This window comes from Rhodnius prolixus, unplaced genomic scaffold (assembly GCF_049639745.1).
Source record: "Rhodnius prolixus isolate KJV_2025 unplaced genomic scaffold, Rpr scaffold_3, whole genome shotgun sequence".
NCBI lineage: Eukaryota > Metazoa > Arthropoda > Insecta > Hemiptera > Reduviidae > Rhodnius > Rhodnius prolixus.
The window spans coordinates 7,540,976-8,117,691 of NW_027411603.1; the positions used below are offsets into that span (position 1 = coordinate 7,540,976).

The window sequence follows — 576,716 nt, forward strand, 5'->3', positions numbered from 1 at the left end:
CTGCAAACGTATTAAATTGATTCTGAACTTAGAAAATAAAAACGTACACAAGGAACGAGTGCTGGTAGCAAACTACATATTTTGACATACTAATCCTTAAGAATTAAGAGATTATATACTAAAAACAAATATTTGATTAAAAATTCATTAAATACCTTTAAATAATTGAAAATGTGTCTTCACTTAATAAATAACTTCACGAACAACTGAATTTATCACTGCTATCTCTGTAACGAGCACTTTAGTGTAACCTTCACTGCCAAAAAATGTAACCTGCACTAGTCAGTTGTAAAGGCCATAGACTTATTGATTACTTTAAATTCAATTTTAAAAAAATGAGTGAATTAAAAAAGGAAAACCTGTTAACTTAACGTCGTGAGAAATTCAAATTAAAAATGTTGGCTTAATTAATTACATTATTGTACGATTGCAGAAAAAAAATTACTTTAAAATTTATTTTTATAAAAGTTACTTTATAAGTTCATAAATTGAAACAATAAATTCTAAAACTTTACCCTTACTCGAAAAAGAGTGATGCGCAACATAGATTCCATTGCATTTGATAAATGAATTGGTGTTAACAAATTACAAACCCTTGGAGGAATCGGTGAACTTGTTTTTGGAATCGGTTCCGTCCGTAGACGTGTTTTAAAATTCAATTAAATTTTCTCAGGCCCCCCCCAAATTAAAAATAAGTAATTTTACCAATGCCTACTTCGGTTGCCAACGTTAGATGAACTTCTTTGAACAACGAGAACGTTAGATGAACTGCACAATGTACTAATTGGCCTTAAAATCCATGTACATTTCACATTCGTTCCTTCGGTGAAAAACATGATTTGGTTAAATATTGACTACAATTTTCCGGTCTTAAAAATTCGAAACGTGCAAACTAATCTTTTATCATGAGTTAAATTAAAATAAACAAGTTAAAACTGCGTGTTTACGCGGTTTACAAAAGTATTAAGCAAATGGTATTGCTAATATGAAGCAAAACGTGAGTAAAATATAAAGTTTGTTTTTTTACATGGTAACAAAGTATACAAAGCTGCTGTAGGGAAATCTTAGTATGAACACAGCCCTACGGTTGAGGGCATTTCCATCTTGGGCATAATTTTGCAGAAAGAACAGAAATAATTATCAGTTCAGCACTTTTTTTTTTTTTTTTTTTGGGCGCAACCCTTCTTTGGCTAAGCTATCCTGCCGGAACTAATCCGTCTATGATTCACATTAAACAAATCTAAACAAACACTTTTAAGCAGCAAGCAGTCGAGACTGTCAATAACATATTCTGAGAAAAATTCAATCACCGTCAGCAAAAAAAAAAACGTTGTAAATTTAGAATGCTTTTGGAGTAAAATCATTGATTACCTCAGCCCCCAATAAAGCGAATTGTTACACTTGATGCCAGATCAATGACTGAAAGGTTTGTTTGTATTGTAATCCCATCTATCTAGGAATCAACCGAATTATATGTTGAGCCTAAAGTAGCAATATGTACATTTTTATTGTAATTTTTGTTACGATCATAAAACAACACATGATATGTAAGTAATCAAAATAATTGCTTTGGTTATAACAAAATGATTTTTTTTTACTAATTCAAATCTAGCTCAAAGAATTTTTTTGTTTTTATTACATTAATAGAAATATGGCCGGTACCTGATATGATTTAATGATATGTTCTGTTTTCGTTTATTTTGGTTAATTCTACATAAACAAAATGATAATTAAAAATAATAATTTACAATCTGTACACATTTATGAATTAAAATATTCTAAAACATTATTTTATTTCATTTTTTTTAAATTAAAATTGTTTTTTATTTATATTATATATATTTTAGTTTTTGATATGCATAAATTTATCACAGTAGGTGTTTATGGTTGATAAATACCTTTAATTTTTTATTTTGGTTGATATAAATCAGAAGTGTATTTTATCACCATTTTTGAGACTTTATTTTGTATTTACAATTTTGTTGAATTTATATTTTTTTTTCAACAGTATTCCATATTTCAATTTATTTTGTAAATAAATTGAAAATATAGTGCGCTAACAACTTAATTTTTTGTTTTTAAAAAAACATTCTTTTATCAAAAGTGTGCCGTCTTAAATTTATTATTTATATCCACATTTTAATGAATATTTATTTTTTTATTTCTTTTAATTTTAATTTTTATAGAATACTGTTGGAATGAAATTCAATCAAATATGCGCGCTTACAATTTAAAGTGAAAAGAAAAACGATTTTCTTTTTTCTTTTTCATTTTTCCGGCCAGCCTAAATCTTCTCCAACCAGCTCATAAAATTTTTGATTATGCTCTACATAATATCTACGCAATTTTGTTAATATCTTTGGATCAACACGTGGATGTTTTCTACCTTTACTCTCTCTAAGACATTTATCAGCCGTATCATTTCTTAGACAATAGAAACCTTTGGTACGATTAAAATAGAAATTATGTCGACCAATACGATGTTCCAATCCTAAGAAAGTTTCTATCCTTTCCAGTTCTGAGACAGGATCTTCAATCAGCCGGTCACCGTTTACTATGAGCAACTGTTGCCTTGGAAACACCTGGAACATTTTATTTACATTATTTAAGAATACATTTCGGTGGGTTAAGGTGACCTGCCCTGTGATCACTAAGCAAAATACAAATACACTGTCAGTGCATTTGCTATTATTGCAGTAGGATGGCTTTGTTGAAATATTATTTTTCTTAAAATAAAAAATAAATCAATCAGGTTTTACACATTTTTATGACTTTCCCAAAGTATTCCTCTATATAGATGTAATGGGTTCAGATGACTTGAAGAGGAGGTTTATGATGCGGGAATTAGTTAGAGATTTGATAGATAGATAAAGAGTTGATATTCGGAAAATAAATATATATATTTTAACAATAATTTAGAATGATTTAAATTGTAACTAGAATGCACCACTATAACGACGTTGAATACATATATGTTTAAACACTTAGATAGGGACGCGCTCGCGGTGTAACTTGCTGGTAGAATCTTGAGGTTACGGTGGTAAAAATCTGAAGAATAATCATCGACTGCTCCCCCACTTCCTGTAGAGAGACCATATATAGCCCTCACCACACATTGACAAGTCTTGTAATTACGGGTCACACTCAAACATCTCTTGCCGTGTATTGACCCTAGTCTTGAATAGGCCGGTGAAAGGTGTTGGATGTTGTCAAAGGGCTGTAGCCAGGTAGTCACTGTATACTGACCGTATAATGGCCCTTTTGAAAGCGGTGTGTCTTTGGCGGGCGGTCCCTTTTGCCCGTGCACTGACCGCGGCACTTGACCTAAGTACTAGCGTCTGACTGGCACCACTAGTTATAATTTTTATAATTAAAAATTATATTTTTTTCTTCTGTTATCACATCACATAGACATTTATCGATTTATCGATATCGTATATATCGACCTTTTAACAATACCAATTAACTTTTTTACCTGAATATGTTTTTACTCTTTCTAAATTCCGCTCTTTCAGAACTTAGTTTTAGCCTTTCGTTAATTTCAAAATAGCAAATGGAAATCTTCTAAGGAATAAACGCTACCTTAATGTTTTCTTGTTTAATAAAACTTTAAAATAAATAAATAAAATTTCTACTGATAGTTTTCTATTTATACCTCAAGCCATCTATGCATGAACGTATGATACAGTGACAGCGCTAACGGCCTATAAGCAGAATTTACACTTCCGTCCGGTCTGATAGCGTACTGTTCAAATGTCTTAGCGGGTGTAAATGGTACTGGTGAAGCAGCTGTAGCCGCATGACTTCTTAGCTGGGTATAATCTGAAATCGCCCTGGTGACAGGCTCACGAACAATCAACAGCAGTTTGACGCTAGCGTTCATCGCTCGGATTCTTTCGGGTACCTGAACAGAAATTTAAAAAAAAACTTAAACATGGAACTTTTACGATAAATTTCTTGCTATTTACTTTCATTACAAATTCATTAAACATTTAATAAATAATTCTCTAAATAGTTGTAAACATTTAGTCTTAAATTTTATGAGCGGGAAGAAGCGAGGAGGATTGGTTTATTAAAACGTTTTTAATTTCCTAGCAGAAATACTTATTTTGTTTAATTACGAGTAAATTATCTATCAAGCTACCTAGCATAGATCATATGACGATCTTTTAGGTCTATTCATCTTTTTCTTTACAATTCAAGCGTGAGGAGAATGAAGGCAAATACAATCTATTAAAATATCTATTAAATAGGCGCCACGATAGCCGAGCGGTTATAGGCTAGACCCGCAAAGCTAAGATGTATTGCGGTACTAGTCTAGGCCTTGCATTTTATCTAATGGTTAATATGAAGAATTTATAGTAAAGTATGTTAGGCGGTTATAGGCTAGACCCGCAAAGCTAAGATGTATTGCGGTACTAGTCTAGGCCTTGGATTTTCTTTAATGTGTTAATATGAGGAATTTTGTAGTAAAGTATGCTTGCTAGTCACCTCCGTTCACGACACCTAATTTGGTATTTTGACTAAGAGCTCACCTAAAAAAATAGGCGATTACTTTAATATCTATTTAATCTTCGCTTTTAAATAAAGTAGTAATCTCTGAAATAAAACCATTAATGAATATTATACAAGTTACGAATAAGTTTCATTTCCTACCTGACAGTTACTTTACGTGTTTATCACTTTCGTTGCCTCTTCAGGACGGCCATTTTGATAACTTCTTTATCAATTACAGATCATCGAATGAGATAGATTAAACGTGCGTATCAATTTATAAAGCCCTTAAGGGAATAACAGTTAATTACTGAATAAAAAAAAACCTTGAACTGCCAGTTCGAGTGACCAATACACAATACGCTTTACCTCAATCAAGCATCCAAATTACCATACTTGGTTCGCGATTGTACTTGTAGTGGCCATCATAATCTATGTTATAATTGCTTTTTTTCAATAAATGTTTACATTTAATATAACAAAACTAATATAAACCATTGCTATTTAACATTAGCAAGAGTGTTTATGTGGAAAGAAAATTAAATAACAAATAACTATACTTAATATTAATAAATAATAAATAGAGTTAATGGAAAACAAACATACATATATAAATAATTCTGTTTTTTAATGTTAATTGGCCTTAGCAAAGTTGATTAAAAGCCAGGATATCATATTAATAAGGAGGTTTTTTTTTAAAAAAAGTAATTGTTTTAGTTAATTTATTGTTTTAATTTTTATGAAATAAACCAGTTTACCTCAGGAGTAACAAAATAACTTGGACTCTTCTCAATGGTGATCTGTCCTTTAAATGAATGCGGCATTTTCTTCCTGTACCATTCTAATCCTTTATTATAGTTATCATCACGATCAAAGAAATGTACTTCTCCAGCGGCCTTTTGCACTCCAGGATGTAGGTAGAGCATTTCCAGGAGGGCTCTTGTCCCACATTTCCTCACACCAATTATGATTGCCTGTAATAAAATATTGGGGAATATTAATCTTTTTTTTTTTTATTAAGGAAGCTTTTATTAGTGAGCCGAAAGCTAAATATCTGTTTCTTCTTGCACAAATAGTGGGAATAATAATGTGAGATTAGAAATTGGATTAACTCAGTGAATAGCGTAAACTGCATTGCAAAGCGAAGATCCCGAGTTCAGCCAGCTGGCTAGCCCTTAGATTGTTACAGCTCACTTCCGGCGCCAATGATCTCATATGTTGGCGCGCCATAAAATAAATAAATCAAATAATAATAATGAGACACTTATGTTCATCCCAGTAAGCCAAATAATGTACAAGTAGAAAGTAGAACTACATCATCAATATGGGTTCGCGTTACCCATTATCGTAGTCAAAATATATATGCTCCGTAAACACATTTCCATAGTACGTGTGCAAAACGCTAAAATAGCATATCTAAATTTGCAATCTAAACTTAAATCCAAACAGAATTACCTCTTAGTTACTCTTACCAAGTGGTAGTAAACACGCTAAAAATTACTTTTTGTTGATTGATCCATATTTTAGGTCAAACTGGGAGATTTAAAAAAAAGATGGAAATTATTTAATTTAATAAATACGGCCATTGTGATAGTTAATGATTTATTAGTGTTAGTTTAGCATTATTTTTATTGGTTAAAAAGTATTTTTAGTCACGGTTTAGGTCATTTAAGCTCAGGCGAGCGCGTAGAAAGAGAGCATAAGTTGGGTTTCCGCTTCTCATTGAATATTTAGTTGTAATATTACAATGAACCGACTAAATTGATTAAAATGTTTAAAGAAATATTTTTTTTGATTTTTTTAAAGTACCTATAATGGTCAATTTAATAGGCGCCACGGTAGCCGAGCGGTTATAGGCTAGACCCGCAAAGCTAAGATGTATTGCGGTACTAGTCTAGGCTTTGCATTTTATTTAATGGTTAATATGAGGAATTTATAGTACAGTATGTTAGGCGGTTATAGGCTAGACCCGCAAAGCTAAGATGTATTGCGGTACTAGTCTAGGCCTTGCATTTTATTTAATGAGTTAATATGTGGAATTTAAAGTAAAGTATGTTTGCTCTGTTTGCCTCTTACACGACACCTAATTTGGAAGTTGGTAGTAAAAAAATTACTTTAATTTAACAATTTAATAAATTAACTTAATTACAAAAAACTCAAGCAGTAAATACAAAATTAATTTACTCAGTGCACTACAAAATTATCGAATTTCATTCGTACACAAATTTTTCTTTAATAACTTTAAACATAAACACGCGTTAATTTTTTTAAGACACTTGCTAATAAGATCATGGAAATAAGATCTGGTATTTAATCTACTCAAAATTATCACAGCATTCGCGTGGTATTAAAGTTGATAATTTCACTCGCAAACTCAATCGCCACTCAATCAAGGGCCCCATTACAGCGATAAGTATCGATTTGATGTAAAGTTACCAATTTAAAAAAGTGATTATCTTATTCCAATCATCTGAGCCATTCAGGCCATTTTTTCAATGAATTCCTATTCGTGCGATAATTTTACTTCATAATTCTGAGTAGATCATTAACTTGGGGGCTTTTAGGGCTTTGCTTCCATTAGACAATTAATTAATATTGTTCAGTAATTAATTATTGTTTTATTAATTAATTGTTAATTCATAAGCCAAATTTATTCATACGATTTCAGTTAGCTCGATTATATGTTGGCTTATAACTGATTCGCCCAATTTCTGTTTCCAATGCAAATCAGTAAGTTTGTGGCGGAAAGAAGTACCGAATCCTGTAAGTTAGTAAAAGCGCGAGTTGAAACACGACCCCAGAAAGAATACTTTGAAGTCCGACGCACGAATCTGTGGGATGTGGTACTTGCAATTTTAATAGAACATTCGCTTGAAACCTAAATTCTTATTACAATTCAACGTTAAAAGAAAGTATTTCAGTTAGGATTGCAAAATGAGACAGTTGTGAGAGATTTCACACTAAAATGCGTTAGTCCTTTTTTTACAATTCGTTTTGATTGTAACTTTACGTGCACTGTTTTTTTTTCATTTTTATGTTTTAAACAAGGGAAAAAAGGAAAGATTTATAGCGGCAGAAAATGGAAGGAGATAATTTACGGTAGGATGAAATAGTTGATTGACCTTGGGAGCCCTTTTTTTTCCCCAGGACTTTTAACCCTTTCTACAGCCGGGTATTCGTGTGGAAGGGCCCCGCATTGCTTTCCGCCAATCAGATAAGGATGGTGGCAGTAATGAATATCGGAGTACAAGGGGCCAGTGGCGGCCCTTCAACAAGTTACTATCACTCTCCCTAATGAGACGGACGGGCGCCCTTCTGGGCTCACACCTCCTTGCATACAAATTACGGATAGAGATCCGTTCAAGGATATCTTCTTTATTTCCCTTTTTTTTCTACATCTATCCTGAGGATCAATTTCTTTTTATTTTGTTATATCAGAGTATTCTTCACTAAGATTAAATTCATCTATTGTACCAGAAGAGACCAACAACCACTCATCCTTTTTTTTTAGCATACCTAGGTGTTAGACGAAACGACCCGTTAAGGCCGCGTGGGGCTATAAGGATAATTGTAGCCACTGCAGGCTCAGAAAACACATGCATCGCATGGGCCTTGGCAGATGACAGCCTTTGTAGGTTCTGCCAGGAAGAAGAGGAAACTGCACTTCACGTGTTGTGTCAGTGTGAGAGGTTTGTCTGGGGCTAAGGATGTTACTCCACGGAGGAGGAAAAACCAAGGCCCTGAGAGCTTTACCCAAGAGTCGCTCTCCAGAATTAAGAGTCTGATTAAAAGGGCAGGTCTGGAGGTTGAGCTTTAGAGTGAGGGGAGCCACAATAGATCCAAAGGGGTCGCAGTGGCCCTTAGGCCTTGAGGCCGCCCTAATTTAATCTATTCTATTCTATACGAAACGACTATCAATGTTCTTTAAGAAATTCTAAGAAGAGAAATGGGAGCCAGTAGTTATGAACAATCAATCCATTAATTTTCTATAGAAGTGCTAATGCAGCCGCCAAAAAGTAATAACTCTGGTCCTATCCTCCAAACACTCCTCAGATGTTCTGGAGGATGAGTACCCAAAATTAAGAGGGAACCAGGGGGAGGGAGAAAGAAAGATGATTACTTTCAGCTGTACTTGGCATTTCTTCCCGTAACGCACTCTTTCCAGATATTCCAACCAAAGATGGCGCACCTCCAATTTTAAGAAGTTTGATTGATTCTAATCAGGGAATATCTTTTCGTTCCAAAAGCGATGTACAACCACCGGACATCACCAGGAGAAATCACTTTCAAGTGAGGTTTCGAAACCCGTGTAATTCGTGAAAAGTTTAAAATTAACTACAAAGGGAACGTCTAATATCACCGACAATAACACCATCAATTCTACTAAAAACATCTGTTACATAAATTACAGTACATAAATCTTTTATTTCCGGTAAAGGCTTTAAACTGAAAATTTTACAAAATAGCCTTGACTTCCTGTTACAAGATTTTCAGTTACAGAGTTGGTAGCTGAAAAATTGTTCTTTTAATTAGCTTAGGATTCAGAAAGATCAATTAAATATCATTAACAACAGACAGTTCTGTCAAATTTAATTTTTCCTGATTACTTATTATAATTAATGGAGAAAAAACCTGTATTCTAAATGAAAATTAAGCTTAAACTAATTACGTTTGAAACTGTACAAAAAAGTTGTTAGCGAAGATGAAAGTTTGTAAAAGTTACGACAGGAATTACTTTTCTCTAATTAGCAAATTAATAAATTTGTAACTAATAAACAAAAACAACTTACAATTGAGTTGGCTCATCCTCCATCTTTATTGTCCAATCATATTTTATTCTCACTAACTTTCTTTCTCGCAAATGGCTACGATTTTTTTTTAAAAAACTTTATTAATTCATTCTACTTAAGTTGATCCATAACTTTGGAAACATTTTTACAAGAAAATCCGTTTAAGGAAAACTTCTCGAATGAAGAAATGCCCACAGGATACAGTATAATGTCGGGGAGCCACGATGAGGGACAATAGAAATTGAAATCCCAGAATAGGTTGTCAATCCAGCCAATAAAAAGACATAGAATCTGACGCCAAAGAATTTCAAGAATATAATAGATTTTTTAAAGTGAAAATTCCACTCTCTAATTAGGATTTGAAAGAAAAAGTAAAGTAATTACCTATTTTTTCAGGCAAGCTTTACACCTAACTACTAAATTAGGTGTAGCGGACGGAGGCGACTAGTAAACATACTTTACTATCAATTCCTCATATGTATTAACACATTAAATAAAATGCATGGCCTAGACTAGTACCGCAATACATCTTAGCTTTGCGGGTCTAGCCTCTAACCGCCTTACATACTTTAATATAAATTCCTCATATTAACACATTAAATAAAATGCCTAGACTAGTACCGCAATACATTTCAGCTTTGCGGGTCTAGCCTATCACCCCCTAACATACTTTACTATAAATTCCCCATATTAACCATTAAATAGAATCCAAGGCCTAGACTAGTACCGCAATACATCTTAGCTTTGCGGGTCTAGCCTCTAACCGCCTTACATACTTTAATATAAATTCCTCATATTAACACATTAAATAAAATGCCTAGACTAGTACCGCAATACATTTCAGCTTTGCGGGTCTAGCCTATCACCCCCTAACATACTTTACTATAAATTCCCCATATTAACCATTAAATAGAATCCAAGGCCTAGACTAGTACCGCAATACATCTTAGCTTTGCGGGTCTAGCCTATCACCCCCTAACATACTTTACTATAAATTCCCCATATTAACCATTAAATAGAATGCAAGGCCTAGACTAGTACCGCAATACATCTTAGCTTTGCGGGTCTAGCCTATCACCCCCTAACATACTTTACTATAAATTCCCCATATTAACCATTAAATAGAATGCAAGGCCTAGACTAGTACCGCAATACATCTTAGCTTTGCGGGTCTAGCCTATAACCCCCTAACATACTTTACTATAAATTCCCCATATTAACCATTAAATAGAATGCAAGGCCTAGACTAGTACCGCAATACATCTTAGCTTTGCGGGTCTAGCCTATAACCGCTCGGCTACCGTGGCGCCTACAAAGTGAATTATACTTACTAAGGATCAACTAGGTAAGCCGAATTCTTTTAAGATTCATTGCAAATAAAAAAACAAAAAAAAAAACAACCAAAACGCCAAGACTTTGGTTATACTGGCGTGGTTGATCGATTGATTGGGACGCATGAATGTTTCACACTTATTTCTTATTATCTCAGTAATTGATCAATTCAAAAAAATAATAAATCTTCCCCCTCACTCGCGTACTTCACGGCTGTTGTATTCAAACCTACAAAGATGCCATTAATTTTCTTTGGATTTCCAATGGAAAATCCATTAATTTTTCTCATTCTACTTTCTTGCTGCACCAATCCCAGAAGATAGACCGAGCCTCGTCAGGAATCGTCAGCTGCAATAATTAATCTATTACATCCTCCTAAGACTATGGAGGCTCATTTTATTAAAACAAAATTTTTAATTATTCCCAGTAATTGATTAAAACAGAATCCTCTATATTTTGTTTTTTAACGCAAATTTCTATTAACATTTTGGATCAAATAAAAATTACTGTGAGATGATAAAATTTGAATAATAATCTTTAATTATTTAAGATTATTTAAATTGAATATTTGTATTCTTGCAAAAAGTGCATGCATTTATATAATTCGATTTACTCTCTTCCATATCTTGGTTATCGACGTTGTACATGTGCACAGGAAGTACATGAACTATAGATATGTGGCTGAATGAGAGGCAGAGGAGAGGAACTTCGACAGAGGTGCCAACTATCGAACAGGTGGTTAAAGAAAAATTATTACTTCCGCATAGTTGTTCATTCCTACTAGATAGTTTCATATTATGTACGGAAGTAGGATAATTTATTAAAGATTAATTTTTTTTTTTTTTAAATCTTTTACGAAAACTGACAAGACTTCCTCTTGCTAATTTCCTAACGGTCTATCTTACAAAATTCCTTTCAACTTTGAAAGTTTGAATTATAATTTGAATTCTTTATCACATTAGAAGGAATCTACGCACCTTCTCTTCACTTCCTTAATCGAATTTCCGTTAAAAAATATTTCGAGTAAAAGTACACTTACGTGTTTGTATGATTAAAAGAAATCGTAGAAGTAATTTTCGAGAAAATATCACAAAATTTGAAAAATCGATTCAGTAAAGTGATACTTTCGATTAAAACCAATTTTGACCTAAAACTTTAATTGTGGCATCATCTGTTGAAACCTTAGCTAAATATTTAAAGAGAAAATTGTGTGATTATACACATTAAATTTATCTATTTCTGAGTTAATCTGCTCATTATTGCGGTTTGAAGAGAAAAATTTGGTTTTAGACCGGAAATTATAATACGAATTTCTGACAAAAATAATCCAATTTCGAAAATCTACACCAACACAATACATCCTGTTATTTAAGTAATTGCTTAAAAATAATTACACTACTTTAATTTTGTTAGTTGAAATCCACAATAATTGTACTTTTAGTTAATTGGAAATGACAATAACAGAGTAGAGAATCACTATATTTAATGACAGCTCAGTACTTGCAACTTAAATTCATCTAATCTTGTTCAGTCAGGGAACGCCGTCTATTGCCAACTGCAAAAGTTTGTAGATCGTGGTTGTGGCTAAGTTAGTATGTCAACTTGTAGAGAGAGAGAGAGAGAGACCTAATAATTATCTAGGTTCGTTATGTTTTTGGAAGATAAAGGTAGTAGTATTCAAAGGTTTAATCTAGCACGCAAATTTTAACGTTAAAACAGCGCTTCTGTAGTTTGTTAAATGTAGAAATAAGTTTAGATTCGAAGAACAATAATCTTGCTCAATTAATTTATGTCACTTGCTAATTAGATGTTTGTTCGTTTGTTTTAGAGTACATCTTCGTGCAGTGAAGCTTGTCATCTATAAGACAAATAATTAAAAGCTCAGAGATGTACGCTAATAAGAGCTGAGAACTAACAGATATGAGAGAGAGCTACTCACTACTGGGAGAAGGACAGTATTATGGTCCGGTAGGAAGGTTGGATGTGGAAAAGCTAGAAAAAAAATGAAGAACTCAGCGCTCTGATTAAGGAAACTGCTCAGGCGTAAAAATAAAAGAATATAAAATGGTTGAGAATCATTTTATGGGATACAGGAGAGGTAGAGAGGATCAAGATGACTTTAGGACATGGAGAACGTTCTTGGAAGGATTGCTATGATGGTAGGTGACCATCAGCTGTAATAGAGGATGGTTACTGAGAAACATCAGCTTCCACAAAGGGGTAGTCACAAATTAGAAAGAATGGAGGAATAAAAAATTTGTAAATCGTCTTTAGCCTTCTACAAATTAGATTATCTTTCAGAAGACGAAATTGATTTTCAATTGATTCAAAAGTAAAAAAAATTAAAGCTATTTACGAGCGAAATCGCGGAAAATTCAAATTTGATATTTGATATTTGAGGAAGCTGTTGTGGTGCTGACGATGTGGGTGAAGATACGCGAAGGATTTCCGGCTACACTATGAGCAGAAATGGAAATCGCCAAGCCTTTGCGAGGGGGCGTCTTTATTTTCTAGACATCTCAAAACGTCAAAATTTGAGGTCTCATTTGGTGCCTGGAGCTTTTTTCAGTGCTCTGCCGGCCTCTGGACATTGTCATCTCGTTACAGGCAACCCTGTCCATCAAAGTGAGTTGTAAGAAGCTCCTAGGAAGAGAAATTCCACGGGCCACCAGCTTGGCGCTTCTTCTTTGTTCATGATTATTCTTTCCGACCAGGACCATCTTGTCTCCCATCCAATCCAAGGAATGAAATGTTAAATTTCTAGCCAGGAATTTTGATGGCTGGAGTATTATGACCATCTCCCTTTGGGTTCCAGCTGGAATTTTGTTTCTTCTTCGTGAAAGCGGTTATCTTTAGTAAGTGACAACTCGCATCTCCAGTTTGGGAATCCAGTAAAGCATATTCCTTTTCTAAACTGGGTTTTCTAAAGTGTAGAGGAAGAAGACAAAATCATGCGAGTTGTTTGCTCACCAAATTTTCTATTTTCGTTTGCAATTTAGTTTACATTTTATTATGGCACTGGTATTCAAAACTCCTTGTATTAGGAGAAGGAAATTTGCAGGTTGTGAATTAGAGAGAAACTTGTTTCCTGTCGCTGTCAAAATAAATGTTCCCGAGTTTCGAGTATATATATACATATATATAGGGCAGGTTGAAGTTGGTACTACTGTTGATGGAGGAGTAGTGTGATCGCCTCAGGGGCTAATCCATCACATTCACCCCACCTACACAAACACACACACACACACACACACACTCGATAAGCAGTGTTCAGTGTGTTGTAAGAAGTGAAGGAAATGGCTGTCAGTTTCGCAGTTCTACCACTACACCAAAATACATGATTCATTCAACATCCCTAAGGGCGTTGGCAGTCTCAGTTCTCCGCAACATTGTTACCAACCCTTCAAACTAACTTCCTATTTATAAACATACATGCCTACTGCAGAACTTACTCAAACACTTGGCTGCTACCTAATATACGCACTTCAAGTCTTATGGATAAAAGAAATTTCAATTGCAATTATAACTGGAGAAAATGTAGAACAATTTCGATTCATTAAAAGATTTAAACTTAGTTTTGGAAAAGCGAGAATCAATTCTGAACAGAACTTTTAGTCTTTGGTCAAAGTGTGGTTAGGTTGGCAGTTCTGGGTAATATCTTTGATTTTATCCTGTCGTAGCATGCACGTTTATTGCATCCCTGACCAGTTCAGGACTTTCCTACATCATCAGAGGTAAATTAATAATCATTTTGCTGTGTTGATTTCGATTTCATTATGTTTCCTTCTTACACTACCATCAGCTGACTGCGAGAGGGTTTCTGATGGTTCGAAACCAAGAAATTCTGCGATTTTTTTTTTTTTTACTTAGTTTCGTGATCACATCTTGCGAACATGCTTGCAACATTGCAGACCACTTTGACCAAAAAAAAACTTCAGTGCTAATACTTAGCGGATGCACAAAAACGGAAATCTACAAGCAAAACCTTTCCTTTTACAAGAAAATAATTGTTACAGCTACATCCTGCAAGGCAAAATTGATTCCACATATCCGGGGCGTTAAAATCTGGAATGCTGTAAGACAGAACAGGAAATGGTACGTCACAAGAGAACAAAAAAAAAAAAAAACTGCCAGCAATAAATCGTGTAAATGGTATCTCATCTCTCTGCCCAGCATTCTTTCTCCACACCACATCCTCAGGTGATGGAGAATTCTTTTTTTTACGCAGCATCTCGGAGAACAAATTCCATCCCATTCACCCCAAAAATTAGAAGACATTCTTCCAAAAACTCTTCAGCCGTACGTGAAACGTGGCTGCGAGGCATAATTTGTATTTCCCCCTCCTGCCCCTTGGTTTGTTCCTTCCTTGTTCTTGATTAGTCTTTCTTGTACGCCTATCTTGTCTCCCATCCCAATTCAAGAAATGAAATGTTTCAGGTAGAGCTGAATTTTAATGTCTGCAGCATCATATCTTTGAGTTCTAGCTGGGACTTTTTTTTCTTTCTGCTGAAGGAGGTTTTATCTCAGTACAGGACATCTTGCATCTATGTCTTTATTGCCACGAAAGAGTCTATAAAAGTTAGCTGGTATAACTGGTATAAATTGCAATGTTCTAGAGTTAATATTTAACGAGACATTGAACGTTAAATTTTGAAGGTTTTCAAATTCGTTGAAATTTCAAACGTTTATAAATCTTCTGGTATAGTGTTTTCTTTAATTTCAGAATTTGGTTAATCTAATACTTACGATTAACTAATAAGATACGATAGTACATGATACTAAAATGACATTTTAGAAAGGTGAAACCTGATCACCATCTCATCTGAAAAGCCCTTAAAATGAAGTTTTCTAAAAACGCAACGTGTGTAGTACCAAACTGACTTGTATGCGATGTATAAGTTAGCAGTCATTTTCAGGATGAATATCAAAATAATGAAAAATCTATTATCTAAAGTACCATTTCCGGTTAAAAAACTTCAATTGCTAAGTCAAAACATTCAAGTTTCAGCTACCTGCTACTTTTAGCTGTTTGAAAGTTTTTCTTAAACCGGGTATTTACGTGTAGTAAATTTGGTTTCAACCATTTTTTCGCAACAAAATTGCTGTACCACGATATAGCACAATAAATATGCCATATGCAATAATAATAATAATTTTTTTGTAAAGATAATAAACTCGTATGACAAGAGATTGTCTGTAGGGGGCCGCTCAATGAGGTAAGGAAAAAGCAATACTTAAAAGGCAAAGAGCCAAAGTGCCGGTTGTCCTTATATCGTGTGTTGTTAGGAGCACAGCTCTGCACATCATATACGAGTACACTCCATAACTTCTTTACCTAACTCGTGTGTTTAAAGTGGTTTCAGAGCCTGAAGTACCCGCCTCTCCGCCTCTCTGTAGACGCGGTTCTCTTAAGGTGACGATGGTACCTGGCTCTCTCACATACCCAACTAAGTTGAGTACTTTCTAACATAAGTACATTTTCTCACATACTAAGTAACTGATTCTACAATATTGCATCTCCTCTACCATATTCTATCCAAGTTTATATGAAATTACATATTATGCTTTACTTAAAGGTAAGACCCTATTTACACTCCCTAGTATCTAGAAATATTTAAAAGACCTAAACTTTTTTCTTCTACATTCTTGTTACACCTCACAAGGAATAAGTATTGTAGTCGGGTAGGTTTTTTCTACTTAAAATTCACGCCTTTTGAGGTGTCCGAAGTAAGAAGTAGTTTTTTTTTTTTTTTACATCCACCATTAGATTGGGGAAGAGGATTTAGTGTCCGTCGTCAAGCAGGGAAGGTTGCGTTGGGTGGGACATGTGCTGAGGATGGAGAGTGAAGAGAGCACCACGAAGAGCGCTGGAGGGTCACCCTGGAGGCAGTAGACCGAGAGGGAGACCTAGGCTGCGTTGGATGTGTGATGTGGAAGAGAATCTCCGGGAGCTGAATGTAAGACAGGTGGAGAAGGAAGGCTTTGGATAGAGAGGCTTGGGGTCAGGTACTGGCGGAGGCCAAGATCCTACACGGGCCGTAGTGCCACAGTTGAGATGAGTTGATCAGATTAGCTCAGTTTGGTGAAGAGATTTTGACTTCACTTTGAGTTTTTGTATCGCACTACACCTGAAGACGAGTGCAAGTATAGTGTAAGACAGAAACATAAGTGAAGTCGAAATCTCTACACCAAACTGATTAAGTATACTTCTTCTGATGGTGCGTGAAGCTCCGAAACTCTGTCAAGAATAAGTATGCGTGCTAAGACAGACAAAATCAACAGAATATCGTCCAGCACTGAGGATCTAACCACACATTTTCAGCTGTAGAAGACAGCTTGAATTTGGTGCTAACTATTGCAGACACATTAATGACGTTTTTTCTGTTTTCTAAAACGAGTTTACATCGGAGGTCACCTGGGACTGGTAAAAGTGTTGTTTTTTTTTTTAAAGAAAAATTTAAAAAAAAATTGCGCTTAAATTTAAATTTGGGCCATGAAATTGTTGAGGGATTCAAATAAAACTGCTAAGTTGGATAAAATAAAAGATATTTCCTGGAGTGTTCACCCTGGAATTTCGCGTACAGGGCATCCCCGCCAATCCTAGAGGTAGAGGAGAACCCATTTCAGCTCTGTAACCATCATCACACAATTCTAACCCACAGTACGCAGTCGTTTCTATATTTGGGGAAAATGACTGACCATACCACGTCACATCTCCTGAAACACAAACTCTTGGGACTTGATTGATCTCTTCGTGTTCTCTCCCCCCGCCACAGTCTAATTCCTTTATAAACCTTTTATCCGGGAGCCGTTCCAATGCTTGGCCATCCCCTCTTCCCGCCGTCAAAAAGTTTTAATTAAGAGGCAAATCTGCATACAACAGAACACAGTGAATCACATTCGCTTCAAGTAAATGGCTCCGTTTTATTCAGATTTACGCGCGATAAATGCATTCAAAATTATCCAACTGAAATTAATACCACTTAAATTTGTATAATATTATTATACGAGTCAATGATTAGCATAATTTCCATGATTAGCACAGTTATAAGCAGAGTTATCAGTTAGAGCTTTCACGGACTTTTCACTTAAGTTAGCCAATGAAAGTTTAAATTAGTATGAGAAACAATATAACCTGCACATTTGTTGATCAAAGCACTGTTATTCTTTGACTACGTAAGGTTATTTCATGGTTTAGGCCACCATTATGGGTACGAGGGGTGTTTGGTACTCCGCTAAAGTTTTGTTTTAGAGTAATTCACGGTTTACGACAAAAAATGACTACGGATTTAATGGATTACTAAAAATCCGTAATATGTTTTTATCAGAATTAATAAATTAATTATATTGGAATCGTTCTCATAATTTTTTTTAGCTTCAAAATTTAAATTAATAAAACAAATTAAAATATTATAACGTTATTATACAGGGTGTATGTGGAGGGAGTGGCCGAAACTTCGGGAGGCGATTCAGCAGCTCAAATGCAACAAAAAATATTCTCTTCACTTTGGCCCGATTCTCAACAGTGTCCAAGATATTTGCATTTTTAACTTTTCCGGCCATACTCGCGTTTTTCACCATAAAAACGGCCGTAACTTTTCTATCCTTTATCCTACAACAAATCTGCTTATTCCAAACGAAAGAGCATTAAATTTCCTATAAATCTGCTCAATACCGAGCTTCAAAACGTTTCTTATAATAATTAAATTTTTACTTTAATGTCTAAAAAATTCGTTCTAGATGATTTTTGTTAAAATTTTCTACTGCATTTTCTCAATGGTTAATGAATCAAGGAGTCACATAATTTGAGAAAAAGTTGCGCATTTATTGAGCTTCAAGACCATATGGATGTTTTTGTATTTAATAAAACCCTACCCCAAACAGAGGGGTGTAAATGCAGAAAACTGGGATTTGCGTAACCGACTTTTCACTACTAATTTACTCAAATGTCAATTTTTGGAGAAGGAACAAAAAAAAATGTAACCATTTTAGTTTTTCACAATTATTATTTAATAAAACGGAAGTAAAAAATAAAGTAGCAATAAAACGCAGTAGTTGACTACAATTGTTGGTGCAACTTATTTTAATGACATAATGGAGGTTTTTTTCATCAAAGGTAATTAATAATAATTCAAAAATAAAATGGTTATTTTCTTTTTGTTCCTTCTCCAAAAATTGATTAGTTTTGACTTATTATTAATTAACTTCGATGAAAAAAAATCTCCATTTTGTCGTTAAAATATGTTGCACAAACCATTGTAGTCAAGAAACTAAAAATTTGCTACAATTCTTTCCCACTTCCTTGTTTGAATAGTTCGAACGATTTTTGTAGCAATTTTAACTAGGCACCTGCCTATTGTACTTTTTCACTTCTGAGTTTTATTGCCACTTTATTTTTTACTTCCGTTTTACAAAATAATAATTGTTCTAAACTAAAATGGTTACTAAAATGGTAAAAATTGATATTAGAGTAAATTAGTAATGAAAAGTCAGTTCGCAAAATCCCAGTTTTCTGCATTTACACCCCTCCGTTCGGGGTAGGGTTTTATTAAAAACCAAAAAAATCCATATGATCTTGAAGCTCAATAAATGCGCAATTTTTTCTGAAATTATGTGATTCCTTGATTCATTAACCATTGAGAAAATGCAGTAGACAATTTTAACAAAAATCATCTAGAACGAATTTTTTAGACATTAAAGTAAAAATTTAATTATTATAAGAAACGTTTTGAAGCTCGGTATTAAGCAGATTTATAGGAAATTTAATGCTCTTTCGTTTGGAATAAGCAGATTTGTTGTAGGATAAAGGATAGAAAAGTTACGGCCGTTTTTATGGCGAAAAACGCGAATATCGACGGAAAAGTTAAAAATGCAAATATCTTGGTCACTATAGAGAATCGGGCCAAAGTGAATAGAATATTTTTTGTTGCATTTGAGCTGCTGAATCACCTCCCAAAGTATCGACCACTCCTCCGTGTACACCACGTATATTATATGCGTAAATAAAAAATGTAATCATTCAGGAGAATCAGTTGTTTAATTGATTTTTGATTTTTTATAATTGATTAGCTATTCACAATCAACAAAAAATAAAAATGCAATACGAAGTAAGAAATCTTCATGACAAGATCAGCTGGAGGAGAGAAGCTACCCACAGGCAACTAAAGTTTCTTAGATTACTGGAGATGATCACGAGACCAACAGCGTTTAAATCGACGTGGAAGACGATCTGGATCTGGATCTGGAATCGTCTGGTGGTGGAGGCAAGGTTTTGAACAAGAGGATTTGTGCAGTAAAGGGAAGAAAGTCGAAGAATTTTCTATATTTAGCTTTGGATTTTTTTCAGTTACATTTGAGATCTTGAGGTCATTGTGGAGGATGCTGTTAGAGACATAAAATGGAGAATTCATTTTTTAATGAAAGGATTACACTTCTTCTTCTTCTTTTTTTTTTTGAAGAACTTAAAAGATTGGTTGAACTACCCCCAAAGTTCAAGTTCGTTAAGTCCAGATCGATTTGAGTACGCTGTTGTACATATTAGTAGCTTTGATTGACTACCAAATTGGTCGCAACAGTAATTTCGGTTCCGCCGGTGGAGTTCAAGTCTTTTTTTGGTCTAGTGTGTGGGTTCCAAGTTGGTCGTTTGTCGATGTACAATTCCAAGGTGGCGAACTAAGTTAGCATGCTTTCTAAGTAAAGTGGAAGTCTCCAATTTAGGATTTATAATCCAACGTTTTCTGCTTAATCTCGCGCCCTCAACTCTAACTTTGTAATTCGAAAACCTTACGCACACATTAAAACGTCCAGAAACGAAAAACAAGTCTTGTTTTTTTAAATTCACAATTAATACTGTTATTTTAGTTTAGTAACTTCACAGCTGGTAACCTTTTAATATTATATTTAGAGTTTATTATTATTAATTATTTTTTATTATTAAAAAGGATTGGAGAGGAAATTTAATATTTGAACACTTGAGGGCAGTGTGTACCCTTCATCATCGTCCAACACCCACTCAATTCACTGTGTGGGCAACCATCAGATGATGTAGTGCGTGAAAGGCAAACTTTCCACACAATTGTACAATAAACAGCTGTTGCTATATATAAACAACTATTGTTATTGTTTGGTATTCTATTTAGCCATATTGATTTTTAAGGAAGAGCCCTCCAACTTAGGCAACCCTCAAAAGTACTTTGAGAATCAAGATTTTATAAGTCTAAGAATATATTATATATCAACAGGTTACCTGTGGAAGACGGCGACTAGTCCTAGGAAAATGTATCTTGATTGGAGGCGGCTGGGAAGACAAGCGTTTTGTGTACTGATCCACTTGTGTAGGAGGCGCCACCGAGGAGCGTAGAGCCAGAGCCGATTCGTAGAAGGTTAGATGAAGCAGAAGTACCAGAACAAGGAGTGCCACCGCTATTACGGCAACTCGCCTCCAATCACTGGACATCATGCCCCTGAAGGCAGAAAAAGAAAATTAACTTCAATGAAATCTGTTAAGAAAACTGAGCACTGAAAAGAATAAATTTTTGAACCCTTCTAAAAGTGTAAAGTAGAAGCTTAAATTTTTCCCACCAATCACACAGACTTGAACATTCCTTTCGTGCAACACAAGTTGCAAAAACACGACACAGAAAATTCCATCTTAACCTTCAATCACATCACAATCCACTTGTACAACATATATCTTCAAGAACACTTCTAGACGTCTTAAAAAACAGTGGCCTCGCGATCTCCTCTCTGATGAAGAGAGTCAGTAGAATGTAGAATGTTTTTGGAGTGTTACCGCTGGGTAACTTCTCCACTCTGATATGTGCGAATGTTTTTTATTGTTTCATTGTATTGTTTTAGTATCATTGTTGCTTTTAACGCAAAATGCGTTGATTGTAACCAAATAGATGATTTTTTTTTTAAAATCCCAGTTTATTTTGTTCAATAGTTTCAGTAGGAGAAATAATTAAGACAGTTTAATGAAGCATTAGTTACTAAAGTACCAAACAAATCGGGGCAGGCTCCGAATCAAATATCGATGTTTTCTTGGAGTATCTCATCGCAGGCTTGCTGAAGATGATGGATGCAGCTCCTGCTGGTTGATTAGGGGGAACATAACAAGTGCAATTCATTACATTGCATACATGAACATTTAAAACGAATGCTGCAGATGTCTAAGACAAAATTTCTATCTGATGCTTTGCAGTATTTAGATGTACAGATTCTGTTTTGTGGTTCTGGGTTCGATTCCAGGTCTAGGTCTTGGATTTTTATTTAATGGGTAATATTAGAATTTAGTAGTAAAGTATGTTTGCTAATCCCCATAGGGAGAAGTGGATTAGCCACACTTCTTCAGGGTACTTGGCGTCCCTGCGGGTATACCAGCCTAACAACATGAACATGAGCAACATATACTGTTACCCCAATACTACACTACACATAGGGTATAGTCATCTGTACTATGTGGGGGCTTATTAGCTCGGAACAGTAGTGCAGATTGTGTCAGGATGAGGAGGAAACGGCCTCTCACTGACTGTTCAATTGCGCTATGAAACCTTTGGATCTTTGGAGACCAAAGGAGATAGTAGAGCAAAAAGAACTAGTAGGGAAAGTCCTCCACCTCTTTAGTTGGGGGAGGTTTCATCTACTAGATCCAAAGGGGATGGCACAATAAGTCTATTTTGGCAGCGGTGCCGTGGGGCATAGTTCCTACCCCCGATAATCTAATCTAATGTTTGCTAGTCACCTCCGTCCACGACACCTAATTTGTGATAGTTGGATGTAAAGCCTGGCCTGAAAAAAAATAGGCATTACTTCACTTACAGCTTCTTGTAACATGAGGTTGGAACAAGGAACTGATCTTAAGTAAGTATCAAAACTGGTCTTCTGATATCTACCTTGTACAGAAGACCAGCGATGTCCTAACTCAATGTCTTTGAGTAACTCCTTTCCCTAAATTAATACCTGCTATAACAATGCTTTGTGCCCAATCCAGAATTGCTCCTTCCATCCCTGAATCTGTTCACCAACTCATCTGCCATCCTTTCGTTATTGACAATAAAAAGAAAATAAACCCAAAACGAGAACTCTTCACTGAAGTAATTGTGATCCCGTTGGTAAACTTAAACCACTGAAGCTTGACTACCTCATGAAGTCGTGACTTGTGGTAACCTTCGACATGTCAGGTAGGAGTGAAAATGACGCAACAGAACATAAAATTCTTTTATCAGTCTATCCTTGTTCAATGCAATTCAATTGAAATTGTTTCCCAAACTGAAATAATTTACAACTTATTTCGTGAAAATAAACAATTTTCCGGGGCTTGTAACTTTACTTCTTCCGGTGAGATTTCCCCCTCCCTCTTTTTTGGCAACTGATTTACTTAAAACAGATGACGAAATTTAATGATAACAAGCACCAACTCCAACTTTACTACTAAGACTAAATCAGCGTCCATTAATGGATCAAAAAGTGAGCTAACTCTGGAGCCTAGCAAAGCTGGACTTTTAGAAAAGTGAACTTGCCAAATAATTTATTTATTGAGATAAAAGTTTTGTCCAACAACAAGACTGAGTTTCTCTTGAAAGTAAATCTTAGAGTACTGTTTTTTAAAGACAAATTTGCTTAAAATACAGACTTCGTAGTGAATTTTGAGTTCTCTTAACTTTCACAAAGAGGCACCATAATTGATGCTACGAAAATAATTAATTCTCTCTTCCTCTTAGAAACTTGAATTAATTAAATATTAATATTAAATTAAAATTTATTTAATTTAATATTAATAAAAGGTGGTTATTACAATCGGTTAGAAATTTACTGCTGAGTACATTATGTAAACGTTACTCAGAAAAATTATATATTAAAAAATTTATTTATATCTTTTATTGGGGAAAAAGTTGAAATTTTAAATTTGTTTTATGTACACAATTAGGAGCAATAATTTGGAGAAGCTTTTGGACAAATCGTACTAATATTGGATAAGGTGATTTCAGGCAAAATGCTTACCTAAAATCAATCCTGGGGAAAAAATGGTTTCCAGACAAATTATTATTTTAATGATTTAAGGCGCGTCAACATCTAAGGTTATTGGCGCCCGGAGCTTTTTCCAGTGGACTGTCGGCCTCCGCACAGTGTTCTCTCGTTACAGACAACAGTGAGCTGTAAGAAGCTTCTAGGAAGAGAAAATCTAAGGGTCAGCAGCTGGGGATTCGTACCCGGGACCTCCGCGTGGGGATCCAATGCGCTATCCCCTCCCTTTATACGTTAATACATCAAGTTTGAAGGATACTTTATGATTAGATACGGGACAAAAAGAATGGACTATCACAAGGAGGGTTTGTGTTAGGGTGAAGGTAGTGGATATGAAGGTAGGCGATGTATTCAGAGTACCAGGTGGGGATAGGATAAGAAATGAGAACGCAAGAGAATGAGATTGGAGTCTAGGGGAAACAATAAGGGAAAAAATTGATGAAGAGAAAGCTTAAATGGTGGTATGGACACCTTAGGAGGATCCACCCCCTCCCCCCGGGAAGATGTAAGGAAGTGGGAGCCCTCTTTGAGGAACAGAGGAAGAGGGGAAGTCTGGCAAAGAGATGAGAGGAGGAAATCTGGACGAGGTTTGAGAGAGGTTGGAGGAGACTCGTGGAATAGACAGAGTTTTGAAGGTGATCTGACGGAATTCCATAGAGCGGAAATCCGAGTATTAAGTAAGTCGGAAGACTTCAAGAAAAAAGAAAAGAAAAATAACTTCGGTAAAAGAGTACTTCCGGTGGACAGATTTAAAGCCTGAAAACTTAGTGTTATAATTATAAATAATCGACAATACTATGTTAGAGTTTCCGTTTTTGATTTTCTAAAGCGCGTCATTTGGTGCCACAGCTTCAGTGATTTCAGTGCTCTTTTTCGAAATAGTTTACTAACACATTCCTCATCCAGACACATAAACACACTCACACTAAAACACCGCAAAAATTCAACTCGATCATGAAACTATCTCTTACTACTGTAATAGAAAGTAAAAAATCTGAACTCTTTCTCATAGAATATTTATGGGAAACTTGAGAAAAATATACAATTAATTTAAATAAACTTAAAGAAAAACAAACTATAAATTAATATTTATGAGATTTTAGTAAGAGTAATAGTGCACGCTTGTGCCTGTGTTGGTGTTGGGCTGAGGCTTTATTTTAGGCTCATCAATCATTAGTTAGCCTAATTTAATTAGGTCACGCCATGATACTGCTCATGTATAATTCCTTGGCGCTAAGAGGCGCAGCATGATTGAGACCCCTGGAACTTAATTTACTAAATTTTGCAACTTACTTTAATAATTTAAAAGAAACTCATATGTAGAGGGGGTAACATTATAGTGTAAGGGCTCAAAAAGAAAACTATCACTCCTAGAACTATATCCACTCTATACCAATTATAATTTTCACTATCTTTCTACTTTTATGTTCTAGATTTTTTTTTAATTTTTATTTTTTAACAGCCACATCTCTCCTCATTAGAACAATGGTTCAAGAGATTAATGAAAGCAAGTCGCAAAACATCACCTTCACTCTTCGTCGCATTACTCTTCCTCCAGTCTTCTATAACCTAACACCTCTACCAGTAGTGAACGTTGCCCGGCTACCTTGGGCTTTACTTAGACCCGAAGACTTTCTTGGAACCCCCACACTAGACTTGAAAGAACAGAACTAAAAATACGCTATCGACTACTTAAAAAACTCTTAGACGATAGTTCAAAACTCTCTCTGGACAACAAAAGACTGATTTATACTTCTATTTTGAAACCCATCTGGGCGTATGGAATAGAGCTGTGTGGTTCATTATTAAGCTTAATGAAACCAAGTCTCAAAACATAACCTTCATTCTTCGTCGCATTACTCTTCCTCCGTCTTCTATAACCTAACACCTCTACCAGTAGTGAACGTTGCCCGGCTACCTTGGGCTTTACTTAGACCCGAAGACTTTCTTGGAACCCCCACACTAGACTTGAAAGAACAGAATTAAATAGACTCTATCGGCTACTTAAAAGACTTTTAGACGATAAATCAAAACTCTTTCTCTGGACAACAAAAGACTGATTTATACTTCTATTTTGAAACCAATCTGGGTGTATGGAATAGAACTGTGGGGTTCAACCAAACGCTCCGATCTCCAAAGGATTCAATCTCTTCAGTCTAAAATATGTACTTCGAACTATAAAACGCTCCATTTTATGTCTCCCAACCTGGACTATACACACTGACCTTAACCATTCCTTTTATCGCACAAGTCACTGAAAACACGATACAGAAAACTCCACTTCAGCCTGTAATCTCATATAAATCCTCTAGCTAAAAATCTTTCTTCTAGAACTCTTCCTGATAAGACGCCTTAAGGGACAGTGCGGCCTCGTGATCTCCTCTCGAGTGAAGAGAGTGGTCCTAACAGTCTAATGTTTTGGAGTGTTATCACTGGATAACTTCTCCAGTCGTTTCCTTATCATTTACTACTCTATTGTAACACTGTTACTTATAGCGACAACGCGCTGATTGTACCACAAATAAACGCCAAAAAAAATTAAACACATTTAATTTCTAGAATAAAATATGCTACTATTTATTCAAAAAATTATAATTAACCCAATTCAATTCTGGAAAATTGAAAAAATAATTGTTATCAATCATGTGCTCCCCTAAATCATCAGTATAACATCAAATAAATGATTGTTTTATAATTCATCAGCTGCTTATGATGATTTAATGATTAACATAGATTATTCGCATTTTTTTTTTTAAGGGAAATGATACAATTCCACTTCCTTCCCCCCCAAAGTGAATTAGAGCTATTAAATTAATTAATGGAAATTTCTGTTTAGAAGATCAAGAAAACTCCTCTAAGCTACTATCAGGAAAACTGAAAATTTAATTTTTTTTTTTTAAGCTGACTATAAACTTTGCCCTCTATTATAGATTTCACTATTATAAACTTTGGCTGAATTATATAACTACTAAATCCATAAAAAATGTATTCATAAATAAGTCGGTATTTATATTTTAAATAAATATATGACCTCATAAATTATAGTAAAAGTTATTAGATTTAATTTAAACCATAAATAATAATATTTATGTATGGGAATACATTAAAAAAAAAAAAAAAAAATTGACTACAAAATGTCAGACCCCACCACCCCTCCTAGAACAAAGTTAATGCCACAGTTTGCTGAACTAGCATAAAACTATGCCCTACTTCCTTCCCCCACTCTTAGCCTCAACCGCTCGGCTGCAGAAAACATTCAGACAGACATTAATAACTTAATAAAATAGACTTCCTTTAATATTGTTGTCAATAGTACTAAAGTTTCTAAACTTCTGAGATTACTTTTAACTATATGTATTGTATTTTAAATCTATCTAATAGTAGTACGAGTATATACATGGTTATACATATATATATATATATATATATTAAAACTGTCCGGTAGGACAGTTGTATAAGGGTTATATATATAAAACTTTCCTGAAAAGAACAATCAAAGGAATGTGATTAGCCTCCTCAATTAGTAGCGCGGTGGACTAGCAAGCCGGAAGTTCCGTTTTTTTAATTCTACGCGTGCTACCAAGTCTTTCTTCTTTCAGGAACCTCCACAGCTCACGTTCCGCAGAGGAGCTTATTGTCTGTAGCGAGAGGAATAACTGTTCATAAGCGAATTAGTCTTTTTTTATTATTTTAAAAAAAATTATTTGATAATGACAATGTCAAAATTTTGTCATAATACAGCTGTTCTGAACAACATTATTGAGGGAAGAAACTACTCAACCAGTATCAACAGAGGAAATTGAATAGCTTTAATCAGATTTAAGACGTCTAGGAGGATTATCAATTGAATTGTTCGGGGTAAGAGAGGCGAGACAAGCGACAAGGGATTCGGATGTACAGGTAAGGTTTATGACGAATCTCTGGTAGTTGATTGAGATTACAACGGGGAAGAAAGGAATATTGGAGTCACTATGAATGGTTAGGTTGGATACTCAGAAGGGGAGCGATGACGATGATGATGAGCGAGGATTTGTGATAGCAAGGTTTGGATTCTTAGCAGGTTGGACCACTTTAGCAATGACCCCATAGTTCGATTCCGTAGGTCCAATTTGGTTCAAGTGTTGTACAAGAGACTGTTCTTTAGTGATAGTCAGTGATCTGTTGTCTAATAGTCTTTTGAGCCGTCTATATCGTGTGTTCATCTGTTCTCTCTTAAATCAGTATGAGGTTTCCATGTTAGTCTTTTATCGATGAACAGCCCGAGGTAGCAGACGACAGCAGAGGTATCCTGAGATGATACAGTTCGTATGTATTTTTATTACTCTAATTAGTCTAAATCAGATTAGAAATTAGTCTAAATAGATCAAGCAAGTTGTGACAAAGTTTCACATCAGCTGACAGGCTTAAATCTTTTACTTCCGCATTAAAATAAACTATTAGGCAACTGCTTTAAAAAAATTACTTATTGAAATCGCAAATCTTGGTGATTTATATTTCATATTAAAAAAATCAAACAGGCATTAGAACCGTACAATAACTAAAATAGCACTTTAGAAAAATTGCTTCAGATAAATGTAACGCTCCTTGGTATGTATACTCCAGGTTAACGGAAACCGTTGGCCAACGATTTCCGACATAATCATTAAAAAAATGGAAACCTCCTTCGGCAAATATCATTTTGGGTTATCTTCAATTTTGGATTCCTCATTTATGCATTTAATTAGTACTATTAACAGGTGGTGATGTCGTACATTATACTGGAAACGGACACAGGAAGTGTATATTTACTTTAAAGAGCTTAGGAATACCGGTATTTTATTTTGTGTTCCGTTAATGAAGCAAAATTAGGCTTCACGTGCTGAGAAGCATCGCTTTATTAACTGCTAATCACTCTGAGTAGTATACCTCATTCAGACACAAGATTGGTGTTTAACAGAAAAATGTAAAAAGCGGAAGTCAACTTTATTTTTGATGATAAATAAAGCTCTAAGATGATGGATCCGGTCAGAAAAGGGGAATGATGACGTGGATGTGACGTTGTAAAGTCATAACTGAAATTTAAATTACAAAATCTTAACTAATCCTGCAGAATCTACAATTATCTTTGAAAATCCTGTACTTAACGGAGTTAATGGAAACCATAAATCTAATTTTATGTGCAAATAATATTAAGTGCACATTTCTCTCGAGTAGATCGATTTAATGAACCATTTTATGTGCTCTCTAGTAATCTTATACTGGAGAGGACATCACATGGTGAAAACGAAACAGTAATGTAATATTATGTATTCAGGCGGTGAAGGGAGAGCCGGGAGAATACATGACTGGGATTACGTATTGGGTAAGTTATGTTAATGTAACCTCTCTGTCAGAAAATATTATCCCCACTGTACTTTAACTAGAGCATAATACATTTTTTTTTTTTTAGATACATTATTTTTCTGATTCAACAGTTTTCACGATACCTAATAAGTACATAAACTTATGTATTTGTTTAAATAGAACAAAGGAACAATAAAAATCTACGCTTACTGCATTTACAAAGTTTTGTTTTTAATATTAATACAGTTTTGTATTAATATTAAATATAAATACAAAGATTATGTTTTAAGGATATAATAGAGAGGAATGACAATTGGTTTATAGCGAGGTTAAATGTGCCCTAGTTTAATATAAACCTACTCAAGTGCTCCTCTGGGAACCCCTGCAGGCAACAGTCTCGTTCTTCTAAACAACGGATCTATCCCTGTGTTAACGTTCCCCATCCGATGGCTAGCTCATAAAAGAGTAAACTTAAGTAAGTACTATTGTTGTAAGATAAATTTTAATACTTTAAAACTTAGTTAGGAGGGAAAAAAATGTTAGGAAATAGAACATTCATACACCATGTCCTGTTGATACCCTTTTAAATGTTAAATTTCTTCCCAACTTGGGCTTTTCATTTTAATCCAATGCAGGGCATATACCTTGTTTTATTAGTAGACCTGTTAATTATTAAGGAAAATAACTTTTCCCAAGCTCAGTATGGGAGAGAATAGATACAGGAATGATGAAGTAAAGATCCATCGAAAACTGTGCTCAGGAAAATTACAGAAAACACATAACTTCATCATTTCCTCAACATTTGCTGAAAGTATCTTTTTTCCGGAAGAATGAGACTTAAAACTGACAGAGTCTAAACTAACATTTCCTGGAGTTCTTTATTAATACAACAATAATTGTTTGAAAAAAACGATACAGGAAATAAGTTCATAAAAGTAATATTCAACAAGGCATGATATAAAAAGATAGGAAATGAGCAGAAAAAAATAATTAGCTGTAGAAAAATAAGACAACGAAATCTAGATGGCATTTGGTTAAATAAAGAACACGCCTAAATAAACAGAAATTTATTTCTAAAGTTGAAAATAGGGCAGCTTAGATATGCCGTACTTGGAGATAAGAGGCTTGCAGTTAGGGTTGTGATATGGGGGAAAACTAGCTGAGATCCAGAAAAAGGTTGGTATCCCTGAGCAGAGAGAGAAAAAAAAAAAATGCAATTCACTTTAGATTTTGCAATGCAACTCTAGCACGAATAATGGAAAACGTCTACACACTTTGCTGCAAGGATACAGAACATAAGTCCTGGATGTTTGGCTGAAAAAACCAGGTCAGCTAATTATAGATACGAACTGCTTGTCTCTTATTGTTGGATACAGTTCGCATTATTTTGGTTTAAGCTGGGAAGATGACATTGCAATTAAATCTAGAAGAACGGAACTGAGTTTAATCACTGTGCATTTGTTCCTGAGTATTATTGGGACTTTCTGCAATATCATGGGACTTATTTAACTTTGTCCCTTAGTTATTTCATGGTTTTGGTATTGGTTAGAAAAAATGAAATTAATTGAAACAAGAGATATACTTGGATTAAAACTTGAATCTTTACTTCACCATTCCTGCATCTATTCTCTCTCATACTGAGCTTAGAAAAAGATATTTTCCTTAAAAATGATTTCCTTGTACCGCAAGTGCCACTTTACTGGGATAATTTTATCATTTTTAATGCATTTTCCTAAGTGAACCCACTTTCATTTGAAATATTCCCATGGGAACTTCGTTTAAGTCCCGGTTTCTAAAAGAACGGTTTAAGTAAGGCACTTTTCTCTTAAGAAAACAAATTCAGAATATTGTACGATTCTGAGCATGAGCTACTGGTCTTTTCCGAGTTTTCCATAATTTTCTAGGCTAACTACAAATGGTTTCAGTTTGTCCAGAGGAAATGAAGCACAAACCTGTCGCCCTTTGCCCTAAAATCTGTCAAGAAAAAGTCTTGTGAGTATGTCAGACCAGTTTTTTTTTCTTATTATTCAAAGTCCGGATAAAGATAAGAGAATAATAATAAGATAAATGATAATAAAATAAGAGGCAGCAAGTTTAGTGAGGGACAGAAACACAAGTTAATAAGAAATCTCTACAGAAAACTGGTTAATCTACCTCTGGTGATAAATGAATGTCCGAAACCGATCAAGGATACAATAAAGATGGGTCCTAGGAGGAATAAAATCAAAGATGACAATTTGTATTATATTAATACGTACTATTTATATTTTGCTGTAATTTGTTATTTTATATCCTTACTTGCCAGCACTGTTGGTATTGGCGAGTTATTCACACCAAACATGTGCGATATAAAGGGCATTCCCAATATTTGGTGAAGGATCAATATCCAGAATATAGGAGGAATGGTTTTTTGAGAGAAGTACTAGATAATAATTCGAGGTTTTAGAAGCGTAGACATCAGAAAAAAGGGCTAAAAGTGGAGCGATTACTGTAGATTGCGGAGATAATGGAAGAGTTCTACATTTCCTTAGGGAGTACTTCGGGTGCGACCTGCTCCTGCAGGACTATTAATGAAACAGCCTTATTTAAATGAGGAAGCACTTTTTCTTAAATTGTCTCTATTTTGAAGCATACTGTTAGCATAATTTTTTTAAATTTATGAGCAAATGATGAAGGTTGTCCAATTATTACTTTCCCTTGATCACCGGACAATGAGCTGATGAGGAGATGAGCAAATCTAAGGATCAGCAGCTGGATTCGAACCCGGGACATATGGAAGAAAGTTTTTTTTTTTTTATCCTTACAGACAACACTACACAATGAGCAATAGAAAGCTTCTAGAAAGAGAAAAAGATCTAAGGGCCTGCAGCTGGATTCGAACCCGGAATCTCTGCGTCAGAGATCCAAAAAAGACTCAGCTAATACCCTAGCGAGCTTAAATGTTGTTTCAAAAATTAATCACACCAGATCGTTTTTTTTTTTTTAAATTTTATTATCCTAAATGTGGAAGACATGTTTATATATTTTTTTGGTAAGACAATGTTGACTCCAAATAGTTTTCTTAATTAAAGGTCAACAAGATGTTTACTCGATCTTTATTACCCATCGGAAGGTTCAACATTACTCTCACTTTATTGCTTAATAAAAATCTGGGTACATTTTCCTACATGTTACTACATGTTAGCACATGTTAGTACATGCTTCTCTTTAACATGAATGTCACTTTGTTAAAAGTTCATGTTTTCCTTATCTTATCCCTTCTTTTTTTCTTAACCCTCTGATTAATCTTGTGACCAGATTGCTGGGAATGATCGTACATTATTTATTATTACTATCCATCATTAAGGGCCCTGCAACGATTAGGGCAAAGCCTGTTTAACTGACGGCCATCATAGCACATAAAAGGTTTCTAGTAGGACAAAAATGTAAGGGAAGGAAACTAGACTGGAACACGGGTCTCTCAGCGTAGATTCAGAGCACTAAGCGAATTGAGATACAGGTTTTTTTAGATTTGCAACTTAACGATATACTTAAGGTACAGCTGATAAGCTTAGATTAAGATAATAAATTAGTCTATATTCTAAGATAACCGTGCTTAGATTTAAAAAGAAGTAAAGTAATCGGATATTAAGTTCAAGGTTTTTACGTCTAACTACCCAATTAGATATCATGGACGTGAACGGAAGCACATATGTACCTTGCTATTCTAACAAATATTCGGGACTCGAACTGGGGATCTCCGAACTACAAATCCACATTTCAAAACCACAACACTAACACTTACCCTTAGACTAATTTAGATCAGCTTAGAATAATGCCTGCAATAAATTTAGGTACTCTGAATGTAGAGTGTTTTTAAGCAGTAGAGCAAGTTTGTAGTCATCGATGCTGCTAGAAGAACAGATGTTGATCTCGAACCGGAATCTGTGACCGTGTAAGAAGTACAACGCGTTACTATAGCAGTTCGTCCTGTTTTTTGGGCATGCCCATAATATCTGTAATTCTGAATAGTTTAGAAAGTTGAAGTAAAGTAATTGCCTAATTTCTCAGGCGGGCTTTACGTCCAGCTACCAAATTAGATGTCGTGGACGGAGGCGACTAGCAAACACATACTTTACTATAAATTTCTTTTTTTACCATTAAATAAAATCCAAGGCCTAAGTCCGGGGAATCGAACCCAGTACCACGATACATATTAGCTTTACAGGTCTCGCCTCTTAACCGCCCGGCTACCGTGGCGCCTCAGTTTAGTATTATCATCAATCCATCACCGGATGATCCATAACTTTGGTATCCGTTAATGTTGACTTCCTTCCTGTGCTACATTTCCTTTACATGATTAGTCATTTTATTCTTTAACAAAAGAATTAATCTAAAAAGTTGTAATAAATTGTGTTTGCTATTTATGTCTTCTTCTTCAGACGATAACAATCGTTGGACGCCAAATATGACGTTTCTTGGCGTCTTAATGACAAACTCACGAACTTAAACACACACAATGGAGACCTCAAAAACGAATTTTTCCCGGAGAAAAGCTCGATATCAAAGAATAAGCACGATCGATACCTTCTACTCGTACTAGTCGAGTTAAGTTTTCCCAGATTCGATTTCGTGGAGTATCAACGCACCAAGAAACATCGATTATACGGATTGGCTTTTCTTTTTTTCTTCAATTTGTGTGATGAAACAAAAGGAAATGAATGAAATAAACAGTTTTTGATTTTAAATGAAGATAGTTTGGTATTTTTAGCCATATCCGGTTTATTTAATTCGAAATTTGAATTCATCTATTGAACTTAAAAACAAGTTTCAGTCAAAGTAATATATTTTACCAAATTGTGAATGTGCTGTTGAAATTGTCAATTTATACTTTAGACGAGTGTATGTGACAATACGTTTTCCTCTCTTTTTTCGCCGATTTTAGAATTTCCACAATCAGACCAAGTTTTTAGAAAGTTGTCGTCCTCTCTCTCACACACTCTTCTCCTCTCTATCATTGTTTGATTGTTGATTGAAAAATAAAATATATATGTGTGTGTGTGGGTGACGTATTTTTTGTTGTTTTTTTTAATTTCCGTTTAGTGGGATAAAAACAACTTTTTTAAATTAAAAAAAATCATTCTACAGACAAGGATTTTCTTTTTCCCCATTTTCCTAACCCCACTCCCCCCCACAATATTACAGGAAAATTGTTGTTTCCATGCGGAGAAATCAATTTGTAGATTTCAACGGAAATGCCCCTCCCTACGGGTGTCTCTCTTGTACGATGTAGATCAATAATTTATTTTTATTCACATAAATTTTTTACCCCCTCTTTTTTCTTTTGCAAAATTTTTTTTTTGAGGAGGGGATCTCTGACATTTTAACACTCAGGGATTCGAAAAAAAAATATACAGTCGAGCCACTCATAAAGGGGCACTCTCAATAGCGGCCACCTTCATTTGCGGACAGTTTTTGGATTTCCCCGTTTTACCCCTATAATACACTTTCTATAGAAAAGAACCTCCGTCTAACGGACACTCTACATAGCGACCGGCGGACATTGATTTTGGGGAACGGATTAAATGTTTCCACCTCCCACCAACGACCACCTTATTATTAAAAGTTCGTTTTGACGCGGTGATCAAAATAATTATCCCCTCTCAAGTTTTTCTGGTTTTTCCTAAAGTTTCCTACAGAAGCTCATACATCTTTAATCATTTTTCAATATTACTTTGGAAGAACAATATTATTTTTGTCCGATATGTCTCTCAAACAGAAATGGTTAACTCTAAAAGAGAAAATAAATGTGTTGGAAGATTTTGCAATAACCAAATCGAGCCATCGTCAACTTGCCGAAAGGTTTGTTCTATTTATTTTAACAATAGATGATAGTATGATGATAATTTTACCATAAATTATTATTGTTATGAATAAATGTGACGATTATTATAAAAATTATTAATTAAGTCAATAATATGTAGTTTTTTGATAATTTTTTTGGGATAATTAAGAAAAACTTTATGCATATCATATAGCTGCAATAATGTTTGAGTTTTGTATTGGGCTTCGAGTTTGTCTTTAGACAAACTTGATATTTTTTTGCTGATGGCTAAGCCATATGACGACCTAGGTACACTTGGACATAAAGGCGCCACGGTAGCCGAGCGGTTAGAGGCGAGACTTGCGACGCTAATATGTATTGTGATACTGGGTTCGATTCCCAGTCTTAGGCCTTGGATTTTATTTAATGGTTAATAAAAGAAATTTACAGTAAAGTATGTTTGCTAGTCGCCTCCGTCCACAACACCTAATTGGTAAGCCCCGCCTGTAAAAATAGGCGATTACTCTACTCTATAGCTAAATAATTATGCAATTATGTACGTTTTTAAATCTATTAATAATAAACAATTTTTAAATAGATGTTTGGAAAAAAAAATCCATATTTTTTCATTATGAAACTTGCCTACCTCCTTCTAACGACCACCTCCAAACAGCGGCCACTCTGCTTTCCCCCGCCAGTGTCCGTTATTGAGAGGTTCCACTGTATCTCAAAAATTGTATCAAGAGTTTTGAACCAGATTTTATTTATTTATTTTCCTGCTCTAAGATAGATAATAAATTCTAAAAAACTAGTTCGTGATGGAAAAATAGCATTTAATAGGTATAAACTGTATTCTATTTCTTGAATATGTATTTATTTTTAAATTTCAGCAATTTTATTATAGATTTGTTAATATTTTATACAACCCATAACATTACCATTATAATTTACTATGTCCTACTTGCCCCAGTTCCTTAACTTCTACCGTGATATACACTTTTTTGGATGAAAATATCGTGCTATAAAGTATAAAAGACTGGATGGATGGATGGATAGGTCACGAAAAGCAGAATGAACATCAATATTACATGAATATGAAAGCAAACTGTCAAACGTGAAAGACAAAGCAAAAAACGTGTGAACATTATATACACGATATTTCTTATAAATCCAACTTATTGCGTAGAGCTATGTATTTGTAGAGTAGAAGATTCGCATAGTGCTTAGCTCTCAACAGATCACCGTTGATTTCTTTGTCATTTAGCTATAAGGGGGAAAAAAATCCAACTATTTTCTCCAAATCTTGGTCTACTTGGCCGTCTTTTTTTCGCCCAGGATACCCCACAGATCTTCTTACTCCGTCTGATGAAGGTCTGAACTAAGTGGAATCTCTCTCTCTCACTCTCTCGCAGCTTTAATGGTTCTCTTCAAGGAGCACGGTACCTCGGTGTTGCAGTCCCCGAAATCACTTACCAATGTCCCGAAGTTGGAACTTAATAGTCCCTGAGAAAATTAAAATTAGCTGGTGATTACTCCATAACGCCTTATCTACACTTCCGAATCCTTTCCCGAACAAATTCCTGACGGACCCTTCTAAACGTCTTAAACACCAGTGCTTTCGTGATTTGCTCCAGTGAATACATCTAATTAAAGCTATCAAATCTCTTAAGCCATCATTGGGAAGCCTCACTCCACATTTAATTAATTATTTGTTTAGATCAGCTGTAATAATTATGGTCAAAATTTTGACGTAATAATGAAATCAATTTAAAAAAAATAATAAATGAGGTATACTGATGACGTACCCCTAAATCAACGAACAACATAGAAGAGCAGTTACGCCCCTTAACCTTCAGCAAAACCTGAAATGACGAAAGAGGAATCGATCGCCTCATTCGAGGCATGCTCCATCGTGTTCGTTAAGAATGCATTGTTAACATTGGTGACGTCATATCCAACAAATTATTCAACAACTTTAACCCCCGTCGCCCGCTCACCCATCCGCCAATTGAAATCATCCATTATTTAGGCTATTGCAACAATTTTTAAGTCAAAAAAGTATCCGCCGATCTTGCCAGTGGTGAATTAGAAAAAAATTCTCTCCGAAGATAAATATTTGTTTAGTTTCTCTGAAATTTGATCTTTTTTAAAGAAGACTGGAGAGTTAATTTGACCGGAAGTATTTCTAAGATAAACTAACATCCAAGGCACTCCGGAGCCATCTGTTACCACAACCCTTCATTCTGATGAAGAATGTCGCACTATTTCTAGTAAAAAGAACATGGCGAAACAATTAAATAAATTAATGTTCAAATATTAAATTTTATAAAATATAATACAAAAGGCGCCACGGCACGGGTTATAGGCTAGACGCGCAAAGCTAAGATGTATTGCGGTACTAGTCAAGGCCTTGCATTCTATTTAATGTTTAATATGAGAGAATTTATAGTAAAGTATATTAGTCGGATATAGGCTAGACGCGCAAAGCTAAGATGTATTGCGGTACTAGTCTAGGCCTTGATTTTATTTAATGGTTAATATGAGAGAATTTATAGTAAAGTATATTAGTCGGATATAGGCTAGACCCGCAAAGCTAAGATGTATTGCGGTACTAGTCTAGTACATTGCATTTTATTTAATGGTTAATATGAGAGAATTTGTAGTAAAGTATATTAGTCGGATATAGGCTAGACCCGCAAAGCTAAGATGTATTGCGGTACTAGTCTAGTACATTGCATTTTATTTAATGGTTAATATGAGAGAATTTATAGTAAAGTATATTAGTCGGATATAGGCTAGACGCGCAAAGCTAAGATGTATTGCGGTACTAGTCTAGGCCTTGCATTCTATTTAATGTTTAATATGAGAGAATTTATAGTAAAGTATATTAGTCGGATATAGGCTAGACGCGCAAAGCTAAGATGTATTGCGGTACTAGTCTAGGCCTTGATTTTATTTAATGGTTAATATGAGAGAATTTATAGTAAAGTATATTAGTCGGATATAGGCTAGACCCGCAAAGCTAAGATGTATTGCGGTACTAGTCTAGTACATTGCATTTTATTTAATGGTTAATATGAGAGAATTTATAGTAAAGTATATTAGTCGGATATAGGCTAGACCCGCAAAGCTAAGATGTATTGCGGTACTAGTCTAGTACATTGCATTTTATTTAATGGTTAATATGAGAGAATTTATAGTAAAGTATATTAGTCGGATATAGGCTAGACCCGCAAAGCTAAGATGTATTGCGGTACTAGTCTAGTACATTGCATTTTATTTAATGGTTAATATGAGAGAATTTATAGTAAAGTATATTAGTCGGATATAGGCTAGACCCGCAAAGCTAAGATGTATTGCGGTACTAGTCTAGTACATTGCATTTTATTTAATGGTTAATATGAGAGAATTTATAGTAAAGTATATTAGTCGGATATAGGCTAGACCCGCAAAGCTAAGATGTATTGCGGTACTAGTCCAGGCCTTGATTTTATTTAATGGTTAATATGAGAGAATTTATAGTAAAGTATATTAGTCGGATATAGGCTAGACCCGCAAAGCTAAGATGTATTGCGGTACTAGTCTAGTACATTGCATTTTATTTAATGGTTAATATGAGAGAATTTATAGTAAAGTATATTAGTCGGATATAGGCTAGACCCGCAAAGCTAAGATGTATTGCGGTACTAGTCTAGTACATTGCATTTTATTTAATGGTTAATATGAGAGAATTTATAGTAAAGTATATTAGTCGGATATAGGCTAGACCCGCAAAGCTAAGATGTATTGCGGTACTAGTCCAGGCCTTGATTTTATTTAATGGTTAATATGAGAGAATTTATAGTAAAGTATATTAGTCGGATATAGGCTAGACCCGCAAAGCTAAGATGTATTGCGGTACTAGTCTAGTACATTGCATTTTATTTAATGGTTAATATGAGAGAATTTATAGTAAAGTATATTAGTCGGATATAGGCTAGACCCGCAAAGCTAAGATGTATTGCGGTACTAGTCTAGGCCTTGCATTTTATTTAATGGTTAATATGAGAGAATTTATAGTAAAGTATATTAGTCGGATATAGGCTAGACCCGCAAAGCTAAGATGTATTGCGGTACTAGTCTAGGCCTTGCATTTTATTTAATGGTTAATATGAGAGAATTTATAGTAAAGTATATTAGTCGGATATAGGCTAGACCCGCAAAGCTAAGATGTATTGCGGTACTAGTCCAGGCCTTGATTTTATTTAATGGTTAATATGAGAGAATTTATAGTAAAGTATATTAGTCGGATATAGGCTAGACCCGCAAAGCTAAGATGTATTGCGGTACTAGTCTAGTACATTGCATTTTATTTAATGGTTAATATGAGGAATTTATAGTAAAGTATATTAGTCGGATATAGGCTAGACCCGCAAAGCTAAGATGTATTGCGGTACTAGTCTAGGCCTTGCATTTTATTTAATGGTTAATATGAGAGAATTTATAGTAAAGTATATTAGTCGGATATAGGCTAGACCCGCAAAGCTAAGATGTATTGCGGTACTAGTCCAGGCCTTGATTTTATTTAATGGTTAATATGAGAGAATTTATAGTAAAGTATATTAGTCGGATATAGGCTAGACCCGCAAAGCTAAGATGTATTGCGGTACTAGTCTAGTACATTGCATTTTATTTAATGGTTAATATGAGGAATTTATAGTAAAGTATATTAGTCGGATATAGGCTAGACCCGCAAAGCTAAGATGTATTGCGGTACTAGTCTAGGCCTTGCATTTTATTTAATGGTTAATATGAGAGAATTTATAGTAAAGTATGTTAGGCGGTTATAGGCTAGACCCGCAAAGCTAAGATGTATTGCGGTACTAGTCTAGGCCTTGCATTTTATTTAATGGTTAATATGAGAGAATATTAACTTTTCCTCCGTTTTTTTCTAGTTACGACGGATAACCACCACCTTAAACTACGTCATTTCCTGGATATACTTCCGCTCAAAAAAAAAATATGCACGATCGTAATAATTTCTCTTACTAGGAGAAGTAATGAGAAAGTGAAAATAAGGTTAAACTATTCTAATAATACGTAGGAGAAAGATGAATGCGTCACACATTAGTGTGCTTGTCCAGTGTTACATTTATCTAAATGTACATATCATATTTTATAAAGATAAGGGGGTGGGGGTGGAAAGCGTCTCAGAAACAAATCAGAAAGACATTTGATATGTATGTAGATGTGAAGGGGTGGGTAGAACTTGAGTAAGCTCCTGGCTTTGCGAAGTAACTTGATGTTTGGAGAAAGTTTCGCAAGCACAGCTTTATTACGAGCACAATTCTCTGGGTATGTGTTCAGCAGTTCTGAGGGAGAGAGATTTGCGGGTTGTACGCGAGTCTGTATGTATAATGTATGGAGGAAGCAGAAGACTTGCAAGATGAGTGGGAGAGAAGAGAAGATAAAAGATGGTAAAAGAAATGGTGTGATTGGGTGCTAAAAGTGAATTTATATTCATACACTGCGAGCCATTCACCCAAAACGGAAAAAATTGCATAACCCTGAAGAAGGAGAAGAATTTAAAGGCTTGAAACTTTCAACCTTTAACCCAGGTAACCCGCGAGTCGCTTGCGGCCCCTTTTCCTGCGGACCCCGTGGCATAAAAATTGAATTAAAAACCATTTAACAAATTAAACGTTAAATTTTAACGTTTTAATTGAACCGTAATTTGTCCATGTGTACTAAAAATAATAATTTATTTTATTCTCTGAAATATTTTCGTTAAATTAAGGAGTTTCAGAAGATCGAGAGCAGAATAATGGAAAAGTTAGGCGGTGACCAGATTCTTGGCTACCGTTCGGGGAGTATACATAAGAGCGGAGGTTCTCCAGTGAAAGGGCCAGAAGATTTATCGGAAGCGGTAAAGACTGAAGAGATGTTACCCTCCGGGATATCCTGGAAGCTTTCTCATCCTTCCGCTAATATAGGATGCTGATGAGCATAGACACGAAAAGAACATTGTAGCAGCTACTAATTTATAATCCCCAGCGAAAAATTGTGTGAATTGATTAGGGAGGCTGCAAACCTGCGCTTTAACCCTTCTAAAAGAATTGGCTAGACTGAATGACGAGTAGAGTAAAGTCGTGAAGAGAGTGTAAGAATGAATCCTCAGGGAGTGAATGCAATGTCTGGATGCGATTGAGTGTCCTGAGCGATGGTCTGGCGTTCTTAAATACTCTGCTGCTTGGACAGCTTCTACTGTTCTGAGTCCTACCTGCGCTTTAACCCTTCTAAAAGAATTGGCTAAACTGAATGACGAGTAGAGTAAGGTCGTGAAGAGAGTGTAAGAATGAATCCTCAGGGAGTGAATGCAATGTCTGGATGCGATTGAGTGTCCTGAGCGATGGTCTGGCGTTCTTAAATACTCTGCTGCTTGGACAGCTTCTACTGTTCTGAGTCCTACCTGCGCTTTAACCCTTCAAAACTTTTCACAGCCGGTTTCCTCAACTTTTGGAATTTCCAATTTCCGTGAAACTACATATACAACAGCTACCAGTATGTCTGGCAACAAAATTCATCTACAACTACAAGGTCATTGGCATCATTGGACAAAACACATCACCTATCGACGTGTCCCACTTCGGGGGACGAATTGTGCCGTGGGTTGCCACTATCAAGTATCTGGGAGTATTACTGGATCGTGGGCTGACCTTTACCCCCCACATAAAGGATGGAGTAAACAAAGGTAAGACAGCCATTCGAGTACTATTCCCGCAGTTCTGCAGGGACTCTAAACTGTCCCCAGAAAATAAACTCCTCCTGTACAAGATAGTGGTCAGGCCCATGTTTCTTTATGCTTGTCCCTCCTGGAGTCTGACATGCCGATCCAATATCGCCTCGCTGCAGATCATCAAAAATAAATTCCTAAGACTTGTGACAACTTCCCTCCGCAACACCTGTATTATAGACCTACACTCTAACATCACCATGGACTATGTAGAACACTACATCAAGTGCCTCGCTACTGGTTTCTTCAATAAGTGTGAATTAAGTCACAACCACCTATGCAGACGAATAGGGGACTATAGTTTGGACACGGTGCACAGGCACAGGAGAGTTAAGGACTCCCTGAACTGAAACTTTTCTTATCAGCTGAGGGTTTTTCATTTGTTTTTCCCCTTTATTATACACTTTCATATTCTGTACAATTCTGTAACCTATTACTGTCTGCTGGAGGTTATAGTATTTATACTGGCATTCCAATGTATACTTTTAATTATTAAATAAATTTTTATCTATCTACACATCTCCGGGCAGTAAGCTGTAAGAGGCACCTAAGAAGACAAAAATCTAAGAATCGGGTAGGACTGGAACTCAAGATCTCTGAGCAGGAGTTCCACTGCTCCCGTCACTAAGCTAATCCCTTCCTTGGGGATTTTACTGTTACTATAGTTACCCACCAGCTGAGATCAACTAAAACAAAATTTGAAAAAATAAAAAAGGGAAAACTGACAATATCCCCAACTTTGTTGTTGTTGTCAACTGTCATGATTCTTGACAGTATTGTGTACCCACCCACTGTCTATAAATAAAGAATCAAAACATGGCCGTCAAACAAGGAGAGGGCTTTCAAACGGTTAACTCAGTATCAGACACTTGTTATACAAACCAAGTAGAGGTGAAGGGGGGTGAGCAAGAGTGAGATGGATGGACAAGAGGGAGCGGAAGCCCCAATAAATGTAAATAGAGACATGTACTGGCGTCTCCACTCTCTGTAACTCTTCGCATAGTATTGACTTTATGTAAATGCTTGTATATAAAGGGGCAGAGGGCGAATAGGGCTATGCAGAGGAGGGCGGGGGTAGCTTAACTAGACAAATATTTGATCTAGTTAAATGTATCCATAGGTCTATACGCCCGCGGCGTCTCCTCCAGGTATGTATAAATGACAAGAAGACAGATTTGACAGGTTCTCAGCAAAATTACCGAATTACTCCAGCAGTATTAAATGGTACTTTGTTAAAAGACAACAACAAATAGACTCACAATTTTGGCTTTACTAGGCAAGAAAAGTATTGCCTTCGTGTAAATAAGTTATTTTAAAATTTAGGTAAGATCTCTATGGGGTACGAGGAATATCGAGTACTCCAGCCCAACATTAGTTAGGTAGGTTAACAGGAAAGACGAGTTAGGCCAACCACTAGGTTAGTTTCGATTAGATTGACTAGGTGTAGATTAGGCTGTGTAGTAAAGTGTCTATTCTCCAGTATAGTCTAGGTGCAAAGGACCCTTGATGTTGTGCACCCTTAAAGAAAAAGAAAAGTATTGCAATTCACGTCGAATTTCAAAATCGTGTTTTCACAAGAAATTTCCGTCCTTGCGATCATCTGAGTCGTTAAAAAAAGAGGTGATTTTTTTAGAAGAGAGGCGTCTCCACAGTAGCCTCTCTGAAGCCACCGTTTAATTGGCGGTTTCCAGGGCTCAAACAACTCTCTGGGCTTGCCTATTATAATAAAATAGCTTAGTTTAGTTAAATGGATAGCACCAAAATATCCTGCGCTCCCTGTTCGTCGACTACATCGATAAGATAAAGAGAGGATGCGTGAAGAAGAAAATCTAAGCAGACCAAAGCTCTTCACTACCAAGATGTTGAGTGCGGACACCAGTAGGCTGCCCGTGTGGCATCCTCAGCTCGAGGACTGCACAGAAAGGCATAAGAGTGAAGAGTGATTAGTGGCCCTAAATTGATCTCAGCAGTCAATGCGGCTTCCCCCTCCCCCAAAACAGGTAAATCAAAGGAAACTTAAAAGTTTATATATTTTTTTTATTCAGTCCAAACTTAATGGCGCCCCCCCCTGAGCTTCTTCTTACAGACCAGCAGACTGTAAGCTATAAGAGGCACCTAGGAAAACAACAGATCTAAGGATCCAGGCAGGACTGGAGCTCGAAGATCTCTGAGCAGGAGTTCCACTGCTCTCTCCCACTAAGCTAATCCCTTCCCTGGGGATTTATACTGTTATAACTGAAACAAAATTTGGGGGAAAAAAGAGGGAAAACTGAAAATATCCCCAATTTTTTTGTTGTCAACCCTCAATTTCCTGTACCCGGAAGTATTTCCGTTTCCATATTTTTCATAAATATTTTAGCTCTTTGAAAAGAAATAAATAATAAATAAATAAATAATAATTCATCCCTACTTTAAATAGCGCTGCAGTTTCATTTCTCTAACGCTAAATGCACAAATATAATTTTATTTCGTTCATCTGAATCATATTCCCGGAAATTGATTTCAGGTTATAATATGGGCGAGTATAGGCGAGTATACGGAAAATTTATAGAATGTAATCAAATCCGAACAATACCAAAAAAAGAAAAGATTGCCTTTTAAAATTGAAAATTAATATGGCGTCCAATTTGAACTATTATATTTCCTCCGGAATTCTGGAGGGAAAATTTTCATTTATTTAACTTTTAACTTTAATAAAACATACGAGTCTAGCACAGAACTTTTATATAAGTTAATTGAGATTAAATATCTCAGCTGGTTTCCTGTTATACATATATAAATTTTTTTTTTGGAAAAATAAAGTTCAGAGGAAAATGGTGAAAATGGTGAAGAAGTAACAACGAGGAAAACCATACGTCCATACGTATATTGAGTTAGCATTGGCGGCCAAGTGCCATTACTTCCTGTCCGCCCCCATCTAATAGACAGAGAGCAATGGCGGTCTCTATACGCATAAAACACCCACAAATGAGTTTAATTAAAAAATAAATAAATAAAACATTTTTTTTTTAAAGCGGAAGTTTACGATGTATTTTAGCTTTTCAGTGAATACTCAATAACGGAAATCTTGACGATCTAAAAACACCTTCTAGTTATTCATCTCGCAGAACAGAAGACAAAAAAAAGAAAAAAATTGTAGACAACCCAAGAATTTAATGGACATCAATGGGGTTTTCCCAACGTCATTTCACTAAACGGAAGTATTTTGAAAGTGATAAACATCATATGGCCAAAGTATCCTTGATTATAATCCGGAAATTGAAATAATTCTTTTTTTTGGGGATAAAACTATACGGCGTGTACATTGTACGTACATCATTATACAGAAATGGGAGATTTGCGTCTCTAAGCTGGGAAATTTTCATAGGGAAATTACTTTTAATAAAATTAGGAAATCTATGAGTTTTAGGGAACTTCTTCGTAGTCATTTCCAGGTAATTTTTCTTTCTTACTCCTTCTTACAGCAACAATTATAATAACCTTTTAGTAATATTTAAGTGATAGAAGCGTACATTTCGCCAAAATGGCACTGTAGAGCTGAGCGTGTTCACCATACTCTCTCTCTCTCTCGCTCTCGCTCAGAAGGGCTCTTAATAGAATTTTCTTACAAAAACGTTTAGGGAAAGAATTAGGATCCAGCTGCTGGCCCTTAGTAGGAGCTTCGTACAGCTCCTTGTCCGGTGATGGGCAGTGATGTCTTTAAGGAGAGGACACAGTCTGAAGGCCGGCACTGGAACTTCCGGCTGAAGAATTTCCATTGCTAAGTTAACGAACCTTAAAACAGGAAGCTATACATTGGAGTACCAGTTAAGTACTATAACCTCCAGACATTGTTTCAAGAAATAGTACAAACAAATGAAATTAAATTATATATTAAAGGGAAAAACAAATGAAAAACCCTCAGCTAATAAGAAAAGTTTCAGTTCAGGGTGTCCTTAACTCTCCTGTGCCTGTGCACCATGTCCAAACTATAGTCCCCTATTCGTCTGCATAGGTGGTTGTGACTTAATTCACACTTATTGAAGAAACCAGTAGCGAGGTACTTGATGTAGTGTTCTACATAGTCCATGTTTGTGTTAAAGTGTAAGTCTATAATACGGGTGTAGCGGGGAGAAGTTGTGACAAGTCTGACGAATTTGTTTTCGGATGATCTGCAGCGAGGCGATTTTGGATCGACATGTCGAAACTCCAAGAGGGACAAGCATAAAGTAACATAGGCCTAACCACTACCTTGTACAGGAGGAGTTTATTCTCTTAGGGACAGTTTAGAGTTCCTGCAGAACAGCGGGAATAGTACACGAATGGCTGCAGCAACCACTACTCGTACATTGTACAGGAGGAGTTTATTCTCTGGGGACAGTTTAGAGTCCCTGCAGAACAGCGGGAATAGTACCCGAAAGGCTGCCTTGCCTTTGTTGACTCCATCCTTTATGTGGGGGGTAAAAGTCAGCCCACGATCCAGTAATACCCCCAAGATACTTGATAGTGGCAGCCCACGGCACAATTCGTCCTCAGAAGTGGACATGTCGATACAAAATCGGCCGTGCGCTTAGTAAAAAGCTTCGTTTTTAAGGGGTTCATTTTTATTTTCCACTTGGTGAAAAATAAAATATTATTAGTAAAGTATGACCTTCCGTCTCCAGACAGTAACACCTAATTTAGTAGTTAGACGTTAAGGCCCTCCTGAAATTACACAAATAATTTTGTAAATAAAGTTACAAAAATAGCCGAATAAATACAAACCGTATAGCATGGGAAAGGAAATAGCCTCGACTCTGGTCGAATAACTAATTGGTCGAAAAAAAAAACTCCCGAAACATTGTGAATTCGTTTTCTAGTTCATATTTATTCATGAAGTATATATATATTTAGCGATGGTTGAACGTTATAGATACAGCCAGTCCTTGGGAGCTGGTAGCGGCCGATTGGCGGGTGGTGTAGTGGCGGAGGCGGCAGTTCATTGGGGCGGGGAATATGAAGAGGAGAAGAGGGGGGGAATGTTCTCTGCACAGGAAGTTCATTTCCAAGTCAAGAAGAGCATCTACTCCAGACTGGACCTTAGTTCTCCTCTTCCATTCTTCCACTTTGTAAGGAGGTAGCGCGGGCAGTAAGCACATTTTAGCCAGGAATGTCTTTCTCTCAATGATTTGCTAAGCATTTATTTTGCCTCATAATGCTCACTCTGGGGATAATAAGTGACTTCAGAAAACTTCTAGAAAACTACCTCTGTTCTATATTTATAGCTGAAGTTGGTAAATGTCTGTCCGTCTGTCAATGATGATCAATGATGCTTGAATAACCCCCCTCCCCTAAGATCCATTTTAAATGATCCAATTTCCCTCTCTCTTTTTTAGTGAAGTGCACAATTTTTTTAATACTAAATTTGCAGCATCAATCAAGAAATAAACATTTTAGCTTTACTTCTTTAACAATTCATTTTCCTCCATTAATTTATTGTGTGCCTTAATTCAGCTATTTAATTATAATAAAGATTTAACAACTTGTTGATAAATTCTGTGTTTTTTTATTCCAAAAATCCTGAAAAACGGGATTTTATCAATTTTCCTGAAAAGTTTTCGAACTTATTTCTTTTGATTTTTCTTTAAAAAATACTTTTAACCAACAAATCAGATGTAATAACCCACGTGAAGTGGCTAACTTTAGGACAACAAACTGACTTTCACTACACCACGTACGTAAACGCAGGCAAACTGGACTATAAGACTATTATTTCCTCTTCTCTCACATGACTCCAAAATGACTGTGGACCAACAAACTACTCCTCTACAAAGTAGTCATTAGGCGCCGATGTTACTCCTACGCCTACTCCGCATGGAGCCTGGACTTGTAGTAGCAACATCAAGAAACTCCAGGGACAACGCAAAACAAATTTCTCAAGACTCGCAACAGACTCTCCCCTATGCACTAGAATTGACTCACTCCGCGGAGACTGCGTCCATTATCCCCCTGGTACACTCTCTATATCCAGAAATCGTCTGCTCAAAACTCCTTTTTTTCCTAGACTGCCATCCTAATCCCCTCTGCCGTGACATAGCCTCCTACAGATCCTTCTATCCTCCTACAGACACAGAAGACTATAACATATCCTACTCTAACTATCTACACAGCTGCAGCTTTTTCCTCTCCTTTTTTCCCTGCATTCCAATCCTCTTCACCTAACTTTTCTCTTACTTCACTCAGTTAAGAAGGTTGAAATGTATTATACATTTATACATCTATATTTATTCTATGTATATACGAGGGTCGTTTGAAAAGTCCGTGCAAAGTCAGAGAGGTAGCACCACTGGCGCGTATCGAGGTTATGTTTAGTTAGTAGCATCTCTTGGAAGAACACACACAAAGTTTCAGCCAGATCGGTCTATTTCTTTGTTTGGCATTCGTTTGAATCGAGGAAGTCGAGTGATTTTCAAAAAATGGACGAAAAAGTATTTCGTGTGTTGATTAAACACTACTTTATGAAAGGCAAAACGCCTCAGGAGACTAAAGAGAAGCTTGATAAACATTATGGTGACTCTGCACCTTCGATTAGAACAGTTTATAAGTGGTTTCAAAATTTTCGGAGTGGCCATATGGGCACAAGTGACGCTGAACGTTCTGGACGCCCTGTTGAGGTTACTACTCCAGAAATCATTGATAAAATCCATGATATGGTGATGGATGACAGAAGAGTGAAGGTGCGTGAGATTGCTAGTGCTGTGGGCATCTCGAATGAATGGGTACATAATATTTTGCATCAACATTTGGACATGACAAAGCTATCCGCAAGATGGGTGCCACGATTGCTCACGCTTGACCAAAAACGAAATCGTGTGAAATGTTGCAAGGACGGTTTGAAGCTGTTCCAGAAGAATCCGCAGGACTTTAAGCGTCGTTTTCGTCACTGTGGATGAAACATGGATACATCACTACACTCCTGAGACCAAAGAACAATCTAAACAATGGGTTACCAAGGGGGAATCTGCGCCAAAAAAGGCGAAGAGCGTTCCTTCAGCCGGAAAGATTATGGCGACTGTCTTTTGGGATTCGCAAGGAATAATCCTCATCGACTATCTGGAAAAGGGTAAAACTATTACAGGTGCATATTATTCATCGTTATTGGACCGTTTGAAAACCGAGCTGCAAGAAAAACGCCCACGATTGGCCCACAAAAAAAGTCCTTTTCCATCACGACAACGCACCAGCTCACAACTCAGCAGTTGTGGTCGCAAAATTAATGGAAATAGGGTTCCAACTCGTTTCACATCCCCCCCCTATTCTCCAGACTTGGCTCCCTCGGACTACTATTTGTTCCCCAATATGAAGAAATGGCTGGCGGGAAAAAGATTTTATTCAAACGAGGAGGTGATTGCAGAAACGAATGGCTATTTTTCAGACTTGGACAAATCCTATTATTCGGAAGGGATCAACAAACTAGAGCAGCGTTGGACGAAGTGTATAAGCCTAAAAGGAGACTATGTTGAAAAATAAAAAAGGTTTACCCCAAAAAATTAAGTAGTTTTTATTTTTGCACGGACTTTTCAAACGACCCTCGTATAACATATCCTACTCTAACTCTCTACACAGCTGCAGCTTTTTCCTCTCCTTTTTTCCCTGCATTCCAATCCTCTTCACCTAACTTTTCTATTACTTCACTCAGTTAAGAAGGTTGAAATGTATTATACATTTATACTTCTATATTTATTCTATGTATATATTTATTATAATAATTTTTTTTTTCTATTATTTATTCTTTAAAAATTATATTTACATCAAAAGTTTTTATTTGTATGAATTTTCTGGTCCTAAAATATTTTAGGCTTTTTGAGGTGTACGTAGTTCGTAAGTAGTAGGTAAATATGTTCGCAGAATTCGGGAATTTAGTTAAAGGAAAGTTATCCCATAAAAGATTTTTTTTAAATTATTTATTTTAATTTGACTGTGCTATGAAAAGCGAGGAAAGAAATTGTGACGCAAAACCATTAAATAAATTGAAAAGTACTTTTTTAGAAAACAAATAAATGACAAGAAAAAGCAAATAGAGAGCACAGTTTCATATAAATTTTGGATGATCTGTAAACAAAACTTTCTGTTTGTTGGATATCCATTTTTAGTTATTAAACAAAGATTAAAAAATTAATGGTTTTTTGTACCATTTAATTAAGAAAATAAAATGTCCCTTTCGTGTCAATGTTAGTCCCCAAAAACATAGAAAAAGTCCACTGAGCTTGGTGAATACATTTTTATCAAAGTTTTTCGAGCTTTGAATCAACTCTGGTTTCTATTATTTTCAAGTTTTGTTTTTTGCCCCCCCCTCATATTTTGAACATAAAAATATTTTATTAAAGAAAATTTAAAGAAAAAACGAGAGACCTTCCATTTTTTCAGTTTTCCCGGGATGATGAGTGGGATTTGCAGACTATAGACCTGCTTTCATACCCAAAAAAAAGAGCTTTCATTTCAGAAGCTTTTGTTTTGTTTTTTTTTTCAAATTTTCCTCTTAGTACCTGACAGAAACTTTACAAGTTGGTCTCTCACTCATTGAGCGAGCCTAGTGTGTGGTGTGGAGCAATTTGATAATTTAAGCACAAACAAGGACTAGAGCTATAAGCTTTCAAAACTATTGGTAACTGGTAGAGCGATAATTGTCTCTGCGCCGGGGACAGTAATGGCTCGATCCTTGGGAGTCTCCTGGAGAGCCTGGGTAGTTAAACAGGATAGACCAGGGGTCCCCAAACTTTTTACACAGGGGGCCCAGTTCACTGTCCCTCAGACCGTTGGAGGGCCCCGACTATAAAACAAACTATTTTAAAGTAAAAAAAACACAAAACGGGAACAAATAAAATATTTAAAATTAAGAAGAAGTAAATTTTTTATTTTATTTATCCTTTTAATGTAATTTACACCTGTACCTATAATCACAGGCCAAACTATTAAGGCCTCTATTTGTACCTGTATTTATTCTTAGGGGACAATTGTCCCAGAATAATAAATTTCTTTTCTATTCTATTCTATTCTATTCTATTCTACCTACAGGGTACAATAGGTAAATGGGATACGTGAATGACGGTCATCCCAGTGATGGCCGCCATTAGTCACCCAGTTGGTCACGGGGCCAACGGCGCCTCAGCCGTCTTCGAGGTTTGGAGGTGTAGCGTAATTGAAGATAAGTTTGCAGCTAAAGGGTTGTGATGAAGTGAGAGTTTTTGGTGAAAATTTTTATATCGAATTTTGGCAAGTTCGGAGATGAGTGGAATTTTGAGATTTGTATGTATTGTGTGGTTGCTAACATAGAATGGAGCGTCTACTATGCGGCGGAGTACTTAAACGTACCGAACTAAACAAACGATACAAACTTCTAGACCAGACTACTCGAAAAACGCTCAAAACTCTCACTACAGAACAAACGACGACTATATATAGCTCTTCTCACCACCAATATGGACTTACGGACCCCGAACTTTACGGAACAAGTAAATTTAAATCACTAAACTGCCCAGTATTTCTTGTGGGAATTATGGACCTGCTTTTGGCTAATGAGATGGTCAATGTCCGGTTTAGTTATAGTGCTTTGCCTTTCTTCCTAATTCTGATGTTAATTTACACTGTTTTCGGAGCCGTGACGCTTGCATCCCGCGCGTCATCGGAAGTAGTACTGTACATGAGCGACGACGCCACATACAGTACTCCTCTCACTGGACCCCCCAGTGAAAGAGATGCCCCTTCCGGAAGTGCGGCGAGGGCCTCGATAAATGTCCTCAGTTTGTGACCCGCGCGCCATAGTTTGGGGGACCCCTGGGATAGACTCTCCTTAGCGCACTCCAAAATTTTTAAATTTTTGAATACCCAAGAAGGACTGTGAAGGAGTAGAAGGGGGCTTGGGACTCCAGGACGATTATAGTAGCTGGGTACCACTTCCTTTTCTTCCTAGAACTTCCCCAGTAAAGCTTGGTCCTCACTTGAACTGGGACAGCCATCCTAAGAACAAATGGCTAGGCATGGATTAAGAGAAGTAGAAAAATGAGCCTTTATGTTAGTGGTTGCGTTAAGGCCCAGCACATCTTCGTACAGGATCTCGCAGGCTTTTGGTGCTGCGATCTACGCGTAGGGATCACTACAATACGTTAACCACTGAGCTAAAAATGAAAATATATTAATATTTACTACAGTATTTATTTCTCGGTACCTTACAAAAATAATTCGTTTCAACTCTTACTAACCAAAATTATTTAAGATCTTAATTTCTCAAAATTCCGATAGATAGCAGAAGCTGCGTCATGCAGATATTATCCCGATATTCTGTTGTGCTACGATATTTATTACCACCAAAATAAGATCTTAAGATCTTTAAAGAATTACAATGGTTCATCTACAATTAGCCAGCATTCATTATTCATTATTTAAGATTTCCGAATTCATTATTTAAGATTTTTATATTTAAAAAAATTGCCATTTCTATTATCACAACTAGCAAAATATCAACTTATTGTTTAAGAAAAGATAAAAAAGGATAGAAAAAAAACAGAGGAAAAAAATAAACTTGGAAAACACGATATATTACGACTGCGATGTGCTTTAGAAGCAAAAAAAAGCACACGGCTGTTTGGTTTAAGCACATAAATATATAAACTTGGCCGTTACGTGCTTTGAAAGCAGAATAGAAGATGGATGATCTGCATTGGAAGTTAAAGGTCTGTTCGATTTTGAAGGGAGTTTTTTTAAGAGGGGGTGAGAGAGAGAGGAGAGGAGAGGAGAGGAGAGAAATGAAAATGGCCAATGCTCTTCAGTCGTCCCAATTAGCCAACTCAAAATGGCTGCTGAATCTGCTTCAAAATTATTCACAAGACTCTCCTCTATTACGCAAAAACTTACAAAGGAGTACTTGGACAAAGTTTCTTTAAAGAAAAGTCAGAAATTCATCAAGTCATTTCATTTTTTTAAAATTTTTTAAATTCAAATTCCCCATTTTTGTGACATTATTAGGCTACTTTAGAACTGGCTAATTGTAGATGAACCATTGTAATTCTTTAAAGATCTTAAGATCTTATTTTGGACTACCATAATACGATATTAGATACATTCTCTCATATTTCACTTCTGTTTGTGAGCAACAGTTTATTAGGGCGCCACGGTAGCCGAGCGGTTAGAGGCGAGACCCGCAAAGCTAAGATGTATTGCGGTACTAGTCTATCCCTTGGATTCTATTTAATGTGTTAATATGAGGAATTTATAGTAAAGTATGTTTGTTAGTCGCCTCCGTCCACGACACTAAATTGGTAATTGGACGTTAAGCCCCATCTGAACAGTTTAAAATTAATTCATACAAAAGTAATATAAACATTAGGGGGGCTTTAGTAGTTCTGAATAGAATAAAACTTGTTTCAATAAAAATATACAGGGTGTACATTTTTAAGACGGCTCAAATGCATTTCATGCTTAAACGGTTAATCTGAGCGAAAAATGGTAGGGAAAAAATTTGTAGCCCGTCACCTCTAGTTTCAGAATATGTGACTTGATTTTAGATTCCTGCCCGCCATGCGCGGCAGACGCGCGTCCAAAAGTGAGGGTTCCTCAGTTGACCCCCCATTTTCATATATACACAGTTTTAAAGAGTACAAAAAAGTTATGAAAGAAACCGGAAACAACAGCAATTCGTTATCTTTAAAATTAAAGGTGCTAGGCCATTTCATAATCTGCTATTTATTAATCATATTTCAATTTTTGTAACTTGTTATCAAAGAGAAAGTAGAGCACGCGATAGGTGTCATTTTTATGTATTTTTTTCAGCCGCGTATGCGGGCAGGAATCTAAAATCAAGTCACATATTCTGAAACTAGAGACGACGGGCAACAAAATTTTTCCCCTACCATTTCTTTGCTCAGATTAACCGTTTAAGCATGAAATGCATTTGAGCAGTCTTAAAATGAACACCTTGTATATAAAAACTAAATAAATGAAGTGTAATGTATAAAATATTGTAACCTTCATAACAGTTCTAATTAGAAAGGTTAGGATGAGCAGGATACAGAATGCAGGGGAAAAAGGGAAAGGAAAAACCTGCAGCTATTGTGGAGAGTTAGAGAAGGATGTGTTTTGTGTCCTGGTAGGAGGATAGAAGGATGTTTGAGCAGACGCTTTTGGATCATAGGAGTGTACCGGGGGGATAATGGATGTAGTCTCTGTGGAGTGAGTTAATGACTAGTGCGTCGTGGAAAGTCTGTCGCTAGTCTCAGAAATTTGTTCTTGGAAATTGGAGTTTCTTGGCATTACTACTACAAGTCTAGGCTTCAGGGAGAGCAGGCGTAGACTACTTTGTAGAGGAGGAGTTTGACAGGTCACAAGTCATTTTGGAGTCACGTGAGAAGTAGAGGAAATACTAATAGTAGTGTAGTCCAGTTTGCCTGCGTTGCTTTAGTTGTTCACTTTCTATTGATGATTTGGAAAGATGAACTAGTTCCAACATGGGTTTCAGTCAGTTTTGGTGATGATTATGGTATAGTTAAAAAGCATAATCATCAGAAACAGTAACAAGTAGACAAATCAATTCCCCTTTCCACTCACAACAAATTACAACTACCAGATTTCAATTGTAAGAAATTTACAAAGCAAAAGGGAGCTAGTCTTCAAAGGTAAAGTATAATTTATTCTAGTAACCTTAGATACGAGAAGAAAAGAGGGGAGAAAAACTAAGCATGCTTATTGCCTTCTCTTCCACTCTGCAGTTCTCTCTCAGCTTATCTCACGGGCTTAGTTCCTTTCTACCGGCAAGCCCGGCTTTACTCTCCAACTTAATCCATCAAAAGGTGTTTTTCAACAGAGAGTTTCCTCCTTCTTTTTTTTTCTCCTATTCATTCTATCGGCCTCGCCTAGTCTAAACGAGTGAAGAGAAGTAGGTTAAACATAGAGTAAGAAGAGATTTAGTGCTAAGGGAAGTTAAAGAGTTGCTACTACTGGTGGAACGGCTAATCAAGGAGGCAGTGCAAAGTAAAAGATGTCTATCTTAATGGCCCTATCGTAACAATCACATTTTAGTCGCTCAGATGGTTTTTCCAGCTTTTTTTTTTTTTTTAAAGAACTTAATGGATAAACCCAATGTTGGGAAATAGGAAACATAAAAAAGAAAAAAGAAAAAGAAAAATACAGTTACCAGTAGTTACTAAACTGTAAAAACTAAGTTTTAATTAGTTTGAAACACTAAAATAAGTTTAACCGTTCAGGAGAGGTTAAAATTCCCATTTAAAGTTGCTATTATTTTCTCGTTTTGTGGTCTGTAGTTACGCCTTACTACGGCGGGCGTTCTATTCGATTTATTCCTTTTTATTTGGAGCACTATTTATTTTAGCTATTAATCGATTTTAAAATATAATATGATGTAAATATATAATAATAGATTTTATCCAAATTTTATACTTCACTATGCAGTAAGCTACCTACACTTAATTTGTATGTCGATAAGAATTTGTTCGATATTTGAATACTTCACTTGCCAAATCGATTAAACTCTCCATTAAACAAAAAGTTGAGAAAAATGAGAAACTAGTATATATTGTTTTTCAAAATTCCAGTTAAACAATCGATTCAAATAAACGTATTGCTGCAGATAAATCTTTTATCTAACGACATGTTAAAAGTACAGGATGGAATATATCATTAATATTACAATAATTTTTACCGTGATTAAGGAATAGCTGTCCATGAACAGACAAGACAGAAGACACATCAACCCTGTAATGTAAAAATATTACTTTGTAAACTAGCCCTGAAGATGGACCTAGTCCCTAGGTCGAAAAACTCCGGCAGAATAAATGTATCACGACTGAAAACTGGCATTTCACCCTATTGTGATTAAGGAAGTTAATCCGATTTGGCGCAAGTGAAAGAAAATGATTAATTCAAATTTAGTCTTAAATTTATATTACAGGAAAACTTCTTTAGATACAATTTTTTATTAAAGATTTTGGACAAAAATGTGTAATAACTGTTCTGTTACAAATACAACAATTAATATTTAGTTTAAATTGATTCTTCAGCAATATAAATGATCGTCTTCTTCGTTAGATGTATTTGAACTCCCGTTATGACGATTTGTCCTTAAATTTTTATAATAATCATATTTAATAGATGCTTAAGAACCGACAGATAGCTGACGCTCCTTTCTACGGTGACTAACCTCACTCTTCACAACGACCTCAACATTCCCTTTATAGACCAACTCGCTAAGACTAAATATCCAAAAATTCCATACTACTCTCTCGACTAGCTCTGATCCTCTTGTACTGTCTCTCGCTTCCTTTAACATTCCTGGCAATCCTCCTCGCCGACTGAATCGCCAGTGGCCCCGCGACTTTCTTGTAGGCTGAAGACCTAAACGCCATTATTCTCCTATCTCTCCTCTCCGCTGGGTAGTTTCTTTCCTCCCGCACCATTTCATCACTCTCTCCTCCTCACATTTTCCTCTCTCCTATAGAGAGTGCTACCGCTGGGTAGTTTCTCTCCTCCTGTTCTCCTCCCGCACCCGTTCATCACTCTCTCCTCCTCACATTCTTCTCTCTCCTATAAAGAGTGCTACCGCTGGGTAGTTTCTCTCCTCCTGTTCTCCTCCCGCACCATTTCATCACTCTCTCCTCCTCACATTTTCCTCTCTCCTATAGAGAGTGCTACCGCTGGGTAGTTTCTCTCCTCCTGCTCTCCTCCCGCACCAGGTCATCATACTCTCCATATTTACTTATTGTATACGATGTATACAGATTGTAAATTAAAAATAAATAAAAAAAAATGTTGAAGAAGTCGGTCAATTGCGTTTGAATAAAGTGATTTAACTAAATTTTTATTACAATTTACACTAGAGTATAGAAGTTAATCAGATTGGCTTCTGAAATAAACTAATCATTATTCAATGGCTAAAAAAGATTTTGTCATTTAGTGGTGTTAATACTTATTATCAGCCGAAATTGGTTTTGATTATTATACAGTTAGGAGTCAATAGAGTGTTCAGGCATTAAACGTGATAATATTCAGAAAATGGGAGTTAATCGATTTGGCAAGTGAAGCAGTCATTTAATAAAACGAGCATTTCTACTTACAAAAAAAAAATAGAAAAAGAAAATTTAACTCTTAAAAAAATACATTTGCAACTTCTCTTATTTTCCTAAAATTTTTCACGTCTAATGAAAATAAATGCTCTCCAAACATCCTGGAGGTTCTCCAGTAAATTGAAAATCATGCCACCGCACAGCTCGCTCGACAGAACTTGATGTTGAGTTACTGTCCTAGAAAATGCTTTTATTTCATTTAATCTACAGCCAGCCGACTATACACTATATATTTCTCGTTGAGTTGATGGAGAAGGAAATGCAGAACAAGAATTTATAACAGTAATTTCTAGATAGAATCAGAGGAAGGAAGGTTAGTTTACAGCTTTTTTGTGTACTATAATAAAATATGATTGCGTCAAGTCATTGCGTCATGGAAAAGAAAAAAAACGTCAGTCTGAAAATGGTATATTCTCATCAGTATAAAGTTTAATTGGGCAGGCAGTGTCAGCGTGAGATTGAGGGGGTCTGTAGCCCATTTTGAGGCTGAGTCCAGTGCAGTGGGCGTGATTCGGAGAGATGACTTTATAAAACTAGTCTTTACCGGATTTTTTTTGAAAAAGGTACCGTTAGGGTTGGTTACTGTTGACGCTTTACAAGGTACAGATAAGAAAAATCAGATCATAGAAGTATCTATGGTGAAATATCAGCTGGCTTATGGGTGATAAGAGGAAAATAAACCGAAAAGAGAGAAACACTTTAACCCGGCAGTTGTTAAACGTAAAGTAGCAATAAGATCGGTTTTCTTGTATGCTAGAGGACATGGGAATTGCCAAAAAAAGAGCGAAGGGATGCTTAGAATATGCGAGAGAAAGGTCCTAAGAAAAGAAATTTGGTCCACGCTTTGTGAACGGTCATTGGAAGGTTGGGGAAGATGAAAAATTGTACCAGCTATACAAGATAGGAGACATCGTATCCTTTATGAAAAAAAGATCGCCTCAGATGGTTAGTTCATGTGAAGAGAATGTAGAAGGAGAGAGTGCCTAAAAGGATCCTTAATGAAATCGAGTGGAGATCACCAGAGAGAAAGATCTCGCTTGCGTTGGCTGCACTGATCTTCAAGAAGAACTTGGTGTCAGGCGGTAAAGATATGGTCCAAATTTCAGGGATGCCTGGCAGAAGCTTGGGGACAAGACCCGGGTCCTTTAGGACTGGTACGCCGTAGATGGATCAATGATCAATCAACAAAGAAAGCACACCTTTCGGGAAATAGATTGTATTGTTTGTGGTGTAGCACTAAAGAAGTTAATGTTAAGGACAGCAGGAACTTCTGTGTAATTCTCTATTAAATGAAAAAGTGAAGTAATGTCATTTTTTTCAGGAGAGCTTAACATCCAACTACCAAATTAGGTGACGTGGACAGAGGCGACTAGCAAACATACATCCTCTATAAATTCCTCATATTAACACATTAAATAAAAGACAAGGCCTAGACTAATACCGCAATACAACTTAGCTTTGCGGGTCTAGCATCTAACCGCACTAACATACCTTACTATAAATTCCTCATAGTAACCATTAAAAAAATGCAAGGCCTAGACCCGGAATCGGTTTGTTATGCAAGCATCATGCTGTAAAGATGAGCAAGAGATAAACTCGATTTTATGGTTCCCTTAAAATAAAGAAGCCCCTTAATCTAATCTTCATTATAAAATTAATTCTCGAATAAAAAAATAGTAGCTCTTTTATTTGGGTTCATTTTATGGGTGCTTGCTTCGGATCGAAACCCTCTACTAGACAATAGCAACAGACTGTAACACTAAATTCAAATCATACCACAACAAAGGGTCCGTCTTTTCCCAATAATATTGTTACGCTTTGGTTCAGCTTCTTCTACAACAATATTATCTTTTACTTTTTATCAAAACTAGAAGATTTCTATTTGTTAGGAAATAAGTTGTGATGGTACACTAGTTATTGATGTTATTTTCACTATTTCCTCTAACTACACTTACAATAAATTTCAGTAAAATAAAGCCAAAGCTTACAATATCTACGGAAAGCAACAATGCTTCCAATCAAAAAGCAACTCTGTCGAATCACTGATCTACCCTTACTTTCTTGCACCTCTCATGTTTTTGAAACTGCAAGAGCCTGCTGTCCCACGCCTAAGTTTCCTCTCATCCTGACTCACTAGTTTCTAAACTTATTGCTTTGTCAGGAAATCCTCCAAGATTGAAGCGCCGGTGGCCACATTAACTTCTTAATGAAGTGTTTGCCAGTGCTTGAGAACATGTTCTTCCGGGCAGAAAACAAACTGGATTTAACTAATTTGTTAAGATCGTATTACTTCCTCTTTAGTGAAGTCAGAGAATGTAATAGGTATTTCAGAACTTAATTGTTACGCAACATTTTATTGCTCTCCTTAGTACTTTAGTTAAAAATGTAAACTTTAATTTGAAATTAAATCAGTAAAGTGTTCAATTAAAATTGTAAAAAAAGAAAAAAAAAAATTCTAGTCAAGGGAGCAGCAGTAAAGAACACCGGGGTTAAAGGGAGACATTGTCTGGGACTACATCCTGGATGGCTCCCAAGGCGATTATCACGCTTACCCTAGACAATTCCTTAGCAACAGACTCTATCCCAGAGTTTATTGCTTCAACTAGCCACCGTCATTCAGCAAGGACAGAAATAAAGGTCCACACATCCTTGGGGACAAATCATAAACATCTCAGTCTGCAAATTTTTTATGGTCAAAACTATTTAATACCTTATTCCAAAAGGAAAACTCTTTTTCATTGCTTTTCCACCATTATTTTCTTCGTAAAATTCCTTCTACATTGAAGGATTACAGTTGAAATTTTCTGTTTTTAACTTTTTTATCAATGTTTTCATGATGACTAGGTTTTTCTTTCTCAAACCCTTTCTTTTGAGTTTTCTCTAAAAATAACTTCTTTGTTCTCCTCTGTTTTCTCTAAAACCCCTACTGAGATTTTTTTTTTTTTCAAAATTTATCCAACTTATCGCGCACATGGATGCCGGGCCATGTGGGGATTAAGGGGAATGAAATAGCTGATCAGTTGGCCAGGAATGTGGAGCTAGTACTCCTTTCATTGGCCCGCAACCAGTCCTGGGGATCACTAGGGGTGCAGATCGTGCGGCTCTCAGAGATTGGATCTCAGGAGCATGAACATGAAAATTACTGGGTGATGCTTCCTGGGGTCAAACACAGCAACAAGAGGGTTATGCCCTTGTTGTGCAAACAAAGAACCAAAGTGACTCTAGGTTTGGGCAGGAATCAGATCACTCTGATTACAGGCCTATTCACAGAGGCACGGCAGATTCAGAAAGCACCTGCACAAGGTAGGGCTTATTAGCTCGGAACCGATGTTCATATTGTGCCAGGATGAAGAAGAAACGGCCTCTCACCTGTTATTCGATTGCGTTGTAATCGAGAGACTGCGCTAGGATATCTTTGGCACCTCGAGACCAGAGGAGATTATAGCGCAGTAGGAACTAAACCTCAACCTTCTTAGAAGGGGAGGTTTCTTTTTACTAGACTTGGAGGGAAGGCTCAATAAGCCTCTTGGTGGCTGCGGTGCCGTGGTGCATGGTTCCCGTCCCGCCTTTCAAAATCTAAATCTAAATCGCTCACAAGGGACGCTATAGTTTATTTGAAAATTTTCCCTAGGCAAGAGAGGGTGATGGATGGTTTTTTCCTCTATATAATCATTTCACTGTAATGTCTATATTATCTTCTACCAAGTAAATCCTTCTATTCATCGAATCTGGCACATTTAGACCCACCTATTGCTAGATCTAAGGGAATTTGTTACAGGAAACAGTTATTTAGTCACATGGTGGGGGCAACCGAAAATGGTTTTTAAACTCACACTACTAGGAAAGGCGTAGTATAAAGTACATTAAAAACTAGGTGAGAACTTAGTAGAAAAATATATACATTTTTGAATTAAAAAAATACTTCTTTACATACTACGTACTTGGACGACGCTCCTAATTGCCCTTAGAACTTGAAACGTTTAACATACAATACTATCCTCAAACCTATGTGGACCTACGGTACTAGAGCTGTGGGGTTCAGCCAAACCTACAAAACATACGGACAGTACAAACATTTCAGTCAAAACTCCTCCGACAGATAGATGACGCTCCTTTCTACGGTGACTAACCTCGCTCTTCACAACGACCTCTCAAACATTCCCTTCATAGGCCAACTCGCCTTGGACTAAATATCAAAAATTCCATACTACTCTCTAGACTAGCTCAATCCTCTTGTACTGACTCTCGCCTCCTCTGACATCCCTAATACTCCACGGCGACTGAATCGCCAGTGGCCCCGCGACTTCCTTGTAGTCTGAAGGCCTAAACGCCATTATTCTCCTATCTCTCCTCTCGCCTCCTCACATTCTCCTCTCTCCTATAGAGAGTGCTATCGCTGGGTAGTTTCTCTCCTCCTGCTCTCCTCCCGCACCAGTTCATCACTCTCTCCATATTTACTGATTGTGTACAATGTATACAGATTGTAAATTGCAACATAAATTTAAAAAAAAAAAAACTTAATAGGTTTAATATAGAATCACTAGGCGCCAAGATTAGCCGAGCGGTTATAGGCTAGACCCGCAAAGCAAAGGTGTATTGCGGAACTAGTCTAGCCCTTGCATTCTATTTTATTGGTAAAGAATGTTTGCAAGCCACCTTCTCTCCACGACCATGATTTGATAGTTCGGCGGTGTTTGGTAAATAGGCATTAGTTTAATTTTTTTTCTTTTTATATGTTCACTAAAATAAGCCTCGAGAAAATCCCACGTGGTGTCTGAAAAGTCTTTCTCTTTTAGTAAGGAGTTGAGGGATAGAAAACTAAAAAGAAATGTTTTTCTAGATTCTTACTTCCGATCCAGCAAGTTTCCGTTTTCTTGCGAGTTGTGCCGAGCACAAACAAACAGACGAATTTCTAGGAAACCCCTATTTCATTCTCTGGGGGGGGGACAATAAAACTTACATTTCCCCTGAAAAACCTTGACAGAAAATCTGCCCGATTCTAATACTTCTCTTTACAAGAGGAAAGAGTAAATACAAAAAAATTCACATTTCCAATTTATTTGATCATGCCAAGAATAAAAATAAATATTTAAATATTCAAAATTATTTAGAACATGAGATTGCCAATAAATGGAACCCATTTGACAGTGGATCAATAAGAGAGGTTGATGATTAGTCCTGATAGTGATGAATTGTCCTCATCAAAATCATCAACAATTCATCAGCTAGTTCAGTTGTAAACAATGTTATCCCCGTTAATCATTTGTGGTTTGAAACAAACTGTAACTAAGTTATATTTCATGCTTCGATTCTTTTCATGGTTTTTGATTATGCTCATAATAAAATTTTCGCATACAAGCATAAAATAATTAGAAAATGGATGCTTGAGTAATTTACAGATAAAGCTAATTTACATAATTATATTTTTTAAACAAATAAATTTGATGAAGTCATGATTTTGCTAGAATTTTAAGACTAATTCTTGGAGAAATTATTGATAGGAAAGGAAAAATCGAAAGGGTTGTGTCTTCTTAGACTCTAAAGGAGGATAATCTCGTGGATGAAGAAACTAGATAATGTAATAGAAACTAATTGCTGTTCATTATTTTTGGTGTCTGAATCATAGTTTCAATTCAATGAAAAATTAATGCCAGTGTAAGTCATTATAAACTTTATTCTGCCGAGCTTTCGGCCTCCGAGCTAATAAGTCCCCACCTTGCGCAGATGCTTCCTAAACCTACTGTGCTCCTGTGAATAGGCCTGTAATCAGAGTAATCTGATTTCTGCCCAAACACAGGGTCTCTTTGGTTCTTTGCTTACACAGCCAAGGCAAGCAATAGTCTTGCTGTGTTTATAACCCCTAGGACACATCACCCAGTTCTTTTCGTGCTCCCTCCAGATCTCCAATCTCTGAGAGCCGCACGAACCGAACCCCTCTGGTGATCCCTACAGGACAGGCTCCGGACCGATGAAAGGAGTGTTAGCTCCCATTCCTGGCCAAATGATCAGCTTTCTCATTCCCTTCAATCCCTACATGACCCGGCACCCATTCCAGCAAGAACTTTATTGTGCCGCGCCAGTAGTTCCAGGGCCTTCCCAAACCAGGGAAGAGGCCATTCTGAAGGATACAAGATTAGTGTTAGTTTTGCTTCTTCTTGAGAAACTTTTGGGGGAGTAGTTACCTCTTAAATTAAGCGCCATTATTTTGATACAGATTTTCGATTTTTTTACTTTTCACAGGAAATACTTAAATTTGAGATATTTTGAGATTAAAAAATAAAAAATATGGACTTTAAGGAGGCAGTGGAAATTTGAATAACAGTGTTCATAAGAGCTTTTGTTTAGCAAAAGAGAGTTGCTTTTCTCTTGTATTCTAATTCTTTGAATTTCTTAGTCTTTGACAAGTTCTTCTGCCATTAAGATTCTATAACCTTTCAGTCAGTATTTGCCCCAATATAATGAAGCCTGTCTCATAATGGTCCACTATCTAGGATAAAAAATAAATGCCAGTTTCAGTCATTATAAACTTTATTCTGCCGAGCTTTCGGCCTAGGGACTAGGTCATCTTCAGGGCTAATTTACAATATACTGTTTTTACATCATTAGAGGGTTAGTGTGTCTTCATGCACAGTCCATGAACAGACAAGACAGAAGACACATCAACCCTCTAATGATGCAAAACAGTATATTGTAAATTAGCTCTGAAGATGACCTAGTCCCTAGGTCGAAAGTTCGGCAGAATAAAGTTTATAATGACTGAAACTGGCATTTATTTTTTATCCTAGATAGTGGACCATTATGAGACAGGCTTCATTATATTGGGGCAAATACTGACTGAAAGGTTATAGAATCTTAATGGCAGAAGAACTTGTCAAAGACTAAGAAATTCAAAGAATTAGAATACAAGAGAAAAGCAACTCTCTTTTGCTAAACAAAAGCTCTTTAAAGACAACGAAGTTGGCGCAATACTCTCGGCTTCATACCATGGCTAAAAAAAAAAGAAAAGTGCAACAGGATTTCCGGCATGTTCACAGATAGAAGGAGACACTTTACCGAAGCTTTGCTCACAATCATCAGCTTCCTTCTTTTCATGGAGAAGAAATCGCCAAGGAATTTGATGCTTCCGTTTCCCTAACGAGCAAAGTATAGTTAAACTAGGAAGCTGTAAAAAAAAGCTGATATTCAGGGCACACGCAGAGGATAAATTCGAGGAGATGATGCAAGAAAGTTTTGGTGAGATGCCTGAAGAACGAAGGAAGGGAGGAGACAGTCCTAGACAGGAGAAGAAGGATGATTTAACAGTGTAATTGGATGGTGGACGTCTAAAGGTAGGGCAAGGATAAAGGATATTGATGCTACTGAGAGATAAGAAAACGGGAAAAGGAAAAGCAAGACGATGGATCGCTAACTCTTGCAGGCGATTCGCTGAAAAGCAACTCTCAGGACCGTATTTCCGTTGTTTGGCCACAATGAATGGACCAAACACCATCTATTGTACTAAGGGAAAATCAATGAATTTAAAAGAAATCAAATCCAGCCATAAAACAAATCTTTTGTCAGTTTCCACTGTTGATTCAGCATTAATTCTATTAGATTGTTACCTGGCAACAGCCACAATCACAGCAAATTACTCTCTCGCATCCAATGAGAGACCCAGTTCGCAACCGAGGGATAAAAGGAGAAGGAAAACAAAAGAAAATAAAACAAAGAGTCCAGAAGAGCTGCCACAAATCGTCCAGAATTTCCCAACTGATTGTTCCCTTTTCACTTCTCTGGTTAAGATTCAACAGTGGTGAAAACCATCGGCTAAATTTTCACCGGTCAGATAACCCTTTTGAGTTCGAAAGAGTGAAAATTTTTTTTGGTCTAACAGTAAAAATTATAAAATTAGTCATTTCAGCACGCTGCTAAACATGGAACCCGGACATAAGCCATTGAAGAAAATCAGACAGGCGGAAGTGAATCTATTTTTCAGTTTTTTTTGGGGTCTTAAGGAGGCAGTGGTGTTCTTTTTTAGACTTCCTACTCTCACCCTAACATTACATTAGTGTAGGTCTGTATCTGTTATTAGTGTTTAGATTAGATTAGATTATTAGATGGGACGGGACCTACACCCCACGTCACCGCAGCCACAAGAGACTTATTGGGCCAGCCCCTTCTTAGTTCTAGTAAGCGAACCCTCCCCTCCGAAAGAGGTTGAGGCCTTTCCCTACTAGTTCTTTTTGCGCTACTATCTCCTTCGGCCTCAGCGTTCCAAAGGTTTCTTAGCGCAACGCAATCGAACAACAAGTGAGAGGCCGTTTCCTCCTCTTCCTCACACAATCTGCACAACGGCTCCGAGCTAATAAGCCCCCACCTTGCGCAGATGCTTCCTAAACCTACTGTGCTCCTGTGAATAGGCCTGTAATCAGAGTAATCTGATTTCTGCCCAAACACAGGGTCTCTTTGGTTCTTTGCTTACACAGCCAAGGCAAGCAATAGTCTTGCTGTGTTTATAACCCCTAGGACACATCACCCAGTTCTTTTCGTGCTCCCTCCAGATCTCCAATCTCTGAGAGCCGCACGAACCGAACCCCTCTGGTGATCCCTACAGGACAGGCTCCGGACCGATGAAAGGAGTGTTAGCTCCCATTCCTGGCCAAATGATCAGCTTTCTCATTCCCTTCAATCCCTACATGACCCGGCACCCATTCCAGCAAGAACTTTATTGTGCCGCGCCAGTAGTTCCAGGGCCTTCCCAAACCAGGGAAGAGGCCATTCTGAAGGATACAAGATTAGTGTTAGTTTTGCTTCTTCTTGAGAAACTTTTGGGGGAGTAGTTACCTCTTAAATTAAGCGCCATTATTTTGATACAGATTTTCGATTTTTTTACTTTTCACAGGAAATACTTAAATTTGAGATATTTTGAGATTAAAAAATAAAAAATATGGACTTTAAGGAGGCAGTGGAAATTTGAATAACAGTGTTCATAAGAGATTTTGTTTTTTGCTTTTTTTCTCTCTCTCTCTCTGTCTTTGAACTATATTCCAAAATCCAGCCCCACCTGAACAGATCTCAGCTTGAATTTTAAATCGTGCTAAAGATTCAAGGTATGACCATTTGACCTCACAATACGAAAGGTCATCAGGTTACAATAAAATATTCCAAAATAGTGTTCTATTAGGAGGGATCGTCAGACATAAAATTTAATAAATGTTAATTTTATTGTTAATGGACACACAAACTGGTTCAATGAATTTGATTCTGAATAAATTATTAAATGTAGTAATAAAAATATATATGGTGGGACTAGCACCAGATTATCTGATTCGGATGTTTTATAAAAATGTTTTTATATCCTTTTATTGAGATTTTTACAACTGCTCAGCAATAAATGCAACAAACAAGAAACAAACAGATGACTTGTAATGGTCCAAAAGTGAGTGCACTGAACGGCTGAAGACCAACAAACACATTGACCTGACCTGGTGTTAAGGACGCCTTTCCAATAATAGCAGGAGATTTACAGCTGTTTCACTTGACAGTCGACGCTATTTTAAGACGGCTCAAATGCATTTCATGCTTACAACGGTTGATCTGAGCAAAAAATGGTAGAGGAAAAATTTGTTTTCCGTCAACTCTAGTTTCAGAATATGTGACTTGATTTTAGATTTCTGCCCGCGTACGCGGCTGACACGCTGCACAAATTGAGTAAAGTGCATTATTTGATAAATTAAGGAATAAGTTTGATCCTTTACATGAAAGATATTGATCACTTAAATATATGGCAAGAGGTTTCCAATTTTTTTTTGGTAATTAAACGCAACTCTCCCAAAATTACCAAATAATTATTAAACCTTCTTGTTTGTAACAGATGTAAAATTAATTTTTAGCCATTTTGCGTATGCTTGAGAACATCTAAAGCTCTTAACATTTGATTTTTCTTAGAAAAATCACTTGGAAAACGACTTATTTCCCGATATTAAGAAAAATACTAGCTTTACTGGCTTGGCAATATTTTTAATAGAAAGGGGAAGAAAAAATACATAAAAATGACCTATCGCGTGTTCTTCTTTCTCTTTGGCAACAAGTTAAAAAATTGAAAAATGATTAATAAATACCAGATTTTGAAATGGCCTAGCACCTTTAATTTTGAAGATATCGAATTGCGGTTTCCGGTTTCTTTCATAACTTTTTATACTCTTTAAAACTGTGTACACGAAACTGGGGGTCAACTGCAAACCCTCAATTTTGGTTACGGGTCAGCCGCATATGCGGGCAGGAATCTAAAATCAAGTCAATATGCTGAAACTAGAGGTGACGGGCAACAAATTTTTCCTCTACCATTTTTTGCTCAGATTAACCGTTTAATCATGAAATGCATTTGTGCCGTCTTAAAATGAACAACCTGTATACGCAGCTGGTCGCGCGGCCACCGACCGCTTCAGCAAACGTCATGAAGGATATATGAGAAGAATGAAAGGTTGAGAGGGCCTGAACTAAAAAAAAAAAAAAAGGAGTTGTGTGAGGGGATAGTTGGAAATGGAGATTTGGTGTCAGGATTTGACAATGACAGAGACGAAGGGAAATTTTAAGGACATTGTGGCTATAGTGTGGTTAGAGACATAGAAGGGTGGTGCATAGCTCTAGTGTGTGTAAAATTTTTGTATTGAAGGGATTGAATGCGATAAAGGTACGAGTGTTCCGTTGGCCCTATTCGGTAGTGAGAGGACGTGAAAAGGTAACAGTAAGATCGGAAGTTCCATTCTTAATGGCAATGCATGGTTCAGTCGACTATGAGAAACTATGTACGAATACTACCGTTAAGTAACTCTTCCGATTTCACGGGGCACGCTAGGTTCAGAAAAGCAGTTCTGTACAAGGTGGGGGGGGGGCTCATTAGCTCGGGACCGTTGTGCAGATTGTGTCAGAGAAGAGGAGGAGACGGCCTCTCACTAGCTGTTCGATTGTGTTGTAATCGAGTGATTGCGCTGTGAAACCTTTGGAACTTTGCAGACCAAAGGAGATGGTAGCGCAAAAAGTAACTAGTAGGGAAAGTCCTCAACCTCTTTAGGTAGGAGAGTTTTCGTCTATTAGATCCAAAAGGGAAGGCACTATAAGTCTCTTGTGGCTGCGGTGCCCGTGGGACATAGGTCCCGTCCCGTTTCTATTTCTAATTCTAACTCCTCCGATAGTGGACATCATTCTACAAGACTGTAGAAACCCAACTCTACGCGGATCCCTAACTGAGATTTGAGGCATCTTTCGGGTCCAAAAAAACCTCTGAATTTTTTGACGTCCATTAATTTAAAAAAAATAATAATAATATTTCGAATTACTTAAACAACAATTCACTATTTTTTTCACATAATTGTAAGTGTCCAGATTTGATGAGACGCAGGTTTACATGCAGTAAATGGAGTAACGTTCAGTTGGTAAAAGGGATTGGAAGGGCCAACAAGATTTGAAATAACACCTTGTAGTATTCCAGTACTCCAGGCTGTGGTGGCGGAGAAATAGCGCCATTGGAACACAATACGGCCAGCTAACTCCCAGTGTAGTATTGGCTGTTACACTATCTTCTGGAGCACTATTACACAGTCTGTACACTATCTACCCTTTCTTTATCACCAGCACCAGATAGTTCTACTTACACTATCAACACTATACTCTAACCACGCTAGTAATCAATTGCATCAAACTCGCCATCTTTTTTTTTTTTACCTTCTCATAAAAAGTTTTTACTTCCGCTTCAATTGCTTTCCTCGAAAAGACTTCCTTAAATCTCTTAACAATAAGAAGACCGTTACTCTTCCTAGGAGCTTCTTACAGCTCCAATGTCCGATGATGGACAGCGTTGTCTGTAACGCGAGAACACTGTCTAGGGGCTTGCAGTGGTTTGCGCGTAAATTGATTTACAAAAATAAAAATTCTTCAATAAAATGTATCATTTCCGCTTTCCGATTCCGCACAAATTTTACTTGAACATTTAAAATTCGTATTAATTCAGGGCGTGTTTTTTTTAAGTAAGTACCGTTTTGAAATAAAAGAAAAACAAGTATACTTTTCTTAACAATTTTCTTTTTCCATGAAATCCTGGTGCCTTAATCTACTTTTCTACATAATGGCCTCTAATATTAAGACACTTATCGTATCGTAGAACCAACTTTTTGGAACCCCATCCTCATCCCAAGTCTGCCACCTGATTTGGCAACCACTGCCAAACATGGTTGTTTTAAACCTCATCATCGCCTTCGTAGCGCTGCCCATCCAGATGGATCTCCAAATGCAGAAACAGGTGATAGTCTCTAGTGGTCTCTCTCTTTCTTTGATTTATTGGACAACTTTCTGCATCAAATCTTCAGTAATGATTGAAGTTCACCAGATTCGTTCCTGAACATCATGAACATTCGTACGGTACCATCAATAAAAAAGCTCTAACCCATTTTCGAACCCCATTCAACTGAGATCATAAATGTTTTCTCCATAAACTTCACCAGATCTTACATATGAATTTCAGCCAGATTTCACACCTTTAGCACTACAGAAAAAGAATCACACCGTGCGAATTGCATAGTCGAACAGAGTTGATTCTCAATCAAAACGGAATGTTCTCGTTACAGCATCTGGTTTCTTACTGAACTATATAAGGTGCACAGCACGCATGCGCCAAATGCTGACCGCAGCACTACAGCGGCCGAATTTCAAAACACGCCTCTTAGTTCATAAGTAGTGAGGCCGCTCATTTTACTGAAAAAAAAAAATGACACGTTAGAGAGCAGCTTAACCGATCTTATTTCTAGTTTAAGTGAAAGTAGAAAATTCCATGTTTTATCTTGTAACTTAAAACGTCACAATTATGAGTTTTTTTGATGAATATAAATTACGAACTTATTTATTCATTTTTTAATACAAATAAATTTCTTTGAAATATGAACCAGTAAAAAGGGTGACGTAAATAAATATACGTCACGGATCATTGTCACAAAGGAAGCAAAAGAAGGTTTCAACATCTTGTAATTTAATCAGGTACCAAAGGTCGCGAAAGTTTGTTTAACGTATTTTTTAATAAACTATAAATACAATTTAAGCAAAACTTCAGAAATAATCACATCACTTCCTGTAACGGAATACGTTCATTTACTTCGGACCAACAGGACTCATGTAAAATCTTGCCAACGCTGACGGTCTTATACATTAGCTAGCTAATTGCCCTTTATGTGCTACATTTAGAGACAATGGTTACCCGGTTCTTCCTTGGTAATTCTGCCCATTCTTGGCATTTATGGATGTCCTTCTATCTTTCCTTTATTCTCTGCAAACAAACGCGGTCATCTATATATACTGTATTTCGTGTTAAATTTCATGAGACCGCTTTTCTTCAAACATGCATCACGATTGCATTATTATCCTGAATAATTCCAGTCAGGTTTTATTTTATTTTCATTTTTAATTTTTTTGTTTATTTAATTTCTCCAGTTTTGCCTTCCTTTTTGAAAGTATTTTTTCTCTTTCTCAACCATATTTCTCTTGTCTTATAATATTTATTTCTCAGCTTGGGAGCTTGGTAGACCAAGTGAGGGTGAACGCAAAAAATAAATTTAAAGAAAGAGCAAGCTCCACTCATAGATTTACAATTTATAAATTGTTAGATCATGACTTGAGATGTGCTAATTTACACGGTGAGGTAGCAGACACTCTCAATAGTTTATCTTCTGTACGTTGGGCTCTCAAACTGAGTGGAGAACTGATGAGACCGAATTGTAAGCCCTATGACCAACAACAGTCTGGGTGTAGAATGCCCTCTATGTAATCTTGAGGAGAAGGAGGATACTTTCCACTTTGTTGCTACCTGCCTCCTGCCCTGTCACCTAATCGTTTGGCAGTTTTTGGAGAAAGATATCTCTCTCTAGAAAGATTTGTAAACGTGATGAATGGTATAGATTGGCCTCAACTCATCCATTACGCAACTCATTCTTGGAAGTTTAGAGGAAAATTCCTCAATGAACCTGATTCTTGATTTAGTAATCATCTGAGAGGAGCTTTTGTACATTCATGAAAGTGAATGAACTTTTGAAAATTCATGTATTTTCTCTCTTTTCCTGTTTTTCATAGTCAAATTTGCATTTAAAATGTTTCTATTTACGTAAAATTATTAATTTCAACTTCTTTTTTTTGCCTAACTGTGTAAATAATATATGTTTCAAACTCCGGCAGACGGTAGGAAACCATGCCGTTACCCGATTAGAGCAACTTCTGAGTAAAGGGATTGGGTAGAATTTATAAGGAGCCATATTTTTTTTGTGATATCCGGTTCTAATTGTTATTTACAATTCAAGGAAGTTGAATTTATCGCTGAAAACGAGTTAAATGAAAAATTTAACGGATATAGTACGTTTTCTATGATTGGTAATATTGCAATATAATGCAAGGGTTATATGAGATGTACAATGTCATTAAAAATTAAAATTGAATCAAATATTCTCTCTTTGAAGAATATTTGTACTATTACATTGAGAAATAGTAATAAGTGACTGTCGTTATGTGAGTTCACAAAGGAGTTTTTTATTCTTGGGACAATTGTTAACTTTGAACAGATTAGCAGAGCTTTTGAGGTATCAAAAAACACGCACAAAAGCGTACACAATCAAAAAGATCATAGCAAAACCAAAAAGCCGCCTTAAACCTTGTTAAAGTGTAAATGCCATTTTGCCAGCTTTGTCAGCAATTAGCTGAAGGATAGAACAACAACAATAATGGTAATCTGATTTTTCTGAAGAATAGAATTGGCGAAGGCGAACTGACAATGATGGTGACTTGGGTATGAAGTCTGTTATAACCTAGCGTACAGGCAGACGTAGTAACCTACCACAGGAAACCTTCAGCATGAAGGCAATTAATACAATTATCCCGTGACAAGCGCATGGAGAGCAAATAGCCTTTTGTAGAAATAGGCTAACCGCTAACACATACACATTCTCATTGTATTAAAAGAGAGAAATTCTCCTCAAAATTTTCTCACTCCGATCCTGGGATATTCCTCCTCCCATTGAACTAACTAAAGGACTTGCAAGGAAGAGAATTTTATTCAATTTAGCTTCAAGGACTGATGAGATTCCACTAGGATATTAGTTTTGGGTTTGGTGTATGTGTGTGTATCCCGCCACTTTTACCCCCACCACATGTAAAGGTTATAAAATATAGCATAACCTTCTTCTCCATGCTTGCTGATTTCCTTCTCCCACCACCACACAAAGTAAATAGCAGACGACCACTTCCTTTTGAAATGATAGGAGGAGAAACTAAAGGCTCACATTAATTGGTTTAAAGTCACAAGTTTAACTTAATTAGCCACACACCCAACCAATGAGAACCTTCAGCCAACCCTTAACGCGCCGAAGATAAGGTTTGGTCGGCTATGTACCCTACACTTGAAGACCTTCGTACAAGCACTGCTTACCACCACCCACGTATCCCATCATCATACATGATTCCCTTGGTATTTCCCATCCATGTATATATTAAAGCCTTCTGCGAAGGAAAACCCTCAAAAACCACCCACCTCCTTTCCACTTCCATCAAGTTTTCAACATTCCTTTTTTAAAATCACAGTACCCGCGTTCCTTTTTTGCTAATGGCTACTTAGTGAAATCTTCTTTGATGTGATCCGTTTACAATCCACTGCGCGCCTACTTTAAAAAAAAAAGTATTTTAAGAAAAAGGGACATTTTGCAAAATGTTACTAATTAAATTAGAAAATAATTACATTCCCCTCTTCCAAAAAAATCTTGACTTTTATGCTCTACTAAATATTAAAAGATAATTTTTTCTTTAACTTTCATTTTCAAAAGGAAATGCTTTTATAAATATTATTTTTTAATCTTTCAAACTTTGGTTAAGGGTACGAATGACAAAACTTCAAAAGAAAAATTATTATTTCTCTTTCTATTTCAAAAAACTTGAGCGTCGTTTACAGGTCATCTGAAGGAAAATAAGAAATCCTAGCTGCTAAAAGTATAATTTTAAATTAAGAGAGATCTGGGTGTGCTACCTTGGGCTCTACATAGACAAACGACTCACGTGGAACCCACAACACTAGACTTAAAAGACAAGCAATGACGACAAAACGTGCCAACTGCTTTACAGACTACTTGGAGGACGCTCCGAATTGCCCATTGAACTCAAACGCTTAATATAGAACACTATTCTTAAACCTTTGGTGAATTTACAGGACTAGAGCTGTGGGGTTCAGCCAAACCTACAAACATACGGACAGTACAGGACATTTCAGTCAAAACTCCTCCGACAGATAGTTGACGCTCCTTTCTACCTCTTCGCCAACTGAATCGCCAGTACTATACTGCTCTCTGTACTTGCTCTAATCCTCTAGTACAGTCTCTCGCCTCCTCTGACATCCCTAACAATACTCCTCGCCGACTGAATCGCCAGTGGCCCCGCGACTTCCTTGCAGTCTGAAGAACTTAAAGTCATTATTCTCCTATCTCTCCTCTCTCCTCCTCACATTCTCCTCTCTCCTATAGAGAGTGCTGGGTAGTTTCTCTCCTGCTGCACCAATTCATCATACTCTCCATATTTACTTATTGTATACAATGTATACAGATTGTAAATTACAAAATAAACAAAAAAAATTAAGAGTGTGTACTAAAGTGGCCATAGGACAAGAGATTTTTTTTTTATTTACGATTAAAAAAAAATTTCATATAAAGCATGATTTGATTCTGTATACATTGATAAAAAATATGCTCCGTCATTGGGTTATTCTAGATATAGTGTAGCCACTCTTCTGTTCCGGAAACAGTTATCTTCTTCTGGTATTTTAGAAGGAAGTAACTACTAAGCATCACTTGCCTTTATTGAACTTCCTGTGTGGGGGGTGGAAGGAATTACAAATACGCAATGAGTGCTTATAGAGAATCGTTGGAATCATTTTTGAGAACGACTTCAATGAGTTAAATTTGCTCGCCTTCCACGGCCACCCCCGTTATCCAAAACAGGATCTCTGCCAGGTCGTTGAATTTGGTCAAGGCATTCCTGAAGCATCCTTGGTAATGTTCATCTTTCCCGGAAGCCTCCTTTTTTTATACTCTCTCACTTGTTTCGATCTGCTCCATTGCTACATTGTGCAATCGTTTTTCTACACTATTGTTTCCGGTTTTACACAAAAAATTTAAATAAGATGAAAATTTAATGCCAGTTTCAGTCATGATAAACTTTATTATGCCGAGCTTTTGACCTAGGAACTAGGTCATATTCAGGACTAATTTACAATATATTGTTTTACATCATTACAGGGTTGGTGTGTCTTCTATCTTCAGTCGATGAACAGACAAGATAGAAGACACGTCAACCCTTTTAATGATGTAAAAACAGTACATTGTAAATTAGCCCTGAAGATGACCTAGTCCCTAGGTCGGAAAGCTCCGGCATAATAAAGTTTATAATGACTGAAACTGGCATTAATTTTTCGTCCAATTGAAACTATGATTCAGTCACCAAAAATAATGAACAGTAACTCAAAAAATTTGTTTATCGCTTGTGAAATAAGTTATTTTAACGCCACTATTGAATTATTTAATCTGATAAGACTGTACATAACTTATCAAAAGTAAGAAAACAGACAAAAAGCAAAAAATTTACATTTTTTTTGTTTATTTTATAAAAATGGAAAAGACAATAACCTAGTTGTAACCTACCTAGTTAAAAAGCCACGCTACAGTAATTGTTGCATACTATTGTTATTCGACTATATAAGAGCAATTTATTTAGAACCCATTCTTAAATGTTAAAATATGTAAAAGCAAGTAAGCATCCGTGCTTGATGGGTGGGGGAATGGGGCTGTTATATAATCTGCTTTAGTTAATAAGCACAATACCATTGCTGTTCCTCTCTGCTGAAATTTATGGTATGCAATATGAAGATAACTAGAATTGTTTGTAATTTAATTCGCTAAATTGTATTAAATATACGTATATATTTATTACACATTTAATTAGATATATCTTATTTATTTAATACAGAAATGTATTTAACTTGACTTCTTTGAATTTAAAATATTTGTACAGTTACACAAAAATAATTTTGTAAATTAACAACTTTACGGTTAAGTTCATTAACTTGCAGAAGAGATGATGAAAATACGAACTAATTCGCCACGTTAACTGTACAACTTGTTAGTTGTAAATTTTGGTACTTTTTCGAGGCATAACAGTGCCCAGCGATCTGGTAACTTCACAGCTGACTAGATCTTCCGTGGATAGTGGGATCGCCTGGAGAGATAGATAAAAGAGTTTTCCACCAGCTGGAAGCACTTACTCAAGATACTAGTCGACAATGCCCCGGGTGGAAATCCTCCACAGAGGCATGGCTCCAGATCCCTTCCGAGGATAGTTAGTTGCCCTAGACGGATCTTCACCATCGTCAGAACAGGAAGACTGATTCAGAGTGTAGCTCTGCTTAAAACTCCTCATCTTCCTTCAACATTTCCCATAGGGTAACTGTCAGAAGCCCCATTAAAAGATGACCTGGCGTCTTCCCTCGCCTTCCACGCTTACATGCTCCCCCCCCCGTTATCCGAAATAGGATTATCTCTACCAATCCGTTGCATTTGGTCAAGGCATTCCTGAAGCATCTAATAAGCTGAGAGAGTTCCGCGTTTTTGCCTGGTTGGAGGCCTTTTTTGGGCGTTCGATTTTCTCCCACTCGAACTTCTCCCACTTTCTAGGTAGTTTTAGATTAAAATTTTTATTGGTTTTGCTTAAGACATCATTTTTGCAAGAAACATTTTGGAACTTTTAGTATTTTAACTGTTTTTCTTTTGTAAAGGTATGATAACGAGCTTTTACCAGAAACACCTTTCAAATATCCATTTGAGGTCCCGAGAGGTGGCTTTTTGGAAAATGGTTTGTCTGTATATGAGTGAACAATTTAACTGAAAAACAAAAAACAAAATCCCGGAAAGCTGAGAGTTTTATTTCGTTTTGAACAAACCTCACGGGACCTAGCAGTTCACTGAGCAAAGGAAACCCCTCCTGAAGTGCCAATAAAGCTTACAAAATAAAACTGACAATAAAATATACTAAAATAATAAAACTTACGCAATTTTATTTTCGTTTCACTTCATGGAAATTTTCTAAACACACTGACACTATGAAAATAGGTCTAAAACTGTTTTCTCGGACAAAAAATCGATTTTGGGTGTTTTTGGGAGAGTAGGTGGGTCCGTTACATTGAAGTGTCTTTTTTTAGAATTATGGTATGGTTCCGTCACTTATATTACAGAGGAACTAAGGAGATTAACTTCCGCTTCGATAAATCTCAAAGTAAGAGCCAAATTACGCAGTTTTTCTCTAAATGCAATATCTAAATATATTAAATTCTAAATTATTTAAGAAAAGAAAAGAGACAAAATATTTGATAATACTCGTACTTAACTATAAATTAAATGTAAACATAACATATAAATTAGTTTTAGTACATTTTCCTATTTAAATTAATTAAATATATATATATGAACATTTATTTACAAATTATTAACAAGCAAATTTTAATGTTTAATCAGCGATTTTGTAAACAATAAAGCTCCCATTAACGTTAAATTTAGATCTCGCTTTAAATTTATCTAGAAAAAATAAAATTAAGTGAAGAAACAGTGGTTCAAGAGATGGGCTATTAAGCTTAATAATACCAAGTCTCGAAACATCACCTTCACTCTTCGTCACATTACTCTTCCTCCAGTCTTCTATAACCTAACACCTGTACCAGTGGTGAACGTCGTTGCCCGGCTACCTTGGGCTTTATTTAAACCCGAAGATTTTCTTGGAATCCCCAAACTAGACTAAAAAAGAACAGAACTAAACAGACGCTATCGACTACTTAAAAGACTCTTAGATGATAGATCAAAACTCTCTCTGGACAACAAAAGACTGATTGTACTGACTGATCATACTTCTATTTTGAAACCCATCTGGGTGTATGGAGTTCAACCAAACGCTCCGATCTCCAAAGGATTCAATCTCTTCAATCGAAAATACTTCAAATTATCGTAAACGCTCCATTTTATGTCTCCCAATCTGGACTATACACACTGACCTTAACATTCATTTTGTCACCCAAGTTGCTGAAAACACGATACAGAAAACTCCACTTCAGCCTGCAATCTCATATTAAATCCTCTAGCTCAAAAATCTTTCTTCTAGAACTCTTTCTGACAACCCGGACGAGACGTCTTAGAAAGACAGTGGCCTCGTGATCTCCTCTCAAGTGAAGAGAGAGTGACTAACCATATAATGTTTTGGAGTGTTACCATTGGGTAACTTCTCCACTCGTTACCTAATCATTACTCTATTGTATCATTGTTACCTATAGCGCCAACACGCTGATTGCAGCACAATAAACGCAAAAAAAAAGTAAAGAAAAAGCTTTGTCGATAAATTTTTCTTTTTTATATCGATAGTGAATTAAAAAAAATTGGTGTAAACACTCACACGAGTTTCCCTGATCGAAATTTCCGCTTTCTATTTTCTACTTTATGAAAATAGTTTTCAGAGGGGGTTTCCGGGATGTCCCTTTGTTCATCGTACGCTATCAACGCTAGCTTCCGCGATACGTATTCAGGCCTTCCTGACGTGGACAATACATTGTGATTTGATATCTCGTTAAGCGAGCGTACAAGTTAGGCATTACAATTCCGCCTCATATCGACGAATAAGTCACCACACAAAGAGCAAATCAAAACGCTTTAAGAAATGGTAATCATGCCCCGTTATTAGGATACCCTGAGGAGAGTATAAGGAATTGTTCTTGGGAATAGGTCTTTGAGTAATGTGGTCAGATGGGTTTCTTGGGGCTCCTCTTTAAACTTCTTTTATTATAATTTAATAAAAATTCTTAGTATGAGGTAAACCTTATGCATTAGTAGCTAGGAGACAGTCTAGTTTGTGGTCCAGAAGAAGAGGCAGAGGCGGCAAGAGAAGAATGTAAGGGCAGGAGTTACAATTATTACTATAAGATGAGTTACAGTTTGCCGATCAATAAGTTGATTAGTATGTGTGCAGTGTGTAGGCGTGTTACACGCATACAATAGTAATAGTAATAGTAGAATACCGCCCCCGCAATGATGTAGAATGGAATACTTAGTGAAGGGCGGCAGTACGGAGGCATGGGATATATATATATATATAAATTTTGTAAAACACCCACACACTATGAGCTTTCTCCCGCCTCCGCCCTGCCCTTACGGGTGGAGGTGGTCCTCCACTGATGGAGGCGGCAACTATACACCCATGACCTCCACCTCCGGCTTCAATCTAGTACAACATTCCTAATGCCCACGCATCACCAGACAAACATACATTGCATAGAAGTGTAGTCACGTGGAATCCCCCCACATCCACGTGCGTGACCACCCACAGTTATTCCTATTTTTAGCAAATCTAAAATTTCATTCTGGACCACTATTATATGTACAATTAAGCCTCGAGCTCTCTTATAATTGTTTCAATATTTTTTTTATAACTCCCACATTCTGGAATCTTCTATTGATATTCAGCAAGAGTAAATATATATGATTCAAATAATTTGGTTCATAATTCGTTAGGACTAAAATATAAGAAGAAGGATGTTCGGCAATGGACCAGAGCGAGCGAGCAAAAGAGACAACAGAGCGGTCTTCATTGATGCTTTACTTTTCGGATAGCATTGGTACCCTTCATCAAGAACTGTTCAAAGCATAAAAACTGGCCCTAATAAAACCGATTTTTGAATAGCACTTAAAAATGAAGTTCTTGAATAAAAAAAAACAAAGCTTCTTCGTACTTAAAAAAAATAAAATCAAAATTAAGTTCGTTCAATTTTTTGTAAATGAAGTACTTACATAAAAATCTATTTTTGGGGAAAAAAGCATGCGATTTCATCGAGTTGATGGTTGCTATGAGGTCACTTACCTGTAACAAGAGAGAAAGACCAAATTAATTAAACAAATTATGTTATCTGTAACAAGAGAACACTGTCCGAAGGCTGGCAGTACGCTGGTAAAAATGTTGACGCGCGCCACAAAATAAATATAATATATTATGTAAAATTTCTTTGCTTTAGTAAAAACAAAAAAAGTACGAATTAATGAAAGCCCATCCGATTTACAAACTCCCAGACTCCAGCTGTCTTCTAAAGAGGAAATCATCTTGGGAAATCTACACAGTTTTTTTTGGGGGGGGGGGGTTGGAACTGTTTTGAGTTAAATAAAGAGAAGATTAAGATTAGCTTAGAAGGAAGGGACCAATGCCCCACGGCATCGTAGCCAAAAGAGGCTTACTTGCCTTCCCCGTTTTGGATCTAGAAGACGAAACCTCCCCTACTAAAGAGGTTGAGTACTTTATGAAGAAGGAGATAATAACCACAAATGGGAATTCTGTTCACCTTCTAGAACGCACTCCAGGAATGGGTTCTATGCATAGGAAAACTATGGACAAAGTGCATTGAACTAAATGCGGGACTATGGGGAAATAGGAATGTATTTTTTAGACGAAAAAACCCCACTTAGTGGGTGGATTAGCCACTTCTTCAGGATACTTGGCGTCCCATCGGGTATCCCAGCCTAACAAGATGAACATGAGCAACATATACCGTAACATTGCTAATACATTTACACAGTTCACATAGGGTATTTTATTAGATTAGATAGTAGATAGGACGGGAACTACGCCCTACGGCACGGCCAGCCCCTTCTTAGTTCTAGTAAGCGAACCCTCCCCTCCTAAAGAGGTTGAGGACCTTTCCTACTAGTTCTTCAGCGTTCCAAAGGTTTTATAGCGCAAACGCTCGATTGCAACGCAATCGAACAACACGTGAGAGGCCATTTCCTCCTCTCCCTATCATAATCTGCACAACGGCTCCGAGCTGATAAGCCCTCACCTTGTACAGATGCTTCCTGAACCTACCGTGCCCCTGTGAATAGGCCTGTAATCAGAGTAATCTGATTTCTACCCAAGCACAGGGTCTCTTTGGTTCTTTGCTTACTATGCCAAGGCATCATAGTCTTGCTGTGTTTAACCCCCAGGACACATCACCCAGTTCTTTTCGTGCTCCCTCCAGATCTCCAATCTCTGAGAGCCGCACGAACTGCTCACCCTTGGTGATACCCAGGACAGGCTCCGGGCCGGTAAAAGGAGTGTTAGATCCATTCCTGGCCAGATGACACATAGGGCACAGTCATCTGTACAAGGAGGGGTCGGAACCGTTGTGAGCAGATTGTGTCAGGATGAGGAGGAGACGGCCTCTTCACTTGTTTTTCGATTGCGTTGCACTCGAGGTGGTTGCGCTATGAAACTTTTGGCTCTTTGAAACCAAAGGAGATAGTAGCGTGAAATAGAACTAGTAGGGAATGTCCTCAACCTCTTTAGCAGAGGAGGTTTCGTCAACTAGATCCAAAGGGGTAAGGCACAATAAGCCTCTTTAGGCTGCGGTGCCAGGGGGTTCCCACCCCGATAATCTAATCTCTAAATCTAGACGAAAAAAAACAAAGCAGTTTTTCACCTTTCCCATATAGTTTTCACTAATATATTGAAAAATCAGATTTAGCTCCCAGTATTGGGCTGCTGTGAGTTCGCTAATCTGATCAGTCTTATTGAGAGTGTCGCATCAGACTTTCGGTTACCCAAAGAAGAAGAAGAAAAGACACAAAAACGGTTGTCCAATAAAAGTGCCTTGAAAAGTAGATTAGTAAATGACATATTGAATAAATTCTTGTAATATCTGGAAGATAAGTAATAAGAGCAAGGTTATAAGACAGGAGAAATCTGCACCAGATTTTTATGAAGGTAAAGGTGCAAAAAGATGGAAGCTGCGATGAAAGCTTACAGTGAAAATCAGCAGCGCAAATACGAAGACAACAATTTGCATAAGCTGGCCAATTTGCATTATAATAGTTTTGGGACAAGCGAGGGATTTCACATTCTGCCCGCCATTCAGGGATGGATACTGTTTCCTCTTTCAAGGGGGACTTATAATACTCTGGAACTTGGCCCTCAGTATACTACTATATACTGTTCGGGGGAGGGGGGCACACGCCCTTCGTCCTTCTTCTTGTACAGACTTCTCTCTCCTCTTGTTTTATGCAGGCGTTTGTTAATAATAGTGTGTAGATTCCAGAACAAGAGGCCAAGAATACTATAACAGCTTCCTGGCCTTTTCTCATCTCTTAATGTAATGTTTTTATAATTACTACAATCCTTTATTTACACTACTTTTTAATTTTTTTTATTGCTGCAAAGATTTTTTTTTCTTTTTATTGTTCGGCAACGAAAAACGTGCACTATGCAAAATAATGAATGACTCTTTAAAACGATCAAAAAATCACTAATTCGTGGTTCTGCGACCAAAGCAAAGGTATGAACAAAGATAGAGAAATCCTTATTTCATTAAGAAGAAGAAATTAGAGATCTTGGAACACGAGGCCTCGCCAAAAAACTCCGTCTACTCAGATATTCCTCCAAGGAAAACATCGTCGATGAACATGTCCCTGAACGTAGAATTCCTTGGCCGGACAACTTAAGTCGGTGATTTGCGTGTATGATACTCCTTAATTCTTCTTAGTCCTAGATCGGCACTAGACAAAACCTAGATCGTGTATAGGTTTTTTTTTCCTTTTGTTTTTTGGCCTTGGCTTTCGCCATACAGCCAGCATTGTCTATGTATACAGCCAGCATCGTCTATGTATATAGACAGCATCGTCTAGGTGCTTATCACTGGAATATCACTCCATTCTCCGTTCTTACTTATAAATACATTCGCTTCACACATTCATCCCTCTTCTATATACAACTATTTACATACAAACTTACAACTAATGGATGGATCAGTACTCTATATATTCCTGCCATCCTTATAGCTTAACCGAAATTAGAATCACCGTAATCCTTCTCTAATCATTTTCTTTCATTCATTCTAATCGGCTATAACTTTTTAAATACACTTCATATTTTTTTGCTAGGCTCTGCTACAGATTTAAGCATATAGATAGATGTTGGTGGAGAATATTATGTGTTCGTGGCAATCGTGTCTAGCTCTAGCTAGACATGGCACTTGATAGTAATGAATTCAATTAGCGTTTTTGATGGCCCTAGGAAGTGATTTGAACTATTTCTAAGTGACGTCACCGTGAAGGGGATATAAAAACGTTAGTTTACCATTTATGGGCTATAACCCTATTGTCCTGTAATCTCTCTATCAGCTTTCCAAATCCACGGATAGGATTAGCCAATCAAAAGCGAATTTCTAGTTTAAACTATCCTTTATTTTTAGTATTTGAACCATTCTGTTCATGCCACAACCACCCAAATCGACCCAATATTATGATAACATAATTTTGTAATATAAAGCATAGTTTTTATTTTTTTTTTCTTTTTAAATGACTAAAATTTACTAAATTTTCCTTATTTTTAATACTCACTACTTTTACCACTAAATTCAAAATGAATACATTAATAAAAACCTTCGTAGATTAGAAAACTAGTTCTCTAGAGTGGAACAATGGTTCTAGCACAGCTCAAAGTTAGGAAAACGACCTTAGGGGATCATAAATACCCTAATTACACGAAGTATATAACTAACTACTTTAGCACCGGGCCGACATGGTGGTGGGAGGTAGTTCTGCAACACAGATATGTCTGGAATAAAGCCGTTCCAGTCATAGCATTGTAATTAGCCAAGCCAGGCTGACAACATTTTACAATAACTAACCAAGCTACAAACAATTACATAATTTTACCTGTTATGATTGCATTAACTTTTAATTTTACAAAGTAAAAATTGCTAAATTTTAAAAAAGGAAAAAAATTGGAATTTTTATTAATTCTATTTATTAATCAATCTCGAAGATCCACTCTTGGAGAAGGGAGTGGACTAGCCACTTGCTCAGAGACCACCTTCTCAGAACATTTCAACAACATGATCACAATTCCAATAGTTCTAACACTCGCATAATTGCACACCCGATTTTGTGTACTAAATTTTCCTTTATTAATGCATTTGCAACTGTATATTGCAGTGACGGTACAAGCAAATATGATAAATTTACAAAGTAATGCATAAAAATTAAATTAAAATATAAATCAACATAAAATTAGGTCTAAATAATAATTATTATTATTTTATGGAGGGAGAAAAAAATGCATTATGCATCATCGTGGGAGAAATGCCCACGGTATGTGGAACCCTCACCCACTAAAAAACCCACCTCCCCTAGAGGCATTGAAACCCACACCTTGGAACCACTTACGCATTATCTCAGGGTGGTGCCTCATAATATAGCCCATACGAGCTTCCACCGGCCTTCATACATCTCTCTGGAACGACCAGGGGGCAGATGGAAATCCAGCTTCTGCTTCTTTCTTACCAATACTGCCTTCACAAAGGTCGCCACTCTATCCTAGCCGATTCTGTGGGACAGCATAACCCCAGCTATATTTTCGGGCATGATTCGCCCCATCTCCTGTTCCAAGATCTCCCTTTCCGTCACCCATCTATCACACAAAAAAAGAATGTGTGATATGCGTCATCCAGGTCGGAGTCCCCGAAGATACATGACGGGTCTCATCTTATATAGGTATGATGTGAAACACCCAATAATAATAATATTAGCCTACTGGACTCCCACGCGGAGGTCCCGGGTTCGAATCCAGCTGCTGACCCTTAGATTTTCTCTTCCTAGGAGCTTCTTACAGCTCACCGTCCGGTGATGGGAACTGTGTTGTCTGTAACGAAAGAACACTGTCAGGAGGCCGGCAGTGCACTGAAATAAGCTCCGGGCGCCAATAACCTTAGATGTTGACGCGCCATAAATAAATAAATAAAATAAAATAATGATAGTAAATATAACAATGATCGTCGCCATAAGTCGGTTAATCAAATTACCGAATGAATGGAATTCGACGGATGTCCTGTTTATTTTTCTACCAGGTGGGGGTCTCTCCTCATCCTACGAGGAAGATTTAACGGAAGAATAGTAGGGAATTAAGGGATGATTATGATGTAGTGAAAGTATGGAATTACATTTTATTTAGATGGACTGGGCAAGGTAAGGAAAAAATGGGATTTGCAGTTTGATATGGATTTATAAGGGTGCATGAGTGAGGGAATCGAAGGATTTTGATTGGTGGTTTGGATCTTTTTCTTTTTTTTTTGGTTTAAACGCTTTGATGTTAGAGTTCAGTCTGTACATGCAGCCTAGCCCATAAATCCAGATTGGAGCAAGTAGTACTGAGGTAAAGTCTTCAATTGTCTGCAAAAGACAATTTTGAACGTTTTCTCCAAGAACTCATCTGAGCAATCGGTATCTCTGGTCTCTGGAGTTGAAAATACGAGAAAATCATATTTTTATTCATACACGCGCAAATAAACATCACCAAAAGACGAATCAGGAAAGTGGAACGAAAATATACAAGAAATTTCCACTTTTCACGAAGATTAGGAACAGGTGGAAATGTTAGGAACGTGAGTGGAACGACAAAATCCATTATTCTCACCACGCTAGCAGGAATAACCTTCCTTACTACAGGTTACTATAGGAAACGATTTCCTTAGATACGAAAGAAATTCTTTGCAGTAACGACAGCTCATTTATACGTATTAGACTCCTAACAGTGTTTATCCCTTCTATGTCCATCAGATCATATTTCTGGGTTTATTAGCAAGTCATTATGTGACACAGGAAATGATAATGGAAACCAAATGTGGCCAAGAAAGTAAAAGAAAATTTCTTTTTTCCATTTTATTTTGAGTTCTCACCGGAAATACGCATGAGGCACAGGAAGTGGTTTTTATAAACTGATCTACAACCGGGGAAAAAGATGAATCGCAGGATGAATCCCACTTAGAAGCCACCAATGGCCGCCACAATAAAATTTGGTCAAAATCGCTTAAAATAAATTAATCAACTGAATAATTTATATTTTCATTTATTTCATTTATTTTAGGGCTTACAAAAGATAATTAAAAAAAGATTTTATAGGCTTTTTTATTTATTTTCAATAAACCCTACTGATTGAAAGGGAAAGCCTATGGAGAACCCAAACTAGATTCCTTTATTTTTGTGGCTGCCAATAAAAAGAGGCCCCATTCACTGGGTATTAAAATTTGATTGGTTGGCCAATTCAACAATTCTAGCCAACAGAATGCCTACAACAGTTTTTCTCCTTCTTCAACCTATGATTGGTCAACCTATAATTAGGTACTTTATTAGTTATTATTTTTCAAGGTAAATTTAGTTTAGAATTTTTACGATAAAACTAATTTTAATCTTTTCATTTTTATAAATGTCTGAAAGAAGGTACTGAAAGAAGGTACTGAAAGAAGGTACTGAAAGAAGGTACTGAAAGAAGGTACTGAATGACCGATCTGAATGACGATAGAAGTGAATATAAGCAAAAATTAGATTAGATTAGATTCTATAGTAGGGCGGCTTTAACAAGGCCTACGCCACTGCGACTCCTTTGGATCTATTGTGGCTCCCCCCACAGTTCGTCCTCCAAAGACCTGTCCGTATAATAAGACTCTTAATGCTGGAGAGCGACACTTGTGTAAAGCTCTCAGGCCTTGGTTTTTCCTCCCCGAGAAGTAACATCCTTACCAAAAGAAGCCCCTTCGCACTGACACAACAAGTACAGTGCTGTTTCTTCCTCCTCCTGACAGAATAGCCTACAAAGGCTATCATCTGCCTCAGGCTCATAAGACCTAATGATCCCAAGTTAGATTAGATTAGATTCTAATAGGGCGGCCTCAAGGTCTTTTTTTTTGTTTAAACGCTTTGATGTTAGAGTTCAGTCTGTGCAGCCAATGGATTTATTGTGGCTCCCCTCACTCTAAAGCTCACCCTCCAGATCTGTCCTTTTGATCAGACTCTTAATGCTGGAAAGTGACTCTTGGGTAAAGCTCACAGATCACCTTGGTTTTTTCCTCCCCGAGAAGTAAACATCCTTAGCCAGACAAGCCTTCTTCACACTGACACAACTTGTGCAGTGCCGTATCCTCATCCTCCTACTGACAGGACCTACAAAGGCTATCATTATCTGCCAGGCCCATTTCTGAGCCTACAGTTTCCCAGTAATAGGCCTACCAATATCCTTATAGCCCCACGGCCTTGACGCGATTAATTCTGCAGTCAGCCTTGCGACAAATAGTTAGAAAAAACGGAAATTCTTGGTCACTAACATTTCAACTCGACAGATGGACAGACACTTAACATCCTTTTCTTTATTAACATTTAGCCATTTGGTAATTCATACCATTATTAATAATTAATTTTATAAAGGGGACAAATTAAAAAATGTATAATTATTTTTTTTAAAGATAATCTGTATATATTTCCTATTTACATAAAAAATATTTGAACTAATTAACTACATGGCGGCCATAATAAAACCATATTAAAAATAATAAAAAGCTGCTTTGTTTTGTATTAAATAAATTAAAATTAATACGAAACATTTTAATTAATAAAGCTTTTTAAAAGCCATTAAAGTACAACATCTGGTTTATGGAAAAATAATTAATAAAGAGGTACAAATAAATTATTGCACTTCCATAAAAAATAATTAATTTTAATATATTTAATATATTTTAGTATATTATACTATTATTATTTTATAGTAATAGAAAACAGAAATTATAGTAATCACAGAGGTTTCAGAATTTGAAAATAGACACTGATTTTTTTGGAGAATTGTAACATTTTCTAAACATTCTTGAAGATAACCTGTATTTCAGATTGGAAGGAGTGCAATAAGTGAAATCCATAAGTTTATATGCAGATATTTTGACGTGAATACGTCTTTAAATTTGCTATCATATGGAGGCAATCCAAAAAACCTAATGATAACAAAATCGAGGGGATAGAGTTTGGCTTTATAGTTTCGAATCTATCGTCTACATTCAAAATTAAATTAGACCACTGGATGGTTAAAGGATCAAAGAATTCATTACGATAAGCGAGGACTGAGACGCATCGCGCGCGATGGAGGGGGAAGCGCCGCCATTTTGAGATCATTTTGCTGCGTATCGAGATTTGCAATTAATATAACTTTTGACTATCTATCGACTGAATATAAAACATATTAGTGTAAAATAGTGACAGTGAATATAATAAGGTGTTAGAATAAAAAATATATAATGTAGGCCTATACGCGTCGAAAAGCCAAAATCAAAATGCAGAGATCGTATACGGTTGGAAAGGGCTTCTCAAGAACAATCGAATGGTAATAATAAAACACCATATGACCGAGTCAAGCTGTGCCGACGGGAACGTAAAAGAATGAATGCGGCCGAGCGGATCAACGACGGTGTCAGTACATTTGCAGCTGGGGCGGTTGAAATTATGCAAGTGGATGATGAAATCGCTTCTACATCGACAACGGACTGTATAGATTGTGTTCGATCGTCGATTTGTTTCCTTGATTTCATCCTAAATACATAAATAAAAATATTTTATATAAAAAATATAACCCGTTACGTAAACGTATTCACGTAAAACACACGGCCGTGTCCATGACACATCCTCAGCTTTTTTTTTCCTTTTTAATGAAATGCAATGAAAAGGATTTTCATGGACCTGGAAAAGCTAGCATTTTATAGAAGAAACGTGCGAATTTTTTGTGCCAAGCATTGACGATCAAAAGAAAATTTGATCGGAAATAAGCGGGTGGTAATGTTGAGTATCATTTCCCAATCCTGGAGAGATAGTATCACGAAATTAGGGAGCTGACCAGTTTTAGGTTACTTATTTTTAGGATGTTAGCTTCCTGGATTTTAGGATATTCAACAGAAGGTGGTTTATAATTGTTGGGAATATAGCATTGGGTGAGCGCAGAAGATCTGGCGGCTGTTCTTTTAGGTCTTTGGGCTGGAGAAGAAGTTGTAGCCACTAAGCCAAGTAGCCTCTGCTGTTCTAAGCCAATTTGCGCTCCTAGTGGAGCTTTCACCGGAACTATGAGCCGATTCAATCACTTCTCCTTCCTTTAGAAATAATGCCATAGAGAGCTTAGAAAGAGAACATTAGAATTAAGTTACATCAAAACAGAAAATTGAAAATAAAATTCAGAATAAGACTGAAGTAGCAGTACCTGTATAAGGGGCAGTTAATTTGGAAAAAGGAGAAAAGTTTTCCCAGGATCTGGGATGGTTATTGGAAGAGAGTGAATCACCGGAAATGGAGATAATAAAAAGAGCCTGTGAATACATGAAATGTTTTTAAGATTTCTTGTTTTGGAGTGAGCAGAGCTTTTCAATCAAAATGGGAAAAGAATATTCAGGTTCCACAGGGTTTTTTTTTTTCCTGTTAAGACTGGACTATACAAACTGGGGGAAAAAATAAGGATACAAAAGCCTGGAAGAGAGAGAGAAAGACAGGGAGGAAGATATTGATAAGAAATAATGAGGAAAGATTTTATAAAAAGGGATGCTACCGATTTGGTCCACCTTAATGGCGTTGGACTGAGTACTCATTGGAAACAGCAATGGCAAGAGGGGGCAATGCAAGATGGAGAAGGAGATGACCAGTCTTAGTTCGGGAAATGATTGCTTTCTTTGGGCCGAGATTGGATTGCTTTTGTACAGCATTGAGCATTTTTTGAAGTAGCTTCAGAAAGAATTTTTCTTTTTCTTTTTGTGAAAGAAATAAATCAAATTAAAAGGCCATCTTTATATGGTCAAAATGAAAACAGGAAGTGCGGGTTACGTTTTTTAATAAAATAGAGAACGGAAGAAACGCAGAACAACAAGGAGGTGGCATAATGCTACAAATGCGGAGGACAAATGGGCATTTCCTTTTTGGCGAAGGTAAAAAAGCCGAGCGGCTTCCGCTGCGGGGAAAGAAGTGGTACACGTGTAAGATAGGTTTCCTCCAAGACTGACCAAGAACTCTAATTTTTTTAGGTACAAATTTATGTAAATATTGTTTTATGAAATAAGACCTCCTGTAATGATGGTTAAAATTATTTAATGGCAAAAACTGTTATACTTTGATGATGAATTACAAATTTAAATTTCTCCATACACGCTGACGCTATCCTCGCGTTACGCTCACTACAGTCCCACCTTCACTCAATAGAACCTTGGTTAGAAAACTGGCGTATAAAAATTCACCCAACTAAGTCTAAATACACAGTCTTCACACTCAAACGACAAACTCCACCACCTGTCTTCTTACATCATACACCTATCCCACCATCCGACCATGTGCAGTACCTTGGAATGTACCTAGGGCAAGAGACTTACCTGGAACCCCCATACAAGACCGAACTAAACAAACGATACAAACTTCTAGCCAGGCTACTTGATAAACGCTCAAAACTCTCACTACAGAACCAAACGACGACTCTATACAGCTCTTCTCATACCAATATGGACTTACGGGACTCGGAACTTTACGGAAAAGCTAAAAAAATCCAAAACATCAATAGACTGCAAAAACACACCAATCCAAAATACTCCGCCGCATAGTAGACGCTCCATTCTCGTATGTTAGCAACCACACAATACATACAAATTCTACTCATCTCCGAACATTGCCAAAATTCGATATAAAAATTTTCATCAAAAACTCTCACTTCATCCCAACCCTTTAGCTGCAAACTTGGTCTTCAACTACGGCTACCCTCCAATCCTCGAAGACGGCTGAGGCGCCGTTGGCCCCGTGACCAACTGGGTGACTAATGGCGGCCATCACTGGATTACGAGGGTCGTTTGAAAAGTCCGTGCAAAAATAAAAACTACTTAATTTTTTTATTTTTCAACATAGTCTCCTTTTAGGCTTATACACTTCGTCCAACGCTGCTCTAGTTTGTTGATCCCTTCCGATTTGTCCAAGTCTGCAATCACCTCCTCGTTTGAATAAAATCTTTTTCCCGCCAGCCATTTCTTCATATTGGGGAACAAATATTAGTCCGAGGGAGCCAAGTCTGGAGAATAGGGGGGATGTGAAACGAGTTGGAACCCTATTTCCATTAATTTTGCGACCACAACTGCTGAGGTGTGAGCTGGTGCGTTGTCGTGATGGAAAAGGACTTTTTTGTGGGCCAATCGTGGGCGTTTTTCTTGCAGCTCGGTTTTCAAACGGTCTAATAACGATGAATAATATGCACCTGTAATAGTTTTACCCTTTTCCAGATAGTCGATGAGGATTATTCCTTGCGAATCCCAAAAGACAGTCGCCATAATCTTTCCGGCCGAAGGAACGGTCTTCGCCTTTTTTAGCGCAGATTCCCCCTTGGTAACCCATTGTTTAGATTGTTCTTTGGTCTCAGGAGTGTAGTGATGTATCCATGTTTCATCCACAGTGAAGAAACGACGCTTAAAGTCCTGCGGATTCTTTTGGAACAGCTGCAAACCGTCCTTGCAACACTTCACACGATTTCGTTTTTGGTCAAGCGTGAGCAATCGCGGCACCCATCTTGCGGATAGCTTTGTCATGTCCAAATGTTCATGCAAAATGAACAGGGCGTCCAGAACTTTATGGGCACTCCGAAAATTTTGAAACCATTTATAAACTGTTCTAATCGAAGGTGCAGAGTCACCATAATGTTTATCAAGCTTCTCTTTAGTCTCCTGAGGCGTTTTGCCTTTCATAAAGTTGTGTTTAATCAACACACGAAATTCTTTTTCGTCCATTTTTTGAAAATCACTCGACTTCCTCGATTCAAACGAATGCCAAACACAAAGAAATAGACCGATCTGGCTGAAACTTGGTGTGTGTTCTTCCAAGAGATGCTACTAACTAAACATAACCTCGATACGCGCCAGTGGTGCTATCTCTCTGACTTTGCTCGGACTTTTCAAACGACCCTCGTATTTATATGCATGAGTGTTTCTTAGTAGAATGATAATTTTAGTCTAGAATGAACTAGTTTAGTGTCATTGAGCAACATTGTCAGGTGCGAAGGACCTTAGATGTTGAGCACCTTTAAAAAGAACACACACAAAAAAATATCCAATTTATTATCCAATTCTTATTTATCCAACACAGAACGAATTGTTAATATTTATTTTAACCAAATTTCAGAGAAACAAATAATGGAACTCCTTTTTTTTTTCTTTTTAACGAATTACTTCCGATATTTATTTAGAAAAAGGCGGAAATACAGGTAATCTGACAGTGCCACAATGAGAACTAAATGATTCTAGGCCAAATTTTGCACACAGCGGAAACGACAGCTCCTGTATTCCAGATAAACAGCTCTGCCAGTGACGTAACTAATGAAATGTTTTGTTAAACACCTTGTAAAGGCGCGCACACGCATTTACAAACGGAGTAATGTGACAAGTAATGTATGTAAATGTTTCATTTCCTGTAAGCTATAATATTACTAAACTGGAATCTGTTATTTTCACAGATTTTCTCTGTTGAAATATGTAAACCATTTCATTTATTATTATCACTGTTCCCTTTAAAATATGGTATTTATTTCTGTATACGAACACGTTGGGTTTATATTCACGTTTTTCGTGTCCATTATTCATTAAATAATGTAAACTCAAATTATTGAATTATTGATTAATTTTAATCATTATACGTAAATAATTCATGATTAGCTAACTCTCGATTTCATATGAATTTTTGCGTGAAATTAAAATCACGTTCGAACTGATTTCATTGAATCGTAGTCTTCTGAGCCTGATAGAAGAAAAACCATGAGGAAAAGATGTCTTGATTGCAAAATTTGAAAGTTAAACATGACTTTCAGTTAATCTCCTCCAGTCTGCCAAATTTGATCAGGATCGAGCAAAGTTTGACAAAGTTATTACTGAAAATATGATTATGTCCGAAGTGTTTGAATAATATCTTTGATATTGTTTTATCCGTAAATAATGTACGTAAAATAATTCATTACATTTTTTAAAAAAGTAAAGAAATCCCTATTTTTTCAGGCGAGCTTTACATCGAACTACAAAATTAGGTGTCATGGACTAGCAAACATACTTTACTGTAAATTTCTTTTATTAACCATTGGGAATATAGACTAATACCGCAATACATCTTAGCTTTGCGGGTATAGCCTATAACCGCCTAACATACTTTACTATAAATTCCTCATATTGACCATTTAATAAATTGCAAGGCCTAAACTAGTACCGCAATACATCTTAGCTTTGCGGGTCTAGCCTATAACCGCCTAACATACTTTACTATAAATTCCTCATATTGACCATTAAATAAAATGCAAGGCCTAAACTAGTACCGCAATACATCTTAGCTTTGCGGGTCTAGCCTATAACCGCCTAACATACTTTACTATAAATTCCTCATATTGACCATTAAATAAAATGCAAGGCCTAAACTAGTACCGCAATACATCTTAGCTTTGCGGGTCTAGCCTATAACCGCCTAACATACTTTACTATAAATTCCTCATATTGACCATTAAATAAAATGCAAGGCCTAAACTAGTACCGCAATACATCTTAGCTTTGCGGGTCTAGCCTATAACCGCCTAACATACTTTACTATAAATTCCTCATATTGACCATTAAATAAAATGCAAGGCCTAAACTAGTACCGCAATACATCTTAGCTTTGCGGGTCTAGCCTATAACCGCCTAACATACTTTACTATAAATTCCTCATATTGACCATTAAATAAAATGCAAGGCCTAAACTAGTACCGCAATACATCTTAGCTTTGCGGGTCTAGCCTATAACCGCCTAACATACTTTACTATAAATTCCTCATATTGACCATTAAATAAAATGCAAGGCCTAAACTAGTACCGCAATACATCTTAGCTTAGCGGGTCTAGCCTATAACCGCCTAACATACTTTACTATAAATTCCTCATATTGACCATTAAATAAAATGCAAGGCCTAGACTAGTACCGCAATACATCTTAGCTTTGCGGGTCTAGCCTCTAAACGCTCGTCTATCGTGGTGCCTCCAACGTTTCTTGTAGATCTGAGGTTTAAAAAAGAAACAATCTTGCTTTCTGAGAAGCTCTAGGAAGATTGGGGGATCCGTTAGTCAAGGATAATCAAGGAAAAATGTGAAAATTTTAATTACACCTAATTTAATTCTTTTTTCTTTTCTTTTTTAAGTTTTTCTATGAAAATTCCACTTTTATGGAAGTCAGGATAGGCTACGTTTTAAGTACACACTACAATATCATGTACAATTAAATTTGACTCAAATTTTCGGCGTTTGTGGACTCCTTGAGTTAGGGCCTTTACGAGTACGAATAACCGGATGTCTTGTGAGTATACTCAACAGATTTTATGTTTTTCCAGGTAAAATTTGTAATTTAAAAATTGTTAATGTTCACCCGCCACCTCTTCTACAAAGCGGAAGTGGAAATCAAATTACATCCCCAAAATTATTTTACAAAGAACTCTTTGAAAGATAAGTTTTATTTTGATTTGAAATTTACTTTTTACATTAGCACAAACTTTGTAGTTCAATTTAAATTAATTTAGTTTTATAGATTGAATCAATTGAAACGAAAAGACAAGAATTTTAATCAGAGAACATTTGTTTACGCCAATGTGAGTGTGAATGGTCCAGTCAATAATACTTTGTATGGGTGAATTGTTGATTGTGTGCTGTTTACACAGCATCCTTTCCTATGGACCCACACGTTCAGAATAATAGTACGTATTTCTACTGCTACAATAAATACAATTACAGTTAATCTATTTTACTCAATTCCAGGGAATATACTGGAGAACTGGAAGAACATTTAAATTTATACCCCTCATCGTTCTTTATTTAAGGTTTTATTTGCCTAATATAATTACGTAATTGATGAAAATTTTTTATTGGACCAGGAAAGTATAAAAATGAAAATAATTAGCTTTTCTCAATATTTTCTGAGGGAAAAGAATGAAGAAGAAGGAAGGAAAATATGTGGGAGAAATCTGTTGCTACAAAAGGAGATAATGAAATTTACAACCTGAAGGAAGAAGTTGGAAATGAAGGAGGAGTTGCAGGACTCCCAGAAAGGGAGTTGTCCTTATATCCTGTGCATCCACAAACACAGCTACTAATAGAATTTACATTTAGTTAACTTAAAGCTCTCCTTCGTTTGTAAATAGAGCCGAGGGTCTCAGCTTTCACTTCCCCATTTCCACCTTTCCATTAGGCCGGAAATCGCCCACTTCCCCCACTCCCTTATTGGGAAATTTTGTATTTTATTAGGATTAAATCCTCAATTTTGTTAAAAATAATTTGTACAGAAATTTACAAATCTGTGTGTAATAAATGGGTTGTTGCGACAATAAGCAGGCTGAGAGCGAACCACGCTGTGTGCGGATCATATCTACACAGGATCAACAAAAGGTCCTCTCCTCTTTGCGTAGATTGCAATGAGGAGGAGGATTTTAAACATATAATAATGGATATGTCCACGTTATGTGGTAGAAAGGAAACGAATGTTTGACGACTTATACAGGTATTTAGATGCACCATTTCGCTACGAAGACATAATATTCTCTCCAGCAACATCTATGTGCTTAAGTCTATAGCAGAGCTAGCAAAGAAATATGAATGTATTTAAAAGTTATAGCAGAATTAGAATGAATGGAAGAAAATGATTAGAGAAGGATTATGGTGAGTTTAATTTGGGTTAAGCTATAAGGATGGCAGGAATATAGAGTACTGATCCATCCATTAGTTGGTAAGTTTGTATGTAAATAGTTGTATATAGTAGAGGGATGAATGTGTGAAGCGAATGTATTTATAAGTAAGAATGGAGAGTGAGTGATATTCTAGTGATGAGCACCTTGACGATGATGCTGGCTGTATATGCAAAAAAAAAAAAAAAATCTGTGTAGTTAAAAAAGGAATGTGTAAATTAAATGAACAGAGGGATCTGTTAGACGTTAGTTGCAAGTGGAGAGAGAGACTATCCATATTGGTAGACTATCTCGACCTGATGCCTAATTTGCTGGACAGTCCCGAAGAAGATTTCGAGCCTGTTGGCGTGGAACATTGTCAGGAATAGTAGGAGAGCCGATACGATTTGGTACTATAGGATTAGGGCAACGAGAATCAGTACTGTTGGTATTTCCGGTATTTTTCCTTTGCTTTACAAGATCAGTGTATAGTCTCAAGTTAACGACGTAGAACAGACAGCGTTAACGATTTATCGTAGTATTTTAGATTGAAATCTTTGTACTGTCCTTAGGTTTGCCTGTTTGGCTGTGTCCAAGAATTCTGGTCCATTAATCCACATTAGATTTGTTTATTTATAGAGTTGTCTTATTGGTCTCTATAGTTCCGTTGGTAGTTTAGATATTCGTCCAAATTGTCAGTAAAGAAGATCGACACTTACTGAACATCAACCAGACCTTGTCAACATTCCTGGAGCTCTTAAATCATGAAAATATAACAACAGTTGAAGATAACAGTAGAAGAACTTTAAATAAATTCAAAATGAACTCACAAAGTAGGTCAGGAAATAAGAAAAAAAAAGAACTACTGGAAAAACTAACTTTATATTTTAAAGTTTTTAAGAAAAATGTCCAAGTTTCTTGTTTTAATCTTTATATTTTATTTAAAGAAAAAGGGAAAGAGGAAGTAGTGAAAAGGAGACGAGAATAACTTGGGCACATCCTGTTTGGTCCTTCTTACTCGAGAATGTTTCTCTATTCATTTATTAAACGCACTTTTCGCAAAGAAAGAAAGTTTAAAACCCAGAAGGAATTGTAATTTTTAATTTTATGTCTTACAATTATCTTTTCATCCATCTTTGATATTTTTAAAATAAATAAACAAAACACTAAACCAAAAAGAAAGAAAGTGAAACCATCAAAACAAGCTTGAGATAATGAGTGACAAAAAGTTCTAGTTGAGGTACTTATTGTACTTAGTAGGTAGGTACAATAATTGCAACCTTAATTTGAAACCTTTCTTAGCTGATTTGGATTAAGGTCTGTGAGAAAGTGGTCGGTAGGCTTCCCTCAAGTACCATTTGAGTGTAATTTATGGTCGTATATCTTATTGTATTATTAAAGATGAATTGTAGCCTAAATTCTAAATTCTGTAGCCCTGAATTGACGATAAAACACCCAGTATATACAGGGTGTCCCAAGCTATATGGATAACGACTTTTTCTCGGAAACTAAGATAGCTAGAAAAAAACTAAAAAATACGTGTTCCCTTATTTTTTTGTTAGGAATCCAAATTTACTTTGCAAATTTTGTTCGGTGCTTCCAGAAGCGAGATATAGGCACCAACTTCATTTTTTCAAATGGGAAGGTGCGGTTTTTATTTCAGAAATAGATTCCTCTATTTTTTTTAAGAAAAATTTACTTGAACGGTTTTTTTCTGTGAGCGATATTTTAGAAGTTATGAAGGAAAACATGATTCTTATAAGAAATGTCAAAATAATAATATTATAACGGTTTTTTGATTGAATAAGAAGAAAAGTACTATTTTATTATAAATTTTACTCCTCATTAATATTATAGATCATTCTCGAAATGGCCTCCACCATTAGAGATGCATAGACATGCTCTTTCCTGCCAATTGCCCCTTACTGCCAAAGAAATAGATTCGGCTTTAACCGACTAACAGGTACCTATTATTCTCTACAGATGCCAACCCGGCTTGATTCTGATGCACCTAGATTTAGAAATGCTTTTAGGTAAGCAGAAATAAGGAATGAAAGAAAAAAAGTTATGAATAATCACCTTGTCTTTCAGGTATCCCCAAAGGAAATAGTCCATAGGTGTCAAATCCGGTGAGAGAGGTGGCCACTGAATCGTCCACCTTGTCGATATAACACCATCAGGCATGTAAAGAGATATCTCGATAGGCAATTTGATGGGAGGGTTATTCATAACTTCTAAAATATCGCTCACAGAAAAAAACCGTTCAAGTAAATTTTTCTTAAAAAAAATAGAGGAATCTATTTCTGAAATTTCCCATTTGAAAAAATGAAGTTGGTGCCTGTATCTCGCTTCTGGAAGCACCGATAAAAATTTACAAAGTAAATTTGGATTCCTAACAAAAAACTAAGGGAACACGTATTTTATAGTTTTTTTCTAGCTACCTTAGTTTCCGAGAAAAAGTCGTTATCCATATAGCTTGGGACACCCTGTATCCATATAGCTTGGGACACCCTGTATCCATATAGCTTGGGACACCCTGTATCCATATAGCTTGGGACACCCTGTATCCATATAGCTTGGGACACCCTGTATCCATATAGCTTGGGACACCCTGTATCCATATAGCTTGGGACACCCTGTATCCATATAGCTTGGGACACCCTGTATCCATATAGCTTGGGACACCCTGTATCCATATAGCTTGGGACACCCTGTATCCATATAGCTTGGGACACCCTGTATCCATATAGCTTGGGACACCCTGTATCCATATAGCTTGGGACACCCTGTATCCATATAGCTTGGGACACCCTGTATCCATATAGCTTGGGACACCCTGTATCCATATAGCTTGGGACACCCTGTATCCATATAGCTTGGGACACCCTGTATCCATATAGCTTGGGACACCCTGTATCCATATAGCTTGGGACACCCTGTATCCATATAGCTTGGGACACCCTGTATCCATATAGCTTGGGACACCCTGTATCCATATAGCTTGGGACACCCTGTATCCATATAGCTTGGGACACCCTGTATAGGATGAAAAAATAAATGCCAGTTTTCAGTCGTGAAACATTTATTCTGCCGAGCTTTCGACCTTAGGGACTAGGTCACATCTTCAGGGCTAGTTTACAAAGTAATATTTTTACATTATAGGGTTGGGGTGTGCCTTCTATCTTGTATGTTCATGGACTTGTGTGTGATCGGTCTGTGTGTGATATGTGTTAGGTTGTGTGGAAGTCAGTGTTGCCAATTGTCAAGTATTTCTATTTCTATGTTGCGTATATGTTGTTCAAATTGTTCGTGTCTGTTTTGAAATTTAAACTGTTTTCTGTCTTAGATAAGTACTATATCATTTCTAGCACTCGGCAGAATAGATGTATCACGACTGAAAACTGTCATTTATTTTTTCATCCTATTGAATCAGCCACCAAAAATAATGAACAGCTACTCAGTATATAGCTGAAATGTTTGTAGCCGCCATAGTAGTCGAGCGGTTAAGAGACCCGCACAGCTAAGATGTATTGCGGTGTTAGTATAGGCTTTGGATTTTATTATTAATGGTTTAATATGAGTTTGGTCGTAATGCAGAGATGGGTAAAAATTGAATCAATTAAATTTCAACTGAATTAAAACAAAAATTTAATTTTAATCGCGATTAAAGTTACAAAAAAATTTAATCGACCAAAATTAGTTGATTGAATCAAATTCACTTTTAATTTAATTGGAATTTAATCAATTAAAATTTTTAATCATAATAATAAATTAAAATTAAATATTCAGAATTTTAGTTGATTGAATTGAATTGCAAATTTAGTTTAAATCACTTTAGACGATTAAATTTTTTAATTTAATAAACATTTAAGAGATTTTTTATTTGTCTATTTATTTTGCTACTGTATCTAGTACAATAGGCAAAAGTGATGAGTGATAAGGGATGGCACAAATGCACGCATATATATATATATATATCCATACATACAAATACGCGCACATGCATGTGCGCCAAGGGCTTGGGTGGAGTGAACGACGACCATCCAGTGATGGAAGCCGTTAGTTTGCCCAGATTGGCAAGCTTACACAGCAACCATCCTAGGAGGTCGGCGTTAAATGATGAGATGATCGCGTGGCCACCGCCGCTTTGGTCTGTGCTGTGGATTTGAAGGAAGTGCTTGTAGTAGACATGTTGTGGGATCAAAGGGTTGTAGTGACTGTACAGATTTGAGTGGAGTTTTGTGTATCCGAGATTGGGGCTATTTCCAGAAACGAGAGGAATATTTAGATCAGAGTGTATAGTATGATTGGAGACGTAGAAGGGAGCGGTAATTATTGTTCTGAGAATTTTAGACTGTAAGGTTTGAAGTCGGTTAATGTTCGATTTTTTTAGCGCTTCTGTAGAGCTGTATTCCGTACGTCCATATTGGGGCCAGTAGAGCGGTATATAGTGTTCGTTTGTACGTCAGGGTCAGTTTAGAACGTTTGTCGAGTAGTCTTTTCAACATTTTACGAGGGTCGTTTGAAAAGTCCGTGCAAAAATAAAAACTACTTAATTTTTTTATTTTTCAACATAGTCTCCTTTTAGGCTTATACACTTCGTCCAACGCTGCTCTAGTTTGTTGATCCCTTCCGAATAATAGGATTTGTCCAAGTCTGAAAAATAGCCATTCGTTTCTGCAATCACCTCCTCGTTTGAATAAAATCTTTTTCCCGCCAGCCATTTCTTCATATTGGGGAACAAATAGTAGTCCGAGGGAGCCAAGTCTGGAGAATAGGGGGGGATGTGAAACGAGTTGGAACCCTATTTCCATTAATTTTGCGACCACAACTGCTGAGGTGTGAGCTGGTGCGTTGTCGTGAAGAAAAAGGACCTTTTTGTGGGCCAATCGTGGGCGTTTTTCTTGCAGCTCGGTTTTCAAACGGTCCAATAACGATGAATAATATGCACCTGTAATAGTTTTACCCTTTTCCAGATAGTCGATGAGGATTATTCCTTGCGAATCCCAAAAGACAGTCGCCATAATCTTTCCGGCCGAAGGAACGGTCTTCGCCTTTTTTGGCGCAGATTCCCCCTTGGTAACCCATTGTTTAGATTGTTCTTTGGTCTCAGGAGTGTAGTGATGTATCCATGTTTCATCCACAGTGAAGAAACGACGCTTAAAGTCCTGCGGATTCTTCTGGAACAGCTGCAAACCGTCCTTGCAACACTTCACACGATTTCGTTTTTGGTCAAGCGTGTGCAATCGCGGCACCCATCTTGCGGATAGCTTTGTCATGTCCAAATGTTGATGCAAAATATTATGTACCCGTTCATTCGAGATGCCCACAGCACTAGCAATCACACGCACCTTCACTCTTCTGTCATCCATCACCATATCATGGATTTTTATCAATGATTTCTGGAGTAGTAACCTCAACAGGGCGTCCAGAACGTTCAGTGGCCCATATGGCCACTCCGAAAATTTTGAAACCACTTATAAACTGTTCTAATCGAAGGTGCAGAGTCACCATAATGTTTATCAAGCTTCTCTTTAGTCTCCTGAGGCGTTTTGCCTTTCATAAAGTAGTGTTTAATCAACACACGAAATTCTTTTTCGTCCATTTTTTGAAAATCACTCGACTTCCTCGATTCAAACGAATGCCAAACACAAAGAAATAGACCGATCTGGCTGGAACTTGGTGTGTATTCTTCCAAGAGATGCTACTAACTAGACATAACCTCGATACGCGCCAGTGGTGCTATCTCTCTGACTTTGCACGGACTTTTCAAACGACCCTCGTATAGTTTGATTGGAGACGTAGAAGGGAGCGGTAATTATTGTTCTTAGAATTTTAGACTGTAAGGTTTGAAGTCGGTTGATGTTTGATTTTTTGGCACTTCCGTAGAGCTGTATTCCGTACGTCCATATTGGGGCCAGTAGAGCGGTATATAGTGTTCGTTTGTTCGTCAGGGTCAGTTTTGAACGTTTGTCGAGTAGTCTTTTCAACATTTTTATACCTCAGATTGAGGTCAATTAGTTTGAGTCTTGTGTGGGGGTTCCAAGTTTGATTTAAGAGATTAAATTTTTATAATAAACTTTGCCCAATGGTTGAACCAGAATCGGGTTACCAATATATTAGAAAACAAAAACAAAAAAAAATCATTCTCAATTTTCAAGAAAATTTTCATAAATTAAAATTGTTTTCGAATGGTTTTCATAAAGCGGATCACAAAATGTATTTCTTTTCAAAAAATTTAAGCACAAAATCTGTAAACAATCTATAAATACTTTTCAAAAAATTTAAGCACAAAATCTGTAAACAATCTATAAATACTTTTCAAAAAATTTAAGCACAAAATCTGTAAACAATCTATAAATACTTTTCAAAAAATTTAAGCACAAAATCTGTAAACAATCTATAAATACTTTTCAAAAAATTTAAGCACAAAATCTGTAAACAATCTATAAATACTTTTCAAAAAATTTAAGCACAAAATCTGTAAACAATCTATAAATACTTTTCAAAAAAAGTAAATCCTTTCACAAAGGTTCTACTATTTAGAAACAGTTGCAATTTTTGCTTTTTGTGGTAACCGCTACTGTTCCTAGACTAGGAGTACAGTAAGATTAATCCCATATGCACACCGGAAATTAAAGAGGATTACAGTAATTCTTACCGGAAATAATAAAAAAATAATAATTCCCAATCCCAGAATGAGTATTTCTACCGCAATTCCTAAACACTAAAAATACGAACAGGATGAAAAAGATGAGATACAACGTGGGTTTAAATCTTTTTATTTTTTTTATTTTTAACAAAATGAAAATCCTCTTTTCCAACTTTTCATTCAAAAGAAAAGTAATATTAATGCTTTATTTTACATTCAAACAAGAAAATTTCCACAATAAAAATAATTCAAGTAGAAGGGAAAGAAAATAAATTGCAAGAAAATATAAAAATTTGTGATCACTTTTCTTTAAAGGAAGAACTTTTCACTACGCTCCAATCAAAATGTAAAGAATACAAAGCTTTTCTATCCTTACACCAATGAAGGTAAGGTTCGGGAATGAATACAAAGTAAATACACCTCAACTAATAAATAATTTCTATTACACCTTTATTAGCAAATTTTTGCGGCGATTTGCATTTTCAAGTTATTTCTTAGAGTGATTATTTCCACCCGTGTGTTTGATAAGTCTGTCAAAATCCATCATAGTAAGGCTTTTAGCAGGTACCGGTATCCGCCAGTTGGGTTCAGGTTGGTTGGGTGGACATGCGAATTCTAGTGTACCCATCTTTGTGGCCTTACCCAGTCGCCAATGTGCGCTGGCTGAGGTGGATCCAATGAGACTGTGCGGCACTTTGTAGAGGTGTGTCCAGCTTATTCTAAATCTAGATCCCTCGGTCTTCGGGAGGTTAAATGTATCCCTATACTGGGAGATTGGGGCTTCTGGTAATCTACCAGAACTCTCTACGTTTATTCAGTGCACTGGGCGATTGAGTCCCTAGTGTCCTGTTACTACTTTATTAGGTTATTGTTTTGCTATCCGGAAACTCTTAAACGGATTTTTTTTGAAGCCCCTGGCGTGTCTTAGGCTAGTAACATAGTGGAGCGGCGAGCAAAGCGGCGATGATAGTTTATTCAACTCATAGAGGCCGACAAGCACATACTAGTGACGAGTTTAATCGCGTTATTTATTTAGTATCAATTATTTCTATACGAAAATTCTTCCTTGAAAATTTGGTATTTACAGCAGCTTAGAAACAGGAGCTGCAGTGTTCATGATATAAACATGACTAGACATGAACATGGTGAATTCTATCACTTGTACCAACAACTTCGGGAGCATCCTAGCAAGTTTCATTCGTATTTTAGAATGTCTATTTCAACATTTGATTACATACTAACCAGTGTGAAAGGCATGCTAAACAAGAAAAGGACGAATTTCAATGTTAACCCCATTAATCCAGTCCCGTTCCTTAACCAACACAAATCGGTTGTGATGCTGAGGATCCTTTTGGTCCCACAGAGGTTCCTTTAAAAAAAACTACACCAATAAATGCAGCAATATCCCATTTTAACCTTGAAAATTGAGCGCGATGAGAGCGAAGAAATCAAACATGTCACAACGCGTTGCTCTACTCTCTCTCTTGGTAGCGTAGCTCTATCTTCGCTTTGCTTCTCCACTATGCGCGGTCCCATACGGTTAACTTCTGTTTGTTTTCGCCGCTTTGCTCGCCACTCCACTATGTTTCCAGTCTTATAAGAATGAGGATTGGACGAGGAACAATGGACATTTTGGATTGCCTGCGTTCCTTCCCCCTTTTTGGTGGAACCTCCCTTTTAATACAATCTACAATCATAGCGAGCTTGCGTTTTTTGGGGGGATATTTTACAATAACTTTGGATCCTTCCAAATTTATTAATATTTGATTCCTAATTTTAATTTGGGGAAATAAAATATTAAGCAACAATTTTATAATAAAATTAAATCACAAAAATAGAGTAGAACTTTTTGTTCATCCAATAAATTTTGGAATATCTATTTGTTTTATTGTATGCGTACAATTTTAAGCACTAGATTGTATAACCTGTCAAATTCAGGATTGCTAACGGTAGAATGGGTTCCCAATTAGCTACAATAGTAGCTACATATTACTTTGATTAAAATAATAATAATTTGCAAGCAAAACAACCAGGTGGAATATTTCAAACAAGCCTTATGAAAATCACAAATATGGGTGGCGATCATAACAACCAAAGTTTTGCACAATTATTATACGTGATTTTCGGTAAACAATTCTGCCAAATTAATTCAAATAATAGTACTTTTAATACAAATAGTAATAAGGTTGGCCATGCTGTTTATATTTGAGACTAGAGACAATCAATTTGGTTGGACAAGGTGCCAGTGAGAAGGTGGAGTGGGTGTGTGAGATAGAGAGAGACTTCCTCTTCCTCTTAATGTTCATTTTCCTAGATTGTCTTCTTCACGGGAAAACAGGGAAGAAACGAGGTGAATCGAGATTATTGTATTGTGGCTCCATAGCAATAATAGGGAGTCACAAAATCGTGTCACCAAAAAAAAAAAGGAACCCACCGAGGTTCTTGGATATCCCTGGGACTATCCTGGACCAACAATTGACATTAAAACCTCACAGGCTTTCAAGTTCTACAATCATCGAACCCGCTAACTGATTCTAATTCATCATTGTACACCCACTTTCGATGGGGTTAACTTCATTTTACGAGGGTCGTTTGAAAAGTCCGTGCAAAGTCAGAGAGATAGCACCACTGGCGCGTATCGAGGTTATGTTTAGTTAGTAGCATCTCTTGGAAGAACACACACCAAGTTTCAGCCAGATCGGTCTATTTCTTTGTGTTTGGCATTCGTTTGAATCGAGGAAGTCGAGTGATTTTCAAAAAATGGACGAAAAAGAATTTCGTGTGTTGATTAAACACTACTTTATGAAAGGCAAAACGCCTCAGGAGACTAAAGAGAAGCTTGATAAACATTATGGTGACTCTGCACCTTCGATTAGAACAGTTTATAAGTGGTTTCAAAATTTTCGGAGTGGCCATATGGGCACAAGTGACGCTGAACGTTCTGAACGCCCTGTTGAGGTTACTACTCCAGAAATCATTGATAAAATCCATGATATGGTGATGGATGACAGAAGAGTGAAGGTGCGTGAGATTGCTAGTGCTGTGGGCATCTCGAATGAACGGGTACATAATATTTTGCATCAACATTTGGACATGACAAAGCTATCCGCAAGATGGGTCCCGCGATTGCTCACGCTTGACCAAAAACGAAATCGTGTGAAGTGTTGCAAGGACGGTTTGCAGCTGTTCCAGAAGAATCCGCAGGACTTTAAGCGTCGTTTCGTCACTGTGGATGAAACATGGATACATCACTACACTCCTGAGACCAAAGAACAATCTAAACAATGGGTTACCAAGGGGGAATCTGCGCCAAAAAAGGCGAAGACCGTTCCTTCGGCCGGAAAGATTATGGCGACTGTCTTTTGGGATTTGCAAGGAATAATCCTCATCGACTATCTGGAAAAGGGTAAAACTATTACAGGTGCATATTATTCATCGTTATTGGAGCGTTTGAAAACCGAGCTGCAAGAAAAATGCCCACGATTAGCCCACAAAAAAGTCCTTTTCCATCACGACAACGCACCAGCTCACACCTCAGCAGTTGTGGTCGCAAAATTAATGGAAATAGGGTTCCAACTCGTTTCGCATCCCCCCTGTTCTCCAGACTTGGCTCCCTCGGACTACTATTTGTTCCCCAATATGAAGAAATGGCTGGCGGGAAAAAGATTTTATTCAAACGAGGAGGTGATTGCAGAAACGAATGGCTATTTTTCATACTTGGACAAATCCTATTATTCGGAAGGGATCAACAAACAGAGCAGCGTTGGACGAAGTGTATAAGCCTAAAAGGAGACTATGTTGAAAAATAAAAAAATTAAGTAGTTTTTATTTTTGCACGGACTTTTCAAACGACCCTCGTATTAATAAAAATTTTGAAGTCCCAGAAAGGTTAGTTTGGAATAGAGCAAGGACTTTTGTTGTCCATTCCCTTAGACCAGGGGTCGGCAACCTATTTTAAGTAGAGAGCCATTTTGCCTTAAATAATTTTAATAAATCTTACCAAGAGCCGCAAGGATGATAGTGTAAAAAACTGTAGATCATTTGTATTCGCAAATTGTTATTCTATGATATTCAATAACATTTAAATGTTTTATATATTTATTTTCACACATTTAAAATTATTTTTGAATAAATACCTTTAATAAATGGAATTTTCATTTGTTTCAATAAAATTAAAATATACAATTTATTTTGGGCAGACTGAAAAGACACGATTTTGATAAAAAAGAGCCGCATGCGGCTCGCGAGCCGCGGGTTGCCGACCCCTGCCTTAGACCCAATAAAAATCTGAGAAGTAATAAATTCACACACTGAGATCATGTCAAATTCTTTAAATTTAACTTTCCATTAAAAGTATCTGTTCTGAGGTTTTTTCTGAATTTGAAAAAGAGTTTTTTTTTTTTAAAGGAAATATTGCTTTTTCCGCTGAAAATCTATATTTTCCGAGGTAATGAATAAGAGCTTTTTGCCTTGTCTCTAAACTTATTTACGTTTCAAGCATTTACGATCAATAACTTTCATTTGAATACTTCTGGTAGGGATATTTAATGTTAATGTTAGCGTTAATATGTCCCATATTAACAGAAATAAGATGAAAATTTGCTCAAGGAAAGAACAGTTTCCACTTCCCGCCATAGGTATTATTAATTAGTGAAAGTAGAAATGACATTTATAAAAGAAATAATAATAAACAGCGTCGCAATTACGTGATCTTGACGTACAACTGACATCCCAGGGATGTTGAAACCTACACTTGAAAAAAAAAATGAAGGAAATCTGGGATCATCAAAAGAAGCCAAAATGAAAGGGAAAATGAAGTTCCAAGTTTTCTTAGTTTGAACACAGCAATAAATGTGAAAACAAGTCCCAGAAGCTAAGCTTGTGTGGTCTTTTTTATTAATTAAGTTCGTTAGCAGGAAATGACTGCAGCTATGCCCATGAACAGTCTGGTTAGAAGAAGTAAAATGTCGGCGAAATGAGATCTCTTTTTGTTCTTTGTTCTTTGCTCTTTCTTTCTTGTTCTGTCACTTGCCATCCCCTTCATTACTCGGCAATTTCGACCTTTCAAGTTACCACTCCTTTTGACTGACCTCACAACAACTCATCACATGGAAGAAGGGCAAAAACTCTTTACACGAGTAATTATAACAGCAAGAATTACGATTTAATAGGAAAACGTCTATTTTTATCTGTAGATGGGTTCATTTTAACTGAATCCTCGGTGGAATCTGCCCTTAAATTTTTCAAAAACTGGGTAATATGTCTAGTTAAGTTGTCCCACAAAAAAAGGGGCATCAATTAGCGAACTCGGGGGAAGAGTGTTCCCAATTTAGAATGATCTATGTTAAACACTCTGAATCAAAGTTATTCCCAAAAAAGATACTTTGGAGATACTGGGTTCAAATCAAGCTGCTGATCTCTTAGATTTTCTCTTCCCAGGAGGAGCAGCTTCTTACAGCTTCCTTCTTACGCAGTGGATAGCTGAGAGTGCTGTCCAGAGACCTCAGATGTAAAAACGCCTTTAACAGGCGCCATCTAAGCAGGAAAGCAATCACTTTTCAAATTCAGACGATATACAAAATAAACCAACTTCCAATAAAAAAACGCCTATACGAAAATTGGGCACGATCTCAAAACTTCCGCTAACTAAAAGAAGGAGAAAGTAAAAGGAGAGAAAATCTCCAAGATTCCCTTCTACGCACAACAGTCGCACGCTCTTGGTTTTTCAACCATTTGGAGGAATTTATTACTTCTTCCCTTATTTATCCTCTTCTATTTTCGTTAAAACAGAAGTCATTTTTTGCAGCCTCATATTTTGCTCGCTGCGTCGCCGAAAAATAATTCTACTTAATATTTATTAATTTAAGAACCTATTTATCCTTTTTATTTTTAAATCGCACTACGTCTGTTCAGGAGCCAGCATTATATTTTCATCGAATATTTCCAAGTAGAATTACTAGATATTTATTTTAATGCATTAGTTCAAGGCATGTGAGTGCCACGATATGAAGGAAATGCAAATCTCCCCACAATATTTATCACCTTATTTCTCCTGCACAAATACAGATAGAAAGCTGCAATTATGCACTGTTGTAGAGGTAAACGAGTACTATGATTGTGCCTGATTTCGCAGAGATAACACCAATAATAGAGGAGATACAGCTGTTAGAAATATGAAAGAAATGCAAATCTCCCCACAATCTTTATCACCTTATTTCTCCTTCACAAATACAGATAGAAAGCTGCAATTATGCACTTTTGTAGAGGTAAAAGGGTACTAAGACAGTGCCTAATTTCACAGAGATAACACCAATAATAGAGGAGATACAGCTATTAGAAATATGAAGGAAATGCAATACTCCCCATCTTTATCACCTTATTTCTCCTGCGCAAATACAGATGGAAAGCTGCAACTATGCTCTGTTGTAGAGGTAAACGAGTACTATGATTGTGCCTGATTTCGCAGAGATAACACCAATAAGAGAGGAGATACAGCTGTTAGAAATATGAAAGAAATGCAAATCTCCCCACAATCTTTATCACCTTATTTCTCCTTCACAAATACAGATAGAAAGCTGCAATTATGCACTTTTGTAGAGGTAAAAGGGTACTAAGACAGTGCCTAATTTCACAGAGATAACACCAATAATAGAGGAGATACAGCTATTAGAAATATGAAGGAAATGCAATACTCCCCATCTTTATCACCTTATTTCTCCTGCGCAAATACAGATGGAAAGCTGCAACTATGCTCTGTTGTAGAGGTAAACGAGTACTATGATTGTGCCAAACAAGGGCCAGCTCACAAAGATCTTTAAGCATATTGTTAAATATTCTAAATGGAGTTCTTCAACTGTTTCGATTTTAATTATTAAAACGAATACAAATTTAATTATTTTAATATTAGCTGTTACACGAGAGGTTTATATAGTTATTGAGGATTTGTTGAAGAGAATTGTAGAGGATGGCGATCCATTTGTTAATTAGTGTTTGTAGTGAAACAATAGTTAACAAATTAACAACGAGAAACAGTCCAACCAACAAACTATTGTTATTATTAATTATTTAACAAATGTAATTTGTTTTCCATAACAAATAATTGACGAGAGATTATAACCACATTTTGTAGGGTATCTAATAAATCTCTAGTTATTTTAGATTATCTAATCTATCCTTGAAAGGAAGTGGTATTCAGCTGCGCGTATTTTTCATTTTTGAGTTGCGGAAGAAATTTTTTTTGAAAATCCCTATCTGTGAAGATCAAAACGGAAGCTGGCACAAAGTTCAAATATGATATTTCGTTCAAACACTATCAAGGAACCAGTACACAAGCTTTTGAAGGTGAACATCGATTCAACTGTTAATCGATTTTTTGACTTTCTTGAACATTCTAGAACTACATCTGGATCCAAGATATAGAAAATTTAATGAAAAGCCATTAAGACAAAGAAAAGTGGGAACAAAATTGATGATTACTAGTGTTTGTGCTAAAAATGATATTTCAACCTAAAATTCGAACTGTTTGAAAATTTAAATTATTTTAAGGGCACTTTTGGTTCAGAGCTTCTGGGCATCTGTTCTGAATAATCTAACTCAATGAAACAAATTCCCTAAAGTTGTATTTTCAGGCTTCGTGGTATAATTCCCTGTCCAATTTAACAGAATCCTACTACTTCGGGCAATTGATTGAGAAAAAATGGAACCAACACATTGGTCTAAAGAGGCATTAAAAAAAAAACTAAGAGATCGCTTGAAGAAAACCAATCATCTATTGAACAATACCCAGCTAAAATGGGCCTCCATTTTTAAAATATATCTGCCAAAAACATAATTGATCTCTAGGGTTCAACCAAACATTATAATCTTCAGAAAAAGACTTCAACTCCTTCAATCCAAGAAAAAGACTTCAACTCCTTCAATCCAAGAAGAAAAAAAACGGACGCTGATACTTTTCCAATTTCCCTTATAATCGGCTTGATTCTACTATAATAATTGTCTTTATCAATTATATTTACATTTATATTCACAAACATCGCAAAATCAAAAGAATCACCTACAAAAGAAAAGAACTAAATATACTGCAATGCATTTTATATTTTAACTGAAGACACACCGCTTGGTCTTTCTTGGAGCGTCAGAGTGGAGTCCTCTTACGATAACTCAATAAATACTCTAATGAAAACAACATTAAAAGGAGCAAAATATAAAACTGAAATTAAAGAGAAACAAAACAAGCTCCGAATTAAACATGTAGAGAAAAAATCGAAGTCTTTGTTCAAAGGAAATCAATCTATAGACATTATTTTAAATTATACTAAGTCCTAAGTTGATTGGCGTGCTTGCAATATTTTACTAAACATCTCCAATCTTTCCCCGTTAATATACTCAAGTATCTCACTGGCGGTTAGAAAATATTTATTAAAGTAGTTGACTCTACTATATTTCCGCCCTAATCCTGTAGTCCACAATCTAACATCCTGAACCATACCCTCAAAGACGATTAATATGACCAAATGGACTAGCTAGTTATTTTTCTTCAGGTAATGATAGCACTTAGCTTAGATTATAAGGTGTGTTACCGCTAGGTAACTTGCTGTAAATTTACATGCTTTTACAACTACGTGCATGTTTAAACATGTGCAGTTTTAGCAGCAGTACAACAACGTTTTCTTTTTATTTTTTTTTTGCTACGTAACCAATTTGTATTTGTATTTACGTTTGCACACTCTTTGTAATCTGATCTCTTCAGAATCCATAAGGGGATAAAATTAAATCTGCAGAAAATCCATAGAAAGTTTGTAAAATGAAATTTGCTGAGGAAACGCCCCCGACTAAAAGTAATAGATACTCGTATGTATCTGGAGCAAACTTTCCAACAGGAAGTACTTTCATTTTAGCAAATCTGAAAATAATACCACGAATTCTGGGAGGGGGAGAACCAGATTGATATTTATTATTTCTGAAAATATCTTTATTCTTCGCAAAAAAAAAAAAAAAGTATTCTAAAAATAGAACTGAAATCAATCTCAATTAGAGGAGGCTTTTAACTAGAATTGGTAACCATCTTGGAAACAATATCCAATGAAATGGGCAAATATTGTGAAGGAGGCTGTGGGAGGTAGAAATCATTGGATAAAAAAAAGAACCACCTCCATCAATATTGACCTGCTAAAGTGACACAGAGGGTCGCAGAACGGAATATTAAATTGAGTTAGCCGGTTTGATATTTCTAGATAACTAATATTTGGTATAATATAATATTTAAAAATTACTGCTAAAGTACGTAAATTTGAAATTAATTTTTTTTCTAATCGAGTAATTTGAAATTGAAAACAATAATCCATAAATTTTAGGCGATTAGCTCGATGATTAGGTGGTATACAGGATTTCCGGTTCGAATCCAGGCTGCTGGCTCTTAGATTCTCTTTTTCAGCAGCTTCTAACAGTTCAATTTCCGGTTATGAACAGATGAGTGGTTTCCTAAAGAGAGAACACTGAGCCAAGTGCATTGAAAAAAAAAAAAACACGGGCGCTAATTTTACCTCAAATATTGAGGTGACTAGTGGGGAAAAATGATTCTTTTTTCTTTGTAAGTGCGAAATATTACTAAACGAGCCGAAGGTCCTGCCCTGTGACCGCACGATTAAGTAGACATTTTAGTGACTAAGTTACAAACGTCTTTCCAAAAAAAAAAAAAAAAAAAACCACGAACAAACAAACAAAAAGAATTTTAAGCAATTAAATTATTTGAAATAATAAACAACGTAAAAAATTAAACAAAGGGTTGCTATGGTAACATTCAAGGTTTGGTTAAGTTTCTTTGTGGTTTTTTTTTGGTTTAAATAAAAAAATAAACAAAGGGTTGCTACGGTAACATGTAAGGTTAGTTTAACTTAAGTTTCTTTGTGGTTTTCTTTGTTTTTTGTTTAAATAAAAAATTAAACAAAGGGTTGCTATGGTAACATTCAAGGTTTGGTTAAGTTTCTTTGTGGTTTTTTTTTGGTTTAAATAAAAAAATAAACAAAGGGTTGCTACGGTAACATGTAAGGTTAGTTTAACTTAAGTTTCTTTGTGGTTTTCTTTGTTTTTTGTTTAAATAAAAAATTAAACAAAGGGTTGCTATGGTAACATTCAAGGTTTGGTTAAGTTTCTTTGTGGTTTTTTTTTGGTTTAAATAAAAAAATAAACAAAGGGTTGCTACGGTAACATGTAAGGTTAGTTTAACTTAAGTTTCTTTGTGGTTTTCTTTGTTTTTTGTTTAAATAAAAAATTAAACAAAGGGTTGCTATGGTAACATTCAAGGTTTGGTTAAGTTTCTTTGTGGTTTTTTTTTGGTTTAAATAAAAAAATAAACAAAGGGTTGCTACGGTAACATGTAAGGTTAGTTTAACTTAAGTTTCTTTGTGGTTTTCTTTGTTTTTTGTTTAAATAAAAAATTAAACAAAGGGTTGCTATGGTAACATTCAAGGTTTGGTTAAGTTTCTTTGTGGTTTTTTTTTGGTTTAAATAAAAAAATAAACAAAGGGTTGCTACGGTAACATGTAAGGTTAGTTTAACTTAAGTTTCTTTGTGGTTTTCTTTGTTTTTTGTTTAAATAAAAAATTAAACAAAGGGTTGCTATGGTAACATTCAAGGTTTGGTTAAGTTGCTTTGTGGTTTTTTTTTGGTTTAAATAAAAAAATAAACAAAGGGTTGCTACGGTAACATGTAAGGTTAGTTTAACTTAAGTTTCTTTGTTTTTTTTTTTGTTTAAATTAATTAAAACATCCTTAAAACACATAGAAATAAATATGCCGAATTGAAAGAGAAATATTTGTGTTAAATTTAACATGACTACTCGACAACAGATCAAAACTCACTCTGGACAACAAAAGACTTATATATGTAAGTATATTGAAGCCAGTCTGGGGGCTTATGGCATCAAACTGTGGAGGTTCAACCAAACGCTCAAATCTGCAAAGGATCCAGAGTCCTTGCAGACTAAAATTCTTCGCTCTATAGCAACCAGCTCCTTTCTACGTCACCAATCAAACCATTCACACAGACTTGAACACTCCTTTCGTGCAACACAAGTTGCTAAAAACACGTTACAGAAAAATTCCATCTTAACATTCAAACACATCACAATCCACTGGTACAACATCTTATCTTCAAGAACATTTCCAGACGTCTTAAAAGACAGTGTGGTCTCGCGATCTCCTCTCTGATGAAGAGAGTCAGTAGAATTTAGAATGTTTTTTGGAGTGTTACCGCTGGGTAACTTCTCCACTCTGATATGTGCGAATGTTTTTTTTTTTTTTTTTTTTTTTTTTTTTTTTTTTTTTTTTTTGGCGCATCAACAGCTGAGGTTATTAGCGCCCGGAGCTTTTTCCAGTGCACTGCCGGCCTCCGGACAGTGTTCTCTCGTTACAGACAACATTGTCCATTACCGGACAGTGAGCTGTAAGAAGCTCCTAGGAAGAGAAAATCTAAGGGTCAGCTGCTGGATTCGAACCCGGGACCTCCGCGTGGGAGTCCAGTATGCTAACCTCATAGCTAATCCCTTCCCGAATGTTATTTATTGTTATCATTGTTGCTTATAACGCAAAATGCGTTGATTGTAACTAAATATTTAAATGATTAAAAAAAAAAAATTAACATGGTATTGTAATTTTAAATACGAAATTTATATATGGAAATAACTTCATGACGTAAAGAAGTACTTTTCTCTCTTTTTACACACTTAGTAACCGTGCGATAAAGACCTATTTTGCGCACGATTTTGTAACGGATTTTACGAGTAACCATCTTGGAAATAAATTTTCGTATAAAAAATAATTTCTTTTGTGAATAATGAATATTTCGAATATTTGCCTACAAGATTCTTTACTACAGCGAGTGGAACGGAACTGAGAACAAAGTAACTACTGTCAAAATATGTTCTTCAAAATGTTAAAAACCACCAAATGATAAAAGATATTTTATGATTTATAGAAGAAAATTAGTGATATATACGAGTAGAATGGAAGATAATGGATGGTGAGCGGCTGAGGTAATAAGTGGGAAATGGCCAGATTGAAGAAGTGCGGGTGGGCCAGAACCGAGAGGGACTGGAGAGTCCTGGAGAGATAGTTTCTGGAGGAAGGGATGGAGGGCCGCCGGTGGGCTAAATCAAGTCACGAAAAGTTGGCCGTCGGTTATTTTATAATACTGAGAGAGAGAGGAGCGACAGAGAGAGATTTCACCCTCCATTACTACCAGCGGAATCTTCTAAATTTCTTTTTTTCCACCATCATCAGCAACTTTCTTGTTGCCCACGTACCACGAGTATGTTATACATTTCTGGTGTAAAATATTTTTAACACGGCAAGTCCTTTATTATTTTTTTTCCATTGCCCATCTATCCCTTCACTTCCGGCGCAACTCTTTAATTCGCCAAGGTATTTCTTTTGTTTATTCTCTCTTAATTAAATTATCTAAATAACTTAACTTTGAATTTTTAAATGTTTGTTTTTAATTAGTACCAAGAAAAAGTAAAAAAAAAAATTACCATTATGTAGCAAAATACAGCATTAATATAAACTGCGTCAGTCCAATTTGGTCTAATGATTTTTTATTTTAATTTATTTTGTAATTTACAATCTGTATAAGTATATACAATAAGTAAATAGGAGTTGAATGTGATGAACTGGTGCGGGAAGAGCAGGAGGAGAGAAGCTACCCAGCGGTAGCACTCTCTATATGAGATAGGGCAGGGGTCGGCAACCTATTTTAAGTAGAGAGCCATTTTCTCCTTAAATAATTTTAACAAATCTTACCAAGAGCTGCAAGGATGATAATGTACAAAACTCTGTAGATCATTTGTATTCGCAAATTATTATATTAAGATATTCAATAACATTTAAATGTTTTATATATTTATTTTCACATATTGCAAAGTAAATAAACAAATAAATAATAACGAATGAAAAGGCGGCAGTCTTACAATATAAATCAAGTACTTTATTTTGGTATTGTATAATTCTATTCAATTTCGAACCTATCACTTTTAAATTCTTTTTGAAAAAATACCTTTGAGAAATGTAATTTTCATTCGTTACAATAAATTTAAAATAGACAATATATTTTGGGCACGCTGAAGAGCCACACAATTTGGATAAAAGAGCCGCATGCGGCTCGCGAGCCGCGGGTTGCCGACCCCTGAAATAGGGGAATGTGAAGAGGAGAATATGAGTAGGAGAGAGGAGAGATTTAGTTCTTCAAACTGTAAGGAAGTCGCGGGGCCACTGGCGATTCAGTCGGCGAGTAGGATTGTTAGGATTGTAAGAGGAGGCGAGAGACTGTAAAAGAGGATTTGTGCTAGTAGAGAGAGAGCAGTAAGGAATTTTTGATATTTAGTTGGTGTACGAAGGGAATGTTGAGGTCGGTGTGAAGGGTGAGGTTAGTCACGTAGAAAGGAGCGTCAACTGTCTGTCGGAGGAGTTTTGACTGAAATGTCTTGTACTGTCCGTATGTTTGTATGTTTGGCTGAACCCCACAACTCTAGTCCGTAAGTCCACATAGGTTTGAGGATAGTACTGTATATTAAACGTTTCGAGTTCAATGGGCAATTTAGAGCATTGTCCAAGTAGTTTGTAAAGCAGTATTGCACGTTTTGTCATTGCTTGTCTTTTAAGTCTAGTGTTTGGGTTCCACGTGAGTCTTTTGTCTATGCAGAGCCCAAGGTGGCGCACCAGATCTGTGCCAAGGAAGAGGATTGCTGTTGAAGAGGACAGGCCCCGGCGGGGCTTCTGTCCACCGGTCTAATGATTTAAATTTACTTCAAACAGGAAGTGGTATTAAAGATTTCGTGTTAAATAATAGTTTTCCTTTTTAAAGTTATTTGAATATTTGTTTGTTTTTTTAGTTTTCTCTAAATTCGCTCCAAAATTTACCTTAAATTTTACAACGCTAACTACCTTAACTTACTATTCTACCTCTGATTATAATGGAAATATCACCCACCGAGGAAAAACCTCTGTTATCCTTAATTTATCAAATTTTGCCCAAAAGCGCTAATAATAGCATGATGGAAAACGCACTAAACTAATTGTAAATGGAAAATTATGAAACCAAAACAATGTAATTTTCCCGCAAATTGCGCGCAAAGTGTCCCCAGCTGTTTAGTTTATTAAACCCAGCATCAACTAATCAGAGCTACTGGTAGCCATTAACAAAACTAGAGTACCTCCTTTCTGCTGATCACATCGTTAGCCATTGGGATGAAGCTAACATCATAATGACTAATTTATACCGTACTGATAGATTTTTTTTCTTTTTAGCGACTAGAATATGAAAAAGAAATTTTGGGGCCCTGGGAACGCCTCTCCTCCACCCCACAAAAATTATGAAATATAACCAAAATAGTGATGTAAACACTCTAACGTGATTTACGAACGTAAATTTTATCTATTAATATGTTCAAATAGATGTGCAATCCATCAGGCGATCGTATAGAAAATGCTTGAAAACTCGGAAACGCAAAATATCTATACAGGGTGTTCAGCATAAGACTACGGTAACTTCGGGAGACGATTCTGGGCATCATTTGCAACAAAAAATTCCATATAAACTATGGCTCGATTCGGCTCCGTTTTGTAGATATTTTTAATTATATGTTTTTTCAAGGTGTTACTACTTTTTAGCAAAAGGTTGCCTATATTTCTCAAACTATTAAAGCTACAGCTATTTTAATAAGCTCATTAGAAAGAACGTTAAATTTCCTTTTAAATAAGCTAATTTGTATTCCAAAATAATAATATTAAGTATTTTACTTTGTGGCCCAAACATAGGAAATAGCAAGTTTTTAATTTTTTCCAAAAACTTTGACTTCATTTTACTCAAAAACGTTTTATATGAAAAAACCGTGCACTATTCAGGAAAAACATCTACATACGATCACCTTTCGAACGGTATACAATAATTGGGGTTATGTTAAAAATTGATGCAGAAATCTGTGATTAATTGCAAAAAAGTAGGCCTCAAAACAGTGTCGGCATTATGAAAGGAACTTACTTATCTCTCTAATCTCAAAGTTAAAAACTGATATGTTTTATCCTAATACGGCTTATTAAAACAAATAAATACAACAAGAAGAAAAGATAGTTTAAAGTCTACATTTTAATTAGATATTTAGTTGTCATTTTGCTATCATTATGCCAGAGTATTCGAATATTGAATATCGCGACATGTTATGCATCTACGGTTTCGTAGATGGGAATAGTGGATTCTAGATGTTTTCCTGATAGGGTGAGCCGAACGCTAAGCCGATCTTGGTGGTGTACAGGCGGTCCGGTGAAGAATTCCATCCACTATTATTTAATTTGGGGAACAGAGCGAGTAATAAGTTCTCGGCTTATTCATTAGCTCTTCAGTACCTGTTAATTCCAAAATTTTATTGAGTAGTTCAAAATGATGATTTATTCACATTATTTGGCATATTTCTTTAATTAACTAAAGAATAACACACAGATCTAAACTCTTTAAACGAAAATCCCCTCTTTTGAAATTGGTACCTAACACTCATTTAACATCATATTCATTTCTCTTCTTTTTATTTTATTTTATTATTTATAATGTAAATTTTATATTTTTGAATATAGTTCTTAAATTAATTAATTATTAAATTACACGTTTGCAAAAAATCGTACTGGATTTGATGATTCTGATCAGTTATATTCTTATGGTAGGTGAATTCCTTTCATAACGCCGACGCTGTTTTGAGGCCTACTTTTTTGCAATTAATCACAGATTCCTGCATCAATTTATAACATAACCCCAATTATTGTATACCGTTCGAAAGATGATCGTATGTAGATGTTTTTCCTGAATAGTGCACGGTTTTTTCATATAAAATGTTTTTGAGTAAAATGAAGTCAAAGTTTTTGGAAAAAATTAGAAACTTGCTATTTCTTATGTTTGGGCCACAAAGTAAAATACTTAATATTATTATTTTGGAATACAAATTAGCTTATATTAAAGGAAATTTAACCTTCTTTCTAATGAGCTTATTAAAATAGCTGTAGCTTTAATAATTTGAGAAATATAGACAACATTTTGCTAAAAAGTAGTAGTACCATGAAAAAACATAAAATTAAAAATATCTATAAAACGGAGCCGAATCGAGCCATAGTTTATATGAAATTTTTTTTTGCGAATGATGCCTAGAATCGCCTCCCGAAGTTACCGTAGTCTTATGCTGAACACCCTGTATAGTTCCCACATCCGGTTGACGTAATCTCTCAACTCAGTTGACGTAATCTCAGTTCATAATCATACTTTACATATAAGTATATAATGATATTTTGGAGGAGAACTTTACTTTTCCTCACCCAAAGAACCATGCCAGAAAATCCAGTTAAATGCAGATGATTCTGGATAGAAAATTATAATTATCAATTTTAAACACGTCACTATACTATAATAATAATAACTGAAGATATAATAAATTGGTTACGTTTGAAAATAATAAAAATGAAGGTTCATTGATGAGGATGTTGCATACAGGGAGAACCTGTAAGTGTTGTCCGTAGGCCTACTGTATGTAGTACATATAAAGTGGAGTTCAATGACGTATTGGCCAACTTCATACTTTCCACTGTTCTTGAGTGACGTCACTTTAAATTTTTTTTCTAAAATCATTACTTTTTTTTCCAATAAAAATGTTATTACTCAGAAAGTTTTAATCCGAATACGATTCTGATGACACGGTTAGAAAGGCAGATAAATTTCCTAAAAATTGATACCATTTTGAAGCATAAATTATTCTCCAAACAGTCTCAATCTTCCTCCGGAAACTGGGAAAATAAAAGTAATCGATATTTTTAAGAAAACTCATTAGGCTCTTATGGGGATCATTATCAGACCTAGGTGCTGGCACTTTTTAGTAAAAGTTTCCTTGTCTAATGTGGGCTTTCTAACGGTATATCATTTTCCAGGATTCCTTTTATCTTCGTATGAGAAATTACGTTTGTTTTGCAAGAAAACGTGTTCTCGAGCACACAACAGTGTTAGTTTATCAAGTTGTTTAATTCATTGAAAACTCTTTTAGATGGACCAGTAGTCAATTATGTAGATTGTCTTAAAATAAGGAAGTCAAAGGTTACTAATTGCACTTTAAAAATTTACTTCTGATCTATCTGAAATATTTGAAAAAATGTTAAGAAATATTTTAAACAAGTACTTAAAACAGAAATTAATATAGTTTGTATTTACTCCAAATTACAATTTCATTATAGAGAGGATAAACAAATTTTTGACGAATACCAGAAACAAATTATTTATAGATAATGCCAGAAAAGTTAAAATAAATAAAATAAAAAAAAAGAGGTAGAATAGTTAATTAAATGGTTAATACATAAAAATGTAATCTATAATACATAATTTTTTTAAAAAAATGTATTGTTTACGTATTAAAAGCTGTTTTTACTAAATTGAAGCTGTGAATTCTGAAATGGAGGAACTGAGATCGAAACTTTGATGAATAATGCTTTATATTATTAACAAAGAGAATTATATAAATATATACAAGAAGTGTTTTGGTTATGTACTAAAAAAAAGCATGAACTTACGATTTCGATAAGTTGGAGTTACTTTGGAAAGCACTTACCTGCAACACAGAGAGAGAAAAACAAAATGTTAATATTACCAAAACAAAAATTGAATAAGTAAATCTCTAATCAAGTAACTTGTGAGGGAGGAATTCAACAGGACCAAGCCTTTGTGGGCAGATTATATAACTCATCAGGATTCACAGCATGTCTCCCCTCTAGTAGCAATCAGTGGGACACAGGACAGTAATTTGGGGAAATTTTGGCAATGTCCCTGAATACTGTATATGGTATTATTAGTGCGGACAAAATGGAACCAATCACTTTGAAACTAGCTACAAAATGGCTGCAACCAAACTGAGGGTTCCCCACAAATGGCGGCTCTTTGGGAAAAGTAAATCATAAGCTATCGGCTTTTTTTGATGGTCTTTAGGTCTTTGAAGGTTTGTGGTTTTAATAAAGTTTTAAATAATTTTTATTTTCTAGCCGGGCGTTACAGGCGAGACCCGCAATGCTAAGATGTATTGCGGTACGAGTCTATGCTTGCATTCTACTTAATGGTTATTATGAGGAATTTATAGTAAAGTATGTTAGGCGGTTATAGGCTAGACCCGCAAAGCTAAGTTGTATTGCGGTACTAGTTTAGGCCTTGCATTTTATTTAATGTGTTAATGTGAGGAATTTATAGTCAAGTATGTTTGCTAATCGCCTCCGTCCACGACATCTAATTGGGTAGTTGGGACGTAAAGCCTGCCTGAAAAAAATAGGCGTTACTTTACTAATTCAGATTTTTGAAGAAATATCTGGTGATCAGGAGGAGTCCTAAATTGTCTGCTCTGGATTTGGGGGCTGTAACTGATCATCACTTAGAGATCAATGTTGACTGCAGTCGTTTCATCCTTGCGATGTTATACTGTTATGTACATTAAGTCGAAATTAACTATATATTTTAGCACAAATCCCGATTCAAGAGAATTTAATTACTGAAGTTCGTTAATTTGATATATTATATCTCTCAAAGATAATAAAGATAAATTGTAATTCAAAAGCTAAAAATAAATGCAGCAAAACGCATTTCTAGTCGACAAGTTTCAGCCAATATCTTCAGCAGGTATATCCGTTAAGCGTCAACATTATCACAAAAAGAATTAACAATCTAACAGTTTCCTCCTTGGCAGAAAACATCTGCAGATGCTAAGGAGAAAACAGTGGATACCCCCAATTCAACGCCTGACATATGATGATCAAAGAAGGTTCAGATTTCCGGATGGGTTGGTAAATTAAGAAGTTTTGGTGGTGTATATGTATTTATATTCTCCCTTAGATTCTGGAGTATTGTGAGGGGCCTAATTTGAGAGGAATACTGTATAGCCGGCTACAATTTAGGGATACAATAAGCTTGTGGGATATAGAGGATAAAAACAAAGATATTGGGGTTCAAATTGGTGACCCCAATATACTGTGCCATACCACTTCTAGGCATATTCAAACTCCTAGATATCACGATTGTTTTCTAGTTCTACTTTATGTCTATATTCAAGTCGTTACAAGTGAATCCTGGAGGAAATATTTCGTTCTTAGAATAATAATCATCCAATGACAAACTGACAAAATGATGGTAACTTTACAAACTACCTCTTTGTTGTTAAGTATTAACCCAGTTTACGTAACAAAGTTAATTTAAAGTGTTAACAAACATTTCTTGCTAAGTGGTTATATTAACAACTACATCTTCAATGTATAGCACTAGTAAAGGATAATTGAAGGTCATCAGTACGATTATAATTAAAAACAGCTAGTTGATGATAATGGAATGAAAAATGATTGATGTGTTTGATAAATCAAATAAATTAAATGTATAAGCCAACCAGAGCTTATTTATCGTCAAGACAAACCATTTTTAATCAATAACCTACCAATAATACGTCTCTCAATTATTGTTCCCAACCAATTCATTGGTCTTTAAAAAAACTCTCCATTTACGGCGAAGCCCGCAAAGCTAAGATGTATTGCGGTACTAGTCTAGGCTTTAGATTGTATTAAATGGTTTATGAGGAATTAATTCCTCATAGGTTGCAGGTTTTAGGTGGTAGGTTGTTTGTTTTTCTTAAACAAAAAATATAACAGTGTTAAAGCTTGATCGACTTTCCAGGGTAAAAAGTCGACAAAACTGATTTTTGCTTTCGATTAATATCATTTAAATTCTATGGACACTCTATTCTAGGATTTGAACTGGATAGGCAGTTTAATAAACTATTAAATCCACTAAAATCTCCTAGTATTAACTTAATTGCTGTAATAAAGGTGATAAATTATTGCACCAGTAATAATACGGCTATTATGACAATATATTTGCCTAAATATATAGAGGAATGGTGGTAGTGAATATAGTTTTAATATTCTAACCTGTTTGTAACATTTCTTAAGATATATGGAAAACATGAAGTTTTCTCAGCATATGGCAAACATTCCCTATAAGTTATGGGAATTAAAGAAAAGGACCGTGATTCTGCGAGTAAAATGGAGGCTATTCACAAGTAGTCTGTCAACAGTTCAGTGAGTACACCAAGAAGAGGAGAATATGGAGGAGTGTTTCTCTTCTGCAAACTTACCAGATAAACTTGGAAGTAAATGTAAACAAACTACTGACTGGCTATGTTGCAAAAAATATTTGTACTTTATTTTCTCTGTCGTTTACTTTATTCAATATTTCTAGCTCTACTAGAAGATATTGTGATGGAGCGTAATTTATATTTTAGTATATCCCGTTTAATGGCTCATGAGTTCGAAAAAGTAGAAACCGGTCTAGCCCTTGGATTTTATTTAAATTAATTAATAATACGAATTAACAGTAAAGTACGATAGCTGGTCGCTCTTCACGCCGTCTGAACAGTAATTGGGCGTAAAGCACGCCTAAAAAAAATAGGTATAACTTTTACAAACTGTTCTATGTGTAAAAAGTATGCCTATTTTTTTCAGGCCGGCTTTACGTCCAACTTACCAAATTAGGTGTCGTGGACGGAAGCGACGAGCAAACATATTTTACTATAAATTCCTCATATTAACGCATTAAATAGAATGCAAGGCCTAGACTAGTACCGCAATACATCTTAGCTTTGCGGGTCTAGCCTATAACCGCTCGGCTACCGTAGCGCCTGTATTCTATGAATATGTCTCTGTAATTAGTGAGCCTAATTCGTTCTAGAGTTCAAAACTAGAAATTTCAAATTAGTTACTTCCAGCTGATGTCATCACGAGACCCAGCAATAAAAACTATTTTACTTGAAACTGCCCAGCATTAGCATTATGAAGCTATGCTCTTAATACTGCAATCAAGTTAACACTGTTTGTTCTGCAGGATCTTATCTTTTATATAGTTTTTTTCTTTTCTTTATCATTACAATCTTTGACGCCACATAAGATAGATATTAATAGTACATCCCTTTGTCAATTAGGATAATAAATAATATCCTAAAAGAAGAAGTATTTCTAAAGAAACGTTACTTTTGATTTATGAGAGGATCGCCGTCTCCATTGTGATTCTTTAGACCATTGTTGTAAATTCAATTGATTAACTGCGACAAAATGAGTTTATATATAATTTTCTGTTTCTTTTTCTTTCCTCCGTCCTTCGCGGCACGCCCTTTATTAACATATATCACGCCCTTCAAAAATAATAGAAGCACTCCATTGGTCCAAAACTGCTTCAATAATAAAATAGATCATTAATTAGAAATTCTCCTGTAAAAATGTTGAATTATAATGGTAAATTAATTTAAACGTACAATTAAATGAAAGTTTAGGTAGTTCCACTCTGTTCACCGGGATAGAACCTTACAACATTGGTCTGTTCCCAGATCTAATTAGTGGTTGGAAATTGTTTTGCGTTAATTAAAGAGATGATGAAAGCGGATACTAAGGTAGGTCTAGCTTCCTCTTGATACAGTCTTGTAATGTAAGGTTAAATTATTGGTACCAGGTCTCTATGACGGTGGCGGATGAGCTGAATTTTGGAAGTCAACAACAGTAGCGTCAACAAAACGAGTGAGCAGATCAATGGAGAATGACATTAGGCAACAGTGACAGTAATTTTTCTAGCAGTAGATTAAAGTACGTGGCCCTCCAGGACCGGATTATAACGATCCGGCATCGGTGAAAATATTTGTCACGAGAAAATGGAGATGGTGGACTAAAGCGGCGGCCAATAAGGAGTAATGGAGACTTTTGGGTGATCACTTCCAGACATCAAGCGCCGTACAAATCCTTGCCAAATAACCTTTGCTGGTCAAAGCAGCTGGCAAAAGAAAAAAAAAAATCGTCTTTTAGCGCACAATGGGTTCAGCAAAGATCTCCACAAGGGGTCACAAAATGAGAGCAGGTCCAGGCCCTGGGGTAGACTGTGACAGGAAGAGAGCATACAGGTCTTTTTAATCCTTTGAGAAGGAGGAGCAGCACTGCAAAGGCTCGGCCTGACGTATTAGGTCCAGCCTCTTCACAAATATCTCTGGTTTGTAAGCTAACCGAATGTTTGATAAAAATCAGTATTATCATTAATTTAAAGCACGTCAATATCTGAGATAACTGACGCAAGGAGGTTATTTCAATGACTGCCAGCCAACCACGCGGTGTTCTTTTATTACGACCATCCATCACCGGACAGTAAGCAGTAAGAAGCTCCTATAAAGACCAGGGATCTGCGCGTGAGAATCCAGCGCGCTAATCACTTAGCTAAAAGGTAATCCGTTCACTAAAAAAAAACAAAAGTTCATAGGAAATTTTAGTTAATTTTTAATTTAAATTTAATTTTAAGGACACTTTCTCATATATATTTTTGTTTTCAGTAAACTATGCTGAGACAAGTGGAAGATATAAGAAATTGCCTTTAAGCAGAATATGATTGATTGGCCTTCTTTTAAAAGACCAAAGGAAAAGGGCATAAAAAGGTACCCTCCAAAGAACCTATAACAGCCCCTACGAAGTTCACTATCTATATAAATGTATGTCGCTATCTACCAGGGATATTGCTCTATGGGGCAAAATAAATATAAACTGTAAGGTTTATGTAGAAGGGTCCTAGTTCACTATATGTATTTACCTTTTTATTTCCGCCGGAACGCCCTTTCAATCTACTTAAATTTAACACAAAAAATCTGTATGAACGTTCACTCATTTCCTTTCTTAGTATTTTACGTAAATACCCTCCGTCTGTATCTATGACCACTCAATGTGAAGCACAAAGGAAAATACCTCCCAGCATCTAAAGTTTCCTGCATGTTGAACTCTCACTAGTTGAAGGTACAACAGGTCGTCAGCATAAAATTAGTAAAAAAGGTCCAGCCCGTAATTGCCTTCAATGTCAAGAGGTGGAAAGTCTTAGAAGAAATTTTTATTCGCTGCCTTACGTACAAAGCGAAGAGGAACGAGATGCTGGGATAATTGGTCAAAGATGAGACGGAGAACTCGTTTAACTATGACTACAAATACGTCATATCAGAGGTAGAGATAGTTGTGGAAATTTTTGACTTCAATTAAGCCAAAATCAGCTTCTACAACTTACAGACACACTTACATGGAATAGAATCTAGTGGAGGAACTAAAATGTACCCTTAAATGTTGCCCACTATCTTGGGCACTTTTTAGACAAACCATTCACTTGGACCACACACACACACTAGACTTAAAAGACAAACAATGACTTGCCAAACCTCTTTACTTGGACGACGCTCCAAATTGCCTATAGAATTCGATTAATGTATGAGCCGTTCCAAATGCACAGTCGATTAACACCTCACTTTATTGGAAATATCTTAAATTTAAGTGTCAAAGCATTTGGTTCAATCATAGCTTTTTTATATTTATAATAAATTTCCCAAATAATAAAGATCAACACCATTAAACGATAAAAGTTTTTTGGGCCATTAAATTATAAATAATTTATTTCAGAAGCTATTTTGATTAACACAGTTCCCGTAATGTAAATCGTTGCAATAATTCATGCAGTGAACGGTTCATATAAATTACTAATCCACAAATCTATGTAAACATACGAACTGATAATATGGTAAATGGTGATAATATGGTAAAATAAGTGTGGTAAATGGCTACCCCCTAAAGAGATGATAATGCCAAAACAATATCTACTGGTCAGCCGATTGTGAACGGAAACTTCTTCAAGATCTGCAGGAGAAACGTTTTATAAACAAGAATCATCCTACAGATTTACCTGCTCTCGAGGATGCTGGGCTTGCTAGAAGATGTCGATGTACAAAAAGAAAAAAAATCTAGAAGAGGTTTGTACCAAGATGTCTGGTATAGATAAAAAGTAAAGTAATTGCCTTTTCAGGTGGAATTAGGTGTCGTGGACGGAGGCGACTAGCAAACTACTTTATTATGAATTCCTCATTAAATAAAATGCAAGGCCTAGACCAGTACCGCAATACATCTTAGCTTTGCGGGTTTAGCCTATATCCGCTCGGCTACCGTGGCGCCTAAATAATGCCAAAACAATATCTACTGGTCAGCCGATTGTGAACGGAAACTACTACAAGATCTGCAGGAGAAACGTTTTATAAAGAAGAAGAAGATTTACGTGCTCTCGAGGATTTTGGCTTGCTAGAAGTTGTCGTTGTACAAAAAGAAAAAATCTAGAAGAGGTTTGCACTAGAGTCTGACTCGATGACTGGTAGAGATTAAAAGTAAAGTGCCTATTTTTTCAGGTGGAATTAGGTGTCGTGGACGGAGGCGACTAGAAAACATACTTTACTATAAATTCCTCATATTAAACATTAAATAAAATCCAAGGCCTAGACCAGTGCCGCAATACATCTTAGCTTTGCGGGTTTAGCCTATACCCGCTCGGCTATCGTGGCGCCTAGTGTAGATAATAATAACGCATTATTGTTTATTCTCTAATTTAAGAGTGTTGTTAAAATTGGGGCCACATTTGGATTTTTTTTTGTTTTTGAGATATTTTCCTTACTCTCCCCCCCACATTTCGTAAAAATCTCTTTTTTCTGACTCAGGGGACCTCAAAATATGCATTTCCTGTTAAAATAAAAAAATCTTGCCACAATCGCTACATTTTTTCGTGTACTTAAATATCGAACCTCAAAATCGGTCCTTATTTGCTTAAATTTTGCGAAAAATTGGGACTGGAGATGCAGAGTTCCAGCTGGGCAACATGATCGATCAAAATTGATTCAAAATTACCAGGTGGTAATCATTAAATATAATTAAACGCCCACGTTTCGAATTAATTAATTAAATTTGGAATTAAAACGTTTTCAACTTTGACATTAAACACGTTGGCCGCCAGTTGTATTTTCATCTAGTTGAATTAACCTAAACCAGATGCATGGAGGCGTTTCATATACCTTCAGTGTAGGTTTATTTAAGGGCTAATTTATTTAGGGATATTTGTAACCAATTTTAAAGCAAAGTTTGTAGCTTTGTGACGTGAACATTTTTATGAATAAAATAAAATTTACTGCTTAAATCAGTTTGATTGTTTTAGTATCAATAATGCTGATTCAAATAGTCGGTTTAATTTTAATTACAATACACGAGTAGGGCTCTAAAATGCACATTTTATTTTCATAAATTTAATGCCAGCCACTAAAAATGAGAGACTGCCGACCGGCCATCAAAAAATAAAAGCGTCATAAAAAAATTACAATTATGATTTCAAATCAAATAATATACGGCCTATATTGCAGAATATTATGACCGCAAGGTTTCATTTAATGGACTTTGTGCACCCCTCCCCCACTCGTTGTTCATCACTGGTGCATATAGTGTGTGCATTAATCCATATGGTTATTAGATCACAGTATATGCAAGTATATAAGGTAATAAAATAGAATTTCGCACAATAATTTCGCACAATAGATAATAATTACGATGCCGGAATCTGGTCGGCTTGGATAATTATCTCCCATAATGTAGAGTACTGGAGGTTATCGATTACCCTCCACCACAGTAACCCCTAATTGAGAACAAATTACCAACATTTACGCGGTTTGAAGTTACACTTTTAGATTATGTTACGTACTACATATAATTATATCATTTGGCAACTAATATTACAGCAGGAGAACTAGAATTTGAATACAGTTTCGAATTCCCTTTTCCCTAGGAAAGGAATACATCTTGCAGAATTTCCTTGCGGAAATGCAGGCATGAGTCTCTCTAATTGATCATCTGAATGAGTGCATCTACTACGACATGGGGTTCCAGAGAAGTATCCAGCTGGGAGCGGTCATCCCTCTCTCTCTTCCTAGCACTACCCTAGGATATTTGGTTCCCTTAATTTCCTGGGGCTCTCCTTGGGACAAATCAGGTGATGGAGTTAGTTGCACGAGGGAATAGGGGAGCTCTGACTGTTACTTCTCTGGATAGTTGGAGATGAATATACCTAGGACCCTCTGGAATGGACTAAAACAATGATGTCCTATATCTTCGGAATGGAAAACTTCCTTCTAATTACAAATTGCGTTATTTAATAGGTTTATAATTTGAGAATCTTTTTTTTGGGGGGGAACTTCATCAAGTCTGGGTACATCTAGAGAGTCCTACGGTTAGTAATCATTAGTCTCAAACCCTCAACTATACAGGGTGAACCAGTAAGTAATGTCCTACTGTGTGTAGGACATCTGAAGTGGAGTTCAATGACGTATTGGACAACTTCATATTCTGCCCAGTTCTTGAGTGACGTCACTTTAATTTTTTTTTTCTAAAATCATTACTTTTTTTGCAATAAAAATGTTATTACTCAGCAAGTTTTAGTCCAAATACGATTCTGATGACACGGTTAGAAAGGCAGATAAATTTCCTAAAAACTGATACCATTTTGAAGCATAAATTATACTCCAAACAGCCTCAATCTTCCTCCGGAAACTGGGAAAATAAAAGTAATCGAAATTTTTGAAGAAAACTCATTAGACCCCCTTATGTGATCATTATCAGACCTAGGTGCTGGCACACTTTTTAGTAAAAGTTTCCTGGCCTAATGTGGGGCTTTCTAATGGTATATCATTTTCCAGGATTTCTTTTATCTTCGTATGAGAAATTACGTTTGTTTTGCAAGTAAACGTGTTTACGAGCACTCAACAATGTTAGTTATCAAGTTGTTTAATTCATTGGAAACTCTTTTAGATGGACCAGTAATCAATTTTTACAGTAGATTGTCTTAAAATAAGGAAGTCAAAGGTTACAAATGGCCTTTTAAACATTTACTTCTGATCTCACGGAAATATTTGAGAAAAAAATTAAAGTGACGTCACTCAAGAACAGTGGGAAATATGAAGTTGGCCAATACGTAATTGAACTCCACTTTAGATGTACTACACACTGTAGGCCTATGGACAATACCTGCTGGTTCACCCTGTATAATTGGATTTAACGGTTCCTCCACATTGTTAAGTGCTGCTTAGAGTCTTCCGCTCCCACCGTTAAATCAATCACTGAAATTGGCTATAAACGTCCGGGACTGGTTTAGAAAGAAAGAGAAAACAATCATGCTAATGGCAGTCAGGAAGTTTCACAACAATTTGGAGGCAGATAAAGGAAATTAAGAGGAATATACTTCGTTTAAAGGAGAAAATTGGAAGAAGGAGAACAAACTAAGATTGAGTTAGACACGCCAGTGTGAAATACAACTTAGTTAGAGGAAGAAAAACGGAGAAAAAGAAGTAAATGTTGATGCAATGTGTGCATTGCATGGTGTCGGGCGATGAAAAGAAAGAAAGGAATCACCCTTGGAGGCGGAGGAGGCAGATAATTGGCAGTGAAAACTAACGACACTAAGAGAAGTCTTTGGCCAGAGGAGCTTTATTCCCTACTGCCGATCTGAAGTGATGGACGGAAGTGGATATCCAACACAATTTACTTAAAATTTTTTTCTTTTAACAAAATTAAACATCAAGCCCAAGGATCCAGGTAATCGAATACAATACAATAATACCAAAAAGGTGCAGTTCATCATGAATGCTAGCCATGCACTTTAGTGGCTACTGATTTGACCGTCAGAAAATTCATTTCACAATAATCACCATTTGGAAAATCCCCTCTAGCGAAGAGGAAAGCGGCGGAAACAAACACAAGTAAACATATGGGACCGCGCATAGTGGCGAGCAAAGCGAAGATAGAGCAACGCTATCTATAGAGAGTGTTTGCTCTTCGCTATCATCGCCGCTTTGCTCGCCGCTCCACCATGTTTCCAGCCTAAATCTTTCAATAAGAATGATTTGAATTTAAGATGAGCCCAAAGGGCCCAAATTCTCCAAGTTTGGTGATGATCCCCTGAGCCAGGAAAAGAAGTTCTTTAAAGATCCTTCTGCTGGTGGGTGATCTTAACAAAGATCTCAAAATTGCAGAAAGCTGAAACTTTGAATCTAGATTTTTGGTGCACTCAAGGTATCTGATTGTTACAGTTTTACTGGAATAGATTTCCTTTTTTTTTTTTGCGTGTTTTTCACGAAAATAGACACCCATCGCCTAGAATTTTCTTTGAAATGTATACATTTATTTTGTATCCAGGTCAATCTACAATTATTATTAGATATAATTGAATGAATGAGCTCTTTTAGGAGAATGGAGTTAAGCTTCTATTTCCGTAAAAGCGAAATAAATTTGGGGCAAGCTTAAAGAGTATTACGCAACCGGAAGTATGAATGGATTTTCCTATTTTCTGAGAAAACTTATAGTAAATGCTTTAATATCGAGAATTTTAGTTAGAGAAACTCGATTAAGCATTCACATTAGACTATTTCTCATTATGGAAGTAGATTTTCCGAAATTTCGTTGCCAACTGTTTTTTCTTAATAATTTTCAGAATAATTAGCCCTTTGAAATTGCATGGTGCTTTATTTAACAGCCACAGAACATATTTACAATTTAAACGCAAGTAATGGATACAGAAGGCAAAGAAGTCGAATTTAATTATCCGATATTGGTTTTATTATTTTTATTTTCATAGATTTTAAGACCGGAGCTTTCTTCAGTGTACGACCGTGGACAACACCGAGGGGAACATTGTACATTACCGAATAATCAGCTGTAAGAACCTCCTAGAAAGAGAAGATCTAAGGGCCAGCAACTGGATTCGAACCCGTGGGAATACAGTACGCTAATCATTCAACAAAGCCCTTCTCTTCAGAAGTTTGTGTAGCAAAAACATCTATAATTCCTTCTATCCCTCAGTAAGGTACAGTCAATACAGTAAGGAATTGAAATTAGCTGTGTTTGTAGAAAGCAAACATGTCTACAGTGTAATTATGTGTCTTCAGTTAATTGTCAACATACTATGGACACTGTGTTACTTATTGCCCCACTCAGTGACGCCACTAAACCCAAGTCTCAAGTGTCTTCTTCTTCTTCTTGACACCCAAAGCAATGACGTAACCATTGCGCATGCAATATTAAACTGGTGAAAGACAAACATAGAAGCAAAATGCAGCTCGTATGTATGGAGAGGGTGCGTGCTGAGTAGACAGGTGGGTTGTTCGTAGCTTGACATAAGCAAACGGGAACAGCGCTGCGGCTACATATACGTATATATATCCAGGAGGCATTACATGGAAACGTTGTTGTTGTTGTTGTTGGTGTGCAAGTGTTTTCGTGTGTTGTATTTTCTTTGGGGAATGTTTGAGATAGGGAAGGAGGGGTGGAAGAATGCATGTTGCAACCTGCCGTAGAGGAAGTGAAGTGTAGATGTACGTCCCCCCCCCCACAACACTCCTGTCGTACTTGCCACCGACTACGCGACATACAAGTTACTACGACAACAGTTAAACATAGAAGGTGGCTCTCTCATGGCAGATCGATGCGGTGTGACGTCACCGTGCAGGAGAACTCCCATTGGCCGCCCAGCAGCACTTAATGAAGGCTACTACGCCAATAGTAGCTTGGCCGCGACCCAGTAGCACACATATAGTATAACCAGCGCACTATACCAGGGGCAGCCGCCGTCAGACCTTTTGGCCTTGTTTCCTCCTTCACCTCCAACCGCCCCTCCTCACAGGAGGGTAACCCTATAGTTGTGTCTATATACAATGTACAATCGATGCGAACATTCTCTCGCTCTACCACTAACACACACACTACAACTGCACACAATGACATACAAACGCGCCCCCGTACAAACACCCAACTTCCCGCGTGAGTCCACCAGAATGGAAGTGAACTAGCGCGCTCAAGTAGTCAGCGTATCAACTAATAATATGCACTCTCCACGGGTATTCGGGTCACACTGTGGGGTAAATTAAGAAAGGTTAGGAATTTTTGTACATTTTTAAAAAACTTTTCACCTTCTATTATACATTTACGTATATTAATATTCCTTCATTAAAATATATATAATAAAATAATTGCAGAAGAGGAAAAATATATTTGCAACATTTGTGGACTATTTCATTCCGAAAGAATTACTTTTTTCTCTCGCCCACCGAAGAGACAGGCGAAGGAGTTCATCAAGGGCTATTCGCCAAGGCTGACTGCAGAATTAATCCGTCAAGGCCGTGTGGGGCTATAAGGATAATAGTAGGACTATTAACTGGGCCACTGCAGACTCAGAGAACACATGCATCGCATGGGCCTGTCGGACGATGCCTAGCCTTTGATAGGTAGACGTGGAAACAGCACTGCCCGTGTTGTGTCAGAGTTAGAGGCTTGTCTGGCTAAGGATGTTTACTTCTCGGGGAGGTATAACCAAGGCCTGAGGAGCTTTACCCAAGAGCCGCTCTCCAGAATTAAGAGTCTGATTAAAAGGACATGTCTCGAGGGTGAGCTTTAGAGTGAGGGGAGCCACAATAGAGCCAAAGAGGTCGCAGTGGCGTAGGCCTTGAGGTCGCCCTAGTTTAATCTATCTATCTATCGCCCACCTAAATTGATGAGATATACTCTGTTCCAATCATGAAAAACTAAATAAGATTCAGTGATTGGGGGCCGGTTTTGTTCACATCAGTCTACTCCTTGATACCTTGAATTTCCTTATTCTAGGTCTTTACTAAGTTTACTGGAGTAACTGCCCTCGTTGGAAAACTCTCCATCTTGAAGATTACACCTGAGTATCACCTCTTTGCATTTCCCAATTAAGAGCTAGGTTTTGCTTTGAAATAAAACTGCCATTTCTCAGAACATCAGGAGAGGATTAGACGACATAGCCTAGGTAGAGAGAGAAAGAAAGAAACTTTTATTTTGTCCTGGGACAATATCCCTTAAGGACAACAAACAAAATTTAAATTACAAAATTAATTACAATAAGTTCTCTATAAGTAAAAGCAATATAAAAGTAAAATTATTATAACAAAAATTACATTGAAAGTACACTTAATTAATAGAGAGAGAGAGAGAGAGAGAGAGAGAGAGAGAGACACCAAACTTTCTGGAGAGTCCAGGTAGTTAGTAAACACCCAGGTCATGTTGTAAGTGTCACTCAAGAAGCCGTGATAACTGACGAGTATCTGTTTATGGAACGTGATAAAATCGCCAGATTCTGTAAGGAATTAGTGGAAATTCTATTACAACTTCCGACTGACTGAGATGCCACTATCTAAAGAAGTACCGGTGAATTTTCCAGATGTTACTGCAGAACATTACCCTCGCTAGTACCCACCCTTGGTGTAGGTCCGGATTTCTATTTTAAAATGCTATTTAAAAGGGCTAAATAATAATTAAAATCTATTAGTAATAATAAAATTTTATGAACTTTTTTTTTACAATCTGTACTTAACGAAAAAAAGGCTTAAATTAAGCCTTTAAGGCTTAGAGAAGGCTTGAGAGAAAGTGGCTAGTGCCACCATTCTGGAGGGGATAGTTCTCTTTCGCTGACCGGAAGTCTCCAAGCAATGGCGATTCAACGTCACAGAGGATTCCTAGGGATGTTCAAAGAGGACTTGGCGGAGTTGCGTTTTAGTGTGAGCCTAGTTTGATGAGGAATTTGTTATGCACATCCGGTGTTAGGTCTAATAAGAACGATATGCATAGGTCAGTGTGCAGTGTTTGTGACTAAGTAGAGGCATTGCGTGATTGTTAAGGTATTATTAAAACAAAAAAATAAAAAAAAAAACTTAAAATGTAACCTAATTTCGCAGCATTACAAAGCCTGTTTTTCATTGTTCAATACTGACTGAGACTACGTTTTTAATTAAGATTGCCACTAAGACGGAATTAAACCCATTTATTGCACGCAAAGTTACGATAAAGGTGCCTCTACTAATATTTGGAAACAGAAAACACAATCAGTTTTGCAATGAAAAGAGGAATTTAAAGATTTTATTTAAACTATTTGATTTTATAAAAATATCATCAAAATGCCTATTTTTTCAGGTGGAATTAGGTTTTGTGAAGGAGGCGACTAGCAAACTTACTTTACTATAAATTCCTCATGTTAAACCATTAAATAAAATACAAGGCCTAGACCGGGAATCGAAGCTACTAAACCAGCAATACATCTTAGCATTGCGGGTCTAGCATCTAACCGCCTAACATACATTACTATAAATTCCTCATGTTAAACCATTAAATAGAATGCAAAGCCTAGACTAGTACCGCAATACTCCTTAGCTTTGCGGGTCTAGCCTAAAACCGCTCGACCATCCCCTGGCCCTTCAAAACCAAAAATCTTCCAATATTGGGTACCCTTGGATAGACTAAGGCGCTCCGTGAAAATTAATAAATTCGATTTTTAACATGCACTTTTTTTTGGGTGGGGGAAATCTCAATTTCCAATACTGGACAACCCTACAATTCAAAAATGAAGTTTCAAGGTGTAGATTGAAAAACAACAGTAAGTAAATCCACAACAGAAGCGAATAGACCAAGAAACAATCTTAGAAAAATCATTACATGTCAAATACTAGCAACAACGAATATGGCTAGAAATGTTCGAACAAACCTTGTGGCAGACATATTGGTTAAATTCATTGTGTGTGTGATGACATGCACTAATCATGCTGATATGCAATATGCTAATATATTGTCCTGTACATCAAATATGATGAACTGCTGACATTCTAATGTCAAGAGATAGTAAATATTTGGATTGATTTGCACAAGACAGTACTGCTGTCAAACTGAATTGAACGTGAGGTGGACAAAAATTCAATCTGAGGCAAACTTCTCTTTTAAGGTGAGCGCACATCCGATATCATTGGCGTAGCTGGAGCTTTCATCGCTGCACTGCCAGCCTCCGGAAGTGTTCTCTCTTGTTAACTGATAAACACTGTCCATCGTCGAACAGTGAGATAGAAGAAGCTCCTACGAGAAGAAAATTTAAGATGAGCTAACCCGATTTGAACCCGAGAAGAACTCCACGTTGTAATCCAGTATACAGGAACCATTAACCTAATCCCTTCCTAATAAACTAATATTTCAGATTTTAGTGGCCCAATTTTTTTGACCCAGAGAAGTGCCCTTAGCAATCAAATTCTCTCAAAAATGCCTACAACGCTTTTCTCTACATTTCATACACGTTGTTCTGGTAACGAGATTTCAAGGAAAATGCATTTTTGCGTGTTTTTTTTTGTGGAGTGGCTGGTTTAGAATTTTCCAGGTGCATCATATTGTTTTACAAGAATCCTGGGCAAAGAAGTGACGGATTAAAATGGACCAACAGAAGTGACAGCATGTCACGTTTACTCTTCGGCGGTGCTCCTGTCTTCTTCAACAGCAATGCTCTTCTTAGGCACAGATCTGGTGCGGCACTACCTTGGACTCATCATAGACAAACGACTCACTTGGAACTCACACACTAGACTTAAAAGACAAGCAATGACAAAACGTGCAAAACTGCTTTACTGACTTCTTGGACGACGCTCCAAATTGCCCATTGAACTCAAACGCTTAATATACAGTACTATCCTCAAACCTATGTGGACTTACGGACTAGAGCTGTGGGGTTCAGCCAAACCTACAAACATACGGACAGTACAAAATATTTCAATCAAAACTACTCCGAAAGATAGCTGACGCTCCTTTCTACGGTGACTAACCTCACTCTTCACAACGACCTCAACATCCCCTTCGTACAAACAGCTTGATGAATTAATAATTATTTACGAATTTTAAAACTCCATTTTAAAAAAATAAAGTTATAAACGTTTTATTCAGACATAATTTAATTAATTCCATTTTTTGTTTTGTTTTTGTAAATTACAAAAACAAAATCGTTCTCAGTTTATAATGTTTGTGTGTACGCAACAAATTTATATTATAATTAACATATCTGGTAATCAACGTTTCATTGATGTATTCGTTAAATTTACATCTGGTATATTTTTAATGTTAAATTAGTCTATTTACGTACGTTATGGAAAATTGTTTGCATACACATTCGGTGCGTACCTGAACTGTAATAACGTGTTACCCCCCACCCCCCAAAGTTGGGTGTTTTTCCAACTATACTCTTTATTTTCCTGCAGTTTTTTTCCACTCATAAAACCCTTCTGCAACAGTCCTACCTTACATTTTAAATTAAGAGAAAATAGAATGTGTTCACCGCTCTTGTGACGATATTTACTTAGCGCACTCGCTTAACCAACATTTCTTTTGAGGGTTTAAGAATTACTTTGTATATAGTTTTCTTTAAATTTTAAGTTGTAATTATTATAAGAAAAAAATTAAAGTAATGCCTATTTTTTTAGACTGGCTTTAACGTCGAACTACCAAATTAGGTGCCGTTAACGGAGACGACTAACAAACATTCTTCATATTAACACATTAAATAAAATGCATGGCCTAGACTAGTACCGCAATACATCTTAGCTTTGCGGGTCTAGCCTATAACCGCTCGGCTATCGTGGCGTCTTATTATAAGTGTTTTGGAGTAAGGAATAAGATAAGATAAGATAGTAGACGGGACGGGACCTAGCCCCATGGCACCGCAGCCACAAAAGACTTATTGTGCCAGCCCCTTCTTAGTTCTAGTAAGCGAACACTCCCCTCCTAAAGAGGTTGAGGACCTTCCCTACTAGTTCTTTTTGCGCTACTATCTCCTTCGGCTTCAACGTTCCAAAGGTTTCATAGCGCAAACGTTCGATTGCAACGCTCTTCACAACGACCTTTTCAACGCAACTCTTTGCAACGCAATCGAACAACAGGTGAGAGGCCGTTTCCTCCTCTCCCTGACATAATCTGCACAACGGCTCCGAGCTGATAAGCCCCACCTTGCGCAGATGCTTCTTGAACCTACCGTGCCCCGTGAATAGGCCAGTAATCAGAGTAATCTGATTTCTGCCCAAACATAGGGTCTCTTTGGATCTTTGCTTACACAGCCAAGGCATCATAGTCTTGCTGGGTTTAACCCCTAGGACACATCACCCAGTTCTTTTCGTGCTCCCTACAGATCCAATCTCTGAGTGCCGCACTAACCGAACCCCTGGTGACCCCCAGGACAGGCTCTGGACCAATGAATTAGCTCCATTCCTGGCCAGATAATCAGCTTTTTCATTCCCTTCAATACCCACATGACCCGGCACCCATTCCAACCGAACTTTGTTGTGCCGCGCCAGTTGTTCTAGGGTCTTCCTACATTCCCAAACCAGGGAAGAGGTCATTCTGAAGGATACGAGAGCCTTCAGTGCAGCCTGGCTGTCCGGAAAGATACGAATCTCCCTATTTCTAGGTTCCATCCGCATGTTTTCCTCAGCGCATATTTTAATAGCAAAAACCTCGGCCTGGAAGACTGTGGCGTATCTCCCAAGAGATCTCTCATTGAGTAGCTCGGGTTTAACCCCATACACTCCAGACCCAGTCCCACAGTCCATCTTGGAGCCATCGGTAAACCAAATGCCTCCCTTCCGGTACTGGTCCGTCCAGTTCACCCTCCATTCAGTCCTCGGTTTAATACACACCTGAAAAGGAGTCTAGTAGGGTTACTACTAAAGGCCCCCGTGATCATCAGACAGGCCAGTCTCTGCACCCTCAGTCTATTTAGGACAGATACTGTCCCCTGCCATGTCAATAACCGGCCCAGGGTCGACGCTCGGCTATCGTGGCGTCTTATTATAAGTGTTTTGGAGTAAGGAAGATTTCCATTTATTTTGATTTTATTTTTATTATCGTTAAAGAAAAGTGTTTCCGTTTAATTTAACCCAAGAGTGAAAGCTTTGGTCTAAGTTTTCCTAATTCAGGACCCCAGATTTCTCACCGGAGATCGTTCCTATTTTAGGCACCCTTAAAGGTAGTTTTATTTGGAGCTGGCTGGAACTACACATTGTCCAACAGCTTCAGCTGTCTAGTACCCTAAAGAGAGAAGTCAAAAGATTGCTATCGCTCCTAGCCGGTGACAAGTTCTTCTGCGATTTTAGGATAATATTCAGTTTCGATTAAGGTATAGGTTAAGAAGAATTAAACATTTTTTTAGACAGTTTGCAAACCTCGAGATTGTTGTAGTAACTATGAGATTGTCGTGTCCGTGTGTGAATACAATGTTTTTAATTTCTTTTATTCCTTTTAGGACGTGGGAAGAGCACTGTTGCTATTAACAATAAGGAAAAAACACGATAAAAGAGGATGAGCTAGCAAAATGAGACTACAGGTTGAGAAGGGTAAAAGCCAATCTCGCCGTGTTTAGATGAGTAGTTTCCGTTGCTCACGGGTTTTAGCACTCCCAATGGTCCAGTCTGAAGAAGAGATTAGTTAAAACAAAACTCCTTCTCTCTCTCCTCTTCCCCTCCTCTTGCCTATACGCACTTACAATCCACCCAAACTCTACTAACAACAACTACTATCCTGGTACAAGATTAAATTGAAACAGTTACAGCAGAGATGGGAGAATACTGGTATATACAGCTGCCAGAGAGAGAGAGAGATCTCGGTCACAGCCACCCACAAATCTCTGCGCCTGGTTAAATCTAACAACTTTTCCACATAAACAAAAATAACTACTCGCCAAGTTATTGTTGAATTTCAGTGTGACATAGGGAAGAATTAAGTACCTGAAAAATTCGGTGCTTGAAAATTAGTAGCTTAGAAGATTTGCGGTAAGAGAAAAGTGATGAGTTATTTATCAGGACCGTACAGTGAGCTGTTAAAGAAGCTCCTAGGAAGAGAAAATCTAAGGGCCAGCAGCTGGAGCTTTCTCTTTTTTACTTCATCAGAACAAGTAATATACATGCAGGTGCTTACTGCTGCGAGAAGTAAGACAAAATGATCCTTCAACATACAGGAAATGAGAATAGTTCAGATTCATCTACTTTGTGGTAAAGAGAAGTGTGGGTAAAGTTTTTCCTCCCCCCCTCCCCATTCACTAACCGGAAGAACGTTCAACAAAGGAAACTGGAGATTTCTTTATTTCAACTCAGGTTCGTCCTTACCCAGTCGCCAATCTGCGCAGGCTGTGGTGAGTCCAATGAGAGACTGTGCGGCACTTTGTAGAGGTGTGTCCCGTTTATTTTGAAACTAGATTCCTCGTCTTCGGGGGGTTAAATTCCCTACCGGAGATTGTGGCATCTGGTAATCTTTAGGAACTCTCTAGGTTTATTCCAATGCATTGGGCGATTGAGTCGCCATGCTCCCTAGTGTTATCCAGCAATTTTTAGCTGGATTGGTTGGTCTTGAAGCCCCGGCGTCTCTTATGATGTGAGGGGGAATACAATGGACATTTTGGATGGCCTGCGTTCCATTCCCCTTATTGAGGGAATGCTCTTTGCTACAATCTGTTTAGTAGTAAGGGAACAATGGGCATTTTGGATTGCCTACGATCCTTTCCCCTTATTGAGGGACCTCCCCTTTAATACAATCTTATCTAATCTAAACTCAGGTTCAGCCACGACTCCTGAAATGGCCAACTACGTAATTCAATATATTATCTAAATGTATTCTACAATGACACTAGTGTAAGCCTGTTTAGCTCTGTATGCATAATAAAATATAATTTGTTTTATTACATTAATGTAATTGTTAACCATTTTTTCAACCTTAAAATACATTTTTATATCTTTTCACCTGATCTGGGGTACCTAAAACTCCCAACTTATCTTTCTTATCTATCTTGACGCTTCTAGTATTAATGCACCCACCGACAAATCACCATCAAATTATTATTAACAATTTTTTTATAATTAAAAAGAAAAAGAAAACTAGACAGACACGTTGCAGATGCCCTTAGAAGTACATGCAACTAACAAACCGAGTTACTACTGGCGGTTCAGTTTTCTAAGAGAGCTGTAGGGTTGGACGCCCACCTATAGTGCGCTCTCGCTGCTTCCACCAGTTTAATAGTAGTACTTTACTAATTAAGGGCACCTTGTTCTAGGTAGGTGCCTTGCAAATATAAAACAACGCGATACAAAAAAATAAGAGGAAAAAAAGCAATAAATAACGATAAAACAAATTATTAATTAGGAAAACTTGGTATTAAAAATTTCCCAGCCAGGAAAAGAGGGAAAACAAAGGTCGTGGATTAACTTGTTCCTAATGAAACTTCCCCCACTTCCTTTTTTTTAAATTAAAGAAAAATATGAAAAGTTTAAGGCGAGAAAACTGCAACTTAATTTTTTTTTTTTAATTCTACTTTTTATTTTATTTTTTGTTTAAAATATTTAATATTTTTTAATTATCAAGATGAAACAGGAAACAGCTAGACTAACTGCGGAAAATATATTGAACTTTCCCTCCAGCTATTTTTTCTATTTTTCAAAACAATTTACGCAATACCTGGAAAAATTAATTTAAAAAAAATCCCTGAACTTTCCGTCTAATCCTTAATTTTTTTGGGGAAAAAAATTAATTCTTATTAACGTTATAAGGATTGTGTAAAAAAACGTATAATACTCTTTAGAGTGGGCCCCCCATTCCTCGAAAACTGATATAAAAATATTTTTTTCTCAATGTAAATCTAAAAGGTGTAGAATGTATCGTATAAACGAACTTTGTTAGAAAAGTCAGAGAACCATCGCTACAATCAATTGAATAAAGCGAAATTTCCGGTTGAATTTTTGATTTAAGGTCATGTCGTGTGGTCATTGGCTTCCGGAGTTTATTTCCTTTCAGTGCACTGCCGACCACCGCACAAAGTTCTCTCATTACCGAAAGAAAATCAGCTATAAGAGGCTCCTAATGAAGAGAGAGAAAAATAAAATTCTATACTCAATATTTTTTTATACACAAAACCTTTTCCCAGCAAATGTTTAGATCCTGTGGGAGAATAATTGAAGTAAAAAAATGTGCACACTGGGAATCGCCCTTCTTGGGAATAGTTGAAATAACGAGCAACAATAATTCATTCTCCTGCCGGGGTTTTCCATTTATTTAATTTGTTCAGCGCTTTTTTTGGATTGAGAAGAAAAATGATTGGTGCGTACTAAGATATTTGCTGCCTATCCGAAGGTACCCAAAACATTTGGGGATATATACTTCTTTTTTTTTTTTTGAGGCGCCACGAGCAATTAGATGCCGAGACCCGCAAAGCTAAGATGTATTGCGGTAATAGTCTAGGCCTTGCATTTTATTCAATGTGTTAATACGAGGAATTTATAGTAAAGTATGTTTGCTCTGTTTGCCTCTGTACACGACACCTAATTGGTAGTTGGACGTAAATCCTGCCTGAAAAACTAGGCAATACTTTTCTTTTACTTAGATATGTATAAATAAAATTTTCGAATTCGTTTAACGTTCATTTTCTGTTTGAAAACATAATTTCAAATATTTGTAAAACTTTCTTTAAAAAAGCACCGAATAAGAAAATGTAATAATGTCAAATTGAAAGCTCAAAAACTTTATTGGAACTGTGAATAATAACAAAAAAATTTTCTTATACCATCCAGACTTGAAAGAACAATTTCCTTCATCAAGATCAAAATTAAGATACCCATTTCCATTGAAATGTTGAAAGTAATAGAATGAAATAATCTCAAAAAAAAAAATCTCAAGCGCTAAAAGATGCTGTCGAGTTGTTTAAAAAGTAGAAACGTACTAACTAAGTATGACGTAGACATTCTTGCTCCCTAGAGATCATTCAGATGTCAGGAATTTACTTGTTCAACACAGAAGAGGGAGAGTTACTGGTTGAACTGAGTAACGGAGACTAGGAGTTGAAGGAGCTGGAAGAGAGAGAGAGAGAGACTGCGAGAGACAGACAGAGAAAGAAGGAGTGTGACAGGTGGTAAGAGTGCTGGTGAAGGGGTGTTACGGAGGAGAAGAAAGAAAACGGAGAGAAAGGAAATGAGGCTTTTAAATTTGTTTAAGAGAATTTTCCGGGAAAAGTTTTAAAACAAGATAAACTCCCTAAGTCAGCGGAAGTAGAAGAAAAAAAGAAGTTTCCAAGCAGAGAAGCTGGTGGTTCGCTCGTTTATCATCTGGTAACCATATCAATTATCTGGTAACAATTAAATACTAGACTCGGCTTAATGGTTTATTGCAACCACTTACTTAGTTCCATTACTCTACTTTTACTATCTCTCACTGGCTAAGAGAAGTATTGGGTTCAAGTTTTTTGAAATATCCACTGAAAATATCCGTTTTCTGGTCCCCTGAAGCCCTGAAACCGGATTTTTAAAAAGCGGACAGCGGAAAGATGAAACTATTGTAAATTTCGAATAGGTGCCATCAGAAGAACCTAAATCGTAACTTTATTTATCTATAGGGTTGGCAAATAAGTCCTTCCGATTTTTCTGTTTATTTTTATATCATTACGATCCATTTCTTATCTGATGAATTAATCCCTAAGGTGGATTGTTTAACTCTGTTTGTAATATGTCAACAAACATTTCTGCAAATTCTTGTTTACTTTAGCTTAGTATTGTGATTGCTGTTGCAATCTGTGCAGTACAGCTTCCAATTTTTTGATAAAACAATTTATTTTATTTGCGAGACTTTTCTATAGTGACTAAATAGAGAGGCTCTTAAATGTACTTCCGTTTAATAATCGAAATTCTTTCATTCAGTTTTATTCTGCAATCCCTACAATGCAATTTAGAAAACATTCTGCATATTTTTAGCACCGTTCTGAATGCAATGGATGTTTTCGAATTCGACTGGCTTTGATGACGAATATCGGCATAACCGTGCTGCAGAAGCCCATAAAAACAAATTGCACTGTTTATGGGGGATGATTATTTAATCGAACGCACCTGTCAAAATTGGTTTGCCAAATTTCGTTCAAGACGCTTCACGGTCTGGTCGCCCACAAGAGATTGAAACGAGCAATGTTAAGTAAGGCTATTGTTGATCAAAATCTCACCCAAAACAGTGTGAGAAATTGGCTATGGCCCTAGGATGTGTCGCACACAAGTGTAGAAAAACCATTTACACAAACTCGACTACGTTTCCAGGCTTGATATGCTTGGTTACCTCACTCACTAACCTTAAGCCAACTTGGCAATACGCATTCACTACGGAAACGGCAACAAATCGACCCATTTTTGAAATGGTTGGTAACTGGAGATGAAAAGTGGGTACTGTACGATAATGTAGACCGCAGAAAATCTCGGAGACCAAGAAGTGAGGCACCTAGAAGAACGTCAAAGCCCGGATTGCATCAAAAGAAGATTTTGCTTTCCATTTGGTGGGATTTCAAGGGTGTTTAGTTTCTATGAGCTATTGCCATCAGGACAAACAATTGATTCAACTCTATACTGTTCGCAATCAACAAAGTTGGATCAATCAATTAAAAAAAAAAGAAGCACCCAGAACTGGCAAATCGAAAGGGTGTTGTTTTCCACCAAGACAACGCAAGGCCCCACACCCCACATTTTTACATTTATTAACGCTCTATTATATTCGTCGCAAGATTAACGCAGAGCCAATCTGTGCAGTACAGCTTCCAATTTTTTGATAAAACAATTTATTTTATTTGCGGGACTTTTCTATAGTGACTAAATAGAGAGGCTCTTAAATGTACTTCCGTTTAATAATCGAAATTCTTTCATTCAGTTTTATTCTGCAATCCCTACAATGCAATTTAGAAAACATTCTGCATATTTTTAGCACCGTTCTGAATGCAATGGATGTTTCGAATTCGGCTGGTTTTGATGCCGAATATGTATGCCTGAAGTATAGTAACTATGCATTGATTATTTAAATAAATATAAGAAAGCATGCTAAGCCTTTTTTATTCTAAAGCAGAAATACCAAAGTTCCGTCATCAATCTATGAATGAATAATTCAGGTTAATTTTACTAATTCAGCGAAAGGAATCACAACTGAAATCTAAAACGTGGTTGATTGTTAGCCAAGAAGGTACACCAGGAAAAGCCGTGGAAAAGAAGATAAGTAAATCGTGTAAAATAAGGGTCCAGTTTAATTTATTCTAAAGGAAAAACCAGACTGCTCTTATATTCTAGCTGAAAGAGCTGATTTTTAAAACAGATAAACAAGTATAATTAAGCTTTGCTTTAACAAGTTGAGGGAAGAAGGTAAAAAGGGCTGAGGTCGCCCTGGGAAGAAATGTCGAAAAAAAGCGATGTAACATGCAAAACAATTTTCTTGAGAAAATAGAAATGCCTGGTGGAAAAACCTGGCAATGCTTTCTCTGACTGTGAGACAATAAATAATTTTTCTTGAAAACTCCGAATTCAGGTAACATGATGTTTAATTATTATTATGTAAATTATATTCCTGTACACTGTATTGAAATGATACTTAAGTAAATATGTATTAACTACCACCATTCTTGGAAATCTCTCCTGCTTTTAGCATTCTACAAGGATCCTGGGGGTTACCTTAGGAGCGTGCTTAGGACACTCCAAATGCTGAGGAATATCTAGGGAACGCTTTGCAGGAAGGGGACTGTGACTAAACTCTCTTCCAAAGAACTTTCTTGGGGAATGCTTCTTTGTAATGGCCTCTACTATGCTTCTTGCTGTGCCTGAATCTGTAATAAGCTTAAAGGGTTTTCTAAAGGGTCATTATCCACTTTAAATAGGATCTAAAGAATTTGACCTATAATGTAATAGCACCAGCAGAAATGTTGGGTAGGTGGAGGAAACTTCAATACATCTCCCAGCCGGCTGCGATGTCATTATTCAAGGATAGAATTAGACACCTGGGAAGGTACCAGGCACTGGAGAAGGAATAGAACTTCTCTGTAGCTCTATAAGATCTAAAGGTTCTTAGATAATTTGGACTGAAGAGAGAGAGTTGGATTTTCTCGCCTATTAAGGAGGCACCATTATGTAATAATATCTAATATCTTCCGTTACAGTCAAATACAGAAGAGGCTGCCTCAATTATATTTTTATTTTTTTTATTTTGTAATTTATTTTTTATAAATATTTACAATAAGTAAATAGGAGGTGAATGAGATGAGCTGGAGCGGGAAGAGCAGGAGGAGAGAAGCTACCCAGCGGCTGCACTCTCTATATGAGATAGGGGAATGTGAGGAGGAGAATATGAGGAGGAGAATGTGAGGAGGAGAGAGGAGAGATTTAGTTCTTCAGACGGTAAGGACGTCGCGGGGCCACTGGTGATTCAGTCAGCGAGGAGTATTAGGGATGTCAGAGGAGGCGAGAGACTGTACAAGAGGATTTGAGCAAGAGAGACAGCAGTATGGAAATTTTGGTATTTAGTCTTGGCGAGTTGGACTATGAAGGGAATGTTGAGGTCGTCATGAAGAATGAGGTTATTCACCGAAGAAAGGAGCGTCAACTATCTGTCGGAGGAGTTTTGATTGAAATGTCTATGTACCGTCCGTAGGTTTGTTGGTTTAGTCTGTTAAGTCCACCATAGGTTTGAGGATAGTACTGTATATCAAACGTTTGAGTTCAATGGGCAATTTGGAGCGTCATCCAAGTAGTCTGTAAAGCAGTTTCGCACGTTTCGTCATTGCTTGTCTTTTAAGTCTAGTGTGTGGGTTCCACGTGAGTCTTTTGTCTATGTAGAGCCCAAGGTAGCGCACCAGATCAATTATAAGTATAAAAAAAAGTATTCCCTAAATTTTTCCTTTTAATCTGTCACCTGCTTGGAAAATATTTAATTTTTATTTGTTTTTCACAGTAATATCTAATATTAAGTAATACGTAATCGCGAGGTGAGCAATGCCTCACGATTACGTATCGATAAATAATAATTAAATAAAAAAATGATTTCTCTAACACCCTTTCACAGACACAAATGTGGACACCCACCCATTTGCTAGAAACTACCATCAACCCTGCAACCCTCAACTTTGCAAGATACTGTGAGAGACCCTAAAAAAAATTGCGGAGGGCGATTCAGAACAAGAGAAGATGCACGCTGGCAAAGGGAGTCTGCCGCCTGCTGCACGACAATGCCAGAGACCACACACGGCCAATGGCCACGAAGGAACTGCTCGCCAAGGTTTAAATGGGATGTCCTGAACCATTCCGCGCTTTCCCCTGACCAAGCACCTTCAGATTACTATCTCTTCACCTCCCTGAAGCTGCATATGGTGTGGAAAAAGGTTTTCACAACCGACGAGGAGGTGAAGGGTTATGGTAGAGAAGTGGACGAAGGGGTTGGCGGGAAACTACTTCGAGGAAAGCATCAAAAAATTAATACCCCGGTTCACCACTTGCACTGAGAGGAATGGTGACTATGTCGAAAAATAGCTTACATATCTACTAATGTAACCAGGTAATGGTTTTGATCAAATAAACATTTCTGTAACCTACAAAAATTCAGTACACTTACTTTCTGGACATCCCTCGTATTACTTCCGTAATCAGAACTTCTTAGAGCATACATTTCTGATTAAACACCTGCAGTTACGTGTCCACTTTTAAGATGATAGCTTGCAGAAGTTTGATTGCAAGTATTTCTCATATATTAAATATCGAAAGAGAAAAACAAATTTAGGTCGATTAGACCTTCAGTTTTTATTTGTATTGGCGAATACTTTTTAAAAAAAAATATGCAATAACCTATTACGTATTCATACTAGTGCTTTACTAGTCATGTATATTTAATTAGATATTGTTTAAATCAATAAGAAAAATTTAATATATCAATTAGCATTAACAATGTATGTTGAAATTTTGTGTGGTCGATTCAAGTAATGATGTTGCATTATAATTATTTGTTTTGTTTTGTTGTTGTTGTTGTTGTTGTTGCTTCCGCAGAAAAACTCAATATATTTGTTTGCTAATTGTCAATAATTAATGCGAAGTTAATATTTGTTGGTTTATGACAGACAGTAATAGCTGGGCTCAGATTTAACGTCGTAAAAAAAAGAGACCTATTTTGAGCAGTGTAGACCTTAATGTATTTATTTGTGCCTGCAACGGATGCTAGTGATTGGCCGGCTAATTCATTTTCAAATCACAGCCATCTTGATAATGTTCAGAGCAAGTGTTATAAGAAAGCAAGTAGGAAGGCCAAAGTTAAGGTGGTCCAGAAGTAAGTAAAGACGCAGCAGCTTCTAATTCGAGAATCAGGAATTGATGTCAGAAAGCTATTGAAAAAAAAAGATGAAAGAAAAAAAAAAGAAGACTAAATATAATTGGTTTTGGGGTATAGAGTCACTGATGATGATTATTAGTCCATAAAGTCTCCTCCTACAATAGAAGGAGAGTATCCAGTAAGGAACATCTTAAAATTCTAAGACAGAAAGCCTACCCTTGCGAAATTATACAGTTAAAGGAAAGATGTTATCAACGGAAACATTAATTCTACCTGGAGGTAAGGGGGAAAAAAAAAACTCTAGGGAACAATTAGTGATGGAAAAAAAGAAGAAGAAGAAGGGAGAATTGATAAATCAATGGCAAGCCTGGAGGTAAAAGACATCTCAGGAATTGGGAATGAACTTGGGGAATGATGAACAAGGAGAAGTCGGTGAAAAAAGTCCTGACGCCAGCTTCTAAAGTAACATGTCTCCTGGAGAGAGTCAACGCCACAGAATATCTAATCTAACCAGTGCAGATCTCTTACAGCATCATCTACAGTGAAAATTTTAATCCATACACTTGGATTTTTAATATTTTCTTTACCAGAATTCCACATTATTTCTTTCAACGACCACCACTAACTATAATTCTTCAAGATTCTAACTAGAAAATTTTAGTTTAGAAAACTTAGTTACTTTTTACAATTATTATAATATTTTAAATTTTTTTTGAAAAACCGGATCATTTGCCCCTGCGCCAGGAACCCCACTTTATATCTACTATCGTTTCATTTTTGAAGGGTTCAATTTTTTTGACAACCCCAAAGTGTCAAAAGGTAAATGGAACATTTGATGTTGACCACACAGAAAAGAAGTACCTTTGAAGGTTTTTTTTTTTTCTTTTTCCTTTTTCATTTATTGATATTAAAAGGGCGAAACATTTGAGAGGTAATCATGTTTTATTAAAGGGAAGAAGGAAAAACACAGACCTTTGAACAGTTAAAAGGATATTAATTAAAAAGAAGCACAATAACAATGGCATATTTCTGTCCACAGTCAACTTTTTTATTAATTTAAAAACCTGTACTCTACATCTCTTTCTAAATATTAAATTTCAATTAGTGGCCACCCCACAGTCACAATAATATGACCATAATTAATTAAAAATGGGCATTTTATTAAAAAAAATGTTTTTGCTTTTATTCTCTCTACAATATTTAATATGAGATTTATTTATAATTAATAACGGACCCTTTTATTTATTTTATTTTAATTGGTAACTGCTTGAAGAGTGAAATTAAATGGCAATTAAAATGTTCCATGTTAACATTAAATACTATCAGACGTATGTGGATTTTTTTTAACGAGTTAAATAGAAGTTTCTTTTTAAACACTTCAGTATTTAGTCCAACTTTACGTCCAACTACCACAAATTAGGCGTCATGGACGGAGGCGACTAGCAAACATACTTTACTACAAAATTCCTCATATTAGCACATTAAATAGAATGCAAGGCCTAGACTAGTACCGCAATACATCTTAGCTTTGCGGGTCTAGCCTATAGCCGCCTAACATACTTTACTACAAAATTCCTCATATTAGCACATTAAATAGAATGCAAGGCCTAGACTAGTACTGCAATACATCTTAGCTTTGCGGGTCTAGCATCTAACCGCCTAACATACTTTACTACAAAATTCCTCATATTAGCACATTAAATAGAATGCAAGGCCTAGACTAGTACCGCAATACATCATAGCTTTGCCGGTCTAGCCTATAACCGCCTAACATACTTTACTATAAATTCCTCATATTAGCACATTAAATAGAATGCTAGACCTAGACTAGTACCGCAATACATCATAGCTTTGCCGGTCTAGCCTATAACCGCCTAACATACTTTACTATAAATTCCTCATATTAGCACATTAAATAGAATGCAAGGCCTAGACTAGTACCGCAATACATCATAGCTTTGCCGGTCTAGCCTATAGCCGCCTAACATACTTTACTACAAAATTCCTCATATTAGCACATTAAATAGAATGCAAGGCCTAGACTAGTACCGCAATACATCATAGCTTTACCGGTCTAGCCTATAACCGCCTAACATACTTTACTACAAAATTCCTCATATTAGCACATTAAATAGAATGCTAGACCTAGACTAGTACCGCAATACATCTTAATGATAATAACATGACGGACTGCAATGCCACCTATCCAGGTCCTGGGACTTAAACGGTGACCATCATTATATTCAGATAGGTTCTTAGCAACTCAGTACTGAGTTGAATATTCTATTATAATAAAAATATGAATACAAATAAATAATATATAAAAATAATAAACAGTATAAAACTCACCCCCGATACCAGATAGCAGCAGTGAAAATGTTTACTCACCTGTAACAAAATAATAAAGGAGATCGTCATTAAATAAATATAAAATGCTTATTTTTAGAAACCAAGAGATAATATGAAATATATCATACTTTGCAATTGAATAAAATTATTATTTGAAAAATCGACCATATGAATGAGTTTAAATAAAAAGGCAACAACTCGCATTGTCATTTGGAAATTAAAAATTTAGAATACTCCCAATTATTTGAAATTTAAATGCTCTTTGGTGATCATTTATTTTATTGTATGAAGCATGCAGATATATATTTTTTTAACAATTAACACTCAAAAAGTATTTTAGAACGAGGTGCCCCTCTCACACTGTAGTATCCTTAAACCTAGAAAGAATTTTTTTAATCCAAAATTGTAGACCTACGTCAGAGCGATGTCTAAAAGAAAATCAAAAAAGAAATTCTATTTTCCGGTGAGAGAATTCGAAATATATTATCATTTTCCTTCGACTATTTTTTTGTATTCGAGCTAGAATGGTCCAGAAATATATTCTTTACACACATAATAGAAAAACACTATCGAATTCAAGGAACCTCAAAGAAATATCCGGTGAAAATAAGTGATACAAAGATGACGCATTACTTCTCGACCGCTAAGAGTCAAGAAAATTACTAAATAAACCAATCTACTTTACTGAACAAGTAGAGCTTATTTTGACGCGTCAGCCACGATCTATTGAATATTTTTGGAACTATGTAGCTAGCATTTAAACAATATGCCTATTTACAATGTTACTGAAGTAGAGTATGTCTTGAAAGTAAACAGATTTTTAGCAATTAATAGTTATCGCATCCGGAACATTCAATCGAACATAATACGGTCAAATTATTATTTAGCTTTATTATTCGATTCTTTTTCTTTTTTTGCAAATGAAAAAGTCGAGAAACGCAAAAAATAAATTATTTAATGGGTGCGCAAAACCTCAATCTTGATTCGATTTATTTTATTAAAAATCTAATAATATTTTTGAGGAGTTCATTTAAATATTTCTAAATTCGCAACTTGCAAGACAAGTTTCTAGTAAAAAATTCTGCCTTCTGGCTCTTTTATTTAAAGAAGAAGTTGCCAATAACATATTTATATGCAACCTTTTATTGTATTTATTTTTATTTATTTTTCAGTTGGGCTTTACGTCTCCAACTAACAAATTAGGTGACGTGGACGGAGGCGACTAACAAACATAGTTTACTATAAATTCTCTCATATTAACCATTAAATAAAATCAAGGCCTAGACTAGTACCGCAATACATCATAGCTTTGCGGGCCTAGCCTATACTCGCCTAACATACTTTACTATAGAATCTCTCATATTAACACATTAAATAGAATGACATAGACATAGACATAGATTTTATTGTTTTTTGAGATTACAATATCTCCTAACAAGGAGTTGATAGTGAATACAATAATATTTATACATTAAATAGAATGCAAAGCCTAGACTAGTACCGCAATACATCTTGGCTTTGCGGGTCTAGCCTATAACCGCCTAACATACTTTACTATAAATTCTCTCATATTAACCATTAAATAAAATGCAATGTACTAGACTAGTACCGCAATACATCTTAGCTTTGCGGGTCTAGCCTATAACCGCCTAACATACTTTACTATAAATTCTCTCATATTAACCATTAAATAAAATGCAATGTACTAGACTAGTACCGCAATACATCTTAGCTTTGCGGGTCTAGCCTATAACCGCCTAACATACTTTACTATAAATTCTCTCATATTAACCATTAAATAAAATGCAATGTACTAGACTAGTACCGCAATACATCTTGGCTTTGCGGGTCTAGCCTATAACCGCCTAACATACTTTACTATAAATTCTCTCATATTAACCATTAAATAAAATGCAAAGCCTAGACTAGTACCGCAATACATCTTGGCTTTGCGGGTCTAGCCTATAACCGCCTAACATACTTTACTATAAATTCTCTCATATTAACCATTAAATAAAATGCAATGTACTAGACTAGTACCGCAATACATCTTGGCTTTGCGGGTCTAGCCTATAACCGCCTAACATACTTTACTATAAATTCTCTCATATTAACCATTAAATAAAATGCAATGTACTAGACTAGTACCGCAATACATCTTGGCTTTGCGGGTCTAGCCTATAACCGCCTAACATACTTTACTATAAATTCTCTCATATTAACCATTAAATAAAATGCAATGTACTAGACTAGTACCGCAATACATCTTGGCTTTGCGGGTCTAGCCTATAACCGCCTAACATACTTTACTATAAATTCTCTCATATTAACCATTAAATAAAATGCAATGTACTAGACTAGTACCGCAATACATCTTGGCTTTGCGGGTCTAGCCTATAACCGCCTAACATACTTTACTATAAATTCTCTCATATTAACCATTAAATAAAATGCAATGTACTAGACTAGTACCGCAATACATCTTGGCTTTGCGGGTCTAGCCTATAACCGCCTAACATACTTTACTATAAATTCTCTCATATTAACCATTAAATAAAATGCAATGTACTAGACTAGTACCGCAATACATCTTGGCTTTGCGGGTCTAGCCTATAACCGCCTAACATACTTTACTATAAATTCTCTCATATTAACCATTAAATAAAATGCAATGTACTAGACTAGTACCGCAATACATCTTGGCTTTGCGGGACTAGCCTATAACCGCCTAACATACTTTACTATAAATTCTCTCATATTAACCATTAAATAAAATGCAATGTACTAGACTAGTACCGCAATACATCTTAGCTTTGCGGGTCTAGCCTATAACCGCCTAACATACTTTACTATAAATTCTCTCATATTAACCATTAAATAAAATGCAATGTACTAGACTAGTACCGCAATACATCTTGGCTTTGCGGGTCTAGCCTATAACCGCCTAACATACTTTACTATAAATTCTCTCATATTAACCATTAAATAAAATGCAATGTACTAGACTAGTACCGCAATACATCTTGGCTTTGCGGGTCTAGCCTATAACCGCCTAACATACTTTACTATAAATTCTCTCATATTAACCATTAAATAAAATGCAATGTACTAGACTAGTACCGCAATACATCTTGGCTTTGCGGGACTAGCCTATAACCGCCTAACATACTTTACTATAAATTCTCTCATATTAACCATTAAATAAAATGCAATGTACTAGACTAGTACCGCAATACATCTTAGCTTTGCGGGTCTAGCCTATAACCGCCTAACATACTTTACTATAAATTCTCTCATATTAACCATTAAATAAAATGCAATGTACTAGACTAGTACCGCAATACATCTTGGCTTTGCGGGTCTAGCCTATAACCGCCTAACATACTTTACTATAAATTCTCTCATATTAACCATTAAATAAAATGCAATGTACTAGACTAGTACCGCAATACATCTTGGCTTTGCGGGTCTAGCCTATAACCGCCTAACATACTTTACTATAAATTCTCTCATATTAACCATTAAATAAAATGCAATGTACTAGACTAGTACCGCAATACATCTTGGCTTTGCGGGTCTAGCCTATAACCGCCTAACATACTTTACTATAAATTCTCTCATATTAACCATTAAATAAAATGCAATGTACTAGACTAGTACCGCAATACATCTTGGCTTTGCGGGACTAGCCTATAACCGCCTAACATACTTTACTATAAATTCTCTCATATTAACCATTAAATAAAATGCAATGTACTAGACTAGTACCGCAATACATCTTAGCTTTGCGGGTCTAGCCTATAACCGCCTAACATACTTTACTATAAATTCTCTCATATTAACCATTAAATAAAATGCAATGTACTAGACTAGTACCGCAATACATCTTGGCTTTGCGGGTCTAGCCTATAACCGCCTAACATACTTTACTATAAATTCTCTCATATTAACCATTAAATAAAATGCAATGTACTAGACTAGTACCGCAATACATCTTGGCTTTGCGGGTCTAGCCTATAACCGCCTAACATACTTTACTATAAATTCTCTCATATTAACCATTAAATAAAATGCAATGTACTAGACTAGTACCGCAATACATCTTGGCTTTGCGGGACTAGCCTATAACCGCCTAACATACTTTACTATAAATTCTCTCATATTAACCATTAAATAAAATGCAATGTACTAGACTAGTACCGCAATACATCTTAGCTTTGCGGGTCTAGCCTATAACCGCCTAACATACTTTACTATAAATTCTCTCATATTAACCATTAAATAAAATGCAATGTACTAGACTAGTACCGCAATACATCTTGGCTTTGCGGGTCTAGCCTATAACCGCCTAACATACTTTACTATAAATTCTCTCATATTAACCATTAAATAAAATGCAATGTACTAGACTAGTACCGCAATACATCTTGGCTTTGCGGGACTAGCCTATAACCGCCTAACATACTTTACTATAAATTCTCTCATATTAACCATTAAATAAAATGCAATGTACTAGACTAGTACCGCAATACATCTTAGCTTTGCGGGTCTAGCCTATAACCGCCTAACATACTTTACTATAAATTCTCTCATATTAACCATTAAATAAAATGCAATGTACTAGACTAGTACCGCAATACATCTTGGCTTTGCGGGACTAGCCTATAACCGCTCGGCTATCGTGGCGCCTTATTTATTTTTATTTAAATATAGAATAAAAATTAAGGTCTAACAATTTTTTATTGCATTAAAATAAAAAAAAAAAATTACAGCAGAAAGGTTAATTTTGGGGGATATCTTTTTGTCTACAAAAAGAACCACCATAAGACCAAAAGAAAAGTGATAAAACCGACCTAAGGCTAAAAGATTATAGAATTAAACCAAACTTACGTTTGTTACCCTTAATTTAATAAGACCACATTTCTAGTATTTTAACCAATTATCCTTACCCAGGGACTAGTGAATCCAGCATTATAAGACACCATGTGTCTTTTTTATTTTATTTCCATGGTCTTAATGCCATCCAAGATAATGTTTAGCAATTTTCTTATTTACAATAATACCATAATCCATCAAGACGGCGCTGGGGGTTACTTAGTCAGCAGGCGCCCAACCGTTAACATAAGCGACCTCCGTAGTAATCCTTTTTCTTGGGGTAATTGTGTTATTTATTTTGTGGAGATAGAAGTAATTTATCAATGAAATTAACTTATTATAAAAGGTTCCATTAAAAATGATACATATGTGTGTTAATGCTTCCTTTATGTGTAGCGAAAATTTACTACATCATCATCCCATTTAATGGTGATGAATATTGTTAGTTACATCTAGAGAGCTGTGGTGTAAAAAGACAAGTTCTTCAATTACTTGAGCTTTTGCGCAGAAAATAGTGAAGACAACATTAAGCCCACTACCTGATGCAGCTTAGATTGTAGATAGTATTAAAAGGGCGGTTCCACCAGAATGGGGAAGGAACGCAGGCAATCCAAAATGCCCGTTGTTCCCCGCCCACCCCTCATCTCATAAGAGATATCGGGGCTTCAAAACAACAAATCCGGCTAAAGGTTGCCAGATGCCAATATAATAAACTAATAAAGTAGCAACAGAACACTAGGGAGCATGGCGACTTGAATCGCCCAGTGCACTGAATAAACCTAGAGAGTTCCTAAAGATTACCAGATGCTACAATCTCCAGTATAGGGAAACATTTAACCTTCCGAAGACGAGAAATCTAGTTTTAGAATAAACTAGACACACCTCAACGAAGTGCCGCACAGTCTCATTGGACTCACCACAGCCAGCGCAAATTGGCGACTGGGTAAGGCCGCATGATGCAGCTTAAGTACAATGCATGATCCCCAATCCTCTTGAACTATATATTAAGAAATATTTTCGAAGGAGAAAGCATGATATGTCCAAGCAAAATTCTGATTTGGGAGAATTTGTCCAATGGCAGCTTTTGCTCTGCAACTTTCCAAAAGTATCGGTCAAAGCGAATCAACCTACTGTGGGGCGTAAAGTCTGTTGGGCCTCCTCTCTTTGGTATGATCCTCTTATTTTTAAGGAGAATTATACTTTAGAAGGGCTCCAGAGAAGCTGCAACTTTGCGCAGTATTATTTTATTAAACCGAGCACTTGAATATTGAACTTGAATCTTGCTTTGTTCAAAATTTCAAGAAATCGTGCGCACTTAACATCAGATTTCTAAGTAAAGAAGTAGTTCAAAAATATTATATTTGTTCCTTCAAAGTTGCTTATTCATAATCATCTTGGGTTGCCCACGTTACAAGAACAAAAAAGTCAAATTGATCCCCTTTAGTAACCTTAGATCTACTCAAAATACCATATTTTTGGCTTATTTTTTTCTTTTCTTTAATTTCAATGGAGGGGAACATCTTTCAAAATTTAATCCGAGGAAATGTACGAGTATGCTGCACTATAATTAGAGACAAAGACGCATGCGCCAGATTATTCAGACTCACTCCTAAAAAGGGCAGAAAAAGGGACTTTTATAATCAAATGAAATAGGCGCCACGGTAGCCGAGCGGTTAGAGGCGAGACCTGCGAAGCTAATATGTATTGTGGTACTGGGTTCGATTCCCGGTCTTAGGGCCTTGGTTTTTATTTAATGGTTAATAAAAGAAGTTTACAGTAAAGTATGTTTGCTAATCGCCTCCGTCCACGACACCTAATTGGTAGTTGGACGTTAAGCCCGCCTAAAAAAAATAGGCGATTACTTTACTTTACCTTATTTACTTAATCAAATGAAATAACTAGACTTGATTGTAAAATATTTAGTTTTTTTTTTATATTTTCAATTAATAATTTTTCATTAAACCTTTAATTAAACAAAAAAGACATCACACAAAGTGATGATGAGTACAGAGTGAAAGAGGCACAAAACAACGGGTTTCCAAAGAGCCAAGGAGTTGCGGTTTTGACAAAAGGCCCTTTTTGATTGGCTAGATTTAATAAAGGGAATCTCAAAGAGCAAATAATTCAACCAACTCCCACATATAACCTGTTTAACAATTTAACCACCGCCAACACCAATGAAAAGCTTTGTTCTGTGGGACGCAGAAGACCATTTCTCTAGAACTCTTAAGAGAATTCAAAAACAATAAGATCTCTCTCTCTCCTCCCCTCTTAAATTGCTTTCGCTTGTCAAAAGATCCTTTTGTACTCCCCCCTGCCGCGCCCTGAGTAAATACCTGCAGGATATTCTATACATTTAAAGTGCGGTTGTAAATATTGTATTTCTTTGTGAATACATGATTTTGCGTTGATGTCCGGGGAAAGAGAGATTTGAGCAGTAGAGAGAGTTTGGTTCAACTGAACATAGTCTTAGCTAGAGAACATGATAGGTGAGAACTTGATAGACTTATACTATTCCAACTTTTAACTTAAAATTTATAGTTTCATATCATGCAATTTATTCAGAAGTAAGTGAGTCGTTTAAAGGGTGTAGTAGATCAAAAAGACTTTTTATAGGATCAACCCAACTCCCCTTTAAAGTTGAGCTCCCCTTTTTTGAATCTTTTCTTGTTCTCAACGTGCCAAAGAATTTTTAAATTTTGGGTCTTATCTTTGGAACATCACAGGTGCACGAACATCAGAGAGTGATTATCCCTGATTTCCAAGAACTTCCCTTTAAGATCCTGTTTCCTTTTGGGATAACCGATCGATGAACGACTGAGGGGGGGGCATTGTAGGATAATGATGTACTTGGCAAAAGGCTCTGGCAATCCCTGAAACCCTCGCAGCTCTTCAAAAGAACTCTCCTGATGAGTTACTTCTATAATCTCTAGGGTGAGTGGTCGTCACCATTGGCAAAACATCAGAGGACCCAGTAAGCCTCCATTTTGATCCTAGTGGCTGCATACTTTGATAACATTAACTAGATAACAGCCGAAGTCCTCATATTGCTAGCTGGGATCAATGCCGAAACTTTTTCATATCCAGAGATGATCAATAAATGGATCGTCCTTCCTAGAGGAAATCTTGCCGGTTTCTCTACTTAGCTTGGCAACTAATTTAATCCTGCTTAATAATATGTAAGAGTAACGATCGTACAGGGAACGCTATCTACTTCAAGAAGTGTCTTCGCCATATTTTACAATATTTTCCATCGAGGAGCAATCATAAGCAGCACAGCAACAGCCATCAGGATGAAACTAGTGATCCACTAGATACAGGCAAAAAAATATGGTATTTTGACTAGATCTAAGGTTCCTAGAGAGGAACAATTTGACTTTTTTTTGTTCTTGTACCGTAGGCAACCCAAGATGATTATGAACAAGCAACTTTGAAGGAACAAATATAATATTTTTGGACTTAGAAATCTGATGTTAAATGCGCACGATTTCTTGAAATTTGAACAGAGTAAGATTCAAATTCAATATGAGTTCAAGGGTTCGCTTTATAATAAAATAATACTGCGTGAAGTTACAGCTTCTCTGGAGCTCAACTAAAGTATAATTCCCTACAAAAATTAGAGGATCATACCAAAAAGACATTATGCTGAAGCTCAGCTTTGACCGTACATAGGAAAGTTACAGATAAAAAGCCACTGGACAAATTCTCCCAAAATGCTGCGCGAAAGTCCCTGAAGCTTACGTAGGCTTGGGCATGACCAGTTATCCGATCAAAGAGTATGTGACTGAATAATGGTAAAGGTCAGAGATTGGAGAACCTAATTTGCTGAAGAGAGAGAGAGAAACCCTTTGAACCCTCAGAGGTCATCTAAATGTTTTATAACCAAAATCTGAACAAAAAAAGATAGCCCCCTTCAATTCGCATCAATAATATAACATAATGACGTAACAAATAATTACATTTTTATGAGATAAGAATTTATTGATTAGGGTAGCAAAAAATACACTCGTCATTCGCGATAAACATTGACAGATAAAGTAGGCGCCCCTCTATAAGCGGGGAGGAATAATTTCTTATTAAATAAATAATATATTCTAGTAATTATATCGATTTTAAATGGTATCTATATATATTTTTTTTTTTTCATCAAACTGATAAAGGTCAACAACATGGTGGATTGTTTGAGGGGAAAGGTTGAAGTTGATGGACCACATGTCGATCCGACTGCCCTCTTTCATATATACTAGGTTTTTCTAGTTGGTAATGTACTTGTACGATTATATAATGTACATGAATGTTTGTGTTCTTTGAAACGATTCATTTTTAGATTAAATGGCTGGGCCTTGCATGATATATCGTGCGTTTAACTCGAACCCATTGTTCCTTGAACCCACGTGTTCGTGGAAACCCCGCCCACATGTACACGAATAGTGCACGCAAACTTTATAGAGAGGATTATCCCCATTCTTGTGACATTCATTCCATTTCCACTTTTCTTTACCTTGTTTTTTTATTTTTTTTATATTACATTCATCTAAATAAAATATCACTCTTAGTGGTCTTTAACCTGGGATGCAATAACCTCTAGGAGTGCGAGCTGAGACAGAGTAGGCACACCCGGAGGACAGTAATGGAAGTCTCGAAAGAAAGAAAGAAACATGTATAGTGTGGGGGCCCTATTAGTTTGGCCTCTATTTTAGATATTTATATACCAAAAATAAGTAAGTATTTACAAAAATAAGAATTAAAATTAAGGAAATAAATGAATTCAATTATTATTTCGGAGGGAGCTGAGTAGAAAGGAGATGACTGAACAGAAGGGATTTAAAGATATAGAGGGTAGGAGCATGGTGGACAGATGATGGTAAGGAGTTCCAGAGAGAGGTAGCGCGAAATAGGAAAGATTTGTCAAAGGATAAAGTACGGTGTGAGAGAATATAGAGATCAGAGATCTAGTATTGCGAGAATGGATCGAGGATTTGAACTTGAAGTGCTGGAAAATATAAGATCGTCTTTGAGATTGGATGATTTGGAAAAGGAATGATGTACGGTGAGAGGGAATATCAGATGAGCGAGATCTAGTATTGCGAGAATGGATCGAGGATTTGAACTTGAAGTGCTGGAAAATATAAGATCGTCTTTGAGATTGGATGATTTGGAAAAGGAATGATGTACGGTGAGAGGGAATATCAGATGAGCGAGATCTAGTATTGCGAGAATGGATCGAGGATTTGGAACTGAAGAGTTGGAAAATATAAGATGGTCTCTGACATTGGATAACTTGGAAAAGGAATGAAGCCCAAAAAAATTCTGGATAATATGCCAGTTTATCATCAATTTACTGTTTCACAACAACTGAAGGCCCAATCTTTAATCAAGAAAACGGAAGTATTCACATTAAATTCAGAAATGATAATCGATTACTTTGACCTTAAACAAAATTTACCCTTATTTCTTTTGTTTTACCAAGGCCTATGAAAAATTAGAAACAAAATTAGCAAAATAAGGACTGGAGGAGGGCTAAGAAATTTCTAGCCCAGCTGGTTCCCCAGCAGCTTGCTCCGTGTTCAGTTAAAATACCTTCTCGCAAGAATTCTTATGTACTTTATTAGGATTGCGTGCGAAATTGGATACAAAGAGGGGCCGGATGGAAAAAAAAACCAAAGGGAAGTGTGGGAGGGGGTAGTATCTTTACACGCGCTTATATCAGTGGTATTAAACCGGAACTAACTGTTTACATTGCTTGTTTTTTATTTCTTCCGTTAGCGTTTCTTTTTTTCCCCGCTGGATTTAAGTGGGTAATTTTGTTTATCTCACATCTCTTTAAGCCTGGTCTTTAGATCTATAGAGAAATTAGTAATTTTGTAAGTCACCTGTGCACACAACAAGAAAAAAAAGCTATAAAGATATCTAAAGAAATCTGGAGTGAACAAGACGTACTCGTACATATTAATTTTTTTAACTTGATAAACTAAATACAGTCAGCTTCAATATTAAGCAAAATAATGAAATGATTCTATTAAAAAGAAGTATGATGTCATCAGCTTCCGTAAAACCGAAAACAATCATGATTCTCTGACGATATTCTAATCCAAAACTGACTGTACTGAACTGATGCTGGGTAATATCGTCGATTTTATTCATCGTAAAGTGAAGTTTCAGGAAGAACTACTAGATTTCATTATTTTTACCATTCATTTAACATTTCTGAACAACACATTCACACACATTCATTCAGCAAGTGTAGTGCGAGATGGTAACACATAAGTGAAGTAAAAATCTCAACATCAAACTAATTAATCTACCACCTCTGCTGATGGATGAAGGTCCAAAACCGGTCAAGGATACAATACGCATGCGTGGCTATAACGGATAAAAACCATCGAAACTATTTTGGTTTTATTGTACCTAAATAAAGTTATACTAGAAAAAAAAAGCTATACTGGATAGATGGACTTACGGTGCATTGATATTCCATAAACCACGGGCATTTGATGCACCACAGATACAGATGTACATATTATGCACTTATTTAATCTAAAATAGACTAAGTCGATACTTGAGAGATCTGGAGTTTGACATGTCGATCCAACAACGCCTCTCTGCAAATAATCCAAAATAAATTCCTCAGGCTTGTGACAACTTCCCCCCGCTACGGACCGTATTATAGACTTACACTCTAAAACACCAACATGAACTATGTAGAACACTACCATCAAGTACCTCGCTACTGGTTTTTTCAGTAAGTGTGTATCAAGACACAACCACCTCTGCAGACTAATAGGTGACTATAATGTGGACACGGTGCACAAGCACAGGAGAGTTAGGGACTCCCTGAATTGAAATCTTTCTTATAAGCTGGGGGTTTTTCATGGTTTTCCCCTTAGTATAGGATATAATTTAATAAAGTAGTTTGTACAGAAACTATGTCTGGAGGTTATAGTTCTCAACTGGCACTCCACTCTGTATATATGTACAATATGTATTTTATATGTGTAATAAAAAAATTTATCCATCTATCTGTGATCAAGATCTTAAACCATTTAACCAATCAGGTAAATTTGGCCTAATTGCATCCTTTTTCTTTAGTCAGAAGAAAGCAAAAAAAATAAATAACAGAATACAAATAAAATGATCTAAAATACCTAATTTAAAAGGTCAAAATGTTAGATGTTAAGGTCATGAACTTGACTATGAAGGAGGTCAAATCAAAGTGGGCCTGTCTACATGATATGGAACAGGGTGAAAATGAGTGAAAATTTAATGGGTGTAAAGAGGAAAACTTGTACAAGGGTTGTTTTAAATTTGGGGAGCCAAATTTTGGTGAAAAAGAGAAAATGTTGTGGTGTGGAAAAATGAGAAATATTTGAAAAATTATTCGGGTAGTAGAAGATGTTAGGTATGAGCAATGCTCTTGTACAAAATAAATCACCGTCTAAAAATAACCTTCCAGAAATAATTGAAGGTAAACTGTGACTTACGAAGTCAAAGAAAGGTGGTGCTTGCTAAAAGAAATATACCAAGAAAGCGGAGAACAGAAATAAAAATCTTTTTTTTAAAAAAAATAAAGTAAGGAATAAAATCAATAGGGTGAAAAAATAACTGCCATTTCAGTCGAATAAAATTTATTTTGCCGAGCTTTCGACCTAGGGACTAGGTCCATCTTCAGGGCTAGTTTAGAAAGTAATACTATTACATTTCAGGGTTCGTGTGTCTTCTGTCTTGTCTGTTCATCGACTGAAGATAGAAGACACACCAACCCTGAAATGTAATAGTATTACTTTCTAAACTACGTAGCCCTGAAGATGGACCTAGTCCCTAGGTTGAAAGCTCGGCAAAATAAATTTTACTCGACTGAAATGGCAGTTATTTTTTTACCCTATTGAAACTATGAATCAACGAATAAAATTAACATTATTTATTCGTTACACATAGTGCTGCACGAGAAACGAGACAAATCTCGGTCTCGGTCTCGGTACGAATCTTGGACTTGAGCAACCGAGACCGAGACCGAGATCGAGACATGATATATATCTCGTCGAGAAATCTCGGTTTTTCAAATATTAATTTTTAACTACAAAATTATAAAATTGTGTTCTTTATTAATAAATAATCATTACGGGTATTGAATTAATTATTAAAAGATACGATTTTATTATATATGTTCAATATTACTACATCTATTTGACTTCGAATTACATAAGTAAAGTAAGCAAAGTAAAGTAATCGCCTATTTTTTCAGGCGGGGCTTTACGTCCAACTACCAATTAGGTGTCGCGGACGGAGGCGACTAGCAAACATACTTTACTGTAAATTGCTCATATTAACCATTAAATAAAATCCAAGGCCTAAGACCGGGAATCGAACCCAGTACCACAATACACATTAGCTTCGCAGGTCTCGCACCGCTCGGCTACCGGTGGCGGCCCCCTTCGAATTACATAATTTTTACATAAATTCACTAAATTTCACTATTCATATCATTCATTCAATTTCATAAATTTCACTATTAATAATCTAATACTTTGAACTTAGATATTATTTGAATTATATTTTAGAATTTTGGAATTAGTGAATTTGAAAAAATATTGCCACAAATTTTCGTTTTTAAGATACACCTTGCCCAAGCATTGATACATAAAAGAGCTTTTACTGAGTCAGAAGTTAGAGAAGATCTTCTATTGGTCATTATCATCGCAGCTTGCGAAAATAATCTTTCCGATGGCACTGAAGTTGCACAGATACTAAAAACATCTTTTGCCATTCTAGACAAATTTTTGAAGGAATTCTCAAGTGTTTTCCACCATTCTAAAATGTCAACGTCTACTGGTGCTTGGTCTAATTTGGTGTAATTAATTATTTCTGTCTTCCATGCTTCGGTGATATTTGCTGATTTTTGAGCAAATGGTGCAAAAATATTGATGCAGTCGTCGTCGTCGTCAAAAGGTGAATCATCAGATTCTTCATCTTCACCAACAGCCATAACTAATGGAGCGGGAAATTTGTTGGGAGGTGTATTTTTTATTTCACGAATCGACTTGTTATAGGAGGCAGATATGTTATTTGGGTCTTTCATTTGGCGCGTTTTTAACATCTTTTTGAAATTATATAAAGATATATAACAGTAATAGTAATATATGATGCATTGAAGTGTAAGCAGTTGTCTTCTTTTACACACATTTTCATTACCAATATATAAATTAAAATAATTATTAGAAAATAATAACATTTTTTGAAAAGATTATTAATAGCAAACCGCTTTTAATACTTACAACAAAAATTCAAAAAACCGAGACCGAGATATCTCGACGAGACCGAGACCGAGATCGAGACTGCATAAAGTCTCGCCTCGTCTCGGTCTCGTGCAGCACTAGTTACACAACATGAAAACTGAAATTTTCAATGAAATGAAGAATAAAATGGTGAATTATGATTCGCTAAACTGTTCCCACAAGATTAAAGTAAATTAATGGCCGACTGCATATGAACTAATGAAAACACTAACATTAAATGGTGAATCTAAACACAGTTTTGTAATGTTACAAAATTCCTGGGGCTCCCATTTTGGTTTATTTTTCTGGAGACATTTTTCAAGTAAAAACTCTTTAAAAAAAAAAAAATCTAACAGTTCGCAACACTTTGTGAGAACGAAAGGTAAGGGATAGAATAGTAAAAACCCAAAATAGATTGCTAGTTCTGCTTCTAGATTTCAATTCTACTATTTAATTCCAATTTTCTACCTTGCTTACCGCAAGGCGGTCAGAGGTATGGTAAGATGACCAGAAAAAATTCAAAGCAAACTTAAAATTACTGGACTACTCCATTGGGGAGAGGAAGAGAGAGAGAGAGAGAGAAGAACACACTTAGTGCTAAAAGCCAAGAAGATAAGATCAAGATGGTGGAAATAAGAATGAAAACTCGATGTGAAAGATGGTGGTGGTAGAAGCGGCGCTGAACTTAAAATGGAAATGAGCCCAGGATGGATGGGCCTTAAGAGGAGCAACGGACGACGGATCCTTTTGGACGAAGAAGAGAGAGAGAGAGAGAAAAAAAAGAAGTAGGTCGCTCTGGTAGGATGGAGAGATGATATCGCTAGATTCTGGGGGCTAACATCCTGGTGAATAAATAAACTAAAGAAAAGAAAACGGATGAAGTAGTCTAGGAGAGGATTTAGCCCGTAGATTGGCCGATTTATCCAGAAAAATAAAAATTGTTCCACTTTCATTTATCATTTGAAATTCTGTAAAAACAATAAATGAAGAATGATTATTAATAATATCAAATTCGATCATTTGCACACACTAAAGATTCTACTTTATTAATTGTGTATTCATTTGAATTTTATTAATTTCTATTTTAAAGTTCTAAGTTAAAAATATTTGATTCTATATTTGGAATAAAAATAAAACTAGCTCAGAGCTTACAAATAATGGTGCAGTAATGATTTTTTCCAGGCCAAGAAAGCGAGACGATTGTAAAGGCAATTGAAAGGTACTAAAGGGTGCTGTCTATCCCCAATCCTATTTAAACCTTTTCAATAATGCTCTCTGAGCGAATAGTACAGGAAATGTAATGGGATGTCTTCAATGACATATAGTTGTGCTTGCCAAAGATAAAGGATCTAGGTTGAGGAAATTATAAATAGAACAATCTAGGATAGAATTTGTGCATTAATTACAACATGAAAGCATTAACATCAATTCTGACAAAAAGATTACTGATATCCTAGCGAGACAACTTCCTTTTATTAAGGCTATATAAATGAAAGAACAACAAAAACTTCTTTAGTTGTCAGACACAACCAAGGAAGATCAACAAGTGTATCAAAATGCAAAAAAAGAATATCATCCACCAACATCTGTGTGCTTAAATCTATAGCAGAGCTAGCAATGAAATATGAATGTATTTAAAAGTTATAGAATGAATGCAAGAAAATGATTAGAGAAGGATTACGAGATTTTAATTTCGATTAAGCTATAAGGATGGCTGGAATATAGGAGGTACTGATCCATCCATTAGCTGTAGTTTATGTAAATAGTTGTATACAGTAGAGGGATGAATGTGAGAAGCGAATGTATCTATAAGTAAGAGTGGAGAGTGTGTGATATTCTAGTGATAAGCACCTAGACGATGCTGACTGTATGGCGAAAGCCAATGCCAAAAAAAAGGCAAGAAAAAGAAAATTATTATCTACATGTATAGCTCTTTTACAATTGATATTATATTAGAATAAGCTGACTCATTATTAAGTAAAAAAAAAAAAGATTATAAACACAATTAAGAGATTTGTAGTGATTAATATCTAGCTCCAAAACTATTTCAAGTCACTGTATAATGAATTCTCAAGTAATTAACCATAATCAGATTGAGTAGACTTAAGTTCACTTTTGCTACTGCCTATACAATTCGAGAAAGAAGTATGTTGTAGACTTTAGGAGTTCCATAAATCTTGTTATGATTTAATTTGTTTCTGAAATGAAATTGACTATAAAATTATCGATATTTTAAAACTGCTCATCGAATTGAAATGATACTATAAGGAAAACCTACTCCTAATTGTCGTCAGAATGATCTTTAAAAAAAATTGCCTAGAGAAATTACTCAAATAAAAGCTATCCATCTATATGTGTGTAATTTTTAAACAAAAGTTTAGAGGAAATCGAAGGAAGCAATTTCTAAAAAATCTTAGAAATGTGAACAATCGATTTCAGCAAAAGGCACTTCAGTTTTAACAGATATTAGATCGCTAAGTTACAGTCGGGGTCTCCTGGTGTACTTAAATCGAAATTTAAAGTTTCAGCTTTCTGCATTTTTTTAGAGATATTAAAAATTAATAATAATAACTTTCTAACTTAGAAGACCTATGAAAACACCATTGCGAAAATTTGGCACAATACTTTTCTTACCTGCAGAGAATGAATAAGAAAGCCGAAGTGGAATACCAAAACAGTTAACACTTATTACAATAAAACCATAATTAAACTGTAAAATGTAGTGCTTAAGTTCGTAATTATTAAACTCATTTAAAGAAAAAAAGCTGTAACTTAGCATTTTTGAACAACAAAAAAAAAACGGAGGTACTAAAATACCACTTTTTTAAAACTGTATTTTCGAACAGGTACTGGAAACCAGCCTAAACTGAACTGCCATTGATTTCAACCATGAATACAAGAGGATGAAATGAATATGCAAATGATATATAAGAAATGAACCATAATATGCAAATAACATTAATTCCAGGCACCACGGTAGCCGAGCTGTTAAGAGGCAGAGGACCTGCAAAGCTAATATTCATTGTGGTACTGGGTTCGATTCCCTGGTCTTAGGTATTTAGGTGATTAAATTGGGAATTGAATTGCGAGTGGGGAAACCCGCAAAGCTAAGATGTATTGCGGTACTAGTCTAGGCCTTGCATTTTATTTAATGTGTTAATATGAGGAATTTTGTAGTAAAGTATGTTTGGCGGTTATAGGCTAGACCTCGCAAAGCTAAGATGTATTGCGGTACTAGTCTAGGCCTTGCATTTTATTTAATGTGTTAATATGAGGAATTTATAGTAAAGTATGTTTGGCGGTTATAGGCTAGACCCGCAAAGCTAAGATGTATTGCGGTACTAGTCTAGACCTTGCATTCTATTTAATGTGTTAATATGAGGAATTTATAGTAAAGTATGTTTGGCGGTTATAGGCTAGACCCGCAAAGCTAAGATGTATTGCGGTACTAGTCTAGGCCTTGCATTCTATTTAATGTGTTAATATGAGGAATTTATAGTAAAGTATGTTTGGCGGTTATAGGCTAGACCCGCAAAGCTAAGATGTATTAAGGGTACTAGTCTAGACCTTGCATTTTATTTAATGTGTTAATATGAGGAATTTACAGTAAAATATGTTAGGCGGTTATAGGATAGACCTGCAAAGCTAAGATCTATTAAGGGTACTAGTCTAGACCTTGCATTTTATTTAATAGTTAATATGAGAAATTTATAGTAAAGTATGTTTGCTAGTCGCCTCCGTCCACGACACCTGATTGGTAATTGGACTTAAAGAACGCCTGAAAAAATAAGACAAAAATAGGCAAATTACATTAATTCCTTTACGAATATATTTAATTAGTAATTAATTCAAAATGGGGAAGCCTATGTATGATTGCTTTCTACCATTTTTTATGATAAGAATGATTTTTATGAAATAAGAATCATTGCATTCTCACCAAACCATTTATTTTCAAGAAAGTTTTTCAAATTTCAATTGTTTCAAATGAAGTAAAAGAAAAATCAAATAGAAAATAATGTATATCCAGTATCAAGAATTTCACATAAGGAAAATAAATTCTTAAATTCTTTAAAATTAAAAAAAAAAATCAAATCAAATCAACAGGGTAATCTGTTACTTAAAATCACTTTCATTGTACAACCCATTTTGTACTTGAATTTCATTTAAGGATCGTCACAACCAAATAAATTATTAAATAAGTTTAATTACCTGAGGAAAAAAGCATAATTAATGCAAACAAAGAAAAAGAAAATGAATAATAAATAAGATTTCAGTGAATAGAGGCTCCAGCCCACTTTTATCCCTTAACGACCGCCATATTTAAATTTTCTACATTTTAGAACTGAAAAAACTGAATTTAAATAAATCACAACTATTTCACTGGCGAATCACAAATTTCTTTTTACACCAGAATGAATAACAAAACAAAAAAATTATTCATTATTACGTTAATATTATAACACAAGTTTTAACATTTTAAAACTAATAATAAACTAAAAAAAAAAAGAAAACTAACATACCAATAATCTGATTGATCCCACATCTTTGGATCTGATGGAATTTTCATTTTTCGTAAAGAAACAAACACAAAACTATAATTTACAAGAACTTCTATTTGAGAAAAAAGTTTTTCACACATATTTTAACAAGAGTTTTCACCATTTTTTTTTTTGACAAAACTTGATTAATACATGAAAGAAAAACGCCAATTTAAAATACATTTTCACAAGCCAAATCAGGGCACAGCACTTAGAATGTGACGTCATCACTCGAGGGCATCATTATAGGGAAGCTGTATAGAAGAAAAAAAGAAAATAATACTTTTAATAAATTATTTAAAAAATTTATATACTAAGCTTAAAAATCAATCTGATAAAGTTTTCTTAAAATATTTAGTAAGTAATGAAAAATTTAAATTTTAAATTATTCAATATTTTTTCAACTTTGGTTTGATTATTAACTTTAAAAAAAGAGAAACACTATGTAAATTATTAAATATAAAATTATCTTTTAAATAAATTTCTTACAATTATTATTTTGGATAAAATTAGTTAAATAAATCACTTCCCATTGGTTTTGAAGTACTACTTCTTTAGCAGTGGTGTTACGTCATCGTAATGGATGGACCCCCCGAGATCTTAATTTGTAAGTTTAAGTTAATTAATTATATTAAAATTAAAATGAAAGATTTGCTTAGTATCATTTAAATATGTTTAAAAAGTGAGCAAAAAAAAAAACGAAATTAACTTAATTTAAACTTAGTTGAAAAACTGAAGTCTTTAAAAAACCAAATTGGGAAAAATTGTAGTTCCATAAAATGGCCTTCAAATTTAAAGTGCTAAGTAATAATTTAAAGTATTGTGTAAATCACACAATGAATTAAATATAATTGTATAATTAAGTATAACATAATTGCGTGAAATCAAGTGGTATATAATTTAAACCATTACCTTAGCATTTTGCAAGTAAGTTGAATATGAAGGTTCGTTTAATGGCGGCTTATTTTAAAGTGAGTTTCACAATTTTCTATGATAAAATTTAAATATTATTTATATACATAATTCGTTTTCTTAAAAACGAGAAAGAGTTAAAGCATTTTTAAATTAGTGGTCTAATTTAAGGCAGATAACATAGTATGAATTTGTAAGAAAAATTAGGCATCTTAATTAAAAAAAATATATTTTGTTGAACAATGAACTAAATGATTACTAAAGTGTCCAAAAATAGAAATTAAAAATGAATCTTATAAAAATTTAGGGCAGCTTTGAATTTTATTGAAAGTTATTGCTTTTAAATTTTTAAAAAAAACTGCAATTTAAGTTTAATTAAAAATTTTAATTTACTATTACTATCGTTTAAATTGAAATGCCAATAATTACTGAAATCCCTAGGCCTGGGAATGTTACTGGTTAAATGTTACCAAGCACTTTTATCATTAAAAGAATAGATAAGCTAAAAAGTGAACACTAACATTATAGAATTATATTGATTTAAGAATTTAGATTAATGATTAATTGATTTAATAAGCTTACCTGAATTTATTCAATAATTTGCTTGGAAGCATTAAGCTTATTGTAGAAAGATATCCATTGTGAAAGATTTTTCACTCAATTCATGGCATCATCTTATTCAATTATCCACAAAACGCACTTAAGGATCAAATCTGAGTTAAAATTTTGTTTTACACCAGAACTTAGTGAATGTCTACACATTTTCTTCTGTTAAAAAATAAGATCCTTAATCAGGAACCACAATTAAACTTTTTCCTTGTTTTTCCTTCACCACTTTCAGACTGCATTTTTGGATGCCAGAGAAATGTTTGGTCTTGGAATGTATTTTTTTCATTAACAAATGTCCAACCTAAAAGCATGATAAAACGCGTAACTTTTTCCAAAAAAACAATTAATTCATAAGCTCAAAATATATATAAGTAGTTAGTTCTACTTATCTTACCTCTAGAAATCTAACCTCACAATATTTTGATAAATACTTTTGAAATGTATCTTCTTCTTTTCATTTTTTTTTTTTCTTATTAAATTTAAATCATCTAATGATAAAATAACACATTGTATTGCAGGTATCAGTTCTTGCAATCTTGAAGTGTTAAGAAAGTTATGGCCTGAGTGTTCAACAAGCAAGAACTTAACCTTTAGGATAGCAACAATAAAGAACAGAGAAAAAAGGTAAGTAAATTTTGTAATGATTAAAACACTTTTTCAGTTTAAGAAAAAGTAATTTTAACATTTATACTTAATAATCTTACCTTGACTTTTTAAACTGTTGAAAATCTTAATGCTTGGAAATCTCAGACTTCTATCCTTTTTAAAACTGAACAAGTAGAAGCATACATATGTATAAATTATTTACACAGTTACACTTTTTTTAAGTTCTAGAACTGAGTAAAACTAAATTCTAACTAGAAAATGATAAAAGAAGCCACCTTAACATTTATAACCTAAACTCAGAAGATATTGCGTCATTCTTCCAAGTGTGTAAGAAATGATTGTAAATAGTAAATATTTTCTCCCACCTCTCTCGTTTTAAAGCTAAGTTATAATTCAATTAGGGTAGTAAGTACAACTTTAGGTCTACTAAGAACTTGGTAACCGTATGATCTCTTTTAAATATTGAGCCAAAGTAGGTTTAATGTGAATTTTATTAATATTTTACTATTCTAGAGTTAACGTTAACTTGCTATTAGTTATTCTGATTTTTAGAAATATTACTAAAATTATATTCTTTATTTAATAATGTACTACTTAATGAATATTCTGTCTGAATACAAATATTATGAAACTATTAATTTATCCATACATATGTACCTGTGTGAGTTAACTGGTTACATTTCTATTGCTTTAAAATTCCAAATTTGACGCTTTGCATTACTACATCATTTAATCTATTCAATTTAGCTGGGAGTATATATTTTGTTTTAATTAAGGGGCGCGTCAAAACTGAGGTCATTGGCACCCATAGCCTTTACTAGTGCATTGACCACTAACAATTAAATACTCTTGTTAGTGGGTCTAGAAAGAAAAACTCTCAGAACTGAAAGCTTAAATAGAATACGGAGGATGTAAAGTTCACTAATCATGGTGGTAACCTCTTCAGCTTATACTGTACGAAGTACCAGTGCTGTTATCAAGCCTTCCAAAAAGCAACAATGTATCAAATAGGAAAATGGGAAAGTCGGGACCCTAAAAATCTAAGTTCTTCTAAAATGCACAGTCACTTCCTATTCCTGTCTCCTTCGTATCCTAGTTTGGGGTTGAGAAGACATCTCTGTGCGATGTTGAGTGAGGAAATTATACGTATTACAACCAGGATGTAAGTTGAATAGCTTTCAGGCAGATTCCTCTTTAGGTTGTTGTAAGCAGTCTGTTCTAAGTCTTAGGTGTTCAAAGTCTGAGTCAGAACTTGATCGTTGTCTCGTTTTGGATTTTGTTTTTTTAATATCGATATCTATGGTGATCCAGAGGGACTAGGATAGCGTTGAGCTGAAACTTTTCCCACTGGACAATAATATTATCCTCTTCCACAGAAAACCTGTTCCGAACAAAGATCCTGGCTACAATATCATTAAAAACCCCCAAAAATATGCTTCAGATGGACGTTTTTTCCCAATTCTTCATCAAGAGTTCCGTTATTTGAGCCTGAAACTAAGCCAGAAAATTTTTGGGGAGTATAATATTGCTCTGCGACGTTTTAAGAACTCGTATTGTGCCCCCTTACTGGTCATTTTAAGAATTTGAATGCGTTCTAGGAAAGGAATATTCTCCTTCAGTATCTGATGTCTTCCCAGGTGTCTGAACCATTCCTACATAATAGCATCTCAGTTAGTCAAAAGCTGAATTGAAGATTCCTTCATCTCCTCACAGAATTTGCAAAAGTCATCACATTCCAGGCTTCTTTAGGTGGCTTCAGAGTCAACAATGCTCCGAGAGTAATTTATCCTTACTCAGACCGAGGCACATCTCAGATCTATTCCTGTGATTATTGCCCTGACAGACTTTTCACCTGCGTCTAAACCAGGAACACCTCCTTTTCCCACAGCTTGATTTTATTAAGACACAGTAGATTTAATATTCTAATCATTATTAGTCACTACCTATTTAAGTCTAGCAAGGGACTCCAGGTGCCAACAATCAAGCTAGCTTATCCCCAACAGCTGCAGAAGGTTTTTTTACCAAGAAGTATGACAACTAAAGTGCTAACAACCTGCACAAAGGAGTCGTACATAAACCAACTCCAATCTCGATGAACATCCCTAAGCGGAAGCTTGTACTGTCAGTGTTCTCGAACATTCTGATGCTTGGCTAGTCAATATGGAGATGCTGGGTGTAAATCTGGTCCAGTTTACCAACATCCTTTAATTTGAGCGAATTTTGAAGCCGCTTAATATTGATCCAACTTCTTAATCAACTTTTTTTTTTAAAAAAACTTTTTTACACACGAAAATCTTCTTCAAAACTACCATCCCAGACTTAATTATTTGTTAAGCAAATCTTCTCAGGATAAACTTTGAGAATAATACAAACTGAAGCATTCAATATTAAGCATTTTTATTGAATTACAATACTATTCAATAAATCATTTATTTGTTAAACTATTACTATTCATTATTGTTAAACTATTACTATTCATTAAAAATAGATACCTTCAAAGATACTTAATTCATTTCAATTGATTTTTATTTCCAAGCTGTAAAATGTTGTTTTCTAGTTTAGAACATGTTTTTTTAACTGGATTGTTTTTTAAACTGTGTCCAGACTCCAGTGTGGAGAGAAGGAGTAATCCCCTGGGAGTGAGTACGTCAATGGATTGCAAGAGATTGTTACCTATCTCAACCAACACCAATAAAAGGTAGGATAGGAGTTGTAGCGGCCATATTTTTGTTCCACTTTCACTAATTGAACAATGAATTTTTAAATTAATAGAGATATTAATTTAAACTGACATGTTTTCAAAAGCAAAAGTGATTATTTTAGAGACAATGGGTTAGAATTTCTTTTTTAAATTCTTTTTATTGCCGGTAGAGTGGGCAAAATGTATTATTATATTATTTGTAATCATAATTATCAAAAATGCAATTTTATGGCCACTATTTATATCCTTCTTCGGTACTTCCAGTCCAAGCTTTTTTTTTTGTTTATCAATGTTTACTTTTAAAAAATAAATTGTTCTTTAGCACTTTATTAATGACATGAGGCGCCACCGTAGCCGAGCGGTTAGAGGCGAGACCTTTAAAGCTAATACGAGGGTCGTTTGAAAAGTCTGTGCAAAAATAAAAACTACTTAATTTTTTGGGGTAAACCTTTTTTATTTTTCAACATAGTCTCCTTTTAGGCTTATACACTTCGTCCAACGCTGCTCTAGTTTGTTGATCCCTTCCGAATAATAGGATTTGTCCAAGTCTGAAAAATAGCCATTCGTTTCTGCAATCACCTCCTCGTTTGAATAAAATCTTTTTCCCGCCAGCCATTTCTTCATATTGGGGAACAAATAGTAGTCCGAGGGAGCCAAGTCTGGAGAATAGGGGAGATGTGAAACGAGTTGGAACCCTATTTCCATTAATTTTGCGACCACAACTGCTGAGGTGTGAGCTGGTGCGTTGTGATGGAAAAGGACTTTTTTGTGGGCCAATCGTGGGCGTTTTTCTTGCAGCACGGTTTTCAAACGGTCCAATAACGATGAATAATATGCACCTGTAATAGTTTTACCCTTTTCCAGATAGTCGATGAGGATTATTCCTTGCGAATCCCAAAAGACAGTCGCCATAATCTTTCCGGCCGAAGGAACGGTCTTCGCCTTTTTTGGCGCAGATTCCCCCTTGGTAACCCATTGTTTAGAAGTTCTTTGGTCTCAGGAGTGTAGTGATGTATCCATGTTTCATTCACAGTGACGAAACGACGCTTAAAGTCCTGCGGATTCTTCTGGAGCAGCTGCAAACCGTCCTTGCAACACTTCACACGATTTCGTTTTTGGTCAAGCGTGAGCAATCGCGGCACCCATCTTGCGGATAGCTTTGTCATGTCCAAATGTTGATGCAAAATATCATGTACCCGTTCATTCGAGATGCCCACAGCACTAGCAATCTCACGCACCTTCACTCTTCTGTCATCCATCACCATATCATGGATTTTATCAATGATTTCTGGAGTAGTAACCTCAACAGGGCGTCCAGAACGTTCAGCGTCACTTGTGCCCATATGGCCACTCCGAAAATTTTGAAACCACTTATAAACTGTTCTAATCGAAGGTGCAGAGTCACCATAATGTTTATCAAGCTTCTCTTTAGTCTCCTGAGGCGTTTTGCCTTTCATAAAGTAGTGTTTAATCAACACACGAAATTCTTTTTCGTCCATTTTTTGAAAATCACTCGACTTCCTCGATTCAAACGAATGCCAAACACAAAGAAATAGACCGATCTGGCTGAAACTTGGTGTGTGTTCTTCCAAGAGATGCTACTAACTAAACAAAACCTCGATACGCGCCAGTGGTGCTATCTCTCTGACTTTGCACGGACTTTTCAAACGACCCTCGTACTCCAAACTTTGGTTAACAATTACCTGAGTATAACCTGCGCTTGCATAACCTAACCAATGTAGTGTGAACAGGTGACACTGATTAGAAAACACATGGCAACAGATTATATATATGAATCGTAAATAAGTAAATATGTACTTCTATGTACAAGTAAAGTGAGACACCCCAAAACTCAGGTTTTTGTTGTTAGAAAAGTAAACATGTTACACCTCCATCTTAAACCTCAATCTAATTTTGTAGCGGTTAACTTCAAGGTCCCCCGCTAGCATGCTACCAACATTCAGCATGCTCTCTCCTCACTTACAGTTTGCTGCAGAATGAATAGAACAGCAGGCTGAACATTGAGCGCTAATTAAACTGTTGGAATTATTTATTTAAGTTGACTGTTAATTACATTGTTTCGTGAAATTGCAAATGAACAGTTCTCAACAGATTATTTACCATAGATAGCTTTCATTAGTTCACTGTGTTAAATTTTCCTCTTCTACCATAGGTTAGCCTTAATTAAATAACATGATTTTTCTTTTCTTTTTTTTCTGGAAAATATTAATTACTTTCTCCTTACACTCCATAAGGGGAAGCATTGCGATCGGGTAGATTTTCCTCTTGAGTTTTCACTGGACTTAAACGATTTTCAGTTTTTTGGTTTTTCACGAAAGAGCTATTATTAGTATAATTTTTAATGATCTAAGGCGCGCCAACATCTAAGGTTATTGACGCCCGGAGCTTTTTTCAGTGCACTGCCGGCCTCCGGACAGTGTTCTCTTGTTACAGACAACACTGTCTATCACCGGACAGTAAGCTGTAAGAAGCTCCTAGGAAAAGAAAATCTAAGGGTCAGCAGCTGGATTCGAACCCGGGACCTCCACGTGGGAGTCCAGTAAGCTAACCGCATAGCTAATCCCTTCCCTTATTATTATTATTATTATTTTTACTGATTTAAGCCGTGTAAAAACATCTAAGGTTATTGGCGCCCGGAGCTTTTTTCAGTGCTCTCGTTACAGACAACACTGTCCATCACCGGACAGTGAGCCGTAAGAAGTTCCTAGGAAGTAAAAAATCGATGGGCTAGCAGCAGCTGGATTCAAACCCGGGATCTTCGTGCGGGAATTAAATACGCTAACCGCATAGCTAATCCCTTCCCTTATTTATTATTATTGTTATTATTCTGTAAATTAGTCTAGTTGTTTTCATAGCCACTTTAACTCAATAAAACGGAAAAATGGCAGGTAGCCAAAATTTGATATTCGGTTTATTAGCCACCCAGGAAGTGCATTGTGTTTCTGGCCAACCGGATGTTTTACCAACTTTACTGAAACAACCTTTTTTGTTTTTTTTAAAAGTTTTTTTCTTAAAAATGGCAGTCAATAGTGGACACATTATTTATTACTATCTTTTTAAAAAAGGGTTAGATAGTTCTTGCTTAGAACTGTGCGTTCTACAACCGATAAAGTTAATGATGCCAAGGTTTAAGGGGATGGAAAAAAAAACGTTTCTGCTTAATGATTCTTGATTCTGATTAATGAAATTGATCGAAGCGCCTATAGTGACGAATTTACCAAATAAGTTATCGTCACTTAGGAACGGATTTTTACGTATTTAAAAATGCCAAATATTTAATTAAAATATGCATTTATTTTCGTCAATTATGTGGAAAATATGTGATTTTCTTAAAATATTTTCTGGAATATTTAAGTAAAATGGACATTTTTTTTAAGAAAATGGAATTTTTTGGGGAGGGGCAAGTTATAATTATTTATAAAATAAAAAACATTTTTACTATTTATAAAAAGATGTGTTAAATTTTCAATTTTGAAAACTTCACTCTTCGAAATTGTTTGCAACTACATGAAATTTCAAATGTTGGAACCTAAAGTGACGACGATCTGGGCGTAAGATGGACTTGTAACGACTAAAAGATCGTTCAACATCTACAGATGTTATAGGTGCCTTGCTGAAAGAAGTTATCTCGTTGGTTGTAAAGGGTACACGATGTTCTGAGGTGACTTCTGTTCCACTGACGAAACGACGCTTAAAGTCCTGCGGATTCTTCTGGAACAGCTGCAAACCGTCCTTGCAACACTTCACACGATTTCGTTTTTGGTCAAGCGTAAGCAATCGCGGCACCCATCTTGCGGATAGCTTTGTCATGTCCAAATGTTGATGCAAAATATTATGTACCCGTTCATTCGAGATGCCCACAGCACTAGCAATCTCACTGATAATATCAGAAATCTGGCAGATGGTCTCCCACCCTTTGTTCTTGCTCAGTACTTCTACCAGTTTTGATCTGATCAGATCTCCCTTACTCCCAGGTATTCCTTCCACCTTTTCGATGACTTTTTTAACGTAGGACACGTTTTCTGTCAGTCGAACATTTTGGGACTCAAGTTGGGTAATGGCTTGTGCAAGAAATACGCAATTGTCAGAAATGAATGCAAGGTCGTTCCTTAAATTAAGTTTCTCGAATAAAGACTTGGCTGTATTTATCGCTACTGCTTCGTCTTCGAGATGTGAAAGGACATTCTTGATTTTATTGTAGTTTTCATAGTAATATTGAGTTGCTTCCAGCCAAGTACCCCATCTTGTCAATATTGGTTCTGGTGGAAGGCACAAGTCTGGATAGAGATCTTTTAGCATTTTAATGCGACTTGGTGCTTTTAAGAACACTTTTTTAACCGAGGAGATTAAGGAATCTACGTCACTGAACAAAGATCGGACAGTTTCTGCTACTCGATGCAAGGCATGAGCAATACACGTCACATGAATTATCTTAGGATAAAATTCCTGAATAGATTGCCCAGCCTTGACCATGTTGGGGGCAGCATCAGAGAGAAACAAAAGAACTTTTTCGTTCAAAACTCCACTGGGCCATAGGATATGCATTGAGGCATCGAAGAATCGTGAAATGGTGGAATGAGTGCATTTTTCGAGAACCTCACAGTTCAAAAGGAATGGCTTTGAATCCACAACAGCATCACTGTCAAGTTTTCCAATAACTGCATTGGCAATATACCTGCCCTCAACGTCAGTGGTTTCATCAATTGACATCCAAATCGGTCCATCTTTGATATGTTCTCGAATTTTGGTTAGTGTATCTTTATAGATATCTTCCAGGTAGTTTTTCCGCAGAGTGCTCTCGTCAGGCATTTTTTCCCCAATATAGGTCTCTAAGAATCCTTTGAAATGAGGATTTTTAAGTTTGTGGAAAGGGATATCTGCTCTAACCAAAGCCCGACACAGATCTGTACTCAGAGTAGACTTACTTGATGATGGAGATGTAAGGAAGGCTTGATAGGACGTCCTCTCTTTCTTTCTGTTTTTATTAAAACTGTCCGGTAGGACAGTTGTATAAGGGTTGACCATCAAAAACTGCACGAAAAAGCGTAACGTTGAAAAACACCCAACTTTGACAATTTTTTTCTCTTTTTCAATAAAAGATAAAATTCCCAAATTTTCTTTAAATCTTACTCCAAACCCTCCTTTATAACTGTAATTTTTTTGCAACCACCCAGATCTAATAGGTTTCGAGAAAAAAGTTGCCGAAAATGAGCAAAAACGGCTTTTTCAAAAAATGTTCTTGTTCTTGTTCTTCTTGTTGTTCTTCTTGTTCTTGTTGTTACCTTTTTTGTAAACAACGTAGCGCCTAAACGCGAGAACCGATTTTCATGAATGAGGTGTCATTCGATTCGGAATTTTATGTAGATGTGCCTTTTGGGGGTCTCGACGCTGTACATCGAATGGGAGAGGAGTTAGCCCTCTTTATGTAAGGCCCCCTCCAAAATTATTATTACTAATTACTCTGTAAATCTTGTCCCGATTTTGATAAAATTTGGTAGGATGATAGGATTAGGGCTCCCCTACGTAACAATAAAGCGACGATCTGCTCTTACACTTGTTAAGGGGAAGTATAGCAATCATTTCAAATTATCGACATGTGAACCGATTTTCATGAATGGTCATTCGAATCGAAATTTTGTACAGATTTTCACTTTAAAAGTCTCGACGCTTTGCCTCATAAGGAGGGGAATTTGCCCACCCAAATAAGGCCCTTTCTAAAACTATTATTACCAATATTTCTACAAAGCTTAGTCCGATTTTGATAAAATTTAGCACGAAGAAGTGATTAAAGTTCCTCTACGTGGCTGTGAAGTGCCATCATGCTGTTACACCTACTAAGAGGAAGTACTACAATCGTTAAAATTAACAATGAGTGAACCGATTTACATCAATGAATTGTCGTTCGATTCAAAATCTTTGCGTTTTAGGGAGAAGTACTGTTTTTCTTGCTCCTCTTAAAAGGAAGTACTGAAATCGCAGTTTTATTTTGTTACTTAAGTACAAATACCTTCCTATTTTATTCAAAACGCTTTCTCAAAAAAAATTGTTATTGAGGATGGTTTGGGGACCGCAACTATAATCATTATTTAAAAAGATCTCTCCAGTGGTAGTTAGGTTCCGATTTAACACCTTATCAGGTTATAATGATAGAATTGCTTATCCCAAATTTTAAAAAAATCTGTAAAGCGGATATATAACTTTGCAAAATAGACAAAAAGAAAAATCTATCCAAAAGTTACAAAAATCTCCTTAACAAAAACTTACAGTTTAAAAAGTTAAGTATAAGGGTTGATTAAACGCCAAAAGGTACACAAATCAGCGAGTACCCAACATTTCATTAATACTTCATTAATAGTTAAGTAATTCTACTGCATTAATTTTCATTAATAAGTTATTTTTTAGAATTTATTAGATGTCACAGACCCTTATGCTGGCCACTTCATTTATAATATTTTTTTGTTATAATTATGATAAATCACATATATACGTACATGCATGTTAAAGTAGAAAAAGACAAAGTTAGAGTAGGCTACTGCCTTGAATTCGTCTTACCGAAATATTCGTGAGCACAAATAATACACAGATAATAACAAGTAGATTATTCAACAACAATTATTCATTTCTCAATTGTAATTTAATTTAGTACCCCTAATTTTACTTATAGTAAAATCCTGGAATAATTAGCTGTCCTAAAAATATGCATATCTTATTTACTTTATATTACATATATACAACATTGTGGTATGAATACCTAGATTGAGAATGTAATTGAAGAAAACTATATTATTTGCGATAAAGCCAGATAATTATTACCTATTGTTATAAACGTTTGACTACTTCATACAATAACAATTACTTTAATCGAAGAATGAACTTAAACCGACGATTTTTATTTAAAAATAAAAATAAATAAATAAAATAAAATCATTAATGTAAGTTTTTTATAAAAAAAAGTTTTGAATTTTTTAGCCTCATATTTTTTTTTCTTTTTAACCTGTAATTAATAGTTTGATTATTATAAATAACTAGATATTATAGTCAATCTACAGTGCTACTTGAACATATATTTTGTAGACGAAAATGGCCAGCATAAGGGTCTGTGACATCTAATAAATTCTAAAAAATAACTTATTAATGAAAATTAATGCAGTAGAATTACTTAACTATTAATGAAGTATTAATGAAATGTTGGGTACTCGCTGATTTGTGTACCTTTTGGCGTTTAATCAACCCTTATACTTAACTTTTTAAACTGTAAGTTTTTGTTAAGGAGATTCTCTATGTGCGATCCGGTGGCAATATGTTGGGTGACTTGGGAACGTTGAGAGCAAGAAACGCGCTTGTCACAAGCTGTGCAGTTACAAAATGTCTCCATCACTTCGAAAAAGTTCTGCTGGAAACTCGCGAAGATATTTAGCAACCAGTTGTTTGTTTGAGGCCGATGTTCGTGGCATTTCACCCAAAAAAAGAATACACTAAGTGACCGAACGAAATGAATTGGACACTTCAACGAACGAGCTGAAAGAACAGACAACTTCAAAGAACTAACAGGTGCCCGTCACTGTTTAGCAGCATTCTGTGTAAATTACAATAATTATTGTACCCACTGTGATTCACAGCCCTACAGTCTGTGGTTCACAGTTCCTGTCAACCACCTCCCAATTATGAAAATATGCCCAAAATGAAAAATATGAAAAAATATGTAAATATTTTGATTAAATATGTAGAAATATTTATTTATTTTAATCAAATATGTATAAATATGCGATAACATCCAAATATGTGGAAATATGTGAAATAAAAGTAGACTCAAACGGCTTAAAGAGTGTCAGTATGAATACTTCTAGTTGAAAAACGTCTGTAAATTGCCTAGAAAAAAATATGTAAATACATACGAATCCGTTTCCTACTTATTACGTACAAAACATTCGCTTAAAAATATGCGTTTTTTGTTTTTTGTGAAATCTCAATTTCCTGTGAAATGTTCTTTCAGCTTTTTTCTTTTTTTTTGAAGCTTAAAAAAACTATACATTGTAATAAACCAGGAAGTGTTTAAAAAGATAGACCGGATGTTACACTGTTCCGTGCTAGTTTGATGAACATACGGCAAAGAGAAATGAACCCTTTTTTTTACTACCCTCTGACACAGAGATAATTTCATTCTATTGTCTACAAGTACCTCCACTGCAGTAACAATAGACCAATAAAATGTGGTTTAAACCAGTGGTTCAGTACTCTTACAGATCACTCCATTCTTCTTTAACCCTTTGCAGAGCACGTCGTGTAGATTATATAGATTTTTAGTTCTTCCCTAGAAATATTTATGTTAGCAATAAAAATTTTAATTTTAAAAGCTAATTTTTTAAACTTCCTTTGCGGCCATAATTCTTTCGTTGATCTGTCGTGTGTAGGGGTGATTTTGTGGTAGCTTGGTTACCGTGGTAACTGAATTCATTTATCCACGGGAAAGCAATGGAAACTATTTTCTGGGGGGGGGACCTTTAATAACCCCTAACTTCCGTCTTTATCTCCATTTTCACATCTTTCATTTCCGCGCATTAGAAATCGCTTTCAAGATTTTAGTTTACACTTAAATCGTCGGCTCCTGTCGAATATCTATACAATTTTAGAAGCTTTCTACAGCTTCCCGCACTATCCGGAGGCCAACTATGCACTGAATTAAAGTTCTGGGCGCTAATAACCTCAGATACTGACGCAGTTTACATTAAAAACAAACAAAATCCGACGAGAAGTGCGTACATTTTACTATCCGGGTTGCTAGGTAACCAATATCGTATATAGATACACATTCATACATTATTACTACCACATAAGTTTTATAGTAACATATATAATATCTACTACATACTGATGCACGTAACATCAACCAATAAAATTTGTTCTTACGTCAGAAACCTAAATACAGCACTCAGAAAAATTAGAATTTGAAATTATACTGAAAATTATCGTCAAGATGCAGCTGAAAAATTAAAGAAACTCTGAAATATAGTACGACAATTTTATTTTTATTTGAGACGAATAAAAATAAGCTGCAAGTTATGCTGAGAGAGAAATTTAGTGAAAAATATTTGTATCTATTATATTTTTATTTAAATACTGTAAATAATTACGTAATTTACTAAAAATCACAAATATATCAGCTGTTAACTGGCTAATACATGTCGGCAACATAATTTATCTAAGAAGACGCTATACAGATATAAACAGAACAATAGAACATTGTGGTGTCAGATTTGTGACGTAAAAATATCGATTTTGTTAAACATTACCATTTATTAAGTAACTTCCTTTACGTCATAAATTTTTGGTGAAATGTTCATAAAATTATCTAATTAAATTCATTCAATAATTTTTTTTTTACCAGTTAAGCGTGGAATTTAGTTTTTAAAAAAACCCTCCCACAGTGTGCGGAATTAAAATCGAGACAATGACGTGTACACACGTCGAACGTAGGGGGCAAAACAACCAAAAGTCTAAAAAGTCATAATAGTCACTGCAATGCATTTTTTCTGCAATTTCTCTGGGGGCTTACAGATTACTAGAGCATTCTGTGCTCATTAAAAAAAAATCTTGCACCGCTTTACGTATGCATTGATCCAGTTAACTAAGACGCAAGAGCTTTTACAAGAGAAGAAAAGAGAGCTTTGAATTCTCTGTGCTGAATGAAATCATGCTCGTACTGAGGTCTGAACCTCTATCTAAGGTAAAAACGGGCATTGCACAAGGGTTGAGAGTTTTTATTTGTGTGCCTAATTCCCAATCTCAAGCGGAGACCAAACATGTACCAACCACTTATCATTTGGCTGACTCCCTCCACCTCCCTCCGTATAAAATACTTGGCATTTCTATTGGCAAGATAAAGGAAACATCCCACCAAATAATATTCTTATTGTATTTTATTAAAATTTCGAGTTTTTTTATAGTTCTTTTATCCTTTAATGTAATTTACACCTGTACCTACAGGGCATAATAGGTAAATGCGATAAGTGTATATGAATAGCGTGTCAGACTTGAATGACGATCATCCAGTAATGGCCGCCATTAGTCACCCAGTTGGTCACGGGGCCAACGGCGCCTCAGCCGTCTTCGAGGATTTGGAGGGTAGCATAGTTGAAGATAAGTTTACAGCTAGATGGTTGGGATGAAGTGAGAGTTTTTGGTGAACATTTTTATATCGGATTTTGGCAAGTTCTCGGAGATGAGTAGAATTTGGAGATCTGTATGTATTGTGTGGTTGCTAACATAAAATGGAGCGTCTACTATGTGGCGGAGAATTTTGGATTGTAGGGTTTGCAGTCTATTGATGTTGGATTTTTTATCTGTTCCGTAAAGTTCCGAGTCCCGTAAGTCCATATTGGTGTGAGCAGAGCTGTATAGAGTCGTCGTTTGTTCTGTAGTGAGAGTTTTGAGCGTTTGTCGAGTAGTCTGGCTAGAAGTTTGTAACGTTTGTTTAGTTCGGTCTTGTACGGGGGTTCCAGGTAAGTCATTTTATAGTTAATGACAATTTTTGTATTTTTCACAATGGGTATACACGTCGAACGTACCGTAACAGAGATTTGGTTTGACGTGTATACACGTCTTAACACGCTTAACACGGTTAATCTGCTCAAGATTATCGTCATTCGTGGTAAGAAGACTAGAATTGGCACTTCTGACGGAATCCTATCGACTGCCTTTTCCTTAAATGCAGAGTTTACCTGGGTAGATGATGTTTGGTGTAATATATCGAAGTGGGTTCGTAATGTGAAGAGAAACGCTGAATCAGGACCGTGATTCTGGGTTGTGACGCCATTGAGAGAGAGAGATAGAGAGGGTGGAAGTAGACGTAAGAAATTTGTTTAGCTCCAAATAAATGATAATAAAACAAAACAAAAAATGAAAGATACGTCATAAAAAATTGCATAAAGTTAGGTGCAGATATGAATATAATATCTGGAGGATGGTAGAGGTAGAGGACCTGCGGAGGAGAGGATCTGCGCAATGTTTCATTGTTAAGTAAATTCTTGAGGCGAAAGTGGGCCACGGTTTAATCCGGCCAGTCTTGGGGGATGGATAGCTCGCTCCGCTGGAGCCGTAATATGGCTAGCCCGCCTTAAGTGGTTTACATCGTACCGACTGTAGCGTTTAGAGGAGTCGAGAAGATTGTAGCAAGGGGGATGAAGGAAAGGAAAATAAAATATAAATGAATCAGTAGGTGTCTTGTATGCAAGAGAAGGAAGCAAAAGCTAGGATAAGAGAAACGGAAGTAAATCTAAGTTCTGTGCGAATGTGTTTGTTTGTAAGTATGGTGTATAACTTTAATGTATGTTCTGCAACAATAGAACTCTTCTTAGAAAGTCTTTTTTATTTCTTTTTTTAAGCGCGACAAGCAAAAAAGTAAACTTTTACGCTTAACTTAGGCATGAAGTTATGCATAGTAAGTTTATGCATTAAGTTTTAAACTTCACCTAAATAATATTAACTTCAATATTTATTGTTCGCTAAAAGTTGTAAACCTATATATATTTGGTGGTTGGAAAGTGTTGCCTGTAACCAGTGATAGCAACCTATCGGTTCGCGCGAACTGCTTTTTTTAGGGAACCGGTTATTACAAAAATAAATAAATGAATTACTACTCTTGAGACTTCTGTTTTGAATCGTGCCGCCATGTTTTGTAGACTGCCTATGTGGGGAAGCCGTACAATCTGTGCTTGCAATAGTATACCCTGCAGGGATAGTTTGTGAGTTAGGGGCGAAAGTTCATTGGATCGAAAAAAAAAAAAAGGGAAAGAAATATCCCTTAGCTCTGTTTTCGACTTATTATTTATTTTTCGCTCTTGATCGAGAGATTTGGTTACAAAGAATAACTTTTTTTAATTTGGTCTCGGTTTGACGTCATGTTTTTTCACTTTGATTTTAGTAAAAATTTTGGCTAAAGTCAGAAATTAGAGAACCCTGTCCAATCATCTCTTTTCAAAAAAATTTGAACTACAAATGTCAGTGGTTTTGAAACGGTATTTTGGTAATAAGATTTTTTTTTTGGATGACCGAGGTCATTAGCGCTTCTAAATCAAATGATTTGTTGTGTGAAGAAATGGTATTTTTACAGCAAAGTGAGGCTAGGCAAGTGATTTGTTTTCAACTCTTAAAAAAGTAAAGAATAGCTTCCTAGATATCACTTCGTCTTTATGGAACCGTTTCCTAAAAATTTAGGATGTCATCACTGCCTGTAACGAGAGAACACTGTCAAGAGACCGGTAGATATACTCTACTATTATACAGTATACGTAGTGGCACTTACTGTGAACATTTTTTTTAAAATCTTTTATTGCAATTTACCACTGCAACAGTTGTTGCAACAAGCAAATACGGTGAAAGAGAAAAGAAATAAAAGGAAATCATGAGTGGAGAAGGCACCCAGTGGTGGCCACTCCAGTAACGGGCTTTACTCTCACGATAAGAGAAGATCACGAGGCCATCTTCTCTTCAATCTCTTTAGAGGATTACTCTGGTAATGGCGGAAGAAGATAGGTGTTCTATGAGAGGGTTAGGATGAGCTGCTGTAGAGGAATGAAATTTGAATGAAAACGAGTGTTAGCAAGATCTGTAATGAAAAGGGAGATTTTGAAGTCATTTTGGATAGTGTGAGGTTAGATACATAGAACGGAGCGTTAAGAAGTTTACGAAGTATTTTTTTGACTGTAATGCCTAGAGGCGTACTGAGTTGGAACGCTTAGTCGATACCCATACTTCGATGCCGTATGACCAAATAGGTCGCAGTAACAGTAGATATAAGAGTCTTTTGTTATGTAGGTTAAGTTTCGAACGTTTGTCAAATAGTCTGGCGAGAAGTTTTGTAGTGTTGGTTAGTTTCTTGTCTTTTCAGTCTAGTATCGGGGGATTCCATGTCAACCGTTTGCTTCTAGGTGCAGTCCAAGGTAGCGTACTTTGTCCACAGTTGGTACAGGAGTTTGGTTCAAGATGATAGGAGGACTTTTTTTCCATTTAAAGCGCGTCACAAATCTGATATCATTGACGTCCATAGCTTTTCGTCACGGCAATGACCGCCTACGGGCAGTGTTCTCTCGTTATAGGCAACAAATTCGTGAGAAGCTCCAAGCGAGAGAAAATTTAAGGGGGCCTACAGCCGGATTCGAACCCCGCTTTAGAATCTAATTTCTAATTTCATATTCACGCATTTTTTTTTTTTAAATTAATAAGAGAAAGAGCGGAAATAAGTATAATCACTAATTCTATCTATCGACATATATTTAAACAGTACATAAATCGATTCATATATTTATTTTGGAATCCTTTTGTAAACGACCCATAAATAAAAGTCGATATTATGGTTAATTCAATATTTCAAATAGATGGCGTCGAGTATAGAAAAAATTGATGCAGGTATTCTTCTAGTTTAGCGATTATATATTTAGATGGCAGTGTATAGTTTGTGTGGGAAGTTACTGTATATAAATTGATTTGGCAACCGTCCCAAGGTAGTAAAGATTGTATCAGAATATGGAGGTGGAAGAAGATCCATGTGAGAAGTTGTGCCAACTTTTTATGATTCTTTAAACACTAGAGTAACAACAGAGTTAATTTCCTCATATTTGCGGATGCACAAAAGAATTCTTTACAGTCTTCTGGACCTTTTTTGTCATGCACTATGGAACACTATGTTTGTCTCTTTCGAAAAAAAAAGTGGATTTTCAGATGGAAATCGCTTGAGCCCACTTGATGATTTGAATGTTGAACTCAGTGGAGTATAAGCTTAGTGGCTCAGTACTTCCTTAGAACAACTTAGAAGAGATTGGCTACATAAACTACAGCAGTATTAACTCTCACTGTCCCCCTGTCTCGCAGGAACTTGTTAACCCCCATTTTCCTGTTAACCTCTTTGCCCGGCATCTTGTATAAATCAAAGGATGGCCAGGATTTCTGAAACAGAGCAACTAGGGCTTATTGTTGCTTTCTTTAGGGTTTAGTGGAAGGTGCCTGAAGGGGTTTTGAGTAAGAGAAAGGTTTCCTCCATTGCCGAATAATGAATAATGGGTCATATTAATTTCTCTTCCGGATTCCAAAAGGAAGAACTGTGACTGTGACGCCATAATGAAAACCAATTTCCGGAGCACTTATAGAAAAAAACAAAACAGAGAAAGATCTCTTTTTACTTTCTTGATAACCAAAGAGCAACATTTTTTTCAACTACCCGGAAAAACCAGGGTCTCTCAAAGAACCCAGTTATTATAATATCCTAGTCTAGTTGTTCAGACCTCAGTACGAGCATGATTTCATTTTGCACAGAGAATTCAAAGCTCTCTTTTCTTCCTTGTAAAAGCTCTTGCGTTTCTCTAGTTAACTGAAGCAATGCATACGTGAAGCGGTGCAAGATTTTTGAATGAGCACAGAATACTCTGTTTGTAATCTGTTAGCCTCTAGAGATTGCAGAAAAAGTCGCTTGCAAGTGACTATATTATGACGTTGTAAACTTTTGGTTGTTTTGCCCTGCGTTCGACGTGTATGCATTGTCATTGTCTGATTTAGTAGTTTTGGTCTAAAGATCAGAAACATAAATCCCGTAGGGTATTATAATGGGCATTATTGCCATGACTAAAGGGGTTCCTGCTCCCATTAAGGGACCGCAGTCAGAGAGGAAAATTGGTTACAGTTAAAATTTTTACCTCCCAAAAATTCAGGATACAAACGCTTGTAGAGCTTGGCTTACAATGGAGCCACTGTTGAATCAGCATTAAAGTACCGCTTAAGTATTCCTACAATTCCAGATTTGTATGAACCCGGGTTCCTCACAAGTGTGTCTCTATTATATATCTTCTATATTTCCGGGATTCGCATTTTTCAAAATCTTATACTTATTTTTCACAAATTTTTACAAGAAAAGAATAAAATCAATGGCAGCTGTATGCCAAAATTTTTGGAAAATGGAGAATTTGTATTGGACAGGACGCCTAAATTGTTTTACTAAATTTATGTCAAATGAACGAAATTTAAAATTTTCAAATTTCTTTGTGATATATTAGGAATACAAATCACAGAAGCATGTTCTGTGCCTTCAAAGGTGCCTCCACAGATACAGAGAGCAGTTGATAACCTCCTGGCTAACCTGGCTTGCGAGGCACCTTTGAAGGCACAGTACTTGCTTTGATAAATTAAGGAATAAGTTCAATCCTTTAATTAAAAGATATTGATCACTTAAATATGTGGCAGGAGGTTTCCAATTTTTTTGGTAATTAAACGCAAATCTACCGATTTAACAGATGTAAAATTAATTTTTAGCCGCTTTGTGTATGCTTGAGAACATCTAAAGCTCTTAACATTTGATTTTTCTTAGAAAAATCACTCGGAAAACGACTTATTTCCCGATATTAAGAAATGTACTAGCTTTACTGCCTTGGCAATATTTTTAGTAGAAAGGAGATGAAAAAATACATAAAAATGACCTATCGCGTGCTCTTCTTTCTCTTTGATAACAAGTTGGAAAATTGAAATATGATTAATAAATAGCAGATTTTGAAATGGCCTAGCACCTTTAATTTTGAAAATATCGAATTGCGGTTTCCGGTTTCTTTCATTACTTTTTATACTCTTTAAAACTGTGTATATGAAAATGGGGGTCAACTGCAAACCCTCACGTTTGGTCGCGCGTCAGCCTCGTATGCGGGCAGGAATCTAAAATCAAGTCACATATTCTAAAACTAGAGGTAACGGGCAACAAATTTTTCCTCTACCATTTTTCGCTCAGATCAACTGTTTAAGCATGAAATGCATTTGAGCCGTCTTAAAATGAACACCCTGTATATTCGCAAAAACTAATTTTTCTTTAAGGGTGTTTCGTACATTGAATAAAATTTAATGTACTGATTGTAATTTCGGTAGTTAGCTTAGCAAGTTTCAATCAAGGTCAGGTCTGAAAACCTTTTTGCTGGGTGGTTTCATTAAGTGTTCAACGAAACCGAAATGTATTACCGGATGTATTTCCGGTAAATTCAATTTTGAAAATTTTTACGTTACAGTACTTCGTGTTACTAGGTTCGACAGGAAGTAAAACAAAAAGTGAGGACGGTAAATTTCAGCTAAACACTAAATAAACTGTTGAAGCGTACTTTTTACAAGAGCTTAAATCAAGTAACCCATGAAAACGTTTATAAGAGCGATAAAAATAAGCCTGCAGAGAACGATCTGGATCTAGGTTCCGGTTCATCAACTACTTCACTGCAAAACGTTTATTTCTTCCTTTCATTGTTGTTAGTTTGAAATTAAGGTTTTGCCGGAAGTTACTCAAAAAGTTGAGCAAAATTCTTGATTCCATTATCACTTCCTTTTCCATTCCAGGGTCTACCCTCTGCTGGGTCATGTTTGAGTTGTGTGCGTGTAAGGGTGTCCAGTATAAGTGTGCTTTATGTTAAAGAAGACTAGGTACTCCCCGTCAAGGGACGCCAACCTTTCTGAGCTAATCCACTTCTCCCTAAATACGATCCTAATAAGTGAAGCTGATTTTATCCAATATCTCTGCATCATTAATTAACTTTTTACCCCGCAAGTTTCCGCTTTTATTGTCGCAATTTTATGCGAAACGAAACTTGTTCAAGGTTGCAAATTTTGCCACGCACTAAATGATATTTATGTACAAAAAATAAGATTACCAAAAGTAATATATTTTAGATTTATCTATTCAGGATATATGAACTATACAGGATATCCTGTAGAGAGTGCCACCGCTGGGCAGTTTCTTTCCTCCTGCCTTTCACGCATCCATTTATCCTTTATTCTCCCTATTTACTTATTGTATATACGTACATATATACAGATTGTAAATAACGAAATAAATTTTAAAAAAAATCTATTCAACATAAAAATAAACTTTCAATTTATTTATTTCAGCAAATACAGTAAAGAAACTTAAGTTAACCCTAACCATGAGAAATTTCTTGGACGACAAAGTGCCCATAGAACTATACTATGATATGATGTGATACTATTCTCAAACCTAAGTGGACTTACGGACTAGAAATGTGGGGTTCAGCAAAACCTGCAAAACATACGGACAGTTCAGGACATTTCGATCAAAACTAGTACTCCGACAGATAGTTGACGCTCCTTTCTACGGTAACTAACCTCACTCTTCACAACGACCTCAACATTCCCTTCACAGACCAACGCGCCAAAACTAAATACCAAAAATTCCATACTACTCTCTAGACTAGCTCTAATCCTCTCGTACTGTCTCTCGCCTCCTCTGACATCCCTAACAATCCTCCTTGCCGACTGAATCGCCGATGACTCCGCGACTTCCTTGCAATCTGAAGATCATCGCTATCACTGGGTAGTTTCTCTCCTTTTGCTCTTCACGAACAATTTACATCATTACCATCACATTTTCTTACTGATATAAGAAAATAGTTGGAAAAAGAAATAAATCTAACCTTCACGAATTCTATCGTAAGAAATAATTTGATTAATTCGATGGTAGACGAATGGCTAATTTATTGGGTACATTAAATCTTGAGTTTAGTATAGTTAATTGGGTTTAATATTTAATTAAATTAATGATAACCTCTAGTGAACGGAATTTACTCGACTAGTCCAATTGCGATCTCAGTCTGCTGTCTAACGATCGAAAATTCAAGGTCTTACATGACCAGCATGAGTTGTCTAGCGACTAGCACATGCCACCTCCCTCCACTACGGAAACTATGTCTTCTTGTCTACAAAATTCTGTCAAGATAGTTCTGCACGGAGTGTTATGAAAACCCTTTTTTAAATGCTTGGATTTTCAATTTTTGTAATAAAATTTTCCTCTTAGTCATATCTTGTTTTTCTTCTCATTAAGTTTGGAGAAAACTGTGATTACTCTTAGAATCACCTCAGCTTAGCCGATCACGTGAGTTTTATCCAACATTTCATCTGTTGTTATCAAAGACAGCAACAAAATAGTCACAATACGAGGTGTGGCTATTAAATAACGGAGACTATTGTTGTAAAACATTTTATTTTAAATTTATACATATTTAGTTATATTATCACCTACAATATACACCCCTCCCCTATCCCTACAACGCTCCATGCGAATTTACCATTGTTCGAAACAGTGCTGGAAGTCTTTTTCTGTGAGCTCCGTGCATGAAGCGTGCCGCTTTTTCTTTCACAGCTTCAACGGACCGAAATCGTGTTCCTTTTAAAATGCAGATATGACTTTGGGGAACCGATCTAAAGTCACATGGGGCCAGTTCAGGCGAATAAGGCGGACGGCCCAAAAACTGGGATGTTGTACTTGGCTAGACTAGACAAACAATGCAGTGTGAGCCGGCGCGTTGTCTTGATGGAGAACCCCGTGACTTGTTCTTTCACAAATCGGGTCGTTTTTTCCTTACTCTTTCACGAAGTTAAGCAAGCACCTCACGGTAGTAATGTTGATTAATTATAATCCATATTTTCATCCGTTTTGGACGTGGAAGGGCGACCCGGGCGGTCATCATCTCCGTCGTCTTCTAGGCCATCTTGGAAACGCTTGAACCACTCAAAAACTCGCAAACGTGATTAACATTCATCACCATAAACTTCTTTTAATAAAGGATAAGTTTCAGTAGCGGTTTCACGAAGGTTCATGTGAAATTTCACGCCAATTCGTTGCTCTACTACATGTGTAGTATCGATGTTTTCGGCAAAACGAAACTAACACCTCTTACACAAACGACGGTTCCGGTCAGACAGATTTCTCTACAAAAACACGAGAGACGCTGCAATCGAAAGAGAAGGAGGTTTTACGCTGCACAGCTGTCGGTCGTTAAGATTTGGCGCATGCATAGTTCTTCTGTAGCAGCATCAGTCTCGTTATTTAATAGCCACACCTCGTGTAAGCGGATGCAAAAAATTTAAAAAAAAAAAAAACTATTTCTCAAATTGTTTCTTTATATAAAAGAGCATTAATCTTAAGTTTAGACTGACACACAGCCAGTCTTAAGATGGATGGAAAGTAAACAATGTAGAGCAAAGTACAGGTGTTACAAAATGGAATTCTATAGAATATGATGAAAAAAGGCTTACCAAGTTTTAGAATAAAGCTGTTCATTAAGCTGGACTTGAAAAATCTTTTCAAACTACATTAAATTGCACAAAGAAATCCACAAAACTTTTTTCACGCGATATACTCGTACATGAAAAAGATTATCATAAACTCTTTAACGTTCTCGAAGATGCGAACAAACTGACAGACACACGAATGTTTAAAAAAAATCAAAAGAAGTACTTGTCTTTTAAACACAACAAACTGTACAAAATGATGAATCACTGAACAGTAGAACGTGCAGTTGTTAGAAGGTGGGGGTGTGAGCGTTGCCATACAGGATAACAGATAAATAGTAAACTTTGTAAATATGCTGACCACGTTAATATATAATATGCTATCTATAGATTACGAACAGTAGATCTTCTTCTCTCATCAACTTGAACGGAGTTTTGTAACATCATACTCCTAAGTGTACTGCACTGTACGTACGTACGTACAAGAAATACTTTGGTCAGCACGTTTCAGATTGTGCAATATGTAAACATGAGTGTGAAGCAATGTAAATCTAAAGAGGATGTTGTAGAAGTGGGGAGCTAGTATGTGGTTTATGTGGTGCAGAGCAGTTCCTGTACGTCAGTTCCTCATGAAAACGTGTACAATCGTAGAATATATCACTTCCGGTATACAAGAAAAATATGAACATTTACGACGTATTGATTATTATTAAAAAAAAGTAAAGTAAAGTAATCGCCTATTTATTCAGGTGGGGCTTAGCGTCCAACTACCATTTACTAGGTATCGTGGACGGAGGCGAATAGCAAACGTACTTTACTATTTCTCATTTAACCATTAAATAAAATCCAAGGCCTAAAGACCGGGAATCGAACCCAGTACCACAATGCATATTAGCTTTGCAGGTCTCGTCTCTTAACCCGCTCGGCTACCGTGGCGCCTTATTGATTATTATTATATTATATTATATTTCGGCCTAAAACGGCAGTTAGGTACCCGCTTTGCTTCCAGGAAGACTAAATGCCTACTCTACAAAACTATAATCCGTCTCGTCCTTACCTACTGCTCAGAAGCTGGTGTCTCACCAGAGCGGATGAGAACAAATTGTTAGTGTTCGAGCGCAAAATTCTCCGACGCATCTACGGACCAGTTCGTTCCGACGATGGCGAATGGAGAAGGCGGACGAACGCAGAGTTAGCCACCCTCTACAAGGAGATAGATATTGTTAAATGGATCAAGTTGGGTCGGCTTAGATGGGCAGGACATGTGGCCAGAATGAACAATGATGCACTGCCTAAGAAGTTGATGCTGGCGCGACCTGATAGAGTTAGGCGGGTAGGCAGGCCCAGGCTACGATGGGAGGACTGCGTTAGTGAAGATTGTCGAGCCATTTTGCGGGTAGCTAATTGGAGGACGGCTGCACAAGAGAGACAATCATGGACGAGACTGATTGAGGAGGCCAGGACTCAGCAACTAGTTGTAGCGCCCATGATGATGATGACGACGTATTGATTTATGAGATAATGGCGGCTAAAAGTTTTCGCAGTTTAGGAGGCCTAGTTTTAAATCACAATGTTTCCCCTTCTTCTCACTAAGTACAAGAGCAGAACGGTTACGTAACGTAGAAAAGCCCTAACCCTTGCATCTTATCACATTTTCATCAAAATTGGTCTAAGATTGATTAGTGATAATAATTAATGAGGGGGGCTTTACATATATGGGGCTAACTTCTCTTCCAAAGAACGTATAGCATCAAAGCCCCACAATATGTTTGATAATTGTAAATTAATCGTTTGAGTTCTAGGCGCCACGGTAGCCGAGCGGTTTTAGGCTAGACCCGCAAAGCTAGGATGTATTGCGGTACTAGTCTAGGCCTTGGATTTTATTTAATGTGTTAATATGAGGAATTTATAGTAAAGTATGTTAGGCGGTTATAGGCTAGACCCGCAAAGCTAAGATGTATTGCGGTACTAGTCTAGGCCTTGCTTTTTATTTAATGTGTTAATATGAGGAATTTTGTAGTAAAGTATGTTTGCTAGTCGCCTCCGTCCACGACACTTAATTGGTAGTTGCCCGCCTGAAAAAATAGGCGATTACTTTACAACTACTTACTTTACTTCGTTTAAATCCTGTAGGCTATTAGGAGCGTCATCCAAGTAGTCTAAAAAGCAGTTTCGCACGTTTTGTCATTGCTTGTCTTTCAAGTTTTGTTCGTGCGTTCCACGTAAGTCGTTTGTCTATAAAGAGCCGAAGATAGCGCACCTAGATCTGTACCAACGAAGAGAATTGCTGTTTGAAGAAGAAAACAGGAGCTCCGCCAAAGAGTGAACGTGGCATGCTGCCGGAATTTCCCCTCGGTTCTTGGAAAAACTTTAAAGAAATATTTGAAGAAATTCACCGTGGCTGAAATAATAATGAATTCTGCTGAAGTGGAAAAAGAGTAATTTTAGTAGACTATTTCCTAAGAAACAACTCTTCATTTTCATTAGAATCGCTATAATTATCGATTAAAAAGCAAAAAAAGAAAAAGTTCAACTCGATTGTTGTTACCTCGTATGTAATAAAAAAAAAGAAGAAAAATACGATTAGCCGTGGAAATGGAAAACACATTTTCCTGACAAACCTACTAAATAATGTGTAGACACCACTAGTCCATTAAATACAAGTTGAATGCCAACAGAGACCTGTCAATCCGTCGGCTAAATTTACTATTCACTGAATTATCGGTCGATCAAAGTCTGTTTCTGGCTTTTGCACTTTCTATATGTCACATAGTCGGTGATTGAAAACCGGGGATTTCCAAGTACGTAGGACGTGATCGATCAATAGGACAAAAATCGATGGTTTTTTTCCCCAACTAGTAGAACAGGTTACAGGAAAAAATATTTATATAGCTAACAGACAAACTTACTGCTGTAGCAATCCTCGAAATTATAACCGAAAGTTTGCTTTTGCTTCAATATTATCTAAGGTTCATTTTTTGAAACAGCTGTTAGCATACTGGATGCTCATACGGTTCAAATCCAGTTGCTGGCTCTTATATATATTTTTTTTAAAGAGCTTCTTACAACTCATTGTCCGAATCTGTTTGTATCGAAGAAAATAGACCGGAAACCGGTTAGGCGCGCTGAATAAAGCTACTGGCCCAATGAGCTCAGATATTCACGCAATTGAGCTCAGATTTTTTTGTATTAAAACAAAAAAATGGTGCCCTAAAAATTGAGAGCTAGCAGCTCTTGTTGTGTGGGGAGAGGTAAGTTAAATTAGAAGCACCAGTAGGGGTGAGCTCTTTATTACAACTGAACTTACTAGTTCACTATAAATTATAATAACATAGAGTTCAGAGTCCACAACAGCTCTATCAAAAAACTCTTAAAAAAAATGTTCACCAATTAAAATTTTTGATCAACAATATATTTACAGTATATTCTAATTACGTATTAAATATATAATTACATTATACTCTCCTAAAAATGCCTGTAATTGACGTTTTATGTATTAGATATTAAAACTGTTTCCGGTAAGACAGTTGTATAAGGGTTGATCGTCAAAAACTGCACGAAAAAGCGTAACGTTGAAAAACACCCAACTTTGACAATTTTTTTCTCTTTTTCTATAAAAGATAAAATACCCCAATTTTCTTTATAATGTAGGACAAATCCTCCTTTATAACTGTATTTTTTTTTGCAACAACTCAGATCTCATAGATTTCGAGAAAAAAGTTACTGAAAATGGGGCAAAAACGGCTTTTTCAGAAATTGGTCTTGTTCTTCTTCTTCTTGTTGTTACCTTTTTTGGTAAACAACGTAGCGCCTAAACGCGCAAACCGATTTTCTTGAATGAGGTGTCATTCGGTTCGGAATTTCATGTAGAGGTGCTTTTTGGGGGTTTTGACGCTGTACATTGAATGGGAGAGGAGTTAGCCCTATTTATGTAAAGGCCCCTCCAAAAATTATTATTACTAATAACTAGGGCCTATTTTGATAAAATTTGGCAGAAAATTCTTTGGAATCTTTTTCAAGAAAACTGGAAAATTTATTCAAAAAACTGGCCAATCCGATTGGCTTGATTTCGAATTACGTAATTCAATACTTGAGTTACTGTTCGAAATTCAACATCTAAAAATCTGTCTGATTACAATAAACCGTATTTCATAGGGGGAGTAAGAGGAGAAAGTTATTATAAATAGGTCAGTAAACAGAGATATCGATAACTACAATCGATACTTAGTAATACAGTTCAATGAAGCGCAACAGATATCGGTAGGTATCAGTATAACAGTTCTTTGCCTATCGATCATGGGAAATAACTTTTCAATGTTTTTCTAATAATAAAAAAATAAAATCAGCCATGAACAGACGTGCATACAGATTCTGTTTTCCCTCTTATCACAATTTACATAATTAAATTTTCTTTTATTCCAGAATTTTTCCTATAAAGTTACTGAAACTGATAGTGATGGCTGAAGGAAGTATGATCTTTTCTAACTTACGTGATTAACTATTCATGCTATATAGAAACACTTCCGGTGTCCTGATATACTATCATGTTGGGAATTTTGGTTAGACATCACAGAGTAAATATTACGCTACTTTTAGAATTATAACTGTTTAACTAAAATAGCATTTTAATTGGAGAGTTTATTTATTTTTATTTTTGCAAAGCTTACGGCGTAGAAGCTTGGGTCCTCTTCAGAGCTTCAACAACTACAATTTGTTTTTTTTTACATTGTTCACAATAAAAGGTTGGTAACACTGTATGAAAACAAAAAATTATAATTATCAATAAGTATAAGCCCTGTGAAGATGATCTAGTCTCTAGGTCGAAAGCTTGGCACAAAAATATAAATAAACAATTATGACTAAAATTGGTAATCAACTTTTATCCCAGTGGATTAATGTACTTATCAGTCACCAAAAAAAGAAAAAAGATTAACAATACTCTAACAACGAAATTGGCACTTTTCACGGCTTTTCCGTGGTACAATTGCCCACTCAACACACACGCCAATTTTGTGAAAAACCTCTCTAGATATCGGAAAACTTCTGAATCTCACACCCTTGGTAAAGGATAATAAAAATTGTTTCATGAAAAATCATTGACATTAGCATAATTACATTGCAATTAATAAATTGCGCAAATTATTTAGTGTTTTAAAGACGTAAAAAAAACAACAAAATAATTACAAATTACGCTATCTTGGGCTCTACATAGACAAACGATTCACGTGAAACCCCACACACTAGACTTAAAAGACAAGCAATGACGAAACGTGCGAAACTGCTTTACAAACTACTTGGAGGACGCTCCAAATTGCCCATTGAACTCAAACGCTTAATATTCAGTACTATTTTCAAACCTACGGTGGACTTACCGGACTAGAGCTGTGGGGTACAGACAAACTTACAGAACATACGGACTGTACAGGACATTTCAGTCAAAACTCCTCCGACAGATAGCTGACGCTCCTTTCTACGGTGACTAACCTCACCCTTCACACCGACCTCAACATTCCCCTTCATAGACCAACTTGCCAAGACTAAATTTTTTTTTTTTTTTTTTTTTCACACACCGGATGGGCCGTTCCCGAGCTCTCGCTCATAATACGTCATTTCCTTTTAATTTCGATTTTTTTTTGCCCCCGGAAGTGTAGCAATTGTGCGGATTTTTTGCGGGCAGAGTTTTCATAGTCTGGGAGCGAAAAAGGTGGTTTTCCATTCATATTCAGAGATAGAGAACCATCTGGAACGTTTTTTCTGGAGAAATCTTGATACAGTGAGACTGCAGAACATATATTTGTCTCTAGCGCAAGTATCGTATGACCAGACTAAATATCGAAAAATTCCATACTGCTCTCTCGACTAGCTCTAATCCTCTAGTACTGTCTCTCGCTTCCTCTGACATCCCTAATACTCCTCGCCGACTGAATCGCCAGTGGCCCCGCGACTTCCTTGTAGGCTGAAGGCCTAAACGCCATTATTCTCTTATCTCTTCTCTCTCCTCCTCGTATTCTCCTCCTCACATTCTCCTATCTCTCCTCACATTCTCCTCTCTCCTATAGAGAGTGCTACCGCTGGGTAGCTTCTCTCCTCCTGCTCTCCTCCCACACCAGTTCATCACTCTCTCCATATTTACTGATTGTATACAATGTATGCAGATTGTAAATCACAAAATAAATTAAATATATTTATATATATATATATAAATTTAGAAATAAAACATATATTTCCTTTTTACTGTAAATTTACAAAACATTTTAACAACAGAACAGTTTTAGGCAACAAAATTTGTAATTCTCTTTAAAGGTTTTTTTTATAGGAGCGACATGCGTTCCAGTAGAGTGAGCGAACAAGCCAACCGGGGCCTCCCCCACTGACTTTAACAATATTTCAAACTAACAAAACTCTTTCAATATTCATTAAAGCCCATGTACACATTAATTTCTTAATGGATCTTTATAAATTACTATTAAAAAACTACGCTTAACATCACAAGTGTTAAGCTTTAACAACACGTCATTTCCTTTTAATTTCAATTTTTTTTTGCCCCCGGAAGTGTAGCAATTGTGCGGATTTTTTGTGGGCAGAGTTTTCACAGTCTGGGAGCGAAAAAGGTGGTTTTCCATTCATATTCAGAGATAGAGAACCATCTGGAACGTTTTTTCTGGAGAAATCTTGATACAGTGAGACTGCAGAACATATATTTGTCTCTAGCGCAAGTATCGTATGACCAGAACTCGTACAGTTCTCCAGTACTTTGCCTATTTCCTTTGTGACAGTTTCCTCCATCTGATCGTTCACAACAAGTAGAATGTCAAGTTAGTATGTTCTTTTGTTTCATTCTCAGGAAATGACGTCAATCATCGGCCTATACTTTTCTAGTATTTACTTACTTATTCCTTTCCTTGAAGAAATCAAAAGAAAACGCGGCATTGCTTGACGCTGGCGCTTTTAACAACAATCTTTTCAAAGAATACTGAAATAATCTATGGTTATTTATAAAATAACATCTATTCTATTAAAATATCTTCTTTTTTTTCATTTATTTATTTGAAATTTTGCAACCGCAGAACAGTAAAGTACCTGCAACTAGTAAATCAGCTGACGATCAATATTAAAGAGGAGTTGTTGCTCAGTAATTAAGAGTGACCCTCCTTAAGTAATATTTATATTTATTTATTGACTTCCGCCGACTCAGACGTCGAGTGAGGTTGTCAGGATGTCCAGGTGCGAGAGCTGATTGATGATTAGCAAAGGATGATTGGAAAAGAGAGGATGATGTGATAAATTCTTCTACCAATAGAATGTTCAGATTATTGTCCATTGTTTGATTAGAGAGAAGTATAGCTTGTACAGCCAGCATCGTCTAGGTGCTTATCATCACTAGAATATCACTCACTCTCCATTCTTACTTATAAATACATTCGCTTCACACATTCACCCCTCTACTATATACAACTATTCACATACAAACTAACAACTAATTGATGGATCAGTACTCTGTGCTCCTGCCATCCTTATAGCTTAACCGAAATTAAAATCACGTAATCCTTCACTAATCATTTTCTTCCATTCATTCTATAACTTTTAAAAACATTCATATTTCTCAGCTAGCTCTGCAACAGATTTAAGCACATATATGTTGCTGGAGAATATTATGTCTTCGTAGCGAAAGGGTGCATCTAAATACCTGTATAAGTGTCAATCATTCGTTTCCTTTCTACTGCATAACGTGGTCATATCATTATTATATGTTTGAAATCCTCCTCCTCATTGCAATCTACGCAGAGAGGAGAGAACCTTTTGTTGATCCTGTGAAGATACGATCCGCATACCGCGTTGGTTCGCTCACAGCCTGCTTATTGTCATAACAAACCATTTATTAGTGACAGTTCCCTTAAATCATGGTTGTCTAGGTAACTGATCTGCTATAGTTTTATAGAATCTCCCTTTATTACCATTACTGTAATCTGTCTGCCATTTTTGTAGTGCTGCTTTTGCAGTTATGCACTATAGTAAGTTTATAAAAAATGATTTACCTTGTTGACAATATAATATTATTAACTTTGGAATTACAAAAAAACGGAAAGGCGCATTAGAAGCATACAAGAAATGAGGTGGTGAGCCAACTCAGGTCAAAAGCTCGCCAAAATAATACCAAAAATCTTGACTAAAAATGGCATTATTCTTTCTTCTTTAATAGAGGCCTAAATTATATGGAGCCTAATTTATATTCGTCGAGTTTCCTTCTTTGTCCATTAGTCTAAATCGATTTGAGTAGTGCGTTATAAATCCGTTCTCTATTGGACAATGTTGGTTTTGAGCTGTCCGTTGTAAATAGTAGCGTTTCTTCAGCGCTTGTCAATGCCAGTCGTTTGATAATTTAGAGATCTACGTATTTAAAGGAAGTACAGACTAATTTAGGTGAAGGAGGGAGACAAGTTGTACGTGCGAGAGATAGGGAGAGTTATATTCTGACATAAAATAGAAATCAGTCAATACTAGCGTTCACTTTAATTTAGTAACTTTACAATTATTCATTCATCTATTTATGTAATACCAATAACGGGAGTCGGTCATTCATTAACTGTAAACATGAATGGTTCTGAATGAAATGTGGTACATTGAAAGAAATCTCCAACAGTAATGAAAATAAATGATTTAATAATAGATAATATTTGGTTTAAATATTGTATTCTCTCGCTGTAGAGCTATTACGTCATTTTTCACCAGAAATGTCTGGTTATAGGTCACGTGACTCTGGAAAAAGTGTTTTGTTTTTTTCAATTTAAAAATTGGGTTTTTTTGTGTATGAACGAAATAGATTAATAGATTAAACTAGGGCGGCCTCAAGGCCTACGCCACTGCGACCCCTTTGGATCTATTGTGGCTCCCCTCAGTCTAAAGCTCACCCTCCAAACCTGTCCTTTTAAACAGACTCTTAATTCTGGAGAGCGACTCCTGGTGTAAAGCTCCTCAGGCCTTGGTTTTTCCTCCCCGAGAAGTAAACATCCTTAGCCCAGACAAGCCCTCTCACACTGACACAACACGTGCAGTGCCGTTTCCTCCTCTTCCTGGACAGAACCTACAGAGGCTATCATCTGCCAGGCCCATGCGATGCATGTGTTTTCTGAGCCTGCAGTGGCCCAGTTAATAGGCCTACAATCATCGTTGACGGATTAATTCTGCAGTCAGCCTCGGCGAATAGCCTTTAATGAACTCCTTCGCCTGTCTCTGCCCAGTGGTGGCAAGCCACCACTCCTGAGACCTACTCTGCACTCATAAGTTAATGGCCGCAGACTTCACTCATCTCAGAACCCCAAAACAAGGTTCCGGGCCAATGAAGTGTCCCGTAGAGCCTTCCCGGGCCAATAAATCTGCCTTGTGTCCTGAATGACCAGGTACCCATACGAGAAAGACCTTATTCTGGTCACTAATTTCCTTCAGGGCACCCAGACAATCCCAAACCAGCCTTGAGTTGACCTGGTAGGAACTAATTGCTCGTAGAGCAGCCTGACTATCCGAGAAGATTACGACCTTAGAATTAATAATTCCTCGCCCTTTAATCTCGGTAGCGCAGAACCTAATTGCAGGTAGCTCAGCCTGAAAAACTGTAGCTGGTTTTCCTAGGCTAACCGAAAAGCTACATTTCGGCTTCCACACCCTCCTACATCTTGGAGCCATCCGTGTACCACATCGAATCTCCCACCACAGGGGGTCCACTTTGAAAGGCTTGTCGAAGTTATATTTGGGAGTCATAAAATCCGAAGGCAGGCCCAGAATAGGATCAGCCTCCAGCTCCTCGTATAAACTCTTGATACGCTCCTCTGTGCCTGACAGTAATAGGAGCTTGTCCTTTCATAAGCCTATGAAAGAAATATCACAATTAACAAAATAGTCGCAGGAAGTTAAACGTTTATTTCACAATTATTACTAATAATTAATACGGATATTAAATCCCCTCTACAAATTAATTTATATGTAAGGGGGTATCTCAAAGTACCATTTTAGTATAAAGTACGACCCTATTTTTTTTTTTTTTTTTTTTTTTTTTTTAAATAATGGGTTAAATTTACGACTAAATTTTCATGTTTATGGAAAATTTCTTGACTTCATTGAAAGAATTTTCCATTTTTCTGTGATATTTTTGGCGGAAACGGATTCTACGATTGTCTGAATGTACGTTCCGGTTTTGTAGATCAATAACATATTTTTTAATTTTGTTTTTCCTTCTTCTTTAAATTAATAATAATAATTAATATAATATTAATAATAAATAATAATTAATAATAGGGCGTTCTGATGATGGGAGGGGTTACCCTTAAAACTGTCCTTTGCAGTTTTAAACTCTGGTTAAAGGTGCTTTAAAAGTCGAATTTGATATCTATAAATTATGAACAGCTCAAGTAAGGAAAAGCCTAATTTTTTTCCTACTTTTTTAAATGCTGAATTTCGCTCATAATTTTAAAACGCTCATACAATTGAAAGAGCTGTTACGCTGGCCATTTCTAATGATAGTTAAACATGAAATCATTTGCGTACTTACTACTGGATACAGGTAAAGTTATCTAGATATACGGTAGTTAATAAAAACGCAATACGCAGAGATAGCGCTAATCAATTTGAATAATAAGCCCTAGGTTTATGCTAACATATGCTAACCAGGTAATAAATGCTCATTAGGTAATAAATCATTGGTGGCAGTAGTGGAACTAGATAGCAGGGTCATTTCCCCTGTAGATGTGCTCCAATTACTGGTGAAAGAAACTGCGGATAAAATAGATCGGGCGTGTGAGAGGGATTTGGGATTCAATCACCAAAAATTAAAACAATAAATACTAATATATTTGATAGATTTTCTTGAATGCTCGTTTTCAAATTTTGAAGAAACTTCTTAAACTTTCATGCACTTTTCTTTGTTGGGGTTGCGGAGGCTGAGGAAGAATTCTGATTAGAGTTGAACTACAAGATGAAGATTATTCCGGAACTTAAATATGGTACTTCATTGGAGATGCTCAGTGCTTCCAATACTTCGCAACTAGTCATCATTCTAAAGAAAGTACACTAATACCTATATTTCTACAGATGGGCTTAACGTCCAACTACAAAATTGGTTGTCCTGGACGACTAGCAAACTATTTTAGTATAATTTTCTATTAACCATTAGATAAAATCCAAGGCATAGACCCGAAAATCAAACCCACTAAACCAACAATACATCTTAGCTTTGCGGGTCTAGCCTCTAACCGCCTAACATACTTTACTATAAATTCCTCATATTAACACATTAAATAGAATGCAAGGCCTAGGCTAGTACCGCAATACATCTTAGCTTTGCGGGTCTAGCCTCTAACCGCCTAACATACCTTACTATAAATTCCTCATATTAAACATTAAATAGAATGCAAGGCCTAGACTAGTACCGCAATACATCTTAGCTTTGCGGGTCTAGCCTCTAACCGCCTAACATACCTTACTATAAATTCCTCATATCAAACATTAAATAGAATGCAAGGCCTAGACTAGTACCGCAATACATCTTAGCTTTGCGGGTCTAGCCTCTAACCGCCTAACATACCTTACTATAAATTCCTCATATTAAACATTAAATAGAATGCAAGGCCTAGACTAGTACCGCAATACATCTTAGCTTTGCGGGTCTAGCCTCTAACCGCCTAACATACCTTACTATAAATTCCTCATATTAAACATTAAATAAAATGCAAGACCTAGACTAGTACCGAATACATCTTAGCTTTGCGGGTTTAGGCTATAACCGCCTAACATACCTTACTATAAATTCCTCATATTAAACATTAAATAGAATGCAAGGCCTAGACTAGTACCGCAATACATCTTAGCTTTGCGGGTCTAGCCTCTAACCGCCTAACATACCTTACTATAAATTCCTCATATTAAACATTAAATAGAATGCAAGGCCTAGACTAGTACCGCAATACATCTTAGCTTTGCGGGTCTAGCCTCTAACCGCCTAACATACCTTACTATAAATTCCTCATATTAAACATTAAATAGAATGCAAGGCCTAGACTAGTACCGCAATACATCTTAGCTTTGCGGGTCTAGCCTCTAACCGCCTAACATACCTTACTATAAATTCCTCATATTAAACATTAAATAGAATGCAAGGCCTAGACTAGTACCGCAATACATCTTAGCTTTGCGGGTCTAGCCTCTAACCGCCTAACATACCTTACTATAAATTCCTCATATTAAACATTAAATAGAATGCAAGGCCTAGACTAGTACCGCAACACATCTTAGCTTTGCGGGTTTGCCCTCTTGCAATCCAATACCCAATTTAATCACCTAAATACCTGCATTATATTTACCAAGTTAGGTAGTGTGAAAAATTTTTGAAACCTAATAAAACCCCAAGATGTGCGTTTATCTAGAACACTACAACATTTAATAGCCAAACACACCAAACTGATAAATGTTTTTTCACTTTCTTGGACATAATTAAAGAAAAATATATAGCGCAGAAAGAAATGACAGCGTCCGGATTGGTGGAGAGATAGCTCTGGTTCTCCAGAAGTAAATGGTTGTGGAAACAGCAAAAAAGTTATTAGGAAAGACTAGCCAGTTTTCTTGCTGCTCATTAACTCGTTTTGGGGCTAACTGGTAAAAGGGCTCTGGATTCTGAGGGTGGCTAAGAGAGTTCGCCGGCGGAAATGGTGAAAAAGCCAGGTCCCTCCCCTTTTAGACGAAGAAAGAGTCAAGGGTATGCGGGACCTGGTCGCACGCCGAACTACGTTCAGTGTGAAGTTTTTTTTTTTTTTAAATAAAAGATAGAGAAATTGCTGTTCGGAAAAGTTACAGAATGCTATACAGTTGGCCGTGGAGTTTTCCTTTAGCGGAAAAACTCTTTACCATGTGAGTTTACACAGTTATTATTTGGGAGTTAGAGTGAAAGAACTAGGAGACCGATTCAGAGGATATTATTTGCTAGATATTAAGGAAGCAAAAAGTAAAAAAATCTCGTACGAAAATTACCAGACTTTCACTTTCTCATTTCTCTTACAATTTTCTCAAGCTTCTAACCAAAAAATATTGATTAATGAAGCTGGAGAAAATGGTACTTCCATACTCTAGTAGAGATGCTGAGAGTGGAGTGTTCTCTGAGGATCTTCTAAGGATCAATTTTACCCGAGGAAATGTTTTAAAGAGGGTACAAAGAAAGAGCAGGTGTCGGTGTAGTGGTTATGAAGCATGGATTAATAAAAGTGAGACCCCATTTCGAATCTTCCGGTGTAGTTACTTTTTATTTTTATTTTTTAGAAAAAATGTTGTGCTCCGTCCACGATATGCCATTGGTAATGGACTTTAAGCTCCACCTGAAAAAATTGGCTATCCCTTCACTTTTAGAGGATACAATTTTACGACAACATTTAATATGACCCCAGTACACCGGAAATTCCATCGTGTTCCACCCTTTGAACAGACGTAATAAAGGACATTCACCGTTCCGAAAGGGTAATAAACCCATGATTTACACGGCAGGTGCAGTGCAGATGGCCAGTAATTGATCCAATAAAACAGTGCAACCAGTTGGGGGTGGTAACTGCATTAAGGTCAATGCCAGTCATACTGTTTACTTGTTGCAGTGTAACTGCAGCTGCAGTTTTTTTCAAGTTTAATGGAAGAATTTTTAAAAATTATCCAAAACTGAAGTTCCTTATTCTCCACAAAATTAAGTTGCATTGCCGGAAATAATCTAAGGTTTAAGTATGACGTACAGAAGGAAACGTTTGGTTAAACACTTTTTTTTTTCTTTTTAATCATTTATTTAGTTACAATCAACGCATTTTGCGTTATAAGCAACAATGATAACAATAAATAACATTCTCACATATCAGAGTGGAGAAGTTACCCAGCGGTAACACTCCAAAAACATTCTAAATTCTACTGACTCTCTTCATCAGAGAGGAGATCGCGAGGCCACTGTCTTTTAAGACTGTCCTAGAAGTGTTGTCTGAAAATGTTCTTGAAGATAGATGTTGTACCAGTGGATTGTGATCTGTTTGAATGTTAAGATGGAATTTTTCTGTAACGTGTTTTTAGCAACTTGTGTTGCACGAAAGGAGTGTTCAAGTCTGTGTGAATGGTTTGATTGGTGACGTAGAAAGGAGCTGGTTACTATAGAGCGAAGAATTTTAGATTGCAAGGACTGGGATCCTTTGGAGGTTTTGAGCGTTTGGTTGAACCCCACAGTTCGATGCCGTAAGCCCAGACTGGCTTTAATATACTTACATAAATAAGTCTTTTGTTGTCTAGAGTGAGTTTTGATCCGTTGTCGGGTAGTCTTTTCAGTTGTCGGAAGCGTCTGTTGAGTTCTGTTCTCTTAAGTCGAGTATGTAAGGGTTCCATGTAAGTCTACTGCAAAGGTAAAGCCCAAGGTAGCGGACTACGTTGACTGCTGGTAAAGGAATTAGATTATAGAAGACTGGAAGAAGAGTGATGCGTCGAAGAGTGAAAGTGATGTTTTGAGAGGTTAAACACTTAACTTAAAGTATTATAATTGTTAATAAGCGTAAGCCCTGAAGATGGCCTAGTCCCTGAATCGAAAGCTCTGCAAAATAAACCAAAAAAATAATGAATGAAATAGGCAATAGTCTTTCAGTCATCAATAACGATGAACAATACTCTACAATTAGAATTAAAGTCAATTATTTTGGTACAAATGCTTAGTTTCATGAATATTTGAGTACGAAAAACTGCTGAGAAGAGAAAATTACCGTGTTTTTCACACCAGAAAACTTTTTCGTCGAATTCAGAAGAATGCGGAAGGGAAAGAAAAGAAAACGGAAATGTCCAACTTTAATCTAGATTTATGTTAATGAAGTTTGTCGGGATGAAACTGTACTTATAGTAGTGGCGCCGCTTGTTCAAGGCTTCAGTTTCACAACTAAGTTAGTAAAAGTTCATTATTGTAATTAATGACCGTTTTTTTTTTCCGGCTCGGCAGTAAATGAACTGGGAATCTGTTATTCAGTATACAACTTGATGAACAGCAAAGAGAGTTTTATATAAAAGAAAAAGAAAACCCATTATCTAGAAATTCCAAACGACCGGAAAGAAAAGCTCTGGATTTGCCCTTTCCAAGGACTTTTCTTTTTTGTTTTCCTGGGTCTGCATCCTATAGTCCCTTCAGAACTTCTCTAATCACTGGTAAAGTCAAGGAACTATTTTTACGGATTGTTCTTACTATTTCGTGTCACTCAACAGCAAGTATTGCGTACACGGGAGAGTTTTGAGTTTGAGTTTTCCGCTTTTTGAGATTCGCAGTATCCGAAAAAGTTGTGCAATAAAAGTGTATAAATTTTCCTGAATTTAAAAAAAAGAAGAGAAAAATAGAAGAATTTCAGCTAGATTCCAACTATGTCTATGATTTTATCCTGTCGTAGCGCGCATGCGTATTGTATCCTTAACCGTTTTCGGACGTTCATCGACCATCAGAGGTAGATTTTATTAATCAGTTTGGTGTGGACTTCACTTCATGCTCAGTAGATTAAGATTTAAGAGACGGGACGGGACCCATGCCCCACGGCACCGCAGCCACCAAGAGGCTTATTGTGCCTTCCCCTTCTAAGTCTAGTAAATGAAACCACCCCTTCTAAGAAGGTTGATGGCTTTCCCTACCAGTTCCTTCTGCGCTACAATCTCCATTAGTCTCAAAGTACCAAAGATGTCGTAGCGCAGACGCTCGATTGCAACACAATCGAATAACAGGTGAGAGAAGCCGTTACCTCCTCTTCCTGACCCACAATCTGCACAACGGTTCCGAGCTGATAAGCCCTAACTTGTTCAGGTGCTTTTTGAACCTGCCGTGCCCCGTGAATAGGACTGTGATCAGAGTAATCTGATTTCGGCCCAAGCCCAGAGTCTCTTTGGTTCTCTGTTTACACAGCAAGGGGCATGACACTCTTGCCCTTGTTTGACCCCCGGGAAGCATCACCCAGCTCTCTCTCCTGAGATCCAATCTCTGAGAGCCACACGAACTGCACCCTTGGTGATCCCCAGGACAGGCTCCAGGCCGATGAAAGGAGTATTAGCTCCGTCCCGACCAGTTAATCAGCTGTCTCATTCCCCTTTAATCCCCACATGACCCGGCACCCATTCCAGCCGAACTTTATTGTGCCGAGCCAGTAGTTCTAGGGGCTTTCTGAATTACCAGACCAGGGAAGAGGTGATCCTGAAGGAAACAATGGCTGTCCGAAAAGATGCTAATCTCCCCATTTCTAAGATTACTACGCTCAGTAAATATCAGAGAGGATGTTGAAGGAAAAATTAATTGAATGTAAGACTATGAGATTGATGTAAGATAAAGCCAGCAGTGTATCGTGTATCCGAAACTGATTGTTCACTTCTTCAACAGGGAAGTACTGGAATCGTGCAAATTTTAAGTTTTCACAGGAAGTGAAAAATTTTAAGGTTTCCTTGAATACGAAAAAGGGATTTTAAAATATTCTTTCAATAAATTTTTTATTAGGTCAAGTTAAGTTCACCTCTAAAGTGCTATTCTAGTATATTGTACGCTTCTAATACCTAAATAATATTTAAAAGAATAAAATGTCAAAACTAAGAAAAATATTAGTACACCAGAAGTAAATTGTGGCGGGAAAAAGACGATTAAGCTTTTATATCGGATGTTTTTGTTTTAAGTTCTTTGTGGACTTTTACCGGCACTTTCCATAAAGTAAACTTAATTTTAGATAAAAAAAATTTGACATTGTTACAGCCTTTCACCAGCGGTCATAAAGAAGTAATAAAGAATCAATAGAGATAAAGTTGAACTTGGTGTGAGAAAGAAGAAACACAAGAAGCGTATATAAAAGAAGATATCCAAAGGATGTCTGGATGAAAGGGAAAGATGCAGGTGAAGAAGAATTGGTTAGGGAAATAGTAAAAAGAATTTGTTGAGATGGTAAAAGCTTATCTGGAATGTTCTTTCATATATAAGAGGTAAGAGTGGTAGGTGGGATAATCTAAAAGAAGTTGGGAAGCCCAAGATGCAGGGGTATGGGGAGGGGGAAAGTGAAGAAGAGCAAAAAGAAGGAGAGAGATAATGCAAACAGTCCCTTGGGAAGTTGGCAATCTGAACTAGGAAGGTATTCACGAGTCCTTCATGCAGGAGGCACTCTGACAGAACTTCTTCCGCCGCGAACACTCCCCTCTATTCGATATGGTCGCATCCTCACTGTCTCTTCTTATCTACTTATCTTCTTACAAATCGATAGATAACCTACCTACTGGCGGCTAAATACATGAATAACAATTTGGATTCTGCGGTTCCAAGAAGTGTAATAACGTTTCCACACGATGGTGCTAAAAGCTCTTTTATTATTTCAAAGAAATATCCTAGATTTTGCTCTGCATACTAAGTTTGTTTTCTTTTATTCTGACCAGTTCCGTTTTAGCTTTTATGATCAGAGGAAGATTTATCAATGTGATACAGAGAATAGGTCAAACAAACTTCACATGTTGTACTTGTTGACGGTGAGTTGGTGGTTATATTTGAAAAGAATACACAAGCCTAAAGCTCCCAATCAAAGTTGCTTCAAAGGCGCTGCTTTGTTTAGCTGGTGGGGACTTCAACGTGTAGTTTGAGGAACCTCGTTCTTCGCGGGAGCTCCACTCATTCAAGCAAAACCTGCCAATCGCTGCTCCAGTATAAGACCAATGAGACTCTTGTCTTCTTTCAGCCTACAGCTCCTGATGATTCTTTAAACCAGGGTTGGCAAACTTTTCTTTATATAAGTTCTACTTTTTATCTTAAAAGTGTGTCGCGATCGACTTGTAGGTCGATAGGCGTAGTCTAAGGGGTAAGAAGGGGTGTGAAATGCATACTATGTTTATACACTGCGTTTCAGTATAAGGTACATTCCAGCGAGGTATGGGTAGATTAGTAAAATATATTATTTTGTAAATCACTTATTAAGTTTTCGAGATATAGGCTCATGAAGAAAATAAATTTAAAGTTTCCCAACTTTGGATAGCAGCATTCCGTACATGCGGTGCCTAAAAAATTCTATTTTCCGACACTTCTTCAAGATAGATTTTTACTAACTTAAAATGCAATTTAGTTTATGGCTGATAATTTGATTTCAATATTTCACTTTCGCGTTTTTTTGGGGGGGGCCAGGAAAATTGATCATGAAAGAGTAATATGACTTACTTTTTGATCAACCAAAACTGGCCTCGCGATCGACCGGGTCGATTGCGATCTACCAGTTGGCCACCCCTGTTTTAAACCACTCTGCTTTGACTAACTAGAAGTGATATTAACTTTTTTATAGGTTCTTTAAATAACTCTTTCAGCTCTCTTTGTTCGAAACTATCTCGTCACAATCCCATGCTGTTAATCCTCGACTATCCACCAACTTCTCAAGATGTTGGATGAAAAAATTATATTATTATTCCCTTTTTTTAGGTGTCTAATTATAATGGAAATGAGAAGTCGGACAGGGTTGCATAAAATGATTAGCGTAATACATCCTGCGTCGTTAGATAGGCAAACATCCTTCAAGATTTTTTTTTTTTCTTTGAAGTAAAAACCTCCGTGACAAGAAGATATTTCGACAAATTTTGGTGGGATATCTTAGCTTACTTCTGTTTTTGTCGCTGTAAACTTTAAATAGGGTTATAGTAAGGGTAGTATTCAATGCCGAATTCAAATTCGTTCTACCAGGAAGCCCTTCGTTGTCTTTACCATATAATAAAGTCACCCTATCCAAGGAGCCAGGGAATCGGCCCGGGATCAAATCTCTCTTGGACCAGAAACTTTGCCTCAGATATTTTGGGTGGATTTAATGATTGTGTATAGCGTTAGTGGCCAGTAAGTAACCAAAGACATCCACACTAATCCAAAAAGGTAATTCTCCTCTTCATCTTCTACAAAGACTTCTAGCTAGCTCTATCATTATTTCTCATCAATGGACCCGTCAGTAAAAAATCTAAAAAAAAAAGGGCCCTGTACTGGAGCTAAATTGAGGAGGCAAAGGGATATCCTTTTTCCCTTGTTTACCCAAATCAAGGCAGTTTATGGATCTAGAAAATTTATGCCAGATCAGGATAGTACTGTGGAAAAAATTAATATGGAAGGTTATTTAGGTCACATTAAAGGCGTTAAAAATAAAGTTATGTATTGTGTATATGTATTTTAAGATAAATTTTCTTCGGATTACTTAAATATTCACCAATTGTTTACCTTTTTTTTGTGGATTCTAAAAGAGTGAAATAAAGTTCATGTATTTCTAAATAGATAAAACATGATACATTATTAAGAACTGTGTGTAGAACAGAGAACAGTAAATACGAGCATGTCAGAAGGATTAAAGTAAATAAATAAGTACTAAAAAGGAGTGAAAAGAGAGAGGGTTCTCGTTCACACCGAGTGAAAGAGTTCAAAGAACAGAGAGTAAAGTACCGTTTATAGTGTAATTGAATCCAACAGTATTAATGAATTTTTTTCCAACCTGTCTCCATTTTTAACGGTATCACTTTTTAACCTGCCTCATGTTATTATTTCTTTTTATATTTGTAACAAACAGATAACCTTTTTTCTTTTTTAATTTAATAAAAAACTTTATTTTTAAAAGTATTTTCTTTGTGAAAGGGAGAAAAGTTGTACAGAACATAGTACAGGTTATATCGGTTATAAACAAAAGTGTCATTGAATGGAAAATCGATTCTGTGTTTTATATATATATATCTATCGATGTGGTGGAAGTAGTAGGTTAAAATTTGGTTTCAAGTATACTACTTTTATAGCAGGTTGGTTTTAGAAAATTTGCATAAAAAAAATGTATACATATATAGGGAGTATGTGGAGGGAGTGATCGAAACTTCGGGAGATGATTCAGCAGCTCAAATGCAACAAAAAATATTCTCTTCACTTTGGCCCGATTCTCAATAGTGTCCAAGATATTTGCATTTTTAACTTTACCGTCGGTGTTCGCGTTTTTCACCATAAAAACGGCCATAACATTTCTATCCTTTATCCTACAACAAAACTGCTTATTCCAAACGAAAGAGCATTAAATTTCCTATAAATATGCTTGGTACAGAGCCTCAAAACGATTCTTATAACAATGAAATTTTTACTTGAATGTCTAAAAATTTCGTTCTCGATGAGTTTTGTTAAAATTTTCAACTATATTTTCTCAATGGTTAATGAATCAAGGGATCACATAATTTCAGGAAAAGTTGCGCATTTATTGAGCTTCAAGATCATATGGATTTTTTGGTTTTTAATAAAACCCTACCCCGAACAGAGGGGTGTAAATGCAGAAAACTGGGATTTTCTGTAACCGACTTTTCGCTACTAATTTACTTAAATGTCAATTTTTGGAGAAGGAACAAAAAGAAAAGTAACCATTTTAGTTTTTAACAATTATTATTTAATAAAACGGAAGTAAAAAATAAAGTAGATTGTTAATGAAATGGTTACTTTTTTGTTCCTTCTCCAAAAATCCCAGTTTTCTGCATTTACACCCCTCTGTTCGGGGTAGGGTTTAATAAAAAACCCAAAAAATCCATATGATCTTGAAGCTCATTAAATGCGCAACTTTTTCTGAAATTATGTGACTCCTTGATTCATTAACCATTGAAAAAATGCACTTGAAAATTTAAAACAAAAATCATCGAGAAACGAATTTTTCAAGACATTAAAGTAAAAATTTAATTGTTTATAAGCAACGTTTTGAGGCTCAGTATTGAACAAACTTATAGGAAATTTAATGCTCTTTCATTTGGAATAAGCAGATTTGTTGTAGGATAAAGGATAGAAATGTTATGGCCGTTTTTATGGTGAAAAACGCGAATATCGACCAGAAAAGTTAAAAAATGCAAATATCTTGGACACTATTGAGAATCGGGCCAAAGTGAAGAGAATATTTTTTGTTGCATTTGAGCTGCTGAATCATCTCCCGAAGTTTCGACCACTCCCTCCACATACTCCCTGTATCTCCGAAATATTTTGTGGGGAGGGGTGAACACCCTCAACTAAAAGGAACTTTTACCTTTATTATTTTCGTAATTCAAATTTTTTTGGCTCGTATAAGTTAATTGACTTTAATATTTAATAAAAATAAAGATATTTTTAGGAACCCGAGATAGCTCAGCAAAAATTGATTTTCTCTTAGAAAAAAAAAAAAAGAATTTGGAAGGAGGAAATGTTGTGTTACACGCAGATTTCGGAAGATTTAATGACGTCACATCGGAGAAAATTACGGAAAAGTCAACAAATAAACGAAAAAATTGAGGAAACAAATACACAATTCTGGACATCTATTTTCCATTATATTCTTATTTTAGAATCTCATTAAATCCATATTATTATTAAATAAATAACACGATTTGCCTTTAAAAAGAAAAACAACAACGCACTTAAGAGGGGGTGTAGGCGATGATTTAAATGGTATCTTTTTCAGAACTGCCATAAAATAAATTTGCACTTACTTTTTTGAGTAAGATTTAATACAATACCATTCAGCTGAATTTGTATTTCCGGCAAAAATTTAAAATCTAAAAAAATTTGCCTATTGGTTTCTTTTAGGTTAGGAAAAGAAGAGGAAGGGTAAAATCTATTTCCTGTACCAGCAGTTTGTAAGCTACGTATGTCTAGCTAGCCTTTAGTTTAGTTAGGCAAACCATTATAACATCTGTGTGTTGCTGGTTTAGCCTATAGATTTGCTTCTCTTTAAAAGTGTGCAACGCTTCTAGCATATCTAACCTGGGGTACTTCTGAATTCCTGTGATTCCCACGATGATTTTGGGGGGTAATTTACTAATCAATACCAAATTACTTTAATCCCTAATTTCTGAAATGTTTTCTAAAATAGTTTTACTTAAATCTTTCATATTATCTCCTTCCATATTATCATAACATCTAACTTTATTTTGTTTCATTCCCTACTTGTGGAACTTCTTCAGCTTCTTGTGACCTATCAGTATCCCATAGGTACCGAAATGACATCATTATTTAGTAATATAAATAGAGCTTTTTTTAAAATGGTTGATTTATATCTTCTCTGTTATTTTTAATTTACACGTATCTTACCAAGATTCATATCATATCCAAAGTTGAAGTCAAAAATTACGATATTAAAAAAAAATATATACAGGGTGATCCATTTAAATCGCACCAATCGCTAATAACTTTTTAGGAAAGCGGAATTTCGGAAAAACCCACACCCGCCCATCCCTTTGCAAGATATTCTTACCGTAATCATAGGTCAAGAAGTCTTGCATACTGGGTGCATTAAAATGATGCGATGATTGCTTTTATTTGATGATAAAACAAATTTATCCTGATTCACCCACAACCATTACATTACACTACATGTTTTAAAATCTTCAATTATTTTTTTTTTTTTTCACTTTGCATCACAAATAACATTTTTTTGCAATCAGAGGACCTCCCAAAACGTGTATTTCTGGTGGAAAATTAATATTGAAAACCGTTCACGAATAGAAAAAAATTGTAACTTTGATCTTAAATATCTCGACAAATATTAGGGATATCAAAACGGGATTAACGTCATTTTTCACAGTTTTCATAATATGTAGTTTTCATAATCATTGTCAAAACCAGTGGTCCTTATGAAATCCGAATCAGGTTTTTGACCGTTACTCCGCCAAAAATTAAGATACTCCATCGGGGGTAAAAAAATTTGAAAACTAGGCCCAAAAAAACATAGTTTACTTCGTGGGTTTTTTTCGAAATTCCGCTTTCTTAAAAAGTTATTAGCGATTGGTGCGTTTTAAATGGATCGCCCTGTATATAATTTCAATGTTTTAAAATATTTAAAAATCATTCTTCATATTCTAAATATTAAATTTGATTAAGAATTATTATGTAATAAAAAACAAATTTCCATAAAAATATTAAAAAAGAGAAATCCATTTTGAGACTGTAATTATATAAATGTACAAACGAGTGAACCTTTTATTTCACCAAACCTAATTATACGATAATTAAATTAAAGCCCTTGATTGATTAAAAGAACGGGAAATAAAAAAAACAATCTTTGGAGAATAATTGCACTTTGCACTATAATTGCAATAATTGCATTTTTCTATCATAAATCATACATGGGATATAATGGATCATGCACTATTTTAATTAGGCTTTAAACATGATTTTATGACATCGTAAAAAATTAAACGAAGTAAAAAAAAGACAAGTTAAATTCATTAAAATGATTTTTTTTGTTAATTAATGGCCAGGTCATTATTAAAATACATTTTTTCATTAACCATTTTTCTCGTTTAAATCGAACAAAATTAAAAAAGAAAAAAAAACTTAAATTTTTGTTACAAACTTTCTTGATGTCATAAAATGTTTATTAAAACTATAAGGGTTGATCGTCAAAAACTGTCTGAAAAAGCGTAACATTGAAAAACACCCAACTTCTTTACTCTTTTTCCTATATAAGATAAATTTCCCAAATTTTCTTTATAATTTGTTTAGGGCAAATCCTCCTTTATAACTGTAATTTTTTTTTTTTTTTTTGCAACAAACCATATCTTATAGTTTTCGAGATATTTCGAGAAAAAAGTTGCTGAAAATGAGCCAAAACTGCATTGTATTTCTGCCTTACTTTAAACTTATAGCTGTGCAATTTTAATCATTAAAAATTAAGTTGATGTTTTGACATTTAATTGCAAAATTGGTGTACTTATCTTTCACATTTGTGGTAAGACCAAACTCCTTTTTGTATGGCGCTGGACCCCGATTGCGTATAAATAAATAAATAAAATAAACAACGTAGCGCCTAAACGCGGGAACCGATGTTCGAGAATGAAGTGTCATTCGACTTGAGATTTCATATAGATGTACCTTCTGGGGGTCTCGATGCTGTACTTTTCATGAGAGAGGAGTTAGACCCATTTACCCCCTTTCTTAAACATTTATCACTGATAACTCTGTAAATCTTGGCCTGATTTCGGTAAAATTTGGCAGGATGGTGGGATTTGGGGCTTCCCTACGTAACATTGAAGGGCCGTCCTGATCTTATACCTAGTAACAGGATGATGGGAGGACAATTATTGGAAGGAGGGGCTAAAAAGAGACTTATTTAATGCAACAGCCCTTTTTAGGCAGCCCTTTATTCAGGCAGTTCTATGTGTCTCTTTTTGTTTTCATAATACCTCATTTCCATTTCAAATATTACCTTCCAAGTAATAAAGTATGCATTTAAGTACCACAGATGGCTAGAAGTATTTATGCAGGATGTAATTGTGCGCATTAAATGTGGACCACAAGGGGGATGGTGAAGTAGAGGCATCTTTTAGCCTTTCTTCACCCTAATCCTCAAGCCAACCCAACCTCCTCGTGGTGTGGTCTGGGCATCTCGCCTACTTGGAGAATTCCAGAGAGTGAATCCCGCGGGAACGCTCCGGGTTTTGTTTTGGTGAAGATTTTGTGAAGAACTTTGATTAACCTAAAAAAAAAAAAAGATTCTCTGGAATTTAAGGCGAGATGGCTAAAAGGGCTCTGGCGCCTAGGTGGGTAGAGGTCAGTAGCAAGAAAGCTGATCTCTACTATCCCTAATTACTAGTCAGGGCTTAAAATTAATTATGCTACAATATGCTCACGTTCGCTGAACATCTTGAAGAAATTTCAAAGCTACTTACCGTTTAGGTAATTTTAAGGCAACTCTTTTGCCATTTTTAGCCTTAACACTTCAAAATTCCAACCAAATAAGCCAGGTATCACCCTTAATTTCTGGGTGAAGTTTAAATAATTTAGGGTGAACCTAAATTAAAGTCCCCTAAGCACAGTAGAATAATCTACCCTTCTATCATTTTGAATATTTCAGTTTTATTGATAGAACTTTCAGACAGGAAGTGCGGAAATGTTATGTTCCGGAAGTGTTTGTGTTTTTTGTGGTAAATTTTTGGAATAATTTTGATTTTTCCTAAAATTGTGCGTACAAAGAAAGTTATTCGGATATCCAAAATAATCCGCCTCAAAATTTAACGGGTTACAGGACTTTTTCCCCGTAAAAACATTCAATTTTAAATTGTGTCCAGTGTTGTGAACATGGTGAAGAAGACATAGATGGCTATGTAACTCCAAGAGATCGTTAACATCAACCTCCACCAATAAAGGTAGGCTAGCTAAAGATTTAAACATTGACTACCCTGTATCGTATTCAACTTAAGTATTGACAGAACTCAATTCATTAAAAAAAAAAAAAAAGGAATATCACTCAACAATACTTATTAAACTTAAACTTAATTCTGTTTCTATTGTTACAGGAAGCGCGGGAGTGATAAAAATCCCCGGGAGTGCGGGAGTGTTAAAATCCCCGGGAGTGCTTGTAACGGAAGTGGCTTTATTAAGATAGAAGTGATTGCTTTTAAACTGTGCGCTTAAAAATATAAAAAAAATGTTCCGGTTATTTCCAAAATTCCGCCACCTTGACAGTATAAATACGTCACAGTTTTATTTCCGTTCAAATCTTTTAAACTGTGTCCAGTGTAGATGTGCTGCAGAAGACATCGATGGATATGTACTGCAAGTGATTGGTGTATATCCCAACCGACAGCTAAATTAGGTAGGGCGAGGAATTAACTATGTGGTCCATATTTATGTCCCTCAGCTCTTTTAAGTGTCATTCTTAGGAATGGCTCACCACTCCTGCCACAGATCTATCCTCTAAATAATAACTTTATCTAAAATAATCATAGTTCCAATTATTTTGCTTGCATGAAAAAAAATGGCACTAGTCATTTCAGAAAAATAAAAGGGAATTATAATTATTTAAAACATTTATATGGCCACTGTTAATATCCTTCTTCGGAACTTCAAGTCCAAGTAAAGGAGTAGAAAGGTAAGGCGATTTCTGTATGTTTACTGCATGTTTTTTAGTGCATGTTTACTGCATGTTCTTTTGGTGCATGATCATTTCTAGGAATTACAGGTGCGCAGATTTTCGTCAGATGAAAGGATGTAAATAGATACGATAAAGAAAATTCTCAAATTTTTCCGCATATTTTCCAGTAGGTTTTAAATTTTGAGATTCTAGTTTCATTGAATTTAAATTAAATTAAAATTAAAGTTTCAATTCAATAAAATTCTTCAATTTTATTGAATAACATATTTTTTCAACTTTAAGAGAATTTAAATTTAAATTTATCTTTTGGTTTTTTAAAGTTAAATGATTGATTAAAGATATTAGTGTCATAACTACGAGGGTCGTTTGAAAAGTCCGTGCAAAAATAAAAACTACTTAATTTTTTGGGGTAAACCTTTTTTATTTTTCAACATAGTCTCCTTTTAGGCTTATACACTTCGTCCAACGCTGCTCTAGTTTGTTGATCCCTTCCGAATAATAGGATTTGTCCAAGTCTGAAAAATAGCTATTCGTTTCTGCAATCACCTCCTCGTTTGAATAAAATCTTTTTCCCGCCAGCCATTTCTTCATATTGGGGAACAAATAGTAGTTCGAGGGAGCCAAGTCTGGAGAATAGGGGGGATGTGAAACGAGTTGGAACCCTATTTCCATTAATTTTGCGACCACAACTGCTGAGGTGTGAGCTGGTGCGTTGTCGTGATGGAAAAGGACTTTTTTGTGGGCCAATCGTGGGCGTTTTTTCTTGCAGCTCGGTTTTCAAACGGTCCAATAACGATGAATAATATGCACCTGTAATAGTTTTACCCTTTTCCAGATAGTCGATGAGGATTATTCCTTGCGAATCCCAAAAGACAGTCGCCATAATCTTTCTGGCCGAAGGAACGGTCTTCGCCTTTTTTGGCGCAGATTCCCCCTTGGTAACCCATTGTTTAGATTGTTCTTTGGTCTCAGGAGTGTAGTGATGTATCCATGTTTCATCCACAGTGACGAAACGACGCTTAAAGTCCTGCGGATTCTTCTGGAACAGCTGCAAACCGTCCTTGCAACACTTCAAACGATTTCGTTTTTGGTCAAGCGTGAGCAATCGCGGCACCCATCTTGCGGATAGCTTTGTTATGTCCAAATGTTGATGCAAAATATTATGTACCCGTTCATTCAAGATGCCCACAGCACTAGCAATCTCACGCACCTTCACTCTTCTGTCATCCATCACCATATCATGGATTTTATGAATGATTTCTGGAGTAGTAACCTCAACAGGGCGTCCAGAACGTTCAGCGTCACTTGTGCCCATATGGCCACTCCGAAAATTTTGAAACCACTTATAAACTGTTCTAATGGAAGGTGCAGTCACCATAATGTTTATCAAGCTTCTCTTTAGTCTCCTGAGGCGTTTTGCCTTTCATAAAGTAGTGTTTAATCAACACACGAAATTCTTTTTCGTCCATTTTTTGAAAATCACTCAACTTCCTCGATTCAAACGAATGTCAAACACAAAGAAATAGACCGATCTGGCTGAAACTTGGTGTGTGTTCTTCCAAGAGATGCTACTAACTAAACATAACCTCGATACGCGCCAGTAGTGCTATCTCTCTGACTTTGCACGGACTTTTAAAACGACCCTCGTATAACTCTAACTGCTCTAAGTTTTAATAATCAGGAGAAAATAAGCGCGTGTTATTATTTTAAAATTTAAGTTTGAAAAAGTAGAAGTTTAAAGCTGCTTAAAGATTCTAGGTGTCAATAGACCAGCCACTTCTTCAAGGATTTCAACACTATCACAGCACAGTATTTACACCAACATTTCACTAACACTCAAACAATGCTTTCTATTTGTCTACCGGTTTTCACAGCCTCCTGCTCATGCGCACAACTCCAGCCTAGTTAGATTTTTTTATTTAAGAGAGATTCAAGCTTAGGAGGCTAAAGAATCATCACATGGCCATTTTTCGCTGAACAACCATCATCAATGGTTGCTTTGGTCATCATCCTTTCCAGGCAAAAAATTCGTTTGTCATTTCCAGACAAACGTATTAGTGCTTGTAATTCAAATGTAGTAGTTACAGACCGGTGGAAAATAATTCAGTTACGCTACTGCACTGCTTATAATAAATTCTACACTCTTCAGACCGCTGTAACCCTTGACAAAGAACCCTTCCATGGGGTTCCCGCTCCGCTCCCGCTCGAAAAGAGGGAGTAAGTACAAGGGGGCCAACTCTTCTAGATCCTTTCAAGACCCTTCGGAAACGGTTCTGTTCTAAACAAAGTTACTTCTACGATGTCGGTCTGTACAAAAGAGAACACTCAGATCGTGATATTCGATGCTACATGTGAAGTTCAATACCAGGTCCCTTGATCTCTGCTTCGTTTTTTACCTTCTTCGTGCTGCACATGAACTCATGCACCCAGTGAAGAAGCTAAGATGATCTTTTAGCAGTTTAAAAGCTGTCTTGTTGCATTCCTAGCACTAAGAAACCGCTCTTGGGCGGAAATATATCGGTAACTTCCGCCTTTCCTCAACATTATCCCGCTTAAACTCTCTCTTAGGAGTCAACGTTTCGAAAATGACGTTTTTTCATTGAGAATTCCATACATGGGTCTATCGCCTACCATGTTTTTAGTAAAGTAAAGTAGTCCCTATTTTTTCAGGCGGGGCTTAACGTCTGACTACCAATTAGGTGCCGTGGACGGGGGCGAGCAATTTTTTCTAACATATAAAAAGTAATCATACGCGGAATTCGAACTAGGGATCTCCACTTACAAAGCAACGGTCTTAACCACTAAACCAATACCAGCCCCACTGAATTTTGAATTATTCTGAAGTTTCATTGTACCTTTCTGGACACTTCATTAACTCTTCTTAAGATTGACGCCTCAATCTGAAGTAGGCGGGCTTTTTATCCCATTTTTGTATTACTGATGAAATCGCAGAGTCACCAGTACGGCGAATTCGTTGAAGTAGATGTTCATCGTGTTAAAAGGGTTAGAGTTTCTACCCGTTAGGCTGAAGTTGCCAGCCGGGAAGACTGGCTGCCCATGGCCCAATCTTAGTTCAGTACACTATACACAGCACGTTACATTCTTGTTTCTCCAGTGAGGGAGCAAGAAATCTTTTTATTTGTATTTGCAGGTAGACCGCGGGAGTGTTAAATTTTGGGAGTGTTAAAGACCGGGGAGTGATACAGTTTCGGGAGTGTCCGGGAGTATCCGGGAGTGTTGTGACGGAAGTGAGTTCTTTCATGAAAAGAAGTGAGATATAAATTTTCTTTTTTCAAGTGCATATACATATATTCATGCATATCGTATAGGTGTTAACCAGTGCGTAAAAAAAAAAAAAATGAAAGATATCCGTCTAACTAATAACATTAAGCGTTGTTTTTGCGTTCACCCGATTTCAAGAAGACATCGATGGATATGTACCTGCAAGTGATTGGTGCATTTCCCATCCTACAGCTAATCAGGTAGACCGAGGAATTAATTAAGTGGTCCATATTTACGACGAAACTCCGAGCGTCATTCTTCGGAATGGCAAACTAGTTCAGCCAACGACGTTTCTTTAAATAATAACATATTAATAATAATTATAATTCCAATTATTTTGTTTTTTTTGCTCTAGTGCGTATAAATGTGTACGCAAAAATTTATACGCACCATCACAAATCTTTGATTTTCTTCTCGTAGCACGGATATTTTTATTATTTCTGACTAGTTTGGATTTTCATCTATTATCAGAGATTTATTCTTCAGTTTGTTGTAGAGAATTTGTCTTCTACTCGTACTATGTTCCTGTTGCTGTTCCTAGAGTCAGCAAGATTTGTGGAAGTCAACAAATTCTCTACAACAAACTTATGAATCAACCTCTGATCATGGATGAAAATCTGACACCAGTTAGGAACGATAAAATATGCAAGCAACGTCGGATAAAATCAATGATGTCATCCAGCATTGAATACAATCACCAATATTTGCATGAAATTAGTTATATTTGCATGTAATTAGTTATATTTGCATGTTATTGTAATGCATGAAACAAAAATGACACAAGTCATTTTATTAGAATAAACGGGAATTATAATTATTGAAAACATTAATATGGCCACTTGTTAATATCCTTCTTCGGAACTTCAAGTCCAAGTTGAGCAGACCAGATAAGTCAATTTCTGCACTTTGTATGCTTTTTCCTCTTTTATAATTTGTATATTTTGAAATGTATGCGTACGTCTTCGTCGGGGATTTTATTTTTAACAGTTTTGGGGACGCTTTTAGTCTGTAGGATGCCTAAATACTTCATGTTCGTATTCAACGTTCTTTCTCATTTTTGTTGTTGACGTTGTTATTCAATTCTGCTGCTGTTTCATCAAGTTTGGTTCTTTGGTCAGTTCTAGATTATGTTCTGGCATTTTCTCTTTTATTTAATTCAATTTGTCTTCGCTGTCCTTTTTTCTATCTCTAGGTTAAGTACCCATTGCTTGATCAAATTCATTTTTCGTCGCCCTTCTTCGCGAACGCTTTCTACACAAATATAAGCGACCTACTTTCCGCCATTACTGCCATGTGACCATCAACCCGCCCAAAAACTAGATAATCGTATTCCTTAACGGGAACCCTTGCTGGTATTCCGCTCCCCCTCTGTACATCGCAGGTAATGCATCTCCATAGTTACTGAGATTTGCAGCTAAGCCTGTTTTAATAGAGGTTGTAAAACAGCTGGAATACGATATTAAAGGCAGGATGGTGTTCTTTCGGGGGGCTCAAATCTGAGCTCTACCTCCAGGAGGTGCTCCCTCGGGGCAATTGCTCCCCGGAGCAGGCTAACAGAGCCAGTAACATTCCATATAAGGAAGTCTGAGTGGTCATTTTGTAGGTGACTTAGTTCAATCTCCTTAACAAAAACTTACAGTTTTAAAAGTTAATTATAAAGGTACTTAATTGATTGCAATAAAATATCAATTACACAAACTTTTTCGGACGTTTCAAAATGGCTGAAATTAGTAGCTGATATATGAATGAAATGTTGGGTACTTGCTGATTTGTGTACTTTTGTGCGTGCATGCGGAGCTGAATTATCCTTGAGTACATTATCGCGTGTCACGTAGAAGGCGTGCATGTTGTACACCATGAGAAGTCATATTACAATCGTAAATGCGCAAAAAAGTCCCCCCCCCTGTAACAACTTGAAATTACCGTACAGAATATTACTTTTTGATTGGTTTAGAGTTTCATTGTTCTACTGTAAAGATTAGGTAGATTTAGTATTTGATAGTAATAAATTATTTCATTTGGTTTAAAGATTTATGTTTCTTGAAGGTTTAAAACTGATGTGGGTGGAGAGCACTATCTATCTGGGTTAGCTCATGTCATTCGGTGATAGCACCCTGAAAGAAATGAACAGACGCTTCGCTATAGTGTAGAAAAGGAGCCTCAAGTTCGTATTTAAAAGTAAGATGAGCATCCAGCCGTGTATTTGAGGCGTGTATCCTCTCCTCCCTTCTTTGTGGAGCGCAAGTTTGGACCTTGACCAGGAGAGCTAAGTGTCGTCTTAGAGCTACTCAGAGTACGATGGAAAGGAGCATGTTGGGGAATTGATAGCGCTCAGAAAATTGGGAACTCCGAAAACAGAAGGAAAACTGGAATGACTGATTGTAGTGAAAGCGGCTTTATTGCTAAAATGGAATTCGGCTGACCAGGATGAGGGAGATTAACTGGACGAGGAGATTAACAGAATGGATCCTGTTAGACAGAACAAGGACAAAGAGGAAGACGGTTCTTGAGATGGAAGGATGATCTGGATAAATTTGTGTGAGCTACATGGAAGAAACAAGGAGAGGCCTTCGCCCTAAGATGGGCCTAGTTACCAATTAAATTATGTTGTTCTTACTCGTATTCTTATCAATTATATTTTATTTTAATCTTATTTTTTTAGTGTATAAAAATTTCAGTTGAAAAGTTATTTTATTTATTCGTATTCCAAGTTTATCTTTTAGGCTAAATCTTTCGTTTTACACAAGGTCACTTTGTAGAATCTTTGAATTTAATTATCTATTAGTATATATGTACGTTGTCCTTGCTGGTGTACCTCAGGGAAGTGTCTTAGCTCCTCTTCTTTACACAGTCTACATTGCCGACTTACCTTCTAACCTTAATACCCTCTATTTACACCTTCGCTGACGACATTTAAATTACATCTAAAATTGGAATTATATCTTTATGTACAATTTTTTATTTGGTAATAAAGGCTATTATTATTATTAATACATAAAACCAGATAAGACTTTAATTGAAATCTTCATTGAATAGTTTGGGAAGGGATTAGCAAGAGTGTTTTACCGTAGACTTATTCCCACGCGGATTTACCGGATATAGATAGAATCCAGCTGCTGGCCCTTTTCCTAGGAGCTTCTACGTAGTGGTGGACAATCTTGAATGTTGTTGTCGTTCATTGTTGTTTCCGTCTAACAAGAGAAAATGTTGCAATGTTGCTAATAACGGTTCTCTGTAACTGTGTGTAATAAATGTGATGCATGATCAGCCTCCAGGTTCGGAGTTATCCGCTACATTCCACAGCAATTGGCCACACTGCACCTGTAAAAGCGTGTTTCCTATCCCACTAGTCCTAACTTCCTGGCGACTGATCCTGAAGGTTATTATTGGATATTGTATTATTCTATAGGGTACTTAAGGGCACTGGATCTGAACGTATCGAGGCTTTCATCTCTAACGCTCCCAATTTATTTAAAAAAAAAACAGCCATCTCCTGAAGCTGACAGTAACGAGAGAAATCCCCGAAGGGGTAAGTGGATTAGCCACTTCTTCAGGGTACTTGGCGTCCCTGCGGATTTCCTAGCCTAACAACATGAACATGAGCAACATATACTGCTACAACCCAGTACATTTACACAGTTCGCTTAGGGTTATAGTCATCTGTACAAGGTGGGGTTTATTAGCTCAGAACCGTAGTGCAGATTGTGTCAGGATGAGGAGGAAACGGCCTCTCTCTTGTAGAGCGGTTGCGCTATGAAACCTTTGGAATTATGAGACCAAAGGAGATAGTAGCGCAAAAAAAACTAGTAGGGAAAGTCCTTCACTTCTTCAGTAGAGGAGGTTAAGAATACTAGATCCAAAGTTGTGGCTGCGGTGACGTAGGGCATAGGTCCCTTCCCGCTAAGCTAATCTAACGTGAGATATCCTCGAGTTCTGAAATAACCCTTCCATTTCCTTGATAGTAGAGCTCTCCCAAAAAATTGCTGAAAATTGATTCAGCAATTGCGAAACGGGCATACCCAACTGGTTAATGTATTCTTACTAAGAAAGAAATTCCTGCCTAATAACCTGTTTTTTTTTTTAATAATCCTGGAAACAACCCCTCTCAAGTTTCATCTCTCTTTTCTCCATTATGTGAGCTAGCGGACTCCCTCTAGAGAATCCTCAATTTAGGGTTAGGTTAGAGCTTTGCATACATTGTAGGGAAGTTACTGTTCATACTCCTGAGACCTCAGTTTTCCGCTGGGAAACTCTTCACATTTTCCCAAATAATTCTTCTTACAGTTACTAGCGAATGAGAAAGACAAAATGGCGCCAAAATTAGAGAGAAAAAAGAGGAAAAATGAAGAAAATAGAAACAAATATTGTAGTAGAAATGGTTGATCCAATTACACCTAGTTTTGAAAGTGGAAAGGAGAATGATAACTTTAAAGTCAAATAGTGTCTAGAGTAGTGCAATAAGAAGGGCTATTAGGCAAGTGCTGCCTCCAAGGTGGAGAGAGAGAAAGAGACAGCGACTGGAGGCAGGAAACTACCTCCTTCTTTCGGCCGACTTTTGAATAAAACATGCTCCTCCGATAGTGTGGATTATACTTGGAGGCGGTCTATATTAACACACCACCAGTTTGGTATACAGCAGCCTACTGGTGCTGCTGTCTGGCGGTGGGCTATACCCCCCATTCCTATTTCTGCCGCTGTTACTGATGCTGCGAAGATCTCTCTATCACTTCAGCCGTTTCCCCATCTCCATTTCTATACCCCTTAATTAGTCAAACAACTTTCACTTCAATCGCCCCAAACTATAGTATTTAAATCGGTGCTATTTGAGGGAGGTTCATGCCCATAAGCATATTAATGGCCTTATTTTTTTTGTATCGGAAGGAATATTCACTGTCTTAATTATCTCAAAAAATTATTTTGTAACTTATAATGTCCTTTAATATATTTAGTTATTAAGCAGGCGCCACGATAGCCAAGCGGTTATAGGCTAGACCCGCAAAGCTAAAATGTATTGCGGTACTAGTCTAGGCCTTGCATTTTATTTAATGTGTTAATATGAGGAATTTATAGTAAAGTATGTTAGACGGTTATAGGCTAGACCCGCAAAGCTAAGATGTATTGCGGTACTAGTCTAGGCCTTGCATTCTATTTAATGTGTTAATATGAGGAATTTATAGTAAAGTATATTAGGTGGTTATAGGCTAGACCCGCAAAGCTAAGATGTATTGCGGTACTAGTCTAGGCCTTGCATTCTATTTAATGTGTTAATATGAGGAATTTATAGTAAAGTATGTTAGACGGATATAGGCTAGACCCGCAAAGCTAAGATGTATTGCGGTACTAGTCTAGGCCTTGCATTCTATTTAATGTGTTAATATGAGGAATTTATAGTAAAGTATATTAGGTGGTTATAGGCTAGACCCGCAAAGCTAAGATGTATTGCGGTACTAGTCTAGGCCTTGCATTTTATTTAATGTGTTAATATGAGGAATTTATAGTAAAGTATATTAGGTGGTTATAGGCTAGACCCGCAAAGCTAAGATGTATTGCGGTACTAGTCTAGGCCTTGCATTCTATTTAATGTGTTAATATGAGGAATTTATAGTAAAGTATATTAGGTGGTTATAGGCTAGACCCGCAAAGCTAAGATGTATTGCGGTACTAGTCTAGGCCTTGCATTTTATTTAATGTGTTAATATGAGGAATTAATAGTAAAGTATATTAGGTGGTTATAGGCTAGACCCGCAAAGCTAAGATGTATTGCGGTACTAGTCTAGGCCTTGCATTCTATTTAATGTGTTAATATGAGGAATTTATAGTAAAGTATATTAGGTGGTTATAGGCTAGACCCGCAAAGCTAAGATGTATTGCGGTACTAGTCTAGGCCTTGCATTTTATTTAATGTGTTAATATGAGGAATTTACAGTAAATTATGTTTGCTAGTCGCCTCCGTCCACGACACCTAATTTGTGATAGTTGGACGTAAAGCCTGCCTGAAAAAATAGACCATTACTTTACTTTATACTTATTTAGCTGTAACTGCCCAGTTTAAGAGCCAAGTTTGCTTTTAAGCCACTGAATGAAACTTCACAGTTGATAAGCGGACGAGAGAGATCGGATGATCCGGGCCTGCTCGAGAGAAGGACTCGGCAAGTAATAGCGGAAGTGGCCAGGCACGTAGCTGAAAGCAATATCGTACTTAGAAGCCTAAAAGTCCCCCTTAGCTGAAAAAAATATTGAGCCTGAAAAAGGGGTTAATCTATCTTCAACAGGATGACAAACCGACATCGCCTTTCCACTTGCAGGAAGCCCAGTCCTTATGTTAGATCCAACCATATCTGCTAGTGCATACTCAGAAAGAATTCAGCTCCAGCCTTGCAAACGCGCTACCAAGATTAGTGCAGTCACCCTCGGAGTGCATTTATTCAGTTCATTATTTGAAAAAATCGCAAGGGTTTTCTCTTTGGTGACGTCTAAAAGAAATTGATACTTGTCCTTTTCGGTATTAAGGACTCGCAGACCAATTTCTTATTTTCAGAAAGTAAATAAATTTGAACTGAAAATAAATTAAGCTTTTCTTTACATTGCATTTATTATAAAAAAAAAAAAATTGTTTACAAAGTTGACTGTTACAAACATAATTTGAACCCTATTTACATATAATATATTTGTACATAACCTATTATATATTATACAAATTTAAGCGCAGCATTAGTTAGTCAGAAGTCCGACAGAAGGCACTAAATTCAGCTAGTACAGCCTCACTACTAGCCCCAGCTTGCTAGTTCTGCTAGACTACTTGAATATATAATATAGTTAAAATTATGGCTTGTCTAAACTTCATACATTTTTAATGAAACTTTATAAAACATCTGACAAACTCTGTCTCTTTAAATTTAAAAAATTGTTGTAAAGAAAATAGTAAAATTAACATGAAAAGAACAATATTAAGTAAATAGCTTAATAATTTTTTTTTTTTTGTTATTATTTTCATAGTGAAATGAGAAAGTCTGATGAGAAAATGAGAAATGAATGGTACTAGTCTACGATACCTAAATTTAGTAGTATAGTTTAGTTGGACGTAAAGTCCAGCTGAAATATAACTAGCAGAGCGGTTATAGGCTAGACCCGCAAAGCTAAAATGTATTGCGGTACTAGTCTAGGCCTTGCATTCTATTTAATGTGTTAATATGAGGAATTTTGTAGTAAAGTATGTTTAGGCGGTTATAGGCTAGACCCGCAAAGCTAAGATGTATTGCGGTACTAGTCTAGGCCTTGCATTCTATTTAATGTGTTAATATGAGGAATTTTGTAGTAAAGTATGTTTAGGCGGTTATAGGCTAGACCCGCAAAGCTAAGATGTATTGCGGTACTTAGGGTTATAGTCATCTGTACAAGGTGGGGTTTATTAGCTCAGAACCGTAGTGCAGATTGTGTCAGGATGAGGAGGAAACGGCCTCTCTCTTGTAGAGCGGTTGCGCTATGAAACCTTTGGAATTATGAGACCAAAGGAGTTATTAGCGCAAAAAGAACTAGTAGGGAAAGTCCTCCACTTCTTCAGTCTATAAATAAACTTAACGGGAAGTGATGACATTATTGAATTAATTGTTCTGATTTTTCTCAAAATCAGCTCTTGCGATATTATTTATTTTTATTTTTGAAATTTTAGGTTAAATGTGGGCAATATTGAAATCAACTTCTGAATTTAACATCTTGAATTACATTAAGAAAAATTCGTGTTTGTTTACACCAAAGTTGTATTTCTTTATTTTATTTTTTGTTTTTGTCAGTAGTCGACAAAACCATAAATAAAATAACAGTGCGAAATGAATGTAAACAAAAATTTCAAGGAATTGGGGGGGGGGCCTTCTGTTATAACAAACCAGAACGAGTGTTGTTATGGTTTAAGTAGATTATATATTTGTGTGTATGTGTATGTGTACAGCATGGCGTGGTTATGGTTTGCAGCGGGGGGGATATGGGGGTGGAGGAATCTGCCCCATTATCTTGGCCCACATAGTAGTGGGCTCATAATGTAGGAGTAGCACCATTACCCAGTGCTACACTCTGTCGGCTGTTTGGCGACACACATACACACACAACACACTTCCCGCCTCTGCCACAGTAAAGTGACGTAACCAGAATAAATAGCGCACTTCACTTTTGGATGTTATCACCGCATTAGTTCTTATCATTCTTTCACTGTAACTACAACAAAAGTACATAATCGTAAAAGCGTGCTACATAGTAATTTCTTAGCGTTCTTTCTCGCTTCTAGAAATTTTTTTTCCTTTAATGTAAGTTTATTTCATTGATAAAAAAAAAAGAAAAAGAGTGTATTTAATAATAAAAAAATATCCCCATTATGAATATGAACCGTTCATTCATTGACGGTGTTTTTCTTTTATTAAATAATAACTTCTGAGGTACCTCAAAAGGAAAAAATTGGGAGAATCACACTTTCTCATTAACTCTAACAGTAACCACGAGAAAAGAGGCAGAAACCAGCTTCCAGATAGAGCATCGCTATGGTTACCAGAGTACAAATTTCTGAACTTCAGACAATGTTTCATCTTTGTGTTGTTCACTCCGAAGACAAACAAACATACTCCCTCTTCCGGCCATATCTTGTTAAACAACTTCCTTTTTTTTCTTTGTATTTTTTTTTTTTTTTTGGACCACAAAACCGATATTTCCTGTTCTTCTTCTTCTTCCCTATCTCCTTTGTGCCGTGAGGCGTGGACAAGCAGCCCCCAATCCAACCCTTCCATTGATCTCTATCCCGTACCATCCATATTTCCTGTTAAAGTTCCCAAATTATGCAATTTTTCTCAGATTTTTCACCACAACGCCTATTATGATTTTCTTCTAAACTTCTCATAAAGTGTACTAAACTAATTCTGGACCATTTTTTTTGAGGAAGTTTCATAAGTAGGCTTCTCTCTAACGTGTCTTTTTAGTGTGATGTACAGCTGTTTAACATGCTGGTAAGCATTAACGATGATTCTTACGATGATTTTTGGGGAATATCGAGGTGCGGGAATCAATAAATACAATATTTTTCGCTTTATACCAACGTTTCGGTAATTTTTACTACCTTCTTCAGGGTCTGTACAAAAGGAATATTACACTAATATACGTAGACATAACTTTCTAAAACATGTATAATGTAAGTCATTCCAAATATTTATTTACAGTAAAAGCTCTTTATTCGCGGGGTATATGTTCCATAAATATGCCGCGAATACAGAAACCGTGAATACGGAATGGTAATTTATATGGGATTATAGGGGATACGTTCCTAGCTGACAAAATAAAAAAAAAATATATATATATATATATATAAATCAATTTAATTGAAGTTTTTGAACATTTTGATTAATTATCTTAAGGCTTAGGCAATGGTTTGAAGAATTTTGTAATTTTCTCTTGCTTGGCAGTTTTTAAAAGCTTTTGTTTGCAGTCAAAGTTTGAACTTGCCACTACAACTACCATCAGGTTCTTTAAAATGAGCGTAAAGATACTTTGCCTTCACCCGGACCATTGGACCACTCAGGGGCACCCTTTTTTTGGATGCGGTCTTCGATCCATAATGACAACGCCACTTCCATTTTTTCTATTGCTGGATCACGAACAATTGCTTTCATTCTGTGCGTTTACATTCTCAAAAACACCGATCGCGGCGAAGGCGGCTTATGTCAAAGTCCTCGGCGATATCATTTAACAACATACTTTAGGCAAAGTTGTAATACTAAGATCTATTTTACTTTTTTTATTAGTCCATTTGACGGCATTTACAAAGGATATTGGGTTGGATACCTATTGGAATCCTTTTCTTATCATAGTGTACTTCCGCGAATATCCGCGAATATAGGAATTGGGTCGCATTTTTTTAATCCGCGAATAGTGAAAACGCGAATGAAGGAAGCGCGAATAAGGAGCTTTTAGAATAGAATAGAATAGAATAGAATAGAAAAGAAATTTATTATTCTGGGAGAATTGTCCCCTAAGAATAAATACAGGAACAAATAGAGGCCTTAATAGTTTGGCCTGTGATTAAAAGAAAATAAATAAGTATTTACAAAAAGTGAAAATGAAAGTAAAAATAAAATAATAAAACAGCAGAAATTAAGGAAATGAATTAAAACAATTAGAATTTCGGAGGAAGCTGAATAGAAAGGAGATAACTGAATAGACGGGATTTAAAGATGGATAGGGTAGGAGCATGGCGGACAGATGAAGGCAAGGAGTTCCATAGAGAGGTAGCACGTATGAGGAAGGACTTGTCAAAGGATGAGGTACGGTGAGAGGGAATATAAAGATCAGATGAGCGAGATCTAGTGTTACGGGAATGGATGGAGGATTTAAACTTAAGGAGTTGAAAAATATAGGAAGGCCTTTGAGACTGGATGACTTGAAAAAGGAAAGAAGCCAAAAAATATTGGCGGCGATAGACAGGAAAAAGCCACTTCAACTCATCGTAGCAGTGCGAAATGCGAGAGTCTCTGGAAATGCTGAAAATAAATCTTATGAAGCAGTTCATGAGGCGCTGAAGCTTAGCTTCAATATCACCAGATAGACCGCCATACACTAAACAACCATAGTCGAAATGGGGGAATATAAGAGAGGAAACTAGGAGTTGCCGGGTCTTAATTGGAAAAAGGTGACGGGAACTATTAAACTGCTTAAGGATATGGATGGAACGGCGAGAGATTTGGGAAACATGGTTTTTCCAGGATAGGTTTTGATCGAAAGTGATACCAAGGTTTTTCACAGAGGGACAATATTTTATTGGGGTATTGTAAAGGAAAAGATTAGGAAGAGGAGCCAATGATTTAAGGAGTGGGTTGGAGCCAATAACTATAGCTTTGGTCTTTTCTACATTCAGGGTAAGCTTATTGTTCGTGGCCCATGCTGAGATGTTATTGAGGTCTTCTTGAAGTTTAAATACAGCTTCAAACAAATCCGACGGGGAAAAGGATATGTAAATCTGAAAATCATCAGCATAGAGGTGATACTGGGAATGAGAGATGGAAAGAGGAAGGTCATTGATGTAAATTGAGAAGAGGGTGGGAGATAGGGAAGAACCTTGAGGTACACCGCGTGACAAAGGAAGAAGTGAAGAAGGATTACTATCGGGAGTGACAACGAATTGGGAACGATTAGACAGGAAGGATTGGAACCAACGGAGGGTGCTATTGGAAAAAGAGAGGGATTGTAGTTTAGATAGCAGGATATGATGGTCAACGGTATCAAAGGCTTTGGAGAAGTCTAGGAGTATAAGGATGGTAAGTTTTACTGTATTATATTTATTTTTTATGGTCTTCAAGTTATATCTATATTAGTGTAATATTCCTTTTTGTACAGACTCTGAAGAAGGTAGTAAAAATTACCGAAACGTTGGTATAAAGCGAAAAATATTGTATTTATTGATGACCACACCTCGATATTCCCCAAAAATCATCCATCAACAACGGTCGAAATAAACTAAAAACCAGGCGCCACGGTAACCGAGCGGTTAGAGGCGAGACCTGCAAAGCTAATATGTATTGTGGTACTGGGTTCGATTCCCGGTCACTAGGCCTTGGATGAGTTAATATGAGGAATTTACGGTAAAGTATGTTTGCTAGTCGCCTCCGTCCACTGTCACCTAATTGGTAGTTGGACGTTAAGCCCCGCCTGAAAAAATAGGCGATTACTTTACTTTACTTTTTTTTATAAGCCAAAAACCATCATTATAATTCTTACCTTAATCCATAAAGACGTAATCAATCTTTCTATTCATTTCCGGCTGCAGTTACAGTATTCAGTAAATAGAAAAGCGATTTATTTATTTAAATGTAATAACCATTAAATTGTAATCTACGAAAGTCATTGTATTCTACGGAAGAAATACACGATGTGATTTGTTCAATCGATTTCTTGCTTGGTAAATCTATTTTTAAACCTTAATCTGGTGAGATTGAAGTACGCCCATACTTTTTTCCTCTAATATACGAGAATATGATAGATTGTTCAATTTCTCTCTGACAATACAGCCTCCCAGTAGCAATATGTTGGGTATAGGTAAACAATAACCCCAGGGGGATTTTGAAACTTTTATCACAACTATTTTTTAGGATTTTGTTTTATTTTGATTTCATTAGTAAATATTTATTCTGATACTATTGTTTTGATTTTTCTTCAAAGTTCGAACTTTTTACTAAATGTTGAATTCGAAATTAGATACTTATAATTTAATTGTTGAAGGTTTCGCAGGATGTAAGGAATCAATGATATTGATGAACATCACTGATAGAAATCATATTGTGATATCTTTTGACTGCAAGTATCGTCTAACCGAGGGCAAAATTAAAAGAATAATAATAATAATAATAATAGTGGGGAAAAGAGATGTTGTTTCATCTTTTTTCGTTTTCTTTCGGAAAAATTTAAGTGTTTTATTCAAATTTTACAATAATTTAAGTAATTTTACTTTATTAAATTTTCATTAATATCTTTTAGAATTTATTAGATGTCACAGACCCTTATGCTGGCCACTTCATTTATAATATGTAATTTTTTTTTGTAATAAATTGTAATAAATAAGCACTTTATTTTAACTCTATTCCAAATTATTCTTCTGATTTATCTTTACTGTGAAGTTGTTACATATACTCATGCATATTAAAATAGAAAAAGACGAAGTTAGAGTCAGATTAGATTAGATTCTAGCAGGGCGACCTCAAGGCCTTCGCCACTGCGATCCCTTTGGATCTATTGTGGCTCCCACTATTCTAAAGCTCGCCCTCCAGAGACCCGTCCGTTTAATCAGACTCTTAATTCTGGAGAGCGACTCCTGGTGTAAAGCTCCTCAGGCCTTGGTTTTTCCTCCCAGAGAAGTAAACATACTTAGCCCAGACAAGCCCTCTCACACTGACACAACACGTGCAGTGCCGTTTCCTCCTCTTGTTGACAGAACCTACAAAGGCTGTCATCTGCCAGGTCCATGCGATGCATGTGTTTTCTGAATCTGTAAATTACCAGTTAATAGGCCTACAACTATCCTTATAGCCCCACGGCCTTGACGGATTAATTCTGCAGTCAAAAGTTAGAGTTGGTCAAATTACTGTAGCAATTTGAATCACGGAGTTACTCGTAAATCAAAATTTCAGACCTGTATTCGTCTTATAGAGCACAAATTTCACACAGTAAATAACAAATAAATAACTACTTGTAATAATAATTCATTTCTAAAGTACGTACAATTAAATGCAGTCCCTTTAATTGAGTACTTGTAAGTGAAGTTTCATAACAAATAATTAGTAAAGTACTTTAGCAATAATTGCCTATCCTAAATATTATCTATTTTATACAAATTAACAATTTTGGGAAGAACACTTAGATTAATGCCATAGAAGAAAACTACGAGGGTCGTTTGAAAAGTCCGTGCAAAGTCAAAGAGATAGCACCACTGGCGCGTATCGAGGTTATGTTTAGTTAGTAGCATCTCTTGGATGAACACACACCAAGTTACAGCCAGATCTATTTCTTTGTGTTTGGCATTCGTTTGAATCGAGGAAGTCGAGTGATTTTCAAAAAATGGACGAAAAAGAATTTCGTGTGTTGATTAAACACTACTTTATGAAAGGCAAAACGCCTCAGGAGACTAAAGAGAAGCTTGATAAACATTATGGTGACTCTGCACCTTCGATTAGAACAGTTTATAAGTGGTTTCAAAATTTTCGGAGTGGCCATATGGGCACAAGTGACGCTGAACGTTCTGGACGCCCTGTTGAGGTTACTACTCCAGAAATCATTGATAAAATCCATGATATGGTGATGGATGACAGAAGAGTGAAGGTGCGTGAGATTGCTAGTGCTGTGGGCATCTCGAATGAACGGGTACATAATATTTTGCATCAACATTTGGACATGACAAAGCTATCCGCAAGATGGGTGCCGCGATTGCTCACGCTTGACCAAAAACGAAATCGTGTGAAGTGTTGCAAGGACGGTTTGCAGCTGTTCCAGAAGAATCCGCAGGACTTTAAGCGTCGTTTCGTCACTGTGGATGAAACATGGATACATCACTACACTCCTGAGACCAAAGAACAATCTAAACAATGGGTTACCAAGGGGGAATCTGCGCCAAAAAAGGCGAAGACCGTTCCTTCGGCCGGAAAGATTATGGCGACTGTCTTTTGGGATTTGCAAGGAATAATCCTCATCGACTATCTGGAAAAGGGTAAAACTATTACAGGTGCATATTATTCATCGTTATTGGACCGTTTGAAAACCGAGCTGCAAGAAAAACGCCCACGATTAGCCCACAAAAAAGTCCTTTTCCATCACGACAACGCACCAGCTCACACCTCAGCAGTTGTGGTCGCAAAATTAATGGAAATAGGGTTCCAACTCGTTTCACATCCCCCCTATTCTCCAGACTTGGCTCCCTCGGACTACTATTTGTTCCCCAATATGAAGAAATGGCTGGCGGGAAAAAGATTTTATTCAAACGAGGAGGTGATTGCAGAAACTAATGGCTATATTTCAGACTTGGACAAATCCTATTATTCGGAAGGGATCAACAAACTACAGCAGCGTTGGACCAAGTGTATAAGCCTAAAAGGAGACTATGTTGAAAAATAAAAAAGGTTTACCCCAAAAAATTAAGTAGTTTTTATTTTTGCACGGACTTTTCAAACGACCCTCGTATATTATTTAATATTAACCCAGATTAATTATTACCTATTATTATTAACGCTTAACTAATAACTAGATAAACTGAATCAATTTAAACGAATTTGGCATTTTTTGTTTTTAGATTCTGATTAATAGACCCTGAAAATATGGTCCACGGCTGAAAAACCTTCCTCTTCCTCTGGGACCTCAAAATACAACTCTATTTCAGTTTGAAATTTATTTAATATCAATTGAAATCAATGCAATTTTATGCACATTATTCAATATTGCATTAAACTATTCCTACTTCTATACTTTCGCTTTGACTTAGTTTGAATTTAAAAGAAGCTCTTCCTTTCATCTGTTCCTGAAAAGAAGTTTTTTTTTTTTTGTAAAGGAGTGGTCCTTGAGAAGCTGTGAGAAATCCTTTACCCTTAATCTAATCAGCCTCCCGCTAGAGTAGGCAATGCATCTGAAAGGATTCTAGAATGGAAACATGTTGCATTCTCTGCTAGTTTTTTTTTTCTGAAATGAATCTGGTGTTAACAGACTCGCATGACTTTTTTTTTCTTTAAGGCACGTCAGTATCTTGTAGTCATTGGCTTCCGGTGCTTTTTTTTCAAGTACGCTAACCACTAAAAAAAAAAAAAAATCGCTGAGCTTATTATTATTTAAAGTAAATTAAAAACCCACTTTTTAACAAAAACCTTTGGTAGTCCTTTTACTCCCTTATTACTTCTCTTTTTTTTCTGGACGCAGTCAGCCGTGTGCCATCATCCAATCTTCAACATAGATCGCATGACGCCTAAACCATTCACCCTAAACATCTTCCCCAGATGTCCCAAAACTCTCTGCAAAGTGGAGACAGAGAGAGATAGAGAGAGATTTGAAATGGAGGTATACCTCGATCCCGATATAAGGGAACAAACAGTTTTTAGGAGCAATTGTCCTGGGAGTACCAACAAGTAGACCCAGATCAGATTTCAAAACTCAACTTAGAAAATTTGGCAGTATCACAGCACTACTTCCTAACGGAAGTAAGAGGAATTAAATAAATTGTTACAAAGGGAAGAAGTTTATCAAATAAAACTATCTCACTATCACAGCTTCCGGCTACGTGTCAGTTCTCTAGTGATACAATAGAGCTGTGTAGCAGAACACTACGCTCTTTGTACTATATATGTAGCAACACACTACTACTAATACAACTAGAACCACTCAAAGTAAGCCTTACTTTTATCTAAGTCCCATTGGGACTTAAAAAGCATGACGGCTCTTTCTTTCTTCTTCTGTAATTCTCGTACAAACTTTAACCTTCTGAACTATAACCTCCTTCACCATTCTTCTTCTCCATATATTTACACTTCTGACATATATTGTACATATATATATATATATATATGTACAAACCTTTCTGAGAAATATAAGTTTTCATTTATTTCTCTGTTTATATTTCTTACTGACATATTGTACAATATGGAACATATAGAGAGGGGGAAAAACGCCAATGAATGCATATTTCCTGTCTGCAATAATAAGAATTATTCGGATGTAATCTTTGCGAAGATTATTTTCAGTTACTGCAATTCTTTAAGTTCTTACACATTTTAGATAAATTACAAATTTACTTCACCACTTTTCAATTTGCTCAAAGATATTTATTACATTAGCTGCATATTGATTTACCATGGAGATTTCTGCGAACACAATCGATGTAACCATCGACTTTGTGTAGTAACCATCGAGAAGAATGGATCGATTTTTTTTTTTTGTCTAACACACTGTGAGAGGAAAAAATTTACGGCTGTGAGAAATCAGGACTTAATTCTCTTGGCGGCCTCCCTCCTTATGACCAAGCAGTGACTTTCTCTCCGCTCTCAGGGGAAAAAAGGTGAGCCGAAAAAATCACTTAACTGCCAATAGAGAACGCGAACTTTAGTTAGAATCGGTACACCGGAAGTACAACTTAACGGAATTAGTTTTACCGTTTCCCCCCCCCCAAAAAACAGCTCCTTTAAAACAATTTTCTTTAATCCATATTATATATAAATATTTTTTCCGGAAAATTTGATTAATCTGTATTTTTGGGAGAGAGTTAGTTGTATTGCCTTCTAAAGTGTTTTTCTTTCCCCCTGGCATTGGCTTTTCACCGTACAGCCAACTTCAAAGCTTATTCCTTCCTAGGATATTTGATCTTAACTAATGTAACTTCCTATCCACAAGTATATTTGTTAATCAAATCTTCAACAGGTTTCAGGGCATAGACATTACTAGAAAAGATGATGTCTTCGTATCTAAATGGCGCACTCAAATTTTCGTGCAGCGAGATGAACAGTTCATCTCTTCCTTTCTTATAAAGTGGGCATTCCATGATGATATGTTTAAAATCTTCTTCCTCCTTACACTTTTCGCACAACGGAGTAGCTCGTTTACCGATTCGATGTAGGTACGACCCGCAGACTGCATGGTTCGGCTCTCAATCTGCTAATTGTAGTAACCAATCTTTTGTTCATGCCAAGACCTTTAAACCAAGGTCTTTTAGGCAATTGGTTCACCATACGCTTGTAGAATTGACCCTTCGTACTATTACTGTAGTCTGTTTGCCACATTTGGTTATTCTTCCTCATATATCCGACATTGGAACTTTGTACTCTTCAAATCCTCCATTTTCAGTGGCATCTTTAGCGAGTGTATCCACCTACTTCATTCCCTTTAACACCGTTATGTCCTCTTACCCAAAGAAAGTGTTGTTAATCTTAGTTGTATTATACAATGTAATAAGAATCATTCAATGGGACTGAATTTCCTGTCATAAAGAAAAATCAGTCTAGCCAATACTACCACTTTTTTGAGTAGATTTTCCAGTATTTTGAGAATTTTTCTCGAAAATTGTTGCAAAATGATAGGAAACATTGTATAGTGGATGCAAACGTAATAAATGTTGAACTATTTATTTATTTTTGTAATAACTTTATCGAAGTTTACAACTGTAAGCATACTCCAAAGTAAATTGCTCAATGTGAAGTACTACATATATGTCTTTACTCAATAGACTGTTCAAATTGTTTTGAGATTGGCTCGGCGATATAGCTTCTAAGAATTGTCTGCAAAGTTTGTACATAAACCGTGTAAGTAGTATTTGTTGTGTAGTTTCTGTGTAACACGTTTCATTGTAATGTTTTTTTTTTACAAACTTTATAATATTGTTAAGAAATAAATGTTAATATTGTATCAAAAAAATAAAATAAAATGTGAGTTAGAAAATAATAAGTGAGAAAAAAATCGTGTTTCATTTTAATTTGTTATATACGAGGGGGTACCCAAAAAAAACCGGAATTATTTTTTAAAAGCTATTTATTTACAAATTTTTTACAGAACAACCTTATCCCCTTCAAAATACTCTCCATTACAACTAATACATTTGTCCCACCAGTGCTTCCACTGTTTGAAACATTTTTTGTAGTCATCTTTAGAAATGGCTGACAGCTCCTTCTTCGTTTTTTTCTTGACCTCTTCAATATTGTCAAATCGGTGACCTTTCATGTCATTTTTCATGCGTGGAAATAAGAAAAAGTCGCACGGAGCCAGGTCAGGCGAGTAAGGTGCGTGGGGCAGCGGAACCATGCCATTTTTAGCAAAAAACTGTGTAACAGAGATGGCTGTGTGTGCAGGTGCATTGTCGTGGTGGTAGAACCAGTCTCCTGTTTGCCACAAATCGGGTCTTTTTTGGCGAACACTATTGCGCAATCTTTTCAAAATTTCCAAATACAAGGTTTGATTGACGGTCTGACCTGGGGGGACAAACTCTGAATGGACTACGCCTTTGGCATCAAAAAAGCAAATCAGCATTGTTTTGATGTTTGACTTGACTTGACGATATTTTTTTGGTCGGGTGAAGATGACGTCTTCCATTGGCTCGACTGTTGCTTTGTTTCTGGGTCATAACCAGTAATGACCTTTGACAGAAAGTCTGGATCAGTTTCAAACTGTTGTTTCAAAGCACGACATGTTTCAACTCGATGTTCTTTTTGATTGTCAGTCAGAACTCGAGGAACAAACTTGGCAGCCACCCTTTTCATCCCCAAATCTTCCGTTAAAATTCGCTGAACCGAGCTCCAAGATAACCCACTACTCTCTGACAGTTGATCAATTGTCTGTCGACGGTCTGTGAACACCAGCTCTCGAATTTTTTTTCAACATTTTCGTCGATTCGGGCAGTTGATGGACGTCCAGAACGAGGTTTGTCATCAATCGACATGTCGCCATTTTTAAACCGAGTGAACCACTCGTATACTTGAGTTTTTCCCATAGCGTCATCTTTGTAAGCTGTTTTCAACATTAAAACACTTTCAGCAGCATTTTTGCCGAGTAGAAAACAAAATTTCAGAGCTGCACGTTGTTCACTTAAACTTGCCATCATAAAAAACGAAAAAAGAACAAAACAGCTCCATGCGCGGCAACGCAATTCCGGTTATTTTTGGGTACCCCTTCGTAATTCTCACTAATTAGCACACTTGGCATTTTTCTTTTTTAATTTTCGCGCTTTTCATTTTACACCTTTGGAAAAGCAAGAGGGTGTATTTTAATTAAATAACTATCGTGCAGCAAAATATTTTACTTGAATTGTAATTTAATAAAATATAGAAATTCAACATCAAAATATTTTAAAAACAGTCTCCACTTCAAAGACTGCAACTGTCCATACAATTTGCCATAGAATGCAATTCGTCTCAATAGAGTGACGAGCAGTTCTTCTAGTTCTCAAGTAGTATTGAGATGTGAAGTGGCAGGGAGAGCGGGAAACTCGTCGAAAAGAAATGTTGATGTTCATAAAATTCATTGAAGTATCCAAGAGTTTAAAATGGATAAATAACATTTTAAAAAAATACGTACTCTTTCTGGTTATAGCATTTTTTTTTTTATAACCACGTATTTTACATAGATAGATAGATAGATAGATAGATAGATAAACTTCTGTATTTGATGTTATTAACATATTACAGGGGTTCTGAAAAGTACAATAATTTTAAATAACCACTGTTATATAGTAATAAAATAATTAAACAAAATTAAACTTTTCTTTGTAAACAAAAAATAAAAAATAATAATAATCATACTGATATAACATTTTTAGCTGCAATAAATTCTATTTCTATTTCTTTATTCATCCTTCACAAATGATCTCAGCTTTAAAGACTCTATTACATAATAGTAGATCTGATTTAGGCGGTCATATGTGTTTATTTTTAGTATGTTTATTAGCTGGGACTCTTTTTGAACGTATTTTACATACATGTTGTTATTATAACCACATGTTTACCTTCGTTAAAATGAAAGTGTTTAATGTATTGTGACCATTTTATAGCTCTGGCGTGAACGTATTTATACAATATGTCTCTCCAGTTTAAATATGTGTACTCAAAAGTTAGAACGAAGTTCAAGCTATTAATGCCTATTTTTTCAGGCAGGCTTTACATCCAGCTACCAACTTAGGTGCCGTGGATGGAGGCGACTAGCAAACATACGAGGGTCGTTTGAAAAGTCCGGGCAAAGTCAGAGAGATAGCACCACTGGCGCGTATCGAGGTTATGTTTAGTTAGTAGCATCTCTTGGAAGAACACACACCAAGTTTCAGCCAGATCGGTCTATTTCTTTGTGTTTGGCATTCGTTTGAATCGAGGAAGTCGAGTGATTTTCAAAAAATGGACGAAAAAGAATTTCGTGTGTTGATTAAACACTACTTTATGAAAGAAAAAACGCCTCAGGAGACTAAAGAGAAGCTTGATAAACATTATGGTGACTCTGCACCTTCGATTAGAACAGTTTATAAATGGTTTCAAAATTTTCGGAGTGGCCATTTGGGCACAAGTGACGCTGAACGTTCTGGACGCCCTGTTGAGGTTACTACTCCAGAAATCATTGATAAAATCCATGATATGGTGATGGATGACAGAAGAGTGAAGGTGCGTGAGATTGCTAGTGCTGTGGGCATCTCGAATGAACGGCTACATAATATTTTGCATCAACATTTGGACATGACAAAGCTATCCGCAAGATGGGTGCCGCGATTGCTCACGCTTGACCAAAAACGAAATCGTGTGAAGTGTTGCAAGGACGGTTTGCAGCTGTTCCAGAAAAATCCGCAGGATTTTAAGCGTCGTTTCGTCACTGTGGATGAAACATGGATACATCACTACACTCCTGAGACCAAAGAACAATCTAAACAATGGGTTACCAAGGGGGAATCAGCGCCAAAAAAAGCGAAGACCGTTCCTTCGGCCGGAAAGATTATGGCGACTGTCTTTTGGGATTCGCAAGGAATAATCCTCATCGACTATCTGGAAAAGGGTAAAACTATTACAGGTGCATATTATTCATCGTTATTGGACCGTTTGAAAACCGAGCTGCAAGAAAAACGCCCACGATTGGCCCACAAAAAAGTCCTTTTCCATCACGACAACGCACCAGCTCACACCTCAGCAGTTGTGGTCGCAAAATTAATGGAAATAGGGTTCCAACTCGTTTCGCATCCCCCCTATTCTCCAGACTTGGCTCCCTCGGACTACTATTTGTTCCCCAATATGAAGAAATGGCTGGCGGGAAAAAGATTTTATTCAAACGAGGAGGTGATTGCAGAAACGAATGGCTATTTTTCAGACTTGGACAAATCCTATTATTCGGAAGGGATCAACAAACTAGAGCAGCGTTGGACGAAGTGTATAAGCCTAAAAGGAGACTATGTTGAAAAATAAAAAAGGTTTACCCCAAAAAATTAAGTAGTTTTTATTTTTTCACGGACTTTTCAAACGACCCTCGTACTTTACTATAAATTTCTCATATTAACCATTAAATAGAATGCAAGGCCTAGACTAGTACCGTAATACACATTAGCTAGGCGGGTCTAGCCTATAACCGCCTAACATTACTATAAATTCCTCATATTAACACATTAAATAGAATGCAAGGCCTAGACTAGTACCGCAATACATCTTAGCTGTGCGGGTCTAGCATCTAACCGCCTAACATTACTATCAATTCCTCATATTAACACATTAAATAAAATGCAAGGCCTAGACTAGTACCGCAATACACCTTAGCTTTGCGGGTCTAGCCTATAACTGCTCGGCTACCGTGGCGCCTTAATGACATTCTACTGTCTAATTACATTTTTTTTTTTAAATCCAAAAATTTAGTAACACCAAAGATAAATTTACTAAATGGACCAAAATGTTTATTTAAATCATAAAAATATTCATATACCCTTTCCCTTTGAGCATTTTCAGCTCAAAAGAGAAGGGATTAATTAAAAAAAGAATTAATTACCCAGAATATTTTAGGAGAAGTGGAAGGATATTTCAGGGTTACACTTTGATGAGATACATATTTATATAAAAAGTCATTAAAATTTTTTATTATTATTATATGAAAAAAAAAAAATTATTAATGATGAAAGAGGAAAAATGATAGTAAATAAAGGAGTTTTTCCTCTTATTTTCTTTATTAAAAATTCTTGTGTGAAAAACAATTTTCTCGTACTACAAATTATGAATTTAATTAAACTTTTTCGAAACTTGGAATTCTTCTTTTGTCTTCAATAAAAAGATACTGTCGGAAGGTACCATTTACTGAAGTCGCTGTTCCTAATAAAGTCAAAGATGCCCTAAAAAGGTATGTTTAACAACAAAAGCGTTAGGTTAATCAATTATTTGTTCTGTGCTTTCACTAATATTTTTACGAATAGATGGTCAAAGAATACTGTAAAGTACCATTTTACATGGTGGAAGCAAGCCTGCACAACCCGTCACTTCCGGATCCTCCTCATCCCCTTAAAAACCATTTTCAAACGGGAAATCTTACTAGTGAAAAAAGCGTGTGGTGAAAATTTACTTTTAATAAATAAGATTTTCTAAAACAGTTTTCTGAAGGTTGATGAACCATTTATTTACTGCAAATATTTTCTTTCGTTTCCTAGGCTATAAATAATAATTTTTCCTTTTGTGGCAACATGGTAAACGCTTGTCACGATTCGCGTGCTTTGTCCAATAAGATTATTGCTTGTTCTATGGCTGTTATGTATTTATTAAACTTATATTCATACATTCTGTATTTTCTCCTTATATATTGTAAAGTTTTTCTTGCCCTTTTACTAAGAAAGAACTTTACTTACACAACTAATGCCTGCCACTAGTTATTTTAATATTAGGTGGGTTTGATTAAATAATAAAACTCGCTAAATTTGTAAGTAATAACCTGATTTATTCACACATTAACATTAACTAACATGAACATTTACTAGCAACTAACGCTATTCATTACAGTCACCATTTACAACAGTCACAACAGTTTACTGTTACTTACTCACTACGTAACGCCACAAAACTGTTCCACGACTGACCACTGGTCCGCACTGCACCGAATTGCAATAGTCTCAGCTACACTAACACAGCTCTACTCATCAACTGACTAATTGCCCAACTAGCTACCACTGAAGCACTCCACAACACTGACTCTCTCTAACTATGTCTCAACACTGTCTCTCCAAGACTAACTCCAAAACTCACTGACTGACTAGAAACTACAAGACTGTAAAACTCTTAGAACTCGATTAAAAACTGATTAACAACTTAAAAACTCCTTTAAACTGACTTCTCCAGCTGTGTCTGCCTCCTTTTAACTGCGTGCCTCCCTCCAACTGGGACTGCCCTCCTCCAACTCTCTGAGCATAAGTTTCCACGCCCTCCTGACGTTCATTGGTTGGAGAAAACATACTGCCACCACCTCAGCTGGGGCCGCCCTCCTCCTACTCTCTGTCTCGCTCCTACCTGTCAATCACTGGCTGGGAAAACACATATGCCACCACCCCAACTGAGACCTTTCTCTTAGCTGGCTTTTACACAGGTCACTAACCCCTTGAACAATCTAGCCCTTTCCTTTCTAGTTCAGGTAGAGACCGGCCCTTTTGTCTACACAGTGGTGGCCTGATACCGACTTTGGTCGCTTAACCCCTAGAACAATCTAGGCCTTTCTTCTCTGCCACAGGTAGATACCGCCCCTTTTGTTTATGCAGTGGTGGCCTGTTACTGACTTTGGTCGTTCAACCTCTAGAACAATCTAGGCCTTTCTTCTCCGCCCAGGTCAACTTCGTTACAATATTATATATGTTTTTGTAGTTTTATTTTATTTAATTATTTATTTCAATATCACAAAACTTTTATTGCAATCAGAGGCGTTAAGATAAAGGAAGAACAATTTGGTATTATATTTTTTTCTGGAGCACAGGACATTTTTTTACCGCAATTTTTTTTAATGGCGCCAAAAGCAAAGAACAAATTTTAGCATTCTCTTTGTAAGGGACCACACAAACATATGGAGGGGTTAAAACAAAAATAAATCCTTTCTAACTCAATTTAAATAAATTCTCAAATATAATTATTTACAATTTCCTGTTGTAGAATTTCGAATTCGACTTCTCACCGGAAGTGAATAATTTTTTAAAACACCTGAGTGCCCTGCTTTTTCTTTCTTTTTTTTTTCTTTATGTGGCGTATTTTTATTGCAACTCAAAAGATCGATTTTAATGAATCGAAAGTTTATTTGTGATTATACTGGCTGAGCAAGTGTAGCGCAGAGATGGAGACTTAGTTTAAATCGTAATTCTCTACATCGCACTGATGGTGAACGAAAATCTGAAACGACTACTACCTGCTCTGACGGATAAAAATCAGCAATATTAACCAGTACTACGGATTTAACCAAATTCCCCCCCCCCCCAAAAATACTTCGCCGGAACATGGCTGTTGGAAACATTTCCGATAAGTAAAGAAAGTAGTAAGTAAAGTAATTGCCTATTTTTTCAGGCGGGCTTTACGTCCAACTGCCAAATTAGGTGTCCTGGACGGAGGCGACTAGCGAACATACTTTACTGCGAATTCCTTCTATTAACCATTAAATAAAATGCAAGGCCTAGACTAGTACCGCAATACATCTTAGCTTTGCAGGTCTAGCCTATAACCGCCTAAAATACTTTAATATAAATTCCTCATATTAACACATTAAATAAAATGCAAGGACTAGACTAGTACCGCAATACAACTTAGCTTAGCGGGTCTAGCCTATAACCGCCTAACATACTTTAATATAAATTCCTCATATTAACACATTAAATAAAATGCAAAGCCTAGACTAGTACCGCAATACATCTTAGCTTTGCGGGTCTAGCCTATCACCGCCTAACATACTTTAATATAAATTCCTCATATTAACACATTAAATAAAATGCAAAGCCTAGACTAGTACCGCAATACATCTTAGCTTTGCAGGTCTAGCCTATAACCGCCTAACATACTTCAATATAAATTCCTCATATTAACACATTAAATAAAATGCAAGGACTAGACTAGTACCGCAATACATCTTACCTTTGCGGGTCTAGCCTATAACCGCCTAACATACTTCAATATAAATTCCTCATATTAACACATTAAATAAAATCCAAGACCTAGACTAGTACCGCAATACATCTTAGCTTTGCGGGTCTAGCCTATAACCGATCGGCTATCGTGGCGCCTTTTATCCGAAGTGGTGGATCCGAAATGAACCTGTGCTTTGTTTGATTTTATGATCATTTACAGGATTCTTATATTGACATCTTCCAATAATTTGATAATCACTTCCAACATATCGCGCTTATCTATAAAAACTTGCAGAAGGCTGTGACTTACCGAGAATATATACGTCATCACATTATAACCTTACTGTCAGTATTCAAGTTTACCTTTCTCGGTTCAGCTCTAGGCTCCAGACGGAGCCAGTTTGCCCCTGTGACTGGAACCATTGCAGGAGTAACTTCCGGTTTAATATTCCAGATTTTTTTTTTTTTTTAATTAAAAATTGCCCAATTCAATTGAGTACGCCATTTTTTTTTTACAGTCATTTGATAATCATACTTCCGGAAAATCTCCTACACCATAGAACTTTTATTCACGCTATCTATATATATATATATTTAATTAATTAAAAACTTTTTCAGCGTACCGTTAACATTAATAATTTCCCCGTATATTTTCAAACATTTACATATTTACTATTGCGCGTGTTGGTGGAGGGGGAACATTCTGTACACAGGAAAGTTTTTTTTTATGTTTTAATCAAGTTATTGTTTTAGTAAGAACTTGTTGAATCTTTGATGGAAACAGCACAAATTGAAACTTCAATGAAGCTTCAAAAATTCGTTGAGTTAGGGTGGTGGTGGGGGTAGGAGAAAGCAAAGATAAACCTTCCCCTCTCAAAAAAATAAGTTTTTTGTTTTTCAATTTGAAAAACTTTTTACGTAAATTTTCCGTTTTACTTCTCTCATTACTCTTGTAAGAAAAGTTATGTTCATAAATACAGGATGTTGTGTCGAGTTTTTTGAAATTGTTTTCTCAGAAACCGGAAACCAAATCATGGTCACTTTTTCCTCTACATCCTCAAAATGTAAAGCTTGGTATTATTGTAACTAAAACTGTTTATTAAGCAGAATGTCATTTCCGGTATATCAGTTTTTTTTTTTTAATCCCATAGTTGGGTTCTTCCGGTTCCTCCTAAAAGTAGAAAGAGCTGGAGGTGAACACCCCGACCTTCTCGTAGTATTATATATGTATTATAATTTATGTAATTTTATTAATTATCATTTTATTAAAACTGTTTCCGGTAGGACAGTTGTATAAGGGTTGATCGTCAAAAAGAGCACGAAAAAGCGTATAAAAGGTAAAATTCCCAAATTTTCTTTAAAATATAGTGGAAATCCTCCTTTATAACTGTAATTTTTTTTGGCAACAACTTAGATTAAATAGATTTCGAGAAATACGTGGCTGAAAATGGGCAAAAACGGCATTTTCAGAAAATGTTCTTGTTCTTGTTACCTTTTTTTGGTAAACAACGTAGCGCCTAAACGCGTGAACCGATTTTCATGAATGAGGTGTCATTCGATTCGGGAATTTTATGTAGTTTAATTAAAGTTTGAAAATTAATGAATTATAATTATAAGTATTATTTTTTTTGTTATTAACTATGTAATTTGTGCTCACGTAAGACGAATTCAAGACTGAAATTTCGTTTTAACTCCGTAATTCAAATTACAAGGGTAAAAGACCAACTCTAACTTTCCCTATTTCTTCCTTAATATGCGAGCGAATGTGATGATTATTCCAGAATAATGATAAATCACAAGAATAATTTGGAATAAAGTTAAAATGAAATACCTCTTTAATACTAACTATGATGATGAGATGCATCTTTTAGTAATCTAATAGAAAAATATTTATGGGTGATAGAAGGTCCAGCATAAGGGTCTGTGACATCTAATACATTCTAAAAAATATTATACTAGAAGTATAAATGAAATGTTGGGTACTTGCTGATTTGTGTACTTTTTGACTTTTAATCAACCCTTATACTTAACTTTTAAAACTGTAAGTTTTTGTTAAGGAGATATACAACATAAGTTTAGAATTGTTCTTTCTAATATGGAATAGACGATATGTCCTTAATAAAATTGCACTTAATCATCTATTTTCCTATGATTATTTCCAGATACAAACTATAAAACTATTTTTACGTAATAAGTACTAGTTAAGTGAAAATCTTAGAATGCCCTTATCATTTGCCCTTATGATTGGTTGTTCATTTCCGGCCAGAACAGGATTTTGTCTGAGATTTTCCTGTATTTAATTTGGATGATCTTGTATTGACGTCACCACAAGATCACGTAATCCAACTTGATACTTCCTCAGTACTTATAAAGTGAAAATTCTAATTTAAAAAAACCAAAATCGGCTCAATTGCAAGACTTCTTTTTATGAAAGATCAAAAAAACAAAGGGATGCTGCAAGGTTAGGTTGAATTATATTACAAGGAAACAGGAATACAAAGGATATAATTAAAATGTTTTTAGTTTAATTAAATAGTTGGCAACAAAAATAAAGACTCAAGTTAGATTCCTTTTATTATTATTAAATAATAAAGGCCTAATTAAGAGGGAAAAAAATAAATAATAAATAAATCTTGGTCCTTAAAAGAGGGGAAATCTGGACAAAAGATGTAATTCCAGTATAACTACGCCATGACGATAAAGAAACCGTTCTCCAGGAAATAAATTAACGTTGTGCCTCCTTTTCAAAAGAGAAAACTTGAATAAATACAGACTTCCCCTTTATTATTTTTTCTCATTTCTCAGAATATTTTCTCATTCTCAAAAAAAAAAAAAGACAAGAATTAATTAATTTAGAATAAATATAATTTAAAAAATAAAAAGTTAATAAAGAATCAGATGAAAGTATTCCATTATTCGTGCAAACAAAGGGAAGAGCACAAGTCTTTGATCTTTTATTGTCTTAACAAAGAAATAAATCTTTACAATATTTTATTTCCTTAATTTTCCGATTTCCAAAATAGAATTTTCTCCAATTTTCCTTTTATTATTTATTTTTACTAAAATTATTTATCAGATTAATGAACAAAATAATTATAACTGCAATTTTACTTAATCCATTGACAATGTTCTGTGGATTTACTAAACAATCAACATGTATACGATAAAGACGGCAGAACAGCCTCCTGTGATTTCAGCCCAGCTTTCCGTAAGCTGATTATGAAGCTGTAAAGCTCTGGGCGAGAAAAAGTGAAGCAAACAGCAAAATATTTTTATAAACCTAGTTGCTAATAACAACGCGAATAAAGAATGCCAGGCGTAAATTAATACAAAACCTACGCACAATTCATGTATGTGACAAATTAAATTGAATGAGAAACCAGACTAGCGACATGTTTTACACGAAATAACTTATAAATACAGCGTAAAATAAATTAAATTCTATAATTAAAAAAAAAAAATTAAATTCTTTAATTAAAAACTTCAACGGTTAAATTGAAACGATTTTTGTAATTAAGTAAATACTAATTAATAGGTATTTTGTTTCTGTATATTTTTTTTAATTTGAAACACGAGGTGTGGCTATTAAATAACGAGACTGATGCTGCTACAGAAGAACTATGCATGCGCCAAATCCTAACGACCGACAGCTGTGCAGCGTAAAGCCTCCTTCTCTTTCGATTGCAGCGTCTCACGTGTTTGTAGAGAAATCTGTCTGACCTGAACCGTCGTTTGTGTAAGAGGTGTTAGTTTCGTTTTGCCGAAAACATGATACTACACATGTAGTAGAGCAACGAATTGTCGTGAAATTTCACATGAAACTTGGTAAAACCGCTACTGAAACTTATCTTTTATTAAAAGAAGTTTATGGCGATGAATGTTAATCACATGCGCAAGTTTCTGGAGCGGTTCCAAGCGTTTCCAAGATGGCCGAGAAGACGTCGGAGATGATAACCGCCCAGGTCGCCCTTCCACGTCCAAAATGGATGCAAAATATCGATTATAATTAATCAACCATTACTACCGTGAGGTGCTTGCTCAACTCCGTGAAAGAGTAAGGAAAAAAATGACCCGATTTGTGGAAGAACAAGTCACGGGGTTCTCCATCAAGACAACCAGCGCCAGCTCACACTGCATTCTCTGTCAAGAAAACGTTTCTAGCCAACTACAACATCCCAGTTTTAGGCTAACCGCCTTACTCGCCTGACCTGGACCCATGTGACTTTTATCTGTTCCCCAAAGTCAAATCTGCATTAAAAGTAACAGGATTTCAGTCCGTTGAAGCTGTGAAAGGAAAAGCGGCACGCTCACATGCACGGAGCTCACTGAAAAAGACTTCCAGCACTGTTTCGAACAATGGTAAATCCGCATGGAGCGTTGTAAGGGATAGGGGAGTGGTGTATATTGAAGGTGATAATAACTAAATATGTAAAAATTTAAAATAAAATATTTTACAACAATAGTCTCGTTATTTAATAGACATACCTCGTATAATTACTTTCAAATCTCTTGTCTAATTAGTGAACCTTGGCTAAGTAAAGTAATTGCCTATTTTTCCAGGCAGACTTTACGTCCAACTACCAAATTAGGTGTCGTGGACGGAGGCGACATTCTTTACCAAATTGTAAAGAATAGTTAGCAATATAACTAGTATAAATTGCAATGTTTTAGTAATAATAGTTAATGAGTTATACAAGGTAAAATTTTGGAGGTTTTTAAGTTCCATTAAATTTCAAACCTCTTTGCATTGTTCAGAATTTAATGAATTCTTTACCAAATTGTAGAGAAAAGTTAGTTTTACAACTGGTATAAATTACAATGTTCTAGACATAATAGGCAACGAGTTATAGAAAGTTAAATTTTGGATGTTTTCAAATTTCAAACCTCAATATCTCTCTTCGTATTTTATACTTTACTATAAATTCCTCATAATAACCATTAAATAAATTCCAAGGCTTAGACTAGTACCGCAATACATCTTAGCTTTGCGGGTCTAGCCTATAAACGCCTAACATACTTTACTACGAAATTCCTCATATTAACACATTAAATAAAATGCAAGGCCTAGACTAGTACCGCAATACATCTTAGCTTTGCGGGTCTAGCCTATAAACGCCTAACATACTTTACTATAAATTCCTCATATTAACCATTCAATAAAATCCAAGGCTCTAGACTAGTACAGGTTTAAACGAAAGGAAAAACTAGAACTTTAAGAAGTATTAAGCTGGGAAAATTTGAAGAAAAACGTTTGGAAAAAGTGTAAGGATTAAAAGGAAGCTAAAATGTAAAAGGAAACTCGGAAGTTTATTTATTTATTTTTTTTGTAAAGCTTTCCGCTTTTTTCCTCGCATTTCCTGGTGAAGTTTTTCTCTTTGTTCAGTAACTGTAGTGTGTTCAACAGTTTTCCGGCCACCCTCGCTGTACTGGGGACGAGACAAAGGTTGTGGGTATTAGTTTGGGAAGTGGAAGGGTAGAAAGAGTGTAACCTAATCAGTGTGTAGAGTACACGGTATCCTAGATTTCCTGCTAGTGAATACCTGCTAAAAGTACAACCCTTAGGCTAGCTAGCCACCTCACCATCCCTAGGTTTCTACAACCTCTGGGTGCGTGCCCTAGCGAGACTGGCGCCATCATAGCCTCCTCACCATACTAGCTGGGTTGAGCTTGTAGCTGTGCGCCACGCATTACAATTAAACTTATCTTTAATCAAACTGGGTACCCCATGAGCCTTGTCTCTTCGTTCAACATATACCCAGCGCACACTCTAGTGCCAGTCCTGCACACTAATTACATTTGAAACCACATCACTCTTTACCCGTTCCACGGTTAGCCCGCAGTTACAGCTGCTTATCCCAACGTTTCCCCTCATCCAAACTAACTAAACTAAACACACATCAGCGAAATAAACAATTCTATACACACTAGAGCTTTTAAATATCAAACAGCTTTTTTTGGGAAGGGGGCATTTAATTTATAAATATTTATTTCGTCCAATTATTTTAAATAATAATACAAATCTGGTAGTTTTAGATTTACAAAAATCTAGATTGGGGCACTCTCAAGTCTTCTTTCTTGAAATTCTCAAGTTAAAAAATTGTGAAAAATGGCGTTAACCCCGTTTCGATATCCCTAATATTTGTCGAGATATTTAAAATCAAAGTTACAATTTTATCTATTCGTGAACGGTTTTCAATAATAATTTTCCACCAGCAATACACGTTTTGGGAGGTCCTCTGACTGCAAAAAATGTTATTTGTGACGCAAAGAACAAAAATGATAATAATTGAAGATTTAAAAAAAATGTGATGCAATGAAAGTGGTTTTGGGAGAATCAGGATAAATATGGTTTATCATCAAATAAGAGCAATCATCAGATCAGTTTAATGTACGCCTTATGTAAGAGATCTTGACCTATGATTACGGTAAGAAAATCTTTCCAGGGTGTTGGTCTAGTGGTCAAGAGCGTGGCTTTGTAAAGTGGGAGATCTCCCAGTTCGTATCCCGCATTTGAAGTCATTCTTATTACTTAATAAATCAAAATACTTTTTTAAATAAAATGTAATCATACCCTCAGCTTTGAGCGTCTAACCTATAATTGCCTAACATACTTTACTATAAATTCCTCATATTGACCATTAAATAGAATGCAAGGCCTAGGCTAGTACCGCAATACATTTTAGCTTTGCGGGTCTAGCCTATAACCGCCAAACATACTTTACTATAAATTCCTCATATTGACCATTAAATAGAATGCAAGGCCTAGACTAGTACCGCAATATATCTTAGCTTTGCGGGTCTAGCCTATAACCGCCAAACATACTTTACTATAAATTCCTCATATTGACCATTAAATAGAATGCAAGGCCTAGACTAGTACCGCAATACATTTTAGCTTTGCGGGTCTAGCCTATAACCGCCAAACATACTTTACTATAAATTCCTCATATTGACCATTAAATAGAATGCAAGGCCTAGACTAGTACCGCAATATATCTTAGCTTTGCGGGTCTAGCCTATAACCGCCAAACATACTTTACTATAAATTCCTCATATTGACCATTAAATAGAATGCAAGGCCTAGGCTAGTACCGCAATACATTTTAGCTTTGCGGGTCTAGCATCTAACCGATCGGCTATCGTGGCGCCTTATTTATTAAAAATGAAAAGATATAAAAAATGGACTACAATTATTGATAATACTGAACCTTAATGGATAAGCGAGGCAATTCTTTAAGATAATAATACTTAAATGAATGTCAGCCACAATGTGTAAGAGCAACGTTCCTTTGGACAGCATTTGTAGGAGGGGGATGGAGAACAGGGATTGTGTTAAATCAATGTAACAAAGTAGTAATAACTGGACCCACAAACAAACACCTTGGCAGACCCACACAATTTGTAGGATAACCACAGATGGAGGTTACTGGGAATGGGGGGAAGGATAACCCACCACCGCCGCTGGCCACAGAGAGAACCCCCCCCCCCACACACACACACAGGAATGTGTGTGTTGTGAGGGGGTTTATCTAAATCCTGGCCTAGACACATTTCCACCATTACCACTCCGCCAGTCGTCCTGCAGGAGCACCCTCTGCTTGCCCAGCGCAGTATTACAACCAATCTAGCTAGTATTACTTTTCTGCCTTTGCTTTTTATTTCTTGCAATAATCAAAAAACATATACCCCATCCCAGCCCCGAAAACACCATCGTTAAAATTTACCCTTTCCATGGAAGATGGAACATTTTTTTTTTAAAAAAAAATATCTGTTACCAATACTCACACGACCTAACCTAAACTTAGTTCCCAAGTTTCTCATTCATACCAAATTTTGGTACCAAATTTATATTTCAAAAATTTAAGGTAGTTAATAAAACCAGACCGTTATACTAGCACTTTTATTCTAAGGTTTGATCTTCAAGAATTTTTATTTACAACAAAAGAATTCGAAATGACGTCCATTTTAAAAGATAAAACAAAATTTATTTTAAATACAGAGTTATTAGTAATAATAATTTTGGTGGGGGCCTCACATACATAAGGCTAACTCCTCTCCCGTTCGATGTACGGCGTCGAGACCCCCAAAAGGCACATCTACATAAAATTCCGAATCAAATGACATCTCATTCATGAAAATGCACTCCGTTGTTTACAAAAAAAGGTAACAAGAACAAGAACAATTTTTGAAAAAGCCGTTTTTGCTCATTTTAAGCACCGTATTTCTCGTAACCTATTAGCTCTAGGTTGTTGCAAAAACAAATTACAGTTATAGAGGAGGATTTGCCCTATATTTTAAAGAAAATTTGGGAATTTTATCTTTTATAGAAAAAGAGAAAAAAAATTGTCAAAGTTGGGTGTTTTTCAACGTTACGCTTTTTCGTGCAGTTTTTGATGATTAACCCTTATACTACTGTCCTACCGGAAACAGTTTTAATTAACAGATGAATTTAGTTATTGAAAATTTTAAAAATAAAAATTCTCTAGCGCACTTAAAAAAAAAAAGTATAGTTCACTTAATACTACCGGGTCTAAAAAACATCGATCGTTACCTTGGTGACGGAAAGCTTCTTATCTTCTAAAAGCTTCACCAAAGAGATATAAAAGAAAAAAAAGGCTCTGAGAATTTATAGAAAAGTCCAGAGGAGAAAATATTAACACTAAGGGGTAAAAAAATATATTGGAAAAACCCCCCTCTCTTTAAATGAAATTGGGAAAATATTTACTCACTAGATCTATAGATTTCCTGAGAGATTACAGTGATTAAATATTAACCTCTAAGTTTTAATAAGAAAATTAAAATCAGCTGTGAACACGCCTTCATCTAACTGCTATTCTCCAAGGTCTAGCTCATAAAATTTAGCTTCAAATTCCTGTACGTGTAAATTATATTTAATTGCGATATACTTTTTTTTTCTTTACAGAAAAACCAACCCAATCTCTCAAAAAGTATCTTTAGTCGATTTTTTGGGGGGAAAATTGTTTTTCCAGTAAAAGTTGTAGATTTATGGGTTTGTAATCACTGTAGGAAGTTTAAATGAAAATCGTTGCAGCAGTTAGCGGAGAAAATCTTGAAAATACAGGAAAATTCTATTCAGTAAAGTGACAGTTTCCGGTATGCTAATTTGCGTTTAAATTTTGAAAAATTTATTCTTATTAATGGGCGTATGGAACAGAGCTGTGGGGTTCAACCAAACGCTCCAATCTCCGAAAGGATTCAAACTCTTCAATCTAAAAAACTTCGAACTATAAGTAAATGCTCCTTTTTATGTCTCCAACCTGACTATACACACTGACCTTAACATTTCTTTTTGTCACCCAAGTTGCTGAAAACACGATACAGAAAACTCCACTTCAGCCTGCAATCTCATATTAAATCCTCTAGCTAAAAATCTTTCTTCTAGAACTCTTCCTGACAACCCGGACAAGACGTCTTAAAAGACAGTGGCCTCGTGATCTCCTCTCCAGTGAAGAGAGTGGCTAACCATCTGATATTTGGGAGTGTTACCACTGCGGTAACTTCTCCACTCGTATACTTCTGTTATTCAATGTTACTCTGTTATCACTGTTACTTATAGCGCCAATGCGCTGATTGTAACAAAAATAAACGCAAAAAAAAAAAGATTCTTATTAATATAATATAAGGTAGCAAGCCGGAACAATATAGGCAGCAATGGCACTTTTAAAGCAAAGCCTTATCCCAGAAGTGCCCCACAATCCCAGAAGTGCCCTAGATCGTATTTTCCCAGAAAAATGCTTGTAACAAAAGCTATAGGATCCACATTTTTTTATAGCTTTTTTTTTTTAATATTTAAGTGGTCATAGAGAAAATTTTAAAAGGCTGAAAAATATATTCAGAAAAGTGTTATTTCCGTTTGATCCGATTTTGACGAAAAAACCTTATTTTGGCATCGTCGGTCACCATCCTAAGCTAAATATCAAATATGAATATATAGTTTTCATGACCGCAAATTGTTAAACTTAGGATGGAAGATTTGCGAGGAATCGGTCAAATAAAACAACTCGTCTCTTTGCCAACGTTTCGACAAATATATTGTCCTCTTCAGGGCCTGGATATTATACAAATACAAAACAATTTACAGAGTCAGTAACATAGAAAAAACAGTAAAAATCAATAATACAAAAATAAACAGTAAAATACAATAAATTCTTTATAATTATTGAAACTTACGTGGCTATGCGGGTTGGTTGAGTTACAAAAACTAAGAGCCAGAAATGGAGAAGCAGGTATATTTATACAGATATAGCGGGACTTACACGGGAATTTTGGTAATTACAATTGAACAGATACAATAGACTAGTTACAACAAAAGAGTAAATACAATAAATATTTGGAAATTTCTTTAAACAACAAAAACCGTTAAACCCAAAACACAGGAGAAACCAAATAACCCTTATGCACTAAATAACAAATAACCAAAAGATTTGAAGTAAATTTAAAAAACCCAGCAATAATTATGTACAAATTTTGGATATCTATTTATTTTTTAATAATAAAATTGTTAAATTGTAGCAGTTGGCTAAATTCGACTTGTCTGTCCTAAAGTTAACTGTGTTGTTCTGTTTTACTATGTGGCACATTTCAAGAAAATTTCGCTTATTCAATATCCAGGCCCTGAAGAGGACAATATATTTGTCGAAATTTTGGCAAAAAGATGAGTCGTTTTATTTGACCGATTCCTCGCAAATCTTCCATCCTAAGTCTAAATATCAAATGTGGACTCTCTGAGAATTTTTAGATTTTTAGCTTAAGATGGATACGCACACAAACAACTCTACAGTTCAAGCCGGAAAAAGGATTCAATTTTTGAATCAGACTCAAACGGACACTTCCGTTTTTTGAAATCTGAAGTCCTCACGTGAAAAATGAAAAGTGAAAAAAGAAAAAGGAAAAATATATTTACATATCATCATCATCATCCTCGTCGTCGTCGTCGTCATAATCATCAGAATATTCGTAAATATGTAAATGATCCATATATGCCTTTCGTCACTTCCGTATTTTTGATGCTCTCAGTTCTTTTTTTTTTTTTTGTACTTCCGGCACCTTACGTAAGTGAATTGCTGTTTTCCTTGGCCGATAAACGCCCTCCCACCGCTCCAAAGGAAACGTTTCATCTCTATTTGTGGCCAAATTGTTTACTCACATCCTGTCTTACATGTTATCATGCATGTCAATGTAATCATCTTGAATACAAGCAAACATGGCCTACTTGAATTTCAACAAATACAAAAAATAAAACTCCAGCGCCAACACTCTTACGACTTCCTTATACCAAAATATTCTCCAAGATCTACTCTATCCATTGGTTTCGAACGCATAATTTTAAAACATCTTCATTTCCTGCTAATATTGTCCTACAGTACGATGAAGATTTTTTTTCTTTTTAAACCACTTCTGCACAAAAGTTTTCAAATTTCGTCACAATTAATTACCTTTTTTTTGGCGTTTATTTTCGCTACAATCAGCGCATTGGCGCTATAGTAACAATGATTCAAAAGAGTAACAAATGATAAGGTAACGAGTGGAGAAGTTACCGGCAGTGATAACACTCCAAAACATTAGACTGTTAGGACCACTCTCTTCACTAGAGAGGAAATCACGAGGCCACTCTGTCTCTTAAGGCGTCTTGTCCGGGTTGTCAGGAAGAGTTCTAGAGGAAAGATTTTTGAGCTAGAGGATTTAAGTGAAATTGCAGGGTAAAATGGAGTTTTCAATATCGTGTTTTCAGCGAGTTTGAATCGAGGAAGTCGAGTGATTTTCAAAAAATGGACGAAAAAGAATTTCGTGTGTTGATTAAACACTACTATATGAAAGGCAAAACGCCTCAGGAGACTAAAGAGAAGCTTGATAAACATTATGATGACTCTGCGCCTTCGATTAGAACAGTTTATAAGTGGTTTCAAAATTTTCGGAGTGGCCATATGGGCACAAGTGACGCTGAACGTTCTGGACGCCCTGTTGAGGTTACCACTCCAGAAATCATGGATAAAAATCCATGATATGGTGATGGATGACAGAAGAGTGAAGGTGCGTGAGATTGCTAGTGCTGTGGGCATCTTGAATGAACGGATACATAATATTTTGCATCAACATTTGGACATGACAAAGCTATCCGCAAGATGGGTGCCGCGATTGCTCACGCTTGACCAAAAACGAAATCGTGTGAAGTGTTGCAAGGACGGTTTGCTGCTGTTCCAGAAGAATCCGCAGGACTTTAAGCGTCGTTTCGTCACTGCGGATGAAACATGGATACGTCACTACACTCCTGAGACCAAAGAACAATCTAAACAATGGGTTACCAAGGGGGAATCTGCGCCAAAAAAAGGCGAAGACCGTTCCTTCGGCCGGAAAGATTATGGCGATTGTCTTTTGGGATTCGCAAGGAATAATCCTCATCGACTATCTGGAAAAGGGTAAAACTATTACAGGTGCATATTATTCATCGTTATTGGACCGTTTGAAAACCGAGCTGCAAGAAAAACGCCCACGATTGGCCCACAAAAAAGTCCTTTTCCATCACGACAACGCACCAGCTCACACCTCAGCAGTTGTGGTCGCAAAATTAATGGAAATAGGGTTCCAACTCGTTTCACATCCCCCCCCTATTCTCCAGACTTGGCTCCGGACTACTATTTGTTCCCCAATATGAAGAAATGGCTGGCGGGAAAAAGATTTTATTCAAACGAGGAGGTGATTGTAGAAACGAATGGCTATTTTTCAGACTTGGACAAATCCTATTATTCGGAAGGGATCAACAAACTAGAGCAGCGTTGGACGAAGTGTATAAGCCTAAAAGGAGACTATGTTGAAAAATAAAAAAGGTTTACCCCAAAAAATTAAGTAGTTTTTATTTTTTCACGGACTTTTCAAACAACCCTCGTATATAGTCCAGGTCGGAGACATAAAATGGAGCGTTCACAATAGCTCGAAGTATTTTAGATTGAAGAAATTGAATCCTTAAATACCTTAATTTGGTTTAAAACTAGGAAAATTAATGCTAAGACAGCAAGGGGTGAATTTTCTTTTCTTTTGTTTTCCAATTTACTACAGAGGATAGTTTTCTTTGTTTTTACTAACCACTCAAATAAAGTACTATCACTTTTGTTTTCCATGAAAATTCATTTGATGCAGCTTATTTGGGGAAAATGGACTCCTTGATTTTCCCTCAAAGCGACATCTCGATGGTACAGTTTTTACTATAATCACACTTAATAATGAGATATTTTTTTAAAATTCGGTGTTGAAAGAAGTTTAGATCCAGGAAAATTGAACTTGAACCTAAAAAAAGTCGTACGTGTGTTAAGTCCAAATTTTGTGTACATTAATTATGAAATAGGATATTATTAATTATAATATCCACTAATTAAAATTTGTGTAATATCCTTTCCCTCTGTATTTGGGCCACCCGAATTACCATTTAATATTTTATAAACGTTTTAACGACATTGATGCAAGCAACAGTGTGTTTATTTCAACTTCTCAGATATTCTTCATACCAATGAGAAAATTATATTTTAACGATAAGGTCGCAATTAAACGAACAGCCTTATAATTACGTTGGGTTATTTCAAAGTTCACATTCTTTAATAATAATTTTTAATTATTTGTGCGTGACAATAAAAAAATGTAAACATATTGTTGGAAATTATTATAATGAGGGGAGGGGGCCAGTTAAATGAAAATTATATGTTGTCTTAATAATGAGAGCCAAATTTGAAGGAAATCTCTCAAACGGAAGGACCACTTTAGTAATCGCAGTTTTTCTCTGAATTTCGTATTTAAAATTATATGCACGCAGTTCTATGATTTTTTTTATTTCACCACTTTATTTACTAGGAGAATTTCTATTTTATAGGGCAGCCCCTGAATGGGAAGGAGATAGACTTTAAGAAAGAAAGCTTGGGTGGGGACGGTAACTTTGAGAAAAGTACCACTTCCGGTGACGTACTTCCTCTGAACTCGATATTTCAACAACGTAGTATATCCGCATTAATATTGTTGCATAAAAACGTAAATTGCCGTAAGATGATAACAGTGGGGAGCCTAAAAAACCAAAGAAAGTTATAAATCTTTAAGTTATGGAATCCAATAAGTTCATTTAGACCGCAGCGAAGTTTTGTACAAAGTTAGTTGGTTTTGGTGTGTAAGTTTAGATCGTTTCGAGATCATGCGTAATCGTCTGTTAGTCTGCATTCTTTACAGTCTGCTGTGAGGACTCCAAGTTAGCCGTTTGTCCATAGGTAACCAAAGTAGCGTACTCTCATCAGATCGTATTATTGAATTAAGTTTATTAAGGACAAGTAAAGTGTCGGAGCGTAAAAGTGGCTTAAATTCATTTCCGTTTGTTTATCTTTACCTTCCTTTTTGCGCACCACTTTTCCATTAAAGACAAATTTCCTGCAGGCGTCTTGAAAAGAGACAGATTTAGGATGGGAAGAATAGATAGCAGTATTATCAGGATTGCAAAAAAGAATAGTTCGTTATGAAAACTAAAATTTGAAAATCTGCACAAACGTAAACGCAATTTGTAATTGAATGAAACAATTTGCATGAACCTAATCTCAAGTTACTAAAGAACCTGCCTTATAGAAACCTTCCCTGTTCTTCGGCTCAATGTTTATAAAGTAAAGAGTTGAAATTAGAGGTAGATCATGATTATAGAAAATCAACAGCCACAAATCACAAAATAAACGAACAATGGCGGAAGAACTATGTCCGTCCGCCCACCCCACGGATCGTCCTAAAACCACCAATTATTAGAAAGGGCCTTCTACCATCATTTTCCAGCTGGAACTCCCTTTGTTTAGTACTAGCGAGGCCACACTTCACCGACCTGAACATGAAACCAGGAACAGAACAAAGCCAAAGAGGAATGAACGCACAAAATTTTGGTTTATTTATTTATTTTATTTGTTTATTCTTCTTAAAATTTCTATTAACCAAATTTATTTATAAAATTTCAATCCATAAAAACCAAAAACAAACAATATTTTCATATTTTTAAATTTTATTTTATTAAAATATTTTTATTTACCTGCGATTCTTCGGGATTTTTTGTTCACTTACACACTGAAGATTTTCTGAACAGCACGTTTTCGGATTCATGGGGGGGGCCTCAAAACAGATTATGGATACATCGTTGAAGATACTATTTCGGAAAAATTGGCGTGATCGTAATACTTTATTTACGTAAAAATTGAAAGTAAAACAATCAACTAGTTTAACAGAACGTTTGCAGAAAAGAAATAATGGCTGTTTTAAATAAATAAAACCTAAGGAACCTACAATTATTAGCGATGGAGGAAATAAGCGATAAATGTTTGCTTAGAATAATAAACAAAGAAAGAGAAAATAATGACAATTATAGTGAATTGAAAGATGAGAGAATAGTACGAATACAAAAACTGTATCCCTCATGTAAAACAGCGCTACGTGGGTTTCCGTAGCACTACACTACAACATCAGCTGGTCCTAATAGATAATTTACTAACCTCACATGTTAGCTATCTTATTCTGTTCTTTGTTTATACATATTTCTGTTTTAAACCGTTTAACTGTAATCGCGTAGTTTCTCCGATCTCCAGTGTTCACCATCAATTTCCAAATTTTGGAGGTCTCCCCAGAGCTTGGAAACGTGATTCTGTACAAATTGATCTATACGTTTTGTGTGTGCACCAAATCGCCAAAAAAAAAGATCACAAAGTTGATATATTTAATTAAATTAAGCAATAGTTTAGAGTAACAGTTATTATTTGAATATCATTAATAATAATTCATTGCTGTTATACTTGTGTTCTATTTTAACATCGCTCACTCCCGTGTAATTATTATCGACGAAACTAGGCTAGCTATTAAGGTAAACATCATAATTGTATTATTATCGTTACAGCGAACATATTGTTAAATACGAACTACCAAGGTTTATCACAATGTAGGGTTGCTCACATTGAACTGAATCTGTAGTTAAGTTAACCTAATCACTTTTTTAAAAAAAGCTAATTTTTTTTGTACACTGTGATTTGAGTAAAGAAATTTTCTTGGAAAATTGTGAAAAAAGCAGAAAATTTAGCCAGTAAAACTTCTGCCCAATAGACTTCAAATTCAGAGTTATATCTTGTTGAATTATAAAAGATGGTGAGACCGTACGTAACACTTAGGCACTTTAGTACAAAGCTTAAAGCCCACCTCTCTTCTGGACTGTCTTAAGTAATTTCCTTGCAATAATTGTTAAGTTATAGAACTGTATGTATACAATATTACCTTCACTCTTCGACGCATCACTCTTCCTCCTGTCTTTTAAGATCTAATTCCTTTACCAGAAGTCAACGTAGTCCGCTACCTTGACCGAAGACTTTCATAGAATCCTCATCCATGCCTTAAGAGTACAGAACTGAACAGAGAGCTTCCGACAACTGAAAAGACTACTCGGTAACAGATCAAAACTCACTCTGGGCAACAAAAGACTTATTAGTGCAAGTATATTAAAGCCAGTCTGGGCTTATGGCATCGAACTGTGGGGTTCAACCAAACGCTCAAATCTGCAAAGGATCCAGTCCTTGCAATCTAAAATTCTTCGCTCTATAGTAAACGCTCCTTTCTACGTCACCAATCAAACCAATCACACAGACTTGAACATTCCTTTCGTCACACAAGTGGCTGAAACACGATACAGAAAATTCCATCTTAACTTACAATCTCATCACAATCCACTTGTACAACGTTTCCAGACAACAGTTCTAGACTTCTTAAAAGACAGTGGCCTCGCGATCTCCTCTCTGATGACGAGAACCAGTAGAAAGTAAAATTTTATTGGAGTGTTACCGCTGGGGTAACTTCTCCACTCTGAGAGTTATATGTTGTTTATTGTTAAATTGTTGCTTGTAACGCAATTAAAAGCGTTGATTGTTACTAAATAAACGACCAAAAAAATAATGTAAACAATAACATATAAAGATTAAAGAAACTTATTGGGTGGAAACTTTTCAAAATTTGGGAAGGAATTAGTTCAATGGTTAGCGGGGCCCTTAGATATTTCCTCTTCCTATGAGCTTCTTAATGCTCACTTAAAGCTAACCACGGTGAGACGGAGAATGTCTGTAACGAGAGAACACTTTCCTAAGGCTAGCAGTGTACTAAGCAAAGCTCTGGACGCTGCTCACTCTGAAAAGATCTCTTTAATGAACTGGCACATCCAGTTTTTGGCTGAATTTCATACTAAATCTTGTCACTAGGTCCATGGTTGCAATCGATTCAAAATATCAAATTAGGTGGGTGTTAGGATAGGTTTTCCTGTAGAGTAATCTACAGCTTCAGTAATCCTTAAAGTTGAAGAAAATATACTTCAGTTAGAATCCTGGCAAATTATAGTAAGGAAACGTTCCTGAGTTTTTCCACACCTACAATTTTTATATAAATACACTTTTGAAAATATCTTAAGATTAAAAATAAAAATAAGAGCAATCAATTTTCTGCTCCTAATAATTAGATACTGCCTTAATTTCTACCTGCTTTTTATTTTCATTCGACTGTAAAATATTTGCTTATTCGCTTGGAAAATGAATGGCTTTTCGTCCTCTGATAGAGTTAGCTTTGGTAAAATTTTCTTTATTATGTATATGCATAAATATGAATGTAAAAATTAAGGCTCTACAGTAGCCGAGTGATAGGTAGGCGTTCCAAATTAAAATGTATTGTGGTGGTATAGTGGGTTCGATACTCATTCTAGAGGCGTTGGGATTTTTTTTTTCTTTTTTAGATTTGTTACAGAGTTTTTGGCTAATGGTTTTCTAAAACTGGGTTCGTATGGGTTTTAGATAGATGATGGTACTTTCTAGACCAGGAGTGGGCAAAGTGCGGCCCGCGGCACAAAATGGCAAATTATAAAAATTTAAATCATAAAATATTTCAAATTTGATGTTAATAAAGTTTTTGGTAAGTTTCGCTAGTACAAAATTATTGCCTCAGCGTTCAAATCTTATATTTGCAAATCCGCGCACTTTCTTTGTATGATTATGTGACTTTTAGTACGCCAATTCGACACCAGACAGAGCGTGTTGCCATCGAAGCTACGAATTTTCGGTTCTTCTGTAGTTATTTATTTTATGATGCAGCAATTGACGTATAAATGTGAATGCAATCACATTATTTTTATTTCTTCTGGCTTTTTAATTTTTAATTGAAAAAATGATGAAGGAAGATATGAAGCAATTTCAAAAAAGTTCCTGATGCCGTTTTTATGTTGATTTGTTAATAAATTTCATTTTCATTAATAATCTGTATTATATATAAATAAAAATAATTAATAAATAAGAACCCGAAATAAATATAAATTAATTCATATATATATTCATATATACTGTGGCCTTCGGTAATAAACCAATAACCTTTTGCGGCCCAACCCCTGTTCTAGATTCTAGAAATTGTCTACCCTGTACTAATCAACCAATGAAATAATCAAGTTTAATGATTATTATGCGAAATAGGTACGATTTGCTCCTATTTCAACCAAAGTATTTAAAATTCCCATATTGCATATGCTACTCTAAAAACCGTTCTTGTTTCGAGCTAATATTTAGGGAAGTAAATCAGATCTGGTTTCTAATCTCTCGCTAGAAATTCGTAATTTTAATCTTTTGTTATTATATTTTATTTATTTCTTAAAGAATCATCTGGCAAATCATTGCAATAAATTCCAAGGCGACTTCACAGTCATATAGGATGCAATCTTTGTATCTGAAACTTGAACGTTGTAAATCTTCAAGATCTTCCAGACAGTATTTATTAGAATTGTCTAGCGATCAACTGATATTGTCCGGATACTGTAGGAGAAGATCTCAAACTAATACTTCCGATGAGATTTCAAAATAAATCTTCAAGATCTTGCTTTCTTTCTAGTAGCGTAAGGGAAATTAAAAATATAAACCTTAATGTGAAATACGTAATTTAAAAATGGTAATTTTTAATGTTTTTACTTCAGTTAAAATATCGTATTCAATTTTTAAAACGAGTATTTCCTGTGTAAAAGTAAAAATATAAAATCTACAAAAAAAAGTATTTCCTCCTACGGCAGGAAGTACAGGCGAAGTAAAAAACATCTGCGGATATCAATGGGACCATAGTTTCTGTAGTAGTAAATTTTTTATTCAATTCTTTTTGTTTTGTCCATGACTACGTAGTTTATAGTAGTACAAGTGCTATCGGGAATAAGTGAAGAGTTTTCCAAATCCACTTGACACCCAAGAAGCATCCTTCTTCGGCGCTACTTCAAGTACCACTACCATAAGACTCATTGTTCTGAAAGAGGTGGCCTCCCTGAGAGAATACTTGGGAAAAACTCTCTTAGGGGAATTTTTTCCCCACTTTACATGCATTTCTACGTAATGAACAAAAAAAGAAAGAAGCCTATGATGAGTGCCTGGACTTTGAAATTAGAAAAATTAGGGGAACACTATTCTTAGATTAGGGTAGGATAGATTTGTCTGCTCTGTAAAGTCTCGCAAATTTAGATATAATTTTCATCCAAAGTAACAAATTTAATTGGTACCTAAATTCTAAAAATATAGTCCATTATTTTACAAATCATCTTAAAGTTCTGTAGCTTCCAACTTGGCGCTTATCCTAATCAATTAGCCTAGGAGGCTGTTGGAAAAAATAACTATTGCTGTAGGGAGCTCTAAAATTGGATTGATTTTAATAAAACAAATTCATTAGATACTCTTGGAACCCCATTAAAGAACCAAGACGGCAAGCTTATCGACCCAAAATTGCCCTAAAATTCTGCTAACCTTGACCTACCATTTGAAATAGTTATATCAAGGGTGATCCCTAACCAAACACTGTAGTTTCCGGCAGTAAGATTTAAATCAAACCAAAACTATTTATCGAATATATTTTCCCAAAAAATAGTGCCAAAGATTTTTTCCTTTACTTCCTAAAATATTGTGACGAAATGGCAAGTTTTGATGGTTTTGCTCAGGCCTGTCTAGTTCTGGCATTTTGAAAAAAGAACTTGAACACTTAGATCTAAGAAAATGATTTTACAATTAACGCTGAAAAATACATACAAGAACGTGGTACTTTCGATCGTCCAGTTTCCTCAATATATAGAATTTTAGCTGCATCTTTCAGTTCTATAAATATGCAATTAATGAGATCGTATTGGTACTTTAATGGAATAATAACCCCCCCCCAAAATAGCCCTCCATGAATTGACTACAAAAAAAAGTGCTAAAAATAAACGATTGCAAAACTAAAAGCAAAAAATTTATATTTTAAGCCATTATCGTGAAACATTCCCCCTCACCCAAAAAAAAAATTCAAAATAAATTTTGTTAAAGGGAGCACTTCCTGTTTACAGACTTTACGGAAATACTTACAGTCGGGTCCCATGGTGATATCTAAACCAAATACCGTACGATTATTTTTTTATTTTATTTTAGTTATGTTGGCTACAAAAGTTAATACTACTAATACAGAGATAGAGCGCGTTTTTTTAAATTCCAATTTTACCAAATATCTAACATAGATTTTTAACTAAGAAACGGATAAATTTTAAAATAAAAAGAATGTCGATTTCAGTAAATCTTACTCAGGTAGTAAGAAATTACATTGAAGAAAAGAAATGTTACAGAGTTCGTCTTACTCTACGCAACGTTTAATGAATGAACACATACAGATGTATTAGTTTAGGGAAAATTTTATTTAGCAAAATCAAGTAATTTATCATACAATGCACAAGCACTTATTAAAATTAAATTGTTAATTAAAAACAGGGAGCAATAAAGATGAGATTTAATTGAAGGAAAAAGTTACTAATATTAACCTTAAATAGTTACTACAAGTTTCCCGTGAATTAGGGTTACCCAGGAATAGATGGTTACTATCTGAATGAAACTACAGATATATGCGGTAATTGGGCTGGTAGTACTTCTAAATTTGAGTAAATTTAAATATATTATAAAATCAAAATATTAATTCTTTCTTTAAATTAATTTAAATTTGAAAAAAATGTTAACAGAAATTTCATTGACAAGTTTTCTGACCTTTGAAATGCATGTTATTCATGCCTAGAAATATACACTAAACAAATACCAGTTGTGTAAATGCAAAAATAGAAGGAAGAAACATCGTCTAAGATGTTGGTACCTTTTACCAAACACAGAGATGGTATTAAGTTAAAAAATAAAAATAGAATAACCAAAAAAACAATGAAAAATTTACAAAATAAATATATTGAACCACACGTTTCCACCTTATATTTCACGTTTAAGTAATTAATTAACAGAATATTATCAGTATATTATTTTAAAGGGATAAAAAATAAGGTTTTTGTTTTATTTAAATTATTTGATAGACCTACCTTCATGGAGAAGGGCTGATATTAGCTGTTTGTTGGGCTGCAAGCACGGCACTGTTACCGCGGCATACTTTCTTGGTCGATACCCACTCGGTATCTTCCTATACCTCTTTATATAGTTTGCACATGCGCATCTATTAACTGTTCTCTTGAAAGATGAGGAAAAAAATTATTCTAAAGAAGGAAGACAACAAAAAAAAATTAAAACAACATTTTTATTCTTCAATTATGGGAACAAAAAAGTCCATATTATGATTTAAGACCGATTAATCTATGAACAAAAATTTAAGGATAGATGGAACTGTGCTTCTGTTCAGCAATTTTTTCTGAAGTTAAAACCCGTAAAATTCAAAACTAATTCTTAAATATTTAATACGTATTCCTTCTTTTAACATCAAATTTAAAAAAATAATAATAACCACGATGGTACATCAGGTTTGTTTTTATAGAAGAGTTGTAACAATCTTGAAAAACTTAATTCTGAAGTTTTTAACTTGACTACATTATAATTTAAATAAATTAGTTATCAATAACACTAATGAAAATATTGGTATCTATTTTGAAAGGCAATTTTTTAACAAAATCTAAAAGATATGAATGAAGAATAAAATCTGCTTATAAACGTTCTCGTCAATCTCGACGTTCAAACTCAGAGGTCACCAAACGTTTTTGCCCAGTGAGTGAGAACCGCAAAATCATTATGTACAATACTTGGAAGCTAGAATGAAAGCTCTGAGAAAAAGATGATAAACCAAATTCAGCTATCTGTGTTAATCATGAGTGAGCGACTTGCAAAGCACAAAGAGACAAGGACAACCATCATATTTATTAACCAAAGAAAGTTATCAAAGAAGGCGAAAAAAAATAATTACATCAGACCCTAGTATGCATAAATACGAATCTCACAAACTAAGCAGCAAAAAAACAGAGATTTGTGAAACTGACGTTTGGCTTTCAAGATATCATCAATGTTTAGTTTGAAATTGATGTATCCAATCAAGAGGATTGTCTTTAAATGTTCATCAATCAATCTCGTTCGATGTGGTGACTTCACATACCTCATTTTTGAAAATGTTTGCTCACAGACCATAAGTTATTCGAAACGCTGATGCCATAACAGTGGTAAATGTCTTCAGTTTCGGAAACTTAACTGCAGGTTAGCAGTAGTAAAATTGAACAGAGCGCCAGGGAATATACAAATCTTTCAACTGAGTTTTGGATCTGCCCTACCAGATGGTAGGATGGTGCGATAAAAGCCAACATTAAAATAATCAAGAAAATCTAGATACAATAATTTGAAAGTGAAAATAGCAGCAGCCAGGAGGTGAAAGCACGTGTGAAGATCTCCCGAGTATTGCAACACAACGTCTCATGATCCATAAAATTTTATCAAGCAAATTCACGTACCGTCGGCGATAAACTGGTATCGCGGGCCAGATCCGAGTGACTCCTGCCATAGAGTGTGGCGTATCCACAAAATATCACGTGAAGAGGCGCGCAAGTACAGTGCGATTGAAACTTCGCGTTTTAGTTCTGTTGACTAATGAATTTGCCGATCTCAGGTCTAGTGTGCAGAGAAGTAGAGAGGGTACCATTTGTCGTCATCTCCACCTTCAAATATACTTGGAAGCTCATGGATTCATTAAAAAAAACGATGACGAATTCATAACTAATCGCGACAGCAGTTTACCTACTCAAACACCACTTTGCGAGTACTACCACACAACAACCCGAACAACCACGCCACATCCATCTGGTATTACAATCATTAAATCGTAGTTAATCGTAAAATCACGACGAAGACATAAATTAAGTTGGTTCGGTATTGGTAGCTTATCGTTAGAATAGGTAGATTGCTATTCTGGCACCTTGTCTTTCCTCTTGGGTTATTAACAACTTCATTTGTACTTAAAGATCTCTGTAAAATATTTGAACATTAGTTTGTTTACTAGTCCTTGGCGTCTCTAGTAGATTAGAACTATACTTTAGGCATCAAGAAATACTTTAACACTCTCCGCAAAAGTATCAGTATATATTGCAGGCACTTGCTGCAGATAACCTGTTGTGACAGGGTTAATGACGTTTTTCTATTCTAAATCTTTTCAAAAGTTTTCTAACAATGGTATCGTAACTTAACATATTATTTTCCGCCTTAAGAATGCCGTACAAAATCTCAGCAATTGTTTTCCTTTAAGAATTGCAGTTGCCTTTAGAACTCCAGTAAATAAATCGCTTCACTATTTAAGCGCTATGTAGAGGTATTCACATTTCTGTTGAGTGATCCTCCCAATTCTGGTAGGTCTATTCACGCTTGAACATATATGTTCACAACGGGGAGCAATACAGGCTCGCAAGTGGATTGGATTAGGCATGTAAAGACGAATACCAACAAGTCTGTTTTAAATTTACAACAACCTAAATATTCTTAAATTTATTGAAACACAAGTTATTCTATTAGTCAAGTAATGATTCTTAGACCATCACATCATTTATCCAAAATTTAAGTTTACTAAGTAGATCAATAAATTTCAAAGATGATTTATTGTTTAATTAAAACACAATTCAATATGAAATAATTTATTTCATAGAAAGAAAATAAAAGTAGATTTCTTTAAAAAAATAATAATAATTTATTTTAAATATTGGAAAAGAAAGTTGTAATATTATAAAATGCCTAGTAAAATTATATACATTTACTTATTTAATTATTTACTTACAATTAATATTAGTATCAAAATTGGCCGTCAGGTTGCAGCAGTTACTATAAGACCAAAGATTTTAGTTTCTAAAGTGATCGTCAGGTAGCAACACCTACCAATAGCTTTTGTGAACACAACCTTAATTATTATAGCAAAAAAGTAACCTACACTAACCATTACTAGCATGCCGATGTTGTTGTTTGATAACGAGGTTAGTCATTAATTGTAATATCCTAAGTTTAAGTTGTATTAAAGGAATTGACGAATACAGAATAAAATTTAAGTTAATTTGTATTTTGTGATATAATTAGTATTTTTGTTTATAGTCACCAGCTTAAAGGAAATGCCTAAACTAGTAAAAGACATGTAAAAACAATCCAAGCTGACAGGCTGTAATAGAAACTACAATAATTTTAGAAAATTGAAACATGTTTCATTTTTCCAAGGGTTTCCTAGATTGTTCTACTTGTTTTGCTAAGTCAGGTAGTATTGATTAATTTATTAATTTCAAGTGTATAAGTATAAAGCATGTACTCATAAAAGTGATATTGGCCTAGATTCCTTAGAATCATTGCTAACAGTGTGTCTACAGCCCTCTTACAAGTTTTTTTTTCTTTTCTGGCCTCTTTCTTTCTCTGAGCTTTACACAACTGCGAATGTTAATAATTTACCAAATGTGCATAATACTTTTAAAGAAGTAATCATCAAAATTCATTTCGTCTTAGTTTCTGATAGACATCACATATACCTTGTCTCTTGGTGACTTATCTTTTAATGTACAAGTGTGGTCACTACGAATTCAGTATTGAAAGATTAATTTAACTTGTGAAATCTATGTGCTAGTATTAGAAAATTTAATTAGGACTCGTAGGTTGTTTTGTTTAATTTTCCTCGCTTAAATTTAGTATCATTATATACAATGAGAAGCACAGAGAGTTCCAGATAAATAATGTGTTCGAAATTTACCATTTTGTGCGCGACTTATAGTACCAAAACTTTATAAACTCACTTACTTTAATTAGTATTAAATAAATGTATAGTAATGAATAAATCGTTAATTTCAGAAAAATCTTGGTCAACACTATTTGGTACACTGGAATTCACTTTAAAGATACATTAGAAGTTCTGTTGAGAGCTGTGCAGCATTTTAAATTTTCTAATGGATCCTGACTACCAGAAGAATGATTAGAATCTGACGTGATACTTACAAGGATGCAAGCGAGAAGATGAAGAATACTTTACCAATATTGAAATTATGGTGATTAATGAATTCGCAAAAAAGTTGAGAATGTGGAAAAACTTGCGTTAGCTCTAGTGGTTTCCTTACATAAGAAAGTAGAGGAATTCTTCATAAAAGAAGTCAATTGGCATATCCATCAGATCTTGAGCCACTACTTCAGCCCTCATGCAATCAAAATATTTAAAAGGTTATATTCAATTCAAAAGTACTGTGTTACAGTCCGAACCTATTTTGTGCTTATAAGTTTTTTATTTTGATGGAAGTTTCTTGTGAGTAAATATAACTGATTTGTATGTGCTTTTATTAGCAGAAAATATTGTTAAATAAAAAATTATTAAAAATGTAAGCTAATTGATAACGAAACGTTTGTGGGGGAATATCAGCTTGCATAGAGTAAAATTTAAACTCACATCGACTTAACTATTGTTTGATTTGTTTTGTTAAGACAATAGATTGCTTTAAATCTTCTAAGTGTCTATTAAATCTTGCATTACTTTCAGTGAACTGAAAATATTACTCTCTTTTATCTCGAAAGGAAAGATTTTAAGAAGTAACAGCAACCTTATTTTGTTGCTGAAGTTAAAGAGGAGAAAACAATGGTTGAAAGTATGGTTAATAAAATTTGTATTGCTCAACTTCTGTCACTTCCAAGTAATCTGCTTGATTCAGAGCTAGCTGATGTTTCTTCTACAGAGAACATTTAAATTCTTTCTATAAAAAAAATCGAAGAGTTACTACCTATGGAGAATCAGGTGTTTACAAAAAAAAAAAGGTTTAAAATACAGCGTAAGTTATTTTACTATTTCACTGTATTTACTAAAATCGGAGTACCCTACGAATAGGTAAAAAGGATATTTCATGGTTTTTAAAGTAAAAATCTGAATATGTTACTTTATACCAAAACTCTCAATATTTTACAGGGTGGAGTAGAGAATCGATGGGTATCACAGGCTTATTCAGTATTGCAGGCATTTATCCCTAAAACATCTTTGTTAAGACCATCAGTGGGTTTAGGTTCAATCACAATATCAGCCAACACCAAGACATCAATCAGCTAGGTCGATAGGTATCACTGTTCAACCAATGTGCTCTTCTCTACTTAATACTTAAATCAACATTAAACACATTATTTTAACCTGAAAGAAATATTCGAATGGAAGAGATCTACTATAGGGATCGATAATGAAACGTTGTTGCATGCTTCTTTTAAATCTAAAATCAATTTTAAATGATGGCAATAAGTACCAACTTCCATAAAAATGTTTTCTTAATAATAATTTATAATTGTGATCAGTATCAAACGCATTGTCAAAATAAAAAATCTAATTTTTTCTCAAGGCTAAAAGTTACGGAAATGGCTGCTAAAAAAGTAGAAGAGTTGTTACATTCGAATTCGAGTACATATTTTTAATTACTTGCCGGTCTGTACGAAAGAAATCTTGGCAGAGTTACCGTTTGAGTAATTTTAAAATTATAAGTTCTTTTTCGTCTTCAGTTCGTGTTATGGCATTTTCTAACAGCCAAGCCAAGATGATTAAGATAGATCATCGCAAACTTCCGTGAGTAGTAATTTATATGACAATATAGGTTCCAGAATCTGACGGAATAGTTTTAATTTTGAAGCAGGGAATCAATAGAAACAGTAAATGGATACAAACATCTGTGTAATTTGTTGATTTGTTTGATCTTTTGAATGCACAACTCTGTCCCTTGGATGTAAATAATTCTTATTCAAATGAAGTTTTACTTTTAAACACTGAAATGTTTGTTCAAAACGAGGTAGGAACTTATTAGTTTTTTCTATAAACTATGGTGACGTGATCAAAAACTCTGTTACCCTTATGTAATATGATGCGTGTTTGATATAATTCTGACACCAGATCGTAAAAATGATGAGATAATATTGTTAGTTAAATATGTAGTTCTGAGGGGAGGCAAACATATTCTGTATGGACGTTAAGATCTGTAAAAGATAAAATCTTCGTCAAAAAAAAAGTAATGTAAAAATTATTAGAATGTACACGATGTAAAGTTTATTTTTCGAGTGTGAATGCGGAAATGTGTTGATTAACTACAGATCGTCGGACACTTATCCCTAGTTAATTGCACATATTAACTAACTCAGCATATCGCAATGTGCATTGTGTTTATGTTGGAAGATTAGTTTGAGTTGTTAGGCAAGAAAACCGCCCGCATTATTCTGAAGAAGTTTAATCTGCTTACTAATGTTGGTAATATGTTCCAAATTTACCTAACCAGAAATCTCTGCTTTGAAATGAATATTTTTTGGGTTTTCTTCAGGTTCAACTTTAGCCCACTTTCATTGTTTTTTGGCTTCATCAACATTGACCACTCCTATCATCTTCGTATATGTTCGATGTCAGTTGAACTTTACCTCATCGCGTTTCGTAATAACGCCGTTTACTTACGGTCCATTTCAGATTTTCCATAGAATAGCTTCAGCACCTAATTTAATCTTAGATAATATGCGAATTATATTAAACTCTTACTTACTCCTCTCAAGATACTTACATCGCCTGACACGCACATTTGCTTTCTCAACTTATAATACAGTTGAGAATCGTACCTCATTACTTCTACTTTTGTCTTGGAAAATCTATGGAATTCACAAACATTCTCTCAACTTAACGTTGAGTGGCAAGCAAAATTAAAAAGGAGCAAAAGATGTTTAGATTAAATCAGACAACATATTCATCCTTGTATATAACCATTTAAAAGAATGAATCTTCTGTCGGATAGAATTATTATGCAAATTATTATTTCACAGTATTGTTTCATTAGATGTTAGGTTTCCATCACAAATATTGAGCAAGTTCAAATGTGATTCAATTTTTGAAAATTGCAAAGGAATACTTTACTAAATTTACTTGTTAGCTTATTTGTAGGCATGAGTTATTTTATACATTCTTGTTTTAACTTTATTTTTAGTGATATGCGGGAACATAATATTGATGTGCTACATAACTAAAACCCTTTTAATGTCATTTATTAATAAAATTATAAAAGTTTTCAAAGCACAATCTCTTAAAATTACAAAATAAATAAAAAATTACTTAATATCAGACGAACTGTCACATTTTGAAAAACCCGGTGTTTCACAGCCTGTGAAGAAGTTAATCATGAACGGCAGAATTAACTAATGGACATTTTTTAATACAGGTATTTTATGCAGTACAATTTATTAATAAAAAGAAATATTTTCAATGAATTGTACATATTTATTATCAATATTGTTAAAAAAAATATAATTATCTTGTGAAGTTGGTGGATGCGTCGTAATAAAGGACTGGCTTCACTTTGCCTCAGCCGCAAGTAACATGGCGGAGATGGAGACGATTGAAGATTGTGGTTATCGGGAAGAATTTGTTTTTGTGGAAGAATATTTTCCATTGGACTTACACGAAGAGGAAGTCATTGCTGAACCTTTAGAAGTAGAAGATGTGGTTCAGGAACAGAAACCAGACCCTGAAATCATTCATGGTAAATAAATTAACTAATACCTAAAGTTCACCATTATAAATTGTTGCAGATCATTGCTGTAATTTGCATCATTTTTTTAATAAGGCAAATGTGCAACATTGATTAAATGTTATGACTTACCTGCAAATCACAAATTAATTACACCACATATCCAAGAATTTCAATTTGTTATATTTATAACCAATATGATGGAAGCCTCCATAGAAGCCTAACCTTGGTTATGTTGAGGTTTTCTTTAGTAGTATATTTCATTTTATATTTTTGAATTTATTTATTGCTAATAAATTCAAATATAATTTTTTTTTACAAGTATGAAGTTTTAAGGTGATCGTAACAACAGTTGGTCGCCATAATTAAAATTTTTCTCAACCTAGTTTCTTCACCATTACCTGTTGTAATTTAACCTCCTTATTTAAAACTCGTGATAATAGTAACCTGGAAGGCAGGCTACATTTGTTTTTATCAGAAGTAACCTTTTTAAAATAATAAACTTTATTCTGAAAAAATAAGTTTCTCTAAACAGAATTATAGCCTTCTATGACCTCCATTATGATGGACTTCCTTATACAGTTTTAATAATAATTGTTACAAAAAAAGAGTATTAGTCGTGATAAATTTAAATAATTAACAAAAAGTAGTAAAATGAAGTCAGTAATTAATTTCATCACAAAGTATAAACCCAACCATATTTGCAGTTTGAAAAGTTCTCTTTTGGTTATTAACAAGGCTAGTCATGGTGTATATACGCATGGTAATTGTAATACGTAACCATCTCAAATAAAAGAAAATTAATTTCTTTAAAAAATCTCTATAATTTGTAACAGTTTAAAGCGTTGGTAATACATCTAATTTCTTATTTTTTTGATTAACCTTAGTGTTTTTTCTTTCATTCAGAATTTTATTCCTTGTTTTTAATAAATTTTTATTTCAATTTTTTATTTTTAGTACTTATAGAGAGTTTTCTATTTTTGTTTTAGCCACCAACAGCATCCTTCCTGAGGGTTATGACCCCATGGATCCAACACAATGGGCTCAAGAAGAAGTTATTATTGAATCTACAGAAACTTTTGTTAAACAAGAAATACCAGAAATTGAAGAACAAACGCATATCTATGAATGTTATAAATGTGCAAAAAGATTCAACTTTAAAGATAAATTATTTAGGTAGGTTTTTTTTTTTTACTTCCATATTAGAAAAATCCCTTCGAATATATTGTTTGATTTATTTTTGCTTTTTAACCTTTACCAACTTATAATATGCATTTTAGGTTAGTTATTTAAAATTCAGTTTTGTTTTGTTTTTATTTTCTAATAATTGATTTATTCATTTATTTATTCACTAGTGGAATATGCCGTTATTTTTTTCACACTATTTACTTTACCTACTAATATTTTTTTCTTAAAGTTGGAACTACTAAGTTGTGGAAATTGAAAATGTTATTCTCTTTTTATTTAGAATTTTGACCACCTTCAGAGACTGGAAAATTTAAACTCTCCTACACACAGTTATGTAATTGCTTAAATTGATTGAAAAAATAATTAATAGATAGGATCAATCTTCTCTATTCGATAAGATTAGAAATCATTTCTATTATTTATCTTAATCGTGTTACCAGTATCCTTCCGCAATTCTTTCATGGGACCATGGCTAATTCAAGGAGTAAATCTACTTTATTCCCTTCTTTAACAACCCTAGTCTTGAAGTAAAGTATAATTTCGATTTCTAGTTAGTGTTTATGCAATTTTGCCTTGAAAGCTCAAGAATACCTCTTATGCCCATAGACTTGGAGAAGAATTAAACTTCTTCTTTGCTCATAGGCAAAATACATTCACTATTTTATTACATTACTTTATTTATTTATTTTTTGTTCTTTCTTTTTTGATGAATATTTTTAAATGTTTCTGTAGGGATCTTGATAAGTTCTCGCTGTGTGTGTTTTGTTAAATTAATGCTTAATTTTTAACTATTGTAAAATAACATTGTATTGAAAAAGTTATCCATCGCTACTTTATCCCATCTTTCTTTATGACCCCATGGATACTGGCAGCATTAGAATTCCTCGTTGGAAAAGAGACATTTCTTTTTAGAAAATCCTCAAGAATCGTCCCATTTTTTAGCATCTTCATAAGAATGAAAGTGCTGCTCACCCAGGCTATGAGCCATCGAGTGGAACAAGTAGTAATCTGAAGGGGCAATGTCAGGTGAATAAAGCAGATCGGTTAGGACTTTCCATATAAGTGTTTACAAATAGGTTTTTCACCGGTTGTGCAACATGAGGCCGAGCGTTGTCGTGTAGCAAAATCACTTTGTCGTACCTCTGCTCGCATAGCGGCCGCTTTTCTTTCAATGCTCGGCTCAAACGATAGCAGACACTTTCCGTGATTGTTTCCTTCTGCTTTAGCCATTCAAATAAATTACGCCCAGCTGTTCCCACCAAATGCAGAGCAGAATCTTCGAACCATGGCTTTGCCGTCAATATTGATGCATGGCCAGGCTTAGTCCTCGATCTTCCATGCTTAGGGTTATCGTATTGTTTTCAGTTTTCATCACCAGCCAAAGTAGGACGCAAAAAACCTTTGCTGTCGTTGAAGCAAGAGTTGTTTACTCGTGAAAAGGACACCTTTCGACTCCTCTCGGTTTCAACACGTACGGCACCCAAAGTCCTTGCTTTTGAATCATTCCTAATGCTTTCAAACGTTTCGAAACTGTTGTGTGATCAGCTTCTAATGAATCTGAGAGTTCAGCTAGCTTCTGACATGAGTCTTCTTGAAGTAATGCCTCCAATTCTTCATCTTCAAACTTTTTCGGTGCGTCATTCTTAATTATCAAAATCATTATTTTTGAAAGGCCTATACTAATATCGGCATGTTGTATCCGACAGAGCATGGTCGTCATTAGTCTCAAAAAACAGTTCGATGTGCTTCAGTTGCACATTTTTTCTGAATAAAATAGTGCAATAAAATTCTTCGTAAATATTCTTTTCTTGGAATGAAATTCAATATTATTAATAAAATATTTATACAAGTTGTTTACGCTAGGGCTCAATAACTTACACTTAAATTCAAGTTTGGTTATAGCACCTCTTAATAGATAAGTCACCATCTCACTATTACACTTTCGCAGTATAGTAGTGCTATCTTTCGGCAAACAGCGAGAACTTACTCAATGTCCCTAAATATTTAATCGATTTTATTTATTTTTTAATTATCTCTTTACTAAAAATTGAAGTGTGATGAATTTACATATAAGAGCTCTGTTCAAAATATGAACTTTGCCGATATTATTTAAAATCAGCTGGGCTTTATTCTATTTCAAGTACTTCTACTGGGAACAGAACTTGATACCTAAGAAATTCCCGTAGTAGTGCCTCATTACCCAACTTCTTGCGTTGATTATCACTTTCTCTTTTGATTTTACAGGCACATGAAGTTACATCATGAAAAAGGAGATGATGTAATGGTTGAAAGAGACGGGAAGAGGATTTGGACTTGCACACAGTGCGATAAAACGTTTATTTCTCGAAAGGGTTCTATTATCCATCAAAGAACCCATACTGGTGAAAGACCGTACTCTTGTAGCGTGTGCCAGAAACGATTTATTGATAGTAGTACGCTGATGAAACATCAAGTAATCCATCAGGCAGTTAGACCTTTCAGTTGTGTGATTTGCCGACGAGGATTCAATCAAAAAGTTGCTCTACAAAGACATGAGCGAACTCATGGTCAGTTGCAACCCACTTATAAATGTAAATTTTGTCCAAAAACTTTTCTTGTATCACAGAGTTTACAAGCGCATGAGAAAATACATTCTGGTATCAAACCTTACACTTGCCAATATTGCCCTAGTAGGTTCCATACCTCCACGGCGCAACGCCAGCACGAACGAGTGCATACAAACGAGCGACCATACGCCTGCAATTATTGTCCGAAAGCTTTTAAAGACAGTGGAACATTATTCAAACATCAGGTTATTCATTCTGGAATCAGGCCTTTTGTTTGTCCAATTTGTTCTCAAGGATTTACACAGAAGGTGGCCTTACGTAAGCATATAAAATCTCATGTATCACGGAGTCAGGATATAACGTGCGAAGTATGTGATACACAGTTTTTCAGCAAGGAAGATTTGTGCAGTCACGTTGAAGAACATATTGAACAACATCCTAGTTTCAGCCAAGTGAAATCAATAGCCACATCTTCACTAAAAAATAAACCCGACCATTTACCTCAGAAGATACAAATACCAGCTAGAGAACAAGAACAAGAGAGGACGGAAAGTGATCTTAGCGATTTAGCTACACTGTGTGACGTCGCGATCTCAACTGCCGGTGATTTGGCGCATACTTATCCATGTTTGCATTGTGGTATGAGTTTCCGTCGTAAAAAATCGTTAGATTCACATTTATCAATTCATCGTATGAATTGTAAATACTGTGATCGTCCGTTTCCAGATAAAGCGTCTCTGGACACCCACGAAAGAAGACTTTGTGCAGATTCTTCTCCTCCAAGAAATATCCAGATGGAAAGAATAGAAAAGCCGATAACCATAGCTCCAAAACCTTCAAAACGGTTTTTCTATTGTGAACTTTGTGATAAAACATTCAGTTCACGTAATGGTTATATAATTCATCAACGCAGTCATACAGGAGAAAGGCCGTATCCTTGTAGATGGTGTGATAAAGCGTTTGGTGATTCTGCTACCAGGCATAAACACGAAAGAATCCATACTGGTGAAAGACCATTCAAATGTTCAAGGTGTCCGAGAGCGTTCAATCAGCGGGCAGCCTTAAGAGCTCACCAGGTGACACATACGGTGGACAGAGCGTTTTTGTGCAAATTCTGTCCTTCGTCATTTCCATATTTTGCCACACTGAAAAGACATCAGCAAGCTTGTCACAATCAGATCGTCTGTCCACTGTGTAATCTATTTTTGCATGATGGTAAAAAATTGCATGGCCATATAAAAGTGAAACATGTAAAAGATTCCAATCTATCTTGTAGTCTATGTGATTCGGGTATTTTTACGGATGCTGACGAATTCTGTGATCATATGGTGTGGCATGGTAAACAACAGGCCAACGCCAGAGCTAAAACGCCGACTAGAGAAAGGCCTAATTCTGAAGAACAACATCAAGAAATAGAATATGTTAACCATGTGGAACATAATGAGGAAGAAGTAGAAGAAGAAATAGTTGAAGAGATTGTTGACGGCCTGGAAGGAGTTGATGGAGTGTTGATCGAACCAAAAGAAGAGATTATCGAACAGACCATAGTTACTGATGATTTCCCCATAGTGGAGGGAGCTTATTCCTGTGAGGTATGTGGTCTATTGTATCATGACAAGGAGCAATTAAAGGAGCACATTCCTACACATTTTTAAAAAATATTTACATTTATTTATTTTATTATTATTATTATTTTGTTTTTTTGATAAAGCATTATACTTAAAGTTAACTTTTTTGTGTCATTGAATGTTTTTTTTTCTTTCTTCTTTTTCTTTAAATTAATACTTTTCCATTTTGTGTTTTGTTTTTCTTTTTTTTTATCAGTGCAAAAGAAAATCTTGTTGCTCTGTATTACCACATACCATTGATAATGTTTAAGTTTTGTAAGGGGATTAGTTGTATATATGTTTAGTGAAGAAGACAAAATTTTTTGAATTTAGAATTTAATTGCTTACTATTTAATAATTAATAATATTTTTGAATTTAAATGTAGACTTGCCACACTAAAGGTGTAGTGTCATAGATTTTTTTGTTGTTCTCCTTTTTCAATCTTATATACTGCATTTGGTTAAAATTTAGCGGCATTAATCTTGGAGAGTAGTGCCTTATTGTTCTTGTACAATATTTAAAAATAAATAAATAAAATTACCAAAAAAAAATAAATACAAATACATTATTTATCCTAATATAGTCGAAGATTCTCTTTGATTTGTTCACTAACAAACTGTGAATGTAGTGATTTGTTCACTAACAAACTGTGAATGTAGCTGCAGCGAAGCTTGCTTTATTTTCTTCTCTATATTTTTATTCTATATATAAATAAATATTATATGTGTTAACTTAAAACAGAAATAGCATAAAATTTCTATGGCTATTGAATTTGCATTTAAATTTACGCATCTTGGTAGAAATTGTTTTACTTTGTAAAAAGTGCATATTTAAATAATGTTGGAGCTAAAAAAATATATATATATATATATATAAATATGGCTATTTATTTTGTAAGTTGAAAAAAATAATAATTTATTAATAATGAATAAATAAAATTATGTTAATATAATTATTGTAAATATATTTGGCTGTTTAGATTAAATTGTAGCTTGTATAAAATTAAGAAAGGAAAACTGTTTTGTTTTGTTTTTTTAATTTTATTTTAAAATTAATTTTCATGTAAAAGTTTACAGATCGTAAACAAAAAATTACACAGTTATGTGTAACATAAATTCTATTATGCATATAATTGTATATAAATAATTATTAATAGTTATAATCATTATTATTTTAGGATGTGACGTCAATAAAACAGAAATTACAAAAAAAAGAAAATACTATTGATAGATCCCTTTATCTTCAACAATCCTCTCCTTTCAAGAAAATTATTTTGAGGATCTAAATTTTGTTGTAAGTTTTGTATACTTAGGTCTGTGATTAGCTATCGCTAAGCGGGTAGTGAGATGTTACTGTGTCTTTCAAAGGATATCGCCCAGGTTTTTCTTGTTTGGAGTTCTTTTCTCGAGGTTTTATGGATTTAACACCGTAAACAGCAGCTTTTGGTACCAGGAACAAAGGAAGATATTGGGTAAATAATTTCTTTTAATAAGGTTTGTACTTAGTATGATTTTCAAGTCTGTTTAATAGTTTCATATGCTTGAAATGTTTGTTCTCAATTCGGAAATCAAGAGTTTTTAATACATCAATACATTTTAATACAAGAACATTTTTTTGCTGTATATTGGGCGTACACTGTGAGTGAGACTGCTTAGTACTTCGCTGCTGTTAAGTGAGACGGAACACCCGCAATACCTGCTTAGTTCAAACCTTCCCTTTGCCGGATCTTTTTCCCTTTATGTTGGAAGAGAAGTAAGTGAAATCTATCTTTTTCGTAAAATCCCAAGTGATTTAACCTTCTAATGTGTCTCCTTATGTGCTACATATCTAGGCGTCCATCTTGACACTACTGCTGTAGAATAACACAGCTGGTGATGCTGCACTCAGGCGTTCTTTTTTTTTTTTGTCTTTGCATTGAAGACTGGATGGGACAGAATATCTTGCAGGCTTGCATGGTAAGGATCTAAATTAGCTACTTTATGTGCAATCTAGTAAGAAATAATAATAACAGCCATCTGTTTAGAAGATGTGCTGAGAAGAGTTGAACTCCTGTACGAAAAAGCCAAAGAAATCAAGCTGCTTCAGATTCACTAACATTTAAAAAAAGTGTAACCAAATGAGAGGATCGACCAATTGGATTTCAACAGGCCGGCTTTACTGTAAGTATAAGAGTTGCTTGGAAAATACGATGTGGGAAAAGGGGGGGAAAACTGGCCTATTTGGTTTACTAAAGTGTGTAAACGAAAAGATGATTAAAGTTGATACAGGATGTCTAAGACAGCACTCTCGATTCATAATAAAAAGCGATGGTGCAAAAAATCAAATACCAAATGTTATCTCTATTTTTTAACTTGCCCCTATTTACACCAGAGGTTTAACAAGCGTAATACTTAGCGTAACTGGATTACCACACGGAGATGGGCTTGAAACTGGTCCTTACGATTTTCTCTTGTCCGGTGACCGTCAGTGCGCTGAAAAAAGCTCCGGGTGCTCAGAAAAACAATACAAGCAGAGCTTTCAGCGACAGAAGTTTAGGTCAGCATTAGATGTCGGCAGATAAGCGTCGAATTTTTGAGGGGAAAATTGGCTTAGATGCTAGATTACGTTTTTATGAGAATTGTACAGTTTGCTGAATCAAGGTTACTGTTATTGTCTTAATGGCGGCTGAAGGCAATGACTAGTTACAAATTTTGCAATTTAAGGCAGAGCTCAGCTCATTTAAGATTTTTGAGGGCTGGTATATAGGATTGCTATTTGCAGGTCTGCCTTTTTTGAATTTGGATACCCTGATCGCTTTCGGGGTCTAGAACCGATGACTGTTCCGATCAGCCGATTGAAAAGTCTTGATAAGCGTGCTACTATTAGTTAAAGGTAAATTTATACTAAACTGCTTGTCATAAAAATGGTTATTGTCAATGTATGGGATGATGAAAAAAAAATGCAGTTTGCATTGATTTATAAATTTGTTTATGCTGTTCTTTCTTTTTAGAATCTCGAGGTTCCTCAATATCAATATCCTCAAGAACTGCGTTTGAAATTTATTTGAGAATAAGTACAGTGTAATTTAAGTTAGTGTACAGAAAGGTAAATTGCAAAATACTCCGGAATGTGCTTGTTTCCTGGGTAAATGTATTAAAGCAGAGAACCCTTACTCTTTGGGTAAGCATTACTGGTAAATATTTGAATAACGTTAAATATATTCTTTTCTTTTTTTGTTTATTTTTACAATTGAGTTTCCCTGTCTCTAAAAAAACTGTTTTTTGAAAAATTCGTCTGAGTGTCTGGGGGAGAATGAAAAAACCACGGCAAGCTCAAACTTTATATTCTATTTGGAACCCAAACCAAAGTGTCAATTTATTGAAGGGACTTTTCACATCTTAGAGATTTTCCAACAATTAACATCTTTTGGGTAAGCTTAAAACCTACTTATTCTTTATATCTAAACAGGAGGTACACTAAGTACCTCTTTAATATATTTTCATTTGTTTGCGATTTTATCAAACTTTAACTCACACAGATCTATAGAAATAATTTTTATTTGAAAATTCGTTTTAGAGCAATTCTGGAAGTCGCTTTGTGGATGCGCTTTCCCCTGGTGTCATTTCTGATTTTACAAACTGAATAGCTCTAACATTTTTCGAGGAACCTTGATTTTTAGACACAAATAATATGATATCGAGGAATATTACCATCTTATCAGGAATGGAGTTAGAGTAAAAAGTCTAATGTTTCAAAAATACTGAGTCCGAAGACGATCTGAGTTACAAGGCTGAGAATTTCAGGAAAAATTACTCAAATTTAGTCGGGTGATTCTTCACACCAGTTTATTTTTATTTTCTAGAATTTCAGCTTCAAATAGAATGTCATTTAATGTACACATATTAACAAACATATGGTAAATATTAAATCATATGCTTGATAATTATAAAAAAAATTAAAATATCTAAATTTTTCCCAAAATAAATGCTTGTTATGATTTAGTTGTTGACCTATTGGTAATGCAAAACTTTAGAATAACAAAATAGACTCCCTTGGACTGTGCTGGGTCAGGGCGATGCCGTAGATAAAATGAATCTTAATGAAAAGCAACTTACTGAACAAGTTAAAGTTCCAATAGTTTGCATTATTGGTTAGTGATCCAATTATATTTATTTTTTTGATCATATTTTATAAATACTACTAAATCATAACTATGAATTCTACTTTTACTGTGATAGCAAAGTTCTTAATTCTTGGACAGCATTTTCTTCTTTTTTTTTTCTTAATAGTTCCATTTTTTGGGGAGCTAAGACTGAAATGCCAGTTTAATTAAAGATTTAATATCGTGTAGTTTCGAAGTAATACCCAGTGTGATGTACCCTGTCGTCGAGCAATAAATACTAAACGTTCCTTATGTCGGATTCTTTTAAAATAGACTTTCAAATCATAGCAGTGATCTTTCTACCAACAGTTTCAAGTTTTTATACCATCACAAAATAATTTTATTAACCTTTTGTCCAATTGTTTGTTATTTAACTTTCAAAACATTTCACATTCACAGTTTAAATTGCTTACAAATTTGATTACATTTAACTGGTTTTCTATTCCATAATGGTGATTTTAAATAGTCAACCAGACTTATGACTGCGACAGTCGAAAAAGATAGAATGAATCATTTGATTTGTATTTAACTATAATAATGCACTATTATTTTGTGTTTAATAAAGCTTCTTTACAAAATAATTCGCATAATAGTTGTTGATAATGCATCTCAATAACAATTCATTGAGATACCATTAATCGGGTAATAGCCTAAAACAAGTTGATAGTCATTAATATCTTGATATTATCCGGAACCGTTTTGCTATGCCCTCTAATTCAGTTGGCATAAGTTTATAGCAAGATTTTATGGCGGATTAGTTGTTTTGTGAAAAGTAAAACGATTTATTCACTACACCTTAATTACATAGTATATTTATGAGTTCTATGAATATTGAAATTTATTAAATACATTCATCAGAAAGAGTTGAACTGAACTGAAATATAAATTAAATGCTTTCCAAAATTGATGACTGTAAAAAAAAAAAAAAATTAATTGATTCTACTCTTTGCTATACTTTACTTTAAAGAATTTTACAAAATTTCAGGATCAGAATGGATGGTGGTGACGGAGCAGAGACTGATCTCAATATATCGGTATATGTAACTTCTCATTTTGATGGGTCAAACGGAAGTGATGTAAATGAAGATCTGAATAGACTGACATTTGAAGAAGCGATCAGAGCAACTGGTCCATCTGGCCCTTGGCGAATTAAAAGGACAAATTTAGGCTTGATAGCATCTTTTACATTAGAATCCGACGCTATTACTTTAATGAAATCTAATCTTGAACAATATTTTGGTACAAAGATACAACACGCACTGTTTTATTCGAAAGATTGTCGTTTTAAACAGGTAAGAATGGTATTTGATTTTGGTTGTATGTATCTCTGGCAGGTTTTGGTCTTTCATCCATTAACAGAAGTAGATTAATCATTTTGGTGTTGAGATTTCGATTTCATTTACATTATGTCTCATACTATATTTCCTGACTAACATGATATATATGCATGGTGTTTACATGTATATACATACATATGTACATATGTGTGTTATTCGAAAAGTTAATTAAAATTATAACATTTTGTAAAAATTAATAGAACCTAGTACTTGATTAAGGGTTCTGTACATTATACGTTTAGTGCATGTGTAACGTTTTAGACCAAAATATATTGGGAAACAGGATTTGCGTACATACCCCCAAACTAACAACCCTTGTAGCAATAGTGGAAATTATTTTTTACAATAATGTTATACGATTCTTTAACATTTTAAATAACACACCACATGATATGTCCCTCCCTATATAACCTCCTTCACTCAGTCAGCAAGCGAATGGTATGGAAACAAGAGAATACAAAGTCTCAACTTCTTACTGTCTTATCTATTACTGATAATTAATGAATGAAAATCAGAAACTAGTCAGGGATACATCAGTTATGCGTGCTTTTATATCAAAATCAAAAATATTATTCAACAACGAGGACCTAATCATATTTTTAAAAGGTAAGAATGAGTTTGAAAATTACAATTGATAGGAATTTTAATTTTCATAGTAGGTTTTAATTTTCATTAAAAAATCAAAATGAATTTGATTTTCAATTGATTTCGGGGGAAAAAAACAGTTTAAAACTCATTAGGTGTCTGAAAAATGTGTACTTAAATATCAACGTGGATATTTGATATCAATAACAAAAATTGTTACATTCATATTCAGAATTCAAATATGAAATATGCCAATTATTGTTTTTCCAAATATCCACCTTGATTTACAAGTAAACATAAATATATAGATAAGTCATTTTATAAGTTAATAAACCTAATAAAGAACAAAGATACTTTTTTTTTGGCAGAGGCATGTTGAAGAATGTGAATAAATACATCTCTAATGTTCTAAAATTTAATGCACTTAAACAAAATTTTTAAAAAGTTTTTTTACAGTGTTTTGTTAATTTTTGATTACTAAATTGATTTTGTTTATATTATTTGAACCGAACAAAAATAATGCATCTTATTCAGTGTTTATACATTAGAGTTTAGTTAAAGAAAAATTATCTTTCTTTTCATTATTTTTCCTTTTTTAATAAACGGAATTACTGCCATCATTCAGAATTTCATTACCATTAGTTGTCATTGTTATTAGGAGTTTGTTGCACTTCCACTCAGCTCTTATTATTTTAAATTTCACTCAATTTGCCGTAAAGTACAGTGTCTTAAATCCAAGTTCGATTAGTAGTTTCCCTGTAGAAATAGAGGGCAATGTCAATCAGGCCAAATCTTAGTCTGACCATTCCAAAATAGTAGCTCACTTTGTTTCTTGGAGAAAGAGATGATTAATTTTAAAAATAATTCATTGTATTGAAATAGAATATGTCTTATTTTGAAGTGAACTATATCTAAAAATTTATCAACATTTTAAAAAGAAACTTTTATATTTGATAAAGCAGCCGCTTTAGAAATTAACGTTAAAATTTTAATTAAATTTTTTATTGTGATTTTATCATTTATTTTTTCAGACATTGTTCTTAAGAGACGTCCCATACGCTATTCCAATTCAAGAGATTAAGAATGCATTAGAAAGACAAGGAATCACAGCGCTTAGCGTTGACCGCGTCAGACAGCATGTTAGAATTGAGGTATTATACTGAAATAACTTGATACGGATAACTGCTAGGGAAAATATCATATTCACATAAATTTTTAATTTTGTTATTCAGGTTAGTGATCCAGGTCAATGTGAAACTCTGTTACGTTATGGATTGGATTTCTTTGGAGTTACAAGGTTCCATGTAGTATTGGGCCGTTGGAGGCCACTCTATTCTCGTTTAAGTAGTATCGAACAACAACAAGAAAGTGTTCTTCAGTGTTATAGATGTCAGGTAGGTTAATAGTAGGTAATATGATATCAGCTAATTTGTACTAATGTATAATAACGCTGGTACTGGGCTAGACTTTATTAGATCCATTTAAGATGTTAATTGACGATCACCTTTGTCTGGTGGAGACTCTACGTGTATAAACACACTATCCATGTTCAATACGAGAAGACTATTAGAACCTGCCTCTCTTTTCTAGTTGGAGTCCTTTAATTTTTGAATTCAACTTGAATTGTTTTTTCAATTTAAGTTTCAACTCCACAAATTTACCAGGCTGCTTCAGCCGAAGATGTTTGCTTTGTCCCATTATTTGCATAATTTAAGAGAAAGTTAATAGAAAAGTTTTAATATTAAAGTGAAATGGTTAATTATGGACAATATGGACCACAGTTTGTACCAATTGAATAATAATTATATTTTTGCTTTGAAAAGTGAGTATTTTTAATCCAACTTTTCCAATGTTCAGGGGTTCTGGCACATAGCAGCCAACTGTCAGCAGATGACGCGCTGCGTACGCTGTGGTGGAGCTCACACTGTGGAAGCTTGCACCAGACCGAGAAACGATCCCATCTGCTGCCATTGTTCAGGTCCACACCATGCAGCATACAAGCAATGCCCAGTAAGGTTGCATGTTGCTAATACTCCGTTCGCCATAACAGTTCCCCGCCTTCAAAGCGAAGGACCCTACATGAGGGATAGCTAAAATTTTTGTTATTGTTATTTTTTTAATTAATTTTAATAACTGCATGAATTTTTGTATTAGTTTGAAATTAGTGTTTGGCATTCTCAACAAATTAAATGGATTTTATTTTTATCTTCTTTTAATATAATTTTTTTTAATGTTAAATAATTTTTAAGTTTTCTAGAAAAAGAGTTAATCCAATAATTAGTTTTGTCCTATGTTGCGTTGAAATAATTTAATGCGGTTGAAAAATTAAACATCAAAAGTGCAAGTTAATTCTGTATCATTTTCCATTAAAATAATTGACCAATGAGAATATGAAGTCTAGTGAGTCGTCACCATGGTTAAATGTGAGAATAAGAAGGTCCTATATAAGTCATGTGAGTCGTCAACATGGTTAAATGTGAGAATAAGGTGGTCTTATATAAGTCTTGTGAGTCGTCACCATGGTTAAATGTGAGAATAAGAAGGTCCTATATAAGTCATGTGAGTCGTCAACATGGTTAAATGCGAGAATAAGAAGGTCCTATATAAGTCTTGTGAGTCGTCACCATGGTTAAATGTGAGAATAAGAAGGTCCTATATAAGTCTTGTGAGTCGTCACCAAGGTTAAATGTGAGAATAAGAAGGTCCTATATAAGTCATGTGAGTCGTCAACATGGTCAAATGTGAGAATAAGAAGGTCCTATATAAGTCATGTGAGTCGTCAACATGGTCAAATGTGAGAATAAGATGGTCCTATATAAGTCTTGTGAGTCGTCAACATGGTTGAATGTGAGAATAAGATGGTCCTATATAAGTCTTGTGAGTCGTCAACATGGTTGAATGTGAGAATAAGATGGCCCTGTATAAGTCATGTGAGTCGTTAACAAGGTTAGATTTAAGTTTAAGGGGTAAAGACTTCATATTTATTGTAAAAAAATGTACACTACATTATTAATAAACAGAAAAGAATTAATTAATTATAGCATTTTTTTTCCTTTTAAGCTCTTAATTCTAAAAAATAAAAAATAAAACAAAATAATTAATAATATCGCATTTAACTTTCAAAATGATGTAGAAAATATGAAGAAATAAAAAAGAAAAACATATGGTTAAAAATGGCCTCCAGTGTCTGGAGAGTGGTAGAAATAAAAAGGAAAACCTTAAAAGAAGATTAAAAATGGTCGCCAAAGTCTAGAGAGTGTGTAAGAACTCAGCAAGTTAAAGAGTTTAAAAGTTACAATAGGTAAAACAGGGCAGCGCGAGCTATCTAGTGGCAAGTAGTGGAACTAGTGGCCGTTGTCATGGTGATAGGATGCGCGGCCATCTTGGTAACCGAGGGTATAAAAGGAACTCAAAAGCCGGGGCGGGATGGGCGGGGCGAACATTTGCTCTCTGACCGTCGAAGCGACAACATCTCCTCTTCAACTGAAAACCCTGTGCCAACATGATACCTTATCATGACTCTTTTGGGTTAAAGTCTAGAGAGTATGTAAGAATTCAGCTTTGGTTAAAAAGTGAAATGTTACAAGAGGTAAAACATAGCAGCGCGAGCTATCTAGTGGCAAGTAGTGGTACTAATAGCAACGGCCGAAGCGACAACATCTCTTCAACCTAAAAATCCTGTTACCAAGAATAACTTTACCATGACTCTTTTGGGGAGAGAAATGTTAACTTCGACAATCTAGCCTTTAATTAAAAACCCCTGCTAACATGAATACTTTATCATGACTCCTTTTGGAGAGAGAGATATTAAGAGACTGTAAATATTTATAAGAGACGAGCGACAGAGCGATCTATCCCCCTACATCACTTAAGTCGTACTGAAGAAAATTTTGATAGCGGTGTATATATATGGAGGTTAACTGCTACCTGGTGGCAAATATGTGAACTACTGAACTGAATACGTCTGTTAAGTGGCACTCTCTAACGGATTTTTTTGAAACTAATTAGATTTTTTGTGTTTTTACCGCTCTCTAACATCTTTTTTTTGAACTAATTTTAATTTAATATTGTTTTTTATCGCTCTCTGACATCATTTTTTGGAACTAATTATTTATTTTTTCCGTTTTTTACCGCTCTCTTACAGCATTTTTTGGTACTACTTTTTATTTTTTTTAAAAAAGACACATTGGGGCATTTATTTATAAATGTGTATTATTTTTATTTTTTTTTTTAAATTAATAATGTGAAAGGGTTAATAAGTTAAATGAAAAAAATCACAAATTGATTGTTATAAAAACAATATATATTTATATAAACAGAGGCTGTTGTGAACTTTTTTTTTGTTTTACTTTGTACTTATAAACTAGGTAGCTTTAACTGTACAAATAGGACTTTATTTACAATTAAAAGAATTTAATATTTTTTATTCTTTTACAAATAAATGTATAAACAGGATGGAATAAACAGATTTCTTTATTAATTCCTAGTAAACAATTAAAAGAGAGAAAGAATAATATAATAAAATATAAAATTGTAATAAGAAAAACATATACAGATCTGAAATTATCGAGAATCTAGATCAGTAAAAAAATAACTAAAAACAGACAAACAAAACAATATACAATACAGTATTCCCCATTATGCACAGGCTAGCTGGTTAGTTACTTCCGGCCTTTTCTTTTAATTGTATGCCTAGAGAAGTAATACAAACAGGAACCATATTAGACATAAACCATAATCGGTTTGAATTGGTATCGCCATACGCCTTACAATACAAAGATGACTCGGCAGTGTATAATTATATGCATTATGGATTCCCTAAAGTATGAACTACCCGCTATTTGAATATTTTATATCTCCATAAATTTGGTGAAGATTGAGAAAGAAACGTATATGAAGCGGAAGTCTGAATATTCTACACAAAAACTTGTCGCATCAAATCTCTGAAAGGTGAATGAGAAACCGGATACCGGTCAAAATGAACAAACAAAAGCACACTGGGGGCAAAATATCTTTAGGGACACTTTCCAGCAACGGAGGATTCAAGCTGTTATTCATCAATACAGTAACCTTATTTGGACCAAAAAAAATGGAAGCCATGATGCAAAATTAGATTTTAAGGCAAATAATTGAAATTGTTCTACGTATTAGCTGGAGGAAAACGGACACAATATGGGGAACACTGTATGTGCAATATTCGCTGGGAGCCTTATTTATTAATATTTTTAAATATTTAACATTTAAAATACAATCCAGTCTCATTAAATTAAAATATATTATTCATATAAAGATAAAAAAAACGCGTTTTAAAATTGTAAAATTCATTGAATATATATTTGTTTTACTAACATTACTCCTTAATTTTATTAGAAAAGAATACAATTTTAAAAACACACAATCACACGAAAATAATAAACGTGCTATTTAGAATACACCTCACATAACAATCTATCTGTTCCAATTTATAATTATTAAAAATAGTTTTAAACAAATAAAAATAGAGGAGATTTTTAGTAAGAATGTTGCCAAAAGCATTACTTTAGAGAACTCTAATAATAAAAAAAAGGTAACCCGAAATCGGAAAATCTAAATATATGCTTAATTTATTCTCCAGAACTTTAAAGTCTTAGGAACAGATCTCGAATATTATGTATGGAGTAAATCTTTAAAAGAATTAATAAATAATAATAATAATTAAAGCAACCAGATCATTTAATAGAAGTTTTAAAAATCATAAAATGCAATTTTGAAATATGTTAAACAAATTGGCGATATTTAAAAAAAAAAACATTTTTTACATATAAAATAAATACTGAACAAAAAAAAAATCGTCAACCCTGAGCTAAAATAAGTAATAAATGCCAAAAGAAAAAAGTTATACAATGTTCTTGATTTATTACTTTTGAAATAAACAATACTTAACATATAATCTAATTGGAAAATTAGTAATAGCAAAAGCAGGGAGTACAAGAAAAATCATTTAATACTGAGTTGTGCGCAATCTGTTTTTCTTTTTTACAAAATAATAATAATATATATAAGTTTTATTTTTCATAATAGTTGAAATAAAATTCTATATCGTGTTGGAAAAAACAAAAAAAAATGACTAGCCTCATCTTAATAATTATTGCCTATTGCCTCGATTTGTTTTCTGAGAAAAAATAATTCTAGCAAAATGCAAACGAAATTAGCTCGTAATAATTAATATATCAATAAAAATATTTTCCTTTAAAAAAAAAAAATGGTAATTGTGTTTAAAGATCAAACATTTCCTGGATTCCAATATCCCCCCCTTAAAAGTAAACACCATTTACCTTTCCACTGAACTAAAGTGCCGAAAGGATTTTTCACTCATTTATTACAAAAACTATTTGTTAGCTGTTACCAATCACTCGGGAAACTTCACTGAGATTAAGTTGAAAGGTAAAAATTCTAAAAAGATATTTCTGGAACGGAGTAGGGAATAAGTCGCCCCATTATTTACCTACTAAACATATTTAATGAATGGTCAGGTTCATGCACATCATGATGGGAATATTCTATCTAAGATCCATGACCAAAAGATTTACCGGAAGATTACTAGTAAGGAACCAAGCTAGTTTGGATTCAGGCAATATTGTTCTATTACGCGATCTCTATTCACAATTTTGGAGAAATTTACTTTTACTAAAATTGGTAGCATTATTATTAAAAAGCTTTTCTTACTTGGTAGTTATCGCTTACTAAACAGTTTCCTCTGGTAACGATTAAACTAGTCCTAATCAAGTTTCCATTGATGTTAACAATCCAGAAACGTTTTCAGTTCTCCCTGCAATTTTTGCTGTGTGTTTTTTTTTTTTAAAAAATTGTTGCTGCTTTATCATGAGAAACGCACCAGCTAGTTGCAAAAGGGAGTTCGCAAAAAACACATGGTTTTTCCAAAGCCACCCTATTCACCAAAATTTATCTCCATTTTCTAGCCAAAAAAGAAATACCACAGAGAGAACTGAAAGCGATTCCAGAGAAAGCCAGAACTGCTTACAGCACCATCATCAGGTTGGAGACAACTTTTGAGGGGATCACTAAGCCCGAAGAAATAATAGTAATTTTAAGAAACCAAAAAAAAATTCATGAACTTTTTAAACAAACCTCTTAAGTCACAATTACCAAAAATATGAATGCTTAAAAAAGTACAAAATATTCTTAATGATGCGATAAAATATTTGGATAAATACAATTATTTAATTGAGGGAAAAATGCAAATATTTTTCTTCTTTTTTTTTGTTTTTAGTATTTTTTTTTCATCTTTCAAATATACTATATAATGTTATTTTTGTAAAAAAGATTTCATTTTAGAAAATGAGAAGTAAAACAATTATTTTTAGCACGATAAAATATGTTGTTTTTTTCTAAAACCACCTCTTTGTGCATTGTTATCATTAAAAAAGAACAAGAAGGCAAATTATTTAAACATTTTTCAACTTAAAATACCTTTGTTTATACATATAAAAATTCTTATTTTTTAAAAGATGGTTTTTATCACTTTTCAAAAAATTTGATATTGCTCACAAATATTTTCTTTTTTCTATATTGAAAGACAGATTATCTGAAACAAAGTAAAACATAAAATCTATTGAGAAATACTCAAACAATTCCTATGAGGCTATGGTAATATGAGGCAAATTGTCACAGGTTACAGAGTGTCAAAGGTGATTGCTTTTGTTTTATTATTCCCACAACGTTAGGCTGCCTTCAAGCAAGGACTGGTCAACGACAGGACCGTCTGGTGAGTTCCCTGATAATTATTTTCAGTGTTAGATAGTTCTAGAATGGTAGCAGCGATCTACTTTGAGATGGGAGAACACTTTTCAGTCTCTCTTGGTGAATGGGCTGATTCCAGTCTTAGGTCTGGGCTATTCATTGTTTTGTATGAACCACTATGGAACTCAGCTTCTAAAAGGGTCTGTATATGGTCAGATTATCGAGTGAAAGCACTCGAACTTGATGATGGAATGTTCCAGGAGACTGGCATAAGTTAATTATAGCAAGGATGATATACTAGTCTGGGTGCCACGTAATATAAAGTGTTTGGGAATCTGAGAGGTTAGGAAAGTTGATCTATTAGGCGCCTCTCTCTTTCCTTTACTTGTCCCGAACCAGTTATTCTCGTGTCTTTCACAGAAGTATGCCTAGCTGCAAGAATAGAAGACTTAACAAAATAAATCCTTACGTGTTGTCTGCAATCGAAAATGCAGAAGGGCTGGTAGATTGTGTCTATTACAGTCTATAACACTCAAGAGGTCTGTTGGGATCTGTGTCCTGGACATTGTGTTTTCAGGATACACCTCTATAAAATAACGCTCATACCTGACCTCAGTGTTGTTTTTTTTTTTAGAGATAGAGTAGAAATTACTCAATTATCTCATTACAGACTGTTTGGACTGTGACTAGATTTGGATCGCTCGGTTGCAAATGGATTACAAAGTGAAGGAGTTAATGTTGTTCCCTTTTATAAGGTTAATGTTACAATTTTTTACGGACATCAGTGAATCTAAGGTAGCTCAATTCTGGATTTAATGTTGTTATTGTTTTTATTTGAAAATAGATTTTAAAATTAAGGCCCAATTTCCAATAAAATGAGATCTTTTAAATTTTGAGTACTTACCTATACAGTTCAATGTACAGCAACATTAACAAACATTTGCTGTAGAGCTTGCAAGGAGGACGGAGCTTTAGTCAGAGATAGTGGAGCTGTGGCTCTCAATTCATGTTCTTGCCTCAATAATTTCCATCGCGCAATTATATGCAAATAATCGTCTTTATTTTCAATTTCTCCTAAAGAATCATAAACATGCACCAAACCACGGTAATCATATTCTAATCCTGAATACGTTTCACTGAACAATTTCAAACCTGTTCAAAAAAAAAAAAAAAAAAAAATTAATAATACATTAAGTAACACAAATTTGGCCTGGGTGACTCTGTTTAGAAGTCAACAAAACTCAAAGACGACAGATGGTAGTAAGTTCAAATTTTTGCTACAATAATTGCAAAAATCGGTCCGTCAATTTAACTTTTAGAGAAAATACCTAATCGGAAATATCTCTCAAAATAAATAGATCTTCCGCATTGACCTGAAATAACATTAATATTAATTAAATATTTTTTAACCGAAAGTGACATTTTACAAAATAGGCTTTTCAGTTTTGAACAATTTTTCTCATTTTTCCGAAAGTTTCCAAAGATTTTCTTTTAACTGTTTACTTGCATTACACACATGTGAATCTATTACTTTTATTTAAACATTTTTTCCAGAAAACTTTATTTAAATGAGAGATTTTATTTAATCTAAGAGAGGGGATGAATTGATAAATGGGATGAGCACCATTTCATGTATATGATGTCTAAACGAAATTCCGAGCTGAACGTTATTCTCATTATTCGATAGACTTTAAGAATGCTTAATAAAGATCATTAAGTTGAGAAAGAACAAAAACAATTTTGAATATTTATAATAAGGCTGCTAAGAACATATTAATATCAAACCAATCAGAACAGAAGATACACAATAACCGTGTAATTTTTGTAAGCTAATTTTTTTTTTTTAAATCAAAACATTGTACATTGCAATCTGTTTCTGAAAAAGTGAGTACCCATATGTCTTTCGAGATTTTGACCTTCAAAGTAAGGAAAGGTCGAAGTGTCTGCGGTCTCTTAGAAAACTAGCAGATTGGGCTAGGAATGTCTTATTCTTTTCACTATTCTGGTGTAAAATTGATAAAAACGCAGCAACTGAAAATTGATACACTCCTATGAAACGGGCGATGTATTTTGGTATTATATAATTTGCAAATAAATAACCAAATTTTGAACATGGCAAATGAAATAGTTAAGAAAAACTAATTAGATCTGTTAAGAGTCACCTACGATTATGTATCGATAGCAATCGATCTACTTAATGAAGATAAAAAATCAAATAAAAATAATAATTTAAACCATATACTTACTTATATTAATAGATCTAAAATAAAGGCTTTCAGCTTTTCTATATTCTTTCATGTGGTAATTGTATAAGCTCGCTAAATGACCTACACTTAAGCCAACTTCGTAATCATCTTGCCCTAGAAGTTTTTCTTTTATTTCAATTGCTTTTAAATGCATTCGTTCGGCTTCCTGTTTAAAAGAAACAAACAAAATTAATAAATAAATATAACATTTGTAAAAAGTGCCTGTAATATCCAACAATTGTTTGTAACTACCTTATATCTTTTCATACTCTGATAAAGTCTACCTAGATTTCCATAATGTTTAGCAGTCTGTACGTTATTTTCACCAAATGAAATCCAAGCTAATCGTAAAGCATTTTTATGCAGTTTTTCAGCTTCAAAGAGTAGTTTGCTTTCTAAAAGACAACAAATAAATACATAAATATATTCACTTGTTTAAGTTAAAATTTAATTTTTTAGCGAGCATTTAAGCTTGAACTAATTACTTTCTTGTTATTATTAGTTAAGCTGAAGTTAACTAGTAAGTTAAGATTCATCCAAGAAAAGCAATTTAAGTAGTTTTTTATGCCAAGATTTTTGAAAATACTGCGGAGTGCCATGCCCTAACACTTATAATTACGATTACTAATGTCTTTTATTCTCAAACACTCTCTTGCAGAAGACTCCTGCAGATATAGCAAATAGCAACCGAGAACTGAGCAGACTCGAAGAAGAAATAATGATAATATCTATATAAGGTGAAAGAAAACCTTAAGTGGGCACACAAGTTCCATAAAAACTATTCAAAACAAACAATTTGGTAAAAGTAACTTAAAATTTATGTATTTTAATCATTTACACAAACAATTTGCATGCAAATCAACATCCGTGCAATAACCCGATACTCGGATGTTTTAGAATTAGTATCGTGTATTTCGTTTTAGGCCAGTCAACAGTGAGTTAAGGAGTTATGCAATTCAAGGTTGACCTTAAAGTTCAGTTCGCAGTCTAATGAAAAAGTCCATGCGCCTAAACTTAAATCAACAAATTCTGAGAAAGTGTAGTCATCCTCTGCTAGGATATTTTCATAAAAGCAGACAACTGATCCGACCGTTATGAATACCACTAGTGTCATCCTTCAGGAACTGGAAAAGCAGAGTCGTGCGTGGTTGTTGAGTGATAAGAAAGGCGGAAGATTATGCTATTAGGACGTATAGTGTAACAACGGCCAAACGTTCTATTAATTCATCAGTAAATAGAAATATTTACTGTTGGTTAAGGAAAAGTAAATTACTGTATTTGTGAAGTTGTCAAGGTGAAATAAACCTGTCAATGAATTACCTATTTGTAATGAAATAATAATAATATTGTACAATAATATAGATAAATTGTGTTAGCGCAATGAGGCCAATTTTTCAAGGATTTGCATTGGGTAAACTTAGTGTTAAGCATATTAGTAACAATATATAGGCTTCGTGACCGTAAATTATTAAAATAAGGATTCAAGATTGGCGAGAAATCGGTCAGTTTCTGTAACTCAACCAACCCGCATAGCCACGCCCTGAAGAGGACAATATATTTGTCGAAACGTTTCGGCCAAAAAGACGAGTTGTTTTTTATTTGACCGATTCCTCGCCTATCTTGAATCCTTATTTTACATATTAGTAAGCATTACTCACATGATATAGATATAAATAGAATGGAATATCGGTCTGTAATGTCTCTCAGTGACATAGAGAGTCGTAATAAGATAAAAGAATACTCGTGTTTTATCAAGAACCGGCAACCTCGACATTCTTTGTATCATCTAACTTACGTGTTTCTGACAAATTGGACATCCGGTCAAGTGCTATTTCTTCTAATATCAACGCTTTCACTCGCTGTGCTGAAGCTAGCATTAGATGTTCTTTAGGAAGTAAAACTAACATTGAATTGATAGCATCTTCTGCATGTTGCCTTTAAAAACAGAAAAAAGAAATTATATTTAATACTAAAAGATTTTTGTATTTCATGATCTAAATTTCATGAAAACGAAACTGATGAGAAAGAACATACAAGTATGAAATATAAATACATAAGAGAATTTTAATAATTCTTTATTTTTTGCCTTTACCTGGCCGCTGTGAATCGTCCAGAACTATATTCATGTACATATAAGGCATAAGCAAGGTCTTCATGAGTTACCGCAACATGAAGATTTAGTTGGCCATAAATTTCTATTTTTAATTTCAACGCTTGCTAAAAAGAAAAGTCGGAAAATATTACTCAAACTATCAACTAAAAATCATTTAGAATTAAAGGAATTTAACCCAGATCTTCGGCAAATGCATATACTTCAAATGTTTTTCAGTTTAGTGAAGTAAGGACTTCAACAACAGAGCTTTTTTTATTGGCTTTTCAATCGTCAGTTTTTTTTTACCTGCATTAATCACAGAGAGAGACTTTCAAGGGACTTTGTAATGTTGCTTAATATTCTGATGACCAATCTTTAAGAGTTGCTTTATTTGTAAAGATATAATCATACAAACTAGATGTTAGGAGCGGCATATTTGTTAGAATGGTAAACGCACAAGGACTAAAAAAACAACTAGTCCACTACAGGAATGATTTAAAGACAATAGTTAGGGGCTAGGTTGTACACAAGATCGCCAGGAACTCTGAAAGAGAGTTTATAAATGTAGAATAAATCTCCGTTTCAGCAAGGAAACCATCAAAAGTGAGAGGATTCTTCAAAGGACTAAGATAGGAAAGGTAAAAACTTGTCCAAACGCTTCTACCGTAAAAATTCTTGCAAAATTCTGCTGTTTGCAGTGCTTCAGAGCGCAGGCCTAAAACGAGACGGTTCCAGCGGACCTATTGGGTGACGTCAACCCCCGGCACTGCCTTGATACAGAAGAAGTATTAGATATTTTAACTAATCTAATTTGAATTTATCTAAACTTGAATCGATTTGAGCTGATGAATGTGCGTCAAAAGTACTTTTACAAGAATGTGATTCAAATGAAAACTTCAATTATCTTTTATAATTTAAATAGGAAATTCAGAATAATGAATAATTTTGTCATTTTTCAAGATTTACTCATTAGCAATCTGTACTTAGTATGAATTCTTTTGGTTCCAACATCGAGTTATAACCACACCACTAACTGCCAAATCAAATGTACAACTTTTCATAACAACAATGCACTTTTTGATGTTTTAATTTGAATAATGTCGTAGTAATTGTTTCAGTATATGCACTTACCGAATTAGAACTCTATGCTTTAAATATAAAATAAGACAAAAAAAAAGCTAATATAAATACATACCTCATATACTGTTACACTATCTTTCATTGAATCCGAATTTAATAGATAAAAACCATAATCTAATAGTGTGTCTGCATATTTAGGATGTTTAATACCAAAAAATTCACGTGCAAGAAAGACGGCTTGCCTGACTAGCGCTACGGCTTTGGAAAATTCTCGTTTTACAACACACGATTTGGATGCTTGGCTAAGCGCTTCAACGGTCATTCGCTTACAAACGTACGGTCGTAATTCTCTAATTGATTTCACACTCCAGTTATATGCCTTAAAAAGAAAATAAGATTAGAATAAAAGTACAAAACACACTATACCTAGTCTAACCATAAGTTCTGTCACAATACTTGCGACTTCTTGTATCGTTTAACAAATAAAATATTTATTATCGTTGCTACTCTCTGAAGGTAGAAAGCTTCTTTTTTTCTCTTGCCCTGACCATATCCGAATTTTTGGCTATCATCATACATTAATTCATCACTTGGCAGTAGAGTATTTGTCTTCTATTTTTATTGTCTCTGTTACTTACTACACTTCTTGATTAGATGTTAATTTACTAGTAAGTTTTAAAGAATGTTACTATTCCTACAAAAAACATTCGTCACTATTGCTTATTATCAGCCAGGAGGCCGGTATAAAATTTCATGTAATATTTAAAAGGAATAGCTATCTTATAATTTAAAATTGTATTTATTAATAAAATTTGCTGATTTATTATTTTGTTTTGTAAAAATTGAAATGAAAATGAAAAATTTATAAATTTCTTCCCTAAATTTAGCTTAATTACTGAAAACACATATACTGAGAATACTGTTTTAAAAAAAGTATAGTTTGATAGACAGATAGATTTTAGCAGGCGGCCTTAAGGCCTACGGCACCGCGACCCCATGGATCTATTATGGCTCCCTTTACTCTAGAGCTCGCCCTCCAGACTCTAATCAGACCCTTAATTCTGGAGAGCGTCTCCTGCGGTAAAGCTCTCAGGCCTTGGTTTTTCCTCCCCTAGAAGTAACATCCTTAGCCAGACAAGCCCTTCACACTGACACAACACGAGCAGTGCCGGTCCATACGATGCATGTGTTTTCTGAGCCTGCAGTGGCCCAGTTAATAGGCCTACAATTATCCTAATAACCACACAGCCTTGACGGATTAAGGCTGTAGTTAGCTTTGACGAATAGCCCCTAATGAACTCCTTCGCTTGTCTCTGTCCGGTGGTGGCCAACCACCACTCCTGAGACCTCCTCTGCACCCATAATTTAATGACCGCAAAGCACTTGGAAACCTCAAAATAGGGCTCCAAGCCAACGAATTATCCCGCAGCGCCTTCACGTAATAAAATATAGGTAACATTTATTTGTAGTTAACATTTAATTACGTACATCTTTGTGACAAAACTTGTGGCCAGTTTAAATTCCAACAATCATATCGTTATTTATTTTCAATGACTCTCCAATACTATACCTCATTATAATCACTCATGTAGAAGGAGTACAAGGAAAACTGGGTATACAGTCCAGCTAAACAAATTAATTTATCACCATAGGATTTGATTTTTTCAACAGTCTCTTCAGCTAATTTCTTGGTCAGTGTGGCAGATTCAAAATTTGAATAAACTACTTCAGCATACAGTAACCTAGAAGACAAATATTAGCACCATAAGAATATAACCATAGAAATTATACATTTAACAAAATTATTTCCCACGGATTCAGTAAGTATTGGAGATCTCCCCCAAGTACTGGGAGAACGCCGTTGATAAAAGTTTGAAAAGCAGAACACAATACCTTCATCTTTAGATTAACAAGCATACTTCCAAAATTATTTGAAAAACTGAAACTAATGCGATTACATAGGCAGCTGTAGAACACAAAACTAAACTTCTCGACCAATTTGGATTTAGAAAATCGTATCCAACAAATCAACAACTAAAGCCCTCTAAAATAAAATTTCCCCAAAAATCGCGGAAAATTAAAGCAACCATTCAGAAAATTCTGTGATGTCATTTTCTTCTAACTACGAACATTATATATATTTAATCATTATGGCAGTCTAAGACCCACACCCTAAAGTAGCTCTTCAGAGAGAAGCTATCATCTATTCCCTAATAGGGCCTAAAATGAATTCTCTAGGAAAATATTATGAATCTAAATTGAAAACATGTTTATAACGGTCACTTTCTAGAGAACCCCCCAAAAAACGAGAACTTGATTTTTTTTATGCTCGGGAAACCTAAAGACGCTTATTACCTTATCCCCTAAATTTTTACAATATTATGAAAATATTGAATTTACTCTTCACGACTTATGTATACTTTTAATGAGGAAAGTTTTATAAATTATAAAATCATAAATAGTTGGGAATGGGACCATAATTTTTTTTAAAATTAATGTTCCCTTGATATTAAAAATCAATTCACCGATAAACATAAACATCCTCTACAACTTTAAAGGCAAGTAGAGGTTAGAAATTACAAGATTACAATTTCTAATACAAAATGCAGTAAAATACGTTCGCCTAAGCTATGTTTAAGAGCATATCTTTAATGTTCATTTAATACATATTTATATTCTTCTAAATCAGAAGATATTAGTTAGATTACTTCGTATTTACTTCCCTACAACTCCTCCACTCCCTACAAAATCTATACTACGTTTGTTATATTAAAAATAAAATTAATTTAACATAAATACTACTATAAGAGATATGTATGGAAAATTAACAAATATCGAACAAATAAGTCATATTTCGGTGTATTTTAACTTCTAATAACCATTAAAAGTGGGAAGTCAAAAGTTTTAAGGCTATTGCAAAAAAGATTTGTTCAAGGCAGTCACTGATTAAAGAAAAAAACCATTAGATAACTGATTGGCAAAAAATAACAAGGAAAACAAATGAAAAAACAAGAAATAATTCTTTTCACGGTCACATTATAAATTTAAATGTTTCCATTCTAAAATAGATGTACCTATTAGTGGCGCAAAAATAAAAATGCCAAATTACTCGGACAAAACATAAAACCATCTGCGGTTTTTCTCCGTTTTTTTGAATTGCCATGGACAATGGACTCAACCAACTTCCAAAAACCATTTTTTTTTTTTTTTTTGTATACGAGGATTCAGAAAACTTTCTTTTATCAGAGGAAAACTCACCATTGAAAATCTAGATAAATCTTTTAACGAGGAGAAAGAAGAACTTAGATAATGATAAATTCTAAATCAATAAAGAGAACAAAACTGAAATAACAAAATAAATATTAATAAACAAAAAAAAAAATCTTCAATTTCAATAAGAAGATAGAGCGATATAATGTAATCTGTCCAGTTCTTTGTGTTTGGTTGCTTTGTCGTATTGTACACAACAATACATTGTTATTAGTAGTTAAATAAATAATATAATCTAGATCAGATTGTTGATTAAATAAACAAATATATTCATACTTGTGACAGCATTCAAGTGTCTTTCTCCAAGAGTGAATGTCATCTGGCAATGTGAGACAAAGATTTTTACAACACTGTAAAACTTTACTACTCTCTGCAAACCAACCTGCATCGCTTAGAAATCCACCTGTAAATAATAACCAATTAATCGCTGCCATCTTTAATTAAATTTTATTTATTTTTGTATCAATGACTAAAATATAATTCGTATGAATACAAAAAATAATAAGAACACAACTATCCTATTACTGCCACTATTAATTTTTCTCCTTTCTGTATATTCAGTCTAACTTATACAACTGCCCTACCGGACAGTTTTAATAAACTTCGTTTTTTTTCATATTTTATTTTCAATATATGTTTTGAATAATAAAAAGTTTTTTACGAGAAGAGGAATTTCTTCGTTTCTATTCTAAAAGGCTTAATTTGTAGGAAAAATCGGTGTTCTATGAGAAGTGCCTCCTTTTGAATACAAAAAGTTTTGTACAAAATAAACTCGTAGGACTTTCGAGTTCTCTTTATACATTTGTAGTAAAAACTCTAAATTTCAATACAATACATTTGCCTAAATTGTTGAATTTATATATTTTTCATATTATTTTGTTTTCTTTGGAACATTTATTTTGTTTAGAAACTTCCTCCGTAACAGTGACCACAATTCGCCTTCTAATAGATAAGAAATCAGATACAGAAGAAGGTCATTATCCTATTATTGTGTTATTATGTTCGATTGTAAATAGTGTTCGTCTTATATTTTTAAATAGAATTCAGGCACATACATTATACGCACTTAATTTCCATTAATAATGATTCACTAATGATTTTATTGCCCTAATTATATTGTTCTCTTAAAACAACAATTGTTTACGAAAAAAAATAACCAATTTGAGTTAATATTTTAAAATTTTAATTGACTGTATTTAACTTTCATTATGAATTATCTTAAATTATATTAGAAATACGTTTTGTGTTTTGTTTTTTTTATTAAGTGGAGAAAAACGAACTATCAAAAATGAATTCTGCGTTTCACGTTTTTGAGTTATACTGTTCAAACACATGCCTTTAAAGCTCAAAACGAATATTTCCGTTTCTTTATAATTATGAAAACCTAAAATAGGAAATCTGTACGATCTCTTACAATTGTAGGAGAAAATTTAAATTTATTATTTTCTTTAAGATGTCTGCGAGTACTCTGTAATATTTAATTTTTTTCAACGGGAGTGTCATTTATATGAATTCGTTACTTATTTTTTTGCAAATTTTCTCTTACACTTTTTTTTTAAATTATTTGAAATTTAAACTAACACCTGGTATTTCAAAAGGTGGCGTTGTGTCAAGAAAGCTAACGGAAGGAGGAGATATTAAATTCATTATACACTATGAAGAATAATTTCTTTAGATGGTTTGTAAGTTTTCTAACAATTTATATTTTAAAAAAACATCCTTTAGGAGGCTAGAAAATGTTAATGAGAATTAGTCAAAATATGTAAGTGTCATTACTAATGGTACTACTTCTGTCATGGGTCTCTGTAAGACTAATAAAAAAAACTTTAAATTGCAAGAACAAACTTTAAAATTCAAGAGGTCTGGATGTGGTAGAACGGTGAACAAGATTCGCTCTCGCGATCGAATCTTCCTTGTATTGCTTGCGGATGTTCTTCGCAAATTGAAGCAAAGAGAGCCCATTTTGTAAATATTATCGCTCTTCTAAAGGTTTTTAATGCTATTCCCCAATTCAATTTCAAAAAGCTCCAAAATTGCAAACTCCATTCGACCATTTCGGTAAAGCTTTTTCTTTGGGAACCATTTCAACCATATTCACATGGTTCTCTCCAAAGTTAGTGAAAAATACAAGAATTAAAAAGGTAAAATTGAAATTAAAAAAGTGATTTTAAGCAGTGTGAACAAACTCAAGAAGACGAACTGAATAACCTTTATCGATTTAAAATTTAGAATTTAGGCTGGACACTACTTACGTGGGAAATGTTTCAAGTAAAAGTGACAGGTTTTAAGATGGACAAATAATATATGGAGTAATGAAAAACCATACAGCTCTTTAAACCCAGAACCTCTTGTTGAAGGAAACCTATGAATGTAGCAAAGTTGTAGAGCAATAATAATAATTCAATAAATCTATTCTCTTTGGCCATTTCGCATCATCTATCGATCTTCTTATTTTAATAATAAACAAAATTGTTGAGACCTTAATCGAGTAAAGCGCTATAACTTAAAAAAACCGTTTCAATATGGTCACACTCGGACACTTTTTTTTACCTAAGGGGAACAAGCATTTTAAAAAATTCAATTTCGAAATTTTGATAATTTTGTAAGACTTCCTTTCAAAAACTGTAAGCGAAAATGAAATAGGAAGTGCTAAATTTAAAATGAAACAGGCGTATTCAAGAACAAACCCGTACTGAATATGTATAGCCTATGCATATTAATTCTGCCTACTTTAAAGGATCATCCTTGAAATTTCTTTCAAGGAAGTTTTTTAACAATTACCAGAATGGTTCCTTATGCCTATTTTTAATTCTGAATAAGATTTACGAAAAAGACAAAATTAAAAATAACACACGTTTAAAAATATACCACGAGAAAACTCGACAATCATGCATTTAACATGTAAACAGAACATTTAACTAGTTCAATGATCTCAGCAACTTACCTAGTCTTATTCCTAGATCTATGGCTGAATTCTTTACAAATTGTGTAGATTTTTCTGGTAAATTACATTTTATTTCGTAACCTTTAGCAAGTTCTTTAGCAAGACCAGTTCCATGTTTCATCAATACCTATTTTTAAAAAATTGTTTAAAAAGCATAAGAATATTTTACATAAAACTGTGAGCTTAACTTATTTTACTTACTTGAAAACATTTAATAAGTTCTACTCTTTTATTAGTGACTTTTAGCATTCTAGCAAAAACATCTAATTCACTGAATTCCATTCCCAATATACACAATCTGCCTTGGTTAAATAACTGAATATAAATTTAAGTAGATTAAAAACAGGATACTTTAATGATTATTTACTTTTATAAATAAATATTTCAAATTAAATTCATTGAATAAATGAAGTTTTTAGTTTACGAGGCAATATTTTTTCTCAAGGTTGGTCCAATACGATTTTTTATTTAAAAAATAAAAGAATTTCTTGTTAAACATAAATCAAAAACTTACCGTAATGTATATATCAAACAATATGGTTTCAGGCAAAATCCTTAATTCTTTATTAAAATATTTGTAATAATCACTAACAGCTGCCACTGTAATGTCATAAAGGGACAGCACAGAACTTAAAGTGTCTTGCATTTTGAACTGATCTTTCTACAGCTTATAATATACTTATCAGATTATAGAAGTGGCAACAATATCACAACTGATCATCGCAGGCTCTATTGGGTAGACTTTTAATTGGATAAAACATTTTTTGATAGTAGCACACACTGATATAATCAAGATATAACTTAAAATTAAAAACAAAAAAACAAACACTAAAACTTCACTCCTCCCTCGACCGCAGTTCAAACAGATATAAACACAATTCACCAAAAATACTGCTATATAATCTACAGAAACGTATGACTACTATATCTCGGTCATTGCCAGGCAATCATGATCTGAAGGCATGTAGAGGCTCACATCATATGATTACATTAAAAAATAATAATAACAATCCTCATTTAGTTAGTGCAAAAACAACCAAAATTATTTTATTAAAAACGTTGCGCAATACGACATTTTGAGAGAATGTATATTTAAAAACAATAAAGCAAATGGGACTATTTTCTATAACCTGTGCGCCACCCAGTCAATGTTGCCCGTTTATGAAATTGCATTATACACAATGTGATTTCATTAAACTTTTTATGTTATCAGCTTACTTATATTTTTTTTATCTAATTCTTCTAGTGCTCTATAAACACGTCCTCTCTAAATTTATTGCTTGGAAGGTATTAAATATAAGTAGCAAATTGTATTATTTGCCGACTTTGCATTATTTGTATAAATTTTGTTCCTAAACTTTTAGTCTTCACAAAGAAGAGTTATTGAAGTTAGAAGTGTAGAGAAAATTGAAGTAGGACTAAATGTCAGACCCACTTGCAAAAGTGGGTCTTCATTTCGATGAATTAAATAAAGTACGTATTGTAGAACCGGAGGTAGCCAACGAGACATCACTTTTAAAAGAAGAATGCAACGAGTTTGTACAAAGTGAGTTTTGTAACTGTCAAAAATAATGAAAAACGTAAAATGCATTTTTTAAAGTTGCTCTTCACTAATGAAAAAACAAAATTTATATTTTCAGGTTTAGAAGCTTTCAAAAACATATCAAATGGCTTCATAAAACTAATAGATTCTTTAGCAAAGGAGGTTGATCGAGAAAAAATTATGGCAATTGGTGCAAGAAATCTTGTTAAATCAATGGCAAAACAAAGGGATGCACAAGAACAACAACTTCAGGTCTTAAAAACACAAATTTTGCACTTATGAAGTTAAATGCTTGATACATTTTTAAAAAATTAAATGTGATTATAAGAGAAAATTAACTCGAAAATGAAATCTATATTTTGTAAATAATGTGCAACACATTGTAGTTGCTTGTTGATGTGATAGCCTTTACGACTAGTGAAATTGAATAGCATTGGGGACCAGGAATCCTCCAGTTCATTGGTTAGTTACACTAAATACAATGATTTTCTTAAGTTTAGAGAGTCATTTCATTTCCCTCATCCAAAGTAGCATCATTTCTGTTCCGAGACATTGTAAGCTTGCTGGGTCAAGTTATTATGAATTATATGTTATTCGTAACATTTCTACCGTATACTAAGGGAGGAGGAATTGGTTTAAAGGTAGATCGCCCAGATCTAATACCTAACTGATATTTTCCTTTTTTAGCCATTATCCACTTAGTTAAGTTAGTGTATTTCTTACCTTGTTTGTTACGACCAATTCTGCATTACAGTAGAGCTTCACCTGTTATTTATCATCACTCATTGCTTTTTAATGGTTCATATTTTTCTAAGACTAAAGCTTTCTTTACAGAAGTCAGATTAATTACTAGTTATATTTCTACAGGCACTTCTACTAGAAAAATCTACAGAACTGGAACGATTGCGGATTCAGCATCAGTCATTAATCAAAACTGAAAGCGAACAATTAGAAATATTGGATAGATTGTTATTAAATAATTAAGAATTGTAATTGTTAATATAAATTGGAAATGTTGAATATGCACATAACCTGTTCTATTGTTGAATACTTTGGAAAATATGTACTTTCTATAAATACTAGGATAGATGATTATGAATAAAATATTGTAAATAATTTTATTTTTAAACAGTCTACTTTTTACCCTCTCAATGAGTCAATTTTTCTTGAAGATCTGTCAACACAACTATTAAGAGTGATAAAAGAGGTTGCTAGGTCAGTTAAATCAAGTAAATGAATCAAATAGTAATTTAATATTTGATCACTCACACACTTCACTGGATCATATATCATAACCTCAAGAAATTGTACATTTTTTAGCTAGATGTAGCACAAAATGCAATTTATTCAAAACATCTTATACTAATATAATTCTAAGAATGTCGTGGAGGAACATTTTTTTATTTATTTCTTGAAAATTTCTATGATTTCTAAAAAAGGTCATTTCCCAAATATTTCTTCGCCGAACGCTTCTAATTTATGCCATATCTGTAATCAAAAAGTCGAGTTTATTACAAGGACAGCCATAATTGAAATAAAAAGGATACAGAATTATTCTTTAAATTTTCTAGTAGTCTAAGAAATGTAATGTATTATTATAAATTAGAATACAAAAAAAAAAACTTGTATAAGTTAACAAAATAACGACAATTTTCAAAGTTGAGGCTGGAAGAATCGTAACGCATAGTTAAAGATTCTGGATATTTCGAAAAGGTGCTTAGCAGGTAAGTTCAGTTACCTAAAATGATTAAATCTAGAAGTAAAGTAATTAGGAGAGAATTTCTCCATATCTAGAACAGGATAGCTATGGAAAAAAGAAGAGTTGATTCTGACAAAGGATTAATGTAAGGGAAGCTTCCTGAATATAAAATAGAAGGATATAAGAAAAAAAAAATAGAAGTAAAATTACGTCAAATTTTTGAAAGAAAATGTAGAATAAAAGCGAACTACGAACATAACGGGACCACAGCCTCTAAATATTTTTCTCCGGATTGTTATAAATGGTAGGTAAGATTTGAATTCAGTGGTTTTAGAGTTAGAAGAGGTTTTCAATTTAAAAACAAGAACATAATTTACTGTATACATAACATACAGTATTGTATACATCACTAGCTGTAGGATGAAAGCCGATAAGAAAAAAAAATACTAACGGTAATTTTCTTTGCATTGCCTAATAGCCTCATTGAAGCCTTGGCAAAGCGTCAGATCAGATTGTTGCTGAGCACATTGTAAAAACTGTTTAATTTCCCAAGCACAAGGTCCTTTAGGCTCTTCAGGGTAGGCTCCTGCCTGGCCAGGTACTGGTTGCTGTGCCTGTGCAGGTTGAGCAGCTACGGCATTATCACTTCCTCCACCGCCGCTGAACATGCCTGTCAGTCCAGCACCAACAGCGTGTCCCTGGGTTCAATTTTTTGTTATTATTAAAAAATAATTTTTTATTAGCAACAGCTATCAAGAGTTGATAGTTAATAGATGGGTTAAAACTTTACTCAGAAAAATCCCCGTAATACCAAGAAGAAAAAACACGTCATTCCTGCGATGACACTATTATCCCCAAATGCAGGTCTATTATCACCCAAATGAATATGACTGAGTTAAGAATTTTTGTTATTTTACTTACCACAGCCGAACCAACAGCAACTCCTCCAGCAGTGGCAGCCATTTGTTTAAATAAACTTGGCTGTTGTGGTTGCTGCATCATAACCGGTGGTTGTTGGTGGTGTGCAGGAGGGGCTGGTGCAGCAGTCCTCGCAGGCAAAGTTGTCCTGCTGTAAATTTATACTTAATGTTAATATTTGTTTTAAACATTATTATTACCATGGAAAAAAATATAAAAGTGGCGTAATTATATTACCTATTATTTAAAACTAATAATACAGTAGATTAATGTAAGTATGAATAAATCTTATTTTATAAAAACTTCAATCACTGCTAAGCCCAATCTAGCTAAGAATCAACGGAACAATAAAGCGCATTAATCTGAACAGAATATAGAATACAAAACTTTCTTCCTTCAAGCCTCCGTCACATAATCGATGTTCTTATCATGTTTCTAACATCAATCTACGTAGTTCTAAAGTCTCTTTGACAAAGCCTAATACACAAAATTCAACAACCTACACTATCTTTACCTTAAACCTCTTGTATTGTTCGTACACCATCAGCATGCACTATACCAACTTATACTTCCTATTTTCAACCTAAATCCTACGAAAACCTGCAAGGTCTCGCTGGCTCCTTAATCTCTTAAGTAATACAGTAGTAACTAGTGGGTAACTACTGTTCATGACCAACCATGCGGTATTATGATATTATTTTCAATACATTCATGAAGAATTGTAAATATTTAATACAATGAAACAATTTGAATCTCCAAGTAGCTTCACTTTTTCTAAAAACAATTTACACGCCACTTTCACAGTTCTTATTCGATTGTTTTTCTTGGTAATAATGTTAAAAACATATATATGACGTCTTTGAGAATAGCTGACGGTTATGACTAATTTAAGACAAAAACCTAAATATATTACATTACTTGTTGAAATCATTCAACATCCTTCTTGGCGGTGCTTCAAGTTTCATCACTTGAGTATTAAAACAATTAACCCTTAAATGCAAAAATATTTACACTTTAAACAATGTCAATAAGGATCTCATCCGGTTTACTCATAAACTGATTTAAAAATAAAGAATACATGCTGTAAGTTATTTATCAGAAGCATTTTTCAACTCCATGTAGAAAGGTTACGTTTTGTTAAAAATTACAAACAAGACAGAATTATCAAACTGCAGAATTATTTTAATTTAACAAAAATGAATGAATGAATTAACTGAACTAATGAAACAAAAATTGAATTATTGAAATTAAGCCCAAAAAGAAACAAACAATAATTAATTTCAATGGTTAACAGAATGAAAAAATCATTCATGAAAAAAGAATCCAAGGCCTCCATTCAACGCGTATCACTAACGTTAAAAAATCCATGGTAATGAATTTCATATACATAAAAAATTATGTTATAAAAGATAATTTTAGTCATACTTTAATAGTAAGAAAATATCAGATACCTTGGAGCAGATCGTCCACCACTTGCACGTCTAGGCATAGTTTGAGAGTAAAATTACTTTTAATTTCTGGTGTTCCCTGAGTGAAACCAATAAATCTGGAACTAGAGCTAAATTACAAATCAACTTGACAAAAGAATGTTCTGGATCGTGTGTGGTTTCGTCACTATACGCCTAGACCGAGCTTATCACATATGTTGCAAATGAATACTAGATCGGTATCTACTGAAATTTTGTATAGATGATTTTTAACATTATTTTCCGTCGCACTATAAAATGCAGATAAAAATCAATTACTTTTTTCATTAATTACAAATACTGTAGAATGTAACCATGAATAATAAATACATTTGTTAAAAAAAATAAGTTTTAGCGTTTTATGTTTTACGATATTTCAATAACATTTTTAATATCTCCGACTTCAGGAAGAAAAGCAATATTTTTCTACTGTAAAACGAAATATAATAATAATGTACATAATAATAATAATAATGAACATAATAATAATGTATCCAAAATCTTTCCAGAGGATTTTTGTATTAAAAAATCCCGGTAAACCCAAGAAAACTGGTTATAAAGCTAGTTCCAGTTCCAATTCATTCCTGATACTGAGATTGTAAGAGAACTACACATCAATTACAGAATCGTAATTCTTTGTAGATGTGCTTGATGGTTGGTACTCCACATTTAAGCTAGTTAGTTCAAGGATGTATGAGACACCTAGGTGGAGTTTCTGATGGCTATTGATACATATTATCCAAGAGTTCGGGTATTGAGAACAAAAGCGTAGTGAGACTTTCCAGGGTACTTAAGAGACCTGAGCCATTTATAAAGTAGCAAATTGCCGCAGTAATGCTGGCGACAAAATGTGGTCGTATAAATAATGGCAGTAAACTTCTGGTCAGAAGCAGGCGAAGAAGTTCATAATCCGCACCTTTAAACAATTAGATTATCGTATCCTCATCATCATCGTATTTAAAATTTTAAATCATATTATCTTACTTAAAATTTTAAACGCAATCACAAAGTTTTTGGGGAGGTGTAACAAGTTCTTACTAAAACACTTCCAGCTGAAAGATATAAACTATTGAATTCTTTAGTAAATCCTTAAATTGGCACTCTAAAATAATACAAATACTTTTTGCTTCAAATTTTTTAATGCATTCATTTTTTTGTGCATTCAAATGATCAAATTATTTGCATCCAGACACCAATAATTATGGAAACTGTTCCTTATCTGCGACAAACGTTGATTGTTTACTGCGCTGTTAATAATCGCAAACGTTTCTAGCACTTTTCATTTAACAAAATTTTTTTCTTTTAACAAGTTATTTTTGTATCATTCAAATTGAACACTTGCTTTGTGCTATAAAAAAAAATAATAAAAATATTAAAATTCACTATGATTATAAGGAGTTACTAAAAAAATGTAATGAAATAAATAATGCGAGAGAGGCCAAGTAACTATCTGAAACATTCTTTTCTAAAATTTTTAAACATTTAGTTGATCTTGTGCAACATTTAGGTCTATTTTTTCCCTTTTCTGCCACTAGTACTTTAAATACTTTAATTTTCTAACATCTCAGAACAATCCGGAAATATCGCATTTAAAGGCTGACCTTTTTTGAAGAAGTGAAGAAAAGCGCAAGCACCAAAGCTAAGCTCATAATGCTGACTTCGGAGGAATACTCCAGATGGTCCGACCATACGCTGTAGAACTAATCATGGGTCTCAAAGAAGGGCTTTGGAGGTTTTTATGAAGAGTAATATCCCTTGTAGAAGCTCTCGGCAACCACTGCAACAATTTTTATGGTGAGATAGCAGTAACGTGTAGGGTCCTAGAAGAAATTATGAACGCCCACCGATAAGTAAGTAAGCTACTTAGACACAATAGAAACTTCCATCAGCTACAAACAACAGTAAAGCAAGACCCGGTGGCAGACTAGGGGATGGCCCCAAACCACTTTAGGTCAAAGAGACATCGGTAGGATCGTCACATAAGCAAAATAAGGAAGCAATAAGAAAACTACCTTTTGTAAACGTCTAACACTAAGTCAGGGTAAGAGCAAAGGTGAAATTGGGGTCAGCAAGCAAGAGGCACAGCGTTTTGCAAGATGAAGATTGTAATTCTTACATTAAATGTGGAGTACCAACCATCAAGCACATCTACAAAGATTAAAGGTGGTAGTAACTCCCAATTTTGTCAAAACAAGGCAGCGGTTATAGGACACATTATCCACCGCTTCTCCGAACTTGACATTTAGGCAGTAATTCATACAGGCATTTTACACCGGATAAGACATTAGATATCTTAAGGCTTAAAAATCTTCTGAAGGGGCTAATTCTCCTTTTAATGAATTTTCTTTCAGAAAGAATGACCTTTCACAACTGTTTGAACTTAATTAAAAATCTCAACAGCATTAAAACAATGATAATATCAATACGCTGTCTGGGGCAAGATACTTTTAGTGAAAGCATTTTGCTAGCATCCAAGTTGGTTTCGTACTGGAGATTTTTATTTTGAAGATAGATCACTTACAGCAATCAAAGGTGAAGCTTCAAGCACCATCGTGGAAGGTGTCTCATCTCAAACGGTTCGGGGTTGCGGAAGTACTAGAGACTGCTATTACGGATGGTTTAAAGCAAAGTTTAGTATTAAAAAACGCCTCATGACTTTCACGTTCCGCAAAAAATTTCATGACTGGATGCATTTGCAAAAGGAAAACGATCCATTTTTGGGGTTGTCATGATTAGTAAATAAACCTGGATTGCGCATGAAATTGGAAAGAAGCAGTTCAGTAGTTAAAGAAGGTTGAGCATCCTAAACACTTCACAGAAACCCATAAGAAAAAAACAAAATCGATAAGGTGGAAGGTGGTCGTCTGCAGATGGTGTCGTCCTTTATGTATTTGAAAACTTTGATACGATTACCCTGCAATAATGTTCAGATATCGAAGCAATTTATCAAAAATTAAATTGCCTAGTTTCTTGTTGGATGTCTTGATGCTTAACAGTACTTATTTTTATTAAATTAAAAGAGTATTAGTTGAGTAATCTATTTCTTAGAAGTCTCTCTTAATTCAGACAAAATTATCTAAAAAAAAATCATGGTCAAATCAGAAGTGTCACTTATTTTAGTAGGCTTTAAAAGATAGCGACACTAATGAAAACAGTCGTCAGTCCATATAATGGAGATGATGTCTTAAATGAGAACTTAAGAAGTCGGGGAATCGTGGGTGATTCGACATCGCACCTTTAGTTTTGTGAGGTTTATTCAAATGAGTAGTTTGGCACTAATAAGGCAGGCTAAAGTTTACATGATTAGAAATTCTCGGATGCTGGCTTCTGAAACGGTCCTCAAGGATTCGAATTAACGTCTCAAGAATTTAAATGAAAAATTTCTCAAGGAATTTTTATATAAGCAGTAAGTTACAGCAGATGAGCTGGTTTCTACTTACATAACAATTCCAAACATGTCACATTTTCCTACCAAACCATTTTAGTAAATATTTTAGTTTTAGCATCAAATTTGAACACTTTATCTTTTTTTTATTAAAAATATTCGAATTTTAAATATTAACCTTACACCTTTTACACTCTAAACTTACTTTTTCTGTCAGATCCTTTGCAAATTTAATGAAAATGTTTGCACTTCTAAATTATATTTCAATAGATTTTTTATGAAAGTATTACTTTTTCTTACAGTCGAGAAAAAGTAATAAGAAAAAAAGAAGAAAAATTGAGAAATATTTTCAAATTTTAAACATTTCAATCTCTGTTCTTTTTTTATTTAAATACAAAAATAATTTGTTAATACAATATTCTTAACAAATCATTAAAAAGTAGCTCGGGAATTATTTACAAAATGATTCTTTTATTATTATAACTATTACTAATTTTGTATTAAAACAAATTAAGTTCTTGAAAAATATTTTGTTTGAATACTAATTACATTTTTATTAAAACTAATGTAAAAGTTCACTTTCTGAGTTTTTACAATTTTTCTCAAAAAGTTGAAGTAAAAAACCTAAGCCATCAAAAAAATGTTCACTGACACAAATACAGTAAAGGGCTTCTTCTTCTTTTTTAATAACAAAAAATCGATTAATAAAATAAATCAGCTGATTATCTTAAATGCCCCCTTGGAATTAAAAAAAATATCAGGTACAATTTTGTGCCCTTTGTAATATTTTATTTTATATTTTGTATATTTGTAATCTAATATTTTTTTTATCTTGATGTTTAGATAAAATTGGAAGTCCTGATAAAAAGAGCTGATATTCCTGGATAGGCCTTAACCCATTAAAAAGGCCACAAGAGATAGAAGAAGCCATTTTTAATGTTTTATTCACCACAGTTATTTTTACACAATATTAATTCCATTCAAACTGCCTCATCAGACTTATCTTGCAAAGCAGCAACCGATGTTAGGTAGACCTTTTAAATTATGGCATTGACTTTTATTGAGGAAAATGCTGTTTGGAAACTTGATCTTGTACATGGACTGCTTATTTAGTTCATGAAGAATTGCTTCACCGAAAAATAATTGGAGCTGTCGGCGTTTCTAACTTAAAAAAAAAAATAACCCGGACTTAGAATGGTTTAAACTGCTGTCTGTACCAACAGGAATCGAAGTTTACTGTGCGACTTACAAAAAGAAATCCAGTAAAGGAAGTGTTCACGCAAGCAAAGCACGGAGACTGGAGAGAAAAGTGTTTACAAATCTACTGTCTTTTAGTAGATTTGTAAACACTAATTCAAGCATTATCCTCTTTAGACACTGAAAATGTACTTAAAACTTATGATTCCACAATATTGCCTTAAATAAAATGAAATGACTTGATGGCTAGCATTCTAGTTATGAATAAAATTCCCTGATAGTAGATCAACACACAAATATTCATAAAGTTCTGAAAGGTAATTATAGGGTTTATCTTCGTGGGTTCAGTGCTTCCAAAATTAAACTAGGGTAAACTAAAGCAAACGCTAGTTCACACTAAACTCCCAAGTGAGGGCCACAAATAGTTCTTTATTTAGTTTGCAATTTATTTGGCAGACCCAAAAACAACTTCAAAAAAATGTTTCCTTGCAGGAAAGACAGTTGAGATGGATTTCTAGCGAAGAAGCGATAAGACTTAGGATGTTAGAAAGAGAGTGGTTTAAAGCTGGGATTATTAGAAGCCAAATCTGAAAGGACATCTTCGCCGAATGCCTCCGGAAAACGAGCGTTAACTATCCAAAAATTGATTCCTCCAGCAGAAAAAGGCAGGAAAGCTAACTGAAAAGAAAAAAAGGAATCACTGGAAGTATTAACAAATCTTCCTAGAGTGACCTGGAATGTGAGCAAAACTATTGAATGATCTAGGCATTGGGCAACCCCTACGATTTACATTTTACATCTGTCACGTCCTGATTTTTTTTTTTTTTCTGTTGAGTGATGAACTCAACCTTTAGAGCTAGCATTACTGCCAATTCCTGGCTGATCCTTCATTGGCATAGAAACTAATAATAGTCCAGATTTAAACAACCAATTTGACTTAAGATTGCCTATTGCTGGCAATAGAACTTAAGACAAGCCTACACAGGATATTGAAATCCTTTCAGCGATGGATGATGAATGATATGGGATAAAGTTCTGAAAGGGATACATCGATAATGCAGTTCTCCGCAATCTTAACAAAAGAAATTAATAATCGACCACATTTTGTTCATATCCAATGATTAAAACCATTCCAGAAAGTACAAGGTTGTTTTTTATAAAATAAAAATATTTTTACGAAAAAAATGAACATTTTTTGTGTTAATTCAACAATAATGGCACCTTTTTTTAAAAAAAAGAGGAATTACATACATTTATTTTTTACCTCAAAACCACCGGGAACTTATATAGTGTGATGAACAGAAATTTATATTCTTAAAAAAATTAATAACCCTTATAATTAATACTACATTAGATAAAATAATTAATTTGAAAAAAAAGAAAATCAGTTGAAAATAATATAGAAACAGGGAAAAGATTGGCCCTAGTTTTATAAAAGCAATAACAATTTCTCTATTACTGTTAATCTATTAATAACGAAAATACATCAACATACAAACTTTGTTGACTTTTATTTTATACATACGTCAATTAGAACTTTCATTTCTTTAGCTTTATAAGTGCAAACCCCCCAAGTGCGACCAGTATCAATTGTTAAGGTATCTTCACCTTATTTTTCACTTTTCGGCAAGTCCATGCGTATGTACTTCCAAAACTACAAACGCATAAATAAGCCTTTGACTAATCGTAACAGATCGCAAGCAGAAAACAGTAGATTGGGGACGAAAGTAATTTGGTTCTTTTTTATCTCATTAGCACAATGTTTCTTATCTCAATTCTCCAACAAAAGATATCTACTTTAGCGATCAAATTATTTTGACTTATTTACTTTGGTATCAGGAAAAAATGCTTTTGTTCTATATATGACATAAGGGCAGTTTAGGATTTCAAATTACTTCATTCAATAGATTTTGCGAACATATTTTAACTAAACACTTAGTTTTACATTCTCAAACTTTACTTATAAGAGAAGTCCCTATTCACTGAGACTACAAAATCTACAATAAATAGTAACAAGAACATGAAACGGAATTTCAAGAAAAAATATATATATATATATTTTTTGATATTTTTAAACAAAAAAAATTACAAATACTGCCCTTATACTAATTTCATTTTAGGGGGGCGGACAGATTTTAGAACAGCTCACTTTGGGCGCTTTCACATCTTAATTCCAAAACAAACACCGAACCCCATGATTCCAGGTTGAACGCGCATTAACGCAACGTGAAAATTAGTTCAGCAACGCACATTTGAAAACGACCTTGTCACAATTTCTTTAATATTAATGCAATGTCTTACAAGGAAGCGTGATGGAAATAATTTTAAAACAAGAAAAGCGTTCATTAAAATAAAAATTGACCTTATTTAAAATATTCTTTAAACCAAGAAATACAAAAAAAAACAAACATTGCATTTATTATCAGCAACAGTGCTCATGGGTCGAAGACTGTCTAGAATTATTAAGTCAATGATCTAGCAAACAACTGAATGCTAGAAAGAAAAAGACCTCCATAAAATCCTATCAGGATAATTGGAAACAGTCGCAAAGGACAAATGATGAACATTTCATAAGCAACACCTGAAAAAGGAAGACTAAAATACATGGTGAATGTCTTATATGAGAATGCTATCTACTCACAGTGAGAAAACTTGGTAACGAAGGATATCTGAAAGTAGACAATGTTTGTATGTAGAGCTTTTAAACTTGATGTGCAAAAGAAACACAAAACTACTGCGAAAAACTGTCTCGATTCTCTAAATAGGACCATCCTTCAATTGTAATCTATAATTTATCTTGTTGATTGCTGCAATAGATACATAGACTGCTTAAAAATATCTACATGTATAATATGTACACACACACACAAAAAAAAAAAAATATTATTTTTTATGTATAAAAACTGACGTATAATACAGAAAATACCATAATAAATGGCATATAATACAGAAAAACACCATAAAAAAAATATTTAACTAAAAAGTTTAAAAGAAAATATTTTCACTTACGTACATCCTTACACTAAATTGGTCATTAAAACTACAAAATCTGGTTTAAACAAACTAGGAACTTGTATTTATAATTTTTTTTTCTTTTTTAAACAATTTTTCACGCCACAACTAGTAACACTTGTGTGCCCCCCCCCCAAAAAAAAGTACATCTTGTTATTTAAGATATCGGTAAAAAACTTTACATATATATTATCATTTCCTTAATTTAAAACTCCCATTTCGTCAATAAAAACTCTTTAAAAGTAAGTTTATCTCCACGTGCAAAACATGATTTGCCCTTTTATTTCGTTGTCTAAGGATGAAAAATATTAGTGATTTGCTGCAGTATACAAAGAATTGACTGACGAATGGGGCGGGGGGGCAAGAGATGTACCAATTCCTTTCCGGAAGTAGTAGTAATTTATATAGGCTAAGTTTGAAGCAAAAGAGGAAGAGACTAAAAAAAGCTTTTATTAGCTTCCTGTTACTATTTTCCTGCACACAAAAACAGCTTTTATCCTCATGCTATAATGTTTTTTGAATAAACTAAAAACCTGAATGTTGGCAAATAAGATGATAATGAGTTCTCTCCAGTCACCTGCACATAGGTAGCAGCACCCCACTGGACAGAGAAATTTTGAGGAGAAAAGTTTCAAAGACAAAGTCAAGCGGGTTATTATTTTTACATAATAAGGCAAAAGTGGGTATTAAAAAAAAAAAAGAAAAGATTTTCACGTGATCTTTCTTTGTACTTGATCGGAAACTTCAGCCAATTTCAAAACACAGTTTGCTGGAAGAAGTTTATTAAACTAGTAAATTAGAGAGCTACAGTATTTATTGGGGGGAAAACAACCAAACGCACAATTGCCAAAAACCAAATATCCTCAACTCATTCATTCTACATCGTACATCACGAATGAGGGAAAGTTATTAAAGTGAGTTTGTTCACAATGAACTGAACAAAAAAGAAAAGTGAAATGTCTTTTTCGCCGACAGGCCGACAATCCTGCCTTCCGTGCTTATCCTGCATCAGCGAATGGATGCGAAAGCTTCTGGAGAAGGCCAGCAGAGGCAGATAGATCTGTACTTCCAGATTGATCTTTGCAAAGTCGCTCTTATTTCCAAAGACGAGAGTGTTCATTATACATATCCCAAATAAAGGTGTACTTTTTTTTTAACGCATCCAAAATTTATTTTTAATAAAGAAGAGATTAAAAAGAAAAGTTGACAATTGAATATCTAAACAAACCATTATATACAATTACACACATTTGGAGTTACTAGAAAGACATGCTTCTCAATATCTTTTATTTGTTCTAAAGCAAGATTTGAAAATCCAAAATAGATAAATATACCGGTGTGGGGAGTTTATTATTATTTTTTCTTTAATTTGTTCTTACTGTTCCTGTACACAATATATTTATATGATATATAACAATTATTAAAAATAAACAACATGTATTTTTTCTGCCATTATATATATATATATATTATTACTTAGCTGTTATCTCAACTTACTGCAACCGTCAACAATATGTTACAATTCATGGTAAATTGAAAAAGTTAATAGTAATAATTTGCCATCCAACTCCAAGTTTTTTGAGGTTTAAATAATTTTAAAAAAATTATGTTTTCCGAAAAATAAAAATAAAAAATAGAATGGCAAAAAGGAAAAAGAACATTCTGAATAAATAAATTAAAAAAAAAATCCCTATTTATCTTTCAATCATTATTCTTCACTTAAACTGTCCAATTTAACTTTTTTTATACCTGCCTCTTCTTTTAATGGTGAATCTGATTGGCGTTTAGCAACTGCTGCACCTACTTCTTTTGGATCTTTATTGAATTGTACTATTATACAAGTCATGTTGTCTGATCCACTACCATCACATAATACATTATGCATTTCTGGTGCCAAACATTTGTCAAACATCTGCAAGCAATGAGAAGGCTATAAATGAAATGGTTGTGGTGACAATAAGTTCATAAGCGAAATTCTCCTTTTCAATTTTCGATAAACATCAAATCTGATGCGAAACAACACTAACTACAATTTACGTAATTTAATTTAATTTATTTTTAAAGAGTGTTCTAAAAAACTGTTCACTGTAATAAAATATTACTGTTGAATAAAAAGTTGTTCTCCAGAACAATACTATTTTCTCTGAGAATAAAGTTAGAACAAAACTGACAACAAACACACTCGCTCTTCCTAGATACCTAAATCCTGTCCACTCAGGATTTTTGTCACACTTTTCATCATATGAAATATTATACAATATGTGTCGAGGGCGCTAATGACCATAGACGTCGGTGCGCCAAAATATTGTGTCGAGAGTACTACGATGCCATGGCATGTCATGTGTTCGCTTGCATATCTTTTCGTAAGAGTCATGTAATTTTATTTTTTTAAATAAAATATAGTTCATCCAGGATAAGACTAAACTATTATTTTAATATCTTAGCCTTAACCATCCAATTAAACAGAGAAAAAAAAAATAATAATAAAATTAAAATTAAAGCTAAACTTAAAACCTTAAGTTAACCGTAAACTTTCCTACCTTTTCACAAATCGTAGATAATTTTTCACCACTATTAATTAAAGGTCGAACAAAATCTACAACTTCCTGGCTGGACATTGAGTTCCAAATTCCATCGCATGCTAAAACGATAAATTCATCATGTAGTGGATCTATTTTCTCTACTTTAATATCTGGCAGTGCTGTAATCATTTGCTGGGTTGCATCAAGATCGGCTGCTTTTTTATACAAATGATCACCTAAAAATTAAAATTTTTAATGCAAACAATGTTGTCTTGAAGATCGTCATATGTAGTAAATTGTAAAATAAACAAATACACAGTAATGATACGAATGAGACCATTTCTGCTCGTAAAAACTGTAGATTATCGAAAAAAAATTAAGAAATAGCAGAAGAAAATTAATATAATCATCAAGAAAAGTTCTTTTTTTAAATAATAATTGAAAAAATAACATACCCAAGGCTCTTGAAAGGTTAAGGCCTCCATTAACTCGTCCTTCCCATGTAACTTCACCTCCAGCTCCAACAATTCGTTTCAATTCTGCTTCATCGTCAGGTTTGTGGTCTATTGATAAATCTACAGCTTGACCATCTCTACTCAGTACCGCCCTAGAATCGCCAGCATTTGCAATATAAACTACTTCTTTGCGGACTAGACATACAACAGCCGTACAACCGCTATCACTTCCCGGCTGGAAAAAAAATGAAAGAAGTTTTGCACTTAGTTATTTATATATATATATAAAAAAAAAGATACTTCAGTGAAAGCACCCATCTCCTCTTTCAGAAGAGCCAGTAATGGAGTTTTTCATAAAATATATTTCTATAAAAGTCTGTGGAACGCATTGTAGTACTGCACTGTATAAATTATGAGAAAATCGCAGGTACCATTTTCCAGAAAAGCTTGAAAAACTAAAAATCCTTCCTTTAAGAGCTACTTTCAGATGAGGGATTTTGACGCTAACTTTCTATCGGATTCTATGGGTGCACTTAAACGAAATGTAAATTTGAATTTCCTGAAATTTTTCGTTGTTCAAATTTCCACGATCGCAACGAACTTAATATCTATTGAAGAAGTTATTAATAAAATTACCTCTTCCTTTTTCCTCATTTCTTGAGGATCTATTGCTTCACTATCCTCAAGAACAACATCTTCGTCATCGTCGTCATCATCATCTTCGTCATCATCATCATCGTCGTCGTCATCATCTTCATCATCCTCATCATCGTCTTCTTCTTCTCCTTCATTTTCACCGCTAGCATCTGCTTCACCGTCCGCGTTGCCATTTTCTTCATTGGTGTTCTCATCTTCACTAAAATACAAGACGAAATGTACATTTCAAATTGTTAGAACCAATACTAATCAAATAAAACAAAAATTGTGTCCTTTTTCAAGTCATTTCATTGCCTTTGATTGCCTATATAACCTGTGAGTGCGTGGTTCCAGGATTAAGAAAGTAAAAAATATGTACCCCGTAAATAAAGGATTGAATTCAATTTCGACGGACAGTTTACCTGGTAGGCAGGCACTATGACTGCCCTTGTTTGCTGCCTTTCAGTGAGAACAGAACTAACCCGATTCCTGCCATGGCAATTTGTGTCGAAGATGTCTTCAGTACAGTAATTTACAGTTTATTTATCAAACATCTGATACAGTTTGGCCTTTTCGGATTCATGACATTTGTCCGGTTTTATAATTCGGTAGTTGTTCGTGAAAGTATGCAACCAGAGAAAAAAGGAGCTATGCCCAGAGACCTGTTCGATAGTACAAGGCCTCAACCATCCTTGATAAACAGTCGTATATACTCGTATGTTATACTAGAAGAAATATACTCAAGGAACTGCAGTCGGACAGATATCTCTTTGGCTTCCCCTAGGTGTAACTTCGCATTAGCATTAGGCTTACTAAGACTACGAGAGCCGGTATAGTGCTCTAATACTTTCACTCACTGAACTCAAATTAAATTCTAAGTACTTCATCGACATTATTTGAATTGATCAGAAACATCACAACTGATCACTCAACGGAAAAAATTTGAGTTAGCTGCTCATCTTCCCCCACTCTCTTGGGGGCCGTAAACACGAAATACATTTTTATTACAGTCGAAGAAACAAAAATATTTATAAGCAACGACATTATATAGCTCCTCCTATAACTAAAATAACAGATATTATGATAAAATGATGATATTGAAATAATAAATCCGGACTACCTTGAAGAAACTCTCTGGACTCACAACTATAAACCTTTACTTAGAAAAAAGCTTTCAAATTTAAATTAAAATCCAGAATTTAAATAAAACCTTGATACGTTGGCATCTGCAGCGCGAAAACTTTCATCATTATCATCAGAGTCGCTTTCTAAAGAATCTTCCAACAAACTTCTGTACATCTTAATAACAGCTCTTTTTTTCGAAGTACGATCGCCAGATGTGGATACGAAATTGTCACCACCTGCAGCTGAGCTACTACTACCTCCTTCATCGGATTGACCAAATTTTGAATGATTTGGTGCCACAACGATGTCACCATTTACTTGTGATGAACTGGAAACAGCATCATCATTTGATGAACTGCTACCAACTTCTGTTCCTATTTCCTAAAAGAATAATCATATTTCAAACAACATTAACTTTTATTAAAATGTCAAACTGACAATCGTAATATAAACGTAATATATACGTAAACTGATCCACAAAAAAAGTGTCGCATTTTGAAAAAACGTTTATTTTTTTGTTTTATTTTATTTTAAGGCACGATTATTATTTTACATTATTTTCATAAACTGTCAGGGAACAATTAATCGAACAAGGTCCAAAATTTCTTGTAAATAGAAAGGCGATTCCTTGGTTAATCCCTTTTCGTCTTTTTTGTGTAAACAACAACATGAACCTTATATCAACAGTAAACAGTGAACAAAGGAGTATGCCGAGGAGATTGGATGCAGTTATGCAAGAGGAGGTAATACGCGATATTAAAATGTTTAATCTCAAAACAACTGGAAGAAATACATTTTTTTTCAAACTCAGTTTTTGTTAATAAAGACTTTTTTCGTTAAATTAAAGGTTTTTCTTTCTTTTAGAGTATTTTTTCTATTTTACTTTAACCCTCCCTTGTCTTTACACTCGTTATATTTGATATCTAAAATAAAATTTAGAGTGAAAAAGTTACTAAGAAAAAAAATAAACTAATTTTTCAAAGTGCGTCAATTATTTTGTGGAGCAGTACATATAAATATATATATATTATATTTACCCCATTTTGTACTGGTTCACTATCACCATTAGATTTTGTATCTTCAACCGATGATGGATTTAAGTTACTCGGACTGCTGCTAGATGTTACTTCAGAATCAGGATCTAAATATTTATTATTATTTAAATAATAAGAATATTAATTTATTTAAAGATAAAATAATTTTAATTAATATATAAACTAACTTGGATCTTTTTCCTTGAGTGCCTTTTTTGCCTTTTGCAGTTCGTTGGTAGCATACATTGCAATGAGTTCTGTTAATGGCATTTTTGCTTCTTTTTTTAATATTTTCACGTCTACTTCATCGTCTTCATCATTGGGAAAAGGTTTTTCTGTACAAATTAATACAAAGAATAATTTTTATTTTAACATATATGCAGTATGACCATTTCTGCGCCCAGTGCAAGGGTAAACTGAAATGAACAATTCGCGGTGAAGAAAAGATGACGAAAAAGAACGTCAACGTGGGCACGATCATTCTGCAATGGATGGTAAGCAATGTCCTTTCGGGAAGGAAAAAGATATTAAAATCTTTGGTAATGAAAAATATTTTCTATTGCAAAGTCAGAGAATGAGCTGCGACAAAATCTTTTGCTTATGGAGGCAATAGATTCTCAGAACATTACTTTCCCTCTCTGCTATCTTCACCTAAGAAACGTTTTCCCAGCAAACGTTTCGGGAACCAAGTAACCAAGAAAAGATAACAACTCTCCCAACCTCCGAGACTGCAAAGAACATAGCGAACATCTGAAGTTTATACCAGTTCCTTAAAAAATTCTAAGAAAAAACTCAAAAACGACCACCAACAAATGGAAATAACAACAAGAATTTAGAATATAATTATTCATTGAATACACCGTAGTTCATCTAAAAATAAAATAGTTCTACTGCATTAGAAACATTGAGATAAAAATGTAGAAAAGTAATTATAAAAAAGGTATCTTTTAGTAGAATATTATTAAAAATTCATCACCGAGAAGTACGCTATTTATAAGAAGCTATAAGAAATAATTCCAAGACAACATAAATACTAATTCTTATGTATTTTGTTTTTTTCGTAGGATCTTACGAAATAAAGGGAATATCCCTCCATAACATATAGATACGAGAAAGTGGGATAAATAATTTCGATCACCACTGCTCCCTCGAAATTTGGAAGATGGAGAATTGCAATTACCCTACAAATAAAAGATTTTTTGTAGAACAAACAAAACGTTAGTATGTATTTCAAGAACACTCATTCCTATGAAAGATGAAAAGTTCATCTTTTCCCCGTTGCAATCACTGGGCGGTCCTATTGTGTGACACCAATTCACATCCTTCACATATTTTACTGATGGGTAGATAATTCAATGGGTAATTTCAAAAAAGTTAGTATCATTCAACAGTTTTTACCATTTGGAAGACCTAAAAGCCGAGTTGAAACTTAAGTGCAAAATAATGAAGAAGAAACTAACTAATGAGTAGTAAAAAACTAATAAATATTGTTTCTTGTAAGTCTTATAAGTTACAAAAACTATATTTTACATTTTGACTACTTCCTTTCCTATTATTCGATTTAAATCCTACGATCTTACCTTGATCATCCTTCTTTTTTGAAAAGGCAATTTCTTTTAATTTCTCTATAACTGGGTCTGTCGCCAGCAGAGCATCAAATCCAAGAAATGCATCTTTCAATGCTTCTTCGAAGGCTCCTTTTTTATATGCATCAGTTTGTTTTATAAAATCTGGTAAATGCTCAGCAGTATATTCGGCTACTTCGTGCCCGCCGTGGCCATCATAAACGGCAAACAATGAGCACTCATTATCGAAATCCAAAATACAGTTATGAGCATCCTATAACAATAAACACACTTTATTACACTCAGAAGCATAGCAAATTAACTAAATGTAAGTTTCCTTTATCTTTTATTGTCTTAAATAATTACAAAATAAATTTTAGAATATTGCGCCGAATTTTACATCGTAAATCAACATGAACTTTATTTCTGACAGTGATGCTTCACTTCGAAAAAGGGTAATTTCCATTAACGCTGTTATTTTAAATTCTCTATTTATCAATTAACTGGCACGAAGAAAAAAATTAGTTCCTTACAAAACTATTGAACTATCTAATTATTTGTAAGACACTAAAATCGATAGGAAAAACAAAGGTAAAAAAAATGAACAATTTTTCTAAACACTACAATATCTAAAATATAACTATTAATAAAAACTTGTTCCATGTTACTTAGTCCTATCTGAGAATAATTAATTAATACGGTTTGTTAGATGCGTTCTTACGCAAAAAAGTATAATTCAATAAATAAAAAAAACGACAAAGATTTTACTCAAATAATTTCTCAAACTTATTAAGCTAAAAAACGGTTTTCAACTCAAGCCATTTTCGAAGCTATTACTCCTATCATTACTTCCTAGTTTCAAATATAAAAAAAGGACAAACATTAATATGACCCTATTTTAGTTTTAAATTAAATGCTTCCAATATCCGATTAAAATGCTAGAATTTTAGTCGTTTCTAACATTCAAAAAAGAAAGATTTTTACCTCCTGTGTAACACGCCATCCTTGCATAGAGCTCGCACCACATTTTAAGAACTTGTTTTCAAAATTATTAGAAACTTTTTCTTTAACTGGTTTATCAAGATATGCACCCATTGTTATAATGTCTACTTTGGTGTATTATAATTTTTTAAAATAATGCAACAAAACATAAACTGAAATCACGGTTAAAAACACTACCGTTAGAAAGATGTTTCCACCGTAGTGCCTGAATAATTTTTTAGTAGTTGTAGTTAACCTATAAAAAGGTACACATTTTTTTAAAAATAAATTTCCGTCCTTGACTGATTAAAGCAATTGTAAACTAAAATATTAAAAAATAAAAATTGATTTTTGTTTTTTGAATGAAGAAAAAGAATAATAAATAAAACTAATAGCGGGAAATTTAAATTTAAATTGTAAGTCACATCCAGTTTTGCAAATATGTAAATAATATTGACTAAAGAGAAGTTCATTATATTTTTTAATTAATTTCAATGGTTTATGTACAACAAATTAAACGTTAATTACTCTAATTTAAATTTATGACGTAAAGACAAAATTTTGTTTTTACACGCTTTGTTTTAAAAAATCTAAATACATCTACTTCTCAACAACGAATGTGAAGAGTCGGTTAAACACAAATTATTTCTGTTTTAATTAGCAGAAGATATCAAAAATTGTGTTTCCTATGCAAATGAATTTGAAATAAAAACATTAAATTAAATTTGAAATTAAAAATACTGTCTTTTTTCTAATGTTTGGTACCGGGTAGTTACCTTCGGGAGTATGATCGTTCTTGATCTAATGGTTTTGCTCATTTCGCCGCCCTCTTAATGCTTGTAGATGTCTTTCATCTCTACGTATATTTTGTAAGTGCCTTTTAGGGGCAGAATATAATTTCAAACAATCTAAACATTTGCGATTTCCCAAATTTATTTGCCTATTTGTTAACATTAGAGATTTAACTGAAAGCTTTGTTGGCTGACCATCTGACTTGTCGATCTGTCTAGAGTTAACTTTTTTTGGATTAAAACGTTTCTTTTCTGGCGTGGAAATGTATTGGTTATAGATTAAATAGCTTAAATTTTATCCTCAATTTTTTGCTTAAAATAAGTGAACCTATTCAATGCATGGTGAGTTTAAATTCTTTTACCACGAGGAAAAGAAAGCATTTTTTATATGGAGTTTTCTTCGAAAATAACATTTGGAAGTCCTGAGTAAGAAATTGCAGGGCTCCTTTCCTTAGAAACATCTTCAGCTCACTTTCTTAACCATTCTCTTCCGTCTTTAATTTGTTGTGTATGTAATGAGAGAATACTGTATGGAGGCCAGAAATCCACTAAGAAGATATTGTCACAACTTAAATGAAAAGAAAAAGATAGTGCGCTATTCTCGCGATTTACCTGGCACGTGTATACAACTGGTAAGAGACAAATCCAAGCACGTTTAGGACAGGTGCACAAGATGTCGACATGAAAAAGAACGATATGCACACTCCTCTCCTTGGACAATCATACTTGGAAAATTATATTTGCCACCACATACAAAGCCGTAAAGTCAATAACTGTTTGATGAATCTTTGTTTTAATCAGAATAAACAAAAAATAAACTTAGGGCAGAATAAAAAAAAAAACTGCAAAATATGAGTTATTATTTTCTCGATGTACCTAAGAAGTAGAGAGTACCACAAAAGAAACTGATTCGGGAACATGTTGACGCTAATCTGTAGCTCTAGAGTACAAATAAAATCTCCACGCGACACTTCAGAGCAAGATTTGGAGCTAAGAAAACCATAAAAAAATAATTTTCATTTTAATTCTAGCTTAGGGGTTTTAGAGGAAAAAATATTAGGACGGAAGAAGAAGGCCTAGCCAAGTAAAAGTAAATTTGAAATAATTATTTTTTAAAAAAAATTCATGAATAAAACTCCAGCACGAATGAATGTGTCCATTTTTGTCTACTGGAGTGTTCACAATCGAAAAAAATGGTACTGATAATGTAATGTACTTGTATAAGAATAAACAAATGAACAAAAACTTGCAAGATAAATTCAAAATTAGATGAAAAAATTGAAATTAAGTACTAAATAATTATTATGACCATTTCTAAACACATATCATCTTATAATAAAAATAAAATAAAGCATGACACATTTAGTACAAATATATATTTTTCCCAAATAGAAATGTATGAAAAAAACAATTAAGTGAAAATTCAAATGAGAGTTTTTTTTTAAAAAAATTATTCTTCACCAATACTTTTTAAAAATGCTTCAGCCTCTTGAATGGTATTCTGAAGACGTTCTTTAGTGGCAGAAGAATTACCAGAAGCTTGTAATTTGTTTTTGGCTGCTAAAATTGATGCTTTGTAACCGGTTACATTATGGAAAATGCGTACATGTTTATCACCTGCAGTTAGTATATATTCACCTGCAGCATCAAACATTACTGAGCTTATTGGACCTGAAAATGAAATAAAGTGATAAAAATTAATAGCTACAATTTTGTAAGGAAATATAATAATTATAGAAAAATCTACAATTCTATCCGTATTCGAAATTTATTTCTTATTTTTGTGAACAAAAAATCCTAAATTTATTCTTCTCTTTCTCTTTTTGAATTTTCTTTCTTTTTAATAAATTTTATATGAATTTCACACTTTTATGAATTTCATTTATAATTTTTTGTAGTGAATTCTTAACCGAAGTTTTTAGTAATCACTAGATTTTCCTTTAGACTTTTATATATACATATTACATATTATAAATTTCATACAGATTCTACTTTAAATGGAGACAAGTTTTATAGATGCGCCTCACTATCACATGTGCATGCTACTGTTCTCAGTGGAGAGAAGAGTTATTGAAAGATAAAAAAAAAAAGATAATTAAGGTGGTGAGACCACTATAAACATTACTGTAAACAAAATCTTGAAAAAAAAAGGTAATAAGTATGATTTTGCAGAAACAGATTTAAAATAAAAACAACAATGAGCAAGGAGGTCGAAGAGACTGAAATCATAAAAATAAGTCAAAATTAACATAATTATTTACCTAAATAAATATAATTAAATATAAGTGGAAGTGTAGAAGCAACGGCTATTGTGTAACTCAAACATTACCACACCTCCTAAGAAGGTATCCCCAACTCCTTCGTTTGGTGGTGCCCCAAGAAGAGAGAGCGGACTAAAGTCATTCTGACCCACATGTACATGTGCTGTGACCAGAATCATTTTACCTTCTGATACAGACTTACTTTCAATCACTATGTCATTATTTATTTATTGATTTTTCAAAATAAAAATGAGGGTAAATGTAATGAAGATATTATTACTAATAATTTGTACAGGTAATTCTATTTTTTCATATTTATGCTTTTATAATTATTTATTTTTTTTGAAGAAATTTTACTTTCGCTAGGGAAAGTGTTTAAGGATAAATGATGAAATATAACAAGAATGCAAATAGTACCTGATTTTGCAAGTTATGTTTTCTTTATTAACGTTAATTTTGCAACTTATCCGCTTTTGTTTAAACTTTAAAAATAAATTAAACTTTTTACGAAAAAGTTAATTAAGTAAGTGGCATTTACCAGCGGCATACTTTTCAGCTTTCTTGATAAAAAAATAAACCTAAACGCTTAGTTATGGCATATTGTTCATCTAAACCAAATATTGCACATCCTTAAAGTTTAGTAATTTTTACATTAGAATATTATCAATCATAAGAAATTGGTAACATACTTTCTAATAAACTATATAAAAATAAAAGGTTTGTTCAAATATTCGATATCCAGCTTTAACAATTACAATTGAATTCATTTAAATTAATCTTAATTTCGATTCAAATAATACACCTTGTGATGCTGACCTTAACAGCTGAAATGTATCTTACCTTAGTTTTTATTTAAAATTTGAATGCTAAATATTGAAAAATATCTGCCAAACTATCTAGAAATTGGCACATCACACATTGTAATAAAATAAATACTTTGCCACTTATTTTATTAATAATAACTTAGAACGACTTTTGTGTCCATTAACATTGCTCTGTCTTTTATTCTAATTCAAAAAGATGAATAAGATGACATGTGTGATCTTTTTTTATGGGAGTCACACATTTAATTTGTAAGTCTTGATTTTGATTATGAAAAGTTTTGTTTAGTTCAATTACCATAACCCAATAGTTCATGATCCAAAAATATATAAAAACTGAAGTAATAATATATTGTAGAGTAACTGGGTGACAACAAATACAGTTTAAACTGAAATTACAGTATTATATTGTATATAAGTTTTACTTTGTAACTGAAGTCTAAAATTGGTTTTTTAACTTAATTTTATTTACTAATTTTTTAGGTGTATGTCACGGTTTATTCGTTCCAGAACAACTACCCACCTTGTTGTCATTCATTTACACAAATATACCGCCAGTAAGGAAAGGTATGTAAAAACTTTAGTAAATAAATTCTATTACAGAACTCATAGAATAACCACAATGCAAGACAATATAACTTATGTCCGCCATCAATCGCAACTTGCTTTCTTTTTGTTTTTAATAATTTGTATTTCTTTTGGATCAAAGATTCAGTCACCAAAAATCTATGTCAAGTTTCTCTACATAAATGAACGAAATCATCAATACAAAAGCTGTTGTTTAAAAGAGTGAAATTTTAAACCTCAGCTTATAAATTTACTTGAAAGCAAAGATTTGAGGAATGAAAAATATGATTGAATGAAAAAATTATCCAAAGTGTTTATGAGTTGAACTGAAAAAGAATTTACAATAACAGGACAGCTCGTGAGGTTTTCCCCCAATTACATTTGAATCGGTGGTTAAGGGATGTGCGCGAGATGCAAAATAATATCGTAAATGCTAACTACATTCGGAATTTGGAAAAGAAAGGGTAATATTACACCAAAGGTTCCCCTTAGATAGGTATAAAACGGGGGAGAGGAGAAAAAATTGGTGATTGAAACCTAGGATGTCTCTGAGGGTCTACACTATTGTATCATTGCACTAACAGCGGATTAAATAAATTTTATTTAATGTAGTTATATTTATAAAATGCCACATAATTTCTCCAAATAAATGAGCAATTTGTTTTAAACAAACAAAAGACCAACTGCTTTCATGAAAATGTATTTTAAGGAGGTGTAAAGCATAACGCATCTTTCGAAAGCTGTTAATTGAAACCACTAACATTTAATAAAAACTTTAAGGCAAATCTTAAGAATAGTAATTAGAGAAAATCGTGTGAGTATGTCCACTAGATTTTTGTTTTCAATTAAAAAAAAAAAAATCATACCTAGATATTTCAGCGAAAGTACCTTTTTTGCTGCCGTTTTTATAACAAATCAAGCTTTCACATTTTTTCCAAGTATCTCTCACTCATTAATATGTTTTCTGAACACAGGTACTGATTCAAGAATTGGATTAGGATTTCGACTGGGTCCGAATGCTGATTTTCAAGTACTTTTTGAGCTTGGTCCACAACAAAATACCTTACCAATAGGTCCGAACAGTTCAAATACAAATGCAAACACAAACAAAAGAGAAACTGATCAAGATTCTCAGAAAAATCCAACATGGCTTCAACTATGGAAACAACAAACTACTGGAATGAAAACCGAAGTATATGAAGATGAAAGAGAGGAAGCTAACAATATTCCCGTAGTTCTTGATGAAGATGTAATTAACCATTTAAAACAATTGTACAAAGAACAACCAAAAGTTATTAATAATGATAATAATACTACTAACGATACTGATAGAAATAATACAACTGTAGAAACATAAATAAGAATTAATGATTGCTCAATTATTTATTTAGTAATGCTGATGTAAATACGTCAATTAGTTTAATGACTTTGGTGTGGTGATCGTTAGTCTCAATTCTTCTAGCATTATTAGTTCTGTTATAGTACATTTAAGATTCCTATTTCTTGCCATGCACTTAACGTAAAAGTAATGTAAAAGTTACCATTATTCTCTTTAATGTTTTTGTATATCGTTAAAGAGTAGAAATGAAATGTATTTATCCAAAAGTTTGAATTTTCGAATGAAATAAATATAGGTACATTAGATTTATGTATTTATTTATTACTATTATTATTTTATAAACAATCATTACTAATAAAAGTGAGCCATTACCCAATGTTTTGGGGAAAAAAGGTAATCAGACGAATATATGGACCTGTCTGTGAAAAACGGAGTTTGGAGAAGGAAAAACCGAAGGACTCTGTCAGCGATTCCTAAAAAAACTCGAACCAGACGGAAGGCGGCCAAGAAAAAGAGGATAGATGGAAATGATGGCATTGTAAAGGATGTGGGAATCAGAAATTAGAAGAGGGAAGTCCGCGATAGGTCGGAATCGCACAAATAATAGGGAAGACGGTCTAGTACGAGTAGACTATAGCGTCATAGAGTAGGTATTATTTTTATGTTATCAATATTATTTATTCATTTAAATCAAAATATCTCAAAGTTGGCCATGAAATAAAATAATGCAATTTTTTACATTCTCTTTCGCCCTTGTGTGTACTCGAACAATAGAATAAAATGGAAGGAAACTCTACTTTTATGTTAATTAGGCGATAAAAAGACTTTTAAAAAAGTATTTTAAAAAGACTTGCGAATTTTGTTCAATTCTTGAGTGCAACTTTTTCTCACACTTTGTACTCAAATCATCCTTTACAACTATTCAATTAATATCCACTAAGTGCACTTCTTTCTTGGGAGGCGCTGTTTCCAGATCAGATTAAAAGTTCTAAGTGGTAGTGCTTGAAGTATTAGCTAAGAACGGGAGCAACAAATATCCAGAATTTCAATCCACACATTTTATCTGGGTGTGCATATTCGTTACTTATTATTAGTAGAGAAATATTATTGCTAAATGTATAGCTATCTTTTAAAATGTTTTAAAAGTCAATTTTTTCTTGCATAAGCTAGTAATATCTTTGATATTTGATGAATTCAACCGTTACCGCCAACATATACAAAATATAAAACCAAAAACTACCATAATCAACAATGTATTTTTTAAAACAATTATCACTTGATAAATAAGCAGTCAAAGACTAAGCCAAGCGTTTAAGACGGAAGAGGAAAATGTAAGATTTTATTAGTAACATGATAACCATATGTTTTTGCCCTTAAACAAATCAAATAAAACATATCAAGCCATGAAAAAATATGTTATACTCGATAAGTATATCGTAAAGACCAAGTTCGCACATTAAATATTTTGTTTTGCAGACCTGAAGCTCCTTTGTCTAACCATGCCAAACCCAATTTGGGAAAACTAGAAATTGTAGCAAACATGCTTCATCCTTTGAAGCACTAATTGCCTCTCTTCGCTGTTTAACCAATATTTTTGTCAAAGTTAAAAAAGTAACCTACCTGAATAAACATTTCGAATGATTTTATCAACTTCACCGGTCAAAGCATTTATTATTGTCAACGTTGAATCACATGATAAACAAATTACTTGGCCATCAGGTGAAAGTGCAATTCTTGATTTTTTGCCTTCACTATTAAACTTTCCAGTTTTTAATAGATGAGGATCTTCACCTTTTGTATATTGGACTGTAAAAAATGAAGATGTTACAGTTAGCAAAATGTCACTTACTATGTGTAGATGTTTAACAAATTAGGAGACCAGATGTTTAATAAACTTGAATTTGACTTCTGTCAGAATCGCGTTAAATATGTGAAGTTATTATCTTCACGCTCCAAATTGACTCATTTTTTCGCTCCATCAACATCTTTATTTTAATTTCAAAAAACATATAGGTTAAAGCCGGTAGAACACTGGCATTGCCTTACTAGCTGATTTAAGACGGATCAGAAAGTTTCTACCAAGAGGCAACAGGCTTTACACGTTAGCAGTCACATTCTTAAATGAAGAATGAGGCTCATGTTTATACTACGTACATTAATATTGTCTCCATTATACACAAATATTAACCCTAAGACATTGGTTATTTGGATTTCAAATGACTGAAATCCAAATTAGATTAAAAATTTAAGTGCATTGCTTCACATTTTTCAATATTTTGAGAAAAGAAAATGATTAATTTATGATTCCCTCATATTAACTTAAAAATATGTATTCAAATAATAAAATTATGGACAATGTAGTGTTTGTATAATTTTTTGTGTTTTTGAAGCACGAAAAATCTATTAGAGAATTTAACATCTTTTCTAACGACTTTGCAAAAGCTGCAATAAGGAAATTTCTACTAAGTTCAGCATATTAAAATTGTTTTAATCTTCTTCAGTTTTACTTTACACGTAAAAAAGAAGGTACCATCTTAGAATGTTTCGAGTAGAGCATGGTCTATTATGTTTATGGAAAATCTTTTGAACTTTTTCATATAATTGTAAACCATTAAATAAGGACATTAAAAAGGATTTGGTAGAATACTTTTTATATTATATAATTTCCATGTCTTGTCTTTAGAAAGAGTTGCAATTTGAGTGGAATCAGCGTTGAAAGCAAAATCAAATACTCCAGAAGTGTGTCCAGTCAATTCAAATGCTCTACATACTTGTTTAAATTCTCCACTAGTTTTATTAAATTGAACTTCCCATACTTTAACATCCGGCGCAAAACCTGCAAAACAGAAAAGGAAGAAGGAATAGTATTTTGTACAATTTTGAAGTACAGACCACTTTTGTAGAGTATTTTTAAATTAAATTTATTGGTATTTTACAATGATTCACACTCCACCACGAAAAGAGATGTAAAGGTCTTCAAATACAGAAATTTAAAGGACCAATAAAGTACACTTTTTTTACTAAAGGACCGAAATAAAACTAGCCTAATAAGAAATAAAATGCATTACTTATATAGACAATAAGTTTTCCTTCTGCTAACATCCACATGCTTACATAAAACTAAAAAGTGGGTCTTAAATGACGATATTTCTAGCCTCTTTATATTTCCTACAGTGCCGCACATTCGTTGAGTTGGACCTCATCTTTTCCATAACAAGTGTGCTAGTTGGAGAATCACTTTTAACGAACCAGCCTAGTCAAGTCCAGCCGTCTGAGTCGGTGCACTGAGGAAGTCATACTAAGAGGCCAACATTTCCTCTCGAAAATCGCCCAGTTAAGTGTTACTTACGTCTTTTTATTAGCTATATGTCTTGAGACATGAGGAGAGATCTGCTTATAAAGATAATGCAGCTCATTACCACCGAGTCCCCAGAGTCTGACAAATGAGACTTGTCAGCTAAAATACTTGCAGCTTCTCCATGGCTTTGTCACAGCTTGTGAATCCCTAAACGCTACTTTTTCCCAGATCACTTTAGAAGCTGCCTTTAGATAGTTTTAATTAGAATCAATTAAACTTCAGCTTAATAATCTATGCGATGGAATTCTTTTCAGACACTGTATATTAGAAGACAACTTGAAAATTATGCCAAGAAATAGATGTGATACATCTCTGTTGGAAAAAGATATAAATCTTTTTGAGGATAGGAATCAAGCGGTTTGAGGTGGGAATACTTTCTCTTGGGCCATAACTGGATCTTAGGATTCCTGAGAGAAGCAACTTGGGGTTCAGTACGATTAAAATAGTCAACTGACATGGTAGAGCTTTTTTAATTGCATTGCATCATTCTTACTCCATAAAAAATAAGTAAATAAATAAATAAAATAAAAAATAAATAAATAGGTGGGCTCACCTGAAACGGCTACAAATGTTCCACAAGGAGAAACTTTGGCCGCATAATTGTTCATTAAATAGGTTTCAACTTTGGCTAGTTCGACTCCTTTAAGATCCCAAATGATCATATCAGTACCAGAGGAACATGTCATTATATACTTACCATTCTGATCAATACCCATTCCAATAATTTCATCGTTATGTACCTAAAAATAATGTTTTATAAATTTCTCTTTTAAAATTTCACATTTATGCATTAGGTGTTTCTATGCATTTCAAGTTCTAATAATAAAACAATACTCACCTTAGGATAGGTCAACGCTTTGGCCAATGAAGAAATCCAACCATCAGGTTTTCTAACTAATTTGCATACTTCTATTAAATTATCTGAATATCTATTATAAATGAAAGCTTTAGAATCCGGGCTCCATCTTATTAATGATGCATGATCATAATCAACATTATATCTTATATATTTATGATCCTTTTCTTTCCAATGTTTGGTACTCCATACAAATATAGCTCTATCTGAAATGAAAAAGAAAATAGTCCTAGAAGACACTCTTAAAAAAATAGATAAATCTGTCTTTATCTAGGATATCATTTGGACAACCAGGTAAAATTAAACGAATTAAAAATGTTTCAGTTCTGATAACTGTAAATCCTGCTACTTTGCATAAACTATAAACATTGTTTGCTTTTTGGAAGAGGTTTCTTTAAACTTTCCAAATTTTGGAGTACGTAAAAGACTTGCTTTTAACTCAATTTCATGTTGTTAAAAAAATAAATATTGATACTGGTTTATTAAATTTTATTCCTTTCCCTCTTGGGAAGTAAAATTGCTCGCTTACCCCTTGATTAGCGCGAAATGAGAGTCACTATTGGCTACTGTCAGACGTAATCCGCAGTGAACATAACAGCTATTGTCAGAGTAGTACCCCTACATTCCACAACCTACACTTATGATTCCACTGTACATGCTTCGAACAACAACACCGGGGGTGTACTGCGATGGTTCGACTGCAAACGTCTCGAATAACGTCCGAACGTCAAGCAATCCAACTTATTGTTTATTTAGCTATCTGACCTCAAACTTTTGACGAAAAATTGACAGCCATAATGCTCAATCTATAATGTAGGTACTGTAACCCGGAGGCAAACATTTCGTGATGCCGTACCATTTTGGTACCTGAGCTGGTCAAGAAGCTTAAAGTTATCAAAATACAGCCACCACATAAGCAGATTTCTCTCCTCACTGTAAATAAGGTAACGATGGTGGCTTCAAGGAATACTATGAGCAGAAACTGGCTGTTTCTGTTCTCAAGAACATGGTACGTTGTACTCAAAACAATCACACAGAAATATTGTTGCATTTGCACTTTCACATTGTGACGAGATGGCCAAATGAATACGGACTATCAAGGAATATGTGGAGTAGAGGCCTGCAAGGGATGAGATTACAGGTCTTCGCCGCATTGAACAGGGAGTCGTCGAATCTCCGAGAAAAAAGGTTTTTCCCAACTAATTTTCAATAAATATGCATTTGATTTTTATTTTTGTAGACATCCCCATTTTTTTTTTTTAAACTTCATAGTGATTTTATATAGAATAATGATAATTATAATAAAAGGAAAATTATAATCAAGGTGAAAAAGGAAAATTAAAAATGTTTTTTATTTAATGTTTAGCAGAAGGGTAAAAGTAAGCATTACACTTTTCTTTGTAAAAATGTTTTCTTTCTTAAAAAGGAAAGGTGAAATATGCATTATAAGACCAAAGTAAGACATTGTATTAAGACCAAAAAAATATCCTAATTTATAAAAATAAGAAAACATTTCAAGTCCTTCTTTGTTAAATTAAAAAAAAAGTTCAGAGTCCTTTTTTTCCACACATATACACACACTTTACAGAGAAATAAATTAATTGATACTGATATAATCAAACAGTGTATAAGACAAGTTCTTTATTTTATTTTTTTTTGTATTTTGTTTCTTTCATTAAAAAAACTTAATTCTAATCTTAAAAATATTTTAAGCATTTCTATTCAACCATATCCGTTTTCCCCCTTTTGTATTCCTTCTAAACAATCAAAAAACTAACAATAATTTATCACAGATAACATTATTTACTAAGCAAAATTCCTCTTTTCTTCTTTTACAAAAATTACACTTTCTACATTCTCTTTTTGCATACATATATTATATTTGTTTGTAATTAAGTCTAAGATTTGTATAAAAAAGAAATAATGAAGGGAAAGAGGAAAATATATACAAAAATAATGTTTATCCAAAACAGAAATGATAATAAATAAAGGGGTAAATGAACGAATTAAAAAAAAATATATATGAGGAAAAATAAAATGCAAATGGTTGAACACGAATGTATTTTTTTTTTTAAGTACAAAAAAAATATGACTAAGCTTCCTCTGACCTCTTGTCGAGAACAAGTTTAAACTTATTATGACTGAACACTTATCACAAACCTCACTTCATTTTTTATTTTATCTTTTAGCAGTCTTTATAGGAACTAAATCACACCATTTTTTCTTTTCTTAATTCTGATTTTTTTTTTTTTTTGAAAAGTAAAAACAAATATCAGAATAAAAATGTTTTTTATGAGATCATTTATTATTATCAATGTCATCTCTGATGCGATCTTTTCTTATTTTCCATAGAATTAATTCTAGACAACTTCTAGCATCTTCACAACTGTCATGACCACTGACATCAGATTGAATGTCTCTCTTTAAAATAGTATTCACTAAAGATTTTAAAGATCTTCTGAATGGTAGGCCATACGCGTGTGGAAATACAATAGCTGTATCTACCACCGTTGTGTGTATCATGCGTAGTGCTCTCAAGTCATTTTCAAGACCATGACCAACGAGGACAGTGTCGGCTGTTATAAAACCCATCAGATCATTTTGTACATCTTTCAATAGTTTTGTACCAGTTTTTCTGGATAGATCTTTGGCTGTTATACCAGAAAATCTTGTATTATAATCAATTATAAAATTTTCTGGCCTTACATATGTATCATACACTAATCGTCCGTCGTGTGCCACCACACTGATCTTAGTCAACTCCAATCCAGTGGTTGTAAAACACATTTCACAATCCAACGCATATATTCCAAAGTTGCCATCGCTGGGTGGTATCTTCTTAGGACGTGTGCGTACGTATCCATCATAAGGACCATTTCTACCTGGATCGATGCCGCTCCAGACGTGAAGTTTAGCTGTTGTACATCCTTTTGTATTTTTCTTGCCTTTACAACAGCTGTAATAAGATTCTGTACCACCAGATTGAGGCCTCAACAGCTTGCCCCAGTGGTACATGCAATGCTCCTGGGTCAGATATTCTCCATCAGTTGATATGAAGAAACTTTTGGAACATCGTCCACATTTCTTTTCTTCACTTGTTTCTTTTTCGATCCTTTTTATTGGCGATTCCGTGTACTTTTCAAATTGTTCCGAACCATTTTGTACAATTAATGATGCGTACACAGACTCATTTCTGGGTACAAATTCTTTTGCGTTCACATCAAATGGTTTTGAAGCAGATTTGAATATCATAGCACGTCCAGGATACAATTTACTTTCTACTGGATAACCAAGTAAAAAGAGATCTTCTGGATGCAGAGCGTAGTCCTTGATACATTTGAAGAGGTCAGCATCGTTGAGATTTAACTTTGCATATTGTCGCAGCACAGTATGACGTTGTTTTTTTGGTTTCTTCTTTAGAGGTGGCGAAGAATCTTCTTTGCGCACTCTATTCTTCTTCTGCCTACGGGAGAGCTGTTTATGGTTCCTCCCAGGGCTGTTATTCTCCTTATTTGCCTCACTTCCACTGGAGCTGCCACTCGTGCCACCAGGATCATCTACGACCATCAACTTATCAACATACCGTCTTAAATCAAATAATAACAAATATCTAAATAGTACTATTAAGAGATTTACCTCCTTTGTATTGACTGGCTTGTAAGTGGCTATGATTTGGTCTATTTAAAATGATCTTTTTTTTTGAAGATAAAATATCATTTAAAGAAAAGAAATGGGTTTTTAAATAAAAGTAAACTTTCTGCACAATCAAAATTAATAATTTTTGAAGAAGTGCTATCCATATTAATTGGCAGTTACATTTGATATTAAGTCGACCATTCTCCTTCAGCAAGTATACCATTTATAAATTACTTCATTTTTTTTAGCTGTGGTCAGAATGATTTAATTAATTGTTTTTTGAAATAATTAATAATAAAATAAAATAAAATAATGCCCAACTGCAATAAGAAAAAAAAAATCTATAGCAAGGAATCATGCAAGGGCAAGGACTTAGCGGAGGAGTCTCATAGACAGTCAATATTTAAGAAAGCCAGCAGAAGTAGTAACTTCTCAATTGAATTAATCACTACCAAAGTAGAATTATTAAGAAAAATTAAAAAAAACAAAAATACTAAATTCGTATTATTCAATTTAGTAACAGGTTTCATGCACTTAAAAATGATATTACTAAAACTTTCATGCGATGCCATACTATTTCTATAGTAAAAATAGAAAATAGTACTTATCGTGTAGAAAAATAAAAGTTCACACAATTGTTTAGATAGTGCAATGTACCCACGCAGGGATGTGCTATATTTACTACAAAATAACTGCTAAAAATAATTAATAACTTCGCAAAAAACAGAAAGAAAATCTTATTTAAAATTGCTTCATGAATTATCGTAAACGTAAAATTCTTTATGTAGCTATGTCCACAATAGCTTCTTTAATGTAAGCTGCTGAGGACGTAAGTTGGGGATAATTAATTCTGCAATTTATGATAATAGTCTGGCTGCCTTATAACAGACTGTAAAGTGTGTTCCAAGACCAGAAGGTCTGTTTGGCAGTTTGCTAGTGAGAACCGTTCACCAAACTCGGATCCTTCTCGTCAGAGTTCCAGAACATTTTGGATATTGGGGCATTGACACGGGAAATACAGATAGCTTGGTAGGGAATCTCGTTAATGTAGTCATCAAAGAATGCGTGTTCCAGCTACCGCACAACTGGTGAGTGCAATTCCCACTCCAGAGTTTATTATTAGCAACTTGCTAATGTTTTAAGTTCACTATTCCAACAAGTGGAAACATCACTGAGTACGAAGCTTGCAATGCACAGAAGTTTGACTAATGGAAAAGAAAATTCATGGTCTAGGAGCAAAGACATCAAACTTCTAATTACTTCTGGATTGAAAGAAATAGTTCAACAAGTTTAGTTTCGGTGGAGTAGAATACTGAACATCCTTTAGAAGAACGTTTAGATGGTAATTGCGGGTCATTTTCTAAAATAAACATTATATTGTTAGGATAGACTCATATCAGTAGTTCTGTTTAAGTTACATACATTCACTCTATAGAGAAAAATACTATATCGTCTACAAAAGCAAATACGTTTCAAATATCTGTGAACTGTGTTGAAAAATAATCGGTAAAAGACCGAAACATCAATCTAACGCTAATAATTGAGAAGAATGTAAAGGTCGGAAAGAAAATTTAAAATAGAGAGAATTAATAGACTACTAGCTAGCATCTTCTACATGAGAAAGAACCAATTACAAAAATAAGATTGGCGGCTTTATGATAGGACGCCAATTTAAACATTTTGGAATATTGAAAATTCTCTGGTTAATAACTAAATGTAAAAAATAAAAAACAAAGAAACTTCTTTCAGAAAGGTTTTTTTGCTGATAATTATAAATAATGAATTTAAGAAAACAACTTATGAACAGTTTACCCCGGTTTACTCACTTTTATTAAAAACAATAGTAAATTTAATTTACATACTATCCAAGAAAATTTAAATAACTTTCAAATACAATTCCTTAAAAAAACTTTCGTAAGCAAAAAATTGATAAGGTTAAACAAAAATAAAATGATTTTTACCCCTCAGAAACTCATCAATTCATCCACCATACTATATAATAATTATTAAAATTATAAAATTAATAACTTTCAGTTTATTACAGTTTTTAAACAACATGTAAACCGGCCAAGTTGTTTTCCACGCCTCGAACACGTGGCTGACAGAAATGAAAGTTTTTAGTTGTCGATGTGACTGTTATACATAAGTGAGAGCTTGCGTTTGTTTTTTTTTTTACAAAACCTGAGTCCACTTACGGCGATATATTTTTCTTCACAGAACACTCGGGATTAGTAAATTATAGGTTTTTTTTTACAAGAAATTTTTAGTATAACACGAAATTATTAATCATTTAAAAATTATATAAGACAAATGCTTTTCACCTGTTTTAAGCAACCGGACATTGGTAAAATGATATTAGTTTTTGTAAATTAACCCGTTAAAAAATAAATAAATAAAATAAAATAACTAACCATCAGCACAAGTTGCCAAGAACTTGCCATTAGCGCTGAAATCCATATCCATAATAGCACCGCTGTGCCCTTTTAGCGAAGTCAACAGCCATTCATGTGAAAAGTTTTGCTTGCCCTCACGATTCCACTTTTCCGTACTCTGTTTCTTCTTAGGTGGCTTAATCGCAGAAGGCACAACTGGCTTTCGCTCTGCCTTCTGAGGTGGTGCATTATCTATTTAGTAAAAATATTTGTTTAAAAAAAAAATTGCATTTAAACATATCAACTTAACTTTTTATTTACATTGAACCTAATAAATAATTTGTTGTTGTTGAAAAATTAAGATTTTACGTTTAAAAATAAAAATGTGAGTTGTCATGAATATATTATTTGCCAGATATAGTATATATATATATATATATATATATATATTAGCATAGTTACGAGAAATTAAATGTAACCTCCATACTCAAAAACAATATGTAGTTAGTATTGACAGGGAATTGTAACAATTACAAGAGGACCAAAGTCTCATCAAATATAAACAAGCTAGTGAAACAAGTCAAAGTTTTCTTTTTGTTCAGACTTTTAGCCAGGTTCCTACTATTTGAGGTAACACACTATTTGATTTATTTAATGAACTACTATTTATCAAATTAATTCACTCATTTGATTAAAAAAAAAATACAGAATAGAAATGGAGAGGTTAGAATTTGTGATTTGTTTCATGAGAGAAATAAGAACACTTACTTTCTTGTTCACCCTTTTTATTATCCGATTGTTTCTTAAAGTACAACTCATTCACTGTTATCCACGCTAGAAAAAGGGTAACGAAAACTGGAAAATATCTCACTATTAAAGGAACTAGTGTTTTTTGAAGCACTCCGGATAAATGTGACGAATCCATTTTCTCTCTCCGTCAAAATAAAATAACAACACCAAACACACTTTGTTTAGCAAAAACACAATAATTTAAAACGAATAAAAATTAAACAAAAAAGGAGAAGTAGAAAGAAAGAGGAAAAAAACTAGGTAACGAATTTAAGTTCTCAAACAAGACGGCGGGAAGACACTCTCGTCGGCAAGGTACGAAGACATTATGAGTAGTTTGGATGGATGCCGCTCCGGGTCGCTGTATACTTCCACGTTGTAACACCCACAATCCATACGTCAGTTTAAGATAGTTAACGCGCCTGTGGCTCAACACTAACTGAACAATTCTACTGCAGCTGTCGCACTACTCTACTTCTACTCTACTAGTGTCCCAGTCTGCTACAATGGAAATCCCCTCCACCAAATAAAGCAAAACAACAAGCGGTACATCACTATTTCCAAGCAATGCTCTCCCTGTTCTCCTTCTTGGTGGGACTGCAGTTCCCTCATAGAAGTGACGTCATTATACTTTTTGGAATTATCTCGCAAGTCATAAGCGTTCTGAGAAATATTTAATTTTTTATGAAGGGAAACTTTATCGCTGGACAACGCGAAAAACTGGAATTTTAAAAAAGAGATGGGAAACACAAGCTCAAAAAATCCTTATCAGTATGCATTTCTAGTTTGGAAAAATAGGTTCACTAATTGTCTCCGCTGATGTAGTGACTATTACGAACCTAAGATCAGAGGCCCGCGAACTTCATGCCCTGTCTGCAGGCGCAAGGACATTGCCGGTGTCTTCTAAGCGGTTTTCTTACTCTTTCCTATCTCTGGAGAAAAAAATATTTTTTACTTTATTTTACAGAAGTAAAAACACCCGGAGAACGTAAAGCGGAATTATAAACAAGAAGATTTTCTATTTTCCGCTAGAAATTGCAAAAAAATATCAAATGTGATATTTCGACACCCTAGCATGCGGCGTGATAAAGATCTTAGTCAAAGTATGAAGTACTACATAACTGAACCGATGTTCCGTGAAGAGATTTTAACTAAACCGTCATCGATAGGTATCGGATCGATAGGTTTTTTTTTTTATTTTTGGTACGAACATCAAACAGCTTCGCTCGAAGACAAGTAGTTAGGGAAAGAATACCAGTCACAACCACCTTACAGCCTTCTCTAGTGTACCTGCAGACTAAGTTTAGAAAATCGCTTCTATAATTAAATTTAATGAAATTCATTTAATAAACCAGAGCTCGACGAAACTATAACCAATTTACTGCCTATCTACAATTTAATGTCCCCCTATTGATGACCTTGTTTTTTTAAAAATATTAAAATTGGCACTTTAGTACTAGAAATTAGACAACATCTCGCGTGTTCTCTAGTCATCAGTTATCGCCTAGATTTGGCGGAAGGTTGTGGGCATCTAAAGATGACCTTGGTAGTGTTAGCCCACACGTAGTCAGCATATCAAATGGAAATCACACCTATTTCTAGGCCAGACAATACATACATCATCGTCCTACATTTAATTTGATTTCTTAAATAGGTAATTCATTTTTCTTGGTGGGGGCCAAAGATAAAGGCACAAGAGAAGACAATCATCAATGCTTTCCATGTGTTTCTAATTTAGGAATATCTTTGTGTAGTTCTTAGTGGGAAAATAATGAATCATTTAGGTCAAGGATTTTTTTAAAAAAATTGGGAGAATGAAAATATATATGCATTTATGTATTTTAGTTTAAAAAATAAAAATAAATTGATTTAAAATACATATATTTCTAATTATTCTAAGGTAAATCTTTTGTGGAATTAGATTAATTACTAAATGATTAATTGGAATATTTTTGCAATTTTCAGAAATGTAAATGACAAATAAGTGATATCAATTCTCTAAGATTTTGTTCATGTTAAAAATTAATTTCTTTAAAGTGCAGGAAATTGGCACTTGCAAAAGAATTTGAACGAATGCTTGAACACCAGCAGATATATATTCAGACACTCACTCACTAGAAAATAAAACTATAAACTATAAAAAATATTTTCAATAAATTATTATCCTAATTCTAATTAATAGTTACTAGTTTCTTTTCCATTGTTGGTGTATGTTCTGTCCCTAACTGTGGTTAGATATAGAGTCTAATCGGTTTTAATATAGGTGATATAACTTTAGTAAACTATTTTTTATATCATTGTAATCTGTTTCTGTTAATAAGTTCCACAGACCTGAAGATGTTCTAGTCCCTAGCTCGAAAGTTTGGTAAAGAGAAAAAAATAAAATAAACAAAAATATTGTGATCGAAATAGGCAACTATCTTTCTACCCTTTAGATTCATGAATCAGTCACCAAAATTCTAGGAAAATTTATCTCACAACAGTTCTGGTTTCCACGTAATTTTAAAATTCAAAATTTGAGTAAAAGAATTAGAAATTTTGTAATAAGAAAATGTAAAAGTTAAAAAACTTGAGAAGTATAGCAGGAGGAAGATGTGTTTCAAATTTTAATATGTATTTTTTTTTTAAATTATTTAATAAAAACTAATAAATAAAATAAAAATAGCTGATGCATTGTTTATATTATATAAATTTTGACAAATGATTGAGAACCAAATGCATTAAGACATTATATCAGTCAAGGACATTTATATTTCCTCTACAAAAATGGGGGATATATATTTTGTGAATTTGATGTGCTTGAATAACTTTTGATTAAGGAATCAATGAAGCAGAAATATTCCTAATCTATGGCTAAAGAATAAACAAGAATTTTACTAAATTGCTGCATCAGTATTTTTATCTGTCACTTTTAATATTTAGATTTTTTTTAAATCATTATTAAATAATCTAATTAACATTTTAGAGAAGTGCTAATCGTTTTTGGTGACTGATTCGTTAATACAAAAAAAGAAGAAGATGTATTATTGCCAATTTCAGATTAATTTTTTTAATTACTTGTTTGGCCAATTTTGCGACCTAGGACTTGGTCATCTTTAGAGCTTATGCTCATTGGTAATTACAGTATTTTTCCACTTTTTAAAATTAAAAGTTGGGGTGTCTGCTGACCTGAACGTTTAAGACTTCTAGGTGGAAAGCTTGGCCAAAAAATAAATAACAATTAAGACTGAAATTGCCAACAATCTTTCTTCTTTTTGAATCTAATTTATGAAGTGAAATTTAGTTGAGTATTTATTGACAAGTACAAGTGTGAGACACTGATTCTCCTAGCTTTAGATTTCCTAAGGAGATTTTGCCTAGTTTAACCACACAACTTAAGAGATAGAAAAAAGTCGCTTACCCTGAACAACTTTATTCTTCTTCCTGTTCTTCCTAACCATTCTTGTCCAGTAACCTAGCAAAGCACACTCAGAATGTAAACTGATCCAACTAATGTAGACTGGTCATAATGAAGAGTTAAAATTGTTCTAAGGGGTAAAAGTAGGGGGCAGGTATGAAAAGGGATTTGTGAAGTTTGTGTTAATTATTGTAGTAGATTGTTGACCCTAACAGTACTGCCGGCTTCCAGTGCAACCCTTATTGTAAGGAGATATTTGTGTTATTTTATCTAATCTAAAAGAGAAGGAGTGAATTTAATCTAAAACTAGCATCCCTCAAAGCAGAACAGGAAGATAAAAATTCATCGCTGTTTTGAAGCACCACTATGAACATTATAGTTGTACTGTAAATTTACTTTTCTCGTATTATCGTGCTAAATAAAATCCAAGACCTAGAATCGAACCCAGTACCACAATATAACTTAGCGTGGCGAACCGCTCGGCTATCAATACATGTTCAATATTTCGGAATATTCAGGCGGGCTTTACGTCCAACTACCAATTAGGTGTCGTGAACGGAGGCGACTAGCTAACACACTTCAGAATAAATTCTTCATATTAACCGTTAAATAAAATCCAAGGCCTAAGACCGGGAATCGAACCCAGTACCACAATATGCGTATTAGCTTTACAGGTTTCGCCTCTTAACCGCTCGTCTACAGTGGCGCCATATTTCGGAATATTTACAATTACTAATTCTAAGAGTTCGCTAATTATAAAAACACATTTTACAAAGAAACCTAATGTTCGTTTACTTCACAGCAAATAGTAACGTAATCTAAACAACTAAGGCAACGGTGGCTGGTTACTTTGGGGGACCACTGGCAAGGTTTTTTTGTGGAAACCCTACTAAAAAATAAAAACTATGGGAAGAGAGAAGAAGTCTATTTCATAGGATTCTTTTGATTGAACACCAATAAACCGACAGAAGTTTGAATTTTTACTAACGAATGGGATGGACACAGTGTTGGGGCTACAGATATTTCTCTTTGCGGATTATATATAGAAAAAAATATTGGACAAGTCTCCCAGAAGCTTTCTGAAAACAAATTAGTAAACACTCGCTGAAATTCTATTGCTTCAGTTCTCAAATTTTTTCTAACCTATACATTTCCTTCAAATTCGGAATTTAAACTATTCAACTCATACATTATGTAGTTGGTTATAATCCTACAAAAATTATTTTAAAAACTTGGTAAGTTTATTTACAAAGTTTAATCTCTTTTACAAGTTTGCGTGCCTCTAATGTGCCTCAGCATTGTAATAAACGGTTTTTAAACAACAATTTTATTGTCTTGAGGTCTATAATAAAATAAGTTAAAATTCTTAATTGAGAACTGTAGTAAAAAAAAATTCGTATGAATATTTTAAGTTGTAATACTTTAATTATTCTTCTTTTAATATCTCAAATAAATAAAAGAAAACAAGGAAAACAGACGTCCGCGTTTTTACTAAAGGTCAGATCATTTTTTTTTTTTTTTTTTTGACAGATGATGAAACAATATCGACTGTTCAGATATGTGCTTAGTTAAATATTAAAAAGATCCAATAAACAGTATTTGAAAACAAAGTGTCAAAAAACCTGACCAAGTGGTAAAGATGTAATTAGGGTTTCGTTTTCTTCGTTTTTTATTTATCTTTTTCTTTTTTAATTTAGGAACATCAATAGATGTCTGATGTAAGTTTTATTGAACTGTGGTTTATAAATATGCTTCAGAATATACCTAGCAAAGAAATCGAATCATATTATTTAAAAAAACTTTGTAGGAACACAAACGATTTTTTCTTAATATATTCTCTAGATAACCCTTCGGGGAACCTACCCACAACTAACTCGTCCATAAGATCTGTCATGAAATAATTTTTTATTCTATATTTTTAGTGTGTATGATATGTGTGCGAAATTTAGGAGCTATTTATGGAGAAAAGCTCAGAAAATTGAACAATCCTTGGATAAAATGGTAAATGAATTTTCTTCGAACTCAATTTTAACAAAAAAAAATTCTCTAACAGTGCACGAGAAGTATTGCTGTCCATTACCCAGAAATAGCACTTTAGAGGGAATCTACTCAACTCCTTTACCAGCAATACCCTCTCTGACGCATTTCCCAAGGTTTAAATGAAATTAATAATAATACCACTTTCCAAAAATCTATTCGGTAAAGTGATACTTCTGGACAGCCGATTTTTCTTAAAATTTGGAAATTAGGCTTGAAATCCAAAGTGGCACGTTAGAGGTATACCTAACCAACCCTTATTCCCATTGGAAAAATTGTAAATAACAGTTAAAGAGCTATATAAGTAAAATAATGGCCTATTTTTTGTAAAGTTTACGTCCAACAACCAATTACGAGTGGTGGTCTGGAAGCGGAATTATATAAGTACTTCACAATTAACATTTTTTTCTAATAAATAAAAAGTGGTCACTCGCAGGATTCGATCTGGGGATCTTCCACTTACAAAGCCACGCTTCATATCCAATAGATTTTCGCTATAATGTTGAATTCATATTCGTGTTATGCAGGTAATGAGGTGTAAAATTTGTAATTAAATAAAACCTTAAAAATGATAATATTTTCGATGAAGAATCAAAACTTTTAATGATCGCAACACGTTTTCTTCCTACAAATTAGAGAAAGTAAAGGAACAAATGAACGGTGGCAGGGCGGAGCGCAGTATGAATCAAAATGCAATGGCCTCAAAGAATGAGTCACACTGTAAACTTCTTTTAGCGAACTACGCAGAGACAAGGCTGAAGGCTTTCCGCTGCACATTGGAGGTCAATTTAAAATGCAATTTCTTATTCATCCAGTTTAGCTTTTTTCCCCCCTCAAATTCTGTGACCTTGAAATGATCACTTTCGATACAAAAAAAAAAAAAAAAATCTGTCGAAAATGGCGTTTTATTTGTAAATATCTCCCTCTCTTTTTCCACAAAAGCTTGTTAATGAATGCAGGTTAGGTGATTTGGATATACAAGGAACTATCAGACCCTTGTAGTCTGCAAATACTAATCTCTTGCAATGTACTGAATGGCCTACAACACCTTGTAAGTTTATTCGGCCTAATTAGGACAGGTGGCGAGTTCTCCTGACACCATAAACAGAAGGAGGTTTATTGTGCCGATCCCCTAATCATTTATTACGGTGGTACTACCCTATTGTAGGGCCTAAAGAAAAACAGAATGCTATTCACACCTATTTGATGACCCCTGCCTTCCGTAGATCTCTTTCTGCATCATCCAACCATCTTATTTTGGGATGACCTCTAAGGCTAGATGATCCCTTACCTCCCCGGATGTACGTATAAAATTTTTCTTGGTTCTCAGGCATCCATTTAACATAGCCAACCATCTCTTTCTTCCTTTTTTCATACAAGAAACTATGTCCGGTTCTCCGTATAGTCTCTTTCGGTTCTTCGTTTTTTCGGATCCTCCATTCATTATTAATACACTTTTCCGTAGATCCCCCCCAACACTTTTCGTTCCCATTCTAATTATATATAAAAGTAATGTAGCAAATTGCTAAAAACCAGGTAACGAAAGCGCCAAGTTATTGAAATTATCTTTCAATCAATTGCGGCATTGAGTCACTTTAAACTATGTTCACTCTACCCGAATTTAAATCTATTCCCTAACTTTATAATTCAGGCTTTAAATTATAAATAAAAATAAAAATTCAATGATTCAAGAAAATCTAATCTAGTAAATTGCAGTAAAAGAAAGTCAGATGAGGAAGTCTTTCCAGATTTCATTATTACAACAGATTACTCGTAATTTGATAATAATTCAAAACCACTTTTAAAGTGTTCTCGTTACATCTTGAAAATGAAAATTAATTTAAACTAAAATAAATATGAGCCACATGATTTCAGATAAAAGCTATGTTTGTTTTTCTCATGATTATCAATTCAAAAGAAAAACAAAAAAATATTTTTCAATAATTGTACCTTCCCACTTTGATACTAAAGTGAAAAAATAAAATTTTTAATTGAAAATCTTTTGAGAAGTACTACTTATTTGAAAATTTGAGATAAAACGATTTGATTAATACTTTATTAAAATTGTCTATACGTTATTTTACTGGGAAATCATAAACAATAATTTAATGAATCCATAGTGACAGATGCAAGGAATAAATATTAATTTTTTTAGAATAATTCATGATAAAAATAGAAAGTGATAAATTTTGATGTATTACTATTATAATTTATGAGAAATGATATGTGATAATGTAATAAATAATTGAGAATAACGTCCTTTTAATAAAAATAATTAAAAAAAAAGTGTCGTACATACACGGCTTCCACCATAATTTTCATTTTCAAGATTCTAAATTATATGTTTTCCAACTCAGAATATTGAAAATTCTAATTAACTTCAGCAAAAGTGTGATGAGAGAAGAAAACATAACTGAAGTCAAAGTCTCGACATCAAAATGAATGTAGAAACCGGTCAGACAAAAAAAAAAAAATTATTATTTAAATTCAGGAAAGAGAAAATCTGTGATTATAACCCCCCAAATTTAATTTACGGTAAGAGTAATTCGTGTAAGTGCGCACATCAGATTTTGAAGTTTATTTCAATGATTTCTGCAAACTAATCAATGATTGAAATATGATTATTAATGAATAAATTTGATTATTCATCTAAATTAAAAAAGATTACCACATTATCTCAATTAAATTACCAAAACAAGATAAAGAAAAAAAATCATAAATACTGAATGGTAAACAAAGCCATTTAAAATGGGAGAGATGGGATAGACGGTGGGGGGTACTATTGCTAATAATATTAATGACCCAGCAATAATGACGCCAATTTTTGTTTTTTAATAATCCGTTGAAATTTATATTGTCATAAAACACATCATAAATAAGGCTGTTTATGATGTTAGTGAACTTTTCACAAGTTAGAAACACAATCACGTCGAACATGTTTTGACAGGTTTTCTGACATATTTTAATTTTTTAATTACTAGGTAATCAAAAATTATTAAACTTTCCCTTAAGAAGAGGAATTTTAGAAATGTGTGGTTCTTGTTTGAGAATTTTCTCTAAAATGCATCTGTTTTTCTTTTGAGTTGTGGTTTCTGATTGCTCGAATAAAGGTTTAAAACTATTTGCTTGAAACCATTTTCCTTGGAAAACGTTCGATCAAGACCACTTTTTAAGGAAGCAGGGTAGTTAGGGCGTACATACCTCTAACATATCTTTTTTATTTATTGTACAATTTTATTACAAGTGTTAGGTAACTACTAAGAAACTGGCAACACTGTTGAGTGTGCGGCCGAGAAGGTTATAGTTTAATCTTGACACGAGAGTAGTAGCGCTAGACGTTGTAAATTTTATATTTTTGTGTTTTTTTTAAAAAAAAACAAGGGCTTTCTAAGATCAAAGTATTGATGGGTATAAATAATGAGTATTTATTTGTTTTGCCCCCAAATTTAACAATATGGATACTGTTAATATGATATAATAAGTGTAACCGAAATATCAAATTTGAGGATTGATTTATCGGAGTTATTTTCAAGTAAGTCTTGAAAAAGATAAATTTGTTTTACTATACATTCAAATTTAGCTAATTGGTTTCATTTAAACTTCTTAAGAGTGGGAACATCTAATAAAATAGAAGAGACTGAAAAAAACGAACTTCTACTGCTAATTTCATCGTTCTAAGCGAGTATGTTTTCTTCAAACCGAGCATTTTCGATATTACATTATACATAAGTAAAACCGTACATTACAGTTTTGGGGAAAACTATTTTACGAAAATTTGACATTGTCCTAATAATTTCTTTAGTTGAAACGGTTGACATGGAATCCCCATACTAGACTGAAAAGACAAGAAACTAACCAACGCTAAAAACTTCTCGCCAGACTACTTGACAAACGTTAGAAACTTATATCTACTGTTACTGCGACCTATTTGGTCATACGGCATCGAAGTATGGAGATCGACTAAGCGTTCCAACTCACTACGCCTCCAGGCATTACAGTCAAAAATACTTCGAAAACTTCTTAACGCTCCGTTCTATGTATCTAACCTCACTATCCATAATGACCTCAAAATTCCTTTTATTACAGGTTCTTGCTAACACTCGTTTCTTCAAATTTCATTCCTCTACAGCAGTTCATCCTAACCCTCTCATAGAATACCTATCTTCCTCCACATTAGCAGGTAATCCTCTAAGGAGATTGGAAGAGAAGATGGTCTCGTGATCTTCTCTTATCGTGAGAGTAAAGCACGTTACTGGAGTGGCACCACTGGGTGCCTTCTCCACTCATGATTTTCTTTTATTTCTTTTCTCTTTCACCGTATTTGCTTGTTGCAACAACTGTTGCAGCGGTAAATTACAATAAAATATTTTTAAAAAAATAAAAGTTTACAAAAAGAGAAGTAAAAAAGTTTTCAGTTTTTATTTCATGGATTTTTTGATTTGAAGTTATTAAAAAATTTTAAAAAAACTGCATTTAAGAACACTATAAGTTAGACTTAGTGTGGATTCAGTTAGACATTAATTGCAAGAGGAGGGAAACTACCCAGTGATGCCCATTTTGCTGGTTAGGGTGTAGGATTGTCAGGGATGGTAGGAGAAGCGTGAGACTGTATGATAGGATTGGGGCAATGAGAAACTGTGTAGCATGGTTTTTTTGGTATTTTTCCTTGGCTTGCTGCTTACGAAAGGAATGTCGAAATCGGTGTGTCAAGTTGGTCTATTTCTCGTAGTATTTTTAATTGAAATGTAGTCTTAGTGTTGACAGTAATAACAGACTTAAACAGATAAACCTGTTTGTTTAATTATTTAATTTTTTTTTGTAATTTTTGTTTGAGATACTTTTAGCTGTTAGAATAAAATAAAAGAAGAAATGTTTTATCCCTAAGAAAAGTTAGTATGGACGTTGTTGAGAAGTTAGTATTTTCATAACAGCCCAACGGTACATAACAACTGAAACGCTTGCTAGCCGAATATAGAACAATCTAGGACACGGGTATTATATATTAAATAATATTATAACAGATTATATAAATGTTTATTATGAATTTGTAACAGTGACTCCACGAAACCACTGTCATAATACTGATCTGGTTAATACTGTAATATTCCCGTAACAAGGCCAATAAAAATTATATTGTATTGAACGAAATTTCATTTCTATGAATGGAATACTGATAGACAATTGAGAGACAAAATGTGTAACACTAAAAAGCAGTGAAGTCAAAAATTTTATTTGGTGCTTGATACAAGCATGTGTGGGTACTGTCATGGGGGTACATTGATTGCCCACAAGGTGGCCCCATAACTACATGAGTGGCCTACATTCAGGGGCTACACGATACGAATCGCGGTCATAACCTTGTCTCTATTTAAAATAAAATATTCGTCATTCAATTATTCTATGCTTAATATTAGAAATATTCACTAATAAAATGAAAATAAAGAAGAAATATTTAAAGTTTTTTGATTTTTTAATTCTTTTAAAAGACAAATATGAACTTCATTGTACGAGGGTCGTTTGAAAAGTCCGTGCAAAGTCAGAGAGATAGCACCAATGGCGCGTATCGAGGTTATGTTTAGTTAGTAGCATCTCTTGGAAGAACACACACCAAGTTTCAGCCAGATCGGTCTATTTCTTTGTGTTTGGCATTCGTTTGAATCGAGGAAGTCGAGTGATTTTCAAAAAATGGACGAAAAAGAATTTCGTGTGTTGATTAAACACTACTTTATGAAAGGCAAAACGCCTGAGGAGACTAAAGAGAAGCTTGATAAACATTATGGTGACTCTGCACCTTCGATTAGAACAGTTTATAAGTGGTTTCAAAATTTTCGGAAAGGCCATATGGGCACAAGTGACGCTGAACGTTCTGGACGCCCTGTTGAGGTTACTACTCCAGAAATCATTGATAAAATCCATGATATGGTGATGGATGACAGAAGAGTGAAGGTGCGTGAGATTGCTAGTGCTGTGGGCATCTCGAATGAACGGATACATAATATTTTGCATCAACATTTGGTCATGACAAAGCTATCCGCAAGATGGGTGCCGCGATTGCTCACGCTTGACCAAAAACGAAATCGTGTGAAGTGTTGCAAGGACGGTTTGCAGCTGTTCCAGAAGAATCCGCAGGACTTTAAGCGTCGTTTCGTCACTGTGGATGAAACATAGATACATCACTACACTCCTGAGACCAAAGAACAATCTAAACAATGGGTTACCAAGGGGGAATCTGCGCCAAAAAAGGCGAAGACCGTTCCTTCGGCCGGAAAGATTATGGCGACTGTCTTTTGGGATTCGCAAGGAATAATCCTCATCGACTATCTGGAAAAGGGTAAAACTATTACAGGTGCATATTATTCATCGTTATTGAACCGTTTGAAAACTGAGCTGCAAGAAAAACGCCCACGATTGGCCCACAAAAAAGTCCTTTTCCATCACGACAACGCACCAGCTCACACCTCAGCAGTTGTGGTCGCAAAATTAATGGAAATAGGGTTCCAACTCGTTTCACATCCTCCCTATTCTCCAGACTTGGCTCCCTCGGACTACTATTTGTTCCCCAATATGAAGAAATGGCTGGCGGGAAAAAGATTTTATTCAAACGAGGAGGTGATTGCAGAAACGAATGGCTATTTTTCAGACTTGGACAAATCCTATTATTCGGAAGGGATCAACAAACTAGAGCAGCGTTGGACGAAGTGTATAAGCCTAAAAGGAGACTATGTTGAAAAATAAAAAAGGTTTACCCCAAAAAATTAAGTAGTTTTTATTTTTGCACGGACTTTTCAAACGACCCTCGTATATTGTTGGTGTTTTGAGTTTCATTATTGTACGAAAGGAGGTATAAGCAGACAACAATCAGATAAGATACTAAAGTGAAAGAAAATATGATGACTCACAGGAAGTTATTTAAACGGAAAGTCGGCAACAGCATTATCTCGCAATTAACAGAATAAAAGGAGAAATATCTCTACTCTAACGGCGGCTCATTTCTACCTTACAATTAAAAATAACAATCCAAATAATGTGTTGATATTGTAGTCAGATTAAATCGTTGTATTATTAAGAAATGTGCCAGCTATTATTGTCTTTCTGTTTTCTCCCTCTTAAGCCTTTGTTGAAAATGGTTTTTCTTCATGACTTAAACACAGGAAATACCCAGGGTTTTCAGGTAGTGTGATGGATTACATTTAAGGGTATCAGGGGATTGGCTTGGGTGGAAACGTTAGAGTTCTATGCCTAGATGTAACCAGATTTGGAAATGAAAGCGATATTGGGTTATTATGGTAACCTAAAAACGTAAAAGGGAGCGATTTTGGGGTTGGATTTTAGATTGAGCTGACTGGATGCGATAGAAATTGGAAGGAACCCATAGTTCAGCTCCCTAAGTTCAGATAAATCGAATAATTGTCAAGTAAATCAGTGTTTTTGTTTCCTAGCGTTAGTTTGGAGTATAAAATAACAGTCTCTCCTAATTGTTTACGTCCAACCGCGGATTAGGTGTCGTCGTAGGACGGAAGCCAACATAATTTTACTATTAAATAAAAATCCAAGACCTAGAACCCAGGATACCGAACCCAGTGTCATCCGCAATTACATCACAACTTTGTAGGCCTCGACTCTAAACCCGCCTTTTAGTTTGGAGTGTATTACTAGTAAATGTTGTAATAGTTTGTAGCGTGTTTTGTTTTTTTTGAGTCTTGTGTGGAGATTACTCGTGATTCAAGGGTCTAAATATAATCCCCCACTTTGTCCACGTTCAGGATTGGGATTCTGTTGAAGTAGATGAGAGTGACTACACCTCTTTTTGCAGTAAAAAATATGAACTTGCTTTTAGTTACAATTTTTAAATGAAATTTCAATTTAGTTACAATTGATTTTTAAATTGTAATTATTAATATACTTTTACTGTTTGTTTTCATTCTTTTCACCGCAATTACTATATAAATGTCAGTATTTCATCGTTAATCTTTTTACTATAAAACGATTAAAACTCTTCGTTTAATGACATATCATTACGTCAGATATTGATAAAACATTGTTACTAGATAAAAAATCCTATTTATAAAATTGGGGTCAGGGCAAAATCCTTAAAACTTGGACGGATGTTTTTTATTTATTTATCTTTTTCTTCCTTTTTTTGCCAAAAATTAATTTGTATAAAATAATTAAATTAAAAGTAAAATCTGTACCTTGTAATAATTATTAAAATTTTATACTAAGATTAATTGTGATGAAGGTTATACGACGGAATGAGACAGACTTACTAACAAACAAAAAAAAATAATTGGTAATTACCCCCTCAAATTCTATTTTTAGTATCGATTTTTTTCACCCAGAAATATCCGATTTGATTTAAACTAAATCTATAAATAAAAAAATCGATTTTCAGTCTGTCTCTGTGTCTGTCGATTGTGTGAACAGCATAAAACTCTAAATCGAAGCATATCGATATTTAACTTTAATTTGAAAGGTTATTTTTTTTTGTAAAAACACTTAGGGTGGTTATAAAGGGTTTTCCTTACAAAAATTCATTATGTAAAAAAAAATTTAAATATGAAGAATATCGATTGAACGGAAGTGACTTATTTTACTGCTTAAATTCTATAGTTTTTTTGGCGTATTTTTATTCCCACACAAGATAGTATCAAAACTATTTCTTTACGTAAATATTGTTGTAAAAGGAAGTCTTATGAGTGTTTGTGCCAGATTTTGTGTTTATGTTTTATTTTTATAACAATAAAACCTATTTTTATATTATATTATTGATATTTCCAGAGCTAACTGTAGTTAATAGAAAATTGTCTGAAAAAAAAAACAACTTTATCGCTTGAAGTGACACCAACGTCACCTGTGGACGGACGATGTACCAAGGACCATCTGTTCTGAAAACCGTAACAATACTAGCGTGACCTCTTTTTTTTTTTTGTGTGTGTGTGTGCTGAAACAATCATTTCATCACAGAATAGTTACGTTATAAAAGGTAAGGCTGTGACTGTACTGGATGTGTGCTAGAAAAGTTGTTATTAATAACAAAAGTGATGGAATAATAAGTTGGCTGAAAATAAAATTAAATAATTATCACGGTAAGTGGAGTAATTAAGCTGAAAATCTTCTACCTTGAAGAATAATTAAGTTTCAGTCTTCTTCAAGGCCATTATTCTTGTTTACAGTGAATCGGATTAATCCAGATCACAGAATAGAGATGAAATGGTTGATCGTAAAAGTTTTAAAGATGTTTGCCCACTAAAGAACTCTTCTTGTGGTATCATCTATCACGGTAAGTGGATTAATTAAGCTGAAAATCTTCTCCCTTGAAGAATAATTAAGTTTCAGTCTTCTTGAAGGCCATTATTCTTGTTTACAGTGAATCGGATTAATCCAGATCACAGAATAGAGATGAAATGGTTGATCGTAAACGTTTTAAAGATGTTTGCCCACTAAAGAACTCTTCGTGTGGTATCATCTATCACGGTAAGTGGATTAATTAAGCTGAAAATCTTCTCTATTGAAGAATAATTAAGTTTTCAGTCTTCTTCAAGACCATTATTGTTGTTTACAGTGAATCGGATTAATCCATATCACAGAATAGAGATGAAATGGTTGATAGTAAAAGTTTTAAAGATATTCGCCCACTGTAGAACTCTTCTTGAGGTATCATCTATGAAGGATCATGGATCAGATGTGTTAGTGGTGCCATGCCATCATGGGAGTGATGATTCCAACTGGCGGCTCCGCTCTTGCCCAAACTATCCTGATGATGCTGGTGGAATCACCCACAGGGAAATTTAGAGGCATCATGGGAGAGAGGATCAGAGTTCTTGCAATGGTTAGCTTCACGCCTTCCGGCCTTCCTGGAACTTCCTTGAGAATACACGTGTTGGAGGCTATCTTAATCGCATAACTAGGATTCTTCCACTTCCTTTTAAGTATATTTTTATAAAAATGCTAGTCTTTTTGTCTGAAGCAAACATCTTCGGCCATTCAATTGTACCACCTCTTTATCACTTTTCAGATCGCTCAATGTACCCAGGAGAAATGAGGAATGCTAAACATTTTGACGAGCCCGAATCTAACAGGATATTACATTATTATATAATTTTATATTCATGAAGACTGCTATTCATTACTTTTAATTATCAATTAAACACTGGAAGAGTAACCCATTTCCGCTGGTTGGAACGTACGAAAAAATTAGTTTCACTATAAATATATCGGCATTACTGTTTACACTACTTAGTCATTAACATATTTACAATAAAATACTGAATTTTCACATTAAAAATTAGCATGATATTTTGCATCAAAGAACGTATATCTTCAATTATTATTTTAATAATTCATGAAATAAAATATTAGAATGAACTCCTACTTTAAATGCTACGCCAAAAAAGTTTGTTAAAGTCTATTGTTTAAAAATAACAAGTTTTAGGAACAAAAAAAGCATTCCCCGCTCTCGCCAAAAGTAACCAGGCAATTAGGGTCTATTTAGTTTACAACAATGCCTGTATAATAATTACGTAGTGCTTCATTTTCTAATGGCGTAGGACTACTACACTAAAACTGTTTAAATTATGGTTGCAAAACTGTAAAGAATTGTTCAACTATTGTATTTTTAGAACATTCTTTTTTTAAAAAAATAGTACAAAATAAAACAACAAAGATGATGTGTTGAAGTTATCTTGATTATTTAAGAAACGTTAACAAACTATGTCCAAGGATTTTGTTTTTTGGAGTTTTGTTCAAAATTACTTTACTGGCATTGTTAATGCTTGTTGCGTTGTACTTTTTAACGATATTTGTGCCAAAAATTGTGCACCATAATTTCAAAATCTAAGAGAAGCGGTATCCATTCATGGGGAAACTATAACAAGAATTTTAGTCCTAACTAAATCTGAATTGGATATGTGAACATTTTGGAGATGGAAAAGAGAAAGGTGCTCTCTGCGATCGACATGCCCAAGTGGTTGTGGTCAGGACATCTAGACAGTAAGTAAGAGTAGTAATCGCCTTTTTTTTTTCAGGCGGGGCTTAACGTCCAACTACCAATTAGGTGTCGTGGACGGAGGCGACTAGCAAACATACTTTACTGTAAATTTCTCTTATTAACCATTAAATAGAATCCAAAGCCCAAGACCGGGAATCGAACTCAGTACCACAATACATCGTAGCTTTGCAGGTCTCGCCTCTAACCGCTCGGCTACGGTGGCGCCTTCTAGACAGTATATTTAGCTAGAATAACTTAAGATTCTATGGAAAGACGAGATAGCTGAGCAACGCAGAAAGGGTAAGGCAAGCCATGGTTTTGAGATGAGAAAGCAGAGTATGCTGTGCTGCTCAGAAGACGGATGGGATACCCAAGAGGCTATCAGGATGCAGGTGCTCATTCCCTGAGTTTGTGGGATTCGATATGGTTTTTTAGGACAGAATCTGAGGCCCTCTCTTCTCGCGGGGGGAGGTTAAACCAAAATTTTTGCACAAATGGGTACAATATTCTTCTTCTATTTTATATTATTCCAAATTCACAGGAAATGAATGTATCTTTAATTTTCTACCACAATCAGCAAAGAGTTCCGTTCCAAGTTGGAATTAACTATACAGGGTGTATTCGGAGGAGTGGTCGAAACTTCGAAGGCACTTCCCTATAGTACTTTTTTACTAATGTGTTTTATTGCTACTTTATTTTTCACTTCCGTTTTATTAAATAATGATTGTTAAAAACTAAAATGGTAACTTTACTTTTTGTTCCTTCTCCAAAAATTGACATTTGAGTAAATTAGTAGTGAAAAGTCGGTTACGCAAAATCCCAGTCTTTCTGCATTTACACCCCTCTGTTCGGGGTAGGGTTTTATTAAAACCAAAAAAATCCATATAGTCTTGAAGCTCAATAAATGCCCAACTTTTTCTGAAATTATGTGACTCCTTGATTCATTAATTATTGAGAAAATGCAGTTGAAAATTTAAAACAAAAATCATCGAGAACGAATTTTTCAAGACATTAAAGTAAAAATTTCATGGTTTATAAGAAACGTTTTGAGGCTCTGAATTGAGCAAATTTATAGGAAATTTAATGCTCTTTCGTTTCGGAATAAGCAGATTTGTTGTAGGATAAAGGATAGAAAAGTTACGGCCGTTTTTATGGTGAAAAACGCGAATATCGACTGAAAAGTTAAAAAATGCAAATATCTTGGACACTATTGAGAATCGTGCCAAAGTGAAGAGAATATTTTTTGTTGCATTTGAGCTGCTGAATCACCTCCCCAAGTTTCGACCACTCCTCCGTATACACCCTGTATAAAGCCTTAAAAATCGTTTCGATATGAAACTTTTCTCAGAGACTAAGAATTATTACCATTTTTTTTTTGAAGTAAAAATTAAAAATTTAAACACCTATATACCGCAGTTAGATTTAACCCAACTAGAATCTGAATACTCCAATATTATATAATATTTACAAAAGTGTAATTATTCTTTTGGTCTGGGTCTTATTGAAAAGAGTTTCAGCAGCAACAGCGCAAAGTAGTGAGCGTAAAACTTGAAATTTTATGGAATAAATCATCATTAGTTATGGATCATAAGAAATGATCTTTTTTTTTTTTTTCTTCTTTTTTCTGGATTTCCACATCATCCATGGACTTTGTTTAATTTTATTACCATAGTTACATTCTGTTTTATTATTATTATTTAATTTGCATTTCTGCTACGTAATTGTTTGCTTAAGACTTTGTAAGTATTTGTACATAAATATTTTATGCATTTATGGAAATTGTAAAAATATAATATATTGTAGTTTCTAATGCTGTATTAAAATTAAAGTTATATATAAAAATTATATGGATAATTAGTATTTATTCTTGTGAACCGTCCGTATTAATTATACTGATCTGTATCTTTTAATAAATAAAGGTATCAAATTCCCATGTTTATGCTAATTATTCTGGAAGACTCACATAAATAATATCTGGGAAAATAAAATGTTTTTTTTTTAACAATCATATCATTTCTCTTACTGTATTGCCCAAGCTGCACAATTGGTTGAGTTTATTTTTAACGTTAGAAATTATGGAAACTGAAGAAATGGTTAAATAGTACAACTTCCTGAAATAGGGTACGTAAGAAACATGCACTATCTGGAAGGAAAAAGAGAATTCCGGTAAAAACGATCCTTGTTTTTGTAACATCCCTCAATGAATGAGAGCAATTCTACTAGTTGTAGGTGGTCCCCCGCCTAAAGTTGTCTGGTCTGAGATGGTGCTACCAAGAAGTAGAAATAGCAATTACGGTTGGCTGATCGGATTTTCCAATGGTCTGATTGGTGGCCCCTTAAATGGATATAAAATTTGAATTGATTTGATTTTTTTTTTCTTTTTGAATTATGGTGACCACAAATAGGCCGATAGTCTCAAACACATTCAAGTCTAATTACCACAATAGTCGAGCGAAATCGAACCCAGTACCGCAATACATATTAGCTTCGCAGGTCTCGCCTCTACACGCTCGGCTGTCGTGGCGCCTTTTTAAATATGTATTTATCTCAGGATTGTACTGGACTCTAAAGTAAAACTGGAGACATCTCGTTTGATCTTGACATATCTCCGAAATTTGAGTTTTTCCAATAGTAAATTTTGAGGTCGTACAATGTTTATTTCACGAATAGTTAGCTTCTTAATACGGATTTTCTTTCAACATGGTGAAACGTTCTTTGGTTTTGCGCCCAGAAAAAAAATGATGCTATCAATGTTCGCTCAAAGTTTGGGGAACAATATGGTGTCCCAAAATGAACGACAGTTTGATCTGGTGAATAGATTTCTCTTTACATCCTTTTTTTTAGATAAACAGTGTTTTTTTTTAAAAGGTGTAATTCGTTGAAATGTGACAAAGTGTAATGGTATCCTAAAATTCAACGTTTTTTGGGGGGAAATTTTATCTACCAAGATATTCAAGCACAGTAGCTGAAATCATTTAACCCCTCAGAATTAGCGATTAAATTCCAAACGGAAGGCGCCACGGTAGCCGAGCGGTTATAGGCTAGACCCCTCAAAGCTAAGATGTATTGCGGTACTAGCCTATGCCTTGGATTTTATTTAATGGTTAATATGAGAGAAATTGCCGTAAAATATGTTTGATAGTCGCCTCCGTCCATGTCACCTAATTTGGACACCTGCCCATCACAGGCAAATTAAAGAAATGATGGGGAAAAACCAAGAGATTTGCCAAGTTCAATTGGTGGAAAGTCCACCCTTTACTTCACCATATTTGGCCCACTAATTACCACATAATTCCAGGGTTCAAGGATCTATTTGTGACGAAGTACCCTGTACCAAAACCTCGTAGACTAAGGATAGCTCCATATCTGGATGTACCACCCAACATCTGTAACTCCAGCGTCTCCAGTTCCAATCATGTTCTACAAGAGTGAAAGAAAGAGTATGGGAGAGACATTCTTTCACTTCCACGAAGTTCTAAGATCAAATTTGACCTTCAGAGTAAATTTTCTTTTGCAGTTCTAAGGTATGCCAACCAGGAAAATTGCCCATAACGTGGTTTTCCTTGTAAGATATTCCGTCCAAAAAATGTGCTTATTGATAAATTTAAATGTTAAAAAGGAATTACGTAACTTTTGTTTGGCATCCAAGTTCAAGTATAATTACACGATAAAAAGTAATTGTGTTAATAAACGATACAAGTAAAAATTTACATTGAGAAATTAAATGAAAAATAAAAATTTTATGTTCATTTTAAAATGATAATTGTGATAATTCTTTTCCTTAATTGATAATTTTAATGAAATAATTTAGTTCAAAGAGATTTGCCCCCAAAATAATAACTTTGCATATTCTCGACTCGAAGATCCAGGGTTCGAATCCGGCTGCTGGCTCTTAGTTTTTTCTCTTCCTAGTAGCTTCTTACAGCTGTTTAGTGACGCACAGTGTTGCCTGTACCGAGAAAACACTGTCTGGAGGCCGACGGTGCCCGGGAAAAAAGCTTCAGGCGCCAATAACCTTAGATGTTGGTGCGCCTTAAATACAAAAAAAAATAATAGTAATGCACTGGAGAGGTACATTAAGACAGGTTTGTTTTTTTTCTTACTAGTGCTTCGCCATTCAGAACCTAAGCCAGGAACGAAGAACAAGCAGAGACTTTTCCGATCTGGAAGACCAAGATCGTCCTTAAATGTTTTGTATCCCACTATTCCCGACGGTAGTAATCATACAGAATCATCAGAATCAACTGGGACCACAAGCTCTTCTCTCTCCAATGATTGGAATGATCTGAATAGCCTATATCAGCACCTAGGAGTTTATTTAACCTATTTTTAATTTTAGGCGCGTCAATATCTGAGGTGCAGAAGAGCTGTAAGAAGCTCCTAAGAAGACAAAAAAAAAATTAATGTCCAGCAGCTGGATACGAACCAGAGATCTCCGGCGTGGATATTCCTGTACGCAATGCACTTAGCTAATCCCTTTTCCAAAAATGGGTAACGTTAATAAAATAATATAGTTCACTAGATTTGCCCCCACCCAAAAAAGAATACTTAACAATATTTGATAGCCCATTTCTGGTTAGATGACGCAATACGGCCTTCTAGTGAACTCAGAAGTCATCACGGTTAACATAACTTACGCAATGATAAAACTTGGCATAATAAAAGCCCACTGACGAGGAATCAAGATGCTAATGCCAGCCAATTTAGTGAATTAACGGCGTCACATGGTGAGAGAAAGAGAGAGAGAATGTGCCCTCCTTTATTAGTTGCCTCCTTCCCCTCCTGCCACCTTTTTGTTTTTAAATTACGATATAGTTGGCCTAGGCTTGCACCAATCCAAAAACACCGAAAAACAGAAGAGGGGGTAAATTACGTCCAAATTTTTTTGGTTTATATTTCAAGAACAGTCCTTGACACTGGTCTGTAGTAAATAAAAACAGTTAAGTTGTATTATAAAGATTTGAATATCAAAAATAATTTGGAAATATTTTAATTAAATAAATATATTAATTAAATTCTTTGTTATTGCTAATATTGTAAATAATAAATGAAGTGTTAGCACTCAAAACTACCCACAGCAAGCATTGGCCCAATGTACGTAGTGTTCCAGTTCAAAAGAAACCTTTTTTTGAGTAGCCACAGTTATCCCAAAATAGAACACATTCTTTCGTAAACAATAAACAAAATTTATTCAGCCTCCTTTTCGATTAGTACTTAAAGGACTGGAAATTTCTGAAATTAATTGGACAATGCTGTCATTATGAAGAGAATCCAGGTATAATTATTTGGCCAAAACTAGAGTTTTAGCCGTTTGAAATGATTAGGACAAAACAGTCTTATAAAAACAACAATGAAGATGTATGCAAAACAACAGTCGTAGCAATGGGGGATTAAAAAGAAAGAAAGTAACAGAGCATGTGTTCAGAGAACAGAACAGGGGTAATCAGAGGTCCGAAGAAAGATTGGCGAACAAAGCAGGGGGGGTCAGCGAACATCAAGTTAACCTTTAAGCACTTTCAAAACAGTTGGTATTACAAAGAAATGCTTAAATATTTCGTTCTTTTATGAACCAATAAATATGTTTGGCACAAAAGAAGTTTACAAAACAAAATCTGTACACCTTTATTGGCCTCGTGGAAGTTCCTTGAAGAATCCAAGTACGTTGGTGCTGTTAACATTAAGAGAAAACGAAAACAAAATGGACATTAAATCTAGGATAACAGCAAGATTTAAATTATTCTTCTAAAATGGTGGCTACTTTTGTTAGAGAAACTTGACCATTATGGGCACTATCTAGAAGAGACGTAAATCTGCTGAAATCTGGGATGAGAAGATATGTGGTATAGCGAAATACTTAATCCAGAGATTATGGCAACTTTATTGGTAAAGGTGGTGAGGCTGAACAGCCAGGGTTACCTGGAGAGGCTGTCTGTGAAGATGGAAACAAAAGAAGACCTCCCAATTGCAAAGAGACAGGATGATTGGGTGTTGCGGAGTGAGAAAGGACAGAAATGGAGAGGAGTAACTGAGGAAGGTTCAGGTCCATAAAGGGCTGCGATGACAATGAGGTAAAAAAGGTCACGGAGAGGGTTAAAACACAAAAATGTATTGTTGCAATGCTATAACTTCGATGTGCACTAAATTAATTCGATACTCCTTACACATAAATTGATGTAATCGATAATCATTGGTGATTTCAGGTGAACAATGAAGGAAACATTAATTTGTAATTTTTTTTTGCATAAAATTAAAAACGAAAAAGAAGATGCTTTAGGTCAATTACAGTAACGACAAAGCTTTAAATTTGCATTATACAAACACGACGATTAAACAGCTCTTAATCTGTCAGACCACAATAAAAAGTGAATTGCGCTTTTGTGACAACACAGCGGCAAAATAAACACGTAAAAAGGCCGATGAAAACGATATTTTTTTTAAAAAAGTGGAACATTAAAATGTAAATAAACAATAAGAACAGTTTAACATTTTTTTAAAAACAATACCAATCACAAATGGATGAGTTAGTAGCCAATGATAGCTGGCGATTGTAGTTAAGAATGTGGATAATTTTATTTACAATTATTCTTTTTAATTTTTTTATTTAAACAGCTGTTGCGGAGGCAAACAGCTGTAGAGAAAAAGTTGGAGGCAATAGATTGAAGAAAGAGTGGCTGTAAAACTAAATCCGGAAGCTACATTTGGTGGCTCCCTTAAGCGTTAGTTTTTTTTGTTCATTGAACGTAAGCATGTTCACGTAACAACGTAAGTACACAATGTGAGTGATTTCGTATGGAAGATAAGTTAAGAGTTTGCCTTAACACGAATAGTTTTACAGTTATACTTATAAACAATCCTCTACTTATCGTATGATATTGTCGCAAGTGATAAGGATTGTCAGTGTACCAGTGTGTTGTATAGTTAGGCTGGGATGCCCGTAGAGGTTCCTACAGCCCTGAAGATGTGTAGCTAGTCCATTATTATTGGCTTGCGACAATTTTGAATCGATTCCAACATTGGTAACCGAACAATTCGATTTTTAGAGACAATCAACTAACTACTGAGTGCCAATTTTTCTGAATCTAATTTTATTGATCACATGGAAAACGCGTATGCTTCCTCTAAAGTGCTATTTCGGTTTAATTTAAATACTTATTCCTTCTATAATAACAAGAAGAATAATAATTTGTATGAAGCAACTAAGTAACCTGAAAATTTTTACTTTAATTTGAAGCTTATTTTGAAATGGAGGGGTGAAATTAAGCTGTCCACATAAGTGAACTTCGAGTTCGATTCAAAAATCGATGTAATTTTTGTGATGTGAAAGGTCTAACCATGTTTCTCGCATAAAAGAAATTCAACGGAAGTTGCGACCTTTTTCAGCCGGCTAGGCTACAATGGGTTTTATTGGAACTAGGTAAATAATATAGGTTAGGTCTCTTGTCATTTTAGATCGAAACTTTTTCTCAGGGAATATCGATTTTTGTGGGTGCTATGACATCACGTTCCCTCCAGCTGATCATTTTACTTCATTGAACATTTAGTGGTTATATTAAAACTGTCCGGTAGGACAGTTGTATAAGGGTTGATCATCAAAAACTGCACGAAAAAGCGTAACGTTGAAATAGATGAAAAGTAGTACTACGTGATCCAATAGAATACTTTTTGTAATAATATACTGAAGTAAGAAACTTGAAGATATTTAACCAAAATGTAAATAAACTCTTTATCTTATCACTTTTATGACTACAGTAAATTTGTTCGGTCGTTCAGCAATTAAACTACTTTTATTTTGGTGAATTATTTTTTTTTTCACGTTATTAAAACATAAATATTTTGAATGAAAAATTTTAAATTTACGAGAATTTTTAAGCTACTTTGCTTTTATCAACGTTCAAAATAAAATTTAAAAAAAAACAGCGTTTGTTTGTTAAGAATATATTTTTTTTTACACATAAGCGATCAGTTTTACCAACATATTTAACTTCCGGTCTAATTTAAATTCCCGAAACAGTTTCGATGACTTAAAAAGTCCCTAAAAAACGTTTGTGAATTGTTAGATGTGGATGAGGTTGATTTCCATGAGTACTGCCACGAAAAGGAGATTGTAAAAGTAGTTAATTATTTAAAGGCACGAGAGGATATTTAGATTTGATTAGGGAGGCTGAAGGGTTAAATAGAATAGAAGATAAAATGACGTAAGAGTTTAATGGCTAGCATTTACACTAACTTAGGAACAGCGAAATTTCCAATAACTAACTGGGGGTAAACTAAATATTAACTATTGCTAAAAGAATTGGCCTAAAAGAATGACGAGTAGAGTAAGGTCGTGAAGAGAGTGTAAGAATGAATCCTCAGGGAGTGAATGCAATGCCCTGAATGCGATTGAGTGTCCCAAGCGGTGGTCTGGCGTTCTTAAATACTCTGATTGCTTTGGGCAGCTTCTACTGTTCTGAGCCTATCTGGTCTCCAACTCTTCTAAAAGAATTGGCTAAACTGAATGACGAGTAGAGTAAGGTCGTGAAGAGAGTGTAAGAATGAATCCTCAGTGAGTGAATGCAATGCCCTGAATGCGATTGAGTGTCCCAAGCGATGGTCTGGCGTTCTTAAATACTCTGCTGCTTGGACAGCTTCTATTGTTCTGAGTCCTACCTGGCTACGAGGTGTGGCTATTAAATAACGAGACTGATGCTGCTACAGAAGAACTATTCATGTGCCAAATCCTGACGACCGACGGCTCTGCAGTGGTAAAGCCTTCTCTTTCGATTGCAGCGTCTCACGTGTTTGTAGAGAAATCTGTCTGACCAGGAACCGTCGTTAGTGTAAGAGCTGTTAGTTTCGTTTTGCCGTAAAACATGATACTACACATGTAGTAGAGCAACGAATTGTCGTGAAATTTCACACCAAAGCTTGGTAAAACCGCTACTGAAACTTATCTTATTAAAAGAAGTTTATGGCGATGCATGTTTATCACGTGCGTGAGATTTTGGAGTGGTTCAAGCGTTTCCAAGATGGCCGAGAAGACGTCGGAGATGATGATCACCCGTGTCGCCCTTCCACGTCCACAACGGATGCAAAATATCGATTATAATTAATCAACATTACTATCGTGAGGTGCTTGCTCAACTCTGTGAAAGAGTAAGGAAAAAACGACCCATCAAGACAACGCGCCGGCTCACACTGCATTGTCTGTCAAGTACAAAATCCCAGTTTTAGGCCAACCGCCTTATTCGCCTAACCTGGCTCCATGTGACTTTTATCTGTTCCCCCAATGTCAAATCTGCATTAAAAAGAATACGATTTCAGAAGGGAAGGGATTAGCTATGAGGTTAGCATACTGGACTCCCACACGGAGGTCCCGGGTTCGAATCCAGCAGCTAGCCCTTAGATTTTCTCTTCCTAGGAGCTTCTTACAGCTCACTGTCCGGATGGTGATGGTGGTTGTCTGTAACGAGAGAACACTGTCCGGAGGCCGGCAGTGCACTGGAAAAGCTCCGGGCGCTAATAACCTCAGCTGTTGATGCGCCAAAAAAAAAAAAAAAAAAAAAATACGATTTCAGTCCGTTGTAGCTGTGAAAGAAAAAGCGGCACGCGTCATGCAGGAGCTCACAGTAAAAGACTTCCAGCACTGTTTCGAACAATGGTAAATTCGCATAGAGCGTTGTAGGGATAGGGGAGGGGTGTATATCGAAGGTGATAATAACTAAATATGTATACATTTAAAATAAAATGTTTTATAGCAATAGTCTCACGTTATTTAATAGCCACACCTCGTATATCCATCCCTTCAGGTTCGCTCGTCCCATACATCACATTTCTGCCGTAGTTACACTGTTTAAAGGTTGCCATTCTCAATCTGAATGAATGGTTAGGAGGAAATATAACGATTTCTGAAGAAGAAGAAGTAGCTGTTCCGGACCCACATCTTATGCTCGAACGAAACAATATTTACTTCCGGTAAAAATCTAAATTAAAAATCAGAATCCAAAAATAAAGTTCTCAGGAAGTGAAAGTCGTATAATTTACAGAAAAATTCTCTAATAGTAACACCCAACTATATGGTATGCAAATTCAGCAACTTGTAAATATCTCAAAAGTGCCGAAATTCTTTTAAAAAAAGTTGTTATAAAAACCGGCTTGCAAAAAAGTTTCTTTACTACTTATTTATTATTTATTTTTCCTTATTCGATTAAATAATCGATGAGGAGAGCTGTTATGTAGACTAGTTTGGATAAATATAATTTATATTTTGTTTGAGCGACACAAACACAACTCACTTCTTCACAAAGTCCATTAGCTATATATTAAAACAGCATTTACCGAGACCTGTTATTAGTTTGTTAGGGAGAGATACCACAAACAGAGACACTAACCTTAATGGCACAACAAACTATGTGTCGATATAGTTAATAATTCTTATCGATATTCTAGAATCAATATAGTCAACAATGAGAAATTCCCGCATTATATGCACGCACAAACTTGAAGACTTAGAAAAGTTTGACTAAATATCTGGAGCGAAACCAAAACTTATTTCCTGAACTCCATTATCTCCTTATCATGTTTTCCTTATCTTTACTGTTGTTCCCCGCAATGACTTGTCATTTCTGCGTATTGTCACCTCTGGATTTGCAAGCGTCAGAATGATGTAGATCCAAGTGATTACAGTGCAATTTTATAGGGTTTAAGAGATAGTTACTCTAGTGGACCCACACACTCTGATTAACCCATCAAAGGCACTCCGTCTAGTCCACGTCCAAGACCTGCTATTAGTTATTAACAGCTGGACAACTTAGAGGTGTGCCATTTTCTTTTGATCAGCTAGTGGATAGGTTTTGAAAAGGACCCGTAATTTACCTGTCCATGCCAAAAAAAAAAAAGATCCGAGCCAAGTATCAGAAGAGTTAACTCTCAGTAAAACCGCCATGATGCCCAAAGGACCATCCAAAAGCCATCGCGCCTCATATCAGCCCAAATATAGACATCCCAAACCAAAATCTATCTCCAAAAATAAAAGAGTAGTGTTTTGGTGCTTATAAAAGCCATTTTGTAAAAAAAAAATCTTAATTCCACAAAATTTAACATCACCATTGCAACATCAGCAATTTAACAACATCAGAAACAAGGGATTCCCTACTCATATGTTTGCAAAGTTCTGCCAATTCAGGATTTCCCTCAAGCGCGCGCATTCAATGGGAAAAAAATTGACCGATTTTTTTTGTGGATAATAGATTTATTGAACTTTTATTTAAAAAAGAAAATTAATTGCTCACTCGAAACCATGTAAAGACCGATTTTCCGGCCGTAGGAAATTCTTGTGACTAATTCTAAGGTTAAAGAAAATAAAGAAAGAAAATTCATAAATATAGAGCCCTCAGAAAAGTATCAATACCTTAGGCAAGTCTTTAACGTGCTAATTCAGTAGCACGTACAGATCTACCACTAATGTAATATTAAAATGGACGGTTATATTATGTAATTTTTTTTTTTGCTGAGGGGGCGGAAGGGCACTCAAAATTGATATAAATGACGAAAATTTGAATACGATAATAGTATTTCCTGTTTTTACTTAAGTCGATAAATGCAAAAACTAGTGGTTATTTTCAACGTACCTTCTTTACGTGCTGAAGTTGTAGATGTCGTCATCACCATATAATTGTTTTGTTTTCAACTACTGTTATTTTCATATTGTGCTTCTATATATATATAAAACATTAGTGGATTACTAATTACAATAAAACATATCGCCAAAACGTATTACTCATCAAACAGTCTTTTATATTATGTACTATTTCATCACTAATACAAGACAGCTGTTTCAGAATTAGGACGAGATAGCGTGCTTTAACTGGATCACCTGCAAACAAATGGGTGATTAAAATCTATCGTTAAAAAAACGTTGTTGTTCTCAAAAAATACAAGAGATAAAAACTTATTAAAATAGAACAAAGAAATGGAACAAAGAAATCGTTTGCAAAATAATGTCGTTTAAGAGATTACAAAAAAATCCACTTTTTCTCTTACTGTGAGCGGGAAAAAAATCGTAATCGTGTCCAATTTATTCTGTACTGACTTTCTACCGGAAATATATATTTTTGAAGTTTTCCGAGTCCAACCGCCAATAGAAAATTGGTATTAAAAAAAAAAAGAGAAAAAAATGAGAACACCCATACGTCTATTTCTTACTTCAATTTTCAAGGTACAAACCAGGAATTTTAATGACCTTCATCATAACATTTGTGGTGCTGCCATTGAACCACAGTTTTTGAGGCGCAAAAAAAAAGTATTCTAGTAATTATTAGTAATAATAATGTTATTAACAGTAATAGTAGTATTTTTCAACTCCTTAAGTTTAAATTCTCGATAGATTCCCGTAATACCAGATCTCGCTCATCCGATCTCTATATTCCCCCACAGCGTACCTCATCCTTTGACAAGTCCTTCCTAATACGTGCTACCTCTCTCTGGAACTCCTTGCCATCATCTGTCCGCCATGCTCCTACCCTATCCATCTCAGTTATCTCCTTTCTATCCAGCTTCCTCCGAAATTCTAATTGTTTTAATTTATTTCCTTAATTTCTGCTGTTATTTTTATTTTCACTTTTTGTAAATACTTATTTATTTATTTATTTTCTGTTTAATCACAGGCCAAACTATTAAGGCCTCTAATTGCACCAGTTTTTATTCTTAGGGGACAATTGGTCCAGAATAATAAATCTGTTTTCTATTCTATTCTAATATTGCTTAAATAGTAATTACTACCTCAAATCTCCCCCAGAATTGTGGGTAACACCAGAAGGTTTTGGCGTTCAAAATCCCTTTTTCTTTAAATTTTATTGTGATTTATTTGCGCACAATTAGATAGAAAATGTTTATTTGAAAAATTGGAAAAAGTCATTTTAAGTAAGTGTTGTTATTAATTACGCTTCTCTTCTGTAAGTAGGACCATTTTTTTTGGTTTTCAATTTTAACAAAAAATTAAATAAGTTTCCAAAAATCTGAAGTAGATGAAAAATGGCGGGTCCTTCCAATAATATTATAGTTTTCTTGGTTACCATGATTTTTACAGAAAATGAAACGTGAAATTTTCTTTATTCTTCGTATAAATAAATGTCATTAGCATTTAATTAGAATCTTAGGATGGCAGATTTGCGAGGAATCTGTCAAATAAAACAACTCGTCTTTTTTTTGCCAACGTTTCGACAAATACGAGGGTCGTTTGAAAAGTCCGTGCAAAAATAAAAACTACTTAATTTTTTGGGGTAAACCTTTTTTATTTTTCAACATAGTCTCCTTTTAGGCTTATACACTTCGTCCAACGCTGCTCTAGTTTGTTGATCCCTTCCGAATAATAGGATTTGTCCAAGTCTGAATAATAGCCATTCGTTTCTGCAATCACCTCCTCGTTTCAATAAAATCTTTTTCCCGCCAGCCATTTCTTCATATTGGGGAAGAAATAGTAGTCCGAGGGAGCCAAGTCTGGAGAATAGGGGGAGTTGGAACCCTATTTCCATTAATTTTGTGACCACAACTGCTGAGGTGTGAGCTGGTGCGTTGTCGTGATGGAAAAGGACTTTTTTGTGGGCCAATCGTGGGCGTTTTTCTTGCAGCTCGGTTTTCAAACGGTCCAATAACGATGAATAATATGCACCTGTAATAGTTTTACCCTTTTCCAGATAGTCGATGAGGATTATTCCTTGCGAATCCCAAAAGACAGTCGCCATAATCTTTCCGGCCGAAGGAACGGTCTTCGCCTTTTTTTGGCGCAGATTCCCCCTTGGTAACCCATTGTTTAGATTGTTCTTTGGTCTCAGGTGTTTAGTGATTCATCCATGTTTCATCCACAGTGACGAAACGACGCTTAAAGTCCTGCGGATTCTTCTGGAACAGCTGCAAACCGTACTTGCAACACTTCACACGATTTCGTTTTTGGTCAAGCGTGAGCAATCGCGGCACCCATCTTGCGGATAGCTTTGTCATGTCCAAATGTTGATGCAAAATATTATGTACCCGTTCATTCGAGATGCCCACAGCACTAGCAATCTCACGCACCTTCACTCTTCTGTCATCCATCACCATATCATGGATTTTATAAATGATTTCTGGAGTAGTAACCTCAACAGGGCGTCCAGAACGTTCAGCGTCACTTGTGCCCATATGGCCACTCCGAAAATTTTGAAACCACTTATAAACTGTTCTAATCGAAGGTGCAGAGTCACCATAATGTTTATCAAGCTTCTCTTTAGTCTCCTCAGGCGTTTTGCCTTTCATAAAGTAGTGTTTAATCAACACACGAAATTCTTTTTCGTCCATTTTTTGAAAATCACTCGACTTCCTCGATTCAAACGAATGCCAAACACAAAGAAATAGACCGATCTGGCTGAAACTTGGTGTGTGTTCTTCCAAGAGATGCTACTAACTAAACATAACCACGATACGCGCCAGTGGTGCTATCTCTCTGACTTTGCACGGGCTTTTCAAACGACCCTCTTCGGGGCGTGGCTATGCGGGTTGGTTGAAGAAGACAATATATTTGTCGAAATGTTGGCAAAAAAGAAGAGTTGTTGTTTTTTATTTGACCGATTCCTCGCAAATCTTCCATCCTAAGTTTAACAATTTACGGACACGAAACCTAATATATTCATATTTAATTAGAATATTAAAAAAAAAAAAAAAAAAATTGAGTTTAATTTTGTAAATTATAAGTTTTTGTAAATCCGTCTGCTTTTGTTTAGATTAAAGTAGTCGAAAGAATTGGTTCTGATTGGAGCAGCAATTTCATATTTCCCCAGAATAATGCTATTTGATTGATTGAAATGAATCTATTAAGTAAAAATCCCAAGTTTGTAAGTTAGAACCTTGAGAATTATTTAGTAATTGCAAGTCATTAGAGAGTGTTGACCCGAGATTAAGTTTGTTGCTTAAATTTAGCACGCGTTACGTGATAAGAAATTCAAATTGTAACTTTTTTATTCCTTTACAGATTATTATTATAACAATTTTCTTACATTACGAAATTATTGCCATTTCAAATGTATGACTCAGCGGAACTAGTGAATTGCGTAAAAAATAAATACGTAGATAAAAAAAAAAAAATGTATGTATTTGTAAAGAGGCTTGTTCTACAAGATTGATTCAGTCATTCTGGCGATCTGATTACGAAGTTCAACAGGTTCCACCAGCTGACCTTAGAATGATCCCTTTTTTATTATCATTATTTATTTATTTTCACCTTTTCTGGGTTCAAAATACATAACTTGAAATCCATAATCGTTGCAGTAACTTTTATCAAATAATAAAATTCATTTTGAGATAAAGCTATTTAATAGGTACCCAATTGTAAGAAAACCATTGGGCATTTCGTGTTCGCGGATTTAAAAAAAAAAAATCAAAAATCTTATGATTGGGTCTTAAGATAAATAACAAATTGTAAAACTTGAAATATCAAACTCTCCGCAGAAATCAGCCGGAACCCAAAACACACAAACATTCATACAAAACCAATTAGTGGAACCCCCCCTCTTTTTCATGATCTGGAGGAAGTTGTTCCATAGAGGACCTAAAATAGAATAACTGCATGATCCGTAAGTGGTTCCCCCTTAAAAGGACACCTTTGGATCCCATTGCTGTGACCTAGATCAAGAGCATGAGGTTTGGAGAAATGAATAAAGGATACATGGTATTCTGGAGGAGCTAAGAAGATCTTACTGACAATTAAAGCTTGGAGATCTGTAATCGATATGTGGGCATGACAGGCCATAGTTTGACGGAGAGTGATGCCGAGGATAGGGTTTTTTTTGGAGACAAAGAGGTGCTTGGCGAGGAAAATCCTTAGAAAAATAAAAAAAAAAAACAGAAAAAGTAAAATACGATGAAAAACTATAAGATTTCCCGAGAATGAAATGGTCTTAAAAGTGATTTCCAAATTCTCTCCCACTCCCCTTTCATCTGCTCCATAGAAATATTGTTCTGAAGAGAAAGAGAAAGAGAGAGAGAGATATGTCTGTCCTTGGACAAGAATTTTAGTGACATTGAGACCGTTGACTCTTCACGAAGTTGGCTAGAAGAATTTATAAATGCACAGATATATTTTCTTCCTTTTTGTTAGTAATTGTAAGACCTTGATTTATTAGCAGATGGTTTCTCGCCAGTTGAATGGCCGAACTTGGTTTGGCCAAGAATTATACCTGATGGAACAAATACCACCACGCAAAAAATGCCTCATCGTAAGTTGTCCAATTTAAGACACGTCTTTATCTTAGGTCATTGGCGCCCAGCCATATTTTTTCCCCCCAGTGTTCTCTCGTTACAAACCATTACACAGTACAGTGAGCTGTAAGAAGCTTCTAGAAAAAGAAAAATCTTATGTCCGAAATTGAGGGAAAAGGGTAGTTTCCATTTTGTTGAATTTATTTTTCATTTTTCTGGCATAATTCGCCTTGGAAAATTCATTAGAGGGCATTCTAGCGAATAATGGAGGCACCTTAAAAGTTTAATTCGGGTATAAAGGAAAGTTTTTACAATTTGGATAAAATTATTACGAATTTAACGTATTTTCGAATTAGGACCTTAAGAAATACATGAGTTAGAATATACAAGTTATAAGTTAGTTAAAATTGTAGTTATAAAAAGTCGTGTGAGTAATACACTCCAAGTTTTTTTAAAGTTTTATTAAATATCATCAGTTTTCTAGGCTAGCTACAATTATTTAATTATATTAATCAAGCTCTAGGCGCTTGATGAACATGACGCAATTGATTGATGAAAGCTAAGACAGCAATGTAGTAAACTTGATTGGCTAGTAATTCAGTATTAATATTCTACCAAGATGATAAATATCTAATTATGTAGCTGCGTAATGTATGAACATACATACAAACGCTGAGAGATTATTTAATTTTTTAAAATGTCATCCCGCAATATCAGCTACTATTTCAATTACTTAACTTGACCTTTGTATTACTCTATGAAGTATCGTGGTTTACTAAAGATGTATTTTTTTAAATTTTTCACGTAAGCATTTGGATTTTAATCTAGGATCAAGAATGAAGATTATTTAAAAAGAGAGAATAGTTGAAAGAATAGAGTAGAGGCAAAAAGTGTCATTAACAGAATTTTGAGGAAGTAAGTGCTTTTTGAGAGTGGAACTAGTTTACATCTCTTCACTAATAAGATATTTCCTGTGATGAGATTCTGGTCTTTGCCCTTTGCCCCAAGGCACCGCAGCACCAAGAGGGTTATTTTACCTCCCCCTTTGTGTCTAGTAGACGAAACCTCCCCTAGGTTGAGAACTTTCCCTACTGGTTCTTTTTGCGCTTCTATATCCTTTGATCTCAAAGATCCAAAGGTTTCATAGCGCTGTCTCTCGATTGCAACACAATCGAACAACAGATGAGAGGCCGTCTCCTCCTCTTCCTGATACAGTCTACACAGCGGTTCCGAGCTAATAAGCCCCCCCACCTTGAACAGAACTGCTTCCTGAACCTACAATGCCTCCTGTGAATAGGGCTGTAATTTCGGCCCCAAGCACAGACTGTCTTCGGTTCTTTGTTTACACAGCCAAGACAAAAATACTCTCGCTGCTTTTTGACCCCAGGACACATCACCCAGTTCTATTCAAGCTCTCTCCAGATCCAGTCACCAACTGACCGCACCCTTCGTGATCCCCAGGACAGGTTCCAATACTACGTAGCTCCATTCCTGGCCAGTTGATCACCTGTCTCATTCCCCCTTTAATCCCCACATGACCCAACATTCCAGCCGAACTTTATTGAGCCAAGCCAGTTGTTCCAGGACCTTCTTACATTCCCAACCCAGGGAAGAGGTAGTTCTGAAGGAAGTAAGAGCCTTCAGTGAAGCTCAATATTAAGTTTCAGCTTTTCAATTTTTTTTGTTTTGTGATAATTTATAAGAACACACAGACACAATTTTTTTTTCTTGCCTTTTTTTTGGCATTGGCTTCCGCCATACAGCCAGCATCGTCTAGGTGCTTATCACTAGAATATCACTCACTCTCCATTCTTACATATAAATACATTCGCTTCACTCATTCATCCCTCAGCTATATACAACTATTTACATACAAACTTACAACTAATGGATGGATCAGTACTATATATTCCTGCCATCCTTATAGCTTAACCGAAATTAAAATCACCATAATCCTTCTCTAATCATTTTCTTCCATTCATTCCAATCGGCTATAACTTTTAAATACATTCATATTTCATTGCTAGCTCTGCTACAGAATTAAGTACATATATGTTGGTGGAGAATATTATGTCTTCGTAGCGAAATGGTGCATCTAAATACCTGTATAAGTCGTCAAACATTCGTTTCCTTTCTACTACATAACGTGGACATATCATTATTATATATTTGAAATCCTCCTCCTCATTGCAATCTACGCAAAGAGGAGAGGACCCCACACAGACACAATTTTCTTACATTTTCTAAATCAAGGGACCCGCAATAAATGTATTTTTTAGCGAAAAATCGAAAAAGGACCATTTATCAAGATCGCTTTTAGTTCCTGTTTCTAGACATAGCAGGAAGTGAACAATACTAGCTAATTGGTCTAATTTGGCTATAAAAGGTCACTCTCATTGTATTCATTGATTGGACTAATTACATTCTAGACAAATTCAATCAATCAATAAATCGATTAGCGGAAGTTACTTTATTTTTAGGCACGCCAAGCCCATTGTTGCATATGAAACTCAGGTTATTGATTTCATTGGTTAAAACAATAAAAATAACCAATTTTAGTGAATTTTGTTTTGATTTATTGATCGCAATTTATGAATTTTTTTTAAATTTAAGTCCATCTACGACCATTGGCGCCCGGAGTTTTTTTTTTTACAGTGAGAACTGCCAGTCTCTGGAGTGTGTTCTCTCGTATGTGGCCATTTCCGGACAGTGAGCTGTAAGAAGCTCGTAAGTAGAGTAAATATATGGATCAGTGTCTGGATTTGAACCTCGGATCTCCTCCAAATGGAGATCACTTAGATCACAATCCCTTAACTATAGAACCTAATTATGATAAATTTTATTAAAAAATTTATTTCTCAATCAATATTTATTTCAGATTAAATATTGAATTATAAAGAAACCTTGATGAAATCCAATCCATTATTGCTCTGAATGCAGTTTGCATTTGTTGTGAAATCATGACACCAGAACTTTTGCCATGACATTTTCAATTCTTGGCTGGGATTTTTCAAGGAAATTAATTAAGTGAATAATAATTTTTATCTTATTTGTAACTTTTCTTTTGCCTGGTTTTCACATTGACGTAGCTTTTACTGAGATCCTTCCCAGACAAGCTTTCCCGGTCCTATCTAGGAGGCTTTTTTTTCCTTCCACAACTTCTTAGTGATCTTTATCCAAATTTTCCGACAACCCTTTTTTCAGGTTGGCAGATATTCTTCGATAGGTTTACGCGATATAGTATCCATTCAGTATTTCAAGGGAGCCATATCGATTTAGATTCCTGGGTTTCAATCAGGTAAACTGTTGCAGTGAACATCAATACCTGTTCTGATCTCATTGTTGAGTTCATTTTCAAGACGGGCGACTTCTCTAATTCTTCTCCAGTAATTCATTTTCCTTTGTGAGAAGCTACTTGCCTCTTTAAGTCCTCTCTCTTCGTGTAGCACACTTAACGATCGCCAAATAGATTTGTTAAGAACAGGCGGGCAGATTCTGTTCCCCATATATTGCTACCTAAAGAGCTTTATTGTCCTCTGGTAGTTCTAGCAAGAGAAACCCCTTCTTTTCCGAGACTTAGTATTGTTGCAGCTCTCATTTTTGCGAGCTATGCCCTCTGGACGCCAAAGGTTTCATTTCGCAAACTAGCGATTCCTATGCGGTCGGAAACGATTAAAATTTATCACCGAACGAACTTACTATTATTGTGCGCCTTCACACTTACTAGTGCCTGTTGGGACATTATCCCTGGATATTATGAAGAAGCCAGTTAGGATTCTAAGTTTGATACATTACTCTCCAACATCTGGCACCCAGTTTCTTTAGAGAAACCTCAGATTGTACCGGGGGATTCGACAAAATTGGGAATAAAACATTCTCTGGTACCACAGACCTCCCCTCCCAACGATCCCCAGGATATGCTGAGGATAGCAACCAATAAATTACTGGAAGGTTCTCTTTCTTCTTTAGAGTTTATTTACTCCAATCAAGCGACTCTGCCTCAAAAGCTCCAATGACGACCCAGACAACTCTGTTGCGTCTATACTTCTTCACGATCTGCATCTCATAGGCTAAGCTAGGTTTGTCCTCTGGGTACGCTAAACCCAAACTATCTCTGTAGGTAGGCCCATAGGGTTTATTGTGTGCGATGATGTGTCAATATTAAAAGTTGTTCGGGCTTAGGATACACACAAGGCCATACAAGATCACTGAACAATTGGAAAAACCATTTCTCCTTCGGGAAATCAGACAGGAGACCACTTCCTGTACAAGTCTGGACAGGCATTGGTCCTACCTTCTTTTGGGAGATCCTCTCTAAATAATTTCTTAGTCTAATGGTACCTTTCCAATTTAGATTCTTAAATAAACTACTTTTACTTTGAGATTCCCCAAGAAAATTTACTATTTTTACTACTATAGTTTTACTTATTGGTTTTCCGCCACCGGTAACGTAAAACATTTTACGAGTATTGAATAAATAAACAATAAAAATCACTGAGTAGATTGGGAAATCCCCCAAATAGCTCATTTTCTTTTTTTTTAAATTGACACGTCAATAAAATCTCTTTGAGGAAAACTTATACAAGTGGTAGAATTATATTTTTATCCTAAAATAAATAAATAAATAAAATATTTTTAAAACGAGATGATTCATGACAAAAAAGATGGTAGCATTGTCATTATTTATCTTCCGTCTGTGAGTGAGTCAGCGTGCATATACGTATTGCGCCAACGTGTTAGTGAATGGAGTTGTAACATCCGGCAATATGCAGCTGTTGTCGTCTCAGTATTAAAGATGGCAACAATACACAAAATGACGCTACATTCTAAGTAATAAACGCAGACAGTATGGTTCCCCCTGAACACTCTCAGTTCTCAGATAGAATCGCAGTTTAGTTGGCGGAGAATTCTATGATCTTTCTTATCTGTAAATATGGTGGTGGCAAGCCTTCTCAACGAAATTTCCTGCTCTTACATGTCGTGAGACTGTGTGCAATACAGTGAACGGATATGACGCAGTTTAGTTCCTAATTTTATTCTTTCTCTAACGCATCTAAAGTGGATATAATAAGATCGTGCAAAATGCCGTTTTTAAGTTTTCTTAGTAATTGCGGTATTAAAGTGCTCGAAAACGGATCTAATTGCGATCATTTCATTTTCATTTTCAGCCCTTTTCCACAGGGAAATTTACTAAAGCAACGCTCTTAGGGAGGAGCGAAGTTTTAAGCTCACTTCTGAAATGGTTCTAAAATTGATTTTTTTTGATAATTACTTCCTGCATTCCTGAAAGCACCAAAAAAACAACAGAAGCCAAACAGAGATAAGCACTGGCCATCCACCATCTGGGACAGAACTGAGACAGTCGATCTTTTCTGGGAACTATAACCGAAAAAATTCCGGGGCGCTGCTCTTTTTAAAATTCAGCTCCGCATACTCAAAAGAGTTCTTTGCGAAGCAATTCCGGGCGTTAGAGGGCTTCTTTTTTTTTGGCATTAGCTGTTAAGCCATAGCCACTTATTATTCCATAAAATTTGGATAATCCATTGCTAAATATCCAACATAACCGAGCCACAGCACCTTTATTAGTTTTCCATAATTTATATCTCCATGTTTATGCCAAATACTCACTAGCAAACTTTCTGTCAATCATGCATTCATACGATTAAATACATTCATATCATCTTAAACTCATACCAAATATACTTGCATCCCAATCTAAATACCTTCATTCTAACCTCAGCCATATTCTAACACAACTAAATTAACGAGTTGGGGTGGAGTACTCGATATTCCTCGCACCCCTAATTCCTAATCCTAAATTACAATGATGTACGCTATTTACACACATTCAAACTCACATTCATTCAGTGCCGGGTTAATAAAGGGCATCTGAAATCAGCTAGTCCTAGAAAGCAATGATTACGGAGAGATGAACAACTAATAACGCACTACCATATAATAGTCCAAGTAAATTTTGGGAGCCTTGGGTAGTAAGTTGTCACACCATCGCTGGGAATCCACTGAGATTCTAGATTTTCAAGAATCCAAATTTGGAAACTGGTTGGAAAATGTGTGGCCCTAATTTATTGATAGGATTTTTCCACTTTTTACAGATTTCCTCAAAATAATATCACCATTTTCCTTTTAACCTTACATACCTACACTTATTGCACTAATTTTTTTTGAAAATGGAAAATTTTTTGAAAAAATGAAATAATTTTCAAGCCTAATTATTATTTTACAGATTATTATGCAAAATAAAGCTGGGGGAAAAAAATCCCTTCCCTCTTCCTGTAGATCCTTTTAGCTCTAGAACTGTTCCAGTGATAAGGACGATGACTCTGTTCCGGATCCTCTGTCTTTTAGTAACGGTCTGATAATGATGGTAACGGAGATCTGTAATGTTTTTAGTTACCATTACAGTGAAAAACGCGCTGTGGTACAGTTGGGAGGTAAATACTAGAAATACAGTTTCATGGACAGAAAATAAAATAGATAGATAAATCTATCTGAGTTAATACTCTAGTTGTAAGAATTATTTTTGAATTATTACAAAATTTAAGTGTGTGTAAAATTTAACTTTGTTAGCTTGTCAAATTTGCGAAATTTTGTTTCCGGTTTGTAATATACGTGTTGAGCTTCCGTGTTGGGGGTAATCTAATGTTAATACTCGCACGACTACCACTTAAACCTAACTTACGTAATTAACTTTTCTTGAAATTTGTAATTTATGCTGAAAAGATAATTGATTCCAAAGATTATAGCATATTCACTATAACATACGAATATTTTTTATGGTTAACCAATAATAGATGAATACAATGGATGAATGAGAGGTTACCAAAGGAATGGTGTGAGACTATAATTTGCCCTATTCACAAAAAAGGGGATCAGCTAGATTGCGGCAATTATAGTGGCATATCGCTACTCCCGGCAGCCTATAAAATCTTATCGAACATTCTCTTCCAGAGATTGCTTCCTTATGTTGAGGGAATATTAGGTCGATACCAGTGCGGCTTCAGAAAGGGTAAATCGACCATTGACCAGATATTCAACTTGAGGATGATCCTGGAAAAGGGAAGAGAATACCAGCTTAGCAAATACCACCTATTCATAGATTTTAAAGCCGCTTACGACAGTGTAAATAGGTGCGAGTTGTATAAGGCTATGAGTGAAATGAATATACCGATTAAGTTGGTACGCCTTGTTGCGATGAGTATGTAGAATGTTCATTGCGTCGTGCGGATACAGTCGAACATCTCCTCTCAATTCCAATCGAGAAACGGATTAAGGCAAGGCGATGCATTAGCCTGCTTGCTTTTTAACCTGGCTCTCGAAAGGGTGATCAGAGAGTCGGAAATCCAAACCAAGGGAACCATTTTCCATAATCTGTGCAGCTCTTAGCCTACGCAGATGACATAGATGTTGTGGGTAGAACAGTCGATGCTGTAAAGGATGCTTTCCTGAGAATTGAAGCCAACGGCAGGAGATTGGGTTTGGAGGTTAATGAGGAAAAAACAAAATTCCTCTCCACCGACCCAACACAAAAAGAACCACTCCGCATACGGGACTACGCATTTGAAAATGTAGCTGAGTTTGTCTACCTGGGATCTCTTGTGACAGCCGATAATGACGTCTCCCAAGAAATAGGGAGGAGGTTGCTGTCGGCTAACAGATGCTATTACGGCCTAAATAAGAACCTTAAAAGTAAATTGCTGACAAGAGACACCAAACTTAGACTGTACAAGACCCTCATTCGGCCTGTCTTGGCATACGCCTCAGAAAACCTGGACCATCTCAAAGACAGACGAACACCGTTTGCAGGTGTTCGAGAGAAAGCTACTGCGCAAAATCTACGGCCCAGTACGTGAAGGCACGACCTGGCGACGTAGGAAGAATAGGGAGTTATATGATCTAATGAAGGAACCCCCAGTAGTAGCCTGGATTAAATTAAACCGGCTGAGATGGGCAGGCCATTTGGCGAGGCTGAGTGCCGATGAGACTCCCTCCAAACTGCTGCACGGGACCCCGGATAGGAGACGGAGGGTAGGTAGACCTAAATTGCGTTGGACTGATGGAGTTGCCCAGGACGCGAGGAATATCCTCGGATTGCGTAACTGGATGGCGGCCGCTAGAGATAGAGACGATTGGCGGAAACATGTTGAGGAGGCCAAGACCCACATCACTGGGTTGTAGAGCCAGGAAAGAAGAAGAACCAATAATAGTTACCCCAGAAAACATTTTCTGACGGTGCTATTATTTATTCCGGAACTTCTGTAAAGATTATGTCAGGAAAAGATGGAAACGGTTTCTCACATCCTGTTCGCTGATGGCTAAGCCACGTGACGAAGTAGGGGACTTATCAGGGACCTTTATCAAAAAAATGAATCTAGCTCAGGGGTGAGCAACCTTTTTAATCAATGGGCCAATTTAAATTTAATTTTTTTTTGGCGGCCGCACATAGATTAACTCTTATTAATAATTTACGAAACGTCCGTATTGCATGTTTGAACAAGTCACCGACAAGTGTGCATCTCGTCACAAAAAAATCACGCAGACGCGGCGCGTTCGTATTGCATGTTTAAAAACGTCGTCGACAAGTAGTAACTCGCCATAAAAAAATATTTCGGTTTAGTATGTACTACCATTTTATTATAATTAATTTTATAACAATATATTGATGGGAGAAAATCGATAAAATAAAATCAATTTTAGAAATGCTTGGCGGGCCGCGTGTTGCTCATCCCTGGTATAGCTCATTTCTTATTTAAACACGTTATTAGCTCGATATCTTTGTCTTGAAGAGATTTTAAAGGCATCATCATGAGATGCCATCATTAAGACGTCATTTCATTTAAAAGGTTTTATAGTAATAAATATGAGATTTTTTTTTTTATTTAAATAAATATCAATAGAAAATCAATGATTTCATAATTAAATTGATGACGTAAGTAGTGCTTGATTAAACAAGTAATGGAGCCAATTAAGAAATTTCATTCCACTGAGTAACGGTGGGGGAAAAAAACAGCATTTAAAATTGATTTTAGATAAGACCCTTAGCCGTTCTTAAAGTTAATTCAAATTTATTTAAATTAAAAAAAAAAATAAGAAGAACAATTGAAGTTGCAGTCAATATAATAAATAAAATGTGGCCGGCGGAAATAGTTGAAAAAAAAAAACTAGCCTACTTTGGCAATGACGTCATTGTCACCAATGTGGTTGAGAATGTGGTTTGAGCTATACCAGGATCGAATACCAAAAAAAAGAGATGCGAGAATATTAATATAGATTATAATGCCCCCTTTTTTTATGCTAAAATGTAGGTGAACCGGCTTAGATTTTTTAGTAGGGGGCGTGTCCTGTCCGAAGGTAAACTAGGCATCACAAGCATGCATGTGTTTAGTATAATCCAAATCTACTCTATAAACGGGCTTAATTTCAAGATAGTGTAAGCAAGTATTGGGGGTGTGTTTGTTGTCAAAGAATTTAGAACTGTTACGAAAAATTTTTTTTGTACCAAGTATAAATTCCGTCGCCCCCCCTAACCCCGAAATAAATGATGCAATATGACGGGAGCTTTACTCGTTTTATATAGACAAATAATAAATCTTAGAAATGTTACTAATCAATTGATTGCTTACAAATAAGATTTTGTAAACACCTCTGAAGAATTTTGCGACAGATCAATAAAAAAATACTGTTGTCAATAAGTTTTTCTCTGTTACACAGAAAGTTCATAGAGTTTTCTTGTAGGTTTTCCTCAGTACGGAGAATTTTCTTTTGCTAGTAATTTCCTTAAAGGTGTCCTTGATCACTGAGCCTGTATATCTGTAATCCTTTACTCTCCCGGAAATCTGCTGAATTCCGTACACTCTTTTTTTACCTCCCGCCTTTGCTTATCTTCATATATTTAGAAATTAATTATTGGGCTAGCCCAATAAGAGATTTACACACAGTGATTGTGTACTTAAAAGTAGAGGTTCAGTTCTTCATAGGTCTTGGTACAGTCTTGGTTTCAGTCTTCTTGAAGCTCTTGAAGGTGGTAATGAGATGTGGTTGGCACTAAGTGAGGAAGAAGTCGTCAGTTACTTTGGTCATGTTAGTGTTACGAGAGGCACTATTTATATTTTGAGCTTAATAATAAAAAAAACCAGTAATTTGTCATTGAAAATGACTTTATTGTTTTTCAAAATATTCTCCTTTATGATCTATACACTTCTGCATGCGTTCGAACCCACTTGTCAAAACATTTTTTTCCATTCCGCTTGAGACACCTCCAAAAAACATGGTTTTTTGAATGCATCAACGGCTTCTTCTGCCGACGAAAATCGTTGTCCACGTTAATTTATTCTTTACGTTCGGAAAACAAAGAGAAGTCATTTGGTGCCAAATCAGGAATGTACGGCGGATGACCCATTAATTCGATTTTTTGAGTGCTCAAATAGTCGGTTGTTAAAAGAGATGTGTGACAGCTGGCATTGTCTTGATGAAGAATGATCCGACGGCGCTTGTTTGTTTTCCTTATTTCATCGAAGACTTCCGGCAAACAAATGGTTGTGTACCATTCAGAATTGACCGTTCTACGTTCCTCTAAAGGCACTGTTGCCACATGACCAGTTTTTCCGAAAAAACAGGCGACCATTTGTTTCGAAGTGCTTCGAGCGCGAACAACTTTTGTTGGATTTGGTTCATCTTGAAACACCCATACAGTCGACTGCTGTTTAGTTTCCGGCTCATACGCATATATCCATGAATCGTCACCTGTTACAATCTTATACACGTCTTTTGAAGCACCGCCATTGTATTTCTTAAGCATTTGTTTGCACCAATCGACACGAGCATCTTTTTGAGATTTTGTCAGATTATGTGGGATACAACGAGAACAAACCTTTTTCACGGCTAAATAAGTAAGTTGATCGATGCACTCCTGCCTTGATAATCCACGACGAAAGTCGTAATAAATCATTGCACGAAAATTCTAAAGAGTTAATTCCATTTTTTCGCTGAGACACAATTTTCAAGTGACTGTTGACAACACAAATCGCGCTCAAATAACAAAACGTTCTGAAGAAGGTTATGGCCAAAAATGTCAAACTTTCAAGTGGAAACGTCAGATAGCACTTGACAACACTCAGTGTTGCCAAGGCTCAAAATATAAGTAGTGCCGCTCGTAATGGCTTCTTAATTCTTCAAAGATCTTGATATAGTCTTGGATTCAGGTCTTCTTGAAGCTGTAGGCTGGCCAAGATGGCAATGAGATTTGGTTGGCACTGGGTTGCACAAAGTTGAGGAAGAAGTTCACCTGGATAGTTTGTTCACGTTAATGGCCTTGAATGTCAAGTTCAGATGTGTGCTTATCTTCTAAAATTAATCATAAGACTCCAGTACTTAATTTGTTTTTATTTTTTGCTATCTTCCTGTTTAATTTAGACATCTTATAGTTCACAGCAGTCCTACCAAATCGGTCAGAGAGATATTGGCCCAAACCACGCGACTCCTGAAGATCCAATAACTCCCCAGTCAGTCCTAGATATCGCAGCATCTTAGGCATCGTCACAACAAATGGACCTTTCTTACCAACGCACCGTGATCAAGGTGATCTTTTTTAACTTTTCATCTTGATAGCACTCAGGTTAATCTAGAATCCATATCGCAAACAGGAACCACCCTAGTGTCCCACCTCCACAGATAATATAAAGTATTTTACAGGAAACTACATAAACTTTTCCTTATCGATGCTAAAGATTTGTTTGTTTTTTTTAAATCGTTCTTTACAGAGTACTATAAAGATACGCAGTCAGACGTAATTGAAGTGGTTTTCTTGTGATTTTAAATTGGTTATCTATTATCTAACATTATCGATGATAATTCGAGTACCATGTTTTTTGTTTGATACATCAGCTATCAATTTTAGATAATCGATATATTAAAAAACTAAATAATTTAAATTAATAAAACTTTTTATACACTCACTCTTGTCATCACCCATTCTGTAAATATTCCCACTTTACGTAATCTTTTTTCATTTGTAATGGAACCAATTTAGCGCGAAAAATAATAAAATTGGAATGTGAAACATGCTTGCGCGGGAGACTGAAATCTCTTTCTCTCCTCAACTCATTGATTCTAACGAACCGGCCAATGGTGGGGAGAGTGATTGTATACGAGGAATGTGCAATCATACTTTGTGACTCATTCGAAATCAACTTCTTTGAGGAAATTAATTCACATTCTTGTTTTAATAGGAATTAATCTTTTAAGCGCAATTAAACGCATGTTTTTTTTTTTTAAGCTTAAATTGTGAATGCCCAGTCAGCCAATGGTTGAGTAGTTACGAGTTTTGTTGGTAATAGAACCGGAAATTGAATTAAATTGAGCCTTTTCTTAGTCGGCTTGCCATATAAGGGTTTTTTAATAAGATCTTAATTGGGTTTAAGCACAATTGGTCACTCTCTGTTACTTGATGTAGATTAGAAACTACAGTACTGGCTAGATTTAGATTGTGCCAAGAGTGGGCTGTAAACCAGAACCCATTGCGACCTTAAAATAGTTCCACATGAAAACCTACTATATGTTTACATTGTGTAAATGTTTGATGGTGTAGTTCATGTTGTTTGGCTGAGATAACCGCAGGGACGCGAAGATCCCTGAAGAAGTGGCTAGTTTCACTTCAAGGTACTGGTTAAATCCCACCTAATATTAATAGTTTTACGCGGAATATGGAGATATCGATGTACTGGTTGGCCATAGCCCCAGTATATCCCCATGTATCCCGTTTTCTCTGCATAAAACTCCCGCCGATGTATTGCGGATCTAACCCACAACTACTCGCGTCTTTTTTTTGGGGGGGGGGGGAGTCGTTCTAATACAATTTTCATTTCAAATTACGTGTTGTAATAGAAAAGTTAAAATTCATTTATATTGTTTAATATTCCAGAATTTAACTAATTACAGTGCTACATATTTGGTCCTAAGATTTCTTAAATTACTTTTACTAAAGGATCACTCAAACAAAATTACTTTGTCCAAAAAAAATCTGAATAGCCGAGGAATACTAAAAGCTAAAATAATTAGCCATCTATTGAAACCTAACATAGAAGGAGTCAAAAAATCTTGTCAGGTTATTTTCCTTTTGTTTTAAAACTCTCTCCTTCTCTCACTCTTTCAAAAAATGGAGTGATCTCTGAATAAGGAAGGAATAACCTTGCATAAATTCATTAAATAGGATATTTCAAAAAATGGTCCTTTGCTATGTTAATAGTCAGAATAAAACGTACTGCTGACTGTTTTAGACTGTTTTTGTTTTCTCTTACTACCATAAGCGGAAGTGTCGCGATCTTTCAAACCGAAAATACTTAAAAATGGAAAGATGTTTTTTTAAAATGTAATGTACGTATATTTCGTGAGTTATGTTGCATCAAAATTACTATAAAACATATTTAGCAGTAGAGGCCACGATTGCCCGAGCGGTTATACGCTAGACCCGCAAAGCTAAGGTGTATTGCGGTACTAGTCTAGGCCTTGCATTTTATTTAATGTGTTAATATGAGGAATTTGTAGTAAAGTATGTTAGGGGGTTATAGGCTAGACCCGCAAAGCTAAGGTGTATTGTGGTACTAGTCTAGGCCTTGCATTCTATTTAATGGTTAATATGAGGTATTTATAGTAAAGTATGTTAGGCGGTTATAGGCTAGACCCGCAAAGCTAAGATGTATTGCGGTACTAGTCTAGTCCTTGCATTCTATTTAATGTGTTAATATGAGGTATTTATAGTAAAGTATGTTAGGCGGTTATAGGCTAGACCCGCAAAGCTAAGATGTATTGCGGTACTAGTCTAGGCCTTGCATTCTATTTAATGTGTTAATATGAGGTATTTATAGTAAAGTATGTTAGGCGGTTATAGGCTAGACCCGCAAAGCTAAGATGTATTGCGGTACTAGTCTAGGCCTTGCATTCTATTTAATGTGTTAATATGAGGTATTTATAGTAAAGTATGTTAGGCGGTTATAGGCTAGACCCGCAAAGCTAAGATGTATTGCGGTACTAGTCTAGGCCTTGCATTCTATTTAATGTGTTAATATGAGGTATTTATAGTAAAGTATGTTAGGCGGTTATAGGCTAGACCCGCAAAGCTAAGATGTATTGCGGTACTAGTCTAGGCCTTGCATTCTATTTAATGTGTTAATATGAGGTATTTATAGTAAAGTATGTTAGGCGGTTATAGGCTAGACCCGCAAAGCTAAGATGTATTGCGGTACTAGTCTAGGCCTTGCATTCTATTTAATGTGTTAATATGAGGTATTTATAGTAAAGTATGTTAGGCGGTTATAGGCTAGACCCGCAAAGCTAAGATGTATTGCGGTACTAGTCTAGGCCTTGCATTCTATTTAATGTGTTAATATGAGGTATTTATAGTAAAGTATGTTAGGCGGTTATAGGCTAGACCCGCAAAGCTAAGATGTATTGCTGGACTAGTCTAGGCCTTGCATTCTATTTAATGTGTTAATATGAGGTATTTATAGTAAAGTAAGTTTGCTAGTCGGCTCCGTACACGACACCTAATTTGGTAGCTGGACAAAAAAAAATTCAATCACAAACCCTGACTATATTCTTATTTTTAGATTTGAAATCTCAAGAATGGGGAAAACAAATTTGAGTTTCATATTCAAGTGATCATTGAAATTCAGTTTATCTAAAATTACTCATCCATTTACGACCGGAAAAAAAGTGAACAAAATTATTTTTCAAAACTGTATGATGAGTCATATCCTGTACATCTGTCAGTTTTTCCTGTGAATGCTGAAGTATTCGCAGAATAATTGTTCTAATCATTACTTTTCAGAGTCCAGCTATATTAGAGATGCAATGAAGATGAGTTTTGATAGAATAGATACAGTTTATTTACTCCAAGATTGTTGTTTTATCAAGTTTACTTAATCCAAAAAAACTTTTTTAAACGTGGGTTGCTGATAATAAACAAAAATAGTCAATAATCTGACCATTAAGTAGGCGAACTCCTACAGATCAATATTTTCGTCAATATTATAAAGCAATGGTTATAATACGATATATTCCTCAAAGTACTTGTAAACTTTAATGTTAATTTTTTTTTACATGTCTCCAACTGTTTCTTTTTGTTTTTTACAATTATTTACCAAAGTACGCAATAATAATGGATGATTTCACTTAGACGACATGTCCAAACAATGAACATACAGACATACATCAGAATAAAGATAAACAAAATTCTGTATATTCAGGCATCAGTTATTTACAAAAAATTTATAAACATACTGTTTTTTAATTAATCAAAAAAATTATCAGTTTAAATTAAAAAAAAAAACAATGAAACGCATTGCTTTTTATGCGCAATGTCTGCTACTCTAGAGCCAAAAATAAATTTTCTGTAAGCAGGAAATGGTAAATTAATATTAAGTTAAATGAGAAGTTTTCCGGTTTAATTCATAATTAATTTGAAATTGACGCATTGATGGAAAGATCTTTTATTTGTAAGCCTTGAATTGAATTCTTGTTCCTAAGATTTTCTTGTATAAGGTAAACCGGATACGACGAAGAATGATGTCCGCTTTATTGGTAACTGACTATTGTCTCTCTTAGTTTGCTCTTTGCACCAAATTCTTTGGTGTTAATTTTTTAAAATTGGGAATTTCAGTTTGAAATTCAATTCTAGGGTTGAAGGGTTTTTTTCAATGATTGGTTGGATATTGGAAAAGACGAATAGAAGATCACCATAGTAACGGTCTGTTTTTTTTGTTATTTTACAAAGACTTTCTTGGAACCCCCCCACACTAGACTTAAAAGAACAGAACTAAACAGACGCTATCGACTACTTAAAAGACTCTTAGACGACAGATCAAAACTCTCACTGGACAACAAAAGACTAATTTATACTTCTATTTTGAAACCCATCTGGGCATATGGAATAGAGCTGTGGGGTTCAACCAAACGCTCCAATCTCCAAATAATTCAATCTCTACTATCTAAAATACTTCGAACTATCGTAAACGCTCCATTTTATGTCTCCAACCTGGACTATACACACTGACCTTAACATTCCTTTTGTCACCCAAGTTGCTGAAAACATGATACAGAAAACTCCACTTCAGCCTGCAATCTCATATAAATCCTCTAGCTCAAAATCTTTCTTCTAGAACTCTTCCGACAAGACGCCTTAAAAGACAGTGGCCTCGTGATCTCCTCTCAAGTGAAGAGAGTGACTAACCATTTAATGTTTAGGAGTGTTACCACTGGGTAACTTCTCCACTCATTTACTTCTACTGTTCACTGTTATCACTGATACTTATAGCGCCAACGCGCTGATTATAGCAAAAATAAACGCCAAAAAAAATTTACAAAGTGCAGTGAGAAAACTAATTTGTGACTTTGCGAGAAATGCAACCCGATCCCAGGTGTCCTGGAACTAATACACCATGACTAGTCGCCCCCAAATTTTTGTTTTGTTTTCAATTTATTTACAGCCTAGCATCTCTTCCACCTGTTTTACAAATCAAAAAAATGTCACCTTCAAGGCCAACTACTGAATATTTATTTATTGTAACAAAAAATGCGGCGAAATATATTGTTGATATATATTTTCCCCTTCCTCCCCTCTCCAACGCCGATCCTTGACATTTTTTGTCATTTTGCGCCGTACTTCCCAGTAAAAACAAACCACATGTCTGGGGCCTGCGTAGGGGTCAAGGAACGGCGACCAGTAAATGGCTTCAATTCAGATGATCATCGGCGCTTTAGGAAGCTGTGCGCTATTTAATAAAAGTAATCGCCTATTTTTTCAGGCGGGGCTTAACGTCCAACTACCCAATTAGGTGTCGTGAACGGAGGCGACTAGCAAATATTCTTTACTGTAAATTCCTCATATTAACCAATAAATAAAATGCAAGGCCTAGACTAGTACCGCAATACATCTTAGCTTTGCGGGTCTAGCCTATAACCGCCTAACGTACTTTACTATAAATTCTTCATATTAACACATTAAATAAAATCTAAGGCATAGACTAGTACCGCAATACATCTTAGCTTTGCGGGTCTAGCCTATAACCGCCTAATATACTTTACTATAAATTTCTCATATTAACACATTAAATAAAATCTAAGGCATAGACTAGTACCGCAATACATCTTAGCTTTGCGGGTCTATGTGCGCTATTTAATTAAGCCCTTACGGTTAAATAACCGTAATTTTATTGCCGGCGTTGGAGTACGGCCGAGGGTATACCCAGTGCGCACCCGTGAAGAAGGCTGGTACTCGGGAGATTCACTTTTCGTATCCCTTAAAAATAATAAAAATCTGCTTTGGCTCCTTAAGGCTGTCAGTGATGTAAAAAAAAATATATAGTCTCCTAAAATTACGATGTGGAAGTGAGAAAGAATTTTTATGAATAAGAGTGAGCTATTGCCAGTGGGGTTTTGTAACCCAAGTCGCTTAAACTGATTAAGCGTAAAAGAGTGTACTGCGCTGAGTGACGATAGAGCAGAAAAGGGACTGGGTACATAGATGGTAACGTCATAGAGAAAAGAATGTCTACAAAAAAAGAGGGAGATTCCGAAAATCAGCTTAGGAAAACTAAGCTCTTTCTGTTGCCAGAAGGGGAATCTGATCCTCAAGTTCAGGCTAACAATGGATGTGTGAAGACTTCCGCACAACCAAGTTTGAACTAAAACCCTTTGAACATAACTTAAGATCGAGAGAGGTGGACAAGAAATGGTGCCCTCTGCAGAATATCTGGGGCAGGCGTCCAATTAGGAGAGATACCCCACGCTTATTTCCTCTTTTCTGGAAACTTCCTCAAAGTGCCTGAGTGGAGTTAACAGATTATCAGGCACGAACATACCCTTCCTAAATTCATTGATGAGTCAGTCTTGGATATCTAGGGAGAGCTCTTTAAATCAACGGAGTGCATAGACACTGGGGTACAGTCTGCTGACGGCTTTCCAATTTTTCCCTAGAACTACCCAGAGAACCTGGGACCAGAAGTTGGAGAATGATGTATCCTCGTTGATTCTTTTTAATTTAGAGGCGAATGACAGACTTTGGTGGAGAGTCTTGTTTTAGCTCCGGACTGAGGTCATACCTCCCAAGACTGCCACCACCTCCTCGCTCACTTCCAAATCAAATTTGAACTTTCTACAATATCCCGTTCTAGAAAGCCACCCTAAAGACTCAGAAGTTCTAGAAAATTGCATTACCTTTATCATCAGAAAAAGTAAAAAATAAAATAAAATAAATATCTAATAGATGACGTACTTTCTGACCACTAAACAGGCCAAATGAGGTCATAGCTAAAGGAACTACGTCAAAACTATGCATTTTTTTCCCCCCTTAGTTGAAACACCAAAGGCAAAACCAAGTGGGTTAAGTGAATCATTTTGTATTTATAATAATATTATTGTGTTTAAGGCACACCTATTTCCGGTCAATCAAAAACATCCATTGTGAAGTATTACGTAGTATAGTCGGTACATACATAATACATATTATGTATATATATTTAAATTCCTTCTCACAAGTTGGAACTGTATAAAAATAGACAAAGTGACAATTGGTTAGCGAAGTGAACAGGTTTTCAATTTATAGGTTATAACAGGTTATATTGCAGTCGTCATGGTGACGGCCTGCTGACCTGTATGAGAGAAAATAAAAAAAAAGATTTAAAAAAAGAGGAATAAAAAAACAAACAAAGATGGGACATTTACATGACGTCATCTAATACTCCTAGCATCACTACTGGCCGGCCCACCACAAACACACATACATGTTTGAGAAATACCGGCGGGGTTTACGTCTTATATCAAGGTTGTCTCTGGACTGTGTGTGTGTGTGTGTGTGTGTGTTTGTGTAGGTGTGTGAGTAATATACTGCAAAAATACTAACACACACACAAAGATCATGTCATTGACTAAAGTGGAGATCAACAACTTGCCCACATGGTCTTCTTGTTTGTGCCAACATTCCCGCCAAAACTAATCCCTCCAAAGGATATTCTTTAATATTAATTCTATTTTATATTATATACAGGGTGATCCATTTAAAACGCACCAATCGCTAATAACTTTTTAGGAAAGCGGAATTTCGAAAAAACCCATGAAGTAAACTATGTTGTTTTTTTTTTGGGTCTAGTTTTCAAAGTTTCCACCCCCGATGCTGTACCTTCATTTTTGGCGGAGTTACGGCTAAAAACCCGATGAAGGTTTCATAAGGACCACTGGTTTTGACAATGATTATGAAAACTACATAAAAAAAACTGTGAAAAATACCGTAAACCCTGTTTCGATATCCCTAATATTAGTCGAGATATTTAAGATCAAAGTTACAATTTTATCTATTCGTGAACGGTTTCGATATTAATTTTCCACCAGAAATACACGTATTGGGGAGGTCCTCTGACTGCAAAAAATGTTTTTTTGTGTGACGCAAAGAACAAAAATAATAGTAATTGAAGATTTTCAAAAATTTAAGTTTGAATCCTGCTTATGACGACACTTTTTTTTTAAAAAAAAAGTATTATGATTTTTTAAGTAATAAGAATGACTGCATCTGCGGGTTTCGAACTGGGGATCTTCCACTTACAAAACCACGATCATGACCACTAGACCCGCCCATCTCTATCAAGATATTCTTACCATAATCATAGGTCAAGAAGTCTTGCATACTGGGTGCATTAAAATGATGCGATGATTGCTTTTATTTGATGATAAAACAAATTTATCCTGATTCACCCACAACCATTACATCACACACTACATGTTTTAAAATCTTCAATTATTATTATTTTTGTTCTTAGCGTCACAAATAACATTTTTTGCAGTCAGAGGACCTCCCAAAACTTGTATTTCTGGTGGAAAATTAATATCGAAAACCGTTCACGAAGAGATAAAATTGTAACTTTGATCTTAAATATCTCAACTAATATTAGGGATATCGAAACGGGGTAAACGTCATTTTTCACAATTTTTTATGTAGTTTTCACAGTCATTGTCAAAACCAGTGGTCCTTATGAAACCCCAATTAGGTTTTTGGCCGTAACTCCGCCAAAAATAAAGATACCGCATCGGGGTTGGAAAATTTGAAAACTAGACCAAAAAAAACATATAGTTTACTTCGTGGGTTTTTCCGAAATTACGCTTTCCTAAAACGTTATTAGCGATTGGTGCGTTTTAAATGGATCACCGTGTAAATAATTTAAATCCACTCCTCCCCACTTTTTCGTTGATTTACCATATTCTTTTCTGTACAATATTTGTCTGTCTAATTTTTCCGAAAATTTAACATCTTAGTCACCTTTAAGAGGCGATAAATCCTTATATTGTAGTCTTCTATTGCCCCCACCCTGTATTTGTGAGTAGATAAACTGTTGTAAACGTACACCGGAAGTATAAAGTGTAAGATGTAATAAACGGACTCGATTTATCCAACAATGATGTAATTTAATGCAGACTATCTTCTTTTTTACGACAGATAGCATTATTATACGCTATTGCTCTCAGTTTATTGACACGTTCCTTTTACGGGAAGGTTTTTAGCCTGCTATCCGCTTCAAAAAATGGTTATATTCAATTGAAAAAAAAAGTTTAATAAAACAAAAACTAATAATAAAAATGTTAGTATTGTCACCAAGTATTGTCAGTCAGCCTATAAAATAATGATTTATTACCTTTTTTTCAAGATAACGTATTGATAAAAACAGTTGGAATGCTTATGATATTGCATAGTTTTGTGCTCATTATAAAGTATTTTAAAATAAAAATTCAAACCGGAAATTTTTTTTGAACAACAGCTGACTGAGAAAACTTAATCATCCTGAATTTAAGAAAAACATCTTAACAACAACAAGACGACCAATAACTCTGTATTTGAATTTTACTGTTCATGGAACCAATCAATATTTTACGTGTGCTCACAGCATGCATACTTTTCATTGGTAATTATAGTGAGTAAACTGTCATAAACTTGATCTTCTATTTCTAACAGGAAATAGAATTACAGTCAAACTCAGGTTTAGCAACATAATTAACTCTCACTTATGACTCATATAGGGTACAAGACGTAAATTATATTGCACTCCCCTTCACCATATTTTCCCTCCTCCACAAATGAAGTGAAATGTGTTAACAAAGTTTAGAGAAAATCAATGGAGTTATTTTGAAGAAAATAAATAAAGAAAATTGAAAATATATTTCGTTAAAAAGTATTTTTATAAAATGAAAAATATTGATCGCTTAGTTATTTTATATTCCCGGATATGATGGGATCATATCGAAAATGTTAAGTTCTCTTATAGTAAAGTATTTGCCTATTTTTTCAGGAGGGCTTTACGTCCAACTACCAAATTAGGTGTCCTGAACGGAGGCGACTAGCAAAGATACTTTACTATAAAATCCTCATATTAACACATTAAGTAGAATGCAAGGCCTAGACTAGTACCGCAATACATCTTAGCTTTGCGGGTCTAGCCTATAACCGCCTAACATTCTTTACTATAAATTTATCATATTAACACATAAAATAAAATGCAAAGCCTAGCCTAGTACCGCAATACATCTTAGCTTTGCGGGTCTAGCCTATAACCGCCTGACATACTTTACTATAAATTTCTCATATTAACACATTAAGTAGAATGCAAGGCCTAGACTAGTACCGCAATACATCTTAGCTTTGCGGGTCTAGCCTATAACCGCCTGACATACTTTACTATAAATTCCTCATATTAACACATTAAATAGCATGCAAGGCCTAGACTAGTACCGCAATACACCTTAGCTTTGCGGGCCTAGCCTATAACCGCCTAAAATACTTTACTATAAATTTCTCATATTAACACATTAAATAAAATGCAAAGCCTAGACTAGTACCGCAATACATCTTAGCTTTGCGGGTCTAGCCTATAACCGGCTAACATACTTTACTATAAATTCCTCATATTAACACATTAAATAGAATGCAAGGCCTAGACTAATACCGCAATACATCTTAGCTTTGCGGGTCTAGCTTATAACCGCCTAACATACTTTACAACAAAATTCCTCATATTAACACATTAAGTAGAATGCAAGGCCTAGACTAATACCGCAATACATCTTAGCTTTGCGGGTCTAGCCTATAACCGCCTAACATACTGTACTACAAAATTCCTCGTATTAACACATTAAATAAAATGCAAGGCTTAGACTAGTACCGCAATACATCTTAGCTTTGGGGGTCTAGCCTATAACCGCCTAACATACTTTACTATAAATTCCTCATATTAACACAATAAATAGAATCCAAGGCCTAGACTAGTACCGCAATACATCTTAGCTTTGCGGGTCTAGCCTACAACCGCTCGGCTACCATGGCGCCTTTAAGTTCTCTTATAATTTTTTTTTTGGCATATTTCGTGAAAAAAATTTTTTGTTAATGATAAATTATAATTATTAAAATTTCAACAAAATGGCGTAGTGAAATAAAGAGATATTAGAACGTTGATTTAGTGATTTATCATCTAAACATGCACACAAGTAGCAAAACAACGTTACTACTATTCAAATGTTGATTTTGCATAAATATCTTTGTATTCTCAAGGCTATTACAAACAGGCAGACACAAAATTTAAAATAGTAATAACTAGTTATGCAATAAAAATTGATTATTCTAATAATGTCGTTATAATAATAATAATAAAAATTTAAAATGATGCTATTTCCGTAAATTTTACTATTTGAATTTGGCAGATTTTCAATTTTAAATTCTAACCGGAATTATCCGGCTTTAAGATCCTCTGAGTTTGAACATAAAAAGTGGGTGACAATTTAAAAATTTATACTCTACAACAATAGTTCCTCTTAGGAATTGGAAGATGTTGAAGAAGAATAAAGGGTACCTTAGGACAGCCCAGAGATACCTGGGTGAGTGGCGACCCTTTACACATAGCGTCTGTCCAGGACTGGATATCATTACTGAATGTCCGCCCCCATATGAACAGGCTCGACTGAGAAATTGCATTTATAATAACATTGCGCAAGCTTTTGGAAATGATGCAGCCCAAATGAACCAGCTGATTCAGTTTTTAAAGGAATTTAACGTATTTGATCACATGTAAGACGGAAAGTGGAACTGACATCCCGAATATTGAGTGAAGTGATGAGGAAGGAATGAAGATGAATAAATTGGAAGAGCATAATAACCGAAAGGTTCATTGCTCCAAAAAAAAATAAAAGTCATTGAGATAGCAATGGGATGCTCATTAAGGATGTATGGGATACGCAATGGGACAGACATGTCTAAACACTGTCTAAGCTAAGCTTTTACCATTTACCGTAAATTCACTTGTCCCTAAACTAAAAACCTGTTGCACTTTCTCTCAGCATTTGTGATGTTTTTAAAAAAATGTTTAATGTAAATTGATTGTCAGAAAAAATGAAAGTCTACACTGAAAAGTAATTAACAACAAACGGCAAACAATGTAGCAGGGATAGCAGCCGAGTAGCGCATAGACCAGGTGTATGTCCTATTTACCTGAGGATTGTACCAAAGGTGTTCGGTCCAACAATACATAGAGGAAAAGAAGTAGGTCAGGGAAGTTCATCGTGAAAGCCCCCCCCCCTCGTGGCTATTGACCACACTACTGGCAACCAACTGTTCGACTGTCATGAGCTTGCCGAGTTTGATGGATGAGTTGTTCGCCCCCATACAAAGATTGGTGATAGATGGAGCTAAAATGAGGCGGCTGAGCTGCAATGCGACATAATTGGCCTATTATATATTTGTATTTATGCAATCAATTACAATGAAACTTTAGCAATTCTTTTTATATTTATTAATATTTTAATTTCTCCACTAATATTCGTTTTAATAAGCACGTAAATTTTTAAAAATAGTTTTATATACACTATATACCGCTCTACTTGCTCCAATATGGACGTACGGAATACAGCTCTACTGAAGCGCCAAAAAATCGAACATCAACCGACTTCAAACCTTACTTCTAAGAACAATAGTTAACGCTCCCTTCTACGTCTCCAATCATACTATACACTCTGATCTAAATATTCCTCTCGTTTCTGGAAATAGCCCCAATCTCGGATACACAAAACTCCACTCAAATCTACACAGTCATTACAACCCTTTGATCCCACAACATCCAACTACAAGCACTTCCTTCAAATCCACAGCGCAGACTAAAGCGGGACGCCACACGATCATCTCAACACATAACGCCAGACCTCCTAGGATGGTTGCTGTGTAAGCTTGCCAAACTGACGGCTTCCAACACTGGGATGGTCGTCGTTCACTCCAATCACGGCCCTTGGCACACATGCATGTGCACGTGTATGTATGGATATATATATGCGTGCACGTGTATTTGTGCCATCCCTTTTGCCTATTGTACTGCATACAGTTGCAAAATAAATGAAGAAAAAATAAATAAAGTTTTTATTCAAAATAAATAATCCCATACAATTTTATTCGTAAATTAATTTTGATCAGCTGTATCCAAAATACTTTCTGTGATGGTTAAGAGTTTTTTTTATTAATTTTTTAAAAACGGAAACACAAGCACTGTGACCACGCTAGATCCAAATTTGGGCCTTCACAAGAACAAGGACGGACAACTCCAGGGTAGTCCTGGCAACAGCTTTAGTAGCCTGTAATCACGAAACATCAAACCCTCCATTGCCTTCCCGTGGAAATTCTGAAGAAACTAAAAATTCTACGGAGTAAAACCCTTTCTTTCGTCAAACTAACAACCAAAAGCAAAGGGACCTTTAGCAAAGGGTACTAGTTATTCAAAAAAAAAATTAAAACAAGGGAAAGGGTTTAGCTTTATCGTATCTTTAGCTTAACTACAATACCAACGCAGAGATCATAGGTTCGAATCCAAGCTACCGTCCCTTAAACTTTTTTTTTTTTTTTCTTCCTAGAAGCTTCCATACAGCTTACTGCCCGGTGATGGGGACAGTGTTCTCTTTAAAAAAAAATTTAGGAGCCAATGGCCTCAAATATTTTCACCGCCTTGTATCAATAAAATATTAAAATTCAAAATAAATAATTCATGTGTCATGTTGTATCAGCTTCATTTATTGTACAAAAATTTCACGTATTTCATAGAAATATGCTGCAGTTGTGTAAATAAAGTAAGAGAAAAAAAAAATTAAAATTCAAAATAAATAATTAACTAAATTCTTGGTACATTATAATGAGACAATTATTACGTAGAATTTTTTTAAATTAATTTTGATTTAATTATGTTCTTAGAAAAATTTATAAATAAAAATTATACCCACAAACAGACATACAAAAATACGATTTCAAAATTACTCCATCACAGACGGAGATAGCCAATTAGGCAAAAAAAAAATTGGGTTCTATCGTTATTTAAACAGCGAACAGCTGGCCGCCCTTGTAACCATTTTTCCACAATTCTCTTATGAAACCATAAAAAGAATAAAATCCAATTGGATAATTTCTAAAATAATAATAATTTGCCCAAAAAATTAGTAACTCAAACGTAGACATTAGATCGTCCATTTTTTTTTTTTTTAGTTTATTTTTAAGTATAAAAAATTACTTTAAAAAAAAAAACACTAATTATCGGTTATTATTAATTAGGCATATTGGTTTTAAATAATTTCTTTGACAAGTTGTATTATTATGTCCTGAATTGGGCAGGATAATTATTTGTTTAAAGTTCTAAAGCTGACAAATCTAGCTCCACATTTTTCGAAACCACAATTTAGGGCAATCGCTTAGAATTTAGAATTTGTTAGTAATCTTTGAAAAAATAAGGCCTATCCTCGTTTCCCAATGGGCAGCGAAAAATTTAGATACTGTATAATCTATGTAGTTATCCAGCTTTGAAAATATAGGTTATTTGTTTTTGCTAGAACAAAAATCTAAAGAACAAGAACAATAACTTTCCAGTCCATTTCTCCGACTTCAATGTTATTCTAACCGCAGTTTTCGGTACTTCCTTTTCTTTAATTTAATATCATTGGGCACACCCACATTACTAGTTCTTACTTTTTATTGTTACGAAATGTTGATGACCTATTTTACTGCTGTAAAACACAGGAACTAGCTGGAATAATTTTCAATTTACATCGATTCCCAGGTTCGATTCAAGTTGATAGACTTTACATTTTTTAACTTCCTAGTTGACTTTTACATCTCACACAATACAGAAACGAGAGAACACCATCCGGAGGCCGGATCTGTGTACCCTAAAAATAAAATTTCATCCGGAATACTTTCATTTGTCCAACATCCCCAAAGTGAAAGCTCCGCAAGCTCTTCCTCCTGAATGCAATCATAATCAGGCCAGAGAAATGTTAGGATTCTAACACATGCTTTAAACTAAAGTAAAAAAAAGTAAGAAATTAATTGCAACGTCCTTATCGATCATTTTTTTAATTAATTTTATTATTATTTATTTTTTAATTAATAAAACTACACACGTGCGCTGATTATGAAAATTAATCGGAACCATTCAAAAGTAATTACATTATTCAAACAAGATTTATTAAAAATTAAACAATCATATTCGACAAACAAAAAAATCTGTTTTTATCAATTGATCGATAAAATTGATATCGGCAACAGCTAATCAATTATTATCAAATTTGCCTATCAATCAGCTAGCTTATATTATTCTTTAAAAGTATGTCAAGAATAAATTGAGTCATAAAATGCGTTGATCACAAAGTATAAATCGCCACTGTAAGACTTTTTCTTTCTTTCTTTTAAACAGATTAGAAAGTTAAATCGATTATATTTATCGACTGGACATGCTCGATTTAGATTTTGGTTATTACTTTATTATGATAATATATTTAGGTATCTAGGTTTTTTTTTTTGTGAAGTTAACCAGAAGAGGTATTGGGGGGGTCGAGACCCAAACTTTAGGTTTCCTGTCGTTGGATAGGGAAAAACTGAAGTGAACTTTCTCACCAAGTTTGTGAAGGATTAAAGGTGAAAATCTGATTTTTTTTGAAAATATTAAATTCTTCCCCACATTAAACAATTTTTTAAAACCAAAATAAGGAAATTCTATAATTAAACAGGTAATTTAGCTGTACTTTAAAAACGGTATATTACAAGTAAATCAAAACATTTTTTCGTTTTGATTATTTTCCCTCGTAATCCCTATCAAATTCTATGTTCTTGCCCCATCTTCTTAGGAGTCTTCTTAAGAATTCTTTACGCTGAATCCTCGTAACCAGTTTTGTACTTTTTTCTTTACGATTTCGTCGCCCCTGAACTTAATGGCAAAGCTTCTTTCTTCTATCCAAACAGTCCAAAAATCCGAAGGGACTTTGGTCAGGGCTGTAAGGAGGATGAAGTATAGGACCTTCCAATCCACTTTACCAATAGTTTACAACGTATGAAAGTCGAGCGTTGTCTTCAAGAAGAAGCACACCTTCTCTTCTACAATTCAGGACATTTCCTCATTATCACAGTCTTTCACATTGTTCTCAATCATGTCTCAGTAGTACAAGCTGTTGTTAGTGTGTTGTTCCTCCCGGAAAAATCACAGAATTTCTGGCACTTCTGCCTCACGCGTAAAAAAAAACTCGCAACCCAGTTCATGCAACTACTTCCTTATTGTTGGTTCATCCGAGAGAATATTTCTAACGGTTGTACACTTACCTGAAGTAAAAAAAAAAAATCGGATCACAGAACGCTGTACCTTAAAAAGTACCTTCCTTCGAGTGGGCCACACCATCGTATAACTAAGATCTTAAAGGTTATGTTTACGTAAATATCAATTGAACAGCTGACTTGTTCCGCAAGGTTGCCAACACTTACAAAAATTTAAATTTCCTACATTAAGTGCCGCCTTCAATAGATATGTTTCTCTGTCTATTTATAGAATTAAATTTTCAGTTTATTAAATATTGGGACCACGTGGTCTAAACTAAGAAATAACTTGGTTGTAAAGGGTTGTTGAGGAATATCTTCAATATATTTACTACCTAATGATTGATATCGACCTGAACAATGCACTAATTATAAATTACAAAAATTAATCAATTATCTTCAATGAATTGTTGAATTCTCAAGCAGGACGATTAATACCCAAAAAAAAATTTAAATTATATTCTGAAATTTTAATAATGTTAAATGAGGCTAAGAAAAAACTGTTTCTAGTAGCCTTGTCCTTGAAAAGATTGTACTATAACCAACCACGTGGCATTAACCAACTGGTCGATTTAGAATAAACTCCAAACACAATAAGTCATACACTATTACAATACAAAGATATGTTTATATTTTTAATATGCTCGTATTTAAAGAAAATAAAAATAAAATTGTGAAGTCATGCACGCGCGTGTGAATTTTTAATTGTATTAGGAAAACAATGTGTGATATTTAGGAAAAATCTAATGTAAAACAAAACACGTTAAAATTACTAAGTAATGATCTTCAATACTATCAGGATTACAAAAAACGCAATGGGGAAAAATAGAAGTTTTGAACCCAAATGGGGAGGTAATGCTGAAGATCAATCTACATAAATGATACAGAAGCGTATAATTTTAGTACAAATGTGATTCAAAGAAACCAGATTGGTGCATTTATCACGATAACTCGATGGAATCCTGCATTGTGAGATCCTTAGCCCAGTCAAACTCGCGAAGACTTGGCGGTTGTTGGGGGGATTTAATGGCGTATAGGAAGACCTTAAAGCCGGTCACATACAAGACCAACTGACTAGCCATTGGCGGTCAAGACTAATAATGTCACACCTTCTAGAGATCAAACTGTGCTTTTCAGACCCTCGGATTTAGACCCGTAGAAAGGCTAGTCTTGCCATTTGATCTGACCTTTAGCCCTTTTATAGGTCTTAGAATATTCACACAAAAAAAAAGACAATTTTGTTTCTCCCTTCCAGCTCTAGTGCAGACCAATAGAATTCGAATTCATATTGTCTTCCACATGGCGCTTTAGGTCGAGATTCTTGGCTTTTGAAAACCGGAAGAGATAAAACTAATGATTGGCAGGAAAACCAAAGGATCCTTATTATTAGAAGAGGAACGCTGCCGAACTCATCCAGAATCTATTCAGTGTCCATAATATGGTGAAAATACACTGAAATAATTCTTTATTGAGACCTGCGAAGCTAATATGTATTGTGGTACTGGGTTCGATTTCCCGGTCTTAGGCCTCGGATTTTATTTAATGGTTAATAAAAGAAATTTACAGTAAAGTATGTTTGCTAGTCGCCTCCGTCCACTGTCACCTCATTGGTAGTTGGACGTTAAGCCCCGCCTGAAAAAAAATAGGCGATTACTTTACTACTTTACTTTACTATTAAAGTTGGGTAAACCAGCGTACAAATAATTTGTGACAATAAAATGTTTTCTAGAAATTCATCGAAGCTTTTAAAAAAAAACAAATAACTGAAAATCGATTCAGTTAAATGGTACTACCAGTCGAATTTAGATCGAGTTGGTCCAAAACGTTATTATCGATTCCCCCAACAACGTTTTTATCGTTGTTATCGATTTGGTTAATAGAGGGGTATCCCAGGCAATGGAAACCATTCCTCCATTCCTCCAGATTGTCTAGGGAAGCCTAGACCTAAACTGTAACGCGAACACGCCACGATATCCTGAGGAGAACGGCTCCCCACAGATCAAGTAAATCGGATTCTCCAAGTTCTTGGTTACGGCTAACTTCCCCAAAAAAATTTAAAAAAAACTTTGACGTTGTTTTCGTATAGGAACAACAAAACAGAATTGAACAACTGTGTGAGGGAAGGGATTAGCTGTGAGGTTAGCATACTGGACTCCCACGCGGAGGTCCCGGGTTCGAATCCAGCTGCTGACCCTTAGATTTTCTCTTCCTAGGAGCTTCTTACAGCTCACTGTCCGGTCATGGACAGTGTTGTCTGTAACGAGAGAACTCTCTCCACAGAGCGGTAGTGCACTGAATAAAGCTCCATATGCCAATAACCTTGGATGTTGACGCGCCTTAAATCATAAAAAATAACAAAAACTATGTGCCATTTTCTGTTTTTAATTTAAGTTAACAACTTAGGTCTTTTATTGCAGGAGAAAATTCTGCATGAAAAGATTAAGACTTTTCCAATTTTCCAATTAAATGAAATTTAATAAATAATTTTATAAAAAATTAGACTCTCAAGGCTAGAAAATTTATATTATAAACAAAATACGATATCGTTTTGTTTTCTGTATTTGTTATTTATTTTTTTAATAAGACCTTGCTATAAATGGTACACGTTTTATGTAATTAAATGTTTGTAAATAATTTCTGTAAAAATAAATACCAATTTGGGAAATTTTGGTTAAATTTAAATTTTAAATATTTTAAACAATTTGTTTTTTTCTTAAATTTCTATCATTTCGTACCGCTAATCTATAGTTTTCTTCATCTTACTAAATAAGGAAAAGTAAAAAAATAGTGACCACGAAAAGATATAAGACTGAAACTGATATTTTATTGCTACAAAAAAAACGGTTATCAATAATATCTGATTACGTCAAATCTGCCAAAATAGATTATTGAACACTTTAAATGCCATTCACCGAGCTGACTGTCCTATCTGGCCTAATATTAATGCCAAACTGTTGGCACGATTAATTAATGCTCAATCTAAGAAGGAGGTGCTTAATCTGTACTCAATTATAATTTATAACCGCTTATTTAATTTAAAATGTAGAATATAAGATTTATAGGTTCTTTAAATGGGTTCTGATTTGTTTTTATTGCGGTATTTTTCCACATTTAATTTATTGTTCACTTTTAAGAATGAAATTTCAACCACTGCAAACGGCCATTCGTTAAAAGGGAGAATTATCTGCAGATTAATTATTAAATGAGCTTAAAAAGTGTTACGTTTCTCGACAGATGTGATTGGCCGGCAATGGCCCAAAATAATATTTCTTTTTTTTTTTTTTTTTTTGTAAACGAATACTAAAATAATTGCGTAAATTTTGTGACACGTCACTGCACAAAGTTTCTATGACGTGGCTGCTGGATACATACTGGTCTTGTTTTGTGAAAGTGTATTTGGGGTGTTAATGTGAAAAAAAAAAGTTGTTGTTAGGCTGGGATACCAGCTGGTACTATATTAAGTAAAATTTTCAAATTTCAATTTTCAAAAGAAGAATATATGAACCACTTCATAAGCCGGAAAAAAATATAAGGAAATTCAATTTAAGGGCACTTCTAAGGTCAGTTGTGGCGAAACATTTTGAGCTCGGCGTGTCAAAATTTGGAAAAAACCCTGTTGCTGAGTCACGTATAGAAATACTCCCAAATTTTTTTGATATTTGCAACCATAGTAGATAAAGGAGACCTACTAAATGACCCACTTTATGATCTGAGGAAAGATTGCCAGCTCCTTATTCTCAATAAATACCGTATTTTCTTCAAAGTATTCCACTAAATCGATAAATTATTTAAAAATTATAAATTTCTTGTCTCTGTAGATGCATGTCACCCCAAAATGAGATCCGGCGTGTCAGCCGTATCTTAGGTTCCCCCTCATGGTTATAAAATATCATTTTAGAATAATGCAGGGTGCTGCTTAGATTTTGAAAGGTGGGACGGGACCTACGCCCTACGCCGGCACCGCAGCCACTAGAGGCTTATTGTGCCAGCCGCCTTTAGATCTAGTAGACGAAACCTCTCCTACTAAGAAGGTTGAGGACTTTTCCCTACCAGTTCCTTCTGCGCTACTACCTCCTTTGGCCTCAAACTTCCAAAGATATCGTAGCGTAGTATCTTGTTTGCAACAGAATCGAATAGCAAGTGAGAGGCCGTCTACTCCTCCTCCTGACACAGTCTGCACAGCGGTTCCGAGCTAATAAGCCCCACCTTGTGCAGGCCTGTAACCAGGGTAATCTGATTTCTGCCCAAGCCGAAATGTGCTGCTTAATTTCTAAGTTTTAGGAAAATTCTGAATACTGGAATAAATTAATGAATTTTTCTTTACTTTTCTAAAGATTTTTCTCGAAAAATGGATTAATTAAAATTAAATTTAGGGTGCATTATTCACAATTAGGTCTATAACTTTAACTAGATTTATTTAATAGACTAATTTCTTATAGGACAATATTAGGGATTTATGAGGCAAGCTTTACTTCCATCTATAACAAAGTAGATGTCGTGGACGAAGGCGACTAGCAAACATTCTTTAGTATAAATGCTTCATATTAACACATTAAATAGAATGCAAGGCCTAGACTAGTACCGCAATACATCTTAGCTTTGCGGGTCTAGCCTATAACCGCCTAACACACTTTACTATAAATTTCTCATATTAACACATTAAATAGAATGCAAGGCCTAGACTAGTACCGCAATACATCTCAGCTTTGCGGGTCTAGCCTATCACCCAGGGTTGTCAAACTCAATTAAACCACAGGCCACTTGGTGCATCTAGCAAGATTCACGCGGGCCACAACATATTTACAAAATTTTTCTCTAGTTTTCCAATATCTGCGATTCTCAGAGACTGAGAACAGACAATCTTCATTTAAGTTAGATAGATGTTTATCCAGTCAATCTTGTGATCTGTATGCCGTTTTATTTAATTTCATAGACGGGAAATAGTTGCTCACACAAGGACGTACTCCCCAAAATGACTTAAAATTTATGCAGCAAACTGTTTAATTTCCGGATATTTCTCTCCTAAATATGAATATATTTCGGGAATTCCATCTCCTTGATATTTGTCTTTTAAAACTGAATCATTCTGGTAATCAATTAATTGTAGTTGTATCGCACTGGGAGCATCAGTGTGGCTACAGGTATTGCCTACCATCGCCAACAGACTTACTCTTGCAATAGACAGACTAACAAAATTCTGCAATAAGTGGAAAATTAAAATTAACCACGACAAGACTAACGCTATACTCTTCATCAAACGCAGACCAAATACCTAGGCCTAACTTTGGGACAACAAACTGATAACTTTCACTAAACACGTTCAGGACAAAGTTCACTCAGACAAACTGGACTACAAGACTATTATTTCCTCTACTCTCACGTGACTCCCAACAAATGACTGTGGACCAACAAACTCCTCCTCTACAAAATAGTCATTAGGCCGATGTTGCTCTACGCCTGCTACGCCTGGAGCCTGACTTGTAATAGCAACATCAAGAAACTCCAAAGACAACAAAGAACCAATTTCTGAGACTAGCGATTGACTCTCCACGACGCACTAGAATTGACTCACTCCACAAAGACTACATCCATTATGCCCCGGTACACTCCTATATCCAAAATCGTCTGCTCAAACTCCTTTCCATCCTAGACTGTCATCCCAATCCACTCTTCCGCGACATAGCCTCCTACAGATCCTTCTACAACATACAGATACAGAAGACCTTTTTTCCCTACATTCCTATCCTGCTCACCTAACTTTTCTCTTTCTACACTAGATAAGAAAGGTTAAAATGTATAATACATTTACACTTCTATATTTATTTTATGTATATACTTATAGTAATAAATATTTATTCAATTCAATTAAAAAAAATACAAAAAATAAAACAGGTATTGCCTCGATCTCGCGTAAGCGCTATTTTCTTAATAAATCTTTTTTCTATTTTCATTTTATTTCAGTACATCGTGGGCCACAAGAAATTACCTCGGGGGGCCGCCAGTTTGACATTCCTGCTCTAACCGCTCGGCTATCTTCATTTAAGAACTGTATCAACTTAAAAGCTAAAAATAAACAACACTGCATATCATATTTTTCCGCTTCTCTTAAAAACTAAGAATAAAGTTAATCTTAGAAGAAAATTGGAACTTTAAAGGTCATTTTGTGGAGGAGGCGTAAAAATAACTGAAATAATCCATAAAACACCGATATGAGGAGAGGTGGGCGACAATCAAAGCATTCTATATATATAAACATAGAGTTTTTGAGGTTAACTATATATAAATGGAGTCATTTTTTATATTTCAAGGTTAAATTAAGTAGTAAAAGAGATATATGTATAATTTTAGGTTAATTATTGGTTTTCTAAAAAGCAAAACCTTTTATGAAGAATATTTTTTTAAAAAAAATGTGGGAATTGGATGAACATAATCAGAACTATCGAGGTAAACTACAAACTATAGTCAAGGCTTTAAAACATTAATTAACGTTCAAAACTAAAATAAAACCCTTTATTTTAATTTTTAATTTTTTTAGGTAGTTATTTATTCACAGAACGGATTAAAAAAAAAAAATAAATCTATTTAGCGGCGCCTTCCTGTAATTTTATAAAAATAGATTTTTATTTTAACTTGAAAAAGATCACGTAGTTATACACAATAAACTGCACTGTACAATGTGTGTTTATATCAGCTGGACACTAAAAATAGGGAGGTTATCATTTTTAAAAAACGTGTGTATTCAAGGAGGTTATTTCATTGTTATTTACTTTTTATTTTCTTCTTCTTCAGCTGATTACGTGTTTCTAGTAGAGTCCCAAGAGCTATAAATAAAACATACTCTCTGTTGACATAATCTTAGCGACATTTCTGAAGGCTATCTACTCATTTTTTTTCTCATTATGTTTACCATTTCAAGGCATATAGCCTGCTTTTGTATGTTAGGTTATTAAATGTTTGGAAATAATGTTGTGAACTATTTAGAAACTCACGAGGTAAGTTAAAACAATTATTTTTAAAAATAATAAAACAAGGATAAAAATTAAAAAATTAATCATTGAAAACGTAATAAGTGATATTGTTTGTTAAATAAAAAAAAAATTGATAAGAATATCGCTCAATTTTACTCAAAATTTTCGTAAATTATTAGGTAACCATACAGATTATAGCCGCAGAATGCACCGAAATCTTATTTTGTGAAAAGCCTAAAAAAATACCATTTTGAAATTAATTTTCATGAAAAAATGTCACAAAAGAAATGTTGTACAAGATCAGGGAAATCTAATCTGTAAAGTGTTATTTCCGTTTGGGAGTAAAAAGTAAAGTAATTGCCTATTTTTTTCAGGCGAGCTTTGCGTCTAACTACCAAATTAGGTGTCGTGGACGGACGTAGGCGACTATCAAACATACTTTACTACAAAATTCCTCAAATTAACACATTAAATAGAATGCAAGGCCTATACTAGTACCGCAGTACATCTTAGCTTTGCGGGTCTAGCCTATAATCGCCTAACATACTTTACTACAAATTTCTCATATTAACACATTAAATAGAATGCAAGGCCTAGACTAGGACCGCAATACATCTTAGCTTTGCGGGTCTAACCTTTAACCGCCTAACATACTTTACTATAAATTCCTCATATTAACACATTAAATAGAATGCAAGGCCTAGACTAGGACCGCAATACATCTTAGCTTTGCGGGTCTAGCCTATAACCGCCTAACATACTTTACTATAAATTCCTCATATTAACACATTAAATAGAATGCAAGGCCTAGACTAGTACCGCAATACATCTTAGCTTTGCGGGTCTAACCTTTAACCGCCTAACATACTTTACTACAAAATTCCTCATATTAACCATTAAATAAAATGCAAGGCCTATACTAGTACCGCAGTACATCTTAGCTTTGTGGGTCTAGCCTATAATCGCCTAACATACTTTACTACAAATTTCTCATATTAACACATTAAATAGAATGCAAGGCCTAGACTAGGACCGCAATACATCTTAGCTTTGCGGGTCTAACCTTTAACCGCCTAACATACTTTACTACAAAATTCCTCATATTAACCATTAAATAGAATGCAAGGCCTAGACTAGTACCGCAATTGATCTTAGCTTTGCGGGTCTAGCCTATAAACGCTCGGCTATCGTGGCGCCTTCCGTTTGGAAGTATTTAATCGCTAATTCTGGGGGGTTAAATGATTTCACCAACTGTGCTTGAATATCTTGGTAGATAAACTGTCCTAAAAAATACGTTGAATTTTAGGACGCCATTACACTTTACACATTTCAACTAATTACACCTAAAAAAAAACAAAAAAAAAACTGCTTACCTAAAAAGGATGTAAAGAGAAATCTATTCACCAGATCAAACTGTCGTTCATTTTGGGACACCATATTGTTTCCAAACTTTGAGCGAACATTGATAGCATCATTTTTTGCTCGGCGCAAAACCAAGAACGTATCACCATGTTGAAATAAAATCCATATTAAGAAGCTAACTATTCGTGAAATAAACATTGTACGATCTCAAAATTTACTATTGGAAAAACTCAAAGATCAAACGAGATGTCTCCAGTTTTACTTTAGAGTCCAGTACAATCCTGAGATAATTACATATCTAAAAGGGCGCCACGCTAGCCGAACGATTAGAGGCGAAACCTGCGGAGCTAATACGAGTATGTATTGTGTGGTACTGGGTTCGATTCCCTGGTCTAGGCCTTGGATTTTATTTAATGGTTAATAAAAGAAATTCACAGTAAAGTATGTTTGCTAGTCGCCTCCGTCCACGACACCTAATTGTGGTAGTTGGACGTAAAGCCCCGCCTGAAAAAATAGGCGATTACTTTACATATTTAAAAATAAAAATAAAGATTACAAAACACAAGTAATAAAAGAATATAAAGGAAGTGGTATTTTAAAAAAAAAACAGAGTGGAATGTTTCTACAAGAAGTTGAAGGCAACAGAACTAGTTTCCCATGTGTTTTATTTCCGCTCGTTGTCATTCTCTTGTCCTGTTTATTATATTTTATTTATTTATTTTTGTATTACTTCCTCTATCTTTTATGTAAAGTAAGTTTACTCCCTATTTCACTGCCAACTAGATCCTTTAGACCATTTCTCTCTTCCTGTATTTATTTCTCCTCCTGTTCTTTTGAATTTTCTTGTCCAATTCTTTAACCCAGCTTTCTTCTTTCACGACGGCCAAGAAGCGCCAATTAGCTCACTTGCTTTTAAAGCGTTCAGATTAGATGAGCTTAAACGCGTCTATTCTTTTCTTGACAGTCAGAACAGCTTTATTGCTGTCTCAATTTCACTATTCATCATTACGATGGTCTCGAAGTTCTTGTTGCCTCAGTTCTTTGACCGGAAGAAGTATTGTTGGCGTCTTTCTCCAGAAGCCTGGAGACCAAAACGATGATTGGTTATGATGTTGTTTCGTGTAGTACTAGAGTTCGAAAGTGGTTAAAACCAAAATAGAAAACCAAAGATTTACATCCTACATAACCATCTTATAAAACACGATTTAGCCAAATGGCAGTTATGATCCTTGGCACAGCATGACGTTGTGAACGTGCCTAATATTCGGGTTTGCTGAAATGAGTTCTTGCTCATACTTGTTACCTCTTTGTAATATACTCGTATCTTAATAACAAATAACTGTGGATTGATCTGGAATCGATCTATTTTTCTTTTAATGGAGGAGGCTGGTGTTCTTCAGAGTGGTATTCTTGGATATATTCCCTTCATTATACCATTTCATCTTCCATTAAATCCTTCAATCAATCTACTAGATCAATCCACCTTCAACAATCTACCTTCAAATCAATCAACCTTCACGTAAGCAGACGATATGGCTAAATTTCAGTTGGGTTCCCCTTTTTGGGACCTTATCCAAATATTAACTTTTACAATAATTCCTTGCCATTTATTGGTGGATTTTTTTTTTAAAAAAACACCCCGTACCCACTAAAAACATGAATAAATTAAATATTCCATGAATAGAATTTACGCGGCGTATACTTACTAAAGATAAGTGATACTCTGAATTACAATTATTTGAACGATAGCAAAAGTCAATGCACTTCTGCACGATTTCGTCACAAATATCAAATAGGCACCTACTGTACTGAAGGGTGATGTTGCAACACTTAAAGTGGCAAACAATGCTGCCTAAAATAATACTTCTGGTCATATTGTGTAATAATCAAGTATGCTACATATGCCAATTAATGCTAACAATTGATAGCCCACATCGATTTGTAATTAATTAAGCAATACATCGAGTTTGTAAAAGTTTTTTTTTTCTTTTTGTCACCGAGTTGCAAAGTTAGTGTTTTGATCGTCGTGATTTGTTATTGTCAAATTAGGCGCACTGAAATTATTACCAGAAGAAAGGTGACCAAAACGATGATTGGTTTTGATGTTGTTCCGGGTAGTACTAGAGTTCGAAAGTGGTTAAAACCAAAATAGAAACCAAAGACTAACATCCTACCTAAACCACGATTCAACCAAATGGCAGTTATGATCCTTGGCACAGCGTGTTTTTTTTCAAACCACCTAATTTCCTGTGGCCACTTCACCCGGTTTACGATGGATATTGTCAGGGATTGACTTGAACAGTTTTAAAAGCAATTATTTTTTTCCAATTGAAATTATTAACTTAATTGCTATCTAACACCGAATTTCTTGCTCCTTATGAAAATTTGATATTAATTTTTTTTTACGAACTGAATGTTGGTTCAGTGGTTATGAAGCGTAGGTTTGTAAGTGCGGGATCCCCTAGTTCGAATCTCGCGTGTAGCTACTTTTTATTTGTCAGAAACAAAAGCAATGCTAATAGTGAAGTATGTGCTTCCGCCTCCGTCCACGACACCTTAGTATTTGGCCGTTAAGCCCCGCCTGAAAATAATAGGTGACTCCTTTACTTTTATTGATTTATATAATTTTTTGTTGACTTAACCGTTATTTTTCTTTCTCACACAAAGCGCTGCTAACTTGATCGGCTGCTGGAATTACGTGAGCATTGTCTACTCTACTCTTTTAACGATTTCCAAAAAAATTATTTGTCGATTTTGTCGTCTCTGAAGTAGATTCAAGTTACAAAATATTTTTTTCATTCTTTTTAAAATATGCTCAAAAAAAAAAAAATAATAATCCATTTTTATGAAATCAACAGTAATTATGAAGCTCTCAGATTATAAAGAAGGTTATATTCTAAAACAGAAAATTATAACCAATTATGTACACTTAAAACTTCACCAGAACATGTGATGTAAAGTAATCTACTTAAATCCTCCAACACACACCTCGAAAACTAAGTCCGTTTATTGTTATTGCACATGCTAGGTGCTTCGTTTTTTTTGTAAATATATTTCACACGTTAAGTTTTTATACATTTTGTATAAGGGGCTAATCATATAGTAAGTTTTAAAAAAATAAAAATAAAAATAATCACGTAACCATGGCGACAGAGAGATCAATATGCTAATGAGTATTACATCAATGTTTAACCTTTGAGACATTAACCTCTGAATAGAAGATAAATATTTATTTAATTTTTTATTTGTTAAGTTTCATTTTTTTAAAATGAATTTTTGTTTGTCTGTCCACATATTTGAATAACCACATTCTTATTTTCTCTTACCCGTCATAAAAAGGGGTGTATTGTCATCCTGTAGGTTTACCTATTTTGACTTTACACCGGAAATAGAACAAAAAAAACAGCTGATTTCCTTTAAGCTTAGTTAACCTAATTGGGGACCCCAATTTCAAGCTTCTTATAAATATCCAGCTCGTATCTTGTCATTCCCAAAAGGGTCTCAAATAACACGACTTGGAAACCAAATATTCTAGTTGTTTTATGAGAAGAATTTTGGACAATTTCATTAATTTCTATTGGGTCTTTTTTTCCAGAGTATAAATAAGAATATGACTGAGTCTTAAAAAAGAAGAAGAAGTAATTGCCTATTTTCTCAGGCATGCTTTACGTCCACCGACCAAATTAGGTGTCGTGGACAGAGGCGACTAGCAAACATACTTTACTATAAATTCCTCATATTAACCATTAAATAAAATGCAAGACCTATACTAGTACCGCAATACATCTTAGCTTTGCGGGTCTAGCCTATAACCGCCTAACATACTTTATTACAAAATTCCTCATATTAACCATTAAATAAAATGCAAGACCTATGCTTTTACCGCAATACATCTTAGCTTTGCGGGTCTAGCCAATAACAGCTCGGCTATTGTGGCGCCCATGACTGACCCATTATTTTGTGCTCATTATTTTTCCATGCTGAATGTAAACAAAATATTTCTCGCCAGTTTTGGGCGGGGAAAAGCTATCCCCCTTCCAAAAAAAAAAAAAAAATCAAGATCAAAAATTCATAATCTAATTTTGTTAATCCGCCGAAAGAAATTTCTGGATTAAGGTAGGGGTCATTGTATCCTTAATCCAGTAACTTCTTGGTTACTATTTTTACTGTGAAAAATACTCTACAAATAATTATCCTTTAATTGGGCACAAAATCATTGTAGGAAATCGCGAAATGTATACGTAAAAAATCTCACTTCCGGAGAGTTGAAAAATTGTCATTTAGGGTAATACCATTCTGTTCATAATATGAATGAATTTAAATGAATTGAATTTTAGAAATTCATAATAAGATTATATTGTCTTAACAATAACAGTTTAACAATTCAAAATATAAGGTAAATTTTCAGAAATATTGCAAATCAAAGATTACAGTTTAATATACAGGGTGTTCATTTTAAGACGGCTCAAATGCATTTCATGCTTAAACGGTTGTTCTGAGCGAAAAATGGTAGAGGAAAAATTTGTTGCCCGTCACTTCTAGTTTCAAAATATGTGACGTGATTTTAAATTCCTGTCCGCATACGCGGCCGACGCGCGACCAAAAGTGAGGGTTTGCAGTTGACCCCTATTTTCATATACACATTTTTAAAGAGTATAAAAAGTTATGAAAGAAACCGGAAACCGCAATTCGATATTTTCAAAATTAAAGGTGCTAGGCCATTTCAAAATCTGGTATTTTTAATCAAATTTCAATTTTTTTAACTTGTTATCAAAGAGAAAGTAGAGCACGCGATAGGTCATTTTTATGTATTTTTTCATCCCCTTTCTACTAAAAATATTGCCGAAGCCGTAAAGCTAGTATTTTTCTTAATATCGGGAAATAGTCGTTTTCCGAGGGAAAATCAAATGTTAAGAGCTTTAGATGTTCTCAAGCATACACAAAGCGGCTAAAAATTAATTTTACATCTGTTACAAACAAGAAGGTTTAATAATTATTTGGTAATTTTGGGAGAGTTGCTTTTAATTACCAAAAAAATTGGAAACCTCCTGTCACATATTTGAGAGATCAATATCTTTCATGTAAAGGATCAAATTTATTCCTTAATTTATCAAATAATGCACTTTTGCAGCATGAACTGTGTCTTGAAAGGTGCCTCCTCAGACTCGCAAGCCAGGTTAGCCAGGCGGTTATCAACTGCTCTCTGTATCTGAAGAGGCACCTTTGAAGGCACAGTATATGCTTCACAAGTTGAGTAAAGTGCATTATTTGATAAATTAAGGAATAAATTTGATCCTTTACATGAAAGATATTGATCACGTAAATATGTGGCAGGAGATTTCCAATTTTTTTGGTAATCAAACGCAACTCTCCCAAAATTACCAAATAATTATTAAACCTTCTTGTTTGTAACAGATGTAAAATTAATTTTTAGCCATTTTGTGTATGCTTGAGAACATCTAAAGCTCTTAACATTTGAATTTTTTTAGAAAAATCACTCGGAAAACGACTTATTTCCCGATATTGAGAAAAATACTAGCTTTACGGCCTTGGCAATATTTTTAATAGAAAGGGGATGAAAAAATACATAAAAATGACCTATCGCGTGCTCTACTTTCTCTTTGATAACAAGTTAAAAAATTGAAATATGGTTAATAAATACCAGATTTTGAAATGGCCTAGCACCTTTAATTTTAAAGATATCGAATTGCGGTTTCCGGTTTCTTTCATAACTTTTTATACTCTTTAAAACTGTGTATATGAAAATGGAGGTCAACTGCAAACCCTCAGTTTTGGTCGCGCGTCGGCCGCGTATGCGGGTAGGAATCTAAAATCAAGTCACATATTTTGAAACTAGAAGTGACGGGCAACAAATTTTACCTCTACTATTTTTTGTTCAGATCAACCGTTTAACCATGAAATGCATTTGAGCCGTCTTAAAATGAACACCCTGTATATAAGATATATATAGCAATCAATGCCCGTAACCTTGGAACGGGTCCCAAGATACAATCTAGCGGATGCTGTCCTTAGCAGTTTCCGCACACTTTCTATCTTTAGTGCATGAGATCTGCAAAGCGCCCGGGTCATTGCTACGGAGAGTGTGACTCATACTGTTGATTAGGGACAAGTATGCAACACTCTGATGAAATCTATGTTTTGTTGATTTTTCCTTTTTTCCTCTACGAACTCGTTAAGATTTATTTGTTTATTTATTTACTTATATTTTTTTTTGGGGGGGGGGATAATTTCTTAAGATTCTGTTTGGCTTGAACTCAAATTTCTTCTTTTATTTAATGTTCTGGTCCTCGTTGGAGTATGGCTGCCAACATATGGTTATTTTTACTCGAAGAAGAGAGAGCTTTGAACCGGAGTATAGGAATTGATTAGGATAGGCTGGCTAATCTCTTAAGTACCATTATAGTACATCAGTACATTAAAGAAGGATCAATTTGAAGCCAAATCCAACACCTGGAAGTATCACATGACGAAAGGTACTTTCCACATTTCTAAGATCGATTTTGAAATTACTTCCTTCGATTTTTCCCTAAACGTTTTTACTATTAGATTACAACACTTGTATATTAATAACCTTCACTTGAATATTTTCTTTTACTTGAGAGCATTTTAAGGAGGAATTTAAATTTATCTAAAAGTGTCACTTCAAAGTCAAGTTGTGCAAAATCGATAATGTTAAAAATAATAAAATATGTTTTAAAATTTGGAATTAGACTATATTTTATTATTATTATTATTTTTTTTTAATGATTTAAGGCACGTCAACATCTAAGGTTATTGGCGCCCGGAGCTTTTTTTAGTGCTGCACGAGACCTAGACGAGGCGAGACTTTATGCAGTCTCGATCTCGGTCTCGGTCTCGGTCGCTCAAGTCTCGGTCTCGGTCTCGGTCTCGTCGAGATATCTCGGTCTCGGTCTCGGTTTTTTGAATTTTTGTTTAAGTATTAAAAGCGGTTTGCTATTAATAATCTTTTCAAAAAATGTTATTATTTTCTAATAATTATTTTAATTTATATATTGGTAATGAAAATGTGTGTAAAAGAAGACAACTGCTTACACTTTAAATGCATCATATATTACTATTACTGTTATATATCTTTGTATAATTTCAAAAAGATGTTAAAAACGCGCCAAATGAAAGACCCAAATAACATATCTGCCTCCTATAACAAGTCGATTCGTGAAATAAAAAATACACCTCCCAACAAACTTCCCGCTCCATTAGTTATGGCTGTTGGTGAAGATAAAGAATCTGGTGATTCACCTTTTGACGACGACGACGACTGCATCAATATTTTTGCACCATTTGCTTAAAAATCAGCAAATATCACCGAAGCATGGAAGACAGAAATAATTAATTACACCAAATTAGACCAAGCACCAGAAGACGTTGACATTTTAGAATGGTGGAAAACACTTGAGAATTCCTTCAAAAATTTGTCTAGAATGGCAAAAGATATTTTTAGTATCTGTGCAACTTCAGTGCCATCGGAAAGATTATTTTCGCAAGCTGCGATGATAATGACCAATAGAAGATCTTCTCTAACTTCTGACTCAGTAAAAGCTCTTTTAAGTATCAATGCTTGGGCAAAGTGTATCTTAAAAACGAAAATTTGTGGCAATATTTTTTAGGTGCATAGATAGTCTTTTTTCTCAAATTCACTAATTCCAAAATTCTAAAATATAATTCAAATAATATCAAAGTTCAAAGTATTAGATTATTAATAGTGAAATTTATGAATTTGAATGAATGAATGGTATGAATAGTGAAATTTAGTGAATTTATGTAAAAATTATGTAATTCGAAGGGGTCCTCCACGGTAGCCGAGCGGTGCGAGACCTGCGAAGCTAATGTGTATTGTGGTACTGGGTTCGATTCCCGGTCATAGGCCTTGGATTTTATTTAATGGTTAATATGAGAAATTTACAGTAAAGTATGTTTGCTAGTCGCCTCCGTCCGCGACACCTAATTGGTAGTTGGACGTAAAGCCTGCCTGAAAAAATAGGCGATTACTTTACTTTGCTTACTTTACTTATGTAATTCGAAGTCAAATAGATGTAGTAATATTGAACATATATAATAAAATCGTATCTTTTAATAATTAATTCAATACCCGTAATGATTATTTATTAATAAAGAACACAATTTTATAATTTTGTAGCTAAAAATTAATATTTGAAAAACGAGACGAGACCGAGATTTCTCGACGAGATATATATCATGTCTCGATCTCGGTTGCTCAAGTCTCGTCTCGGTCTCGGTCTCGGTACCGAGACCAAGACCGAGACCGAGATTGGTCTCGTTTCTCGTGCAGCACTAGCTTTTTTCACTGAACTACCGGCCTCCAGACAGTGTTCTCTCGTTACAGACAACACTATCCATCACCGGACAGTGAGAGCTGTAAGAAGCTCCTAGGAAGAGGACAACTAAGGGTCAGCAGCTGGATTCGAACCGGGGACCACCGCGTGGGAGTCCAGTACGCCAAGCGCATAGCTAATCCCTTCCCTTATTATTATTATTATTATTTAATAACTTATGTTAATGTAGAATAATAAAAAAGTACAGAATCATCAAACAATTGAAAACAGTTTTTAAAGATCACGAACTTAAATTAAAAATAAAAAAAAAGAGTCCATTTACATAGTTAATTTTTTCGAATATTTTATAAATTTAACGTTAAAAAAAATTAAATTTGTAATTAATGAGGGGGAAAAAAAGTATTTATTATAATTAACTATTATGAAGGCCATGCCGGTGGCCTAAAACGTATATTTCCGGTTTTTGTAGAGCCAAGGTAAAAAACTTTTTTTTTTACTTAACATAATTATCAATTTTTTTTTGTTTTTTTTTTCTTATTTAAAGAGAAAGTTATCATTTTGCTTTCTCTTGCTGCGCGTAACGAGTTGGTTAATGTGATCGTGACCCCCCCAAGTACAAGTCCACCTCTCCTTTTCATGTCGTAAAAATTGTGGTTAATAGTAAACGATAAAATGGTTAGTAAAAATTTAGATACGGAAACAACAAAAAAAACAACTAAAATCTCTCTCAAAGTTAGAGCTCAGAAATTTTCTCTCAGTTTGAGTTACAATCTTAAATTTTGATAAAAAAAAAAAAAAAATCTATCCCCCATCACCACCCATTTCTGTCACAGAGAGTCCACATTAAACGGGATTTCCGGTATAGTTTTTCCAGTAAAGTTTGTGAGTGAACTCACTACACAAAGTTTAAATAAAATAGCAGCAGCCATTTGTGAGAAAACCATGAAAATACGGAAAATCCTATTCGATATAGAGGCACTTCCGGTCCGGCGATATTTACCAAAATCTTTTTTTTTTTTTTAATTTATTTTGTGATTTACAATCTGTATAAATGTATACAATAAGTAAATAGGAGGTGAATGAGATGAACTGATGCGGGAAGAGCAGGAGGAGAGAAGCTACCCAGCAGTAGCACTCTCTATAGGAGAGAGGAGAATGTGAAGAGGAGAATGTGAGGAGGAGAGAGGAGAATATGAGTGGTAATTCTTCAGACAGTATGGAAGTTGCGGGGCCACTGGCGATTCAGTCGTCGAGGAGTATTAGGGATGTCAGAGGAAGCGAGAGACAGTACAAGAGGATTAGAGCTAGTCGAGAGAGTAGTATGGAATTTTTGGTATTTAGTCTTAGCGAGTTGGTCTGTGAAGGGAATGTTGAGGTCGGTGTGAAGAGTGAGGTTAGACACCGTAGAAAGGAGCGTCAGCTATCTGTCGACAGTAGTTTTGATTGAAATGTTCTGTACAGTCCGTATGTTTGTAGGTTTGGCTGAACCCCACAGCTCTAGTCCGTAAGTCCACCATAGGTTTGAGGATAATATTGTATAGTAATCGTTTGAGTTTTATGGGCAATTAGGAGAGCCGTCCAAGTAGTCTGTAAAGCAGTTTCGCACGTTTCGTCATTGCTTGTCTTTTAAGTCTAGTGTGTGGGGTTCCACGTGAGTCTTTTGTCTATGTAGAGCCCAAGGTAGCGCTCCAGATCTGTACCAAGGAAGAGGATTGCTGTTGTCCAAAATCTAAGGAACCACGTATATTCTAATAATTGCGATGAAAATCGTGCGAGTTTTCGCAACAATTAATAAAAAAAATTATTAATTACGTAATATTATTCATAAAACTTGATTGTATTTATTTGTGCATAAACTATCTTTATAATAATAAAGCAATCACTTCCTGAATAATCAATTTAATTAGATTATTCTTTATTCATTGACTTTATAATTCACAAAACAGGGATAATCAAAATGTACATGTGATTAACAAAAATTAACAGATATAATAAAGAAATTATTATTTTTTTATAGTTAATGATGATATAAAGGTTGCTCATATTAGTTAACAAAAACAAAACAAAAATATTGCGGAAGAAGATAAATTTAACAGGAAACTAATTCAAATACAAGCTAGTGGCGGAACTGTTCCAGCAATACCAACTGTAAATAATAATGGTGCACAAAGTGTATAGAAGAAGCGTTCATTTCCTATCTAGTTGGACAAACATGTGTACAGAACGACAAACAGATATCAACATGCATGCCTCTACCTATCTTCCTTCTCCAATACTAACCTCATAGCAATTTATTTCCGCTTTTTATTACTACCTTTTAAAAATAGTAGCGTACCTTTAATTATTATTATTTATTACTTTTTCCTGTACTTTCCCGGTACTGATCGGAAGAGCGGAAATGGGTGTTGCGATCTCTCAAAATGAAACAAAATCTGAGCTAGTTATTGGTTGTGGGTTAATTGCAGAGTTCCTGCTTTATCCGCTGACGGCAGGATCATCAACGGCTTTAGAAATGACGTAAAAGGAAGTCGCTTTTTTCTTTGGTTTTTTGAAGGAGAATTTCCTGATTGGTTCTGAGGCCTGCTTCAAAGTAGGTAAGCATGTTTAGGTAGTATTCTTCTACTTCTTCTTCTTCTTAGTCGATTGCCACATCTTCCATATAATGTAGAGGTTAAGCGCAGGCCGATCTTGTATCGGCATGTCCACTTCGGGGGACGGATTGTGCCCTGGGCTGCCACTATCACAAGTATCTTGGAGTATTACTGGATCTTGGGCTGACCTTTACCCCCCACATAAAGGACAGAGTCAATAAAGGGTAAGGCAGCCATTGTAGTACTATTCTCACTGTTCTGCAGGGACTCTAAACTGTCCCCCAGAGAATAAACTCCTCCTGTACAATGTAGTGGTTGCTGAAGCCATTCAAGTACTATTCCCACTGTTCTGCAGGGACTCTAAACTGTCCCCCAGAGAATAAACTCCTCCTGTACAATGTAGTGGTTGCTGCAGCCATTCGAGTACTAATCCCGCTGTTTTCTGCAGGGACTCTAAACTGTCCCCCAGAGAATTAACTCCTCCTGTACAAGGTAGTGGTTGCTGCAGCCATTCCAGTGCTATTCCCGCTGTTCTGCAGGGACTCTAAACTGTCCCCCAGAGAATAAACTCCTCCTGTACAAGGTAAGTGGTTGCTGCAGCCATTCCAGTACTATTCCCGCTGTTCTGCAGGGACTCTAAACTGTCCCCCAGAGAATAAACTCCTCCTGTACAAGGTAGTGGTTAGGCCTATGTTGCTTTATGCTTGTCCCTCTTGGAGTTTGACATGTCGATCCAATATCGCCTCGCTGCAGATCATACAAAATAAATTCCTCAGGCTTGTGACAACTTCCCCCCGCTACAGACCGTATTATATACTTACACTCTAACACCAACATGGACTATGTAGAGCACTACATCAAGTACCTCGCTACTGGTTTCTTCAGTAAGTGTGAATCAAGTCACAACCACCTATACAGACAAATAGGGGACTATAGTATGGACACGGAGAGTTAAGGACTCCCTGAAGTGAACCTTTTCTTATCAGCTGAGGGTTTTTCATTTGTTTTTCCCCTTTATCCTTTCATATATTATACAATTCTGTAACTTATTACAGTCTGCTGGAGGTTATAGCATTCATTACTGGCACTCCAATTTATATTATTTTTATATTTTCACCTAATAAATAAATATTTATCTATCTATCTGATGTAGAAGCTTTCCAAAAAGATCGCCAGAGAACTCTGCTCTTGATCATGATTCTGGCTTCCGTCAAAGTGTCTGGATCTTCTCTGTGAAGCTCTTCTTCTTCTGGGACGCTTCCATATCACTTTTATTGAAGGTTTTTATTCCTCCATTTCTACCACTTATACCAATTCGTTTCCTGTGGCAGTCCCCTTACTTTCCACGAAGCACGAACATTCGATAAGATAATTTTCATTCCTACGAGAATTCTAGGTCTAAAGTGTGGGACTCAAGTCACTTTTTTATGATGAGTATATACTTTTTCAGCTTGAGTTCACGATCAGACAATCACTCAAGAATCACTATTTCATACTCAAGGAGCACTATTGCTTGGAGTGCTTCTAATATCAGTAAATAAGAAGAGAAAACATATCAGTAGCCATAAGGAAAATTAAAATGAACATTTTCCCATTCTAATACATTTTTTAAATGATAGATAACACACGCCATCAAATACTGATGACCTTGAAAATGAAGTTTTTTTTGTTTTTTTGTTTAAACGACATAAAATATATTGAAGACGTAAATGATTATAATATTCTATGGTCTGCCAAGATAAGATATCATTTATACGTAAATTAATTTAAAATACACATATATTGTATAAATTTATGGTTACGTAATATGAGAATTTAATTAAAATTCAAGAAATGTTTAAATTCTAATACACACGTTAAGTTTAAGCAGATAGATAAAAACTTTATGTGGCAAAATAAATAATTTATTATTAATAAAGAAGGATTTATTAAAACTGGTCTTTATTTGGGATAGACTGTTAGCTAAGTGGATATAGGCAAGAACCGCAATACTTAGATGTATTGCTATACTGGGGTTAGACATTTGGTCTTAGTCTTAACGTGATTTGTGTTGCTACATAGTTGGTTCGATCTTTGCTAATAATACTGCTATCTATTCTTCTCATTCTGAACCAATCTCAGCCTCTAGTTATCTTCAAGAACATCTTTCCTTAATAAAAAAGTGGGGTTAAAAAAAAGTGGAAGTTAAGGGTGAACCAACTAAACAAGTATTCAGAAACCAAATTTTAAGTTCCGACGATACTCTACTTGTCCAGATGAGAGTTCGCTATCTTGTGTTACTTCAACAAAAGGTCCTCTCCCGCTTTGCGTAGATTGCGATGAGGAGGAGGATTTCAGGAAATATAATAATGATATGTCCACGTTATGCAGTAGAAAGGAAACAAATGTTTGACGATATATACAGGTATTTAGATGGACCCTTTCGGCTACGAAGACATAGTATCCATCACCATCTATGTGCTTAAATCTGCAGCAGAGCTAGCTAAGAAATATGAGCGTATTTAAAAGTTATAGCCGATTAGAATGAATGCAAGAAAATGATTAGAGAAGGATTACGGTGATTTTAATTTCGGTTAAGCTATAAGGATGGCAGAAATATGGAGTACTGATCCATCCATTAGTTGTAAGTTTGTATGTAAATAGTTGTATATAGTAGAGGGATGAATGTGTGAAGCGAATGTATTTATAAGTAAGAATTGAGAGTGAGTGATATTCTAGTGACAAGCACCTAGACGATGCTGCTGGCTGTATGGCGAAAGCCAAAGTCCTAACAGCAGCCTGTAAAGAATGGAGCCTAACAGACGATGGAGCTACGATCTAGAGAGATGGGGTTCCGCAAAGCATTTCAACGAATCTAATCCAGGCAATCCCCTCCCCAAAAAAAAATCCCTCGGAAAATCACCAAGGTCCTTATTTATGCCTCTAATAAAACCCTAGATAATAATCTACACATTCCCTTTGTGTTCAATCTGAGAGAATTCCTTAATCAAAAAACCCACAACTCCTTATCCTATCACAAACCTCTTGCTCAACAGCTTTCAAGCCTAACTTTACCCGTTTAGACAACTGAAGCGCCTGTGGCCTCTTCATCATCTCCATTAACTCCAACGTCATTAAGTGATACCCCAGGGTATCTTCTTCAAATGTCGTTCATGTCATTTTATTCTAGGTTCACATTAGCTATAGTTGCCAATAAATGGTTAAACATTACACGTTTCCCTAGCCCAAACAATCGCGAGAGCACAGTAAGGACCTAGCGAACAGAATGGATAATATCAGTTCATCAAATAGGGCTACCTAACGACTCAGAACAAGAAGAAGAATGATGTATACTGAAAACAGAAGCTGATTTGAGTCTAAGACCTTAGTAGAATGAGAGATATGAGACCAACTTACGTAAAAACCGGATGTACGTAAGATCTTTTAATAACATCTGAAGATGATAGAAAGATATTCCCAGGAAGACGATAAATTTTTAGTAAAAGAAGAGTTTTTACGCCTATTTTTCTTTGTTATCAGTTTTCACCTTCATTGAAAGGTGGTTTCAACACAACCCCCAGATTGACCATCACTAAGTTCTATCGCAATACAGCTCAGTTCTATCACTTTTATCGATAACAATTAACAAACAAATTACCTAACAAAATGTACAAATAACCGAACAAAATTAAGGAAAAATATCTACCTAATTACTAAATTTAGAATAAAAAAAGTAGTAGGTAAACATGTGTTTCCTAAATGCTTTAGGCAACCTCCTAGATATTTCACAATTTTAGTTGAAAACATATGTTAAAAACAAAATCAAAATGATGAAAATAGAAAAAATGTATTCAGCTTATTTATAATTTATATTTATGTATTGTAAAAATGGAATTTATATTATTGTGGTTATGAGCGTAGATTTGTAAGTGCAGCTACTGTCAAAAAAAAAGAGAAGTAAATTATGAGCCTTTGCTCTGTAATCAAATTTGGCAGTCTGACGTTAAGTCCAGTCGATCGATTATAGCTCAGACATTATAGTCTTATCGATCTAGACCCAGGCTTGTCAAAACATTTCTCTATCATTTTTTTTTTTTTTTCTATCATCGATTATCTTCAAATTATCGAAATGTCTCATCGTTGAAAATGAGAGAATTAAAATTGGTGAGACGACTGGCGACTTCAGTCACGTTATCTTATTGTATCTCACGCTGAGTAAAAGGCATCAACCAATGCTAAATTTCTCGGGCGGTTTCCTGTCAAGACATGTATCGAGCATGTTTTGACACGTTTATTTTGGTTGATTATTGATCGAAAAAAATTATAATTAGTTCTAAAAAAAAATTTTTAATTACCAAAATTGTACAAAATTATTTTATTTTTAGGAGTACGAAATATAACATAACTTTTCTCAGAATGTACGTGGTTTATTTTCATAAATAATAAAACTGGAAATCCCTTTTCTGTTATGCCACAATCAATTCTTATTTGGGAAGTAATGATTCCACAATCTGCGTTTTTTTTTTTTTTTTTTCTAAAATCATTGGATTTAATTAAAAGACCTAAACTGAAAGACTGATTGGTTAACCTTTAGATTGCAGATTGATGTTATATTATTGTGTAATGATTTTCACAGCCGAAATGATAAGTTATTTATTGAGATTCTTTTGGTTAAAAGATTTTAAAAAATGAATAGTTATTTTAATAGATTAGAAGGCAGAGAGGTAAGAAAGCAAAAAAACCTGATAAAAACAAGTTATTAGAAAATTTAGAATTTTTGTTTATCATTTATTAGAACATAAATAAATACAAAAAACTGAGCACGTTGGCTGGTGAAAGCGCAGAAAGAGGTGGCTCCCCCCTACCTTTGAGTTCTTATTTTCAAAAATAGAAAGGAACATTAGATTTAGATTAAGAACTAGCCACTTCCGACATGGCGGCTATAATTTTTTCCCCAAATGAAAGTTTCATATTTCTCTTTATTATTGTTATGATTTTAAAAATATAAATATCAATTTTAAAAAAAGAGGTAAACAATTATTATTTCTGCAGCAAGATTAATTTAATGCTGCTGCCAAGAACCAGATAGTGGACGGACTTGCCCAGGGGCTAAATACAAATGATCATTCAATAGATTTCCGCCATATTGGCACGAATTTAGGTAGCAATCATCCGAGATTAGTAACTTAAACAAGATTTACGGCCAGATGCCCTTTATTTTAATTTGGACTGCTGATTGGGAGAAGGAGTAACTTTAAAATCAAGTGCTAGTGTTAAACTAAGTTAAGATGCTTAATAGCACAACTTATTGATCTAAGCTTGGATAGCTCTTTCAAAAATAAATCAGAAAATGAATAGTGATAAGCAAAACGTAACACCAAATAATAACAATAAAGAATGTTAAGGTAGAAAGAATAAATAAACTAAAGTAATGCCTATTTTTTCAGGCGGGCTTTACGTCCAACTATTACAAATTAGGAGTCGTGGACGGAGGCGACTAGCAAACATTCTTTACTACAAAATTCCTCATATTAACACATTAAATAGAATCCAAGGGCTAGACTAGTACCGCAATACATCTTAGCTTTGCGGGTCTAGCCTATAACCGCTCAGCTACCGTGGCGCCTAGTAAGAATAAATAAAAGACAGACATTAAGGGGTCTCTCATTGAAAATGTAGAGGAATCTGGTAGTATAGATTCACTTTGGGAAGTAAAGCGATTCAGGTCAACACAGACCTTGTTACAGATCGTTGAGGTAAATTAAGGTACAGCATCTTTAGCACTAATCCAGAGAATATAAGTAAATAATGCCTAATTTTTTTTCAGTCGTGATTTACGTTTAATTACCAAATTAGGTATCGTGGACGGAGGCGACTAGCAAACATACTTTACTATAAATTCCTCATATTAACCATTAAATGAAATGCAAGGCCTAGACTAGTACCGCAATACATCTTAGCTTTGCGGGTCTAGCCTATAACCGCTCAGCTACCGTGGCGCCTAGAAAGAATAAATAAAAGACAGGCATTAAGGGATCTCTCATTTTGAAAATGGAGAGGAATCTGGTAGTTTAGATTCACTTTGGGAAGTAAAGTGATTCAGGTCAACACAGACCTTGTTACAGATCATTGAGTTAAATTAAGGTACAGCATCTTTAGCACTAATCCAGAGAATATAAGTAAATAATGCCTAATTTTTTCAGTCGTACTTTTAATTACCAAATTAGGTGTCGTAGATGGAGGCGAATAGCAAACATATTTTGCTATAAATTCTCTCATATTAATTTATTGTAAGACCGACAAGACGTCTTAAAAGAGACAGTGGCCTCCTGATCTCCTCTCAAGTGAAGAGAGTGCGACTAACAGTCTAATGTTTTGGAGTGTTACCATTGGGTAACTTCTCTACTCGTTACCTTATCATTAGTTACTCGGTTATCATTGTTACTTATAGCGCCTACGCGCTGATTGTTCAAAAATAAACGCCAAAACAAAAAAAAAAAATTATTATAAGTACGTGAAGTTGGAATTATTTTCCTAAAACTAGTTGAGAAATTTTTTTCATGAATTGCCAGTTTTTTCTCGAAGACATTCTCGACTTGCTCAATATTGTCGACCATCCCAACAGCATTTTTATGGTCTTGTAGCTAAGCTAGGATATCCGTAAACCTAGCAAGGAACAATTCAAAACCGGAGAAATCCACCAGCTATAAGTCTTAAATTAATTATAATTAATTAAACAGCTTGAACCACTGTTCGAATGATAATGAGGAGAGCAGCGATTGTAGAGTTCTGTGAGCTAGTTATTACAGAATCATGATCAGTGTACAATAGTGTGGAGATTAGATATCAGGTTAACATCGTATTTTTCTATCGTATTTCTACAAAAAAATAAATTACCTGAATGGAGCTAAATAGATTTGTGTAAATTATAACTTTATACTGTAATTACACTTAATTAAAATAATTACACAGGAAGTGAATAAGGTGCGTAAAGCAGTCAGTGCGGAAAATGAGTTGATATCGAAAAGAATTACTTTCTATTCTCGTAACCATGTGGTAAAGACCTGATTTTCTGCACGAGTGTAGAAAAGAAATTTTTATTAAACCCATCCCTCAAAGTTAAAGTTTAGAAATTGTAGTTTAAAAATGAAAAAGGTATTGAAAGATGTTTTCTTTTTTTTTTTAAAAAAAAAGGGCCAGCTGTTCAGTTCACTAAAGGAGGAGTTTTAATAACATCCTGCAGTTGGCGGAGGAAGTTGAAACAGCCGGCTGTAGAAGAACAGCTGTCTTCTTCGGCCATTGTTACCTTCTTACATTATTATTCTGCTCTAACTGAGAATTTCTATTCCATGCTTGTCTAACACTTCTCTCTTTTTTCTATTTTTAACACGTAACATTTTATTTATTATTAAAAACTATAATTTTTATGTGTAGTTTTGTTAATTATTTCTCGTACTCTCATGGTGAGCGGAAGTCTCTAAGATCATGTCAAGTTTTCGACAAATTTTAGTTATTACCGGAAATACGTGTACATTTTTTTGGCGGACTCAACGAAACTTATTCTTTCGAAAAATTCCCAAAATGTTCTCGTTTATGAGCGATTTTCATGAATGAAAATATGATTAATATGTCACTAGACTGTGTCATATGATTCGATATTTTATACAGAAAAATTTTATTTTTTACTTCCGTTTTATTAAATAATGATTGTTATAAACTAAAATGACATTTTAGTAAATTAGTAGTGAAAAGTCGATTACGCAAAATCCCAGTCTTTCTGCATTTACACCCCTCTGTTATATTCCCTAGTTTTCTCTCTTATATCCCGCCATTTCGACTATGGTTGCCTAGTGTATGGCGGTCTTTCTGGTGATATTGAAGCTAAGCTCAAGCGCCTCCATGAACTGCTTTATAAGATTTATTTTCAGAGACTCTCGCATTTCGCACTGCTACGATGAGTTGAAGTGGCTTTTTCCTGTCTATCGCCGCCAATATTTTTTGGCTTCTTTCCTTTTTCAAGTCATCCAGTCTCAAAAACCTTCCTATATTTTTCAACTCCTTAAGTTTAAATCCTCGATAAATTCCCATAATAACAGATCTCGCTCATCTGATCTCTATATTCCCTCACACCGTACCTCATCCTTTGACAAGTCCTTCCTAATACGCGCTACCTCTCTCTGGAACTCCTTGCCTTCATCTGTCCGCCACGCTCCTACCCTATCTATCTTTAAATCCCGTCTATTCAGTTATCTCCTTTCTATCCAGCTTCCTCCGAAATTCTAATTGTTTTAATTTATTTCCTTAATTTCTGCTGTTATTTTTATTTTCATTTTTTGTAAATACTTATTTATTTATTTATTTTCTTTTTAATACAGGCCAAACTGTTAAGGCCTCTATTTGTACCTGTGTTTATTCTTAGGGGGACAATTGTCCCAGAATAATAAATTTCTTTTCTATTCTATTCTATTCTGTTCGGTGGTAGAGTTTTATTAAAAAACCCAAAAAAATATCCATATGGTCTTGAAGCTCAATAAATGCACAACTTTTTTCTGAAATTATGTGACTCCTTGATTCATTAATCATTGAAAAAATGCAGTTGAAAATTTTAACAAAAATCATGGAGAAGGAATTTTTCAAGACATTAAAGTAAAAATTTCATGGTTTATTAGAAACATTTTGAGGCTCAGTATTGAGCAAATTTTGTAGGAAATTTAATGCTCTTTCGTTTGGAATAAGCAGATTTGTTGTAGGATAAAGGATAGAAAAGTTACGGCCCGTTTTTATGGTGAAAAACGCGAACACCGACGGTAAAGTTAAAAATGCAAATATCTTGAACACTATTGAGAATCGGGCCAAAGTGAAGAGAATATTTTTTGTTGCATTTGAGCTGCTGAATCATCTCCTGGCAGTTTCGACCACTCCTCCGCATACACCCTGTATACTGTTATTAAGACATGCATTAAAAACTTAAAAAAAAAATCTCAAACGAAGTTTTCTCATGAAAACTAAATTTCGAAACATTTTCACGATTGCATTACTTCCTAGTTACGAGTAGAAAGTGAAAACGTTAATTTAATAACATATTAGAAAATTTAATGATAAAAAGATCTAATAAAGAGAGATCTTTTCTGGTCCAGAGAACAACATCTTTCCTACAATTTACCTAAGCCTGATAAAGAACTCATCATATCGCCATAAATCATCAATAGAACAAAAAAAGCAACTCATCAGTGAATCATCAAACTAAACTACTAACTAATGAACCATTAATTTTAGTTATTTGGCAAACGTTAAAACGCGTAGTTTTATATATTTGGGGGGGGGGGGGGGTTAAACGTGGCTTGCTGCCAGTTATAGCAACAAGTTTGAACGCCTCAATTATTCTCCCTTTATTCTCTTTGTTCGCCTTTATTAAGGGTTCTAACTTCCATTTATGTTTTCTATTCATCTATGATTAGCAGTTAATTCGGTTTTATAATTATTGGAATCATCTATTGCACTCACGTACAAATTTACGAACAATTTTTTTAAGCGGTTTCTAAAACGAAACGTCTTCAAAACAGATGAAAACTTGAACTAGAAAATATGAAATAATCTCAATTACTTTCCTCTTATAGTAAGAGATTGGAAATAAAGGAATGGAAAAAATAAAATAACAACTTGTCCAAGAAAACTAGGCAGAGATGTTCCAACAAGAATGCCAAAAGAGGGAAGGGATTAGCTATGCGGTTAGCGTACTGGACTCCCACGCGGAGGACCCGTGTTCGAATCCAGCTGCTGACCCTCAGATTTTCTCTTCCTAGGAGCTTCTTACAGCTCACTGTCCGGTGATGGACAGTGTTGTCTGTAACGAGAGAACACTGTCCGGAGGCCGGCGGTGCACTGAAAAAAGCTTCGGGCGCTAATAACCTTAGATGTTGACGCGCCTTAAATAAAAAAAAAAATACCAAAAGTCCAGCTTGATTAAGAAGAAAAAATAACCAAAAGTTAAATACTTTGAGAATTAAATAAAACTGAGCCATCAATTAAAAGACGCCTATTCCCCCCCCCCCCCCCATCAAAAAAATGAAGCTGCACTCATTGTACTAATAGTTGGAATCTACGTACAAATGATAAGCAATAAATGAACTAACACCAGTACAAGATACTTTATGCATAATTTATTGCTTAAGTAATATTCAGGACATAGTATCTAATCTGACATTGAGTTTACACTACGTTCTACAAATTAGTAACAAAGCAAACCTACCAAAATAGAATAATAATTAACGATGAAGAGATTACGCTAATAAGTTGGACCACACAGGGAACAAATCTACCCCCCCGAGCAGTGGGTGGGGGGGTCGGCGGCCACGTTCTGTCCTTGTCAATGTGCCAATTAAACAAACACTCCGTAATCTAGATATTCGGACACACTAAATATAATCGATGTTGCATGGTGATCGATACTGCTCTGTCCAAGTTATCGTATTATATAGAAAGTAAAACGAAAAATGTAATATACAAATAATAAATTATTTATAAATATAGGCGCCACGATGGTCGGGCGGTTATAGACTAGACCCGCAAAGCTAAGATGTATTGCGGTACTAGTCTAGGCCTTAGATTTTATTTAATGTGTTAATATGAGGAATTTGTAGTAAAGTATGTTAGGCGGTTATAGGCTAGACCCGCAAAGCTAAGATGCATTGCGGTATTAGTCTAGGCCTTGCATTTTATTGAATGTACTAATATAAGAAATTTATAGTAACGTATGTTTGGCGGTTATAGGCTAGACCCGCGAAGCTAAGATATTTTGCGGTACTAGTCTAGGCCTTGCATTCTATTTAATGTACTAATATAAGGAATTTATAGTAAAGTATGTTTGGCGGTTATAGGCTAGACCCGCAAAGCTAAGATGTATTGCGGTACTAGTCTAGTCCTTGCATTCTATTTAATGTGTTAATATGAGGAATTTATAGTAAAGTATGTTTGCTAGTCGCCTCCGTCCACGGAATAGGCATAACTTTACTTTTTAATGACCTGAATTTTGTACACACTTGTCAGTAAAATACACTTGTTTCAAATTTATCCCCGTTGACAGTTAGCTGTTATGCAGAATAGCTGTACGAGAAAGTAGGTGATAACCAATTAGTGTTTCTACCAACACGTGGAGCGTAGAATAGTGGCCAGGTGTTTCTAGCCGACACTAGGACAAGACAATGCTAAATAGAGATTGTAAATGCTGGCTGTACGCCCATTTTTTTGAGACTTTTTTTTTTGAGGCGAGGAAAGTTTTGAAGGAAGATTATCTCTATGCTCACAATTACTATGTGTCAAAATTTAACAAAGAACCAAATAAATTCTACTAACAAAGAGAATCCGCAAATACCGGCATATTTTCTTTCTCTATCCCACGACCTAACGCACAAGGTGGTGGGTAATTAAGTGTCCATTAGTTGTTATTGTTTTTCTTTTGAAGGCCATAAGTTATCCTAAAATAGACATTGTGGTTAGTAAATAATGGAAAAAGTACTAGTAATGTGTTGGTTTTAAAATAAAATAACAGAAATTTAATTTTGAACATGTTAAATACATCGACTACAAATTTTTTTTTTTTTACTTTTAAGATGAAGAATGAGAGCAGGGTTTGCTCTAAAGAGATATTTAGAGTAATGTGCAGTAGGTAAGTGAGTAAATGGTGAATTTTACCGGAAGTTCCTCCACTTAACCGTTTTTCGGAATGTTTCAGAAAAAATGGTGCCTGTATTTACTTTTAAGTTGGTACGCCATAGGACTTTTTAAAATGGATGTAAAGGTGAAGCTTTTTCTATGTAGTTTCATTTCAGTGTGTTGTACGGTTCTTTGCATAGTATTTATATGAGATTTCTTGGCCAGATTACTTAGTAAAATATTAATGTAACAAGAACGCTTTCTTACGGTGTAATGAAAAAAAAACGTTTTGGGATTGAGAAATGCGTTTTGAGATCAGCTCCGTCCCAAAAAGTGGATCACAAGGTGTTGCAGCTATGGTTGAGGTTGATTTCGATCTGGGCAGCTACGAAAAGAGATTATAAAAGTAGCTAATTATTTACCAGGCAAGAGCGGAACTTTTGGATTTCGTTTAGGAAGGCTGAAGGGCTAAATAGAATTGATAGCTTTAACGCTAACTTAGGATCGAGCTTTGAAGTACAATAACTAAGTAGGGTGAACTTAAAATATAAAGTATTGCTAAAAGAATTGGCCTAAACTGAATGATGAGTAGAGTAAGGTCGTTTAGAACAGTAGTGAGGAGGAGATATTGGTAGGCATCCCTCTAAAGTATCGCTTCAATGTGATGTACGTCCTTACGAAGTGTTTGATTTGAGGAGATTGAACCAATGAACCTTGGAATTCGTAGAACCAAAATACCGCGTGTCGGTTGAGACCAAATTAATTTCTTAAATAAATTCTTTAAATATGTCTACCGTTCTAGAAATTTAAAATTAATAAATTCCAATTTAAAAAAAAAATACTAAGAGAAAATTTTTAATATAAAACAACCGGAAGTATTGATTGTGATTTATAAATCTAGGTCTACGATCTATCACTTTACTAACATAATACGTTATGCGTGTTTATTCTATCTATCTATCTATTTGTGTATAAATCGGCCAATTACGTAAGATTTTTATCTATTCTTGCTATTTGCGTATATAATTATTACTTCCTGCTGTATAAAGGAAGCTGTAATCTGATCATGTGCCAACTATTCGAAATCATGATTTGACGTAAAGAAAATTTTTACTATCAAATTAAACACAATGCTGTGTGTTCTGTGTTAAACGGAAGTCAATGGAGTTTCTTTAAAGTTTTTGAATTTCAACAATACCCTTGAAAAATTTATATAATTTAGTTTTAAAAATATTCGAGGAGAAAATTTTGATTTTAAGAGCACTAACCGTATTACACGGAAGTAGTATTTTGGAGGAGGTATCCTCTCCCCGTTTCCCTTTTCAAGAAGTAATTATTCAATCATTACTTCCTAATTCATAAGATTTATTTTCAGCATTTCCAGAGACTCTCGCATTTCGCACTGCTACGATGAGTTGAAGTGGCTTTTTCTTGTCTATCGCCGCCAATATTTTTTGGCTTCTTTCCTTTTTCAAGTCATCCAGTCTCAAAGGCCTTCCTATATTTTTCAACTCCTTAAGTTTAAATCCTCCATCCATTCCCGTAACACTAGATCTCGCTCATCTGATCTCTATATTCCCTCTCATCCTTTGACAAATCCTTCCTAATACGTGCTACCTCTCTCTGGAACTCCTTGCCATCATCTGTCCGCCATGCTCCTACCCTATCCATCTTTAAATCCCGTCTATTCAGTTATCTCCTTTCTATCCAGCTTCCTCCGAAATTCTAATTGTTTTAATTTATTTCCTTAATTTCTGCTGTTATTTTTATTTTCACTTTTGTAAACCCTTATTTATTTATTTAATTTCTGTATAATCACAGGCCAAACTGTTAAGGCCTCTATTTGTTCCTGTATTTATTCTTAGGGGACAATTGTCCCAGAATAATAAATTTCTTTTCTATTCTACTCTAATTATTCAATTCTTACGAGCGAAAATCCTTCACGTTTAGTCGTCCCTTTCGACGTCTTAAGCGACAATGCCGACGAGATTTACTGGTGTAAATTTTACAAGCGAAAAATCTACGGCCCGGTGTACATTGACGGTGAATGGAGGCTCCGAAAGAACGTTAGAACACAAGAAACTATACGGAGAACCCGGACATAGTTTCTTGTATCACAAAAAAGGCAGGCTGAGGTGGCTCTCGGCCATGTTGAACGGATGCCCCATCATCAATCGTCCCAGGATAATGATGGTTAGATAACGTAGAAAGAGATCTGCGAAAGGTGGGTGTTAGAAGATGGTGCCTAAAAGCCGAGGACAGAGAAGAGTGGCACTCTCTCTTGAATGAGGTCCAGGTCCTACTACATGACTGTAGCACCATGGGAAGAAGAAGAAGAAATAATCTACATGCGTCATAAATTACTTTATACGGAAGCTACCACTGGTTAGTTTCTATAATCGTTGATTGTTAATCTTGTACAATCAGCTGCATTATACTTGTGGCGAATTCCTGACGTCATAATAATAATAAAAAAAAATGTATTAATTAAAAAAAGGGAGTGCCCGAATTCTATAAGGTAACAGCTAAAAATAAATTAACTGATGGTAAACTAGTAAAGAATCGGTAAAGCTCTGTAAACAGGATATAGGAGGAGATGGCATAAAAAGAAATCATGAATATGACGTTAAGGATCCGGATAGCAATTAGAAGGGAGCTTAGAAGTAAAAAAAAAAATAATAATAATAAAAAAACTAAAGTAGAAGAGGTTATAAGATAAAAAAGAACTATACATCCTGATATCATATAACAGGAACCGCGCCTGATATGCATTCCCTAGCGACAAACCAGACTTGGGAGATTTCCCACAGTTAATAGTACCGGATTTTGCACATAGTTGATGCAAAGGTCATAGGCGTAAACTAGCATTTATGATTGGCTATTCGCTAGAAGGACTACATCTTGGTTAGGTAGTTTTATTTCCTGTTGTACATTTGATAGGATTTTGTTTTTACATTTTCTTAATGTATCAGGAGTAAAAAAAAAGAGGTACTACGAGTATGAGAAACATTCGATATCGATTTTTCGCCGGAAGTATCGATTTTGAGATCCCTTAAGCCCCAGAAAGTGAGTAAGGAGGATTAAGTAAGTAAATAAAATGAGTTCCTTTGAAGTGAACTTGTATAATATTGAAAAGAAAGATATTGCTTGAAATTGGTAATATTTTTTCTTCTATTTTGGATTAATAAATCGAAAACATATATATTATACATATGATCGATACTCGACAATTATAATACAGTTAACCTATCTTCTCAGAACAAATTAACAAAATTTTCACCAAAATAAATAATAAATTTAAAAGAAGAAAAATCTTATCGAGAAATTTTAAAAAAAAATAAAAATCATTTCATCAGAAAGATATCGATTTTGGCAGGCAACAAGTCGACGTGATTGCATCACGTAAAATCGATAAGTTTATTAGTTAATAAATGATATAATTTATTATGTGCGAAAAGAATTGAAAACAAATATCAATAGATTTCATCATGTATCTTCTTTAATTTGTTTATTGTATATTTCCTGAGAATAAATAAATAAGTATTGCTTTTTATTCTTTTTTTTTTTTTATTATTATTACGAATAAATAATAGATAATAAATTTTTCACCCTTACTTGGCAAAATACAACTTTCGAAACTTGAATATATAAAAATTTATTATGGAGAGTGACGTATATTAAAACATGTGAAAATTGAAAAAAAAGAAGAAGTTTTTATTTTAAATTTTACCAAAGCAATAAATCAAACAAAAAGCCGTAAAATCTTTTCAATTTTCAAATTGTTAATTACAGAAATTTGAAATAGAAATAGCATTTATAGCAATATTGGAATAGCTGACGCCAGGCGTTCCCCAAGGTACCATCCTAGGTCCTATCCTGTTTATCATCTACATAAATCCTCCTCCCCAAAACCTCCTCATGTCATCCTTGCCTTGTACGCTGATGACGTGATCTTTTGACACGGTCATCTTGGAGAATGTACACCATCACCAACAGACTTACTCTTGCTACCGGACAGACTAACAAAATTCTGCACGAAATGGAGAATTAAAAAAAAAAAAACACGACAAGACCAACGGCTATACTCTTACCCCAAACGCAGACCCTCCTTTAATTGACAAATTAGACACAATAATTCACTGATCCCGTGGTCCTACCCACGTTAAGTACTTAGGGTTAACTTTAGGACAACAAACTGACTTTCTCTACGCACGTACAGGACAAAGTAAACGCAGGCAAACTGGACTACACGACTGCTATTTCCTCAACTCTCACGTGACTCCAAAATGATTGTGGACTAACAAACTCCTCCTTTACAAAGTAGTTATTAGGCGCCGATGTTGCTCTACGCCTGCTCCGCCTGGAGCCTGGACTTGTAGTAGTAACATCAAGAAACTCCAAAGAGAACACAAAACAAATGTCTCTGAGACCAGCAACAGACTCTCCACGATGCACTAGAATTGACTCACTCCTCTCTGACTGCATCTATTATCCCCCTGGTGCACTCCTATATTCAAAATCGTCTGCTCAAAACTCCTTTCCATCCTAGACTGCCATCCCAATCCATGATGCCGCGACATAGCCTCCTACAGATAATTCTATTCCTTACAGATACTTCTCTAACTCTCTACACTAGCTGCAACATCAAGAAACTCCAGGACAACACAAAACAAATTTCTGAGACCAGCAACAGACACTCCACGATGCACTGGAATTCACTCACTCCACGCAGACTGCATCTATTATCCCCCTGGTACACTCCTATATTCAAAATCGTCTGCTCAAAACTCCTTTCCATCCTAGACTGCCATCCCAATCCATGATGCCGCGACATAGCCTCCTACAGATCATTCTATTCCTTACAGATACTTCTCTAACTCTCTACACTAGCTGCAGGTTTTTCCTCTCCTTTTTTTCCCTGCATTCCAATCCTCCTCACCTAACTTTTCTCTTTCTTCACTTAGTTAAGAAGGTTGAAAGTTTTATACATACTTCTATATTTATTTTATGTATATATTTATTGTAAAAAATATTTATTCAAAATTCAAAAATTAGCTGTCGCCTTTCTTCCAATCAAAAAAGTGCTTTTAAATGAATTTTCCAGTGAAAATGAAAATCGTGAGCTTATTTTTTTTTAGCGGTTTTAGAGTAAAACCAAAATAACTGCAAAATGTAGTCAGAGAAAAAAAGAAAACACTTTCGGCTTACTTCCTGTTTTTAATATTACGCTAACTTTACAGACGAGCACGCTTACATTCGAAAATTTGTAAATATCTCCTTTTTTTTGGGGGGGGGGGATTCAATAACTTGCAAAAGCGTGTTATTTCCGGTATATGCTCAAATTTGAAAATCCGCACGATAGCAATACTTCCTCTTCCAAGGGGCAAGAGGAAGTACTAACCAAATGAACGTTATCACTGTTTACCAACAAACTAGACAAACAAACGTACAAACACAGACAAGTGTTTGACCGCAATTTCCTCTCCAGCCCCCAGCCCCCACCGCGCCACTCATTGTACTGTGAAATGGTTAATCAGAAAGTGGTTAAAAAGTGTCTTCCCATAAAAAATAATCATCATTTTTGTTGTTATCTTATTGGTCAAGTAATCTTAACAAACAAAGCAAAAAATATGTAGTAGATCTGTCAGTAAATTCTTATCAGACATTTTAAGAAATGCTTATCAGGATGATAATTTATATTTAGGCTACCCGTTTTGTGCGTAGTAGTCTTTAGAAAACTGATGGCTCAAAAAGACTCGCTTCTATTGGTAACAAAATGCAAGTTTTGTTTGGTAGGTTTCCGTTTTTTCTAGATTTCCTAGAGAATAGTTCCACTGATTTTCCTTAATTTTTAAAATTGCTAAAAAGACATAAGAAATTAAATTCACGCCGAAGTCTGTTATTCGCAAACCTTGTAAAAGAAAACCTGTTTAATAAATTGCAGAAAAACCCAATTTCTCTCTCATGGAAATGGCGGCACCATAATGCTGTTACCCACCGGTAGCCTGAACTCTGCGTTACGCTATGTAGCAAGTTTTTAATGAACACTCAAATTTCAAGAGTAAATTATAAATTCCCCTCCCTTAACTGCATAAATAACTGTGAAATAATGCCTATTTTTATTTTAGGCAGGCTTTACGCCTAACTGCCAAATGTGGTATAGCGAACGGAGGCGACTAGCAAACATACTTTACCATAAATTACTCATATTAACACATTAAATAAAATGCATGGCCTAGACTAGTACCGCAATCTTAGCTTTGCGGGTCTAGCCTATAACCGACTAGCAAACATACTTTATTTATACAGTTCTCATATTAACCATGAAATAAAAACCAAGGCCTATAACTGGGAATCGAACCCACTAACCTACAATATCTTTCGATCTTTTTGGGCCTCGCTTTAATCCGCTCGGCTTTCGTGGCACCTTTTTTAAATTCTTTTTGAAACGTCTTTTTTCGTATGTCGTGCTAATACTTGCTAATAAATGGAGAATATAATAACTAATTAATTATAGAATCCAATCTGATCCTTTTCCTTCATAAATCCTAGTTGAACTTTACCCTTCATAAGAAGTTAGATTTATTTAATAAATTTAATTATTTTATAAATACTGTGTATTAATATCTAATATTCCCATCCTAAATAATATAAATCCTCGAATGTTTCAACTTATAACTCAGAAAGGTCAATCACATTAACCCTTTCTACTAGGAGAAGGTGAAAGGTCATTTTACTGGGTAATGCAAAAAAAAAAAAATCCAAATTATCGCAATCTCAGTTTTTAAAAGTGCAGTAACCTTGCATTCTTCAATTATCAACAGGGCGCCAGATAATATTAAATATGATGGGCAATTATTATTAAAGTACCTTACTAAATATTAATTGATTGTAAAACTTCACTTACAAGTACTCAATTAAAGGGACTGCATTTAATTATGATCGAGAAATTAATTATTATTACAAGTAGTTATTAAATTGTTATTTAGGCGCCACGGTGATTCAAATTACTACTCTAAAAGACCAAGTCTAACTTTCCTTATGGATGTTTTCAGAATAAAGGGCATAATAAAGATAAATCAGAAGAATAATTTGGAATAGAGTTAAAATAAAGTTCTTATTTATTACAATTTATGAAGTTTTTTTAAAAATTTATTTTGTAATTTACAATCTGTATAAGTATATACAATAAGAAAATAGGAGGTGAATGAGATGAACTGGAGCGGGAAGAGCAGGAGGAGAGAAGCTACCCAGCGGTAGCACTCTCTAGATGGTATAGGGGAATGTGAAGAGGAGAATACGAGTAGGAGAGAGGAGAGATTAAGTTCTTCAGACAGTAAGGAAGTCGCGGGGCCACTGGCGATTCAGTCGGCGAGGAGTATTAGGGATGTCAGAGGAGGCAAGAGACTGCACAAGAGGATTAGAGCTAGTCTAGAGAGTAGTATGGAATTTTTGGTATTTAGTCTTGGCGAGTTGGTCTATGAAGGGAATGTTGAGGTCGGTGTGAAGGGTGAGGTTGGTCACCGTAGAAAGGAGCGTCAGCTATCTGTCGGAGGAGTTTTGATTGAAATGTTTGTACGTAGGTTTGTAGGTTTGGCTGAATCCCACAGCTCTAGTCCGTTGAGGTTGAGGATAGTACTGCATATTAAACGTTACAGTTCAATGGGCAATTTAGAGCGTCGTCCAAGTAGTCTGTAAAGCAGTTTCGCACGTTTCGTCATTGCTTGTCTTTTAAGTCTATTGTGTGGGTTCCAAGTGAGTCGCTTGTCTATGTAGAGCCCAAGGTAGCGCACCAGATCTGTATAAGGAAGAGGATTGCTGTTGAAGAGGACAGGTGGACAGTTCAGCAAATTGGGGAGAAAATTTAGAATCAAATTAGAACTTCCGCTTCTCGCATCCAAAAAAAAAAATGCAACCAGCGATTTTTCGGCAACGACTGTTTTGGTCCGCATACGCCATGATGTGGTAACTTCTTCACAGAATAATGCCTGGAATATTAATATTCACTTCTAGGTTATTTCGTATACTTCCGAAAAAGACCATTAAACCCATGATTTTTGGGTTCATTTTTGTTAGCCTGAGGATCTGTGGCCAAAATAATGGCGATTAGCGTCCGCGTAATGCTGTGTTTTTTTTGTTTTTCGCATATTTTTGTGTTTCCGTCGCCTCACGACGAACACTTCCTGTAGAAACTTAGTTAGGAAAATGGGCGCAATAGTTTCTTTTTACGCGGGATAAGAAAATTTTAAAGAAACAACAAACGAATTGAGAACAAAATTGCTGATAGAATTGTAAAAACTGTAAAGAGAAATAGCAAGCCTGTGTAAAAATTCTACTGTTTTGTGTTTGCAATTACGTAGATTATAGTTACCAGATTTCACTAGTACAATTAGCAGGCTGTGGACAATGCTATCTTACCATAGATTTAGATCTTACACGTTATGTATAAATGCTAAATTCTATAATGTGGGCGGGAAGATCATCCAACCCAAGTCACTTTGCGCGGCAAAATTCCTGTTAAACTTAGTCTATTTTCTGTAACCAGACTGATGTCACCACCCATTAATCACAGCTTCCCGCTCCGCCCCGCCCCTGCCCAAACTGGTAATAAATCTCTAGCAGCTTCACTGACCATATTCACTAATTTATCTTCTTTTTTTTCTCCTTTTATTGCATTAACTGATTTTTGTTTGTTTGTATCACAGTTTCATTCTTGCATTGTCTTGCAAGAATACAAACAAACATAGTCTGACCTCAAAGTGCAAACAGCTGCTACGAAAGAGAGAGACATAAACAAAGGATTGCCACTGTTTAGTTCTGTTATCTAATCAATTTGCTAAAAAAGAAAGCTTGAGAAGGAATAAGATACGATATAAGTGACAAAACAATTGCCGGAAAATAAATTTAAATAATCGATATTTAGCCGTTCATGACAGTTAATTGGAAGTTAGACTTTAGGCCCGCCTGAAAAAAAAAATAGGCAACTACTTTAGTAATCGATATTTAGTTTTTTCAGTTTAGGATGAAAAGTCAGGGTTAAGTTTCCCTCTAAAGAGTCATCAAAGTTTTTTATGTCTGGCTCCATTATCTATCTTAATATTGATTGAAATAAATGTAAAGTAATTGCCTACTTTTTTCAGGCAGACTCTGCGTCCAACTACCAATTAGGTGCCGTGGACGGAGGCCACTAGCAAACATACTTTACTGCAAAATTCCTCATATTAACTATTAAATAAAGTGCAAGGTACTAGACTAGTACCGCAATACATCTTAGCTTTGCGGGTCTAGCCTATAACCGCCTAATATACTTTACTATAAATTCCCTCATATTAACACATTAAATAAAATGCAAGGCCTAGACTAGTACCGCATTACATCTTAGCTTTGCGGGTCTAGCCTTTAACCGCTCGACTACCGTGGCGCCTGTATTAATTGAAATTAAATATGTAACTCAAATTTTGGACTAAAAATACGATAAAAAGAAATACGTGTGTAAGTACATATGTATGTACGTACTAATTTTATTTATTTTTTTGTAAAAAATTTTAAAGTAATCTTTTTTCAAAGTTACCGAAACTTTGAATTAAACTGAAACGATATCAGTTCGTCGACTTCATAAATAGTAATATTGAACTAGGAATAAATTTCTATCTATTAATGGCTTAATTCTAATCTGCTTTTAGATTTTTATTTTTAAATACATTTCATTTCCGTTGCTTCCAACATTAGAATGTCTACTTTCATTTTAGAGAGATAGAGAGGAAGGGAAGAGAGAGATAAAGCCATAACATGTTTTATGATTATAAAGTGATTTAGGAAACGTCACGAATTTTTTAAAGTGTAGTGAAACAAAATCTTTGATGAAGCGAGAAATAAATAGATTGAAAAATAAATAAATAAAACAATCGATAATCAAAGTCCGAAGCAAGAAAAATATTTAATAAAATTCTAAAAGGAATCAGTGAAAAAAAAAATCGATTTTATTGTTTCTTGAAGAAAGTCGTACTTTAAGGAAAAAGTCAGTGTTTGTAAGTGATGCGCGTATAATCGATAGGTCAGACGTAATATCAACTCGGTAATTCTCCAAGACGGCAAAAAAAAAAAAAAAATTTAGTCGAATTTCCGTCACAAAAAGTAAAGTAAAGTAATTATGTATTTTTTTCAGGCGTTAGTTTAACGTCAACAACTACCATTCACGCGTTGAGGACAAGGACAGAAGCACGTACTCTACTATTAATAATATTTTTTTCCTGAACAATTAAAAAGCAGCCAGGAACCGGGATTCGAACTGGGGATCTCCCATATGATCATAACTTCTACAACAGCTAAAATTCATTAAGAAGTTCTATACCATTACAAAATAAGAAGATATGCTACAAAAAATAAGTACCTACGTCAAAAAAGTTTAAAAAGCGGAAATCTGGTAACAATGTCCTTCTATTTGGGAAATGTGGGAAAATTCTAGTTTAAAAAGTGAAATGTCGCACAGGAAGTTGAAATTTATATTATATTTCTGGGAGGAAAACACATAATTTTTCTCTTTTTTTTATTTTTATGTGAAAATCGCTCCAAATAACTATTTCCTTTAAAGTTTTTCTAATATTTTCATCAAGTTAAATTCTACGACATTTTCTTGCCACATTTTTCGTGGAAAATTCGATGTTAGGGCACTTTTGGCGGGAGGAAGTGGTGACGCTTTTACCTAATGGGTTATTTTAATGCAATGTACGATCCCAAAAAGGTTCTTAATATTAAAAAAAAAGGAATCAAGTCTGATGTCCTGAATTTGAAGAATCAAAGAGAAGAAGAAGTAGGGTTTTTCTCTTAAAACTAATAGATGTGAACACTTTAAAGTGAGCTTTTCTTGAAAAAAATTTTTTGGTAGACTTCCGGGTTATTTTGGAAAATCATTAAATTTCTTTTACACTTAATTAGAGAAAATGTGGTAATTGTGTTGGATTTTTTATATAAAGTTTTCTAATTCTCCGGAAACACTCGGATTAGAGGTCGCTTTGAGTCACGACGTGAATTCACATCTTCGGCAAACTAAGTGTGTATGCTTAGCGTTAATAAATAAATAAAAAAAAAAACCGGAACTGGTAGAAAGTTCAAAGTTTTATAGTATATTTCGACTAGAAGATTCCATCACCCTGTTTTGAGATTTCCATTGGTTTTTCTCGATGATTTCCTTTAAACCTTTGTCTATTTAGGCCACTGCAGGCCCCAGAAAACACATGCATCGCATGGGCCTGGCAGATGATGATAGCCTCTGTAGGTTCTGTCAGGAAGAGGAGGAGGAAACGGCACTGCACGTATTGTGTCAGTGTGAGGGACTCGTGTGGCTAAGGATGTTACTTCTCGGGGAGGAAAAACCAAGGCCTGTGGAGCTTTACCCTAGAGTCGCTCTCCAGAATTAAGAGTCTTATTAAAAGGACAGGTCTCTGGAGGATGAGCTCTAAAGCTGGGGAGCCACAATAGAACCAAAGAGGTCACCAGTGACGTAGGCCTTGAGGCCGCCCTAGTCTAATCTATCTATCTTTGTCTATTAATTAAAACGTATTTCCGTGAAAATGTATTGAGGAGGAAACATTGCGGAAGTAATAAAGTTTAACAATTAGGGTTTAATAAAAAGCCATTGGACTGATACGTATTCTTTTAAATCGATCTGTTTTTTTTTTTTAAGTCAACGTTGACTTGATCAATTTTAAATCTCATAATTACACCAGTTTTAGAACAGTAGAATACACTTGAAGATCTTTGAAGAACTAAACTTAATTAACACGAAGAGTAAAACCTGAAGATTATTATTAATGTTGTAATTATTTTTTTTTTTTTTTTTTTTTTTTTGTCGGCGCATCGACGTCTATGGCCATTAGCGCCCACCACACATTTTCTCTTTTCTTAATCAATGGCCACTAGAGCTGGGATGGTACCTATTGGCCTATCGGGCTGCCACATACATATCTTGCATAGCAAGGTAAGGTGGAGCCTAGGCTATCGGATATCGCACCGCGCTCCCCTCTTACATCATCGATCTGGTCGACGAGGGGGAATGCGGTTTCGCCGATGGTACCATCCCTTAATTCATTACTCACATTTTACAAAACACACATTTTGCAAAACTCACATTTCGTCAAGAATCAATCAAAGTATTGTATTTGGGTTTAGCTTCATTTAGACAAATATACAATCATGTTGACTTATCCGCTTCAAGTGAATAGTCTATCGTAAGGAGGCTATTTCCGTAGAATCTAACTCGAGTGTGCAGTACTTTTAACAAATATTCCTGCACACTCTAAAAGTGACCTAATCCTAAATGAATTTAAACCTAAGGGGGGGTTGAAATACTTTTATAAATTTCTTTCAACCCCGGATTAAAAGCCTAAATCTAACATTCGTACCAACATTCTCGCAATAAATACACTTATACTGATAAAATCATGCATTCCAATAAATACATTCACGCCAATAAATACATTCATGCTAATAAATACATTCATGCTAATAAATACTTTCATGCCAATAAATACACTCACTCTATTAAACACAACATACTACTCAGTCATACAAGGGGAAAGTACTCGATATTCCTTTCCCCTTTAAAAGAACTAAACTAAGCTAACCTAATCTATACCTAAATTTTATTATAATAATTTATATTTTTCAAGAAATCAAATAGCCTCCTTACATAGGGAGAACCCTCTTGGAGAATTGCGCGCTGGTCATGTGGCAGTCCTGCTCTTTCTCTTTGGCTACGCAGTGCCTGACACCCTTCCAACACGTGCGACACTGTCAGCCTTTCTCGGCATCGTGGGCACCTCGGCCTTCTTTCGGCAATGAGGAGGTACCCATGTGTCACACGTGTATGTCCAATCCTTAGCCTCGTTAAAATTACCGATTCATGCCGCGGGTAGTTCTCGACTTTGGCATTTCGCACACATGGCTTAAATTCTTTAAGTTTTTCATCAATATTATCCCACTGACTTTGCCATTTTTTATTAATAATATTTTTCATATACATTTGTAAGTCAGTGGGTCGAACAAGGATGGTATGGTTAGTGGTTATAGAGGCTGCTTGTTTTGCAGCCTCGTCCGCCCTTTCGTTGCCAGTCACGCCAATATGGCCCGGCACCCAGGCGAATACCACCTTTCGACCATGTGCGCTTAACTCAGACAATAAATAGTATATTTTTATGACCATTGGGTCTGTCGAAAATCTATCCCGGAGAGCCATTATTGCACTTAGGGAGTCTGTTAATATTAATGCTTTGGTGCAATACTTTTCTTTGATGAACTCTATGGCCTGGCAAATAGCATACATTTCAGCCGTGTACACGGTTGCAAAATGCGGGAGTGTCCAACTGAGGGTGACTCCCTCCGTGTACAAAGCACTTCCAACTCCGTCGTTTACCTTCGATCCGTCTGTGAAGATCGGTCGGAAATCGTTATACAAGCTTAAAAGTTCAAGAAGTCTTTGCCTGTAAACGACGTGTGGTGTTTCTTCTTTCTTAAATATTGCCAGGTCCATGCGGACGCGTGCGGAAGGCAATGTCCAGGGTGGGGAAGGCGAGAAGCCCCAATCCATCACCGAACATAATTGTATTCCCTCCGCGTTTAAGAGCTCTTTGGCCCGAACTCCAAGTGGGCGCGTCCGCGAGCGTTGTCGACGGAATTCATCTTCATGTCGGCTCTCGAATATGTCGGAAAACAAGGGATTAAATCGTTTCCCCCATACTCCGGCTGTGTAGGTCAGGGTAAGCTGTTCTCTTCTTAGTTGAGGAGGCAGTATTCCCGACTCTACATAGAGGCTTTGTAAGGGACTGGTTCGGAAGGCGCCTGTAAACAATCTAATACCTTCATTATACACTCTGTCTAATAGCTTCAGGCGTGACTTACGCGCAGAACTGTAAACTGGGGCTCCATACTCAAGTTTAGAACGGGTGAGACATGTAAAAATACGTTTCAAAATTTCCTGCTCTGTGCCCCATTTGTAGCTTCCTAGAAATTTCAGGATATCGAGGGTTCTCCTTGCTTTTGTACATGTGTACTCAATATGTTGCTGCCAGGTTAACTTAGTGTCGAATACGAGGCCCAGGAAACGAATACTCTCTTTATATTGAATTTGTGTGCCATCCAAATACAGTGTTGGAGGTATATGCTCGTGTCTTAGACGGCAGAAGTGTAGGCACACTGTCTTAGTTTTAGAAAACTTGAATCCGTTTCTGGAAGCCTCTTCAGCCACTTTGTCTACTGCCTGTTGTAGGGAGTCTCTCATCTCTTCAAGGTCAGTTCCTGATAAATAGATCGCTAGATCGTCAACATATAACGAAACTTGGGTGAGATCCTCTACAACTTTGGCAAGACTATTTACCGCTATTGTGAACAATGTTACACTTAATACCGACCACTGTGGTATTCCATTCTCTAAACTGTGTGAGTCCGAAAGGAACGACCCCAGACGGACTCGGAACCTTCGTGACTCTAAAAAGCCACGGAGGAATCTTGGCAATTTCCCTCTCAACCCCCATTCATGACACTTTTGCAGAATCGCATGTCTCCACGTTGTATCATAAGCCTTCTCGAGGTCAAAAAACACGGCCAGCACGTGCTCTCTACGCATAAATGCGTTTTGCACGTAGACCTCAAGGCGACTCACTTGGTCCAACGTGGAACGATATCTGCGGAAACCTGCTTGATGCTGGCTGTAAAGTCCTCTCGTTTCCAGCATATATACTAGTCTATAATTGATTATGGATTCGAGGACCTTACTCAAGCAGGTGGTCAATGAAATGGGCCTATAATTCGAGGGATCACTGGGGTCTTTTCCTTCTTTAGGGATCGGTATAATTATTGCTTCCCGCCAACCATCAGGATATAGTCCAGTCTCCCATATGCTATTGTACAGTCCAAGAAGGCATTCCTTCCCAGTTAGGTTCATATTTCTTATCATAGCATATGGGATTCCATCCGCACCTGGGGATGTATCTTTACTTTTCTTTAGAGCATTTTCTAATTCTTGCATGGTCAGCGGTGCATTGTAAGATTCCTCAATAGCGGTTTCAAAGTCTAGTGGCTGTTGCTCCGCGTCACCTTTTCGCCTTAAGAATTCTGTAGAATAGTTTTGTGAACTAGACACCTTAGCAAAGTGTCTAGCCAAGATCTCGGATACTTCTTTTGGCTCGGTGACGACGACATCGTTATTTTTTAGTACTGGTATCGACGGGGTTCTGCGACCGCCAGAGAGGGCTCTTATCTTGTCCCACACCTCCTTCAATGTCGTTGATGTAGATATCTTTGACACATAGGAGGTGAGAGTTTGCTTTTTTGATTTCCTGATTAAACGCCTCTCTCTGGCTCTTAGTCTTTTAAATTGTATTAGATTTTCCTCCGTTGGATACCGTTTTAGTCTATTAAGGGCTCTCTTTTTTGCTACATTGGCTGCTTTGCATTCCGGGGTCCACCAGGGAACGGGGTTTCTTATGACTTTCCCACCTACCGAAGGTATTGTATCCCTGGCTGCTTGGGCCAGCGCCTTCCCAAAAGAAACAGCATCGAGGGCGGCATCCCCTGTTAGGGTAGGTGCCATCACACTTGCAGCATAAGCACGCCAATCTGCCCTTTTGATGTCGTATCTCCAGGGCGTTACAAAATTTGCCCTAGAGATGGAGCTCGACACTAATACTGGAAAGTGGTCGCTATGATACAGATCTTTTAGTGTGGTCCATTCTAAACGAACAGCTAAGGTGGGTGTTGCTACACTAAGATCAATAGCGCTGAAACCGCCTGATCGTGCATTGAAATGTGTAGCCTCACCACTGTTGAGGAGCGTCAAATTAGCATTGTCTAGAATCTCCTCAAGAGAGCTGCCCCGCGAATCGGTTCTAGCTGACCCCCACCAGATGTTATGGCAGTTGAAATCTCCCACCAGAAGCACCGGGGCGGGGAGTTGCAAGAGCAAACTCTCCAAGTCACTTCTCCGCCAGGATGAGTCCGGCAGGTAAATATTAGCTAAAGTGACTTGCAGTGGTGTTCTTAAGCGCACGGCTACAGCTTGAAGATGAGTTTGTAGCGGCAACCGCCTGCTAGAGATGCCATACCGTATGCATATAGCTACACCGCCATGCGCTCTCCCACCAGGGGCAGGTTGTACCTCTTTGCTATATATATTGTAACCGGGAATTTGAATAAGTTGCCCCGGGCGGATCTTTGTTTCTTGAAGGCACAACCCGAACGGACGGTATTCCGCCACCATTCGGCGTAACCCTTCCACATTATTCATAAATCCCCTCATGTTCCATTGCAGAATGGATTCACACATATTGTTTTGTATTTATTATTCCTGGCAGCAACCAAATAGTAATTATTAATTTTAATTTACGTACTAAATTATTGTTTGTAACTTCACAAATGATTATTTCTATATACATGTTTGATTAAAGTAAATAAGTTTATTGTAACTGAATTGAGAATTTCTAGTCTTTACTCGGTGGCACATTTTTCCCGAGGTTTGCCTTTAGGCCAGTTCTTTTTCCTACGTCTGGGAGGGTGATCAGATATGTTCCCACCCTCCGACTCTGAAGCGTCAATGTCCGTCCCCATTAGCTGCCATTCCTGCCTTGGAGATCGGGCATTTGGTTTGGGGGACGTTCCTCCCCCTTTATGTTTATTAAATTTTCCCCTTATATTTGTAGGATAAGGGGGTGGCATTATAAGCTTTGATCCTTTCCTCCTCGAAGAGCGTCTTTGTGGGCTTACCACTTTCCACTCTCCTTCGGAGGAGATCGCTTGCTTTAGGGGGGGCGGACCCCCTTTTAAGTCGCTCCCACTAGTTGTGGGAGTGATTGATGGTAGCCTTTCGGCTACCAGAGCCCCTTGTGGGGCTTTTTCATTGGGATGTGGGATGCTTCCCACTAATGGAATTGTTTCCCCCTGGGTGGGGAAGGTACGGGCGGGTGGGATTTCTCCCACTTTCACTATGTTTTCCCTTAGGACAGGGGTAGAATCCCTTAATGGGAGAAGTGGCGGTGCCTCTGGTTGGGGTGCCTTTACTTTAGCTGAAAATGATATTTCTGGATTTACAAAGAATTTACTTTCCACAATTGCCCTAGCCTCATGGTAGGACATTTGCTGAAGAGTTTTTATTTTCTGAATTTCTTTTTCTTTAGCGAGAACTGGGCACCCTGTGGATCTGGCAATGTGGTCTCCGCCACAGTTTACACAAACTATTGGCGGTGTACAATCATCTTCATGTAATGCCTTGCCACATACACACACCGCTTCTGCAGCTTTGCACCTCATGGAGGTGTGGCCAAACTTCTGGCATTTAAAACACCTCATCGGCGATGGAATATACGGACGTACTTTTAATTTATAAAAGGCAGCATCTATTGCTTGGGGAGGTCTTGGACGATCAAATGTAAGTACCAGGGAGGCAGTGTCTACTAAGGAACCATCTTGCCTCCGTTTGATTCTCCGTACGTCTACCACGCCCTGGTCAGCCAGACCTTCTTTAATATCCTCTATGGTACTGTTTAAAAAATCCCGGCAAGTAATTACTCCTTGAGAGGTATTTAGACGTCTATGGGGACTTGCTTCTAATTCGGCATCCATGTATTTTTGGAGTTTTAGGATGGTTTCTGCTTGAGCACGAGTTTCAGCTTCGATACAAATAGATCCGTCATTTTGTTTCCTTACACTTTTTGGCTTTCCAATAATTGATTTTATAAATTGAGCTAGTTTAAATGAGCATTCATTACTAAATGTCCCATTTTTCTTCTTTACAACAAAGAACCTTCCCCAATTGTCTTTTTCCAGGTCTATAAACTTCATCTGTTCTGATTCAAAAATCCTCTTGTTGCCGCCCCTGGCTTTCTTCCTTGGCGGGGAAGAGGGGCTGAATGGTTGCAACGTAACTTGCATCCCAGTTAGCATTTTTCCAATTGAATTGTCCTTGTCCATGCCTTTCCGTTTGCCGTTACTGTCTATCGAAGGAGTGAGAGGGATTATTGTAGGAGAGGGAGTTATAGTGGGAAGGATAGCTGAGGAAGGGAGAGGATTATTATTGGTATAAGTTGTTGGAAGGGATGGTGTGGGGTTAGGATGGGATAGTGGGGTAGGTGGTTTTGTTGGGCCAGGCCCAGAAAGGGTTTTTAGATTATTCTCCATAATAACCTAATGTGATTCATCGAGGCACGTGGTCCCGCCTCCACGGACGCTCAAATGGACCCGGTTACTGTCCGGGTAGACCATCGCACCTCGACATAGACCGGTGCCACGGAAGACAACGTTCCGGTACCAGGTACCGACCCGTGCCCCCGTGACCCCCTTCCTACCCCTAGGAACCTGTCTGAGACAGTGTTCCCTAGCCGATTTCCTGAAGTAGGGGTATCCTCCAGGTGGAGCTCTCGGGTGAAGCCGAGGCCAAAGGCATGTGTTGGGATAAGAAGCCCGCAGGTCAACGTCTCCCTCAATGCCCAGGATCCTCTTTTCCACCCTAGCCCCAAAGCCTCGCCACGGCACGCGAGGGAGAGATATTTATACTCCGTCTCTCGACGAGTGCGTGTCCTTGTTCGTGCAGTGTGTGTAGTCGTCTGTGAAGTGTGAATGTTAAGGTGTGGGTGAGGTGTGTGGTGGGGAGCTCGAGTTTACCTGTGGGTTCGCTAAACCCAAGTAGCTGCACACATCAACTACCTCTGCAGGTCCTAAGTGTAGTGTGTGAGTGTTAAGGAGTGTCAGTGTAAGTGTTGAAGTGTTGTTAGACTGGGGTACCCGCAGGGACGCCAAGCTCCCTGAAGAAGTGGCTAGTCCACTTCCCCCTACGGGATGTAATTATTAATAAAATCATCCCAGTATTTACTTTTTAAATAACTAATATTTTATGAAGTAATATTTCATAAACTGTTCAGTAGTAACTAAGGAAAACTAAACCGTCAAAGGTGGAAAGATTTCCAATTTCATGGTGTATATTTCCATCACATTTTCATGTCATTTCATGACTCATACGCTACACTTCTCCGTTATGTGGATTTCCGGACAGCCAAATTTCCACAAAAAGGCTGGATAATGAGCAGTAAGTAGCTGCAAACAAAGAGAAAAATCTAAGGGAACCAAGCAGTTGCATTTGAACCTATGATCTTCGCGCGTCGAAATCCAGCATATTCCAAAAACCACTCCGGCTAATCCATTTCCTAATACTTTCCTTAGTTAGAAAAAGAAAGTAACTATGTGCAACGTTTTCACCTTTCATGCAATGTTAATATTTTCACTAAGATGATATTAAATGAATACATTTTAGAAGGTTAAATTATAATAGTATCTATTTTCGTAGACATATTGTTACAATTACAATACATATGGACTACTTTCAATTGTTACATCATACGATCATTAATTACAATATATATATGTATCATAATATACATGGAGAAAGTTAATTTGCCACCATATTATTGTCTACTACATGTTATTAAGGTTCTAATTCTCATTTTAAATTTAACAACTAATTGGATGCGTATTTTTTTCCCTCCCATTTATTGTTCTTTCCACTTTCTCTTGTGCACTTTTTTATTACTGGTAATAAAACAGGAATGGACAGGAATCGGTTTTACAATTGGGAATAGTTCCATTTTCCTACTCCTTGAACGTACTAACACAGAATCGAAACTAGTTTTCCGTAAATCGATTAGGTTTGGCAATAAAGTTGTGCGGGTTACGCATTTGTAGTTTTACTGAATGAAATATTTATCTATTGTAATGCGTATTATATTGTTTATTATACTATTATATTATGTGGTTATATTATTTTGATAGACGATCTTCGAGGAAACTATTCTGGGCGACTTTCTTTTTCCAACTGGGAAATCACTGCCTAGAAGACAAGGAAAAACAATACAAAACGCTATTATTAAAGAATCGATAGTGTTAGAGAAAAAAATTAAACTAGGATGGTTTCGAAATTGTTAGACTGGAGATTTTCGACTTTAAAGATAACCTAAATGTTGTTCAATCTAGGATAATCGAAGTTGATGCTTTAAGGATTATAGTTACCCTCAAGATCACTTGATCGTATCTTAAAAAAGGGCATCTTTGAATTCATTTTAACGGTATTCCCTTGGTTCATCGTTGGATGGCCCTCATTCAATTCTAACCCCCAATCAATTTGGTTTATATACAGGGTGTATAAGGAGGAGAGGTCGAAATTTTGGGAGGTGGATTCAGCAGCTCAAAAGCTACAAAAAAATATTCTCTTCACTTTGGCCTGATTCCTTCTCCACAAATTGACATACGAGTAAATTAATAATTTGATATCAGTGAAAAGTCGGTGCATTTACACCACTCTGTTCGGGGTAGGGTTTTATTAAAAACTAAAAAATCCTTAATATTGAAGCTCAATAAATGCGCAACTTTTTCTGAAATTATGTGACTTCTTGATTCATTAATCATTGAAAAAATGCAGTTAAAAATTTTAACAAAAATTATTGAGAACGAATTTATTAGACATTAAAGTAAAAATTTCATTTATAAGAAACGTTTTGAAGCTCGGGGATTAAACAAATTTATAAAAAATTTACGTTTGGAATCACCAGATTTGTTGTAGGATAAAGGATAGAAAAGTTACGGCCGTTTTTATGGTGAAAATCGCGAAAGTCAATTTACAAAAGGATAACAAGAAAGGTTAAGGTCTAGGATAAGAATGCAGGAAAAAAGGAAGGAAAAAACCTGCAGCTAGTGTAGAAAGTTAGAGAAGTATCTGTTTTATTCTTTTGTGTCTGTATGTTGTAGTAGGATCTGTAGGAGGCTATGTCGCGGCATAGTGGATTGGGATGACAGTCTAGGATGGAAAGGAGTTTGAGCAGACGATTTTGGATATAGGAGTGGACGGGGGATAATGGATGCAGTCTCCTTGGAGTGAGTCGTGGAGAGTTTCTGCCGCAAGCCCGAGAAATTTGTTCTGCGTTATCTTTAAAGTTTCTTGGCATTACTACTACAAGTCCAGGCTCAAGGCGGAGCTGGCGTAGGAGCAATATCGGCCTAATGACCACTTTGTAGAGGAGGAGTTTGTTGGTTACAGTCATTTGTGGGGAGTCACGTGAGAGTAGAGGAAATAACATTCGTGTAGTCCAGTTTGCCTGAGTTTACTTTGTCCTGAACGTGTCTAGTGAAAGTCAGTTTGTTAGTCCAAAGTTAGGCCTAGGGTACTTAACGTGGGTAGACCACGGGATCAGTGAATTATTGGGTCTAATTTGTCGATTTAAAGAGGGTCTGCGTTTGGTGAAGAGTATAGCGTTAGTCTTATCGTGGTTTATTTCAATTCTCATTTTTAGTGCAGAATTTGGTTAGTCTGTTGGTGATGGTGTCCATTCTCCAAGATGACGTGCATAAAGCAACGTCATCAGCGTACGTATAGTGAAAATACAGAACTTTATGGAAACGTTAATACAATATAAGCAAATGTGTGATTGTTTCACTCTAATGTTTCTTTTTGTAAAAGGTAAGATGGCCAGCCAATTAAATCATAGATCTTATTTAAAAGGGGGAGTGGGAGAAGCTACAGAAAGTCCTTCCCCTTCCCACACCCACACATCCGGCTAAAACTTAACGGTTTTTCCACTTTTACTCACCGTTATATCCCCCTTTAAGGTAAACACTGGGTTTACCTAGATTTCACACAATACCTACTTTTAGCATTGGGCATCCCACTGGGATGAATGGGGCAAAACTATCCATAAAAAAGAAATAAGAAGTTACCATCAATTTTCTAGAGTTCCCATTATGGGACACTTTTTTTTTTTACAAGTATCTCAACTGGAGTTGGGGTTAATGGTAGGTATTTTTTGGGAGGACAAAAGAGAGCCTACTTCTGGCAACAAGTCAATGACACATTTTACTAGTCTTCGCCAATAGAATTACAAGGAAAAAGGAAAGAATGTACAAAGCAATAAATACCAATTTTAATTGGTACACACGAAGGAAAAGTGTTTTTAGAGTTAAACCTATTGGTACCTACAGAAATTTATTTTGTGTCCTTTGTGATGATTTTGGTGCAGCTGATGTAATACGTTTTGGCATTTATTTAAGGATTAAATATGTTCCACAAAAAAAATGTCTAAATATAAAGAGAATTTAATGTCCAAAAGTGCCATATCACAGAAGAAAATTATGCAGAATGAGATGTCAGAATTTTTCACGCCAAATACTTGTACTTAAAGTCAGAAAAAAATTAATTAAAATTATCCAGTAAAAGACTGAAAATCCACTGAAATCAATGAATCGCCAAATTTATGGATAGAGTAGGAATGGGGTAATATTTTTCTAACAGTAACCGGAACCAAGGGAGGATTTGATTAAGACGATTAATTAAGGAGAACAGAAAAAAAAAAACTTGTGATGACATCGTGACAGTGTGTGGCTATGGCAACGATAATCCAGTTTGAAGAACTGTACCAGACAGGTGAAGACAAGAAATCTGGGTACCGTTACTAACAGTAACGACTGACGTTATCCTGAGATGGGATGCTGCTGCATCCAAAACGTAGGTCACCAGGTCAATACTTTATCTTTAAAGTTGAGTTTATTGTAGCTACTTATTTATTTTATTTCTCCTTTTTACGCTGTCTCACGGCTAGGAAGATGGCTTTTTTGAGTAGGCCGCTTGAGTATGAAAAAATGGTTTTGACAATTTCTGTGAATTCATTTGAAAATCTGAAAATTGGGTACAGTTTTTCCCAATTTTATTATTCATTTTCTCTGAAATTTTTTCTACCATTTTTATTATTCACATTTTCTGGTCAATTGTACCTTTAATTTTCTTCAAACACAATGTACTCTCGCTGCACTCACGTAGATCTACAACGTTTACTGGAATCTTCTTTTCCGGAAAAGTCATTTAGTTTGTCAAATTCTGTAGGCCGGACATTGTATTTGACTAAATGAATTTCTTCTCTTTATTTGACATATTCTTAGAAATGGCACCTACGTCATACTTCCTGTACTATGGCGTACTCATAGAATAGAATAGATTAAATTAGGGCGGCCTTGAAGGCCTACGCCACTGCGACCCCTATGGATCTATTGTGGCTCCCCAGCTTTAGAGCTCGCCCTACAGACCCGTCCTTTTAATCAGACTCTTAATGCTGGAGAGCGACTCCTGGGTAAAGCTCTTCAGGCCTTGGTTTTCCCTCCCCGAGAAGTAACATCCTTAGCCCCAGACAAGCCCCTCACACTGACACAACACGTGCAGTGCCGTTTCCTCCTCCTCCTCCTGACACAGATCCTACAAAGGCTAGCCATCTGCCAGGCCCATGCTACTGATAGTAATTAGTATTTCTATTTGACACATTTTCTAAGAGTACTTTACTGAACCGAGTTTCTTAATTCCTAGAGTTAAGATGAAGTTAAGCTGTAAAACAATTGCCGCTTTAGTCACTGTGTAGAATCACCAGTGAAATATTTATGTAAATGCGAATTGTCTAACCAAAATTTCGTGTTGGGAGAATAACAAACCCTAAAACTGTACTTGCCACATTATATCTTGGACAGGAGAGAGATAAATTTTCAAGATAATTCCAAGATATACGTATTTCCGGATATATCCCAAGACATCCTTTCGATCTTTTTTTTTTTTATTAAAAAGAGCACAAAATACCTGGAAAAAAATCTCGGGGAAGGACTTATTCTTTTGATTTTTAACGGAAGCCACTTTAACGAAGTTATCAAATACGTATAAGCTTTCGAAATGTTCTCATATTCCCTACATTATAATTAAGTAACAAAAAACTTTGTATACCAAGTTCATAGTTTTTAGTGATGTCTAAGTTTGTCTCTTTATTCTGGAAACGTTTTAAACAGAATCATCAATAAAGGATGAATAAATTCAGAAGTAAAAACTTAATAATGAGAATAAACAAAATTGCTCATTGGAAAGCTTTAAAAAATAGTTTAAATGCATTAAAATTAATTGCTTGAATATGTTTGAAATAACAAAATGAGGTTATGGGAATTGCTTTTTAATTGACTATAAAAACTCATTAAAATGGTTCCTATTATTTTAGGCTGATAATAAAATAAGTTAATAAATGAGGCAAAAAGAAAATAGGCCGATTGCATTAAAAAAAAAAAGTGCCATTTCTATTTTTACGATAGCTCAATAATTTATTATGCCAGAAGTTTAGCATGAAACCAGCATGAACAGCATGAAACCTTTATCAATGCTGTCATCATGATCATGCACAGTCAAATATGTCGTGAATATTAAGTTTGCACTTCACAAATTTGACATCATCTCAAAACTTCAGCCCTAATACCTGACAGAGGAAGTTGAAGAAGATAGTAAGTACTACGAACTATCATTGACTTTAATACGCGGCAGAGCCCTTCTCAACCCTTCAACTATTAGAATAACCTTCCGAATACCCTTAATGAGAATTTTAGCAGCAATACCTGCACGTTCAAAAAATATTACTCCATCTGGCCTATCTCCCAGATGTCGCCTTTTTTCGATTAATTCCTTTTCCGCTCTCTTGAACTTTAACTCTATACAGGGAGAACCAGTAAGTAATGTCCATAGGCCTACTGTGTGTAGTACATCTAAAGTGGAGTTCAATGACGTATTGGCCAACTTCATATTTTCCACTGTTCTTGAGTGACGTCACTTTAAATTTTTTTTCTAAAATCATTACTTTTTTTTCCAATAAAAATGTTATTACTCAGGAAGTTTTAGTCCGAATTCGGATTCTGATAACACGGTTAGAAAGACAGATATATTTTCTAAAAATTTACACCATTTCGAAGCATAAGTTATTCTCCAAACAGCCTCAATCTTCCTCCTGGATGCTGGAAAAATAAAAGTAATCGAAATTTTTAAGAAAACTCATTAGGCCCTTATGGGGATAATTATCCGACCTAGGTGCTGGCCACTTTTCAGTAAAAGTTTTCTTCTTTAATGGGCTTTCAAACGGTATATCATTTTCCAGGATTCTTTTTATCTTCGTATGAGAAATTATGTTTGTTTTACAAGAAAACGTGTTCACGAGCACTCAACAGTGTTAGTTTATCAAGTTGTTTAATTCATTTAAAACTCTTTTAGATGGACCAGTAGTCAATTTTAAGGCTGTCTTAAAATAAGGAAGTCAAAGGTTCTCTCAAATAAATAGGCAAATAGCTCTTCATAATTTAAGTAAAAAACTAACAGCAAAGGCATCTTATTTTTAAACCAGGCTAATTAATTATTTGTTTTTCTTTGTTGATTTAAATTTAGGATAATGATAATCAAATTAATAAAATTGGCATTTATAAATCTAGAAATAAAAAAAATACATTTGTGAGCATTAATTGGCAAAACACTTTGGGATCTGCGCCTTGATTCGGTAATTTTATTCATTTCTTAATACCAACATCTGTTTCACATATGTTATAATTGTTTGGCAAGGAAATTGTATCAATGAAATGGAGTTGGAGAGAGAGAGAGAGAGAGTGAGTGAGAGAGGAGGTAGAAATGTGTAAAGTGCCACCAGCTTTATTAATGAGTTCACAAATCATTTGATACAATTTATTTTAAAATTCCTTTTGATTGGACCAAAACTTAAAAAAAATTTATTGCTTTAAACAAAGAGGGATACCTCTCTCTCTTTGTTTTCTTTTTTACGCGATCGTGCTTTTATGGGAAATATCAGTTTTAAGATAAACAGTTTTTTTGCTTTTTTTCCCCCCAGAAAATGTCTGTTTGTAAAAAAGAAAACGCAGGAAATTGACCGAACTTTAAGGTAGCCATCAAGCGTCCTCATCCGGAAGTACCATCATTTTTCTAAATGGATCTTTCACATTCTAGAGATTTTCCTGGAAATAGCTCCAACGATTTCCTTTAAAGAATTCTACGATATTTCTTCTTCTTTTTTTATTTCAATTTATGGAACTCATTAACAATCTCATTAACAACGTTAATTTGAAAGAATTTTCCAAGAAAATCCGATTAGGGGTGAGAGAGAGCCGGAGACAAGGATAGGGTTTTCCTCTACAGTTTCATCCCTGTGTACATCCTTTATGTATAGGAGGGAAAAATTAGTTCTTAATTTTTCCGAGTTTCAATTTTCTGGCACCTTTTTTTTTATCTACTTTCCCTACTTTCTACTTTCTTAGGGGTCCCCAAACTACGGCCCGCGGGCCACTTATCCGGCCCCCGCCTGCACTTCCGGAAGGGTACCTCTTTCATTGGTGGTATGTGGCAGCGTCGCTCATATACAGTACTACTTCCGGTGACAAGGTACGCACGGCTCCCGAAAACAGTGTAAAATAACAGCCAGAAGTAGGAAGAAAGGCAAACCGGACATTGGACCATCTCATTAGCCAAAAGCAGGTCCATAATTCCCACAGAAATACTGGGCAGTTTGGTGATTTAAATTTACTTTTTCTTTATTTGAAATATTCGTTTATTTATTCCCGTTTAGTTATTTCACTTTAAAATGAGATATGTGCAGCGTGCATAGAGATTAGTTCATAGTTTTTTTTTTTTTTTATAGTTCGGCCCTCCAACGGTCTGAACTAGCCCCCTGTGTAAAAAGTTTGGGGACACCTTATCTAGCTACTTATTACAAAGATATATATACAGATTCCAAGAAAATCGGTCCACGCGTTTAGATGCTACGAAGAAGAATTGCAGGAATAGTCTGATATTAGTTTTTCCTAAATGTTTTACCATTTTTCTCGAAATCTATTAGATCTGTGTTGAGGCAAAAAATTACAATTATAAAGAGGATGATTTGCCCTATATCACATAGAGAAAATTTGAGAATTTTATCTTCTACAAGAAAAGAGAAAAAAATTGTCAAAGTTGGGTGTTTTTCAACGTTACGCTTTTTCGTACAGTTTTTGACTTTCAGCCCTTATACTAACTGTCCTACCGGAAACAGTTTTAATGCAATCTACAATTTTGAATTAAAATAAATTTTAAATTTTTGAGTTAAAAAACTTGTTGGATGTTGTTCAAGGAATAACAAAACAAACATCATTGGCATTAATTTAATTTTTAATTAAAAAAGCAGAAAATCTATTTTTTGTCTTATCTTATCAGTAACAAGACTTTACTTTTAACCAAAAATTAACCACTTTTAATTTTTTTTAAGCAAAAAAAAAAAAAAAGTCAAAATACTCATTAAACACGTAAAAGTATGGTCTGGACTGTGCCTGCTGGTTATAAAGTTCAACACACTTGAACGACCTACAAACATCATACAAGGTCATCAACATACAATAACCGCGTTATATTATATATAATCTGCTAGTATTTTTGGTAAAAGGAATTAGACAAATTTCAGGGTGAACCCCCTGTTCACAGGGAGGGGATAAGAAAATTTTTATTGAAAGATGATTTGGGTAACAGATTTTGTTGAGACTATTTCTCACTGATATTAATTTCTCTAGTTTCATCACTGCAAACGGAAATCCAGCGATCTAGACAAATTAGTAGTATTGAATTTATTAATTGAATTTTTGAGTTTCTAAGAACGTGAAAAAAAGAGACAAATGTTTTCCAGCACATATAGACGCTACGTTTTTTACAAGAAAAAGGTAACAAGAAGAAGAACAAGAAGATTTTCTGAAAATGCCGTTTTTACTCATTTTCAGTTTCTCGAAATCTATTTATCTATTTTTTTTTAAAATTTATTTTGTAATTTACAATCTGTATACAGTATACAATAAGTAAATATGAAGAGTATGATGAACTGGTGCGGGAGGAGAGAAACTACCCAGCGATAGCACTCTCTATAGGAGAGAGGAGAATATGAGGAGGAGAATACGAGGAGAAGAGAGAAGAGATAGGAGAATATGGCGTTTAGGCCTTCAGACCTCAAGGGAGTCGCGGGGCCACTGGCGATTCAGTCGGCGAGGAGTATTAGGGATGTCAGAGGAAGGCGAGAGACAATGCGAGAGGTTCAGAGCAAGTAGAGAGAGCAGTATGGATTGGTATTTAGTCTTGGCGAGTTGGTCTATGAAGGGAATGTTGAGGTCGTTGTGAAGAGTGAGGTTAGTCACCGTAGAAAGAAGCGTCAGCTATCTGTCGGCAGTAGTTTTGACTGAAATGTCCTGTACAGTCCGTATGTTTTGTAGGTTTGGCTGAACCCCACAGGTCTAGTACGTAAGTCCACCATAGGTTTTGAGTATAGTACTGTATGTTAAACGTTTGAGTTCAATGGGTAATTTGGAGTGTCGTCCAAGAAGTCTGTAGAGCAGTTTCCCACTTTTTATCGTCATTGCTTGTCTTTTAAGTCTAGTGTGTGGGTCTATTTATCTGTTGCAAAAAAATTTACAGTTATAAAGGAGGATTTTCACTATATTTTAAAGAAAATTTGGGAATTTTATCATTTATAGAAAAAGAGAAAAAAAATTGTTGGGTGGGTGTTTTTTAACGTTACGCTTTTTCGTGCAGTTTTTGACTATCAACCCTTATACAACTGTCCTACACGGACAGTTTTAATACATATGTATATATATATATATATATGTAGAAAGAGAGAGAGTGAGAGAGAGAGAGAGAGAGTGATGCAGAAAGAAATACATATATACAGACACGCTAACAGACAAAGAAGACAGAGACAGCAGTCACGAGTCCCATATTTATGAAGTAAATATCGTTATCTCAAAAAACATAACCTCCTCACAGGTTGCCTAAGAATTTAAGACACATGTGACGGCTTTGGTCAAGCGATTGATTTGTGGTTGTGTCCAATTTTCATTGATTGATTGATGATTTAGTAAAGTTTTTTAACGTGTGAAAATAAATTAACTGTTTAAAAAGATTTCCCCTGTTTTTAAGTATCTCTTTCTGCCTGTCCAGCCGCCTCCGATTAAAATTAAGTCCCTCCCCCCTGTAGATGGAAATAACAGTTCTAGAGCTGCACTTGGAAAATTTATTTTCAATAATGGTCAACAGAGAATCATAGCTATTTTCCGACTACTAACTCAATCATTTTCAAAACAACTTTTTGCCTTCTGATGGCACTGAAAATAGACAGTTTCCGGTTACAATCTAAATTTGAATTGATCGGATAAAACGAATAAAATAATTTGGAATCAAAAGTTTTTTTAAATAAAATATATAAATTTATGTTTTAGTTAGTTTTGTTTTCTGTAAATAAGATAATGTCGCTAACAAGTTGAAAAGGGGGTTATATTAATTTTACGTAAAATCAAAATTTATTAATAATTATACATAATAAATAAGTAAATATTGGTATTTGTCAGCTTGCCACTAAAAATACGTCAGCGAATTGGAAGTTTGGCACAAGTTCCACCGGTCACCGACCCCTTGCTCTAACACTATCCCTTCCCTACATTAAAGTTGTTCGGCTTAATTGGATGTGAGAGACCAAGTGTTTTGTATAAGTTTAACGGAAGGAAGTTGTTATTTTGGTCTGAACAAACTGATAATATAGATCCATTCGTAAATCTTAGCCAGATACTTGTTACCAACTTTACTTAACATTGTTTTTCGTACTAATTTTTTGGTAAAATCGTCTTTAAATTGATCTATTAATAAAATATAAATAAAATTAAAGAAACAAATTATTTAAGATGAATTTAAAACAACAAAAAATTATCCTTTTACATCACCTAGATACAGCAGGTCTCCAACTGGAGTGACTCATTCAACAAACGTTATAAATAAAATAAAAATATTGTTATCGTATTATCTTAAATAGTAACACTTTCATACAGGAAGTTTGCAAATTATCGAATAACTAATAATATTTGGAGTTCCGGTAGGCTTGTGTAACGTATTTGAGATTGATGTAAAGTTGAAGTAGCTGGACTAGCGTCCTAACATAGTTAAATGAGAGTGTAAGATAATGCTATACAAGTCTAGGGCAGGGATGGCGAACCTTTTTGAGACGTGGGTCAAATTTTGTTCATTTTTTTTTTTTAGCACTAGCTCTTGGGTCACTAATACCCATTTGCACAAGAGTTAAGAATATTTTCAAAAACTAAACATCTTTAAAACATCAGTTGGCTTAACGGGTAAAACGGGACGAAACATTGTGCTATGGAAGTCTCTTTCTTACAAACATAACTGAACAAAACCTTACAAAAGAGTGTTTTATCTGAAGAAAAATCTAAATATGGTTATTTGCTTTGGGTTGTCGAGTTTTTTGTAACAAACAAAATATGAGTAAAATTATACATTTTATTTGATATTTTGTAAACACTTTTTTGCTTTATTTCAAATACTACAAAAGCATTTGTCGTCATTTGCGTTTTAGAACTGTAATGATCAAACTAAAGGTTATAGATAGCATTTAAATTGCTTTTATGTCAATGCGTGATTGAAAAAAAAATACAGATAGAATATAAATTATCCACAACAGTTAGAAAATCTAAATCAACCCGCGTAAACAAACAAATGGTTGCCTAGCAATTGTGGGTCAGTGAAAAAAAGCTTGCGCGGGTCAGTGTCCGACCCGCGGGTCATAGGTTCGCCATCACTGGTCTAGAGAGTCGTCAACATGGTTAAAAGAGAGCGTGAGATAATCCTATACATATTAGATTAGATTAAACTAGGGCGGCCTCAAGACCTACGCCACCGCGACCCCTTTGGATCTATTGTGGCTCCCCTCAGTCTAAAGCTCGCCCTCCAGACCTGTCATTTTGATCAGACTCTTAATTCCGGAAAACGACTCCTGAGTAAAGCTCCTCAGGCCTTGGTTTTTCCCTCCCCAAGGAGTAACATCCTTAGCCATAATCCTATATATGTCTAGTGAGTCTTCCCTGTGTTTTGACACCTTTCACTTATTTCCCTAATCTTTTTATTATTTTCTCATATTTTATTAAGTTTATTTTTTGGTTATTTTAGAAATAATATTAATCTTAAGTAGATGTTGAGAAAAATGCTAACAAATTATTCGAAAAAAAATCAATCTCAATTTTCATCTCAAAAGTTAAGATCGTTTTCGATTAGTTATCGCCAATATTCGACAGTTTCACTTTACTTTCTCACGAAAAGAATCTCGTATGAACACTCACATGACTTTTTCTTACCATAATTTACGAATATAATTGAATTTGAATAAATAGAATAAAGAGATCAATTTAATAATAATGTTGACAGAGTGCGACACATTCCCTCTGAACCAAACTATTAATTAAGACAAAATTACAAACCAAACTGACATTTAAGCTTCATTAGATCAGCTTCAAATGAATCCGTTTGGCAAATTTGTAAAATCTAATTAAGAAAAATTGTGCTACTGGTAGACAGATTTCGAACTAAAGCCAATAGAAAGTTTCCTAAGAGGTTTTCCAAATATTAAATTGGTTTTTCTTCTTGTATAAATTAACTAAGCTGCTAAAATCTCAATTTTGAAGAAAATATCTGAAGGGAAAATGTGAAAAAACCACACGTAACCTTGGCGACAGTTGTGCTTGGCCTACTGCTTTAATGATATTTAATTATAATTATTTATTTATTTATGTTTTTTTATTCCCTGCAGCAAAAACCTGGATAACCATTGAACCTGGGCACAATTAATTGTTTCCCCTGTAAAAATAGTTATGTAACTATTTCTAAATCTACTGCTAGAGGGGGGTCATCTAAATCTTACGTAGAGGGAATGTCTGAACAGTATAGATTGAACATAGATTACAAAAAAAGTAATATTTTACTTGTAAAATGAGCAGCCATTTTGGCGATTTTTGTTCATTATTATCGAGACTTTTTTCATTGAAAATAAGAATTTAGTGCGTCATTTCTGTCATTATTTCATGTTAAATGCTTTTATGCTACTGGTAAAAAAAAAATTAACACACGAAAACCGTCTTAAAACGTCAATAATAAATAAATAATAAATGGTTGAAGTTCCTTCAATTATCTTTAACCATTGTCTGTAATTACATACAAGGCTCTATTTATTTAATTACATACTCTAAATCTATTTAATTGCAAAAATTCATTATTTTTTTTAATGATTTAAGGCGCGTCAACATCTAAGGTTATTGGCGCCTGGAGCTTTTTTCAGTGCACTGCCGGGCCTCCGGACAGTGTTCTCTCGTTACAGACAACACTATCCATCACCGGACAGTGAGAGCTGTAAGAAGCTTCTAGGAAGAGAAAATCTATTATTATTAGAGATATTAGATCTAATAATAATAGATATTAGATGAAGAGAAGTTTTGGGAAAGGGATGAACATGCCTCTAATGAGTCATTTCAGTAAGAAGTACGGTTTAATGTTAGTAAAATAAAAGTTTGAACTCAGAGATCTGCAGTTAAAAGTCGATCTCATCAGATCATTTGATTAGCTAATGTCATTTGTGTCATTGTATCGTTGTTTCCGACCTTCCTTCTTATCTTTTTTTTTAAAATTAATTATTAGTTATTGATAAATATCTAATTAAATAATTAGATAAAATTACATCATTTTTTTTCGCCTGCAGCGTGATCAGTGTTGAGTAATATTTTTTTGTTTTAGTTGAAATTCTTTTACATTTATAGTTTTTTTGAACTTCCATCTTTTTCTGCCCCCAGAAGACAGTTCCTGTGGGAGGAACTCTTACCCAGAGTAAAGAGTAGAAGTACTCACATCACAAAAACTTCAAAGAGAAGGAACATTCAGTTCTCATAAGTAACTACGGAACTACAGAAGCTGGGCAATACGAACAGACACAATCAACAGACAGAGTACAAATTATTCAATTAGCTAGAAATTATTGACTTCCTGAGGACCACAAAACTGAGCTAACAAAGAAAACAAAACGGAAATACACAGGCCATAAAGCAAGAATAACTGACGACAGAAGATTGAGGTGAAATCGGGATTGAGTTATAAGTGATTGTAAATGAGTAAATATATACTTATGTTTACTGTACTTTTTATTACTTGGAATATAAAAACTATAATTATTAGTTGTTGCAAAAAAAATTACAGTTATAAACTAGGATTTGCCCTACATTATAAAGAAAATTAGGGAATTTTATCTTTTATAGAAAAAGAGAAAAAAATTGTCAAAGTTGGGTGTTTATCAACGATACGCTTTTTCGTGCAGTTTTTGACGATCAACCCTTATACAAGGTGAGGCAAAAGGTATGAACTGGTTTTAAAGGGATGTAAAACTAAAACAATTCAACTTACAGAAATTATGTTTATATTGTTTAATTCAGTACAGCATCTAGTTTTTTCACATTAAGTTTGAAAGATGATATCACGTAGATGGCTGCCATCAGCCGCGATGCACTCTTGAAGGCGAATTCTGAAGTTTTCAACCGCTCTTCTGCACATTTCGATGGGTATTGCCGTAACTTCCTCTCTGATTCTGTCCTTAAGTTCTTCCTGGGTATGTGGACGATGTTTAAAAACTTTTTTCTTTATCTACCCCCCATAAAGGACAGAATCAGAGAGGAAGTTTCAAGCGGTTGAAAACTTCAGAATTCGCCTTTAAGAGCCGGCTGACGGCCGCCACCTACGTGATATCATCTTTCAAACTTAATGTAAAAAACTAGATTCTGTACTGAATTAAACAATATAAACATAATTTCTGTAAGTTGAATTGTTTTTGTTTTACATCCCTTTAAAACCGGTTCATACCTTTTGCTCCACCCTGTACAACTGTCCTACCGGAAACAGTTTGATTTTACATATTTGTATTTTTCTAGTTATTATATTTTTATCGATTTAATTTTTACACTTTTTTTTTTATAGTTCAACTTTAAATTTAAACATTTGTTGGTAATTTTTAGAATAATTTTTCTAGTTTATTCATTAAACTTTATGCATAATTTTATGACTTTTTATATCAATTTCGTGATATTATATTTATTTGTTAAAAGCATAACTTCAATATTAGGAAATAAAGTAAAGTAATCGTCTACTTTTTTCATTCCAGCTACCAATTAGGGTGTCGAGGACGGATGCGGAAGCATTAAGTTTACTATTAACATTAATAAATAAAAATTAGGTAAAAATTAATAAATAAAAAGTAGGTAGATGTGGGATTCGAACTGGGGATCTCCCACTTATAAAGCCACAACTTCGTAACCGCTAGTCCGATTCCTGCCCCTGAATCTAAGGATATATTGTACAACAGTAAGCGATAAAACTACCCAATAATTTCTTTTGGATAAAGTGTTAAAATAAAACAAAAACATTACCAAAAAAAATCAGGATAATTTGAAGAATGTGAGGTCAAATATTAATGGCGGCGATAAACAGAGGTTAACAAAGTAATTTAAAAAATATATATAATATATATATGATTTATTATTTAAAACTATGGTAAAGTAATTATCAGTCAAAGTAATTATTTTTTTCCGACTTTGAATATAATATAGGGGTCAACTCGCCATGACCGAATTGATTATGCTAATGTTTATGAGTTCTAATTATTGTTGTCACCCACATTGGCTGATTTAGATCGATTCATAGTGGTACGATTCTCGATTATAGTGGAACAGTAATATGGAAAAGAGAAAGAGAGGAGAGAACAAACTGACGAACAAAAAAAGAAAACCTCATGATTTCGTCATCAATTTTAACGGAACTCGTTAGAATTAAATCGAATGTTTTTGTCGGTTTTTCTATTCACGGTCAATGTTCACATTCACGGAAATTTATTTTCTAAATTTTTTAATTCATCCAAAGAGAACAACATCGAAATTTACTGGTCAAAATTAAAGTAAATTTTTAATTTGATTTGATTTGTTTATAATTCTGACGAAATAGCCAATATGAATTGAAAAGATTTCATAAAATATTTAAGAAGGTGTTTTACGTAGTTGTTTCGTGACTGAAAATCAAATAGGAAACAAAATCAGCCAATACAGTTGGTGATCATAATTTTTTCATACGCATTTTATTTATTTATTTATTTGTACCCCCACCATGCAATAGAATAAAGATTTACATCAGCAATATGGTTACCAACAAGCGTGGTTACCATCCTATTCTTTGTTCAATGGTGTCCCGTTTCAGCATGTCTCAATAAACTGATTTCCGGAAATCACGTTGAAATAAATTCAACTATTTCAAATAACAGATTTTTTTATTTTTTATATTTTTATTTGTTTATTTATTTTGCAACTGTATGCACTACAACAAGCAAAAGAGATGAATGATAAGGATAGCACAAATACAAGGGTCGTTTGAAAAGTCCGTGCAAAGTCAGAGAGATAGCACCACTGGCGCGTATCGAGGTTATGTTTAGTTAGTAGCATCTCTTGGAAGAACACACACCAAGTTTCAGCCAGATCGGTCTATTTCTTTGTGTTTGGCATTCGTTTGAATCGAGGAAGTCGAGTGATTTTCAAATCGTGTGAAGTGTTGCAAGGACGGTTTGCAGCTGTTCCAGAAGAATCCGCAGGACTTTAAGCGTCGTTTCGTCACTGTGGATGAAACATGGATACATCACTACACTCCTGAGACCAAAGAACAATCTAAACAATGGGTTACCAAGGGGGAATCCGCGCCAAAAAAGGCGAAGACCGTTCCTTCGGCCGGAAAGATTATGGCGACTGTCTTTTGGGATTCGCAAGGAATAATCCTCATCGACTATCTGGAAAAGGGTAAAACTATTACAGGTGCATATTATTCATCGTTATTGGACCGTTTGAAAACCGAGCTGCAAGAAAAACGCCCACGATTGGCCCACAAAAAAGTCCTTTTCCATCACGACAACGCACCAGCTCACACCTCAGCAGTTGTGGTCGCAAAATTATTGGAAATAGGGTTCCAACTCGTTTCACATCCCCCCTATTCTCCAGACTTGGCTCCCTCGGACTACTATTTGTTCCCCAATATGAAGAAATGGCTGGCGGGAAAAAGATTTTATTCAAACGAGGAGGTGATTGCAGAAACGAATGGCTATTTTTCAGACTTGGACAAATCCTATTATTCGGAAGGGATCAACAAACTAGAGCAGCGTTGGACGAAGTGTATAAGCCTAAAAGGAGACTATGTTGAAAAATAAAAAAAGTTTACCCCAAAAAATTAAGTAGTTTTTATTTTTGCACGGACTTTTCAAACGGCCCTCGTATACATGCACGCATGTATATATATATCCATACATACACGTGCACATGCATGTGCGCTAAGAGGCGTGAATGAAGTGAACGACGATGGAAGCTGTTAGTTCGCCCAGATTGGCAAGCTTACACAGCAACCATCCTAGGAGGTCGGGCGTTAAATGTTGAGATGATCGCGTGGCCATCGCCGCTTTAGTCTGCGAAGTGGATTTGAAGGAAGTGCTTGTAGTAGACATGTTGTGGGATCAGAGGGTTGTAATGGTTGTCTAGATTTGAGTGGAGTTTTGTGTAGTGAGATTGGGCTCTATTTCCAGAAAAGAGAGGAATATTTAGATCAGAGTGTAAAGTGTGATTGGAGACGTAGAAGGGAGCGGTAACTATTGTTCTTAGAAGTAAGGTCTGAAGTTGGTTGCTGTTCGATTTTTTAGCACTTCCGTAGAGTTGGATTCCGTACGTCCATATTGGGGCAAGTAGGGCGGTATATAGTGTTCGTTTGTTCGTCAGTGTCAGTTTTGAACGTTTGTTGAGTAGTCTAAAAATATTTAAATCATAAAATTAAATTACTGTTAATTATTTTTGGTGACTGAATAATAGTTTCAATAGGATGAAAAAATAACTGCCAGTTTCAGTCATGATATATTTTTATTATTCCGAGCTTTCGACCTAGGGACTAGCTCATCTTCAGGGCTAATTTACAGTGTAATATTTTACATCATTAGAAGGGTTGGTGTGTCTTCTGTCTTTTCTCCTCATGGACTCTGTCAAAATAAAAATTGTAAAATATTACACTGTCAATTAGCCCCTGAAGATGACCTAGTTCATAGATCGAAAGCCCGGCAGAATAAATATATATCATGACTGAAACTAGCAGTTTTTTTTTATCATCCTATTGAAACTATGAATCAGTCACCAAAAATAATGAACAGCAATTTATAAATACAATTTAAACTTCCAATAAAAATGGATAAATTGAACAATTTTGAAATTTTAACCTCAAAAAAGTCAAGAATTACAAAATTTTCTAGTTTCTCTGTCTAAAAGATCCTCTTCTTTCGGAGTCCATATCCTGGCATATCCTCTGCAGTGGCTTATCTCGCACAGTGAACTCTTGGAGGAACTCTATTCCTTTTTCCCAATATTTTCTTAGGCAATCTTTCATCCTGCTTTCACCGAAACCATCGAAGATTTCTTTTGCACTTTTAAAACAATTCATGGTGTCCATGATTTCCCGAATAACTTTACTGATTCTCTACCGGCTGGCGCCAGAAATCCATTTCCGGGGACATTAGCTTTTTTTCCCCAAACAAACAACTTCCGCAACTTTGTGTTATCTTCCATTTTTGTGAAGCCGTTCGATTGTAGAACTGAGCACAGATTTTTAAAATGTTTTTCAGCTTAATTGCAGCCCAAGTTGGATGATATAGTTTTTTTTCTTCCGTAGACTTTGCAGATGTCTTAATCTTCAACGATGAATATCAAGACTTCCAATCTTCAACGATGACAATTTAGTTTTTGACAAGAAAAAAAAAAAAAAATAGAGTGTGCAGGTATTCTTTTTCATCCCTTTTTAAAACCATCTTGCCACAATTTCCAATTCTTGCAACATGTTCCATGAGGACATGGAATGATCAAGTCACTGATGATGACAGCAGTGAACTAAATGACCATTTAAGCCCTTAAAACCCACCACCACCCCTGGCTGTTCGTCCTAAACTGCCAGGCTACTTGCTCAGCGTAGACTCTGTCAATAACTGTTCCAAACCAGATGACGCTGCGACCACAGTTCCAAGTTTTGTCTTCTTGGGCGAAACCATTTCCGACTTCTCTTCTTCCCCAACTATCCACTTTCCCTCGCTTTTCTCAGCCCCTGTGCTTTCCCAACTATCGCTTTCTTGATTGCTGCCACATGCCTTTCAAACATTTTCACGTTTTCATCTTCAAAAGTTGTATCATCTTGGTTTCTCCTTTCTTGGCCGCTTGTACTGCTCCTTAAAAGCTCAAACTTCCTGGAAGCCGAAATGGTCTTCCTCTTCAGTTGTTACAGGTAAAAAACTATTACTCAGAGATTCCTATGGCTTATTTAAGGATCTACAGTAAGTTTTTATTTTTATTTTTTGGAAAGGCAACTTAGTAATCCTCATTTTGGTCAACTTCCGTTGTGTGCGATTTTTTTTTGGGTGTTACAAAGTCATGTTTGATGACGTACATCTGAGTTGTCTCTCCTCCAGCATATATTTCCGGTAAAGAAGATTGAATAACAACTTATCACATTGTGCTTGCGTAAGAATAGATAATTGTATATATTCATTAGTTTTAGAACTTAACATGTTTTAATTTGTTTTTAAATTGCACATAACTTTTATCTTTATAGGCTTGTCTTCTCCATAACCGGGCAAACCTCTCGCTGGAAGTTACGAAGGCAACAGTTTAGAAATGAGAAGAGCGAGACTGGAGCAGAAAGGGAAACGTAAATTATTGTGCTCATGATCTATGATTATGTAAGTAAGCGGTATATTCTTTGCGCGCTCACAAAGTCGCCCCATTATATTTCATACATCATAAGAAGGTATTTTTATTCTGTTCTAAAAATAGGGCAGGTACGTTATCGTGCCTTTAGTTTGCAGTAGAACTAGAAAGATAAGTAGGGAATGGAAACCTACAATGACATCAACCTGTCAATTACATCAAATGTCGACCTGATTATTTAATTGCTATGTTATATTTAAAGATTTTTAACCTTCTCTTACTACTGATTAAGAGGAAGTATTATAATCGTGTTATATTTTTGATACTTAGACTTCACCGGAAGTATACCTTCTTAGAGAACCACAGACTACAAAAATCTGGTGCAAAATTGTCTTTCTCTTTCTGGGATAATTTTCAATTTTATTCCAAATTTTTACTATTAAAATTAAATTTGATTTAACTGCATTAGGCCTAAGCCATGACACTCTCCAATCCCAGCCCATACTTCACCTGACGTTATCCTGCCAGTGCATTACGGTCCTCAAATCCTTCATTTGCAGCTTCTTTGAACTAGTTCTTTTATTTATATCCCATCTTCAGTCTGCAATGCTTAAAAAGAGTGGGTATTTTCCGAAAATTTCTGCATAAGTTCACTGTAGTCTTTTCCAGCTTAAACTGTTTACACTGTGCCTTACTATTGGACAAATGAAGAGCGTCAGTTGCATCTTCCAGCATTAGCGCTGCTGTGTTTCTACTCCATTCAACAATCCAATCTGCTTAGAGTTGTTAAATTCTTTTTGGGCTGGGCACCATAGTTACGTTGATGCTATCTTATAATCATTTCCCTGGATTCTCCTCTTCTTCGTTCTACGAAGGGTTGAGAAAAGCAGACTCCTCTTCTATCTTTATTCTTAGCATTCCATGATGAGCAGGATGCCGGGAAGGCGCACCTTTTTTTCTATCCCAATAAAATTTATTCCCTTCTATATTCCCTTCTTCCCTGCTGAACACTTTAGCTTTTCCAATGGTCCTTAAAACATCCAAGAAATGGCTTACTGCAGTGACATGTTCTCTAGTTATTTCTAGCAAAATGTACTCAAGGATTATCAGGAAATCTGCTTGAAAGTAGACCAACATCCAAAACGCAGACACCTGTAAGGCCTATGCTTTCTTATATATATTGATTCGTTCATTAATTAGATCAAATTTCCTAAACTGAACCATTTAAAAGTTCAGATGATTCACAATTTCAATTGTAGATACAGGAAAATTATGTTTGAATAGTTCACGGCAACAAACTATATCTTGAAAATAGGGGGAAAATAAAAAGATTTCTCTTCAACAAAGAGAATTTCACAACAATAACTAACCGAAGGCACCGCTCGCATTCTTGGCAGAGAAAAACTAATACTTATAATTAAATAATTCTTCAAGGCTATTAAACCAGTTCGAGACTTTTATATTTATTCAGTGTTTCTGGTTTTATGCATTACTGCTTCCTACCTAACTATTGGATAATACTGATTGGACAAGTGAGGGAAGATTGGTTTCCACACAGGAGTTCAGGGTTGCCCACAAAAGCGTCACAAGTCGGAGAAATAAAAACATCTCTCAAGTATTTTATATCTTTTTTTTATTTTCAGCAATTGTTTCAGTAATTTAAATACGTATTTCTAATATGGAATTTATATTAGTAAAGTAAAGTAATGCCTATTCTTTCAGGTGAGCTTTACATCCAACTACCAAATTAGGTGTCGTGGACGGAGGCGATTAGCAACATTCTACACCAGGGGTGTCAAACTGGTGGCCCCCCGAGGTAATTTCTTGTGGCCCCACGATGTACTGAAATAAAATGAAAATAGAAGTTTTTTTGAAGGAGAAATAGCGTTTAGAGGAGATCGAGGCAAAATATCGTACACACAATTCCCAGTTTCCGTTAACTACTGAAGACGGAGTATACACGTGGCCCCAGGGCCTTTCCTGTGGGCTGGTATAAACGCGCTGACTTAGTTCCAGCGACTTTTGGAAGCCATATGTCCTGCCACTCTCAGTGGAATTCCAGAATGATTTGGTTTTTAAAAGACAGAAGTAAGAATTCCCAAAATATATTCTTATTTAGGTGAGAAATCTCCCCCCAAAAAAATGTTGGCAGTACAGATTTAGTATTATTTTTGGTGTTTAAGCCCGTTACTTTTCAACCTATTCATTGGCAATATGGAGGAATATTTTAGAAGCAATGGTGCCACCGGAATAAAAATCGATAATAACCACGATATTATTTCACTAGGATATGCTGATGATTTGGTTATCATGGGTGACTCATATACGGACATAAAAAAGAAGCTGGACCTATTATATCTGTATTGTATAAATAACGAATTAACGGTGAATGTTAACAAAACAAAAATTCTAAAATTAGGTTTAGGAAGGGAACCCAAAAAACAAAGGAAATTTTATTTCAATAATCAAGAAATAGAAAAAGTAAAACAATTCGACTACTTAGGTATAACTTTTTCTCGGTCTGGGCAATTTAAAGATACTGTATCTTCCTCGATTGCCAAAGCGAATGCAGCAACAGGAACAGCGATAAACATTCTTTGCAAGGGAAAATCTAACTCCTGGAAGTCTAGAACGTATTTATTTCAGTCTTTAGTGAAAAGCTGTTTACTATATTGTTGTCCTGTATGGGCATTGAGGCATGGCGATCAATTGGAAAAAGTACAAATGAATTATTATAAACGTTTACTGTGTCTCCCGCGGACCACACCAAATCACTTAATTAGATTGGAGACTGACCAGTTGAAACTTTCATTTAATATTTTAAAATCAACTCTTCATTGGATGTTCAAGATCAGTAATTCAGCCGAAAATAGTTTTCTATATCTCTGTTTTGCGACCCTTGTGAATTATAGTGTACTTAAACCAGGGGAGATCAAATATAATTGGTTTTCACAAGCCAAGGAATGCCTGAAATGCATTAGTATAGACGATTTAGGTCCTTTACAGGAGTTGGTCAGAGTTAAGAGAAACATTAAAATAACTTTAGAAAGATACAAAAATTATTTAATTCAAGCCGATTTAGAAAGAGTCTTAAAGTCATCTTTTAATATATTTTGGAATAATGCAGTATTGTTGAATGAAACTCAGAAATATCTTCAGAGCTCTATTCCTTTCAAATTTATCAAAATTTACGCCCAAATAAGACTTTCTGGCCCTTATTTTATCAAACTTACACTTAATAAAATTACCTATAAAATTAATCCAAAAAACCTTTGCCTTTTATGTAATTTAAACGAACCTGAAACTTTAACACATATATTTATAAAGTGTCCGTTATACAAGCTATTTAGAAAGCAATTAAATATAACTGCAGAAAACGATGCCAGTTCTGAATTTACAAATCTGTTTTTTAATACTCCTTTTGAACATACAATATATCGTATCTATAAGTTTCTTGAGAATGTATTGAAATTAAGAGCCTTTGTTCTAAATGAGTGATCAGTTATAATTTCTTTTTGATATGGTCTAAGTTTCTGTTTATTTAATTTTATTTAATTTATTTTAAGTTTTCGGCTTTTGGTTTTTTGTGTTGTGATTAATATATTATATTAGGAATATTTGTCATAGTACTAAGTAGCAGAACTCCATTTGTAACAGGTTTTACCTTTGTACAAATTTGAATAAATAAATAAATAAATAATATTATTTTTGGTGTACGTTCTGGTGTGAGCAGCTATTTCCTGTCTATGAAATTAAATGAAACGGCATACAGATCAAGATTGACTGGATAAACATCTATCTACCTTAAATGAAGATTGTCTGTTCTCAGTCTCTGAGAATCGCAGATATTGGAAAACTAGGGAAAAATTTTGTAAATATGTTGTGGCCCGCGTGAATCTTGCTAGATGCACCAAGTGGCCTGTAGTTTAATTGAATTTGACAACCCTGTACTACACTATAAATTCTCTAATTTAACCATTAAATAGAATGCAAGTCTAGACTAGTACCGCAATACATCTTAGCTTTGCGGGTATAGCCTATAACCGCCTAACATGCTTTACTACAAAATTCCTTATATTAACACATTAAATAGAATGCAAGGCCTAGACTAGTACCGCAATACATCTTAGCTTTGCGGGTCTAGCCTATAACCGCTCGGCTATCGTGGCGCCTCAGATTACTTACATAATCTTGGATTTACGATGAAGTTTAAATATTACTTAATTTTTTTTTTTATTTATTTTACTTTGTCGTATTAAAGAAAACAGTAGCGTACTATAATAACAGATCCTGTAGTAACGCGAACGTAATAATAAAACGGTTGTAAAAAAAAACAAACAAACAAATGGCCTTGTTTGCTTTGTTACAAATTAATGTTTGTAAACAATTAGACGTTGCTTGTCAAATAAACATCACACTTCACAGTGCTGGCTGAATAAATTGCACTTATTATTGTTATTATTATTATTTCGTTTTTTAACCTTAAATTAAAATAAAAATAAAGTGTTTAGGGGGAAAAAGTGTAATAAATAATCTAAGAAAGATTTATTAACCCACAAAAAAAAACTTTTATTCTTATCAAATCGATGTGTGCTTGTGCTAGGTCAATTTGATGTTAGAGAATGAAGAAAAAGAAAGGAACGTGGAGGAAATAGTGGGAAGTGACCTGTGGTGGGGTTCGCAGTACCTTAAAAGACAAGAGGAAGGTAAGTGGAGATGGATAGCCAGCCTGCGACATAATTGCAGAACATCCTAAGGAGAGTCCAGAACGATGACATTCACATTCAACGGCAAATGGAAGAACGTAAAAAAAAAAAGAAGTAGGGAACTCTACACGGCTATTTCATGGAGGATAAAAGATGGCCAAAGAAAACCATGGACATCTCCAGGAAAAGGAAACAGGCCTACAGCGTAGTGGCAGTAGGTGTTGTACAGAAGATGAGAGAACTTCATCCAGGATTGCAGGCAATACAGGACCAAGAGGTTTGGCCTGGAGAGGTAATGAGAGGTCACCAAATTGACACCAAATTGGGGACAAAGGGCAGAATAGACGTTTAGGAGAAAAATGCCCAGAATTTTATTTCACGTTTTTGAGTTGACTGGTCGCCTGTATTTGAATAATCGCCTATTTTTTCAGGCGGGGCTTAACGTCTAACTACCAATTAGGTGTCGTGGACGGAGGCGACTAGCAGACATAGTTTACTGTAAATTTCTTTTATTAACACATTAAATAGAATCCAAGGTACTAGTCTAGTACCGCAGTATATCTTAGCTTTGCGGGTCTAGCCTATAATCGCTCGGCTACCGTGGCGCCTAGCAAACATACTTTACTATAAATTCCTCATATAACCACATTAAATAGAATCCAAGGTACTAGTCTAGTACCGCAGAATATCTTAGCTTTGCGGGTCTAGCCTATAACCGCTCGGCTACCGTGGCGCCTAGCAAACATACTTTACTATAAATTCCTCATATTAACACATTAAATAGAATCCAGTAGTCTAGTACCGCAGTATATCTTAGCTTTGCGGGTCTAGCCTATAACCGCTCGGCTACCGTGGCGACCTATGGGAATCCCATTATCAGAGTTACCCATTTTTTTAGATCAATTAAAAGATTGAAATGAAGCCAATGGGACTTGAAAATAAAACTAAATTCCCTATTTTTCATCGATATTTTGTAAGTGAATAATTTTTTTTATGTACGAGTAAATTCAAATATTTCTTTTAAAAAAGAAACGGGCAGATAAGAATTGTGACAATACTTAAATTCATTGCCAAAACACCAGATATTATATATACATTTACGTATTTAAATTCAAGGTCGCTCGTCCAGTAAATTTTGTATTAATTGTTATTAAATTGAAAAATATTAAAACTCGTGTATATATATATATAAATATATGTATTTTAATAAAGAAGCTAAAGGTCACGAATATTTTCAATTTTGAAATTTAGCCACGTTCTTGAGGACCTCTGAAGGGAGATCGTGACATTTAGTGCTACAAAACGACGTGACAATTGGTTTCAAAACAGGATAATCAACCAAGAGTGAGTGGAGTGAAATTTTTTAGTTTTTCCAGCTTTTCTCCAAAAAAAAAAATAGCTATGATTTTCTTTAAACTTGTTCACTAAAATAAACGTAGAGCTTTTCCTTTTATTTCATAAATTTTCCATGTTACAATCAATCATTTTTTTAAGGGCAATTGTAGGGAAAAGATAAGGAAAACTTACCAGAAATTTTTTTTTTCTGTTTAATGTATAACGGCCTCCACAATTTGTGTAATATTAACCGGAAGGAAATATATGAATAAAATACCAAATTTAGCGCTTAGGTTGAGCGGAAGTCCCTATTTTACTAAATAGTTTTCACGTAACCATTTTCAGGATCTAATTGGATTTAAATAGCAATTCTTTGGGAGGAGGGAATAATTTAAATTTTCCTCAAAAGAGTTCCGTTTCTATATATTTCCCGGATCCTAAAACTAGAATAAATATTTTTTAATAAAGTTTTTAGTTATTTTCAGCACGCTTAAGCCTAGTTGGGTCATATCCCCGGGTGGACACCCATAGACTATATTCAAGTAGCACTTGATGTTGCCCAGCGTATCTACATTTATCTATAAGGCTATGGAAAACTTTGTAACTTCCTGTACACATAGTCCCTTACCCGCATGTAAGAGGTATTGTAGACTATAACTTAAGTTCACTTAGTTGTAAAAAAAATAAATGTAGGGTTTTTTAAAATGTTTTTTTGCCTTATATTAAGTCTGGACCATTTATCAAAGTAAAAATCATGGTTGTGGAGAGTATAAGCACTGCAGCCCGAAACCTCCTTTTGTATATATATTTGTACAACTGTTCTTAAATTGTAAATAAACTTTTCAAACTCAAACTCAAGTTATTTTCAGTCGCAGCTCCTAAAGGGTGAAATTGAACTTAAGCTGATTTTTTGTATAAATTCTAAAACTCAAAAATCGAATTAAACTGTATTAACACAGAGTCATGTTTACACTAGAATTTTATTTTCTTTAAAATGAAACCTTAATGGAAACTTTTTAAAATAATTAAATATAAAAAACTATTATCAATATGAGAAATGTCAAAGCCTCTCTCTAAATTGATTGTATCAACAATATTATTGCCTTGTCCCCAAATTATAAGTAGTTACTTAAATGACACTCCAAGGTAAACGTTCTAACATCAGACATGACATAATTACAGAATGAAGAAGCTGCAGATTTTGTGTCACACACATACACAAGACTTCTCTTTATACAATTCTGCGATTTTTTTGTTTAATTATTTTTATTTCCTACTTAAACAGCTAAAAAATAAACCCACATTTTGCAACGGAATTCATTATTTGAATTTTAATTTATTCGTCATATAATTAGAGACACAAGATGTAAAGATTCGTTCCAGTTCAAAACAATTTAAAAGTTCCATAAAACGATGCCTAGAATGAACGATGAAGTATATTTTAGACTACAATCAAATGACATCAAAGAACAATCAAATAGATGGGATATCGGACTAGTCAACAAGACTAGCCCTAAAATGAGACGGAAACATAAGTGAAGACAGGCGCCACGGTAGCCGAGCGGTTAGAGGCGAGACCTGCAAAGCTAATATGCATTGTGGTACTGGGTTCGATTCCCGGTCTTAGGCCTTGGATTTTATTTAATGGTTAATAAAAGAAATTTACAGTAAAGTATGTTTGCTAGTCGCCTCCGTCCACGACACCTAATTGGTAGTTGGACGTTAAGCCCCGCCTGAAAAAATAGGCGATTACTTTACTTACTTTACATAAGTGAAGACAAAATCATTACAGCAAACTGATGAATCTACCACTAATGATCAATGATGAAGTTCGAAACCGATCAGAGATACAATAAATGTGCCTATTACCATGGCTAAAAATCTACGATGTTATTACGATGCACTGTGGAAATAAACCAAATTTTTGAAAAATAAATGGGTTTTAAGCCCTTGAAGCCCTTGGCTGTCAACGTAGTCAGGCCACTGTCTCGCTGAAACTGAAGAGTTTCAACTCCTCAGTCTAAAAATGGTCTTAAATGCGTGAAGTGAAACTGAACATAGGTCCAATAGTCGAAGGGAAATTGAGTTATAATAGAACAAAAGTAAATAGGCTAAATTGAATTTTGAATTAATGAAACATAAATAGAAGTGTAAAATGAGATTGCTGACCAGATCGGTAGAGTCAAGCTGAATAGGGCAACATAAAAAATGAGATTGCTGATCAGATCGGTAGAGTCAAGCTGAATAGGGCAACATAAGAAATGAGAATGCTGCACAGATTGGTAGAGTCTAGCTGAATAGGGCAACATAAGAAATGAGAATGCTGCACAGATCGGTAGAGTCAAGCTGAATAGGGCAACATAAGAAATGAGATTGCTGATCAGATCGGTAGAGTCAAGCTGAATAGGGCAACATAAGAAATGAGAATGCTGCACAGATTGGTAGAGTCTAGCTGAATAGGGGCAACATAAGAACATTATAATTTCACTATCTGCGACAGTTCTCAGGTTTTAATTTCGTAAAATGCCTTGAGAGTGTGTTTACAGCAGATTATGATTTAGAGGACACATGATCTACCACCCGGAGTAGAGGATTCACAGATTAGGAGCCCCCATCCGATGGCTACTTTTTGTTGGACAACAGACCATTTGATCAGCTTTCAATGCATTGTGGTACTCTTCTTCTTCTTTGAGGACAGTTCCCAGACACTCTCCTCTCCATGACTCTTATGAGTAGCCAGTGAATATCATCCATTTTCCTTACACGACCATAGCAGCTACCTTCTTTCCAGTGGTTCGCTTTTAAAGCCCCATTTCGGCATCTTTTGAATCTAGTTCTCTCCTAGTTCTACCCCTCTAGTCTTCTCAAGAACCGCGTTTCCATAACCTCTGGGGTAAAGGTTTAGTTTAAGAGCGCACGATTCACTTTCCACAGATTTTGAACTGTAAGTTGAACTTTTTTATTTTTTAATATACATTTTTATGGATTTTTTTTTCCATCCTCTAAGAATCGGTCTAACTTTGTGTTTCTCGAAATCAGCTGTTTAGGACTTTCCCTCTAGTTTTCTTCACTTATTTAAAGACCAATCATAATACAGAAGTAGTATAAGGTTAATTTTTGTTGATGGTCCAAAAAAAAAAAACAAAAAAAATAATTAGTGCAGAATTCTCCTATTGGCCACACCTCTAACCAATCATTGATGGTTTTTAAAACAAGTACAACTGGTATGATGTTCCTAATTTCATTCTAAGTGATTTATTGTAAAGTATAATAATTGTAAAAAGATGACGTTTTTTTAGTTTTAAATTTTTTGAATCGCTAATTTGATCACATGATTCTAAGCTTTAAAAAACACCCAGAGATAATCAGCTGGCAGCTTTTTTAAAATTCCTAACTGCTCAAAACAAAAACTACACACCCAAAATAAAAAGATTTGTATATTGTTGCGAAATTACTTCTCCCCTATTATTAACCTCAATTGAAATCATGAGATAACAGTTACATGAAGGTTATCCTTCCATATGATCAATACAAAAAGAAAAAAAAAAGAGGCTGTAAGGTGATCAGCCTTATTATTTATACATTGTAAACACATAACACTTAAAAAATGCATCGATTTAACTATCAAACTCGTTAAAAAGAGCAATATTCAGTAAGTAACGATACGCACATCGATATCGTAGAATAATCGATCAATTTGACCTTTAGGAAATTAAAGATTATACATATCTTTGACGGTATTTTACCGACGTAACAAGACTGACTAGCTTCGTGCATACTAATGGAGTGATTAGAACTACTATTATGTCAGTAAGTGTGATTGCAAAGTGATTATATAATAATACACACGACACACCCATATGAACATACAAACGAACATAGGATGAAATATATTTTACAGAGTATTTATGCGCTGACGTCATTCACACTATGTTAATTGAACGTATCGTAATATTGGAATAAATCAGTTATGAACATAAATACGGCTTTCTCTAATTATAATACTAGAGGTTCTAAACTCTATAAATTGCTAAAATACGAATTGGAATGCATATAAAATTATCGTCAACAATTTCCAGATGGTAAAATTGCACATTATATTGTGGAAAAGTGAAAAATACTTTCAAAAGGTGGTACAAACGAGGGCTATAAAACTACGCCAGATCAGTTACCTAGACAACCATGGTTTAAGGGAACCGTCACTAAAATAAATGGGTTGTTGCGACAATAAGCAGGCTGAGAGCGAACCACGCTGTGTGCGGATCATATCTACACAGGATCAACAAAAGGTCCTCTCTCTCCTCTTTGCGTAGATTGCAACGAGGAGGAGGATTTCAAGCATATAATAATGGATATGTCCACGTTATGTGGTAGAAAGAAAACGAATGTTTGACAACTTATACAGGTATTTAGATGCACCATTTCGCTACGAAGACATAATATTCTCCAGCAACATCTGTGTGCTTAAGTCTATAGCAGAGCTAGCAATGAAATATGAATGTATTTAAAAGTTATAGAATGAATGGAAGAAAATGATTAGAGAAGGATTACGGTGATTTTAATTTCGGTTATGCTATAAGGATGGCAGGAATGTAGAGTACTGATCCATCCATTAGTTGTAAGTTTGTATGTAAATAGTTGTAAATAGTAGAGGGATGAATGTGTGAAGCGAATGTATTTATAAGTAAGAATGGAGAGTGAGTGATATTCTAGTGATAAGCACCTAGACGATGATGCTGGCTGTATGGCGAAAGCCAATGCCAAGAAAAAGCCCCCCCAAAAATAAAAGGTGGTACTTTAGTTTTTTTTGGAATTCTTTTCAAACTAAATTTCAACGAAAACTTGAATTTCTCTTTATATGTATTAGACTAGAACCGTACATTATACTGGAATTTTACTGTAAAAAGGGAAGCTGAGTGGCCCTATTTCCTGCCCTAAATCAAAACATCCTGGAATAGTGTACAAACGTTGGTCAACTTAAGTAAAATTAGTATCCAAAGTTTAAGACATTTCGGAAATGGAATCATTAAAAACTCGGAAAATTCGCTGAGTAGAATGGTACTTCATTGCGGAACTATTAATGCCAAAAACTGACGAGGTACGCCTAAACTTACTTGAAGTCTAAGTACAAAGTGAAATCCTTTGACGAGTGTTATAGGAAAGCCGTTCTAAACAGTCACAGTTCCGGTGGTGAACGGAAGTTAACCTTTACTTCCTGATATAACCGCTTAAATAAAGTTTATTGGAAAAATGACCCACATGTATGAAAACTTGAAAAAAAAAAAACATTTTCAAAATATCAAGCAGAAAACAGAAAAATTGGGAAAATCCGGTCTCTTCCGATTTCTATTAAAATTTGGAATTTTACGTTTAATCCTTTCTATTAATACTGATAGCGTTTACCCTCTTCGTACCAAATCAAAAATTAGTTTTTCCGTGGAAATTAAATTGAAAATCAACGTGGTAAGATTGGAAAAGTTTAGAATGTAAGCGGAAGGGAGTACCAAATTCATAAAAGTTACATTTTTGGACTTTTTACTTTAAAAAAAAGTTATTTTAATTTTTTTTGTAAATTTAACGCGTAAGTTTAGACACGTTCGCATTACTTTATCTATATTCTATGTAGACTGACAAGATAATTTTTATTTTGTATATATTGACAAGTATTTTGAATTCATCAGACGATCTATTTGACGTAGTAATAATTAAATTGACGTCAGACTCGCCACGCAAAACAAAAACAAAAAAAATTCGTTTGTCTTTTGAAACAAAATTTAAATAACACATAAAAAAAAATATGGCATGATTTATTTATTATTTTGTTTACAAATAAAGTTGATAACGGATAGGATAGCAATTTAGAACCTCCTCTTACTTCCGTTTATTTCTAGATAAATTTTTTGATATTCGAGTTTTTGCTCCGGAAGTTCCCTGTATTGAGTTCCTCTTAGTATTTAAAATAAAAAAATGACTAATTAGAGGGAAACTCTCCTCAAAATATGGTTTTCTTTTCCCAGGAGAAAATGTTTTGCAGAAAATTTGACGCGATATCATTAATTCTTTTTTTCACTAAAAGTGAGAGAACGATAAAAAGTAAAAATTAATTTAGAAAACATGAACCACCCTATGGGACCTAGGTAATATCTATAAGGCATCGTTACGTCGACATACTCTCGTATAAAAAAAAAAAAAAAAAACAGAACTGTTATTTTTCTAGATGAGATAGAAACGAAGAGTGGGGGTAACATCCGTAACTAGTTCTTATATAAAAATTTCTAAATGAAGTAGTAGTCTGTTGGTAACATTGCGTGGCTACTTAGCAAAACCGCACCCAATTTTTTTTGGGGGTAATTAATGGTGCCCTTTTCAAATTTTCTGTTAAATGTCATCCAGTTTGGCTTTATATTATATAAAGTTTACAGTAGAAAGAAGAATTGGAAAACGCTGATTAAAATATTAGACTGAATCATTTACCCAAAACTTTCTCCTTTATATCGGTTAATATTTTGTTATTCTAAATAAAGATGCTTCACCTATAATTGACGCCACGGTAGCCGAGAGCGGTTATAGGCTAGACCCGCAAAGCTAAGATGTATTGCGGTACTAGTCTAGGCCTTGCATTCTATTTAATGTGTTAATATGAGGAATTTATAGTAAAGTATGTTAGGCGGTTATAGGCTAGACCCGCAAAGCTAAGTTGTATTGCGGTACTAGTCTAGGCCTTGCATTTTATTTAATGTGTTAATATGAGAAATTTTGTTGTAAAATCGTATGTTAGGCGGTTATAGGCTACACCCGCAAAGCTAAGTTGTATTGCGGTACTAGTCTAGACCTTGGATTTTATTTAATGGTTAAAATGAGGAATTTATAGTAAAGTATGTTAGGCGGTTATAGGCTACACCCGCAAAGCTAAGGTGTATTGCGGTACTAGTCTAGACCTTGGATTTTATTTAATGGTTAAAATGAGGAATTTATAGTAAAGTATGTTAGGCGGTTAGATGCTAGACCCGCAAAGCTAAGGTGTATTGCGGTATTAGTCTAGGCCTTGGATTTTATTTAATGGTTAAAATGAGGAATTTATAGTAAAGTATGTTAGGCGGTTATAGGCTACACCCGCAAAGCTAAGGTGTATTGCGGTACTAGTCTAGGCCTTGCATTTTATTTAATGGTTAAAATGAGGAATTTATAGTAAAGTATGTTAGGCGGTTATAGGCTAGACCCGCAAAGCTAAGGTGTATTGCGGTACTAGTCTAGGCCTTGGATTTTATTTAATGGTTAAAATGAGGAATTTATAGTAAAGTATGTTAGGCGGTTAGATGCTAGACCCGCAAAGCTAAGGTGTATTGCGGTACTAGTCTAGGCCTTGGATTTTATTTAATGGTTAAAATGAGGAATTTATAGTAAAATATGTTAGGCGGTTAGATGCTAGACCCGCAAAGCTAAGGTGTATTGCGGTATTAGTCTAGGCCTTGGATTTTATTTAATGGTTAAAATGAGGAATTTATAGTAAAATATGTTAGATGGGTTATAGGCTAGACCCGCAAAGCTAAGGTGTATTGCGGTACTAGGTTCTATTTAATGGTTAATAAAAGAAATTTACTGTTAATATGTTTGCTAGACGCCTCCGTCCACGACACCTAATTGGGTAAAGCCTGTCTAGAAAAAGTAGGCATTACTTTACTTTACAATAATGCTAACGATGGCCTAACCAATATGTACTCTGTGTACGAGTATTATGGGCAGACTTTAAAGATACTGACCAGAGTCAGTCAGTTGAAACGATTGCCCCTCTCTATCTTTTTTCCCCGGCGCAATGACAGTTTGATCATCAGCGCCGTCTCGTCACATAAAAACCCCTCGTGCTCGAATGGCATCTCTTCCTCCCTCGCTACATCCTTTACAGCTTCCATCGGGAACTAGTATCGGGGAGCCGAGGAACACTGGAGTATATCTTCCTACTTTCAACCCTTTGAATATCGACTCCAGTCGACGGGTGGGAAGAGATCCCCCCCCTTATTCGCGTTATTCAATTTCCTTTAACTCCCGAAATACGACTCATGCGACATGAGCTTAACTCAATGATCAAAAGACTACTTGGGAAAACGATCCAAATAGGCAGCCCTAATAGCCCCAATGTGGACTCAACTATGCGCTCCAATCCTAACCGCATCGAATCCCCTAAAATCGAAATCCTACACACTGACCTAATTAATCCCTTTTTTGTTCTTGACCTAGCCAAATCCCTTTACACCAAATTTCATTCCAAACTATCCCCCTTAACACTGCAGTTTATCCTAAATTACTCTTCCCACGAATTTTCCTCGAAGGCAACCTGATCGCTGGGTAGAAAAAGGGCCTCCTTAGAATTCACTTCATCCGCGTCCTGAGTTAGCCCCGATTCATGCGGGCTCTCATTCAATTCTTTGAATCAATTTTTGATTATATAGTATACAATACGCAATCATATTTACTTCTTGCCACTAGGCAATGATAAATTAGAGTTGAAAAAAAAAATGATTAGCCCATTATGATAAGTATAAAATGTTATTGTTAAAGGAAATATGAGGTCACTGCTCTCTCGCAGAACCCCAATAAAATCATTGTTCTCTGCCAAAAAAGAGAAGTTTTATATCTTCTGGGGTGAAACTTTTTTTTTTAAGACAAAATCATCTAAAAACGGAAGTGTCAGTTTACAGAATAGATTTTTCCAAATTACTTAAAATACCTAGTAAATACGAGGGTCGTTTGAAAAGTCCGTGCAAAGTCAGAGAGATAGCACCACTGGCGCGTATCGAGGTTATGTTTAGTTAGTAGCATCTCTTGGAAGAACACACACCAAGTTTCAGCCAGATCGGTCTATTTCTTTGTGTTCGGCATTCGTTTGAATCGAGGAAGTCGAGTGATTTTCAAAAATGGACGAAAAAGAATTTCGTGTGTTGATTAAACACTACTTTATGAAAGGCAAAACGCCTCAGGAGACTAAAGAGAAGCTTGATAAACATTATGGTGACTCTGCACCTTCGATTAGAACAGTTTATAAGTGGTTTCAAAATTTTCGGAGTGGCCATATGGGCACAAGTGACGCTGAACGTTCTGGACGCCCTGTTGAGGTTACTACTCCAGAAATCATTGATAAAATCCATGATATGGTGATGGATGACAGAAGAGTGAAGGTGCGTGAGATTGCTAGTGCTGTGGGCATCTCGAATGAACGGGTACATAATATTTTGCATCAACATTTGGACATGACAAAGCTATCCGCAAGATGGGTGCCGCGATTGCTCACGCTTGACCAAAAACGAAATCGTGTGAAGTGTTGCAAGGACGGTCTGCAGCTGTTCCAGAAGAATCCGCAGGACTTTAAGCGTCGTTTCGTCACTGTGGATGAAACATGGATACATCACTACACTCCTGAGACCAAAGAACAATCTAAACAATGGGTTAACAAGGGGGAATTAGCGCCAAAAAAGGCGAAGACCGTTCCTTCGGCCGGAAAGATTATGGCGACTGTCTTTTGGGATTCGCAAGGAATAATCCTCATCGACTATCTGGAAAAGGGTAAAACTATTACAGGTGCATATTATTCATCGTTATTGGACCGTTTGAAAACCGAGCTGCAAGAAAAACGCCCACGATTGGCCCACAAAAAAGTCCTTTTCCATCACGACAACGCACCAGCTCACACCTCAGCAGTTGTGGTCGCAAAATTAATGGAAATAGGATTCCAACTCGTTTCACATCCCCCCTATTCTCCAGACTTGGCTCCCTCGGACTACTATTTGTTCCCCAATATGAAGAAATGGCTGGCGGGAAAAAGATTTTATTCAAACGAGGAGGTGATTGCAGAAACGAATGGCTATTTTTCAGACTTGGACAAATCCTATTATTCGGAAGGGATCAACAAACTAGAGCAGCGTTGGACGAAGTGTATAAGCCTAAAAGGAGACTATGTAGAAAAATAAAAAAAGTTTATCCCAAAAAATTAAGTAGTTTTAATTTTTGCACGGACTTTTCAAACGACCCTCGTACATATAAATACCTAGTATATTTAGTGTTCGTTGTCCCACTGATACCCCATTTCCGGGGTAATGATAGGATTTATTTCCTACTAAATATTAATAAGCATTGAATATGTTTAAGAAAACTTCTTAATATGAAGGTAATTAGATAACAGTAAGCTACTCCATTTAAATGGTGTTTTTAAAGAGAACGTGATACTTCTAAATTAATATATTAATATTTATGACGTTTTGGTAGAAATTTGAAGTGCGCGAAGAATTATTTACGTGAACTGCAGTAACAGAGTCGTGTAAGTGTGCAGACAGAGTTTTTGACTAAGTAACTATCTGTACGAACTTGAGCATTAGATGTAAGCAGTAACATTATTATTATTATTGTTGTTCTTTCATTTACTAATTATCGTCATAGAGACACGTGTTTGAACCAATCACTTCCCAGGTGCCGTTGCCGCTAGATAATGCGTCAGTAAATTAGGAATAATAATCGTACAATTAGAACCACCACCCCCTCCACTCAAACCAGGAAATGAACACGTGAGATACAAAAGAGAAATGTCCTATATTCTGTACGCTTTATCTAGTTTGTACAGGAAACGACATTTTCTTGTCCTTGCTGCTAGAAACAGGAAGGAATGGGTTATTAATGCTAAGATAGAAAAATAGATTTTATAAATCCCGTTATTAATTCATTTGAATAGAATTTTGTTAATCAGGTGATGATTGCATTGTTTAATTCTAATTTAGGTCTTTGCTGATATATTTTGTTTCTTACGTTTTTGCCCAAAATTTTGAACTTTTTTTAAGTGCTGTCAAACTTTTGCATTTCAATGAACTTACAGCAGTAGACCAAACAATTTCTTCTTTAAACCTTCTACTTTTATTAAATTGATTTTACTCTTTTATTACTCTTTATGGGCACCAACTTTTGAGGTTTTTGAGCAGCTGGGGGCTTTTTCTGAACTCTAACACCGGACATTGTTTTCTGCGATGCGACTGAAGTGGGCTGTGAAACTTAAAAGCTCCCTCTCCCTAAAAGAGGCATCGTTTAGAATAGACGTCAAAAACCCTTGACAGTTGTAAGTGATGAACTGGAAACATTGGTAAGACCCAGTCCGATATACCAGAAAGGTTGTAGAGAAACCTTAGATCATACTTAGGATGGGTCAGATGGGTGTATTAACAAGGTACAATTCTTTACTCGGCGGTTTTTTGGCCATTTCTCAAAGACATTGGTTTCCTGATGAGGATAATTTCGCCTGGAACATCTGTGCCTTCCGTTCTTTGGTAACATTATGTATTGACTTATCCGCTAGACATTCTAGTTGCCACCACCCAATACAATCCGTTTTCTGACTTAAATCCTTTTTCTATTTAAAATACTCCGAATTTGAGAAATATCAGCTTCCCGGAAGTACGACTTTATTGAACCCGATTTTCTAGAAAATGATTCAACAGTTTTTCATTAACCAAACAATTATCACTAAGTGCATAGAGAGCTTTTAAACCCGCTTCCTGGGTTTACCAGAGTGAAGGGGCGACATCACAATAGTATCATAGAATATATGAAGAAAACTTAAAATGCATCAGAGACGGATGCAGCGCATTACAAAGAACGATCGCCCACTCCGGAAGCTGCTTTTTACCAGCTACTTCCCATTAAATGCATACGTCATTTCAAGAAGCTCAATTAAGCTTTCATAATACCCGAATTAATAAAACAATTAACTCGAAAACTTACAATTAAGCAGTCCGTAAGATAAACTTACTAACAATATTGGACACGAATTACGATTTCCACTCAGTAAAATAGATCACAATGACATCATTATAATAAATCCTAAAGACTTACATCAATATATTGAGATGTAGACTTTAATATTGATCGTATAGTATCCCACTTTTCAGTTTCTGATCAACCCTCAGGTATGAGTTTTACTCCACAAAACGGATGCTTTGACTCCGCCATTTTGCTAATAAAAAAAATAAATAAACGCTTTACTGGAGTTCAGGAAAATCATAAGAGAAAATGATGGAACGAAAACTACCACCAACTTGAAAGCACAAACTTGAGAAACAGCATCCACTAAAGTAATAAAGACTTCTTCAGCAATTAGAAGTGGTTAAGTATTTACGCAAGAACATCCTGTATAAAATATATACACATCAATTACATCATCAATTCCTCCTCCCCTTCTAAAATAGAGGTACATTTTTAAATCATGTCAATATTATAAAATAATTTTTAAGGCATACACATGTGAATATATAAATATAGAAAGCATGCTTAATAATTCCAAAATGCACTGACCGTCTCTCCTCTACTTGGACCTGGAAATTCCGAAGAAGGATATTGTAGTGGCCATATTAATGATTTAAATAATTATAATTCCATACAATAAATAATAAGATGATGTCATTTTAATGCAAAACAAGATCATGCAACGATATCCCTATTTTTATTAATTATATTGTTGGGGTTCAATAAATTAATAAGGGAGTAAACTGTCCTGATCTATTCGCTTTAGACCGAGGGTGCATTCACGCTGTGGCGGCACTTGCCGAAAGTGCCAAAGCCAACCAAGTTCTGGATGAACGCTTTCTTCGCAGTTGAGCCTTGCCTAGTTGAACGCTGGGCTCATTCGCAAGCCGGAGTTCAAAACACCACGTTCTCATAGTTAACTTCAAGTTAGACAAGTCTTCTGAGATCTAGGATGAAATTCCTGCACACAGTCTTGACGAGTCATTCTCTCTCTCTACCACATTCAAACACCGGATCTCAATCGACTGGCCTTTCACACCTCTCAGTAAGTACCCTGGACTACGATAAGTAGGTGAGAATAAGAATGAATGTCGACTTATACCCTGAATAATTGTTCTCTTCGACTCCTCCCTAAAGAAACCTCCTTTAATGGGGATGCAACTACGCCCTCCACGCCTAAACCGCTGAAGCTGTCCAAGATATTAAAAAAATGGGCCCACTAGAATAACAGCAACTATAACTACTCTGATTCTTCGATTTGGCTTTTTTACTAACCCTATTTTTTTTTTAATTTCCTCAACAGTTCATGATCAGGTAAAACCTTTTCTAATTTCCATTTTACAGAAGATTCAACTTGAACTGTAAATTTCGGTCAACCCATGACGACGACGAGAAAACGTCGAGAAAAGCTATTATGGAAATTTTGGAAAATAATGGCAGTTTGTGTCCAAGAAGTTTTTAAACGTCTCACAACCCATTCTCCAAGACCTTGTGAAGAAAAAAAGACGTTCGGAGAAGTTACCGGCCCCTTGCCCGGATCAGAGAGAAAGGATGGTTATCATTATCACCTGAAGACTTTACTTCAAGATTTCAGAACCTCAAATATGGAATATTTGAAGTATGACTAAAAATTAAATACTGCTGAAATAAAAATAATTAATTTTGAAATTAAATAAAAAAAATCAATGCGTTTAAATTCTGTCGCAAAATACATGGGAATAAATATATAAGAAACAAAATAATTGGAATTATAATTATTAAGTAATCAAAATTGATTATTCAGACTAATGAGCTAAGAATATTTTTAATTAAAAAAACATCTTAACTAATATACAAATCTCTGACGAGATAAGTTTGTGTCATTCCTGAGATTGACACAGCTGACGTCATTAATATGGACCACTACAAGCCCTTGCCCTACCTGTATTGCTGTAGGGTGGGAATATGTACCAATCTCTTGCAGTACATATCCATCGATGTCTTCTTCTCCTTCTCCAGGCTGAGGATTTCAACGCAAAGAAAATAATTATAGAATTCTTTTTTTTTATATAAGAAACGCAAAAACTTTTAGCGCATTACATCTAATTTATAATATATAAAAAGCGGAATTTTGAAGCAATCCGACTTTCTTTTATTATACGCACAGGTTAAAAATTGTTCACTTCCTTTATTAATGAAAAACACTTGCCGTCAACAATCACTCCCGGGATGTTAACACTCCAGAGATTTTAACACTCCCGTCAGCCTGCAAACAGAAAAAAAGGGAATCAATTAGTTTCTTGCTGGATTGTGATTGTAAATGAGTATAGTTTCTGTACATACTTATTGTAAGCATTTGTTAGGTAAAAAAATATTTTGATTGATATCAAAAGAGCGAAATACCCTTAATTCTACAGAAATGGAATTCTGGAAGGAGATGCTTCACGAAAACTGTCCTCGATAGAGTACCAAATATGGTTATAAGGGAAGCCGTCGATATGGATAGAACTATCCTGGATAGGATAGACGAAATAAGACTATTTTAGTTTGGACATGATACGCGCCTCTTAAAAAAGGCTCTCTGCTGGCAGATAAAGAAGAGGAAGGCCTATGAATAATTGGCTCGCGCAGGTAAAGGAACTAATGATAGCGCGAGGTCTATGCGAAAGCGACGCTCAGAATAGGGAAGGATGGATGCTTGGAGCAAGGAACCCTGGTTAGGGAAAATACCTTGAAAGAAGAAGCAATATTTTGCGTTTAGATTTAATCAAACGGACTTTCTTCACATATTCAATCAAATTTACTGTTTAGTAACAATTCCATGTTCAATGAAACTTTAATAGTTAGATTTACTTCTCATTTGCAGCGTGAAGAACTCGTGGAAATTCAAATTGGATATTTTCCTTTTCACAAAATGTTGCCAATGCCCAGTTTTTCCAATTACATATGAAAAAGTAATTTGTTAATCAAGTCTGACCCGAGACCACAACATGGAAAATCCAATTTAAGACTGTTTAGGTCACACCAAGAGATTGTAAAAAATAAATTTTCCCTAGTACTCTGGGATAAGATATCAGAAGAAACAGCAAAATTTTGATCTTATTCGTTGAGCATTTGTATAGATAAGATTGGGTATTAAATGATCACATAATATATACAGCGTGGATGCAACTGACTTAAGCTTTCCTAGAGTGTAGCATGTGAGTTTAATGGTTAGATAAAAGATTTTAAAAAAAGAAAAGATCTGGAGGATTGAGAATGAAGGTTCCGGTAGCGAAAAGAATAATGATACAGCCACCACGAGCTAAACGTGAATGAAGAAACGTGCCACATCATTCAAGAATTTACGTTGCATTTTAAACTATAAAGCTCAACTTTGAAAAGATCCCTTACGTACAATAATGATTATCGTATCACCGAAATTTGGCACAAATTCACTCCTAGAATGCGCTCAGGTGTCATGAAATGTTAACCTAAATACAATTAGAAGAAAGAGGTCGGTGCCCCTCCACCATTAAGACAGGTGAATGTATTCAAAATTATTTTTGTGCTAAAGATGTGTGTATCTGTGTGTTATCGTCTAATAATGGAGACTTTAAATAAAGATCGATGTTTTAGTCAATTTTTGTACTTAGAACTAAATTGTTTAAAATTGTATTTTTTTTTATTAACTACTTGCAAGAGACGGTAAGTACAATAAAAGTATTTATTAAATGCTTTCTCTACGTACACAATTTATCATTTAAAATAATTTTTTTATTGAATACTTGACAATAAATCGTTTTTGAGTAAATATAAATAGGAGCTTAGGGCAGCCATCTTGCTTAGAACATTAGAAGTAAATGTAATCAATATCACGATCTCAAAATGTAGTTATTGTTTGCATTTTGATTGCTGTACTTATCGCTTCAAACTCCAATTCCTACCATTCTCAATCTTCCATTATTTAATATTCAATCTACAATCGCCCTTCTTCAAACTACCATCTTTGTGTTCTTCTTGCTTCTTAAAACCAACTCTTTCAGCCCATCATTGGAGGCTCCTACTTTATCTACTTCTACTTCCACATCTACGCATTTGCTTTAGAAATTCTAGAATCTTCCATACTTTCTTTAGGACCAACCATTTAAAATAAATAAATAATAAAAAAGTGGTATTTTTTTTGCGTTTATTTGTGCTACAATCAGCGCGTTGGCTCTATAAGTAACAGTGATAACAGAACTATGAATTACAGAGGTATACGAGTAGAGAAGTTACCCAGTGGTAACACTCCAAAATATTTGGCTATTAGTCGCTCTCTTCACTGGAGAGGAGATCACGAGGCCAGTGTCTTTTTAAGACGCCTTGTATCGGGTTGTCAGGAAGAATTCTAGAAGAAAGATTTTTAAGCTAGAGGATTTATATGAGATTGCAGGCTAAAATGGAGTTTTCTGTATCGTTTTTTCAGCGACTTCCATACAGCTCTATTCCATACGCCTAGATGGGTTTCAGAATAGAAGTATAAATCAGTCTTTTGTTGTCCAGAGAGAGTTTTGATCTGTCATCTAAGAGACTTTTAAGTAGTCGATAGCGTCTGTTCAGTTCTGTTCGTTTAAGTCTAGTGTGGGGGCTTCCAAGAAAGTCTTCGGTCTAAGTAAAGCCCAAGGTAGCGGGCAACGTTCGGTTGAGGTGTTAGGTTATAACTAGATGAATGGAGGAAGAGTAATGCGCCGAAGAGTGAAGGTGATGTTTCGAGACTTGATTTTATTAAGCTTAATAGCCCATCTCTTGAACCACTGTTCTAATGAGAAGAGATGTGACTGTAGATTTCTGTGAGTAAGTACAGGAACATGGTTGGAGGTCAGTAAGGCGATGAGAAGTGTGGTGTTAGGATCTGTTGGTATGTCTGAAGTGTAAATGGAATAAAGATTAGGACCCAGAATGCTGCCCCATTATTTTCCAATCAAAGAAATCCGTCCAATATATTGGGTACAGAGTTTCAAGAAAAACTGGAAGTTGTGAAAAACCAAACAAACAAATATTAAACATTCGATTTATTTTCCCAAAACTTATACTAGCGATAAACAGACAAAGAGAGTGTCGATGTGTGTTAATCGAAGTAATGCTAACGATCGTTATACATCGAAATACTTCAAATTAAAAACCATCAATCTCAGATAATGGTACATTTGACCGAATTACATTAAAACTATCATTTAAAAAAAGAACCTTGTCCTTAATTAATTTTACGTGCAACAATAAATTTAAAAAGAAAATGTTGTAGAACAAACTATCAAAGAAATAACAAAAAAGGAAAAAATATATAACCATCATAAAACAATGGTGTCTGAACATACAAACATACTCGTAGGTACACATACTATGCACGATATACTCGTAAGTTTCGTATAATGTCACACTCGTCTACAAATTCCAAGGACTCAAATTTAATATTTCCGTTTAGAAATTTATTTTTTCATAATTTATTTATTTTAAATTTTTTAGTTTAAATTACTTCAACATCTGAGCCATCTTTTTAACTTTCCAGGCTCCAGTCAGTAAAAGCTGTAGAGGATCCACAGATAAAGGCAATCTTAGAAGGAAAATTCGCTCACGAATAATAATTTTCTCAAACTATTTCACCAACAAAAAGTTTTCATTTTTCTGAAATCTACTTATTATTAAAGAAAACAAAAAAAACGGCCTATACAATCAAAACCCCTGGAGCCAATAATCTATTCTGGCTCCCATTGGTGACAATGTTTATATATTTGCCCTTAAAACTGTCTTTATGAGAGAGAGTGTTAGTTATAAGGTGTAAGATTATAAGGCGCCACGATGGCCAAGCGGTTAGATGCTAGACCCGCAAAGCTAAGATGTATTGCGGTACTAGTCTAGGCCTTGCATTTTATTTAATGTGTTAATATGAGGAATTTAGAGTAAAGTATGTTAGGCGGTTATAGGCTAGACCCGCAAAGCTAAGATGTATTGCGGTACTAGTCTAGGCCTTGCATTTTATTTAATGTGTTAATATGAGGAATTTAGAGTAAAGTATGTTAGACGGTTATAGGCTAGACCCGCAAAGCTAAGATGTATTGCGGTACTAGTCTAGGCCTTGCATTTTATTTAATGTGTTAATATGAGGAATTTAGAGTAAAGTATGTTAGGCGGTTATAGGCTAGACCCGCAAAGCTAAGATGTATTGCGGTACTAGTCTAGGCCTTGCATTTTATTTAATGTGTTAATATGAGGAATTTAGAGTAAAGTATGTTTGTTAGTCGCCTCTGTCCACGACACCTAATTTGGTAGTTGGACGTAAAGCTCGTCTAAAAGTTGTAAGATTATAAGTTGTAAGACAGTGAGCTGTAAGGAGCTGCTAGGAAGGGAAAAGGGCTAGAAGTTGGGTTCGAACCCTTTTACCACAGAGCTAATCTCTTCCCTAAAATCATTAAATATTTAAAATTAGTGATATAGAACATTAAATGGAAATATGGAAACCAAATTTAAGAAAATTACAATTTTCCTAAGTTGTATGGACTGTCATAAAAGAATTGACGCATATTTTTTTTTTTTTTTTAGATAAGTTTTCACTGTAGTTTGGAATTTTCTTTTCTTCATAAATGAGAACATTTTGATGGAAAATTACAATACATAAAAATTGTAATATATTTCTACTCCTAATATCATAAATTTTATCAAACTAAATAGTTTTCGCCTTGTTCCCATAAAACAAAATTATGTCAAACAAAATGACAATTTCAAGGACTTTTTTAAATTGTTTCTTTTGTAAACTTAAAGCGTCACAACAATTGAGGTAATTGGCGTCTAGAAAATTTTAAAGTGCACTCCGTTGGTCACTGGCATTTTTTTTTCTTGTTAAAGGAAAACTCCGGATGCTGAGCCGGATGTTGTTAAGAGATTCTTGGGTAAAATCTAAGGGTATCTAGCTGGGACGAGATCAAAATAATAAGGGTCAAAATAATGTAAGAGTTGTGGTGAAAATGGTCAAAATTAGCTGCTAGATTAACCATTTCTGGATATCCAAAGATGGAATAATTCACACCGATATCAAGTGCATAATTGCAAAAGAAGCACTACAAAAATGGCAGACAGATTAACAGTAATGGTAATAAAGGGAGATTCTATAAAACTATGGCAGATCAGTTACCTAGACAACCATGGTTTAAGGGAACTGTCACTAATAAATGGGTTGTTACGACAATAAGCAGGCTGAGAGCGAACCACGCTGTGTGCGGATCATATCTACACAGGATCAACAAAAGTCCTCTCTCCTCTTTGCGTAGATAGCAACGAGGAGGAGGATTTCAAACATATAATAATGGATATGTCCACGTTATGTGGTAGAAAGGAAACGAATGTTTGACGACATATACAGGTATTTAGATGCACCATTTCATTACGAAGACATAATATTCTCCAGCGACATCTATATGCTTAAATCTATAGCAGAGCTAGCTAGGAAATATGAATTTATTTAAAAGTTATAGAATGAATGGAAGAAAATGATTAGTGAAGGATTACGGTGATTTTAATTTCGGTTAAGCTATAAGGATGGCAGGAGCACAGAGTACTGATCCATCAATTAGTTGTTAGTTTGTATGTAAATAGTTGTATATAGTAGAGGGGTGAATGTGTGAAGCGAATGTATTTATAAGTAAGAATGGAGAGTGAGTGATATTCTAGTGATAAGCACCTAGACGATGATGCTGGCTGTATGGCGGAAGTCAATGCCAAAAAAAATTCACTTCTTTAATATTACTTGACATCCAGTTCACAGCATCTAAAACCTCTCCCTACCGCCTTAAACTCCTCGAATAACTTAGAGAGACCATAGTATTTCCCACTACAGCTGTTAAAGTTATATCCGTTAACATTTACGATTTAGTAAATGTTAAGAATGAAATCATTTTAATTACGTAAAAAAAAAAAAAAAAAAATTGGTAAGCCTGCAAAAATTGTACTTTTATAAAGTATTTTTAGCAGAAACAATTTAGAAAATTTGAATTACTTCCTCTCTACAGCAAGTTACAGTAAAAAAATGAATAAGTATTTTTAAGATAGAAGAAATCAGGTGAAGGTGACGTAATATAATAGTGTCCCTCTCCATGAATGAATTGTATTAATGAATGAAAGTGTTTATGAGTAGATGATTATTAATGGTTTATTAATATAGGTTAAATTACAATAGATTGTATTGGTGATCCCACCTTCTCATCCAACCAATCAATATTTATAGATTTTGTATCGTTTGGTTGATAATGTTTGAGTGACCTTTTTTTTAGATAATAATCAAAATGCTATAATAAGATTATTTTTTTAACTCTCTCGAAAACAAAAACAGAACAATAACAAAACAAAAATTTAGACAAACTCGTTTTTGATAGAATAATGCGATAACATTGTTATAAAGATGTGTTATTGTTTCGTAACGTAATGGTTATAACATAAATTAGCAATGATTAACTTCAAATATAACCTTTAATGTTAAATAATTCATTTATTTTTTTTTACTTTCAAAAAAATTTGGGCAACAAATGATTAGATATTTTGAAGTACAAGGGGGGGGGCGCTAGAATATTACTTCCTTTAACTTATGAGGAAGTTAGTGATTGTTTTGAATTTTTTATTTTTAAATTTTTACCGGAAATACAGGCTCTGAGGTCTCCTTAGTCCGAAAAAAAAAGTTAATAAAGTAAAATTTAAAAAAGAGCATCCTAAGGATGTTGTATACCCAGCCTAACCCTGATAACCACACAGGCACTGGAGAAATCCATCAGATCGATTAACTAAATCGCTTTTGAGTTGCCTAAAACCCTAGATAACAACAAGGCGGAGATTTTGGAAGCTCCTTAGTAAGCTAGCATTATTCAGGGATAGGCTACCGCCTAACAAGTGAGGAGCACCTTCGCAGCCTCGAAGGCATCGTTCTCAACATAGCCTCTCTGTGCAACCCAATCTTCAAAGCCTGTTTAATATAAATAAAAATAATCTCTATTTTATATAAATGTTTCTTAGGCGCCACGATAGCCGAGCGGTTAAAGGCTAGACCCGCAAAGCTAAGATGTATTGCGGTACTAGTCTAGGCCTTGGATTTTATTTAATGTATTAATATGAGAGAATTTATAATAAAGTATGTTAGGCGGTTATAGGCTAGACCCGCAAAGCTAAGATGTATTGGCGGTACTAGTCTAGGCCTTGCATTTTATTTAATGGTTAATATGAGGAATTTACAGTAAAGTATGTTTGCTTGTCACCTCCGTTAAAGACCCCTAATTTGGTAGTTGGATGTAAAGCCTGCCTAAAAAAAATAGGCCTTTACTCTTTATAAATGTATCCTGCCACAACACTATTCATATCAATTATTGAACACCCTTATAGTGCAGCGCATTTAGACAAGGTTGGTTAGCACAACCATTGATATTTATTTCGGAGTATAAAATACGTTTATTGATGTTATTTTTGTCCCTCCTCTCTCCTTCCACAATACTTCTATACCAATTACTAGCCAAGTCCGATATCTCGGACTACATCTAGACAAACCACCAACATGGAATCCACACACGAGACTCAAACGAATTGACCTCAATCTGAGGTATAAAATGTTGAAAAGACTACTCGACAATCGTTCTAAACTGACCCTGACGAACAAACGAACACTATATACCGCCCTACTTGCCCCAATATGGACGTACGGAATACAGCTCTACGGAAGTGCTAAAAAATCGAACAGCAACCAACTTCAGACCTTACTTCTAAGAACAATAGTTACCGCTCCCTTCTACGAATCCAATCACACTATACACTCTGATCTAAATATTCCTCTCGTTTCTGAAATAGAGCCCAATCTCACTACACAAAACTCCACTCAAATCTATACACAGTCATTTACAACCCTCTGATCCCACAACATGTCTACTACAAGCACTTCCTTCAAATCCACAGCGCAGACTAAAGCGGCGGTGGCCATGCGATCATCTCAACAATTAACGCCCGATCTCCTAGGATGGTTGCTGTGTAAGCTTGCCAATCTCTGGCGAACTAACGGCTTCCATCACTGGGATGGTCGTCGTTCACTCCACTCACGCCTCTTGGCGCGCATACATGTGCATGTATGTTATATGCGTGCACGTGTATTTGCGCCATTTCCTTACCCTCATCTCGTGGGCTTGTTGTATCTATTACAGTTGCAAAATTAAAATATAAAAATATATACATATATTTTTGTAACCACCTCATTTAATTTTGGATGTAAAAATTTTAGTTTTAGATTTATCTTTTTTCTTAATATAAAAATTAATTAATTTAATTATTTTAAAGGAGGATTCATTGAAACTGCATTATGACTCAAAAAAAAAAAAAAAAAAGAAACTATTTGAAACTAATATAACTATTATAAAACAAACTTACATAGTTATAATAAAACAATGAACACGTAACATATGTTATGGTTTATAGTGCGTATAATTTATATCACAGAGGAAGACATCGTGAGCGAGCTTTTCTCTTGTCATTCTAAATAGAAGTATATAACAATGGGAAAATTAGAAAGTTCTGCTTGTTTATTAAATTATAGCAAAAATGATGGATGTAGTTGCACACAAAGAGAGGAAAATTAAATAAAATAAATGAAAGCAGAGCTTAAAATAAGATTGAGACTTTAATGAACGCTTCAAAAGAATTTTTAGCCGTTTTTTTAAGGGTTTTTTTGAAAACTTATTGACTTTTAAATTTTTTATTTATAATTTCAATTTTTTTAAAAATTATCTCATAGAATTAAAGTAATGCAAAATAATTATGTGTTCTATGTAATTTGTCGGGAAACACGTTAACAGTCTAATAACAGATTCTGTAAACTGAGATTTAAATAATTGAAAATACGCGATCGTGTACATATTTTTTTCAAATTTTATAATAAACTAAAATTGTGCAATTCTGTATAATATTGTTATTAGAACAATCTTTACAAATATAATTTAGTAACCCATGGAAGCAAAGGTGTTCCCAAAAATTTGCTGTCTAACTTAAAGGGAATTCCAAAATTCAGTTTGCGTTCTTTTACATCATGGAAAAAAATTCCCAATTATTCCAAACTTAGGGAATCCCTACAAACAGTTTTAAAAATCAAGCGTCAAACGTGTCCTTTTAGTAAGTTTTGTAACTTTTAAGTAATAATTTCAATTACCATACTCAAAACGAAACAACAGCTTATCTAAAAATTAAAAAAATTACAGAAATCCCAAAATTAATACTGATCGATTGATTCAAGATTGATTGATCTAAGTGCCACTTTACGAAATCAATTTTTATTTTTATAAAGAAGCTTATTCACGTGAAACTTCATTTAAGCTAAATTCTTAGATGAATTTAAGCTCTCCATTAGAATAACTTTTCAATATTTATTTGGACCTAATATCATATTTGTGAGTAAAACATATGTTTAGAAGGAAAACATTCGTTGGTTAATATCAGAAAACCGGAAGTGCCTAGTTTCTTAATTGATTAGGCATTAAAACTGTTTCCGGTAGGACAGTTGTATAAGGGTCGATCGTCAAAAACTGCACGAAAAAGCGTAACGCTGAAAAACACACCCAACTTTGACAATTTTTTTCTCTTTTTCTATAAAAGATAAAATTCCCAAATTTTCTTTATAATATAGGGCAAATCCTCCTATATAACTGTAATTTTTTTTTTTTGCAACAACCCAGATCTAATTGATTTCGAGGAATACGTTACCGAAAATGGGTTTTCTAAACAGCATTTTCAGAAAATGTTCTTGTTCTTGTTGTTTTTGTAAACTTTTTTTTGCCTAAACGCGCGGACAGATTTTTCATGAATTTTATAAAAAGAATTTCACTTAAATTTTGAAATATGACGTATATTAGGCCTATCACTTTGGTTAGCAACTTTTATATTTTAACGGTATTCATGGGAATTATGACGCAACGCCTTCCTTTATCCAATATCATTTTATTATAAGTGTAAAAAGTAAAAACGAAAGACTGTTATTCTGGGTTAGGGTTTTACCCAAGTATCGATTAGGTGACGTAGACTGAGATACTTGATATAATTGACATAGTTTTTCTTAATTTTCTCATTTTCCACTATTCATCAAAGTTTGTACTTTGGACCATGCATTTCTAGGAACAGTTTCAAAGTCCATAAACTTTCCTGTTTTGCAAGAAAATTGCAAAGAGAGAGAGAGAGAGAAAAAAAATACGTCCTGGTTTAAGCACACTGGATTTCATTGGCTAAAGAAAATTTTTGTTAGCTTAATCTGAGCTTAGACTTAGTGGTTACTCAGTTGGCGTCCATGATCCAGATGAAATCGAGACTTCTAGGACAAGAGGTTAGTCCTAAATTATCTCTGTTGTCAGGAAGTTGTACTATTATTTAGAGGTTAAATCTAATCTTTTTAAGATTTAAGTCGTTTTTGTTAAAAAAAAATTACGATTATTTTAAATTGCGAATTATTGAACGTAAACTTAAGCCTTGTTTTGAGAGGGGGTGAGAGAGGGTCGTGAGAGGGAGGCTAAGAGCTGCAGTTCTTTGCGTTTACTCAATGTGCACAATTTCGTTTAGTTGGTTAAATTTGCCCCAGCAAGTTTAAGCTTATTCCATCAAATTTAATTAGGTTTAGTTAAATTATTATTATTATTATTATTTACAATATATTGGATTTTGAAAAGTAACCGTTTAATCAATCTTTCTAGTTTATTTACATTTCTACAATTAATAATTTTTTTGTTAGTTTTTTTTTTTTTTGATCGGGAATCGAACCTAACACCACAATACTTCTTATATTTACGAGTCGCGCTTCTAACCGCTCGGCTACCGTGGCGCCAGCTGATTACACAAAGAAAAGAGTAATACTATTTTTATTTTTTATTTTTGGAACTAATTTTAAGTTATACAAAAATTTAATTACGTAGAAAGAAAATCAAACGAGTGTTCACATCAAATTTGTTTTTCTACAATAATAATAATAGTAGTTAGTTTTCATGGGAAATGATTTGTTGTAGCGTGTTAGATTTTTTTTTTTTACTACAAAAGGAAAATTGCGTAAAGAAGGATGAAAATAGAAAAAATTTAACCTTCTAAAATAATAAATTTAAAATAATTATATATCATAATAAAGCTAACAAAAAAAAAAAAAATTTAAATCAAAATTTGCGTCCATATTAATCAAATTAAATACGATATTAGACGTACTTAAAGCGATGGCTCATTTCCTTCAAAAATAAACCTAAATTATAGATAATTCGCCAATCATCATGGCATTGCCGTTATTCATTTGTTCTATTATTAGTGTCATTGTTGGGCCACTTTTGGGTTTAACAAGAAAGGGGGTGGAGATGCTGGCAAACACTCTTACCTCAAACGGTTTAATTAACCTTGGCCTTGTGAATATGTTATAAAAATTACTGTAATAGGTGTTATATAATACAGGAAAATAAATGGCTTCTTCAGTACATATAGCTACAAATGTATAACCATAATTATATGCGTAATGTAAATTATAAGTACTATTTTATTTATTGTAGATTTATAATAAATTTGTTATGATACACTCTAACGACTTTCTCTAACAGTTAATCTTCTCGTAAATTTTTCTCGTAAAATTTACTACGAGGTGTGGCTATTAAATAACGGAGACTATTGCTATAAAACAATTTATTTTAAATGTATACATATTTAGTTATATTATCACCTTCAATATACACCCCTCCCCCCTCCCATATCCCTACAACGCTCCATGCGAATTTACCATTGTTCAGAAACAGTGCTGGAAGTCTTTTTCTGTGAGCTCCGTGCATGACGCGTGCCGCTTTTTCTTTCTCTAGCTTCAATGGACTGCTGAAATCGTGTTTCTTTTAATGCAGATTTGACTTTGGGGAACAGATCTAAAGTCTTATAGGGCCAGGTCAGGCGAATAAGGCGGATGGCCTAGAAACTGGGATGTTGTACTTGGCTAGTAAACGTCTTCTTGTCAGACAATGCAGTGTGAGCCGGCGCCGGTTGTCTTGATTGACGTGACTTGTTCTTCCACAAAAATCGGGTCGTTTTTTCCTTACTCTTTCACGGAGTTGAGTAAGCACCTCATGGTGGTAATGTTAATTAATTATAATCGATATTTTCATCCGTTTTGGACATGGAAGGGCGACCTGGGCGGTCATCATCTCCGACGTCTTCTCTCGGCCCATCTTGGAAACGCTTGAACCACTCCAAAAACTTGCGCACGTGATTAACATTCATCGCCATAAACTTCTTTTAATAAAAGATCAAGTTTCAATAGCGGTTTTATCAAGTTTTGTTGTGAAATTTCACGACAATTCGTTGCTCTACTACAATGTGTAGTATCATGTTTTCGGCAAAACGAAACTACACACCTCTTACACAAACGATGGTTCCAGTCAGACAGGTTTCTCTACAAATACGTGAGACGCTGCAATCGAAAGAGAAGGCTTTACGCTGCTGCACAGCTGTCGGTCGTTAGGATTTGTGGAGCATGCATAGTTCTTCTATAGCAGCATCAGTCTCGTTATTCAATAGCCACACCTCGTATTTCTCGTAAAGTGGCATTTACGCTGAACCGTGAATTTCTTCAAATTTTGAATTTCACTTATTTAATGGCTACACAGGTGACTACATTTGAGCAACAAGTACATTTAATTTTTTTTTAAAAAAAGTGAAAATACAGTAAAAACGGAAGAAGGTTTTTTTTTTCTACGCTGAGTCGGAACCCACGCAAAGAAAGGAAAAAAATAATTAAAACTTTAACTTCCTGTAATTTTTTCATTTTTAAGGTTGACCTAAAGTCTAGATATTTGCCCACAAATAACTATTTTAAGGGCCTGAAAAACCTTTCATTTCCGGTCAAACATTCTAGATCGAAACCACTAAACTATCAAATAATTCTAGGAGGGAGGCGTAAAGAAAAAAGAGAGTTTAATTTTTCATTTTTTGAAATTTCTATGGAGAGCGTGCCTGTAAGATTATTATTCATCTTGTCCTAGATTCAAGTAAAACTTCGGTTCAAGAGACGTAAAACCAAAAATAAAAATAAAAATAGATATCGGGAATGAATGCGCACGATGGCCAAATAACCTCTGACCTCAAGGTCGAATGCCGTCACAATTAAAGAGTTGTCTAAAGTAATGATTAAAATAAAATTCTCTTAATAAATTCAGAATATAAGAGCAAAAAGAGGACGTTATCCTGACTTCCTGTTTTTACTCGAGGGCCACATCTTTCATGGTACGATTTTTTTGTGGGGGGGGGGATGAGCTGCAAAGTTTTCGAGTCGAAGAAAGTAGCGTAACCGGAACTACGTACTTTTTAAACGCTTTTCTTTTTTTTACTTTCTTTTTTAAAAGTGAGGAAAGTACGACTTTCATATCAAATTTGTAATACAAAGTTTTCACCCTAAAATATTTACTTTTTAATTTTTTTGAAGTTCCTGTTTACGAAAAAGCTTCCTACCAGGTCAATTCAAGGCTGGTTTGGGACTGTCTGGGTGCCCTGAAGGAAATAAGTGACCGCAATAAGGTCTTTCTGGTTTGGATACCTGGTCATTCAGGACATAAAGGAAACGAAGTGGCAGATTTATTGGCCCGGAGCCGTATTTTGGGGTCTCCAAGTGTCTTAAGACTGCGGCCATTAAACTATGGGTACAGAATAGGTCTCAGGAGTGGTGGCTTGCCACCGCAGGGAAAAGACAGGCGAAGGTGTGCATCAGAGGCTATTCGCTGAGGCTGACCTGCAGAATTAATCCGTCAAGGCCCACGTGGGGCTATAAGGATAATTGTAGGCCTATTAACTGGGCCACTGCAGGCTCAGGAAACACATGCATCGCATGGGCCTGGCAGATGATAGCCTCTGTAGGTTCTGCCAGGAAGAGGAGGAAACGGTACTGCTCATGTTTGTGTCAGTGTGAGGGGCTTGTCTGGCTAAGGATGTTACTCCTCGAGGAGGGAAAATCCAAGGCCTGGTGAGCTTTACCCAAGAATCGCTCTCCAGAATTAAGAGTCTGATTAAACGGACAGGTCTGGAGGGCGATCTCTAGAGAAGGGGAGCCACAATAAATCCAAAGGGGTCGCAGTGGCGTTATGCCTTAATGGCCGCCCTATAAGAATCTTAATCTTATGAAAAAACTGTTTTTTTTTTTTTAAAAAAATCGTTTGTGTTTGAACAAAATATTTTAAAGACACCAATTGCACATTACAACCGAAACGGAAGTAGTATGATCATCACACCTCAGATTGACCTACAACTAATTTTATTTGTTAAAAAAACTTGTTTTTATCGTTTATCGTTTTTATGCAGTAGTAATCTTAATAGGGAAGAGGGAAAGAAGGGAATAGATTGTTGGTCTTGGAAAACGGGCTTCTGAAGAAGAGACAATGGCATTTCCAGAATTCTACTCAGTGATCACAAAGCGGGATAATGTAGGGCACAATAACCTGGGAGCTAATTGAATCTATGAGATTGATTCCAGAGAATGGGTGATGTGAAGCGGTCGAAGAGGATTCTTTTATTTCTTTTTTTTTTTGTTGAATCCAGAAGAGAGAAAACAGAACAGCCAGGAACTTAAAGGAAATAGATGAGGAATAGACGAGGATTGTGGAGGATTGGTCCAGAAGATGGTGAGACTGGGAAAACGCACTGATTATTGGTAAGATAATAATCTTGAATATTGGCGGGTGATTTAATACGCCCGTTCAATGCACAAAATCGATTAACTCCACTTTTTTTGAAATATCTTAAATTTAAGTGTTTAAAGCATTTGGTCCAGTCATAGCTTTTTTGTATTTTGTAATAAATTTCCCCAAATAATAAAGATTTTCGCTATTCAAGGGACAAAAATTTTTTGGGGCCATTAAATAATAAATAATTTATTTCAGAAGCCATTTTGATTAACTCCAGTGCTCTAATTCAGCAATAATTCAACTCAAATTCAACTCAATGGCGAGACGGGACATGCCCCACGGCACCGCAGCCACCAAGAGGCTTATTCTGCCTTCCCTCTAAGTCTAGAAGATGAAACCTCCCCTTCTAAGAAGGTTGAGGACTTGCCCTGCCAGTTCCTTCTGCGCTTTAATCTCCTTTGGTCTCAAGGTACCAAAGATATCGTAGCGCAGTCTCTCGATTGCAACGCAATCGAATAACAGGTGAGAGGCTGTTTCTTCATCTTCCTGGCACAGTCTGCACAGCGGTTCCGAGCTAATAAGCCCTATCTTGTGCAGGTGTTAATGATAACAGTAAATTTATTTGAATTTATATTATTAACGGATTTAAAAAAAAAAAAAAAAAAATGTACATTATTTCATCGCATTCTTGGTTTTATGGAGTTAATCGAGTTGTGCAGTGATTGGCTCAGATAATACTACTAAACCGGAATTAAAAATCCACCCCCACAATTTTACGTCACTTCCTAAAAATAATATTCATCTCAGATCTGGTTAAGCTACTTTCTTCGATGAGACGGTTTTTGCAGAAACATTCTAATTAATTTAGAATATAACAAATATTATATAAGAGGCTCTGATCATAAATAAAATTTAAAATGGCAGTTCAGAATATATATATATATATATATATATATATATATACGTATGCATAACAACTTCCCTAAGCCTGAACTGTTATTAAAAGAAATTCCGCTAAGAAAAACCAGTTCTAAAGTTTTAGCCTTCATACTGCTGAAGTTCTCTGAATTGGAGGCCTAATTCAATCGGTGAAAACCCAAAAATCGAAAAATTTTCCAAATACGTAAAAGAAAACACATTCGCATATGAGTTCGTTTATGTAAAAAAAATAAATATAAATAGCTTTGATAGTATTTTCCAGATCTCTTTAATTACTTTTTAGTAATTCAAAGACAACATACGAGACAGACAAACGGACAGAAATAGTGAAATTACGTAACTAGTCAGTACAAGACATTAGTAACATAAGTGATTATTATTTATGTAAATTAGTCTATTAACAAATATTGTCTTAGTTATGTATGTAAGAAATAATTACTAATAAGTTCGCTAAACATTTTCTGTAAAAGAATTAGTAAATACTTATATATTTATATATATTTTTTTTTTGCATTTATGTGTCAAGGTTAAAGTGTAATCTAAACAGTCATTTGTTTTCTACTTCTAGGTGGCACTGGGATCAACTGACCAGAAAATATCGGCCAAAGACGAAGATCTGGTTCGTTTACAGATTGAAGGACATTTTGTGGTCTACTTTGTTTGTACTAAATTTTTCAGATAAATACTACGTATATCTAGGAATCTGGTAGAAGCGGAAGAAGTTGCTCATTGGTTAGCGCATACCGGATGTAGTGAACAGGGGTTTTCGAATTCAGCTGGATGGTCTTGGATTTCCGCCCCTTTTATGGCCTTTGGTCTCAAATCCTAACCTGACTCCTTAACAAAAACTTACAGTTTTAAAAGTTAAGTATAAGGGTTGATTAAACGCCAAAAGGTACACAAATCAGCAGTTCCCAACATTTCATTAATACTTCATTGATATAATTTAAGTAATTTTACTGCATTAACTTTTCCTTCACATTTTTTAGAATTTATTAGATGTCACAGACCCTTATGCTGGCCATTTTCGTCTACAAAATATTTGTTCAAGTAGCACACCATTTAACTTAGATTGACTGTAATATCTATTTATCTATAATAATCAAACTATTAATCACAGGTGAAAAAGAAAACGTTATAAAAAATATAAAAAAATAAGAGGCTAAAAAATTCATAAACTTTTTTTACATCAATGATTTTATGCATTTATTTTTATTTTTAAATAAAAATCATTGGTTTAAGTTCATTCTTCGATTAAAGTAATTGTCATTTTATGTTGTAGTCAAACGTTTGTAATAATAAGTAATAAATAATCTGGCTTTATCGCAAATAATATAGTTTTCTTCAATTACATTCTCAATCTAGGTGTTCTTCCCACAATGTTATATATATGTAATATAAAATAAAGAAAATAAAGATATGCATATTTTTAGGACAGCTAATTATTCCAGTATTTTACCATAAGTAAAATTAGGGGGACTAAATTAAATTACAATTGAGAAATGAGTAAATATTGTTGAATAATCTACTTGTTATTAAATGTATGTTATTTGTGCTCACGAATATTTCGGTAAGACGAATTTAAGACTGAAATATTGTTTTGAATCCTCCGTGATTGAAATTTAAAAAGTGGCCGACTCTAACTTTGTTTTTTTCTACTTTAACATGCATGTATATGTGACTACTCAGAATAATTCATCACTCATTTTATCATAATTATAATAAAAAAATATTATGAATGAACTGGCCAGCATAAGGGTCTGTGACATCTAATAAATTCTAAAAAATGTGAAGGAAAAGTTAATGCAGTAAAATTACTTAAATTATATCAATGAAGTATTAATGAAATGTTGGGAACTGCTGATTTGTGTACCTTTTGGCGTTTAATCAACCCTTATACTTAACTTTTAAAACTGTAAGTTTTTGTTAAGGAGATTTTTGTACCTTTTGGATAGATTTTCCTTTTTGTCTATTTGCAAAGTTACGTCTGCTTTACAGATTTTTTAAAATTTGGAATAAGCTATTCTATCATTATAACCTGATAAGGTGTTAAATCGGAACCGTAACTACCACTGGAGAGATCTTTTTAAAGAATGATTATAGTTGCGGTCCCCAAACCATCCTCAATAACCATTTTTTTGAGAAAGCGTTTTGAATAAAATAGGAAGGTATTTGTACGTAAATAGCAAAATTAAACTGCGATTTCAGTACTTCCTTTTAAGAGGAGCAAGAAAAATAAACTGCGATTACAGTACTTCTCCCTAAAAGGCAAAGATTTTGAATCGAACGACAATTCATTGATGTAAATCGGTTCACTCATTGATAATTTTAACGATTGCAGTACTTCCTCTTAGTAGGTGTAAGAGCATGATGGCACTTCACAGCCACGTAGAGGAGCTTTAACCACTTATTTGAGCTAAATTTTATCAAAATCGGACTAAGCTTTGTAGAAATATTGGTAATAATAGTTTTAGAAAGGGCCTTATTTGGGTGGGGCGAACTCCCCTCCTTATGAGGCATAGCGTCGAGACTTTTAAAGTACAAATCTGTACAAAATTTCGATTCGAATGACACTTCATTCATGAAAATCGGTTCACGCGTTTAGGCGCTACGTTGTTTACAAAAAAGGTAACAAGAAGAAGAAGAAGAAGAAGAAGAAGAAGAAGAAGAAGAAGAAGAAGAAGAAGAACAAGAACAAGAACAAGAACATTTTTTGAAAAAGCCGTTTTTGCTCATTTTCGGCAACTTTTTTCTCGAAACCTATTAGATCTGGATGGTTGCAAAAAAATTACAGTTATAAAGGAGGATTTGCCCTATATTATAAAGAAAATTTGGGAATTTTATCTTTTATAGAAAAATAGAAAAAAATTGTCAAAGTTGGGTGTTTTTCAACGTTACACTTTTTCGTGCAGTTTTTGATGGTCAACCCTTATACAACTGTCCTACCGGACAGTTTTAATTTAACAACAAATTTGCTGTGAACACTCAACACGAATTTTACTTAATAAAATTTACGTGGTATTTTAACTTTACTGAAAAATCAGAGAGGATCTTGGAGAAAACTAAAATGTTTAACTTAAGAAAAAAGTCTACATTTTTAAGACTTCCTCTTTTGAAGGCTAAGGTAATAAGATAATCTTGAATCAGGTCAATGTTTTGATCAATGATATAAATCCTGCGTAATCATATGTTTTATTAATTATTCCATCATTAGTTATGATCGTGTTAAAAACGACTGGTGGGGGTAAATAACTCTTTATTTTAATATTTAATTAGTAAGTTTCAACATCAGAAATGCAAATACTAAATGCTGTTTAATATCTGTGACTAACTTGGAGGTCATTCGTGCATAGATGTATGCACACACGTGCAACATGTAAATATACTTAGCTAAATATATATATGTTATTCATTTACTTAACTTGTGCAATATGTACATGGTACGTAGTTTACATGAGCATAAAGATTGATTTATTTGCATATAACTCGTTATTTACTGCGTAAAAAAAATAAATTGAAATGTCTCTCCCACAAGTGCAACGATAATAAAGGACATTAACTAATATCCACACATATTTGGTATTGTAAATCTTCAGTAAAATAAAATGGCTGACTACAAATTTGATATATTACTAGAATATAAACAATAATAGATAAAAGGGTGGTGATTAGCTATGCGGTTAGTGTATTGGATTCCCACGCGGAGGTCCCGGGGTTCGAATACAGTAGATTTTCTCTTTCTAGGAGCTTCTTACAGCTCTCACTGTCCCGGTGATGGTACAGTGTTGTCTGTAACGAGAGAACACTGTCCAGAGGCTGACAGAGCACTGAAAAAAAGCTCCGGGCGCCAATAACCACAGATGTTGACGCGCCTTAAATCATTTAAAATAATAATAGATAAAACATCAAAGATTGCAGAGTAATTTATAATTCTGTAAAATATTTTACATTATAAACTTTAATTATAGGAAACGTAGAGGCTGGTTACAAAAGAGAGAGATGACTTATAGAATTGCTCTTAAAACTTTTGAGCGAGCTGTCAAAGATTTCGAATGAGGTGGAGAAAATGTAGGAGAAGATCGCTTCCAAAGAAAGAGAATACCTGGCCACCCGCTAAAGTGGCCATTTCTAGATGTTGTATGCTTTTAACACGTAAGAAATATTGATGTGGAAATGGGGGAAAAAAATTGGCTAAAATCACGTAGTTGGTTGAAAACTGGGCTCGGCTAACAGCACGAATACGACATAAGATGAAAACTGGGCTCGGCTAACAGCACGAATACGACATAAGATGAAAACTGGGCTCGGCTAACAGCACGAATACGACATAAGATGAAAACTGGGCTCGGCTAACAGCACGAATACGACATAAGATGAAAACTGGGCTCGGCTAACAGCACGAATACGACATAAGATGAAAACTGGGCTCGGCTAACAGCACGAATACGACATAAGATGAAAACTGGGCTCGGCTAACAGCACGAATACGACATAAGATGAAAACTGGGCTCGGCTAACAGCACGAATACGACATAAGATGAAAACTGGGCTCGGCTAACAGCACGAATACGACATAAGATGAAAACTGGGCTCGGCTAACAGCACGAATACGACATAAGATGAAAACTGGGCTCGGCTAACAGCACGAATACGACATAAGATGAAAACTGGGCTCGGCTAACAGCACGAATACGACATAAGATGAAAACTGGGCTCGGCTAACAGCACGAATACGACATAAGATGAAAACTGGGCTCGGCTAACAGCACGAATACGACATAAGATGAAAACTGGGCTCGGCTAACAGCACGAATACGACATAAGATGAAAACTGGGCTCGGCTAACAGCACGAATACGACATAAGATGAAAACTGGGCTCGGCTAACAGCACGAATACGACATAAGATGAAAACTCCACATTGAATTTTCTCACTGGTAAGAAATACGATTCAATAGAGGATATAAATGATAGTTTTGGTTTTCGTCCATTGTTAATTGATGATTTTGGGAATTTAGTCTTCACTGTACTGTAAAAACATAAAAGCCAGGATTGGATCAACAAGGGTATTGAGGTTGGGACCAGGATCGGATACGGGTTATGACATGCGCTAAGTAGCTACTTCTCCAGGCCATAAGACAAGAACGGCCGCCTTGACTTCTGCCACTATAAAATCCTCCAAATCGTGTCAACGTAACTAGAGAGGTCCTTTACACAACCTGCCCAAACGTAGGTATTGGTCCGCCTGAAGAAGCTTCAGTTTCTAGAGGTATCCTCTCTTTAATGAAAAGACTTACAGTGTAAAATTTTACACTATAAGTGTCTGTATCTATGTTAGTGTAATATTTCTTTTGTACAGACCCTGAAGAAGGTGGTAATAGATTTACCGAAACGTTGGTGAGATAAAACAAAAATTTGTGTTTGAATTTATTGATTGACCGCATCTCAATATTCCCCAAAAACATGGACGATATAAAGTTAGCCTTAGTCATTCAGGAGAGGATACTTTCTAGAAACTGAAGCTTCTTCAGGTGGACCAACACCTACGTTTGGGCAGGATGTGTAAAGGAACTCTCCAGTTACGTTGGACACGATTTGAACGATTTTATAGTGGCAAAAGTCAAGGTGGCCGTTCATGTCTTGGATACCCCATATAAGGCGGCCCTAATGGCTTTTGGCAGTGTTGGCGAACCTATGACCCCTGCAAGCTTTTTCACTGACCCACACAATTGCTAGGCAACCATTTGTTTGTTTACGCGGTTTGATTTAGATTTTCTAATTGTTGTGGATAATTTATATTCTATCTGTATTTTTTTTCCAATCACGCATTGACACAAAAGCAATTTAAATTGCCATCTATAACCTTTAGTTTGATCATTACAGTTCTAAAACGCAAATGACGACAAATGCTTTTGTAGTATTTGAAATAAAGCAAAAGTGTTTACAAAATATCAAATAAAATTGTATAATTTTACTCATATTTTGTTTGTTAAAAAAAAAATCGCCAACCCAAAGCAAATAACCATATTTCAGATTTTTCTTCAGATAAAACACACTTTTGTAAGGTTTTGTTCAGTTATGTTTGTAAAAAGAGACTTCCATAGCCACTTGTTTCGTCCCATTTTACCCAGTTAAGCCAACTGAATTTTTTTTAAAGATGTTTAGTTTTGAAAATATCCAGTTTCAAATTTTTGAAACTTAACTCTTGTGCCAAATGGGCATTAGTGATCCAAGAGCTAGTACTAAAAAAAAAAATGAACAAAATTTGACCCACGTCTCAAAAAAGGTTCGCCATCCCTGGGCTTATGTCCTGGAGAAATAGCTACTTAGCGCACGTCATAACCCTGGCTTCTATGTTTGATATGATCCATTCCTGGCTTTTATGTTTTTTAAAGAACAGTGAAAACTCAGCTAAAAAACTTAGAAAAAGACTTAGGGAAGAGGAGGCTAAGGGGGAAAAGATCGCTTACTTCCGGCTTGATTATGAAGTAGTTAGTTTAGTCTATACAGTGGAACTTCCGTTTTTCGCTGTTAAGTTGTTGTCAGATTACGTAGAGATGTACAAACAGTTTGTTAAGTCACATTTTCACACACTACGAGGGTCGTTTGAAAAGTCCGTGCAAAGTTAGAGAGATAGCACTACTGGCGCGTATCGAGGTTATGTTTAGTTAGTAGCATCTCTTGGAAGAACACACACCAAGTTTCAGCCAGATCGGTCTATTTCTTTGTGTTTGGCATTCGTTTGAATCGAGGAAGTCGAGTGATTTTCAAAAAATGGACGAAAAAGAATTTCGTGTGTGGATTAAACACTACTTTATGAAAGGCAAAACGCCTCAGGAGACTAAAGAGAAGCTTGATAAACATTATGGTGACTCTGCACCTTCGATTAGAACAGTTTATAAGTGGTTTCAAAATTTTCGGAAAGGCCATATGGGCACAAGTGACGCTGAACGTTCTGGACGCCCTGTTGAGGTTACTACTCCAGAAATCATTGATAAAATCCATAATATGGTGATGGATGACAGAAGAGTGAAGGTGCGTGAGATTGCTAGTGCTGTGGGCATCTCGAATGAACGGGTACATAATATTTTGCATCAACATTTGGACATGACAAAGCTATCCGCAAGATGGGTGCCGCGATTGCTCACGCTTGACCAAAAACGAAATCGTGTGAAGTGTTGCAAGGACGGTTTGCAGCTGTTCCAGAAGAATCCGCAGGACTTTAAGCGTCGTTTCGTCACTGTGGATGAAACATGGATACATCACTACACTCCTGAGACCAAAGAACAATCTAAACAATGGGTTACCAAGGGGGAATCTGCGCCAAAAAAGGCGAAGACCGTTCCTTCGGCCGGAAAGATTATGGCGACTGTCTTTTGGGATTCGCAAGGAATAATCCTCATCGACTATCTGGAAAAGGGTAAAACTATTTCAGGTGCATATTATTCATCGTTATTGGACCGTTTGAAAAACGCCCACGATTGGCCCACAAAAAAGTCCTTTTCCATCACGACAACGCACCAGCTCACACCTCAGCAGTTGTGGACGCAAAATTAATGGAAATAGGGTTCCAACTCGTTTCACATCCCCCCTATTCTCCAGACTTGGCTCCCTCGGACTACTATTTGTTCCCCAATATGAAGAAATGGCTGGCGGGAAAAAGATTTTATTCAAACGAGGAGGTGATTGCAGAAACGAATGGCTATTTTTCAGACTTGGACAAATCCTATTATTCGGAAGGGATCAACAAACTAGAGCAGCGTTGGACGAAGTGTATAAGCCTAAAAGGAGACTATGTTGAAAAATAAAAAAGGTTTACCCCCAAAAAATTAAGTAGTTTTTATTTTTGCACGGACTTTTCAAACGACCCTCGTATGGGTGGGGGGGGTCTTATAAACGTCTATTTCCGGTGAAAAGCCAAAATAGAAAATCTGCTTGAAAGGCTACTTACTAAAATTAAGTATACTTCCGGAAAGTGAAAGTAAAATTGGATCCTTTACAGAAATACTTTTTCTTAATCGTTCGTATTAAAGGACAACAACCTTTTTCTCGGAGGGAAATTTTGTTTTGCAACAGTTGTCGGCGTGACATCAAAAAAGAAATCAACTTTCACGTGTTTAATGTATTATAAAAAAAATGAATTGGGTTTGTTTATTTACATATAAAGGTCAATTGTCATAATTTGTCTGTTTGTTCGTTGTTTTTTTTTTTTAATTTATTACATAAACTTTTGCAATAAATTGAACGACTAGCGATCTTAGCCAGGCCATTTATGGGAGAATGTCCACAGGACGACAGGATATGGCGGGAAGTAGTTAGGTGAAAGTAAGGGAGAAGACGGAAAAAATGTGTCGCTAATAGTCCATGGGGAATGACACTGAAGATAGCATTCACAGTAAGTATACGAGTATGTTTGCCATAAAGAGAAGAAGAATATGTCATTGTATTTATTTACAATGATTTTCTACTTACACAATATTTACAGTAAATAAGCGAGAAAGTGGTAGATAACTGTAATAGCGCGCGCAAAAAAAGAAATAACGATACAGATAAACTATTTCCGGCACAAAAGATATAAAATGGAACAAAAATATTTTGTGTGATTTATCTATAGTTTCATTGTCCTGTAGGGGCGCCACTTTACTGCGGTTTTAGTACCAAAATCCTGAGGGAGAGGTTAGCCCAATGAAATGGCCTACCATTTCTGGACAGTTATTTTTATTATTATCTCTATATTGTAATTTACAACTGTGATTGCAACAAGAAAATGTGGTACATGATAACACAATATTCGGTTTATCCGGTGTGGAGAAGGGGACCCACCCTGTGGTGTCCCTCGATTATCGTGAACACTCCTATTAAACTTCTCTCATGATAAGAGGAGATAGCGAGGCCATCTTCTCTACAAATCTCCTAGCAAGATTAAAGCGGAAGGAGATAGGTGTGTTCGATTAAAGTATTAGGATGAGCTTACTGTAAAGGAGTGAAATTTGAGAAAACTGAGTTTAAAGCAAGATCTTTGGGGTCATTACAGGCTTCTGGAATGAGAGAATTTTTCTGACTGGATACGTAACAGAGTTGGTTATTATCACCTTCAATATACACCTTTCCTCTATCCCTACAACGCTCCATGCGAATTTACCATTGTTCGAAACCGTGCTGGAAGTCTTTTTCTGTGAGCTCCTTCATGACGCGTGCCGCTTTTTCTCACAGCTCGAACGGACTGAAATCGTGTTCCTTTTAATGCAGATTTGTCTTTGGGGATCAGTTTAAAAGTCACTTGGGGCCAGGTCAGGCGGATGGCCTAAAACTGGGCTGTTGTAATTGGCTAGAAACGTCTTGCGGCAGATAATGCAGTGTGAGCTGGTGCGTACTCTTCATCCCTACGTTGCATAACAGCTGAGCCCTATCAAGGTTCTACTCCTAATCTTGTTAAAACATTTGGCATAAGGTTTCAGTGTTTTGCAGAAAGCACTTAGATGTCTTAGCTCAGTAAGCTTACAAGTAGTGAAAAAGCGAGCAATCGCTTGGTAAACGCTAGGTTACCACTGCATAAGTTACCAAAGAAAGAAGCGCTGCAAGACACCCTTGGAATATATCATCTTCTCGAGCGATAAATAGGATCTGAGAGTGAACAATGTTGGCAAATTCTTATTCGAATCATCTCCGTCAAAATTCTAACAAAACTGAAGTACGATTCAGCTGCTCTGATTTATTAACTGCAGTTTACGAGGTGTGGCTATTAAATAACGAGACTGATGCTGCTACAAAAGAACTATGCATCCTAAAGACCGACAGCTGTGCAGCAGCGTAAAGCCTTCTCTTTCAATTGCAGCGCCTCACGAGTTTGTAGAGAAATATATCTGACTGGACGCCGTAGTTTGTGTACTAGAGGTGTTAGTTTCGTTTCGCCGAAAAACATGATACTTCACATGTAGTAGAGCAACGAATTGTCGTGAAATTTCACATCAAAACTTGGTAAAACCGCCACTGAAACTTATCTTTTATTAAAAGAAGTTTATGGCGATGAATGTTAATCACGTGCCCAAGTTTTTGGAGTGGTTCAAGCGTTTCCAAGATGGCCGGGTGATGATGGACCACCCGTGTCATTCTTCCACGTCCAAAAACGGATGAAAATATCGATTATAATTAATCAACATTACTACCGGTGAGGTGCTTGCTCAACTCCCGTGAAAGAGTAAGTAAAAAAACGACCCGATTTGTGGAAGAAAAGTCACACGGGGTTCTCCATCAAGACTGCATTGTCGTGTCAATGTTAGACGTTTCTAGCCAAGTACAACATCCCACTTTCTAGGCCATCCGCCTGACCTAGCCCCCATGTGACTTTTATCTGTTCCTACCAAAGTCAAATCTGCATTAAAAGGAACACGATTTCAGCAGTCCGTTGAAGCTGTGAAAGTAAAAGCGGCACGCTTCATGTAGGAGATCACAGAAAAAGACTTCCACCACTGTTTCGAACAATGGTAAATTCGCAAGGAGCGTTGTAGGGGTAGGGGAGGGGTGATAATAACTGTGTATAAATTTAAAATAAAATGTTTTACAGCAATAGTCTCCTTATTTAATAGCCACACCTCGTATTATATAACTATTTTTTCGCCCTTAGGGCACCTCAATTACACGTTTACTTACAAGAGTAAGTAGAAATAAAATTAATACATAACTCTATTCATATTTATGTTGCACTCTATTCATATTTATGTTGCACTCTATACATATTTTTTTTAAATTGCACTAATTATAGTTTTATGTCCCTTAAATAAATGGACTCCATTTTTACGACTATTAGCGATTGCTATAAAAAATAAAATAAATAAATAAAAACGGTAAATAAGGCAGATGATTATCGGCTCAAGATAACCCCCCCCCTTTTCCCACCCACTCTATGTTCATGCCACTGCTAACTATACATAAAAGAAAAACTTAATTTATATTAAATATTCACACGGATACGAAAGTATAAAATAGACCGGAAATTACTCAGTTTATGCATAAAATAAACACCGGTTGTCAGCGCGTGCTATTAGATAATAATAGTTTCACTATTTTAGTATTATGTTCAGTAGGTGAGTTTTACTTCAGCTTTATTCAGCTTATTTAAACATAAATTTTTGCTGTTCATTCATAATATTTATTTTTTTTATGCACATTTGCAGCGGTTTAAAATTTAAATGAAGTAATAATAAATATTTCGTAATGTTTTAGAAGTATAAATAATATGTTGGGAACACTGTCATGACTTTAATAAATCTGTACCTCGGAGGGAAAAGGCACCATGTCACAAAAAGTAAATTTTACAGGGGAGCCAAATGAAGATATTTTTCCAAATTCATTTTTTGTTCCACTTTTCCGGTTATACTCTTTCCTGTACTTCTCACCGTAATTATTATAGTTGGTATGGCCACTTAACCTCCCATATTTTAAAATATTTTACTTTCATCTCCATTGTGAAAAAATTTATGCCCATGTAGTGCCTTTTACCCTTAAGTAATGAAGTACCATAGTGCTTTTTAAAAATACATAAATCGCTTAATAGTAAACATAGGACATTGTGCTTTACACCTCTAGAAAGAGCAACAAAAAATTTGTAAAATGATGCCAAAATCTGAAAATCGAAAAAAATGGACATGGTGCCTTTTCCTTCCGAGGTACAGAAATGTATTTAATTATTAATGTAATTTGCAGGAGAACTAATAATTTATCCGGTAATTTAGGAGTAGGATAATTTATTGCTACTGTCTAACGGAACCACCCAGCAGATATTTCCGGCACAAAATAAAAAAAAAAAGGAAATCTGAACGAAATCTTATCACTACTACCCCACGTGGTGCCCGTTGGAAAATTGTTCCTAAAAGAAAATAGACGTTAAGACGATTTGCTTTGGAGCAGGATTTGAGGTTAAATCCTTAATCATAGATCTCCTGAAGAAAAAGTGTAAAAAGTTAAGTATAAGGGTTGATTAAACGCTAAAAGGTACACAAATCATTTCATTAATACGACTCGTACTTCATTGATATAATTTTTCTTTATTTATCCTTTCAATGAAATTTACACCTGTACCTACAGGGTACAATAGGTAAATGTGAGAAGTGTATATATAGATAGCGTGGCAGACGTGAATGACGGTCATCCAGTGATGGCCGCCATTAGTCACCCAATTGGTCACGGGGCCAACGGCGCCTCAGCGGTCTTCGAGGATTGGAGGGTAGCGTAGTTGGAAGACAAGTTTGCAGCAAAAGGTTTGGAATGAAGTGAGAGTTTTTGGTGAAAATTTTTATATCGAATTTTGGCAAGTTCGAAGATGAATGGAATTTGGAGATCTGTATGGATTGTGTGGTTGCTAACATAGAATGGAGCGTCTACTATGCGGCGGAGTATTTTGGATTGGAGTGTTTGCAGTCTATTGATGTTGGATTTCTTAGCTGTTCCGTAAAGTTCGAGTCCGTAAGAGCATATTAGTGTGAGAAGAGCTGTATAGAGTCGTCGTTTGATCTGTAGTGAGAGTTTTGAGCGTTTGTCTGGTCTAGAAGTTTGTATCGTTTGTTTAGTTCGATACGTTTAAGTCTCGTATGGGGGTCCAGCTAAGGATATAATTTAAGTAATTTTACTGCATTAACTTTTCATTAATATTTTTTAGAATTTATTAGATGTCACAGACCCTTATGCTGGCCATTTTCATCTACAAAATAGTAAAAAGTAAAAAAGTAAAGTAATCGCCTATTTTTTTCAGGCGGGGCTTAACGTCCAACTATCCAATTAGGTGTCGTGGAAGGCGACTAGCAAACATACTTTACTGTAAATCTCTTTTATTAAACATTAAATAAAATACAAGGCCTAAAGACCGGGAATCGAACCCACTAAACCAACAATACATATTAGCTTCGCAGGTCTCGCCTCTAACCGCTCGGCTACAGTGGATCAGAAGTGAACCTGTGCTTTGGTTCATTTTATGATCGTTTACAGGATTCTTATATTCATCTACAAAATATTTGTTCACCATTTAACTTCCATTGATTGTAATATCTATTAATCTATAATAATCAAACTAATCACAGGTTAAAAAGAAAAACGTTATAAAAAATAAAAGTAATTATGAGGCTAAATATGTCAAAAACTTGTTTCAAAAATGCTTACGCAACATACTTCAATGATTTAGTTTATTTTTTTATTTTTTAAGAAAAAATCGTCGGTTTAAGTTCATTTTTCGAAAAAGTGATTGTTACTTTATGTAGTAGCCAAGCGTTAATAATAATAGGTAACAATTAATCTGGCTTAATTTTAAATAATAATCTCTAGGTCGACTAAGATAAGTCTTTAGATGACCCTTATCCGACCCGTCCTAACATACGCCTCAGAGTGCTGGGTCACCAGCAGAAATGACGAGTTTGTTCTCCTTAGGTTCGAAAGAAAAATTCTTCGCCGGATCTATGGAGCCATTTTGGATGGAGAAACATGGAGAGAGAGAGAGAAGTAACCCGGAACTAAGGAGTTTCTGCATCGGAAACGGTGGAGATCCCGAGCTGACTGCCGCCAGGCTAACGAAATCCTTGGCCTGTCAAAAACGGATATGGTTGGTTTTAGCAGGTCCTGGGGATCCGCCAGTTGGGTTCAGGTTGGTTGAGTGGACATGCGAATTTAGCGTATCATCTTTTCAAATGTGGCCTTACCCAGTCGCCGATCTGCGCTGGCTGAGGTGAGGCCAATGAGACTGTGCGGCACTTTGTAGAGGTGTGTCCAGTTTATTCTTAAAACTAGATTCCTCGTCTTCGGGGGGGGGGGGTTAAATGTTTCCCTATACTGGAGATTGTGGAATCTGGTAATCTTAAAGACCTTTCCAGGTTTATTCCAGTGCACTGGGCGATTGAGTCGCCATGCTCCCTAGTGTTCTTTTGCTGCTTTGTTAATTTATTATATTAGCTTCTTGCAACCTTTAGCCGGATTTGTTGTTTTGAAGCCCGGTATCTCTTATGAGATGAAGGGTGGGCGGGGAACAATAGGCATTTCGGATTGCCGGCGTTCCTTCCTCTTTCTGGTGGAACCGCCCGTCTAAAGCAATCTAATCTAAGGAGTTACTGCAGAGAGGTCGACTTGGTGAGTTGCTGTCTTTGGAATATACGAGAAGGAATCTAGGGGGCAAGTGCATAGCGTGTCAGGAAGTGGCTACCCCTGATTAGAGAGCCTGAGCAGTTACCAGGTGTACGAGCGAAATTAGTCCTACTTTAAAAATCCTCCTGATCGAGCTTGCTCCAAAATATTGGGCCGACAATGAAGAGGACTTGTGGGTTGGCTCCAGGACATGGTTATCTAACTACCAATTTCCAATTTTTCATCCTAGAATTTCCCTAGGGAACCTGGGTGGCTGATTTGATTGCCGAAGGATGTTATAGTGTACACACAGTCTCAACAATAAAGAGCAGTAAAAAAAAAAATAGAGTTTGACTTTAATTAAGTACTAAAATCAAGTAATTAGTCATCACAGAATTTAATAACTCCATCTAAACAGATAAAAATGGCGCCTAAAATCATGACCTTGCTGGAATAAAAATAGTCAGGACAAAAGGACCCGAACAAGGAAGAAGAAAACTAGGCTATAGTTGTTTAATTATGTTGCACATCGATATGTACATTGTTCAATAGCAAAGAGATGATCGATATTTATTATTACTCTCTTCCAATCGGTACACGTAAGAGACAATGGACGAAGAAGAAAGATGTAAAAAGAAACCAATCAGAAACGTCCTTGGGTATGCCCAGACAATAAAACCAAGCAGTTACCAACTTCATCCTATTGTGTTGTATAACAATGCCCAATGAGGTTCTTTTTTTAGTTTTCTTTGCAATAACAATAACAAGGGCACAGATTGACGGCCATAACTATTGATGATCATAACTTCTAGTTTAGATATGCAGCATCAAAACGGTCCACGGATTGATTTATGTCAATAAATCATTTTGGATAAATAATAATTTCACTAGAAGGAATTTTTTAGAGTTACTCTTACTGATATAACAGAGGAAGCATCGCTGACTTTTGGGTATACACCGGAAGCGGTGGGAGATGGTAACCAATAACAACTGCAACTAAAATCTATGGTTTTTCCAATACCAATTTTCACTTATTTCCAATTTTGTTGGAAAAATTGTAGACACTAAATAGGTAGGACTATCACTTTTAATTTAAAATATTTTTCCGTGAAAATCTATTTTATTAGTGATCTGGAAAACTACGTGGAAACTTGAGCGGTTTTTTTCTTTTTTCATAAAAAAATATCGTTTCACCTTCGAAAAGCGTCTGTCTGTAAGAGATGGCATGGTTTTTCTTTCGTGGAAAAGTTTATTATTGTTTTTTAATTTTTTTGCAAATAGAAAATATCGCTTCGTAATCATCCTTGAATTTTCCCCGTCTAGGTTAAAAATGAGCGTGAAAAGTTTCCATTTATATTATTACGTAATAACATCTATTAAAAAAGCATTTAATTTGTTAAATATAGTTTTCCATTTCCATTTTCAAGGCAACTTTTCCTTGATAAATATACCAATTTTAAAGGTAATCTAAATATTAGTGTTAAATTTTCTTTTTAAGGTAAGAAAATTGAATTTTAAATTAATTAAAAATTTTTGTAATTAAATTCAGGAGATTCTCTTAAGAATTACACGGGAATAATTTCAATTTAGAGGAGAAGCGAATAGTAACCCTAACATCAAAAGAAAATTTCACTTTCACTATAATTTGTAAGTTTTTCCAAATAAATTGATTTTTCATGGGGGTTTTCAGGAACTCTAAGATTACTCTAATGTGCAGATTCAGTACAACAAAGATATATAATATTTAAAAAAAGTGATTGCCTATTAATTTTATAAGGTAGGCTTTGCGTCCAACAACCAAATTAGGGTGTCGTGGACGGAGGCGACTAGCAAACATACTTTACTGTAAATTCCTAATATTAAATTGCAAGGCCTAGACTACTAGTACCGCAATACATCTTAGCTTTGCGGGTCTAGCCTATAACCGCCTAACATACTTTACTATAAATTCCTCATATTAACACATTAAATGAAATGCAAGGCCTAGACTAGTACCGCAATACATCTTAGCTTTGCGGGTCTAGCCTATAACCGCTCGGCTACCGTGGCGCCTACTATAACGTTTGAACAATTGTTTATACAGGAAGTTTTTTAAGAAATAAAATTAATTTCATTGAATCATTTTTCTCGAAAATCATTTCCGGAGAGTTCTGCGCAATCTGAGATACGGTTTAAATTAGATTGCCGAAGAAGTTTAAGGGGGGGAAAAGGTAGATAAGGACAGAGAGACATACTCGTATCTGCTATTTTTTTTGTAAATGCATCCCGGACAAAGTAAAGTAAAAAAAGTTAAGTAAAAGCCTATTTTTTCCAAGGAGGGGGGTTAACGTCCATCAAGTTTAGGATTTTTAAGAAAATGCAGTGGCTTGAACAGTCTTCAGCAAACTGCTGACTCCTCAAGTTGAAGTATTTTAATTTACGTTGATCTTCTCGTTTCAAGATGGTTTTATCTTGAGCAATTTCCTGCCATGGCCTTCCTCTTCCTTTTCCTGGTACTAGGTCTTCCCCTTTTTCTTCTTCCTTCAATATCACAGATAAACACTCCCTTGGGTATTCCCCGTATTCATCCATAAGTAGGTGTCCACGTTCCTTACTTTATCTCTTCTAGTATTTCCCTGTAGATCTTTTTTAGTATGTTATTTCAGTAGCCAAAAGTATTTCCCTTTCATTCTTATCAAGGGGTCCAGGTGCCTGCATCCTGCAGCGCTCTGCATTATGCACTTTATGCACAATACAATATTCTTACTCCAGAGCTCTGTATTGAGCAGTCCTAATATCCCTTCAATCATCCCTTATTCTTCTGTCCTCCTCTAATATCCAACCACCTCCATTTTATAATGTGTATTATGTATTATATATTATTTATCCTTAAAAAGCTTTTATATGGATGAATATAAAACTTTCTCCGTAACCCAAACTTTGTAGTTACAAAATTTTATTTATTCTACTTTTAGTTTTGTGACATAATTATTTAAATTTAGTACTAGAAGTCGAATGGACCCGCCTAGATATAGCCTTAAGTTATTATTTTGCAAACTATTAGCCTAGAATGTGCCTGGACAAGTTACGATTAGTTGAAACCAACTTTCTTCTGCGTTATTTCCAGTTAACATGTGTAACAACTGCTGTGTTATGTGGTTCTATTAGTTCTTGTTAACTGCAATTACGTCCGGCAGTTTTATTACCGCTTAATTTTTTACACTACCAATCCCCGTATACGGAGTGAGAGAGAGCGATGAGAGAATGAGAGAGCGAAAGAGAGAAATTAGTTTAGGATTGGGCGGTTAACATTAGAGAACTTTTCATGTTTTTTCCTGTCATTATATAAATTACCCAGCATGCTTCACTACTATCATAACCGCTTTATCAAATTTCCTCTCGAACTTTTGAATCCTTTTTTTTTTAGTACAAATTTAGAGAAAGTAGTGCGCATGATCAGAAGAGATATTTTTTTCTAAGTATCTTTAAAGTTAGTTTACTAATTGCCCAGATTTAGATATACGACGGTCATTCAATAAATGAACAGACATACATATTTAGTGGAGGCGACACTTAATGCAGGGAATTAAAACTTTTATAAGTGTTAGTTGGCAAGCTTGCGAAAAGTTTCAGTCAGCTGTTCGATTAATATTTACGTAAACGTAACCTTTAAGGTCTTAGTTACAGGATTGTGTGGTCCACTCGAAGGGAGGTACTTTTTAAGGTACAGCGTTCTGTGATCCGATTTTTTTTTTACTTTAGGAAAGTGTACAACCGTTAGAAATATTCTCTCGGATGAACCAAAAATAAGGAAGTAGTTGCATGAACTGGGTTGCATGGGTGGAGATGCGTAAGCGACGAGCAGCGCTCCCCGTAAGTGCCAGAAATTCTGTGGTTTTTCTGGGAGGAACAACGCCCTAACAGCAGCTAGTACTACTGAGACATGATTGAGAAGTCAAAGCCTGCTATGATGAGGAAATGTCCTGAATTGTACGATAGAAGAGAAGGTGCGCTTCTTCTTCAAGACAACGCTCGACTTTCATACGTTGTAAATTATTGGTAAAGTGGATTGGAAAGTTCTACTTTATCCTCCTTAGATCCCTGATCTTGCCTCTTCAGATTTTTGGTCTGTTTAGACAGATGAAAGAAGCTTTCAATCAAGTTCAACGGCGTCGAAGTGGTAAAAGAAAAAAGTACAAAACTGGCTTCGAAATCAAGAAGAAGAATTCTTCGCTGAGGAGATAAGAAGACTCGTAAGAAGATAGGACAATCGCCTAGAAATTGGTGGGGATTACGTGGAAAAATAAATGAAAAATTTTATTGATTTAGATTAAAGTATTTTTGATGTACAGCTATTTGTTTGATTATTGAATGATCTCGTATAAATTGATTTGTAACAATCCCCCAGCGAAGTTTATTTAAGGGCACTTGTTGATTGATGAGGAGTTGGCACGATTGCAATACACTTACGTAAGAGAAAGTTGCCCCGCATTTTTTTTCAAAATAATGATCCCATTCTTCCCGCCGGGCTCTATTCCGAAATTAATTGCAATGCCGACAAGAATGTAATGAAACTCTAGTAATTTAGCAAACTTTGACAGCTGACAAAATAGACACGCCTAATAAACCATAAATAGAAGTAAAATAGAACTAGATAAAATTAATGATTAATGGATGAGGTAATAAAGCCGAAATGGGAGCAGCAACTTGGCTGGACTAGTGACTGATTAAACATGTTTGAGCCTGCTCAAAATTGGGGTGATGACTCATAAATTCCCTCTAATCTTGCACCAAAATGGAAAAGTTTGACAATAAAGGATGGGTAACTTTTTTTGATCATATATTGAAAGGTTCATTAAGGAAAGCTGGCCTTTATGGGAAAAACTATGAAAATTGTAGGTAATTAATTTCAACTGAGCTAGAAATTTTCTATTCACAATCAAGGCAGGAAGTTCTAAGTCTTTAAAATGTCTTCATCCGGCAGACGGATATGGCCAAGTCGTAGATATTTAGCACATACTAATTTTCTGTATATTATTTATTTAGGTATTTATTTAATTTTGTAAAAAAGAATAAGAAAATAAAAATGAAATTAAAGTCGGCAATATAAAGAATCAATAAAATGAACCAACAAGTCAATGAAAACTCCCGCCATAACAAGAAATATACATTAGGCAGTGTATAAATGGATACAGAGGTTTTTGAATGCATGCAATACAACAATTATACAGCTGGACTTGGGATTATTTTTGTACAAGCTTATCATAGAATCGTTTGGTTCTCCAAGAATCGATATTGATTGATTTAAAACAAAAAACAAAAATTGAAGTGTATTTTGCTACTGATCGTAAATTTCATGAACTTGGCGTTATTCATACTGATGTAGAGTATGGTAAAGATCAATAAACACTCGAAAAGTTGGTACCTGAATCAGTTTAATCACACTGATTAAATTTAATTGTTTTAATTTTAACCAGTTAAGCGCGTTTGACGTGTATACTCGACAAACCAAATCTCTGTTCGACGTCTATACTCGTGAAAAATACAAAAATTGCCATTAACTATAAAAACTCGAAATTTTAATAAAATACAATAAGAATATTATTTGGTGGGATGTTTCCTTTATCTTGCCAATAGAAATGCCAAGTATTTTATACGGAGGGAGGTGGAGGGAGCCAGCCAAATGATAAGTGGTTGGTACATGTTTGGTCACCGCTTGTGATTGGGAATTAGGCACACAAATAGAAGCTCTCAACCCTTGTGCAATGCCCGTTTTTACCTTAGATAGAGGTACAGATCTCAGTACGAGCATGATTTCATTCAGTACAAGAGAATTCAAAGCTCTCTTTTCTTCTCTTGTAAAAGCTCTTGCGTCTCTAGTTAACTAGAGCAATGCAAAAGATTTTTTTTGAATGAGCACAGAATGCTCTGGTAATCTCAAGCCCCGAGCGAAATTGCAGGAAAAAGTCGCTTGCAGTGACTATTATGACGTAAACGTTTGGTTGTTTTGCCCTGCGTTCGACGTGTGTACACGTCATTGTCTGATTTTAATTCCGCACACTGTGGGGGGTGGTTTTTTTAAAACTAAATTCCACGCTTAACTGGTTAAATTTAATCGGCGAAATTGATCGTACTTTTAATCATACAACAGTTAATTAGTGAACTAAATTTCAAATTTAATTGTTAATCAAACTAATTTAATCAAACTAAAAAAATTATGATTAGATCTGAGAATTTAATTGTACTTTAATTTTACTCTTAGGTGTTTGGTAAGAGAAAGAGAAAAATATATAATTTTTTATTTAAATAAATTTGCAAAAGATATTTGATTAACAATTAAATTTGATTGACTTATTTTCTTTGTTTAAAAAATGTTTGTACACAATGGCAACTTCTTACATAAACGCGAAGGTACAATAATGGGATATTCAGCGATGAAAAAGGGGAACAATGAACTGTTTGTAGGTCGATCTCCACATTCGACTGGCGTTATCCTCTCTATATCACTGAATTTTAAATATTTTCTTGAATTTCGTGATTAACCACACGGATTTATCTAAAAAATATATTTTTGAATAAGAAAAAAATATTTTTTAACTGTCCAATGAGAGTATGGACGAGAAATATTCGTAAAATTGGCAAGACGGGAGCCAAAGTATTATCTTGCAAGTTTGCAAAAATGTATTTAAAAAAAAAAAAAAGTATAATTTAGATGAGCGGTATCTAAGGATCAGTTTTGCGATATATACAGGGTGTTCATTTTAATACAGCTCAAATGCATTTCATGCTTAAACGGTTAATCTGAGCAAAAAAAATGTTAGAGGAAAAATTTGTTGCCCGTCACTTCTAGTTTCAGGATATGTGATTTGATTTTAGATTGCTACCCGCGTACGCGGCTGACGCGCGACCAAAAGTGAGGATTTGCAGTTGACCCCCATTTTCGTATACACAGTTTTAAAGAGTGCAAAAAAGTTATGAATGAAACCGGTAACTGCAATTCGATATCTTCAAAATTAAAAGGTGCTAGGCCATTTCAAAATCTGCTATTTATTAATCATATTTCAATTTTTTAACCTGTTATCAAAGAGAAAGTATAGCACGCGATAGGTCATTTTTATGTATTTTTTCATCCCCTTTCTACTGAAAATATTGCCAAAGCAGTAAAGCTAGTACTTTTCTTAATATCGGGAAATAAGTCGTTTTCCGAGTGATTTTTCTAAGAAAAAATCAAATGTTAAGAGCTTAAGATGTTCTCAAGCATACACAAAGCGGCTAAAAATTAATTTTACATCTGTTGCAAACAAGAAGGTTTAATAATTATTTGGTAATTTTGGGAGAGTTGCTGCGTTTAATTACCAAAAAAATTGGAAACCTCCTGCCACATATTTGAGAGATCAATATGTTTCATATAAAGGATCAAACTGATTCCTTAATTTATCAAATAATGCACTTTACGCAGCTTGTTCAGCATGTACTGTGCCTCCTCTGGCTCGCAAGCCAGGTTAGCCAGGAGGTTATCAACTGCTCTCTGTATCTGAGGAGGCACCTTTGAAGGCACAGTACATGCTTCATAAGTTGAGTAAAGTGCAAGTTGAGTACTCTTTATACGAAAATGGGGGTCAACTGCGAACCCTCTCTTTTGGTCGCGCGTCAGCCGCGTATGGCGGGCAGCAATCTAAAATCAAGTCACACATTCTGAAACTAGAGGTGACGGGCAACAAATTTTTCTTCTACCATTTTTTGCTCAGATTAACCGTTTAAGCGTGAAATACATTTAAACCGTCTTAAATTGAACACCATATATACTCGTACTTGACTTTTCTTGCTTATAGGTTGGCAGCAATGTTTTGCAGGATTGATAGCGAAGGATGTAAGTTTTAACATTGTGTATCTGGATAGAACAACTGATACTGGCTTCTAGTTAGTCGAGATAAACACTGTTAACATCAGCAAATCTTTGCGTCGGAATTCGACGATTGTCATTTATGTCTTGTGGTGAGAGTTCTATCAGCAAGAAAGTTATCTAAGTTGTTCGATAAGATGGAAAAAGAGATGGAAGGCGAGAGAAGTGAGGAGTGAGAGGTTGTGGCAGAACATTGATTTTTAACTCAATCAATTTATTTTTATTTTTGAGTGGAGCACGTTTTAAAATGCAATAAGATCTATTACTTCCTGTCAGCTCTTGCCGGTTTCCTTTACGTAGTTTCCGGTACATCCCGTCGATTTTTTATTTATATGTTCCTCTCTGAATAGATTATTTCACCGGGTTTTTTTACTCGACTAGACCAACACCCGCTCCTACTAACTATTCCAACTTTGTATCCTTAAAATCCCAATATCTAGAAGTTCTGGGTTTTTGAAAATTCAACATATTCGTGACGTAAAGCAATAATACATCACTTAACTCGCAAGAACTTGATAAACACCGCTTTTCTGCACGGCCGAACGAAGGGAGAAAAATATAGTTTTTCTTCTTTTTTTTTGCTATAAATATTTTAGTAATTTCCACCAGAAGTCCAAGAAAAGAAAAAAACATCTGGACCCACTGACAATGACAAGAAAAGCGACAAGCACTAATCATTGTGTCAGGATTAAAAACACGTATTATTCAAATATCATAAAAACAATAGCCTTTTAACAATTAAACACGAGAAAAACAAAAACATTTACACACACTACCATGCATTATAAGCCCATAAAAATGTTTAATTACCCACTAATTTTTGCGGGTAGATATTGTTTGTCTGTCTGTTGTGCAGATCTTTTTATTCTTAAGGAAAAAAAAAAAAAATTGTGAAGGAGTAATTAGTAATTAAAATTAAGTTTTGGGGCCCATAAACACAGGAAGATGATCCATTAGTATACACATACTAACACAATTTAATGATTACATTAATTTAGAATGAGATAATTATTACTATTATCATAGTTGTCTACTTCTCAAGGTTATTCAGTATGATTGATGACGTATTTAGTTCTCACGAAGGAGTATATTATTAAATTGTATGCTAATTATGACGAGATGTGGAGAGAGAGAGAGAGAGAGAGAGATAAAGCACAAACGCAAAACCAGCAAATAATTCATTTTTCTCTATCTGTTTTGTTCTCTTTCTTATACTCCCACAACAATTCAATATTATCCCACATGGTTTCTATCTTCTTCCCGTTTTACATTATAATATTTTGAAAAATTATAAAATTATATGAATAAGTAGGTTTCCGTTTTTTAATATTAAGTTTCTCCATTATTCTCAATCACAAAATGTGAGAATTAAAATGGAGGTTAATTAAGTGATTTAATAAGATTTTTTTTTTGTCTATATATATTTTTCTAGAAAGAATAGTATTGTAAAGAGGAAGTAATTTTTTCACCGGAAATACGAAACGTATTTTGGAATCCAAGAGCCTGAAAGATTTACTTTAAAAGTATGTGGGCGGACCGGAAATTGGTGTAACAAGATCTATTAACTGGAGATGGCACTTTACTTAGGTGGAGTTTTTATGTACTGTAACTGTGATAAAATAAGCAACATTACGACCGTTTCAAATTTTGAAGATTTGTAAAATACTCTAGAAATTGAGGTCCCCTGAGTCCCCAAAAAAAAAAAATGGTTTCTTCAAATTGAGATCAGCAAAACTCCCCGTTCCCCCCAAAAAGAAAAAAATCGCAGAAATATTAAAATTAAAAAACGCTCAAGAATCTAATTGCACACTTTTTTAGAACGCCTGCATAGTTTCTAGGTCATGGAAATTATAAGACAATAAAAATATGAGTCAATACGGTTAAGGTGTTACAATAATAAAATAATAATAATAATAAACAATTAGAAATTGAAATATTTAAACTTTAGTATACATATATACTGCATAAAAAGATTTTAAAGCGTTTATATTTTACGTATCTGAAGGATAGAAATATTAAAAATAAAGAGAAAATAAGTTATTGAAAAAATGAAAATACTGATACCGCTGAAAGATAAGAAAAGAAACGAAAGATAAAGAGAACATGGAATAACTAAATGTTAAGTTCTTAGTGTTGGTGTGAAGCGTCGGAGCGAAGTTAGAAGTTATGCTGTCAAGTAAGAAATGAGAGAGAGAAATATGTGTCATCATCCAGAGATGTCAAGATGGTAAATTCTGTCACGAAATTGGTGGAGCTCTCTGGCTCTTGGATTACTCGTTGCACTTACTTCTAACTATTGAGTGGGGCTCAATAATGTTTAATAAGGTTGATGATATCATTTTCTTTCTATTAGAAAATTAGACTAACATCATAAACCCGTACCGAACACTAAACTGTAACGCTACAGAGAAACCTACCCAAACTGGGCCTTAGACCGTATGGTAGCTCTTAAAAGAGGAAAGCAGACTAGACTCTTAAAAGAGGGACGCAGACTAGACTCTTAAAAGAGGGACGTAGACTAGACTCTTAAAAGAGGGACGTAGACTAGACTCTTAAAAGAGGGACGTAGACTAGACTCTTAAAAGAGGAAAGCAGACTAGACTCTTAAAAAAGGAACGTAGACTAGACTCTTAAAAGAGGGACATAGACTAGACTCTTAAAAGAGGAACGTAGACTAGACTCTTAAAAAAGGAACGTAGACTAGACTCTTAAAAGAGGAAAGCAGACTAGACTCTTAAAAGTGGAAAGCAGATTAGACTCTTAAAAGAGGGACGTAGACTAGACTCTTAAAAGAGGAAAGCAGACTAGACTCTTAAAAAAGGAACGTAGACTAGACTCTTAAAAGAGGGACATAGACTAGACTCTTAAAAGAGGAACGTAGACTAGACTCTTAAAAAAGGAACGTAGACTAGACTCTTAAAAGAGGAAAGCAGACTAGATTCTTAAAAGTGGAAAGCAGATTAGACTCTTAAAAGAGGGACGCAGACTAGACTCTTAAAAGAGGGACATAGACTAGACTCTTAAAAGAGGAACGTAGACTAGACTCTTAAAAGAGGGACGTAGACTAGACTCTTAAAAAAGGAACGTAGACTAGACTCTTAAAAGAGGGACATAGACTAGACTCTTAAAAGAGGAACGTAGACTAGACTCTTAAAAGAGGGACGTAGACTAGACTCTTAAAAAAGGAACGTAGACTAGACTCTTAAAAGAGGGACGCAGACTAGACTCTTATTACCAAACAAAAACCGTTTGGTTTTAAAAAGGGGACATTGATGAACAACTTCAATGAGTTCGCCGAATAGAAACCAACGCACAGAATATGGAAGTCTCCCATATTTTCGAAGACACCTATTCTCAATTTCTGGAGAATATTTCAATTAATAAAGTATGTGCAATATGATTCCAAGATGAGCCAGTTAAGTTTTTTAAATTCTAAAGAATAAATAAAACTTGATGTAGAAAAAGATTTTATTAAAGTAGAGTGATCAAAAGCTGACGCCTTGGGTCAAGATTACTGGGGAGAACTGCAAAGATTGAGGCTGTAGTTTTTCGCGGTACGTTGTAGCTTGGGAAGTGTGAGTAATATGGTACCATAAAAAAAGTAAAATAAAATAATCATAGCTAAGTTTTTTCAGCTTACCTTTCTGCTACAGCTGCTGAAGTACTCTGCGACCTGCCGCTCTCACACATGACACTTGACACAGTTTAAAAGTAATAAACGCAACAAAATTACTCGAGTGCTTGGTTTTTTTTTTAATTTAAAATCCGAATAACTCTTTTACGCCCTAGTTAAAATATATGTTTCTTTAAATAATGAATGAATAAAGTAAGTCTACCTCTCCTTAAAAAATATTCCGGAACTTTAACACTCCCGCACTGAAATCCACTGAACTTCCGCACTGAAATCCTAAAAAAAAAATTCCATTTAATATTTTGTTAATTTATTTACAACCAGTACATATATCCAGCATGTAAAAGTGGTATGTCTCAAATAGAAGCTAGAGTTTCATTTGGAACTCTCTAGAGAGAGAAATCGGGCGCTAAGTGTTCAAGAAAACGTCATTGCAAACAACGAGGGATAGTTGGCTGGAGATTGAGCTTATAAAAAAGGGTTAGGATAGGTTATACCTTTGTGGAAAGGTTATTGTGGAAATTCAGGTAGCAAGAATAGACCAGTTCGGAAACGAAGAGGATGCTGAGGTGGAGAGGCAAATTAGAGACACAGCTGAGACTGGATACTTGGGAATTTGGAGGGATTTGCTTAGCCCCCGAGTTTCGCTCCATAAATTTAGAAAACTAACTTACTATCAAGAAAACATTATAAAGCTGATGAATCCGTACAGAATGCTGGTTACAGGATGCCAAAAGTTAAACTCCCCAAAGAATCTTATACGAAAAGTAAATTTTCATAGAAAAATATTTCTTTACATGAAATCGCCGATGCCAATTTTCAAGAAAAACGCGAAGATGGAAAAATGGATCAGTAAAAATCACTATTCCAAGATGCGAAAGGCAAAATACTTCGAAATTTGAATTCTGAGTTTAATCTTTCATTAATGATTTCTTGAATGGTAATTTTTAAACACAGGCCCACTGTTGAAGATATATTTTTTCACTTAAAATATTCACGTCTATGTTTTATATTCATTAAAATCAAAATTAACCTGTTGAATGAACAGTACCAGTTCAGCTTCCTTAGAACCAACCTTAACTAAGTTCTCTACTGAAACAAAAAGTTACAATTCATAAATGGTAGATTTGAAACATTGAAACCAAATTCAAATGAAACTAAAGCCCTTTCTTAAACCACAGTCCGGAACTCATGGATAATTTTAAATATTATTCAGATATTACAACCATACAAGGCACTAATTTGGTTCTTTAGTGGAGACGCAAAATTCAGTCCCTCGTGAGAACATATTAGCATACCAAGTTTAAATAAAATGACTCAGCTTGTCGAAAACCACACTATAGGGCCCAGGGAAACCAAATATCCAATTTGAATAAAATACAATTTTTGATGGATGCAACTTCTGAACAGATGGTAACAAAGAGCGGTCTCTCAATAAGGTGGGAAGGAACGCAGGCAATCCCCAGAATGCCCATTTTTCCTCTACTTCCAAACAGATAGTCCAGGAACAGATACAAATCAATTTGTAAAATCCAGTATTTCGGAGTGAAGGGGCCCCAACATTACTTTTATTCAAATAAGAATTCAAATTGAAAAACAGCCCGATAGGAAATAAAACACTTTTCTTGCTCACTGTAAAAACTAATCTTCAATTGCAAAACAAATGAATTTCTTTTTCTTAGTAGCAAAGGAAATTCAAATTGAAAAATTCTTCCCTAACCTACAAATTTAGTTTGTTGAGTTCCACCATAACCTTTTCTTTTTATTCAAAAAAACATTCATTCATTTCCAAAGATTGCAATTAATGTGCCTTTATTCAGAAACCTACCTGTATTGGAAATCAATGTTCAAACAGAAAACCTGTCATTCCAAGCATTCATGAATTAATTAATTCCTAGTGTTAAAACTAGGATCGTGGGAGAGAAAATGTTAACCAGGTTCTTATTTTGCAAGCGTACAAATGGTGGAATGTTTACATTGTTTTAGGTTATGTTAGAAAAAGAGGATATTTTTTGGGGTTTTGAATTGTTTTTCTTTTTTAATGATTTTGTAAAAGCAATTTAAAGTTCAAAAATTGAAGGAGATATTAAGTGAATTTAAGGTAAATCATTCAATTTTATTCAATCCTAGTTACTTTGTAAATGTTGGTAGTCAAATGTTTCTACCTAAACCTTGATTAGAATTGTTTAATCATTAAGTAACAAGCCTAAAACCCTAGATCTTCTTCATTAAATACAAAAAATCTAAAATAAGGAAAGATGCTGCTACCAGAACAAAAATTCTTAAAGTCACATTTTGAGTCAATTCAATTTGATAGCGCAGTTGTAAAATGACCATCTTGACTTAAAGATTTAAATTACAATGCATGTGCATACATTTTAAGTGTAAATTATAATAGATAAAAAGTTTCATGCTGCTTTTTTTAAAATTTAGAATAAGCTTAACCATTGTGAAGTTGAAATTAAACTTTTTAGTAGCTTCTTAAAGAAAGAAAAAATGTAGCAGTAAAAGCAGTAATATTGATGGAACTATAAGGAATTTTAGTTAATTTATTCCAAAGCAATATGAATAAAGTGTTAATCTTAGAGGGAATTAAAGTAATTAAGAAATGAGATCAAAGAATCTGATTATTATTAGTAGTTAACAATCCTCCAAGCCCAAGGCCAAGATCTACAAGTAAAATATAACAGAAGTACCAGTAATGTTTAAATAATTATTTCTCTCAAAAAATAATACCTAACAAGTATTTCTAGTTTAGTTAAGCATTCAAAGTAGTTTTTTTTTTTTTCTGAAAGGGTACCAAAAACAACCAAACCTTATTTCTTGCTGGTAGTAAAAAATATATTAACCAAAATTGATTCTCTAAATAGTAATTTTAAGTACACATAAAACTTAATTTCACTTCTGGTTACTTTATTAAAAAGATTATAAATTCATTTTAAAGTAATCCATTTGATAAATTACTAATCTTTAATTGCAATTACTTGATTCAGAGACAAAATAATAAAATAGAAGCATTCATTAAAATGACCTTTAAAACTAGAAAATTTAGCCTGCCATATTGGATTTAGGATTTTTTCTTCCAGATTTGGCACTTTAATTTTAGATTTTTAATTGAATTAGATTTTAATTAGTAAAAACTGTTTTTATTTGGTATTTTTGAGTTGTTTTGTTTTTATACTAAAACTTAATGCATTTTGTACCAATAGTTTAATATTATAATTGTTCTGTTCAATTTTCTATTTGAAATTGAATCTGATGACGTAATAGCATTACCATTTTTTATTTAGTAGAATAAAAAAGAAAAGATTATCAGATTTTTAAACTGGATTACCTAATATTGTTTACATAGTCAATAAGGATCAATTTCAGTGCATCTTTATTGTAATTAGATAATATTAAATTATAATTAACTTAAATCTTACCATATTGGAATTTCCATGTACACCATTTTAAGTTTGGGGTTTCCATTTTTCTCTTTCTTTGTTTTAAATAAGCCATTTGTCCTGAATTAAAAGAAATATTTTGTGTTCAATTGCTTTTATAGTTTGTTAAAATTAGTTATTAATGTAAATTAATATATATACTCACTTTTATATTTAATAATTATTTAATTTAAACTCGGTTACACGGTACTCGGCACAGAAACGTCGAAGATGGTGACGGAATAGTGGTATTGACCAATCAGAGAAGAGCACGTAATCCATATCTTTTTAAATTAAATGTTAACTTTATATTCAATTATTTTTTATTTTATTTTTTTTAATTAAAACTAGCTATTGAGATATTAAAATTAAAGTTTAAAAATTTTGTATTTATTATTTATGATTATTTTTTGAATATATAAGAACAATAATTAATTATTAGATTATGTGTATAATATACATAATTCAATTTATTTTATTATTTATTTTTATTGAGTTAATGTTATTTGTAAAATATGTTTTTCAAATTTTGAATTTCTTCAAAAATACTTTTTTTTCCAGTTTGGATGTGCCTTTTACCGGTGACGTCATTTTTCAATTATGGTCTAGTTATGGAATTAAATTATGGACAAAGCTTGTCTAGGCTACCAACGTTATAAAATGAGATTATTATTAAAGGAGATACCAAAAATTATTCATAATTTTCCCTGAATTGCCAATCACATTATAAATTAGAATCAATTGTTTTGAATCTTTGATTGATTGAAAAGAGATCAGTTCTGATTGGTAAGTGTTTTAATTTTTAAATTAATTTTTTTCTTTATAGTTTGTTTTTTCTAAATTCCTGAAACAGAATTTGGTTACTTTGTAGCTCAGCTTAATTAAAATAATTATTAGTAAGGCGCCATGGTAGCCGAGCGGTTAGAGGCGAGACCTGCGAAGCTAATATGTGTTGTGGTACTGGGTTCGATTCCCGGTCTTAGGCCTTGGATTTCATTTAATGTGTTAATATGAGGAATTTTGTAGTAAAGTATGTTTGCTAGTCGCCTCCGTCCACGACACCTAATTGGTAGTTGGACGTTAAGCCCCGCCTGAAAAAATAGGCGATTACTTTACTACTTTTTTTTTACTATTAGTAAAAAATTTAAATATAAACTTATTTTAATAGAAGAAAATCAAGTTTGAAAGATTTAATATAATTTTTATTTGAAGGAAAAGAGGCATTTGGGCATTACTGGCGGCGGAAAGAAGTTAACATCTGAGGTTATTGGTGGCCAGTGCCTTCTCAGTGCGCAGCCATTATCTGGCCAGTGTTTTCTCGTTACAGGCAACACTTTCCATAAAGAGGATGAGCTGTGGAGGTTTCTTGAAAGTGAAAATTTAATGACGTGTCTGGATCTTCCGGTGGTACATTAGGTAAAATTAATAGAATAGCCTGTATCTATACTTTGAAATATGAAACTTCATTTAGTGCCTTGAAGATTATAATTGATGTACCTTTTAGCTGTTCTGACGTTGCTGAAGATCTTACGCACCATTATATGGTCAGTTCGACTAACATTCAGAAATATTGTTCGGAAAGGGCTGATGAGTGATGAATGAGACCAGAAGATTTTTTAAATCCTAGCTTCAATCACGCGCCAAGTGAAGAGGAGCAGACTGATCGTATGAGTCGCACAGAATGCTCTTGGCGTCAGAGTTACCATGGAAGTCCACAGCAATTAATGGGCTTGCATCCGTTGGCTTGCTAGCCACTTCAATGTTTGTGAAGTTAAATTTTGTTTGTTTGTTTGTTTCAAGCAAAGAGCTTTATCCAAAAATTTGGAAATTATGCAACCTGATTCATTAACTGCAGTGAATGAATGATTGGCACTGATTTGCAATCTGTCTGCTACAAACCCTTCACTTTATTTTTTTTTTTTTTTTGCTATTTGAAGATAGTCACGCCACGTACCATACTCCCATTCAACTACAAACAAAATCTACATACGTATGTTGCTGGCATCCATTAATTGGGTAATTTTTTTTTTCCATCCAAACAACAATCTAAGAGGAAGTTTTTAAGCATGCAACACTTTCAGTAATACATTTACATACATATATATACACACATCCTGTCATAAATTAACGGTAAATTGTTTTAGGATCATGTCAGCATGAACCTTTTTATCTTGGGGTCAATCACCATTGTACAATTAATCAAAGAACATAGAAATACATAAAATAAATTACTGAAACCGTATTAGGGAAATAAACAAAATGAATGAATAATTTTTATTTTATTTTTTGAAAGTGATTTTATTTTGTCATTTTTATTACTAAATTCCATTTGGAATATTTAATAATTTGTGTAAAGCTCTTAATAAAATGGCTCTTTATTAATTTGTTTATAAATTAAATAATTATTTCTTATTTTCATCCATGCTACGTGGGAAAAATCGTGTCTAACAATTGGCTGGACACTGGTTATTTATATTGTAAGTTTTAAGGCACTCTTCTGATGTGACTAAGGCTGGAAACATAGTGGCGCGGCGAGCAAAGCGGCGATGATAGCTGCTTCAAATCAAAGAGAGCGACGAGCAGCGAGCAAAGATTCGCATGCACTAGTGACGAGTTTAGACGCGTTTCTACTTTCGACGAAACAAGATGGAGGAACTATTTTTATATGAAAATTCTTCGTTGAAACTTTGGTATTTGCAGCAGCTTAGTAGTAGGAGCTGCAGTGTACATGATATAAATAAGTCTAGAAATGAACTTGGTGAATTTCATCACTTGTACCAACAACTTCGGGAGCATCCTGGCAAGTTTCATGCGTATTTTCGAATGTCTATATCAACATTTGATTACATACTAGCCCAGTGTAACCCCATTAATCAAAATCAAATTTTATTGTTTTTGAGTAATACAGCTCATAATATGAGTTAGGCACAATATAGAAAAATTAACTATGTAGGTTATTTACTAAATACAAATCTGTGTAACCCCATTAATCCTAGCAGTTACTTTAAGATAAGAAAATCAAAATAAATAAAAACAAAATAGAAATATATGCAGATAAAAAGAAATTAGTCAATTAAAAAAACACAATAATTTTATTAAATCACTACTCCATGATTTGTCATAAATTAATGTTGTTCATCTAAAAACTGGAGTAGTACGACGCTACAGAAGAAGGATTGGAGAATTCGTCCTGATCAGAAGTAGTAGGACGTGAAAATGTAATTTAATTTTGCCTAGTATTTAGATGAAAGTTAGCATTAAGGGATTGAGAACCAAATTAAATGTAGCAAAAATTACCTGAATTCTCCATTAACTACTAATTGTTAATTAATTTAAACTATTAATTATTAAAAACTATTGTAGCTTCACAAATACTATGGCCCCACAGAGGTTTCTTTAAACAAACTAAACCAATAAATGTATCAATATCCATAACCTTTGAAAAATAACCTTTACAAATTGAGCGCGATGAGAGCGAAGAAATCAAACATGTCATAACGCTTCGCTCTACTCTCTAGAGATAGCGTTACTCTATCTTCGCTTTGCTCGCCACTATGCGCGGTCCCATATGTTTACTTGTGTTTGATTTCGCCGCTTCGCTCTTCGCTATCAGCGCCGCTTTGCTCGCCGCTCCACTATGTTTCCAGCCTAACAGGTCTTCGAAAAATCTTTCTTTAACCTTAAGAGACGAGAAGGTTTTGAAATTGGCAAGCCCAACGCTCTCCCTAGTTTGAAAATGTGTTCGTGTCCCACTACTTCCGAGTGGTCGAAGATGTTCATTGGTACATTGTCCTCTTAAGACCATTTTTGGCTTCTATATCATCTAAGACCAGCTGCCTAAAATCACTCTGTTCCTTTAGAACTCACCTCATTGGTAAAACCATTTTTGCTTTTATCGTTTTTTGGATGATAACAAAAAAATAGTTTTTCTTCCGGTGGAATTTCACCAACAGGCCCTTTCTATTTTTTGTCCTTTTTTTTTTGAAGATTTTCTACTTTCAAATCAAGTCGATCTAATGTGGGAGGTGAAGTTCTGGCATTAAAATAAAATTTTAGAAGCAGAATATAATACAATCCTAGTGAAACTAGGATTGATTTAACTTTCTTTTTTTTTTTACTACTTTCTGAACCTCTAAATCCAAAGAGGACCTACTGTGTATTATCCACCCTAGCCGTAGAAATAAAACAAAGAAACTAAGGAATTTTTAGTGATAATTTTGTATTTTTTTTTTTTTTCAGAATCTCTTCATTCGAAACCAGCTGACGTAAGATGTATTATCGAAACCAGGCATTAAATAACAACGTTAAAAAGTGAAAATAAAGAATTTCTAGTAGAACATGTTGAAGTTTCATTATTTTACCATTTCTTCTGAAAAGGTACAAAGGTGTACATCAAAAACTATCCGACCTAATGTACTGCCATGTAAATAGAATTATAGAAATGGAAAATAAAGAATTTCTAGTAAAACAAGTGATTTGCTTTCTTTATCTGAACCTCTAGACCCAAAGTTAGCAGAAGTAAGGTGTATTATCTAATTCACAAATTGAAAAAGAATGTTCGAAGGAGAAGATAAGGAGTTTATAGTAAAATAAACATAGATTTTCTATGTTTTATTATTTTTTTAAATGAAACTATGTATCCATAGATATCTGACCAATTTGTTACAGCCCAGATCTGGCATAAAAAAAAAATAAATGGTAGTGACAAATATGAATATACTATAGGTTTCGTGACCGTAAATTGTTAAACTTAGGCTTCAAGATTTGCGAGGAATCGGTCAAATAAAAAACAAACTCGCCTTCTTGTCAACGTTTCGACAAATACATATTGTCCTCTTCAGGGCGTGGCTATGCGGGTTGGTTGAGTTACAGAAACTCTGTAACTGTAACTCGAACTGTTTCTGTAACTCAACCAACCCGCATAGCCACGCCCGGAAGAGGACAATATGTATTTGTCGAAAAGTTGACAAGAAGGCGAGTTTGTTTTTTATTTGACCGATTCCTCGCAAATCTTGAAACCTAAGATAGTGAAAAATTAATAGTAAACTGGTAAGGATTTTCTGCTAATCACTTGTTTAAGGACTTCCACCAAAAACTAGCGGACACGAGATGTGCTATCGCATCCCAGATGGAAAAAGAATGTTTAAAAGGGAACAAAGAATTTCTAGAAAATAAGAATAGAATTTCTAGATCCCCCTAAATTTAAAATTACAGACGAAACATGTATTCTCTAACCCATTCATAGAAATATAATATTACAAGATAAAACAAAAAATACTCGCAAAACAATAAAAAAGTGATGTCATTTTTATTTGTTGTTGTTTTTTTGTCTTTATGAACTCCACAAGCAAAACTATCAAACCTGAACTGTAAAATCTAGGATAGAGTTTTACTAGAATAGAATTTGGGAGCCAGATAACGAGCAAAGTCTTGAAAAACCAGCAAATATTGCTTTTTATTTAATTTATTAACAAAATACATCTAAAACCTGCAAATATACAGTAGGTGTATTCTTAACCAAGGAAATGAAATGTTATTAGCCGGTAATAAAAATTTTCCACTAAAACTACTCATTATTTTCGAAATTTTCCTTGATTTCTTATCTTTGCATTCCAAAACAAGACGACCTAATGTGTTTCATCTAGCCCCGGCTATAAAATAGAATACGAGAGACAGACATTGTGGAACATTTAGTAAATCCAGCAGTTATTGACATATTTTATGAAAAAAATAAATCTAAAACTAGCCTAAAAATAATATATTTTCATCACAGACACCATAATATAATGTTCGTAACCGGAAATCAAGGTTTTCTAATGAAACTACTCATAATTATCCAATATTTCCTTTGTTTCGGCAGTTTACATTCCCAAACCAGACGACCTAATGTGTTTGATCTAGCCCTGGCCTTAAAAGGGAATGCACTAGACCGAAATTATGGAACTTTTTGAAATTCTAGCAATTATGTACCCTTTTTATGTATTTTATCAATAAAGTACATCTAAAACCAGCTTAAGAATGGTATATTTTCAACCAAAGCTCAATAATAGAATGTTACCAACCGGAAATAAAGGTTATCTGCTAAAACTACTCATGATTTTGAAGTTTTTCCTTGGTTTTTAATCTTTGCATTCAAAAACAACACGACCTAATGTTTTAGATCTAGCCCTGGCCATAAAATGGAATTCGAGGGACAGGAATTGTGGAACTTTTAGTTAATCCAGCTATTATTGACCTTTTCTATATAGTTTTTTGATAAAATTCTTCCAAAACCAGCTTAAGAATACTATATTGTTAACAGAAACTTTAGTATGAAATGTTTTTAGCGGGAAATAAAGATTTTCTATTGAAACTACTCATGATTTTCTAATTTTTCCCTTCGTTTCAACACTTCGCATTCCCAAACCAGACGACCTAATGTGTATGATCTAGCCCTGGGCTTAAAAGTGAATGCACTAGACCGAAATTGTGGAACTTTTTGAAATTCTAGCAATTATGCACCCTTTTTATGTATTTTATCAATAAAATACTTCTAAAACCAGCTTAGAAATAGTATATTTTCAACCAAGGCACCATAATAAAATGGAATTCGAGGGACAGGAATTGTGGAACTTTTAGTTAATCCAGCTATTATTGACCTTTTCTATATATTTTTTTGATAAAATACTTCCAAAACCAGCTTAAGAATACTATATTGTTAACAGAAACTTTAATATGAAATGTTTTTAGCCGGAAATAAAGATTTTCTATTGAAACTACTCATGATTTTCTAATTTTTCCCTTCGTTTCAACACTTCGCATTCGCAAACCAGACGACGTAATTTGTTTGATCTAGCCCTGGGCTTAAAAGGGAATGCACTAGACCGAAATCGTGGAACTTTTTGAAATTCAAGCAATTATGTAACTTTTTTATGAATTTTATCAATAGAATACATCTAAAACCAGCTTAAGAATAGTATATTTTCAACCAAGGCACCATAATAGAATGTTACCAACCAGAAATAAGGATTTTCTGCTAAAACTGCTCATGATTTTGAAATTTTTCCTTGGTTTTTAATCTTTGCATTCCAAAACAACACGACCTAAGGTTTCAGATCTAGCCCCGGCTATAAAATGGAATTCGAGGGACAGGAATTGTGGAACTTTTAGTTAATCCAGCTATTATTGACCTTTTCTATATAGTTTTTTGATAAAATACTTCCAAAACCAGCTTAAGAATACTATATTGTTAACAGAAACTTTAGTTTGAAATGTTTTTAACCGGAAATAAAGATTTTCTCTTGAAACTACTCATGATTATCCAAATTTTCTCTTCGTTTCAACACTTCGCATTCCCAAACCAGACGACCTAATGTGTTTGATCTAGCCCTGGCCTTAAAAGGGAACGCACTAGACCGAAATTATGGAACTTTTTGAAATTCTAGCAATTATGTACCCTTTTTATGTATTTTATCAATAAAGTACATCTAAAACCAGCTTAAGAATGGTATATTTTCAACCAAAGCTCAATAATAGAATGTTACCAACCGGAAATAAAGGTTATCTGCTAAAACTACTCATGATTTTGAAGTTTTTCCTTGGTTTTTAATCTTTGCATTCAAAAACAACACGACCTAATGTTTTAGATCTAGCCCTGGCCATAAAATGGAATTCGAGGGACAGGAATTGTGGAACTTTTAGTAAACCCAGCCATTATTAACCTTTTCTATTTATTTTTTTGGAAAAATGCATCCAAAACTAGCTAAAGAATAGTACATTCTTAACAGAACGGTAAAAATGAAAAGTTATTAGCCGGAAATAAAGATTTTCTGTTGAAACTACTCATGATTTTCTAATTTTTCCCTTCGTTTCAACACTTCGCATTCGCAAACCAGACGACGTAATTTGTTTGATCTAGCCCTGGGCTTAAAAGGGAATGCACTAGACCGAAATCGTGGAACTTTTTGAAATTCTAGCAATTATGTACCCTTTTTATGTATTTTATTAATAAAGTACATCTAAAACCAGCTTAAGAATAGTATATTTTCAACCAAAGCTCAATAATAGAATGTTACCAACCGGAAATAAAGGTTTTCTGCTAAAACTACTCATGATTTTAAAATTTTTCCCTAATTTCTAATCTTTGCATTCCAATACAAAACGACCTAATGTTTTAGATCTAGCCCTGGCCATAAAATGGAATTCGAGGGACAGGAATTGTGGAACTTTTAGTAAACCCAGCCATTATTAACCTTTTCTATATATTTTTTTGATAAAATACTTCCAAAACCAGCTTAAGAATACTATATTGTTAACAGAAACTTTAGTTTGAAATGTTTTTAACCGGAAATAAAGATTTTCTCTTGAAACTACTCATGATTATCCAATTTTTCTCTTCGTTTCAACACTTCGCATTCCCAAACCAGACGACCTAATGTGTTTGATCTAGCCCTGGCCTTAAAAGGGAATGCACTAGACCGAAATTATGGAACTTTTTGAAATTCTAGCAATTATGTACCCTTTTTATGTATTTTATCAATAAAGTACATCTAAAACCAGCTTAAGAATGGTATATTTTCAACCAAAGCTCAATAATAGAATGTTACCAACCGGAAATAAAGGTTATCTGCTAAAACTACTCATGATTTTGAAGTTTTTCCTTGGTTTTTAATCTTTGCATTCAAAAACAACACGACCTAATGTTTTAGATCTAGCCCTGGCCATAAAATGGAATTCGAGGGACAGGAATTGTGGAACTTTTAGTAAACCCAGCCATTATTAACCTTTTCTATTTATTTTTTTGGAAAAATGCATCCAAAACTAGCTAAAGAATAGTACATTCTTAACAGAACGGTAAAAATGAAAAGTTATTAGCCGGAAATAAAGATTTTCTGTTGAAACTACTCATGATTTTCTAATTTTCCCCTTCGTTTCAACACTTCGCATTCGCAAACCAGACGACGTAATTTGTTTGATCTAGCCCTGGGCTTAAAAGGGAATGCACTAGACCGAAATCGTGGAACTTTTTGAAATTCTAGCAATTATGTAACTTTTTTATGAATTTTATCAATAGAATACATTTAAAACCAGCTTAAGAATAGTATATTTTCAACCAAGGCACCAAAATAAAATGGAATTCGAGGGACAGGAATTGTGGAACTTTTAGTTAATCCAGCTTTTATTGACCTTTTCTATATATTTTTTTGATAAAATACTTCCAAAACCAGCTTAAGAATACTATATTGTTAACAGAAACTTTAGTTTGAAATGTTTTTAGCCGGAAATAAAGATTTTCTATTGAAACTACTCATGATTTTCTAATTTTTCCCTTCGTTTCAACACTTCGCACTCTCAAACCAGACGACCTAATGTGTATGATCTAGCCCTGGGCTTAAAAGGGAATGCACTAGACCGAAATCGTGGAACTTTTTGAAATTCTAGCAATTATGTACCCTTTTTATGTATTTTATCAATAAAATACATCTAAAACCAGCTTAAGAATGGTATATTTTCAACCAAACCTCAATAATAGAATGTTACCAACCGGAAATAAAGGTTATCTGCTAAAACTACTCATGATTTTGAAGTTTTTCCTTGGTTTTTAATCTTTGCATTCAAAAACAACACGACCTAATGTTTTAGATCTAGCCCTGGCCATAAAATGGAATTCGAGGGACAGGAATTGTGGAACTTTTAGTTAATCCAGCTATTATTGACCTTTTCTATATAGTTTTTTGATAAAATTCTTCCAAAACCAGCTTAAGAATACTATATTGTTAACAGAAACTTTAGTATGAAATGTTTTTAGCGGGAAATAAAGATTTTCTATTGAAACTACTCATGATTTTCTAATTTTTCCCTTCGTTTCAACACTTCGCATTCCCAAACCAGACGACCTAATGTGTATGATCTAGCCCTGGGCTTAAAAGTGAATGCACTAGACCGAAATTGTGGAACTTTTTGAAATTCTAGCAATTATGCACCCTTTTTATGTATTTTATCAATAAAATACTTCTAAAACCAGCTTAGAAATAGTATATTTTCAACCAAGGCACCATAATAAAATGGAATTCGAGGGACAGGAATTGTGGAACTTTTAGTTAATCCAGCTATTATTGACCTTTTCTATATATTTTTTTGATAAAATACTTCCAAAACCAGCTTAAGAATACTATATTGTTAACAGAAACTTTAATATGAAATGTTTTTAGCCGGAAATAAAGATTTTCTATTGAAACTACTCATGATTTTCTAATTTTTCCCTTCGTTTCAACACTTCGCATTCGCAAACCAGACGACGTAATTTGTTTGATCTAGCCCTGGGCTTAAAAGGGAATGCACTAGACCGAAATCGTGGAACTTTTTGAAATTCAAGCAATTATGTAACTTTTTTATGAATTTTATCAATAGAATACATCTAAAACCAGCTTAAGAATAGTATATTTTCAACCAAGGCACCATAATAGAATGTTACCAACCAGAAATAAGGATTTTCTGCTAAAACTGCTCATGATTTTGAAATTTTTCCTTGGTTTTTAATCTTTGCATTCCAAAACAACACGACCTAAGGTTTCAGATCTAGCCCCGGCTATAAAATGGAATTCGAGGGACAGGAATTGTGGAACTTTTAGTTAATCCAGCTATTATTGACCTTTTCTATATAGTTTTTTGATAAAATACTTCCAAAACCAGCTTAAGAATACTATATTGTTAACAGAAACTTTAGTTTGAAATGTTTTTAACCGGAAATAAAGATTTTCTCTTGAAACTACTCATGATTATCCAAATTTTCTCTTCGTTTCAACACTTCGCATTCCCAAACCAGACGACCTAATGTGTTTGATCTAGCCCTGGCCTTAAAAGGGAACGCACTAGACCGAAATTATGGAACTTTTTGAAATTCTAGCAATTATGTACCCTTTTTATGTATTTTATCAATAAAGTACATCTAAAACCAGCTTAAGAATGGTATATTTTCAACCAAAGCTCAATAATAGAATGTTACCAACCGGAAATAAAGGTTATCTGCTAAAACTACTCATGATTTTGAAGTTTTTCCTTGGTTTTTAATCTTTGCATTCAAAAACAACACGACCTAATGTTTTAGATCTAGCCCTGGCCATAAAATGGAATTCGAGGGACAGGAATTGTGGAACTTTTAGTAAACCCAGCCATTATTAACCTTTTCTATTTATTTTTTTGGAAAAATGCATCCAAAACTAGCTAAAGAATAGTACATTCTTAACAGAACGGTAAAAATGAAAAGTTATTAGCCGGAAATAAAGATTTTCTGTTGAAACTACTCATGATTTTCTAATTTTTCCCTTCGTTTCAACACTTCGCATTCGCAAACCAGACGACGTAATTTGTTTGATCTAGCCCTGGGCTTAAAAGGGAATGCACTAGACCGAAATCGTGGAACTTTTTGAAATTCTAGCAATTATGCACCCTTTTTATGTATTTTATCAATAAAATACATCTAAAACCAGCTTAGAAATAGTATATTTTCAACCAAGGCACCATAATAAAATGGAATTCGAGGGACAGGAATTGTGGAACTTTTAGTTAAACCAGCTATTATTGACCTTTTCTATATAGTTTTTTGATAAAATTCTTCCAAAACCAGCTTAAGAATACTATATTGTTACAGAAACTTTAGTATGAAATGTTTTTAGCGGGAAATAAAGATTTTCTATTGAAACTACTCATGATTTTCTAATTTTTCCCTTCGTTTCAACACTTCGCATTCCCAAACCAGACGACCTAATGTGTTTGATCTAGCCCTGGCCTTAAAAGGGAATGCACTAGACCGAAATCGTGGAACTTTTTGAAATTCTAGCAATTATGCACCCTTTTTATGTATTTTATCAATAAAATACTTCTAAAACCAGCTTAGAAATAGTATATTTTCAACCAAGGCACCATAATAAAATGGAATTCGAGGGACAGGAATTGTGGAACTTTTAGTTAATCCAGCTAATATTGACCTTTTCTATATAGTTTTTTGATAAAATACTTCCAAAACCAGCTTAAGAATACTATATTGTTAACAGAAACTTTAGTTTGAAATGTTTTTAACCGGAAATAAAGATTTTCTCTTGAAACTACTCATGATTATCCAATTTTTCTCTTCGTTTCAACACTTCGCATTCCCAAACCAGACGACCTAATGTGTTTGATCTAGCCCTGGCCTTAAAAGGGAACGCACTAGACCGAAATTATGGAACTTTTTGAAATTCTAGCAATTATGCACCCTTTTTATGTATTTTATCAATAAAATACTTCTAAAACCAGCTTGGAAATAGTATATTTTCAACCAAGGCACCATAATAAAATGGAATTCGAGGGACAGGAATTGTGGAACTTTTAGTTAATCCAGCTATTATTGACCTTTTCTATATAGTTTTTTGATAAAATACTTCCAAAACCAGCTTAAGAATACTATATTGTTAACAGAAACTTTAGTTTGAAATGTTTTTAACCGGAAATAAAGATTTTCTCTTGAAACTACTCATGATTATCCAATTTTTCTCTTCGTTTCAACACTTCGCATTCCCAAACCAGACGACCTAATGTGTTTGATCTAGCCCTGGCCTTAAAAGGGAATGCACTAGACCGAAATTATGGAACTTTTTGAAATTCTAGCAATTATGTACCCTTTTTATGTATTTTATCAATAAAGTACATCTAAAACCAGCTTAAGAATGGTATATTTTCAACCAAAGCTCAATAATAGAATGTTACCAACCGGAAATAAAGGTTATCTGCTAAAACTACTCATGATTTTGAAGTTTTTCCTTGGTTTTTAATCTTTGCATTCAAAAACAACACGACCTAATGTTTTAGATCTAGCCCTGGCCATAAAATGGAATTCGAGGGACAGGAATTGTGGAACTTTTAGTAAACCCAGCCATTATTAACCTTTTCTATTTATTTTTTTGGAAAAATGCATCCAAAACTAGCTAAAGAATAGTACATTCTTAACAGAACGGTAAAAATGAAAAGTTATTAGCCGGAAATAAAGATTTTCTGTTGAAACTACTCATGATTTTCTAATTTTCCCCTTCGTTTCAACACTTCGCATTCGCAAACCAGACGACGTAATTTGTTTGATCTAGCCCTGGGCTTAAAAGGGAATGCACTAGACCGAAATCGTGGAACTTTTTGAAATTCTAGCAATTATGTAACTTTTTTATGAATTTTATCAATAGAATACATTTAAAACCAGCTTAAGAATAGTATATTTTCAACCAAGGCACCAAAATAAAATGGAATTCGAGGGACAGGAATTGTGGAACTTTTAGTTAATCCAGCTTTTATTGACCTTTTCTATATATTTTTTTGATAAAATACTTCCAAAACCAGCTTAAGAATACTATATTGTTAACAGAAACTTTAGTTTGAAATGTTATTAGCCGGAAATAAAGATTTTCTATTGAAACTACTCATGATTTTCTAATTTTTCCCTTCGTTTCAACACTTCGCACTCCCAAACCAGACGACCTAATGTGTATGATCTAGCCCTGGGCTTAAAAGGGAATGCACTAGACCGAAATCGTGGAACTTTTTGAAATTCTAGCAATTATGTACCCTTTTTATGTATTTTATCAATAAAATACATCTAAAACCAGCTTAAGAATGGTATATTTTCAACCAAACCTCAATAATAGAATGTTACCAACCGGAAATAAAGGTTTTCTGCTAAAACTACTCATGATTTTAATATTTTTCCCTAATTTCTAATCTTTGCATTCCAATACAAAACGACCTAATGTTTTAGATCTAGCCCCGGCCATAAAATGGAATTCGAGGGACAGGAATTGTGGAACTTTTAGTAAACCCAGCCATTATTAACCTTTTCTATTTATTTTTTTGGAAAAATGCATCCAAAACTAGCTAAAGAATAGTACATTCTTAACAGAACGGTAAAAATGAAAAGTTATTAGCCGGAAATAAAGATTTTCTGTTGAAACTACTCATGATTTTCTAATTTTTCCCTTCGTTTCAACACTTCGCATTCGCAAACCAGACGACGTAATTTGTTTGATCTAGCCCTGGCCTTAAAAGGGAATGCACTAGACCGAAATCGTGGAACTTTTTGAAATTCTAGCAATTATGTACCCTTTTTATGTATTTTATCAATAAAGTACATCTAAAACCAGCTTAAGAATAGTATATTTTCAACCAAAGCTCAATAATAGAATGTTACCAACCGGAAATAAAGGTTTTCTGCTAAAACTACTCATGATTTTAAAATTTTTCCCTAATTTCTAATCTTTGCATTCCAATACAAAACGACCTAATGTTTTAGATCTAGCCCTGGCCATAAAATGGAATTCGAGGGACAGGAATTGTGGAACTTTTAGTAAACCCAGCCATTATTAACCTTTTCTATATATTTTTTTGATAAAATACTTCCAAAACCAGCTTAAGAATACTATATTGTTAACAGAAACTTTAGTTTGAAATGTTTTTAACCGGAAATAAAGATTTTCTCTTGAAACTACTCATGATTATCCAATTTTTCTCTTCGTTTCAACACTTCGCATTCCCAAACCAGACGACCTAATGTGTTTGATCTAGCCCTGGGCTTAAAAGGGAATGCACTAGACCGAAATTATGGAACTTTTTGAAATTCTAGCAATTATGTACCCTTTTTATGTATTTTATCAATAAAGTACATCTAAAACCAGCTTAAGAATGGTATATTTTCAACCAAAGCTCAATAATAGAATGTTACCAACCGGAAATAAAGGTTATCTGCTAAAACTACTCATGATTTTGAAGTTTTTCCTTGGTTTTTAATCTTTGCATTCAAAAACAACACGACCTAATGTTTTAGATCTAGCCCTGGCCATAAAATGGAATTCGAGGGACAGGAATTGTGGAACTTTTAGTAAACCCAGCCATTATTAACCTTTTCTATTTATTTTTTTGGAAAAATGCATCCAAAACTAGCTAAAGAATAGTACATTCTTAACAGAACGGTAAAAATGAAAAGTTATTAGCCGGAAATAAAGATTTTCTGTTGAAACTACTCATGATTTTCTAATTTTCCCCTTCGTTTCAACACTTCGCATTCGCAAACCAGACGACGTAATTTGTTTGATCTAGCCCTGGGCTTAAAAGGGAATGCACTAGACCGAAATCGTGGAACTTTTTGAAATTCTAGCAATTATGTAACTTTTTTATGAATTTTATCAATAGAATACATTTAAAACCAGCTTAAGAATAGTATATTTTCAACCAAGGCACCAAAATAAAATGGAATTCGAGGGACAGGAATTGTGGAACTTTTAGTTAATCCAGCTTTTATTGACCTTTTCTATATATTTTTTTGATAAAATACTTCCAAAACCAGCTTAAGAATACTATATTGTTAACAGAAACTTTAGTTTGAAATGTTTTTAGCCGGAAATAAAGATTTTCTATTGAAACTACTCATGATTTTCTAATTTTTCCCTTCGTTTCAACACTTCGCACTCCCAAACCAGACGACCTAATGTGTATGATCTAGCCCTGGGCTTAAAAGGGAATGCACTAGACCGAAATCGTGGAACTTTTTGAAATTCTAGCAATTATGTACCCTTTTTATGTATTTTATCAATAAAATACATCTAAAACCAGCTTAAGAATGGTATATTTTCAACCAAACCTCAATAATAGAATGTTACCAACCGGAAATAAAGGTTATCTGCTAAAACTACTCATGATTTTGAAGTTTTTCCTTGGTTTTTAATCTTTGCATTCAAAAACAACACGACCTAATGTTTTAGATCTAGCCCTGGCCATAAAATGGAATTCGAGGGACAGGAATTGTGGAACTTTTAGTAAACCCAGCCATTATTAACCTTTTCTATTTATTTTTTTGGAAAAATGCATCCAAAACTAGCTAAAGAATAGTACATTCTTAACAGAACGGTAAAAATGAAAAGTTATTAGCCGGAAATAAAGATTTTCTGTTGAAACTACTCACGATTTTCTAATTTTTCCCTTCGTTTCAACACTTCGCATTCGCAAACCAGACGACGTAATTTGTTTGATCTAGCCCTGGGCTTAAAAGGGAATGCACTAGACCGAAATTGTGGAACTTTTTGAAATTCTAGCAATTATGCACCCTTTTTATGTATTTTATCAATAGAATACATTTAAAACCAGCTTAAGAATAGTATATTTTCAACCAAGGCACCAAAATAAAATGGAATTCGAGGGACAGGAATTGTGGAACTTTTAGTTAATCCAGCTTTTATTGACCTTTTCTATATATTTTTTTGATAAAATACTTCCAAAACCAGCTTAAGAATACTATATTGTTAACAGAAACTTTAGTTTGAAATGTTTTTAGCCGGAAATAAAGATTTTCTATTGAAACTACTCATGATTTTCTAATTTTTCCCTTCGTTTCAACACTTCGCACTCCCAAACCAGACGACCTAATGTGTATGATCTAGCCCTGGGCTTAAAAGGGAATGCACTAGACCGAAATCGTGGAACTTTTTGAAATTCTAGCAATTATGTACCCTTTTTATGTATTTTATCAATAAAATACATCTAAAACCAGCTTAAGAATGGTATATTTTCAACCAAACCTCAATAATAGAATGTTACCAACCGGAAATAAAGGTTTTCTGCTAAAACTACTCATGATTTTAATATTTTTCCCTAATTTCTAATCTTTGCATTCCAATACAAAACGACCTAATGTTTTAGATCTAGCCCCGGCCATAAAATGGAATTCGAGGGACAGGAATTGTGGAACTTTTAGTAAACCCAGCCATTATTAACCTTTTCTATTTATTTTTTTGGAAAAATGCATCCAAAACTAGCTAAAGAATAGTACATTCTTAACAGAACGGTAAAAATGAAAAGTTATTAGCCGGAAATAAAGATTTTCTGTTGAAACTACTCATGATTTTCTAATTTTTCCCTTCGTTTCAACACTTCGCATTCGCAAACCAGACGACGTAATTTGTTTGATCTAGCCCTGGCCTTAAAAGGGAATGCACTAGACCGAAATCGTGGAACTTTTTGAAATTCTAGCAATTATGTACCCTTTTTATGTATTTTATCAATAAAGTACATCTAAAACCAGCTTAAGAATGGTATATTTTCAACCAAAGCTCAATAATAGAATGTTACCAACCGGAAATAAAGGTTTTCTGCTAAAACTACTCATGATTTTAAAATTTTTCCCTAATTTCTAATCTTTGCATTCCAATACAAAACGACCTAATGTTTTAGATCTAGCCCTGGCCATAAAATGGAATTCGAGGGACAGGAATTGTGGAACTTTTAGTAAACCCAGCCATTATTAACCTTTTCTATATATTTTTTTGATAAAATACTTCCAAAACCAGCTTAAGAATACTATATTGTTAACAGAAACTTTAGTTTGAAATGTTTTTAACCGGAAATAAAGATTTTCTCTTGAAACTACTCATGATTATCCAATTTTTCTCTTCGTTTCAACACTTCGCATTCCCAAACCAGACGACCTAATGTGTTTGATCTAGCCCTGGCCTTAAAAGGGAATGCACTAGACCGAAATTATGGAACTTTTTGAAATTCTAGCAATTATGTACCCTTTTTATGTATTTTATCAATAAAGTACATCTAAAACCAGCTTAAGAATGGTATATTTTCAACCAAAGCTCAATAATAGAATGTTACCAACCGGAAATAAAGGTTATCTGCTAAAACTACTCATGATTTTGAAGTTTTTCCTTGGTTTTTAATCTTTGCATTCAAAAACAACACGACCTAATGTTTTAGATCTAGCCCTGGCCATAAAATGGAATTCGAGGGACAGGAATTGTGGAACTTTTAGTAAACCCAGCCATTATTAACCTTTTCTATTTATTTTTTTGGAAAAATGCATCCAAAACTAGCTAAAGAATAGTACATTCTTAACAGAACGGTAAAAATGAAAAGTTATTAGCCGGAAATAAAGATTTTCTGTTGAAACTACTCATGATTTTCTAATTTTTCCCTTCGTTTCAACACTTCGCATTCGCAAACCAGACGACGTAATTTGTTTGATCTAGCCCTGGGCTTAAAAGGGAATGCACTAGACCGAAATCGTGGAACTTTTTGAAATTCTAGCAATTATGCACCCTTTTTATGTATTTTATCAATAAAATACATCTAAAACCAGCTTAGAAATAGTATATTTTCAACCAAGGCACCATAATAAAATGGAATTCGAGGGACAGGAATTGTGGAACTTTTAGTTAATCCAGCTTTTATTGACCTTTTCTATATATTTTTTTGATAAAATACTTCCAAAACCAGCTTAAGAATACTATATTGTTAACAGAAACTTTAGTTTGAAATGTTTTTAGCCGGAAATAAAGATTTTCTATTGAAACTACTCATGATTTTCTAATTTTTCCCTTCGTTTCAACACTTCGCATTCCCAAACCAGACGACCTAATGTGTTTGATCTAGCCCTGGGCTTAAAAGGGAATGCACTAGACCGAAATCGTGGAACTTTTTGAAATTCTAGCAATTATGTACCCTTTTTATGTATTTTATCAATAAAATACATCTAAAACCAGCTTAAGAATGGTATATTTTCAACCAAACCTCAATAATAGAATGTTACCAACCGGAAATAAAGGTTTTCTGCTAAAACTACTCATGATTTTAATATTTTTCCCTAATTTCTAATCTTTGCATTCCAATACAAAACGACCTAATGTTTTAGATCTAGCCCTGGCCATAAAATGGAATTCGAGGGACAGGAATTGTGGAACTTTTAGTAAACCCAGCCATTATTAACCTTTTCTATTTATTTTTTTGGAAAAATGCATCCAAAACTAGCTAAAGAATAGTACATTCTTAACAGAACGGTAAAAATGAAAAGTTATTAGCCGGAAATAAAGATTTTCTGTTGAAACTACTCACGATTTTCTAATTTTTCCCTTCGTTTCAACACTTCGCATTCGCAAACCAGACGACGTAATTTGTTTGATCTAGCCCTGGCCTTAAAAGGGAATGCACTAGACCGAAATCGTGGAACTTTTTGAAATTCTAGCAATTATGCACCCTTTTTATGTATTTTATCAATAAAATACATCTAAAACCAGCTTAGAAATAGTATATTTTCAACCAAGGCACCATAATAAAATGGAATTCGAGGGACAGGAATTGTGGAACTTTTAGTTAAACCAGCTATTATTGACCTTTTCTATATAGTTTTTTGATAAAATTCTTCCAAAACCAGCTTAAGAATACTATATTGTTAACAGAAACTTTAGTATGAAATGTTTTTAGCGGGAAAAAAAGATTTTCTATTGAAACTACTCATGATTTTCTAATTTTTCCCTTCGTTTCAACACTTCGCATTCCCAAACCAGACGACCTAATGTGTTTGATCTAGCCCTGGGCTTAAAAGGGAATGCACTAGACCGAAATCGTGGAACTTTTTGAAATTCTAGCAATTATGCACCCTTTTTATGTATTTTATCAATAAAATTCATCTAAAACCAGCTTAGAAATAGTATATTTTCAACCAAGGCACCATAATAAAATGGAATTCGAGGGACAGGAATTGTGGAACTTTTAGTTAATCCAGCTTTTATTGACCTTTTCTATATATTTTTTTGATAAAATACTTCCAAAACCAGCTTAAGAATACTATATTGTTAACAGAAACTTTAGTTTGAAATGTTTTTAGCCGGAAATAAAGATTTTCTATTGAAACTACTCATGATTTTCTAATTTTTCCCTTCGTTTCAACACTTCGCATTCCCAAACCAGACGACCTAATGTGTTTGATCTAGCCCTGGGCTTAAAAGGGAATGCACTAGACCGAAATCGTGGAACTTTTTGAAATTCTTGCAATTATGTACCCTTTTTATGTATTTTATCAATAAAATACATCTAAAACCAGCTTAAGAATGGTATATTTTCAACCAAACCTCAATAATAGAATGTTACCAACCGGAAATAAAGGTTTTCTGCTAAAACTACTCATGATTTTAATATTTTTCCCTAATTTCTAATCTTTGCATTCCAATACAAAACGACCTAATGTTTTAGATCTAGCCCTGGCCATAAAATGGAATTCGAGGGACAGGAATTGTGGAACTTTTAGTAAACCCAGCCATTATTAACCTTTTCTATTTATTTTTTTGGAAAAATGCATCCAAAACTAGCTAAAGAATAGTACATTCTTAACAGAACGGTAAAAATGAAAAGTTATTAGCCGGAAATAAAGATTTTCTGTTAAAACTACTCACGATTTTCTAATTTTTCCCTTCGTTTCAACACTTCGCATTCGCAAACCAGACGACGTAATTTGTTTGATCTAGCCCTGGCCTTAAAAGGGAATGCACTAGACCGAAATCGTGGAACTTTTTGAAATTCTAGCAATTATGCACCCTTTTTATGTATTTTATCAATAAAATACATCTAAAACCAGCTTAGAAATAGTATATTTTCAACCAAGGCACCATAATAAAATGGAATTCGAGGGACAGGAATTGTGGAACTTTTAGTTAAACCAGCTATTATTGACCTTTTCTATATAGTTTTTTGATAAAATTCTTCCAAAACCAGCTTAAGAATACTATATTGTTAACAGAAACTTTAGTATGAAATGTTTTTAGCGGGAAAAAAAGATTTTCTATTGAAACTACTCATGATTTTCTAATTTTTCCCTTCGTTTCAACACTTCGCATTCCCAAACCAGACGACCTAATGTGTTTGATCTAGCCCTGGGCTTAAAAGGGAATGCACTAGACCGAAATCGTGGAACTTTTTGAAATTCTAGCAATTATGCACCCTTTTTATGTATTTTATCAATAAAATACATCTAAAACCAGCTTAGAAATAGTATATTTTCAACCAAGGCACCATAATAAAATGGAATTCGAGGGACAGGAATTGTGGAACTTTTAGTTAATCCAGCTTTTATTGACCTTTTCTATATATTTTTTTGATAAAATACTTCCAAAACCAGCTTAAGAATACTATATTGTTAACAGAAACTTTAGTTTGAAATGTTTTTAGCCGGAAATAAAGATTTTCTATTGAAACTACTCATGATTTTCTAATTTTTCCCTTCGTTTCAACACTTCGCATTCCCAAACCAGACGACCTAATGTGTATGATCTAGCCCTGGGCTTAAAAGGGAATGCACTAGACCGAAATCGTGGAACTTTTTGAAATTCTAGCAATTATGTACCCTTTTTATGTATTTTATCAATAAAATACATCTAAAACCAGCTTAAGAATATTATATTTTCAACCAAACCTCAATAATAGAATGTTACCAACCGGAAATAAAGGTTTTCTGCTAAAACTACTCATGATTTTAATATTTTTCCCTAATTTCTAATCTTTGCATTCCAATACAAAACGACCTAATGTTTTAGATCTAGCCCTGGCCATAAAATGGAATTCGAGGGACAGGAATTGTGGAACTTTTAGTAAACCCAGCCATTATTAACCTTTTCTATTTATTTTTTTGGAAAAATGCATCCAAAACTAGCTAAAGAATAGTACATTCTTAACAGAACGGTAAAAATGAAAAGTTATTAGCCGGAAATAAAGATTTTCTGTTGAAACTACTCACGATTTTCTAATTTTTCCCTTCGTTTCAACACTTCGCATTCGCAAACCAGACGACGTAATTTGTTTGATCTAGCCCTGGGCTTAAAAGGGAATGCACTAGACCGAAATCGTGGAACTTTTTGAAATTCTAGCAATTATGCACTCTTTTTATGTATTTTATCAATAAAATACATCTAAAACCAGCTTAGAAATAGTATATTTTCAACCAAGGCACCATAATAAAATGGAATTCGAGGGACAGGAATTGTGGAACTTTTAGTTAATCCAGCTTTTATTGACCTTTTCTATATATTTTTTTGATAAAATACTTCCAAAACCAGCTTAAGAATACTATATTGTTAACAGAAACTTTAGTATGAAATGTTTTTAGCGGGAAAAAAAGATTTTCTATTGAAACTACTCATGATTTTCTAATTTTTCCCTTCGTTTCAACACTTCGCATTCCCAAACCAGACGACGTAATTTGTTTGATCTAGCCCTGGGCTTAAAAGGGAATGCACTAGACCGAAATCGTGGAACTTTTTGAAATTCAAGCAATTATGTAACTTTTTTATGAATTTTATCAATAGAATACATCTAAAACCAGCTTAAGAATAGTATATTTTCAACCAAGGCACCATAATAGAATGTTACCAACCAGAAATAAGGATTTTCTGCTAAAACTGCTCATGATTTTGAAATTTTTCCCTAATTTCTAATCTTTGCATTCCAAAACAACACGACCTAAGGTTTCAGATCTAGCCCCGGCTATAAAATGGAATTCGAGGGACAGGAATTGTGGAACTTTTAGTTAATCCAGCTATTATTGACCTTTTCTATATAGTTTTTTGATAAAATACTTCCAAAACCAGCTTAAGAATACTATATTGTTAACAGAAACTTTAGTATGAAATGTTTTTAGCCGGAAATAAAGATTTTCTATTGAAACTACTCATGATTTTCCAATTTTTCCCTTCGTTTCAACACTTCGCACACCCAAACCAGACGACCTAATGTGTATGATCTAGCGCTGGCCTTAAAAGGGAATACACTAGACCGAAATTATGGAACTTTTTGAAATTCTAGCAATTATGTACCCTTTTTATGTATTTTATCAATAAAGTACATCTAAAACCAGCTTAAGAATGGTATATTTTCAACCAAAGCTCAATAATAGAATGTTACCAACCGGAAATAAAGGTTATCTGCTAAAACTACTCATGATTTTGAAGTTTTTCCTTGGTTTTTAATCTTTGCATTCAAAAACAACACGACCTAATGTTTTAGATCTAGCCCTGGCCATAAAATGGAATTCGAGCGACAGGAATTGTGGAACTTTTAGTAAACCCAGCCATTATTAACCTTTTCTATTTATTTTTTTGGAAAAATGCATCCAAAACTAGCTAAAGAATAGTACATTCTTAACAGAACGGTAAAAATGAAAAGTTATTAGCCGGAAATAAAGATTTTCTGTTGAAACTACTCATGATTTTCTAATTTTTCCCTTCGTTTCAACACTTCGCATTCGCAAACCAGACGACGTAATTTGTTTGATCTAGCCCTGGGCTTAAAAGGGAATGCACTAGACCGAAATCGTGGAACTTTTTGAAATTCTAGCAATTATGCACCCTTTTTATGTATTTTATCAATAAAATACATCTAAAACCAGCTTAGAAATAGTATATTTTCAACCAAGGCACCATAATAAAATGGAATTCGAGGGACAGGAATTGTGGAACTTTTAGTTAATCCAGCTTTTATTGACATTTTCTATATATTTTTTTGATAAAATACTTCCAAAACCAGCTTAAGAATACTATATTGTTAACAGAAACTTTAGTTTGAAATGTTTTTAGCCGGAAATAAAGATTTTCTATTGAAACTACTCATGATTTTCTAATTTTTCCCTTCGTTTCAACACTTCGCATTCCCAAACCAGACGACCTAATGTGTTTGATCTAGCCCTGGGCTTAAAAGGGAATGCACTAGACCGAAATCGTGGAACTTTTTGAAATTCTAGCAATTATGTACCCTTTTTAAGTATTTTATCAATAAAATACATCTAAAACCAGCTTAAGAATGGTATATTTTCAACCAAACCTCAATAATAGAATGTTACCAACCGGAAATAAAGGTTTTCTGCTAAAACTACTCATGATTTTAATATTTTTCCCTAATTTCTAATCTTTGCATTCCAATACAAAACGACCTAATGTTTTAGATCTAGCCCTGGCCATAAAATGGAATTCGAGGGACAGGAATTGTGGAACTTTTAGTTAAACCAGCTATTATTGACCTTTTCTATATAGTTTTTTGATAAAATTCTTCCAAAACCAGCTTAAGAATACTATATTGTTAACAGAAACTTTAGTATGAAATGTTTTTAGCGGGAAAAAAAGATTTTCTATTGAAACTACTCATGATTTTCTAATTTTTCCCTTCGTTTCAACACTTCGCATTCCCAAACCAGACGACCTAATGTGTTTGATCTAGCCCTGGGCTTAAAAGGGAATGCACTAGACCGCAATCGTGGAACTTTTTGAAATTCTAGCAATTATGCACCCTTTTTATGTATTTTATCAATAAAATACATCTAAAACCAGCTTAGAAATAGTATATTTTCAACCAAGGCACCATAATAAAATGGAATTCGAGGGACAGGAATTGTGGAACTTTTAGTTAATCCAGCTTTTATTGACCTTTTCTATATATTTTTTTGATAAAATACTTCCAAAACCAGCTTAAGAATACTATATTGTTAACAGAAACTTTAGTTTGAAATGTTTTTAGCCGGAAATAAAGATTTTCTATTGAAACTACTCATGATTTTCTAATTTTTCCCTTCGTTTCAACACTTCGCATTCCCAAACCAGACGACCTAATGTGTATGATCTAGCCCTGGGCTTAAAAGGGAATGCACTAGACCGAAATCGTGGAACTTTTTGAAATTCTAGCAATTATGTACCCTTTTTATGTGTTTTATCAATAAAATACATCTAAAACCAGCTTAAGAATGGTATATTTTCAACCAAACCTCAATAATAGAATGTTACCAACCGGAAATAAAGGTTTTCTGCTAAAACTACTCATGATTTTAATATTTTTCCCTAATTTCTAATCTTTGCATTCCAATACAAAACGACCTAATGTTTTAGATCTAGCCCTGGCCATAAAATGGAATTCGAGGGACAGGAATTGTGGAACTTTTAGTAAACCCAGCCATTATTAACCTTTTCTATTTATTTTTTTGGAAAAATGCATCCAAAACTAGCTAAAGAATAGTACATTCTTAACAGAACGGTAAAAATGAAAAGTTATTAGCCGGAAATAAAGATTTTCTGTTGAAACTACTCACGATTTTCTAATTTTTCCCTTCGTTTCAACACTTCGCATTCGCAAACCAGACGACGTAATTTGTTTGATCTAGCCCTGGCCTTAAAAGGGAATGCACTAGACCGAAATCGTGGAACTTTTTGAAATTCTAGCAATTATGCACCCTTTTTATGTATTTTATCAATAAAATACATCTAAAACCAGCTTAGAAATAGTATATTTTCAACCAAGGCACCATAATAAAATGGAATTCGAGGGACAGGAATTGTGGAACTTTTAGTTAATCCAGCTATTATTGACCTTTTCTATATAGTTTTTTGATAAAATTCTTCCAAAACCAGCTTAAGAATACTATATTGTTAACAGAAACTTTAGTATGAAATGTTTTTAGCGGGAAATAAAGATTTTCTATTGAAACTACTCATGATTTTCTAATTTTTCCCTTCGTTTCAACACTTCGCATTCCCAAACCAGACGACCTAATGTGTATGATCTAGCCCTGGGCTTAAAAGTGAATGCACTAGACCGAAATTGTGGAACTTTTTGAAATTCTAGCAATTATGCACCCTTTTTATGTATTTTATCAATAAAATACTTCTAAAACCAGCTTAAGAATACTATTTTTTCAACCAAGGCACCATAATAAAATGGAATTCGAGGGACAGGAATTGTGGAACTTTTAGTTAATCCAGCTATTATTGACCTTTTCTATATATTTTTTTGATAAAATACTTCCAAAACCAGCTTAAGAATACTATATTGTTAACAGAAACTTTAGTATGAAATGTTTTTAGCCGGAAATAAAGATTTTCTATTGAAACTACTCATGATTTTCTAATTTTTCCCTTCGTTTCAACACTTCGCATTCGCAAACCAGACGACGTAATTTGTTTGATCTAGCCCTGGGCTTAAAAGGGAATGCACTAGACCGAAATCGTGGAACTTTTTGAAATTCAAGCAATTATGTAACTTTTTTATGAATTTTATCAATAGAATACATCTAAAACCAGCTTAAGAATAGTATATTTTCAACCAAGGCACCATAATAGAATGTTACCAACCAGAAATAAGGATTTTCTGCTAAAACTGCTCATGATTTTGAAATTTTTCCTTGGTTTTTAATCTTTGCATTCCAAAACAACACGACCTAAGGTTTCAGATCTAGCCCCGGCTATAAAATGGAATTCGAGGGACAGGAATTGTGGAACTTTTAGTTAATCCAGCTATTATTGACCTTTTCTATATAGTTTTTTGATAAAATACTTCCAAAACCAGCTTAAGAATACTATATTGTTAACAGAAACTTTAGTATGAAATGTTTTTAGCCGGAAATAAAGATTTTCTATTGAAACTACTCATGATTTTCCAATTTTTCCCTTCGTTTCAACACTTCGCACTCCCAAACCAGACGACCTAATGTGTATGATCTAGCGCTGGCCTTAAAAGGGAATACACTAGACCGAAATTATGGAACTTTTTGAAATTCTAGCAATTATGTACCCTTTTTATGTATTTTATCAATAAAGTACATCTAAAACCAGCTTAAGAATGGTATATTTTCAACCAAAGCTCAATAATAGAATGTTACCAACCGGAAATAAAGGTTATCTGCTAAAACTACTCATGATTTTGAAGTTTTTCCTTGGTTTTTAATCTTTGCATTCAAAAACAACACGACCTAATGTTTTAGATCTAGCCCTGGCCATAAAATGGAATTCGAGGGACAGGAATTGTGGAACTTTTAGTAAACCCAGCCATTATTAACCTTTTCTATTTATTTTTTTGGAAAAATGCATCCAAAACTAGCTAAAGAATAGTACATTCTTAACAGAACGGTAAAAATGAAAAGTTATTAGCCGGAAATAAAGATTTTCTGTTGAAACTACTCATGATTTTCTAATTTTTCCCTTCGTTTCAACACTTCGCATTCGCAAACCAGATGACGTAATTTGTTTGATCTAGCTCTGGGCTTAAAAGGGAATGCACTAGACCGAAATCGTGGAACTTTTTGAAATTCAAGCAATTATGTAACTTTTTTATGAATTTTATCAATAGAATACATCTAAAACCAGCTTAAGAATAGTATATTTTCAACCAAAGCTCAATAATAGAATGTTACCAACCGGAAATAAAGGTTTTCTGCTAAAATTACTCATGATTTTAAAATTTTTCCCTAATTTCTAATCTTTGCATTCCAATACAAAACGACCTAATGTTTTAGATCTAGCCCTGGCCATAAAATGGAATTCGAGGGACAGGAATGGTGGAACTTTTAGCAAACCCAGCCATTATTAACCTTTTCTATATATTTTTTTGATAAAATACTTCCAAAACCAGCTTAAGAATACTATATTGTTAACAGAAACTTTAGTTTGAAATGTTTTTAACCGGAAATAAAGATTTTCTCTTGAAACTACTCATGATTATCCAATTTTTCTCTTTGTTTCAACACTTCGCATTCCCAAACCAGACGACCTAATGTGTTTGATCTAGCCCTGGCCTTAAAACGGAATGCACTAGACCGAAATTATGGAACTTTTTGAAATTCTAGCAATTTTGTACCCTTTTTATGTATTTTATCAATAAAGTACATCTAAAACCAGCTTAAGAATGGTATATTTTCAACCAAAGCTCAATAATAGAATGTTACCAACCGGAAATAAAGGTTATCTGCTAAAACTACTCATGATTTTGAAGTTTTTCCTTGGTTTTTAATCTTTGCATTCAAAAACAACACGACCTAATGTTTTAGATCTAGCCCTGGCCATAAAATGGAATTCGAGGGACAGGAATTGTGGAACTTTTAGTAAACCCAGCCATTATTAACCTTTTCTATTTATTTTTTTGGAAAAATGCATCCAAAACTAGCTAAAGAATAGTACATTCTTAACAGAACGGTAAAAATGAAAAGTTATTAGCCGGAAATAAAGATTTTCTGTTGAAACTACTCATGATTTTCTAATTTTTCCCTTCGTTTCAACACTTCGCATTCGCAAACCAGACGACGTAATTTGTTTGATCTAGCCCTGGGCTTAAAAGGGAATGCACTAGACCGAAATCGTGGAACTTTTTGAAATTCTAGCAATTATGCACCCTTTTTATGTATTTTATCAATAAAATACATCTAAAACCAGCTTAGAAATAGTATATTTTCAACCAAGGCACCATAATAAAATGGAATTCGAGGGACAGGAATTGTGGAACTTTTAGTTAATCCAGCTTTTATTGACCTTTTCTATATATTTTTTTGATAAAATACTTCCAAAACCAGCTTAAGAATACTATATTGTTAACAGAAACTTTAGTTTGAAATGTTTTTAGCCGGAAATAAAGATTTTCTATTGAAACTACTCATGATTTTCCAATTTTTCCCTTCGTTTCAACACTTCGCATTCCCAAACCAGACGACCTAATGTGTTTGATCTAGCCCTGGCCTTAAAAGGGAATGCACTAGACCGAAATTATGGAACTTTTTGAAATTCTAGCAATTATGTACCTTTTTTATGAATTTTATCAATAAAGTACATCTAAAACCAGCTTAAGAATGGTATATTTTCAACCAAAGCTCAATAATAGAATGTTACCAACCGGAAATAAAGGTTATCTGCTAAAACTACTCATGATTTTGAAGTTTTTCCTTGGTTTTTAATCTTTGCATTCAAAAACAACACGACCTAATGTTTTAGATCTAGCCCTGGCCATAAAATGGAATTCGAGGGACAGGAATTGTGGAACTTTTAGTAAACCCAGCCATTATTAACCTTTTCTATTTATTTTTTTGGAAAAATGCATCCAAAACTAGCTAAAGAATAGTACATTCTTAACAGAACGGTAAAAATGAAAAGTTATTAGCCGGAAATAAAGATTTTCTGTTGAAACTACTCATGATTTTCTAATTTTTCCCTTCGTTTCAACACTTCGCATTCGCAAACCAGACGACGTAATTTGTTTGATCTAGCCCTGGGCTTAAAAGGGAATGCACTAGACCGAAATCGTGGAACTTTTTGAAATTCTAGCAATTATGCACCCTTTTTATGTATTTTATCAATAAAATACATCTAAAACCAGCTTAGAAATAGTATATTTTCAACCAAGGCACCATAATAAAATGGAATTCGAGGGACAGGAATTGTGGAACTTTTAGTTAATCCAGCTTTTATTGACCTTTTCTATATATTTTTTTGATAAAATACTTCCAAAACCAGCTTAAGAATACTATATTGTTAACAGAAACTTTAGTTTGAAATGTTTTTAGCCGGAAATAAAGATTTTCTATTGAAACTACTCATGATTTTCCAATTTTTCCCTTCGTTTCAACACTTCGCATTCCCAAACCAGACGACCTAATGTGTTTGATCTAGCCCTGGCCTTAAAAGGGAATGCACTAGACCGAAATTATGGAACTTTTTGAAATTCTAGCAATTATGTACCTTTTTTATGAATTTTATCAATAAAGTACATCTAAAACCAGCTTAAGAATGGTATATTTTCAACCATAATAGAATGTTACCAACCGGAAATAAAGTTTTTCTGCTAAAACTACTCATGATTTTGAAGTTTTTCCTTGGTTTTTAATCTTTGCATTCAAAAACAACACGACCTAAGGTTTCAGATCTAGCCCCGGCCATAAAATGGAATTCGAGGGACAGGAATTGTGGAACTTTTAGTTAATCCAGCTATTATTGACCTTTTCTATATAGTTTTTTGATAAAATACTTCCAAAACCAGCTTAAGAATACTATATTGTTAACAGAAACTTTAGTATGAAATGTTTTAGCGGGAAATAAAGATTTTCTATTGAAACTACTCATGATTTTTCAATTTTTCCCTTCGTTTCAACATTTCGCATTTCCAAACCAGACGACCTAATGTGTATGATCTAGCGCTGGGCTTAAAAGGGAATGCACTAGACCGAAATTGTGGAACTTTTTGAAATTCTAGCAATTATGTACCCTTTTTATGTATGTTATCAATAAAATATATCTAAAACCAGCTTAAGAATAGTATATTTTCAACCAAGGCACCATAATAGAATGTTACCAACCAGAAATAAAGATTTTCTAACGAATCTAGTAATGATTTTCAAATTTTTCCCTTCGTTTCAACGATTCGCATTCCCAAACCATGCGACCTAATGTGTATGATCTAGCCCTGTGCTTAAAAGGGAATGCACTAGACCGAAATTGTGGAACTTTTTGAAATTCTAGCAATTATGTACACTTTTTATGAATTTTATTAATAAAATACATCTAAAACCAGCTTAAGAATAGTATATTTTCAACCAAGGCACCATAATAGAATGTTACCAACCCGAAATAAGGATTTTCTGCTAAAACTACTCATGATTTTGAAATTTTTCCTTGGTTTTTAATCTTTGCATTCCAAAACAACACGACCTAAGGTTTCAGATCTAGCCCCGGCCATAAAATGGAATTCGAGGGACAGGAATTGTGGAACTTTTAATTAATCCAGCTATTATTGACCTTTTCTATATAGTTTTTTGATAAAATACTTCCAAAACCAGCTTAAGAATACTATATTGTTAACAGAAACTTTAGTATGAAATGTTTTTAGCGGGAAATAAAGATTTTCTATTGAAACTACTCATGATTTTCCAATTTTTCCCTTCTTTTCAGCACTTGGTATTCCCAAACCAGGCGACCTAATGTGTATGATCTAGCCCTGGGCTTAAAAGGGAATGCACTAGACAAAAATTGAGGAACTTTTTGAAATTCAAGCATTTATGTACCCTTTTTATGTATTTTATCAATAAAATACATCCAAAACCAGCTGAAGAATAGCATATTTTCAACCAAGGCACCATAATAGAATGTTACCAACCGGAAATAAGAAAAGCGATGATATAATCCGCGTACACGAGCGGCATTTCTGGTAATGGCCAAGTATCCCCTCTACAAACAACTAATCTAATAAGTTCCGATCTATGCCTATCCACCAATGGACATGTATATATCATGTGGTGTAGATCTTGGATAGCTGTTGGATCACATGGACAATACGGAGATTCTATAATGGACCACATTTTTTCCAATTTTTGGATACCTTCCTCAAACAGCTTATTTATTAAAAAGGTTTTAGTGTATCTGCAATATTCAGTAATCAAGGTGCTGTCTTTAGATGCTTCCTTTGCTGCCTTGTCCGCTTCTTCATTTCCTTGCAGGCCCGCATAGGTTTCTGATATGTGCATTCCAAAACTAGAGACCTAAAGTTTTAGATCTAACACCGGCCATAAAATTAAATTCGAGAAATAGGAATTGTGGATCATTTGGTGAATAGTTTTGTATGTATTATTTCATAAAATAAATAATTAGGTCAACTATTGCTGGATTTACAAAAAGTTCCACAATTTCTGTCTTCTGCATTCTATTTTAAGGACAAGGGTAAATCATACTCACTAGGTCGTCTGGTTTGGAAAGGCAAAGGTCAGAAACAAGGGAAAAATTTGAAAATCATGAGTAGTTTCAGTGGAAACCTATATTTCCGGCTAAAGACGTTTCATGCTTACTTTTTTCTTAAGAATATACTATACATAGTCTGGTTTTGGATGTATTATTTTGATAAAATACTTAAAAATGGTCAATAATTCTTGAATTTCAAAAAGTTCCACAATTTCGGTCTAGTGCATTCCATTTTAAGGCCAGGGCTAGATCAAACACATTAGGTCCCCTGGTTTGGTAATGTAAACTGCCGATTAAAGGGAAATATATGAAAATTATGAGTATTTTCAGTAGTAAACCTATATTTCCGGCTAATAACATTTCATTTTTAACGTTCTGTTAAGAATGTACTATTCTTAAGTTAGTTTAACTGTAGAAAACTGATTTTTGAGTCAACATTATACTAAATAATTTCCAATAATTATATTTAAAAAAAAATGTACCATATGTAACTACTAAGCATTTGTGTCGGCCATTATAACCTTTTCGGTAAGGTTATCAGTTCAACTCAGGTTCTGGTGGAGGTAACATCACTTCTACGCAGTAAGTACATTTTCTTATTTTAAATTAATATTCCATTAACTTTTTTATACTTTTTAATAGAGTATTAGAAAGAAAGAAGAATACACAAATATTTATAGTTTTCTTAATTTAATTATAAGAAATAGAATTGACTGGTACTGACATGTCTAAACTCACATTCAAATTCATTTCGTAAAAGTAGATTTTGTTGAATAAAACTATCTTCTATAAGGCTGATTAAATTTGTAATTCAACTTTGTAAAAAAATTTTAAGTAAATAAGTGAACTTTAAGACATTAGGTAGTTAATGAATTTGTGGTAGGTATTTACGTATTTAATGAATTTGTGGTAGGTATTTACGTATTTAATGAATTTGTGGTAGGTATTTACGTATTTAATGAATTTGTGGTAGGTATTTACGTATTTAATGAATTTGTGGTAGGTATTTACGTATTTAATGAATTTGTGGTAGGTATTTATGTATTTAATGAATTTGTGGTAGGTATTTACGTATTTAATGAATTTGTGGTAGGTATTTACGTATTTAATGAATTTGTGGTAGGTATTTACGTATTTAATGAATTTGTACTAGGTATTAACTGAAAATTACTTTCTTTAAATTTTTAGCATTAATTCATTTAAATAATGTTGATTTTTGAATGATTTATGCCACTACAATTAGTAAGAAAGAATTCGGACTAAGTCTGAAGTTTAAATTCTTTTACTTAAAGAAACTAAATACATTTTTATGTCCACTAGTATGAACGTTTTGATGAGCTTTAAATTAAACTTTTCTGAATTAATTTTGGGCATATTGGTCCTTTTAGCTGAAGAAACAAATCAATTCAAATGCTTATAAATTGTTTCAAAAGTACTTTAAGAATTTACGAACAAGGATGAGTTTTATTATTTGAATATTTTGGTCAAAATTTAGTTCAAAAAAATGTGTTCATTTAAGTTATATATGTACTTATCTTTTTTCCTTATTGTTACAGGAACCGAGTTCATGTTAAAATCCCCGGGAGTGATTGCTTCGGAACTTTTTTTTACCTTTTATTAACTATTATCATTTATATTTTAACCTGTGCGTATTTAAAAGTAATTGCTTCGGGTTCTTCCAAATTCCGCAAAAGTAAAGCCTGCGAAGTATTTGTATGCGATATATTTTTAACTAGTGTCAAGTGTCCAGTGCCAATTGACGATATGACGAGGCATCCTGCTCCTCCACCCACCGCCAAGACGAAGACGCAGAGGACACTACATCGATGGATATGTAACTGCAAGTTATTGTTACATATCCCAACCTACAGCAAAAAAGGTAGACTGGGGAATTATAGTGGTTATATCGATGACGTTTGGGCGCGTTTAGTAGAGTGTCACTCGCTCTAGGCTCGCCTACAGCCAGTGGCACTCTATAATCTTACCAATTTTTTTTTTTTTATATACTTTTTCAAATTTTACTTAGTAGCTACTATTCTCTGCGAACTCTCTTTTCTGTCAACAATAAATACTTCGGATTTATTTATAATTATGATTCAATTTATTAGGGCATGTTAGGAACTTCAAGAAGAAGGATGACACAACACATTAGATAGTTAAAGTAATTTCAAAATTAAAGTTTAGATTTTGCTTTTTAGTTAGGGTTTTCAGGTGGACCAATATAACATATTAGATAGTTAAAGTAATTTCAAAATTAAAGTTTAGAATTTGCTTTTTAGATAAGGTTTTCAGCTATACATCAACCAGCCACTCTATTTAGTGCATGATATATATTTAGTGCATGACAAAATGACACTAGTCATTTTTTAAATAAATTGAATCATAATTATTCATTTATATGGCCACTACTAATATCCTTCTTCGGAACTTCAAGTCCAAGTAGAGCAGTGGGGTAAGTCAATTCTGCATGTTATTAAGCATCTTTGCTTTCTTTGCACGATTATTTTTCTAATTTACAGCAGAAAATATTTTTAGATAGATTTTTAAAGTCATTTCAAAATTGAAGTTTAGAATTTGCTTTTTAGTTAGGGCTTTTCAGGTGGATAAATACAATATATTAGTTAAAACAGTTAAAGTAATTTCAAAATTAAATTTTAGAATTTGCTTTTTAGTTAGGGTTTTCAGGTGGACTAATACATCAGTTAAATTATTTTCAAATTTAAAGTTTAGAGTTTTCTTTTTAGTTAGGGTTTTCAGGTACACATCAATCAGCTACATTGGAAATGGTCAATATTTTAGTTAGATATTTAAAGTAATTTCAAAATTAAAGTTTCGAATTTGCTTTATAGATAGGGTTTTCAGGTGGATAAATACAATGTTAGTTAGATAATTAAAGTTATTTCAAAATTAAAGTTTAGAATTTGCTTTTTAGTTAGGGCTTTTCAGGTGGATAAATACAATATATTAGTTAAAACAGTTAAAGTAATTTCAAAATTAAATTTTAGAATTTGCTTTTTAGTTAGGGTTTTCAGGTGGACTAATACATCAGTTAAATTATTTTCAAATTTAAAGTTTAGAGTTTTCTTTTTAGTTAGGGTTTTCAGGTACACATCAATCAGCTACATTGGAAATGGTCAATATTTTAGTTAGATATTTAAAGTAATTTCAAAATTAAAGTTTCGAATTTGCTTTATAGATAGGGTTTTCAGGTGGATAAATACAATGTTAGTTAGATAATTAAAGTTATTTCAAAATTAAAGTTTAGAATTTGTTTTTTAGTTAGGGTTTTCAGGTTCCCAGGCTTTAGATTTTTGCACAAATAACACTCATACACTGACACCAAATCAACAATCACACAGTATAACAACATTACACAAAACAACACTGCATTCCAATATAAATTCATTTTAAGATTTAATCTGATTTTTAGTTGTCACTCTTTTTCTTTTTTTTCTCGCGTGGCTGTTATAACACTCACTGTTTAACGTAGTGGTATTTTCCGTGGTGTGTTAGATTATCCTCTCCACCCTCAACAAATTAAGGTCATCTGTACAAGATCCTAACTATTTTCAAGCCTACTTCTTCAATCTGGGACGATTCATTTCAACTTCGATGCAAATATTAAAGAGATCCAGAAAGCAAGATTCAAATGACCGCTCCACAACTTGCCTCAGCTCCTAAACAACATCCGTACAAGATCCAACTATTTTCAAGTCTACTTCTTCAATCAGAGGCGATTCAATTCACCTTCGATGCAAATACTGAAGAGATCCAGAAAGCAAGATTCAAATGACCGCTCCACAACTTGCCTCAGCTCCTAAACAACATCCGTACAAGATCCAACTATTTTCAAGTCTACTTCTTCAATCAGAGGCGATTCAATTCACCTTCGATGCAAATACTGAAGAGATCCAGAAAGCAAGATTCAAATGACCGCTCCACAACTTGTCTGGGCTCCTAAACAACATCCGTACATCCGATCCAACTATTTTCAAGCCTACTTCTTCAATCTGGGACGATTCATTTCAACTTCGATGCAAATACTGAAGAGATCAAGAAAGCAAGATTCAAATGACCGCTCCACAACTTGCCTCAGCTCCTAAACAACATCCGTACAAGATCCAAACTATTTTCAAGCCTACTTCTTCAATCTGGGACGATTCATTTCAACTTCGATACAAATATTGAAGAGAACCAGAAAGCAAGATTCAAATGATCCCTCCACAACATGCCTCAGCTCCTAAACAACATCCGTACAAGATCCAATTATTTTCAAGCCTACTTCTTCAATCAGAGGCGATTCAATTCACCTTCGATGCAAATACTGAAGAGATCCAGAAAGCAAGATTCAAATGACCGCTCCACAACTTGCCTCAGCTCCTAAACAACATCCGTACAAGATCCAACTATTTTCAAGTCTACTTCTTCAATCAGAGGCGATTCAATTCACCTTCGATGCAAATACTGAAGAGATCCAGAAAGCAAGATTCAAATGACCGCTCCACAACTTGCCTGGGCTCCTAAACAACATCCGTACATCCGATCCAACTATTTTCAAGCCTACTTCTTCAATCTGGGACGATTCATTTCAACTTCGATGCAAATACTGAAGAGATCAAGAAAGCAAGATTCAAATGACCGCTCCACAACTTGCCTCAGCTCCTAAACAACATCCGTACATCCGATCCAACTATTTTCAAGTCTACTTCTTCAATCAGAGGCGATTCAATTCACCTTCGATGCAAATACTGAAGAGATCCAGAAAGCAAGATTCAAATGACCGCTCCACAACTTGCCTCAGCTCCTAAACAACATCCGTACAAGATCCAAACTATTTTCAAGCCTACTTCTTCAATCAATTTCAATTCAATTTTTTGAACTCCCTCCAATCACCAAGTTCTGAGTTTCCTTGTTCTATGTGTGGTAGTGGCAAATTGTTAATTTTCAATCGAGTATTCTGAAACTTCGTAGTATGCTTTATGTTCGTAGAAAGGAAGACAACCTTCACCCTGGGATTTGAGAAATATTGTTTTCTCTGCAAAAAAAAAGACTAAACATTTAACGAACTTACTTAAAAGACAAAATGACTATATAGGAGAAACAAAGAGTTAACGTGTACGTATATTCAACACTAACTAACACTAACTGTACGTACTAACAGCTGCATATATAATGTATAAAAAAGAGGATCTTTCAACTTGTCAGTTCCGTTGCTATGTCCAAGTCTTGTTTTCCATTGGATGTTCTTTTTGAATTTGTTTAAATTTCTAAGTTCTGTGTAGGCCTTATTGCATAAATAGTATGTGATCTTTTTTTAGCAGTATACCAGACTTTAAAATTGTTTACAGACTAAAACTTCAGTTGTAAATAATAAACATTACAGAATTTCTATTTGTCATCTTAAGTTGGAGGAAGAAATCTTGATTTCATTATATTTTTAATCGTAGAAAGGTTCATAGACTTACGTGAACTAACAGAACGGTAAATCGTATAAATATGTGAAGTTTAATTCTTCGTTTTTTATCGAGACAAGGTTTATTACTGTTCTTAGTTTAATCGTTTCCAGCAGCACGGTGGGAGAAGCTAAAGTTTAAGATAAAATGATGTAGTTAAATTAGAAAATCACATTAAACTATAACCAGTAAACTTAAGGCCGTAACAACAAAAATAAATTTTAGTAGAATAAAGTAGGTTATTTTCTTATATAAAAACTGTAAGAACAATATTTAAATAACAAATTACATTTTAGAGAGGAGAACTGTGTTTGAGGTAAAGGTATTGGTTTAATCTTTACAAGAGCAGAATTAAAAATGGATATTTTGGGTATTTGAAAATGAAATTTGCAAGTATTAAGAGATTATATAAATTTTTATGTGTGTATTTATTTGTATTATTTAAATGGGAAATTGTTGAAGAAAAAATCAACTGAGGCGTTCAAGTGGCTTTGTTTTGTCTTATGTTTCTGTTTGATTACTGTTGACCATTGCTGTAGATCGTGTGTAGTTTTGAGTTCATTACTTGGGGAAAGTAAAATTGTGGTTTCCAAAAAAAGTTCATTTATTTTAACATCAAATTTTGTGACTATATACTCTAATTTTTAATACACACTATGTGAAACCACTGTATAATTTAGAAGAACAATCAGGGCATACAATCTTAACTTTCTCACTCAATTGGTACTTTTTTATTTCAAGTTACCTGTTAAATTTCTTCAACTAAACCAAAACAACAAGCATCACAATCATAGTCTACGCTACAAAAATCTAATATCACTTTTTCCATCTGTTACCAAAACTATAGACCTATATCGAGATAACTGCGGAAGCTGGACTGCAGCCAGCCCTGAGTCATCTCAGATATGAGGTGTTCAAGATGTTTTGTTAAATAAAAAGAAAGTGAATTATGGTTATTGCTAGCTAAAAGACAGATTGTGATGATGTTTGTTAGGAGTTTGAAGAAAGAAATGTGTATTACTTTGGTCTTTAGTAACATGAAATCTAAAAAGTACCACTGAGCTGAGAATGATTGTTGAAAAAATGTTCTGATTATTATTCACAGTATACATTTAAAAATTAGAATATTCAAACACAAAATTTGAGATTTAAAATAACTTTTTGGGCAAGCAATTTCATTTCCGATAAATCTACAATTTTGAATGAACTCAAAATTATAAAATACAACAATGGTAAACATTTTACCCAAATAGTAAATACTTAACAAAAACTAAACAAGTCACTTGATAATTTCAGCAGAATTTAATCAACTTAATACAAAAAAATACAAAACAGAGAGCCAAACATTAAAATTTATCAGCAGAAGATCGCTCAATGCTTGCATCTTTCACTTTTTCTAACTAATATCCGTTCTTTAATTCATCATTTAGGATTAAACTAAAATCACTTAACTTCAAACAAAGCTTGCCTTGATAAATTGCAATTATTGATTTAATATTGTATTTTAAGTTTTGTCAATGAAATAAGCTCAGTTTATTTTATTAAAATTTATTTAATGTTAATGCTGTTTCTACTAACTTTTGTCTTATAGTTTTCTGTGTTTTGTCGTTAAAAATAAGTAAAAAAAAATAAGTAAGATGAGATATAAAGTTGTGCTTTCAATCATGTTCTAAAGCTGTGTCACTTTGAACATGTTTTGAATTGAGAAACGTTTTATTCAGCTAGGTTTCTCTTAAAGGTGCGTTGGACATCATTAAATCATGAACAGTAATAACTTAAGAAAAATAACGACTTAAAGCTTCACAAATGATCTGATTTAACCGTTCTAAAGGTTCTCATAAGGCTTTGAGAATCTAGTTTTCTGAGACTGAATTTAAAGATAATGAAATCGAGAAATCTCTGTAAACTTAAAGCTGGGTCTATCGTTCGACGGGATACGGCGCGTTTTTTTTTTTCATTTGCGGCGCGCGGCGATACCTTTAAAACGACGTAAATAATCTGCGTTGGCTTTTCGCTCTTCGGCGGTCGATTTACTCGGTATTAGTCGCTGTATTGCTTTCGTAATTCTTTTAGGGTAGCATGCTACCGTTATAGGCCGTTCTGCGAACTTCCGTTCCTTACTAAATTGATCGCGTTAGTTCGTGTTCTTATAGGCCTGGCCTAACAAGAAGACAAATAGAAAAAATCTATAAAGTTTTTATTTAAGAGAAATACATGTTTCAGACTGATAGCAATCATAAACTTTGGTTTAAATAACAAGATCACGACTAGTATTTATGTAATAATTGCCCTACTTTTTCTGTCAGTAGAAAATTTTAGACATTCGAGCTGAAATTCCACAAACATCCAAGACTACCAGATCCAATAAAGTAGTATTTGTGTTTTCCAGAACTTCACTTGATTTAAGAATATGAGTTCTAGTTAGAAATTTGAGTTAGTTTAATTCTATCGTTATTATCTTTATGCAGCAAGAATCAGTTGTTAAAGTCCATGCTTTATCTTGTGCAAAGGAGCCTTGTTCAAGGCTAAAGATTTGCATCGTAGAAGGCTAAAAATTACATCTAACTGCAAGTAGTTAGGGATAATTGTATCTTATTTAAATTGTGAATCCACTATTGCATTATATATAATGATTAGATGTTAGGTCGGAGGGCATTGATGAGAAGGATTTCTTGAGACGAATGAATTGGATAAGATGGGCTAGACGAATAGGAGTATAAGGGATAAATTGGATAAGACTTGGATAAGACGGAATAGTTATACTGGATTGATGGGATAGATGAACTGGATTAAATGGAATAGATGAACTGGATTAGAAGGGGTATACGAACTGATGTAGAAAGGATAGATGAATTGGTCAAGATGGGATAGCTGAATTGGATAAGATGGGATAGACAAATAGGAGTACAAGGGATAAATAAATTGGATAAGAGGGATAGTTATACTGGATTGATGGGATAGATGAACTGGATTAAATGGAATAGATGAACTGGATTAGAAGGGGTATATGAACTGATGTAGAAAGGATAGATGAATTAGATAAGATGGGATAGCTGAATTGGATAAGATGGGATAGACAAATAGGAGTACAAGGGACAAATGAATTGGATAAGACGGGATAGTTAT

At 34.8% G+C, this 576,716-nt stretch overlaps 9 protein-coding genes and 2 long non-coding RNA genes across 33 annotated transcripts; 5 read left to right on the plus strand and 6 right to left on the minus strand.

The window, feature by feature from the left end:
* Nucleotides 1–682: 682 nt before the first annotated feature.
* On the minus strand, nucleotides 683–266,432 carry Hs3st-A (Heparan sulfate 3-O sulfotransferase-A). Of its 5 annotated transcripts, none has more exons than XM_074126721.1 (8): nucleotides 168,991–169,263; nucleotides 168,681–168,846; nucleotides 168,260–168,587; nucleotides 166,748–167,019; nucleotides 20,863–21,079; nucleotides 5,253–5,468; nucleotides 3,656–3,904; nucleotides 683–2,582 (listed from the first exon to the last, which is right to left on the minus strand). In XM_074126721.1, exons 4-8 carry the CDS (start codon nucleotides 166,864–166,866, stop codon nucleotides 2,268–2,270), a joined length of 1,116 nt encoding a protein of 371 aa, XP_073982822.1. In that variant the 5' UTR covers nucleotides 166,867–167,019; nucleotides 168,260–168,587; nucleotides 168,681–168,846; nucleotides 168,991–169,263; the 3' UTR covers nucleotides 683–2,267. The 5 variants fall into 5 exon arrangements, with proteins under 5 accessions (XP_073982822.1, XP_073982821.1, XP_073982823.1 ...); XM_074126720.1 differs by having other exon boundaries at nucleotides 168,681–168,874; XM_074126722.1 differs by lacking the exon at nucleotides 168,681–168,846.
* On the plus strand, nucleotides 191,674–192,165 carry LOC141452211 (uncharacterized). The gene has a single exon (XM_074124138.1). The coding sequence runs from the start codon at nucleotides 191,674–191,676 to the stop codon at nucleotides 192,163–192,165; it is 492 nt and encodes a 163-aa protein (XP_073980239.1).
* A 6,754-nt stretch (nucleotides 266,433–273,186) lies between the features above and the next one.
* On the minus strand, nucleotides 273,187–274,091 carry LOC141453460 (uncharacterized). Its single transcript, XR_012457998.1, has 2 exons — nucleotides 273,817–274,091; nucleotides 273,187–273,681 (listed from the first exon to the last, which is right to left on the minus strand). It is a non-coding gene; the product is annotated as an uncharacterized lncRNA (long non-coding RNA).
* On the plus strand, nucleotides 273,534–279,321 carry LOC141453439 (uncharacterized). Of its 3 annotated transcripts, none has more exons than XM_074126687.1 (3): nucleotides 273,534–273,696; nucleotides 274,674–274,860; nucleotides 277,117–279,321. In XM_074126687.1, the coding sequence occupies exons 1-3, from the start codon at nucleotides 273,534–273,536 to the stop codon at nucleotides 279,071–279,073; spliced, it is 2,307 nt and encodes a 768-aa protein (XP_073982788.1). In that variant the 3' UTR covers nucleotides 279,074–279,321. The 3 variants fall into 3 exon arrangements, with proteins under 3 accessions (XP_073982788.1, XP_073982789.1, XP_073982790.1); XM_074126688.1 differs by lacking the exon at nucleotides 273,534–273,696 and adding an exon at nucleotides 274,193–274,447; XM_074126689.1 differs by lacking the exon at nucleotides 273,534–273,696 and adding an exon at nucleotides 274,394–274,532.
* A 10,049-nt stretch (nucleotides 279,322–289,370) lies between these two features.
* Pat1 (Protein interacting with APP tail-1) lies at nucleotides 289,371–305,350 on the minus strand. The gene is made up of 12 exons (XM_074126702.1): nucleotides 304,976–305,350; nucleotides 304,663–304,776; nucleotides 304,462–304,588; nucleotides 301,794–301,920; nucleotides 299,818–299,989; nucleotides 298,363–298,626; nucleotides 297,168–297,292; nucleotides 296,871–297,010; nucleotides 295,328–295,470; nucleotides 295,076–295,241; nucleotides 293,734–293,981; nucleotides 289,371–292,674 (listed from the first exon to the last, which is right to left on the minus strand). The coding sequence occupies exons 1-11, from the start codon at nucleotides 305,105–305,107 to the stop codon at nucleotides 293,743–293,745; spliced, it is 1,749 nt and encodes a 582-aa protein (XP_073982803.1). The 5' UTR covers nucleotides 305,108–305,350; the 3' UTR covers nucleotides 289,371–292,674; nucleotides 293,734–293,742.
* Nucleotides 305,351–305,570: 220 nt separating this feature from the next.
* On the plus strand, nucleotides 305,571–307,133 carry IFT20 (intraflagellar transport 20). 2 transcript variants are annotated; one of them, XM_074126744.1, is made up of 5 exons: nucleotides 305,571–305,748; nucleotides 305,826–306,007; nucleotides 306,102–306,256; nucleotides 306,391–306,466; nucleotides 306,872–307,133. In XM_074126744.1, the coding sequence occupies exons 2-4, from the start codon at nucleotides 305,884–305,886 to the stop codon at nucleotides 306,433–306,435; spliced, it is 324 nt and encodes a 107-aa protein (XP_073982845.1). In that variant the 5' UTR covers nucleotides 305,571–305,748; nucleotides 305,826–305,883; the 3' UTR covers nucleotides 306,436–306,466; nucleotides 306,872–307,133. The 2 variants fall into 2 exon arrangements, with proteins under 2 accessions (XP_073982845.1, XP_073982844.1); XM_074126743.1 differs by lacking the exon at nucleotides 306,391–306,466 and having other exon boundaries at nucleotides 305,582–305,748.
* A 105-nt stretch (nucleotides 307,134–307,238) lies between these two features.
* Chchd2 (Coiled-coil-helix-coiled-coil-helix domain containing 2) lies at nucleotides 307,239–310,216 on the minus strand. The gene is made up of 4 exons (XM_074126742.1): nucleotides 310,073–310,216; nucleotides 308,625–308,772; nucleotides 308,155–308,401; nucleotides 307,239–307,492 (listed from the first exon to the last, which is right to left on the minus strand). The coding sequence occupies exons 1-4, from the start codon at nucleotides 310,108–310,110 to the stop codon at nucleotides 307,482–307,484; spliced, it is 444 nt and encodes a 147-aa protein (XP_073982843.1). The 5' UTR covers nucleotides 310,111–310,216; the 3' UTR covers nucleotides 307,239–307,481.
* On the minus strand, nucleotides 310,073–326,315 carry LOC141453440 (probable protein phosphatase CG10417). 9 transcript variants are annotated; one of them, XM_074126692.1, is made up of 11 exons: nucleotides 326,003–326,315; nucleotides 325,034–325,292; nucleotides 323,642–323,788; nucleotides 323,457–323,560; nucleotides 322,505–322,800; nucleotides 321,295–321,514; nucleotides 320,659–320,893; nucleotides 320,222–320,439; nucleotides 319,435–319,593; nucleotides 311,689–311,864; nucleotides 310,073–310,338 (listed from the first exon to the last, which is right to left on the minus strand). In XM_074126692.1, exons 1-10 carry the CDS (start codon nucleotides 326,111–326,113, stop codon nucleotides 311,733–311,735), a joined length of 1,881 nt encoding a protein of 626 aa, XP_073982793.1. In that variant the 5' UTR covers nucleotides 326,114–326,315; the 3' UTR covers nucleotides 310,073–310,338; nucleotides 311,689–311,732. The 9 variants fall into 9 exon arrangements, 7 of the variants coding, with proteins under 7 accessions (XP_073982793.1, XP_073982791.1, XP_073982797.1 ...); XR_012457994.1 differs by lacking the exons at nucleotides 310,073–310,338; nucleotides 311,689–311,864 and adding exons at nucleotides 310,425–311,435; nucleotides 317,311–317,476 and having other exon boundaries at nucleotides 319,431–319,593; nucleotides 326,003–326,314; XM_074126690.1 differs by lacking the exon at nucleotides 310,073–310,338 and adding an exon at nucleotides 310,428–311,435 and having other exon boundaries at nucleotides 326,003–326,314.
* snsl (snustorr snarlik) lies at nucleotides 325,219–331,834 on the plus strand. Of its 2 annotated transcripts, none has more exons than XM_074126739.1 (3): nucleotides 325,219–325,346; nucleotides 330,356–330,439; nucleotides 331,414–331,834. In XM_074126739.1, exons 1-3 carry the CDS (start codon nucleotides 325,250–325,252, stop codon nucleotides 331,794–331,796), a joined length of 564 nt encoding a protein of 187 aa, XP_073982840.1. In that variant the 5' UTR covers nucleotides 325,219–325,249; the 3' UTR covers nucleotides 331,797–331,834. The 2 variants fall into 2 exon arrangements, with proteins under 2 accessions (XP_073982840.1, XP_073982841.1); XM_074126740.1 differs by lacking the exon at nucleotides 325,219–325,346 and adding an exon at nucleotides 328,605–329,346.
* LOC141453443 (transducin beta-like protein 2) lies at nucleotides 328,152–387,425 on the minus strand. Of its 7 annotated transcripts, XM_074126710.1 has the most exons (7): nucleotides 342,769–343,293; nucleotides 342,040–342,252; nucleotides 335,975–336,198; nucleotides 335,690–335,876; nucleotides 334,426–334,614; nucleotides 333,399–333,584; nucleotides 328,152–328,461 (listed from the first exon to the last, which is right to left on the minus strand). In XM_074126710.1, exons 1-7 carry the CDS (start codon nucleotides 342,923–342,925, stop codon nucleotides 328,241–328,243), a joined length of 1,377 nt encoding a protein of 458 aa, XP_073982811.1. In that variant the 5' UTR covers nucleotides 342,926–343,293; the 3' UTR covers nucleotides 328,152–328,240. The 7 variants fall into 7 exon arrangements, with proteins under 7 accessions (XP_073982811.1, XP_073982807.1, XP_073982805.1 ...); XM_074126706.1 differs by lacking the exons at nucleotides 328,152–328,461; nucleotides 333,399–333,584; nucleotides 334,426–334,614; ... (1 more) ...; nucleotides 335,975–336,198; nucleotides 342,769–343,293 and adding exons at nucleotides 337,318–339,549; nucleotides 370,820–371,064; nucleotides 387,390–387,425; XM_074126704.1 differs by lacking the exons at nucleotides 328,152–328,461; nucleotides 333,399–333,584; nucleotides 334,426–334,614; ... (1 more) ...; nucleotides 335,975–336,198; nucleotides 342,769–343,293 and adding exons at nucleotides 337,318–339,549; nucleotides 346,190–346,243; nucleotides 370,820–370,958.
* A 147,667-nt stretch (nucleotides 387,426–535,092) lies between these two features.
* Nucleotides 535,093–541,406, plus strand: LOC141453461 (uncharacterized). Its single transcript, XR_012457999.1, has 5 exons — nucleotides 535,093–535,524; nucleotides 537,410–537,634; nucleotides 538,061–538,264; nucleotides 538,353–538,609; nucleotides 541,088–541,406. It is a non-coding gene; the product is annotated as an uncharacterized lncRNA (long non-coding RNA).
* The last annotated feature ends 35,310 nt before the right edge of the window (nucleotides 541,407–576,716 follow it).

Bases quoted from the DNA above. Each gene is read 5' to 3' on its own strand.
- Hs3st-A (XM_074126722.1), bottom strand. From the start codon at position 166,866: ATGTGTGAAAAACTTTTTTCTCAAATAGAAGTTCTTGTAAATTATAGT. The intron at 21,080-166,747 runs GTATGTTAGTTT...TTCTGCCTTCAG, and splicing joins TGGGATCAATCAGATTATTG to GGGCATGATGTCCAGTGATT. The intron at 2,583-3,655 runs GTATAAATAGAA...AAAATGTTCCAG, and splicing joins TCATGCATAGATGGCTTGAG to GTGTTTCCAAGGCAACAGTT.
- LOC141452211 (XM_074124138.1), top strand. From the start codon at position 191,674: ATGCCTACTCTACAAAACTATAATCCGTCTCGTCCTTACCTACTGCTC.
- LOC141453439 (XM_074126687.1), top strand. From the start codon at position 273,534: ATGGCGGAGATGGAGACGATTGAAGATTGTGGTTATCGGGAAGAATTT. The intron at 273,697-274,673 runs GTAAATAAATTA...TTTTTGTTTTAG, and splicing joins AGACCCTGAAATCATTCATG to CCACCAACAGCATCCTTCCT. The intron at 274,861-277,116 runs GTAGGTTTTTTT...TTGATTTTACAG, and splicing joins TTTAAAGATAAATTATTTAG to GCACATGAAGTTACATCATG.
- Pat1 (XM_074126702.1), bottom strand. From the start codon at position 305,107: ATGCAAGACACTTTAAGTTCTGTGCTGTCCCTTTATGACATTACAGTG. The intron at 299,990-301,793 runs GTATGAATATAT...TTTGTCTTCTAG, and splicing joins ACACTTGAATGCTGTCACAA to GTTACTGTATGCTGAAGTAG. The intron at 297,011-297,167 runs GTAAAGGCAAAA...CTGTTTTTAAAG, and splicing joins GGACGATTCACAGCGGCCAG to GCAACATGCAGAAGATGCTA.
- IFT20 (XM_074126743.1), top strand. From the start codon at position 305,884: ATGTCAGACCCACTTGCAAAAGTGGGTCTTCATTTCGATGAATTAAAT. The intron at 306,008-306,101 runs GTGAGTTTTGTA...TTATATTTTCAG, and splicing joins ATGCAACGAGTTTGTACAAA to GTTTAGAAGCTTTCAAAAAC. The intron at 306,257-306,871 runs GTCTTAAAAACA...ATATTTCTACAG, and splicing joins CACAAGAACAACAACTTCAG to GCACTTCTACTAGAAAAATC.
- Chchd2 (XM_074126742.1), bottom strand. From the start codon at position 310,110: ATGCCTAGACGTGCAAGTGGTGGACGATCTGCTCCAAG. The intron at 308,773-310,072 runs GTATCTGATATT...ATAAATTTACAG, and splicing joins GGTGGACGATCTGCTCCAAG to CAGGACAACTTTGCCTGCGA. The intron at 308,402-308,624 runs GTAAGTAAAATA...AATTGAACCCAG, and splicing joins TTGCTGTTGGTTCGGCTGTG to GGACACGCTGTTGGTGCTGG.
- snsl (XM_074126739.1), top strand. From the start codon at position 325,250: ATGAGCACTCATTATCGAAATCCAAAATACAGTTATGAGCATCCTATA. The intron at 325,347-330,355 runs GTAAGTTTCCTT...CTAATTTTTTAG, and splicing joins GCATAGCAAATTAACTAAAT to GTGTATGTCACGGTTTATTC. The intron at 330,440-331,413 runs GTATGTAAAAAC...TTCTGAACACAG, and splicing joins TATACCGCCAGTAAGGAAAG to GTACTGATTCAAGAATTGGA.
- LOC141453440 (XM_074126692.1), bottom strand. From the start codon at position 326,113: ATGGGTGCATATCTTGATAAACCAGTTAAAGAAAAAGTTTCTAATAAT. The intron at 323,561-323,641 runs GTTAGTTTATAT...ATAAATATTTAG, and splicing joins ACTCAAGGAAAAAGATCCAA to ATCCTGATTCTGAAGTAACA. The intron at 320,440-320,658 runs GTATGTTATTTT...TTTAATTTTTAG, and splicing joins TAACCTTTCAAGAGCCTTGG to GTGATCATTTGTATAAAAAA.
- LOC141453443 (XM_074126703.1), bottom strand. From the start codon at position 342,925: ATGGATTCGTCACATTTATCCGGAGTGCTTCAAAAAACACTAGTTCCT. The intron at 342,253-342,768 runs GTAAGTGTTCTT...TTTACTAAATAG, and splicing joins TAAAAAGGGTGAACAAGAAA to ATAATGCACCACCTCAGAAG. The intron at 339,550-342,039 runs GTTAGTTATTTT...TGATGGTCGTAG, and splicing joins CTTGGCAACTTGTGCTGATG to ATGATCCTGGTGGCACGAGT.